Genomic DNA, 425045 nt, shown 5'->3' on the forward strand with positions numbered 1-425045 from the left:
ATCTTCTCCTTAGCGTACAGAATAGTCGACTGCGAATCCGTCATGACTGACAATCATCATCAGATTGTTGGAATCAGGTCAACTAGTACCGAGTACTCGTCCGTAACACGTACTACGGAGAACTGAATCAGCAATTCCTCCGGTTCGGATGAAACTTGTGGGTCTCCATTAACCCGCCTAGTCAGGACGTTCAACGAGGGATATTGGCAAGACTTGCACCTCCATGAACGCCGTGTCGCCGTGTTTGGAATTGATCCTGTAGACTTGACACCTTCTTGGCAGGAGTAGTATCAGCTACAGCAGCGCCAGGAAGAGCACCAGGAATACAGCAAATGGACTTCCACTAATCTAGCTCCAGGTACGAATTAAGTCTTGAGCTTTTATGAAGCTGCCCCGTACCCGGAAGGCGGGCTAGTCTCTCTATCCTGATCCTGATCATCACTACCAAATACCAATACATTCTCCTGCAGCTAGACACCGAACGTATGGTTCAAAGACCGGCTGATGTTCCGATTGCGTGACAATATAATATATACCCATTATTGTTACCCGCTGCGATGACAAGCGACTCGAGTCAGGCTGGCTGATAACCAACAGCGTTTCCGTTCACACGGAATGCACTATCTCTCTAGCCCAAAGTCTACGGCGCCGCCAAGGAGACGGAGACGCAGAGTTAATTTTTGGTCAGAACTCAGAAGTTAGAACTGAGAAATGGACAGACATGTTACGACTAGCAAAGGATTCTTTCTCATTTTCTCTGTGCGAGTCTTGAGTCAGGAACAAGATCCAATCGGAAGCCGATCCTGACTCCACCACGTATCCGCTGCCTCGGCTCCGGGAATGGTTGGAGGCGCCTAGACCAGTCACTAGGCGTGCTTGTTTCTGGCTTTAGTCTAGTTTCACCCAACTTTTGAGTGGTGCAAACTCTGACAATAACGAAATAATAACAATAATAACAGAAACAGACCCAGCGGCTGGCCCGGAGCTTCGTCGAGTCGTGCTGACAGCGTCTCTCTCTAGACTCGTCCAAGTGCGTAGCACTACGTAGTCAGTGACAGCTAACTGTAAGGGTTCCAGAGTCGAATTTTCATGCTCTTCTAGTCTACTGCTGCAGTCTGCACGATAAACTTCAGTAAACCAACAGTCCAACGCCGAGTTTTCACAGCCAGCAGAGCTGTCAATTGATCCAGCCCTGCATGAACAATGCTATTGTAGTGATGTCAATCAAGATTTATAAGAGTACGAACCGGATTAGACAACGAGAGTGATATTTCTTTGTTCTGTGATGGTACCCCTAGAATAATAGGTTTAACTTGGAGTAGTTTCTAATAACAACCTGTCAGATATTGTGACCGGAACAACCATCAATTTCCTTTGTATCCACGGCCCGCCCCCGCGCCGGCCGTGTCAGGTTGGTTCTTTGACCTCGATCACCGTTTATCAACTGCATAATCCTGGGATTTCATTGGCATTAAGAGTCGAGTACTATGAACTAGCAAAGTCTCTCTGCCGCCGGAGCTCCATCCAACACGAATCTTTGCCGATAATTTTCTTTGTTCTTAGCATTCTTATTCTTTGTCTGTTTCGTACTCTATTACTATACAACATGTCAAGTAAATCCCCGATGTCATGTCAGAGTCGGATTATCTCTGTCAATGCTATGTAATTGTATCACTCAGTACTTTCCTTTTTCGTTCATAACTGTGCATTTTCCATTTTTGTCTCTTCTATTCAAAAACTGGCGAATCGCGACTGAGCACAAATTGAGCTGTCAAAACGCCACAATCAAAACTAACAGACAAAAGAAATAAAGAAATGTCGATTAGAATAGACATGTCATTATATCACCGGCCATTCTCGTATTCTTCTTTCTTTTTCCTTTTTATTCGGAGATTACGTTAGACTCCAGACACGATCGACGCCGAATAAACCCTTTTTTCTTTTCTTTTTCTTGTGCGTATTAGGGTTATTCTATCAACCTCCAAGTCCGGTACGGACTATGGAGTAAGTCCGGCTAACATTTCCAAGGACGTGATGATAAGTTGGCTAAGGCTTTTGAGTGAAATGCTATAGTCTTCCACGAGTTCATAATAAAAATAATAGAGGGGATACTGTCATGAGCCATCCAATGTAGGTTAATCTTGTATATTGTATATTTACATCGCAATCCAAACTTCCATGATTGATTCTAGAATTGATAGCGTAGTCATAGCTATCAGGGACAATTAAATTTGCAATCCATCTGGCGGTTAGCCATTGGTTTCGGAGAATCGCTTGACACTCCAACGTCATTCTCAGCACTATTATCCCATTCTCCAACAGAGCATCTCTCGAAAGTAGTATCCCAAGCTTGTGAGCCATACGCAAAATTCACTGGGCCTTGCTCATATAGAGGTCTTGTAAGTGTGTCCGGGTGGCCACGCCCATCATCATTAGAGACCCCAGTATGAGGAGTCACCAACAATAGCCATGGGAGCTTACCTTGTACCTCAATTGTATCACCCCATTGCAGAGAAGTGTATAGGTAACCAAGCTGTTCGCCCGACATACCAGAGATGGTCACGTCCATTAGCATCTGATCCTCATCCCAATTCATTCCAAGATATTGTTTAACATGCACATTGCACTGCCCAGTAGGTCTTGGGATTTTGGGGTTCGTTGATGTTGTTGGCTTGCTTGTTTCTGGTATCTTTGGATTGTAAGCGCTCGTAGGCTGGATGGTATACTCGCAGTTTATCGTTCCATCTCGTGTGGGCTTCAAGGTAGGAGCTGCTGTTCCGCCGCAGTTACAATAAGCTGATGTTCCATGGACTGACATAACTGCAGCACAGCCGGGTAGCCCCCCTTTCCCGGGAACATTTGTAGGCCCCTTGGTGGAGGTGGTAGGTGCTTCAGTTTTTGAAGCAGTGCTTTTTTTTGAAGTGGTTTTTTTCTTTGAAGAGGCCGAAGTGCCTGAAGCTATTGAAGACCGAGACGTGCTTGTTTGCGGTGAAATAGTTCTACAAGCTCCTGCAGACGTTCCATCTCGAGGATCGATATCCATGGCACAGCCATCACCACCTTTGCCGTTATATAAAATAGGAAGCCCTCCTTCAATTCTCGGATACGCGAGACTCTTGATAATATCTTCGACATTCTTAGCAACTTGCCCTGGGTGCTGTAACCGCTTTCGATACTCATCTAGTGATAAGAAGTACGCGGCAAGGCCAGCCACAGAGGCTCCGGCTGTACAATGATTTAGCTTTGATTTGGTACCAATTTGACCGCGGAGTTAATACATATTGATGTCCCAGAACTTGGGGTTGACACCTGTTTATTATTTGTTGCACACATGATATCTTCTCCGGGTGCGTATACCGTAACGAATTGTTCGCTTTGAGAGAACCAGGACAGGCGTCCATTAAGGCTTGTACTCCCCACAGCAATAAGACCATCAATATCACTAGCAAGTGCTGCTGGATAGTGCCTTATATGTTCACGGAACTAGTCTGGTTAAAAAATGGCCAAAGATCCAATACTAATAACTTACTCCACCATTGCCAGCTGCACAAATCATAGGAACATCGTTAGCTATCATGGCCCGGACAATTTCCTCAAACGCCTTTGGAAAGGCGGCACGTTTTGAGCGGGCATGCACTTGGAATTGTAAGCTCTTATCTAGCTTCAGAATAGATAGCCTTACCTCTCGCAGAATAGGTGATAACTGCTTTACCTTGAAGATGGCGTGCCCTAATGTCATTATCAATTTCAATCCACATGTCTAGGATTGATGATATTTGCAGTCCAATATTATCGAGTATTATTTGAGGAAGCTTGACAATCACCACGTCTACTTTTTTAGCAACACCAAAAGTTGGCCCTGCTACTTTGGAAAGAGAACAAGATCCGTGATCCAAGTAATCAGATTGCGAAAGATCAATCTCTTCAGGGGGGAGTGTAAACCTTGGGGCGCCATCAGGGAACATCCAACGCTTGTTTCCTGGCATAAACCGGTATTCGGGATGACTAGGATTAGCCCCTGTATCAACAACATAAACAGTGACCCCTGAACCTGCGGTACTGTCATATTTGTAGTCACCAGCTTGTTTAACATCAGGTATATCATGTGGCTGGGATATCACCTTTAAGTCGCGTAACGAGTTGGGCTGTACAATATCATCTCTCTTAGAAGGCTTAGATGGCTGAGCTTTAGAGGTTATATTATCAGCAATATCCACTTTCACAATATCGTCGAGCATGATATCGGAAACCTGACAGATACGAGATGTTAGAAAATAAATAGAATAATGGTATCCACAGGTGTTCCATACAATAGAGCTTTTGTTGAATTCGGTGATTTGGCTTGAATTCAGCCGAGCAGCCCAGAAAATTATCCCAAGGGTTGCATGTTTCAGTGGCGAAAAGTTCTTCGGTCCTAACTGATATTCCAGCTCCTGGGTGAAATTTGACGTAACCGCTTCATCTTTTATATCAAGATTTCTGAAAATCAGATATATTGGAGGTGTTTTGGTGGGAGGCGAAGTTTTTGATGCAGTTTTTGATACTGTAGTGGTCACAGTTGTGGCTGATCTAGAGCATACGGTGATTGTCTCACACTTCGTGGCGGTACTTGTATGTACGGTTGAGCCTTTTTTGGAACTGAAATATGAGGTAGAGAGGGAAACAGTTTCTGTACAGATTGGCACTGCTGTCTTAGTACATGTCGATCGAGATGTAGATGCGGTTTCTGATACTGTGGTGGTCACAGTTGTCGCTGACCTAGAACATGCTGTGATTGTGTCACACTTGGTGGCAGTACTCCTACGTACTGTTGAACCTGTCTTGCAACGGAAAAATGAGGTAGATAGGGTAACAGTTTCTGTACAGATTGGCACTGCCGTCTGAGTACATGACGATGTGTATGTAGACGCAGTGTCCGATATTGTGGTGGTCACAGTTGTCGCTGACCTTGAACATGCTGTGATTGTGTCACATCTTGTGGCGCTTTTCGTATGAACTGTTGAACCAGTCTTGCAACGAAAAAACGAGGTCGATAGGGTAATAGTTGCTGTACATATTGGCACTGCTGTCTGAGTACATGATGATTCAGATGTGGAATGAGATGTAGAATGAGATGTGGAATGGGATGTAGATTTGGACGTAGAGTGGGACGTAGAATGGGATGTGGACGTGGAATGAGATGTGGAATGGGACGCAGAATCGGATTTAGATTGTGTTCTCGAGCTGTGATTGTTGTTATCTGTATCCTTTTGTATATCATCTCCAATCGTCTTGATCGCTTTAGTCAAGTCGTCGACTTCGTCCATATTGGGAGGACCAGTTTCAACAACCTTTTTCAAGTTATCCAATATCTTGCCTCCACAACCGACAAGTTTCCCAATATTACCAACTATACCAGCGATGTCAGATATCAGACTTCGTTTACGTTTCATTTCTGAGCATCCGACATCATTAATGATAGTCTGATCAGGTAAAGTATCCAGGAATGACTGAATATGGTTCTTGGTGTTTTCAATATCTCGTATATAATCCGTCTTGTCCTTATCGTTGTTTAAAATATTCTTCCTGTTTTTATATAGTCCATCGAAGAGTACTGGAAAGATGATGGCTGCTACACTCGTGGTCGATGTCGGATTCGCGGAAACAGCTCCCGAGGGAGAAGTAGACTCTGGTGCTGCTGTTACTGAAGAGTCTCCACGTTCTAAATCGGACGATTCTGCGTTGGACCCCGAAGTTGGATGTGATGTTGCTGAAGGGCCGCTTGTAGATGTCAAACTTCTATGTTCTGAATAAGACGATCCCGTAGTCGATCCTGAAGTTGAGTGCAATGTTTCTGAAGGGCCACTTGTTGATGAGAGTGGAGAAAACACTTTCCCAGATATTGAACTTTGAAACAAAGTAGTCGAAGGATGAGATATCGTTCCAGAACTAGGTGCGGAAGTTGAATGTGACGTAGAGCTTGGCATTGCAGGGGTCGAAGTTCGAGTGGCCTGTCGAGAGGTTGCTTTAGAGGTGCCTGTAGAATGCACTGTCATGGAGCCTGGTATCTTTTGAGGAGTTGAGCTTTGAGCTCCGCTTCGAGCAGGGGTCAAAGAATGAGTCTGTCCTCTGGAAATAGACACTGAATTTGAATATAACAGTCCTCCAGAGCTGTCTGTAGAATGCATCTTCATAGATTCTGGGGTTTCTGGGGAGGTTAAGATTTGGGTTGGAGTTAAAGAGTGTTGTTGTCCTCCACTACTGCGCGTCGAATGTTTTTTAGAGCCTGGCACGTTTTGGGGGGTTGAGCTTCCAGTCGGATCCGGGGAGTGATGCTGTCCATTAGAGATAGGTGTCCCCACATTGATTCCAGCAGGTTTTGAGTTTATTCCTTTTGGTAATATAGATGTGGATAAGCTTGTATGATATTCATGAAGCATTACTTCTCTTTCATACCAAAGTTTATGGTGGAAAGCTTGAGAATATTGAAAGTGAAAGCAAATAAGAAGCAAGAAAATCATATTATAGAAAGCCATGCTATTTTTTGACTTAGAGAAGTGTCAATGAACCGACAAGTATACCCAGCTTCATAAACATTTTAGAATACCTTGTTCAATCCAGCGGGTACAAGATCTAAATTAACGACAGTATTAATGGAAAACAAGAACTATAAGCTGGTCACTCGGTCGTAGGATTAGCCTATCTAAGTAATCGTTCAAAATGCTGTTGATTTGATTTCCCGATAGTCAGGCGGGACTCTAGCCTTCCAAAAGAATAAAAAGGGAGAAAGAAAGAAATAAATAAATATAGAAAGTCGTGCGCTTATAAATTCACCTCAAAGAGACTATTTTTAGCTTGCGAATATCGAGATGCAGCTGTTCTTTATTGAAATTTTAGGTTTAAGTGACTAAATTTAGATTATATTTGGGACTTAAAGAGAAAAAGCAGAGGTAAAGGGAGCGGCTGGAGCGAGACAAAGAGGTAGATTGAGTGAAGATGTGCGCAGAAGGAGTATACTATGTCTTTTAAAGGTGCTGAGGCTGGATGGATCACCGATGAAGTAGCCAGAAAGAAGAAAAAAGAGAAGATAGTTAGCTAGTGATCAAGAGGGGGTTATGCTGGCGAGGGACGCTACAAGATTATGCAGAATGATGTTCTAGGTGCGAATAATTGTCGGTGAATTATCAAAGATGATAGGAGAAACCCCTTTGGATAAGATTCTTTGAGAATTTTGAGGTTGGTTTAGCTTGGAAACCACATTGTTATACTGCGAGCTATTGTTTGATTGACCGATAATTAGGAGCGTCTGGTGTTGTAGGCGTCCTTCCGGTGTGGACGACAACGTTACCGAACGCCAATAGGAATTATAAGAGGTAAACTGATCAAAGCTCATTGGAAAGATATGATCATGGAATATCTCGAGTGTGGAACTATGTGAGCACCATTCGTCAAGCTCGGCGCATATAGCTGCATTACCCCAAACCGTTCTTTCATACGACGATACGTGTAACTCGGTGTAGATCATACCTAATTTTGATGGTTTCGGACAAATCGACATGGCCTTGTAGAGAAACGCGAGTGGTAGGGCTCAGAAAATTCGGATCAATAGCAAAATTGAAATAATGAGTATGCTACTCGTGTATCTATTGATACAATGTATCTTTTAAATATTGATACGTGTAACTGACGAAGGACTATTTCAATTGATGCGACTCTGTAGATGGTGAGTGTATATATATTTTGGGTTTATCTTTGTATAAATTGATGCTACTGGACTTGGTAAATACGTGTATTCCTATTAACTGAGTTATTATAAAATTCACATGTTTTGATTGCTGGCAGCCACTCTACTATATCTCTTACTACATTTCAAATAGATTTAAACAGATCATGGATTAAAACATACCTTCCATATCTAAATCCGTTAAAAGCTCCGGGTTCTCCATATTCGCCACATCAAACATGTCCTCCAAGCTCGTGTCCATGCCTGTAGTATCAACATTTCCACCCAATCCTAGTCCCAGCCCCGATCCATCATTTGCACCCGCCACAGCATCGTTGAGGATTTGATCGATGTTCTCATTCGATGCGCCCACAAGACTACCGCCCCCGTTTCCGGTGTCATCGCCTTCACCCAAGTTCATCGGATTATGTGTCGCGGCGTCGAGATTAATGTCCTCCATTATATTGCTCACGTCCAAGTTGTCCACGTGTGTGGGAGGAGCGAGGAGTGAGTTAACCCGTCGCGTCAGTCGTACAATGATTTCTGCCCGGGATGGGTCCTTTTCTGAGAGCTTGGGAACGGTTTGGTGCTGCAGGATGAGTACGTCGCGAAGGGTAAGTATGGGACATTGCGGAAGAGCCTCTTTGCTTGGGTCAACTGGGTGATACATTGCTTGTTCCATGGCAAAGGCTTCAGGCACGGGAGAGCATATTAGCGTGGCGGCAACATCTAGGGCAAGGTCGAGTGTTCCCGATTCTGCCTGTGATTTCAACTCGTCGATTAGTACGGGGAGGATGCGAGAGGCCGTGAGCAGCCTGATACCCGTGAGAATCTGGCGATGAGTGTAGGAGTGGGGAGACATATTTATGTCTGCGCTGGCGCTCCAGAGCACAAGACCATGGAATGTGTTGCGTATAGAACCGCTAAGCCCGCCGGCATGCGAAGTCCAACTGTCCAATTCGCTTCGACGGCTACTTCCATTGCGTTGGAATGACAGATATGGCTCAAGGACATCGAGGATCGGTTTGATATCTGAGCGAGCGGGATGTCGAGCCCGCACATCTTTGAGTTGTTCCTCCAAGCAGCGTGCGCTAATGTTGAGCACGGTCCGATGGACTGCTTCGGCTTCTCCTGAAATTGAGTTTGGCTTGACCAAAGCATAAAGCACTTTTAATGGAATTGTGGGGTTGTTCTCTGATTCCCAAATATAGTTACCCAGCCATGAGAGCGCGAAGACAAGGGATGGGAGCAGAAATGGTTCAAGTAGATCTATCAACAGTCAAATCAGTCAACCATTGGTCATCACAGCCACAGGATAACGAAGAAAATTATGAAGATATGATACGCACATTCAAAACCACCCTTGAGTGTGTCCAATTCTAACTTTCCAAGTTCACACGCACCCAATGTCTGACTGAATAGGGTGGCCACAAGCAGATAAAATTCTTGTGGACTGCAAGAAGACATGGTTTCTTCGCTAATCCCCTCAGCTATGAAAAGCGCAGATATCCAAGCACCAAGATTTTTGTTCTGTGTTTCTGACAGGTCGTCTAGCTTCAGACTAGTCGAGCCTCGATCAAGAAGCTTCAATACAAAGGACTGGTTATCTGAGATTCCCAAATCGTACTGGTTGAGGTCGTAGCGGTACTTAAAGGCAAGAACCAATAGTAGTATGTTGCTGAACTCATCGTACATAGGCTGATTTTCGCCTGTAGATTGTTAATATACAAGCGTAAATGGACGGGATATTTCTCACCTTGATCTTCATCCCACTTCCATGCGTCCAAAAGAGAGCAAATAGGTTGCAAAATGTTTTTAAAACTGCGAAAGAGGAGCATCACGTCGAGGACCTGAGGTCGACGGGATATTGAATTACAAATACCCTTTAGCGTAACCGTTTCTCTTTGATTACAAAGGGAATGTATGACCTAATACAAATGTTAGCTAGAGCGTAGCTGGATGGAGAAGTACTCACATCTGTAACAGCGGCGACGATGGCGCCTGCATTTCCTTCCATTGACTCAATCTCGGATATCAATTGATCCGCTCGCTCCTGATTGGAGTGGATTTGGGTTGCAATGTCCTCCTTGACATATCGGCCTCCGACAGGTAGCGTCTGCATAGGGTTCTCACCAAGAAGACGTTCAATGCTAGATTCAGGGATGAGTCTATGTAAGGCACACGAAAACAGAAATTCCTGTCGGACATCCGAAAGCACAGTATTGCCTTGCATTTCAAACATTTGAGAAAATGACGGAAAGGCATTGGGGTCGACTCGATTCAAGGCATGACCTATACATATTTCCATTGGAATAGGCTGTATCGACGTTGCGGCCATACTGGCGAGAAATGGCGGAAGCTTGTTAACAAGAAAAGACCGGAATACAAACATATTCCGACTGGATTCGTTTCGGTACATTGCGTTAGAAAGAACGTCGAAGGTTGCAGTAATCAGTTCTTGAACAAGCATTTCATAATGGCCCTGGCCGATCGTTAGTTGTTTTCACAAGATACAACCAGATAGTGAGGTTTACCCCGTAGCGGTTTGATAAGTAATTCAACAACATGTTATCGTCAACAAGGGGGCGACCAATGAGCTGGCTTGTGTTAGTAGTTTACCAATGGGTCGTGAAGGTGGGTTTACCATAGCATTTATATATACATATAGCCCAGCTCTAGAGTTAATGACAGGACCATCTATCACAGATGCCTCAAATTGAAGAGTATTCATGTTCATTCCATCCATCATCTGATCAATTTCTTTTGAGGGAGGCTCCCCATACAATTGATAAGCCTTTTGCAAACCATCAAGGCGGGTTCGCAGGTTCACTGAAATAACAGCAGATGAAGACAGATATGTGGTAAGAGCCTGACCGAGCGGTATCTTGAAACCTGAATCCATTCAATACCAAACACTGAGAGCAAATAATTAAGACTGAGTCTTACCTTGCAATATGTCTGACGACAACGCATCAAGACCTTTTTCGGTCGCAGACAACGCAATAAACAAAATACCCAAGGACTCAAACAGAGCCAGCACGTCCGGCGAGTTTAGTAACCCTACAGTCTGCTGGTTTTCAGCGATGCTGCTCGAATGTAAACGGACCAGGGACAATATCCATTCCGAAGCCACCGTAAAGATACTAGTCACATCGTGAATGGTTATTGACAGATTAGGGCTAGATAACGGTACTATGGTATCTTGGACAATGCGAGTGTCGCTCATCAGAGTAGACAACTTTGATGTTTTCTCCTTGGCGTCTGCAGATAGGGTCTGGTCTCCAATAGACGAATGTTTTCGCAGGCCGTTGAGCACTGTAGCTGTTTTGAGCTTCCCAAATTTGGTGAGAGCGTCGACATATGAAGGTATGAGTGGGTCATATTGGCCATTAGTTACAGAACGAGACTCCAGGATCACATCAACTAGAGCCGCTTCTGGCAAGGGCGCACGTTTCGACAGAAGCTTGACTAGATTGCAAAACTCGCTCACATCTACCCGACGACTCAAACATTCACGGAGTAATTGTCTCCATTGTTCAATTGGCGCTGCCATAACTGATGTTTATGGATGTTGCATGCTTCACTGGCAAGCCGTGATTGAAAAAATAAAGCACTCGAAGTAAAACCGGTCATATCACAGTACATACGGCATTACTCAACAGGCCGATGGATTTATTCCGGCGACTGAAGTTCAATGTTTGGCTGACCAGCGCATCGACGAGCCGAACAATGAAGTATGAAGTTGTTGATATCAGCCTCGACCGCGATGAAAGAACGCCCACGTGACTTGATGGATAATCATGCTTATGTAATCTATATAATTACCTGCTGTGATTGGCTGAGATGGATCATACAGGCGAATTCAAACCAAATCGATTTTTGTTTTTATTAGGATATAATAAACTAAAAATTCTCGCAGCAAGTTGGCTGATTAGAAATTCGTCGGAACTGGGGAGTTGGGAGTGATCTACATGTTCGATGATGCTAATGGTAATGGGACATATTAATCACATAATTAATACAGAGAAACCAAGACATATCATTTTATCAATAACGCTAAAATCTCATGACTCGTAATTGGCAGGTGATCGGACCAATCATAAGCACCAGTTGAGTAAGACGAGAAACGCCTAAACGTTCCAATTCTAATACTCATGTATCGGCTTTTAGTGGCCAAGCAAGCATAGCTAAGGATAACTGCAAAGAGGCGTAGGACCCAGCAGAGAACCCGACAACTCGCAGTAGGCTTGCAGTGGCTGGCTGAATTCTAGGGTGTATTGAACAATACTATCCCATATCTATCCATCAGTATATCCACACACAATGACTTTAAGCCAGGCCCCGCAATAATTTTCCGCCGGCGAAAACCAGAAATAGGCCCTCTTGGTGATCTTAGCACTCCTTCTTTCTCACCGATAACAAAGAAGCTTCTTTGCGGACCACATCACTGGTTCTTCCGAGTGGATAACCGGAGGGGAAATCAGAGAACCGACGTTCACGGAAGTACTACAGTACTACTTGATGCCCATTGGGTTCAAACGCCATTGCCACATTCATGATTTGCCCAGTTGTATCCAATTCTAATTTCCCATATGGGTCTCCGTGAAGGTTACATATCGGCCAATCCGTTTATCGAACATCCTTCGAACGAAGAAAGTTGACTGACAGGGCTATCATCGGCGATACTCCGTAGAGTTCGTAGAGCTAGACGGAGAATATCGGGACTAGCATCAATACAATATAGAAACACGACCGAATAATAAGACTAATCATCGATGAGACTAGCTGCTCGTAGAAAAGACGGGCGGCTCTAAACCGCTGCGTCCCATGGTACCTTTCGAGCCGGACGAGGATATTGCTTACAAACAATAAATACGTTTCGATCCAAGCCCAATTAGCCTATCAAAAGCATTAATTAGTCGACCAAAAAGTCTCTCCACAAATCTCGCCAACCCTGCAATAATTCCGGCTAATGATAGTTGTGTAATGCACCTTTTGTGTCACCACAATTTGGCCGCAGGACCGTTGAAGTCGACGCCTCTAGCGGGTAGCAAGATTGTCCCTCTCCGATGCTGATTGGCTGTGTGGCGAAATGAAGAGAAGACCGAATAACTACTTGGAACCACACACAGCCCGATCATTGGCCTCAATGCCCACATAAAAACGGCGAGCCAAGAGGCGAGGCAGAAAAAAGGGGAAGCCCCAAATCGACCTATTCATTAATAATACGTGAGACCAAACTTATTTGAAGTTACTCCGCCAATGTACATGGTAAAAAATGTCCATGTAAATTTTGAGAAATGATGATGGCTGCCAAGGCTAAAATTTTATGAACGTCTATCAGATGCAGATGTTAGTGCGAATGCTCCTATGGTAGATCGTCGATAGAATAATAAGATCGAGCTTCTTTCAATGCTGAACCATGTACCAGGCCTCTGCGGTAAGTGTAACTGTGGACCGTATTGAAATGTCACGTATGAAACCACAAAGCTAGACCAGCCGCTTCTTTGAATTAGCTAACGTGGTCGAAAGCCGGAGGAAGAGAAAGACCCGTGATTTGACGCTGGATTCCTGCCAGCTATTCTCCATTTCCTGTCAATGGAACGTCATACGGCAAGCCGAATTTCCAAGTAGATATCTATAAACTAAAAAATGAACGGAAAAGAAAAGAAAAAAATTATCTATCGTGATTGCTGCGCTGTAAAATGCCAACAGATTAAGTAATACTGCACATGGACAACCTGGAAATCCTAGCGGCTCAAACGCAGAATGAGCATCTTTCAAAAAGTAATGCAAGATCCTGAACAAACTCCTGGCTCTGGCTCTTTCATTCAAAATTCATTTCATCTCAGTAAAATGCACAATGTTTCATCGCACGTAGAGTAAATCTCAACCTGTATTACAAGTCTGTTCTTCGGTATTTATGGTCTAGAATTTCGATGTCGCGAGGTTTGTGAAGATGAATCTTGGAGTGTATCTGGGAATCGGGGACCAACCATCCAATCTTCCATGGCTAACCATTCGCTCCAACTTCGCTCAGCAGCCTCAAGCTCGGTATCAATGGGCCCTTGTAGTGGCCGTAAGAATGGGACAGTCTCTGATGGTCCCATATCGTAATCCTTCTTCACTGAAGCCCATCCACCGCTCTTTGCTGCGAAGAGATAGTTCCGACGCTCATGTTCATGTAGTGACCCAACGCCGGTCGTCCAATCATCGCCAAAAAATCCATGCAAAACCCCAGGAAAGTCCATGCCCGTAGCAACAAGGCGCCTGATATAGGGAACCAATGATATCGATGGTGGTAGATTAGGCACGGGAACCGACCTCGTATCGTGTCCTGGGACTGAAGGGGCAGTACCGGAGGAAGTGGAATTGAAGATTGGATGAGATTGTTTTTGGAAGGGTAATTGGATGTTCAGGAAGGCTGAGAGCGCCTGCACGGGGACGCTATGCTGCGCGTAGTCGAGGAAATACCTTTGACAGCTTTGGTATCGCGGGTACCATTCGAAGATATCAAAGTTGGAGTCATCGGATCCCTGAGAGGCCTCTGATAAGCCAGCCATGGTGGCGGGGTCGAATTGATGGTCTGATCCACTCATCCTGGAGCGATGGTCGTCGACGGACTGGTCTCGACCTGGCTGCTGTTGCCCAGATACAAAGAAAGCGAGGCTGTAGGTTAAGATGAGATCTTAGCTTGAAGTGTCTCCGGACCGGGGAGTGCTGAATGGGGGGCAAGGAGAGTGAAGGCTCGGCTACGAATCAAGCAGCTGAGGCTGAGATCTTTGTCTTTTCTGACTTGCGTTGCAGATATCGGGCAATCGAAACAATGCAGAATGGGGGCCGTTTACTTGCGGGTGAAGATACTTCTGCCTCGACGGATCACGAAACGTAATCTCGACCCCAACGAGGCAGGATCCGGGTCAGGGTCGGAGGCAGATGGGCGACCGAGACGACGAGATGTGATCAAGCGCAAAGGTGACTTAGGCGGCGGTTTCATTCAGTGGCATTGGTTTTGGGGAATCCCGTCGGGCCGCGGGGTGCCACTGCGGGAATCGCATACGGAGGGTTGCGCAGGATGGACGACAGGCGGGCTGAGCCACGAAGATCAGGGCTCAAGCACTGGCATTCCAGGCAGCAGGGTCAGAAGGACAGAAGTGCAGTTAGAAGAGGCAGAAGCAAAAAGAGAAATCCATAAGACCAGAAAGGAAGAAAGCTTAGGAGAGGGAGGGCAATTGACTTTATGTGATGGAAGGAAGCTGCACCGACGAGCGGTTCGCAAAGGCCGTATGGTATGGTAAATGACCGCGCAGTATGTATTGTAACGGAAGAGGCAGCCGAAACGGGCAGCAATTATTGCATGTGCCTGGTATACTCGGCCTAAAAGAGTTGTCGAGCTGAGCCAGCACCATGCATGGCGGCCATGTGCGCCACAAGCCTCATGCCCGGGTCTCCTTAGGCTTAGAGTCTTCGACCCTAACTTAGGATCTTAGTTGATGTCCATCGCAGCTGGAAGTCGGGTTCGTGTCCATGTCGTCCATGATGCAATTATTCGACCGGGTGCGACTTAGTGCGCCGAATGAAGTTTCGCGGCTGGGGAAGATGTCTGTTGCAGTGGGGACGTGATGGCAAAATTTTCCCGGCTGTCATTAATGACTACTGTTGTGACTGTCCTGGCCAGAACTGGGTATACGGCGTATGACACTATGGGGCACACATGTACATGCGAATGTGTATACACGTATCTGGCTACTTGTCGCTTCCAAGACGCCGCTGTGGCTACAGATTTCAGTGGTGACACTGACACTGACATACATTGGCTGCAAGACTAGGTTGTTACTCTTGGATCCACAGCGGGCTAGTCCACACCGATTTCTCCCCAGTATATCTATCAGCTTTTTCGCCGTCGTGATTACTATTCGGGCGAAGGGGACTCTGCCAATAGTGCCGGAGAAAGGAGACTCGATTATTGATTGAGGATGCCTCGGATAAATAATTAATGGCCTCGAATACACTCGATGCGAATACTTATTGGGGCTGGCGCTTTTCACCTTTTTTTTTGGGTTTTTTTGCCACTGAGATCTTTGAACTTTCAGGGTTCGCTTATCGTGATTGGCCAATATCATGCTTCGTACACCCCACTAACCGACATTATTACCAGCTACGGTAAGCGTGAATGAGACCAGTTGAATAAGGCCAGCAGCAACAGTAGTACTTCGTTAGAGCCAGGTTTCGCCACCGCTAACTAGAATGCATATACCTGACTGTCTCGGCCTGTCTCCCGTGACCTCCGAGAAGCGGATTGCTGTACACGCGCACTAAGCCCTAGTTTCAGCTGATTCCAGGAAGGTGTTCATAATAATATCGTCAACTATATAAATGTGGACCGGATACACTAGATCAGAGGACCGAGTTGCATCGTGTTATCGCCGCCCCGACGGGACGGTTGGATAAAATTAGTGGTAGTGGTATTGTTACTTGTCGCTTGATATAATGATGCCGTCTGATGGCGTCGAGAATACTCTGTATTTGTGATTCAAGACTCAAATCCGCGGTAGAGCCCAAATCTCTCCAAGGTTCCCTATGCTACCGCAAGAAAGGGTAGTTAGACAGCTGTCAAAAGCCTAAAGCACGTGGCTGCAGGACTATGGAGCTGGTTGTATGCGATGCATAGGAAGGGATTTTGCTCTGTAAGAAATCCTAGCATTGTCTCGGTAGGTAAGTGACGCAAGGGAGAACATCTACTCTGTAGAGAAACGGAATACAGACAACGAAAGAGAAAAAAATACTGAATTTCGGGTCATGCTGTGAGATGCTTGTTGGAGGAAGAATCAAAGCCGGTCTGTGATTGGACGCCGCAAGGGGCCAGATCAACCTCAGCCACAGATCCGAATCACAAAAGAACGATCGGTGTGGCTAGTGATGGCTAGTGCATGTCGATCGCTGGTCAATGGGTAAACGATACTAAATCGTCCTACTGTACTTAGTAACTAGTCAGTAATCTGGTAAATTACCGCTAGCCCCAGCCACGGCTCACTAGCCACAACTTCACCGCCTCACTCGGACCCCTTTTCAGGTCGGCCATGACGTGTGTAGCGGCCAAAATAAAAGCCCGTATGCTAGGCAGCGTAATTATTGATAGCAAAGGAGCTTAGTTGGCTATCGCAGGATGTCGGCTGCTCAGGTCTCAGGGTTGCTACTTCTGATCGGGATCGTCGATCGATCGATCGTTTGTCTGATTCAGCTTTTGCAGCATCTGGACAATAGCCTAACCATATATGGGAAAGGGCGAAACGGGCCACTAGCCAGGTCACGAGACCTTGCGTCAGGCCGAATCAAGCAACTCCACTTATCTGACTCGCGGCGTACTAGTTCCTGATTGGCCACAGCCTGCTTTAGCCTCATCCGAGGAATCCCCGAGACTCTTCCTTGTACTATCAAGTCTCAACACCGCGTGCTGGTCCTAGGAAGGGGGAGACAATCTGTAACCATGTGCATATGGCCATACCGTGAGTATCCATTGTGAATGTGTGATTAATATCTGTATGAAGGTCATCTGATAAAATTTGGCATGATAGTCTAGAGTAAGTACAACCATATCGTAGATGAACCCAGATGGTCAAATCATTATGATTACTAGCAGTTGACATGTCCGGTCAGGCTATGGTATGTATATCAGTACACACTGAAGCTAATATGTACTGGGGCTATCGTCTACCAATAGACGGCGCTTCTCGGCCGAATCGAGACCTCTGACTGGAGGGCTGTCGTTCTGTCGACGCTAACGTGGTAGTTGCTATATAACCGTATATGGTCTTGTCAACGATTGTGTGTATATGGTACACAAAAACCAACTGACGGAGCTCTTGGTTTCGCTTCTCTCGACTGAATTATCATGATCATTATAGTGACGATGCTGATATAAGCAGCACCAGTTCAAGAGCGTCTCTGCATCTTCCTTTTCGTCTCCACCACCCAAGCAAACGCCAGCAGAGCAGCAGAAACCATTTCCGCTGTCCCTGCGAAGGCAAGCCCGTGCCACCAGTGATTTTCCCGGCCGACGAGAGCCTCAGCGATAGGCGTACCCACCAGTGAGGCGATTCCCACAGGAAGGCAGGCAATACCGAGGCGCACGCCAGTCGAGGTAACGTCGGGATCAAGAGCACAGACGGTGGGGAAGTAGAGAGAGACAACTAAAAAGCGAGAGATGAGGGTTAGGCCTTGCAAATATTGATTTATAAACTGAAAACTTACTTGAACCAGAAAAGAAGCCGTATCTACAACGGCAAACACCACGTTAGTAATGAAGCTTGTCTCACACAATACCAAGATTGACTCACAAGATACAGACGACGATAATACTGCCAGGGTTTGTAGCGCCCCCAAGAGCGAAAATGAGGGCGCCGCCTGCCGCCGTGCAGGGAACGTAGAGCTACGGAGACGTGGATATTTAGCATATCCTCAACAAGCTTCATGACTGCATATCTTACTTCCAAAGTTCCAAAATGGTCTGCCATCCAGTTTGGGATTGTCCTACCCAATACACCTGAAAGGTTGATTATGGAAAGGAGCCAAGACGCAAGACCAGGAGAAATCCCGTGCTCAAGCGCGAAGGACTGGATCGCGAACCTAGAACAATATAATTAGCCGGTCATCCATTGATTCGCATATGCGATTCTCTATTTTGCGCAAACTCACATCGGAAAGTAGAGGCCGAGACAGACAATGAAACCGCTTGAGATGATAGCTAGGTATGCTGGATCCCGGAGAAGCTCCGAGATGCTGCGCGGCTTCTCTCCCTTCTCTTCCACAGCTTCTTCGGCGCCGGATGGATCCTTCTCCTCCGGTGATGATCCAGTCTCCACCGCTGGGTTTCCTTTAGTATTGATCGATTTTTTCTCATCTTCCGCGAGCGTCTTCTCAGGTTGTGATACGAGCAGGTTACCAAGCACAATACTCCCAAGGGCGATGAATGCGCTCACACGGACTGTCCAAGAAAATCCGAGACTGGAGGTTAGAAGTTTGCTAGTCAACACGGAGAAAGTGAAACCTCCGAGTGAAGTTCCAGTTGTGATGATACCCATTGCAAGTGACCGGCGTTTTGTGAAGTGCTGTGACACGATTCCCGAAACGGGCAAATACGCAAAGCCGAGACCAGCGCCTAAACCGATACTGTAGCAAAAACATATGTGGTCAGAATAATATCACATCGACAGTACGAAATTGGTGTTCGCTCACCCTTGAGCCAGGATAATTGGTGCGTATTGGCCCCGCTTGCAAAGACTGAGCATGAAAAACGTAAAGACAAAGAGGATAGAACCGCCCCCGACGGTGAGGCGCCAACGACCAGCGTCAAGTAGTAGACCGCCAAAGACTCCAAGGCTGTTGGAGAAGGCAGGTTAGTATTGATACCAAGGAAATGTCGATGGCACATGGCCCCATATCTCTCACAAAAATTCCAAGAAGAGTTGCAGGCTCCCAATCCATGCAATAGACGACTCTGAATATTCCTGCATGTGTGCGTGATGGTCAATTCAAATGCAAGCTTGTTTAGCTCCAATGACTAATTGCTCACATCCAGCCATGTTGCCTCATAGAAGGTCTGATAGCTCCCGAAAGCTGTGACTGCTCCAACCATAGAAAACTGGAACAGCCAAGCTCCCAGAACAGCAGACCAGCCTTTAATTCCCCCATCAATATTGTGAAAAAATCCGCTGTCCCTGGGAGCCGACTCAACCACTGGCACGGAGGCCGCTACGGCCTCACGTTTCGTCCGTTCTGCCGATTTTTCAGAGCCCGTCATAGTCCTGATTGATTCTTGAGGTTGAGAAGACATGACGGCCGTGCTGGTATGGTGGTTCCGTCGAAGGAAAATGGGTCAAAACTGGAACGACGTTGCGAGCCGGTAAGCATCCAGAGAAGGAAACAAATAACACAGGAGAGAAAGAGAAATAATATTTCTTAAGCTAAGCTAATAAAAATAGAAACGGCGTCGTGCACTAGGCGTTACTTTTGGGCTTTAAATTTTAATGATAAGATATTGGGGTAAGGTGTGGAGTTAGCCCTAATTTTTAGACGGCTAAATAAGAGACTTAATGATAGTAACTTAGCTATCAACAAGGTGCATAGACGTGTTAACTATCCCGACGCAGGGGGGCCGAAATCCTATCTGACAGAACAATTGATGTCTATTTATATGGAACCAGGAAATTCTTATATATACCATACTAGATCATCAGAGGGAGATCGGGTCTCCGATTTCCCTTATTGTTGGGGGCTTCAGCTTTGTGCACGAAAACCGATTGCAAAGAATACAAGACCTGCATCAAAATGCCGTTTGCTACAACCTCACTAGGGTGCGCTAAAACCGTGTGGTTTCGACGGGTCTATCATAACGTCAGCCGATGCAAAGATGACAAAACGTTACATTTTGGTTAATAGGAACGTCGCCCGCATGTACACATCACTCAAAGGGACGTATCGCACTAGATACTAATGTTGAATTTGTTAGAGGAATGATGTGATCTGCTGTTAGGGGCGGGAACAGGAGCGGCTGGTCGTCAGTAGTTACGAGCCTAGCGTTATATTAGCTCACTAGCGGACCCTTCTAATAGTTCTAACTTACCAACTGAGCGCTAATACTACCCCATTAGTATTAGTATCGGGGCCTGGACTGTTGCTATCTATTATCCAGTTTGCGATTGGACGGTACGTCTTTGGAGGCCAATAATGAATCATATTGTTTTCAAGTCTGGTAGCTTAAGCCTTAAGGCTCGGGCTAGTGATGTCGAACCCTAGTCAAACCGTAATAATATAGTTCTGTTTAGTGAAAGCCAAGAAATATCAATTGATGGTCCATAATTGTCATTAGAGGCAGTACCGTTTCAATAATTGTACATATCATCCGACTACCGAGCCCAGTAAAACCCTAACCTCGGCCCTGGATTTAGTATTGCTTCTAGAATGTTTCGTCTGTCCACGTAGTGCTAATATAATACTACCATGTAATTAGCTAGCTGCTGATAAGAGATGGCTTGTGCGTCGATCGGGCTAGGTATTTGGCAATTATATTGGTAAGAAAACTACTTTTTCTAATTATAACACTAAGTTGACCTAAAATCTGAATAATCACGACGATCCTTATCCTTATAGGAGGTATAATAGGCCGCGTACATACTCCAATCTACTACTAATTCCTAAGCGGGCAAATTGCTTAATCCGGAGAAAATATGGCAAAAGTAAGCCACGTATCTTGTTTCAACTGATGTACGGAGTATTAGTCTGTGTGGATTCATGTTGTGTCTTGTATACCGGGATGATGGCCGCCCAAACCATCGAAGGTGTTTTATTACTCTGAGAATCAACAATGAAGCTAACTTGACAGAGGCATCTAATGGTCTTATATTTGAAATTATCAACTTAGAAATAGAAGTAGTTTGCTGATGTTTCCTAGAGAGGTCTCGAAAAGAGCCTAGCTATGGAGTCGTCTGAGGTGATATGGCGTTAGGGCTTCAGTACCACTACTAAAGTAGACTAGTAGGATTGATGTGAGAAGTCTGCGCAATTTACACCATGACATGGAACAGTAGTATACTCTAGATCATCAAATCCTCATAGTGCTACCCCATGGATCCACTATGCAATTCAGCTTTGGCTTAACCGTTCCCATATACAGCCTAGAATAATATTAGTTGTCTAAATTTTATACCTAGTAGCCTCATTAACATCAAGCAATCAGGATAGCAGTGGCACTTGATGCCTGCCTGCCGAAAGGGCCAGATTGGAGATTCTTCCATGACTATATATCGAACGCCACCCCAAGATCTCTTCCTTTAGTTCCCAGCTTTAATTCTAGTATATTTCTCTTTCAACCCTTGAGCTGACTAAAGTGCATCAACTACACTGCTAAAATGCTCACCGCTCCCTTGCTCACCTCGGCTCCAGAGCCTTCCATCACCAAAGTGACGGAGCCCACCCCGACTCAGGCGACTTTTGATAGCACACCATTGTCCTGGTCCTCCTCAGCATCATTAGTCTCTGACGGTGACTCTGTAGACAACACCAGCACACTCAATGATGCCTCCCCTTTTGACGAGCCCTGGTCTTCTCTCTCTAGCTCCGTCATATCCCTAGATCGTGTATCTCACAATGACCCTGACAGTCCATATTGTCTTCCTGCCGATAGCCACGAAAAGCTTCGGCTTGACAAGCAACATAATTTCATACGGGATCATATCTGCGACGGCCGTTTGGTGTTAGACGACAGGTTGACGCTGAAGGAAGGAGCCCTCGTGCTCGACCTCGGCACGGGATCTGGCGCTTGGGCGTCCGACTTGGCTGGCCGAGTTCCTGCCGGCGTCAAGATCGAGGCATACGACATCAGTGACCGTCTCTTCCCACAAAACACGGCCAATGTGACCTTTGAGACTGGGAATGTCCTCGACCTGCCCAGTCGTCTTCAATCGCGAGTCACGCTTGCACACCAGCGCCTCCTCATCTACGCACTTCGACACAATGAATGGAGCAATGCCATTCGTTCCATTAAGAATACTCTCATCCCGGGTGAGGGTGTTGTTCAGCTCACTGAGGTTCTGACTCCTTCAGATAACCCAGGTGACGCCCAAGAAAAGTTCCACAGTATGCTTTGCTCGTAAGTCCTGTCATATGACCCAGTACTAGTCGTAGTGATTTCTTGCTTATTCTTTTTTTTTCTTGTAGTCTCGGTCAAAAACGCCAGCTGCTTCTTAACTGTGGCGAACAGCTTCCTACCATCCTTGACCAGGCCGGGTTGGTCGATATCTCCAAAAAGGCCGTCAAAGTTCGTCTCGGTAGCGCTGGTGGCATAGAAGGGTTGAAAGCGGCCGCATGCCGTATTGGAGCCTTCCAGGGTATGCGTGACAGCGTCTTGCTCGACGGAGGCTATGGCGTTGTCAAAAGTCAAGAGGAGTTTGACAAGCTGCTCGACAATGTCATGGCTGAATGGGAAACCAATGAATGCTATGCCATTTACTACATCATAACTGCTCGACGTCCCTCTCTAGGATTCACAGCTCCGCCACTGTTGCTCAACATACCTCAGATATTTGACTTTCACGCCAAACATAACGGTCACCTCCCTTTCTACCGCTATGCTGAGGAAGATGTTGTCCGTCATATTACTTACTCGAGGCTCGCAGCCGGTATTCAGCAAGCCGCCAAGCTTGCTCTCACTGTTGCTGGTGAAAGCGATTCGCCAATTGCAGTCCTTGCAGTCGCTGGTAAGTATAACGTCGAACATCTTACTATATCTTCCTAAAGCTTTCCCACAGACTCTATCACATTTATTACTACTATGCTCGGTTTCTTTCGTGCAGGAGTCAAGGTTGGTAACATCTTATCGTTCTCATGAAGTGGTTAGTTTTCTGACGGAATCCTGTCTTCTCCCCTGCAGGCTTTCCTCATTTCACCTCGCAATTCTGCTGCGGCCACCTCACATCTCCTTCAAAAGACCGGCTCGCAAAACATTCTAGTCAGTAGCGATGAAGGCATGCAGCAGCTTGCCGAAGCCGCTATCAGCCAGGAAAACCTTGCCGTCTCCATCAAGCCTTTGCCAACGTACGAACAGCTCTTCAAGCCCACTGAGGAAGCATCGGTTCCACTACTGAGATACGACCCCGACTCTGTTGCCTTGATTCTTCACTCCTCCGGCTCAACCAACTTCCCTAAGCCAATCCCGCTCACTCACCGCAATCTTGTTGAGTGGGGACGCGGGGCTCATGGTGAGCGTAACTTTGAAGGGGAGGTTCTTGGAGGCCACAGTTTAGCCTTCTTCCATGCCATGGGAGTGTGAGTCTGAGTCTATTCTGGCTGATTGCATCTCGATAACATGACTAACTATTTTCGTACATAGAATCGCTCCTCTCTGGTGTGCCTGCTCAGGTATGCAGCTTGCCGTCTTCCCACCCGTAAGCCCGCCGGTTCGTCCGACTCCTGAAAATATATACAATGGTATCGTTGCCGCAAAATCGACTTATATTTTTTGCGTTCCGAGTCATATCGAACGCTGGGCCGCCATGCCGGAAACCCATGAATACCTAGCCAAGGAGATTAAGGCCCTTGCCTATTGCGGTGCTCCTCTGGGTGCTGATGCCGGGAACCTCCTATCCTCCAAAGGTGTCAACCTTCAGCCCTATTTTGCGTCCACCGAGACTGGCGGCATGTCCCTTTTTCTTCCAAAACGCCCCTCTAGTCCGCATAATCGCGGATGGGCGCACTTCCGCGTAGCTCCTCACTGCAACGTTCGTGTCATTGAGCGTTCCAACGATGCCGGTGAGGAAGAAGACGGTCTTTCAGAGCTTGTCTTCCTCAAAGGTCCGAACCATACGCCTTCCGTCTTCAACACCACTTTTAAGGGCGCTATGGCCTACACAACAGGCGACCTTGTTGTATCTGAAATGATCGACGGCGTGCAGTACTTTCGCTTCTACGGACGTGAGGACGATCAGATACTCCTTTCAACGGGAGAGAAGACAAACCCAGTTCCGATTGAAAAGATTCTCCTCAAGGATGACAGCATTGATTTTGTCGTCCTCTTCGGTGATGGAAAGCCGCAGAATGGTGCTCTCTTCCAACCTTCAGCGAGATATCGTGCGGAAGAGGAGGAAGCCGGTCAGCTTTCCAGCGATGAGAGGCTGGTACGTTTCCGACGAAAAATTGCGCCAACACTGGCCGCCGCCAACAAGTTTGCTCCATCGCATAGCTTCATTTTCCCGGAGCTCGTTCTCCTTGCCGACCATCCTTTTCAGCTCACTGGTAAAGGTACCGTACGTCGTCGTCATACTCTGAACGAATTCGCCGAGCAGATTGAGAAAGCTTACACCGAGGTGGAGCGCTCAACATTACCAGACCTTCGCGGGCCTGCCGCTGGAGCATGGACAATTAACAACACTTTAGATTTTGTTACTTCTGTCGTTCACCAGGTAGTCGGTCTGGAGGTACCTGCCAATCAAGACATATTCGAGCATGGGGCGGATAGTTTGCAAGCAACATGGATTCGAAACACCATTCTTCGTGTTCTCCGTGAGGCTGGCTTTAAGACGCGCAGTATTCCTTCTGACTTTGTATGACTATGAAACCTTTAACAAGACTTTTTTTCTCCCGAATCTCTCTAATATCTTTTTCAGGTCTTTCAATTCCCAAGCATTCAACAGCTCGCGGCTTTCCTCTTTGGTTACAGCTTCAGTGCCAGTGCATCTTCGTCACCCCATGAGCCAGAGGAGGCTGAAGAGACGGAAAACGTCGTCTGGCCGGAGCTAGGACGCGTGGGAGAAACTATAGTCAAGCTTCGCGAGGGCGAGAATCCGTTGATCATAATTCACGGCGCTGGAGGCACAATCCACGCCTTCCCTCCGCTACAGGAAAAGTTTCGCTCGGGGCTCTGGGCTATCCAAGGTAAGTAGATGTGATTGAATTTCATACAGGCATTCAGTATTAACTCACCTGTCTCTCTCACAGTAACTCCCGACACTCCCCTTGACTCGATGGAGAACTTAGTATCATTCTACTATGCTGCAATAAAACGGGAACAGCCTCATGGCCCTTACAGGCTCTCAGCTTTCTCAGCAACCTCGATCGTCGCCGTCGCCCTCGCAAAGCAACTTGAAGCTGAGGGTTCCGTCGTTGCACAACTCGCCCTGCTTGATCATGTACCTGGATTTTACGCCTGCCCAGTGTATGGAATTGACAAAGGTATTCTTGCTGACAAGGTACACTTGCACAACTTCTATCGCATCTGTTGCGAAGGCATCTGTGACCTCCTGCGTCGTGATGGTGGTGGACGTGTGCCACGACGTCATCAACTTGCACAGGAACTGGTGAGTACAACCAGTGGCTTATTTTAAAAGTTAGAATTATTTTTGATGACTGACTTCTTACTTTATGATAGTCTGACGCGTTCGCTGGCAAACCGAACGTTCCAGAGTTCTCCACTACGTACTGGCGCACGGTTGAGCATTTCCTTGACCTCATGGTGAGCAACTATTTGCCATATTCTTTCACATAAAAACTAATTTGTCTTGATAGCTTGAGTTCATGCTTCGGGAGGATTTTCCTGGTGTAACAACTGTTACAGACGCCCCAGCGATGTTCACGTTCTTAGAGTGGCAGCGTACCCTCAAGACCCCTGTGTCTCTGTATATTGCGCAAGACGGCATGAAAAAGAGCATACCCGAGTCCTTCCAAGCCGGGTGGGCAGATTTGGGAGCCCGCAAAAGCTGGCCAGATGCGAAGATTTACGATATCCCAGGTGGACATTTTGATATTCTTGGAAATAACCGGCTCATTGACCTACTACAGAACGAGTGGAAGTAAGCTGTTCAGACACAACATCGATATCTACACTCATGATAATTTTGGTTACCAACATGGTTTTTTAATGTTCCATTTGCAAGCGTGGGGCTCAGAGATCAGCTGGATCTGACGATATTTCTCGATTTAAACAGGACAGGAGTTGGGTTTTTTATATTTAAACGTATACAAGTGTACGACGGTTTTCTTTATTTTATGATGTCACCGCAGCACTCTAAGCGTCTTTTTCATCACATATATTAGTCAACTCACTAATCAGTGGAGAACTATAGCCCTTGCGTAACTCTCGTTACGACCTAACCTCACGTAACATCTTACAATTATCATGACTTGAGTTTCTTGCTCCAGGGTCAATGAAAAAAAAATCAGGATACCACATTTTACCTATACCAGACAACTCGAAATTACATGTATTTAAAGAGTATACCGAAAAATCAATGTGAAAAGATCCTATATACGTCATTATGAGTCTATGCCGCGGTTTAACCGGGCAACAGGAAAAAATAGACAACAAAAAAATTCAAGAAGAAGAATTCAACAGTGAATATTTCAAATTATAGTAAAAACTTAGCGCACGTGATTAGGGTTCGCCTTCTTTCTTCGGGCTTATTCCTAATACGAGTCAATACGTGTGCCATGGCATTGATGACTTTCTCTCTGCGCTATATCCCGAAATAAAACTCTTTGAAGAAGACAGTTCTGGTACCAGAAGCCAGTATATCGTTTTTCATGGTATCACTGAACACGCCTTCAAACAAGACCTCATCAATCCAATGGAGAGCGCTGTCACATTTGAAAGTTATTTTCCAAAATCCGAAACCATGCTAGTCAAAATAGAGTCGAGATCTTGTGGTGTGGCTAGTTAGCATTTCAAAAATACCGTAATGTTTTAGCTCTATGATATGATAGGCTGGATAAAAGTATTTTGCTGTTTGGAACGGCACATGTCCAGACAATAGACCGCATTAAGAGAGCAGATGACAGCTTCTAGCCAAAACGCTCTCCTAAAGGTCGCGGACAAAAGCGGCCCACATTGGGTATTGAAATCGGATACTCAAAATCGGCGCAAATTTTTAGAAGAAGATGCTAAACGGTGGATTAATACGTCTAATGGAGATTTTCGAAACGTCATTACAATCTCTATCAATCAGCAACATAGGTAAATTCCATTGGAGAAGTGGTCTGCCACGCCATTACCAGTGGTAAGATACAAGGCAGTAGTATCGCAAGAAACATAACAGCTGATTTGTGTCACCAATACAAACTCTCTTGTGATTCCTTTACAGTATATCTTTTCTTAGTGAACCAGAGCCACGGGAGACTGATATGGCTATTAATGACGTCGGACCAAAGGACACCTAAGACGTCAGCGCAGATGGTTGCACATAACCTGGCAGATATTATGCCTTAAACTATTGAATTATTATTGGGGGAAACTTGATTATATGTTAACCGCTAAAATATATGCTAAAAGGCAGTGGTTGTCAATATAAATTAATCAATTGATATATGTAGGCGTATGTTAATAAGGGAAGATCGCCAGTTACAAATGTAGTTGAGCATTGGCACGGGCTGGCAGTTTCAACACCGGAGTGTAAACGCATGCTTGATGTATATATTCAATACCCTTTATCCAACTTATCTCCCTTAATAGCGTCAAATCAACGGGGGCTTTTGGTAGTATTAGCCAGGCTTCCAAATTGGTGGTCTAGTTTTCAATGTTTACATAGTATCTTGGCTTACGCCTGCTCACTTACCGATCAAATACAACTATATTTCCTGAGAGAAAAATGTATAGCATGCTGTATATACTTAATTTTGACCCGGTCAGATAGGAATTCTGTCAAAAACAACCTAGTATCCTTACTGATTGTGTGTTTGATAAGATTTTAGGTCACGATATTCCTTCGGCCGAATTCCTAAGGCAGCATCGGCCAATCGAGAAGGCTTGGAGAAACTGCCAAATATTCACCGTTTGACCGAAAACTAACACCTTCATTATAACGTTAATCTATATTTAAGGATTATATTAATCCAACCTCGTATTCAGTAGAAGAAGAAACGCACGGGCCACATGCTCCCCCACACATCAATATGCATCGTTCTTACTTTCTGTAACCCTTAATCTGATGGCCTTCACGTACATATTGGTATGTTGCTATGCATGAATATAAAATCCTCAGTAAAATGCCGGGGGGGGAACATTTCTTACAAAGAAATTTGCAAAGATCGGCACGAGTTTCGCAATCCACAGATAAAGTGGAGGCGCAGAAAGAAGCCGGAGCGAAATGTCAATATCTGTGCAACAATGCCACACTTTCAGGTGACAAGTCGAGACAAATAGGACTTACAGACCTACCCAATGAGATCCTCATTATAATCGGCAATATGCTCTATCAGACATGGGATTTGAATAGCTTGGCGCAAACATCAAGGCGATTTTACCTACTGCTGATGGAAGCTCTGTATCGAAAAGGTATCGATTATTGCTATCATCGGAGATCCAATCATCAGGCTACTAGAGTCCTTTATTGGGCGATTGAGCAGAGGATCTATTCTGTTTTCTATGCCCTACTTGACCGAGGTGCCAATATCCGTTATCAAGGAGCTCCAAATGGAAGAACATTGCTGCATCTAGCAGCTGCTCATGGAGACGAGAAAATCGTGGAAGTACTGCTCGAAAGAGGTGCCTCTGAGTGGATGACAGCTTGCGATTATACTAAACATCCATGGCAAATACAGTATACTCCTGTATGTGCAGCTGTTGCAGCTGGCCACAATCAGCTTGCGAATCGTCTCCTCGAGACGGTTGACTCTGCAACGAGGGATCAAATCAAGAGCGCTGCTCTAGTTGTCGCTGTCTTTCATGGGAATGCGGATATGGTACAGCAACTCCTTGAGAGTGGAACTAATACTACGGGGTCATCTTTCTATCAAGACGGCTTTCACCCTTTACATGCGGCAGCCCTTACCGGTAACTTGCCTTTTGTGAAGATGCTACGTGAAGCTGGTGCCAAAACTGCCAATAGAGGCTGGATACGGGCAACGGAACTGCACTATGCAGCGCGAAGTGCATCCTCAGAATGTGTACAATTCTTCCTTGATATAGGTATAAGCGTTAATGTTCAGACTCTCCATGGAGATACGCCACTTCATTGGGCAGCTGAGATTGGAAATTCAGACGTAATAAAGACACTTCTTATGGCTGGTGCAGATGTGAATGCCGAAGGTCAAAACGCAAATTTCAGCCCGCTCCATCGCGCAGTTGGCTCTGGACAAGTCGCTGCAGCTAAACAGCTAATCAATGCTGGCGCAAATGTATTTCCTCAACGGCAAGGAAGCGATTATGCTTCTCTAATATACCAACTCGTACATCAGCGTGGTGGTCCAGAGCTTCTCGAACTGCTCCTTGAACTCGGGTATGATATTAACGAAACGACAGTGTTGCATACTGCAACATGGAACCACAATGAAGTTGTCATTACGCAGCTCATCAATCATGGCGCTGATATTTCTCGGCGTAACAGCGACGGAAATACCGCTCTACATGAGGCTGCAAAAATCGGATGTACCAAGTCCGTTAAGGCCCTGTTAGACGGCGGTGCCGACATCAACGAGAGGAATGAAAAGGGATACGCCCCGATACATCTAGCAATTATGAGCTTTCGCACCGGGATACTGGAGTACCTCATCGCCTCTGGCGCTGATATTAACGCCCAAGGGAGCGATGGATTGACTCCATTAGAGACTGCAGCCTACCGAAATCCGTGTAATGTAATGGTGAAGATGCTGTTGGATGCGGGGGCGCGAAACCCGTGGGTAGAATCTGGTCTTATTGAGATGACGATTTGTGATACGAGCGACGAAGATGACGATGAATACGACTATTATTGAAGACCCTTTAAGTCTGGTACTAATAACAAATAAGCTTATATTAATCAGCCCGAGAAACCCTAATTCAATCAATCGTGTCTAATCAATAAATATTCTTTCATAATTAGTTATCGTAGTTGTATTTATAAGACTTGAGGCATTACTCTGGAGCTGCAGTACGCTTGTTATGCCACGCAGCTATATACGCAGGCAACAACCCATGATTCATGAAGAGTAATCTACAATGAATAGTTTAAAACAACGCCATCTTGTTATACAGATGTCCACCGGTTCACCAATTCCAAATATCTCGTCTACATTCACCGTCTGACATGAAGGTATGAGGATTTAGAAGTCAAGTTGAGGTATCTCCAATGGCAAGCCATTTACAACCACACTCGACCCTACCGGATCGCTCAATTCGGATGGAAAAGGAGAGCGGAAGGAGAACAAGAATCACACAATCTTGTATTTCACAAAGGGGATAATGCGGAAATAATCTACAATGCTTGGGTAATATAGGAAGAAGAGGGAAAGCTCAGTCTTGAAACAAATGGTTTCATATATCGGAAATATCCTTGTCATTGTCATCAATGAAACAGAATGGTTTCTGGGATCAGGAAACGGTTAAAAAATGTTTTGCCTGAATGCGACAATATTTTGAGAAAGGAAATAGAAGGAGTTGCTCAGGTTATTATATTCGATTGGAAAGTGAGCGATGATCTTAATTTTATAATTGGAATTTGGTTCCTTTTACTACTGCTTATTCCTAGGTTTTTTTATAGATAAGGAAGAAGAAAAGTGCCAAAGATCGACGATCTAGTAGAGGCAGTCGAGCTCGACAAGTTCACATAGGCGAGTTGCTGGTTGATCTAGTCTCTAGAAAGTTGTGATACATATTAATACTAAAAGTGAAAGATACACTTCTTACGGTAGATAAACCTCAAGCACATATGATCGAATGTATCCGCAATCATCTTTCCGAGCAAGCCCAACATCTCCAGTCGTGTCCAGTACAGATGATAAGGTGAGTAGGAAGGAAATGAAACTAGACGCTACGTGTGCATCCGAAAAAGGTGCTGACTCGATTCAGCATTTGACGCCCGATCAATGGAGCAGTTGAAGAACGTCTCATTGCTGTTTGTGATGCACGTAGCGTCGAAACGTCTAGATTGATTGAATCAGATATGGCACGTGGTAATTATACAGGTACAATGCTGTACCTGCTATATGATCCGACGAGGAAATTTCGATGGTATTATATGAGTCGACAGAGTGATGTGCTGTTATTTAAGAGCTTTGACTCGTAGGAAGAAAGAGTGAAATGTGAGTAATTCAACAGGCTTCCAATTTATAGAAAATAGGGAAGGAAAATACATTAACAAAAAGAATTGCAAATCTAGATGCCACGCATACATCATTTACATTACTGAATACACCAGAGAGGGCTCGTTTAGGGGCGAGTATTGAGGTTAGGGCTTTGGTGTTTACGTATTCGAACACCCCCCTCAATGATAATAAAGCAAGCCCTGAAAATAAAGATCATTGGCTGATATATGATCTTGGATGGAAACTACAAACTTACCTTTGATCATTATGCGTCATAGGGATAAAGTGGGGTAGGCTTGGCAACTCAACAGCTACATAACCGATAGCATCTTCAATTCAGAGTCCGTCCTGTTTTATTGATTGTTGATAACAGTCAGCATGGCGGGTCTTAAGAATACATACACGTTGTCTTCGACAATTAAAGTAATACTCCCACTTCGTTTGTGAATAATTCGCTAACACAGTGAAGCTTCCGAACGGAAATCTGATGCCGTTGATCCAATTAGGAGTGTACCTAACTTCAGGACGAGAGACAGAAAATGCAGTCAAATATGCGTTGGAAGTAGGTGATTGAATGCGTCTCATGCTAAGTAGTATCACTCATTGACTGCAACTAGGCCGGCTATCGGGGGTATACCTCGCCCTTTTTTGGCAGGAGTGATTGTTGATTAATGCTATACCAGAATTGATAGTGCCCAGCAATACCGAAATGAGAGGGAGGTCGGTCGGTCCATCCTACAATTCCTCGAATCGGAAAAGACAAAGCTGGATGGGCTGAAACGGGAGGATATCTTTTTCACCTCCAAGCTCGCAAGTAACATCAGCTACGACGCCACACGGCAGTCGATCAAGAAGTCAATCCAAGCCTCCGGATTGGGGTACATTGATCTCTTCCTAATCCACTCCCCGTACGGCGGGAAGAAAAAGCGGCTTGAATGCTGGCGGGCGCTGGAAGATGCGTACGCCGAGCGAGAAATTCTGGCGGTTGGTGTTAGCAACTACGGCATCAAGCACCTTGAGGAGCTGCTCGGGACGAACCCCCGAGTACGGCCGGCCGTGAATCAGATCGAGGTGCACCCGTTCAACACGCGGACCGAAATTGTCTCGTTCTGCCAACAAAACGACATCGTAGTGGAAGCATATGCTCCGCTGGCTCGGGCATACCGGTTCCGCCATCCCACCATTGTTGCGCTCGCCGAGAAATACGGCTGCACACCGGCTCAGCTGATGGTGCGCTGGAGTCTGCAGCACGGGTATGTGCCTCTGCCGAAGAGCAGCCAGGCAGACCGCATTGTCTCCAATGCACAGGTTGGTGGATTTGAGATTGGGGACGAGGACATGCAGGTGTTGGATGGGTTGGATGAATACTTGGTGACTGGTATGTTTCAAAATGTTGTCTATCGATATCTTATTTTGAGTGGCTAATTCTCGGCTAGACTGGGACCCTGTGGACGCGCCATAAGGATCAGATGTACAGCGTATACACTTCATCACTTGTAGAGCACAGGATGTATACTAGATCTAATCAGATCAGATAACAAATCGCAAAAGTAATGGCCCAATCACAGCGCCGGGCGCCTTATCTCTGCTCCCCGATGGTCGGCAGCCCATTGCAGCCTCAGGCAGCGAAATGCGAGTCACGGGACTCCGATGGTCGGCCTCTTCTGCTGCTTGCTTTTTCTGTGCAAGCCAGACTCAGCCGTATAAAATTGGTATGACCATAAAAATTAGGAGATGGGCGACCTCCTAGCTTGTTTCTGCCTACAAAACGAGAACCGCCAGAACCGCCGGTGGCAATTTCGCAACTCTCACCGGTACACGGTCGAGCAAGCTTCTGCTAGGCTGGAGATTAGCCATTATTATTTGCATTAGATATCTAATCGTGTATTGAATTCCCCAGCCAATATGCCGTACGGGGGTGTCGGCGTAGATAACTATAAAGACCGCTTCCCCCTCGGCTTCAAATGCCAGTCACTCTACCGATGCATCCTGTGTATTGAATACTCATAATTAATTAACATGTCGAACCTTCCCTCAGAGCCCGAGTTCGAGCAAGCCTACAAAGGTACACCCTCATATCAATCTTACGCTATCTTACATTACAAGTACATGTGTCGAGATACGAAACATGAATGCTGACCCATCCAGAGCTTGTCTCAACCCTGGAAAACTCAACTCTCTTCCAAAAGAACCCCGAATACCGAAAAGCCTTGAAGGTTGCCTCCGTGCCGGAACGAGTGATCCAGTTCCGCGTAGTGTGGGAGGATGACAAAGGAGAGGTACATAGACTTAATCTTACTCCTTACATCCCGGTATTTTACTGCGTACTGAGAATTGCTTTTTCCCGCGCCAGCTCCAAATCAACCGTGGATACCGCGTCCAATTCAACTCTGCGCTCGGCCCATACAAAGGCGGCCTGCGCTTCCATCCGACGGTGAATCTGTCGATTTTGAAATTCTTGGGATTCGAGCAGATTTTCAAAAATGCCCTGACAGGCCGTGAGTACCCAAACTTTATTCTTTATTGATACGATAATATTAATACCGGCATAGTCAACATGGGCGGCGGCAAAGGTGGTGCCGATTTCGATCCAAAGGGAAAATCAGACAATGAAATCCGCCGCTTCTGCGTGGGCTTCATGACCGAGCTGTCGCGCCATATCGGGGCCGACACTGACGTGCCCGCCGGCGATATCGGTGTGTCCGGCCGGGAGATCGGGTACCTGTTCGGCCAGTACAAGAAGATTCGCAACCAGTGGGAGGGCGTGCTCACTGGCAAGGGCCTGACCTGGGGTGGTAGCTTGATTCGGCCTGAGGCGACGGGATATGGCTTGGTTTATGTGAGTTGTTGCTTGAAGCGCCCGCCTAGTGGTGATTCTGAATCCTAACTTGACACAAGTATGTCCAACATATGATCAAATACGCCAGCCAGGGCAAGGAATCCTTCGCTGGCAAGCGCGTTGTGGTCTCCGGCTCCGGAAACGTCGCACAGTACGCCGCCTTGAAGGTGATTGAGTTGGGTGGCACGGTGGTTTCGCTGTCCGACAGCAAAGGATCGCTAGTTGTGCCGGAGAGCGTCGTGGGCGGCTTCACGCCAGAGCAAATCCACGAGGTGGCCGCGCTCAAGGTGGAGCGCAAGCAGCTCAACTCGATCGTCAGCGCCGAGTCGTTCAGCAAGTTCAAGTATATCGAGGGCGCTCGGCCGTGGGTGCACGTTGGAAAGGTTGATGTTGCCCTACCGTGCGCAACCCAGAATGAAGTCTCTGGCGAGGAAGCGCAAGCGCTGATTGACGCGGGCGTCAAGTTCATTGCGGAGGGTTCGAATATGGGATCGACGCAGGAAGCGATTGATGTGTTTGAGGCGCATCGCGAAAAGAACCAGGGTGCTGCTGCCATCTGGTATGCGCCTGGCAAGGCCGCTAATCTGGGTGGCGTGGCTGTCTCTGGACTGGAGATGGCGCAGAACTCGGCCCGTCTGAGCTGGACGACCGAAGAAGTTGACAGCAAGCTGAAAGATATCATGGAAGCATCATTCCAAAATGGGCTGGACACCGCGAAGGACTATGTTTCTTCGACCGACGGCGCGCTGCCTTCGTTGGTGGCTGGTAGCAACATTGCGGGCTTCAAGAAGGTTGCCGCTGCCATGAGGGACCAGGGCGATTGGTGGTGATCTATCTCTATATCTCGATGTTGAATGTTGGATGTTTCATATGATGGTCTGGTGTTAGCTCGGTTTATTTGTCTTGTTAGTTAGCATTTCGTTTATAAACGGTATATAGAATGAATGCAATGCTTGTCTATGTTTGTGATAAATTTTCATTTTCATTATAGTATATTGTATAAAATATACGTATATTACAGTATATACACGGCCGTCAGTGCATCATGGGTATCTAGTGGTAAGAAAAAGTTAGTTCTGCGGTGATGGTTGCTCGAAAGCAAGATCACGCTCATTTATTCCAGGCGTATACTGCGCATTTCCCGGAACATTTGACGACACCGGTTCATCCACCAGACTGCGCGGACGTGATAAGACGCCGCCTCGCGAGTAATGCTGTTCCTTTTCCACAGGTGGTGAAGGGTTTACATTAACAGTCTGGCGATGTCGCCGGATGTGGCGACGTAGGTATTCATTTGGAATCGGATCGACTTGCTTCTTTGCTGCAGGGACAAAATTGAGATACAGAGGGAAAATGGCGCCGACGGCGTAGAGCACGACGAGGACAACGTAGGACGATACTACCCCGTGGTTATTGCTTGCGGCTTGCTGCGCGAATGGGAACATTGTACCGCCTCCTATCGCGGTGGCCATAATCGCCGATGCGGTCTTTGTATGTGTCCCCATGCCCCGGAGCGACATGGCAAAGATGATGCTGAATACTCCACTTTCGAATAAAAACAGTAGCAAGCCAATGACCACGCCGGAGAGACCATCGAGTGCCATACACAACGCAGAGAGCACGATAAGCCCAGTGTATGACACGAAAAGTATCCATCGGGGTTTGAGGAACCACTGTGTGAAGGCGGCCATGAACCGGCCTGCAGCAAATAAACTACGGCCAATTAAGAGGTAATCAAAAGTAGAAAGATTCGTAATGGAGATTTGCGCTTCAATATAATACGCAAAGCTGGTCACAAGCACCTCCTGCCCTCCGACATAGCAAAACTGAGAAAACACTCCTAGGCCAAATGTCATCCAAATGACAGGAATGCCCAGCACTCGCACCGAATTGGCCTCCTTTCGTCGGTCAGATAATGCGCGGAGGTCTTCGTCAGTAGCTTCAGGAACGGGGAGATAATAGAAAGCAACCGCTAGGAGGAGGTCGAAGAGTGCGATTGCAAGATATGCCCACTGCACTTTGACCAAGCTTGCTGCATCTTGCACGGACTGAAACAGGGCCTTTTTGGCGAGGACTGCAGATACCACGCTGGCAACTCCTTGTATTGCTTGCGAAAAATTCAGTCGGATTTCCGCGTTTTCGAGAGGTCCACACAACGCAATAAAAGGATTGGCTGCTGTTTCGAGCACTCCAAATCCGCAGCCAACAATGAAATTCGAAATAATAAACGCTGTGAAGGAGGTCAATACCGCAGACGGCCAGAAGATGAGGGCTCCACAGGCGTATATAAAGAGACCCGCGATGAAAGTGGCCTTGAACCCCCATCGACACAGCAACTGACGGCCGATAGCCAGCGGTGAGATCAGGTAGCCGCCATAGTATGCAGCATGCAGACCTAGAGAGCCCCACGCACTAATACCATCGATTAATTTGAATTGGTCGTTCAAAACATCCAAGAAACCATAGCCTAAACCCCACATGAAGAACAGTACTGTTGTTAATGCCACGGGCGGTATGGATTCTTTGTTATTCATCGCGAGCATGCTCTTGGGCTGCTTAACGTTGACAAAATCAAAAAATCTCGACACATTCATGGCACCAGAGGTCTTGTCGACTGCGCTGCTTTCTGTATCGTCGCTAGGTCCGGAATGGGATAAAACGTCCGCTGCGTTCATGAATTCTTCCGGTGTAATTGCTGCAGGGGGAGGACTGATTGCTGCTATATTGTGTACGTCATTTGTATTTGCCCTTGATCCTGGACGTAGGGTTTGACGCTGGGTACTTGCTAAACATGGCCCCGTTGCCCTGTTTGCACTTGAAGGGTACGTGCCGATGGAGGCAGCCTGTGGTGATGTATCTGTTGAGCCTCTGATCATCCGAGGGACCAGGCGTGCAACTAGTGGTTTCAAACCGGGCACGCAAGCACACATGATACCGATGTTGACTTCGATCGCAGACCACATAAACGTGAAGGCCCCGTACCCTAAATTGTCAGTGTAAAATTTATGAAGAAGGAGTGATTGACATACAAGAAAAGTCCTGGTTGAATTTTGTATTGTGTGTGGAAGATCCTGACGTCTGTATCATCTGAGCGCGTGATGTGGCGGCGTTTTGTAGGTATGCAACTCGAATAACATCGACAATTGCCGTGAAGAAGCCAAAACTGAATGTAATTATCAGAATAACTTTTTGTTTCTTTGGTAAGCGCAATTTTGTCAAAATTGGAACTGGTAAGAGGAAAATGGCAATGTCGGTGATAAGATTGACAGGTGCGGAGGAGAGATAGATGGTGACAATATCGGTACATTTTGCGTCTCCATTTACTGGAAACCAGATAGCTGCGCTGACAGGTCTACACTGAAAAACATTGACCATAGTCAAGGCGAATCCAGAGGCATTGACGACGAACATCGTCGCATAGATAGCCCATCGAAAGACCTTGTCCGTTTTCGAGAGGGACAGAAAGAAGATCAAGATGGACATTTTCAGCGCCATAAGCGCGGGATTCTGTGCGCGTTAGTATAGTTATACGGAATCGCGGAGTTGATGACTTACGTATAGCACATTCGCTACATACTCGGTCGTATTTAGGGCAACATCCCATGATGGCTCTACATTGGTCTGGTGCAAGCCTAAGCCTTTTGTTGTTCCATAGCATATCGCAAAGACGAATCCAAAGTCAATCACCTGCCACAGTCAGCATAATGTAGAAACATCACCAACGACATCCATACCCAAGCTACAAGCATAAGATGATCATGCCAAGCAATTTTATGCACGACGCCCAACCGAGAGATAAACCGGAGAGCAACAAACGTCGAAGCAAGGACGAAGAAAATGATAGTGACAACAAGCGTTGGCATGCCCCGGTCGTCCATGGTGAGAACCGCTTTTTTTATTCTTTCGCTTGGACGTTATGTTTTCCCGCAATTAAAAGTCCAGTATTGAATATTCTTGTTAGGTATAAAATCCATCATCGCCAGTGTGTCTCAACAGCTAGTGGGCTGGCTATTGGGAGTGAGTTGAGAATGAGTTGAGAATAAATTGTCACCAGCCGATTGCAGCAGAACCCTGTGAAAAAGCGGGCACCTCCGATGGACAGGCACGGAGCTTCAGACGTGAGCAGGAGCTATAAAGACAATCGGGGTTGAGAACTGCCCGCACACATGATAATCTGTGATGGTAGCCAAATCGAGGAGAAAAGCAGAAGAATGGCAGCGTTGAAAAGCAAAAGTGCACGATTTTCCCCGGGTGGTCGGCAAAAGTAATTTGTGGGGAAGAGAGCGAGCAGATTTGGGAGAAAACCTTAACCAAACAATAATAAATTAATAATTCGCCCGAGCACGCCAGCAGAATTGTCTCTCGTCAACGCATGCAATCGTGTTCCGAGCAGTAATATTGACAATCAACTTTATTCAAGCGAGATCAGGAGTCGCAGCGTCCTATGAAAGGGTTGAAAAGCTGAGTTGGTGGCGTATTTGACATTGGGAGGCGGTTTTGCTGAGTGCGAGCATGTATGTCATTGGGTGCCTGGCCAATCACGGCGTGCGGGTTGAATGCGGCGGCTCCGAGAACCAGGGTGTCGGTGTGCATTCCGATCGCGATCGCTACCTATTACAATAGCTATAAAGAGCAGCTATCTACGACCCTATGTACTATTTTATGTATGGTTAATATGATATGTCCGTCTATAGCTCTATGGCTCTATACCTCCATGTCCAGCGCACGAAACAAGGATAATCAATAATAATTACTGTGGTCCCGCATGACGTCTTTGGCCTTGCCCAGATTGGCCAGCCAATGGGGTGGCGTGTTCGGGTTGCTTGGGCCACTGTTGGAACGTATGGCGGCCAATCAGGTAGGTCCTCAGCTTCTCACACATTATTTCACTATGTTCATATTTTGAAAAATTTGAAAATTATCCAGGCAGCTAGAAACCTGGTGCTGCATCAAAAAGGCTTCCTAGTATACAGTGGTGAGCGAAATCTCAAGCTGAGACTGCGAGAAACATAATTTTCTTCTCATTGTGCTAGTCCTAATTTGTGCTAGTGGTCAGGCTAGTATCAATTTAGTCTTGCTGCTTTCGGCAAGCAATGTACGGATAATTACTAAATGAATTTTGTCAGTTGCTGTGGCGGTGTTGCCGGCCGCAGCAGCGCACTCCTCTCTGTGGTTTTCGCACATAAGCAATCTTAATATTATCATAAATCTGCGAGTCCGTTGGGCCGCTATCGGCTGTTACAGTATGTACTAGTAGTCTCCTATGTAACTAGTACACGTCCGCATTGATGTGTTGGAGCGGGTGGCTAGTCCCTTGTCCATGTCACAAAAATTAGGTTGTCAAGTGATCAATGCGATGGCTAGGTAATGTATAAGCTGTCTGATAGTCTATGCTCAAGAGTCAAAGCTATGCTGGACTAATGGGATGATCGTCGTACAAAATCAGAGAGGCGGCTAGGCACCCCATTGCAAGTATTATTTGCAAAGCAAGAGACAGTCATTGTTTGATTTGATCGTTGATTCGTTATAATTTACAAGCACAAACTTTTCCATAACTCAACCAATCTTGCGCCAGGCCACTCCCCAGGAGTGTAAGAAAGACTGCAGGCCTGCTCGCCCGACTTGCAGGCGAGCCCAGTATGTCCATGCCACATGCAGTTTCTGGTGGAAAGTCTAGAAAGATACAGCACAAGCAGACGCTTGTCAGAAGAAAACAAATTTCTATAAAATGTTATATATATGAGTATATATATAACCGTCATCCGAAGATGAGGTAGAATCGAAAGACACAAAGAATTCAAACTGAAACAGCAAGGCTTAGTTGAGGGTCCAGGTGATGGGGATGCGGCCGGCATCGATACTGGCCAGAGACTCAAACATGTGCTGGGACATGTCAACGGATCCAGCGCTGCAGCCAGGGCACTTGTCGACGACTTTACCAGTGGCCGAGTTGCCATTGTGGTGGACAGTGATGGTGGCACCACAGAGGGCCTCGGTCATGATAGCGGAAGAAAGAGCAACAACGTTCTCAGAGTTACCGTCGTTGGCAGTGTCGCAGTAGCTGGGAGCGCTCATTGAGGTGGCGGTGTCGTAGTAGGTACCATCGCCGGAGCCAGACTGACCATTGCCGGAGCCAGAGCTACCAGATGACGTAGCAGCAGGAGCAGAGGACGAGGTGCTGGTGGTGGATGGCTCAGCTGCTGGGGAGGGGGCTTCGGTGGTGGTAGGTGCAGCAGCAGGGGCCTCAGAGGTTGGCGCAGCAGCAGGAGCAGTGGTGGTCGGCGCGGCGGTGGTCTCAGGAGCCACGGGGCTGACCGAGGTGGAAGTGGCCGACGTGGGCTCGGGCTTGGCCTCAGCAGGAGCAGTGGTACTCACAGCCGCTTGGGTGGTGATAGCGACATTTGGGGGCACTGAAGGCGTCGGCTCGCCGGGATAGAGAGTGATGGTGGTATCGATAGTGGTCACGTCGTAGGCAGTGACGGTCTCATAGACGAGGTCGCGCTTCTGCTGGAGGGGAGCGGCCGAGGTGAGAGTGGCCAAGATGGCGGTCAGAGCAAGAGCCTTGGAAAAGATAGCCATTGTGAATGTGGTTGGTGAGGTTGTAATTGGTCTCGTTGACCTGGAGTGACTGTACGCGAGGCGTAGGGAGTAGTAGTGTCTTGTTCTGTGAAGGACTGGAAAGGAAATCGACCAAGCGATTTCAAGACTGGAGCAGGGATTGCAAAAAGAGCGAGCAAATCTGCACAGCAGGGGAGGACAAGAGAGAGAAAGACTGGAAGGGTCAAGGAATGACTTGTCAGCGATGATTGATGAGATGGAGAAAGAGCGGAGGGCAAGCGAGCACTTAAATAGCAAAGAGGGCGGCCCAGGGGGATGGCGTGTTCTAGACAGCGCCCACAGCCTCAAGCCTCAGGCTAAAGGCCGCAAAATAAGAGCGGACGGATGTGCCGCCAATTGGCCCGACGCTGGACGCACGCGGGGTGGGGCAGCGGGGCAGGCACCACGCCATTCTTCTGGCACCGCCCGGCCCACCTTTTCCACCTGGACTTTCGTCTATCCACAATTCCACATCGTAATTGTTGGTTAAGCCTGGACATGTGTGGCATGGCAGGATCTGGTGCTGTGTATAGCAGTCGGTAACACGGAAATGATGCGTTGTTCTTGCATGACAGTGATTACCGCCGAGATATTACCCGTATCCTTATGCAATGTTTGCGATCAGCAAGACACAGAGCGTTAGCCAGCGATTCGTCGATCACACATCCAGTACACATCTAGTACACATCTAGTACACGTCTACTGCAGGAACCCCAGCGGTTTCAGGGCCTGACAGCCTGCGATTGGCCATGGCGGGGCACCAGGGGTGTTGGCCACTCACAGCACAGCGCCGGTGCCTTGAAACAGGCCAGGAGCCAAACGCAAAGTTTTTACCTGTGCCGTCTCCGATTGGACACCAGTGGCAAGCCCAGAACGCCGAGTGGGCCCGGAGCTATGTCTGTTACGGTAAGCGCCGAGTCCGTGAAACACTCCGTGGATTTCTCAGCCAGAGATCGATCCATGGTTCTGCCAGCCAGCCAGCTCCGGGTTTACCAAGTCCGGCGATTTAAAGACCTGCCTCTCCCCGGGTCTTCGCCAGAGATTTTTTCTTCTTCTCGCTTTTTGTCAATCGAGTGACAATGTGAGGCACGACTGATGTATGTGGCTGATTCTCGCTGCATACGTACCTTTTACTCCTGGCCTGACCCGGCGGCAAGACTCGTGGCAGAGTCCGCGGTGCTGGTACAGACAGGGCAACCGTTCCATTTCTCGCCTCGCCGCGTCGCGAGAAGGGGTGCCTCAAAGAGTACCGGACGAAATATTGATTTCGGCAACCAAAGTCTCGCGACAGACTGTTGAACAACCTAGCCTAGAATGACGAGAGACGGCACTACGGGTTACACATATTCCAAATTTCATTTCCGACTGGCTGTACACTGTTTCGAAACAGAATATGTATGATGAAATGGCCGGCCGCGATAAAATCCCACACGATATCTGACGGCATTAAGCTTATCCATATCGATAAGCTCGAACTTCATCAGACTCGTCCAGACATTCAGTACAATGCGTAAGTACGTAGATGGTAGGCAACAAGGATTAGTCACCCCGGAAGATTTCCACCCCCTCACAACAAAGCATCAGAAAGGAAGGAGAAAGAGGAGAGCAGAGGCGAAAAAAAAAAAAAAAACACAAATCCAGAAAATATTCTGCCTGCGAAAATCGCTCATACCAACTGTTAACCAACATAGCCAGAAATCCGAATGCCAAGTCGCCCATTATGTAAGCAGGCCCAGAACCGTGGGCAGCATCTCCATGGTTCATCAAACTGAGCTTTTTAAATCCATATTTCCTTTTTTTCTCTGCGTACCTACGGCTATGATATCCCTTGATCGATTGCCGAACCAAACTTTCCTCTTGGGGATACACCCGCGTGGCAGTCTTTATGCTGCCGCACTCGCTATTTTCGAATGGATTCTCGTAGATTCTCATTCCGCTATTGCCACATTATCTGGCGGCAATAATGCGGAATCAAAAATTTCTTTACATGAAGTTCCCGAATTTTTTTTATCCGGGCGGCTACCATGAATTAAGAACCAAACTCTTGAGAGGCGTTGGCCGAGTTATTATTGTCGTTACTAATTCATTGTCTGGGTTTATTGCAGAGCGCAAATTACATTGGACAACCCCTCTTTTTCCTCAAAGATCTTCAGACGAGGGAAGTCTAGACTCTGTCACATGTTAGTCACTGTTAGATAGAATTCGGACAGGCCATTCAAGTCTAGACCGACCTTCACATGTGGGCAGTGGTGGCTTGTTGGTTGTGGATCGTGCGTAGACATGTACTGAGGGCGATGGTTGCTCTCAGAACTCAGCAGGGTTGAGACGACAGCCTAGACCTGCCCCTGTTATTGCCAGAGTCTAGACCATGGACCTGACAGATTGATGCCAGTGGCTACCTTTTGCCAGTCATGGGATTATATGCTACAATCTCTCACAAAATAATACAATCTAGACAATCTGTATTGAACTTAATGGAATATACAAGTACATCGAAACAACACGTAGATCCAACAGTGCAAGGGCATGACAACAAATCAAACATAGAGGCTATTCGGGCATAAACTTCATGCATTAAGTACAAAGGAAACGTACAATTAACCACCCCAAGGAAAACGGTGTAAAACAGCTTAAGCAATATTAGGCGGCTCAACCGCTACACATCACGCAAGCTTCCTTGTTTTCGATGCTGCACTGCAACACCTTCTGTGCATAGATATCTTGCTCAGACTGTTCGTTGCTCTCATCGCCGTCTTGGTCGGGACGAGAGTTCTCAACCTCGTCATCCTCAGACTGAGAAGCAACCCCGTTGGTGCGAGGAACAGCAACAGGCTGGCTAAGATCCGGCACACCATTTCCGTTGGCAACGAAAGCGGCCTGCTTTTGGTCGTACATAGGACGGGGAACAGCTGAGTAGGAACTGTTAAAGGCGGCTCCGCCAGGCGCACGCTTTTTGAGCGAGAGATTGGTACGAGCAATGTTGGTGTCAGCAACCTTGAGTTGCTCCTGGTCGACGGTGAATTGAATAGGCGCAGAGGCTGCCATTGTGCGCAAGTAGTACATGCCGGTCTTGAGACCCATTTTCCAGCCCGCAAAGTGCATACTGGTAATCTTGCCCATAGTAGGCTCCTTCATGTGAATGTTGAGAGATTGCGACTGATCGATGTAAGCACCGCGATCAGCAGCCATCTGCAGGATGTTTCGCTGCGAGATCTCCCACACAGTCTTATAGAGAGCCTTGATATCCGTAGGGATGTTAGGAATGTTCTGAATTGAACCACCATCCGCGATGATACGGTTCTTCATGTTATCAGACCACAGACCAAGATCAACAAGATCCTTCAAGAGCCAGGGGTTGACGACTTGGAACTCGCCAGCCAAAACACGACGAGAATAGATATTAGATGTGTAAGGCTCGAAACACTCGTTGAAACCTAGAATCTGACTTGTGCTGGCGGTAGGCATAGGAGCTACAAGAAGACTGTTGCGGACACCGTGTTGGGCAATTTCAGCCTTCAGGGAATCCCAGTCCCACAGGTCGGTTGGAGTGCGATCCCACATGTCGTACTGAAGAATACCTTGAGAGACGGGAGATCCTTTGTAGGTCTCATATGTACCATGCTCCTTAGCAAGCTGAATGGAGGCAGTCAAAGCACCGTGGTAGATTGTTTCAAAAATCTGGATGTTGAGCTGCTTAGCCTCTGCTGAGTCAAAAGGAAGACGCAGGGCAAGGAAAGCGTCAGCTAAACCATTGACACCGACAGCAATAGGGCGATGGCGCATATTGCTCTTTCGGGCCTCAGGCACAGGGTAGTAATTGATATCAATGATCTTGTTCAAGTTGCGAACAAGAACCTGGGTAACTTCATGTAGTTTACCAAAGTCATATTCGCCACGAGCCGCATCCACATAAGTAGGCAGAGCAAGTGAAGCCAAGTTGCAGACAGCGACCTCATCAGGGGCGCAGTACTCGATGATTTCGGTACAAAGATTGGAGCTGCGAATAGTACCAAGGTTTTTCTGGTTGCTCTTCTTGTTGCAAGCATCTTTGTAAAGCATGAATGGGTTTCCAGTCTCGGTCTGAGCTTCAAGGATAGCATACCAAAGCTTTTGAGCTTTGACAGTGCGACGACCACGGCCCTCCTTTTCATACTTCTCATAGAGAGCATCGAATTCCTCACCATACACGTCTGCCAATCCAGGAGCTTCATTAGGGCAGAATAGGGTCCACTCTTGGTTTGCCTCAACACGACGCATGAAGAGATCTGGAGTCCACAGAGCATAGAAGAGATCACGAGCGCGAACTTCTTCCTTGCCATGGTTCTTACGGAGGTCCAAGAATTCGAAGACATCTGAGTGCCAGGGCTCAAGATATATAGCAAAGGCACCGGGGCGCTTGTTTCCTCCTTGGTCAACATAGCGGGCGGTGTTGTTGAACACACGGAGCATAGGAACAAGACCATTGGAAGTGCCATTAGTGCCACCAATGTAAGAGCCAGTAGCGCGAATACGGTGAACATTGAGGCCAATACCGCCAGCATTCTTGGAGATCATAGCGCAGGTCTTAAGGGTGTCATATATACCATCAATGCTATCTTCCTTCATATCTACAAGGAAACAAGATGCGAGCTGAGGTTGAGGTGTACCAGCGCTGAACAAGGTGGGGGACGCATGGGTAAAGTATTTCTGAGACATGAGATTGTAGGTCTCAAGCACTTTCTCGATATTATCACCGTGAATACCAACAGCCACACGCATGATCAGGTGTTGAGGACGCTCGGCAACTTTGCCATTGATTCGAAGCAGATAGGAGCGTTCGAGAGTCTTGAAACCAAAGTATTGGTAGTTGAAATCACGATCGTAAACGATGGCGGAGTTGAACTCTTCTGCATGTTTCATCACAATCTCGTATGTATCTTTTGAAATCATAGGAGCTGGCTTGTTGTTCTTCGGGTTGATATAGTGGTAGAGGTCCTCAATCACAGCGGAGAACTGCTTTTTGGTCTGCTTATGGAGGTTGGAAACGGCAATACGAGCGGCAAGAACGGCGTAATCGGGATGTGTGACGGTCATGTATGCAGCAGTTTCGGCTGCCTAGAATTCATGTTAGCAATCCACACAAAAATATTGAGTCGACGAGAGGGGCTCTTACCAGGTTGTCTAGCTCCACGGTGGTTACACCCTGATACACACCAGAAATAACCTTTTGGGTGATGGCGGCGGCATCCACATGGTCAGGATCGAGTCCGTAACACAATCTCGATACACGAGCTGTGATCTTGTCGAACTGTACGCGTTCCTTGCGTCCATCTGAAGCTGGTCAGTTTGGATTACCGACGCGTCGACAACGAATCTGACATGAAATTGAAAAAGACAGAGGAAAAACAAGATAAAAAAAGCTCTGAACAATGAGATAGGAATAGAACTTACCTCTCTTAAAGACATACATGTTGAGGGGGCTCAACTATGATCGATACCTCCACAGGGGACAAGAAAGGAGTTGATGAACAGGAGGAAGAAATGGCCCTTAAATTCTATTCTGGAGCTGTGGCAATGATGCAATGATTATGAAGCCCAGATACAAAGAGGCATAAGAGGAACGGAGCAGGGATTGTAACTTGAAGCAGCCCTTGCAAGAGGATGATGAACGCAAAGTCGGCAGGAGGCTAGAGGGGCAGGCGTGGTATTTGTTCTCTCAGTAGTAACGCGTCACAGGGCTTGAAGACGCGATTTTCGTGTTTGGCTTAAGTGGCTGCCCTTTTTTGCCGCCGCTGCCTGTTGCTAGGACTCTGCTAGGCTCTAGCGCGTTAGGTCACGTGTCACGTAAACACCTAGATTTCTAAGCACGACGTGCCCCTTGATTGATAATACTCTTGCAAAGCTGGCTTATCCAGAGTGGATTCATGCAAGCCTTTTGGCATTGATTATTTCAACTAGCCGATGGGTGCGAGCCTCTTTCTCGCTGGTAGAACGGTGAGATGAACAAGATGAGTGCCATTCTCTGTGGTTTTAGATATTTATGCCCTGATTTATCTAGACCTGATTGATTAGCTGGGAGCAATAAACTGAACTCTACAGTATCTGCGAATGCTGGAGCAATCCTCGAAGTGTATCATGCCTGCGAAAACACCACGAGTTATTGGAATGGCAAGATATTGAGACGATTTTTGAGAGATAAGACAAAGCAGGACCGATGGAAGACACCTGCAAGACTGTAAGCCTCGACTATAACGTTTCTTTCAAGATATACCAGCCAAGGAATAAGCGATTATCTGTCCATTTTCTATTTGTTGAAAGGCGATTTCTATAACCAATTAAAGCCTTCTATACATCTGTCTAAGAGGTAAATTTTCGCATAGATTTAATAATAGAATAATAAAACATATATGATGATTTCATGGGGATAGAAGCTGATGGTCCCATTTTTTGAACGCTTCGAGGAACCCTGGTGGTTCAGGTTCATGATGTCCTTCGTTCTGGTGATAGCTTATCGAGCGAAGGCATATAGACGGGAATAATGATTCATCAGCAACAGGGATCATTGACGGGCGACCATGAGCACATTGGAAAGGAAATGCGCAGCATGAGAGGCGAGAGACGAGATTTGCACATTCTGTTCTGGACAAGTTGTCATTGAACATGATTGCGGTTCTGCAGGCCCGTGAATTGAGCAGATCGATTATTCCTTCTGGACAGCCTGCAATTACATCTAGCCACGGGAACGATCTTTTTGAAAGATCAATTTTGAAAGAGGAAAAGCGCTTTTTGGGAATCCTGTCACCAGCTCTGTTCCAGATTCCCTTTCGTAATAATTCAGCGACTAAGGTTGGTTCTAGTCTGCATCTTTCAGCAATTCCAATTGGGAGCGTAGTAACCAAAATCGTTGAATTGTTCGTATCCAAATTGGGATTTACTTTGTAGCGACACCCCCACGAGGCAAAATATTCCATGTAATTGGTGAAAGGATGTATTTCTTGCTCTTCGATTTCAATTTGTAGAGGTACTTGAAGTTCGTAAATACGAATAGATGTTCTCCAAGTAGAGCCATCGTCGGAGCCCTCTATTTTAAACATATCAGAGAATAATTGTTCCAGACGACACCGCTCATCTGCTGCATGTTGATCAACAAGAACTAAGCCCTGGTTGTGTGACATCCGCACGAGAATGAACTTGCGATCAACTTGGCCAATAATACATGCTGTTGCGACTTTTTCCCTGGAAAGTTTGCCGCTGCTCCTGTCAAGGCTTTTTCCATGACTAGATACTTGTCTATAAAGATGATCATCTCGAGCATGATCGGCGGCATGAGGTTTATCATGAGACGTGGCAGCAATAGACATGATTGGCGTTTCAGGACGAGAAAACACGGGATTCTCCCAGCTATACATCAGCGACTCTAGCCAGACTGATTGCTTCCCTACTGGGGCCGATTGTGGACGTTTCATAAAGCCCCGGCTAGGGTTGCTCATTACTGCGCCTGTGGAACGAGGTCGCCATTCGCTTTTGGATTTGTCAAACATGGTTTCCCGAGGTAGACATTGTCCGGTTCGAGAGTTCACAAGTATCTCATCATTAGTGCCTGGCTCAACCCATGAAATCAATTTGTCTGCACATTCGTCTAATGTAAGACTCGAATTTTTTAGGTGGGCCTCAGCATTTAGCGTGTCGGGCGAGGTATGAGAGAAGTAAGACGATTGTAGTTGGCGTAAATCAGTCCTTGGTGTCCATGATTTGGCCGGAAGCGATTCCCTACCTTTTGAATCACTAGAAAACAAATCGCTATACGCCTGATCATCCGCTGATTTGACTCTGGACCAGCTGCTAAAGTTTCTCAAGTCACGCGGAGGCTGCTTTCTAGTTGCAGTAAGGTTTCTGATACTGCCATCCTTTTCATTTGTTGCGCCTTCAATCTGTGGTGTATGTCCAGTCCTCCGTGGTCGAAAATGATGCTGTTGCAAGAATTGATGGAATAGTTCATCCAGTACATCGATAACATGCTGCAAGCTGCGATCTGATTCCACTGTTCTCTCATTGCTTTCCGATAGTTTCCAAGAAGAGCTTAATCCAACCCGAATATAAAACATGGGCCATCTTGGGCCACCTCTTAGAACGCCTTTCAATAAAGGCTCACTGTTTGTCGAGCCAAAATCGGAGGCGGCAAAAAGCTGGTTGACTTCGTTATACAAAGGGTTTGCGCTGTTATGTGCAGGAAATATAGGGTCAATTCCAAACGAAATAAATTGATTCAGTTTCGTATGACTAGGGGAAAGCGAGACGTATGCTTCGATGGACAATTCTGGCGTGTTGGCGGACATAGTAACCCAGGAGCCCATTTTGCTTGATGACATCAAGCCAGACTGAGTGAGAATCATCTGCAGACGGGTAGTATCCAAACCCGAGTTGTCGCTCGAGAGCTGCGGTATTCGCAGATTCATTACCCGGCTCTTGTCGCTATCAGATACGCGCAGTTTTCGTAAGCGTTCATTGGGCAGAATAAGTGCTATCAGCATTCTTTTCAATTCTTCCCACTCCTTGTCGAGATCTTCGGGTCTTTGCAGAGTTGAAGCACGGTGTTTGAGACGCACTGGCATATTCCCAAAGAGGTTGTTCACCGTGATTCTGGTACCCTGATTGGCCCTGATAGCCTGGTGCGATGGAGCAGGGACGAACCGAGAAATAATTTCAGCGTGGTGAAAAACGAGGCTATTGGTCTGCAGCTGGCCAGAATGCCGCGAGGTAATGGTCAAGAGAGACATAGTAGCCAGTGCTGATAAGAACAGCCCTTTGCAGCCAAATACTGACTGCCTACCAATTTTTGAGGTGTCTTCGCAGTAATCAGCAGTGTTCAAGACAATGCCTAGCAAGACTTACTATGTGCTTTACACAGTCCACTTCCATCGTTAAATTCAGCTGAAAGAATCCCATGGCCGTCATCTTCTACAACAAGACCACCCCGCCTAAAGTCGACAACGACGTCGATGGACCGGGCATCTGCATCTAATGCGTTTTTCACCAACTCTAGCACCACTTCGTTCAAGTTCGTAATCTGCACAGACGACCGTACTCTGGCTGCAACCTCCGGTGGCAATGGCCGAATGGGCGTATCACTGTAGGGCATGGCTGAGCGGCTCACATGGCAACGTTCCATTGGCAGATGTAGAATTTAGATAAAGCATGTCGATTCAGTCGGTAGTATGCGGAGTCAAATCGCGACTAGTGCTAGCATGGTGCTGTGTGGAAGGACCGCACCTACTGCAGTCAGCAACCCTCAGCCTAGACTCTAACGTTCATTCTACAACTTACACAGTAGTGGCAACTCGGTGACCTAGTATAGTAAATGTTGTTGTCAAGAGCGCCGATTCGAAGAAGAGCGGTGAGGCCCTGCAGTCAAGTCAAGGCAACGCACCAAACAGGAAGAAAGAGGACAAAAGGCGCAGCAACAATGGTGAATGAATGGTGACGATGTGGTAAACGAATCTATTCCCAAAGCGAAGGCGGTGCCCGCGTTGGGATCACCGCTTTGCGCAGTTTGCACGGTTTGCAATGCGGTGAGCGCACTGAGCAGCGGCGCGGGCGGCGTGCAGCCAGTCAGCGCGGGCGTGGCCAAGTTCCGCCAGACCGCCCCGTTTTTTGCCGTCGCCTTTTGCTTTTTCGCCCTCGATCTGCCCGTCAAATCGTCACATCGCCGAAATATTGTCAAACGCTGGCTGCCACTCTCTGCTGCTGTTCGCATTGCACGCGCGATTGATCCTGGCCAGCATCAAACGCGCTCGACCGGCCTTCCTGTCTCTGGTCCCAGCCCATTCCCGCTTCAGCCCGTCGAGGTTGCTCAGTGTTCGCGTCTCTCATAATTTTCCTTCCCCCGCCAGTGCGAGTTCTGTCGCGCACCGTGAGTAACCTCGTTGCTGGCATGCTGCCTCACAATTACCCCTCGTGGAACTTCTAGTTGACAGCGCGCTTTGCGACCAGGCACCATTTGTTTCGCATCATAGACCACAGCTGCACCCTGCAAAAATGGGTCGCAAACCCCATCCCCTCGTTCTGGAATTCTTTACGCGCGGACCCAAGCTGGAGGACGCCAGTAACAGATACCAGTACAACTGCAAAGCCTGCGGTGAAAAGTTCCCCAAGGGCCGCATCGACAGCCTCATCAATCATCTGGTGAAGAAATGCCAGGCGATTTCGATGCCCGTCCGCCAATCTGTTGTTATGCGAGTCCACGATCTCCCCGCGCTCGACGACAGTGACCCAAACAAAGCAGCCGTGCTCGCAAGACTCCAGAAAGGTGCAAAGTCTGAATTACCGTATTCGACGCGACCGGCTTTCGACGGCCTCAATGTGTTGGCTGAGGCGTCGAGGCAAGTCGGCGCATCCGACCAAACCAAGCGCGGCCCCAAATTCACCCAATCAATGACTGTGGGCGGCAAAACCGTGATGATTGACCCGGCTCTGGAAGCTGAAGCCTTTCAGGCCCAAGGCGAGGTAACTGATGAGGCCATGCTCGCTGGAGGTAGGTAACTGATAGATCGTATGCGGCGAGCACTTGCACTGATCCGTCGAAACTTGATTCTAGTTGCCGCAGCTGCCTCCATGACTCCCACCCCTTCAGCACCCGGTGATCAAGCTCTGTCCGACTCGCCATCCATGGCCCAAACCCAAAATGACTCTCTATCTGTGGAGCCGACTACCACGGGGGCTCAGTCTTCATCTCAATTGTCTTTAATTGCAGCCTCTGCGAGTGAAATGGCTTCACAGAGCCTGGCAATGGATGCCGAAACAGGGTCACTGGCAGATGGTCTCCCACGACTCGGTCAGCCATGGCCTGATCATCAATTGTCGAGTACAGATCAGTACCTTCTCGAAAGTCTCCAGGCGTCAGATCCCTCCCTGACAGCCACCCAACGTGCTGTCACGTACCCCCGCCCTATCGCAATGAACCCAAATACTTCGTCATCCAAAGGACCATTTATCAACGACTTCGGTTCTCCTTCCAAACCTTCACGGCCAAAGGTTCGCGGAAGGTTCAGTGCAGACCGTAGAAAGGAAGTACAGGAGGTGCGTAAGAGAGGTGCCTGCATTCGCTGCCGAATGCTCAAGAAACCAGTAAGTCGTTCTTCGTTTCTAGGCATGTATTATCCGTGACAGCGGCTAATAGCTTTTAGTGCTCTGGAGAAAGTCCTTGCAACACATGCGCGTCTGTCGAAAGCGCCCGTCTTTGGAAGCAGCCGTGCATTCGCACCCGTCTTGTTGAAGAATTCGAACTTTATGGGGCTGGTAAGGGAGCAAGATCTGCTGCTACCGAGTTTACTTGTTGACGTGGAATAGGCCTTCATACGACTCTCGCTTATCACGATGTCAACTCTACGAAAGCTCAAGGCAACTTTGAAAACTATGTTGGACGCATCGAGGCTGCCCACATGGATGACAGTCCTTTGTTTGTGACTTTCGCTGGTAGCATCGGCCATAAAGCTGGTCTGTCCGCTATCGATCCTCAACTACGAGCCCTAGTCGATGATGGCCAGTTTTCGGGATCAGCCCAGGAAATGTACATGTTGGATAATGATAGTGATGATCTCCCGGGGAAATTGGAGGTTTACATCAAAAAGATGGCCCCTTCTTTCATTGAAGCAGAACCTTCGGGCTTTATGAAACAGACTCTAGTTCTGGCTTCGCAGTTAGCTCAAGATAAAAAGGTAAGCTGATCGATAAGCTTGGTTAATGGTTTGCTAAGTTCTATTAGGATTTGCTCCTCGACCGCGCTTTAGAGTTGTGGTATGCAACCCACGTCCTTGTCGATTCTGAGTTGCAGTGGAAGCTCTATTACAATTCTACATTGCCTCCCACGGCCACCAACACTTTGGCTCCGTCATCTGATGAGGGGCGTGTGCTAATTGATCGTAATGCCAACGTCGATTCTTACAACCTTCTATGCAGTCAGCTTCGCGGTGCCGTTGAGAAGCGTGCGGGGCAATTGAGTAAAGTTGTTATGAACGACCTCGAACGCCGGCTGCTTCAGCGACAGCACACTGGCTGGTTCGAAACATTTTTGGTTGCCGTCATTCTCCTCAATTGCGTGGAGCGAGCCTGTTGGCTATTCACTACGTGGGAAGACGAAAGCTTTGCGGGACGTGTAAGTATGCCTATATATATGTATTGTTTAAGGCACTAACCTTTTGGGCAGTGGCCTCTTGATAAACGACCCCAGTACTATGCCAGCCAAGGGGATAGGTTTTCAGATATCCTCCACATGCTCTTGCGGATGCGTAGTCTGCCTCCAAAGACCGTTGTCGATACAGAGACCGGTCTTCTCAAAGCAGTGGAAAATAGTGATAACAGCGCTATCCTGTGGTTCGATACAATTCAGCTATCACGTAAGTTTAGTTGTTATCTCCGCACCAACCAGTTTCTAATGGGAAATAGTCGGGTTCCTAGAACAACGTCAACTTGCTCAATTTGATGCCCAAAATTCTCGCTGCTTTGAATTGAAGTATGCGTCAAAAATTCTCAAACCTGCTCCCATCTAGGATTGCTATGCGATCGATGGTTTGATGGTCGCGGGATTGCGTTTCATGAATTGATGACTAGCAATGATTTTACGGTCAAGGGTTTTCTTTTTTCCTAGGCTACGATGCGGACGCGTATCTCTCCCTTCGTGAAGTCCATTTCCATTCACATTCCGGCTTGTATGATCACCGAATCTTTGGCGGCGTTTGTCGGTATTCAGTGTGGACAGGTGGCTATCTGAACTTCGCTTTGCTAGACGATCTCTGTGTTTTTCTAGTATGTTTTATTCTACTTTTTTACATTTTAAGCTTGATGTTATGAGAATGGGAATGTCTGGATGATTGTTACTTCCTGTCAGGACTTGTAACGTTACAGTGATGAAATTCCTCGATAATTACAAAGTTCTATCTTGAGACCAAAAATTCAGAGCATTATCTGATGAATCAAAACTTTCTTTCCATTCCAACCCCTCCATCTGTCTATCTCCCTACCGCATCACCCCCATTCGACGGCTGATCCCTGACCTGTTCTAGAACAACAGCATAAAACTTCCCATCCTCGCTTGCATCATGATAGGGTCCAGCCGCTACAATCGCCCTAGACATTCATCAACAACCTTTCCCCACAAAAAGTAAAAGCAGAAAAATCAATAAAAACATTAACTAGATTAATTGATACTCACCAATTCTTATACCGCGGCGAATTGAACACCTCAGTAAAACACCTGATAACCTTCACCGGCAAATCCGATATCGTAGTGGAACAGCCCGGAAAATACGGCGCCTCGCCCGCTATTGGAAGACCTTGGGCGTTGACAGGCGCATAGGCATATTCTAATGCGGAAGACTTCGTTTCTTGAAACACCAGCAGCCGTTTGGGGCGTTGGTAGGGAGGTGTGGACGAAGATGGCGATGTTATTGTTGATGCAGGGTTATAGGATGACGGCTGTGGTGATGTTGGGTCCTTTTGCGGGGTGAGGATAGGGTGTGGCATGGCCATGGCTTTCTAAAAACCTTTACTTGCCTTTTTTCGAAGTTGTTTTTGCCGTTTGGTGTTGATGGTGGCAGATGATTGATGAGGTTCAGAGTTAACGGGCCTGACGCGCTTTTAAGCCTTTCGAATATTATGACTTTTGTTTGCAGTGACACAATCACCAATGGCGATTTTAGATGACAAGAAGAAAGAAATAACGCAGCCAGGGGTTTTTGCTGATACAATGCAGAAGACTAGAACTAATAAATTAATGATGCTGCGGGGACAGTTTAAGCTGTTGAAGGTGGGGCAGCGCACCCTAACCTGCAGCTGGATATACTATACTTATTCTTACGCGTATTTTTGGGGGGGACGCCTTAAGTTCTAAATAGCTGAATTGAATTGAAACATCATGACTTATATAGCAAGGGGGTATATAAAGTAGTGCGGCATATTTCACAGTTAAACAGAGAAAATCATGGGAAATGGGTATCAAAAGAATGGAGACAGAATAGAAAGTGTAAAAATTGTGTCTAAGTCAACAAAATCCACAAAACGTAAGATGTCTTTCATTCAATCTAGTTGGCCATCGAGGACACGCCGAGCTGCGTCGAGTCTCCTCCTTAACGTGCGGATGTGCTTCGGATCGCTCTTGGAATCCGAGTCGGGCAAGGTGAGTTCCTGCAGTTCTGTACAGACCCTGCCGAGGCTGTCAAATATCTGTTCAAGGATACGCGTGTCATCGGAGTTCAAGCTTGAGGGAGGTCGAGAGGATGAACTTGAGAGCGACGACATGAAGGCATCGACAGGTGTCGCAGGGCTAGGCACGTCGCGAGCCGCAGATCCAGGGGGCGTCAGCATGCCATTGCCGTGGACTGCCTGGTTACGTGAGTCGTCGGATCTGCTCACTACCGTTGCTCTACGGCTTTGGACAGGAGTGGCTATATCTGTGGTTTTTTATTGTAAGTAAGCCATGCCCAGCTGATATCCTTGCATTACTCACCATCTTCATTTTCCCGGTCCCAGGCAAGCGCTCGGTCTATTTCATGTTGAGCATCATTATCCTCATCGTCTTCGTAGTCAGAGTATGCATTTTCGGTAGCTGTTGCAAAAGTCGCTAGAGTAGACACTGAGTCACCGCTGCCACTACGTCCATGTTTATTAAAGCCTTGATCTTTGGAAGGTCTCGTCGTTTCGGTTGAGCCTGTAGATTCGTGGCTGCGTCGTTTCATTCTTGATCGCGTGTAGGTTCCAAGTGCACTGTGGAGGTAAAAGTTCTCGTAATCAAACGCGTCTTCACGGTCTTCATGAGGCGTTGCTTCGGGTGCCGGTCCAGAGGGGAAATCTTGGAAGACGTCATTTTCTCCGTCTTCATCAAATGGCTCTTTCAAGATCCTATCCAATGCATCACGGTCTATTTCCTCGTCATAAAAATCACCTTCTTCGGCATCTTCATAGGTGCTCTCCAGAATGGACAGGGCGTCGTCTTCAATTCCAAAATCGTCTTCCATTTCTTGGTGTCTCTCAGAGATTTCCTCTGATGGCTCTTTTGTTGTATCACCTGACGAGTAGCCGTTTTCGTTGCTCGAACTTCGATCTTTCGCTTGATCGGCTGCCGAGTGCGAAATCCACCCATATCCTGCATTGTTACTCAGACTAGGGCTCGCATCTTCATGTTCCATCGCACTGATATACCACTGTTCGGCTGCTGTAAATGGACTGGGAGTGCGTAGACTCTGCAGACTTCGACGTCGAAGATTGTCTTCTTGCGTCTTGACCTTCAGCAATGCAACCTTAGTCCTGAGCCCTGCAGCCTGGTCTTTAAGATCGCGAACTTGCAACTGTGATTGCGCACGAGATGGGGGATCTTCAGATGGATAAGCAGAATTGAAATCCTCAATGGAGGATATTTTTGGCATTCGCGTTGAGATCCCCAACCCTGCGGTGCTATCATAGTCGCTTCCAGATTCATGATGGCTTGTTCTGTGAGAATCATCTTCCCTGAGCGCATCCAATTTTGGTTGATAATACGCTGATGTTGGTCGACTACTACCGTTCGCGCCTGCAGAAGTAGGTGAGTTGTCATTGATGTCGTACTGTGATGCACTAAAAGAAGCTAACGCGCTTAGTGACCGTGAAGGTTGCAATGAGGAGGCACTGGGATCAAGAGCTGTTGATAAGTTTGTTTCGCTATGCCCCCTAGAATGACCTGATTCTTGTGCTGTGGCGTAGACAGGGCGAGCTCGATACATTGAGCTCCGACGATCAGTTTGCGATATTGATCGATACAGCTCTCCAGCTGGTTGCAGGCCTCGTGTCGGCAGTAAAGATCCCGAGGGGCTAGGTGATAACTGGAGTGAAGATGGGGAAGGTGTTAGGCGCATCGATGAGCGTGCCCGGGTGAGATTTCCCTCCATAAGCTATCAATCGGTTAGTAGTTATATCATGCGGGCTAGCACTATGGCTTACAGTTAATCTTTTCTTTGCATTCTCCAATATACGCTCGGCCTCACTGCTCAGGATAGCAGATGAGTCCTCTTCGGGTTGGGAAACCCCTGAAACTAATGCGTCGCTTGCTTTTGCCCGCGCAGCCTCTATACTGCTTTGACTGGCATAACTATTGCGTTTAGAATCTGGCTGGACTGAAAGATGCTGATTGTCTTGCGCGCTCCATCCCAATTGACCGCCACCTGCACTAATTGTTGAACCCGAGCCGTCACTAGAAGAGTCCACGTCCTTGTGATGCACATCTCGCGCTTCTTTTGGAAATGTACCTCCGACAGCAGGAGACAGCGCCTGTAAATCTTCCTCTCCAATGTCCGACAGCGGTCGACTCGGAGCGTGGCCTTCGTACGTCCATCTCAGACGGGGAGGGCGATTCCCATTTGAACCCATCCCACCCGGCTGTAGATTCGGGTCGCCTCGATTGTTGTAATCAGGTTCGTGATAGCCAGCAGACTGGTTGTTGGTCTGAGATACATGTTCCGACGAAGTGAAACGAAACGGGGGAGATGGTGTTGAGGACTCGCGTTCGTTCTCAAAAGGGAGGATCATGTCCGGGTTTGTCAGCGTCGGGGACGGCGGCGTTTCCAAAGGCGCGTCATTGCGATGTGCAAGATTTTTGGCATCTGTAGTGTTTCGTTCTTTCGCATCGAAGCGATTTGGGATGAAGATTGACTGGCTGCCGTACTGATTGGCGGCCATGGTGGAGGCACGTCTAGCTGCTATGAGCTGGATATGTGGAACGATAATTGAACGAATCAATGCAAAATAGATACAGCAGGTCGTTCCTGCGAAAAAGAATCAAATAAAAATAAAAGTGATTAAAAAGCTGGCGGGCGAAAATCTGGTCAATGGCCGTCCGTCACCCTTGCAGCTATGCTCCCGCAAACGACATAGTCCAGGCGATTTATTAATGCTGTCGGAATGAAGCTGGGTTCGGCCGGCCTACTGGACAACGAGGCAAGCAATTGAACGAAGTCACGAGAAGGAAACGCTCGCGACGAAACGAAACGTGCAGGGCAGGCCGGGGGGAGGAAAGGAAAAGGGCCAGGGTGGAGGATTGGCGGCCCCCAGAAGGAGTAGTCAAAGACTAGAGTAAGTACGGAGGTACTGTACATACTACGACTATTAATTACTAGTGCCAGGAACTTAAATGAGTCCCTGAACCGCATGCGGGAAGGATCTGCCTGGACCGTTCGGTGCTCCACCTCGCCCGCTGGTTGGCTGTACACTACGATCACTTTATTATAATATTATTATTCACTGTCTGGAAAATCATAATCGGCGGCTGTATGGGACCGAAACTGTCTAGCTGTTACAAACTCGACTGGCATGCGTTTTCCCCAACCAGGCTGTGGTGGAATTGAATCTATGCCTCGGTATGGCATCAATTGATGAGAAATGAGATGATGATATGATATTTAGGCAGCGTTTGGAATACAAGTAACCTGCAAATTATATACGCCAAGTACAAATGATGCAACCTCATCAGATCTTCGTCAACAGTAATTTCGCGCCGCTGCTGGCTGGACCGGCCTTCTTGGACTGCTCCGATGAAGCTCCCGGCCCAGTAGCCACTTTCTCCAATGCTTTCTTGTTCTTCTTGAGGATCTGGAGTAGTTCATCCTTCTTCACGAATTCGTCAGACTCGGCCAATGCGACGACAACATATGTCTGTGACCCCGTAGCCCAGGCCATGATGTCGTTCCGGATGTTATCGTAGAGCACAGTGTCAAAGCCTAAGGCCGGCTCGACTTTCTCAATTTTCTTCTCCGCACTGTTGAACCGACCGCCCTGAACCAGCGACTTGAGCATTCGACCAACGAAGGGAGAGTCCTGCGCCTCCGCCTTGGACTGAGCAGCAACAGCAATAGCACTGAGAGCGGCGTCCTTACCCCCCTCTGCGCTGAACAGGACTTCAGAGATAAATTGACAACCAAAACTGGTCTCCATCAAAGACTCTGCTTGCGCTGCAATGAATTCGAGCAGAGTTGGACTGGCTGCTTTGATGAGCTCCTGGCGACGGATAGACGGGTCTTTCTTGGAAGTCTCTGTGCGGGTATCCAAAACTTGCTTCATGATCTCTTCGTCTTGGGCCGGAAGAAGCCATTTGACCTTGTCGCCTGCAAACAGATAAAGTATTGGGATTCTAGCATTGAGGTCGTTGATCTGCATCAACAAATCTTCATAGCGTGTTGACTCTGCAGCATCTTGACTCAAAAGCTCCGGGAAAATGGACCTCGTAGTGAGTCGAGTGTCGTCAATAACTTCAAATGCAGTCAAAAGGACCATGTGCGCGTGAACGTCTCCAGCCATCAATTTGATCGTATCGCGGTAGAATCGCAGAAGCAACTTGCGGTCTTTAGCAGAAGAATATGCAAGGCAAAGACATGTGAGTCTAGCACCGGATTGTGTGAACGCCATATTCTTCGCAAGATCGCCTTCTTCGTCGCCCTTGATCAATTCAATGAACTCGTTTGCATCGGAGCTACCAGGCTTCGTGTTCAAAAAGTATTGGAGCATGGCATCATGCAATATGGTAAACCCAGTTGTCTTCTTCTGTACCAGCTGATTTATGAGCTCATACAAATGACGCATGATTGGGGGCCTCTTTTCAGGACTTTCGGCCAGAATCTGAGCCAGGTCTTCCGGCATTCCTGAGTCCTTGTTGTCTTTGAAGATTGCAAATTCTGCACCATACCACTCTCGGAGGAGGTTGGACTTCTGTTTCCTAGTAGCGACAGTTCTATAAATGTCGTCGAGAATCCAAGACGCTTCAGGATGCCTTATCAGACGTTTGACATGTCCGTAGAACTCGGGGATGATCATGTCTCGGATTTCAGCATCTCCGTGCACCAACAACTTGCCAAGTAAGAATTTGGCATATCGACTCTCAGCGAGGTCCTTGTATTGTCCTTGCAACTCGCGCGCAATGAGCTTCCTTTGTTCAAGGTTTGCATATTTCAATGCCGTCTGAATCACTCGTACTGAGTCATGTTTGAAGACGAAGTCGCTAACTCGGCCGTTGATAATTTCATACAGCTCAGCAACCAGTGTCTTGCGCTCGTCCCGGGGTACGTGAGATTTGCGACGAAGTCGTTCCCATAGCTTTTTTGACCGTGCGATAATGTCGGCATTCGGTTTCGCTGCCTTGCGCTCCTGTGCCAGTGCTTTTTGTTTGGCATGGGATTCGCGAGAAGCATTTTCTAAAGAGGGGCGAAAGGTTAATAAAATCGTTCCTTTTCGGTGAATGGGTAAACATACGTTTGTCAGCTTCACCAGAACCGTTCGAGTCCTTCCCTTTAAATTCGGGCTGATCGTCACTGGGAGAAGAGTCGTCGTTTGCTTCTTCCTCTTCTTCCTCTTCAATTTCGTCCTTAATTTCCATTTCAATATCAGATTCCTCAGAGGTTGGAATATCCGAGTCAGATTCCTGGTTATCATCTTCCTCGTCCTCAGCAGCCAGACCCTTTGGACCTTTCTTTAGCGTCGCCTTCTTTGTACTTGTTTTGCGAAGCTTTTTATCTCTGTTCATTTTGCGCGCTCCTCTTGTGATACCTTTCTTTTGGAATGCCGGAGGTACATATTGCTTAGTGCGGTTTTTTGCTGCAGAAGCAGCAGCATCCTTGACCTTAGTCCGTTTTCCATCGCGGTCCTCAGCTGAGTCAACTCTGCGTTTGATACCTGGCATGACGAGAAATGCTCCGTGTACCAACTACACGAATTGATAATAAATAGTCAAGAAGAAAAGGTGTGGTGAATGCACGGGAGGAAGGATCGATTGATTTACGGCCTGAATTTTTTTCTGGCAGAATGGGGGGCCGGGGGCAGGCGGTGTAGCTGTACGACCACACAGTTCGCACGAGTCTTTTCTTCTTTAATTCACTTAGATAATCTTGAAAGAGAAGAGGGGGAGCCTTATTTTTTTTTCCCAATATCACAGAATGTAAACCTAAAAGTATATATAGGTTCTATCTTTGATATCTTATGATATTTCTCTCTATTTACTCGTTATTAGGATGAGCTAAGGGTATTTATTATATTGACTTGAATAATCTTATTATTTTTTGAAAACTCTTGAATGATTATTTTATCGCTAGAAAAAGCTTTAAATAAATCTAACAATCCCTTTAACAATTTGTTTGAAATAAGATCTTCCTTAATATCCTCCTTAGCAGTGACATTTATTAACCGCAAGATTCAAACTCACTATCCCTAATTATCCTTAAAAACCCACCCTACTTGCTAAGATTATAATTATTAAGGGCCTTCAGGTATATACTGCCAACTACGCCACCCGGTCGACAAAAATTTTTTTCCCGGCCTAGCCCACCTGCAAGCCATTATGAGCGTTCCAAAAGAGAGGTATGCCCGTACGGTCTCTTTTCTATGAACAATTAATAGACAACTTAACGTAATATGATAAAACAATAAGCAATAAATAGATAAAAAGAGAAAGAACAAAAAAAGAAGTCGTACAGCCCAATGGCCAGTTGCCTAGCACGAGGAGGTGCCATCTGGTGCCGCCATCACAGAGTGGAGGGTTCCTTGCAGAATTGCTTCCCTGAGGATTCTCCTCCATTGCTTAAGGCAGTGCGACAATCGTGGTTATCCAACGAGTTGCAGCCGCCGCTCCCTGACTCGAACCAGACACGCTCACCCGTTGGCTTGCGCCGAGCAAGGTTCCCAGCCTACAGCTGTCCTCCCACTTGGTTATCCGTCACAGATAGTGGGTCCTCCCATAATGTGCTTCATAACTGGTATCGAAGACTGCACACAATTATCCAACATACATACATGGCCGGTTTCAATTGATTTGTCGATGACAACAACTGGTATGCTAGTTAGTGCTCAGTTTATTAGCATACAAGATAATCCAATGCTTGTCCTTGGCGTTGTCACAATCCCGGTGTCAGACGTCGACGTCATAGCTTCCGTGTATGAAGATATACGATCGATCGATCGCAGCAGACTACTTCGGGATTAATATCAATGCCATGACAATACGAATGATGATAGTGGGAGTAGCACATCCTACGTAACCGGCTGGACTGCATTGTCGACAAACCACTCCCATTGCAGCGATGCTCCGCATGATCGTAATACTTCATACAATGTAGCCACACCAGGCCATGGCTGGAGGAAGGGTCCCCGCTGATCTTCGGGCTGTGTGCCGACCATGTTGGAGTGGGCCACGGCCATGTCATTCACAACAAATGTATGTCGGAGCAGGGCGTGTTCATCTTAACCATGTGCGGATCATGTGAGCCTTTTCCTTCCATCGGTTAATCCTGGCGTCGCAATTTCATGCTCTGAAACACACAACTCTCCCTTTAAACTTCCGACTGCCTGGACTTCAACCATATCGCAGCAATTGGCGCTCCAATCTTATCACGCTTTTCGATCTCGCGAACCCGTCCGATTGCCATGCCGCAATTACGCAATTTACTGGGGCGAAAGCCCGCTGTGTCCGACGGAGACAACAGTGATGTTATTGAAAATGTGCAGTCTCGATTGTCTGTCGACAGCCAGCACAGTGGACCTATGAACTTTCGAAAGAGCAGGGAAGAGGTTCCAAATGAGTATAAACTGAGTGGTGCGTGCTTCCCCGCATCATGACCAAATTTCCGATAAGCAACTGCGATGGACATTTTGGCTGAATCTTCCTCCAGTGGTCAATGACAGTGGAGTTTATCTTCCGGTACCTTCATCTTCTCGATTGAATCAATTAATTAGGTCTAATTACGTACTCCATTAGCCATCACCGCCAGAAAAGCAGAGCTTCTGGCACAAATACTCTCATTCCCCCGCATCGTCGAACCATCGCAATCTCGTCAACGAGAATGAGCCATTTTCCATAAGTCGAGAGTCCTTTGACTCGTACCGACGATCATTTGTGCGAATCATCTCTCAGTGCAATGCGTTATTTCTCTAACTCGAGTGTCACAGGATATCTCCGCCAGATCCCCTGTTCCACAATCCGAAAACATCCCCCCTCGCACCTCTTTAGATTCGCGCTTTCCTCGACACAATGGGCGTTCTAGGGGCTCATTTGAACAGCCTCAGTCTATGGAGGAGGAGACCTTTGAAGATGTAAGATTAGCCGACGAAGATATCAAACCAAAGAAAAGGGGCCTTTTTGCTCGCTTTGGCGATAATTCTACCGAAGCGACTAGCAGCAACAACCGACCACCTTCTTCACACTTAGGTTTCCGTCTTCCAGGTCGAAAGAGGGGACAAAGTGGTCAAGGTGCAGAACTTGGGGATTTTAAACCCGAATCACCCACGGCAGAGGTATAGAGACCTTTATTATATACATTTCCCTCGATCTTCGTTTACACTATTCTACTTTAACAACTTATGGCGCAGAAGGTTTGTAGGGGCTACAGAACACGCTCGCTGATTGTCGGATTGTGCGGAGGATAAGGCATGTAACACTTGTTTATTTTCTTGGGAAATATCCATCGCTACCATTGGCAGTGTTTCCCGTAATCATATCGTTGAACAGAGAGGCTTGGATTATAATGATATACAATGTACGAACATACTTCTCCTTACAAGGTCCCAGGCAAATATTAGATTTGGTAATACTGTCTGGTGGCAATGAAGCAAACATTGAAGGTAGCGTGTACGGAATAGCCCAAAGTAGTGCTTTTACAGAAAGCAAGCAGTGGACTAGGAAGTCACGCCTTGAGAGCGGTGGGCTAGTAGAAGTGGAAGGAGCAGGCTATAAACAATCACCGCACCTGAATATCATTCCGATCATACTGCCGTCCTACAATCACTCTTTTTACAGTTTCATTTGCGGTGAAGCATTATCATTCTCATACCACTTTCCAGCTCACCAAGACCTGTTCCAGCTTGAAAACGGTCGTGTTGCTATTCCCTCCCCATGATGACTTTCTGGGCAGGATGGCAGTCTTGGGAGCAAATGGTCTTTGTACGTACTCAATAACATGGCATGGATTGGATGTGAACTAATTCGAGATTGAACATAGATACTGGCATGTGCCATGGTATCTATCTATCTTAGCGTTGAACGAGATTGGATATTCGCTAAAACATAGCAGGTCATTGTTATCATCGTGGGCGGTTTTGTCGCTTGGTTCAATAGATGGAAGATGCGCTTCTACACTCAAGCTTCAACAGAAATGGCCGATCGAGCCCAAACCATGTATCGACAGGAATATGGTCAGAGTGATGTGCTATTTGGGGCTCGAGCACTGGAAAGTGGTGTTCTTGTTGAGGGCATTTATAACCCTACACAGCAAACACCTCCTCGCGATTTGACGTCATTCAAGGTTGATTCCTCTTCGATAAACACACCGAGCCCATCGCCTCCGAGAGCACCCCGAAGTCAACAACGTCGCTATACAGCCTACACACCTTTTTAACCATCATCATGTAAGCAGCCTAGCCAAGTTGATGTTCTGCCACATTAGTGCTGGCGAGAACACGTCGTCGTACGACTGTTAAGGCAACTTCTTCGCCAACTCAAGAGAATGGGTATCAAGTGGTTTACTTTTTGTTATTCTTTTTGTTTTTGGATGATATCAGTCGGGAAAGCGTGGGGTTATCACATATTGGAATGCATTCATATACCTGTCGAGAACTCGCGGCATCAACGTTTATAGAAGCCAGCAGCTTTGGGTTTAGCAAAAAGGACATAGCGTTGATTGATTAATGATAGTTATTTGTTAATGAATGACATATTTCTACTAATGAAAAACCGAAAACCTTAGGCAGCAGGCAGTAATATTGAAATCACGTGACAACGCGACGTGCCTCTTGCCGCTACGCGTCCAATTATCAATAATGGCCCGAGTCACCTTTGAAATCAATCAAGATATTTGAGACGACCCCTCCGTGACCAAAATCTTCATAAAGGAATTAAGGACTCAATAGATTGTTCGCATATTTCCCGGGTTTTCAGTACCTAAGTACCCTGGGTTCTGTGAAGACGCGTTCATTCTTGTGAATTAGCAGAGCCCTGCTAAGTACCGCAGTTTTGAAACAGTGAAAGCGGAAAGCAACGAAGACAAAGATGACTGGCGAAGTTGAGCAACATATGGACCATGATGACGGCGGTCTGCCAGGCCCCGGTGCACCCACACCCCTCACAGCTCTCGAGGTATGTCACGGCTTAAAGGCATGGCAAGCTGAAGAATATGAGCGAATTTTTAACTATCTCTACAGGGAATTGCCGGTTTGACGGCGAGAGATGTTAAACTGATAATTGATGGAGGGTTTCACACGGTAGAATCAGTTGCTTATACGTAAGTACTTCCTGTGTTTAGATAGCCTATTATTTGCAACTGGCTGATGGTTTGATTTATGCAGACCAAAACGGGTATTAGAACAGATCAAGGGTATTTCTGAACAGAAAGCTACCAAAATTCTAGCCGAAGGTACGTTAAACTGGTACCCTGGAGAGAAAGCTGTTAATTCAAGTCTAGCTTCCAAGCTCGTTCCAATGGGTTTCACTACCGCCACAGAAATGCATGCTCGCCGAAGTGAGCTTATCTCGATCACTACTGGTTCGAAACAATTAGATACTCTCTTAGCAGGAGGTATCGAGACCGGTTCGATCACCGAAATCTTCGGAGAGTTTAGAACAGGGAAGAGCCAGCTGTGTCATACACTCGCCGTCACATGTCAGCTCCCATTCGACATGGGCGGCGGTGAAGGGAAGTGCCTGTATATTGATACCGAAGGTACTTTCCGCCCAGTCAGGCTGTTAGCCGTTGCCCAGCGATACGGTCTTGTAGGAGAGGAGGTCCTGGATAATGTTGCCTATGCCCGGGCCTACAACTCAGATCATCAGCTTCAACTTCTCAACCAAGCATCTCAGATGATGTGCGAAACTCGATTCTCGCTGCTCATCGTTGATTCTGCAACTGCTCTTTATCGAACGGACTTCAACGGCCGTGGGGAGCTATCCAACCGGCAGACTCATCTCGCCAAGTTTTTGCGAACACTGCAGCGACTAGCGGATGAGTTTGGAATTGCGGTGGTCATTACCAATCAAGTCGTGTCTCAAGTAGACGGTGGCCCTAGCTCAATGTTCAATCCAGATCCAAAGAAGCCCATCGGTGGAAACATCATTGCTCACGCGAGTACGACTCGACTAAGTTTGAAGAAAGGACGGGGAGAAACCAGAATATGCAAGATCTACGATAGTCCCTGTTTACCTGAGAGTGATTGTTTATTTGCAATCAAGGAAGACGGAATTGGCGATCCTAGTCCCAAGGATCTTGAAAATGAGTAGGGAGGTCTCGCACCATGCCTATTTTTCTCCAATGACTGATGCAAGCTCACGACCCGCACACAATTAGTTTGATTCCTCAGTAGTGTCCTTACATGGCAAAGGAGCATCGATAGTCAAGCATGTATAGATAAATCTAAACATATAAATAATTCTAATTGTCTCATGAACCAGGAAAGGACCGAGTAATAAGACGACGCCTGCGAGACACCCTGTAATGGGACTGGTGGTTGTCGGGAGAACACGCTAGTATGAATTAGTCTATGGAGGCTTGAGATCTAACAAGCTCTCAAAGCTCCGCCGCCACGAAATCCACGGAAGAAACATTGAAAACAGTATTTGCGCTGCAACACCACCTGACAATGGGCATGGCAGATTACGCCTGAGTTTTTCCTGGTTTGATTTGCACATGATCATCGCCAAAAATGGCGAAAATTTACAAGGAGACGAAGGTCGACGTGCGACCTGTCGAAGCAAGCACGGGGGTTGACATCCAAATTCCTACTCACGAAAACACACAGCGGCGCGTACGGTTAGCTCTCTCTTCGATTACAGCCCAAGACACAACTACAATCAAAGATGAGGAAGATTTCGCGCGACGGTACTTGGCTACTCAAGGGTCTCTTTACTTTCGTCGCCGAAGAGTTTACCCGCGCACGTTCCTTTGGAGGGTGGTCAATGATAACAAGGTGCTGGAGATTCAGTCAGTGGACATATCAAAGAGCGTTGTCGATAACCATGAAGCCAATCTCGTACTTCGCCTCGACTTTCAGGAGACAATTATACCTTGTGGTGTAGCCCTGGCGGACACCGAAGACCACGAGGTGCTGAACGTCTTTGTTTTGACGACTTCCAAGCAACTGTATACGTTGAGTCTTCGACCTGAGTTCTTCCGGCGTGTTTCATCAATAGATGAGAATATTCATGACTGGTGCAAATCATTCGTACCGTCGCCTTTGTCTTTCACCTATCCTCATCGCCTTCATGCAAGCAGCACGACGGAACTATTCATCGCACTCGAGAACGGCGCCCTTCTGAGACTGACTCGACGGGCGGGAGAAGACGGTATGGCTCTATAAGATTTTATTTGTTTGTAATCTAACGTGATTCTACCTCTAGGATCGCATTGGTCGCAGATTACCTTCGATGAAAAGACATGGGGAGCATCACTTCGTGGGCTCGTGCCATGGAGCGCCCAACAGTGGATAACGTATAAAGGACACAGCCTCGATCCGAATACCCCAAATGCCATATTTACAACATCAGACCAGACCTACGTCTTTGCGGTTTGTCTAAATCATACATTGAAGGTTTGGAATCTTGCAACGAATAAATTGGTTGGTTCAAAAGATCTTTTAGATCGTCCTATCACCAAACAGCAGCAGGAGTCGACAGCATATTTCTTGAATCCGGCAGACTCGACTTTCCTTCGGGTGTTTAATGCTGAAAGGGCATTAGATGGAGGGTATCGATATTACATTGCCACATATACTCCCCATGAAGAGGGGCGTTTTAAGTTCTGGGCTGTTAAAGGTGGCTTGACTGCTCCTTTGACAATTGAAGATCTTTTTTCCGAGGCTGTATTCAGACCGCTGGATCCTGACACGACTGGAAATATGTTCTGGAGCGTTGCTGACTTTCAAATACGACCAATGGAAGAAGGAAGGCGAATGGAACTGTGGGTGCTGTGGCGCAATAACGATCTCTATCAACTCTACACGCTACATTTTGGCTTTGAGAGCTTAGAGGAAGACTGGTCTAATAATTGGACGTCGACAGCTTGGGATACCCGGCGGAATGAGCCAGCTCCTCATTTGATATTATCAGATACTGTCGACCCCACGGAAAAATGGTTAGAATTCTTGTTTCACCCAGGACGCTACACAAGTGAGGTGTTGGAAACAGCTTTGGTTTCCTACCAGGAAGCTTTGAAACCACGTTCTTCCTTAGGTTTTCCCAAGCGAAATGCGCCTTTGCAAGAGCGTCTATGCTCGACACTTGCGGCATCTATATCATTGCGGAAATACGCTGATGATGACATGGATTATGCAAAGTATCGAGCAGACACCGACCACAAGTGGCGTCAATTCTGGCAAATTGCTCAAGAAATAAACAATCGGAGACTCGAGCCAGTATCGTTAGCGTATGATCTTTATAATGACCTTCCTTGGGTGGTTACTGCGGACACATGTGCATTGATCAGGGAATGCAGTGCCACTGAATTGCTACTGCATAACTCGGTGTCTGACTTAGAAAACGAGTTACCGAAAATTGCTGATCGCTGGAGACACCGCAATTTTGAAACAGAGCTTGGGAAACAGTACCAAGAGGCCTGTTATCTTGTCAAAGTTGCAACTGATTTCAGGAAGCGGCTTTCTGCAACCACAATACGGTCATTTGAAAAAGCTTTGCACAGCGAAATATTCTTGGAGCCTTTGCTCTCTGCTACGGAACGCCTCGCAGCTTTTGTAGATCGATCAGAGCTCGGAGAACAGGTTTCAGATGATTCTTTCAATGCCCTGTGCTCCTCTATGAGTGAGAAACTAAACATATACAAACTGCGGAAAGAACCTTTTGAGAGTATCTTGGAAACATTACCTTCTGGTTTCACGGCCAAAGACTCGGAATTGTTTTTCACGGCGTTTGGGGTGAGGACCATGACAAACGGGTCTCAGGAAACAATATCTCATATCCGCCAAATTTTACACGACCTTCTTATTTTGGTTGTCTTTATTGGGGGAGAAATTAATCAAGAGGAAGGCTCAACATTCGATGCGGCAGAACTGTTCCCACGACTTATAAGTCTTATCAAGGAGTCTGAACTATTATACTGGCTAAGCTCTAATACTCGGATATCACCGAACCGAAGTCAGCATGATAATGTCGATAAGGAAATCAAGTCGAACGAAATTGGCGCTGTCAAATCCATACTCGAAGATTTCTTCGTCGCCAACATAAAACCTCGACCTAACGTCAACCTCGCTCAGAGCTTTAACTTGACCCAGAGTATTAGGGATGTACTCTCTTGGATTGTTCGACCAGGAGGCGTAATGTTGTCTAATGTTCTGGTGCATATACAATGCGATTTGATAGCGAATGGGAATATCGAACTTGCCAGTGAATTTCTACGCTTCCAGCCAAGTAATGCTTGGTCTAGCTATGTGAAAGGCCGGCTGTTCGTTGCCAAGTCGGAATTTGATACAGCAGCCCTATACTTCCAAAAGGGTGCTTATCTGCTTTGTGAGTATTTGTATCTTGGTTAAATTGGCAATTACTAATTCATCAGCAGCTTCTGGCCGGGCTCTTGGAGACCTGAGCGAAATGTCATCTGGTCTTCTTGACATACTTGATGCTGACAATTTCAACAACGGTCTTCCAAAATATTTCCAGCATATACTAAGCGTTTTCGAGAAAGCTCGTTCATTTTCCCACGTCTCGGATTTTGCTTCCTTGGCATTACAGGCTCTAGAGGTTGAAAACCAGAACTCCCCAAATGACACAGAATATCAGAATCTTCGGACCGATATTCTCTCTCGACTATTCCACGCTTCGTTGAGGACTTGTCAGTTTGACAAAGCATATTCGGCACTTTCGCGCTACACTAACCTTACTTTACAAAAGTCTGCCCTTACCTCTCTCATCACCGCTATTGTTTCTTCTTATGGACCTGGATTATCGGGCCTTGAGCAACTTCTTCACTTCCCCATTGGCCTCACACCTAGTCTTTCGTCTCATGTAGACGAGGCTCTTTTGTCTCTGGCAAGGAAACAGTCATTCTTCAGTTCTTCTTTAGACCCTGTCGACCAATGGCAGGAAACAAATGATACCCCGGACTATCATCGCATATTGTATGCCTACCGTATTGCGCGCAACGATTTTCGCGGGGCTGCTGAGCTAGGCTATCAGACAGTTCAGCGACTTCGACACGCACGAGATGCTCCCTTGACGCAGTGGGCACTTCTTCGACGCGGCCAAATTGATGACGATGAGTCTAAGCGATTGGTAGAGGAGGATGATCTCGAGAGCAAGAAAATTCGACACGAACTCTTGTCCTTGATTAATCTCCTGGCATGTGTCGACAAGAATGAGGCGTACATTCTGGTGGACCTTTCTCCGCATATCTCCGAGTCCATGTCGGCATTTAAAGACACCAGTGGGTCAGGGAAACGCAACGACGACGATGTATTAATGGAAGATGCCACTCCGTCTCGCGACCCTTCGAGCCCCTCTGTTCGCCGACGTAGTAGCGGCTCTGTGTCCGGCGATCATACTCAACAAGTGCCAGGCTACAAACACCGGCCGAATCCACACCGGGCCATCGTGACTCTGGAGCATCTCCGTCGCGAATACCAGGGCGAGTTGGACCGTGTGAGTCGGATTCAGCGAGGCGACTGGGAGTTTGGCGCTGTGGATGGTGACGAGATGGACGGTGGTCATATTGACAACAACTTACTGATTAATATTTAAGGATTCCATGCTGGAAAAGTTATTTTGGGATCGGATATGGGTTTCTATTTGATTCACGGCTGGGTGGTAAAAATATTCCTGGAGCTTTAGGTAGATCCAGTGTAACGAGCATTTCTCTTTTCATGCAAAGAACCCTTTGTGTATTTATACGCGAACACATCTTGGCACTTTGGCAAAGCAAATTTCCTTCAATCCTGACTACTAAGTACTGGAGAACAGATATTATTGTTTACAGGATACGTATACATTTTATAGTCCGGTCACCGTAGCGAATCGGGGATCTTCGGGCATATCCGTGGCTGCTGCGGAGTCAAAGCTTAAATTTATCCGGCGCAAGGCGACGTCATCTATTATCCGGCCCGAGAATAGTCATGTTCAAGCAGCCAGATAACTGCACACGCAACTGCTTCAAGGACTCCGGCATTTATTGTTTATTACTCTGTCTGATGTCTTTACAGATCTTCAATGATTTCGTTACTTGGAAAACGCGGGGTTTCGTGAGTAGGGTGCCAACACACCCCCTATCAAATCCGGCGTCGAGTACGCCAATACTGGCAGCCGTTATCGGCTAAGCGGCAACATCGCAACAAGTCCTCACAACTAGCGGATTTTCGCAGCGTATATGAATTCGGCCTTTCGCGCAGATCGTCAACTAGCCGGTAATCCTTCAACGCGGCCAGCGAGCTTCTGCACCTCATCCTTTTTCACGGGACTGGTTGTTATTCTCAAAAGTTCCTGAGTCATCATCAGTCACCGCATCGGTCAGCCCGGAGCTTTAAATGGTCCAGTACTCCCATGAAGATCATATTCTGTGAGTTCAGTAGAGTACTGATAAATAGCCAATCCACTGCTGCCCTGTAATTGTCATTTGTTCGACATTTGAAGATAATACGCCTTTTATGACAGGCTATTTAAACATTTCTTTTTCTGGGATATACTTTTTAGACGTTGGCTTTCTGTATATTTGATACCAATTGATTCATCTGCTCCGCGGGGCCTGTCGCATTGACATCCAACCATCTAATCATGCCTCTCGAACCAATCACGACATCTTCGGACAGCAACCATGATGACGCCTCCTCCATTCCAGATGCGCATTTGGACGGAAACGAACCCCGCGAGGTTGATGACGGTCTCCCTATGAACCTGGAAAAGCAAACAACCGCGAACTCTACATCTTCTTCGTTTAACCAGCGCGCTCAATCTATCATATCAAGGATCCGAAGTCGAGAACCCGGCCAAACCGCCAAATTCACTCATCCACTTTCCCATACCAAGACTTCTCCGGATGTGCTAGTCGACTTTGAAGGGCCGGACGACCCTTATCATCCGCGAAACTGGGGTTTTTATAAGAAATCTGTGACGACAGTACTCTATGGATTGACTACGATGGGTAAGCGAGACTTAGGATCTTTCGTTCTTTGGCTCAATGCTGACGGTTTTTTTTGGAACAGGCGCAACCTGGGCTAGTGCTGTGTAGGTGTATTATCTCTGTTTATTGATTGGATATTTTGTCCTAATGGACCCATAGCTATTCTCCGGGTATAAGTCAGATCAGCCACGACTTCAACGTTGGCAAAGAAGTCAGTCTGCTTGGTGTTACCTTTCTGCTTCTTGGATTCGGGTTTGGCCCCCTTATATGGGCTCCATTGTCAGAAATATACGGACGTAAGGCAGCCGTAATGACTCCTTATTTTATCGCTGCGATATTCTCCTTTGGCACAGCAACTGCAAAGGACATTCAGACGGTATTGATTACCCGTTTCTTTGCTGGCTTTTTTGGATCTGCTCCAGTGACCAATACTGGTGGTGTGCTCGGTGATCTCTGGTCTCCTGAACAGCGAGGTGCGGCTATTGTTGGGTATGCAATGGCTGTCGTGGGTGGACCTATCCTGGGACCTATCGTCGGTGGTGCCATTGTCCAAAGCTACTTGCGATGGAGGTGGACTGAATATGTGAGTAAATAAGCGGTAGACAAATCTGTCTATCTTCCTTTTACCCATAAGACACTGACTGGGATATAGATCACAGGTATCTACATGATGTTTATACTACTCGTGGACGCTATTTTCATCGACGAGACATACCCGGCCACGTTACTGGTCTACAAAGCACGGCGGCTTCGTTACGAGACTGGAAACTGGGCATTACATGCCAAACATGAAGAATGGGATGTGAGTTTGAAGGAGATGGCCCAAAAGTACCTTATCCGACCTTTTGCTCTGTTATTCACCCCCATATGCTTCTCTGTCGCCTTGTACGCGTCCTTTTGTTATGGTATTCTTTACCTCAACCTGGCAGCCTTCCCTATCGAATTCGAAGAAAAACGTGGGTGGAACCAGGTGGTTGGAGCATTACCTTTTCTGGGTCTATTAGTTGGAATTTTTGGCGGAGCCTTCATCAATATCTTCAATCAGAAATTTTACGTAAAACGACTCCGACAAAACAACAACCGGCCTGTGCCTGAAGCCCGCCTTCCTCCAATGATGATCGGATCTATCGCCTTTAGCGCAGGATTGTTCATCTTTGGGTGGACTTCCTTTAAAGATATTCACTGGATATGCCCCGTCATTGGTGCTGTTTGCATGGGTCTAGGATTTTTCACCATTTTCCAAGGAGCTCTCAACTATCTCATTGATACCTTTGCCTCAACCGCTGCCTCTGCAGTCGCTGCTAACACTTTCCTCCGCAGCATCTTCGCTGCGGCATTCCCGCTCTTCACGGATGGCATGTATCATAATCTCGGGATAAATTGGGCATCGAGCACTTTGGGGTTTATTGCGGCTGCGTTGATTCCGATTCCGTTTTTGTTCTACATCTATGGCCGAAGGATTAGGGCCAGAGGGAAGTGGTCGAGAGCATCTGTTTATCCTGAATAAGCTCGATTTACTTCCTTTCTTTCCCTATCTTGGCTTATGGCGAAACGATGTTTATGCCATTTCGACATATTAAACTTGTGATATTATCATGATTTGAAGGGGACGATTACGTACAGAAAACCCCCTTCCCGTTGGCTAAAGCCAGTAAATACTATATAGATAGTTTCTTTAATTTACTGTGATATAATACAATGTCAGTTGATAAGGTATTTGAGAGAGGACTACTACTAAGGACATGCCTTGTCTATTCTATCTTCAATATCACTATACATATATACGCAATCAAGTTATCTAACATTCCAAGAATCATATCTACTGCCGCGTAATCAATCCAATACTCCCAAATACAGTAATGGAACAAGAAAAATATTTATAACAAATACCTAATTCAAACAGCTGCAGGATGGGCCACATGCCACTTCCGAACAGCCCCTTTGGCAGACGTAACTTTGAGCCCGATGCGAGTGTCCAGATCATAGGATTCCCACTTTGCGACCTTTTCTAGATGTTCTTCACACTCCTGGACCATTTCGCGTTCTAGTATATCCGATTCCGTTTCAGACAGAGATGGGCCCGATGTTTTTGATACTGTAGGCTTCAAGGCGGAATCGCTTGGACTGTGAGCTGCCACATAGTTCGGGCGCTCCATCCACAAATTCGCGGCCATTTCAAAGTGTGCCACCGGCAGAATCCAATTTTCTTGCAAATGGCCCTTAAAAAGGGATCGGTCGTGAGAAAAGACTTTCTTCTGTAGAATCTGCTTGGCCTCCCGATGTCTGCGCAAGGACCGTAGAACCCCTGCCCGAAGCACGGAGAGAATGGCTTTTTCGTCTTCATTTTGCTTGCTCCACAATTTGTTCGCATCGCTCTCGGACCATGCCAATTTCTCAAGAGATTCTTCTAGCTCCTCTTTTCGCATTCGACTGTAGCCGTTCCAGAAGAAAATCATTTCTTCAATCGGGTCTACTCCAGCCGCAGCGGCCTCTACTAAATCTACGTTCCACTCCTTGGCACGAGTCTCCCACCTAGCGACTTTGCGAGTGACGAAAACATCAAATGGTAATTGGCGGGCCATTAGACGTTTCTTGCCTGCTAGTGTCGGTGCTTTGCGGAGACATTCTCGAGCCTGTTTGGCGTATTCCTTAGCAGCTGTTGCGTCTGTCGCGGCTGTTTGACGATATAGAACTACATAAGCGGATCCAGCGATGTAATAATACAGAGCGGGGGACCAAGAGTTGAGTTCCACACACTATGATGAGTTAGTGGTTAGTCTCGGAGATCGTTGCCATGGCACTCACCTTAATGAAAAAGCTCGCGCACTCCTCGTACCTATGCAGGTACATTGCGTCCATGCTTTTCTCAAAATTTTGCAGGCCGTCAACTTGTTTGAGCGGGCTTTTTTTGCTGTTCTTCAACAATTCCAAGGCTGATTCAAGATCGCGATTGGCACCTTTCATCCGAGACTCCTCGAGCAACCATAGCTGACTTTTTGGGTACCGTGCTCGCATCTTTTGAAGCAAGACCGATAGCCTCTCTACTGGATAACCTTCGATCCCAGCTTCATCATCAGTTGTAACATCCGGAATGATATCGCAGAATCGAACGAAGCCATTGTAGTACCCTAAGAGAGCCAAGGCAGCGATGGCTCCAACCAGGCTATGAAATTTACTTGCTTGCCACAGCATGCGCAATCCACGTTCTTTGTCACCTCGGAAACCGATAATAGCCAGTAAGCGACTGAAGGTAGGAGGGATCATAGAAAGCATGACGAGCAACATGCCAAAACATGCGTTGGAATTCGAGTGAATGAAAATGTCAATTGGGTTGCTGAAGTCCTCTACATTGGGCCCCTGCAAAAGTGCGTCTCCTGAGTTTTCGTCCACAATCTTGAGTTGAGCTATATCTTTAGCAAGGTCTTGACTTGATTGGTTAGGACTTTGAGCAGAAGAGGTAGTTGTTGATGGTGTGTTGGACTCTGAGGCCAATCCATTCAGTGGTGAACTCTTCGAGCGCTTGTTCTGCAAATATCTTTCTTCCATTTTAAGGATACCATCCAGGGTCATATATGCTTTTCGCATTTTGTAAAATCCTTTCAGACTTTCTGTAAGACTTTCATTGAGAACACCGACGACTGCTGCCAAGAGTTGCACCATTGCCTGGCAAAGTGCGTACTCAGTACCAGGGTCATAAATCTGTGAGCGAAAGGCATTTGGAGTGCTTGAAACGTGGATGACTCGTTGGTGATCGTTGTACGCACTGTTCTCAGCTTCGGCGAGACGCTCGGCGGCTGAGGACAGTCATTAGTCATGTGAGTATAGCTAGGTTGACAGAATTATAACCCACCTTGGCGCATTATTTCTTGTTCGAACCCTAAGGTCGCTCGAATGAAGCCCACGACACCCTTGCCGGTCTGCACTGATTTCAGTACATAAAGTAGATTTCAATAAGATGGTATGCATCATACCTTGTGGAAGGTTGAGTCGCCCTCACTTAGACCTGATTCAGCACCTTCGACATCATCATTGAGAATCAACGTCGCCGCTGATAAGGCATATAATTAGAATCATGACTCCACGATACGATTTGCCCAAATCTAATAAACACACATACCAGCCATAGCCTGTTCAACTATTCAATAGCAGCTCATTAGCTTTATTTAAAGGATTTGTTTGTTGACACCACTTACGGTCCAGAATCTGTTGAACTGAGTCGAGGGACTGTGACGACGAGTTGGCGGAATTGCGGCCATACAGCCATGATCCCATGCGGTACATGTCGGGCTATTCACTTGTGTTGTAGTTTGCCACCGAAGCTTTAAAACAATGAGGGATGTCTCAAAGCACACGAGAACCTAGTAAGCCAGTGTTTTCCTTGAAGTTACGGGGCGTTGTATTCGATTTGAATGCTAGAGTGTTTCCACACAACAAAGTCGCAGGTATTTTCTTGGCCATGTGTCATAAGCATCCAGCAGCCAGGAATCCAATGGCACACAAAGACAGAAGACAGAACAAAATCACAGGTGCAAACAACAAACAAAAGAGGCTGGGGGGAGATAATGGCTGCCTCAGGACTAGAGTATGCCAGCAGCCGATGAGTCCCGGTTCTAGACAATAGCCACGAGCCACGACAGCGTCACACACAGTCTGTGGTATTATTCGCTAACATATGACGGAGGTGATTGAGAAGAAGGAGAAGAGGCAACCCTCACACCAAAGCTAGATGAGTGGAAGGAAACAAGCTTAGTCAACTTGAGTCTTATGAATGGCTGCGGCGGCCCCCAACCGGCGGTTTGTCCCAGGGCCTGCGGCTGGGCTGTGCTTTTTAACTCCGCGAGGACCAGACCTCAGGAGCTGGGGAGCGTAATATATGGGCTTTCGAGGGCAGAAAGGGCCGGTAGAGAGTAGGCAAACATGCAGCCGCCAGACTACACCTGGTAGCTTAGTTTGAATAATGATACGAAGTTGCAGGAGGAATGGAAGTGGCTATTGATGACTCTGCCTGGATATTGATTAGAGAGCTCGAGCCAATGGCGAGGAGGGCGGCTCTGGGCTTGACCGCCTACCCAATCGGGCCAGCAGCAGCAGCTGGCTTTCACCATCTCCGCATTGTCAGACAGACCGCGACATCGATCATTATTACTTGCAGACAAAGAACCATTCCAGCTTCAAGGAAATCATACAATATTTAAAGCACAGTCAACGCGTTTACGACCCGCTCTCTCTCTCCGGCCCCAAGAGTGCACTATCGACTTCAAGGCTCGTACACCGTACACATATCACGCCCCGCAATGTCGAATTCAAACACAACCGAGAGCGATATCTCTCAACAGCCTGCTCAGCAAAAGCAGAAGCCTCCTGTTTTGGAAGAAGACGATGAATTTGAAGATTTCCCGGTCGAAGGTAAGAAAGATCCGACCTCTCATGAACTGTGCCTGGTTGCCACTCAGCCTCAACCCGAGGAATGTGGCAGGTGCAAGCCTTTTGGATTTAATCGACATCTCACTTCTAACACATTTTATTGTCTTTCAGACTGGCCACAGGAAGAGACCGAACAAGGCCAAGGCTCAACGACGACCAACGGCGCTAAAACACATCTGTGGGAGGAGAGCTGGGATGACGACGACGAGAACGAAGATTTCTCCAAGCAATTGAAGTAAGGAGCACGCGTATCTTATAGCAAAATCACGGTTCACTCACAATTATTGGATTGCAGGGAAGAAATAAAGAAGGTTGAAGGCGCCAAGTAGAACAGCGCCGAGTGGAGAGGAACGAGGACGATGGAACACACGCTGCCTGCGAACGGCCTTCTAGATAATAGATCGAGCGCTTGATACGGCCAAAATGCACTATAATATCATGTTGAATTATCTACATCTCAAGTTTCGCAGTCAAAAGAAGCTGCGAATGGAACCACTGATGAAAATCTACATATCTCCCATATCTGGAAGACAAGAAGCTGGTTATCGTAAGAAAGTATTTCTAGTGTTATGAAAGGTTGAAGACCCGGGGTATTCGATATCATTGAATTCTTGTTTACCAATTATTACTTCCTTGCTCTAGGCTTCCTAGAGGTTCGATGTACTTTTCTCTGCTAATTACACCGACAATCAGAACTTGGAATTTGTAGAGTTTGGAATTGCTGAGCCCATATTTGTACGGTATCTCATTTGTCATTTGAGAATGTAGCAAAGACTGCAGTGCTTTGACTTTATATAAAAGATATATTGTATTCGATATTACAGAGAATCTCTTGTTGCCTAGCTTTTTGGAAATAAAAACGCTTACTTACTTGACAAAGCAGCAACACCAGGCAATTCCTTGCCCTCCAGTAATTCCAAAGAAGCACCACCTCCAGTGGACACATGGCTCAGCTTATCCTCAACACCGTACTTGGCGGCAACAGTTGCAGTGTCACCACCGCCAATAATGACAATCGTACCCGATTGAGCAGCTGCAACTGCAGCATCAAGGGTGTCCTTTGTTCCCTTTGCGAAAGGCTCAATTTCAAAAACACCCGGAGGACCGTTCCAGAGAATAGTCTTGGCTTCCTTGATAGCCTCCTTGTACAGGTCGACACTCTTCGGGCCAACGTCCAAACCGAGCCAGCCATCGGGAATTCCTTGCTCATCTGTTGCGGATCCAACTTCAGCATCAGCACCGAACTTGCTGCCAGTGACATAGTCAACAGGCAAGATGATCTTCACATTGTTCTTCTTGGCCTTGTCGACGACCTCGCCGACGATTTTGCTGCCAGCTTCGTCGAACAGACTATTACCGATCTTAACATTCTCGAGAGTCTTCTTGAAAGTGAAAGCCATGCCGCCAGTGATGATCAAGCTGTTGACCTTGGGTAGAAGGTTGTCGATGAGTTGGATCTTGTCGGAAACCTTGGAGCCACCAAGGATAGCAAGGAAAGGCCGTTGAGGACTCTCCAGGGCTTTGGCGAAGTATTCAAGCTCTTTCTTCACAAGGAAGCCAGATGCCTTCTGGGGGAGATCTACTCCGACCATCGAGCTGTGAGCACGGTGGGCAGTACCGAAAGCATCGTCTGGATTGAATTAACAAATTAGCTACCCTATCACAGCCCACATAATCAAATTCTGCAAGTAAGCGGCCTTACTGATGTAGATGTCTCCCAGAGCAGTCAGTCCCTTGCGGAACTCCTCAATCTTAGCTTTGTCGGCCTTAATCTTATTGCCGTTCGCATCCTTAGAGCTACCTTCTTCCTCGGCATGGAATCGCAGATTCTCCAGCAGAATTACTTGGCCACCAGTGGCCTCGTTGACAGTCTCTTCCACTTCCTTTCCAACAGAGTCATTGGTGAAAATAACGCCGCGGCCAAGTAGCTTCTCAAGCTCTGGGACAACAGGCTGCAAGCTGTACTTGGGGTTCACCTTGCCATCAGGTCGGCCAAGGTGGGACATCAGAATTACAGCTTTGGCTCCATGTTCGATGGCGTACTTGATAGTCGGCAAGGCACCGACAATACGTTGGTTGTTTGTGATGTTCTTGTTCGCGTCGAGAGGGACGTTGAAGTCGACCTATAGTCATAGCGCCATGAATAAATCACATCCTCCAAATAGAGATCCAATGGACTTACTCGGATCAGGACACGCTTGTCCTTAAGATCAACGTCGGTGATGGCAAGTTTGTTGGTGAGAGACATGGTGGATGAGAAGCAGCTAATAAACCATGTTAGATTGATGACGTCAAGGCAGGAATTGGCGGACCTGCGAAAGCTCACCTCGCCGGACGATCGTGCAATGTGTCAGAATATTACAAATGCCAAACCCTCAAAGACTCTTTCGTAGACTCCCAGGTGTTTTCTAGTAACCGTACACGAGTATAAGAAGTGCTTGCGTGAGGTTGGCGGGGCACAAGAATAATTAAACCTCTGGTGGGGCTTCGGTGAGAGCGCAGAGCCTGAGTGGGATGATACATGGCCCATCCCGCTGCTCGGGCTGATGCGGGACTGATGTCAATCGTGAGATGAAAGATGCTGACGGAGCGGATCGGGACGTGAGCTTCGCTCTTGATGGCTGCTTCCATACACGAAGACATGTAGTTTAATTGATTGGCTACAGAGAACACATCCGAGGTAATGGATACCACGACTGCGGGTCGTTGAGTTGCTCAAGAGAAAAACACATATAACATTGCCGAACTACCACCGTAAATGACGAAAGCTAGAACCTGACGACAACAAGGGGACAACAAGGGGACAACAATGACACCATTCCCTAAGAGCCCAATGCAATATGCCGTCTCGTATAGAGAAGCAACCTAGACCGTACGACAAAAAGACATTTGACAACACCGAACACTCAATTACGCCGAACATGTTTTGGGTGTGCTGTGACACCAAAGCTTGAATGAAACTGCTAAACTGACATTCGAAACGTGCTGTCTACCCAGAGTACTGATTCCAGCTTGGAAAGATCGCTTTACTCTTCCCCGAAGAGTTGGTGAGCGAGAGGTATGCAGTCCATGCGATACCGATCGTGGAAACAAAGGGCTGTTTAAGCATTAGAACCACCCACTAGGCTTGCTAATTCGAATTCACTCACAATCTGAAACTGGATGGGGACCACGCGGAAGTTCAGGACTTGAACTGCAGGCCACAAAATGAAATTCGCCTTCAAAGTCGGGAGATAGACGTCACGGAATTTGTTGACTAATGCCCGTCGGCCTCCGCCTTCTGCGAGAGTCATGAAGGTGAAAAAGCAAAATAGACCTAATACTATCAGTATAGAGATCACAATGACAGAAGGTACACCGTACCAAATGGCGCAAAGATCAATTGATCCACTGCCACCCTCTTCAAAGCAGGTCCGGTTGCCGACACCTTTGTGATGGGGAAAGCACGCGACAGGAAGCCGAACCACTGGAACTGGATTGGTGCCATAAAGAAACCATATGCCATGAACCTGGTCAACCTCTCGAAGTCAAAGGGAGGTGGCTGGCTTTTTGTATATCCTAGCTCACCCCATTGCGAAGGCTTCTCCTTATCGAAATCATGAATTTCAATCGATATAATACCGCTGTCCGAGTTTGACGAGCGCTGTGATGAACGCGCTCTGAAGGCTGTAATGGTTTGTGCCACCGTATCCGCAATGCCACCCAATACCTATACCCAGTTCTTATTAGTACAAGACCCATTAGTCGAATTTAACCAGCGATGGTGTGTACTCACGGCGTTGGTCACCATTGTAGTTAGGACTAGATGTAGCAGGATGGAAAATTAGTTATGCCACCATATAAACGACAACGGACGAATAATGCGGCTTACCCGGCTTCTCTGCATAGTACGAGTTGAACTTGGCTGCTAGCCGCATTGTGACCGCCATTTCGACGAGGAATATAATGGTATGGAGCAAAGGCTGTTTTTCAAGCAGTAGGCGTTGTCAGTGAGTGATTCGCCATCATCAAAGTCGTCGACGCTCTCTGAAGAACACGTACCAAGCGCCCATAAATGTATCTCCGATTTAGACCGTTTAGAACCCTGCGGCGAGTGGTATCGACTTTGTCGAACATGTTGAAGGGCATTGTGAGCGCCTCGTAAATTATTGCGGTCGAATCTTGAATCGAAGAGCGGTCGGGGTGGACCTCAGTATGACGCAAAAATCAGGATCACCACGGCCAACAAGGAAGACGCCTTCGGGTGGGGACGCAATAACTGCTTAGTTGACGGAGGGCCCCAAAAGCCAAGCTCCAGGCTAGTCCAAGATAATGTCGTCGACGAAATGATAAAGATGTGGAAGATGGGAATCTCGATAAGAAGAGATGAGGGAGTAGGAAGTGTAATCGATAACGTGGAATGGCGGCTGCACCGGGCCAAAAGGCGGCAAGCCATTCAGGCGCCGATCTGCGGCCTTTGTCGATGTTACAGAGCCCGCCTGTGCTATTATTGTCAGCCAATCTGCATACAATATTCCCTCTTGCGTTGCAGCTTCGTTACACCCTACTAGCGTTGCTTGTCCTTGCTGCACAAACAATTCGCTCATATTCGTTGAACAGCTTATATTAGAAACCAGAATGACAGATCTGTATTGATTAGATGGCACTATATCTATAATAATACATTATTCGATTCATGTCTTGACATATCATTTCTAGGCATGAAAAGAGCAGCATTCATGGGGCCAGCCGGAGTATGTACAAGTGGGCATTGCTCATGTATCTTCGTTACGCGCTTCTATCCAAGGACACGATGTCGGGCAGATCCCTGATATCGATCGTCTCGTTAGTATTCATGTCCACCAGCCTTACCACCTCTAAGTGAAGACTGCCGGTGGCTAATGGAAGGAGGATCAGCTCCGTGGAATGGCAAGTGCCAGGGAGGAGAGGCCTGTCAATCCGTGAGTTACGTGCCTCTTGCACATATGGGGATCATGAGTGACATACCCTATCCTAAGTTCCGTGCTCAGACAAATCAAGTCCGCATCTTGCCCAGAGGCATTCTTCTGCATTGCGTGAATGATACTCTCGTCAGTGACAGCTTCTGCAAGGCGGTCCTCCTTCCTGCTTGATACAGAGGACGACGAGGGCCGCGCCACGTGTCTGCGAGGGTCGACTCGTTTCCGTCGAGGAATTGCCATCATTGCAAATTTCCGAGGAGCATTAGAACGATTTACAATGAAGACATCCCATTGGAATGGCTTGCTAACCTCGACAGTTGCGGGTCCGGAGAATGAAATAGTAACACCCCCTTGAGTGATAGAATGAGCACGCTCTCGATAAGAGCTACGATTGGCTGCGCTTGTTGACGACGATGAGCCACCTTGTCCAGGAGTCACGGGCAAACTGGCTGGCCGATTATTGCGCTGTAATGTCTGACTAGGTCCGCCAAATGTCGGGTTTAGAGGCATAGAAAAATCAACATTTGTTCGCCATTGCATGGCAATTCGAGGTTGGCAATCACCAGATAGATTTATCACCCCTTCAAGGGAAATGTCGAGCATACTGACCAAAGCCGTTGTCGAGAGATACGACTCAGGTCCATACTCGGGGATTAGTTTGTACATGAGGGTAACATCATCTCTTGGTCGTAGCAGAATAGGAGGCTGTAATTCCTCAACGTTGGACATGTTCTCTGCTTGGCCATCAAATAAAACGATGTCTGCTTTATCAAAGACAATATCACAACCTAAAAATGGCGTTGCTTCCAAGTCAAGACTAGCAATTGTAGTCGGTCGACTAGAAAAGGTATTGAGCCGTGTACAACGTATCCTGGCACTTGCAGCAGGTACAATACGTATAGGATTTTGAGTTTGTTGCCATATATTGTATACAGGTGCCTCCTTTTGTGTAGCTGGAACGACACGAAGGAGTCTAGATGCTGGGAGAAACGGAGCCACGGATTTGAAGGAGGTATCGGTGGAAAGGGGTTGCAATACGTTTGCTGACGCCGGGACGGTACTCGGAAGATAATCATCTTCTTGCAGCGACTTTTCTGGTATTTCGGTCGTATTTAAAGTAGCTGCAGCGGAGAATGCAACGCATGGGTGTTGGATACGAATGCGAGGACGACCTGAGATCTGTAAGATTAAGCAAACATCAACCGATAGAAATAAAACCCACGAAGAAAAGCTTTAATCTTCCAGATAACATAAACATGATTCCCACTCTCCTCATCCCCTTCAAATATATTTACAACAACTAATGGATCTTCCTTATCGTGCACAGTCCCCGAAAATATCAGGTCTTTCGTAGGTCCTGGCTCGGCCGACCCAAGCTCAGCAGGGTTGAAGACGAATGCGTTTAAACCAATATCCAATTGTGGAAGATGAAATCTCAATGCATTTTCAGAGCAATTCGATAGTCTGAGGACGACGCGCACGGTAACAGTCTCATCTGAAATAAATAGTGTTACTCTTGGACCCAACCCCGCCTAGCAGTTCATAAGGTCACCTACCAAAAAAAAGCAAAGAGCGCTGTGGAACCGCTTTGAGAACAGATGTAAGATCCTCAGCTCCTTCTTCAAGAGCAGTGGTTAAAGTTGTTTCGATATCGACATCAGGAGCATGAGGAACCACTGTCTCAAGAACTGCATGTCGCAGAAACTCCCCATGAAGGCTAGGACCCAACATAGCGGACCAGGCTGCGCATGCTCAGCGAAAAAAGAAAGAGCCCCAGTTATTATTAAACTCCCAAAATCAAACACTGCAAGATCAGTGCTCCCAATAATAGTCGGGCCGTGTTGTAAGCTGTAACTAAACACAAGACACTTTCGCCGCGGCTGTCGAAAATGGCTAGTGCGCCCCGGCCAGCAGCTTTCGCACTAGACTGACTTTGCGCGTCGATTTTAGAGCTGCAGTTCTCTTCTCACCACGACATCACCAGCGACTCGCCATCAATTCAGTCAGCAATATGTCTGCAAGCTCTAGTCTCTGGCAGGAAGCTCGTCATTCCGATGGCCGGGTATACTACTATAATGTTCAAACCAAGGCCACGCAATGGGCAAAGCCTGCCGAGATGTTGACTCCTGTAGAGGTTCGTTCTGCCCCAACCATCCCTCCTTAGGACTCTACTTACTCTTTTATTAAATAGCGCGCGCTATCAAATCAGCCATGGAAGGAATACACTGCAGAAGGTGGACGCAAGTATTGGTACAATACTGAGAGCAAGCAAAGTACATGGGAAATGCCTGAAGTTTACAGAGCCGCTCTCGCACAAGCTCAACCTCCCGCAGCACCGTCTGGAAGGTGACACTCACCTGAAAACTTTCGATTTTTTATTGTCTAATTCAGCTATAGTGCCTCTACTTTCGTTGCCGGTGGAACAACCTCGTTTAGCCCCTACCCTCAGCAACAGCGTGAGCGCGATGATTACGACCGCAGTGCTGCACCGGACCGCCGTGGAGGTTACAGTGGATTAGATACAAATGGTCTGATTACTGCTCAACAGACTGACCCAGAGTACAGCTCCTTTGAAGAAGCCGAGAGTGCGTTCATGAAGCTACTACGACGGTGTAATGTTCAGCCTGATTGGACATGGGAACAGGCTATGCGTGCGGTTATCAAAGATCCCCAGTATCGTGCTCTGAAAGATCCAAAAGACCGGCGGACAGCCTTTGAGAAGTATACGGCTGAGGTCCGCATGCAGGAGCGCGATCGCGCGAAGGAGAGGTTTGCTAAATTGCGCGCAGATTTCAATACTATGCTAAAAAGCCATCCTGAAATTAAGCACTACAGCAGATGGAAAAATATCCGCCCTATCATTGAGGGTGAAACAATATTCAGATCTACCAACGATGAGAATGAACGGCGCCAGTTATTTGAAGAATATATACTTGAGCTAAAGAAGACTCATGTGGAACAAGAGGCTATTACTCGCAAAGCCGCTATGGATGATCTGGTGAAAATTCTAAAAGCTCTACAACTTGAGCCATATGCAAGATGGTCTGAAGTGCAAAATTCACTAGCCACAAACGAAAGAATCCAAAAGGATGAGAAGTTCAAAACCCTGAGCAAATCTGACATTCTGACCGCTTTTGAAAATCATATCAAGTCTCTTGAACGAACATTCAATGACGCTCGCCAGCAGCACAAGGCTGCCAAAGCTAGGAGAGAACGCCATCATCGCGAGGGTTTTGTCGAACTCCTCAAGGAATTGCGTTCTCAAGGAAAAATCAAAGCTGGGAGTAAATGGATGCAAGTTCATCCCCTGATTCAAGAGGACCCTCGGTATGTAGCAATGTTAGGCCAAGGCGGCTCCAGTCCTTTAGATCTATTTTGGGATATGGTGGAAGAAGAGGAAAGGTTACTGCGTGAACCACGTAATGATGTTCTTGACGTCCTTGATGTACGTCCATCTGAACCCCATGCTCAACATTAAAAGAGGACTAATATAATATCCAGGACAAACGTTATGACATCACTACGAAGACAACATTTGAAGACTTTATGTCAGTGATGGCCAGCGACCGCCGGACAGCCAATATTGACTCTAATATTCTTCAACTCATCTTCCAGCGTATCCAGGAGAGGGCTCAGCGACGCACAGAAGACGAAAAACATGCAGCTGATCGCCATCAACGTCGTGCTGTGGATGCATTGCGCTCTCGTATCAAGCACTTGGAACCCGCAGTTCGTATTAGCGATACATGGGAATCAGTGCGGCCGAGGATTGAAAGGTTTGAAGAATATACTGCCCTTGATTCTGACGATCTCCGCCAAAGTGCCTTTGACAAATACATTCGTCGGCTCAAGGAAAAAGAAGAAGACGCGGAGCGAGACCGTGATAGAGATCGTGGATCTCGCCGCGGCGACCATCACGACCGGTCTGACCGCGACTCTCGGAGTGGCCCGTACCGTTCAGATCGGAGAGTGAGACCCAGTCGAACGCCAGAGCCGGATCCATATGAAGCAGACCGTCGAAAAGCCCAGGCGGATCGTGAGCGGTCATATCGCAAAGTAAGCGGTCTTTCTCCTGTTCACGAAAGAAGAGATGATCGTGATCGATTACGGGATAGAGAACGCGAGCGAGACCGTGATCGACGCGCACCAGCTCACTATGATCGCGAGCGCCGTGATCGAGAGGATGAGCGCGAGCGACTTTACCGAACCCGTGGAGATCCACGTGGAAGCCGTGATGAACTGGATTACGGAGGAGACTCACGCAGTACAGTAAGTAATGACCGTCGTCGTAGACGTGACAGCGACGCAGAAAGTGCAGCTAGCCGCAACACCAAACGGTATAAACGTGATGATCGCGAAAAGGATCGATCGCGAGACCGTAGCCATCGTGACCGGGACCGGCTTTCTGGTGGAAGTCGCACTCCAGCAGTGACAGGCGAAGACGAGGCCAAGAAGGAGGAGAAGACGGTCCACTCTGGGAGCGAGGAGGGGGAGATCGAGGAAGATTGATGATTATAACTACCATTCGCTGATGTTACTGGTCTGTGAGTGAGATTTCCCAATCTACCTTTAGAGAATATGCTTCATTGTGTCAAGCTCTGGCTTTCTCCTAACTCTTTTCTGCGATAAAAATATATAACAATAACATAATACATACTCAAAATAATATTGAATTTGTCATTATCTTGTTTCATGCTATTTCGCGTAATTCACGTATACCAGGCATAAAGATATCAGTCATCAACCCCATATATACATCTGGTAAATATCAATGTTTAACATTAAATATATGTACATCATAATACGTAGCAATCGATGACTAGTATGCACAATATTTGAACATTTGCACGTTGAGGTCAATCAAGTCAATAATGGATAGGATTTTAGTGTTGCGTACTTGATGTTAACTAAATATATATTCAGACACGGATCCGCCTGAAGTCGTGATACTCACATAGGGGTTCCACATCAATTGATCTGATAGTTGACATTTGCAAATGCACGTATGTACGGTCAACTGTGCCGGAATTAACAGTGAAAACATACTAGTTAAAGTCTTAAATATAGAAATGGCCAGTGAGAAAGTATTTGATATATTTCAGTACTTCTGTGCTTGATTCGAAAGAGTGTTCTTGGGCTATAGCCCGACAAAATACGTAGCTAGCTAGTTGGACAATGTATTTGAGCGAGAGCACCTAGCTGCAATAGGCTGCTAGAGCTTCTGCTGTAGATGCTGAGAGATAAATCGAAACATACTTTTAGGCTTTTAGATAGCTCTGTCAATCTTGATGTCCGTCAAAAGAAAACATATGCATATCAAAAAGGCCCGTGTACCTCGGAGAAGCCTCTGCACGGTGGGGGCTGGATAGTATGCTTGTCAATATGTTGGATCCCGCGAGGCCGCGTCCTCATCAACTTCGTCATCAGCAGTATCGTCACTGGAAACACAAATACGAGAACGGGTGCCGGTGTGCCTTCGAACGCCTGTAAATGCTACAAACCGAACGCCTTTTTTTCTATCCAGTAGCCAGTGGTGCCGCCTGTTAGTGTCGCGACCATCGTGCCAACGACGGTCGTGATCGTTCTTACGTGGGATGCCCTTTTCAACTCTCTTCTTCTAAGAAGAACTACAGAGAGTGGGGTCAGTTGAGGTTGAAACAGAATGAACAAGGAGAAAAAAGTCCAAATGATGGGAATAAAAGAAAAATCAAAATCAAATGGAAACAAGGGGAACTTACGTAGTTGCCGTTAAGCTTCTGCTCCTGATCTAGCTGACTTTGGTACTTGTTGATACGGGGACGGTAGCTGTTTGGATCACGACGGAAGGTAACGTCGAGATTCTTCAAGAACCGATTGCAACCAGTGAGAAGAGATTCAGGAATATTGGCACGAGCGTCAACAGATGGCTTGCCATCGAAAACGATGACACGATCAGCGAGATAAGTCGCCATAATGAAATCGTGTTCGACGATGAAGGCAGTCTTCTTCGTGTTCATAATGAAACGTTTTATGACCCTTGAGGCAGTAATTCTCTCTGTAAAAAATTTAGCATAATGTTGCATTTAAAAAACCACCCACAAATCCTGACAAAGTATTTACATCTGGAGAGTGGAGGAGGCGATGTTTGAGAGCTACTTACGTTCTGCATCAAGATAGGCCGACGGTTCATCGATAAGATAGATGTCTGCCGGAATACCGAGAGCGAGCACAATAGCGACACGCTGCAATTCACCACCTGACAGATTCTGAACTTCCTGATCGATGAAATCGTCGATCCTCAGAGGTTTGTAGACATCTGTTTGAAACTGTGGGTTGAGAAAGGCAGCCTTGATACGCTTAAAAAACAATTGCCGGACGGTACCCTGGAATTTGGGGGTGATTTTTTGAGGTTTCATACTGATGTTCATGCGAGGTATCGACATATTCCCATCTGGCTTCTCGGCACCGGCGAGCATTTTACAGAATGTAGTTTTACCAGTACCATTTTCACCCATCTGTTACCCGTCAGCAAATGCAATAGCATTAGTGTGAAGCAAGAAAATTTTCAAGTTAGCAAGCCGGTATGTGTTTACGTACCAGAACGAGGATTTCAGAATCGGTGAATTGGCCAGCATCAACCTTCAGATGGAAATTTCCCATGGTCTTCTCCATGGATGGATAGCTAAAAGCCCGTGCCTTATCGATCAAGAGATCTTCTCCAGCTTCCGCGATACGGAAGGTTAGGGATTCCTCGCGGAAACGCAAGTTTTCGGTGGGAATATGGCCATCGAGGAAAATATTTATACCTTCGCGAACCGATGATGGTAGAGTGACAACTCCATAAACAGCAGGTCGACCGTAGAGAACGCAAACGAAGTCAGATAGATAGTCCAGAACAGACAAATCGTGCTCAACAACAATAACGTAATCATCTGGTCGCAAGAGTTCTCGAATAGTACGGGCTGCCGCAAGTCTCTGTTTGTTTGTTAGTGTACGTGTCAAAAATCTAAGTTTACAATGATAATTTAAGATCTCTTGGGTTTCAGTGACGATAGAAAATTACTCACCTGACGAATATCGAGGTACGAACTAGGTTCGTCGAACATGTATCTATTGAAAAATGAAAAATTAGACAATATTTTAAGCCAGTTTGTGTTGATCTTTCTCAAGTTGCCCAAGGCGAAGATATTTAGGGTAGCTAGAAGTAGGTAGTACTCACACATCTGCTTGCTGCACACATACGAGAGCGAGGGCAAAACGCTGAAGTTCTCCACCGGAAAGAAGGTTAATATCACGATTTTCGACCTGCTTGAGTTCTAATCCACAATTAGTATTATTGTATCCCACGAACCAACATGATCGCCTACCAAGAACGTCCATAATGTAATCCATATTATCCATTTGAGCCCGGGCCTCAATCAGAGGGCCAACTTCCTTCACGGGTCCCTTGACAGCCCTGGGAATTTGATCGACGTATTGCGGCTTTACGACAGCCTTGAGATCATCCTCGAGCACTTTGGTGAAGTAGTCTATAAAGTATCAATAATGCGCTAAACTGCTGACCATTCTCATTAACATACTTTGAAGCTCAGATCCACGGAAGTACTTGAGAATTTCCTGCCAGTCTGGGGGATCGTCGTAGCGTCCCAAGTTGGGCTTGAGTTTACCGCTGAGAATCTTTAGGGCAGTACTCTTTCCAGTACCGTTCGCACCGACTTGGGAGGTATTAGCTCAAAGATCATGAGTTACTTGAAGATAAAAATGCTGCATACCAAGGCCAAGTACCTGACCGGGTCGAGGCATTGGTAGACGATGCAACTTGAAGCTGTTGGCCGAGTAACGATGGGTTACCTGGGTTTCGAGGTTGGTCGGCAAATTGATGATATGGATGGCCCCGAATGGGCATTTCTTCGGACAGATACCACATCCAATGCAGAGGCGTTCAGAAATGAAGGCGATTTTTGATTCCGGAGTGACTTCGATGCAAAGCTTGCCAGTGCGGACCACGGGGCAGGACTTTTTGCACTCTTGCCGACATTTCTATAGACATTAATATCATTCTACCGAGAACCCACAACGGCGACTTACCTTCGGTTTGCACTATAAACAACAACGATATCCTACATCAGCACTGTGTTTCGATCGATCGGAGGGGTTTTGAGCGGGGTACGAATAAGGAACTGACCTTGTCACTGTTGACAATTGCAATTCTATTACAAAAGTTAGCTATCTAGATCAAAATTTTTGGCATCGAAAATTATTACCTGGTGAGTTTATCGGCCATGTTGCGGATTTGTAGAAGAACAGTTCTCTGTAATCGCGAGTAAGCATCTGGTCTTGCTAACTTGGCGGGGAGGGACGCATTTCATAGGGAAAAAAAGGGGGGTTCGTACCGACCTAGGAAAAGTGAGGCCTTGTCTGTATCGACAAAGGAACAGCAAGCCCTTGCACAATGAGCGCAGAGAACAACAGTTGCCGTGGCTATATAACGAGGGGCAATGAGGAAAACTTGATCGATATTGTGGGATGATAGTGGAGCCCCTCCCGCACGCTGCAAAAGCCGTTGATGCCTCAGGTACCAACGCGGGCACGAAGCACGGCCTGTTGACAAATGTCAAATCGGGTAGCTGCGACTGGCCAGTACGCCTGCTCTTGGCAATCATAATAATAGTAGTAGTACTACATAGTTTACATAACTCCCCTGCAAACACGGCAAACAGAGAGCCCTCCACGTGATGTGCAGTCATGCTTCTGCCCTAAGCCGAATCTAGCGCCGACAAACAGCCGCCGCGACACCAAGCCGCCGCAGCCAATCACCGCGATCCAGCGCTAACAGCCCAAGTCACAGTCTGCCAAGGCTTGTGTCGGCCTCAGGCAGCAACGCGGCTGCGGTGCCTGCCCGCCGAAAGCCCGGCCTGGGTCGCTGGTTGCCCTTGACTGCTACTCGCTGTTCCGCTTCTCTACCACCCACATCCGCCGATACATCTAACTTCCCTGACATTCCACTACTCAACACCCGGCTTCGTGGTTTCGCAGATCTTTTAGACCACTTTTTCCCTCCCACAACCCCAATTTACTTCTCCCATCTGCATATAGACATTGACTCGCATTGTTACAATCCCCTTCTTGGGGTCACCACGCTTGTGACGGTGAGTTTGCTTTTTTTTCCTGTTGATTTTCTAGACGCGTCCTGGCTTGGCTGGAGTACTTCGACTTCCGACGCTCGACCCACCCACCACCTGGATGAGGCCTTTCTACTGTCCTGGAAGGCTCTTTTTGAATGATAAGAAGCCTGCTGTGCATCTCAGGCCTGTATTGTGCAACTTCTTGTAATGTTTCCTGCCCTGCTCTTTGCGTGGTCGGTCCCGTCGTCATCCATCTCCGTCGATTCCATCAAACATTCATCCAAAAGACATCGGTCCATCAAAACTTTCATACCCCTACTCTTCCTACATGTTTTCTGGTGATTTTGGCGCCTTTTTTTCGGTCGCAAACCGAATCTTGATATCCTGGCATGGCTTTTCCTTGCGACTTTCGTTGATCAAGCTTGCAATGCTGACTTCTTGTTTGCTATAGTAGCTAGCATGGTGTACCCAGCCTCCGTTGAGCCGTCCTCCGGGACGCATTCTCTTGAGCCATTGGCTAATGGCTACGAACATACCTCATCTTCAGAACCGGCTAGCGATCAGGAGGACGTTGCACCGACCGATGCCGCCAGCGAAACGTCAGAGTCCTTCGATATTAGTGTCAGAAATGGTGCGGGTGCTGGGGAGAGCACTCATGGTGCTCCTTTGACAATAGGCCACACCACGTATGATGACTCGGATCTGGAGAGCAATAACCAGAACCACCACACTCTCTCGTCGTCACCGAGTTCTAGCCAGGAAACAAAACGCAAGTCATCAAACGTTGACGAGGTACAGTTCATGAGGCAGAACCCGGAGCTCTACGGGTTACGTAGGAGTGGTCGATCTCGAACCGAACGTCGCCAAACTCTTGCCGAGTCGGATGACGATGACGAACCCAGAGCGCCTATCTCCAAGCGACGCCGTCTCATTAATTCGGAGCAGACCTCGAAACGACCCTCTCGGTCCGTAACACGGTCGTCTCTCTCTGACTCAAACTCGGATGAGTATGACGCCTCTTATTCGCGCTCAGATCGACGTCGTCATGCACAATCATCTACTCGCCCATCAACTGAAGTGCGTTTTTCCAGCAGGAATGCCACCAAAGTTGCAAACTACAACGAGGACTCTGATGACAATGTTTTTGAGGATGATGTTGCGGATTGGATATACGATGACACTACGTCAGCCCAACAAAGCAACGGCCCTGCTATTGATTCTATCCTTGACCATCGTCTTAAGGACGGCGTGGATCCTAATATCAGTGAATTCGACGTCCGGATAGGTGACTGCATATATTACATTAAATGGCAGAACCAGTCACATTACCATGCAACGTGGGAAACAAGCGACAAGCTTCGGGAATTCAGCGGCTTTCGCAGGCTAGAGAATTACTTCAAAAACAAGGCAAAGACAGATCTTTATATGAACAATGACCCCGCCGTCGCACCCGAAGAAAAAGAGAAGTGGAATCTGGACCGCGAGCGTGAGATTGAGTCTTTAGAAGAGTATCGAAAGGTTGATCGCATCATTGGCCATCGTGAAGGATTCGACGGTGATGAATATTACGTGAAATGGAGACGCTTGAATTACGACACGTGTACCTGGGAGAGTGATGTACTAATAAAAGAAATCGCTCTTGATGAACTTGATAAGTTTCTCGATCGTAATGACAAAGTCGTTACCTGTGAGAAACGCGAAATGAACCCCCATACCAGATCTCCACATGTGCCAATCACAGGATCGCCGAATTTCTTGCAAAACGGTCAATTGAAGGACTTCCAGGTGAAAGGTCTAAACTTTTTGGCTTACAACTGGGCACGCAATCAAAACGTAGTTCTCGCCGATGAGATGGGTCTCGGAAAGACTGTCCAGACTATTGCGTTCATTAACTGGCTTCGTCATTGTCGTGGACAAGATGGTCCATTCATAGTGGTCGTCCCCCTCTCGACCATACCTTCCTGGTCAGAGACATTTGACAACTGGACACCAGATGTGAATTACGTTGTCTACACTGGTTCTAGCCTGGCTCGCGACATTCTAAAAGAATATGAACTATTGAAGGATGGGAATCCGCGCAAACCGAAGTTCAACGTGTTGCTGACGACATATGAATATGCGAATCTGAACTTTGATCTCCTTCGCCAAATACCTTGGCAATTTATGGCTGTGGACGAGGCGCATCGTTTGAAGAACCGAGAATCTAACCTCTATACCAACCTTCTCGCTTTTAGAGCACCAGCTCGACTTTTAATCACGGGTACTCCGATTCAAAATAATCTTGCTGAGCTTTCCGCGCTTATGGATTTCCTCAATCCGGGATTGGTTGAGGTGGAAGTCGATATGGATCTGAGTTCTGAAGCTGCATCTGAAAAGCTCGCTAAACTCCAGAATGCTTTGAAACCTCTCATGCTACGTCGAACAAAGTCAAAGGTGGAAACTGACTTGCCACCCAAAACTGAGAAGATCATTCGGGTTGAACTTTCCGATACTCAACTTGAGTACTACAAGAATATTCTTACCAAGAATTATGCCGCTCTGAATGAAGGGGCTAACGGACAGAAGCAGTCACTGTTGAACATCATGATGGAATTAAAGAAGGCTAGTAATCATCCATTCATGTTTCCCAACGCCGAGGCAAAGCTGCTCGAGAATGTTATGCGCCGGGAGGATGTTTTGCGCATAATGATTACTAGTAGCGGCAAAATGATGCTGCTTGATCAACTTTTGGCTAAGCTTAAACGTGACGGTCATCGAGTACTTATCTTTAGCCAAATGGTGAAGATGCTTGATGTTTTGGGAGATTACATGGGATACAGAGGATACCAGTACCAGAGACTTGACGGGACAATCAGCGCTGCTAAGCGTCGCGTAGCTATGGAGCACTTCAATGCTCCGGAAAGTACTGATTTTGCTTTCCTGTTGTCGACCCGAGCTGGTGGCCTTGGAATCAACCTCATGACTGCGGATACCGTCATTCTTTTTGATTCTGACTGGAACCCACAGGCAGACCTTCAAGCAATGGCTCGTGCACATCGCATTGGCCAAACTAGGCCTGTGAGCGTGTATCGTTTGGTATCGAAGGATACAATCGAGGAGGAGGTACTGGAACGTGCTCGAAACAAGCTAATGCTGGAGTTCATCACTATTCAACGGGGTTTGACAGAAAAAGAATCTCTTCCAGGCAAGCCTACTCGAGGTGTAGGGGAACCTACGAGTACAGACGAAATATCACGTATTCTTAAGCGCCGTGGTCAAAGAATGTTTGAACAAACAGGAAATCAGAAGAAACTAGAGCAGCTTGATATCGACTCTGTGCTTGAAAATGCTGAGGAACACAAAACTGAACAAGCAGAGAGCCTGGAAGCTGATGGAGGAGAGGAATTCCTCAAATCTTTTGAGTTCGTCGACGTGAGAGTAGATGAGATGAGCTGGGACGATATTATACCAAAAGAACAGCTAGCAGAGATCAAAGCCGAGGAGAAACGCAAAGCAGACGAGCGTTATCTGAATGATGTTATCGAACAGAACCGTCCCCGCAAACGAATTTTGCCGACTGATGGCCGTGACGAACGAGAAGAGCGGAAGGCTAAACGTCATGCGCGGGTTCAAGTCAATGTGGAAGCCGCGGATGGATCTGACTCGGAAATTGACGACCCCAAGCGCCCATTGGTTGAAAAAGAACTTCGCCATCTCGTCAGGGCCTTTCTACGATACGGTGACATGGCAAATCGTGAAGAGGATATTGTTCGAGAAGCCCGTCTTCTCTCACGAGACAGGGATACAGTCAAATCTGCCCTTAGTGAAATTACCGGAAAGGCTTTTGAATTGGTGGCAGAGGACAGGCAGAAGCTCGCAGACCTGGAAAGATCAGGAAAGATACCCACCAAAAAGGAAAAGAAAGCAGTTTTATTTGATCTTCACGGTGTCAAACGTATCAATGCTTATACTATTGTGGAACGACCCGAGGAAATGCGTATTCTACGTGCCGCCACAGAAGGACTGAGTGATTACAAAAGTTTTCGCATTCCAGAAGCCTCAAAGAAAGCCGATTACACTTCTTCCTGGGGCGCACGTGAAGATGGAATGTTGTGTATTGGCATAATACGACACGGGTATGGTGCGTGGCCTGAAATTCGCGATGATCATGACTTAGGCCTCGGTGATAAGTTTTTCCTCGAAGAACATCGCGTAGACAAGAAAAACGAACGAGCACATGCTGAAGACAAAGCTACCAAATCACCAGGGGCTGTCCATCTCGTTCGTCGTGCAGACTATCTCATCTCAGTTCTACGAGACAAGACTACTAATGCCAATGGAAATCATGTTGCAGCAAAGAGAGCAGTGGAAAGTCATCACCGAAACAGAAAAGTGGGTTCTACCCAGCGCCGCCAGGGTAGTGTTTCAGCCTCTCCAGCTCCCTCCAATGGCCGGAAGATTCGTCGGGAGTCTGAACGGCCTCGTCAGCGTTCGCATACACATACCTCGCGTGACAGCTTAGAGCGCGCCAATACTCCAAAACCGGAAATTGTTCGAGCAAAGATAAATTCTATCGATAAAATTCGGAAGCATGGTGAAAATGGATACCATGACGCCTCTCCTAGAGCGGGGAGCGCTGGAAATACTGCGTCACATGCAACCATGGAGGATTCTATCTTCGAGCCTAAAGCCCATCTACTGCTGAAACTCCGTGATGTCAAAAAGAACTTTCCAGGGAAAGAGGCGCGTGCTATCGAAATGCGCCGTCTCATTTTGAAAATTGGCAATTTTATCAGACAGCTTCTTCGTAACGAGAACTATCCCGGTCTTGAGGACCGACTCTGGTGAGTATACTCCAAGGATTATGTTGAAAACTTATGCTAATTTTATCAGGAATCATGTTGCCAAAAACTGTTTTGCTGCAGGAAAGACCGACCTTCAATCTTTGAAAAATATGTATTTGAAGGTCCTAGAGCAAAATAGAGACACTGCAGCCATTGCCAGATAGACATCCCGGGATCATCACTTAATTGTGAGCCCGTGTGACAAGTAGGATGGAGAGAAAGATACTGATAACTAGTTGCTTAGTGTCGAGGAAAATCAAATGATCGATGTGCTCAACAACACTCAACACGCTCGACTTGCCCATGCCCCAGCATGGGATGCTTCAGATTGTCTTTCCGCAGTCCACTGGGCTCGAAGAGGTTTAGTCAAATTTGATTGGCACCTTTTGATCAACTTCTCCTAGCCTTCGACGTTCACATACGTTTGAACACTACAATTTGGTGGAGCCTTTAGTTCCATATGTGCAAAAAATACTTTCGGCATTTCAATTCCTCCCTGGATCCAACTTTGTCTTCGTCTTCTTGAACTACTTTGGATCTAGATTTCGCATCGACTTTTTCTGTCTACCAATCCCGAAATTCGCATTTTAGTACCTGCATCTCAAGCGGCGGAGTTTTGATAGGTGTATCTGCATCATATATGTTGCATTGCATGGCGAGGCGTGAAATATTTATGAATTTCATACGAAAATTTAACGCCATTTATATGCGTTGATAGCTGTTGCCTCTCTTGTGCTTGGTCCATGACTTCGCGTACAGATGGTAAAATTCAGCTGGCTTTTATTGTTTATAATCCTTCGATACGAAGGCTATTGACTTGTTTACTGTACATAATACAGGCGTTGTTTGATATACTTGGGGTTGCATCATTTGGAGTCCAAAACTCTGTTCGCGATTTTCAGACATATGTAGTATATACATTGATATAAATGTAATGTGCGGCTACCTCTGCCTGCTCCTAACAATTGACTCCTGGCAGCTTCAAATTTACGTGATATCATGTGACTCTTCACCTTCAATTCCCTTCACTGATTAGTACTGAGCACTTGCTGACTGATGGTGCGTATTGTCTTGTTAGTTTATTTCCGATTCTGCTAGATTACCCTAAGCCAACTTCTAGAGGAAGCATGGCACTAATATATCTCCCGCGCTAGCTGCACCAGGTCTGTGATGAAGCACACAGCGACGGCGTCTTAGGATGTTGATGGTAGCAGTGATTTAGACAATCAAAGAACTGGAAATTCTGGACCTGAGAGCAGATAATCTGGACACCAGTTTGTTCACTAACAAAGGGGCCGCGTAGAAAACGCATCCTATAAATACTGATTAGGTTTGACTTTTGAAAATTGGGTTAAATCGATGTGCCTGGAATAATAGAACCGTAGTATTTGAACACATTAAACTAGCTGTACATGTAAAGAAGGAACCCGTTGTACGCTTCACCATTGTGCAAAACAGAAGATAAAACAAATACATCCAATTATAGGAAGTGTCGTTATGATTTTTGATATGATGGAGGCATACTCAGGTAGAAGCAGCTTCGTCCACCTCATTTCCAATACGGTCGTTCTCAGGATCTTCACGTCGTATGCTGAAAGCTTCGTACAAACGATTTTCCGTTTGCATGATAAGTTTGAAAGCAGCTTCCTTCTCATTCCAGGCTTGTCTTCGTTTGGGTTCCCAAACACGCCACTGCTCTTTGAGCTTGTTGGTCTCAATCTCCGCCCAATGCATCTGGCGACGAAGCAGTCTGTATAATTGACTCGGGGGTAAGGCGAGTTCACTTCCATCGAATCCTAGGTCAGGGGTAAACTCTGGCACTGGGATCAGCTCAGCTTCTTCTGCGTCAATGTGGCTGGCATTATCTCCATTTGTAATATGTTCCGAATCGTCCTTGTGGCCGAGGTTGAGTTTCAACTTGATTCGTGGTACCTTGTTGGCTGGAGTAGCAACGCCACCCCATTGACTGTTTTTGGGTACAGGATCTGACGGCCGAAGAGCTTCAGTTTCGTGTACGGTTCGCATATGTTTCGCAAGAGCATCGGAGCGAGTAAAGCTCCGATCGCATTCTGAAGGTCGCAATAGTGAGCAAATCGTGTAATATAAAAGTTTTAAGGGATTCAGCAAGTTACCTGGCAGTGCACAATAAAATGGCTTTTCTCTCGTATGGCTCCGCATATGTGCGCGCAGCGCATAACCACTAGCATGGGTCTGTCCTTTGCGACTGCAGTCAACCCATTCACAGGAGTATTTCTTTTGTCGGGAACCAATATGATCTTCGTGGATGTGATTGACCAATTCGTCCATATTGCCCAGATCGCCAGCCTCACAGCCATCCCAGCGACAAATCGAGACTTGTTCGCCACCTTGTCCACTGTAATCATCATCCTGGCCGCCGCCAATTAATGCGAGAAGGGAGGGTGAGTTTGGGATTTCGCCGTCTGTATCCGAGGAAATAGGACTCGATGGTGAGGTTGGAACGTTATCACCGTGTACAGATGAGATGGGAGTGTGGTGGTCCCATGACGCGATACCAGTACGGCGCCTTTTCGACGGTGGCATACTCGAGGCTGACGGAGACTGACCATCTTTGTCCAGTTTGATGTCCTCAGCCAGCTCGTCGGACGCGATGGACGAGAGGGGGGAGCCGGGAGACTCTGCCATTGTGCCGAGTAATACTCAGTCTAGGCTCGATTGGAGGGAAGGTTGATGGGGGATGAGATCGAGTGGCGGATGCTTTCTGAAGAAAGTGCTAATCGCGAAGATGAGGTCGAGTATCGTGGAAATACAATGCGGAGGCACGTGATTACGGCTTACTATTGAAGCTTCCTTTCGATCCCGCGCTGAAACTTCTGGTTTTCTTTCATAGAAATTTCTGCTGCCACCACACCTGAAAATCAATTTTTATTCTTCGGATTTTATTTTATTTTATTGCATGTGAGGGTGATAAAATCGCCGGTTACTCTTTACATCCTTCAGTTATAGAAATACCTGAAAACAAGTGTCGACAAATTTCTCTCTCAAGCTCCCACGTAGGTAGGTGATGATACACAGCCCTCGCACCCACCCACACAAACCTCTTATGATGAGCAACAAAGTGAATTCTGCAATACTGACAACTTCCCTCCTTTAGAGGTGGAGTTGTGTGTTGACTCCTTCTACACTTGACCTGATCTTGAGGTGGCCCCCAATGGAAATTTCGAGTAATACCAAACAAATCAAACAATTGGCTAATTATTGTATAAAACTAGGTTCATTTTGACATGCATCGTCCGTAGATTTCATCACAAAATTACGCAAAAAGGATAGAAAGAGCCACGACTCCTGTGCCAGCGCTAGTAACGAGTTCCTTTGATTCCATTCGCCTTCAAAATCGACTCAATCTCTGCCATCTCTTCATCTGACAGGGTTTGCACTCCTTGAGTATTCTGAATAACCTTATCCTTGGTTGTGCCACCGGGAATAGGAATTATCGTAGGAAGACCAGGCTTATTACTCAGACTTCGTACCCAGGCCAGCGCAACTTGAGCGGGGGCAGAGCCTTTCCGCTTGGCCAAAGCTGCTATCTCTTTGATTAATTTCAAGTTGTGCTCAAAGTTTTCGCCCTGGAATTTGGGTACGAGGCGGCGGAAGTCACCCTCTGGGATGTCTGCGAAGTTGGCGATTTCTCCTGTTAAAGCACCTCTGCCGAGAGGCGAATAGGCGATGACTGGAATATCCAGCTCGGCGCATGTCTTGGCAACATCGTTTTCGAGGATATCAAGAGACCATAAGGACAATTCCACTTCTACCGCAGCAATTGGATGGACCTTGTGACTACAAATTAAGGAATTAGCATAATCTTCTTGAATGTGGGTTACCCGCACATACGCTCGTCTGATAGTCTCAGCATCTACCTCGCTCAAACCAATCCCCCCGATCTTTCCTTCTTTGACTAGCTTGGCGAGAATCGTGACCGTTTTTTCGATAGTCGTTGTTGGGTCTTGCCGAGCGCATTCGAAAATATCGATTGACTTGGTACCATCCAGCACTCGCAAACACTCATCGACACTGGCGCGAATGTTCTCTTCCGAGCCGTCTGGCCGGAATTCGTTTCGGGCTAGACCACCCTTGATGCTGAGCACAACCTTGCCTGCATTTTGCGGGTACTTGGTAAAATAATCCTTCAGCAAATGGCAAGAGTTGTAATCCGGTGTTCCGTACAACTCTCCGCCGTTCCAAAAGTTGGCGCCCGATTCGAGGGCAGTGTTCAAAGTCTCGAAACAGACTTCTTTTGATGGTGGCGAAGGATTCCATGTCATACCTGTAAAGCTTTAGTGACGATTACACTGACGACCAGCCAGTAATGATTGCGACTTACGCATGGTTCCGTAGCCCGTAGGACCGACTCTTTTACCGATCAGAGCAGGCATAGCTGATAGCTTTTGGTCAGAAAAATCTAAAGAGCAACAGTATTGTTGAGATGGGAATGAGATGGTGTGAATGTCCAAATGGGCCCAAGAAGTTCTTTATATTTGCATCGCATAGTATTGGAAAATATTCATGAAGCGATAACCCCGCTGGTCAAGAGCAATGTTGTAATGCGATTTGCACTGTTTGCAAAGCTGTGATGCAACAGTTCCGAGAGGAGAGAGCCCGCAGCATCGGCTTATCGGCGTTAACTGCACCCTTTATTATTCTTGACATCATCGCCGATCGATATCTCCTTCGACGGTTTTAATAGAGCCGCAGATCGCCCATATCACTGGCTTTGTACCTATGATCGAGATGGCATAGTTCTCGGAGATCGGGCATCTTGGGAGTCTCGTTAACACCGCCATTGTGTCACAGGAAATATCGGATTAGAGATGGTTCTTAAGACCGTCATAGTCTTGGGATCAGTCACAACAATCTAACGAAGGGATATAAATATTGATTTCAACACTCGTGAAAATTACTCTACACGATGCCTCGAGTCCAGCGTGAAAATCCCTTCTTTTTTTCATATAGCTGGCGGATTTTTTAGCCCCAGTAAAAAGGCTAATAGTAGATCTGCATAGCTCAGAGAAATTGAATTTGATATATCGTGATGTTCGCTGGAGGTTGTCGCGGTGAAGACAACGGCCACTTGTGTATGAATACGGGTCGAACGCTAAGCCTTGTTATAAACTTTAATAAGTATAAATTCCTAGGGAACATATCTCCACCTGGTGAGTTCATAGATTGGTCCATTGGTGGAGGGCTGGAAGGTTTCGGCGACGAGAGGTATCCTTATCGGCAAAAGAAGCTTTGGAAGCAATGTATCTCAAACTAGTTAACGGTATACTAACTTTGGCGGCCTTATGCCGCGTAAAGCAGTACAATAGCTTTATTGGACTGTGCATAATGTCGGATTCTCAATATTATCATCCTGCTGAGGTGGGTTTAAAGTTGAATATCAGAACTTGAAAAAGGACTAGCACTTGAGACGTCATTTCTTTTTCTCTTTCTTTTCACTGTATCTTTTAAGATTTAGTTAAGCTGTGTTCTTATAGTATGTGTTTGCTTAATTGAGTCTGATATTTGACTTGCCGGTACAGCTACATTTAACCATTGATATAACAGAATACCGAGCTCATGAAATTGATACTGGCTATTAGACCTATCCCTTCTATAGCCTCCAGTCCATATCTTCAAAAAATAGAGGTGTCTCAGCTGGTGTGTCTGTAATAGAGGTAGGGCTTGGGGGAGGGAAGCCCATAGGAGCTGATGTAGAAGCTTCGTCCTCGTCGAATGATGGAAACAGAGTTGGAAATACGTCGATAGGGACCGGCACGTAGACAGTTGTCACTTGTGTTTCGGCAATGTTTTCAACAACAGGAGTACTGCTTTCAACTACCGGAACATTTTCAATGCTGGTGGGTTGTGGCAGTGGGGTATCCGGTGAGAGAGTCGGCTCTTTTGTTGTATTCTCTTTGTTATGTTTATTCTTCTCCTTTTCGTTCTGGCCGTCCTTTTTGTCTTCTTCGTCATCGTCAATGTCCGTATCATGATCATGGTCGTGGTCGTGGTCATCATCATCATCATCCTCTTCATCTTCATCGTCGTCATCATAATTGTCATCATCTCCGTCTCCATTAAAGTCGCCATTTGCTGCTATCGCACCCTTATCCTGTGCCTCTTTGACCCAGTGTTGAATATCATTGTTATCAGGAATCTTTTGATCTACACCTTTGAGGAAATCGGTGACATCAAAAGGATTTTTAAATCTCTTTAACATCAATGATGTCAGTGCTTAAATCTGGATAGCATGACTTGCGTACTGGACTTACTGGGTTCGGTGACCTTGGACCTAATTCGTGTGACTGGCTGTGGATCACATCCTCGTAGGATCGTAAAGGAAAGGCATGTATGACGCCCGCGACTGCGGTAAGCCCTAAAAGTGCTTTTGGTGAGACCATCTTGATGACTTTCGGTGATTCAATGGAATGCCTCCCTCTGAGAAAATTGGATAGCAAGTTGATAGACTCTACCTCAAAGATATCTAATTCTTTTGTCTATGTGGAAATACAGGATCAGAAGCCGAAATAAAGATTGCAGCATCCCTTGGCCTTTTAAGAATATACAGTGACTATGACGGGGAAAATTGCAGGTAGGAGAATTTGTCCAACCCCCAGGAAACATCGTACATCATTCGGAAATCTATACTATATGGCGAACGGGAGGAAGATCAAAATCTATTGGCGAGAGCCACACGACTGCATTCCATAATAGCCAACCTGATTCGAAGATACACTGCGAATGCCAACTTTCAAACACTATCAATCTTGTGGCGATATTTTCATATTTGCTTTGGAATGCGTCACTTCATCCCCGCCCCCCACTCGTAACTTCCTGTCTTGTCTCAGTATTTGAATACTCATGTTGATGATGAGATAAAAAATTAATTGAATTGTAAATATTAGAAGTCTGTTAGCTTTAAACGGAGAATAAGGGTCATTTCCAGTAAGGTTGACAAGCCTGAGCAAGTCATGGATCGCTGGGGAAAATTGCATTCTTGTGATGTCAGGAATGTTTGACCACCTCAACCCCTCTTCTAATCTGGTAAGATAGGAGAACGACAGATTCGACGTATGAAAAGGTTGGCAGGGGCACATCAAAAAAACCAAGTTGTTAATACCCCTGAAAACGCAGAAAGAATTATATCTGCGCTCGATTTGCATGACTTCCAGCCGAGAGACTGACCCCCAATGGGGTAATTAGCTGACAGCTGGAGCCTACTCGCTGTGTAGACTGTTTACAAAAATTGGTACATTCACAAAATCCAAAGATATTATTAATAGCAATATCTTATGAGATATAGGAAATTTTGAGATACTATTTATATATAATTTTATTGAGATATAACGTTATAAAAATGGCTATTTTGTAACTTATATGTGGGGTGTCCGATTACGTTATCTGTATTGGCTTGTGTAAACCGGAAGCGGAAACAAAGCTTTCATTCCGTTTCCGCTTCGTAGTTCCTTAGTACATAACACAGGCTGTCAGTATGCTTAATTCCAACACAGCTCGCACGGAGTTGTTTGACTGTTCCTTTTCCGTGAATTCTTAAGCTCTTTTTTATTGATGGAGAATACGTGGCGGGAGCGTGGACCTGATGCAGGGGTCATGCACTCTAGCAATGGCAAGATGAAGACGTTACCTCGAGGGGGTGGCTCCGGTCCTCACGCGTGCCGGACGTGTGCAGCTGCTAAAGTTAGGTGCCTTCCTGGTGGGAATGGAGAAACAAGATGCCAGAGGTAAGTAATACGACGCCTACCCCCCTCTTCTATCTTTGACTGTTGGTGGTGGATCCAACACAACCCGATATTAACCTAGCTTGCATAGGTGCATACGATTACAAAAAGATTGTGTTCTGCAGCCAACAAAAGAAAGAAAGAAACGCAGCCTGGGCCCCAGGAAAACGTACGTAGATGAATAAGCTCCATAATATGGTACATGAGAGCTGACTGTTAATTAGCCGAGTCGCGGTGCTGGAGAAGAAAATAGATGACATTGTCACTCTGCTCAAGGCGTCTAACGAGGACACTCAAGACCAAAATGACAGAACCGATACTAGCAATACTAGCGCTAGCTCACCTAGAGACTTGCCACACTCTAACATAAGTACGTTATTTCTTAAACGAACGCCAACTGCAATCTATTCAGAGGATGCCCCAAACTCGCATATCCCCAGTCCGGCTTTACAGGAACCCTCAAATGAAAGCAGCTCGACTCAAGGATTGCCGATACAGCGGTCTCCTGATGACAGCCAATCAGAACCCTCTTCTTGGACCCGGAAGGATGCTTGTCTGAATGTATACCGATCTTCTATGGAGATATACTTTCCATTCATCTTGGTCCCCCTTCACATGTCTGCCAAAGAACTTTCCGAAACGAAACCGTTTCTTGCGAGGACGATATTCTCCGTTGCTCACTATAAAGAGAGCGGCCCTCACACTGAAAGAGGGAAGGACTTACTGCGACACCTGAGTGAACGGCTTCTTCTTGAGGGTGAGAAGACTTTGGATTTGTTGCAAGGAATGCTCGTCTATATTACATGGTATGACCCTACTATTTGCAAGGAAAATGAGAAAACAGATGCTAAACAGGCTATAAAGGTACCGAAGTTTCTTCTACAGCGGCAGACAGATAACGACTCTTTTTCAAATGGCAAATTCTCTCCTGATAGATTTGGGATTGAATGCTCCAGTGCGACAAGACCGCTACAGGACCGTTCAGGACGTTGTTTCGACCCTGCTACAGGGTGTCGTGAATGTCCCGCAGCAGACCCTGGAGGAGAAACGGGCCTTTTTGGGCTGCTTTTTCATGTCTTCCTTGTATGAGAAACCTGCCTTTCTTATTCATCCTTATATTACAAATCCTTCAATTGCTAAGTCGAGAGTGATAAAATAAAACAGACTGAGCTATTCGTCATCGGGAATGGAGCCAATACCATATACACCATATGTCAAGGAATGCTGCGAGGCGTTGATCGAGGCAGCTGAATACCCCACCGATGCCCTTGCAGTAGAAATGATTCATATCCAGAGCGTCATGACCTGTGTGCGTCAGGCTATACCACAAGGCCCAGTGGACTTGGAGAAGACTCACACATTGATCAATTTTCACATCAATTCGGCACAGCAGCAACTAGAATCTCTCCGAAAGAGCTGGCCTACCGACAAAACCTTACAAGGTTCGATAAAACCACTGTTGTAAAACTGCTCTTACTAAGTTCTGCTGCAGAAATCCTTCTCATTAATTATCACTACGCCGAAATGGTCCTCTACGAAATTCCAGTCTTCCTCATTCTCAACGCGCCAAATTTCAATCCATCTTTCTGGAAACCAGACCTCAAGCACGACACAATTGACTACCTTTCTCGTCTCGGCGCCTGCACCTCTGCCGTTCTTGACGCCTTTTTTGCAATCCAACCTAAGGGGTACTTCCACATTACAACAATGCTCTGGAAGCCGTTCGGCCGCGCTTCAATCGTTCTCCGCAAACTGGCTTTTCTGAAAGAAGTGCCTGGGTGGGATTATAAAAAGGCGCGCGAGAGGTTCGATCTTCCAAAGGTTCTAGATAAAGTTGTATCGAATGCCATCGAGGCAAGCAAGATATCGTCACGGGCATATCCCGCTGCTGCTACTCCTGCTCCTCTGCCTGCCGAGCAGCCGGATGAGGGTAAGAATGTCGAGGCCCTGCAGAATCAGAATGACATGCTTCTAGAACTCGCGTCGCGGATGCGGCGGCTCAAGGCTGGCTATATCGAGGCTGTGCGGTTGGATGATGCGGGCTTGTCTGTGGAAAATATGGCGTCTGTTCTCGTTTTGCCGCGGTCGACAGATTTGGCACAGCTGCAGAATAAGCAACCTCAAACTCAAAACGCAGATCAGCAGCAGAGTCAGCAGCAGCCGTCTGCTTTGAACGGGGCCGGGTGGCAACTACAGCAGAGCCTTCAGGGAACAGACATGTGGAGTACGGAGGCAGGAGAGACGTTGTTGGCGATGGATGATGACTTTTGGTTTGGGTTCTGGCAGGATTGGCAGCTTCATGGTGATTAATAATAGAAGCAAGTGTTGACTTGTAGACATGTAGATGCAGTGGAGTATTGATAGAGATGGATACCCTTGTAGTTTATAATAAATATCTCCTATTATATGAATGCGAACTGGTTTTTATCAAGAAATGGAGCTATCTTACGCGAACTACTTTGACCACTCATGATGTCGTACTACGGGAGATTGGAGACGAATCAGAATCAGACATAAATGTACATGGCATTATGTCTATTATAGACAATGCATATCTGTGTTGAATTGGAATAAGACATATGAAAAGAAAAGAGAATTAGTTTTTTATGCTTTGTTGGAAACGCGCCCCCTAGTCCTATACCAAGACCCCAAGAAAACCAAATCCCCAAACATATGCTGCTTTTGAAATCAAACTTTTGCCGTTGAAGGCCAAATGCTCGTGAGTTCTATGTTGATAAAGAACTCTTTTCGTGTTCATAACATCGTAACCTCATGTTGAAAGAAGTCTATATGTCACCGTGCGCCTATAATAGATGGGTGAGAAAGAAGGGGTATCATATCCACTCTAGTAGCGGTAGCTAAGAGATAGTTAGCATGCAATTCGAAGTCAGTGAAGGGGATTCGCTTACATGTCGCTCTTGTAAGGACCGGTGGCATCCAGACTGAGGTAGTCGGCCTGGACAGGGGTGAGAGTGGTGAGTTTAGCGTTAACGTGCTCCAAGTGGAGCTTGGCAACCTGCTCGTCGAGGATCTTGGGTAGGACGTAGACGCCGACGGGACGCTTGCCCTCGTTGCCAAATTCAACGTACTTGGCGCCGAAAGTAGCATCACCAGCCTTGTATAGAGCAATCTGAGCCAAGACTTGGTTGGAGAAGGAGCAGGACATGACGAAGGAAGAGTGGCCAGTAGCACAGCCCAAGTTAACAAGACGACCCTCAGCCAACAGGATGAGGTGACGGCCGCTGGCCATGGTGAAGCGGTCAACCTGGGGTTTGATGTTCTGGACAGACTTGGCGTTGGCCTTGAGCCAGGCAACATCAATCTCAATATCGAAGTGGCCAATATTGCAGACAATGGCGTCGTTGGGCATAGCCTCGAAGTGGCGACCGACGAGAATGTCACGGCAACCAGTGGTGGTAACGAAAATCTGACCAACAGGAGCAGCCTCTTCCATAGTGGTGACCTGGAAGCCAGAGACTGCGGCCTGAAGAGCGTTGATGGGATCGATCTCAGTGACAATGACACGGGCACCCATGCTCTGCAGGGCCTGGGCACAACCCTTGCCGACGTCACCGTATCCGGCAACGACAGCGATCTTTCCGGCAATCATAACATCGGTGGCACGCTTGATACCGTCGATGAGAGACTCACGGCAGCCGTACAAGTTGTCGAACTTGGACTTGGTGACGGAGTCATTGACGTTGATGGAAGGAACAAGGAGCTTGCCTTCCTTGAGCATGCGGTAAAGGTGGTGGACACCGGTGGTAGTCTCCTCGGAGATACCATAGCAGTCCTTGAGCTGCTCGGGGTACTTCTTGTGGACGAGGCCAGTGAGATCACCGCCGTCGTCGAGGATAAGGTTGAGCTTCTTGCCATCCTTGAAGGCAGTAAGCTGTTGCTCCAAGCACCATTCGTACTCCTCATCGGTCTCGCCCTTCCAAGCAAAGCTGCGAAAATCTATCAGCTCAACTCATCCCACACACTGTAGACCTTGGGATAACTTACACAGGAACACCGGAAGCAGCAATGGCGGCAGCGGCGTGGTCTTGGGTAGAAAAGATGTTGCAGCTGGTCCATGTCACCTCAGCACCGAGGGCAGTGAGAGTCTCGATGAGGACGGCAGTCTGGATGGCTAAGAGGGTGTTAAACAGGACGTGTTTCGATAACGACCGGGACTAAAACGTACTCATGTGCAAGCAACCGGCAATGCGAGCACCGGCAAGAGGCTGGTCGGCAGCATACTTCTTGCGGATGGCCATGAGACCAGGCATCTCAACCTCGGCGAGCTCGATCTCGCGGCGCCCGAAGGCAGCGAGGGACTAATTACATGGTTAATGGGAATTCGAAGGCGTAGGGATCTCCGACGAGGTACATACGATGTCAGCGACCTTGAACTTGTGAGCGGGGGCGGCCATTGTGAATTTTCTCGGGGCAAAAAAAGATTCTAAAAAGCTGAACACAATTGTTAGATGGAATTGTCAAATGCTGCATTCTCCTCTAGGAGTGGTAGACTTACGTGAGGGTAGAGGTGATAGGCAAAGGATGGATGAGAAGGGGAGAAAAAAAGGAAGCAGGAGAAAAGAGGAGGGGAAGCAAAGTATTAATTAACTAGCCGCTGCCGCCGCAGCGGAGGAAGGAGGGGCAAGGGCGAGGGCGGTGTCCGAAGCAAAGCGCTCCACCATCCGCATTATGATTCTTAGTATCCTATACACTGATTTTTCGCCAGTCAAATGGCCACACTCCAGCAACGGCCTCAACTGGGCCCCACGAATTCGAGGGGCCGCGCAGCCTGTATCGCTCTCTCAACAACCCCGGCGTGTGCTTCGCATTGTCGTCGCTGGTCATTGGTGCCCGAGTTCTGCTGGACAGCTTCCGGCTTTACCAACAGCCGTTTCGGAGTCCGAGGACTTGTATTTCGCCAAGGCTGAGTATACAGCAACACAAATGCTATTCTGCTATCGCAGAGAACTGCGAACGGTCCCGCAATCTTTCTCTCATGCAATTCAAACACGCTGGATAAGCGTTGTCATAATTATAAATTCTATTGCGTCTATCTATCGAATAGGTGTATTCGGCGGATTCTAGCGAGGCTTGACAAGTCATCCCCAACGACGGCCAACAGTATCAGGATGAGAATGCCAATGTCTATGCAGTTGAATGCAATGCGAAATCAATGCCTGCCTGAGGCACACAAAACCCCGGGACAAGAGGAAAAAGCAAAAACATGCTAAAATAAAACAGGTCGTAAAAGCGTCATAGGGAAGATCATTATCTAAGCGTCTTCGCCCGTCCAGTCCTCAATTTCCCACGAAGAAGCATCGTCATCAATAACTAGTTTCATGGTCTTAAAGACGATGGTCTCGTACATGGAAACAGCAGCTCGGGCCTGCCTATGCCAGGGCCCTTTACCTCCTTCTCGCGCATCCTCCCTACTTCTCCAGACACCTATTGAACGTTAGATATATTCAAGGGGAAAAGAAGAAAAGAAAAACTGCCGTAGACAATACATACAAGTTGCTAGGTTCCGGTGTTCCTCGTTCTTGGTGCCAAACCAATACTTCAGCAGCCCCCCACTGGCGATAGCTTCTTGGTGAGAGTAGTAATCTAGGTCATGTAGTCGTTGATCGTCGATGACTGGGTGCAGCTTAGAGCGAAAGCTGACTAGATAAAACGCTTGCTTCTTCCAACGGTTGCCCTCAGCAGCAGAGAGATCACGCAGAAAATCAACTACTCCCTGCCAGTTGAAGGATTCAACGTATGGCGCAGTTGCGTAGTCATCGCGAATGGGCTTGAAGATAGTCAATGCCTTTGCAAAGAGCTGATTAGGCGTGTCGAGGCGCTTGAGATCGAGCAAATTCAGCGGTTCATTGTATGGCGAGGCAATTAATCGATCATCCGAGGTTGCAGCGTGCTCGTGGCGCTGTTCACCAAATTGCAATTGCAAGGCCGCAGCAGCATGGAATTTGAGAAGCTCGAAATCCTTTGTCACCAGACTATGGTGGAAGAGCGAGGTTGGTGCCTTTAGAGTGACAGTGGGTGGATTTGCTGTGGTGGTTGTGCTGGTGTCGACAACGGCAGCCATTGCTTGTCACACTGTGTAAATACTTGATGCCCTCTCGCTCTGCACACTAATCGAGACCACGGTAGTTGATAAGAATGTCTTCTCTTCGCTCTTCTTTGTGTTGGTTTCTAAGATGGCGAAATCCAGCTAGAACAATAGACTGACCACCTTCCACATGTACAATCAACCTTTCGATCTGGTAAGAGGAAATGCAATGCAGAAACAACTGACTGGGAGAGCCGCAGATAGAGAAGAAGAGAGCGAAATGGAGAGACTGTAAGAAGAAAAGGGAAAAAGATATTGGAAAAGCGAGGACGCATTTCACGGGAGCCCCCAGAAACGACATTTTAGGGGCGGATGTCACCTTTGATCGACCCATAGCACGCCCCGGACGATGAGCAAGAAGCCTTCGAAATGGCGACAAATGGCAGCGAGCGTAGCTATCTCATTTGCTGAGGGACGGCCCGCCCAGCAGAATGGGAGAGAAAACGGCGTGGATCCGGGCGGTGTGGTCGACCCAGGGAAGGGCGAGCACGCCATCAGCCGAGTATCCATGCTGTCAGTTCATACTGTGCTCGAGTTCTTGACCTGAATTCATCCTGTTGAACTGGCCGGCATCGTCGAGATCGCCAGAACGGAAACTAACATTTGAAAGCGCCGAGGTGCATCCTTCATGCGGCCGTCCAATCTGAGCTAAAGCGTAGATAACAAACACGAGATATGGAGCGGTCACACTCCATATCGGAGTGTTTGGGCCTGCCAGGCGAATGCAGGCCTGTCCTGCCTGGAGATAGGGCTAGTATAGTAGCCACGTTTGGCTTCCGGTTTTGCCCTTTGCTTTAGGATACTGACCCTAATACTGAGGTGACAAAGATCAAGTTTTGAAAAGAGAAAAAAGGGTAAAAATTTTTTAGAAAAAAGGCTAAATTCTCCAAGCATTTGGGCGGGGTCCCAGCAGGATTTATATACCAGGCATCTGTCAGATCAGTTGACAGATGAAGATCAGCCGCTCTCAACGCGGAAGCGCCGCTGCCGACGAGATATTTCTTCCAATAGCTACGATTGGCACGAGTTTGCGATATATTCTATTATTATGCTTATTATTACGATTCTTTCGCTGAGACGCTTGAGCACGCCATCAGGGTTGCATTTCCACCAATAACACCACGAGTGGGTCTGGCATAAATATATATAGATATATATGATTTGGAATCATTATCAGCTTATGGGAAATACATAATGATGTTTGACTGGTTTTAAATGTTGAATATGATTTATGAACTGAAGTAATCAATACAGAAATACACGAAAGTGGTATCATCAAGTCATGGGCTCGATATCACCCAAACGCCAGAGTAAAATGCAGTATTATCACAAAGATGCTCATCTCTTGACAGGCAACGGTGGCGGAGCCATCTTGCCTTCACCAATATCGATTCTCTTTTTCGCAGGAACGTCTGGCACCTTGAAGCCTCCATTGCTTGCACTGCTTTGACCGCCGACCTGTGTGAAGGTGCCGCCCTTGAACCAACGATCCTCTTCAGCCTTGCGTTTGCGGTTAAGCTCGGCTTGCACTTTGGGATCGACCAGCTCGAGGCCTTGAACAGGCGTGAAAGCAATCGAACTAGCTGTTCCAGCTTGCGCCCCGAGCGATGTCCCGACCCCGGACGTGCGCAGGCCTTGCAGGACGGTCGCATTCCCAGGCCCACGGAGAGATGTCGCTGTACCACCGATAGGGGTGGCAGCACCCCAGCCCTTGTTAGATTTGCTAAGCTTAGCTCGAGTACGTTGATCGATCTGAGTAGCGCGGATACGTCCGTCGTTTTGCTGGCCGAGCATGCCCAAACCAACAGATGAATCGCCGGTACCATAGCCAGCCTCCTGCTCCTCTTTCCCAAAGGCAACACGGTTTTGGGCTTTGCGTATTTCTGTCACTGCCACAGCCTCCTTGGCCTTGCGTGCGCGTCGACCACCTCTCTTTCGCGCTGGCTTGTCATCCGGTGCAGGTAGGGCTCGAGGTCCCTTGTTTGGTGGTGGTTCGGTTAATTTGTCTAATCGTTGGAAGCACTGTTGCTTGAGCTGCTCTCCCATCGATCCATCCGGGCTGGTTCGGGCGACGTCTGCTCGTGCAGCCAACACCATCTTTGCTGACACAATGCGCATTGCTTGACGCTTGACATCGTTCGGGATATCTTGGATAAGGGAAGAGTGATAGAGGAACCCCTGCTGACGAATTCCTACATTCGTAGCAAAACCTAGACCTTCTTGTTTTTTAGACCCTTGAGCTGCGAGATTGCAGGCGGGGATTTTAGCAAGCTCCAGAAGGCCACCAGCCTGGTTTAAGAACTGTGCTGCGGTATGGGACCCGACAAGAGCAGTAAGGTTTGGTGCAATTTCAGTCATGCGAGACTGAACACTCTCTATGCGCGCAGTTCTTTCGCGATCGAGTTTGAGAATCTTCTCGCAAACAGCGAGGACAGTTTGAAGCTCGGCCTCAGTCATCTCCCGCCCCCGCGTAGATGTGCCTTCGACCGTGACTACCATCAACGAGGGGCCATCGAGAACAGTATTGAGCGGCGCGCCGACCATGTTGTCGGACGAGGTCGATAGCTGTTTGATGTTGTCGAGCGGGCCATTCCTCAGGATGGCTACTGTTTTGGCGTAGTTGATAGGATTCGTAATGAGGGTTTCGAGCTCGGGGAATCGGATCGAGTATTGATCTCGTAAGACTTTATGTAGTCGAGAAAGCTCATCTGCCGCTGACATGGCAACCTCGAAGTCATTCTTGACTCTGCCATCCTCCTCACCAGCCTCCTCCGCTGTTTCAGTGACGTCTTCCATTTCCTCCACTCCATTGCTCACATCATCCGCGAGATCCTCCACGTCGGAGTCCTCAAAATCTCTCAGAAGATCTTCAGCGGCCGACATCTTGGCGGAAGTGGCAGGCCAGATCTAGTGGTAGTGATTTTTGCAGCTATCAGTAGTGGTGGCGGCGCTGGAGACTAGAAGCATAGAAAATAGCTGTCACGTGACTAAGTACAGCAAGTGGACCCGACCCACATGATAATTTCGGGAGGCAAGAACGACGGGTGGTAGCTTTCCTACTGCAGTTGAAGGACAAGTGCAAGTGCTTGCTATCAGCCTCAGAGCGTCCAAGCGCGCTATTGCCAAGCTGAAAAGAGCTTGATACAAGACACAGACATAGGCTGCGTGGCATATTTGGCCGGCTTTGAGGGATAGAAGTCGGCAAAACCCTGAAGGACGACACTGCGCATTTTCTTCTCTCGCCGCCATGGAGGCCTCACGAGGACCCCCGAGGGTCAAGAACAAGGCCGCTGCGCCTGTGCAAATCTCTGCAGAGCAGCTGCTTCGCGAAGCAGTCGACAGACAAGAGACTGCACTTCAAGCGCCAACCCAGCGCTTCGCTGACTTGGAAGAACTACATGAATACCAGGGACGTAAGCGAAAGGAATTTGAAGACTATGTGCGGCGCAACCGGATTAATATGAACAACTGGATGCGCTATGCGCAATGGGAGTTGGAACAAAAAGAGTTCCGCAGAGCGCGCTCCATTTTCGAACGGGCGTTGGATGTGGATTCGACTTCGGTGGTCTTATGGATTCGATACATCGAGGCAGAGATGAAAAGTAGAAACATCAATCACTCTCGAAACTTGCTTGATCGGGCTGTGACGATTTTACCACGAGTAGATAAACTGTGGTATAAGTACGTCTATATGGAGGAGACATTGGGCAACATTCCTGGTACACGCCAGGTGTTTGAGCGTTGGATGTCGTGGGAGCCTGATGAGGGCGCGTGGAGCGCGTATATCAAACTCGAGAAACGATATAACGAATTCGACCGTGCCAGGGCCATCTTCCAACGCTTCACAATTGTCCACCCGGAGCCACGAAACTGGATCAAGTGGGCCCGGTTCGAGGAGGAGTTTGGAACAAGTGATCTGGTACGAGAAGTCTATGGACTTGCGATTGAAACCCTGGGGGACGACTTCATGGATGAGAAGATTTTCATTACGTACGCCAAGTATGAAGCAAAGCTCAAAGAATATGAACGGGCTCGTGCGATTTACAAATTTGCCCTTGATCGACTACCTCGTTCTAAATCGGTGACCTTACACCAGGCTTACACGACATTTGAGAAACAATTCGGTGATCGGGAGGGAGTTGAAGATGTTATCCTTGCCAAACGCCGAGTTCAATACGAAGAGCAGGTCAAGGAAAACCCTCGGAATTACGATGTGTGGTTTGACTTTGCCCGACTTGAAGAGACATCCGGTGATGCAGAGCGCATTCGCGATGTCTATGAGCGAGCTATTGCCCAGATACCACCTTCACAAGAGAAACGCCATTGGCGAAGATACATCTACCTCTGGATCTTTTACGCATTATGGGAAGAGATGGAAGCGAAGGACGTTGAACGAGCGCGACAGATCTACCAGGAATGTCTCAAACTCATTCCACACAAGAAATTTACTTTCTCTAAAATTTGGCTCATGAAAGCCCAATTTGAAATTCGACAGATGGAATTACAAGCCGCGCGGAAAACCTTGGGTCAAGCGATCGGCATGTGCCCAAAGGACAAATTGTTCAGAGGGTATATCGATTTGGAACGACAGCTTTTTGAGTTCAACCGGTGCCGTACACTCTACGAGAAGCACATCGAGTGGAACCCAGCAAATAGCCAGGCGTGGATTAAGTTTGCCGAATTAGAGCGTGGCCTGGAGGATTTGGAACGTGCTCGGGCGATCTTCGAATTGGGTATTGATCAAGCGTTACTGGATATGCCGGAACTTGTGTGGAAAGCATATATCGATTTCGAGGAGTACGAAGGAGAGTATGACCGCACTCGAGAATTGTATGAACGGTTACTTCAGAAAACGGATCACGTTAAAGTCTGGATCAACTATGCTCGTTTTGAGATTAATATTCCGGAAGGCGAAGAGGAAGAGGAGGAGGATGAGGAACGACCGGTTAGCGAAGAAGCAAAGAGGCGGGCGCGCAAGATCTTTGAGCGGGCCAACAAGGTTATGAAGGAGAAGGATCTGAAGGAGGAGGTAAGTGTGATCCTGGAGATTGTGTTTTCTTGGGCTCTGGCTAACATCGTCACAGCGTGTGGATTTGTTGAATGCATGGAAGGCATTCGAAGAGACACACGGATCTGCAGAGGACCTTGCGGCCATTGAAAAACAGATGCCTCGCCGAGTCAAGAAGCGTCGCAAGTTGGACGATGACCGCTACGAAGAGTACATGGATTATGTCTTCCCTGCGGACGATGCCTCGGCAGCAAATTTGTCCCGACTTTTGCAACGCGCACACGCATGGAAACAACAGCAAGGGTAGAGCTGATGCTTACATTCATGGCTTTCGTATATAAGCCACCGGGATGTATACAGGCGTTGTAAGCATATGACTTCTCGTGCTGATGCTCAGTATGAGATGCCGGAGATCCTATTAAGTCTGATTTAGTGTTGCATGAAACTCGGTCCTTGATTTTATGACCGAAAGTCATCACCGCAATCCACCATCCATCCAGTCCAATGGCGTTGTTTATACAGTTCATACAAACTAGGACGATGGTATAATTATGTATACATTTTATTCGCATGGCCTTTTTAGCCTATCATTAGCATTTACCATATTTAGTTGTAGGCACAAAGTTCTAGGTTTTGTTAGTGGAGCCGGAGACCAGCAAGCTACCATGAACCGCGAATGTTTCAAGAAGCGCAATTAGCAGTCTGTCCAAACCAACAAATGATACGTTCCTGCGTACGCGCAATCGAGAAAAGTGAAAAGAACGGATAATATTGTTTCCTGAGAGAAGAGGAATCAAATCTTTGGTACGATTTCCCCCTCACGTCTGTCGTCAATTGACGGTTGAAACATGAAGGGGCGACCAGCCACAATTATTATGAATATATGTATATCTATCTTTAGCCTCAACGTTGCGTCGGCACCACCGTTACTACATATCGTCAGAATTAATTGTCACCAATGATGCCCCGCACATTGGATGACCGGAGCATAAGACTGGTCAAATTAGAGCGTATTCTGCCCGAGGCCCCCAGCATCAATCATCACGCAAGAGGGGCGGGTGAAAGCGATGACAGAGGGCCCGTGAAGGAGCTGGAACATATCAGATACTTGGATAGCTTATCTAATCTACCATAGGCTGGCAACTCCAACTGCAACGATAACCAGAGCTGCCGAGTATAGAGCGTGTAGATCATCCAAGTTGTCGCATCAAGGAGGTCTTCTGGAGCGTCAGAGTTGCAACCCCTAAGGAAGATGACGTAGTTGTCTCGGCCGGTGGAGAGTCAGATTTGGTAGGTGATGCTTGATAATGCATTTTCACAAATAGCAGGGTACAAGGCCCGATTCGTTGCTCATATTATAATATATAGTTGTAACTTATTATTGATGGAATTATGGTTTTTGTTACCAGCTGTATGATGCGACAACCTTGATGGTCATAGCAGAATCAAATCCGTGATGGGATGGAAGGTGTTCCGTGCTGGGACAATTTTAAAGCGGGAGATGTGGGGCGATGCAGGTCATATCCAGTGGCAGGCACACTGACACAGCATCCTGTTCGGCACTAGCGCGTAGCATTTGATGGAAATTATTGGCCCTGTTTGAAATCAGCCCAGCACGGTGCCTGAGACGAAGGCTTACCGTGCATGCTCTAGCCGGTCCCTGAATGGACCGCACCAATCACCGCGGGCTGCTGCACTAGGAGTTCCCTGCCTGATCCTGCACAATACCACCGACCTCCGTTGCTTCTGATTTGCCAAAGTGCAGGTGGCGTCGGTGCGGCGCCTGCATGGGGCTTCTCATTGGCCCCGCTCTCTGTTCTACTCAATCGGATTGGTGAACCAAGGTGACTGAAGTGACAGACTCGTAGTCAACACAGAGAGGACATACTCTATACTCCGGGACTTGACGGACTGACAGCTTGGGGGCGAGGATGTGCCACCAGATGTCACACTGCGCTCTTCAGGACGTAAGCCTAATGGCTGATCTCACGCGGATCGTCGACATAAACCTCGACACAAAGGGCGAATAGACAAGCGAGTTTTCGCGAAAGGGGCCAGAGGCGTTGCTTACTGGCCGACGTCGACAAATAGCATTTATCTTGTATAGGGGACGACCGGGGCTGCGTACAAGGCCCTCAATAATTCGTAAGGCGATGCTGCCGGTGCCTACGCGTAAATATCATTTATTGCTGTGTTCTGCGCACGTTATGGACCACAGGGCCGGCAACGCCATTGACCACTGTGCCTGCATGGCGACTGCCGCATTCGGGCTAAGTAGCATAGTCTACCCTGTACAGGCTTAGAAGCGGCTGCGAGCCCCCTGCTAGTCTCCTACTAGTGCCATCCTAGCTACCGCCGGGCGTTTCACTTTGGTTGGCTTCTTCCTGGCTCTCCTTGCGCCTTGCTCCGAAACGGCTAAACCAAAACGTCCCCTCCCCTAAGTTCTAACTAACCCCGTCAGGCCATCCAACTGAGGCCAGCTCGCTCCCTCTTGTCTCGCCCAACTGCTTTTTGTCTCCTTTGCTTCTGCCGCCAGTCGCTGCATCTGCATCTGCCTCTTGCCTTTCGTATCTCCCTACCCTTTCCACTCCTTGTTTCCTCTTCCTTTCTTCTCTTTCCTTTCGATTTCGACCTTGAAGGTGGATCACCCCCCCCTGAGAATAGAGCAATTCTCATTCCTGACTGCTGGATTCGTCACTCCGCTTCGCTTCTTCGTGCAGTACCCCAATCTGTCTACGAGCGTCCTGCATGTTTCTTATCATCAGGCCATTTCTGAATTTCGCCATTGCAATATCTTCATCGTGTTCCCTATCGGATCTTGGGCACGAGATCTTGGCATATCGTCGCCAGTAGTGCTTTCCCTTGGATCGAACTGTTCATTTACGTTGAGAACCCAACTATTCCATTAGCTGATAATGCATTGTTACAGCTGTCGAGTCTCTCATTGAACTATTACCGGCATACGTACACTTCATCGACCTCGCTCTTTTCTCATCCACTTTAGCTTCGACTAAAACGAATTGTTAAATCATGCAATAAGAGACTCGTAGCTCCGACACAAACACTCGTCCTCACTCCATAATCGATAATACCTACCCCTTCTCTCAGGAATATCCGTGGCCAGCTTCCACCATGTCGAGTCCGCAGCCACCCTCGCCCCTTAGCGGGCATTGTTCCGTCGTCTACGATAACTCTTTATATGTCTATACACCCTCGGCACTTATGATGCTACCTTTGGAACAGAATGCAAACTGGACGAAGCTGGATATGGGCCAATCGGTAACTGGCGCTGCATGTGTTAAGGGAAGTGTCGATGGAAATCCAGACCACCAAGGCTTATTCGTCGTGGGTGGAAGCTCCGACAACTCGACATATAATGGCCTCCAAAGATACTCATTCGTTGATAAGAAGTGGGAAACTATTACTCTTCCAACAACCCAAATTCAAAACCGTGTCAACCATAGCGCTTCATACCTATCTGGAAGCATTTCGATTCTAGTCTATGCAGGCTCGCAGGACAGCAATTACGATGCTTCTACATCTACATTTGAAATCACTATGGCTGGAGGTGCCATTGGGATTGAATCACGTTCAGCAGATGGCACACCACCTGCAATTCGCCCAAGCCTATTTACCTGGGACAACGAAACCACACTCTATGTGGGCGGAATGGATACAAACACAGACGTCTTTGTCTATCATGCCGGCAGTGGCTGGGCCACATCTGGGATTTCCCTGGCCGCGGGAATCTCTAGTCATGATGGGGTGGCTTTGCAATCCAATAGTGACGGTAGCAAATTCTTGGAAATATTCAATATGAGCGCGTCCCCAAACAGCGTCTCATACGTTGCGTTGACATCTTCAGGCGGTGCGGCCGCATCACCTGGCGAACCTGTGGTGTTTACGGGGAGCTCATCATCAAAAAATAACAAACGAGCCTGGGGCAACCTGCCGGCCTATAACAGTACTTTTGCGCCTTCAACTTCTCGGACAGGTTTCTCAATAGCTCAGTCCGACAATGGCTTGGTGGTTATTTCTGGAGGAAGTGATAGTGATCCCGTTACTGTTTTCAACCAGACCGAGAACAGCTGGGTTGATAACAAAGTTCTATTCGGTAGTCGGATGAATGCCGGCCTCCAACAACCATTAGGCACCAGTAGCACCACGACATCAACTGCACCCACAGCAACATCAACAACCACCTCATCATCAACAACAACAACAGCGACGGCATCAGCGTCTACCACGGCGGCAGCGTCGAGTGGTAGCCATAGTAATATCGGTCTTATTGTCGGCGTGACCCTAGGTGCTTTGGCCGGCCTAGTCATTATATTGATCATCCTGCTCATGATTTTGCGCCGACTCCACCGAAAGAAGCAACCGACGAACAAAGGGCGCTACGGTTCTGATGACAAAGACCGGCTGAGCTTCCAAGACCAAGGCATTGAGCCTTTAACACAATCTGCAGTTCCCATGGCTCGAAGCAACGCTCCATCGGCCGTGGATTCTATCTACATGGTTTCTGGGAAGTTCGCTAGTGACTACCCATCGGCAACACCCATGGTAACAAACAACGAGAAGAAAGTTTACAGTCGACCGTTAGTACCGCAGAATCAAAACGACAATTTCTCTAGCCAATCAGATGGGACACAAGACCCTACAAGGCGCTTTTTAGATCCTGAAAAGGCCCGAGGGGATCGAAGTACCAATGAGGGCTGGAGCAAGTATTTCCAAGATACTACAACCACCGATATTGGTATGGGCTCTCCTCGCAACACAATGGACTCTGAGCTTTCTCAAGAGAGTAGATCAGACTATGGAGGTGGCATGTGGCCACATGTTCCTGAAAAAGCTGCAGTAACCCTTGGTGGCTTGGAGGAACACCGTCCTCTCGGCAAGGTATCATCTGCGAGTCCCATCTCAGAGCGTCTGCCTGTCATTGGACGTGGCCAGGTGCATTACGGACAATCAGCCAAGATTTCTAGTGCGGACTCTGCCAGCTCGGTCTCGGATGATGATGAACATGAACACCGGGACGCGTTCTCGTCTGGAATTCCAGCGAGTGTCAATGATACATTATACTGGTCACACCCTACAGCTCGCCCGACGAGCAGCAACTATACTGAAAGCTTGTATCAAACAAGCACACGCAATGGGCTAGCAGCGCACGACGAACCTCTACCGACTGATGCTCAGTCCCAAGCACGAGGATCTAGTGCTATCTTCCATCAAGACTATTTCAATGGTCCTAACCGCAACAATATTAACTCAGATATGAGTTGGTTGAACATACACGCGGACCGATAGTTCTTATCCTCTAACCAACTAACCAACGATCATGACGGCATGAAATCACTGGTGATCCAACAAAAGTTCCGCCTTCTATGCTTTCCAATAGACTATCCTACACACAACACTCGTTTGTGCACGACTCGTTGATGGCCGTAGCTTGTACCAGCTACAAGCACAGTAAATCATTATCCACTGTACTATTTTACTTTCTTTCCAGATCATTGCATCGGCATGCATCATTCCTGCTGGCAAGCGTGTTTTCTTAATCACTACGCGTTGAGCGCTCTCCAATACGCTCCTTTCTGTATACCCATTGCGACGCTCTCCTTGACTATTTTGTCAAGAAGTACATGCAATTCTGTGTATTGCATTTTCTGCCAATTTTTTTTTTTTTTTGATATATGTAAGAAAACTGGGAGAACTTATCTGATTGCATCTGTGAGCTCTGAGCTTGGCAATCAGCTGCTTGTTTGTTTGACTTGGATGTAAATAGTGTTACTACTACGTACTACGATTCATTGCGGGCTAATAGGATTGACTGATATCATATCATATTTATCTCATTCACTTGCATATAGATTTAATACTAGCACAGGTATGATTACTTTCAAAAAGTTATTTCATTATCATGTAGTATCAAAGTTAGTTCCTCAACAATCCACTTAAATGTCTCGTAACCTTCCTAGCGAACCGCACCTAACCTTCATGCTTGAAGGTCTAATAAAGGTGTTATCGCAAAGAACATCTTGTCAATATTTCATGATTCGAAATATCCGGTTAATCACTTCTAATCATTTCCGTCCACTCGGCTCGGTACATAACCCCCGTGCGAGGAGACTCTGTCCAAGTTGCCTATTTACTCAGCTATGGTAGATTTGCCAGCCGCTTTGCTCTTAGCAAGAGCAGCGGACAACCCAAACTGAGAACCAACGCCATTGATGCGATGAGTGGAGTTAAGATTCTTGACCACTACAAACTGGAAACAAGTGGCACTGCCCTGGCGAGATGCAATGACGGACCAGGCAAGGAACAACTCCCAGATCTAGAAAAAGAATTATACCTTTTAGCTATCGGAGTTTGAAATTTAACCATTAAGTGTCTTACCCTGTACCATCTCTGACCATATTTGGCCTTGACTTCGTCGGCGTTGCCAACCCAGTTTCGGTACCATCTCCAGATAGTAGCGGAGTAATGAACGCCGACAGTATCGATGCTATTATAATGTATCAGTCGTTGCAGAAATTGTGTACGGGGGGCCGACACTCACCTCTTAACCTCAAATCCGGCGCTCTCAAGTGACCGCACGTAATTCCAGAGCGGCGTAGACGCATCAGCACCACGGAAAATGTACTTGTTCAAAAACAATCCCCAAATAAAATCTTCATACTGCCATGCCTGTCTCAAACCAGATAGCTGCACATACATAGCCCCATCATCCTCGAGCATATCGTAGCACTGGCGAAAGAATGTGGTGAGCTTCTTAACACCAACATGTTCACCCATTTCCAGCTGCGAAATCTTGTTGTATTTCTGCTTAGGAGCATCGCGATAATCCATACACAAAATCCGGCTTTGGCTCTCCGGAATACCGGCCTTTCGAAGAATATCATTACCCCATGCAGCGCCGTTCTCAGCGATAGTAATCCCAGTGACTTTAGCGCCGTAGTTGACGCTGGCAAATTTGGTTAGCGTGCCCCAGCCACTTCCGATGTCGAGGAGGGTTTCACCCTCTTTTAGCTCCAGCTTTTCGCACACGATGGCCATTTTGTTGTCCTGCAATTCTTCCAGAGTCTCTTCTCGTGTTGGGTCGGAGATAATACCACTTGTGTAGATCATCCGCGGGCCTAGGAACCAGGCGTAGTGATCATTTCCAGAGTCGTAATTGGGGCGAATCTGCTCCATATCCTGTTCTTTCGTGTGAAAGAGAACATCGGGACCAAATGTGAAGATGATATACTTGAAAAGATCCCACGTAAAGCTGAAATTAGACCAGTCATGTCGGTACTCCAGGACATCGAGAGTGTCGCCCTTGAAATCAGCTTCGCCGTTGATGTACATTTCGGAAAATGTCTGAATAGGCACTTTGCTCCTTCCACTCCATTTTTCGCGATCAGCCTGTCGCTTGAATGCGATGTAGGATTCAACCGGCCGACCAGGCAGTTTGACCTTGTCAACGATTGGGGGACTTGATGAAGACTTGTACGTCCAGTAGGCAATCAGAATTGGGAAGAGAGAGAGCAAACCGAAGAAAATCGTGGTTTTGATTCCACCGCCAACAAGGCGTGCTAGGACCACTGGAACGCCTACGAGCAGGCCGCCCAATACGAGATTGGAGAAGCTCTCGCTCCCAGCGCCCTCAGCAGGGAGAGGTGCATTGTGGATGGCGGGAGACTGGTAAGTGAGGTTAGCGGAATTCGAAAAAAGTTCCAGGCATTATTGTCGTCGTGTTTACATTTGTTGTGGGAACTCCACAATCCTCGGTTGGAAATGCGGATGGTTGAGCCTTGGGGGTTTTGATGAATTTCACATCCTGTTCCAGATGCGCCGACTTGGACGCCATGGTTGAGTGTCTGAATCGATGCTACGCGGAGTGATTTCAACGTTCAATGGGTCAACGTGTTGTCTCGGGTAGTGTAGGGTTTATGAACTTCATATCATGGCTGGGAGATTTAATCTGCCCGTGTAGATCCACAGGGGTAGTGCGCCCTATTTCCGAGCTTCTCATTGGTCTGAATCGTGGCCGCCTGAACAAATAATTTTAATGCTGCCGTTAACATCTATTAGTTGAGTTATGTCGACCGTAAAACCACTACTCCAAAAAGGGGTCCCCTCATTTGTGAGAGTAATTAACTTGGTACTTAATTGGCTGACAAGTTATTACCCTGCGGGCGACTTATCACAATTTTGATCATTTATAAATATTCTACATCTGGAAACCGTAGCCTCAGCAATTGAAACTACAAATAAGCTGGATAAAAAATCTATTGATTCTCATTCTTCATGGAAAATACATTCTACAAATTGTTTCCTTTTATCTTTTCATGGTGTGATTTGGGGCTAAAAATCAATGCTTCTGAAGAGAAATTAATAAATATTAATCGCGATGAAAGAGAACCCAGTCTGGAGCTCGCCTTCGACGTCCATAGCATCATTAACTAGTTCTGAGCAAACTTCGATCTAGCTCGTAGCTTTTTACCGAACACGGACATAGCAATCGTTCCAAGAATACCCATCACAGTCAAGTCCCCAAGCACAGTTACCCCTCTAAGGGTACCCAGATTAACGAAGAGAGGTCTTGCAAACAAAATAGTGCCACAAGCAACACCCGATCTCCATATGCTGTTCCCTGCGAAGAGAGAAGCTGTATACTGCGGGTATGAGAGTGGGATATACATGAACAAAGCTTGAAAGATCACAAATTGTCCCATTACGAAGATAGCCACTCCAATAAGTGGTACCACCCAGTGAATGTTCGAATTCGAGGTCTAGGTAAATATGAATAGCCCGATGGGTAAAAGGAACGAACCGATGATAGTAGGAAAAAGTCGATGTTCCTGCTCTCTAAGGCCATTCTTAATATTGTCAGGTACCATATAGAAATGTAGGTAGGCGAGGTAGGAGCCGAGTGCAATTACCGCACCGACAAGACAAGCTAGGAAGGCGAGACCGGTCTGTCCAAGGTTGAAGCCATAAAAACTGGGAAGACTAAAGGAAAGACCTCAAAGAAGACGTAGAATACGCCATAGAAGTAGCTTGTGTAGACATTGACAAAAAAGATTGACGGGTCTTTCATCATGATTTCTATTGGTTTGACCAACGTGGTCAAGAGGATATCGAAAGCCTTCATATGGTGCTGATTAATTTCACTTTGAGACTGAAGCCTCAGATGTGGGCGATTCAGTACAGTTACCTTGTTGATAAGATTTCAACCTGTCATTTGGCCTCCGAGGTGCGGGGGGGCTATCTAGGGAGATAAGGAGTCTTCAACTTCATACGAAGCGGATTTGCACCTTGTACTCAGGTCTACAAAGATGACCCCTTTTACCCTGATAGTCATCGCCTTCCTCGGTTAATGGTAGAGAATAATGATTCTCCAAGTCACTACGCCGACGACAATCACCAATGGTGTGTTGAGGACCGTATATTTTTGAGATAACCTTAAGAATATGGAAGGGAATTAGACGGTGACATCTCATTCTATCATTCTCTGTCGACATTGTAGATCAGCACATGATGTGCGAAAGGCACCTATTGGTCGAAATCCAGGGGCGAAGCGTGGTTCTGAAGTTTGGGCTAGTCAATTCAGAAAAGGCGCTCCCTATAATAAGGAGGCCATTTCGCGCAATCCGTGGAGTCCGATAGATAGGCTCCGTGGAATCCGAGTGCAGAGTAGTGTCTCCCGTCAACATGCGCAGCCGACGTGCTCTCCTCAACAAAATATTGGACGGGGAGGTCTCTGGCATAAGAGCTAATAAGGAAAATGAGAGCAGGCGAAGCCATCCACACAATTTCCCACATCGGCCATCTCCAGCCTTTGGCCTGCGCAGCGAAGCCTCCGGTCAATGACCCAAAGGCAGGGCCAGCAAATGCAGAGAAACCCCACCCAGAAAACCCGAAGGGAATGTAAATTACACTAAGCATGTCTCCTACTGTTGCTCCTCCATTCGCTAAAGCAGGACTGCCGAAGAATCCAAGCAAAAACCGGATGACCAAAGCTATCGACAACCACTTCAGGGAATGATAGAATCCAGAAAATGATGAAAGTCAGGTAGTAAATAGGATTCCGACCAATCACAGGTATCTCGCATAAAGGGGGAAAAAGAAGATCTCCGATCCCATATGCGAGGACGTACAAGGATAGGCCGAGAGACGAAGCAACAGGGCTGACTCCAAAGTGTTCCTGAATCCCCCCTTCGGCAGTGTTGTAGATCGGGCCCACCCAGTAGACAGTCCATGTATAAAAGCAAAGCAAGAAGGCGACGAGGCATTTCTTAGATCCAGACCAGTTCTGTGGATTATCTAGATCATCTGTCGCATACCAGTCGACAAGAACAATTCCATCAGATGTCTTCTGAGGCTTGATCGGAATAGACTTCGTACGCTGCAAGCAAAGATCTCATTCGATCTACAATCGCTCGTCACTCCAAGGTGCGGTACGGGTTCTGTTCATAGTTCTAATTCTTCCTAAACTCTCTACGTCATCGCTCTTAGTCTGAGAAGATCTAGAATTATCATTATTCCCCCCTCGACTGAAGTAGAAAATACCCCACCTGAGGATTGAGATTGGTCTTTCTCGTTCGGTTCCTCGTTTTCTTTGAGTTGTTCACAAATCTCAAATCAATCAATGATTGGTCCTAGTTCGTCTGTTGACAAATTATTATTTCTTCAGTTTATTACGGATTATTAGCCAAGTTACATAGTCCTAACGATTTGCATCGTTCTAGAACTTTTTCGATAAGCAATCTATGCTAGTTGACTAGTGATGTGCAACTATGCCAGACGACGCTCATTTCCAATAGGAATGACGGAAGATGCGGGAGGTTCACGAAAATTAATTAGCGCGACTGGACCTAGAGCGGGCTAACAAACAAAAAAAAGAGCAATCCGTTGCAGGATTAATTTCTTTATTCAGGGCAGTAGTAGTAGTCGGCTTCTGCCTAGCTACGATGAATCCGGCAATGATAGGTGTGAGAGACTCTACGAATGCTGGTGCCGCAGCTGCAGAGAATAGTCCTGAGTAAACACAAACATCTTCGTCTGATTCAATTATTGCCGCATAACGGAGTACGAGCATTGACTATATTTCGTTCTTTGCTATGCGGTTAGTAGCGCTCTTGCGTTGGATGGGATGGGATGATACACATGAATCTTTGGCCACCTCAGAAACATATTGACTTGACTATTTTTAAACACATAGAGTTATTTCTACAGTTCAAGTCAGAGGATATAGGAACAAGCTCGAGCTTTTATAAATAGGTTGTTTTCACAAGAAGGGCCTGGATTCGTTGATGTCAATGATTCACCCAAGTGGATTACTTCCTATTTCTTCTACATTCTCTGCAAATTCCCCTCAGTAATACTTCCGCTCGCATTCTGAAGGTGCTTGGCGTTCTATCTGATAGTAACAACTCCTGCCTCTGACACGCAGGAGGAAGATGGAGAGCAGGTGGCGGGAATCTTTCTGGAATGGATTGATGGATTCCGCCTCGTAAACTCGAACCCAAGTACTACCAGTGATATCTCTGCGAGTAAAGAGCCGAATCACGCTAAATGGCGGGAACAGGTGGTTCAAATCGGGAGAGAACTGCACCGTCATGGAGTTTCTGCTCTTTGACTTGATATCAACCCATTTGATATCATCATTGACCGGAACGATGATCATGCATGGTTGACGGTTTTTATTGAAACTGAAGTATCAGAAGACTACATTGCCTCAGATTCAGATTAAGCAGAACAGAAGCAGATACAGCTTCTTTTGATCGGTGGTTAATTGAAGCAGCGGATACTTCCGCTCCAGATCCATATGAGACCAGGAAAGCGGCAGTTTCACGATGGTATGATATCTTAAGCAGAGTCTCTTGAAAGTCAAAAAATAGCATCTGTATTATATCTACATGCTTTTGGATACTAGGGATGACTTTTCTAAAGATTTTGCTATGTTTAATAAAAGGGCTCTGTTTCTGTGACTCACGCCTCTGCTAGCCTGATTATGTTTTTAACTGGTCTCTTTTTGAAAGCTGTGCAGAGAAATACGGAATTCGCATTGTACAAGGAGAAAATATGTGCGAGGGTCTTTCTTCTTTAATTTCTTTTTCGCTTTCATACAAGTATCTCAGTCTGACATCATGTCTGTGGAAATCAATCCCGCCTTCCCGCTTTAGGAAACATCTAAGTTTTACCCCTTTTGGAATAACCCCGTACAGGTTTCTCTGTTCTCTATGGTAATTAGGGCACTTGGAGGCTAACAATTTCTAGTTATATGAATTAATGTAGCTGGCCTTGCCGAAATGATCCCTATGCTAATGGTAATGGCCAATATTATACGGGGGAGAGAGTATTTGACGATTGTCAGTTATCAACCTTGCTTGTTTGCTCGATACTTGCCTACCATCATTATTACGTAGTATTGATTTTACGGCCGCTATAATTCTTTTTTTACACCTCAGTAAAACGCTTCACATGGTATGAAGTACTTAAGCTCCAACCAGTCTGACTGATAGATAGAGGAGAAGCTTTATGTTTGCAGAAGATATTCGATCTTCCAAACCAAACATTCTCGTCACTGGCTGTAGTGGCGATGGCATTGCATTTGTGCTCGCAGGTGTCCTTCATTGATGCGGATTTCATATCTTTGATAAAGCTCGAACCCTACAAGATGTCGAAACTGTGCGGGTTTTTGATACAATGTTATGGAAACTCGATATGACCAATCCAATATAAATAAAGATATCGGATAAGACGGGGAATTACCGTAAAAGGGACGATAAAGCAGGCAACACAGTTGCATAAGACAGACAAACCGAACTAATTCTAAAGTTATACAAATTGATAACTAACCTTAAAGCCTGCTAGATCCAACAGATAGTTACTATACTCGTAGCCATGCACATATGACGTTTCACCAAAATGCAAACTAACATCAAGGCTATGTAGACTCTACACTATTTAGAAACTGATTTAGTGAGTCCAAAGTATTTAAAGTACACTGCTATGGGTAATTAAAGATATGCCTCTCAACAAATATATGTCGGAAGTAAAAGTTCTCGGCGAAATGGCCGAGTACCTACCATCACACTGAACAGAAACGTCAACTATTTCTGATATTTCGATACGAAACTGAACTTCATGTACATTGTATACTCTCTTCCTATTCACAAGTCAGAGCAAGATCGATGAGAATTTGCACTCTACCCAATAATGCTATTTAGCCATAGCAAAACCTTGGAAAACTAAGTTATAGCCCTCTCTAGTAGATAGTGTTCTTCTGCGCGTGACAGCCAAAGGATTCGTTAGTGGACGACGCGCGGGTTATCGCTATTTCAGGGGAGTTGACTTGATTGGGAAGTCCGCATATCCGTACAGGGGCCATCTCAATAATTTAATGGGTGCGTCAATACAAGTAGGACAGTATCAAGTTGCATTGCATTAACTATTCAAAGTTCGATGGGGACAAGCAAGTCTCGATAGTATTGACAACCAATGGTTCAGAGTGAAACATTAACAATCCCACAAACCTAATATCCAACCCTCTAGTACCAACATTCATACTGTGAAACTGTTAAGTCTGGTGATGTTGTCAGTAACTACCTCGTCGTATCCGGGCTGACCTTCACATAGTATTCAAAAATAGTCAAAAATAGGCTACAAGTAGTTTACATACAACTAGAACAGTGCCCCTAGTATGTGCGACCATACCAGATATGTTATTACTTCCCTGCAGATCTTCGGCCACCAGCCCAACAGCCAACAGCCAACAATCCAACATCATTAACAGATACCAATTTAAATGCGCTTCACCGGGCTTCCCCCTAATTGTCCAGCGGGCTAGATCCCATTTTCGACTGCTGCTTGCATTACCAAGCGAAGGGCTGGAACAAGAAGATTACACACGATGATGATACATGCACGAGAATAATTAACTTAGACCTGAATATCGCTATGAGTAAGCTGGATAATAATAGACGTAGGCGAAAATATCGGCTCCCCAATGACTTTGAACCTACTTAGGTATCAAGTCCTATTAATAATAGCTGACCAAGCCGCAAATGATAATGCTGGAAATTATTTACATAAATAATCATGAATAAGTTCAAGCATGGAAGCCTAATAAACTATTGAATGGGGGCCGTTATCGATCAGCAAAAGTTTTTCCGAAATAGAGTCATATCAAGGGACAATCGCAGAGGTGAGTACCCGCACCACGTGGAAGTTCCAAAAGCCGCGAAAGTTCGGTGTTTGTTACATACTGAATCTTACACCGTAATGTGCTTGTGTAAAATTACAGTATCTACGTACAGTTTTTTTCTCAGAACATTGTGTACGTCAGACGATGCTAGTTGACATTCAATATATGAGTAAATTAGTAGTCCTTCAAAAATGTTACTTCTATCCCCCTTGAAATAATACCATGATATTATCAGTCTCCAACTGGCAGACGAATGATTGAGGCGGCGTAAGATCCGAGGAAAATCCGAGCAAAATAGGAAAGTCAATGACTCGCTCAAGGTTGGCGCTAATTGTAACGAGCCACCCATGATTCCACGATCTATTAAACTTTGACCCACGAGTCGGGAACTCTGCGACAAGTGCTCAGTCAGGTAAGCCTTACTCCAGTCTCAGCCTTCCGGTCCCTGACTTTGGAGGGTGCGTGAAATAATGTGTCTGCCTAGGTTTGTGTCAGATTGAATATTAAATGCGACCCTGAGACTTTGGCTGCCATCCCCGTAATAATAATGATAATCAGAATCGGGGTGAAGAGTGATGCCCGGGTGAGAAGTTATCCGGCCGAGACGATGAAACAAGATCGTCAGTCCACGTCTTAAATCCTACAGCCACGCTTATTACTCTTAGCTGAAGCCTGACAGACGACGGGCTCGCAGTATGTCGCTACATATGTCTTCCATACCGTCACATGATTGATCCTTCGTCCATCACAGGCACTATGGTGTGGAGGCCCTGGAGCGGGTTTATCAGATGAGTATGCAGCGAGCTTGATTGGGAAATCGCCGATCAATTAGGGCCATAATTTTTGCCTTTTTTGGAAGAAGAAGAATTTGACAAGCGTCGAACTATTCAGACGATGGAAAAATAGGAGTGGTAGCAGATAGACTCAGGCCTTCAACCCCACAAAGAGGAGCCGAAGGATCCAACACGGCCGGTTTGGGCTGCTAGCACGCTGCTGCACGTTTCCTTAGAAGTTAGATCATCGTACACCTAGTCAGGATTGGCTTGAGTTTTTCAGGAAGGAAGGCGGAATTATTAATAAGTCATTATTAATGATTAGTATTCACAATGTCAGGGTTTCGAGCGGATGTAATCCGCGGAGTTGGTCCGACTAAGTGTGTAATACGTACTAATACCAGGGTTAGACCCTGAAAGGAATGCAACTTGGAAAAAGCGCATGTCTTGGGACCCTGGACCCTGATAGACAGGCTGTGTACGGTCAGATTGGAGCATCCTAGTAATCTGCAAGACGAATGCATACTGTCACACGGTCCGGCATCTAGTCGGGTTTTGGAGAGCAAGTGCCGAACGGACGTAAGCGGGCGACCAGATCAACTCGATTGATGAAGAGCGACGAACGGAAAGTTAATGAAGTAGTGCCATCGTTCAAACAAGACGTTCACACAGTTGTTACTTTCGCAAAGCTGGGTCGGAATGAGCTCTGTGGATGAAAAGCGCCGACAGGGAGGCAGACCAGATCGGGGACGTCGGCAGGGTAAGATACCGTGTAATTATTGTTATTTCCAAGTCGATTGGCGAATCACAAGGTTTACCGCAGCATCCGTTCAATCCGGTTCGTATTGAATACGAAGCCGCAGGGTCCCCTCAGCGGCGATCGGCATTACGCTCTGTAAACACTAGGATTGTCCATGCGGGCCTGTGATGGACCAGATATTGGCACTGCCAAGCTGCTAAATCTTCACCAGCAACTGCCGCTCTAGTTTGCATCGTCACGAGTAATTCTGCATGTCAATTGATTGTTCTTCTCCAAAGGGGGCCGTCTCGTTGTTACCGCTGGTGGACGTCATTGACTCAGTCTCTGTGATTTGAGCATAAGCCTTCAAAGCTTAAGCGAGGCTTGACGCCGTACAGCGTACAGCGCACTGTCATTCGTAGTCAGCTGACCTCCGGATCAGGCAACATTGGCCGTGAAACGTGGCGCAGTTGACAAGACATGTACAGTGCAGGCTGTTGCGAGGCTGTTAGTACTTAGTGGTTGTTCTCGGCAGATCATCGTCAGTGGTACCATTGTGACGGATCGATGTCGGCTGCGGGGATGCACAAAATGCCGATGCCATGGCAGATTCTCCTTTCCAGCGATGCCGATGGTCAGTGCAGGACAGCGATGCACGCGCAAGGAGTTTGTTCTGTGATGGATAGAAAGGACAGGGCCACCTGTGAAAGGAGAGAGAGAGGAGGCCGGACAGATGCCGAGCGCGAGGGTCGAGGAAAGAGCGCCAAGTTGTGCAGGGGCTGGCCCCTTCCGCATGGATGCGTGATGCGTCCACGGCCACGGCCACGGCCACGGCCAACACCAACACCAACACAGATTTGTCATGGTTCTGCAATGGCTATTAACTTACTACGAATATTATTAATGTGTTATCCACACTCTTTCCTAAATTCTAAATTCTTCCTTCGTATGGTTTCCGCAATAACCAGCAAACCTCCACCCACATTGTTCTCGAACTTCCAGCTGCGGGCTATTGCCACCTTGTTGGCTGCCGGAGTAAGCCCGAGCCGAGGTGGCACACATGTACCCTGTATCCGCACACTGCACAGTAATGATATCAATGCTAACGCGCTGGCGACGATGGGCAGACAGGGCGGTCCCTGCAGGATGGCGCGCCGTTTATTTTAACCCAGGCCGCGCTAGGGCCGAAATCCTGCGGCCACCGGTCCTCAGCCACGGAAGTTCGTAGCAACACTTCCGCGTACAGAATTGCAGTAGGTGTGACACATCTCCAACAGTTGTTTGTTTCAGGAATGACGAGCCACGCCCAACCAGCGTTGGCTGTTGAGCAACAGGGACCCGGCCGCGTGGCCCGGAGAGAAGGAGAAATCGCACTGTCCATGACTCCATAATGTTTCCCTGTGGAGACACCATGCTGTCTATGGTTGCCGCATCTCCCGCGTAATCTATGTACATACGTACCGATACTCTGGCTGATTCTGCTACGTGCGATCCGCCCAGTCTCCACTGCAGTGGCCGGTGTCTGGCGGCCTGTCGATTCTTCAATGCCGTGCGCCTTGCTTTGGAGTAGATGTATTCAGTTGCAAGGCTTCGGTGTCGAGCCGGTGATCTACCTCATCGAAATCGCAATTCTGGTAGCGTATTTGCGTGGACGAGCCAAGAAAAATCGTATAAAGCCGCGAGTCAGCGGGAGCCCGAACCGAGTCTCTCTGACAAGGAGACCTCGCATGTACGCCATTGTACGGTCCTGCGATCTGCTGGTAGCCGGCCTTGATGCATCCCAGTGCGGGCTTTGACTGGCGGTGATTGGCCTGCCCGTACCACCGAGCGGCCTGACCCTGCGCCAACGCACCTTCGTAAATTCTGGCTCTAATGGCATGGTGGAGCCGTAAATACCAAACCGTAATCGTTCCGTTTTCCGTCCGTATCGACCGCGCTCCGCGTACTCCGTACCATTAGCGGATATAATACTCTGCACTCCGTAGTTATCATTTATCAACTATATATTCACACGTATTGTCAAATTTGGTACGGGCACTTCCAACGTCCTGGATCCTCTGGCTCCGTAGGGCTTGACTCGCGGCTCCACCCATGCCAGCGACTGATACCAGAAGTTGACCCTGCTCCATTATTGCCCATATCTGGACGCCTCCGTGATTCGTGATTCGTGATTCGTGTTTTCAGGTGAAACCGTTAACTTGGGTCTTTATCGTCACCGCTGTTGTCAGCTTTATGGTATTTCCATCGCTGGTGCCCTGTGGATCGTCCCAAGAAACCTAAACCTACTGCAGAAGCCTGTCCCCGATCCTCCCAGGGCGTTGGAAGGGACTGACTGATGACAGTGGAGGTGCCTAAGGATCCCTTTTTGCCAGCCCTAGCGTCGAGTGAGGCTTTGATAAACCCTGGTCGCCATCCCCTCGTTCCTGCTCGTTCCTACTCCTTCCTGCTGCTTCCGCGCCACGCTCCTCGCTATACTGTCAATGTGCACTGCACTGCCACTTCGCTCTTGACAGCAGCAGCCGCGAATACTCGAATATTGGAATTGTGATTCCATTCGGAGACTATTTCTCTTCCATCCTCTCCACCACCTGCCTTTCCCGTCCGTTGCACCGTTGACGGACTTTTTGAGCACTCATATTTGACAACCCCGCCTCATGAGTGGTGGTTCGCCATTGAAAATGCGATCGATTCTGAATAACGACGACAATCCTGCCTTCGCGGTGCGACGAACTACAGAGTCGTTATCTAAACCAAACTACGAGAATCGCTATGGCAAACCCGATTATCCCGTAGCCGAGTCTGGCTGGCCATCGCATGTCCAGCAGCCGACGACTTCGTTACTCACACCCGAGGTTCGGGAGCTCCCTACAGAGACGAGGAAGGCTCCTCCACAGCTGTATCCCGCCTACTCGCAAGCAGATGCTTTGCCACATCTACAATCCCGTCCGTCTTCATTACAAGGCAATAATGGCCCACGGATCAGCACGACAGCCTCCTCTTCTCCTAGCAGCTACTATGCCACATCATCCGAGATGGCGAGGATGTCAAAGAAAAACAAATACCCCTGCCCTTATGCCGCAACACACTCTTGTACTGCTACCTTTACAACCTCGGGTCATGCCGCACGCCACGGGAAAAAACATACAGGAGAGAAAAGCGTACACTGTCCGATCTGTAACAAGGCCTTTACACGGAAGGACAACATGAAACAGCATCGTCGAACCCACAAAAACAATGACCCGGAGCAATTGTCACCCCGAACCCAATTGCAGAATAGCCTCGATCAAAGTCGCCGGGAGAATAGTCAGCCTGACTCTGATGGTGATGATGTTTCGAGTGGATCATCCCCTAGAGAGTAAAAATTACTGCAACTCTCGTCCATCATTTGATGGATTCTCTGTTACTTTGATATTTACATTTATGATTTCTCTCGGCAAAAAAGGACCCAATGGACCCTGAATTTGAGATACCCGGCGATGCCGCGGGAAGATATGATATATCATCTTTCGCTCTTTTGTCTATTCAAACCTTTCCCCCTTGTTCTACCACACAATAAGCGACTGCATTTTGGCGTTTTGATTTATACATAGGATTGGTCGTCTGAGTTCTGCACATATTGCATATTATATATAATTAGCTTTTAGGGGCAAATAAAGACCCCGAATTCATTCACTCGCATGTCTGAACATCGAAGTGTTGAATATGTTATACTACCGTTATACCCTCATATATATTCCCATTATCCATCAATGATGTACCGAATGGCCAGCTGGTACTAACTAGAAATTTACTGTCAAGACTCCGCTCGTCGGATCAAGTCTATCAAAGCCTCTGCCGCCCGCACAGCAAAACTTGAGTCGTTGATTGCATGTTCGTCACGATACACGTCAATACCGCTCCCCTCTAGCCGGCTTTCTAGCGTGTCAAACAAAGCGGCGTCTGACGTTGGATTGTAGAACGGCTGCGACGGGGTCGAAATCATACTGACTCCGCCGGTAGGTAAAAGTACCTGCACCAAGTCAGGTCGCACAGCATGATCGCGCAGCTTTATAGCGATGAACTCTGCGATTTCCCTACATTCATCCGGACTTGTGCGCATCAAAGTCACCGCCGGATTGTGCTCATATAGCAAGCGATTTTGTCCGGCATGTCCGAACTTATCGGGAACAGTGTCTCTGGGGCCAAAATTCACCATGTCACAGGCCCCCACACTGAGGATTTGTGGGATCCCAGCTTGGGCTGCTGCTGTTAATCGATCAGGCCCTGCAGAAAGGATCCCTCCAATTAGCTCGTCCGCGATCTCCGTGGTTGTCATGTCAAGAACAGCATCAAGCTGCTTCTCTCTAATCAGTCGCTCCATTGCTTTTCCGCCGGAGCCTGTGGCATGGAAGACATAGATTTCATAGCCATAGTGCTTCTCGAGATGAGATCGGATGGCATCCACGCACGGTGTGGTGACGCCGAACATGGTGATTGCGATCCGTTTCTGTGGCTTGTCCGAGACAGCTGTTCCCTGGTCTAGCTTGCTCTGATGGTAGACTGTGGCTGCCCCAAGGATGGCCCCCGCCGCGTTAGTCAAGATTTGATTCAAGATGAAGTTGGTGCCGGCAATATCAACGACGCTATACATCAACGTAATGTCCGTTTCTTCCACGAGATGTTTGACGTCTCCACTCGCCATCGTCGACACCATTAATTTCGGGATGCCCACGGGCAGCGCATCCCGCATTACGGCCGTGACGAGCGATGTGCCACTTGATCCGGCCGCAGAGACGATGCCCTGGACTTGGCCTGCCTGAAAGAGCTCTGCGACCAAGGAAGTGGCGTATTCAATCGTGTGCTTGATGTACTCGGCTCGAGGAAGCCGAGTCAAATTTTCTGCATCTTTACTGGATGCACGAGCGGCAAGCTCGGTGTTCGAGATATCGATTAGGTCATGCTGAACTGGGTGACATCCTACGTCGACCAAGAGTACATCTGCCGTACCTGGTTTGAGGATCTGCTCGCGTAGGAAGAGAGTCTCGTCGAGTTTAGTGTCGCACGTTCCAAGCAGTATGATCAGAGGCTTCGCCATTTTTGCAGTCTGGATTTCAGATTGATCCAGACGGTCGACCCAGGCCGTATCGTCGAGGCAATATTATGCGATGGACACTGATGATAAGTAGAATATACTCAAAATACTATATTCATTTAAAATACTTGAACCTCGACAATATCATCAGAAGTCTGCGTGTCGATTGTTTGTTGTTACAACATCAATTGATATGGGGAGCAGCCGAGACCTATGATATCACCCCACGGTGGTTTGACCCCACCTGCGGTGTCACCTCTCAATTTGCACGGAACAACGTTAAGCGCTCAAGATTCCATCAACTTTGTGTAAAAAGCGAATACAAGACAATGCCTCGTCCGACGTCCCGCTCCGAAATTCTCAATCGACTTCGCAAAGTCATATCCGATGGCGGAATCATTGTCGGTGCTGGAGCTGGTACGTATCAATATCACTGCATTAGGCTTTAGGTATCAATAGATCTTATAATAAACTCCATTAGGGATTGGTCTTTCCGCCAAGTTTGTCGAGCAAGGCGGAAGCGACTTGATTATTATCTACAATTCGGGCAGATTCCGCATGGCCGGTCGAGGCTCTCTGGCTGGGCTGATGCCGTATAGTGATGCGAATGCGGTAGTTGTTGATATGGTACGGCGGGTAGTCTACATCTACACAGTACCGGCACACTGATATACAGATATAGGCTCGAGAAATCCTACCAATCGTCCAGAACACCCCGGTACTAGCTGGTGTCTGCGGAACCGACCCATTCCGGAGCATGCCCGAATTCCTACGCCAACTGAAAGATATTGGGTTCTCAGGCATTCAAAACTTCCCTACCGTCGGCCTCATCGATGGCAAGTTCCGACAGAACCTGGAAGAAACAGGAATGGGGTATGACAAGGAGGTGGAGATGATTCGCCTGGCACGCGAGATGGATATCCTGACGACGCCATATGTCTTCAACACCGACGAGGCAGAGCGTATGGTGCGTGCTGGGGCGGATGTGCTCGTTGCGCATGTTGGGCTCACGACGTCGGGGACGATTGGGGCAGCGACGGCGCTGACGCTCGATGACAGTGTCACGATCGTGCAGGAGATTCGCGATGCGGCGGTCGCGATCAACCCGCACATCATCGTCCTTTGCCATGGTGGTCCTATTGCAGAGCCCCAAGATGCTGAATACGTGCTCAGCCGGACGACCGGGGTACATGGCTTTTTTGGCGCGAGTAGCATGGAGCGCCTGCCGGTGGAAGTGGCTATTCGAGAGAATGCGCGGGCCTTTAAGAATTTGAAGATTGAGCGGCAAGCTTAGTACATATGTATAGGTGATACATTAATTAGCTTGGAAGCATCCGCATATAGAATCATCGCAGAGCTCCTCTTCCCCTAGACTGGATCCATGCTGCTCGCAACTGTGTTAGCTATTAGCATAATACCATTGATGTACTACAGTGGAGTCCAAACAAGCACAGCCGTACCACGGATCAGACTGGGACGGACCAGTTGACAGGCAAAGTCAATTGCAGGTGGGTTTAGGCGACGTCAACAATAACAAGCTTCTGGAACAGACTATCGATCGCTGTCGTCTAGCACATCATCCTGCATATGCCTGCAAAAAAGCCTGCAAAGATAAAAGAGTGCAAGCCTGGCCGTGCGACCGTGCGAGGCATGGCGGGGCAGCGACGTCATCGGCCCTGTCAGGCAGCCAGACAGGCCAAAAGCTTAGCTGCATGCTTTTTATTTTATTGTGATTCTACTACTTTTGCGTCATATGGTGCCTGGACGGCCGCCCCATGGCCAGGAGGCGTATATACTATATAGGGAGCGTCCTCCCTTTGGCTGTGTCTAGCAGAGCATGGTGTACACAGCCTCACCCACCACACCACCAGCCATCCATCGGTCGCTTGCTTGCCTGCTTGCGCCACACCTTGTGATCAACCGGCCATTCATTCGCTACAGTACACTTCTAAACACTCCATCATACTATTACTGCCTTACCTTGGAGTATTGTGCGGGTCAGCTGCTGTCGCGCCGCCTCCCATTCGGTGCTGCCGCCACGCCCAGAATCAGCCCCGCGGTTCTCACTAGCAAGCAACAACACCACACTTAATTACGTCCACCCGCCTTGTCGCTTTCTCCTCCTGCATCCATCATCCATCGCTGTCCCAAACATCGTGATTCTATCGTTTGGCTGCAGCGAACCTTTGTGAACCGTCCCTTTCCCCAACCTGCCTGCCATGTCGTACTACGACACTCGAGATAGTCGGGGTTACCGGGTCAAGCGCGATCGATACTCCCGCCCAGGTGGCGGCTACGTCGAGGAAACCTATGTGGACAACCGGGGCGGCTATGGCCGTGAAATGGACCTCGTCCGCCGTCGCGACAGTCAAGAGTCTGTCGTCGAAGAGGTGACGAGGGATTTTCCTCCTGGCGAGCCCTATTACGGCTATCCAAGACCCCGCCGCACTATGTCGGTTCGTGAGGGTGCGCGCCGAGCACGCTCTGCTGGCCGTGATCCCTATTACGATGAGGAGTATTATCGCCGCGAAGACTATGCGCCCCGCAAGTCCAAACGCTACCGAGATGACCGTAAGTCCGCCGATATCTATCTATCTATCTATCTACTATTTGTGTTGAGCGCTGTTAACATGATCAGGCCACCGCCACGACCGACGATCGTCATATTCTTCTTCACGTAGCCCATCGCCACGTCCCCGCAGACGCAAGTCTCTGGGAGAACAGGCACTGGGTGCTATTGGAGGAGCCCTTGGAGTCAAAGCCGCCCGTGATCGTTCTCGCTCTCGCTCTAAAGACCGATACGAAGACCGCGGCCGTTCTCGTCGCTACCGCTCATACTCCGACTCTCGCTCCCGCAGTCGAGGCGGTCGCCGCGCCAAAAGTGAAGCTCGTGTGGCCCAAGCTGTCAAGGCTGCCCTCGCTGCTGGTGCTGCAGAAGCCTTCCGTGCTCGTAAAGATCCCGGTCCGTGGACTGGCGATAAAGGCAAGCGCATTCTCACAGCTGCCATCACGGCTGGAGGCGTTGATGGCCTGATTGATCGTGACCCCAACAAACACGGCGGCCGCCATGTGGTTGAATCGATTCTCGCTGGCATGGCTACAAATCATCTCGTCAACGGTCGACGGTCAGGATCGCGGTCGGGTGCTCGTGGCCAAAGCCGAGGGCGCTCCCAGAGCCAAGGCGGCGGAATCAAAGATATGGCTGCAGCCGGTGTTCTTGCTGCCGCGGGCAAACAAGTCTACGACCGAGTTCGCTCTAAGTCCCGAGGTCGCAGCCGCTCCGACTCACGCGATGGCTACGATGACCGCGGTCACGGTGACTCCAAGAAGCGAGGCTCTAGCGTATCTCGCGCTATCAACAAAGGGTTGGCGGCCCTGGGGTTAGATGACAAGAATAAGGATGATCGTCGGCAGGAGCGATCTTCGCGGTATTCTGATTACTCTGATTCCGGAGACGAGAGCTCGTATCGTTCGTCAAGGCATCGATACAAGGCTTCTCGAGATGTAAGATCCCAGCAAGCTGGTTCTAATACCTCTTCTCGTGCTTTAGCAAACCGAGCGGCGTCTTCTAATGGCAACGTTGACTGCCATAGTGATTGTGATAGTGATTCTGACCTTGGCTCCAGTGACGAAGAGAAGCGTGAGAGAAAGAAAATGCTCCGCAAGGAGCTAGTCACCTCAGGACTAGCAGCTGTGGCGACAATTCATGCCGCACACAGTGTGGTTAAGAATTTCGAAGCTCAGAAAAGACGACGACAAGAAGTGAAGGAGGGAGCGATTACCAAAGAACAAGAATCTAAAATGCGCATGAAAGCAAATCTGAAAAGCGCCGCGTCTATCGGCCTGGCCGGTCTCGGTATCAAGGGTGCTATCGGCGAATGGAAGGAAGTGGACGAGCAGAGAAAAGAACACAAGGAATTTCTGCGTAAGTGCAAGGAGCGACATGAAAAACGAGTGATGAAGCGCAATGGAAGTATGAATACATCGGGGTCGGGGTCTTCGCGACGCAGCCAGTCGTTGGGTACCGGTGCAGCTAGGATGAATGTGAATGACTATGAGAATGGGCATGGCGGGTCACACTATTACCATGATGAGAACCCATACAATGCGGGATACTCTTTTGATTATTAGTTCTGCATAATTCTTTCCTTCTGTTTCCTTCTACTTCCTATTGCTTGTTTTCTTACCCTTTTCACATCCTTTTCAATGATGCTCTTTTTGGAGGATATGAGGTTTCATGGGCTTACGACTTACGACTGATGACATGACTGATTTCCATCGTTTCTTTTTACTCTTGATGTAATAGAACTAAAATATTAGTTTTCATTCTTTCATTCATCTCATTCAGCTACTGCATAAGTTTTAAGGGCAGACTCGTCACGTGCAGATTAGATAAGTTTAGATGGGCCGCTTACGTCATAGCCTCTCACGGAGACAGCGATTCGTGTTGACGAAACACGTCGACATCATAAAACCAGCAGAATTTCCTCTACTACACTTTGGTATTGCTGGTTTTTTATCTTCTATTCTGCTATACACGACATGTCCTCGTCAATCTTGCTAGCCCTTCCACACCGACTTCTGGCTCGACCTAGTACCCGTTCTTTAGCTACCTCGTCATCATACATCCAACGACGCAATGCCGCGTTCTCCCTGCTACATCGTCCCAGACATGATCGCTTATCGAGATTTCCTGCGTACGCAACTCAGCTACAACCACAGTCTCGCATCCCCGTCCCTGCTTCTAGTTGCCAACAGCGTGCCTACGCAGAATTGAAACCATCCGGGGGCAAATCCGAGGCTGATTTGATAGTCGAAGAGCTCCAAGAACTGTACTAACCCTCTTCTCCTCTCCTATATTTTAATAACCGATCTAATAAAGGAATATAGATATGACAACGCAAAAGACGAATTCGAAATCGCCGTCGACAGCACCAACAGCTCAACCATCTACGCCGCCTCCGACCGTGAATCGGCACGGGAACACCTCGATCAGCTCGTCTACGTCTACACCGTGTATACCGAAATGACGCGCGCATCTGCCGCCGCGCCGCCCGGGACGGTGCAGGAAGAGACCGTCTCGCCGAATTCCGGGCAGGCGAATGCGGATCGATTGGAGGCGGCGACGGGGAATCCGGCGGCCCAGGGAGGCGTGGGTGAGGGATTTACTAGTTTCGCTGCGCCGAATTATGATCCTGAGTATATCAAGACCGAGGTCAAGGAGGAGGTGAAGAAGAGGGTTGGACAGAGGATTCGGGAGTTGAGGAGTGCGGTGGAGAGGTTAGAGGATACGGCGGGGCATGAGTAGGCCGTGCAATAGTTAGAAGATGGTAGGCAAAATGATTAGCATCTATTCTCATGGTTATGCTAATGTTGAGTGTATTGCGGCCGAAGCATTAAGCATAGAAAAGTTAAAAAAGTTCTGCTGTAAAATATATGATACTTTGCGTGCGTGATCTATGATTCCTTGATCCCTGACAGCAGTGATGGTGCTAAAACTGATATCTGAAGTCAGGCGCCCTATCACTCCAATCCGCTCCAGTAACATCAGCATTTCCGTCCGCCAAAGCCCTATCCTTCTGTCTTTCTCTCTGTTTATAAATCCCCAGAACGACCCACCAACCACACCACGCAAACGCCAAACAGCCCAATGACCACGAGTGCCCCAACACAAACCCGGGGGCCGAATTCGTCTGATAAATCTGTCCTGCAACAATGCCTCCGATATTCGTCAATGTCAGCAAAATACCCACACTAGCAGCTCGTTTCCCATCGGGAGCGCAGTTGCTAGATAGCCAAGCGATATTGGTACCAGTACAAAGGTAGCATGCGGTAGAAATCAGATATGTCGCGAAATACCGTATACCAGGCTGCATCGTGTGGCGGCTGTTAGCGACGAGAATCGCGTAACCGGCGATACCGAAGGGAGCTGAGATGATGAGGGATAGGAATCGGGCTTTGTATTTGTCTGACAGGACGGCCCCGACACCGTAAACGATTGCACCCCAGAGATTCACTATGAAAAGTTAAAGGATTCTTTCGAGTTAAAGTGGAGGTATTGTTTTGGGCTTACCAGGTATAACGAGATATTGAGCTTGGATGGTTGAGTAGTGGAATCCATCTTTCAGAATAATCGGAAGAAAGGTACCAAAGCCTAACCAAGTTAAAAAATGGAATGAACAATAAGAATGCAGAAATCAGAAAAAGTTTACCGTAGAGAATAGTAACGACACAAATCTGGATGACGCCGTGTATCCAACTCTTAACATCCTTGGCAGCCATTTTGATATCTTTCCATTTGTAGTGTCCTTGTCCACCGCTGTATGCAGCAGTAGCCTCGGCACGACATCGCATTATGACTTTGTCTTGCTCGTTCAAGAAGTACGCCGTTTCATAGTTTTTGGGGACGACGAAAAGACATATCCCGGCCCAACCGAGAGTGATAATTCCTTCGATTATGTAAAGCCTATCCGAATTAGTTCGATGAATATCTTCTAATATAGGAGGTAGATTACCATCTCCATCCACTCATCCCAGCCACTCCATCCATATACAATATTGCGTAAGCTAACAGACCACCAAATGCCCCAGACAACGCAGAAGCCACTGTTTACTCGGTCAAAAGATATCGAACAAGAGAAGAATTCAGAAAATTTACCAAAGAGGAATGATATCCTAGTCGCTAATTCTTCTCGCTTGTACCAGTCGCAGAGAAATAGCGTCATCGAAGGGAATAAACACCCCTCGAAAAACCCTAGAAGTAGCCGAGTCACCGCGAGAGATGGGAACCCTTGTACGAAGCCCGTGCACATGCATACTAGACCCCAGCAGAAAGTGATACAGGGGATGACGCGGTTGTATTGAAGACGTTTGACGAGAAGAGATGTTGGGAACTGTTCATTGTCAGTCGGTAATTAGAAAACGTTGCGTCAGAGGTTGCTTACTTCGGCAAGCACATAGAAAATATAGAAAATCGAGATGCATATCTGTATGGAGTAAGTGTGTTTGTCCACAGATCAATTGATCTCGTATGGTGAAGTATCTGACATTCAACTGATTCCCCTTTAGCCCAATATCCGTGGTCAACCCCTGCGTGGCAGCGAACCCAATCTACTTATCACAATACACACACAGATTAGCCTGCACTCTTCTCATTGAAAGGGAGAACGTACATTACCCCGATCCAGATACGAAATGAGCATCAGCAGCATCATCACCGGCGCAATAAAACAATCCAGTTTCCAGACCACAGCACGTTCGCGTCGCACGTATTCTTCAATCGACAAGCTCGGATCTGCCCCACTGGCTGCAGACTCATTGGCAGTCTTGTATTCAATCTGCATCTCATCTTGCTTTTCTTCCATTTTGGGTATATAATGTGGATACTGCACTTGAAATGGACCTTTGAGGATTGGAGCCGTATTTGACCGACACTGGGAACGAATATTTCGTGGGATGTATGTGCGCGACCTATATGTACTGCACAATCTCCAACATCGTTCCAAATCATTACCATGTTCCAAACTCTAAAGACCACGGTGTGCGATTAACGGCAAGACGAGGTAGACTGGGTCATGTTGGGGAGAATCAATGCTACAAGGAGATTCCTCCGGCTCCGTTAATTACATTGATGGTACTGGCATAACCTTCTTCGTACAGCCCAGTCCCCCGGGAAATTTCCGGACGAATAGGGCGGCGCAAATTGAAATTGCTGATGGCAAATGACCGCAAAACAATAACAACGTGGGGTAAAGTATGGGGAAACATCGGGGTAACCCGCATGCCAACCCTAACAAGATATTGGGGTAAAATTGGAGAAGTTTTCAATTCATAGTTCCCACGGACCAACATGAACCTTCTCTGTCTGAAGCCGCGGTGGTCCTTGGTCAGTTTGCTGCCTTTGCGTTTAACGGCGATCCTGAGCTGTTTCTACATGTTTCTCTCAATACGTTTGAAAATAATACGTTCCTAAAACATTAGAGCATTCATCTTATGGCTAGAAAGTAGATCATCTCTCTAAAAACATGAGTTGTGTTGTGATGCTCAAATATGATTTTCTCATAAATGACCAGAAATTGCTCCGTCCTCAAGATTCTGTTGTATCATTAGGTTCAATATTATGGGTGTAGCAAAAATAGGGGTACATGGTAATACAAATATGGTATAATCAACATTTAGATCCTTGATTGATCGCGTAACGGCACACTCGACCAGGCCCCGCTTCGTACATAGTCCGGCGAGCCCGCTTCCACACTATCGATGGCCATATTGCCCAGCTTCCTCCACATATCGCCCTTGATGACGAATCCGTCCTTGTGCTCATATTTCTTGCAAACTTGTTCGCCATTTGCGAGAGCGCGCACAAGTTTGCAGGCATGTCCGTCGTCGTGATAGGTCTTCACGCGCTTAAAGATATCCTCCCATGAGGAATCTTTCTTTGACTTATAATTGGCGATCTCGTCGAGAAGAAGTTTGGGGGGTCGTGGTGATGCGTACATAGCCAAATCCATGCGGATCTTCCATTCAAGGAGTCGGATCTTATTGGGTATTGAGAGCCATGATTGTCGTAGAAACGAGCAGAAGAAGATGCTGAGATTTACGGCGTGGATGTTAAAGAAGTCGAATTTGATCTGATGGGGTGGATGCTGCGCGGCACCGGTAAAGTATACTGCTAGAAGTCAGCCAAAGTACTAGTGATATGCTTGGATCTGAAAACTCACCAACTGCATTAATCATCTCAGCTGTCTTTTCTTCCAAATTCTCCTCTGTGACGTGTACTTGACTAGAGTGCTTGGCTCTATTCCTCGAACCTCGCTCCATGTCTGCGTAAATTTCTTCTACGAGCTGGACGATAGTTGTGCCGGATCGGGTATCTAGACTGTGGGCTTTGGCTGCTTTCTCACTCTCGATTAAGTGTGACGCCTCCCTGTTTCCATGAACAGCAGCTTGCGCCAAAGCCTCTGCAATAATTGCAGGCTGCTCGAACTCAACACCGAAACCTAGGTGGATGATCGGATGAAGGATGCCACCAAACATTCGCACGAGCATATCATCAGCCCTCTCATCCCCTTTGAATATGTATTCGTTTAGCACCTCCTGCCAGCCCTTTTGGTTGATCTCTTCCTGAAAGAATACTAGGAAGTTATGATAGTGATTCTCGTTGCCCAGGTACGTCTTGTACTTCTGTGGATCATGCATATCTGTGACGACGGACTGCTTGAGCGGCACTGGCGGTCGTTGATAGGACACATTGTCATTCCAGCCCTGCATAAGCTCGGCGGGTGTAGCATTAAGGGCGAATAAAGAGAGGAGGTGATGAACGATATGGTTCTAATGTGACATCAGCCATTAAGTGTGACGTTATGCCGAAGATGCCGTACATGGAACCCAGCATGGTTGAAGAAGATATGATGTTTTTCGTAGTTCTCCTGAAGCAGCTCACTTGTCGTGTTTGCAGTATCAGAGGTGATTCCAGGTACATAGAACACGGCCTGCTGCGACGGAGTCAGGTGGACTTTCGAAGAGGTGGCCATTGCGCGACAAGGATATTTTATAGGAGCTCTCCAAAGTCTCTGTGCAGGGCTAAATCTCAAATGAGCGTATTTGCAGGTAGATGCACTGAGTACGGGTCTAGCGAACATTGGAACGTACTGTCACCTGAAAGAAGGTGGGTGGTGAAGGCATTCTGGACCGCCGGGCGATCCTTGGTGTTAATGGGGCGACAAGGACGGAGATAAGGACGGAGATAGAGGAGGTCCTTCCCGCGGGGAATTGACTTGTGTACGTAGGTACCCATCAACCATAAAGACTTTATAATATAGCTTTTTTAATATTTACTACCTTAAAATTATTTACGTATTAGAAGCTATCTCTGGTAATTAATTATATATTAGGTAGGTATTGAGTCCCTATGGTTATTTTATTAACAGTGAAATCTACACGTACTTTCTTATCCATATTCTAGTTAATTCTTTGTGGCTATTTCTGCTTATCCTCTGTTTCTAGTATTGGGTCATGGATCCTTCATTTATCAGCTCATCCTTAATCAAGACCACATGGTGGTAACGGTTTTTGTCAATGTATAAAATTGTGTAGCTGTCTTTCCTGGCATGTTGAGGTCTACAGCAAAGAAGAAATCGTTAGCAGTCTAGCTAGCTAACCAGTAATCCCGTGTGTGTGTGTGTGTGTGGTCGGTAAGTACCAGCAGCTCACTCACCTCCCAAAAAGGAATCTTTATTCGTAGTTCTTAATACGGGTCCCGACGGCGCTGTTCGCCACGGACTGTGAGCCTGGTACACTGTAAATTTTCAGGGACTGAGAAGAGGACAAACGTACCCATGATAGGTACATTGATGCCAATCTGCCCGACATTTACCGAATGTTGGAATATTCGAGCATTCATGGGATTACTTGTGAAAAGCGTGCAGCCATTCCCGTCTAACAACAATTATCAATACGGTGGTTCCGAATTACAGGGAGATGCTCGCTTACATCTGTTATTATTGACCAGAGTGATGGCATCGTCCAAATTTGCTGTCTCTATACAGCACAGGACTGGTCCAAAAATCTCTTCCTGGTAGCATGTCATATGAGGATGAACATTTGTCAAAATCGTTGGGCCGATGAAATTCCCATCAGGGTATTCGGCAACCTTGTAGTTGCGTCCATCCAAAAGCACATTTGCGCCCTCGCTCTCTGCCGCGTTTATAATTTCCTCGATCCTATTCTTAGACGCTATTGTGATCACGGGTCCGACTTCGACCAGGGGGTCAAGACCGCAACCAACAACCAGCATTTTGGCTATCTCAACCAAATCGTCAATCCACTCTTTTGTCGCACCGACGAAGACCGCGACGGCAACAGACATGCACCTTTGTCCAGCCGCTCCAAAAGCACTACCCGCGATGGCGTATAGAGCCTTCTTCTTGTTGGCATCTTCTAATACCACCCCGTGGTTTTTGCCGTTGCACTCAACCTGGATTCTCTTTCGTGTGGCTCTGGCGTGCTCGTACACCTGCTCGCCAACGGCAAGCGAGCCAACAAAGTTTACTACTCGGATAGCTGGTTGAGAAAGGAGACCACTAGTGACGCCAGCAGTACCGTGGACGATGTTGAAGATTCCTGGCAGGAAGCCTGCTTGAAGGATACATTCGGCGAGAATCTGTGAGACAGATGGTGTTTGTTCAGACGGCTTCAGAATCACGGTGTTACCAGTGATAAGAGCGTATGGGATGGACCAAAGTGGGATCAGAAAAGGGAAATTGAACGGGCAGATGGTCAAGCAGACCCCCTGTAACCAAACCAAAACAAAACGTTTGATTAGCACTAAAGCTAACCTAACCTCTCCCCTTTGTGGCTTGTGGAGAAACGTACAAGCGGTTCGGTGATACTGTAGATCTCAGCAGACTGGTTAATGTAGTGAAAACCACCATTCTCGTTCGCAATTGAGCAAGCTGTCTCAAGAGCATCTATTCCTCGCTCGAACTCGGCATCAGCATCAGCTAGTGTCTTGCCAACTTCTACACAGAGTGTGTGTCTCTGCCGTAGTAGCTCCCAGTTAGCATGATGGGGCAAACTGATCTAGACCAGACAACCGCACATTGAGGGAAGAAGGGGAACTAACGTACAATTTTGGAGGCGTTTTGTCTTAGAATGGAAATAAGCGTTAGAAGCGTCTTTCTTCGAGTACTTAGCGGCGTAGAAGCCCATAATGGTTGGGCAGCAGTTGCAGCGGCAACGGCATCCTGAATTTCAGCAGCAGCGGATTCGGGGACCCGCGTAATGAAACTCTGAGATGCCTAGATACAATGAGATAGATCAGCCATGAGAACGAACGAGCATTAACTAATCTAAGGGAAGATTGCATCTCTACCGGGTCGAGGACTTTCATCCAAGTGCGTGATTTGGAAAGCACAAAAGAGTTGCCGATGAAATTGTAGCTGACACCAAAGAAGAGTGCTGAGCTCGCGTCTGTCGTCCTTGCGTCATGCCCGCTTGCCTCCATTGACTGGCTATCTCAGTGTGAGTAGTGATAATTGGCATTCGACAGTTCCACTCGTTACTAAAGTACAGCAGGTACAATCGTATACAGTCCCTCAAATCACTATCAGACGCTTAATTATACAGTAGCTAATCTTTTTCTTTTCTCTTTTCTTTTAATTGTCCATTGTCTTCGACCCCGGAATATTGGGCGCTTGACGGCGATTGTAAGTAATCACGTAAATTGAAGTGACACAAAGTAGGGCCATACTGATATCACAAGGGAGCTTTGAGGCTCCACTTAAATAATACGATGGCGAAATTCTAAAATAGCTCACGAGTTAGGGGTTAAGCACTATATATCAGTTGATCGTCCCATTGGACGGCGAAATACGAGATATCTTCTCACGCGATAAGAACACCGAAATGGCCCGGCTGATCGGCTCGTCGTATTTTGGCTTATCTCGGTGTCTTCTCCGAGAAAGCATTACGTACGGAGAGTACTTTTGATACTACGTATTTGTTTTCTTAACGGGAGCCAATTAATTAATTAAATTGTATGGACTTTTTTGCTTGGATGTGAATAACTCTAATGCCTAGATAATCATAAACCATAACTATTTCAATATGTAATCTTTTGTATTCTTATCGCGTGGTTTTAACAGAAACCTAGTTACACATAAACCCCGTTTCTTATCTAACATGTATGTACAATGGGTTAGCCTAGCCAACTCTGTATTGGGCTTTTGGGATATCCTGAGCTATTAGGGTAGATATGGGTTATACTATACAGAGGATGACAGATTGGCTTCGTAGAGCAGAGAATGTGAGGACGGCGAGGCTATAACTGACGTCAAACCGACATGTATGTGGTTTTGTGATAGTGGCTACAGACTATTTTTCTGACAGGTGCCCAGTATCTTCCAAAAAAGGACAAAAGGAAAACACTGCCAATTAAAGCTAGCAAAAATGAGTAACGTTGCTGCTAGTCATGAGGGATTCAGCATCCCGGTATGTCTTCTGCCATCTGTCATCTACCATATTCACAGATTGCCAAACAAGGGATAAGGAAAAATAATGTAAAAATGAAAACTGACAGTAATTTAACTAGCTGATCAACTTTTCTGCCTTCCTTAATGGCACGCCGGAAGAGCGTACACGGACTGCGAAAGAGATTCTACATGGATTCAAGACTGCGGGCTTCATATACTTGCACAGCCTTCCTCTGTCGCCCTCACAACGCCAACAGGTATTTGACGCATCGGCAAATTACTTTTCGCTTTCTCTGGAGACAAAATTATCCCATTTAATGCCGTCGGTGGAGTCGAATAGGGGATACTCGGCAAACGGACAAGAGAAGCTTGGCTCTGAGGAGTCGCCAGACATTAAGGAGACACTGCACATTGGTAGAGAAAAAGACCCCAAATACCCCAACATATGGCCTGCGGAGATTGGGAGGTTGGTTGGCTTCAAGGATACCATCGGGGGTTTCTTCGACTTCTGCACTAAAATGGTAAACGAGGTCATGCGGGCCATTGCCGTTGGGCTCGGCATTGATGAAAACTACTTTGAAGAGTACATGTCAGATGGTGATCACAAGCTGAGGTTGCTACACTATCCAGAGGTGAGTACGGAGGTGTTTCAATCAAACGTCAACAAAGTTCGAGCTGGGGCGCATACAGACTACGGCGCTATTACTCTCTTATTCCAGGACAGCCGCGGAGGGCTCCAAGTCAAGACACCCACAGGAGAGTATGCGAATGCCACGCCAATTGAAAATACGGTTGTAGTCAACGCTGGCGATCTCCTGGCGAGATGGAGCAACGATTTGATCAAATCAACGGTGCACCGCGTGGTAGAGCCCCCTCTACTGAGGGTGATCTATATCCAGAGAGATATAGCATCGCGTAAGTGCTGCAATGAACCTTTCCCCACCAGATGTGTTTACTAAAAGAAAACATACTGCAGATTTTTTGGAGGTCCACACGAGGACAGTTATATTGATGCAATCCCTGGAACCTTCGTTACTGATGCCGATAAGAAATATAAGGGAGTAAAAAGTGGCCAATACTATATAGATAGATTGACCGCTACGTACTAAGGAGCAAAAGCCCAACCAAGCGGTGAAACGATTAGACATCCAGTCAGTCCTGCGACAAATAAACTTTGAAATACTTCTTAGAAGTGAAGAAAGGGTGCGGAGGCTAGTTTAGAAACTGTGTTTGGTCCTTGTTACTACTGAATGACCCTATTAAGTCGTTGTTTTGTTACGCAATAATACAGCTTGAGCAGCCTGTGTACTGAGTTTTGTAGCTTCAATCTCCACTTTAGAGTCCTATAAATACAATTAAAGCTCTGTGTGAACTTTTCGGCAACGAGCTGCATTGCAGATATCTGATCTCAAATCAGAAGCAATTGTTAGCCTAGTGTAGACCGCAATTCCAGCCTCGTTTGGGACTAGCCTCTGGTAGATTCTATCGGGCTTTTGACTCTTCTGCTGGCTTGGATCTGTCTCTAAATAAGTCCACCTCGAGTGTGGCGGGATAACTCCTGTGTCATCTCGGCCTAGTTCTTCCAATAGAACGGCAGCTAGTAGATTATCTAGCAGTTCCCGAACATCCCAGACGATCATTGATGCAGGAATTTGCCTTGCCGCCTCTGCAGCCATCATACGGATGTCGTGGTTCCTACAACATCGGATGACGGTAGTGAGAGATAGGATTAGCCCTTCCCCGAGCAAGACAGAGGTGGGCCGTTGGTGTGATAAGCTGTCGCGTATCATGTCCTTACACTGAGCACAAAGTTGACGGAATTCGGCGTCATACAAGTCATACATCATTTGGGTGGAATCTAAGCAGCAGTTGATAGTAATGTAGAGTAGTAGCCAGTGAATCTGTATAAGTCGCATAGTGATTTTACGGGATGGCTCCAAATGTGAGCTTTTACCGCATTCTTCTAGGATGGCCTGCCACCTTCGCAATTGCGACAGGAGAGCCTCCTGCTGTGGAATTAACTGGTCAAGTGCATTGTTCGGCGTGTGTTGCTCTAGTCCGTACAATAGAGTTTGCTGAAGTAACATGATCGAAGAAGTGAAAAAACGACCCCAGGAGGTAAAGATCTTCAACAGTGAGTCCCAGTTGGGCTCGGGGAAGCGGGAATCGACCGTCATCTGGAGTGTGCGGATATCATGGGAACGAGGCCGGAGGAGGAGAGAAAGCTGGCTCATGGTAGAGACCAAGGGAAGCACCCATTCGACTTCCTGGAATTCGTGATCGGAAAAATATTTTCTTGATGGGAAGCTTCCAAGAAAATCTATGGAGGAATTGACTAATAAATTTGCTACGTTCATTTGTCCCTGTAGAAGCTCGAAAACCGCCAACAATAGTGTTGTAATAACAACTTTAGATGGAGTGGACAATGTCAAATATTGGATATTCCGGTGAAAGGAGGTGGTGGCTTTGGCATGATGCTGCAAAGCCGCTTCTTGATGTTTATTATTGATGATTCTGTTAAGCATCAGAGTCCGTGACATGCCACCACCTGAGGCTGTTGAGTTGCATAGACTAGGTGCCGGTTCGGCCATTGAACGCATAAACGCGCCGATAGATAGTACAGAATGACGGATGCAGTCATCCTGTAGACCTTCGCCGGCGGCCAAGCGCGACCAAATGCTGGTTGTGTAGAATCCAGCCAAGTTGTTCGCCACCTGATAGCGGAAGTAGTCAAAGTATACGACGTCCCCTTCCGCTAACTGATGGTGGCGTGAAGAAGCAATGCGGGGATCACAATAATAGGAAAGGACAGGTAATAATACCTGTTCGGGGCAAGGCGACCTGGCTGATGGGAGCGTATGTGTATGTGATCCAGAGGGCGCTAATAACCGTGATGAACGCTCAGTTTTCTGAGAAAGAATAGAGGTCTTCTTTCTCCGCCGCGCAATGGGCGCTGGATAGCCTTGACATTGAAGATTGAGATTTCGGCACCGTAAGCAAAAGGGCTTTTGCTCGTCGCACTTGACACGTCGGACTTTGCAGGTTTGGCATCCGGTCCGGACCTTGGGTTTGCCAGCCCGTGTCTTTTTGGCAGAGGCTGACTCAGTCATTGTCTTGTGTTGCCTACTTCCTCAAATATATCCCTCACCGAATCGTCTGCCGCATGCAGGGCTCCGAATGCATGTATTGAAAGAGATTGATGATTGTGTGAGGTTGAAGGAAAGAATTCCCGCGAATCACAACTGTGCGGGCGAATACGACGGACTATTCTCCGGATGATTGCGTAACCGTTCCTCTCAACGCCTGATTATGTTCCAGTGCTCCTAAATTAGGTCGACATTTGTACTTGAACACGATTTGCTGCCTACCAAGGCTAATTTTGTCTCGCCCGTGCGGGACGGCGACAGAGTTCGGTTCCGGAGTGGAGTTAATTAGTATCTTCATTCTTCTTAAATCTTGTTCCTTATCAGATAGCAATACTTCATTTGGCTATGCCCAATCCATGTCGATAAGAGGAGAGAAACTGCGTTTTTTGACATGTTTTATCTCGTTAGGGCAAAAAAGAAGCTACATGTGCGACTAGATGCACGGACGGACTACATAGGCAAGAGAAAGCGTACACACAGAAAAGACAGACGACGATCTTTCAAACGCTTGACACCAGCAAGTTTAGATATAATCAGATTAGCTCCTAATTAATTAAAAAGCATTGAAATCCTAGACCGCGGTCAATCATGGGTGACAGACAAGCGTTGTCATGAGGAAACCGTGCAACTTACGATTCTCCATTATGTGTTCTTCGAATCGCCTCTGCAATGATCGGACTAATATCCACCTGTTGGATTTTGGCACAGGACTTTGCAAGGGCCGGCAACGGGAGGGTGTTGGCCACAACAAGCCGTTCAAGGTCACTGCTCTCGATTACCCCAACGGATGGTCCGCTCAAAAACCCATGTGTGACTATCGCTATGCTTTTTTGGGCCCCATGCTCCTTGAGGATTTTGGATGCTGAGGCAAGTGTGCCGCATGTGTCTGCGATATCATCGACAATGATTGCAATTTTGTTTTTCACGTCGCCGACTAGAATCATGCGGCTGACTTTGTTTGCGACCTTACGCTCCTTGTGAATGATAGCGAGGTCGACCTGAAGATGATCTGCTATGGTAGCTGCTCTAAATATCAATATATCATGAATAAGTATTTTATTTCATTCTTTTTCTAATGAGAAAGATACTGAATTGCTACCATACCGCTTCGCACCGCCAGCATCCGGCGACACAAGAACCAAGTCTTTCTGCTCGAATTCTCGTTGGATATATTCAATGACTGTCTTCTCGGCGTACAGCTTGTTCCATTCCAAGGATGTTAGCACACTTTGTCGGAATTCCAGCGTTTTGGGTAGTTTACACTGTACATGTTTTTACCCACAGTCAGTACAACCCCCCAGCGTGCAAAACGGAGGGATACAAACTTATCAACTGGGATATTGAAGAAACCCTGAATCTGTGAAGCATGAAGATCCATGGTCTGTCGGGTACCGTCGGTAACATCCGGTCAGGTACAGTCTCATTTACATATCTCTTTCCTTCTCCTGAGCCGACTCACGATGATATGGTTACATCCAGCGCTTTCCAGCATGGTAGCCACAAGTTTAGCTGTGATAGGTGCGCGACTGCGGTCTTTCCTATCTTGTCGGGCGTATGGATAACATGGCATCACGGCCGTGATGCTTCTAGCAGATGCCATCTTGCATGCGCTTACTGCAATCAGGAGCTCCATGAGCATATCGTTCACGGGATCCGATGCTGTTTGTATGATGAATACATCTGCACCGCGGACAGATGCTTCAATCGACACGAACGTTTCCCCGTTGGAAAACCGGGAGATGTGCAGCGCTTCTGCACTGAGGGGGTAGCCAATTCTGTAAGTCGCATCACACTCTGGCGTCAGTATTATTTAAAAGATACCGAGGAAAGGAAAATTAGAATACCTTTTCGTTACCAGTTGTGCAAGTTCACGATAGCTGCTACCTATAGCACACCGTGAGTCCCGAATCTGTGGATAGGACAAGGAATATATGCTGACCGGATAGGAGACGAAGTCCAGCGGCCATTGTTGAAATTAATGACTTTAATTAATGATCGCCAGACATACGTGACATATCTAACTGTAATATCTATTTGGCATAGAACAGGCGTTTTTATGCTAATTATCTTATGTATACCGGCTATAAGCAAATCAATGAATGCCTCGACCACACGCATGGTCCACTTTTCAAACCCCCTAGTATCTGTTTAGCAACAGTGAAACAAAGCCGGATCCATAGGGAAAAGTCCTGGTGCGATACGAAGTCTCTTACTGAATGATAATACGATACTAATATGACAAGCTGCTTATCGCCCATGCGTTCTGCTATCTGATAAGTTATCGCCTGAGGCTAGACCCACTTGTGAGTTAGGGTTATGTAGCCTTAATTCATTGCTTAATATAGGAACATGTGTAGAAACTTGAGAATAATAATTTCGTTACAGATTCTAAAGCCTCTATTACTGAAAGATCACATTCCATCTGTACAGCGGATTTACTAAAAAAAAAATTTCATCAGAAAATGCATAATCCCAATGGATATGCATCCGATCGCGTGGTCGTCCTGGAGCAAAGTAACTACCTGCTCAGTTGCATGACAATTCTACGGAACTCGGAGACAACTTCTAGTGCTTTCTATGAGGCTTTTGAGAATGTTGCGAATCAAATCATTGCCGTTGGTAAGGCCAAAGACCACATTGACCCCTTATACGTTGACGTCTCTTCTCCAAGGGCTAATCTATATTGATGTATATGTTGACATGAAATTATAGCGCTCAACTTAATCCCAACTGAGCCATTTACAGTCTATACCCCCACAAGGCTACCCTACAATGGAAGACGTCAGGTCAAATCAATCTGTGGCGTGAGCATTCTACGTGCGGGAGCAAGTTTTGAGAATGTGCTGCGAAAGTCTTATAGGTTAGTGCCAGCTTTGGAAGAAGCGTCCAAGATGAATGACAGAGATGAGGCTTACCTGGTTGATCTCATCTAGACATAATCTGAGCATGGGCACCATCTTGATCCAACGCGACGAGGAAACATGCCTACCAGTTTATATCTACTCGAAACTTCCGAAAGATATTGCCTCAAAAAGTATGCCATACAAATATTTCAATTTTCCTTAACGCCGTCTATGAGTCTATGAATAACGAAATCGTTACTCCCCGTAGGCATTTTGATCCTCGAGCCTATGCTTGCGACAGGTGGCTCGGCATCAAAAGCCATCGAGGTGTTGAAAGGGATGGACGTGCCGGAGGAGGAAATTATCTTTGTCAACTTGGTGGCTTCTCGTAAAGGGCTCGACACGATTGTGCAGCGATTTCCACAGCTGAGATTGGTGACGGCTGCGGTGGATGAAGACCTCACTGCGTCCAAGTATGTTCAGAAATATGATGTTTGATCTCGCAATTCTTTTTTCGGTCTCGCTAATAATCATCTCTTCCGACAGTCATATTGCACCGGGACTTGGCGATTTTGGAGATCGCTTTTACGGTTCTCTGTAGAATAGGTCACTGTGATTTAAGTATATACTAAATATTTCTGATGAAGTTTCATTAGGTTTAGCCGGCCCTAGTTTATTTTGGTCTGATACTGTATATCCAAGATACTTTCTAAAAGATCGATAGAACTTGGACAGCAGTGACCCTGATTAATCACAGCAACATTATTTATTATTTTGTTATTTAAACTACTAAGATTCAACATTGACACGGTTAAAAATTTGCGTGCTCATTACATTAGAGAGTTCATGTCTACTTATTCAAAGATGGTCCCGAATAGACGATCCCCGATATCTCCAAGTCCAGGTTTCACATATCCCTTATCGTCCAACTCAGCATCTTCTGCACCAACCAAGATGTGGACATTTTCCGGCCATACTGCTGCAGCCTTTTCCAGGCCCGGCTTGCTTGCCACGAGAGACAGAAATGTAATCTTCTCAATCCCCCAATTTCTAGTGAAGTGTTAACGAGGTGAAAATATTTGAATCCGATATCGAAGTGAGTTCAAGTAACATGAGAGAGATGAGAACTTACTTCATTATGTTAATTGCAGCAGCTGCGGTACCGCCCGTTGCAATTAAAGGATCTAGAATATATGCACGTTTGATACTGGGGTTTCTCTTGGAGAGTTTGTTGTAATACTCGATGGGCTGCAGCGTCTGTCGTTCACGGAAAAGCCCCAGATGGTAGATGACCATATTCGTGTCATCGGGCAATGTTGAGACGAATGGTTCCACCATGGCAATGCCGGAGCGAAGAATCACGACGATAGCAATGGTTTCATCGCTGGCTACTGGCGGATGCGGTGTCGCCACTGCATGTTTTGACACGATAGTGGATAGCTGAGATACAATAGCACGGACGGATGAAGGCTTCAAAGAACGGTTGCGAAGTTTGGTCAGCCCAGCAGTAAACTCTGAGTCGTTTATGATGGAAATGTTTGACGCCATTGCGACGGTGCTGTTGGGGAAGAGCGGTTTTCAATATTGCAAATGCTGAGGAGGGGGATATATAGTATGTGCGTACGAAGAGATTTGTGTAGAAGGGGCCGGGCTTCGATAATTAAAAAAAAAATACGACGGCTGCACTACGGGTTTTTTATGGCGTCAGTTTTCCCCATAAATATTGAAAGAACGTCCCTCTTCTTCTGGAAAAAGTGGAATATCTTGCTTATCTGCGATAACAATTAGTTGGGTTTTGGCACGACTAGACCCGTATGTATCGTATATATGTATCGACATTGATAAGGAGGAAGCTGTGCTTCGACGCAACCCTATGTAACGCCTAACACCGGATTTAATATTTTTTAGGTATCTATGCAGCCAAGTCTGGATACTTTGTCAGAAGTACAGAGTACTGTGTGCTCTTTTTTAGTGTTCCGTTCAGCGTCAACTACCAAGTCTCGTAAAGACGCCGGGACACAATGGCAAATCCAGACATTGCCTACCTCTTAAGTCTCGAAGCTGTGCGAGAGCGCGCCAAAACGGTTCTTCGCGCGGCCGAAGCAGGAAGCTTGAATAATTTTGATTATCATAAGAATCGCATGCCAGAAGCTGCCGACTTTGTAGTTGGAATCATCCAGCGCGATTTTGGCCCTGACCGATTCAACGAAATCCCCCCTCACGGCCGCTGGCAACACTTTGACGTTGGCGGTGTTGCACGCATCGTGCCACTCCTGGAAGAATGGACTGCGCAAGAAGGAATTGACAATCTCGAGGCCACCCGCCGCCTTATTGATTTGTTTGTTGTCTCGGTGTTGCTCGATGCAGGCGCGGGCGACGTTTGGACCTTTAATGAGCCCGAGACCGGTAACGTATACAATCGCAGCGAAGGTATCGCGGTTGCTTCGCTCTACATGGTATTATCAGGAGCCTTGAATAGCTCCGGTACTTCGGAGCCAACGGTAGACGGTGGGATCCCATCCCTGTATATAACTGACTGAAGCTGATATTGGATTCTTAGCCTCTGGTCTCATCGAATTCACTGACGAGAGTTTTATCAAATTCTTTCAGGTCACTGAAGAGAATCCTATAATTGGGGTCTCCTCGCGCGTCGGACTGCTGAACAACGTTGGCAGGTCGCTCAAACAATTATCAGAGGTTGTTGGGCCAACCGGTAGACCTGGTAACATTGTCGGTGAGTTTTCCCTTACAGTGCAGTCCTTATAGCAAGATAGTTAGAGTACTAGTACTGATTTAGAACAGACTATCTCGTCGCTGCGTCAGAAGACAATATTCTAGACTACAAACTGATGTGGTCAGTCCTGCAGAGAATTCTAATACCATCTTGGCCTGCAGATCGTCCGATCATCCAGGGCCAACCGGTTGGCGATGCATGGCCACTACAAGTGCTTTCTCAAGCAATTACAACAGGCAGCTCAATTACAACGTCTACAGCAGGTTCAATACAGCCATTTCACAAGCTGACGCAGTGGCTTGGATATTCCATTATCGTACCGTTTGTGCGTATTCTCGGAATGAAGGTTACCAACGAGGAGTTAGGCACTGGTCTCCCTGAGTATCGCAATGGCGGTCTATTTATTGATCTCGGGATTCTCAGCCTCAAGCCCGAAATCGAGCAACAGCACACTGCCGCCGGTGAAGATCTTCCTAGACTGCCTCCCACGGCAGATGCAATTGTAGAGTGGCGCGCCATGACGGTGGCTTTGCTAGACGAACTGTTTGTGCTGGTCTCGAGCAAGTTTGCTGAGCAAGGAACGAAGCTGAGTATGGCTCAGATGTTGGAGGCTGGGACTTGGAAAGGAGGGCGAGAGCTGGCAGCGAAGCTGCGCCCAGAAACAAAGTCGAGCCCGATTATCCTTGACGGCGATGGGACCTTGTTCTAGTGATATTATCTATAGTAGATTATGTTTCAAGTTTTTAGAATTTACAACTGAATTAGCCTGAAAGTTGACAGTTGAGCGCGGTCAGGGTTAGGCTTGAAGTTTTACTTTTCACTATGGACTAGCTATATCAGTTGATAGACCTGGAGATTAGAGTCCATTTAAAAAAAAGCCGATAAACACTCCGTAGAATAAAATTTACGATTAACATAAATATAGCAATATTTCTCTTGATTTGTGCACTGTGAATCGAGAAGAGCTAGGGCAACAGCCATATTAATGTACACTCATTAAATAGTAAATCCGTTGATTGATAAGGGCTATCTTAGTATCTCCTCGTATTTACGACCGCGACTGTTTCCACCTCGATAAGTCACCGACACTGAAGATCAAGATATCAAATGATCGGTCTTATCGCACGCCCAACATTGGTCACTCAGTCAATCGCGAGCGTAGCCAATAGCTTTGCAAGGCGAACAAAAAAAGAAAGTAAAATCTTACCATTACTCAAGTTTGAGAAAACTTGCTCACATATCTTGTAACATGCTGCCTTTTTTATAAAGGCAATCCCCCAAATTTACTGAAATGAAGGAACTCAACACGACTTATGCTTTCAATGTTGATCCATTGCCTTCACCTAACAGCAAGCGGAACGTTCAGATGGCCATTCCCAAGTTCATAGACACCCCCAGCAAGGGTCCCGTTATTGTATGTCGACATTCTCATTAGAGCAAAAGGAAGAAAGATAGATAAGATGACTGACTGACTTGCTGTCTGTCAGTTAACAACCTATCCAGGGCAGAGCGTGGTCGACCCTATCAGTCTCAATTGGGGTGCCGCCGACCCCCAGGAACGAGGCCCTATTCTCGTTTCGCGCAATGGCCAAACATTAAGGAAGCGCAATGCCATCGGTGCCCACGGTGGTAGTTACTGTGTTTATAGCGCCCTTGCTATCGCCGCAGGCCATCTACCGGAGAATTTCCGCCCCAGCTTCGAAAACACCCAGCCAACCTTTGATTTCCCACAGCAACCGGCTTGGTCGGACCCTACTAAGATCGTGGCAATGGACCCCTTTGGACATGATGTTGTAAAGCACTACAGCAAGCACCTTGACGAGGGGCTGGATGTGCGGCCAACCATTGCCATCACACGGGCCAATATGCGCGTCGCCGAGATTACAGACTCCATTGCACAAGGGCGTCTTCCCGTTGATGGCAAGATTGTCAGTAATTCTCAGGGTGATGTACGCGTAACAAAATGTGCCGTTGAACCCGTGTGGTATCTTCCTGGCGTTGCGTCGCGATTCGGCATTGACGAGGGCACTCTAAGACGCGCTCTATTCGAACATACCGGCGGTAGCTATCCCGAACTCATAACGCGGCCAGACATCAAGATCTTTTTACCGCCCATTGGAGGTCTTACGGTGTATATATTCGGCCCCCCAGAACGTGTATCCGATGAGAAGTGCAAGCTTGCGCTCCGGATTCATGACGAATGCAACGGATCTGATGTATTCCAGTCAGATATATGCACGTGCCGCCCATACCTCACATTCGGCATTGAGGAAGCTATCAAGGAAGCTCAAAATGGGGGCTCAGGAATAGTGATATATTTCCGGAAGGAGGGCCGCGCGCTCGGTGAGGTTGTCAAGTACCTCGTGTACAACTCGCGGAAGCGTGGCGGTGATACAGCCGATAAGTACTTTGTCCGTACCGAGAATGTCGCTGGCGTCAAGGATGTAAGTATAGGGCCCCCTCCTCCCTCCACTTAGATTCATTATCGTGCTGTTGTTACTATTTGGTGGATGCTTGCTCATACAGAACTGCCGTCCCCGGCTCTGCAGATGAGATTCCAAACATTAATGCCCGACATTCTCCACTGGCTGGGAGTCAAGAAGATTGACCGCATGCTTTCCATGTCTAATATGAAACACGACGCTATTGTAGAGCAAGGAATCCCTATTTTGGAGCGAATTCCCATTCCTGACCGTTCGTTTTAACCCTCCTTTCACCTTTACACAATTAAATTGCGTTGACCTTGACATTTTAGACATGATTCCTACAGATTCTCGTGTTGAGATAGACGCGAAGATCCATGCTGGCTATTTCACAAATGGAAAGGTTTATACAGAAGAAGATCTTAAGCAAACTCAAGGTCGCGGATGGCAGAGTTGGGAAGACGTGTCGCATTAAGAGCAGCTCCATCGTTCAAATGTTGTTTGTGACACAGAAGTAGGAAAGTAGAAGGTGGAAAAATCGCTCGATATATGCCCTTCTTTGCGATGAAATGATTGGTTTATAATACATAGAACATGTGCATCGAGAACAAACAAAAAAAAAAGCCAGAAATCCTTGAAAAATTTTCTAACTCAGTGCAAATCCCTTATAAAATGCTGATGATTGAAGTTTGACTAGATCAACATGATTCCGAGAAAAACACTTACTGAAAATTCTCGAGCCGTTTATGTTAGGTGGTGTAGGTAGGCAAATTGCATATACTACAACGACTCCTGGGTGTGCTATTTTAAGAAGCAGAGAGAAATCTAAACTAAACTCGCGTTGTCGAAAAAAAATCGATATATCCGTTAGTGGCTCTTCGTGCTCTGGCCTAACCTATTTCTAACCTATGTCTTTTTCACTTCGAAAGTAAATCTGGATTTCCAAGAATAAAAACTTATTGATAACTATTTCCGTACCGCTGTTGCAAATGGTCCTCCACCTTCACTGGCTCGTACAGTGGCTTTTGACCATGCTTCAAACAAGTCGGAATGCATTCAATCATCTGATCGAGAAGCCCTTCGTTGAAGAAGGCCACGCTGTATCGATTCTGGTTGCTCACGGGAGACATTACTCTATGAAGGGTAGAGGCATAATGATTATTCGTCCATCGTTCTGTATATGTTGCAAACGGATTAGTAGAGCAGAAAAGCCTGACTGAAGTAAACCGGGGCACCGCACCCAGCATATCACCAATATTCACAACAAATGCACCCTCCACCGGCTCAACAATATGCCAAGTCTCAGTAGGTCGATAAAAGACCTCTAATCCACCAACTTTCAAAGAAAAGAAAATAGAGTCAGAAGAAGAGCTGACAATGTTATTATTAAGGGGGAAACGGTTTCGTACTTTTGTCTTGTAGCAGTAGAGTCAAGGCACCAAAGTCAGTATGAGCGCCTATTCCCCTGGAATTCTTGGACATTTCCTCAGTTGCCGGTGGATATCTATGTGCTCGACACATTGTAATGGCTACTTTGCGTTAGCACCGACACATCGTGGCTCTTACCTTTGTTCAGGTCGCACGTACAATCCTTACTGCCGACAAAGTCGTCGAAATACTTCTCGTCCAATTCCAACCCCAGAGCTATCAGACGGAACATAATCTTGCTCAAATTCTGCATCTCGCCAAAGTATTCCATCATACTCACTTTCAGCCCCTCAACGTCCGTCTCTGCAGGCCATTGATTCGGACCTTGTAGAAACCTTGCCCCTTCCTCTGACCTTTCGGGCCCAATCATAAATCCTTCCTTGGAATCTACAAACCCGCTTTCCAACGTCTGTTCGCCAACAGTTTCGAACCCTCGTAGCGCGGGTGAGTTATTTCTGTGAAGCGCGATTTTTTTCTCAGCTGGAAGAGCAAAGAATGCTGCTACCCGTGCAAGCATGCCCGAGGTTAATTCTTGAGGAACGCCATGGCCGGTGATTTGAAAGAAGCCTGGTGATTGTGCGGCAGACGAGATTGAAGAGGCGATAGACGCTGTTGCGGCTTTGTCTCCTGTTAGGTACCCAGAGATATCAATGACTGGAATACTAATCGATATCGCCATGGTAGAAGAGTTGTGGCCCGTCTTGCTGGCTGTCATGCAATCTGTAGACCTATACAACCGTCTACGCCTGGAAACGAAGTCAATAAACCAAATCAAAAGTTAATTAACGAACAGTTTGTTACAATGTATAGTGTGGTATTTATCATTACGTGTCAACCTCTTATCGGCCCGTAATATATACATGACTCGTGCTGTATACAGGAGTAACGGTCGCTGATAAGCGGGTGAGTGAAGAAGTGGTAATCCGAGCATCAGCTTGTGCATATGCCCAGATGCACCTATGTCTATCTACAATAAGTCGTGGCCTTTTTAAATAGTCTTAATCTGATTCTATGGAAACGTGGTAATTTTCCGGCCGTCAGATAGCTCTAATACTGTGACTCCGTGTGGAGTACTCAATTTCCCACAAGATAGCTAACTAGAGTACACGAGTTTACGACCAACGCGATAAGCAATCACTAACGGATGAACGGCAAAAAGAATGTCTATCCCTTATCTTACAGTACAGCAGAGGAGATACGCGTATCTACATAGGCCTTGCTGGGTGGTACACCCACTGTTCCTAGGTAATGTTCCACTAATAGCCTACTTTTATGCATGTTGCGCCCTCTACGGACCAGGATCCGGCTGGCTGGGACAAAACTTCTGGGACAATATACTGTTCTTGCGGCCTTAGATACGAGAGATTATCTTATATTTCCCATCCACCTCAACCCCGAATACCAGCCCCGTCCATCTGTACTGTATGTATGGTTTCAAGTTCCATTCAACTCGCCCACCGGTTCAACTAATAGAATCTAGTGTTCCTGGTTATAATCACACAGTAATGCGTCGCAGAGTCCAGGACGAAGTTGCCGCGGCGAAATCTGCGGCAAAGCGCAAAACAACTGTAGAAGGCTGGATTTTGCCCAAACAAGAATCCAGCTGGGCTCCCGCGGGGACATGGACGAATATCGATCTTGACGTTACTCCCCCTGAACGTCGCACTTGGACAAATTGGACGATCCTAGGCTACTGGATCAGCGATGTGATCAGTATTCAAAGTTGGGAAACAGGAAGCAGCATCCTTGCAGTTGGACTGTCATGGTGAGCATCCTTCTCGATAATGTTCGTGTGTTCGAAGCTTCCACCCAAGACTAAATAATTATAATGGAAAAAAACCAGGCGCGAGGCGATTTTCAGTATCGTCTTCGGTTCCAGCGTTATGGCTGTACCGATGACACTCCATGGTTACGCAGGTTCCAAAACTCATGTCCCTTTCGCTGTTCTTACACGCAGTTCCTTTGGCTATCATTTCGCCAAATTTCCCGTGGTCGTACGCCTCGTCACTTGCTTCTTCTGGCATGCCATCACGAACTACCTCGCAGTGGCACCGACAACGCAAGTGATACGCGCAATTTGGCCTTCCTATCAGGATATCCCTAATCATCTCCCGGAATCCGCTGGAATCACCACTCAAGAGATGATATCATATTTCATTATTTGGGCCCTACAGTTCCCCTTGCTGACAATTCCGCCATACAAGATGAAGTGGCTTTTCATGGCCAAGACTGTTATGATCACGGCCACTATATTAGGCATGGTGATCTGGATTTGTACCCGAGCCAATGGTTCTGGCAGTATATGGGATCAGCAAGCAACGGTGACGGGTTCACAGAAGGCCTGGTTAACCATGTGGGCACTGAATAGTTGCACTGCGAGCTGGTAAGTAGTATTTGAACTCGAACACTTATACACCCAGCGTGAGGCTGATGTTATTACTTCTGAATAGGTCAACAGTTGGCGTAAATATACCTGACTTTACTCGCTATATAGGCGCACCGAGGACATCCTTGTCTCAGGGTCTGTGGTTCCCTGTAGTTTGCAGCTGGGTTGCCGTTATTGGAATTGTAGTCACGTCGGCATCGATCACGCGCTATGGACAGGCCCTATGGGACCCTATATCGATTATAGATACCTGGGACGGCCCTGCCGGAAGGGCCGCCACCTTCTTCGCGGGTATAAGCTGGTGTTTGGCGCAGGTCTGCGTAAACATCAGTGCCACCGTCATCAGCGGAGCAAATGACATGGCGAGCCTATGGCCTAAATATATCAACATTAAACGTGGTGCTGTTATCCTCACCATACTGGGTGGCTGGGCCTTGGTTCCATGGAAAATACTTTCCTCTGCAACATCGCTGCTCAATTTTATGAACTCATTGGGAATCTTCCTCGCCCCCATAATGGTAGGTGTTGATGATCCTACGTTTCTATTAAGTACGGGTTCTAACTATAAAGCGATTAGGGCATCCAAATTGCCGACTTCTTTGTCGTCAAACGTCAAGCAATCGACATTCCGTCTCTATACAAGCCTCACGGCCGATACGCCTACTGGTACGGAATCAATTGGCGTGCACTTGCGGCAATGATAGCAGCTGTCGGGCCTACTCTGCCGGGGCTAATCAACGCCGTCAACCCTAATATTGACATTGGAGGTGATGCATACATTACAGATCTCAATTGGTATTATGGATTCTTCAGCTCCTTTGGTGTTTATTCAGTCGCGAGTCTGCTGGTACCTGCTCGTGAGTCGCTCGTTCCAAAGATGCTGCTGACATCCGAGGAATTGATTGAGAATGGGGATCGTTTTTTGCAAGAAGAGAAGAAGAACGAGAAGGAGAAGGAGAGAGAAGCTGTCACCGTTTCGCAGGATATTTTACAATAGGATTTCGTATAGCTTAATAGTTTTCCTGCGACCTAAGTCAGATTCCAGATCTTGTCGATTAATCTGTGTCATGCTTGATGGAGTTTGTTCATTTTCTATTCGTTCCTATAATGATCATCTAGGTATTACTCGGTCAATAATTTTTTATACATGTAACATTACCACCACCCAGATAATGATGATAAATCTGACGACTTGTTAGACTGCCTTGCCCATGGGGAATACAATATGTAGATGGCAATGTGAGAAGCAAAGTCATACGAAAATGTCACTGTCATTACACGAGGAAGATTGTTTTCATGATATATTTTGCTGTCTCACATGTGATCTTCAAAGTCAAAAAATGAAGTGTTGATGGTCAACTTATTGAAGTCAAATAATTCGAGGGTTTCCTGACCTATTAATTAAATAGCAAACGATTGCTTTTATAATATTATATTTGAAGAGTGAATGTAAAGACGATTGCAATCGTTCAGAAGAGATCAGAAAAGTCAAACTTAAAAGAGAATTATGCCAAATCATTTCTTGGATAACTCTTTCTCCAATATGGGAACAGCTACATTCGCAGTATGCAAGCTTAATGACGTGGCAATCTCCAAGACCTCCATAATTTCCTGTGGAGTGGCTCCGTATCTCAAAGCATTTCTCATGTGCAATTTTAGCCCAGGCACATACAGGTGTGTTGCTGCTGCATCAAATGCACAGTATATGAGCTCCTTTACCTATCACGTTCAAGTTTGTTAGCACTAGCGAAGTTTTGTAATACCTCGTGAAATGCAAACCTTTGGTTCTAAAGCCCCGTTTTCGCCATGTTCTGTCTTTTTGGTCCATGGAACAGAAGAGAAATTCAAGTATGCCGCGAAGAAATCAGGGTCAAGTCGTAGGAAATCCTCCCAAAATACGTGCCAATATCCTCTGTTCTTTATAAATTCAGCTTTGAGCTGCTCCTGGCGAGAATTGAAGGGTGATGCTTGCCCCGCAGGATGATTCTCTTCTCTGAGAACTTCTGCAAGTATGGGGACGCCGATATTACAGGCATGTATACCAAGTGTTGAGGTCAATTCAACAACCTCGACTATCTCTGCCACTGTAGCACCTTCTTTGAGAGCAGTTTGGATATGTTCTTGTATACCAGGCGCATAAAGATGAGTAGATGCACTGTCCACTGCAAGGGCAATGAGTGCTTGGAGTTTAGCGGGTAGGTGGTGATGACCGGCTCGTTTTGGTACACTGAGAAGATCGAGACTGGCTTTGAAGAACCCCGGGCTGAGTTTGAGGATGCTTTGCCAGCAGTCTTTCCATGCATGTTCGCCATTTTCGGCGATAAATTGCTCTTTAAGCGATTCTGAAGACATATTCTTGCGTAATGTATGCTTATGCTTATGGAAAGTGAGGGTGAAATGAAAAAGATTTGGAGAAGTGGCCGATAAATGGGACCCCGCAGCACCTTAAATACAGGTGTTCATATTTTGTAAGCTGAAAATTGATACAACATTGGTAGGGTCCTCAAAAAATTGAATTTATTTATTATTGTCTTAGAAACTGCTTAGGCCGACTTGATTCTTATGGAGAAGCTAAATCTACAGACTAACAAGATTAATATAGACTGATCTATACCCCCCAAAATCGCGACTGATTCTTCGCATTCTCTACCCATTCAACATCATGCGCAAAGATAACCTCTACTCCTTTATGTTCCAGTTGCCGAATCCGTTCAATTGTCTCTTCTGCTTTCTTTCGGTCTGCGTGTATGCAACAGATATGACCTGCAGTGTCTAACCACTCTCCTATCTCTAGCTCTTTGCGTACAATTCGTCGATCGTGGCATGCGTCTCCAGCTAGATAAATACGTTGCCCTGAGCTTGTTTTGACTAGTAAATTTATATGCCCTGGAAGATGCCCGGGGGCATGGACAATATTTACAGTTCCATCATTGAATATGTCAAGGACGTGAATGTCCATTTCTGAATGCGTAGTCCAGGGTTGACCAAAGTTAGCATCTCCCGGGATAATAGAAGGCTTTTTCTCGTTTTTTGAAACGGTCTCAGCGTCATTTAGTTCAATGGTTCTGTCGTCCGGTAGTATTCCAGGCTCAAAGAAGGAATGACTTCCCCGCAGAGAGGACGTTTCTGTGGGTTTGAACAAGTCCCAAGAACCATGTCCAATGACGAATGTACTTTTCTGGAAATCTCGAGGCTCGCCGATATGATCCCAGTGCATCTAATATTTTGAACTTCAGTAGACATCTTTGATTAGAGTAGAGGTTGTCTTACATGTGAATAAATCACGTAATCGATATCATCAGGGCGTAGTCCTCCTGCCGCAAGACTCTTGACTACATCTGGATCTGTTGTCAGAGGTTGTCTCGTGGATACATGTCGTTGGATTGGTTCGGAGTATCTCTTGACATCGCGTCTCAGCCCCAGATCGAAGACAATCCTAGTGAGCTTCCCAGTGGCTGGGTGACGATGTTGAATAAGAAATGCTAACGATGGCACCGTCCGTCGAGAATTCTCAGAGGCTGGATGCACAAAATACTTCTCAGGAAGTGTTAAATAGCCCGCTGAGAGAGCGAATAGCTCTACAATACCTGCGGAAGAAGGCAGCCAATTGTTTGCAAGGGCTGCAGTCTGCTCGACGGTAATAGTTGACATGGTGGCGTGGGCTGAGTTTTTCTTAGATTTGGGCTATTGTTTGAAAATTAATTCAACAACCGATTGCATATAGCCGATCGATTGTATGCAGTCTGAATGTCAGTCACAGGGACGCCCCCCTAGCCCATGTATTTACTAATATTACCACATCATTAGACCTTCTCGTATCAACAATATAAACAGTGAACCATGTTCTCCTGCTAGTCGAGACGATAATGCAATGTTGGAGAATAAAAATTGGGGAACATTGAGCGGATATCTTCCGTTACCCCAACTCGGCTTTTTCCGCCTTCTGATTGTTGATCGGTCTCGTCTCCAACACAAACACCATTGTAATTATTTCAAGAATTTTCAACGTTCCGTAGAAAAAATCAATTAGTACGAGTTTGAGGCAATATTGACATGGCAGAATATTCTGCAATTGGATTCATCGGCCTAGGAGCCATGGGAGCTCCTATGGTTACGCATCTTGCAAACAAAATACCACAGGGAATATCGATACATGTATTTGACGTGATGCAAGACGTGGTCGATGGACTAGTCAAACAATTTCCTGACAGAATCATTGCCGAGAGGAATGCAAAAGAGGTTGCTGAGAAATCTGTAAAAAATATTTCACTGGCAAAATCACCAGCAGGACAAAACGGCTAATTGTACTTAACAGGACATTATCTTCACCATGGTCCCCGAAGGTTCGCACGTTCGCAGTGTTTACCTCGATACGCAATCCGGCATTTGTACAACAGATATCAACAAAAAGATTTTGATCGATTGCTCCACTATTGATACAGCAACAAGTCTCTTGGTCAAGGATCATATTACCATGAATTTCCCTTCGGCAGCTTTCTACGATGCACCCGTCAGCGGTGGGGTTCTCGGCGCAAAGAAAGGAACAATTGCATTTTTCCTGGGCTGTGCGGACGATGATAACAATCTTCCCCGAATTCAAAACCTATTGAATATGATGGGCAAGCAAATTATTCCATGCGGCGGGCCGTCACTTGGGCTCGCTGCAAAGCTGTCGAATAATTATCTGTCGGGCATTATTGCAATCGCAAGCTCCGAAGCATTTGACATGGGCATGCGCTCTGGCCTTGACCCACGAGTTCTAGCACGAGTATACGCGGCCGGTACAGCCCAGAACACAATCTGTGATAAATTTTGTCCTGTCCCTGGTATTGCGCCAGAAGCACCGTCTACAAAGGGTTACAAAGATGGATTTAAAGTTCAGTTAATGAAGAAGGATTTTGGCTTGGCGGTCGATATGGCAAACAGGGTTAATACGAAGTTAGTTCTGGGTCAGGCTGGCCTTAAGACATACGAAGAAGCGAGTCAAGACCCTAGGTGTAGGGACTTGGATTCAAGAGTGGTTTATAGATATTTGGAAGGAGACGAGGATTGGGCTAGAAGATTTAAGTAGTCTTTACAATATGTAGTCTCTGTAATAAGACTTAGAGGAACTTTCTACGTCTAGAATTAATCATTTCATAAGCATGATTAAAGCTGCGTATGATCATACCCACCCAATACATGTAACAACACTTGTGGGGTATCATTTCCCCAACTGGTTCCACCATATAGCCGACTCGACTCCAAGCGGGGAGTTGGGGTATTCGGGTATTCCAGTCAAGGGAAGGACTCGTCTTAATTCTCTACATGGAGTCATTTGTGAATCAATCGCGAACTTATAGGCTCTTAACACAATATATAATCTAGCATCAAAGTGCTTTGGTGGCTTCAACATAGCGAATCTCAGTTCTATCTACTAATAAAAGCAAACGGACCAAGAACCAAAATGTCCACCAACCCTAACCACCCTGAAATCCACAAAGTCCTATTCGACGAAGGCTTGAAAGTCCGGCGCGAAGTAGTCGGCGATGACTATGTTGAGCGCGCCCTCGCCAACGGCTCTACTGAATTCTCACGTCCCGGCCAAGAACTTGTCACGGAATTCTGCTGGGGGTATGCGTGGACTCGCCCGGGACTGGAGCGCAAGCAGCGTTCACTCATAAATATCGGCATGCTGATGGCTCTGAACCGATCACCTGAGCTGGCAGTGCATGTGCGAGGTGCTGTACGGAATGGGTTAACAGAAACCGAAATTAGAGAGGCCATTCTGCACGCTACAACTTATGTCGGCGTGCCGGCTGGCGTGGAGGCAATGAAAGTCGCAGAGAAAGTGCTGGACGAGATGGTGGCAAAGGGGGAGCATGTTCGAGAACTGGGAAAGAAGGCTGATGTATAAGCATTGATATAAGCATTGATGTAGGATGGGGGTTGCATATAAAGACAGACAGCGCGCCTCAGGCATCATCATCGTCCACAAACACCACTCAACACACCCCGTACAGATGGCATTGTCAATTAGATAGCTCATGAATACACATCATTTTTCATACAGCTAGTCATTCTAATACTAACTAGAACGATATCCTTTATCATGTCATCTGACGTAGTCCTACGTCAATGCCATCACCGCAATGTAACAGCCAAATGGAACTAATTGCACGTATTCTGCGATGTAACGATAGCCTACTGAAAATAAGAGCAAATTACAGCGTTATGATCGTGAGTACAAGATGGGATGAAAAGGAACTTAAAAAGATGAAGCGAGGGATCCGAGGATCGATATCGGCACCCAATCGGTGTGGGTGCCATGCTGCACCCCGGTCTAATTTATACTCTACCTCCACATGCCAAGCCATCGTCTACAACCCAGTTTTCGTCCTGTGTCAGCTCGACCAGCTAACCCAACTCAATCTCATCGCCGAACTCATTAAAAACCGTTGACATACATATAAATGTCTAAAATCCCATTCCAAGCATGCTAGAACAGCATCTCGAGTCTGGCCATGGCACATCCTCCCCGCCACCGCCGGCGAAAAGACCGAAGCGTTTCCAGTGCCAACATTGCCTGCGACTTTTTGCAAGGCTTGAGCATTTGCAGCGGCATGAAAGAACTCGTATGTTCAAAAATCATCATTTACTAGCGGCATTTCACTAAAGGAAATAGATACACAAGAAAAGCCGTTTTCTTGCAATCAATGCGATCAACGGTTCACACGCAGGCAAGCTTCTATTTGCCATGTGAAGACTTACCTTCTGACGTCCATAGCGATCTGCTTATTCGCCATGAGCGACTATCCCATTTGACAGACAGGCGGGCCAGCTCGCAATCAGAAAAGGGCGGTAGTCGTGGCTTGCGAGGTCGACGCAAACGCACCGCCCAGGCGGCCAACATAGACGAACAAGAACCCGAAGTCATGTCACCTACGGTGAATTTCGAGCCCAATGGCGTGATTCCTACAAATAACAGTCCCATTCCGTCCATGAAAAATCATACTATACCTTTGGTGACACTATCAATGGCTGCAGAACAGGCGGCGCTGCAGGGAATAATTCCACCTATACAGGAGAACGCTATTGCAAAAGCTCCGAATAATGCTCAGGTATCATTTCCAGAGCAAGAGCAACTTGAGCCTCAACTAGCCGAAGTCAACTATGGATTGGATTTTGAGGATTCGCTTGATAACTTGGCAGCATTTCTAGACAATGGACCATTGACTTCTCAACATTTCTCGTCTTTCATCAGTGCCGAGCAACCAATTCCGTTTTTCTCCCCGGAGTCTGCTTCACAAAGTTACGACTTATTGCAGGAACATCCTCAGCGCACTCCAGCTCCAGTAACTTCCATGGTTGAGGAGCCGGGCTCTTTTTCTCGATTTGGTTCCCGTCTTCCATCTTTACAACCGGAGGAATCGCCTGCACATCGTGATCAGAACTTCAACTTGACAAGAAAGCCGTTATCAGACATTTCTGCTGAGGACAGGCAGCACATTTCTTTGAAACTAAACGAGTTCTCTAGTTTTATTTCCCCCGATTTCCGACTACCGTCGCGTCTGGCATTGTCCCGATATCTAGCTGGCTATATCAACGGCTTCCATGAGCATATGCCGTGTTTACATGTACAGACTATGTCTGTTCAAAAATGCTCAATAGAGTTGTTACTTGCCATGGCGGCTGTGGGCACGCAATATTGTTTCGAAGGTGAGAAGGGTGTGGAGCTGTTTCATATCAGTCAAGAAATTGCTATGCGGCGAATCAGACGACGTGATGCTCGTGTCGCAGCGCATGCAGAACAGTCGCAAAGCAGTTATTCTAATTCATTACAGCATAATGACCAGATGAACCCACAACAGTCGTTTCAAGACATACAGCCCCATAACGCTCATAGTCCATCCCTATCGGGTCCTCTAGGTCTCCCGTCAGATCAAGAACATGATGAAGACCTTATGCAAACTGCACAAGCCTTGTTTCTTCTCATGGCAATGGCAACCTGGGCCAAACACAAGGAAATACTTCGCCAAGCACTCGCAATACAAAGCATCCTGGCCACGCTTGTACGCGAAGACGGACTCAAAATGGGCCCTTTAACTGGCGAGGATGTTTCATGGGAAGAATGGATTCGTTATGAATGCATCAAACGAACCAAGTTTATTGTCTTCTGCTTTTTCAATCTTCATTGCATAGTATACAATATTCCTTCATTGATACTAAGCTCAGAGCTGGATTTGCCGTTACCATGTAGCGCAGCCGAGTTCAAGGCTCCATCCGCAGTACGATGGCGAGAGGCTAAGAAGAAGCAGCAACTGCCTGAAATACATTTTCAAACTGCTTTTCATCGCTTATTCAACCGATCAAGCTACAAAGACTCGGATTACTCTTACACTTCTTCACTCGGAAATTATATCCTCATCCACGCTTTGATCCAGCATATTTTCTTTGTGCGTCAAATCGTACGCTGCCGAATTCCCAACCAGCCATCTACAGCCTATCACAATCAAGATCAAGATTCCGACGAGATATCCTCGTTAGAACAAGCGCTCCGAAATTGGCAGTTAGGATGGGAGCAGAACCCAGAGTCATCACTTGACCCTTTGGACCCTAACGGACCGATTGCATTCAACTCGACTGCTTTACTACGACTAGCTTATATTCGGCTAAACAATATCTTTGTTGGCCCTGGCCACCATGCCTTAGCCACACGCGACCCTGTGCAAATCGCTCACTCGTTCCGGGAAAGCCCAGCAACAAGAATACGGCGAACACGCAAATTGGTTCGGGCCGTTCTGCATTCAGCACATGCATTGAGTATTCCCGTGAAAATCGGCATTCGACTAGTGGCACGTACGCAGACATTTACTTGGTCTATACAACATTCCATATGCTCACTTGAATGTGCCTTTTTATTATGCAAATGGCTCGAAGCTCTTGCGCTTCCTCACCCGCAACCAGAAGTCTCTGAGGATGAAAAGAGAATCTGTTGGTTGGTCAAGACCATGCTAGATGAGACTGAGTATGGTGTGCGCTGCGACGATGAACACGCCTTACAATCTCCCAGTATGCTTCGGCAGTTGAGCGCCGGCGTGTTACGAGTATGGGCGCAAATATTCAAGGGGGCACAGACCTGGGCGGTTGTGGATGTCATCGGGACAGCGTTAAATACTTATGCGGATATGTTAGATGATACTCAAATATCTTGACCAATATGCAACTATATTGGCTCTGTGGGTTATCGAGCTTATCATATTCGACAAGGATGGTATTAGGGTTTACCCCCAGACTAAAAAGTGACGCAGCGATTTTTCTAGCCTAATATTGAGGTACATTCTCGACCTATTACTAATTCAACAGATGGTATATCAATTCGAACGGCGCTTGGTCTCAATTATCAATTTAAGCAGACAGCGACTTCTTACATTTATTCAAAAAGCTATGACATGTCATTTATATGGCAGAAGAAACAACTCAAAAAGCGCTCAGTAACATAAAATTGCAATGCAGATAGAACGAATTGATTATGAGCTCTTGTGATGCTGGTCAATCACCAACTTTCCTCCATGACCCGCATTGTATGTGTCAACAAGTTCATTCAATTTCTCAAGCGGGAAAGTCTTTATTTCAGGCTTAATGCCATGTTTCGCAGAGAACTGAGTCATCTCTCGCAATTGTTTGTTGGTGCCAGACAGACTCCCCATAAACTTGATATCCCGGAAAATCAGGTCCTGTGACGAAACATGGAGGCCTTGTCGAGGAAATGACACCACAATGCATTTTCCATGGTTTTTGAGCATGTCAATTCCATATTGAAAGGCCTTTTGGCTCTCTGGAAGAATAATAACTGCATCGAGTCCGAATTGACCGGGGAATGCGATATTGTCCTCCTTGCTAATCGGCGCAATAGCTTCTGGCGCGGTTTGCGTTCGTGCATCGATAATTGTTGCTCCGGAAATATTCCTCAACCCTCGTGCAAGGGCAAGCGCTGTGTCGGCATTGTCTACTCCATACACCTTCAACCCCATCGCCGTTGCATATTGCAAGCCTAGGTGGCCCAATCCACCACCACACCCAACGATTCCGATCCGCTGTCCGGGTTCGAGCTCGGTTCTTTTTATTGCAGAATATATAGTAATACCAGCGCACATCAACGGTGCGACTTCTACCTGTGTCAATCCAGATGGGATTGGAGTGACCTGTCTCGCGTCAACCAACGCATATTCCCGCCATCCACCATCCATGCCAATCCCATTCGTCTTGACGTGCGGACACAGCACCGAGTAGCCTTTGGGGTCACTATCTGGAGTATTCTCCTCAATGCACTCAACACATGTCCCGCATGGATGGTAGGCACGAGAGCTGACTCCAACCCTGTCGCCAATCTTGAACTCTGTCTGTGCCGAATTCGGCGGTAGCCCAACGACTGTGCCCGAGTATTCGTGACAGCCTACTAGTGGGAATGGAGGCATTTCAACCGTTGCCATCTCGCCAGATGCGAGGACATGATCTGTATGGCAGTAGGAGGCAGCGTCGACCTGGATGAGCAGATCGTATGCATGCGTTGGTCTGGGGACTGGTACATCCTCTCTGAAAACATATGGGGTATTGAAGGCGTAGAGATGCTGAACCTTCATTATCGAAGGCAATTCGGGCGCTTGTATCTCGACTCTGGGAGTTATCTCTAGGCTGTGTCTCGCGCTCTTGGGCACCATCGATTGATGCACATATCGACGAAGTCGCGAGAGTACCGCGGATAGGTGATTTGTTGAAGACTTCATTCTGGATGAACTCAAAAGTTCACAAGTATGAGTAAAGTGTTAGTTTGGTGGTGAAACGGTGTCAATAAGAATTTCGTCTATCGGCGGCATACAGCCGGAATTTGGGAGTAGATACATATGCAATCGGAAGTGGATACTACCCATGGATCCGCAATAATTGAACCAGCAGTGGGACGTCAATTGGCACTAAGCCTTGTTCTTTTCTTGGAGGTTCCTTTCCGTCCGCAGCTCGTCGATGACGGAGGGAAAGAGGGTTTTTCGGGGTACAAAAGCATGGGCACTGGATGGATGGGTGTATTTTCACGCCGCCGAGCCTCCTCCTTCGGCCGCTTTTTTTTCTTGTGACTTTCTTTGTACTCGAATTATTTGTTGATTTATTTGATCTATAGATTGACATACTCCGTCGCCTCTTCTTTAGCACCACCACTGCTTTACACTGTCCTAACCCGTCATTCATCTGAGGCTAACAAGACATTCCCCACAGTTGGAGATCTTAGATTGCCCCCACCTCCCAGTATCCTGTATACCGGCCCATACGTGTCACATCACTAAACTACAACAGTCGCTGGCCTGCTATCATTACAATGCTCACTTCCAAAAAATGGTTCCCAGCTGCAGGAACTTGCATAAACTTAAAACACGATAAGTGGCTCGTGATAGAAATCCATCGATGCATGCAAGGCCCAATCACACCGTGTTACCACGCCAAATGACGCACAGCGATCGATCGCAAATGTTGTGGCACCTTTCCTAATCCTTCTTCTCGTGCTCGTTCAGCCACTTAAACACTACCCTTGCATCCTTGCCTTGGTATCGCGCATCATTAGCTGCTTCCTCAAAAGCGTCTAATGTCGGTTTGTCCAAAATCGTTCGCGCGCCCACCATTTCCGCCAATTCCGAGCCCATCGCGAGAACCTTTTTGCAGAGCTCGATGCGAAACCCGCCCTCGTAGTCCCGACTAGCGGGTGCATTGGGATGCACTCCTGGCACAGGATTGCTGTGCGAGGTCACCCAACATTGTCCGCCACTTGTGTTGATCACGTCTGTAAGCAGCTTCGGGTCCAGGCCCATTTTCACGCCAATATTGAGCGCTTCCGAGGCTGCGAGGCTGGTGATTGCCGATAGGTAGTTGTTGATGATCTTGAACGCCGTCCCCGCCCCGACATCGCCACACAAGAACACATTTGAGGGCTTACCCATATGGGACAAGGCTGCTTTGACGCGCGCAAAGACTTGTCCGTCCGTGTTAGTCGCACTGTCGGCTCCAACCATGAACGTCAATGTTCCTGCCTGCGCGCCCATGGGACCGCCAGAAACAGGAGCATCTACGAATGCTAATTTCCAGGAAGACGGTAGTGATAACGCGGTCTGGCGCGTCGCTTTGGCGACATTAAGAATCGTCGCGGTTTCGATCGTACCGCATTCCATGATTATTTTGTGACCAGTAAGATTTTTCAACGAGGCATCTTTAACACCAGCCAATATACCTGTTTTCTCATCCAGATACACACTTCGTACCGCAGGTGAGCTGGGTAACATTGTGATAATCAGGTCCTGATAAGATGGTGCACATTAGCATCAGCCCATTCTTTCGGTTTTGAATATGAATACATACAGCCGCTTGGACGGCTTCAAATCCCGTCTGTACCGTCTTGACTTGTCCGGTATTCTTGGTCTCGTCTTGAAACCTCTGTAGCGCATCTTGGACGACATCGCATATCAAAATTGTGTACTCCGACCCGATTTTTTTGCGAAGATTAAGGGCCATGGGATAGCCCATGACACCCAAGCCTGGTTGAATAGTCAGCAAAATGGTTGGTTTCTTATTTAGTCACAATAACAGACCTATGAAGGCAATTGTTTTCTCTGGTGATGCCATTTGCTTCTTGAAAGTGATGACCAAGGGTTCGATGAGAAGAAAATAGCACTAGCTGTTTGACACAATCCCTGAGCCAATTCACTGAGAAGCCAAATTAAGTCTTGGATCAGTTCTCTCCGTAACAGTTAACATAGTAGGTATCGACGAAATACATGTTGGAGAAGCCCTAATGCCCGACACCTCGCCCACAACTCGGCCTACTCCCTAAGCCAGAGAATCAACCCCGCAAATTGGAGAATTTTGCGGGGAAGATACGAGCTGTGTTAAAGGCATGAGTGTGAATAGGTTGGAGATGATAATCCTAGCCTTAAAAAATGGGTACACGAGGATGACACTTGTAAATGCAAACGGCATGACAGCCATTAATTTGGGCCACAATTACCGCCAAGCGTCTGGTCGTGTACCAGCTTATGACTGCGGCCTATCTATCTCAACTATGCCAGCAACTGAACTAGTCTGTGACTTAGGCTCGATAACAGTACCAGCTACTGGCCCGTGTCACATTTCTCTATTCGTTCAAATTCCCTCCCTTACAATACAGACCTCATTGCTGACCAATGCAATGGGCTGGGCGGTAGATTTCTCCCTTGTCGGAATGCTCTGTTCGGAGAGCTAATTGATCGCAGGATATGGTTAGTTACGCCGGTGCTTCTCACTTATCCAGTTGACAGGTTGGATTTTCAGCGGGCTGGCTCTTCAAACCTGATGTACTATCTATGAATTTTTTTTGCAACGGGATAATAGCTGAAAATAGAAGATATCGTCCTTCTCCGGGTCCAAGAACTCTTTGGCCCAACGCAACCGTTATCCGCGGTCCTCCTTACGCCATAGCTAGACCCATTCGCAGGGCTTGATGAGACGGGGGGACATCGATCATTTTCCAATGAAGGCATATGTCAAACATCGTCTAGCTGGTAAGCCTTTGGATCGCCGAATACGCTTTTGTACTTGGTGCTTTTCTGTAGAGACATGAGATGGATATATGTATTATTCATGGTTTACTTTTCGGATCATCATGTGAAGGTCTGGTCAATAAATTAATTGATGCATTAGTGGCTTGCATCAATTGATGAAACCTCGCTAATATATCTACACCGCTTGCATATATAATAATTGTTTCTAATTTTCTTCCTTTGTCTCTGTTTTGATATTTCCGTGTTAAGCTTTTTAGATAAGAAAATCTATATTAATTTACTACAACTTGAGCCTTTTCCAATCTCTCATACAGCTGGCAAGTGTGTCGATGAGTTTGCTGTAACTATTTAGTTACCAGGCGTTAACTCAGTGACCATATGTAGGATGGACAAGAACAGATCAACAAGTCAGCGAATCTTCAAAATATTTCTCTGAGGTAACATATTTCTATCTAGTCTGTGATAAATTTAATTCAATAGCAATGCATTTCTTGTATGAAATCCCCTTCCTTTCGCTGCTTTTGAACCTCGAGCTCTCTTAATTTGGTTGACTAAGGATATTTTGAATTTCCTGGTGGAGAATTAATTACTGGATAATATGAAGTCTAGCATAACGTCAATTCCAGGTCAGTGGAAGACCTAATGAATACATTAATCATGCACATATACCCTCAAAGACTCGATGGTATCGAGTATAGTGCTAGAATGTAAACCTAGCCTAGGGGAAAAGAAAACCTAAGCGGGCCATTCAACTGGACTGCGGTGAAACATGGAGTAGACACAGTATAGAATAAATGATGCGTAACAAAATATTTATAACTAGACTATTCTAAGCCAATAACAGAAGAAACTTGGGCACTGGAATATGTGAGTGAGTTGAAAAAACGCCGAACTTCCACAGCCAGTACTAATTAGACCCCCTTGCGTCAAATGTTGTTGAATTGTATCCCTTCATTTGAAAGATAAATCTCCTTTAAAAATGCAACTACGACCTATAACACTAGCAATTTGATCTGTCGCGGCATTATCATCAAACCGATTGTTTAAGTCTAAGAATGACTTGTATATTACACTTACTCTTTTTATAAGTTCCACAGCCTTGCCGTTAAAACCAGTTGACTACTTTCCCCACCTCTGCAACCACTTAACAATTCCGCCATTTCAAGTCCTTGCATAAACGTTCATGGCAAGTGTGTTCACCCCAGGAGATAGGGCTAGGTATCTTGAACGCATGATTAGCTATGAGTTCAATGACAAAACCCTTGTAAACCATGCCCTGACTAGTGCTGGATATGCTCTACCTGTTGACGGAAACAAAGATCTAGCCATGGTCGGAGATGCGGTTTTGAAGGTCGTTCTGGTGACAGATGGATACACTCGAGGTGCTTTAAGGGGTAAGACCGATATTATTAGATGAAGCATCTTTTCATGCTTTAGTTCCATTTAAAAATCTGACATGCGACTCTCAGGACAAATCAACGACGTTGTTAGTACAAAAGGAAGCAAAGTCTCCCTTGCCGAAGCAGGTTTTCGTAATGGGCTAGATGGCTTCATTTATGTAAATCCCGCTCAAGGAGGCCATGTATCTGATGGGGTGATGGCGACCGCCGTCGAAGCGATTTTCGGTGCCGTTTATATCGACAGCGGACGCGACATAACCCCTGTGGAGCGAGCAATAGCAGCTTTTCAGTTGGCTTGGTCCAGTGAGCCGTTTTCTTAAGTGAATTGGTGAAGCCTTCGGCTATCATAGCAACACTCGGATGCTCTCGTGATTTTATGATAAATCCAGCGAAGATGATCTCAGGCATATTTGGGAGCAGTCCTCGAAAAGTCGCTTCAAAAGAGCAGCTTCAAAACAACTCCCCGAGGACGGCTTGTCAATATGGAATGCCCTTGATGGTGGTTTATTGTGGCAATTTCTGCCATTGCCAGGACAAGAGATCTTCTGAGTGCCTCTTCAATGAGGGGCCTGGTGTTGCACCGCCGGGGTACTCCCAACTCATTTGCCACCAATCATTTTTGTTAGAAAAGAGGTATAATCCAGGGGTAAAATAGCTATTACAGTCCCTTATGCCTAGAGTGCATAAAAAGGCCCCGCCGGAATGAATTTGTGTTGTCATTCATGTCGGTTAAAATCGTGGTTAATTTTTTCCCAATCCTTCTGCCCCGCAATCTCGGGTAGATTTCCGACTGCTGGTGATAAATAATAATTTATTTTTTTTAATAAATTTGTATGTAAAAACAGAATCTATAGATATAAATTGGGATAGAACTAGGAGATAAAATTATTCTTATTACCAAGTCTATATACTGTCGCAACATGGCATCTGCAACACGCCCATTAGAAGGCAAGTTTGGCATCGTGACTGGAGGATCGCGGGGTGAGTGTCACTCGATCTGTACATCTTGATATATTGCCTATATATTTATGCTCTCGAGAATCCTAAAGGTATTGGCGAAGCGATTTCACGGAACCTAGCTAATAAAGGCTGCTCATTGCTACTTAATTACACCTCCGAGTCGTCACGAGCACGAACTGAAGAAATCGCCACAGAACTTGGTAAAGAGTATAGTGTTCGCTGCTCCGTCGTGAGAGCGGATCTTTCAGACGGTGCAAAAGCAAGTGAAATCATTATCAATGCAGTCAAGGAGCATTTCGGCGATAAACCCCCCCAAGTCGATATTCTAATTAACAATGCGGGAGTATCACAAGATAAAAAGCTCGCGGATCCTGCTGTAGGACTGATTGATGCGGATTATTTCCATTGGCATTACAATATCAATGTTCTTGCGCCACTACTGCTCACTCAGGCGTGTGTTCCATATCTGCCTAATGATCGATCGGGGCGCATTGTGAACATCTCGAGTGTGTCATCTAGCCTTGGATTCGAAGGCCAGTCGGTGTATGGGGGTACTAAAGCCGCATTGGAAGCGATGACGAGAACATGGGCACGGGAGCTTGCAGATCGGGCTACAGTTAATGCTGTCAATCCGGGGCCGGTGATTGGTGATATGTATTTCTTGACAGGGGAACAGTTCTGGAAAGACATCCAAGGCTGGCAGGACAATACACCACTGAGCAAAGTTAATCCTGACGGCGACGAATTGGACAGCCTGGATCCAGAGAAAAAGCGGCTAATTCATGAGAAGATGGGTAGCCGACGGCCAGCATTTACGAGTGAGGTTGCCGGAGTTGTGGCTATGTTATGCACAGCCGACGGAGGGTGGTGTACAGGTAGTGTTGTCAATGCGAATGGAGGCATGAAAATGACTACATAGGTTGAGACTGAGACTGTTTCATCAAAGCGACGTACCCGTAATTTGTGAAAAAATTCCTCACATATGAGAGTATATGCATATATAGGAGATAAGAATAAGTAGTCGGTTAGATGATTCTTTCAAAGAATGAGCACTATGCTGAAGTCTAGACGTATAAGGTGCAAGGAAGGATTAAGAGGCTGTTGCGTGACAATGAAGCAACGGAGACTAATTCCACTGTCGAGCTTCAGCTGCATTGTCTGCATTTCTTGCCGCTTGCTCTGCCTGACTGACTGCGTTGAGGGTTTGTGACTGTGTTTGTGCTTTCTGTGCTGCCAATTGGCTCCCCAATTTCCCTTTACTGGAGGCGCTGAGAGCTTCTGCGCGTTTCTACATGCCACACTGTGAGTAATGCTCAGAACAAAATAATTAAAAATTCGGCAGTACCTGTGCAGCTTCGCCAGCCTTGCTCTGCGCATTTCCCGTATCGCTGGACGGTTGCCCTCCAAGTGTCCTGCCAGTACCCTGCCTTGAACGATTGCTCGGGATCGGTGCTCGAGGGGGTGGGCCAGTTGCACCAGGCGTTGAAGAGGGGCCAAGAGCTCGGCCAGGCTGCGTGAAAGGGTCATCGGGTTGGTTCGCCGACCTTGAGCAGATATTCCCCATTGTGTAGAATGCAGACGATCACAGATGCTATCCTATATATGACGGCGGCTGATAGTTGCGATTGCATCAACTGCGGGGAAGGCGGGATATAGCGGTCCACGACTATATCCCAGGCAGCGAATGCAATCAGGTCAGAGTGTTTGAATTCCGTCGACAGAATAATTGGCGCGTATTCGTGCCTGCATATCACCAGCGCATCTAGAGGTGAGACGCAGGAACAGCTCAATAACTAGGGGGTCTCGACGCGCGGAAGGCACGTGGCTGCTTGGCGGGTGCCTGGTTATTCAGGCGCTCTCCCAAGACAACAACTATTGCATGACAGTCACTCGATCGCCATTGTTACTATATCATCATCTAATCATAAATATTGTTATTACTATTACTATTACTACTACTACTATTATTATTATTAGTTGCTACTATAATCAACAGTCGTACAGTCTGAGCGGGGGAGTTTGTCAGTTCATGTCACTTCTGATTGGCTGCTGCCCGACAGCTGCAATCTGATTGGCCCGCTGTGGCTGGCGGCTTTCTTTTTCTTGGCCTCCTCTTATCAGTGCTCTGATTCCTTGTCACGATCTCGACTGCATCGTCGAGCGCATGAAAAATGGCGGGCTCCCGTCGCCAGCCCACAATGTTACAGACACGCTGAGCGACTGCTGTTCTGGAGGATACCTTTGTGCGCAAGATCCGGTGTCGCAAAGAGGCTTTTTCTTTGGTGGCATCATTTCAGATTGATCACGGCTAGTTCACCACCAAGGTCCTCACCTCTGTGAATCGCTTCTTTGCCTGTGCAACCCCTCTTGTCGCAGTCGCTTGATCTGGGTTTTCATTGCTAGCTTCTCTCCTCACCATTATTTGCTGCGATCGACACCCTCTCCTCGCCCTATAATATCCTTTCCCCGACATCCTGCACTGGTGTCTACCAATTTCTACCCTGGCTAGTGTTGATCCACGGATCGCAAGTAGAATCCCGGAGGACTAGTAAGCTGTGTGCTCTCTTTCTCATCTTTGACACCCGGACTAACCGCGGGGCTCCCTCCAGTCCTAATCTCGGTCTGCACCGTGACGCAAATCTTTGTCTCGCCAAAGCAACCCCCCATCGTGTCTTGAACCGAAGATAGTTCTTCTTGCACTTCAAGAGAATAGCTGTACATGACTTCCTACGCTACCACGATACCACGAGAATCTCATAAATGCCCATCATGAACCCTCGGGAACTGGGCAATTTCTGCTTGGACTGCCATTGGGACACTTTTGATGATAAGATGTCCATACCGCCGCCAGATCAATGGCATTGCAATGAACTTCACCGCCCCGGCGATTTGAATTGCGATGTAGATGAGGCGTGCTGCAATAACGATACCTGCTCCTTCAACTGTTCGTCTGTTTGCGATGGCTTCGTTGATTGCGAGATCTCATCGACTTTATGCTCCGATGCTAATTGTGAAGAAGCCCACTGTGAAAATGCAGAATCTCCCTGCTTTGAAAAAAGTTGCTTTGGTGATGGTAACAGTGTGAATCAAAGCATCACAGACCTCTTCCATGATGCCACCTTACACTGGGATGCTGCTGCTTTCTTCCCTCCCATCGTTAACCAACATCCTACATCAGCAGCCGAATCCCAATTATTTAGTCAGTCACCTACGGGCGGTCATCATAACAATACCCATTTTCAACTGCCTGATTCCCACTGCCATGAGTCTACACATAATGCCCAACACCATCCGTGCCACCAAGCGCCGGAAGACTGCATGGGATTATGGACCCCTGCCGATTCTGGTCAACACGATTTCGGCCATGTAGATATGCCCCACGAGCTATGCAATTCATCTCCATTTGATACAAATCAAAGCCAGGAAATGTTTAGCCAGGCCTCCGATCTCTCCAAGCTACCTTGTTTCCAGAACGATGGGGCGCTGTCTTGTTCAGATGCAGGCTTCCAGCATCTAGGTTGTTACCTTAGAAATTCTGGAGACACTGGGTTACAGCAATTCTCAAGAACACAATCTCACAGTCGTGTTCATCGTCATTCGCACAACCAGTCACACCACAGAGTTTCTCACTACTCTCGCCACAATACCCGGCGAAGTGTGAGTGCTCAATTACTAGCAGACCCCATCGACAGTCCACCATCTTTAGATAGAAACACCCCATCAGCTCTCACCAGTCCAGTCCCAAAATCCGTTGTCGACGAGGATGAATCATACGTTTGTCGTTGGAACAACGGGAAAGGCGCTTGCGGGTCAATCTTCTTAACATCTGGGGAACTTCAACAACACCTCCTCACAGTGCACACAAATTTAATCAGCGGCAAAAGAGGCAACGGTTACTACTGCTGCTGGCAAGGGTGCCACCGACCGGACGAGCCTTTTTCTCAAAAGTCAAAGCTTCAAGGCCATTTCTTGACTCACAGTAATTGTAAGTTATGATTTCTTTCGTTTGTTTATTGGCGTTTTACACCTGACACTTGACATAGATAAAAATTTCAGCTGTTCAGTCTGCGGCAAGGCATTTGCAAGACAGGCGACTCTTGAACGCCACGAGCGCAGCCACCGTGGCGAGAAGCCTTTTACGTGTAAAGTGTGCGGCAAAGCATTCACCGATAGTAGTGAGCTCAAGACCCATTCGCGAACCCATACTGGCGAGAAACCTTTTAAGTGCAACTTTCCAGGTTGCAATTTTCAAACTGGCGATGTATGTCTTTTTTCTCCCCTGTTTGATATAACTCACAAGCCGATTTCTAATGCTATTGCAGTCATCGAATATGTCCAGTCATAAACTTACACACAACGGACGCCAACACAAATGCACATTTCCCGGCTGTTCAAAGAGTTTTACACGGCCTGGTACGTATCGTTGATTGATTTTATTTACTAGAATAATTCAGAGAACTAATATATCTTCTAAAACTAGACCAATTGAAACGCCACCTTAAAACGACCCACAAAGTCGACAACCCTCCTACTGAACTATCATTACCTTTGCTGTCACCCCCCCAGGCAGTGTATTAATGAAAGGATAATCTCGGAGGTGGATTTTTGGTTTAATACTTGGTTAAATTTTTTTTTCTCCCCAACTATTCTTTTTTTTTTTTGGATGATAGAATCATGGATTATGGACGACTAGTTTGGAATTATACCCATCTTGTGGCTCACGATTTAATGAAATAAAGACCCATTTTGAGAAATGAGAAGAGCAGTCGAATTGACATGCCTCGTAATTCTAATGTAGTGAATAACCGCATGCGAAATCTGAATGTTTGGCACAATTAGTGTTTGATTATCTCTATCTACATTAATGCAATAACAGGCAATAAAAGCGCCTCAAATATTCGAAACGCTAATTTCCTCCCAAACCACGAATATAATAAAATTAATAATGATATATGCTTAGACAACGTTATATCGGCCACTGGTTGGCGCCCTAGCTTCACTATCCGCTGCTGCGATTGTGCCTTCTCTCAGCAGACGCATTAGTTCGCGCATAGCATTGGTGACGACCAATTCCGTGTCACCCTCGACAAGGATGTACAACTTCGGGTTTTCGCCAACACCAGGCTCCTTGCCTGTGGGGTAATAGCTGCCCTTTGTTGTGATCGATGTGCCGGTGGCTTCGAGAATTTTGGCGACGTTCGTACGGTTGGTAACAGCCCAACGAGCTTTTTCTGTAGATATTTATTAGTTATCCGCGTAGTGATAAGTCAAATGACAAGTATGGGGGAAAGAACTTACGAGGAAAGTCATTGATTTCCAGCGTCGCGTGGAAGGCACCAGCATCAGGACCTTTGTTGTCAATGGGGACGCCGGTCCTCATCACGCCAGCACGATTCAACCGAGCATGAATATCGGCAACAGCCGAGCCAACCTTGTCGAGTGGATCGTTTGTCTTTGAAATAGGTCTTTCTGTCTTATGTACGGTGATCTTGCCGTCAAGGTCAATGCCCTTTGGAACACCCGGTAGAGGAGCTGTTGCGGACTGCACAGACGATGCAGCTTTGGCAAAGAGATCTTCGCCTTTCTTTTCTTTTGTCTCTTCACGCTCTTCCTCCTCACCTTCCTCGCCGGTGCGGTACGTTTTACGTTCCCGATTCCGCGCAGCGTCTCGTTCCTGGTCCAGACGTTCCAAACCTTTACCTCCGAAACCAGATGCAGAAGCTTTCTCCTTCCCGGATTTCACCTTGTCCAAGAAAGAATCTACCAATTTCTGTACTGGTTCTGGAATCGACTGGCCACTTTGCTTAAGGGCTTTGGCAATGTCAACCGAGTATCGCTCTTGATCTTCAGTCAAGAAAGTCACCGCAGTTCCGGTGTTTCCAGCACGCCCGGTTCGTCCAGCACGATGAACATAGTCTTCTAAATGATTTGGCGCGTCATAGTTGACAACCAGTTTCAATTGCTTAACATCTAAACCACGAGCGGCAACTGAAGTAGCAATCAGAACTGGGAATATACCAGCTTTAAAGTCCTCAATGGTTGAGTCTCGATCGTTTTGGTCTTTGCCACCATGAATAGACATACAGGGATAGCCTTTACGCATCAATTCACGTAGAAGACTATCAGCAGCTTCCTGGCGATCGACAAAGATAAGCGTTCTTGCATCTTCATTAGCCTCGTCAGAATACAAGTTTCCAAGGAGTTCTAAGAGTCGTAGAAATTTTGTATCTTCGTTTCGGACTTCCACGACCTGAGTGATTTCAGGTGCAACCATACTCTTCCCACCAACAATAATCTCAACAGGCTTTGTCAAAGTTTTTCGTGCAAGAGCTTCCATATTGCGAGGAAATGTGGCAGAAAACAGCACTGTTTGCCTGGTGGGTCGAATGTTCGTCATGATCTTCATAACTTGTGGCTCAAAGCCCATGTCAAACATGCGGTCTGCCTCATCCAGCACTACATATGTAACTCGACGTAAATTGGTAACACGTCCTGCATTAGCAGCTAAGAGATCGATCATTCGCCCAGGCGTACAAACGACAATCTCTGCCCCACGCTTTAGTTCAGCAATTTGGTCTTTGATGGGTGCACCACCATAAGCGCATACAGCCCGAAGATTCAAAGCCTTCAAAAACGGCTTGCAGTCCTTATGAATTTGTGTTGCCAATTCTCTGGTTGGCGTCATTATAAGACTGATCGGACCTTCCATACTATCGAGCGGACGTTGGTCCTTGATATGACGAAACATAGGCAAGAGAAAGGCGACTGTTTTCCCGGAACCTGTTTTGGCAACGCCAATGACATCTCTGCCAGACATTATGGAGGGAAGAGCCTGGCATTGAATGGAAGTTGGACTTTCATACCCGAGTTTACTAATGACGTCAAGTGTCTGTACACCCAAGCCACATTGCGACCATTTGAGAATTGGTTTCGGCAAATCAACCCCGCGAACTTTGATGCCGTCGAGTTCGAGCCGTAAACTGGCTACCTCTTCCTCTGTCAGTTGAGCCAGATCGAGCGGTTCAGTGTAGAAACTTTTTCTGAATGGCTCGTATTCCGCTTTGGCATGATCGACGGCAGGGATGTCTTTCTTCTTCTTAGCTTTGTTGGTAATTGCGAGGAACTCGTCTGTGTCGCCATCGCCGACGGCTGAAATATTCATGTCGTTTTCATCACCGAAGATAGCTTGCGGTTGCTGTTGCTTAGATTTAGCAAATTTCATGCCATTTGTTCTTTTAGCGGGAGCTGTTTCTGCCAAACCAGACATGAACGCATCCAGAGGATCAATTTCTTCTTCCTCCGGCACATTGGCATCAGTTGCAATATCGTTGGATGCATCGGCCATTTGAACATCGCCATTGGACTCCGCATTCAGAGCTGCTTGCTGGGTTTGTAAACGGGCTTCACGCTTCTCGGCTGCTGCACGGGCTGCTGCAGCATTTTCTTCCTCCGTGCCAATTTCCATGTCAACGTCTGAATCCTCCTCTTCAACAACGGCATCGGCAGCCACGTCTTTTGCGTCTTCAAGGGGGGGAGTAGGCAATTTCTCGAGTTTCTTGCGCGTCGACTCTTCTTCACCAAAGACTAAGGTTCGCTTCGCAGCTGGCTTTTCCGCCTCGACAATCGCCTTGGATCCTAATCCGAACTTGCCAACATTTCCGCTTGCTTTCAACGGAGCTATACATATTGTTAATAAAACATTCATGTAATATAGGTAATAAAATATGCAAAACTTACCGGAAGTCTCACTGCCAGGGACTGCAATCTTGTTAGCCTCAATCGAACTAGCAGGTCTAGCAGAATCAGGGACAGCAACGTCATTGCCTAGTAGAGCTGCTCCAGACGTTGTACCAGCAGCCTTCTTGGCAATAGCCTTCGGGTTGAATTTCCCAGCATACTCAGCAGCTGGTGAGTCTTGGGTTGGCGTAGCAGCAGGGGACTGGGGGGAACCAGTAGCTGGTAGCAACCCGGATTTTTTGTCCATCTCGGTCAGAATATTACGAGCACCACCGGCTGTCGCTTGCTCGCGTTGCTTGCGCTCACGTTCGGCGGCCTGTTTTTGTTTCCATGCTTCTAGCTTAGCAAGTCGTTCGGCTTTCTTCTCTTCGTCGGTCTGCGTAGTAGGAGCAGGAGTTGACGGTTTCGAACCCTGAGCATTGATGTAAGTTTGACTGTGACTAAAAATGCGGCATATCATACGTACCTCTCGGGATTTCGTGTCCGAATCTTTCACTGATACGCGGTCTCGGCTGTCTCGTCTGAGCTTTCGCCTCGAGTCAGTAGAATCGTCTATGCGCTTTCGAGGTCGATCGCGGGAGTGATCTCGCCTGCTTCGATCGTCTCTATCACGACTTATTTCTCTATCCCTACTCCTGCGTCGGTAATTGCGATCATCATCACGGTCTCTAGAACGCCGGCGGTCGCGTTTAGCTGGCCTGTAAATATCTTCGTCGCGATATTCATCCCGGTCCCGTCTGTCTAAGGATCGATCCCGTCGTCGATAACCATCTCGGTCGCGATAGTGTCTCTGTGAAAAAATATCGTGTTAATAAAAAACCACAAAGGATGAAGCAAGCCAGCGAGACACGAACTTACATTTGGACTGCGCGATCGACGATATGACCTCCCATCATCCCGTCTGCTTCTCTCGTGTCGATCCTCATCTCTGCGGCTTCGTTTGGAGGACGAATATGTGCTGCCTACAGGTGATGGTGAGCGCGTATCCCCGCGGCGAGCCATTGTTGCAGGCCAACTAGTGTAAGTGAGATGTGAGTAATACTTCGAAGCTCAACCCGTTGTTTTTATTTAATGCTGCTGTTTGAGTATAGATGAAATAGCGCATCCATCTATAGCTCTATATGACCAGAATTCCCACTTCCAACTTCTTCTGCGTGGCGGTGGTCTGCTGGTTGAGTCTCTTCAAAAGAAATGAAAGGCATCCCAGGTGGCGGACGAGACCTGTCACGTGCGGAGATTTTCGATAGTAGCCTAGTCCATAACGGGAAATATACTTCTGCGGAACAAGCCAATCAGTGGTCTCCTCTAGGTAAGAAAACGGTATGTAGCATTTAACTGGGCTTTTTCGTCATAATATCGCTGGTTTATACGTTGAGTAAGTATCCCCATGTCTATAAAACTATATAGAGGTTTTTTCGGATACGATCCGATATGAAATATTCTACCAAACTAGTCTATTTTCCAATCTAGCTTTCCAACGCAAAAGTGTCAGGGAATGCTTAGGAAACTCATACTCCCCATTACCATCCCACTTGCTTTCTTGCAAGCTCACTTCCTCTTTTCCTTTCATATTAGTCACTGTGACATCAGAGCCTGTCACGGTGAAGACCTGGACTGAACTGTCGACTCCCTCTAGCTTGGACTTGAAACTTTGGATCTCATGAACATTGACTACCACGATGTTGACATATCCGTCATCACCCAAGACAGCACTAACGTCGAGCCATGGTGTATCTTTAGTTGATCTCAGCCACGCAGGCGACGTCTCACCTTCATAGGAACCACATGCCACATGAGCTGCAATAGTCCAGCCTCGCATATATTTGGAAAAGAGAAGCAATGGCCACCAAGTAGTCTGCTTGACTATTCCCTCCTTTGTCGTCATGAGTGGTGAAATAACATTAACGCTTTGGGCAATGCATGCCATTCCAAGATCGCGGCTCTTTCGGACGAAAACATTGAGAAAGACACCCACAGCCAATGCGTCAGACAGGGTATACGTCTCTTCGGCACCAAATCTACCTTCAGCGCGAATAGGGTCCCAGACATTCCACTCATCAAAGCAAAGTGTAGGACGCGGCTCATCTGGGGATATGCCATTCTCAATACGAGCGAGGTCGATCAAGGAAGACGCGATTTCGATGGCTCGTTCTGCTGCCAAAGGCGCGGTGGCATTCGGAAGATGATTTGGAGAAGCCGTATACATATGTATGCTGTGCATATCAATCAATGGTGTAGGGTTGCTATTTAACGTAGCCCTAGTAGGCTTAAGACATTCTTTAAGAGTGTAGTAATCCCACGAGGTAGTGCCTGTTTCGCCACACAGGACAAGAATTAAACTAGGGTCAAGGAGTTTGAGAGCTACTTGAAATAAGCAGGAAGTCTGAAAATTTGGCGATATCAACATGCCTTTCGCCCATTGGTACGCTTTGTGGGCATACGCCTCCTTCGTTGTTTGCTCAACTTGCCAAGGTCCGTAGGTTTCATTTCCTAGAGCCCAGTATTTAACCTGCCTTTGTGTCAGCGTTGTAATATAAAGGCAGAAAATAATGAGGTCCTCTACATTATAAGGTTCTTGCCGACCATTTTTCCTCCGCAGATTGGCATAATATGTGTTTCCCGTGCCATTGCAGTATTCAACCCAAGCCATAGCTACATATGTCAAAAGGTGATCGGCAAATTTTGTGGGTTATCGTACCTTCATCGAGGGTTCCTAGAATGATAGGTTAGGCCATGTTCTACATTGGTTTTTGGGTCATCCATGTTGTCTTTACCTGTCCCAAAATTCAAACAGAAGTACGGCTCTGTGCCCAAAACCTCACACCATTTGAGAAACTCATCTGTGCCAAATTCGTTGGTCTCCGTTCCTAGCCATGCCAATTCTGGCCTTTTGATTTTGGCCTCTGTCAATTTCTGTAACAACCTGAAAAGAAGGTAGAGTGCATCATTAATACCTCGCTGGTCGCTGGTCCTTAGGCCCAACGCCGTCCAACCAGTGATAAGTAGCAACAAAATTTCCACCAGGGTATCTGACAACGGGAATATCAAGCTCTTTTAAAGCTTCCAAAACGTCCTTTCGAAAGCCATTGTCGTCCGATAATGTGTTTCCAGGGTCGTAAATGCCTCCGTAGATACATCGACCCATATGTCTAAAGGAGCGTCGTTAGAAAATTAACAATGTATGGAGGGTATTATCTCACTCTGTAAACCCTGAATAGATATTTGGGTTGATCTTGGATAGTCGCGCTCCAGCATTCACAGAAATGACCGGCGTTTCATTGTCTTGAATCTTGGTGAAGGTCGTCATCTTGATCTTTATACGAATCGAAAGCTTGAAGAAGTTTTGAGATTTGTTGCAGTGTCTAGCGATTTGTAACCTCAAACATAAATTGAAATCACGGAGAATTTTCTTTTCAATTTTGTACCTCACTATATTCTCCGCAGTGTCGATGGCGGGGTGAAGGTAGTACAAGTACAGCTCTCATTCTAGCTCCAGCTTCCAATAAGTCTCTGTCGGTTAATTAGAGACTGCTCTCAGGGTATGTTTCCTAATCTGCGATTAGCTCAATGATTTGTCTTCAACACTATTGGCAAATTTATCTACATACTTTTTGCCTAAGATTTTCCATGAATGAGAGTGATTCATTAACACCCCACATGAAAATACCAAGTTCTAGGCCTCCAGTTATATCAATGCGGATAATCTCCGGCGGGACCGTCATCCACGTGTCATAACTATTTTTTTGGTATAGCAAACTTCAAAGTTTGGTATATCAATAAGAAGAGGAAAAGTAGGCATTGGGCATTGAAATTTATGACGACATTAGTCTTGTTCGGCTTTTGTCCTTAATGACTGCTTACCTAGTGCTGATAATCTTGTGTGGGAAGTGTGGGCATATAATGCGAAGATGGCACATTTCTATATTTAACCTGTGTGAGTCTTGGCAAATCGATGGGTAAAAGAACGTTGCTAAAGCTGGACGATAAATCTTGGGTGAACGAATCTATAAGTCTTGTTCATTTGGGACGTTCGACTTGCAAACCACATGCTAGGGATTTAACTCATATGACTATAATCGATTACATTTAAGATACTATCTGACTAATAGGGATGTTTTTCTTGCACTCTTAGTGTGCGTCATGACCTATATTTAACTTCTGAGCGGAACCTCAGCTGGTAGCATCCATTGACAGAATCAGAAGTAGCAACATTTGAAGGAGATTCATTGTTATAGTCCAATGGTGATTTTTATACTGGTACCATCCATCTTTTTGGTGAGTCAGTTACAGATGCGAATAATCTGGGCATTTATCGGCTGTGACAAGTCCAGTACACAATTTCAATATCAGCTTCCATACAGTATAGCTTACTAATCTTCTCGCTTTCCTTTCTCTGATAATGCAAAGACGCCGGCGAATTTGAGTTTGTTATTCGCTACTCGAGTCGTAGTTTCCACAATAAATCGTCTTCATTATGTGTTATGGGGTGTCGTCAAATTTGCGCTTCTCTCAATCAGAGTCATCATCTGAACCGTATGCAACTAAACCCAATGATAATGTAGGGGCAGTTTTAGATTCGTCTTTTTCAGGCAGTGAGTTGATAATATCGGTTTCTTTCTGGGTAACCTTCCCAGTCACGGCAGACGTAATTGTCGTAGATGATGTGGTGTTTGACTTTTTCTGTAAGCCTTTCCTTGGAGCTTCGTCTTTTAGCTCAGTTTTTGTCGCCGTTTTTGATCCATCAGAAGCTGGTGCTTCCCCACTAGCAGACGACTTGCGCATCTTTGGGGGAAGCAAAAGCTCTTTTTTGTTACGTTTGCGCTTCTTTCCTGATATAGCCCATTGTTCCTCTTCTCCAAGTGACTTAGCAGGACCACCCGAACCAGCATTCTCGGTGGATGAGCCCTCTAGTAAAGCTCGCTCTGCTTCTTCGCGTTGCCGATGGAACTCGGCTAGTTGCTCAGCAGTCTCTTTCTTCACTGCCGCTTCCTGTGCTCGAGTAGACTCCAACACCGAATCGAGAAACTCAACTTCATCGTCATCCAAGGACCGAAATTGATTTTTCAATCGTATTGACTCTTCAAATGCTTCTTGCTTGGCCACTAATCAAACAAACCACATCACCTGTCACGTTAGCCCTAGAAGGCTCGAGATATTGTAGATTTGAATGCATTAAGAGGTTTATATTGGATGTCAACTGCGGAGCCGACTTTGGACACTAACTCTTATTCTGCTGTAAGACCTCATACAGACTCTTCCCTCCATCTTGCTTGCCAAGCTCGGCTTTTCGGCGCCTTTCTTCCTCGAGTTCATGCTGAACACGACGCCATTCATCATCGCGCTCTGCTGGCTCATCGATAGTGCCCCCAGAGACGAACCCCGATGACATTGTAAAGATATTGTAGCTGGTGGTTGCAGCATGTCCAATGAGCGATTCAGTTGCAAACCCAGGTCTGGTGGCTAATTCTTCCCGAGTGGGTCGCTCCTTCCTTCCCTGCCCAGCCAGGCCACCTTCCTGTCCTGGTAAGCGCCATAACCCTTGATCAGCTGTCATTGGACCCCGGCATTACTTGTTTACGATGCTTGTTTTGCTTCCATTGGCCAGATAGCCGTACAATTAGCCAGATTAGGTATAGTTTCTTCTTTTTAAGACCTATTCATTGTGACCAGCGAATCAAAACAGATCAGGACAACAGAAGTCCGGCAGAATCAGGCGGTAACTCCAGGAGGGCAGGTCAACCCGCATACCAGCTTTAAGCCTTGCCATTATTGGACGACGATTATCGATTTGGAGTGACAAATTCATACAATAAATGCTCTTGGTCGATCTACCAGCCTCGACTATTTTACGAGTACAGCTATAACTGTGATTGGGTTTACGTCCACAACAAAATTTCCGAGTCACTATGGAGCCCATTGCCCCTCGGTTAAATACTTATCTGCAATTATTAATACTTTTATCCTGATAAACGCGATTCGATGACGTGACTGCGGATCCCATTCTTTTAAGCACGAGAATATGTATGGCAGAAAAGTTTCAAAATCCCGCTTTTCCTTTCCTTTGCTGGAGCGGTATGAATTTTGATCCATCTATACCATCTCCACTACAGCGCGTAGTTACTGCGGGCGTAAGCTAGTGCCCCACGATGCTCCCCTGCGTTATAAAGAGCTGTCACTCTCCTTCCAGAAATTTTGTCACTATTTCTGCGCGTCCTTCGTCGAGTACTTCAAGAGTGTGTTTTCGACCTTCAAAAGTTACTTGTACAGTATTCCAATACCGTAAAATGTCTGACTTGCAGTATACCAAGTACGCGATCAAGCTTGAAGAACCAAGTTGATTTTTTGAAAGTAACCAATCCACTAACCAATCCACGCAGGAGAACCTACACCCTCAACACGGGGGACAAAATCCCGGCTGTTGGTCTGGGAACCTGGCAATCCAAGCCCAATGAGGTCCGTGAAGCTGTAAAGGCTGCTTTGCTGGCTGGTTACCGGCACATTGATACGTGAGTGTTTCGCAATAGGAAATTGCGATGTAAAGTTTAGAGATCAGGCTGATTCTTGTCTGCTTAGTGCCCTTGCCTATCAGAACGAAAAAGAAGTCGGAGACGGAATTAGAGACTCCGGCATTCCTCGCGACCAAATTTGGATCACCACCAAGCTTGACAATACATGGCACCACCGCGTTCAGGATGGCATCAACTCATCTCTGAAATCCCTGGGCGTAGACTATGTTGATCTCTACCTAGTTCACTGGCCATCATCAACAGACCCAAGTGACAAGAAGAAGCATCTTCCCGATTGGGACTTCATCAAAACATGGTGAGTGCGGCCGGAGATATACCCAACATTTCCTCAATTGACAGAAGATATAGGGAGGAGATGCAGAAACTGCCTGCCACCGGCAAGGTCAAGAACATTGGAGTGTCCAACTTCGGCATTCAGAACTTGGAAAAGCTGCTTAATGCTCCCACGACCAAGATTGTTCCGGCCGTTAACCAGATTGAATTGCACCCTAACAACCCCTCGCCTAAACTAGTTGCATACAACACGTCAAAGGGGATCCACTCCACCGCATACTCCTGCTTGGGTTCAACGAACTCGCCCTTGTACAAGGATCCAACCCTCCTCCAGATTGCAGAGAAAAAGGGGAAGACCCCTCAACAAGTTTTGCTAGTCTGGGGCCTACATAAGGGATGGAGTGTCATTCCCAAATCAGTCAATAAGGAGCGTATCGAGAAGAACTTCCAACTTGATGGATGGGATTTGACTGCCGAGGAAATCGAGCAATTGAGTAATCTCAAAGATCGTTTCAAGGTGTGCGGAGATGCATGGCTACCTGTTAAGGTGTTCTTTGGTGATGATGAGTAGGGAAGGGGAAAGGAGACTCATCACTGTTTATATCATATAATGCAAATATTAAGTAAAATATTTCAAAAATTTAAAGGAAGCAACAAATACCCCGTACTCTCTCGAAATGTCAAATGTAACCACAACAGACAATGTTCTCATTGGTGGAGATCTTCCTGAGGGTGGGCCCGAAGTGGCGAATATCCTAGCCACAGCACCGCCACGCATGTGACATGGCCATTGGTCCCCTCGTAGATCAGGCATCTTCCATCATCTTAGTCTTCATTTCTTACTTATCAATCGCATCTTCAAATCCATCATCAGACTTGCAAGGCTCATCAAAGTAGCCATGCCGCCATCAAGCGGGCACTTGTTGCTCCCCAAGCTTTGGAGGGCAGCGAGGTGAGTAGATTCCAGCCTCTCTTATCAATTGTATCCTAATGCTAAACTCGTTAGGTTTGCCTACGAGAAGACGGCCAAGGCTATTAAAGCCAAATTTCCAGACCCTTCTCAGCAGCTACCTGCACGCCTTCAACCAGCATATGCACATGTCACTTCTCGTCAACCCATAAATCGAGCCGCCGCTATCCGACAGGCCCGCAGCCGCCAGTTCTCTACACGCGCCGGTGGCTATATCGGCTCATACGTACGTCAAGCTTCTCGTTCCTCGGCCGCCCAAAGCTCTCGCATCGGTCAAATTGTCGGCCGAATCACGACACACTCCCCTTTTACGTCGACGCTCCGTCCAAACTTGACTGGCGGCACTCTTGGCCGCACCGCAGGTGGATATTCCATCGGCGCGGGACGACTTGGCGGTGCAAGATACTTCTCACATGGCCCAGCTGCTCCTGCACAGGTCATTAGCAATGTTTCTGTCGCGATGCGAGGCTTCTGGCTTTCAGGCCAAAAAGCCCGGTTTGACGGAATTGATCCTAGTACCGGCGAAAAGCGCTTCAGGACCGTGACCGCCCTCCAAGATAAAGCACAGCGCCAGATGTCAGAAGTGCCTCGCAATGCTCCAGGTTCCTACATCGACTTCCAGCTTTCTCCAACAATTACTGCTTTTGGCAGCAAAGCCCAGAGTCTTAACTCCGAAAGCTTAATGGAGATGCTCTCCGTCGACTTCGCACGGGCTTTGAAAGATTTCGCTGCAGTCCTGAACGATCTCAAGCGTCTTGGAGCTCTAGGCGATCTTCCTGTGTCACTTGAGAACAAGTCAACGATTCGTGTGCGCTTTCCTGGCTGTGATTCTGAACAAGTAGAGCGGCTTTGCGACGAAGTTGGTGTCGAGCGAGGGCGTATCTTCCAGGATGAAGACTTCGAGTTACGCAATGGTACAGAGCTCGCTCTGTTATATCCATTTGCTCCTAGCATGGCTCCTTCACCTGTCGACGAACTCTTCACGATCCACGAAAATCCTCACTTTTGCACTGAAGATCAGCTAGATTGGCGACTTATGATGTCAGGCCAGGACTCACCATTGGACTCCAGTGATGCCAACCGCCTCAGTTTTGAGGATGTTGAAATGTTTGGAAATAACCCATGGATCTCGTCTCCATCGGGGTATTCCAGCATTGGTGTAAGCGAGCTTGGAGATCGGGTATTCTTCGCTGAACAGTCTGATGTTGGCAGCCTACATCACAATAATTCTGATTACGAAGGAGTGCAAGGAATCTACAAATTCCTGGAGCAATGCGATAGAGCCGCAGATCATTCTCAATATTAACATGGCCTTGACGGCTATCTTTTTTATCCCCTTTCTTCGGTCTTTCTCAGTTCGACGTGTCATCCATCCAAAGGACATTCGTTTTCATGGCAGGCCGTAATTTTTTTCTATTTCAATACTCCATATTGAAGGAGTAATTCACTGTCGCTGTTTTGGATGAAACTTTTCTTTTGTAAATAAGCGCCCCTGATACCGTTGATGAGTTAGTACTCGTTGTTCTATGCTATCAAAGTTGACATGATTCAATCAATCTCTCCTCTACATTACATACAAGACATAATCCCATATGGCAATCTATAAATACACGTCATAATGCCTTCCATCCAGTACAATAGAAGCCCTACGGGCGGTGACAGGATTCTGCCAGTGAAATTGCGCAGGCTCTATTCACCGCCTTGCCCCGCACTGGCTGCACTGCTCATATCACGAATATCGACACAAGACGATAGACGCTGCTGTGTTACCGCTGCGTCACTTGTTTTTGCTGCCCTCTACCCCTTCTCACTTTCGGCTATCGTCCATTCGTTTTCTCATCGATACCTGACTAAGACCGCCAAGAAAACTGCTGTTCTTTGCCTTCAATTTGCGGCAAACAGCGAAAGGAGAAAAGCAACAAAGGTAACAAAAGAACCTCGGAAATCGCCGCAAAAGTCCTCGCCAGGCCGGTCGCACTTGGTCCATTCGACAAGTGGGCGGCTATACGAGAGACACGAATAAATAGCCAAAAACGGATTCCCTACAGCAGTACATCATGGAGGACTTCAACAGTGATACCGATAGTGACTATACCAGTTACTGGAGGGACTGGGTGAGTACAATTGTTCGCGCGCACTATTTGTCACAATTATGTTCACCCTGAGCGCACTACAATTTTGTTTTTTGTCTCATTTTTTTCGTTTGCTATTTCCTTCCTTTTTTTTATATCATAGAAGACGGTTTAGCTTGCGAGAATCCGGGTAACCGGTCTCAGGGCAAGTGTTCATCAGGCATAAGCCCCTGAGTCACTATGGCAAGCTATCCGGTTACCCAAACTTTCCGAAATTCTGGATGACTCCTGTAATTCTTTATATGGATACTTCTCGCAACCCCCAGCTGCTCTTATTTCACTGGCCTTCTTGATGTGCGAGTTACTGCAACAAAAGAGTGTATCGATATGCCCTCCCATCCACCTATCAACGTCCCCCGGCATGTTGCTGAAAACCTTCGCTCTCTTTCCCTTGCCTTTCATCCAGATTCAATTTCAAAGTATCGTTTTGACCGTCCATTTATACCGCAGTTCATATCCTCCCGTGGCAATGAGTACTTCTGTGAAATCGATGAGGAATACTTGACCGATCGATTCAACTTGACGGGCCTGAACACTGAAGTTCAGTACTATCAGTACGCCCTTGACCTCATCACTGATGTCTTCGATCTCGATGCCGATGATGACCTCCGCGAGCAAATCGAAAAATCTGCTCGTCATCTTTACGGTTTAGTCCATGCCCGGTACATTGTCACTACTCGTGGGTTAGCCAAGATGGTATGTAGATCATCTCCATATTTCTTAGTTTGAGGTCATAATCATTAACCATTATATCTTGAACAGCTCGACAAGTATAAAAAAGGCGACTTTGGCAAATGCCCCCGTGTCCTCTGCGACCAACATCCTCTTCTCCCCATGGGACAGTCTGACTTACCTAATCAGAAGACAGTCAAACTCTACTGTGCGAAGTGTGAAGACATCTACAACCCAAAATCGTCCCGTCACGCGTCCATCGATGGATCTTATTTCGGTACATCCTTTCATAACATCTTGTTCCAGGTATATCCAGCGCTCGTGCCGGAAAAGAGCATCCGCCGTTACGAGCCTCGTGTCTACGGCTTCAGGGTACATGCCAGCGCCGCCTTGGCCCGCTGGCAGGATGCTCGTCGTGAAGATATGAGGGAACGTCTACACCATGCGAACATCGACGCGACTTTTGTTGAAGACAGCGAAGATGAAGAGTATGAGTTCGATGACGACAACGAAGACGATGACAAGCCCGACATTTCTAAGGAAGTCGTCGTAGGGGATCAAGCTCCTGCACGAATGGATATGGGTGTTTAAGATTATGACTCACCCCCATGAACGTCAATGTTGAACCGTCAACATGGGTCTGATGATGTTCCTCTTTCTTCTACAATATGGTTGCATATTATGGCGTTGACAGCGAAAATGGATTACTCGTGGCGTTTTGCATCATATACATTATCTTTCGAGCCAAACGGCTGTATAATTGAATATACTTTAGAATAAAATCATCCTTCAGAAATGCAACATGCGATGGGAAAGTCTAATAGATTTCTCTTTCCATGAGTACTACGAATATTGGAACCGGCTATGCAGCTTCTTTGGTCTAGGCGAGACAGTGAGATTTATTCAGTACATGTATTCGAGTTTTTTCAAGGGCTTCACATTCATCCAACATATCAATTGACATACACGGGAAATATGCAAATTCACACATCACGCATGCCTTTCAACCAGATTCTGTAACGCGTCTATTATGACACTTGCAAGTTCCTGACCCTTGCTCCAGACATCGTCATGCTCTTCCTGAAGATCCTGGTGCAAGACCAATGTCCTTCCGTCAGCTAGACTTTCCCAATTCTTCAAAACCTTCCCCATGACTAGCCCCTGAGGTAGATTAATAAGTGAATCCCCTGTCGAACTGGCTACGACCGCAACTTGGCCTGTTGACCATCCAGAGGCAACGCCATCCGACCTGCCGACTTTCCCCGGGCTGACTTCATCCCAAACATCCTCTTCGGCGCCAAACGCCCGTGTGATAAATTCATTTACAGAACCATACTGTTTGAAATCGTCTCGGAGCAGCCGAAGGTCGTAAATACCACAAGCGCCGACTATAGCCTTTGGCTTGGGTGCTGTGCTTGGATTTGCTCCGCTCACTCTGCCCATGACTGTCTGAAAAGCCAACGTTGCTCCACAGCTATGGCCAACGAGAACGTAATTCTCTCCAATGCTGTAGTTGTCTTGTAGGAACTTGAGTGCGGCCTGCACGTCGTGCAGATGATCTGGATGCTCGGCAACACGAAGCTGGGTGTCTGGTGTATGCTTCGAGTCTTGTGGAAAGTCTGGATGCGGGCTCAAGCGATAGTCTATAGAAGCGAAAGCAGCTACGTGGTTCTGTACCAGAGGGTTGTTACGCAGGACTCTTTCGGTAGATTTAAATGAGCTTGCGAGGATGGTGGGATCTCTCCAAGCACCACCGTGAATATATCTATACAACATTGTGTTTAAGTGATTCCTTTCTTCTTCTTAGAAATGGTTTATAGACGTACACTATCCAATAGCGTTCTTTATCAGTTTGGCCGAAGTTTTCTGATACTTTCGAAACATGAATCTTTTGGAGCTCATGCGGGCCATAGTGGAATGTCTCTATGGGAGACATGTTTGACTCTGATATTTAAGGACCTCGGATGTTTAATCACGCAAGAAACTATCCGTGAATAATGTAGAGATAGCTTCATGATCCAAAAGCAACAATAACGCAGTTGCAACACTTTCCATGTTTGACTTGTATGAAAAGCACTAAACCCTTTATGGACACTAACAGATGTTCGTAGAACGAGAGAGCGCCAAGGCAGCTTCATCTCTCTTCTCCCTCTTTTCTTTTTGTCTTCTTCTCATACACAGAGCCATCAGATTTTATCCTAATTTACTCTAACAGGTCTGTATTGGACAAGAACCACTCTCTGTCCTTACACCTGTATAGTGTGTCTACGGTTCTTTCTTGGCACGCTATCCCTGTTCTGGCTTTAGGCGGTCAAATTATCGCCATGCCCACACAAACCGGAGCCGATAGTGTCGACGGCGACAGAGACACAGCACGCAACGACCTCTGGCTCGACAGTACTCCGTCCGCTATATACAAGATGGCCGAGTGAGTATAGCGATAGTTATTAATCAAACGATGCTAACATTACATAGCAAAGATGTTCCTCTCACGACCGTCCAGGTCGAGGCCTTGGTATGAAAAAAAAATCTCCTACCCCTCGTCGCCGCCGCGACCGGTCAGTTCAGAGACTAATTTGTTTTCGCGAAAAAAAGGTGGTTATGAAAATCATTAAACATAGCTCACAAACCTTCCCTACCGTTGCTACCGGGTCCCTTGTCGGTTTGGATGTTGGCAGCACCCTGGAGGTCACGAACACATTCCCGTTCCCCGTCATTGAAGTGCCCCCGAGTCCCATTTCGATTCAGCCACTCCAAATGCTGCTGCTGCTGCCCCTCGTGCGAAGGCAAACACTGCCTATCAGGCCGAAATGATCCGCATGCTTCGCGAAGTCAATATCGATGCCCAAAATATCGGATGGTATACTAGCGCGAACATGGGCAATTTCATCAACTTGAATGTTATCGAGAACCAATTTTTCTATCAAAAGGAACTCAACGAGCGCACTGTTGCTCTTGTCCATGACGTTAGCCGTAGCGCTCAAGGTAGCTTGAGCCTGCGTGCATTCCGCCTTTCCCCGCAATTCATCAATGCTTTCAAGGAGAACAAATTTACTTCGGAGCAGTAAGTGGCTTTATGTCTAGTTCTAGCAATTGTGTTTTGATCGTTGACCATATCTCAAATAGACTTCAAAAATCCGGCTTTCGCTACCAAGATATCCTCGTTGAACTGCCAGTCCAGATCCACAACTCGCACCTCCTCACATCTTTCCTCCACCAGCTGCCATCTCCTTTACCGTCGGAGCCTCTAGACCTTCCGGTGTCTCTTTCAGCACTCACCAACGGACCTATCGCACAGTCGAACACTCTGACGCCTAACTTTGATAACTTGTCGTTAAGCATCGACCCATTCTTGGAGAAGAACTGTGATCTGCTTTTGGATGCCATTGAAACACACCACACTGAGAACAACAACTTCCAATACTACCAGAGATCGCTTGCTCGTGAGCAACAGAAGATTGCCGCCTGGCAAGCCAAGCGCAAGGCCGAGAACATCAGCCGAGCGACACTCAAGCAACCCGCCCTGCCAGAGGATGAATGGCAACGGCTATTCAAGCTCCCTCAGGAGCCTAGCCGACTGGAGAGCATGCTCAACAGCCGACAAGTGGAACAGTATTCTCACCAAATTGACGGCTTCGTTTCTTCGACAACTGGTAAGATGTTTGCTGTCAAGGGTAATCTTCTTCCTGGCGAGGTCAATGAATAGATGATTCATGTTTAATTCTTTTCAATTTTTCTTCTCACGGATTTTCTCTTTTACTTTATTTTGTCGATGTGGGCATTTTGCATGACTCTACGGCGTAGGAAGGGGAAAATATGTATCTGTGACTGTCCATATCTGGCTCCTAGAACCTAATGACTATTAGAGATGGAGACGAATGACCAGTAAAATATTCAACGTTATACTTCATTGTTCTCAAATAAACCTTAGGAACTGATTAACACTGATCTACTGCTTTGCTCTTGAAGCCTAAATGGGTATCAGGCTTGCAGAACGGTTGATCTTATCATGTCCCCACAAGGGTCCGATAATGTACCTATGACCTCATTTCTCCTCGAGTCGGTGTCGTTCTTACAATCACGGATTGCAATATTTGAATTAAACTTGTTGCTAATAACATGCCTAACAGCAATACGGACATTTGGGTTGTATGTACACCTTCATTGGCTTTCAAAACACAACAATCAAAAAGACATCATGAGAAGCCTCGTCCAAACTAACCCAAAATCTTCCTTTCATAGGCTGGTGCAATAGCTGCTTTCACAATCGACTTTGTTGTTTACCCTCTTGATACCCTGAAAACGAGGATTCAATCACCGCAATATAGGAATCTCTACATAGATGCGGCCACGGGCGGTGTTCGGCGGGGCGTTCTTTTCAAGGGTTTATATCAAGGAATATGGAGTGTTGTCGTTGCTACGATACCCTCGTGTAAGACATTCCCTTGCCAATGACCCCCTTGTATCTTTCCAGAAGATACAGTTATTATACAAGAAGATTCCTAATGCAAAGAGCTGGGATTTTCAGCGGGAGCATTTTTTACAACATACGAAGGTGTCAAATATACACTTAATTCCACGTCGAAGCTCTCATCGGACCATCCTGGCCGAGATTTATTACCATTCAGACACTCTCTTCCAACACCGGCTGTGAATGGCATTGCGTCGTCGGCAGCAGAGTGTGTGTCATGCTTCATTCTCACGCCTGCCGAGGTGTTGAAGCAGAATGCACAAATGGTTAGTACTTCCACATCCATGACGGCCAGTAATCATGAGTCAGAAAGTCAAGAAGAAGGTAGGGCAGGTGGGAAAGAAAAGAAGAACATGAATGCCACAATGCGCGCTCTATCTAAATTTCGTGACCATCCAATCCAGTTATGGCGCGGTTATGGAGCTCTCGTAGCCAGGAACCTACCTTTCACGGCTATGCATTTCCCACTCTTTGAGCATCTGCGGGAGCATATATCGAAAATATGGCAGGAAAAACGACGAGATGGTTCAGAAATTGGTGAAATTGCTGAGAGAGCAGTTATCACTGCATTCAGTGCCGGAATCGCTGGCGGGTTTGCAGCAGTTGTTACGACACCAATCGATGTGGTTAAGACGAGGATTATGCTTGCGGCTGGAAAGCAGAATGAAGACTCGATTAACAACAAGGCTTCGACAAAAGGAAATAGAATGGGTGTAGTGACAGTTGGACGTGAGATTTATACAAAAGAAGGCGTCAATGGTCTTTTCAAGGGTGGAGCGCTGAGGGGAGGTTGGACGGCGATAGGATTGGGGTTATATCTTAGTGTTTACGAGAGTGGTCGTATGTATCTTGAGAAGAGGCGGGAGATTAAGGATAAAAGAAAGCAAGGTAATGAGGCAAAATTTCTTATATCTTTTTCATACGATTTCTAATAATGTTTTGCCAGGCATTACCTTAGTCTGAGGTTTGAGCACGACTCCAGATGATATTTCATGAACTACTTTCAGCCTTGTCAGCATAATATTTTGAGATATAGAGTATACTATACATTAATGGTGTTCAAATTTTAACATCATGATGATTTTTACTTGTATGTAGTCTGCTTTTCCTGCAATGTTAGGGCTGGGGCTACAGGCCTAATAAGGTGATATTAATTTTCAGCACAATTGGTGTGTAAAGAATGTGCATGTCTCGAAAAGGCGGTTCGATATTGGCAATCATTAAACAAGCTTGCAAAAAGTAAATACATGAGTTTTAAAAACATTCAGTTGTTCAAAATAGTTAAATCACAAATACATAAGTAAACCTGTATATCTTAAAACTTGGCATCTGTCGTTATCTTTGTAAGTAACCCAGGGGTCTGGCCCGCAGATATACAACTGAAAATCAAATATCATACCTTGCAATCAATATAAAATCAATTTCCACGTGTTTTGCTCTTTCCCAATAGACCCGCTTTATCAAATATAAACAAGTGGACAAGAAAATATAGCCAAAAAGAGTACATAATGGGGTATTGGTCGTAAAACAAAATCAGTGGTAACAAAACCCGAAGACAGAATAAGACGCCATCGCTTCAACTCCAAGTCATAAAAATCAGAGCAGTCACAATAACGATGATAGGTAAAAAACCACAGGCATAAACGAGAAACATGCCTCCAATATGCATCTCAAAATTGGGATTTGAGTTAGATTTTCGTCAATTTCTTGAACCAGCTCGTCCGCTTGGTGCTTGGTGCTCGAGAAATTGGAGCCTCACGGGGTCTGCTGCTACGTTCGCGCTCATAGTCGCCACTACCAGAGCTACTCTTTACAGGCCGACGAGATTCACGTCGACCATTGCGCATATCTTCAATTTCTTCGTCCGTCATACCAGGATACTTCGAACGTCGACGGGCTTGGCGACGAATCCTTCGCCGTGCCTCCTCGTCAGAGGATAGCGAGTGTGAATAGGCATTCTCAGCGCTCGGGGGAACGTCCAGGACAGTGGGCACGATAGGGGGGGCCTCGGGAGGGTCCATGACCTGGGAGTTGATCCAGGAAGATGTCTTTTCTTTTCCAGGAACTCCATAGCCACGTGGAGCTTCAGCTGGATCCGGTGCCATTGATTTACGACGGGAAGTTCGGGGAGGCTCATCTTCTGAGCGGCGCTCTGAGCGCCGTCGCTCTGCCTTCGAGACACGTCTAGAAACCCCTCCATTCATCTCTCCTGCATCTCGCGTGCGCCTTCTTTCACGTCGCTCGGCAGCCTCTGCTTTGGCACGCATCTCGGCCTCCCTTGCCTCTTGTTCTTCTTTCGCGCGTCGTTCCTCGCGTGCTGCGCGTCGAGCTCGCTTTTCTTCACGTCGTTGTGCTTCCCGTTCCTCTTCCTCTCGGATACGCTTTTCACGTTGCTCTCGGGCCCTTTCTTTACGAGCACGACTTTCTTCAGCTTCTTTGAGCTCCGCTTCGCGAGCTTTCTCTTCTGCTGTTCGTCGACGAGCTCTCCGTTCTGCTTTGCGAGCAGCATCAGCATCAGTTGCTTCTTCATCAGCCATAACGGGGCCAGCATCAGTAGTAAATCCTTCGACATCGGTGTCAGGCTTCACAGATCGACGTCGCTCACGCTTTGCTCGTTTATCGTCCCTCTCTGTTTCCGTCATATCCTCCCGGCGAGGTCGAGATTTCCGCCGCTGGGGTTCTGGCTTACTTGGCTTCCTTAATGAGCCAAACAAGCCCATCAAGCCTCCAGTTTCCGGCTTTTTGGGTACCGCTGCTGGCTTTCTTGGACGGCGTTCTTTCGTAAGGGGTTCAACAAATGCCAGGTCATCTGGGCCAGAAATTACACCTGCACTAGGAGGACTTTGTTCTGCCTCAACTATGACAGCGTCTTCCTCGATTTCCTTGTTTTTGGACTATAACATGTTAGCAACAGCAGACACGGACTCCAAATTGTGTTTTTTAACTTACCATTCTCTTAGACTTCGACCTAGACGGCTTGGTTTCCTCAATGGTTTCAGTTCCAACCTCTCCATCAACCATGACGAGATCTTCCTCGTCAATATCAAGCGGGTAAGGATCACGAACACCTGCAAGCCACCGTTAATGTACAGTTCAAACAAATGGCTACTTTATGATACTTACTGCGTCGTTTCTTCGTTCCCGTACTCTCTCGCGCTCCTCTAGATGGCTTCACGCCCATCAACTTGGCTGCCTTTTCAGATATTTCTGGCTTGTCGTCCGGAGGTGGTGAGAGAAGTCCAGTATCCTCAACATCAACTGATTGTCTTCTCGATGTCGCTCGAGAAGTACCTGATTTCCTGACAGATTTGCTTCTAGAGGGTGGCGGACCACCTGAAAGAAAGTTGGAGAATCCCATACCGGATCGACTCTGGCGTTTGTTCCCTGCCAGCTTATCCTTATCGGACGACGAAGATTTCTCTATCTCGTTTTTGTCTGTCTCGTTCTCAGAATCGCGCACCCTACGTTGTCTCGTTGCCTCCGATTTCGATCTAGACAACTCCGGGGGCTCCTCTTTTGTGGTAGACTGGTCGTCTTTCTCAGCTTTGCTTGACCTTTTAACTGGCTTCTTCGGTGGTGCTGTTGCTCCCCAGAGTGCCCAAGCCCCTCCTGCTGTACGATCAATCTTTGTACGTTCCTTCTTGGAAGATTTAGTCGAGGGTTCAGGAGGCGGCGTAGGGGGGCTGCGAGCGTCGCCGGGTTCTTCGGCGCTAATATTGTCTATCGTAAAATCTTCCACGAGAGGTTCTGGCCTAGGAGATGGTGCACGTTTGGAAGATTTCGTCGCGACGGGGGATTTCTTTAATCCAGATGATTTCTTGCTCTTTCTGGACGCTTTCTCTGGCTCGGGTGGGGCCACTTCTGGCTCAACCTCTGGATCCGGGTCGGGCTCTGGAAAGCTACCAGGAATAGAATCGCGAGAAGCCTCCTCCTCCACAGGCTCTGGAGTGGGTGGCTTCGGTACAGCCTTTCTGGTTGTTGATGACTTCGTCAACTTCGACTTGGTGCTGCTCTTCTTGGGTGGCGGGTCCTCCGGGGCTGGCTCAGGCGCCAGGGGTGGAGGCGGAGGTGGAGCTTCAATGTCAGCGGGGGGTTCTTTGGTAAGCCTCCTGTCTTTTTCCTTGTCCTTTTCCTTCTCCCTGGCTTTTTCTCGCTTCTGTCTCTCCAGAGCCTCGATGCGCTCAGCGACAGAGAGTCGCCCCGACGGCTTAGTTGTTTTGGACGTGGCTTTAGGCGGGGGCGCGGCTGGCGCGGATGTTTCGTCCAATAAGAGCGCGTCTGGCGCTTCAGAAGTACTTCCAACATCGATAAGGAGGTCTTCAACCAACGACGTTTCTTTGGGTTTCTCCTCCTTGGATTTGGTTTTCGTAGTCGGTGTAGCACCAAAAGATGCCCAAAATCCCCTCACTGATTTAGCAGGAGTCTCTTCAACCGGTTTTAACGAATCCAACAAATCCTCGTCCTTGTTCTTGGAGCTCGAAATTTTAGTGTCCTCGAGCTTGGTTGTCTTTGAAAGAACTCCCTTCTTAAATTTAGAAGATTTGATCGGAATATCTCCCCATGCGTCATCGTCTAAAAAGTTTTCCAAATGTGGCTCTGGTGTCAGACCCTGGGCAGGCGGCGTAGGCGCAGGAGGCGGTGGAGCTTCAAGTAATGAATCCATAATCGGAGCTTCCCCACGAGGTGGAATCCCTTTCTTCTTCGCTTCTTTTTCCTTTTTCTTGCGCTCTGTAGATGTCCATGCATCCCAACCAGTCCAAAAGTCATCTTTTGGATCTTCTACAACCGCAATTGGCTCAATTCTGGGAGCCTCGGGAGCTTCTGGAAGAGATTCAATAGCAGGCAATTCCCGCCGTGGTGGAATGCCCCTTGTATTGGCTTCTTTCTCCTTCTTTTTGCGTTCTTTAGGGCCCCAATCATCCCATCCATCCCAAAACTCATGATTACGTGGAGGTTCAGGTTGAGGCTCGGGTTCAGGCTCGGGTTCAGGCGCAGCTTCGACAATCTCTTGTCGTGGAGGAATACCCCTTATAATTGCCTCCTTTTCTTTCTTCTTGCGTTCTTTAGAGCTCCAATCATCCCACCCGTTCCAAAACTCATGATTTTTCACAACTGCTTCGGGAACCGGCTCCGGCTCAGGGTCTGGCACAGGTTCCGGCACAGGAATCTCTATTCGTGGTGGGATGCCCATTAGCTTCGCTTCCTTCTCCTTTCTTTTGCGATCTTTGGAGCTCCAATCATCCCATCCATCCCAAAACTCATGATTACGTGGAGGTTCAGGTTCAGGCTCGATTTCAGGCTCGGGTTCAGGCGCAGCTTCGACAATCTCTTGTCGTGGAGGAATACCCCTTATAATTGCCTCCTTTTCTTTCTTCTTGCGTTCTTTAGAGCTCCAATCATCCCACCCGTTCCAAAACTCATGATTTTTTACAACTGCTTCGGGAGCCGGTTCCGGCTCAGGGTCTGGCACAGGTTCTGGCACAGTTTCTGGCACAGGAATCTCTATTCGTGGTGGGATGCCCATTAGCTTCGCTTCCTTCTCCTTTTTTTTGCGGTCTTTGGAGCTCCAACCATCCCATCCATCCCAAAACTCATGATTACGTGGAGGTTCAGGTTCAGGTTCGGGTTCAAGCTCTGGTTCAGGCTCGGGCTCTGGTGGAAGTTCCATACGCGGTGGAATATTTTTCTTGATAGCTTCCTTTTCCTTCTTTTTGCGTTGTAGAGGGGTCCATTCATCCCAGCCATCCCAGAACTCGTGATTCCTGGGTTTCTCAGGCTCAGGCTCAGATGCAGGTTCTGGCTCCACGTCTTCAATGAGCACTGGCTCAGGTTCAGGAGGGAGGTCTTCAATCCGTGGCGGTATACCCCTCTTCACAGCTTCCTTTTCTTTCTTTTTCTTTTGCGAAGAGGTCCATGTATCCCAGCCCTCCCAGAATTCGTGGTTTTGAGGTTTCTCAGGCGCAGGTTCCGGTTCAGGTTCCGGCTCTACTTCTTCAATCAGCGCTGGTTCTGGCTCCGGTGGAGGTTCTTGGCGTGGTGGAATGCCTTTCTTCAAAGCTTCTTTTTCCTTCTTTTTACGTTGCAGAGGGGTCAATGTATCCCAGTCATCCCAGAACTCGTGATTCTTTGGTTTCTCAGGCTCTGGTTCCGGTTCCGGCTCTGGCTCCACGTCTTCAATTAGTATCGGCTCCGGCTCCGGCTCAGAAGGGATTTCAATTCGTGGCGGTATTCCCTTTTTCACAGCTTCTTTCTCTTTCTTTTTACGCTGTGAAGGAGACCATGTGTCCCACTCGTCCCAGAACTCATGATTCTTAGGTTTCTCTGGCTCTGGCTCAGGTTCGGGTTCAGGTTCTGGCTCAGGGGCAAGATCCTCAATCAATGGAGGAATACCTCTCTTGACTGCTTCCTTATCCTTCTTCTTGCGCATAGTGGAAGTCCAACCCTCCCAACCATCCCAGAATTCATGGTTTTTCAGTTTCTTATGTTCGGGTTCTGGCTCAGGCTCAGGCTCAGGTGCGGGTTCGGCTTCAGGCTCCGGTTCTGGCTCAGGGGTAAGATCCTCAATCAAAGGCGGAATTCCCTTCTTGACTGCTTCTTTGTCCTTCTTCTTGCGCATCGCAGAGGACCAGCCCTCCCAACCATCCCAGAATTCATGATTCTTCGGTTTTTCAGGCTCAGGTTCTGGCTCAGGCTCCGGCTCGGGTTCTGGTTCTGGCTCAGGGGTAAGGTCCTCAATCAAAGGCGGAATTCCCTTCTTGATTGCTTCTTTGTCCTTCTTTTTGCGCATTGCGGAGGACCAGTCCTCCCAACCGTCCCAGAATTCATGATTCTTCGGTTTTTCAGGCTCAGGTTCTGGCTCAGGCTCCGGCTCGGGTTCTGGTTCTGGCTCAGGGGTAAGGTCCTCAATCAAAGGCGGAATTCCCTTCTTGACTGCTTCTTTGTCCTTCTTCTTGCGCATTGCGGAGGACCAGTCCTCCCAACCATCCCAGAATTCATGATTCTTCGGTTTTTCGGACTCAGGTTCTGGCTCGGGTTCTGGTTCGGGTTCTGGTTCTGGCTCAGGGGTAAGGTTCTCAATCAATGGTGGGATTAGTCTTCTGGCTGCTTCTTTGTCCTTCTTCTTGCGTATCGTAGGGGACCAAGTCTCCCAACCATCCCAGAACTCATGATTCTTCGGTTTTTCAGGTTCGGGTTCGGGTTCGGGTTCAGGCTCAGGAGCTGGTTCTGGAATTTCGATGCGAGGGGGGATTCCAAGCTTAACAGCCTCTTTCTCCCTTCGCCTGCGCTGTAGTGGCGTCAATAGATCCCAACCGTCCCAGAACTCATGGTTCTTCGGTTTTTCAGGTTCAGGTTCGGGTTCGGGTTCAGGCTCAGGAGCTGGTTCTGGAATTTCGATACGAGGGGGGATTCCAGACTTGAGAGCTTCTCGTTCCTTTTTTCGGCGCTGCAATAGGCTCCATGAGTCCCATCCATCCCAAAATTCATGGTTTTTAGGTGGCTCAGGTGTAGGTTCTGGTTCTAGTTCTGGCTCAGGCTCGGGAATCGTTTCTGGAATTTCAATGCGAGGTGGAATCCCTTTCTTTACAGCCTCTTTTTCTTTCTTCTTGCGCTGTGTAGATGTCCATTTATCCCAGTTGTCCCAGAATTCATGGTTTTTGAGTGGTTCGGGCTCCGGTTGGACTTCCGCTTCTGGAACAGCATCGGTCACGAATGAAGAAATCTCCTCCAAAAGACCCTTTTTCTTTTTCTTGCCAGCAGCTCCCCAGCCGCCGAACCAGTCAGTTTCGCCTGCAGCAGGTTCTGCGGTCGGGATAGGATCTTCAATCGCCTTGGCTTTGTCTTTCTTATTCGCGCCGATTTTCCAGCTCCATCCAGTATCCTCATCGACCTCGGTGGCCTTGCTCGTGTCATTCTTGTCCGTAGATTCAAATGCAGTCCAAACGTCCTCAACTTTGCTTTGCACTGGCTCAGGCTCTAAACTTTTCTTCGAGGACTTTTTTTTGTCCTTTTTTGCTGGTATAGCCCAAACATTGTCAATTACTGGCTCAGCAGGTGGCTCAATTGGTTGTTTCTTGTCGTCGTTGACTAGGGCAGCCCAAATATCATCAGTTTGAGTCGGCTTCGCGGACACGGGTTCTTCGGAAATTGATCCAATTGCTTTGGTACCTTTCGTGTTCTTGTCTTTGGTTGCCCAAGCAGCCCATACATCATTAGTCCCCTGTGAAGCTGTCCCGGCAGTCGCAGAAATTGAATCGCCCTTCTTCTTTGCGCTCCATGCTCCCCAGTCTTCAGAGTGCTCCGGTTCTGGTGTAGGTTCTTCAACTTCCCCCTTCTTTTTCTTCTTGTCTTTCTTGGTCACGGAAGTAAAGTTGGCCCAATCATCGTCATCGTTGTTCTGCTTTGAATCGCCAATATCACCAGTGCCAGGACTTCCGAGATCGCCAAAATCAAAACCCAGTGTGGTCTTCTTCGTTTTCTTTGAGCCTGACAAATTCCAAGGATTCTCATCTTTGCTGGGTTGCTCCTTTGTGGCGGAAGTAGAACTATTATCGAGTGAGCCAAATCCCCATTTATTGCCGGTATTCCAATCTTTTCCCCACCCTCCAAAACTGATCCCCCCTCCACCGGAGCTGCCTTTCGTCGGTTCAAAACTTAGATCGAGCTGCGGCGCACCATCGTTCAGACTGATTTCTTGGAAATTATTACTTTGATCCGTCGGGTTTGGATTAAGCTGCGTCAGAAATAAGCAGATATATCTCTATCCGGAGGATGGCGCTCTTACCAGATCTTTTTTCTTCTTATCTTTCTTGCCCACGGTGTTAAATCCTGCCCACGTATCATCTTCAATTGCGGCTTCCGCATCATCTGCCCAACTGAGGTTATTGGCGTTTGTACCAGCAGCTGCCGCTTCCTCTTCCTCCTTTCTCTTTCGCTCTTCTTCCTCCTCCTCTTTATTCTTCTTGCTCTTCTTCTTGCTGCTGCTGACATTCCAACCGCCCCACGGTTCTTCATCGCCGCCACCACCACCTCCACCATATTCGCCTCCATCACCTGCCCCATTTCCACCTGTATTATTTCCGCCACCTACAGCATCATTGTCTTTTTTCCCTTTATCTCCATCGCCTGTTGAAGACTCCTGTGGAGGATTTCTTGCTTGTTGTTTGGCCTTTGTCTTTTTACCATGTTGGCGGAAACCATGAGTACTGTCGAAATCAATTGAAGGTGAGGCAGATGATTTTGGGCGGTCTTGGTAGGGTTTGCGAGAGGGTAAGGGAGGCGCAGATTCATGATGGAACGGTTTCGCTTCGGCCCGCGCGGGAAGTGAAGAGTATTCCGGCGGTAGGTCGTTGAGGGCATCATTGTAGGTGGGTGGAGGAGTCCTGTACCAAGGTACCTCCGCATGGTGCGACGTCAGTTCGTTGACCAAAGCAATCGCCCTGAAGAGCGCTTGTTGATAGGACGTGGAAGAAAAAAGGCGCTGTATATGTTAGAGAATGAAAAATAGTAGTTTCATAGTAATCGCCGGGCAGTGACGTACCGAGTCTATCGGTCTCCGAGATTCAGCATCGCGCGTGCATCCAGAAATCTCCGCCTTTTTGCCTTCTATTCGGTCGCTCTCTCGCCCTCTCTTATGTCCCGGCCACGTCCATTGTGGCTCTCTATGCCATTCATTGCGCACCACATCCATGCCGCTGTAAGGACCAGAAGCTACCTCCAAATCAAGTTACGTCTGGGAGGAATCAATTTTCTTGGCCTTAAAAGACCCGTATCCGCAAACTCGCTCGTCGCAGGAAGATGAGCGACCATGGATGGCGGCCAAGTACGAGATCAGCAACCCAAGCTTTATTCAACGTAGAGAAGTTTCAATCTGAATAGATTTATTCGAACACGAATCGCCCGTCAGAAGCGCACAACTCGTCTAGCTAGCCGCGTGCTGCGTGGAGGCAACAAGTGAAAACGTGAAAATGTGAATGTTTGCGAGTTAAATTCGGCCGCGATCAACAAACACAAACAATCACTGTGTATAGTTCCAAACCCTTCGTTGGAGCTATTGAATTAGTGCAGATCCAAATCAATTCATCACCGATGAAGATTTAACAAGTTAAAGCAAAATTCAAAGAGATCCAGAGTATAGGAAATGTTCGGAGGCCAAGGCGGTCAAGAAAAAAAAACGATGCTCTTAGATCACCGACTTGCCGGGGGGGCAATGACAGAGGATCTACACTGCCCGCACGTCAATCGGAATGTGATTCTGTCGCCAGGAGCTACGGAGTACAGCGTATCAAGGATGCAGATTCCTCGAATGTAAAATTTTCGGAGTCACCACCTGCCACTCTTTTCTACCAAGAAGCTTCAATCAGAGAGACAGCGCCCATTCGTTGCCTAACTGGCTATTACTTGAATGGGGGAGCCACTAACAGGCAGTTTCCGTAGGTGATGATTAGCTCGGCCGGCGCTGATTCCTGTAAGAATATGTGGGCCAGTCACGGAGAACGGAGGGGGGGCTGGGACGGATGGCAACCAACCACAACAATTGGACGGAAGAAGAAAATAAGAGGCGTACTGAAAGAGCAACAAATGTTAGTGGTGTCGTGGTGTCGAGGTGTCGTGGTGGTGTGGGTGGAGCGCTGCATGTGTTCCCAGCCTACTACTGGATGTGATAAAGATCACGCAGGCACAAACCACTCACCACACAAGCGCGCCTCGGGTTGACCGCGTCGAGACGACTGCGACGAAAACAATGCTCTCAACTGTATTGCCGAGTAATTTTGTGTGTATCGGCGTTATCGCGCGTCGCAAGGAGGGGACCAAGTAATGTTCCCTATCGATAGGGACTTCCCTAGCGGCCGGCCGCGTACCCGGGATAAATAATGATAATGACGATTGCTGGTGGACGAGCTTCCAGCCAGCTAAAAGTTGTCGCCTAGACGGGTGTTAGATCAGATAATCGACTCGATGGTTCTGGCTTGCTTACGGGGAATTAAGAACGTCTGCTGTCTTCTTAACTTGCAATATACCGAGGCTGCGATCAAAGATATCAAGAGCAGGAATGGAGGAGAGGCAACATTCTTGAGTAGGAAGTGTGATAGGATAGTCATACGCCGTTGTCGCCGGCCCCCGTGACCATCGCGAGACTCATGAATCAGACGTCGCAAACAGCCCCTAGCCAAGGATCGCCAGCTGGTGATTAGCAGCGCGAGCCTCGGATTGATGGCAGAAGCTTAATGGTGCACACACACTAAGCCCTCACTAACAGCATTAAACACGGCGAGGAAGCAAGGATGTGATACAGCGAGGAAGGTGGGGGTCGCTGCTTGGGAAGGAGCCATGCAGTGTCTGTCTGTACGACCGCGTTGACCCGCTACTTCTATCTTTATTCAATACTCGTCTATCGTTTATCAAGTTGACCTTGTTCATTCATATTATATTCTACCTACTCCAGTATTGTCCCAATCTTTCTGCGCCTCTATGGCTGGTGTCCTGTCTGTGTCCACCTCATGTCATCAGTCACTACACTAGGCCTTTGTTTAGATCGGTCCATCCATACAACGGAGTGGTACGGCAATAGTTCACAATAGCACTTTCGGGGCCGAAATTAGTATTGTCAGCTATTGGGCTCTTTACTTGCCCTTTGGCCTTGCTTTTTCTTTCCCTTCTTTCTTCTCTCCTTCGCCCTTCCTGTTGCGCGTGCTAATCACGACCGCAGTGGCCCCCTAAGCAACGTCGCCTGTGGAGGGAAATCACATTGATTTGAGTGGGTGGCAAGCGTAATGGCAAGGGGGCCGCTTTGTCCCCTCCGATCTTATATCACTAGCTTCTCATAGGATGTGTTGATACAATCGCCGCTGATGCGGTCAACAATGAAATTCTGATGAATAAGAGAGAACATAATGGTAGTGAGGAACGGATGAAATGAAAGAAAGAAGGAAAAAATAGCCATTGGATGCATTGACAATGACTTCGGCTGACCATTGTTTTAAATTGTGAGATTCCTCGGCCTTTTTTTTGTATTCTTTTTTTATATAAAACGGATCCAGTCAGAATTCCAATTTCCACTAACTAGTAATTATCATGCAAGATTGCAAACCGGCGCGACTGGTGGAGGGATGGGCAGCAAATCGTCAAAGCCTCAGCTCAGATGCCCGGTCTGATTAGATGTCTGACGGGCTGTCCACCACACCGCGAAGTCCGTATTGGGCAGATGAAAAGACCAATCCTCAGGCTGTTCCTGGATAACAACTCACCCGCTCCCTATACCCATCCTTACGATGGCCAGTGGGGAGAAAGGACCGGATAGCTACTTGACTAATCTGCTACGATATCCAAGTTCTACTAATTATTTACTAATATTCAGCACAGAACCCTTACCAGACTGCTACTCTGCATGCAAATAAACAGCGAATTGACTAGGATTGGCTCCACGTCAATTGAAGGTTCACTCGCCGTGCGTACGAGTAACCAGAAGCTGCATAAAATCCTAAAACCAAGAACTGCTTTTAGTTACCGTCAAATTCTCAAACTGAGTTTTCTGCCAGCAATATGGCCAACTCATCAGCGAGACAAGCCGAGTGGGTTCGCAGCCTTATGCGTCACGTTCTTTTTGGGAGACGTCAAACAAACCCTTTATTAATAGCAGCAACTTGAATACATTATCTGCCAATAAAACCCTTTATCTAGTGCATTCAAATTCTGATTCAATTCCTATCCCTTGATAAATAGCCCTATATAAACAAAAGAACAAAAACTGAAAGCGACAAAAAGAATTATTCTTTGAACATGAAAGAACCCACTACCCCGCAAGAAATACCATGTGCCCAGTATCCTCTGCAATAACCATCGGAAGTAACATGCAAGCAATCCACCAAAAAGAGGCACAGATGCATGCCTACCTAACCTTCCGAAGAAGAAGAAAAAACAAACAACCCAAAATAAAATTAATTGAGCCTGAGACGTTTATTAATATCCATCATGGCCCGGCGCCTTGCAGACGAAGACCCATCGGGGGTCACCAAAGCGGGTCTCGATGCTTCACCGCCAGAATGACTGCATTACTCGATCGTGCTGTGCAGCCACCATGTTGCATGTGTAATTGAAATAGAGAAAAAAAGAGAGGAAAGGAATAAGTGCAGGATAGAAATATCCCGAGACAATGTTAATTGGTTATGCAGGTAATTACAATCAAAATTTGCGGTCTTGTCTTCAGTTCGGTGCGATTTAATCGTTTGCATATAGATGTTCAGAGAAGTTGGAAAGGTTGAAGAGAAGGGTGAGTGGCTCAACATTAGGTTCTATATTCCTGATCGCGCAAGCCATTGCTCCATATAGCATACAAGGATATAAAAGACACCACCATACACAGACAGCTACAGGACCATGACCAAGCTACAAATACAATTCCCCAGAACAAAACAAATGGAAACGTGACACAGAGGCAGGACCGGATATCAGCGAACCCCAATAAACAACAGGCTCGCAAGCGAAAATTCATACCAAAACATCATTGGAACGTTTGAAGGAAATAAAACACAAAATGAACGGCGTGAGTATTACCTGCGCCGTTGATTCGATGACGTATACTCTTATGGGCTCGCCTTCTCGGGTTTTCTCAGAGTCACGGGATCTTGGCCGTAGACTTCACGGTATTCTCTGATATAACGTTCCCTGTCCTGTTGCGCCCTTGTCACGAATTTCTATTTTGACATCAGTTACCAGTAACAGAACAACTTTGCGGTGTACATACCTGCTTCTCCTCCTCGGACATGTTTTCAAATTCAGCCTTGACATGGCGGCCTTTTTCTTGGATTGACATGTGCTTGAGATCTCCGCTCTCCCCCCGCTCAGTGCTAAACAGGATGAACGTGTTCAAAGGGCGCTTCACTTGACGCTCATCTTTAATCTGATGGAGCTTCACGGGATATCGCCTATCCTCGGTGAGAGCCAACAACCGTTTGCGGGCATAATTGGCCTCTTTGATTTGTAAAGGAGTGTGCGAGTTCACCCATGCAGTATAAGCTCTCTCGTTGGCCTGTTTGTTCTGGGCTGCTTGGTCTTGGAGTGCCTGTGGGTTGAAAAGAAACATGTATCAGCCAACAAACCCAATTAACCAACAGGAAGAAATAGCACAAACCTCGCGTTCACTTGAAGACAAGTTTTGAAAGTCGGCAGAGATCTCACGGAAAGTCGCAGCTAAGTCCCTAGATGTGTTACCCCGAAGCTTCTGCTGGACGAACAGATTCCAGGGCGCTACGCCAGCAAGCTTAGGTTCATTCTCTTTCAAAGATGCTACCAGGAGTGTCTTGATCTCTTCCTTTAGCTTGGCGGCCTGTTTGGAAGCTTTCTTCTTTTCCAGCTGCTCGGGAGTCAGCTCTTTCTTAGCCGCTGGCTTTGCGGTCTTCTTCGTAGTCTTTTTCTTTTGTGTCTTGTTGGTTGCAGACTTCTTTGCGGTTGCTTTGCCAGTATGTGCCTTTGGGCGGCCGCGGCCGGTGGCAGCTGTAGCGTAGGACTTGGCCCACGCGTTTGTGCTGGCAAGAATAGCAATTGGTGAGTTGACGGCCTTGGTTACACTGGGCGTGCGAGTGCTGGATAGGCGAGACACGCGTCGGAGGTGGCCTGTGGCAGGGGAGGCACGAGTGGAGAGAGGAGCTGTCTGGTGTAGGGTCAAGCGCTGGAAGACGCGGCGCCCACGACGGGCGAAGACGAATTGCATGGCTGCTGCTTGGAGTCGTAGGTGGTCGTAGGTGCTGGGTCGTCAAAAAACCCAGTGGATGAAGGCAGGCGTTGTCGTAGGTGATGTGATGTCCGCTTGGCCGCAACAAGGGCTGAAGACCAACGCCTGACTGGGCTGGGCTGTGGGGAGAAGGAGCTTCCAGGAGGCTGGGCTTAACGGATGGCGTCCTTTAATTGGCTGCTGCCCGTGCCGCTACGTTTTGAATTTTCCGAATCCGGCTAGTGTGCACGTGACGGGCCTTTCGCTTGGTGCGCTACTTCGCAGTGTTCGCAGTATATGGCATTACCTATCATTAAATAATAGCTATAACTATATGTACCCAATACAAAATTCATCAAGAAAATCAACCGAGAGAGCTCATTCAGTCATTGCTCATGATCTCGTCTCTCGTCCGCCTTAGCCATACCGAACATCCCGTACAGTTCCGTCGTCATCCACATGGATATTCAGTCTAGGCGCAGGTCAGGTCATCCAGAAATGGGATCGAGAATCAGCACTGGAAGATGCACATACCTATCAGGCTTATAGTCGGCAGTAGTCATGTCATTGGGTTTCACCACGCGGTGGTTCGACGGCAAATCGGTCTTTGCGAAGGACTGTTATAGTGGCATTAGCTGGTCAGTGCATGGGTCTTGGAAAATGATGCAATCGCTAGTGAGTGAGTAGATCGTACAATTTCATCATTCGTAGAGTCGGTCAGTTTCTTGCCGAGCAGCTTCTCGACCCAGTCGGTCTTTTCGTTTCCGGTCAAGGAAGAGTTTATTCCTGGGACAACAAGAGGCATTTTAGATAAACTCTGGATGTAGCGATTGGTTGCGTTGACGGTAGTAAATGTGTTCTGCTTGTTCTCTTGAGTGTAGGAAGCAACGGTTGAGAGCTGCATGCCTTTCTTATATTTAACAATAGGGTTGCCTAGATGACGTCGTTGAGTGATGTCACTGCAGCCCAATCAGACGCCACCAGGCCTTCTCCGCGATCGTTCTCATAAAGATAGAACATATAGAAAATATAGAAAATAGTCTCAACACATCGGAAATCTTAATAGAATATCTAGACACACTTCGTCCTCTATATAGCTTTGAGGATTTGCAGCCTCCATGCCCAAAGACTCAATTGATGCATTTACTTAGATACGGCATCTTGCGTGGTCAAGCACGCAGTTCATTTCTTATTATAATGGGTGCAATTAGAAGAATGAAACAACTTTCCCCACTCATCAACTCTCATAGAATCATCAAATATCGGATTCCACCATGCAAATAATAGCATATTTGTGCTCGGGAGCCTGATATGCGTAGGCATACATAACGATTTGAAAAAAAGTTACAGCAACTACTTTCCAATTAGAGGAAAGAGGCGAGAGGTCTACCTCGCCATCCAACCGCCATCGACCTGAAATTGTTAATTAAGGTAAACTTAGGGTAAGGAGGTTACTAACAGTAATAATCTGTCCAGTAATATATGAACTAGCTTTGCTAGCAAGAAAGGCCACTGTTCCTTTGAAATCATCTGGCTCTCCCCATTTTCCACTGGGAATTAGGTCCATGATAGATTTGTAATAATCATTATTCGGGTCAGATCTTGTGTCTGTATTCATATCCGTAGCAATTTATCTGTTTAAAATTAGTCCCTCTCCAAAATATCAAGGCTAGTTATTAATCTATCCTGGAGCAATAGCATTTACACGGATGCCATGAATCGCCCATTCGTTGGAGAGTGCCTTGGTCAACATGGCAACTCCACCTTTGCTTAAGCATACCCTGGCATTATCACTCCTCCTTGAAATGAAGCTAAGCTGGCTGTGTTTATTATAACTCCTTTGATGTTATTCGCAATCCAATGCTTGCCTAGTTCACGACAAAGTCTGAATGTGGAGCCCATATTTACCTGCATGACCTCATCATACGTTTCTTGGCTATAGTCCACAGCCGCAAACCGACGCTGAATGCCAGCTGCGTTTACAAGAATGTCAGTCTTGTGCCTGGAGAATATTTCAGGAATGACTTTTGAAGCCTCGTCCTTGATTTCAAGGTCGGCTGCATAAATGAAGCACTTGCGACCGAGGTTCTCGATTTGGTTTTGAGTTTCTGTTTGAGAGACATTCCGCTCTTGAAATAATTGTTAGAGAAGGTCGGATTAAACGAGGACGGCTTTACGCAACTAAGAGAAGTACAATATCAGCACCTGCTTCTGCAAGCCCGATAGTCATGGATCGCCCAATTCCACGACCGCCCCCGGTGGTGAGGGCGGATTTTCCTTTGATATTAAATAGGTCTATTGTTGATTTGTCTATGGATAAGGTGATGAATGTGCAAAAGGCTTTATATTAATCAATGTTGATTTAAAACAGCGCAGACCTCAATGGTGCACTTGGCATGTATCGTGGTCAACAGGCATTTTTTGATCATACGCGAAAATTAGGGTTAATACATAACAGCCCAGTTGACATCATACATGTAACAGACATGTTTAACAGCCTCTGAATCTGACGTTGCATGGCATTTGAGATTTGGCTGCTGCTTAGTAACTAGAATATTTTGCATCTTTTACCGTCGAAATCGATACTTGTAGGTCATATCCTCTATTTAGATATCGATACCCATCCAGAAACTATGTATCAATTATAGATCCATTAATATATGCAATATTTTACACCCGCAACAGTGTATATAGACCATAAATAATGATACTAGCTACCGTGACGACAGACAGATTAATTCATGATTGGTTAACTAGCGTTAGTTAAGTTAGGCCAAAAAGATGTGACTAAGCTCTTAGTTCTTACTAACATTTATAAGTTAACTAGTTAAGTTAGTTAACATACATCACCACAGCTTATAAAGCATTCTTAGGGATTTATAAGCCCTTACATGTAACTTACTGATTGGACTGTCAATTACTACACTTTTTATTTCATGATATCCTTCATTTTAGAATTTCATAAAGGGTCTTTTTAACTGGTACATGTGATTCGCACTATATTGAAAAAAGTTAGAATTTTCCGGGTTCCCTTGTTCTTCTTTTAAGCGCATCTTGCTTCATATAAATTCTCATTTACCGACCGTGCTAGCAGAATTCTAAATTCAATGTTGGCTTAGCGTAGGCGTGCATATGTACATGAAAGGGGTTCTTCCTAATCGTATCCATGACTAGCATAAGGCGCCGGAAAATCTAGCTATATACAGCATTCCAGCCGCCACCCGGTCCCCAAGAAAAGAATTGAACCTAAATCAATTGACAAGGTCGTACAGCAGTCTAACATTCGAAAAGAGCGTTCCACCAACCACGAAATACTAGGCCTGTTCAAATATTGATATACTAGTCAAATATTATTGATCTTGCCCTAGAGTGGCTATGCCCACGGCGATGGATGTCGAAAATCAAAAATCGACGACTCGTCGAATACGCGCAGCCAACGCAATCACAGCGATTCGACGGCATACAAACTCATCAACCTCAGTTCAAACCCCATTCGCTGGCCGTATAGGAGCAAATCAAGAGTTCACTGTTGATAAGGATGATTCGGAGTATGCCGAGCTGTTAAAAAATGTCCCCGATGCGGCGTCGTCGCTCTCATGGAGCGATTCATTCTCGTTAATACAATTCTTACAGCTTAATTTATGGAAAAGTGCAGTTATAGAAGCTATGGGTACGTCATTGTCTTTGTTGGCCTTATGCAGAGACAGCCTTGTGTCGTTTAAAACGCCACGCTGACTTTCATCTACAGGGACTTGCCTTCTAGTATATATCAGCTGCTTCATGGCCATCGGCTTGTCAGGTGTAGTGAAGTCAGAAGCCATTGATATATGAGGTGTATTAACATGCAACTAAAATCAAATAGGGACTTTTCATCCGGACCTTTCGTGCCGAGTTTAGTAGCAGGTTTTGCGAATTGGATCCTTCTTTCACTATTCATCTTTTCGACTGGACCTTTGTCAGGCGGTCATTTAAATCCTATGATTACAATGGCAACTTTTTTCGCTAGGCTCTCCACCTTTCCCAGAAGTGTCTTGTACATCGGTTTTCAACTACTTGGGGCGTCCGTTGCAGGTTTCCTTTTGAGGGCAAGTTTGAATAGCAGATCTGTAAGCGAGTGCATCCCATCAATGTTACTGTAAGATAGCTAACTTATTTTGTAGTTCTTTGTTCCAGGCTGCAACTTTGATCCAAATGTTATACCTATTGGCAGTGCCTTTACAATCGAGTGCACTGTTGACTTTCTAGCTGTTTTTCTGGCGTTTGGCATTGGCTTAGACCCACGACAGAAAGCTGTGTATGGCCCTTCACTCGGGCCCATCCTTGTCGGACTGATCCTTGGCATATCGAGCTTCGCGACAGGTTTTACTGTGACTGGGTATAGCGGTTACTGTATGTAAACACGGCCTTTTCTTCTTCTTCAATTTATTTGCTAATAATTGGGACTTTGGTTTATATAGCTGGAAACCCTGCTAGGTGTTTTGGGGCTATGGTTGGCACACACTTCTACTCATATCATTGGGTACATTGGATAGCGCCCCTGACAGCTTCAATCATACATGGCATCATATATTGGGCGGTTCCACCTCGACCATACCACAGCGTCGTAACTAGAACAGCAACCTGAAGGATCATACCCTGAACGAATATTTTCAGAGTGATGCGCCATTACAGCACAATCTCACTGTTCTTAATGAACTAAATATCTGTGCATTTCAATGTAGCTTCTTAGACTATTTACCAAGTCTTCTTTTACATGTACGTAGCCTGGCAGCAGGTCAAGGTTGCTGTTCTTAAAATACACTTGATCATAGGAAAACATTACTGTAACTCCATGGGTCTTTTGTACAGCATGAACCAGTCAACGGGTTAAGCAATGGCTCGAGGCCACAACAGTATTGGTGATACGTTGAACTACATGTAAGAGTAAAGGAAGAATTCCAATTGGCGGTTATCTCTGGTTTCGGGTCTAAGCACATATGTAAGTCGACGAAAGGAACCTGTCTTATATATTTTAATTTCGACTTAGACTGCGGGTTGATTGATTGCTTATTTCCGGATCGACTGAGTCGACGAGATTGAGTACATAAAATTAACTTACGCTTCTAAAGAATCACCACAATAAGATTGAATTTGAAATACTGTGTGTGAAGGCCATATAATTTTATTGGACTAGCTACAATTTATATCGACATCCACTTTATAGAGGTATTGTTGGATCACAGATAAGGTGGCTAATCACCACCACAGCGATTAGGATATAAAGATTATTTAGCTAAAAAGACAATATCTATTTCTTTCTGGTCGTGGGATCAAAATTCAAAAGCAGCCTAGGGGCTCTTTACAGTCATTGAAGGAGTCGATATTCGGCGATGAACTCCAAGAAATAGCGGTTTCTAATGATAGAACCAACAGCCGTCAAAGCATTAGCTAACCAACAGGCCCAACACATCTTGTCGACCCAATCGGCGTATTACGAGCCAGTCAGGAAATCAGGGCCCAACTAGCAGCGAATTAGGGCTAGGGCGCAGCGTTAGGTCGACTGCGGCTGAGCAAAGCCCGAATACAAACGCAGACCGTATATGTCCTGAGCCGTGACTGGTCATAGACTAAATCACGCCAACAGTCTTTTAATTTTATCCTGCCAGCACGGCAACGATGTTGTGGGTTGAAGTGTCTGGAGCTTGGCTCGAAAAGCTAGGCGAACCGGAACAGATGATCGCAATTTGACCCTTTAATATTGAAGTTCCGTTCGTATTGCTCAGTGAACAGCCAGCAACTAGCCGAGAGCCTCACGGCTGGCTGAGCCTCTTTCGAGGCTGGAAATAATCCATGGATGATTTTAAAACTACCAGCGTGATCACATCTTTCAAACTCGCATCCGGGAGTCTATTATTGGCCCGAGGAGTCACTACCGTTATGTTAGTTGCTCTCTATTAGACTTGCACTTGCCACCTAGCCTCCTTCAGACTTCAAAGCGCAGCAAGGCTGGATGACGGGATAGTTAGTATGACTGCGCCCACGAGATCCTGACTCGGTTCGTCCCATATTATCTGTGCTTCCCAAGGATAAGGTTACTAGTTCCCTAGTCGGGTTACTAGGCTGAGATACTAGTGAAGTATTCTAAACGAGGCGGTGTTTGTGAGTTTTCTAAGATTGGCTCATCGGATATCGGATAATGCGAGGTTCTTCTTGTTGTCGGTTGAATATAAAATGTGATGAATCCCAAAATACCGTAGAGTACTCGCGCAGGTTTTCCGTACCATAGACCAGTTACATACAAACCTAGATCCTGGAGATCTATTGCTGATCATTGAATGAATCGCCGTTGATATCGCCTCTGCTTAGTATTGAAGCGCTGGACTCGACTTTTACTTCCTTCCCAACCCTTACTCTCCTTTCTACCTTCCATTAGCCCCTCAATCCATCCTCAAAATGTATACTTCCGCGTTGCTCTTGCTCGGAGCTTCTTCTTGTGCCTTCGCGGCTCCTACCTGGACCGATGTAGTCTCGAGAACAGTATCGACTATTCACACTCGCGACTCTGGAGACTCAGACAAAAGCAACGGGATCACCATTGCAGGAATCGTCATCGGCGTGGTTTTTGCCGTCATCATTGCTGGCGTTCTAGTTATGTATCTCTTCAGCAGCGACAACTGCATCACGCGGCGCGGCTGGTACCAGAGTCTTCGACAAAGGAAGAAAAGCAAAGTCCAATCACAGCATCTCAGTCCATTCGACGACGACCAGGAAGCGCTGACAAAACGCGCCTCGTTTCAATCGGAGCGCGAGTCTATCATGTTCAGTAGAAGCCGTGCGTCGTCACTACAGTTCGCCGTGGTTGAAGAGACAGATCAATCGCAGCGAAGATCGTCGCAGCAGATTTATGTGTTACGGGGCGACACGTATGTGCCGATGCACCAGGTGGATACGATAAACACTGAGCAACCTCGCCCTGCGATAGAGAGGAGGAGAGAAAGTCAAACCGACGACAACATTTCGCCCATAGATGACCAGGCATCATCGCATCCGAGTATCCCGGTTGTCGTGACACCTCCTCTGGAGAGTACAGAACTGCACCACCCTGTGGAAGACGTTACACACATTACTAGTGTGGATCGCCATCAAGCTGCACGAGACCAATCTATACCGTTAACGCAGAATTCGTCATAGATATCGTGTCGAGAGTAACTTCTGAATCTGATTTTACTTGTTGTTGGGACATACCTCTGTATAATCACATTTTGGTAACTTGATGTCTTTAGCGATGTGTTTAGAAATCCTTTGAGGAGAACTTAACGTCCTTTTTCTCTTCCTGTACGGAAGCATTGTATATACCAAGGCGTAAATGATATTATTGACTCTGATTAAAGTGAAGATTAATTTTCCGTTCAAGACACGTTTCTTGATCCTGGGATGATCTAATATGAGACAGGGAAGACATTATGCAAAATTATCTATAATGAATTCATATCTATAAAAACACACAGAGACGAAGGGGAGAGACGAATCATGAACCCACCACTTGATCAAATGGTAGTATTTGTCACGAATTCGCTTCCTTGATAGCTCGCAGGCAGCGTTCTAGACGTCGTCCGCGCTCCCTCTCTTGGACCACCGTCGCCTTGACGAAAGCACGGATTGCATCTCGTCCAACCTTTTCACGCCAAGATGTCCATCCAGCAAGCTCACCGACCACAATGTCTTTGTTCCAGGATACTTCTCGGGCTAATCGTGAGGCCTGAGCTTCAGACTCACTAATCTTCTGTTCCAAATCTCGTATATTTTTCTGCCGAGATTCTTCCAACACAGGAAGATTGAGATTGAATTTCCGGGGTAAGGACGATGAGACGAGTGATGATCTCGATCGCGAGAGATTACGGTTTGTCGATGCGAGAATGTCAACGAGTCTACCGGGGCGAGAAAGTGCATTCGAAATGGCCGTGGTCGTACTTTGTATTGAGGTGATAGTTGTGAGAAATTGGAGAAGAGGAGATGAATCTGAGGTTGATGTGGCTACCGCTGCAGCATACCGAGCAAAAGCGTCGATATGCGAGGTGGGCAAGGCATTAGTTGGCGCTCTCAGTGTTGAAAGGCTAGATGAACATAGTATAGCAGCGTCACCGAAATCGAATGCCGCATGTTGCAACGAGTGCCCTCGCCTGATGACGCTCCGAGTGTTGGCATGAGCAGCTCGAACAATATCCTGAGCTTGAGATACAAATTGCTCCGTGTCCCGTATGCCCTCGGGGCTTATTGGGTCATAGTCATCATATATGGACTCGTACAATACCGACGCTTTACGTTGGGATCGATCGACCATCATGTCAGGCTGGAGTTCAGGTACAAGGAAGAATTCCCAAAGCATCTCATGCGTCGAAAAGGTTGGATGCGCAAGCAGCACTTTCAAGAACTCGTCAAGTCGATCTTGCGTATCATGGAGAACAGCTCGAGATGGTTTTGAATGGACTTGAAACGGGTTTCGAACCTCAGATAGAAGCGGGATATATGAAGCTGGATGCTCCACCGCGAGACATTTAGCTAAATTTTCAAAATCAGCAAATGAACGGCGGCATGTGGTTATACTGTAAGTAGTTGTAGTAGGCCGAGATGTTCCATTAGTTGCATCGCTACTTAGAACCGGAGCACCTGACTTCAAAATGAAGCGTACCGTCGCATCTTCCACAAAGTACGAGCGAACGACAGTGGTTATTCGACTAGTAACATCGTGCGGGCTAGATGGTGGGTTCAGGAGTAAGATCAGATCATCGATTTTATTCCGGACTTCGTCATCTTTGGCAAGTTCAATAGCTGTCAGGCCGCGGTTTTCCTTGATATGTATGTCCACTCTCGGGTCTGCCAGCAGCTTGCGCATCTGATCTACACGGCCATATTTGCTAGCCATCATTAGTGGTGTGAATTTCTTCTCGTTCGTGGCATTTGGGTCACAGTCGGTTTCCGAGAGAATTCGTATTGTAATCAAGGGATCGCTAACGATATGCAGAAGCGTATTACCCTTCAAATCAACGTGATCCTCTAGCCGTAAAGGTTTTCCATCACCCTGTGCCTGTTGTGCAACAGTCAAGGCTTCATTCACCATGGCTTGATAATTTGGGTGATCATATGACCTGCATATCGCGAAAAGAGGAGTCTGGCCATGTTTGTCCTTCTTTTGCCATGGTAAAAGGTTGCCCAATCTTGCCATTAAATAAGGGGCACTGAACAAATAGTGTGCAACTGTACGTCCTCGAATATCTGCTTTCTCTAGATATCCCACGATTGTAGGCTGGTCTGCCTCTGAGAAGAGAAAGTTAATGATTATTTCGACGGCTTCCTTGTGAGCATGCTGAACAGCTGCACTCAGAAGTGTGGTTCCGTCACGGTTGATGTCTTCCAGAATGAGTTCCAAAGGGTAGTAGTCTTGGAGGTCGAGAAGATATTTCAAAGCTTTGGGTTGGCGGTTTTCCACAGCCATCATTGGTACTGAGTCTCCAGCAGGATCTTGGGTTCGGCTTAATGTCTCTATTGAGGTATCGCCCTCAAGCCCGCTCAGGGTTGATGTAAGAGTAGTTGTTCTGGATAGTAAGGAGACAGCTGATGAGCCTGATAAGCTGCTTACATCCATTGACACCCTTTTGCGGGTCCGTGGCATAGTTTCAGAGGCTGGAAGACCGGCCCATGTTTGGAATGGAAATACATGAGACAATGGAGGAGGGTCTAATGATTCATCGCCTAACTGTGATGCTATCGGCGATTCCATTGAACTTTCATTGAAAGAAGCAAATCTAATTGATTGTTGCTCGGATTGAACTGCGTCGCTGTTGTCCACTTCCGATGTGAGATGAATGGCGGACGTTGCCTCATTGATGCTATATTCATCATCTCCATCGGGCTCCATTATGGTCTTCATTTCTCTGACGTTGCCTGCTTTCGTTGCCTGCCACAGGCGTTTGTTACGCATGCTGGCTCTGCGGAGCGGAGCAGAATCCGTCACGAGATAGGATAGCACGGCTTCAAATGTGCTCAACGCGTAGCCCATTTCGCCGCTCTCGACATCATCCACAAATATAAAGTGTTGCATGTAAAGAAGTCTTGCTTGGAGGCGATGCACCTGAGATCTGATGACCACAACTAGCAGCAGTGAAACAAGAATATCCGCATTGACTGTCAAAGCAGGCATCCAGGTTTTCTCAGATGCTTCAGCCCCTTGTTCTGTCGCCCCAGAACCCGTGACTGTTTTGATAGTAGCCAATAGAACATCTAACATGTCTTGTGGACAAGTTGCACTGTTCATTCTCCGAAACTCTTCTACGCCCCTACTAAGGCGATTTATTAATTCATGCTTGCCGCGAAATCCTCCTTCAATAGTTATGCCAACTTGTGAAACGTCGATATTTTCCATTTGTCGAATCCTCGTATCAAGCTCGGTATCCTCAGACCGACGAAAGCTGCAAAGTCTGGGAAATAATAGTTTTTCATGAACTTGCTGGACAATATAGCGCTCAATAAGTCGCTCCACCAGAGGTCCAGTCAAATCAGTGGTGGCACCAAGAAGAGAAAGCTGTTGTTTGTCCACGAGGCGGAAGAGGTCAATACCTGCTGTGACCGCAGTCTCTAAGCTGCGGCGCATAAGATCTTCATCATCTTCAAAAAATTCCTCAGAATGGAAAGGAAGTCGGTCTGGAGGTAACGAGTCATCATGAAACAGCGGAAGGTCCTCCTTAGCAGGGGATGACGATGACGAATGTGAGGGGGGTGGAGGTAATGGTTTTCCAAGCTCTTTACCAAATTCGCGAAACAATCGTTCGAGTCCCGGTTGCATCTGCCGTGAGATCATTGGGAAATGGGATAATAGTTCCTCAAATGTTTTTATATCGCGCTTGCGAGGGTTCGACGCATCCTCGGGACCGGGTTCGACTGGCGTAGTACTGGCTACAAGAGCTGTATCTGGAGGCACTGCAGGAGCCACTTTTCCTGCATCGAAGGAGCCGATCAGTGGCTTTGAGATATAATATATAAGCCATGGGTGGCTATCATTGTTCGGAGTATAGTAGAGGACATCAGTAAGCAAATGAGCCTGATTGAGCGACTTGAAGCCTAGAAATATATGTTAGAAACGTAAGCGGCCCGGTTGTACCAAAACCCACCCTTATTACTAAATACTGAATTATCCTTGACTATCACAGTACGGCCATTCGCGGTTGACACTTGTTTTGCTTTGGTCCGGGTGTCGCGAACATTGGTGGAATTGAGGGAGCCGATCGAGCTGGGAATTCGCAGGACATGACTTCCAAGGAACTCTTCGGAGGAAACAATGTCGGAGTATAATGCGCCAGATTCTCGGTCCCTCGATCCCAATAGGGACTCGGTGGTAGGCACTAGAAGAACCTATAGATGGTTAGAGATGGAGAGAGGCTTCGGACCCAGGTTGCGCATACATGGTTATCTACCGGGACGCACTGTCCAGGTATAGTGCTTCGAAAGAAGGCACGGATAAAAGGATTTAAAGGGAGCATCCAAAGAGCATTGGATAAACGAGGCACAAAGCATGAAAGCTATGAAGCTGTGCCTAAGTCGTCAATTAAAAGGCTGGTCGGCGAGCTTCCAAGTGCCCGCAAATGCAGCAGACTGCACCAAGACGCGACTGGATAAAAGGGGGGGAGGATGAAGGACAGCAAGAACGCTGAAACAAAAAGATGGCTCAGTTGAGACAAGTGATAATCATCTGGAATATGGCGTTATCTGATGCTTCAGCCTTAATATAATCTGCTAGACGTGGAAGAAGCCATGCTGGTGGAAGCTGATATTCATGATGCCTATCGACACCCGCCATGCGTTCACATGTCACGCTAGTCCGCGCTAGGAAGAGCTCCCCCATATTATTTTTACATGGTTCAACTTTTGTCTACGTTGATGGCCCTGCATCATCATTCACGCCCAAACAATAAATAGTTTCACGACTACTTTATTCTCCAAACATAATATACAGAAATTTGAGGTGTTGGAACCCATATTCATACGATCACCCATTCTCGTGCAGTTGCCACTGTCGCATTCTATTTCGGCTTGGAAAAGAGCGGGCTATCACACTTCTTTTTCTAAGCAGTGTTGACTCCCTCCTTTTAACCAAGTCTGCGCACGTTTCTGCTTCTTGTACCACCGAACTTGAGCCTAGTAGCGTCTGTAACCCGAGTAACAAGCGGTCGAACATTGCGGCCTTCATTGCCCAGCAGTACTTTGGTAAAGGCTTCGCGGCCATGTCCGAAGCCACGAAACACAAGTGTGATGCCGCTGATATCGTGGAGAAAGCCTTTTTCCTGAATCTGTGCGAGAACATGCGAGGATAGCTGGAATGCTGGGTCGTAACCGCCCCGATGGGATTTGCGGAAGCCTATGTTGCCGCACCCGAGGGACATAAGGGGGTCGCCGTTTGGTCGTGTGAGTGTGATTAAGGTATTGTGCTTATGTGCGTAGATATGTAGGTTGTGAGGAGGAGTACGATTGCCGTATGCAGTGAAATGCTGCTCCTGTCTCTTTCGCAAACCATCGATGTAGCTCGCTCCTCGTTGCCCTGCGTTTTGATACCTAGAGTTCATAATACTAAGAACACCATTAAGGCCTTCTGACTGCACTGCCGAGTTGGAGGTTGTTGTTTGGCTTGGCCTCAGAAGATCATTTTCTTTCTGGCGCATGGCATCCTTCGCTGTGGCCGGTGGTGCACGTGTTGAAGATGTGGTTGAAAAGCTCGAGGTACACTCAAAGCGCGATAATGACTGGAACTTGCCACGAGTCGCCCATGGTATGGCTTGCTCTAAAGAATTCCATAACCTTGCCTTCATGGTTGGTCTTGTGGGCGGGTGTGAATGATAATGCCGAGGCCGTCGCAACTCGAGAAGCTAGGCAGGTTGAAATATTTTCTTGGCTGAATTCAATGGGAACCTGAAGGGAGTTGTGAATTAAGAAATTGAAAACAGAAGAGATGCAGAAAGATGGCCACGCTCTTGCACCGTCTTGCTGTGGAAGGGCGTCAGAAAGGAAGGCGGTCTTTGCTGTGAGCAAATGGATTTTCGGGTCTTGGCGCGCTGATCGGGCCTTCTAGGACGAACATTTTCTCCGCCACTGCTCCGAAGCCAAACAGCTCTTCCAGCACCTCCCCTACCATTTCTTTCCTTTTATTTTTCCATTCGGCCGGGCTGTGCTGTGCTTGCCTGGGGAAAGCTGACAGCGCTATCTGTCTTTCGTGTTATCTATTCTCCCCGAGGTGAGCCGAAGATGATTTCCACCGCAAAATTCGCTTCGACGAGCGCAACGCGGACAGCCGCAATTCTACGTGCTTCGCGAAGACCGAATGGCCATAACATTGCGCTCTACAGGCTGTTAAACCAGGCTCAGTCTGGTCTACAAACCAGTTATCCTTCAGGGGCTTCTCTTTCACCTACAGCCTTGCCTCTCTCGTCCTCGTTGCTCCTCAGACGAGGCCTACATTCTACGCCAATCTACAATAAGAACAAAAAGAACTCACAGTCACAACCGGGTCAGGAGAAAGCGAAAACCCAAGAGACTGGCTCTGAATCTGAACCCAATACAGAGAAGGATAATAAAAAGGAAGGGGATCAGAAGGAAGAAGGCTCCGAGTCTCAAGAGGGCGAGAAAAAAGATGCTCCTCCACCTCCACCTCACGGAGATAAGACTCCTTGGCAGGTTTTTACAGAAACATTGCAATCCGAATTCAAAAAGTCGAAGGAATGGGAAGAGTCCACCAAAGCACTTGCATCCTCTGCACACCAATTCACCGAAAGTGAGTCAGTCAAGCGTGCCCGTGCTGCCTATGAAGCAGCTTCGAGTACTGCAACATCGACTACCTCAACCGCTTTGAAGTCAACCGGAAAGGCTATCGGGCAAAGTGCGGCTTGGACATGGAATACACCTGTTGTCAAAGGAGTTCGCAAGGGAGTCTCTGCAACGGGTAAAGGCATTGAAAAGGTCACCAGGCCTGTGCGAGAAACCGAAGCCTACAAGACGGCAGTTGGGGGCGTGAAGGATGCCATAGATGATGGCAGCAGCTCACGGTATGGTGGATGGGTAGAAAAGGAGGAACGCCGACGTCAACGACAGTTGCGTGAGGAAAACGAAGCAAAATCCGGCCGATGGTCAAAGGTCGAAAAGATGGAAGCAGATCCAGAGTGAGTCTATACTTTTTTTTTCATATATCTTCGATGTGATGCTTACTTTATTGTAGAGCCGGCACGAATTTGACAGTGCACAAAGATGCCGCCTGGAAAGAATCTTGGCGCGGTTTCCGCGACTCGAGTCCCATGATGCAGAAGCTCTTCTCCCTTAAAGATACCTATAACGAATCCGAAAATCCTCTTATCTCAACAGCCCGAAGCATTTCAGATCGAGTTGCCGGGTTTTTTGCCGAGAACGAGACCGCTAAAGTTATCAAGAAATTCCGCGAGATGGACCCCAGCTTCCAACTGGAACCATTTCTTCGGGAGATGCGCGAATACATCTTACCCGAAGTTCTGGATGCATATGTCAAAGGAGATGCTGAGACTCTGAAGCTTTGGCTTTCAGATGCGCAATTCTCAGTGTACTCTGCATTGGCGCAGCAGTATACCACACTCGGATTGAAGTCAGATGGCCGCATTCTGGATATCCGAGGCGTAGATATTGCCAACGCCCGCATGCTGGATCCTGGCGATATTCCTGTTTTTGTGATCACCTGCCGCACTCAGGAAGTTCATGTTTACCGCAACGCTAAAACCAACGAGCTAGCTGCTGGCATGGAAGATCGTGTCCAGCTTGTCACATACGCCATCGGCGTTACTAGGATTCCTGAAGACGTCAACAACCCGGAGACCCGAGGTTGGAGAATGATCGAATTACAAAAAGCAGCAAGAGACTACATCTAATGTTTCTTTATACGGTCACGGTATTAACTAGGAAATTTTCTGGATGGCCTCAATAGGGTCATTACGGACTAGGCTATTGTTTTAATCATCTGATTGTACCATATTTATCGTGCATACTAGACACTGGCGGGATGGAGTATATTGTGTCAAGGTATTTGTTTTATTAAGCTGTCATTGAGTACTACTTCACTTCCTGTACTTTATCTCCCGACTTTTCTATTGTGAGATGCCAGCGTGATCGCCTTGGGCGTGCCTCGCATGATTTTTTTCCTACTTCTTCTTCCAACGAATATCTCCTCTCATCGTTTGCGGTCATAGCAGGCGCTGGCAATCGACTTGATTTTGTACGTTTTATGCTCGGCATGCTGTTGTGGGCGAAAAAGTTTGACAAAATCATCCACTTATCTTTTCCACCTCCTGGCTTTCTATTGGTGGTGGCATAGTATTTTATTCCCTCTGAAACAGTTGGGGAGGTGCCTCGGATGGGATCACCCACTGTAAATACTACTCTTATATACATGTATTCAATACGATTGAAAATTGAAGGGCCGAGAGGGAGTGATCTGGGAAATCATACTGGTATCAGTTGATTGATCGACATACAACTAAAGATATCAAGCTGGCAAGTCGATGCTACTATCCAAAGCAGCTTTCAGCAAACCGCTACGGCATGTATTGTAGCCAATGCCGGATACCTTGATACTGATGCAATTGAGAATGGCTGTCGTACCCAAACAGTTTCCTCAGTGGTTGATGTTGATCTGCTAACACCACGGCCATGTTGATATTGTCAAAGAATAATAATGCTCCAAAAGATAACTGTCATAATCTATCGGCTATGAATAGATTCAAGCGAGGGTTCTGTCTGGATAGTGATAATTATAGTCATAGATCGTACAGGTCAACTTCACGGGTTGATTACTGTCCTCCAGCTCCTCGACCGGCTCCGCCAGCTCCGCCAGCTCCGCCGCCTCCACCCATCATATTTCTCGCCCTGATAAATCGGATAGTCAGTTAAACTGCCAGCCATAAAATTCATAATCAATAAGCTTACATTTCGGCAATCGATGGATCGCTCATCAAGGACGACATGTCGGGCATACCGCCTCCACCACCTCCACCACCGAAGTTCTCAGCCATCTCACGGAGACGAGGATTGCTCATAACGCTGTTAAGCATCTCAGGGTTGCTCATCAGATTTTGGGCCATGCTCGCAAACATGGGGTTGCTCATGAGTGACCCTAAATCTGGCATACCACCACCGGCACCGCCGCCACCGAACATGCCAGCAAGGGAAGAAAGGTCTGGCATTCCGCCTGGAGCCCCTCGAGAAGCTCCAGAGGCGGTGTCCACTTCTTCGGCGGGAGGCGCAGACTCCGCACGCTTCATTTCTTCGACCTTGCGACGTGAGGTCTCCAGTCCCCTCTTCATAGCATCGCTCCCGCCGTTGCCTTCAGCTTCAATACCCTTTTCGTAGGCCTCAACGGCACCCTTGGCATCACCCAGCTCGTAGCGTGCGAGTCCCAGCCGACTCCAAGCTCTAGCATACTGCGCATCCACATTCACAGCGAGTTCGGCATCAGTGGCGGCTTTAGCATGTTGGCCCGAGGCCGAGTAGGCGGCTGCACGGTTAGAGAGGTAGATCGGGTTAGACGGGGCAATTGCGAGTGCTTGGGTGTAGAAATCGACAGCTGCGTCATACTCCTTGCGGCCCATGGCAGCGTTTCCCTCTGATTTCAATTTGTCGGACTCTGGGGTGGCGTTAGACTTGGGTGCTGCTGCTGGTTTGGCCTCTTCCTGTTTGGGAGCCGCAGAGCCGGCCGCCGTCTTGTTCTTGAGCTTCTCATAGACACTATAGATACTCGCTAGCGACTGGCCTCCTAGAGCATCTTGTACGGCAGCAGTATCGCTTGGGTCGACCTTGAACGTCTCAGCGATACAGTTTTGTGCGATCTCGATAGAGTCGGCGTCCTCCGCAGTCAAGGTACCGTCCTTTAAACTAGATCCTAAGAAATCGATGATGGCGAGCGCCAAGCGCTTCTTGGATTCGGTGGGCGCCTAGAAACCATATTAGTCCGAGTGGCGAAACATACAAGAACAGTACTCACCATGATAATGCGCAGGATTAAGCAGGGTCAATCTGGTGTTCCTGGAAGTAAAAAGGCTGCCTCGGAAAATGCGGGGAGCTCCTTTTAAGGCAAGAACGGTGGTGGGACGTCCGTCTAGACGCTTCGGTGGCCCCTATGGGACCGATAGTTATCGACACGTGATTCCACCGGGCTTGCTCTCTGCGGAGCTGCCGAACAACAACCACCCTGACCGCCCCTGTTCATGACGCAAATTCGGTTTTCCAGGAGTACTTATGGCTATGGCACGGTTGTATCCTTGGTAGTGCGTCCCTGGTTCGGCACGATCTCCGTTCGGGAGAAATGTCTCGAGGTGTTTGTTACCACTCCCGTGACGCGACCTTCCCACGCTGAGCCATGTACTGGCCGAATGGAGTCCCCCGGGTGTACGCGGTCAATGGACCTAGCATTCCCATAACGCCATCGACCGACTACAAAGAGTCTGACAGCGAGCTTTTTGAGGATGAGCCTCCGCAAGACGAAGTCGCGCGGGGCTCTGAGAGTCCCAAGCCGACGACATGGGCCGACGAGCCCATTGCTGGCCTTTGTGCTTCTAGGTCTGGACACCTGTTTGCGACAATGACGGAATCGTCTATGACAATCTGGCAGACGAAGGTATGTATAATTCTATCATTTCCGAATGTACTCTTCGCTAAGTGAACCTAGCCTGCTGTTGTCGTAGCCGCTGTCACTCGCTCTGCCTCCTCGATGAAAACATATGGCCCGAATGTTTCCCTTCTTTTGCATCCCGATTCTACAATTCTTGTCGTACAGACTCTGAAGGGCTATCTCCTCACATATACAATTGCTTCTGACCCCAATACCCGAGTTTTCCAACAACATTTTGATCACACCAATCCGCACCGTCGTCAACAACTTGCCCGTCATTTTGGAAGCGAGGAGTTTAATAATATTAAAGATGTTAGCATGCGATTTCGAATGGCAATCATGGTAGAATCGGGCATTGGGAAAGCATTGGCTCTGGATAAGGAACTTCTCGTCGCTACCCTGAAACCAGCTGCGATTCAATGTATCCGATGGGCACCGGATGAGAATGGGAGCCAAACGACCTCGGAACTTCTAAGTCGCATTCTGAACGTATCCAAGAAAGTCACCGTCACCGAAATGGTTTATGATCGGGCTATGAGTCTATTGATATGGGTGACTAGTGAAGGACGTGCATATACTGTACAGAGGAAAAACAGTGAGCTTCCTCCTGAGTCGGAGGAGACGTCAAAACTGTTCGCAGGTCACTGTTTCCATACGCCTACAAACGATGATAACGTGGCAGTCAAGGCAGCGGTTAACGCGAGATTCTCTCTGCTTGCGGTTAGTTGCGCCAATGGCGAAGTTTTGGTCTATACAGCGAAAGACTATGTAGGAAACGTGGTGCTCTCACATAGACTTCAGCCGCCGGCTTCACTAACAGCTACTGGAAGTCTAACTTTCATGAGCTACTCTCCAGATGGGTATTGCTTTTTTGCTGGTTACGAACGCGGCTGGGCGAATTGGAGTGTTTTTGGCAAAGTAGGAGGCAGTAGCTTCTCAGCTGATCGCACTATGGCCAAAGATAACGCCGAAGATTGGCTGACCGGAGTGTCAATGGGATGTTGGATAGGCGGTGGCTCCGATATCGTCCTATCGTGTAAAAATGAACGCAGGCTATGGCTATTGGAAACAGCGCGTAGTGCCTTAACGGGATGCTACTCTCCAGCTAATCTAGCCAGGGCGCTCTTACAAACAGGCACTGAAATTATTCTATACCGGGGCCATGATCTACCAGACCTCATGACCATCTCTGGAAAAGATTCATTATGGCATCATGCACAATATCCGCCGGCATATCTCCATGCCCAGTGGCCCATACGTGCATGTGTTGTATCGCAAGATGGACGATATGTTGCAATTGCTGGCCGAAGAGGTTTGGCGCATTACAGTGTTAGTAGTGGACGTTGGAAAACGTTTGAAGATTCCAAAGCAGAGAATTCGTTCGCTGTCAGAGGTGGGATGTGCTGGTATGGTCATATCCTAATCGCGGCTGTCGAAAGTAATGGTTCATATGAGGTACCTTCACTGTATACGTGGCTAAAATTTCCAGACTGACATATTTTCTAGCTTCGCTTATACTCAAGAGAGTTATCTTTGGATAACAATAACATTCTCCATACCGAGCACCTTCCTTCCCCGGCCGTATTCATTGGTCCATCTGGGGAGGATTCCCTTCTTGTTTACACATATGACAATATACTTTATCATTATGTTATCAATTCTATGCATGGCGGCGTGGCTCTAGTTCCCGTCGGGCAGATAGCATTTTATGGAATTGTGCGAGCACCCACGAGAGTTCGTTCTATCAGCTGGATTTTGCCAGAAGAACAGATGCGTATGTTTAGAATCGCTCAGCCGACATTAATATGTATTCATATTGACATGCGTAATAGGTAACGGAGATCCGTCACAGGATGTCAAAGTAGCTTCTGTCTTGCTACTCGTGGATGGCAATCTTGTCCTACTACAGCCGTCACTATCGAGCACCGGAGATCTGAAATACGACATGCGAATAGTTGCTCAGGATGTAGAATATTACGTCCTGATGCGTGACCAGTTGTCTTTCAACTTTTCACCTCCGACAGAGGAACCGAACCCAACCAGCCCATCAGCTGACATAGTCCTAAAAGCTGCACAGAGTAATTTGTCTCTCAGGGATTCGCTGTGGTTGTTTAGTGGACGAGATCTTGTCGCTTGGAGTGATGTACAAGAGATTCTTCAACGTGAAGATGTCCCGAAACCGCTTGCTGTGCCTGTGGACTTTTATCCACTATCAGTGCTTTTGAACAAAGGAATTGTACTAGGTGTGGAGTCTGAAATGATTCAGAGACGAGATGTCACCTTCTCAATATTGAAATTTGCCATTCGCGTAAGTTAATAGGATCTCGTTTCCGAGTGGTGGTGCTAATATTTTCTAATTTACAGTCGCATCTTTTCCTTCCTTATTTCCTCCGACATAGTCTCTCAAATGTGGACATGCCCTCTGCTCTCTCATTGTCTCATTACTATTCACACCTGTCATATTTCCCACACGCCATGGAAATTCTTCTGCATCATGTCCTAGACGATGCTGTAGATGGCCCAAGCCGGGGCGAATCACAAAACAACACAACCCAGACGTCACAGCCGTTACTACCGTCCGTGATTTCATTCTTACAGGCTTCTCTCCCAACAGATGTATACCTTGATATTGTGGTTCAATGCACCCGAAAAAATGAAATTCGATCATGGCGCACTCTCTTCGCTCACCTTCCACCGCCAAAGGACCTTTTCGAACAAGCATTAAGACTCAAGTCTCTGAAGACTGCAGCCGGGTACTTACTTGTCCTTCAAGCCCTTGACGAAGAGGAAGAAGAAAGCGAAGCTAGAACCGAAGATCATGCGGTGCGTCTACTAGGATTAGCAGCCCAGAAAAACGACTGGGATCTTTGCGCAGAACTGGCTAGATTCTTAATAGCTCTTGATCGATCAGGAGAAATGCTGCGCCGAACAATCGATCGAGTTGGCCTTCGACGTGCCGTAACAGCACACAAACCAGGCAGTAACGATGTGAACGGCCGAAACATGAAGGGATTGGGGCTGACTCTCCCCGTTCCCACTATACCCTCTCCTCTTTCTCCACGACGACAGCATCACCGTAACCGGAAGGGAAGTGATATCTCGTCAGTGACTAGTGCCGGAACATCCTCCAATTTGTCTCCCATCACATCCCGGACTGATGACGAGGGTGAAGCTGTTACGACTGCTTCGGACGGTGGGAGCAGCGGAATAGACGACTTACCTCCAGCTTGATATTCTCCAGAGCATGATATGACGTTTGAAGACGCTTCTAGGGTATTTCTTTTTCTATATATAACACATTTTCATAGTGTAAATTAAACCCTACACTTAGCGTTAATAGCCATATATACATAGACAAGCTTCACAATGCACCGATCCAATGTCCAAGACCAAACATTATCGATTACTCCGAGGCTTATCTCCCCGAGACAGCCTACATGGTAAATTTGGCTCCATCTCTTTGTTGTTGTTTTTTTTTTATAAAAGAACATATCCACACCTAATCCAAATTCATCTTCCACAGTCCATCCCCTAGATAATGCCCTGCATCCATAACCACGCCTTTCCCCTTTTCCTTCATATCCTCCGTCCCCATCTTCAACACCCCCACCAAACACACCTCCTCCTTACCCTCGGCCGTCACCGCCACAACATCCCCAGCCTCCAAAGCATCTTCTTTCGCCGGTAAGCGACCTCCAGCAGACGTCAACCCCGGCGCCATCAACGCAGCACCAGAGAGCACGAATCGAATAGCGCCTCGATCGATTCCGATTGTGGGGATGGCGTCAGGGAAGGAATGCACGAGTTTGAGATGCGGGATTGGAGGGCCGTCGAAGGGTTGGTAGAATAACGGTGTTGTGTCGATTGCGTAGAGGGTATTTCGATCTGGTCTGTTCATTTATTTCCACACAGTAGTCAGTAGTCAGTAATTAAGAAGATACAACACTTTGCCCTGATGCGAAAATGAAAACGAGCCACAAGAAGAAAAAAGTGAAAGAGGCGAAATGCATACAGCTTCACAGCTTGCAAAGAAGCTTTCTTAGGGAGGATTTCATCGATATACGGCTCGAAGCCGGGGTACGTTTCAATGAATTTTGATCGAAGGGCACGCTGCACCGAGGACTTGACTTTGGATCGTGACCCTGGTTGAATGCTGTTCATGTGGTTGGTTTGGTTAGTCGACAACCCAGTAGTGTGTACAGGGAGGGGAGTGAACGTGCTCTTTTTTGAACATCTTTTTGGAAGGGTTTATGGAAAAGAACCCCGATGCTGAATGTAAATGGATATATACGTGTAGGTTATCAGGTTCTTGTGTTTAGTTTATGGGTGTTTCGGTTGCTTTTGGTACAGGGTTTTTCCACTCGGATAGAGCGAGCGCGGGGTAGGTGTAAAGGGTAGATAAGTGTCCAATTGAGTAAGGCGCAAGATATATAAACGTCGAATTGGAATCGTGATTAGGTATCGAGACAAAACTCTGGCTGATGGCAAGTCCAGATGTCTGTGTTTTTATTGGAATGTATGAGAGTATTGAGGGTTCAAAGTACGGAGGGGCATGTGACGACACACTCTAGACGCGGGGAAGGCAAAAGCGCAGAACAAATGGTTTGCGGCCGCGACATCGATTGATGTGCAGATTAGATTATATTATATTCGACAATGCTTCAAATTATCTATTTTCTACATATAATACATTTTCAATTCTTGCATGCGGCATATATTGAAAACTCATTATGGTAGGTATTCTATTTCCTATCCATCATCGCTAAGAAATGGCACAGCTTCATAAGCCATCGCGATATTTTAAATAGCAGTCTCCTGAAGCTACTCAGGGTTGTGGTATGAATTACCAGCATTTGGAGGGGGCGTTTAGCCCTTGGCAGCACCCGCCTTGATGAGAAGAATATCACCATCCTCGACGACGTAGTCTTTGCCCTTGGTCATGATCTTCCCGGCAGCTTTGACTGAGGCTTCATCACCATATTCTTTCAGGGTATTGTAATTGAATACAACGGCCTGAATGAACGTCTTCTCGAAATCTATTCATGTACGTCAGCTGACATCTCCAAAAGCCTCGAGGAGTTCGGGCCATACCTGTATGGATGACACCGGCGGCTTGAGGAGCCTTGGTGCCTTTACGGATGGTCCATTGTCGGACTTCGTCAGAACCACATGTGAAAAAGCTGCCTAGGTTCAAGGCGTTACGCATGGTAACAATGACCTTTGGTAGAGCCGACTTGGTTCCCAGCTTCTTGCACTCTTCGTCAACCTCGGCGTCGGTTTCAAACCGGGTTAATCTTTCCTCAAAGCAGATGGAAAGGGGAATGATAGGATCGCCAGTGGCGTGTTCCTTGACCCATTCTGCAATCTTAGGCAGATGCTTGTTCTTCTGGCGAAGGTAGTCTTTTTCGCTCAAGTTCACCAGATAGACAACGGGTTTCGCGGTGAGAAGCATGAGAGGGTTGATAATCTCAACCTAATTGGTTTCCGTAATTAGCCTTCTGCAGAGCATAGCCTATGGCAAGCGTATATAGTGAAGTGCAGTGTGAACAATAACAAATTCAGACAAGTTTTTATCTCAAGACAACCTCAACGTGATTAAATAACGAGGTGTTCGACGAGCTGGGTTATATTCGAGCAATTGCTCTTATTCATCATGGTATGTTTCATGTTTGCAAAGTGATTGGGTGAAAGAAACAGAAAGATCGTACGTACCTCCTTGGGCGACCAGTCGTTCTTGCGGACGTCCTTGCCATCCTTCAACCATTCAAGAATCTTGGTGACAGTGGCTTCTTCCTCTTTCAACTTCTTCATTTCCAGACTTTGGCCTCCTCTCCTAGTCTGCTTGGCAAGATTCTCTAATGCCTTCTCGACGAATTCGATATCCTTGAGGCGCAGTTCCTCGCTGATAATATTCAAATCACGAACAGGGTCAACGTCACCCTCAACGTGGATGATCTCGGCGTCGTCAAAACAACGGACCACTTGGAAGATGGCATCGACGGCACGAATATGGGACAAAAAGGCGTTACCAAGCCCGGCACCGGTAGACGCGCCGCGCGTGAGACCAGCAATATCATAGACAGTCAAGTTGGCGGGAACTCGCGACTTGGGCTTATATTGTTCACACAACCATTCATAGCGCGCATCTGGGACGATGACACGAGCCTCTTCCGGGTCAATGGTGGCATACGGAAAGTTGGCAGGGTTACCGAGTGAGCATTTTGTGATCGCTTGGAAAAGCGTCGACTTGCCGACGTTGGCAAGACCGACCTGAAAATTTTTGTTAGTGACTTTGTTCAAGATGGAAAAAAAATTTTCCATCAAGTATCCGCCTAGTAAATCGAAAACTTGATGGTAGACATAAAGAAAGGAAGCTATTTTGCTCACATACGATACCGCTTTTCAGGTTGTTTCCTGGTCGTCCCAGAAGGACCTTCTCGACCACGGCCTCTTTCTTGGGACCCATTTTCTTGCCTTTCTTTTTACTGGCGTAGGTGCGACAGAAGAGAAGAGTGGTACACTTGGGGGTCTGTCTGACACAGGGTGCAAGTCTGGTGGTAAAGGCAGAACCAGCTGCAGGGTGTGAACGGAGGGGAAGAGAAAAGAAAAAGACTGCGGGGGAGGTGAGGGTCGACGTGGTGACGGCAAGTGGCCGGCGGGCCACGAAGGGGGAGCAGCTTCAGGGCCGAAGGTTTAGGGACTTCGGGGAGCGACAGTTACTTGGAAGCAATAGCTGTGGGCGCTGCCACTGGACGTCAGTTGGTGGGGGAGAGCTGCGAGGGCACCCGACAGGGCTGGCAGTGGCAGGCAAGACGCAGCAAAGGCAAAGAGCGACTGGGAGAGAGAAAAGGCGAATGGGACTGACTGGTTGCTGGCTGCGCGCTGCCTGTGCGCCTGAAAATTTTCCAGCGCCAAGAAAGGAGCGGATCACGTGCGTAATACAACCCTACAGGCATGCCCTGCCCTAGCCCTGTCCCGATTAGGCAGATCAGGTAAGCGGTCTCTGCGGACGTTCTCCCCGGGAATGTTGCGCCTGGTATGGCCCGAACGGGCTTAGTGGGTAATGGACGCCTGCAATTGGCCACCATGACGGAGGGAAAACCGGATCGTCGCTGCGGGCAAGACCTGGGGACTCCACGAGGCGTTATCGTCGCTGTTCCAAAGCTCTCGTTCATAGCTGTGCCGTTCAGTCATTGGGTGTCACTGTCTGGGTCTCTGGCGTTGTTCGTGCGACTATCATTGCTGCTGCACTATGGGTACACTCTAGCTTTGGAGAGTACCAGCCATGCAGGTTGGGACTCCGTAAACTCCGCAAACATCGACTAATCTGAACGGCTAAACTGCGACGCCATGACAAACCAACCAACACCAGCGAGCGTAATCAGAGCACGATAACTAGGATTGGTTCCACCAGACTACCATCCCGATTATCCCGTACGTCTCCTTGGTCGAACACTACGTACCACACCCCCGCTACGGATTTGTTGGCCCTTGAGGAGAAACGGGTCTCTCTCCTCGCTCAGCAAAGATGTCGATTTCGTGGGTTTCCGGGGCGGTTGGGCCCCGCCTTTTGAAAGAAAAAGCCAGGCCTCCCCCTTGGAGAAGAGATATCTGCATTGTCTCTTGGTGCGTTCTGCTCGCAGCTGCTTTCTTGGTGCTTAACATTCCCGTCAACGCCCATATTTCTCGCGTGCAAGGCGCTCTTGGCACAAAGCTTAGCCTTGTTTAACTCCCCCAGGATGGCGGCGCTTGGCAATCTTAGGGGTCGTGCGTTGTCCTTCGTGATCGGTGTGGTCTGCGCTCTGGGCTTCACGCTCCAGGGGTACGACCAGGCTGTAGCGAACGGATTATTGACGCTAGACACGTTTGTCAAGACATTTCCTGAAATCGATACCATTCATACAACCGGTGCACAGAAAGAACACAATTCGACCATCCAGGGTGAGTATTCAACCAAATCCATTGTGTGTCCATTGTGTGTCCAATGTCTGATCTTCGCAATCCCCAGGCACAACTGTTGCCATTTACGAAGTAGGATGTGCTTTCGGGGCTCTATCATGTAGTTTCATTGGAGATAAGCTTGGCCGTCGAAAGACCATTTTCCTAGCAGGATGTATCGTTATCGTAGGTGTCATCATTCAAGCTACTCCTTTTGCCCTGGCACAGCTCATTGTCGGTCGGGTTATTACTGGTAAGTCCGTCTTGTCAAGCAAGAGCAAGCCGTGAAAAGAAAATTGGTAGAATCTAACCGAAAACAACCAAAGGTCTCGGGGTTGGTGCCTTTACCGCAACAATACCGATGTATGTCTCCGAAAGTGTCAAAGCCGAGGGCAGAGGAAAAATGGTATTGCTTGAAGGGTTCTTTGCCATTGGCGGTGTCGCTCTCGCATCCTGGCTCGAATTCGGCATGTACTATGTCAAAAACAACTCGGCTAACTGGCGCTTCCCAATTGCGTTTCAGTCCTTTTTTGCACTCATTGTTACCTCTTGCATCCTCTTCCTGCCGGAATCGCCTCGTTGGCTAGTCCGCCAGGATCGAATGGAAGATGCAGCAAAGACCTTGGCTCGGTTGGAAGACACCGATGGGGACTCTGAGGCCGTCGCTTTGGGCTTAGAGACCATCCAGCAGTCCCTCCAGGACGACCATGGCAGTGAGAGATCACACAATCCATTCGCATTCAACGACACCCGAAACTTCCATCGGACAATGGTTGCCATTGGCGTCAATGTCATTGCTCAGATGACTGGCATCAACATCATCACATTCTATTCAGACACCATCTTTGAAACCGATCTAGGCTATTCCGGAACTACCGCTCGCATTATTTCCGGCTGTCTCCAAATCTGGCAGTTCCTCTGTGCTGGGTTGGCAGTCTTGCTTATCGATCGGTTTGGACGACGCCGTCTTCTGATTTCCGCAGCCTTTGGAATGGCCGTGTGCCAGGCCGGCCTCGCCGGCCTCTCGTCAGACTTGAGCAACAAATCAGCCGCATCTGCAAGCCTGCTGTTCTACTTCTTGGGTTTCTTCTGCTTCCCCATCGGTCTCTTCCTCGTCCCATTCATGTACGCAGCCGAAATTGCGCCGCTGCAAACACGTGCCAAAGTCGCTGCCATGAGTGCTGGAGCCAACTGGCTATTCAACTTTTTGCTTGCCGAAGTGACCCCCGTTGGCTTTGACAATCTTGGGTACAAGTACTATATCATCTATGCATGCATTAGTGCCGGAGGGTGCGTGATCTTTTACTTCTTCTGTCCAGAGACCAAGGGGCGATCTCTCGAGGAAATCGATGAAATCTTCCTGCAGTCTAAGAATGCCTTTGACCCCGTGCGCATCGCAAATGAAATGCCCTTCCACACCGATGCTCTGGCCACTGTTGAGGAGAAAGCCACCAAGCAACATGCCGAGATAGTCTAAGACTTTGACTAGAAATATTTCACCCGAAGAGTCCATATGTATGAACAAATAGACCATGTCATGCTTTATAGAATAAAACAATGCCAAATTCAAGCATTCAAATCATTCATCAATCCCCAAAAACCCCCCTTGAATCTAACCTCAAAATTCCTCCCTGGCTGTTCAAAGGCTAGGTCTGATTTCATGCACGTGTCCATAACTTGGACAATGTCTGGGCTCATTTAAGTGTTCTCTTGAGCAGTTTCTTAGATATGGGACGGGGGAGCAGAATCCCAAGTTGTAGAAGAAACTAGAGCGTTTGCGCACAAGTGATCGAGTGCCTCCAGATGAAATATCAATTGAAGCAACAACAGTTGATATATATTAGTAGCATACAAATTCAACAAAATTATACACAATCTTTTTCAGACTCTCAAATGCTTTCATGTGCTCTCAAAACAGGTGATATTCGACGTTATATTATATAAAATGGCATATGTATATTTTCAGATATTGGTATATTTCGTGCACACTCATACCTGCGCTTCCCCACGAGGTTCGTTGTTATCAGCTGTCGTCGATAGCACGCGCGACTCCGCTGCCCAACCCTCTGTAATCGTCAAATCTGCGTAGTCAAAGCCCCTGAAAAAAGCGTGGCTACGGCTCCGCGCTGCCCATGCCCAGCCATCGCTGCGACGAATGGGAAGGTGATACATGTGGAAACCGACATAGGCAAAGAAAATACCTAGAACCGCGCCTGAAATGATATCGAACCCGGCGTGGCGGTGATCGTGGTATCTGGAGCATGCGATATAAAAGGCAACGCAGATAGGGAAGAAACAGAGGATTTGGAGATAGACGGGCGGTGCAGCGCCTTGGCCTCGAAGGGATGTAGACGAAGATGGAGGTGAAAGATCGGCTGAGTCGTGGAGGGTCGACTTGGAGTTCTCTGCGTTTGAGATAGCATCGTGGGATGACTCTGGCAGAACAGCAGCGGTCTGCGCCGCCGGTGCTTTTGCTCCGAATGCAAGTGGTCCGAGGTATGGAAATGCGACGGAGAATTTTGCGCACAGCCAGAGAGTCAAATAAAGCATACCAGCAAAGGAGACTGTTTCGATTGATGACGATAAGTATTGGCCAAAAGCGAGAAGCTTGTCTGGTACTCACAGGAAGAATGTCCGCTGGGCCACGCAGCAAAACCATCCTTTCTCAGGTTACTATCTTGATTGCGGCAGATATCCAGCGTCACATAAGTCGGCGCTCCGGGGAGTGCACGTCCCAATCCACCGACAGCATACCTGCTAATATTCGAGAGGTCTGGGTTGCAACGACCGATCAAATCAGGTCGCGGTTTGCCAATTACATCTTTGAGGCCCTCGGTAGCACAGAAAGTCGCGGCGAGCGCCAGTGCCAGACCCATCCAGCCAGCATTCCATTCCCAGATCTTGCGTCTCCAGATCAAGGCGTATGGTGCGTCTTTAAGAGCGCGCGGGCTGGGGACGAGGAGCAAACTAAAGAGCACGATAATAACAGCTGGAGCAACCAGTCCGACAATAATAAGAACGGCTGACGAAACGGTGTCCTTTGATACATATGGCAAGGAAATATCCGGGTCGGTCAGAATAAAGGGTCTTTGGCTTGGGGTGAGCGACGAAAAGCCGCCTCCAATGCCCGCAACGGCACTGGGAGAGAAGCATTAGCTAGGGAATTGGAACAAGCAGGAAGAGATTGCACACATCATGAGAATCCAGTCAAGGATGTACGACGTGACGACCAGTTTCGAGATGCGAACGATCGCGTGTCGCAGCTGCGACTGCGCTAGGGCGGAAGAAGACATCTCGCGCGTGACGCACCAGATATATTCGTGGCAGAGAGATCACTTGATGGGTGTAGGATTGTCAAGGCTAGTATTTGCCTCTGCAGCCCGAAAACACCGTGGACTCGAAGTCGGTAAATATGCATTTGTTTCTTGTTTCTCGCGAGGAATGGAACGACGAGAATACTTCTGCCTGGGCACGGAACTGCAGATCTAGCCTAAGGTTTCAGCCACTTCAAGCCCGTTTTGGGGTGATCGTCCACAATAGGTACAGTGTACGCAAGTAGATTGTCCAATCATGCGCCAGCAGTGTCATATCGTTTCTATTTTCTACTTTGCTATTTACAAACATTTTATCCAGGTCCGAGAGCCTATTGATATTATATCTGGATTCATCGATTCTATTTGTTCGCTGATTTTCGTGATATTACTTTAAAAATTAGATTCCAATTATATATTTAGCTTATCATCAATAATTACATCCTGAAGATTGTGTGTTGGTAGCGTCGCATACTTCTCTGCCTGAGGCACTCGATCGCGTCCAGAGCAAACAGTCTATAACGAGGGTGAACAAAGAAAAGAATGTATCATTCTAAATTATATAAAAGGCTAGTTAATTATAAGCTACATAATTATCTCTCCACACTAACGACATTGAACTTCTTCGTTCTACTTGAGAGCTGGAGCCTTAACCATATTTTTGAACAGGAGAGCGTTGGATCACAAGGTAAAGGGGGTATCACAAGATTCACAACCAACAAGGTGCAAACCAATTAATTAGTCATTCAAAAACTATCTGAGTTAACGTAATCGAGCAACCCGGCCACCCCCATACACCATATAAAACGACTATTTTTCTATCCTTATATCTCAACAAAATTATGTATGAACGGCTACTCAAATTTCATACGCATATACATATTATATTGATAACTAATATATCAAAAAGTCCTATTGAATTATTTTATATTTATAGAAGTTACGTAAAATTACATAAAATACCTAAAAATACGATGTATTTTTCGGAATCTCCATCAATTCTTATTTGTTTTCATTAAAAATCAAAAATATAGCTAGCAACAATATGTTATTATATATACTAACATTTAGGTGACTGTTTACATATAATTTTGTTGAGATATAAGGATAGAAAAATAGTCATTTTATATGGTGTATGGGGGTGGCCGGATTGTTCGATTACGTTAATAACGTGCCCCTGAGCGGATCACTCCAGTACGCATATAAAATGACATTTTTAAAGCCTCAATCATTCAAAATTTTTCTAAAAGAATATATATTGAAAACTGTATATAATATATAATATATCTTGTTTATTATATTTGCTAGATTTTATTAAATAATGATTAATAATAATTAAAATTACATAGATGATAGATCTTTAAAAATACATTGAGTTACATTGTAACTTTTGTAATCTTAATTATTTATGATTAAAATTCATTTAAATGAAAATATAGTCTTATTTATAGTATATTCTTACATATATATCTTTCGGGCTATACTTTGAGGGAAAATATTGAATTATTGCGGCTTTAAAAATGCTATTTTGTAGGAGTGATCCGCTTGGGGATGTGATCCATTCGGGGGTGGACAACGTTAACCAGTTAAGTTAACATAATTAACTATTGTTATTAATTTTGTTGTTTTATTTTGCACTGTTTTTTACCAAAAGGAGTTCCGGAGTCTTCGGAGTCTGTATCTAGCTGGGTGCTGCTCGCCATTATTAGTCACATCTCCGCACGACAAACCCTAGGGCATCGCCGAAATAGGAAAAATACGGATCGGCGGACTTATATATAATATGTATATATGTACGCTCTAAAAGCCTTTTGACACGACAAGAAAGAGATACCCCCGTGGACTGGATCAATTGCAAGTGCCTAGTCACCGAGTCACCTCTCGTCCTTTTTCCTTTTCGGGCTCTCTTTTCATTTTTAATTTTCGACCACACTTGTCAGATTGATATAAGATGATGACCGAGAGTACAATTCCCGCAGCTTCCAGCTTCACTGACATAGCGCCCCGGGCATCATCAGAGGCTGTCCATGGTGACGAGCCCGCCCTCGTAGGAGACGCCGAGAAGGAACTGCAGCAACGGTCAATCCAAGGAATCCGCTGGCTGCTCCTCTGCATTGCTGTCTTTTCTGCTAACCTGCTCTACGGCTTGGACAATACCATTGTTGCTGACATTCAGGGCGCCGTTGCCGGTACCTTCAATGAATATGCACAGATAGGATGGCTGGGTGTTGGCTTCACGTTGGGGTCGGTCGTCTTCATTTTGCCGCTGGGAAAGGCTTACGCAATCTTTGATACCAAATGGCTTTTCATCGGCTGTCTGACGATGTTCGCCGCTGGGAGTGCGCTTTGCGGAGGCGCCCCCAGCATGAATGCCATTATTATTGGTCGCGTGTGGGCTGGTGCTGGCGGCGCAGGGATGTATCTAGGGTAAGAGGTTCGCCATATACCCAGTGAGGAGAAGTCACTGATCGTCTTTATGTATAGAAATCTAAATCTCATCACTATTCTGACAACTCCCAAGGAGCAGCCGGTCTATGTTGGCCTAGTTGGGTTGATCTATGGAATTGGTTGTATTCTGGGTCCGATCATTGGTGGCGCTTTTGCCGATAGTTCTGCAACTTGGAGATGGGTGAGTATTGTTATGTCTCTGGATTCTCTTTCTGACAATTCGAGGTAGGGATTCTACCTCAACTTGGTCATATTTGCCGTCATGTCACCCGTCTACGTTTTCCTCCTACCTTCACTGCCGCGCCCATCAGGCCAGGGCCGCAGCTTCATTAATAAACTCTTGGGCCTAGACTGGGTTGGCATGGTGCTGTCAACCGGGCTGCATGTGTCATTCGTTCTGTTCCTTACCTTTGGTGGTGTGCAGTGGCCATGGGTGGACGGTCGCAATATCGCTCTCTATGTGGTAGCTGGCGTCACACTCATCGGCTTTATCCTCAGCCAGTATTACAGTGTTCTTACCACAAAGGAAGACCGCTTATTCCCTGGCGAGTTCCTTCGCAATCCTACTATGATTTTCCTTTACATCCTCATGGCCTGCGGTGGTGCTGCATTATTTGTTGCAGTCTACTACATCCCACTCTACTTCCAATTTGTGCACGGCGACTCGGGAATCATATCTGCAGTGCGTCTGCTGCCATTTATTTGCTTCTACGTTGCGACCATTCTCCTCTGCGGCTATCTAATGCCAAAGACTGGCTACTATATCCTCTGGTACCTTGCCAGCGGAATCTTCATGCTTATTGGCGCGGCATTGATGTACACAGTTCGCTACGACACCAATCCTGCCAATATCTACGGCTACTCCATCCTACTTGGACTGGGGATGAGTACGACGCAGGCTGCGTATGCAGTTGGTCCGACCCTTGTGGCCCCAGAGCGCGTTGCAGAGTGCATCCAGTTCATGAATATCGCGCAAGGTCAAAGTCAACTCCTTGGATTGGCAATTGCGAGTGCCATTTTTCAGAGTCAAACCATCGACGGTCTTGTCGCTCTTTTAGCGGGCCAAGCGTATTCCCTAGATGAAATTCGAGATGCCATCGCGGGTGCGCAAAGCTCCCTTCTCTCGGAGCTGTCCCCTGAGCTGAGGAGAAAAGCCCTTGACATTATTGTGCACAGTGTCGATGATATCTATGTTATGGCGATCGCTGCAGGCGCTCTCTACATTATCGCGTCTTGTTTTCTTCCCCGCCATAAATAAGCCATCTAGGAGCAGTTGTTCGAAGAAGGGGAGTCGCGGGTTAGGGGAAAACACGTACTCAAGTAGCACTTAGATTGTAACTCAATAATACTAGAAATAGACTAGAAATATACCTCTATACAATGAATTGTGATTCTCAACCCTAGTGCTTTCCATGGTTGTTAGTCATTTAGTTGGGTAGTTTCCAGAGAAGTGTACGAAATAAGAGGGTTTGGCCGATAGAAGTTTGTGAATCATCTATAAGCGTGTACTGAGCTTGAAATTTATAATGTAAGCCGGCGGTCAACCTGAAAAGGAAAAATCCACTGCTCTGACCGGGGAAGCCCATATACTCTTGGGACTGGATCTTCAACCTGAGGTTTTAATTCTGCCCCAGAATATTTACCATATTAGGAAATATGTGGCGCATGGTACAGCGAACGGCCGGGGACTGCAAACCTGGATCCAGAGCTAATTCGCCCAATTGTTACTCATTTAGGTAAAGGGAGTGTCGAGACGCTACGAGCAAAGCAAGTCTTTGCAGCCTCGCCGCCCACTCACGACTATGTGCGTCAGCTAGCCAAGGCGCCATTTGGCTTTTAGGAGCTTATTGCAGAGAACATGATTCTGCAATAAGTCCGATGTCAATGTTGGCCAGATGAAGACCCTCTCCATAGCCGATGAAATATCAGTCCAAGTTCACTGGGCTTGGTCTTGCGTCCTGCGTAGTCTACCCCGAAAGCGTAGCATAAAGCTACGGATACGGACACTTTGAAGCTATCTCACCACAAGTATCATGGCCCTCCCGACTCGTTTCAAGTTTAACACCGGCGCCCAGATACCTGCGGTGGGACTTGGTAGGTTACAAGAGCTGGCTTCTGTGGGACTTGAAGGATTTTGCTGACAAGATATACAGGCACTTGGAGATCCGAGCCTGGTCGGGTGGGCCATGCAGTCTCGTTCGCTCTGAAGAACGGTTATAGCTACATCGAGTCACACCCTTTCCTTCCTCAGCACGCACTGAAGGAGTGGTACGACAAGCATGGCATTCTCCTCGGGGAGTATTCACCACTTGGCTCCGAAGGTAAGTGCTCCTTGACACGCTATGAGGAGTTTATTTCTCTCACAGCGAGTGATGACAGAGTATATTGGGAAACTGACTTTGACCTAAATACATTATTCGTATGCTGAAATGGTAATGAACTTTTGACCAGTTTCCATCTCTGCTCCTTTACGATTGCCACAGTCCTTTGGGAAGTAGATCAAGTCCTAATATTCTTCCTCCAGAATCATCTCATCGTGTCTCACCTCACCTGCACTTTCGTATTAGCTTCGTAGCCATAAAATCTACAGAGTGGATGAAAAGAAAATCGTTTTTTTTACGGCGCAATTGTTAGAGCGCGGAATCATCAGTCTATCTTCATCTATAAAAACTAAACTTTGTAAGGGGGTGGGGAAATTCCCTCCTTTAGAGCTTTCAGTCGCAAAGCCAATAATTTGGAGGCATACCGGGTCATTGGAAGGAAACCAACCATGATCCACATGTTGGGCACTCCTGTCTCCCGGTAGGCCGTCTTGTACTCGCCTTCCTCATCAATACCCCAAATAGGTCCGCATTGGCTTGCAATCCTCTCACCAAGAGTGGCTCGAATGGAGTCGATCATGTTTGTAAATCCGGTGGCAAAGACTACTAGGTCAAACTCCCTCTCGCGGCCGCCGTTTAAGATCACCTTATCTTCGGTGAACTTCTCAATGAAGCCAGGCTCCACCTTGATGTTGCCATTGATAATTTCTTCGCAAGCACCGGCATCGAAGTAGAATCCGCCGTTCCGAGTCTGACCTAGTGTGGAGTTGCCAGTATCGCGCTGGCCGCGCCATGTTCGCAGACCTCGAGCGTTAAGAGCTTCGAGCAGGGGCTTGTCCAGGTCCTCAAGGACCTTGGCGGTGCGCCTGGCGAGTTCCTCGCCAGGTCCAACTGGTGTAGCGAACATGAGACGATCCTGTACTTTGGTATCGGGGAGGTTGCCATTCTTGTCTGGCGCGTAACCTCCAAGTATGCGTGGAACAGAATGGGTCAAAGACATGACGTAAGTTGGTGACCGCTGAAGGAGGGTCACATCAATTCCCAGGCGGGCGCACTCGTAAGCTGTGTCAAAGCCCGAGGATGAGGTACCAACTACGCAGACCTTCTTTCCGACAAAGTCACGGGCAGTCTTGTGGGCGCTGGAGTGACGGATCACGCCCCGGAACTCGGCCATGCCAGGCACGACCGGGGTTGAAGGAACACCGCATAGCGAGGTGGCCATGATGAGTTGCTTAGGATGCAGCGTACGAGTCTCCTTGCCCTCCTTGTTGATTATTACGGTCCACTTATCCTCGGCGTCCTGCTCGGCCTTCACAATCTCCGACTTGGTCCAGACATTGAGCTCCAGGGCGGAGGCATACCACTTCATGTATAGACCCTGCTTCTGAGCCGGGGTATATGTGGGCCAATGTTGAGGATATTTGAAGTATGGTAAGGCATCGGGCCAGTGCGGAAAGTGCAGTGAAAGATATTCGTAACGCTTCTTCCAGATATCTCCGACTTCGTCGCTGCGTTCGATGATCAGGTTTTCCATACCAAGCACTTTCAAGCGCGCTGCGATAGCGAGACCACTAGTAGAAATAATTTTAGGATTATATCAAGGAGCTCACAAGCATGGGTTCTTACTTTTGACCACCACCGATGATCAGCACCTCTGGGTCAACAGTGTTGATGGTCTCGGATCTCTGACTCTCCCAGCTAGTGATACCGGCCATGTGTCCATCTGGTGCGGCCTGCTCGGGGAACTGCTTGAGGCTCTCAGCAACAGTATGCATGGTGTAAATTCTCCAGCCTTCTTGAGTGAGAACTGCATTGATGACGGCTGAAGCAAGAACAATCTCAGTCTCGAAGGATACAACGAATTGCAGCTGAGAGAAGTCAGGGTAAGGGCGAGACACCGAAGGCGCAGGCTCGAGAAAGTTGAAATTTCTAGCCTTGGTTTGAGGCAACAGGTCGGCAGCAGCCTTTAAGATGGCATCTCTGAAGTTGAATGTGCGGAAGTCCCAGGTGAATGAGAGCTTGTCACGCCACACGCCTGTACATCTGAGGTCAGCTAAAGTCGAGATTTCGGATCTTGTTTGTGAAGAGTCTCACCATAATCGAGGAACAGCCCAGCGAAAGCTTGCGCATCTCCCTCTGATGTGGCAGTAGAGAGACGGGCTACGATACCCTCGGCCTCCTTCTGAGCCTCGCAATCGGTGGGGATCTTAACGGCTAAGGTGTCGGTAGTGGGGAGACTGTGGTTGTATTTGAAGTCGTACATGAAGTCGTCCGCGACGGGCTTTGGGTCCTGGACGTGGTTGAGCGTCGCGCTCTCAGATTGGAGGTTAGCCTTAGAGACGAGATCGGCGCCAGTGAATTCTTGAATGTAAGGTGCCATTTTCTCTTATTATGACCGGAAAGATGCTGAAAAGGTGCCTCTTAGGCAATGTTGACAGTCTGATCTTGCGAAAATAGGAATGCTTCAAAGCTGCTGATATACACCGTTCAACAACCAATACATTGAAAGATCTATATATCCCCTATATATCTACTATAAGTCCACAAATGAGGGATTGGTCAGCTCAAAAAATCTCTGAATCGGGAAAGTTGCGCCGCATGTCAACCGTTTTTAGTCTTACACCCCATGACTTGGACGACGTGCGTGCACGATTGCTTTGGTTTAATCCTAGACTTGCTGTTTCTGGATATGGCCCGCCTGATATGGCCTCACAGGGTTTGAGTGATTTGGATGAAGCCAGTTATTCACATCGGACAACTCAATGAGGAACTCTCAAGCCACCGCCCCCTGATCTTCCACAGCCAGAAGCTCATGCACAGCGACTAACATCAGTTCAGCAACCCACTAGATGACTTACTAAAGACCACTCAATTATGAGAAAACGCGCTGATTCTCTACATTTACGTTAAAAACTAATTTCTCGCACAGACTTTTAAGGTCAACAGTCCATCGAGCACTCCGTAGCGGCTAGAAGACCGGTTTTTGATCTGAAGTGCGGTTTTATAAACTTGAAACATAGTACAGTTCTTCTACAAGTACCATGGAATTTCAGTAAAGTCTACCTATCTTATGTCCATTTTTTTTCTATCTTGTAATATATGCAATCACCTCATAACTTACTCCATGATAGGTAGACCATTGTCGTCGAAGTATACGGGCACACCCTTGCGGAATGAGTACTGTAGAGCAGCGCAGATCTTGCCCGCCTCGAAAGCATCCTCTGGTTGACAAGTCAAGGGCTTGTTATCAAGCACCGCATCGGCGAACTCAGCAAGGTCAGCCAGGAACGTCGCATCGAAGAGAGTGAACGCATCAGGCACAGATTGTGTGCGAATGCCGAAATGGTCGCGAATCTCAACATTCGAGTTAGCGCTGATGATCGAATGTCCCTTGGTGCCACACAACCGAGTCGTGTCCTCGAAACCGCTGGTGAGCGTGCGACCGAGGTAAGTCTTGAAAATCTTGCCATTGGCAAATTCCACCAGGCCCCATGCGTTGTCGGCGTCGCCATACTTGGCTAAGTCCCCATAGACAGCCAGCTGGCCGAAGGCGATGACTCTGTTGACTTGCTTCTTGGGATTGGAGAGGCCTGACTTACATCTAATAGGTATCGACCGGCGTCGACCTAGTGCCGTGTTAGTAGATTGAATAGTGAGTGGGAGAAGAAATACTGGGACTGACGGTGTGAATGCCAAAATCAAGGAAGATGCCGCCAGACTGCTCAGAAAAAGACACGAAAAAGGCTAAACGGAAAGATCAGTCCATCAGCCTATGCGGAAGACAACGAGCTGGGGAGGGGGTCAATTAGGGCCTTACCATTGGGGTCTGCTTGATCGATACCAGTCGTCTCAACAGCGTGGATTTCACCCAGGTCTCCATTATCGATCAGGGCCTTAGCCTGGCGGTAGGACTTGTCATCTTGTGCGAGTCGGTCTCTGAACTCTGCAAAGCGCGGGATCTAGAATTACTTACATCTGCGAGTGAACGGAACAAGGAACTTGAGGTCAGGCCTAGAAGCAGACTTCTCGACCACTGCCTTGGTAGTAGCGATGTCCACGGAGACGGGCTTCTCGCACATGACGTGCAAGCCTAGATCAAGGGCCTGCAGGATCAAGGGCGCGTGTGTAGCTGTCGCGGTGCAAATGAGGACGGCCTCAGCGCCGCTGTTCTTCAAGCATTCTTGAGGCTCTGAAAAATACTTGACAGACAGGGGCAGATTCTCTGCAGCCCATTTGTCAGTGCCTGGCTTTGTATCGCAGACGGCGACGAGTTCGATCCGAGGCTGCTGGAAGGCGAGGATGCGGGCTCGAAGGACTCCCAGGCGTCCCAGGCCGAAAAGCGCAAATTTGATGCGACGGTCCCCAGATGACATGGTTCGATGTCTCTGATGAAGTGATGTCCTTGTGCTCGGTGACGCGGTGACTGTCGTGGCTGTGCAGGCAATGTAATGACGCGAGAGACTGATGGAAGAATGCACACGTCTAATCAAGCGCGTCGACTTTGGCTTTGCACCGTCCGGCATCGAACTTATTTATTCACCCCCTGTTATCTGTTCTGGAAGAGATCCGTGCTACCAGTCGGGTCAACCACTGGCTTCCCAAGTAGGATATACCGTATCCACGTCCAATGCATCGTGTATCGCGCAGGGTCCGATGAGAACCGGGGATCGCCGCCTACAAATATTTCATCGCCGATGACTTCTCGAATAGGCTGATTGACAGATCCTCTGCAGGGCATGTAGGGTGTGAAGTCCGATTGCATCGAGCCGTTGGATGGGGGATCGTCAGCGTAACAAATTCACCGTTCCAATGTTGTCGCCGCTTTTTTCCCATATAGAGTAATTTCTTTTTCTTCCCCCAGAATCCCCCCAAACCTTAACAGACACAGACTCCACGTCAACCATGTGACCACTAGTATATAAATAAATACATATAGTCCAAAATATTCACCTCGCGTTCATGGAGCCCGGACTATACGATCTAGAACCGTTAGAAACAGCACCTCTACTCCAATTTCATCGACCCAATGAGCGAAGGCGTAGGCACAGAAATTGACAAGCCTCTGGCTGTCTCATCCTCGGAACATGAGGAAGTAACCGTCATCACTACCGGCGAAGCGCGTGGTGCACTTGGCCATTCCGCCGTTGCGTACGGCCCGGATGGAGTCCGAGGTCTCTTTTCATCGGGCTACGTGTTTGGGGCTGCATTTTTGGCCTCCCTAGGTGGATTCTCGTTTGGATACGACCAAGGTGTCATCTCAATCATCAACGTGATGGACCAGTTTCATACAGTCTTCCCACAGACTAAGACTCCGTTTGGCACGGGATTCATGACTGGGATGTTGCTGCTCGGGGCGTTTGTCGGCTGTCTGTTCATGCCTTATCTTGCAGATAAGATTTCAAGGAAGTGGGCATTGACTATTGTTGTGGTGATCTTTGACATTGGTGCCATCATTCAGACTGCAGCCCAAGACTATGCGATGCTGGTTGCTGGGAGAGCGATCGGTGGGATCGGCGTGGGTACTTTGGCTATGGTGCATGCTCCTTTCACTCAAAATTCCCCTTCTTTTTTCGGTTTAATATTGCGGCGGTTTGCTAACTTTGCTCATCAGACCGCGCCTCTCTATATCTCAGAAATTTCCCCGCCAAACCTTCGTGGGACATTGCTGGTTCTAGAATCCGTTTCGATAGTCTCCGGTGTCGTTATCGCGTATTGGATCACCTTCGGTACTCGACTCCTAGAAGGCGATATCTCTTTCCGACTTCCTCTCGGACTACAGATGGTATGTGCGACGCTCCTGGGCATCTGCATACACATCTTCCCGTATTCCCCACGATGGCTTGCACTCGTAGGCCGTTCCCAAGAATGCATGGCTAGCTTAGCCAAGCTCCGGAACCTCCCATCTACAGATGAGCGTGTGCAAGCGGAATACCACGGCATTCTCGCGGAGATCACGTTTCAGCGCCTTGTGGAAGAAAGAAATCATCCTGGAGTTAAGGGCTGGAAGCTGGAAGCGTATAGTTGGCTGGATTTGTTGAAGAAGAAGAACTGGCGCCGGACGTCTGTGGCGGTAGGTGTAAACTTCTTCCAACAATTCTCCGGTATCAACGCTTTCATTTACTATGCACCTACGCTGTTCCAGTCTCTCGGTCAATCAGGTGAGATGTCATTGATCCTGTCCGGGGTATTCAATATCCTGCAGCTGGTTGGGGTTTTTATTTGTATTGCAACAATTGACCGAGTTGGACGTCGCCCTCTTGCCATTATTGGCGGATTTGGCTGCGCAATCTGCTACATGATCATCGCAATCTTGAGCGGGCTGTTTTCTCATGACTGGCTCGCCCATACAGAAGCTGGTTGGGCAGCTGTTGCTTTCGCCTTCTTGTTTATTCTAGTCTTCGGTGTGTCATACTCACCATTGGGATGGGCACTTCCCTCAGAGGTGTTCACCACAGCGTCTAGATCCAAGGGAGTCGCCTTGTCTACCTGCCTCAACTGGCTCTCCAATTTCGTCATCGGAGTAGCTACACCCCCGATGATGGCTACCCAGGGCTATCGAACATATATCTTCTTCACGGTATGGTGCTTTTTGGCTGGGGTGTGGGCACTGCTGTTGGTTCCTGAGACGAAGGGGAAAACGCTCGAGGAGATGGATGAAGTGTTTGGGGATCTGCAAGGCCTCTCTGAGAGGGAGCTTATGAGATCTGCCATTGATTCTGTGAGGCAGGGTGTCGTGATGGATGAACCGAGGGTCTAGCCGTATATTATTATGACCCTATGGGTATATCATGTTTGGGTATCTAAATTTGTCGATCTGAATGAAAGAACACTTCAGCCATGGTATGTCGACGGTGAACGCACAGAGGGTTTTCAATATATATGAGCAGCTAGTACGGAAAATTAATCAATCTGTTAAGAGCTGCAGAACACATACATGGTCAGACGGTTGACCCCAGCAAATCCGAAGTTATCGGTAACCGAGAACTTCGTAAGCGTGTTGACAGATGGTTCTCTCTTGAGCGTCGATGAAGGCTCACCACGCAATCATGAATATTGAAGACTATTCTATAGGGATGGATACAATGGTACGCATTGGATTCATAGGTGTTTATTTTTGTATGGTCCTTCAGCCCCCCTTCAGGCACCGTGCCCACCGTGACGCCCCCATTATCGTCGCAAGCGGTTTGAGTAGACCCCACGCCAATATCGTATATGGTAGTACACACCCTTTGGTGCACACAAACGCTCCAGGCTTAGTCTCTTCAATCGAGCCCAAAATTCGCAACTCCTTGAAGTTGATCTCATCGTCTATGACCGTGGACTCGACGTGCTCCATGGTTTGTATGGATTTGATGTCATTGACAGAAGAATCCATTGACATCGCTACTGGATTTTAATCGAGGCCTAACCTAAGCCTAACCTAAGGGAGGTGTCTACGGAGAATAATCCGGGGCCCCACGTTCTTCCGGCCTATCCTTTCTTGCTAAACAGCGAAAGGTACATGCCCGGAGAGATTTGCCTTAATGGTGGACAACCGGAAAGATTTACCTTCGGAGGCAGTGGCGGTCACCACTAGAGGATGGTGTTGGAAGAAGACGGTGATGTGAGATTCAATGGCGCGGTGCAGGGGGGGAGCAAGGATGCATACAACTGACTCGCAATAAGGCTAGACAGAAGCTTAAGTTTACAGCAGATGAGCCCCCTGAAGTGTAAGTTGGAGAAGTTGCGGGATCTCCTACCAAACTTGGTGGCCCCATGCGGGGTAACTGATCCCTATGCCTTTTACCTCATAGGGCAGGCGATGCCGCTCCTTTTCAACTTCACCCTTGCTGCAATTGTCGGCTATCCGAAGTGAACCTCTAGGCCACCTGTTTGCAGGCAGATATGTCGCCAACTGCCTCGTTGGCTAAAACACCTTGCTTGAACTGCCGAGGTAATGGTCTTCCATTCGTGCTTGGATTCCACACGTTGTTGCTAACGGGATACGCACAGCAAGCCACCAGAAATGTAGCAGCCGGCCTTTCACTTGACCCTATGAATATAATTATAATGCTAATTGATATAATTACACAGGTGATAAGCGAAGGCCAGTTTGCGGACGATGTGAGACGAAAAGGCTTGATTGCAATCCTGTGCAAAAGAAAGCGTTCTTTCGTCATGGTTCGACGGCCAACCTTGATGCTAGCTTTTCAAGTAGCCAGGTATGGGTCAACAGCAAGCCAAAGAACTGGAGGCCGCCTCATCATTCATCGAAGCCAAATGCATCTCCGTCTATACCAGGCTCGCCACTTTGGTCGACCGGAGACACCCCAGGTCGTACGCCCACTGACGTTGAACCTGTTTTCGAGATCCAAGCATCAATGGATTCTCTAACACCTCTCAGGTCAGAACCAAGGGAGCTAGATGATACCGATGTGTGCAATACAGTCGATGAACGTTATAGTGACTCCACCCATCGGGCACAAGGAGAATCGCCCGGAACCTCCCAAGCGCTCAACTTGTCCTCCCCAGCATCTCTACCACTGAGCTTTAATGGTGTTCGGTTTAATTCTATCACCGAGGGCTCGGCAGGCTATAAGACAAAAGATATATCTAATCTTGAACAAATAATTAATTCTGAGAATCAAGCTTTGAGAAGGGTGGACACAACCGAAATCTATAACATCACCACCCCATCTTCCAGCCATGACTTTACTGTCCCTGCAATTGACCGCATTCAAGAATCCTGCTTACTCCGGTATTTTATTGAAGAGTTATCATTATGGGTATGAAAAATTGCTTCTATCACTTGGACATAAAAATAACATAGGACAGTTTGACCATTGTGATGAGCAAAGACATTTTCAACTAGTGGTCCCTCGTCGGGCAAAGCACTGTCCGACACTGCGAAATGCCATTTTTGCAGTATCATCCCGTCGCCTTTGTCGTCTTCCACAGTATAGAACACCTCATGGTATTCTTTATCGTGAACAATTACTTCCTAACTTAAAGAAATCTAGTGCACTTGAGTATATGCTCAAATGTATTCCGGACCTAACTGAATTTCCAAAGATCCAGGATCCTGTACACCAAGAAAATATCATGGCAGCCACTGTTATCCTACGGCAGTATGAAGAAATGGAAGAAGACGTAGACGAGGGCGACATTGACACTGAGATCCATTCCTATAAACGCGTCAACTTCTTGGCCATCACGCAGACAATCATCGATTCTATGAGCACATCTCCACTTGATTGTTCTCTTGCCAATGCGTGTTATTGGATCACTGTCCGACAAGAAACATACTATGCCTTGATAAGAGAGACTGTCCCACATTTGCGCTTTGACTCTGATCGCTGGCGAAATGCTTCAATAGCAGACAATATGATTATGTTTGCTGGCCAGGTTGCTACATGGCGCTGGACCCAGAAGTCACCAGAAAAATGGAGTAAGTATTTACCTTGGCTTTAGAAACACAGGTAGAATATCTTTGGTTTTGACTAACATGTTTACCTAAAGGGCAGCTCAAAGTCCAAGAACAGCAGCTGCTCCATGATTCTTTGGGCGAGTTGGAGCCTATCCTAGAACTCAAAGCAGAGAGAGCGAAGGGGGAGATTTTTCCGACCGTTTGGTACGGCTTCGACGTTCAGGTGACAGCTATTCAGCACTTCCGACTAGCCCAATTGATATTAACAGCGGAAAACCCACAACTTGAGTGAGTCTTAGTAGTACATCAAAATCTTGGTATATTTTTCTGATTCTAGAAATCTCTAGGAGTGCAAATCGAGCTACGCATCGAAGAGCAGAGGCACAGGTTCGGTCCATTGTTTTAGATATATGCGGAATTGCCCTGTGCCATCTACGAATACAGCCTGCCTTGGTCAATGCGGTTATTGCGATTACATTATACGGCGAATATTTTACGAATCAAGAAGAGCGCGACGCACTGGTTAGTATCATCGGCATGACCAGCGATATACGTGCCTGGCCCATGAGGAAACCGTACGAAATTTTGAAGCAGCGATGGGAAATGGTGGATAGCGCTGAAATCTGAAATATTTTCAACGAGGGCTGCCTAGATTTTTCTACATCACATCATGCCGAGTGCAGATATTACTGGGCTTTGGCTTGTTATCGGAATATTCTTAATTCAGATGTTGTGAGTGGCTTTAGCGGCCAGCCTCCAACGAAAGCAGCACGGAGAAATTATGCATAGTGCCCGGTTAAGAACTTTCTTAGAGATAACATCTATGTTTTACATGCTACTCGCGTCTAGCGAGCTTGTGAACAATCCAATCTCTATGGGCTGGCAAGCAGATGATATCCAGGCCGTTGCATAGGCCTAGAAGCGGCCGGAATCTCGTCTCGTGGGCTCTCAAACAGTATGGTGGTGTGTACTAACTGAACTAATGCAAGATGTCTACCATGGTATTCACCCATAAGTATCCGTTGATTCACACGCAGGTCATGAACCACGCACGTATAAGCTGAAAAGGCCCCCATAAGTTGCGCAGGGAAGTATCCATGTCGTGATGGCGTATAATCGAGGGAGAAAGTGCACGCCGTAATTCTCTACTCTAGTTATGTAGACTACAACCAGAGCTATTGATAGAATTTAGACTATGGATATAGTGTCTATTCTTGGCTATGAAAGCGTTACGCACATACTCGACAGTGGTCATGGACATGGTTTCGTGACAATATCAAGCGTTTGAAATTAGTGTTATTTTGCCATAATATTCAATAAATAGCCAATTAATTGAATAATAAAATGATATTAAGGATTTTATAATCCTTTCAATTGCTTTATAATTACGCAGATAAACGCAGGTTTAGAGAAGATTGGGGTATGGAGGGAAAATGGATACGGTGCATTTTATGCCGACATATTAAGTACTATCTACGTTGCCAACATAATATTACTTGCCAAGGAGCCATTAAATGTAGGCCAAGATGCAATATAGCAGTACAGACTGTCGAATGCTTTTGAATTCACTGTTCTAGTTTTCTCATGACCTGGACTAGGTTGCAATCCCTCATTTCCCGTCCAAATCCGCGTAAAGCACCTTTCCGAATTCCTCGCTGCTATCATTAAACCGCAGTTTCTTGTCCATTTTTTCAATTGTCTTCATATCATCAGCATTTAGCTTGAAATCGCCCTCGAGGTTTGCCTTGATTCGGTGCGGTGTTTTGGACTTTGGTAAGACTGAGTGGCCCTGCGTAATTCCCCATGCTAGACTGTGTCAGTTGCTGTTCCATAGAAAGGGGGCTAAAATACAGGAGCTACATACCCAAGGCAACCTGAGCGCCTGTCTTGCCGTATTTCTTGCCAATTTCGTTAATAACAGGACTGTCGATAAGCTTTCCAAGGTGCTGGGGGCCCGAGTAAGTCTCGTTCTGGTTGCCAAAAGGCGAATACTGGGAGACATGGATTCCTTTGTCTTTATGCCATTGGGTGAAATCTTTCTGTTGTAGCCATGGATGCAATTCCATCTGGTGAACAGCAGGCAGAACTGATGTATTCTTCAACAAGCGTTCCATCTCCGACTTGGAGAAGTTGGAAATCCCGATGGCCTTGACTTTACCAGTCTGCAACAGCTTTTCCATCGCTTTATATGTCTGTTTGTGTTAGTCAATGGATTTGTTATAGGCTTCAGGTATCGGAACTTACATCAACATAGTCAATATCGACTACAACCATTTTTCCGTTTTCTTCGGGAAACGAATCATTGCCACGCTTCCAGGCAACCGGAAAGTGTATCAAGAACAGATCAACATAGTCTAGCCCCAGGTCTTTGAGGGATTCGTCCAGGGCCTTGGGTACATCTTCTGGATGGTGTTTATTATTCCAGAGCTTGGTAGTAACGAAAAGTTCGTTGCGTGGTATGCCGCTTTCGCGAATTGCTTTTCCAACCGCTGGCTCGGTGCCGTATCTGTCATCATTGGTGAGTGAGTGTTCATCTCCTCTTTGCTCCAACTCATATGACTTGTCTTACGTACACTCGCGCAGTGTCAATGTGTCTGTATCCGGCCTTGATAGCTTCTCTTACAGCAGCCTCTTGAGAACCGACATCTTGCCAGGTACCAAAGCCAAGAGCTGGGATTTCTGCTCCTGTATTGAGCTTTTGCTTGGTGCCAGGCATTTTATTCGATGACTTGGTGGTTTTGGATTTGGTTTTTTTTGCTACTCAACTTATTTGAGGACCGAATTTACTATTATATATGTGTATCACTCTGCACGTCAACCTGACGCATTCATGTGGTTTCGATCATTTGGCGTATGTCTATTTGTGACGTCGTGGCGCATCATCCACAGTCAACACTCATGGGTTCCCGAGAACTTGACCTCTCTTTAGCCACAAATTGGGTCATTATCAGCCTTCTGGCATGACGGATAGAGATATCAATTGATAGTCATAGTGCCCTTGACACAGCTAAGATATCACGGAATTATCACCACTTTCATTCCATTATATCATATGAAAGATTTAATAAATTAGAAAGAAATCGCACTGCTTTGTGTTCATTGATCTGTAATAGTACGTCAAGTTGACGTAAACTCAAATTCGAATGCTCGATAAGGGTTTCTAGAGAACAATTCTCACTGAATACTTAAATAAAATAACCGAAGTCGTCCAGATAATGCATAAAATAACTAGCGTGAAAGCCATCATAGATGAGAATTGTTTTAAATTACTTACCATAGCCTTCGAGACTACATTACATGTAGTAGTCATAATTGTCTATGAGGAGCTCGGTCTGGCCAATCAGAGGCGGTTGTTAGCTCAGTGCTTGATTCGGTAAGCGTGGCCACGTGACCTCGAAACTGCACTAATGAGATTTTTCTCTTTAAGCGTCCAACCCACTGCGTCTTTTCTTAATCTTCTCTCTTGCCATGGGTGAGCTGCTTCTCCCTTGGCTTCTTAGTGTTTCTGTTTTTCTTTCTCATATTTCCTCTACTTTTGTAACTCTTTTCATACTTCCAAGGTACGTCTCAATTTTCTCTTTGTCCTGTGTTAAGTGATGAATATTCTTTTTCAAGTGAAGAACACAAGCTCGAGTATTACAACGCCTCGACACACGCCTGCTATTGTTTTTATTATTTCTGTGGTATTAACTGACTCCTGTTTCAGGTAGAAAGCCAGCTCCTTGGCCAATTAACACGCATTGCTATTAAGCTTTTGTTGTAAACATAAAAGGTATGGCACACATTGTTTTCTTTTTTCTTCCCTTAAAGTGATGACCCTATGACACGCTAAGGCATTCCTCAAACTTAATTTTCTATGTGGAATCTGTCGTTTAACAAGTTTCAGCCTTGTCTGACTCGCATTGGAATTCATTCATATTCTCAGTGATTATTTGAATTTGTCCATGACTAACTGGCCAATGTCTATAGGTGAATAACTATCCATACCTCTCCTGACTTTGATTTGCTTGCAAAATGAGGAAAGTTTGAACGAACGGGCGGACAGACTGCGTCTTCTGAACTTCATCCATTCCAAGCAAGGCGTACAAACTTTGCGGGTGCTGCGAGGGAGATTGCTTGTTGAGAACTCGTCAGCTGATTAACTTTGCGACTTGATTGCGAATGCGTCTAATGTTTGAGGTATATATACTAACATTGCCTTGTCAGGTACATATATATTTTTCCATTATCTGTTTTTCTATGGATGGCATCATTATATGATGAAGACGTTATTCACACTGTTTGACCGGCCGCACAAATGCGGTTCGGAATGAACATCATACACTGAAAATTCTGATTTAATGAGGTATGTCGAACATTTGTTGTATATAGACGTCGCTGACTGACATTGATGCAGCCTGACACAAGATGCCACGTCCCATAATTGCTTGCTTATTTTTTCGTCAATCGATATGGAACATTCACTGATATCAAACGACGGCTTTAGGTTCGATAGTCTTGACTCAAACGTAGACTAGAAGCAGTATCAAGGTATGTTTGATTTACTTTTTCGTTCTTTCCCTTCTTGTGATGAACAACCAATATTTCGCTGTGTTCTTACCGAGTCACGACATTGAAGAAAAAATATTCACCTTGGAGAACTGATCCTGGAGGAGATTCTATGACTTGTTATCACGATATGTTGGTCATCCGAAGCTAACATATCTTATCAGGTCTATTCCCTTGCATTCGAATAGTATATAGACATAATATAATGACATTATCTTGTCCTTCATTTCCTGAACAATACCTAACAGCTCCTATATCATTCATAGAATAGATTATGTTTCTTATGCCACCCTTCCAAGCTGTCATCATTATACAACTTGTGTACTGTTTTCTTGCCTTCAGGCCAACGGACATGAGCCGGTTTGGAGCTCTCCATGATACAAACCATCTCATCTGGAACCGGCAACTTGGTATCAATAGCCGGCTCAAATGGATGAATCAATTCCGGCCAGTGATGATCCCACAGCCACAACATAGTGCTACAATTCGAGCAGAAACTTCTCTCCGACGAGCATTGCTCCTGGTTCGGCTTCCCACGGTTTTTAATCGCTTTGTATTTTCTGTGTATCCGTTAGTTATTAACAGAAATGCTGTCAGCCCTTTTCTTCCAAGGAAAATCTACCCGACTTACTTGATCAATTCCTGCCCCTTCTTAATTTTGAGTGTGTCTGTGATTCCACCGAGGTTCACGCTGCCGTTGTATCCACAGACTTTGCGGCAGATACTACAGGCGCAGAGCTGGTAGGGTACGGGGGTGTTGGACTGTAATTCGAATTCTACGCCGCCACATTGGCAACTTCCTTCGAGTTTCCTGGTGGTTGTTAGTGGTTACATATATTGGGCTTATTCGTATATTGTGGGAATTCTCACATCGGCATATTGGGTAGATTCCTGAAAGCTCAACTCTCGGATTAGACGTTCGCTGGCGGTTTTCGAGGTTGGTGTAGATTCCAAGAGATTTATCATAAGCAGAATACGTGGGGCAGCAGTTGGTACCAGTTGAAATCTACGAGAGGGGTATTTCCGCCACGTCATTTCTCGAAATCAATTGATTCAAATAGAGAACATTCAATGTTCAATCATGATTGTTGAGATGGCACCCAGTAGTAGTAGATGTATATAACATTTAAAGGTCTAACTAACAATAAATATATACCAGAGAGATCATAGATGCACCGCAAAAGCGATTGGCACATCATCGTCCAATATCTAGCCAATTTAATCGATAGTAACACTGTTCTTCTTGACTGAAGCACTGAGTTCCACTTTCGACCTGAGTAAGTTGACGTTGGTTCTCTGTCTGGGTTGAGGATGCTCCCACTGCATGTGGATTGAGAATGTTTGTTCTGTTTGTATCCGATAATCTCAGAGCTCTTTCTGATGCGGAATATAATTATTCGCCTCGCCACTTCTCTCCACCACAACCATAGACAGCCTTGAATTGTGTATTGAATCATCGGCACACTATCTACATTATAGAATCATGAGTTTCGGAGCCCCCGGCGGTGCTGCCGTCAATTATAAACCCACGCCGTAAGTGTCGACTCAACCAGCCAACCCAAGCATTGCGCACAAGAACATTAACAAAGATGAACCACGCTGACCTGGCCAGACCGGAACGTGGTAGTTTCCCTCTCGATCACGATGGTACGAAATCTCGCCGCACTTCAACATTGAAATGTCACGACTTTGCCTGATGACAGAGCTGATTGGAACAACAGGCGAATGCAAGCACCTCATTATGGACTATTTAAAGTGTCTCAAGTCGCAACGAGGAGTGAACGATGAGCAATGCCGGAAACTTGCCAAGGGATATTTGGGCTGTCGAATGGATAAGTAAGTGTTGTACTCGGATTAAGATGGTCGATTTTGCATGTGCTTATGCTTCAATCATGGGTTTAGGAATCTCATGGCGCCTGATGAGTTTAAGAATCTTGGGTTGGAGTTTTCAGAGAATTCTTCAACGAGAAATACACCGGCGTCTAGTGATTCAATATCGAAGCAGGACCAAAAGTAGCGATTGTTCGATCAAGGGAATTAACTGTATACTGGCATTCCTGGAGTTTAGGGCGTTCTATTCTGAATATCCCAAATTTTCTGTATAATATTATCTGATTTACTGAAAGGAATACATGAACATATATTAAAACACAACAAAAATATCTAACTACACTGTGAATATTAATAACGATTGGTTGGAGATTAGCACGGCAAAACGTGGGGAAGCTTTGCGCTTCCGAGCCTGTAAGTTAGATGCCAGACCGTAGCTTATCTTTCTTGTTCTCCCACGTCTGCCGCGAATATGAAGACCAGCGCGGCGACGCCTAATTCATCTTCTATTGATGTCTTCCGTAGCGCGGCCCCCCGAACCGTGGCTGGTCGCCATTATCCTGGTGGTACAATCACGCGCGGGGCCTCGTTACGTCTTTCACACCCCGGCCAACCCAGACCTTGAGAAGCTGCTCGGCCCCAGCTCTCGTCGCGGCAAAGCCACGAATGACTCCGACCCCGATGAAGAGAGCGAGTCCAGCTCTGACGAAGACGACGAGCCCAGCGTGCTTGGTGGCACGCCGGGACCGCGCCAGAACACCGCAAATACCGACGACAACGCTTCCACCGCGACCTCATCCGTCGGCGGGGACTCGCAGCGTCCGCCGTCCCTCAACTCTGGGAAAACAAGGAAGAAAACCGCCAACTCCGATGTGGAGGAAAGTCCTGATTTGACGGCGACTGGGAGAGGGGGTAATGCCTCAGTTGCGAACAGTCGCGCATCATGGGACTCCGTGTTTGGGCTGCCGTCAGATGTATGGGAGAAGCTGTTGAGTCCGTCGCGGACATGGCATAAAAGACGATTCGAGGTGGGCATCAATGATCTGGCGTTTGTCGGCTGGCCTGTCTTTGTGCGCGACGATGGCCATTGGCGGAAAAAGAGGAGGAGGAAAAAGAAGAAGCCAAAGAGTGTTTCGGTAAAACACGAGTCTAATAACAAGGATGAGAACGATGAGTCGGCAGAGGAGGACTCTGAAAACGATACAAAAGAAGATCCTTCTAATGATGATGGAGATGAGAAGCGACGAGATGCATGCAATCGACAAGATCAGCCAGGCACGACAGAGGCAGATAAGGATTCAATGACGATGTTCAATGTTGTGTTTGTTATGGCGCCTCCGCAGCTGGAGTATTCCGTGCATTTGAAAGAGATGTACGAGCATGTCACCAAGAAGTTCAGCAAAGCTTTGAAATACGAACAAGACCAATCGGACTATGTGTGGAAGGAAGCGCAGCATATCCTGCAGATCAAGGAAAGGGCGCGCGAGAGAGGTAAGCGCTGCTTAACAATGGTTATGAATGTGCAAGGCTAATCGTCTGGTTGCTAGATGTTTCTGCAGAAGGTGTTCACGAGGAACTTGTCTCTAAATCATCGCTCGCAGCAGCTATTCACTCGGTTTTTGATAAGATTTCTAAATCGGATATTGCTTTTGTATCACTCAAGTCACGCACGGCTGATTTCCAGATCCCTCCGACTACGTCTATATCAGAATTGCCTCTTGCAAGCGATCCCTCGTTAGCGGGCATGTGGCTCACGACTGCCAACAGCGTTACAGCCGAACATGACCCTGGGCTTGAGGCTCCAAACCAGGTGCTGGCCAAGCATTTTGCGTTGTTGCTTCTCGAGAGCGAAGCAAGCATCTTGGAAGCATTAAAGGGGAGCGAGCTGGCACCGGTGCTTACACATTACATCCGCTCCTCTAAACCCAACAAATCCTTTGCTCAAATTTCAGCACATTCCGGGATCCCTCTTGATACGATCCATGATTTGGCTCAGCATTTGGTTTATTGGAGGCGTGCTCGAGCTATACCACCACTACATCAACGAGATACCTATATCGTCTCACCGAACTGTGATTTGAGTCAGCTTAAACGTGCTACGTTGGCCTACGCCGCAGCATTTCCTACACTTCCCAGTCTGCCCAAGATGCTTTCGGCGCTCAGTGGAACACCGCGGTCGTATGCCAGTTTCATTCCGAGCAAGGACCACAAGGAAACATACTTTGCTATCCTTGCGTGGCTCCTGCGGGGCGGGTGGGTGACGCAGCTGCGATGTTTCGCGAGAGTCAAGGTGACGCCCGAGATCAAGATCGCAGTCGACAGGGCAGAGCGGAAAGCACAAGTCGAAAAATACATGTCTCGGTCTACAGGCTCGTCGACCAACGACGATGCAGCTAGCTCCGACGATGACGGGGGAAGTTCATCGTCGTCGTCTTTGGACAGCCAAATCAGTGACACACTTACCCCAATTCCTGGCCGGCGGGATTCGGATGATCACTACCGACTGTCAAACTCATACATGGATCGCAACTCACACCTCAGCATGTCGTCGTTGATTCTTTTCCCACACCGCGCCTCTCCCACTGAGTCTCGGTGGTTGGACGAGATCATGTCTCGATTCCCGGACCGAGCAGCCTCTAGCCAGCCCGATTCATCGACTGTTTCCGCCGACGGTGACGATTCTGCGGCGACGGACTCGTTGAAAACGCATTGGCCTAGATATGTCAAGTACTTCAACGGGATGGACGCGCTCGAGAAAATCGCGGTCCGCGAAGGCATGCGGCGCAAGGTCGTATGGCAGCTTCTACAGCGCTGGGGAGTGGGTGGTCAGTTAGTCGGACAGGAGCTGGATCCACGAGAACAAGTGCTGGTGGCAGTGCGCCATTGGTGATCTACCTACGTAGTTGATTTACTGATATCCAGTCCACTCCGGGGAGTGACGAAAAGGGTCGAGGCGTCACGATGAAATAATCTGTCTCTACATAAACAAACAATGTACTGGATTGGCTCAATGGGGCGAAGACCGGCCTTGAATCTGATTTGACGGATATGGCCGTTTGAGGGAGCATCGCGCACGGTGCAGTGTCGTAGCTGGCTCGGCTCATAGTCCTATCCACGTTTCAGTTGGTTTGTTTAATATTAATATACTATTGTAGTTGCTGACTCGTGTAGCTCGCTGACAGCTACATATCTTGTGATAATAATACTATTGCTCATTATTCAAACCTAAACGAGCAGTACCAATTAACAAATTTCGCTAGGCCATGAATCTTTGAGGCTGTAATAGTACGGCTAGCGCGCAGATCCGAGCCGAGGCGGAGAGAACAGAAACGTTGAGCCAGAGCTAATAATAATTCCCTGAAGATTTGTCACACGCGCGATTTACTCCTCTCAATGACATGCAGCTGGCCCAATTGGTGCAGCCATTTAACGTTGGCTGATCCTTTACCCTTTACACCAGATCAATCCATCAATGTTGTTATATTGTAGTTCCAGGCTTTGGCGGCTATTTGCAGGTCAGTATTATTGGACCTGCCCATGTTCGATCTGGGCCGATTTTTTAATAATACCTACATACAGACATAAGAATGCTGCGATATTAATTGTCCATGGCATGGCGGGGTTGCCTGCATGGTAGTTGTCAAGGAGGGGTTCACTGGCTCGGTGGCTCGGTTTGGCTCGGCTTTATACGTATGTATAGGTCATGATTATGGGTTATACATGATTCTTCGGATATTTAAGAATGGGAGTGGTTGTGGTTGAGGGTAGTTCCCAGTTGCTGCATTTGTAATAGTATGTACAGTGACCACCAGCCGTGGCATCACAGAAAAGCAGTATGTTATACGAAAACGTCTTTAATAATAAATCATTATTACCTCAGGCACCAGCGGACGTCTTCCTCTGGGCCGACTGCAAAGTGCAAACTAGGGCACAGGCAAGCCCCACCAAACAATAATATTAGAATATTCCATAGACAAACGGTATGAGAGGGCCAAATGCTACCTCGCCCTCGCGCACAAGAGTGTAAAGTGTAGAATATTAAGATTTTTATTACTATATTCGAAACATATCTGTTAGTAACAGCGCGGGCGTTCGGCAGCAGAAGATCAAAAAAAGAAGAAAAAAAAACGAACAAATAATATTATTCAATGTTCCAATTAATTAATGAACTAGTCCAGCGGAAACTAAAAGACTTTTTTTTTGCCTGAGGCCAGTAGGCTAGCATTCACCTGCCGCATAGGCCGAGATTCCACAATCCTCACTGCTCCTCACATTAACTAATTATTCCTTTCCCGTTTCTCGCTCTCCAACTCTTCCTCACTCACTCACCACTCTCACCCACTCTCTCTTCCTCGCCCTCCCCTTTCCCTCTGCAGCAGGTCGTCTTTGCTGGACTCTGGGACTGCGTTTGCCACTCCTCGTGTCTAGTGCGTGGTGCTTTCACTCGCTCTGGCCGTTTGTCAGTCTAGTTGGTTTTCTGCCCACCCCAAATTTCGCTGTTCCCTATAATTCCCGCACACCACCTCCTACCGCGTTGGGGTCTGTCAGCTCTCGTCGCACGCTGTCCTTCTCGCCCACAGCTTTCGCGTCTCGATCTGTCGCCGACCTTCCTAGGCTTGACGTCTACCGTTTTCTTTGACCTACCTTTTCGTTGCCGAGTGCAATCGCGTTCGGTCCGTCGCTTCTCAAGGGGGACAAAAACGTAAGACAAAAAAAAGGTACCCTCGCAGCACCAACCAAACAAACACATACATATCCTCGCCGTCGTTTTCAACCACTGCATTCTTGGCATCTGAAGAATTCGTTCATCACCTAGCTTCTCCTCCTGTGTATCCCCCAGCAGCCAGCCCCTCCCTCTGCTCGAAGCAGAACGGTTATCTCGGCATTGCCATCGGTAGCTCCATCGGCTTGCTCCTGCTACCGTGATTCATCATTCGATGCTAACCCTCATTCTCTTTTCAGTCTACCATCATCTCCCGCCCTGTCTCGTCGTAACGCAAGCGTCTCGCGAGTCCACCTCAGTTCGTTCCATCCAAGCTCGTGCTACCCTAAGTGCAGGCAGATGCGACCCGGATCTTAGTTCCTGCTCTGTCCGTGTTGTTTGAAACCTGTTCGACTCTTCGTCCACAGAGACATCGTCATTTGCTCCTTACTCTGATTACCCGGGCTCAAGCCAGATCTTTGGTTACGCTGATCGGAAAGACAAGAGTGAAAGAAAAAAAAAAAAAATTCTTACGAAAAAATTCTGATCAACTGAATTGTCAGGTGGTGCTGGTAGCTTGGTGGAGAAGAGTCCGCTGTCTGCCAGTGCACCCACTGCGTGTCGCAGACAGTTTGTATTCCTGCTTCAGAATTTTTTTTGTCACTATGGCCGCCACCGCGAGCAAGACAGAAATGCCTACTTTTTCCTACGCACAGGCAGCGAAAGGGTTGTCTACACCAGCTGTCTCTCAACAGACTGCGAAACCATCCACAGAATCGGGCGCTGCGTCGTCACAAGATACTGAATCGAATAAGAGCCTCGTGTTGGGACAGACTTCAAATACGACGCCAACAGAGACTCCCAGAGATGCCGAGAAACTCGAATCTACTGTCGACCCAGAGTCCAAATCGGCCACCACTGGCTCGTCCAAGAATGCCGTTTCGGGCACTTCGTCCCCTAGTATCGGAACTGCGTCAACATCAACGTTAGCGAAAGACGATGATATTCCCGCCATTCCGAATGGAACCTCCGATTCTACTTGGGATAGACAATCACAAACATCGACTTCGGTGACCAAGGCTGGTAGTGTTAGCGAGAATAAGGATGAATCTGCGAAATCCGAGAAAGGTGTTCCTGAGAAAGAGCTCAAAGCAGCCCCGATTCCCATAGTCAACATATGGCAGCAACGAAAGGAGGCACAGGAAGCGAAGGCCAAGGCTACTGCTGCCGTGGTAAAGCCTGCTTCTGGAGCAGCTAAACAGACTGCCACAAAGCCAGCTCCGCAAGCAAATGGAGACTACTCTGAATCTGCTAGATCTGCAAACAAGAAAAAGGCGGGTAGTGAAGGCCAAGCCGAGGTTTCAAGCTCCGTGGGAAAAGACCGCAAGCGAACTGAGACTGGCAAACCAAAGGAAGATGGTATGTCCCCTTTTATAACGATAATAGCCCAAAGGCTACCCACTAAACATACCTTCTCTTTCTAGGATCCAAGAAGCCGGGTAACCGTAACACGCGCCCAAATGACGAGGCTGCCAGCGCTTCACTCCCACCCGTCGCTGACGCAACTGCATGGCCCACTCCTCAGACAGCCCTTGGCGAAGAGAAGCGCAAGGCACAGGAGAAAGGGGATAAATCCGACAAGATTGAAAAGAGCCCATCGATCCGTGGTAAGGAGAGATGGACTCCTGTGCATTATGTCCCGACTGCAGTTTTCAATACGCCTCTGCCTTCTGGGGCTCGCCGAGGCGGCCGACCTTCGCGTGGTGGACGAGAAGGTGGACGTGGTGGTGCACATAGCTCAAACAACAATGCCCCAGCTGAGGCTAAGTCGACGACAGCCCAGGCAAACCAAGCAACGGCCAAACAAGCCAACGTAACAGAACGCGGTCGTAACGAGTCGAATCTCGGACGAGCTAACTCGCTGTCTGTTCAGGGGAAGAAACCGGCCAGCACGGAGCGTAATGCACAACCAGACCAAAAGCGTGCTCAACAGACCGTTGATCGTCCACGCACAGACCCTCGACCAAAGGCTTCTGAGGAAGCTCACGCCGTACCAAACGGTGCTTCCAGCTCTACCGCAGATGTCGCTTCAAAAACTCGTGAAAGTCGACTGGTTAAGGCACCGGAGTTCACTCCCGCTCAAAACTCTCGACCGGGTAATCAATCATCTGAGGGTCAACTCAGTCGTCACGCGTCTACCAATGAGCGTCGCTTTGATGGTCCCTTGAGATCTGGCGACGGCCCTCGTGATGCCAACGGATTCGTCCCTCGCGAACGAGAACACCGTGAATATAATCGTGAAAAGGGCGACTTTCAACGAGACCGTGAGCAACATCCAAAGGAGCGTGGTGAGTCGCGCCCTGAACGAGGACGTGGCGGATATCGCGGCCGAGGAGGTCATTCATATGGCTCAGGATCTCAAAATCAGCATTATCAAAACCCACAGCACCAGTTCTCTTCGGGTAAGTCGTTCGGAGTCAATGAGCGCCAACGTCCACAGCAGCAAAACTTCCAGAATGGTACTCTGACCCAGCATGCAACCCATCGTATGCCACTACGATCACCTTCATTACCGAACTCTGCCGGGCTATACGGTTCTTATCCTTTGCCTGAAATAAACACAGTGTACAATGGCTACCAATCTGTGCCTCCGGGTCCAATGTCCGCGATGCCTTACCAGCCATATATGGAGCCATTTGGCTTAATACCGTTGATTCAGATGCAACTGTACGTACTTATTATTCTCAGTTTGGATTATAAACTAACACATGCAGGGAATATTACTTTTCTCTGGACAACCTCGTCAAAGATTTGTATCTGCGCAAGCACATGGACTCGCAAGGCTTTGTTCGCTTGGGATTCATTGCTAGTTTCTCGAGGATTAAATCTCTCACTGAAGACTACGAATTACTTCGTCACGCTTCTCGTCAACTGAAAACTGTTGAACACCTATTTGGCGAGGATGGTGAAGATCGCCTGCGTCCAAGGGAAAACTGGCAACAATGGATCCTTCCTGTTGATCAGCGTGACCAGTCAGCCCAAAACGATGGAATCTTACCAGCCCAGTTTTATCCTCCAGACGTCGACCGACAGATGGGCAATGTCGCTGCACCATTGACGAATGGCTTTGCTCATCACGGTACTCCCCCAAATGGAATGCTCAACGGTAACCACGATTACGCCTCTTCACGCACAACATTGTCTTTGGCAGCACCAGAATTCAGGCCGTTCGCACCAGGTGTGGCCCAGAGCGACATTTCAAATGTAAGTCAGCTCACGAGGTTGTCCCAATATTTTTACCTGGTATATATGGTGATATTTAGCTAACACTACTAAACAGCGGACAGCGTAAATGACTGATAAACAACTCTTCGCCCGAATGATCTCCAAGTTTTTCGAGTGTTATTGGGCATCGTTTCTCCGCCTTTCAATGGCTATGTGCTATTAAAGGCTGAGGAAGAAACTTTTAGAAGTTCAATGATATTATTGTCGTCTGGTGGTGATTTTAACCCACAAGAGATTAAGCATCTGCAATTCGGGTTTGACAACTTTGCGTGCTATTAGCAAATTTTTTTACGAATTTTATAATGTTACTCGGAAACAGGCGTTCGACATGCGATATCTGACATGATCATTGACCTGTACCCGGCATCTATACGTCGTTTTTCTGGCTATAGTTTTTACGTCGAAGCGGTCATACCGTCCGTGAGCCGTGACTTGAAGTTGCCCTGGACATTTGACCTCAAAAAGGGATGGTGCACAATTTCCATTACCATCACGAGAATCGTACTGTCAAGCGAGACAGCTCGTATTATTTGTTGCATGTCGCCTAATGGAGTCCCACAGCGAGTCACATTTTGATCAGCACAGGAAAACTTTCGAGACTCAGCATATGTTATGTGTTTCGAGCATGCTATGTGGCAACTCGAGAAGATCAGGACTTAAGGGGTCTCATCATTTGAGCGAATTCTCGATTTTAGTCCTTTTTTTTTATCTCATCCCTTTATGTTGTTTCGACTACGCTGCAATTACGCGTAAAAAAGTTCAATGACGGTGCCGGTTTTTACATTGACCTTCATCTGCATACATTTTTCTCTTAAAAATCTTCCATACGCTGGCGTCGGACTCTTGAATTTCTTTGAATTGCTCTTTTTTTTACCAACCGCCGGGCGTCTTTTCGTGGACGAAGAGATTTGCAGAACATAGACATTCAGCTTCTCACCCGGCAATTTTTCTCTTCTTCATCCAGTCAGTAACAACGATACCTGAAAACGCCAGTCTATCAAGGGGATATATCTGGTTAAACAATGGGCCGGCTGTCAATTTACCTTTCAGAATTCTCAAATCAATATCAATTCAACGGAACTGTGACTAGCATGCGCCAACAGGCTATTGCATGGAAGGTTTCGAGATTTTTCTTCTAGTGTGACTATTGCTATGTTGTACCTTTTTTTATTCTTTACCAACTTGTGTGTTCTGGTTTGTTTTGCATAGCATGAGACACTGTGTGTTATATTCTCTCCCTTCCTGGGTTATGATTATCTTTTTTTTTCATTCTTGTTCAAGTCTTACTACCCAAAGTTGCATCTTGGGGTACAAGTAAGACGTGAGAAGGATGCTTATTACTTTGAAATCTCTACTACGGGGCTATTTCATTTTTTCACCCATTCTTCTCTTTTACCCATTCTTTTCTGACTCTCCCTGAATATGGAAATGGCCAGGTGGAATGAGTTTGAGGTGTTTCGCATTTCATGTTTCTTTTGCTATATTTTCTCTGGTATTTGACGCATAGCTGACCTGTAAGACTTCGGAAACGGTTGCATTTGTAGTAGTGACTGGGAAAACAAAAACAAGGCATTTATCCTTACAAGATCTTGACTAATATAACATTTGTGTAACATTTACGAGCTTCGCTTTATTATTAGTACAGTATACGCCTGAAAGAATATTAGTTAGTGAAAGAAATGTGAAAGAATTAGTATTTCGGCGGCAAGTTTCTCCGTCGGAGTCATGCCAAGACTAAGCCCGCCGGGGTAAGGATCACAAGGTAAGAAGGGCTTCCAACATCTCCGGAATTCCATCAATCTCTTCCAATCCTGTTTCGACTGAAGTGATACCTCTGTGTTGCCAGCATGGAGCTGTCTTCCAGATCGGCTTCTAGACTCCTTAGGAGCTGCAACAATCATGGTGCCTTCCAACACCTCGCCAGAACAGGGCGTTATCACCCATCCGCAGCATCACCATCATTCTATTACTTGCTATCACAACGCAGACCCCTAAGCAACTCATCCTCCTCACACGCACAACCAGAAACTTCTCTCCTGAACTTTGCAAGCGGTTCCTCCCAATCAGCCGGTGGTGGCTCCCCCCAAACGTACTTTTCGCAACGATCGTCGCTTCCTGCAAATACCGTCATTCGCTTCGTACCCCAGCAGACGGCATGGATTGTCGAGCGCATGGGGAAGTTCCATCGTATTTTGGAACCGGGTCTGGCTATATTGATTCCGTTTTTGGACCGTATTGCCTATGTCAAGAGTTTGAAGGAAGCTGCTATTGAGATTCCGAGTCAGAATGCTATTACCGCGGATAATGTGACCCTGGAGCTTGATGGTGTTTTGTACACGAGAGTCTTTGATGCGTATAAAGCTAGGTGTGTTTGTGGTCCTTACGTATGCATTTTTCTGGCTTATGTGCTAATATTCATTTAGTTATGGAGTGGAGGATGCCGAATACGCCATCTCGCAGCTAGCACAAACAACCATGCGATCCGAAATCGGTCAACTTACACTAGATCATGTTTTGAAGGAACGTGCCACACTCAATACCAATATCACGCAAGCCATCAACGAAGCAGCACAAGACTGGGGTGTCGTGTGTCTGCGATATGAAATCAGAGATATCCATGCCCCAGAAGGCGTCGTGGCCGCCATGCACCGTCAAGTCACAGCGGAACGGTCAAAACGTGCCGAAATCTTGGACTCAGAGGGCCAGCGACAGAGCGCGATTAATATTGCAGAGGGTCGCAAACAGTCCGTCATCCTTGCGTCCGAAGCTCTACGCGCTGAACAGATCAACCTAGCGTCCGGTGAGGCACAGGCCATTCAGTTGAGAGCAGAGGCTACTGCAAAGGGTATCGAAGCCGTTGCAAAGGCTATTCGAGACGATCAGGAGAATGCTCAGAACGCTATCGGCCTTAACATTGCCGAGAAATATGTCGAGGCATTCGGCAACCTTGCCAAGGAAGGCACTGCGGTCGTGGTCCCTGGAAACGTGGGGGATATTGGAGGTATGATTGCAAGTGCACTCTCTGTCTACGGTAAGGTCACGGAGGGCCAGTCCAAGGCACTGGCCGCCAAGGCACTTGGTGTGTCCGCGCCAGAAGACTCACCCCACAGGTCTGGTCGCGGTAAAAACACCGAGAAAACGTACTTTGAGGGCAGCGACGAGGCTACCGAGCTAGAGGGTAATAAGCAGAACGAAGTTGCTGAGAGTGTGCTAGAGAGTTTTGACCAGACCGCACGGCAGAAGAGGTAGTCTGGTTCACGATGTTTTGGAAGTCACTCGCAACACATATCGACCGAGCGCTTTTTGAGTAACCTCAACACTCCCCTCTTTGGTCTTTTGGTCGCCATTAAGTCTCCTTTTCTCTCTCTTTTTTCAGCATCTACCCAAAAGTGCGCTTAGGCATGTGCGGAGTATGAGGTTTGCTGCGGCCGTCTGGTTTTCGAGGTTGTATGGATGTGTACGATGGTTGTCTACATTAGAGATGTACATAGCAGGTAATTAGGGTGCAAAGCAGAAAATGACATTGTGTAGCATTATGATGGAATATTCTATATTAACCTAAAACTATCAAAGTCGATGAAGTAAGCGGGATCTGGTTTGGAGCTCCTGATTGGCCACGCACAACCGCCTTGCACCTGCCTCCAACTGGCAACAAAAGCTTGGGCCAAGAACCGCGCTTAGGAGGCGTGGAGATCGCGACTTTCTTTTTGACAATCAATCATCATTTGGGCAGAGCGCGCGCAACTGCATCCGTTTCCATCTCACGATATCGACTAGGCGCGAACGACAACTAACCCTCTTGCGACACACCGTCTCCTCTACACTCGTTTCTCTTTTTCTCCCCCATTCCTGACCGATTGATTATAGACTCTCGCAGGGAGCTGCGATGCTCGATTCGCAGTCCTGTAGAGAGATCTCGTCGACACCCTACTCATCGCTATACAGCGTGCAAAGTGCTGCCAAACCATCCCGAAGCAGTGGTGCATTTAGACCTCCAAACCTCTCCGCTCCCGGCGAACCGTCGCGATGCATATTATAAAGCCCGTGTGGCTGACGCATGGAGGTATGTCGCTGATGATGCTGGTCTTGCATGTCGACCGGATGTACATGTTCGTGGCGCTGTGTCCTTGGCTGACCATTGTCCCATCTACAACAGGCGAACGCAAAGACTTTGAAGTTTACAGCTGCGATGTATCGCCTGATGGAAAACGATTGGTGACTGCCGCCGGAGGTCAGTAGATACACCCCCGACCCTCGATTATAGACCGACGAGCGCGACCGGGCAATACGCGACAGCTAGCTGACGGTGATATAGATGGATACGTACGCATATGGTCGACCGAGGCTATATATAACGCAGCAGACCCTGCTTATGCCGATAAGCCCAAGCAGTTGGCTTCCATGAGCAACCATTCCGGTACCATTCACACAGTGCGGTTCTCACCAAATGGAAAATATCTTGCGTCCGGGGCAGACGATAAGATAGTTTGTGTGTATTCGCTTGATGCGAATCCTCCGTCTCATGCTTCTACATTTGGTACATTCCTCGCACTCTATATCTACTGGCTTGCGCAATTGGTTGTGTTGGTTCACAAGCTAATATTGTTCAATTAGGCACAGATGAAGCTCCTCCGGTTGAGAATTGGCGAACGATCAGAAGGTTAATTGGCCATGACAATGATGTGCAAGACCTGGGCTGGTCATACGATTCGTCTATTTTGGTCTCTGTCGGACTAGATTCCAAAGTCGTCGTGTGGTCCGGGCACACATTCGAGAAGTTGAAGACCTTGTCTGTACATCAAAGTCATGTCAAAGGCATTACGTTTGATCCCGCAAACAAGTATTTTGCTACCGCAAGCGATGACCGGACCGTGAAGATTTTCCGCTTTACCTCCCCAGCACCAAACTCGACGGCGCACGACCAATTGAATAACTTCGTCCTGGAAACAAATATTGTCAGACCATTCCAAAGTTCGCCATTGACGGCTTACTTTCGACGCTGCTCATGGTCTCCTGACGGTTTACATATTGCAGCTGCAAACGCGGTGAATGGCCCAGTGAGTTCGGTGGCTATACTCAACCGCGGCTCGTGGGATGGTGATATCAACCTGATCGGACACGAAGCCCCTGTAGAGGTCTGCGCCTTCTCACCAAGATTGTACTCTATGCAACCTATAACAAAGGCCGGCGGCGAACATCACAATCTGGTTACCGTCATTGCTTGTGCTGGAGGTGACAAGTCACTCAGTGTATGGATTACAAGCAACCCGCGCCCCATTGTCGTTGCGCAAGACATTTCTGCAAAATCGCTCTCCGATTTGGCATGGACTCCTGATGGTAAATGCTTGTTTGCTACGGCCTTAGATGGGACCATTCTTGCTGTTCGATTTCAAGATGCAGAACTTGGATACCCAATGTCCTTGGAAGAGAATGAAAGATCCTTGACAAAGTTTGGTACAAATAGGAGGGGAGCTGGTATTGCAGAGACTACGGATGGTTTACTATTAGAAGAGAAGAGCAAAGCTGGAGAGATCAAAGGTGTTGAAGGGAGAATGGGCGCCTTGATGGGTGATGACCATGCTTCGACGGATACCACGGTCAATGGAACCACTGCTGCTGCTGCTGCCACCTCTACTACCCCTGCAGCACCAACGACCCTCACAAACGGTACATCAACCAGTGCTTCCGAAAAACAAAAGCCACAGACGAACGGGACAGCCCCTGAGCCTGAGAAGAGCGCGGACAAAGCTAAGGAAAAGCCGGATGCATATCAAGCAAAATTAGAGCGATTGAAGCAGCGACCGACATATACAAAAGAGGGCAAGAAAAGGATTGCTCCTCTTCTCGTTTCTGGCGCCGGCGCCTCCGAGTCATCGCTCCCACAGGCTAGGCTTATGGCGTCTGCCGCTGTCGCCCAAGCCGGAACTGATACGCCTCAGTCTGTTCTTGACTTGTCTAAGCCCTTTGATGGGCTACCAAAGGGGGGGCTATCGGCGCTGCTTTTCGGGAACAAACGAAAATTAGCCCAGATTGAAGGGGATGAGGACAATCAAATAGAGAAGCGGATTGCGTTGACAAGTCAGAATGGCGCAACCCCAATTCTCTCCAACACACTAGATGGATTACTGCCTGCTCCAACGCTACCACCGGTTGCAGGACAACAAACTACACCGGAATTCATTCGTCCCGCAGTAACGAATCCCTGCATGTCGATTAGCCAATTACGATTGGCAGTGCCTAAAATCCGCAGTCATATATTGCAGGCTTTAGATAGGAATGGCAATCCGACCGAACCAACAGGTGATTCGAAGCAATCTCGAGTGGATATTGTATTCGAAGCACGCAATCCACCACCAACTACAGTCACCGGTCGAGCTACGGATCGAGAGCCGGTGCGAATCACATTGATGCGTTCTGATCAACCTTTGTGGCAAGATTTTCTCCCTAGATCAGTTTTGCTTGCTACTGGCAACACTGGAATGTGGTCTGTTGCCTGCGAGGACGGGTCAATCTATATCTGGACACCCGCAGGGCGTCGTCTTGTCAGCGCACTTGTTCTCGAGGCACAACCAGTTATGCTTGAAAGCCATGGACCGTGGCTATTATGTATCACCGCCGTTGGCATGTGTTATGTCTGGAACGTCAAGTCACTCTCCTCTCCCCACCCTCCTGTTTCTCTTCAACCCGTTTTGGACGCTGCTCTCCATGCCCAAACAGCTCAAGCCATTCTCGCACCAGCCATAACAGGCGCTCGAATCAACTCCGAGGGCCGCATAGTAGTAGCTCTATCTAACGGCGAAGGCTACATCTATTCCTCGTCTATGTACACATGGCAACGAGTTTCAGAAGCCTGGTGGGCCGTGGGCAGTCAATATTGGAACACAACTGATGCCTCTGTTGGCAATTTGCAATCCCTCAGCAACCAGAATGGGGATGACTCCAAGACCAAGATTTCGGCCGGTATCATTCCATTCTTGGAACGAAGCACAACCAGCGAAACCTTGCTTCGTGGACGCGCCTATTTCCTCCAGCGTCTTATCAAGGTCTTGCTCTCGCGAGAAGGGTACGAGAGCTTTGAGTCGAGTGTCTCAATCGCCCATCTTGAAAACCGCATGGCAGCTGCTCTTTCATTGGGCGCTAAAGAGGAATTCCGGCTGTATCTGTCTATGTACGCGAAACGCATTGGAGCGGAAGGCCTACGCAGCAAAGTAGAGGAGCTCTTGAAAGCTCTCGTAGGGGGCATCTTCGAGGATGAAGACGATATCCCGCAACGACTTTCGCAGAACGAGAAGGAGGGTCGGAACTGGTCGGAGAATTTAGATAGTCTTTGTGGATGGCCACGCGATGTGCTTCTCAAAGAGGTCATTGTTGCTCTCGGTACGTCTCTACTCACTTTCCCATTATACTAACAACCCTTGCTAATAATGTACAGGCAAACATCGAGATCTTCAACGTGTCACTGTCCCTTACGCCAAGTTACTCGGTGTTGTTGACGGAGAAGTAGCAGAAGGCGAAGCTATGGAGAGATGAAAGTAGACAAATCCTATATAGCGGGGTTTACAGACAGTTTTACAGATGGCTTTACAGAATCGGACCAGGCGTTGAATAGGCGGGGGCGGATTTTGCTCATTATATCGTTATATATGTGTTTGTATGTGTGCAGGGATCCGGAGATTCAATACCTAGGTATGAATAGGAGCTCTTCGTTGACTCCTACAACAAATTTATGTTCTGCATGGCATGGGAGATCATTTTCATTCGACTATATGAATTTTGATCCTGGGGGCGTTCAGTTTATCTGGCTTTTATCAACTACTACTAGTACTACTATGTGGTTTTGGCTGTGTAATAACATATACCTTGGCAACGCTTCGGCTCTTCTACTTTGTTGTTCTAGAATACGTGTACATATGTACCTGTAGATGTGCCTGCAATAGCAAGGAAAACTAGTTTATCGGTAGTGATGTACACCGTTTTTGAGTAGCATAGACTCATGAGGTCATTATTTAGAATAAGATAGGACCATAAAAATGCCTTATTTACGTTTCAAATATGGATGGAGGCGGTTTACTGGAGAATATAGTTTCACGGTGTATCAGAGGACACATTGAAATATCGTCGGCTTAAATTTATTAATCGATATCAATGATCCTACATATCGATGATCAGGGCTATAGACTCTAATATATACAGAAGAAAGCCTTCACAGCATCAAAACCAAACAAATAGCAATCCAAACAAAGCCCCCAAACTCCCGCTACTCGTTATTGAAGGCATAAACCCAAGGAAAAAAAAAAATATCTTTCATCGCCAACCGCCAACCCTCCCTTCATCCCATCTCGCCCTCGCTTCTTTTCTAGCCTCCAACTTCGACCCTTCAGTCCGGATCCTCCGTACCCAGTCCGTCACTTCTTTATCAGTCGCTCGACCGTGCTGATGATCACCTTCAAGGAAACTCTCCTCCACCGCGTGACATATCGCCTCCTGCTCCGCGACAGCAGCGGCGAGACGCTGGTAGAGCGCTTTAGGCGACCAGGGCGCCAACGCGCCGTCCATTTCAGACTGTTTCTTGCGCCATGACACCTCCAGGGACTGGTGGTTGAGGAGGAGCGACTCGGTTGATGAACGGAGCCCGGAGACACGGGATTCCAGATCGAGCACGTGTTGCGCGAGCGCTTGGTTGGACTCCAGGTGCGCTTGGAGATATAGTTGGGACGCTGGGTAGGACTCGTGCAGTGTCGACAGGGAGGAAAGGAGAGTGGGGTTTGATAGGATTTCTTGTAGTTCAACAGTTCTTCAAATTATAAAAAAAACACAGTTATTTTGTCAATAATTGTTTTTCCGGTCTTTTCTTCTAATGTAGAGCGGGGATATATTCACATACGATTTGTCCTTCACAATGTCCGGCAGCCATTCATCTTCGATACGCGGGGGCTCGACTAGGTCAGACTGCACAGAGGTGAAATGTTGTGTAGAGTTCCCTGATTCAGTGGGTATGTATTTCCCTTGATCATCTTGCGATTGCCCTGGCGATCGAAGTCCTGCAGCGCCTGCGAGGGGAGTGCCGTGTCGACTTGCTTCGTGACTCGTCGGCTTTGGGGGAGGCGGTGGAGGGGTTTCGGGGTCTACCATGGGACTAGCATGTACTGAAGACGCAGGCCAGTAGGCCGAGGATCGTGGTGAATAAGAATGCGAGGCCATATTGGAATTTAGGACACCTGGTGCTTGCCAGCAGCACGAGATGTGAGATGATGAAGGAGTAAACTATGGTGTGGGGTATTTGCCTGGGCTGGGGAGCTTCCTGCACAGCTACCGCCACCGCCGGCCGCCGAGCCACAACAATTTATGTACATATATAGTATTATATCGTAATGATATCGACAAGTTCACTGATCAGGCTCAGTGATCTTTCTTCTAATTCTTCAGCCGTGCCTTCTTGGGAATTGCAAAATTCGCCCTAGGCATTCTACCAAAGTTCTCTATCCAGAGACTCGATAGTCGTCCGACATATGGATATCGAGAGTGGGCATTGGCTCGTTGCTTGTTTTGTCCATACAGCAGTCAGCTCCAGCAACCAGAGGAAGTTCAGCAATATATGTCGCAATGGTGATGTATATTATTGCCTTGAAGCTCATTCTGTTCTTTGCCGAACGTCTCTGTTCTGAGTCTCTGCGCCGACGCCTCTGATCGCATCTGTTACCAACGCCCGTAACTGATTCTGGCCTGCCTCGCTATGGAAGTCTTCTCTGGCTGCCAACTCAGCGATGCGCCTGCGAAACTCAGAATCGACCTCCCCGGCTTCTCCATCGACCTCTTGCTCTGTCATTGTGCCTACATTGACGCTAACATTCGGGGGAAGAGGAGGCGGGGCATGGACATCTCGCAGGGCTTGGGCGACCTCAGAAGTACTGCCCCCAGTAATCTGTCCGAGATAACTGACGATTTCCGGGAACGACCCATCGCTCTCTATTGTCTCTTGGGCTGTCAGACCCTCGTCATTGGCGTGTTTCGGGTCAACGCCAAGCTCTTCCACGAGGCATTTGGCAATCTCCAAGGTCTCCGACACAAACAAACAGGTCTCGCCGTCTTCGTCGGTTAGGTTTGGATTGACATGATGCTCTTGTACAAGCGCTCGGAGAAGATCGATATGTCCGTAAGATGCGGCGGCATGGAGTAGCGAATAACCATGTTCGTCCTGACATGACGCTTGGGAAGAATCCGACTGTAGGGCGCTGAGAACCGCCGACGGGTTGTCAGCCGCAAGAATGTAGAGGTTCGGATGACTCATCGCTATGAGTGGTTGCTAGTATTATGAGCTGTGAATACAAGAGACAAGGCAGAAAAGCAGGAGGCTGCTGGAACTTGTGGCTGGAGAAGGGACAGTGGAGGCTAGAGAAGATAATTTTCTGAGGCAGTGAAGCTCCGCCTCGCGGCTTCCCGTCACTTGCCCCGCGGCATCCAAAAGAGGAAGGCTCTTGCCCAGAAACATCAGCGCAAGCCGACTCATTGTGATTCATCTCGGTGACTCAGTGCACCTTGCGACACACGGACTGCCACAACTGCCAACAATCGACATCAACAAAGGGGTGGTCGCAGCCTTATAAATGCCTGTGCCGTCGCTTGTCACTGGTTGAGCCCTCCAAAATAGCATTTTTCACTCCCCGCTTTTTACGAATTAACCACTTCTTCCTACGACCACATCTCATTACTGAACTCAGCTTTACAAGCCAATTATACTCCCACGATGGTGGAACAGGATCCCCATCAGGTTGGCCAGCTCGTGCAGAGCTTAGAGGCTGCCTCTAAGAAGGGCAAGGGCAAAAAGACTTTTACCTGCAAAAAGTCAACCTTCGCTGTAGCCGGCTCGGACAACATCCGTGTTGATTCCTGGAAGTTCATGGACTGGGACTATAAGAGAGACGACCTGCCTACATATGCGCGTGGTTTGTTTACAACGAGGTTGAAAGAAGGGCGTCATGAGATTTGCACGCGAGGCTACGACAAGTTCTTCAATGTCGATGAAGTGAGGAATACTAAATGGGAAAGTATTGAAAGCAGTACTCGCGGTCCTTACGAGCTGAGCGTGAAGGAAAATGGATGTATTTTGTTTCTTTCTGGTTTGGAAGATGGTACCCTCTTAGTGTGCAGCAAACATTCGACGGGCAAGCGTGATGACACTCCATTGAGCCATGCACAGGCTGGCGAGCGATGGGTTGAGACACATCTCCGCAAAGTTGGAAAGACTGTGCAAGAACTGGCTATTGAGCTGAGACGCTTGAACGCCACTGCTATCGGTGAACTGTGTGATGATGAGTTCGAGGAACATGTTCTTGCATACGACGAAGAGGCAGCAGGAATATATCTCCATGGAATTAACTTCAACGTCCCAGAATTTGCAACTCTGCCGAGCTCAGAGGTTCATCAATTTGCAGACAAATGGGGTTTCAAGAAAGCCCAGTTCATCGTCATGGACGACATCAAAGCAGTTAAAGATTTCTTGGACAAATGCGCTGAAACAGGATCATGGAATGGACGAGATACAGAAGGCTTCGTTGTTCGATGCCAAATAAGAGAAGGCTCGTCCGGCCCATACAGAGATTGGTTTTTCAAATACAAATTCGAGGAACCGTATTTGATGTATCGGCAGTGGCGTGAGGTAACAAAGGCAGTCATTGCAGGAAAACTACCCCATATCCGCAAACACAAGAAAATCACAGAAGAGTATCTACTCTACGCTCGGCGGCAGTTAGCAAAGGATCCTAAACTCGCTAGACTCTATAATAGTAACCATGGTATTATCGCCATGCGAGACGGGTTCTTGAAAGAGAGAGGCTTAAAAGGGTCAGAGATTATTGCAATGGACGCAAAAGAAGAGACTTCACGAAACGTCGTTCTTGTCCCTGTTGCATCTATCGGATGCGGTAAAACCACTCTTGCTGTCGCACTGGTAAAGCTTTTCGGCTGGGGTCATGTCCAGAACGACAATCTGGCGAAACAGAAGAACAAACCAAGGCAGTTTGCACTCGATGTTACGAATGCGCTTGCCCTGAATCCAGCCGTCATTGCAGACCGCAACAATCACTTGAAACGTGAAAGACAGCAGTTAATAGAGGACGTAACGGCCGTTTTCTCGGATGCCAAATATGTAGCACTCCAATACGTCCACGAACCAAAGGGTTTCCTGTTAGATGACATTCGGCGGGTTACGAGAGAGCGCGTGCTATCACGGGGTGACAACCATCAGACTATTCGTGCTGGAACCCAAGACACAAAGACGATTATTGGAATCATGGAGGGCTTTGTGAATCGATTCGAGGCAATCGATAGAGATCGAGATCCTGATACGCACTTCGACGAAGTCATCGACTTGGATGTTGGAGCATCTTCTCGTGAAAACCTAGAAAAAGTCGTCACCCGTCTACACGCTCTCTACCCAGGACTTATCGAGCGATTACCCAGTGGCGAAGAACTCGACGGAGCCATTGAAGCCGCGCTCAACGAATACCACGTCGACAAAGATCTCAGCTGGGGCTACAAGAAGAACGAAAAACAAGACAAGAAAAACAAAGACAAAGGCATCAACACTAGATTCCATATCCAAGATCCAACTATCCTAGTCAAGAACATCGAATACATCGGAATCACCGTTCGAGGTACCGCAATCCAGGAGCTCCTCTCCTCAATATTTCCCAAAGGCGGCCCACCCGAACGTGCCAAACTATACAACCACCTCATCAACGCCCGACGCATCCAACCCGGATTCCACGTCACACTAATGCACCGTTCCCTCAACCAACAGCACCCCGATGTCTGGAAGCAATACACAGACCTCTACATCCAACGCATGAACGAACGCGACCCCGGCGATCCCACAACCACGCCTAACTTGGCCGAGGCTCGAGTCCGCGTCGAGCGGCTGATCTGGAACGACCAGATCATGGCCTTTGTCGTACGCCTTTTACCGGTGGACGCGGAAGACGGACGGGACGCGCAATCTTGGCCCTGTGTCAACGCCGTACCACATATCACTGTCGGCACGGCAAGACCGGAAATCAAACCAAAGCAAAGCAACGACATGCTTCAGCAATGGTTAGAGGATGGGACGGGGTCGGATACTGGATTGTGGGAGGCCGAGATTCCGGGAGTGAAGGTATTGGAGGGGTCAATTGTACCGGTCATGATGAGGGGTAGATAGGGGCTATCCAAAAGGAATGTTTTAAGTGAAGAAAAGGAGTCGCTATGGAATGTGGCATGGTGTAAGCCGGGTTGATGGCCCATTCAACGATTTATGATAATAAGTTTACTACGTAGCATTAACCTAAGGACACCTGGTGCAACGCTTTAGTCCGTATTATTACATCAACCAGCCACTCGTTTGCACGAGGATCGAGAAAAGGGAGAACGTCTATTAACAATGTTATATACGTTTACAGCTAGAGGATATAGTACACAAATCAATTCTCGAAATGACGCAAGTGAGGATGAAGAACAAGTATGAGTAGTTGTTAGAATGCAGTATTTCGGACTCAACCACTCACCCAGGCAGTGACGCGTTGCACGCCAAATCGGCCCATGAATTGCAGGCCGGTGCTGCCCATTGGGAAATAGCTGACCAAGTACCAGAGGAGGGCGACAAGTTGGAAGATGGCAGCGATCAAGGTGAGAAGACTCTGATGGAGCTGCGAGGAGGGAGACTGTCAGTATCCAATACACAACGTAGGATAGTCAAACGAATAAGACAAGGAAAGGGGAGGATTAGAAATTGGATGCAGCAAGACGAGTCTGGAATATGGAATGGCGGTTGGGAGGGTGGATTGGAAATGCTAGGGCGAAGGGCGGAGTCAGGTGGTCCCGGGTCAAATTCATGGCACGACGAGCACAGCTGATGTGGTACAACCCACGTGGTCGTAGCAAGGAATTTGAGCAATCTGAAAAAGAAGAGATAGAAGAAAGAATTATCATACGCACCCCAACAGCAAAGTATAATGTCAGCGCAATAGATCCAAAGTAGGCTGCAGTGAATGGGAGACGCGGCCCGGAAAGAAGGTGTCGAGTATAAGTTAATGGTCCCATAAGGACTGCCCATGACGTCAAAAACAGAACAGATCCCACCGACCACCTAGAAAAATCCATTAGCAAGCATATCAATAATAGTTGTGTAGTGCTCGAAGAATTATGACGCAGTGCATGGTCTCAAAAAATTGCCGCGACATTATCCTAGAAAAGCGATTGGCTAGTGCATACACCTTGATGCATCAGCCACATGTGGTGACCAAGACATTGGTAGTGCTGTCACATTCACATGTCAAGCCCATGAAGTAGGGTGGATGACATCAATGTTCCGGTTTTATGCAGTAAGACTGGCGTTTGACTAAGATGTGGTTCGTGTAGGTGGCAGTGAACTTACAAGATAGCGAATTTCCGTGGCTTCAGAGTCAAGGCTGGCCATAGAACGAAGCAGAGTAGAAAACAAACAGCTGCTCCAAGGTTACATCCGGCGAAGATGAGCATGCGGTCCCAACGGCTCACTGTATGGTGAGGACGATCAGTATTGTAACAAGAATCTTGTTGGAGAATGTACAAAAGGCTATATCCCTAATGCGCGTGCACCCGGGGAGATGCAGGAACTGGGCCTTCTATCACCCGGTCTTGCAGACTGCCAAAGAGTGGGTCGACACGGCTCAACAGACAAGGTCACGGGGTGCGAGATATAGAAAGCATGTGGGGAAGGTATAAAGTATCTGATAAAATATGTCGAGACTTACAGGCAAAGAAACTCTCCTCTTCCTCTCGTCTTGATGGAGCAGGTAACGGTGCCCCAGGAGCTTCATGGGTGGGAAGTCGCAGGTATCCCTCTCCTCTACCAAACGGGTTCAGGGAGGTCAACCTGGACAGAATGGGTGTCGTTGACGAGGAGTCCGTTCGAGCTGGAAGATCGGGATCTCGTCGGGACCAGCCCAGAGAATTCATGCTTTCGCGGAACGAGGTCGAAGCCATGTCTGTGAGTGGTTGATGTTGAATGCTGTCTCTGCTGTTCTGCGATGGTATCGAATCAGATATCCGGCTATTCTACTTCGACAAACGGCAAGCACTACCCAATGAGGGATAGAGCAGCAATGGCTCGGCGTTTAGAGGAGGGTGGAAGCCAAGAGTTTGGTGTTTTCATGCAGATGACTGTTCAAGGTAGTCCGTATTATTAGCGCGGCCTTTGGGGTGAGGTAGGGCAGGTGACAGCGGCAAAGGAATAATATGGTCGGCCGTCCAGTCGCAAAGCAGGTTTGACTCCTCTTAGGCTGATTTTCTTTCTCAACAAGGGCGAGCTATGCTAGATGTAGATAAATGTCTAAAGGAGGGATCGAAGCGGAGAGGTGGGTAACGAATGGATGATCGCTCCCAGGGTGGCGCAGTAGCACAGTGTACGACAGCTGGAAATGAGCCGAACGGGCCGATCGGCGGCAGAGCGTAAGCCGAAGTGGAATGGAAAGCAAAGACGTTGGACCAAGGCGGGGACGGAGGTGAAGAATGGAGGTGTCGCAGGCAGCGCAGGATGGGCCAGTCGCAAGTGGGAAGGCCAGACCGAACCGGGGACTGCAGATAAGATAGACAGATATCTACTGTGTCGAGACTCAGAGGTCGAGTATATAGCCGAGTATCAGATGACTGGGTTGTTAGCTAACTTCCAGTATGCTCTGCTATGCTCTTCGTCGAGCGAAAGCCAGAGAGAATGTAGTCGGGGCGAGGCGAGGCGAGGCGACGCGGGTGTCTCAGGGCTAGCGGGGAGACTGAGCAAGGCCTGAACACGGCGGAAGAGGGAGGATGCGGACAGAGGAGCGATGAGGAGGGAGCAGACACCAGAGTCAGTCGACGCGATGAGGGTGTGGAAGGAAGGTGTGAAGGTGCTGGTGAAGCTTCTGGAGGGGTGGAGCATAGCTAATTGGTTGGTAACGCAGGAGGTCAAGGGACCGCCCGATCCGGCCTAGCCTGGCGTGTGGCTCAGCCGGCGGTCATGCGGCGCGCCTGATTGGCTAGTGTGCGGCGGCTGATGCGCCATGTATACGATTGCTATTATTATTGTGCTATGGAGTAGTACCCTGTACGATTATCAAGGCTTGTTATGATGTGCCAGGCAGCAGCAGCTAGTGCGATGCCGTGGTCTTGAATACATAAAGAATACAGTCACTGTATTTTGTATTCTGTAGCCTGTACTTGCACTGGTTGTTGTGCAGTGTGTACGATGTAGATAGTGTGTGTGGGGGCAACGGAGGGCCAATCACGAGGCGGCCAGTGCCTTGACAAATCCGTGGATACGCGGATGTCTTGATTTTAGGACATTAGCAAGAGCTCTTAGAGACTGATGGAGTTGTATAATTATTGATCCGCTGCGACGATCTGAAAGACTGGCAGCAGGCCCGGTTAGTTCCGTGCTTAATCCTTTAGATTCGCTACTATCGTTGCGACATACTATCGTTGCGACATCCTATCATGGCGATCCGTTTAGTCCATGCTACTAATTAATGTATGGACGATGTCGGATGTGGTTGGCTGCATCTCATGGCCGCCCCAGCAAGAGCATTGCCACTGGCCGGCCTGTTACAGCCCATGCACGCTGATTGGCCCGTGTACATGCATGACTACGCCGTTAGCATGGGCTCTTGAAAGTTGAGCGAAATGATCGCGACGCCATCCACCAGAAGAGGAGTCGGCATTATTCAGAGTAGGACCGGCGACCGTTATCAATGCAACCGCCGCAGCACGCCCAGTCCAGACAACCGCAGTGGAACAGCTCCGGTGGTTGCACGCAAGACGTCATTAAAACGCGCTGTGCACCGTCGCAGCCAAGTTTGCCAGCCGACTAGTGGCTTGGGCAGCAAGCCCGACGTTATTCTACTAGATGTAGGCAGTACTGGGGGCATACTTAGACCACTCCAATATGATCGGTAGTATCGACTATCTATCAGCACTCATATCCTCATATCAGTACGCAGTAGGTAGTTAACTAGTACAGTAGTCCACAGTAAAGCTCCCCACCTACCCCACTCTGCCGGCCGAACCTTGACGGGACGGGCAGCGTATCCCTGGTTCGACAAATCTGCCTTCCGCAACTATACATGCGATCCTCTGTCAACGCGTCTCGTTCGTCGTCCTGTTGATACCTCTATCGGTACCGTCGATATGCTGGGATTCAGATGTAGTGCATCAATTCGATACACCACTGCTCCCTCTTCTACAGTCTGCCGCGACTCAAAATCAAAAGAAAACTGTCCAGGCAGCCCGTCATCTGTACGGCGCATTCCATTAATTACCCGAGCAATGAAAACGGATCGTGCCGGATGCCTGCACGTTGCCATTAATAATTATTCGTGCTGCCTGGCACAGCTTCAAGACTCACGACCCGGCGTAGCCGCAGTAGAACGCCTTGGCATGAGAGTCAATCTCGACTCGACTTGTGGTGGTTTTATAGCCGATATGATAGTTAATACATAGACACTATACGATGGATATTAGAGCCGGCGTCAACGCCAACGCCAACTTGGACCACCGTAACTCAATAATAACGAATAATTCTCGTCTCCTCGCAGGATCAATGATGCATTGGCAGCCTTCCTGCAGGTGCCACAGAGGCCCATGTGTTAGATCGAGACAGACTCAGCAAAGCGCCCGCTGCAGTGGGAGGCTGGCTTTGACCGCCATGGCTAGTCGTGTCCAAGCTCCTGTTTACCCCTCGTAAGCTGCTTACGATTCATCCATACGCGGAATACGACTTGGTTACAGCCTACACCACGACCACTAGTCAACACCGCGCACTTTACCAACTGATTACCAGATTAGCGAGTGACTCGCTCCGGCCTACGTACTAGACTGCGTACTAGCACCAGTATTTCTATTCTAGTATTCCTCCTCTTCCATCAGTCCCACCCCACCCCTCCCATCTCGCCCATCTCTGCCTAGCTAGTCTCACTACTAAGCAATTAGCCACCAACATCATCCAGAGCACCACAAAGAAATGGGAAAAGGAAAATAATGGAAGATGGAAAGCAATCGAAAAAAAGGTGCATACTCTTCCGGTGGTCTGCCCACCATCTTCTGGCTGGTCCACTGTCCCAGGCGTTCGTCCCTCACGCTGCCTGGTCACCCTCAGCTATGTGTGCCCAGCTTGGCCGGGCCATCTGATACATTCTACACCTGTCTGCCCTACCCTAACGCGATTGCGCCTCCGCGTGAGTCATTCTTTCCCAGTTTAGCATCCCGTCGATGATCAAGATTCTTGTTCATGGGATGCTGCCCGGTGAGATGAGCAATACAATCGGGCTGTACAACCTACCCACCCCCCTCCTCTTCCTCGCCCTGGCATCACGACCTTTTCCCTACGGTACCTCTGCCTCTGTGGCTCCCCTCCTGGAGTCAAGTACAAACCGGATAACCCAGTATACGACGTAAGCGGACCACAGCCCGTCCTGTAAGAAGCCGGCAGAATTAAAGCCTTGTTCCCGTAGCGCACGATCGACGCCCTGCATGACCTCGATGTCATAGTATCAAATGAGAGCTGCAGGACCACAACCCAGGCTGGCGCCTTTAAAAGCGGACGCGCTGCCCTCTCGGACCCGGACCTTGCAGAAGAGATTCCCCTAACTACGTGTTCGCTCTGTATTCGCAAACTGCTATATCTTGCTCCGTCAAGCCCGATCTCTCCATCCCAACTGCTCAAGCGTCGTGGTAAGCTTTGCTGCTCTGCTCTCCACCTGGCCCTTTCTTCGTCGCGGGTACCTTGCGTCGTTGTGATAGCCCTGCAGCTTGCGGGCTGGTGGGTACTTGTGCGCCAGCTGGACTAATAATACCATTCCTCCAGCCCTTCATCCTGCATCCATTCACTCCCATCTCCCGAGAAACAAACATCTTCTCCTCCACTGCCTCTGCCTACTGATTCGCCGCCACGTGGCTACGATCTGGCTTGGACATCGACTTGTGATTCCTTTTGACGGGTACCTACCTCTTGCACTTCCAAGCGCCATGTCCATTCACTAACGTGGCTCTACAGTATCAGTCTGCGGTCGATCAATCCTCGGGTGGTTGATAGGACTCGGCATATATTCCGGTAGGTTTGTCTCTGCCCATCACGAGTTGCCCTTGTGTGTATAGATATATACACCTACACACATACATATATATACACATATATATGTAGAACACGCTGTTTGTTATCGAAGAGTCTTTGTGTCTGTTGTTGTCAAGTTCAGGCGGTGAATCGCCTGGGGACGCCTTGCCCGACCGGGCCCTCGGCACCCCTCACCGCCCTCGCTTGCCTCAGGCTCCCCCAAGCAATTTCCCATCATTCCCCGGGCCCCTGCGCCGTCTCGCTCGGCCGCTCCTGCCTCGTCCTGCTCCCCCATCCATTCCTGCATTTCTTGCTGTCTTTGCACTGCTTCTTCCTGCGCTTCCGTCCGTCTCTGCTGCTTTGCGCCGTGTTTTGCCCTGCTTCATCCTTATAAATCTCGCGCGAGACAAAGAGCCTGAGGCTTCCTGTACAGACCCTCAAACCACGTTGATTGACCTGTACGAACTGTTGCCACCCCTCTTTTCCCACCCCCCGGAAATTCTGCCGTGCGCCTAACCGCTGCATCCTTTTGCTTTGCCGCGCATCCCGCCTCTATCTATCCCTTGTCCCTCCCCACCGCCTCGTCCATCTTCTTTCTGTCTGTGAACGAGATTGAACTTGTCCTCACAAGCTGTTCCTAGAGTATCCAACCCTCGACTGAATTGTCCCCAGTCAATTCCACCACCTAATTATCCATTCACCGCCCTCGGTGACCGACCCGTCTGAATCATTGCCACCACGTCAGCAATTAGTGGCTCTCTATCAAGCACCAGCCTATCTAACAATTTCACCGACTCATACTCAGAGAGGTTCGTTAATTCGCCCTCCCGATTCTCCTTGGCTCTAGTTTCGTGGTGTTGCGCCTTGTGCTGTGCCCCCGCTGATCGGATTCCCTTTATTAGGTCTGCCATCTCTCACCACGAAATCTATCAGTTGATTAAGCAGTCTGAATGAATGCTTATTATAAAATCAGTTATTTTTCCGGCTCGAACCATCATCTGCGATCACGTCCTTCGTGATCTATTCTATCGTCAACGATAGACCATCTTTGCGCAGAGACCTGGCCCTCGATCCATTACTTTTCCATGGTAGAGGCCGGTCTCCTTTAGAGCACATATTTTCCATCAACTAAGAGATTTTACCATTTCAACAACTATCGCCTCCAGATCGCAATGTCTCATTCTGGATACACTATGGCCAACCAACAGTTTGATTCTCATTTTGGCAACCATAATGGCAACGATGCCGTCGACCCTTCAGACCTAACAATGCAGAATGGCATGTTCATGCCGTATTCTTTCGGCTCTCAGCAAGGTTTATCTGCTGGCTACAACATGGGAAATTCTGGCATCGACACAGATGAACTCCTCGACCTCGACCTGAATGGTCAGAATGGAATACAGCGTTCCGATGGAATGGGCTTCATCCAGGATCAACGCCAAAATCAAGGACTATCGATGAGCCACCAGAGCCAGATGACCCAGATGTACTCCCACACACCCGATGGTGCCCCGATGCACAGCCCGTTTCTTCAAGGCAGTTTCAACAATTTTGACCAATTTCAGCCTATGAACCAACACTCCCAGAGTACGCCATCGCATTTGAATGCGCCTAGCCATTTCGACCAGAATTTCATGAACGGCAAGACTCGACCAAGCCTGCAGACTATGGATCGCTCTTCGTCTGATGTGCGAACGCCGATGACCCCGAAGACACCGGCAATTGGTGCCTTGAACTTAGGCACCCCGGAATCGGGTAGCTTTCCATCCCAGCCTATCCGCGCAGGAAACCTTCAGCATCGCCACCAGAAGACATTGTCAAACCAATGGGACGGAACACCTGGAAGTGCGCAGTCGTTTATCGAGTCGCCTGTGGCGTCTCCCAACCAACAGTCCCACCATGCCAATTTATCCGAGGTTCTGAAATCCGGCAAGCATGCCTCGCTGCCAGCCAAGGTTGATTCACAGAGCGCCCAAGCACTTGAATCGCAAGAAGCTAAACGCCGACGACGTAGGGCTTCCCACAACATGGTGGAGCGCCGACGTCGCGATAACATCAATGAGCGGATCCAGGATCTTTCCCACCTTGTGCCTCAACACCGCTTGGAAGATGACAAGATTCGCAAACAGCTCCTCAATAACTCGTCCCTCTCCCCGCATGGTACTAGTATGAGTCCACCCAATGCCACTTCACTCTTAGCTGGTGGAAACGGTCGTCGAGCAACTGCCGGTAACATCACCATGGGCCTTCCCATTGACGAGAAGGAGAAAGGCCCCAACAAAGGTGATATTTTGAATGGTGCTGTAGGCTGGATGAGAGACCTCATGTGGGCTCTGCATGTCAAAATGCAGCAAGAGGCCGAATTGGCGGAACTGATTTCCAGCCTTGGGGGAACCTGGCCTTTTGAACAAACCGAGGACGAGAAGCGCATGCGTACCGAGCTGCTCGATGCCATGGACAAGAATGACCCGAACAGTTTCAACTACAGCCGTGCTCCTGGAAGCGGACTGCGAGTGCCCAAGCACACGAATCTTGCCGGAGATGCTGTTCAAAATGGGGCTCTCAGCCCACAGAGTCTGAGCCCCGCCTTCAACAGCGGTGGCAGTGGAGCCAACAGCGGGGGTGCAGGACAACCTCAGTTCTGGGGCAGCTCCGGTGGGACTGGTGGCATTTTTAAGGAAGAAGACGAGTATGCTATGGACATCTAGACACGGCGCTTCACTACGAATTCCCATACATAATGAACGAGAGACAGGTTGCATATGCGGCGTCAAGAGAGGCACGGAATCGGGCGTACACTGGTTGATTTCGACGCATTCGAGATTTGCATTGGTTGGCAGTTGTTTGTTATTGGCTTTTACATGATTCAGATCTATTGACTATTGCGTGTATATGTTGCATGTTTTGATGGTTTTCGCCTTTGCTTTTGATGTGTGATGCAGTTATTATAACTGCACGCACTCGCATGTTGCCACTCCTCAAGACCGTCTGGCGCGTATTTGTTTGATTATTTTTTCTTTCTTTTATCATCTCATCTGCTAGTCTATCGATACCCCCAAGAGGTCCATGTTTTGGTTTTCTCATTTTGGACATGTTTTATTCTCGACCTCGCCCTTTTTATCATCGTTATTCAACTTTTTAGTCTAGCTCACGTTTGCATGTGATGTTGACGGCTTTTTTCACTCTATTCATTGTTTAATAACTCTACTTTTTGATACTATGTTAATTCAATTCAGATGCTATTTATTAAATCATGTTTAATGACCGTTTGCAGCCCAAGTAGACAACAAAAGAAGAGGTTGACTTAGACTCAAGGCCCAGACGCAGCTCCTTAGACCGCCTGGACATCACGCCTTTTTATGCTCTTGTTCGTCATATCAATTTAAATATTTTAATTATTACAACTACACATATAATACAAGCATATACGGCTAATGGTAATAACTGGATCAGACATGAAACGTACATGTACGTCCCATGTTGATTGGGCACTTTCCATATGTAATAAAAGCTTCAAGTGAAATGTTTCTATGGAGGTAAAAGAGGACACAGGAAATAGAAATAACATTTGAATAGTCTCGTAGGAAGAAATGCTTTGCTTGGTGTATGTAATATACATTCTTAATGCTGGTAAATCGAGATTCGAGCTCGTATGGGCGGGCAGTTTCTGTTAGCTAGCCTCTATTCAAGTCAAGGGTATCGATCCGGTCGTGCAGTACTTCTAATTTGATTTTGATTTTGTTTGGTTTTATTTTTTATTTTTTTTTTTCAGTTTTCGTCACAATTACTCCCCTCGCCAGGTACGGAAAAAGTCCATCACACCGGTGAACACGACGAGGAGGATACCACCTCCAGGACCCAATCGGAGCACCTTGGGCAGGAAACCCTTGTACAAGGCGCCGAAGCCTTCCTCGCGCGCAACCGTTGCAACAGCGGGCCAGGCCCAGTTATACTTTGGCACGGTACCGGCGACCTTGGGGCTGTTCTGGATGCGCGACTTGACGACATCCATGGGGGTATTGAGGATTGTGCCGGCAGTACCGCCGATGGCGCCGGCGAGCAAGTCGTTCATGACCTTCTGGCTCTTGTTGTCGGGTTCGGCCGCGGGTAGGTTTGCGCGGACTTGGAAAATGCAGCCAAAGTAACCGGCGTTCCAGAGAATGTGGCGCCAGAGAGTTGATTCCAGCCCGTTGTATAGTGCCAACGGCCCTTCTTGCTTCACGATCTTGCTGACTACGTCGATCATCCCGTTGTACTTGTGTGCCTGTGCCTTGTCCTGTAGTCGGATCTTGACGAGCTCGAATGGTACGACGACAAAGGCTTCTGTGGCGCCGGCGGTGGCGCCAGTGAGGATAGCAAGCGGCTGGTTTGTCTTCTCGATGCCGAAGAGGTTGCGGTAGAACGCGCCCCAGCTGTCATTGGCGGCGAACTTGGTGGCACGCTTGGGCGCTTCCATCAGGATTGGCGCCGTGATACCGCGGTAGAGACGGGAGGCACTGAAAAATTTATTAGTAAGATAAAGAAGTTGAGAAAGAAGGAGAGTGAGGTACCCTTCGTTGCGAATAATCTTGGCAAAGCAGTCAAACATGCTCTTGTATACCTCTTCACCGGTGCCAGCACCAGATTGAAGCTGCCTGGATAGAGTTAGCTTGTACACAGTCCAATTGGCCAAGAGCGGTATTTACATTCTCGTCTTGACAACATCCAATGGATACCTAGGGTGATATCAGCTGCGTTAGTTGATCGGATTCCGAAGCGATAGTCGTTAAGAGGTGACAGAGGGAAGGAAGTAAGTACATGACAAGAATCTAAATTGACCAGTGTCAGCCGCGCAATTCATCTGTTTTATATATATATGCGAATACACTCACTTCAGACACACCGGCGACGGCGCCGGCGGCGAATTGGTAAACGAATGGCAAGGGCTTTTCGGTCGTCATGGTTGCGAGCGGTCGTTACCCGAAAAATCGGCTATCTGCCGCACAGCTGGTTAGCTCGAGCCTGGGGAAGGCAGTGGGAAGGGTGTGCAATACTGCACTTACTTGGGAGTTGAGACTGAGTGCTGACCGGCGCAAGAGGGACCAGATTGACAGAAGGGCAGGCAGGGCAGGCGTGAGGAGAAAAGAGTCTGCAGAGGAGGAAGAGGGGAGCGGAGGAAGAGATAGCACGATAATCGCAGAAGAGTCAATTAGCTGTGGAGAGAAACTCCGATTGACCAGGCTCACCGAGGCGCGCCAAGCCGGAAGAAGTCATCGCGCGGCGCCCCACCAGCTCCGGTGTCCCCCACGGGGAGTTAGATGTTTTATTTTCTCTTTGTCTATTATTTGTGATTAGATGTTGAAAACGGTATTATTTACTCATAGTTAGGCAAATTTCTCTATCATTATCATTTCAAATGTATATACAAAGCTATCTAATCGCCAAACGTCGGAATACATCATATCAACCCTGAAGTAACAACGCGCACAACACCGCCAGCCCGCAAATGTACATATTCGCAGAATTCCTCCCACCCACACCAGGCTGGGTTTTCCCCACCGTCCCTGTGGCTGTCCCAGATGCCGTCGCTGTGCAGCTGGCACCGCAGGCGAATCCGCTGGGACAGCAGCCGCCGCCGGCAGAAGCAGCGCAGCTGAACCACCCGGTGGCACAGGAACCGGCGGACGCCGTTGTCGCTGCGCTGCCGGTGGGAACGGCGATGGTGACGCCGTCGGTATTGATGATCGTGGTTGACGACGTTATTGGGCAGGATGTTGTATCACAGTCTCTTCCCGTACGGCAGCATCCGCCTTCGTAGACGGCAGAGCAGGCATAAAATCCAGTCGGGCAGACTGAAGCTCCGGTAGAAACTGAGCTGGAGGTGGTAGAAGGGGCAGAGGTTATGGTGGTTTGAGAATCAGTAGTAGGTCTAACAGGAGGTACAGGAGCTACTGTTGTAGAGGTTGATGTTGATGTTGATGTTGATGAAGATGTTGACGTTGATGAGGATGAAGAGGAGGAAGAAGTAGTTGTGAAGCTCGTAATTGGTTCCACCGATACAGTCGAGATGGTAGACGACGCCACGAAAGTAGTCGATTGCTGTGTAATAGTATATGTCGACACAAAAACACCTAAGACTAGTCAGTTGGGTATTGAATACTTTACAAAGGAGGCCTCACATCCACCAGTCACGCATTTATAGCCCGGGATACAACAGCCTCCACCAAGGCTGCTTGAGCAACTTGCATAACCCTGCGCACACGAACTCAAAGTTCCACCACATGCTTCGCCTTCTGGGCAGCAGCCAACAACGCCCAGCCCGGTATCCTGCACCAGCTCGCATGTATCGCTATCGCTACAGCAGCTATCTGGCTGGCCGATCGAAGCGCAGCTGGATGTTCCAGTGGGACATTTAAAATCCCTTCCAAGGAGAATGAACAGAGCACGTCGTGCAGGACCAGAAAACTTTTCAGGAAGATGGAAACTGTCAGACACGTTTCTTCCATGCAGTGCTAAAGCAGGTCGCAGCTCTGGTATTTGATCCTGCGTGTCGAGCTGCCTGCCTACGAGAGAGCTATCATTGACGGCAGAAGACGATCCAGGCAAACCACCAAAGTCCCAATAGTCGAAATAAAATTTCTCGCCCTCCTCATCTGTCATCTTTCGCACTCCAACAGCATTGTGTTGATATTGTTGCTGGCTGCCCGAATCGCTATCAGCAGAACCCAAGACAGGCAACAGGAATAATGCAAGGAACATCACGGATCGCGACGTTAACAGCTTCATTTTGAATATTTAGAAGCCCAAGATAGCCTTTAACTACCTGCTCCATGCTGTCTCAAACAGCAGCAATAGTGTCGAGCAGGCAAAGTAAATACACCCGGCGCACGGGCCACCGTGTTGCTAAGCACCATTCCAGCCAATCAGAGGCTGGCTGACAATCTTGTTACGGGCACATCACATTACTTCTCGAGCCCTAACTTCTCCAGGGCTTGATCTTTCTTCATGTGTATTGTGCCTTGATCTATTTTGCACAACGGTACCTAGCTATATAAACCATCCCTCAGCTTCTCCCAGTAGAGCCCCGATATCAGAACAACACCCGTCTAGCAGCATTGACCCCACTGATATCCCACCTGTGTGGTGCCGTCCGATCCATCCACACTGCCCAGTCTCCCCAAAAAGCAAGCCTCATTATCTGTGCATACTCCTAGTCGAGAATACCTGTGACTTCGTTGTTCTCATCAGCCATGATATTTCGCGGTGCTATATCAGCGTGTGTGAACACGCAGCTATCAGACTGCGGTAACATATCTGGCAACTAATGTTCAAACCGCCGACCACCGAAATGGATATAGCGTTCGTAAATCCGAGCTCGCAATTCCGAATCGTTCATTAGAGGCCGACCGGGCTCTTTTAGATCCTGAAGCAATGGGTCTCTTGTCAGTGAGCCATCGGCGGCACACTGAAAAAGACCATTCAGCTCTTGCGGTGGAGGAATATCCCGTAGCTTGGAAATGAAACCCTAGACTTGAAGACAAATAGACGCTTTGCTTTTATCCTCTAGCGTGTCTCACTTCCCTTCTAGGGGAGCCCCAGGAATTATTGTCATATGAATCACACCATCCTCAGGACTAAAATCTTTCAACAATATTTCAGGCACGGGAACAGAGTTGTGTCGGAATACAAGTCTCATCGCTTCAGCCTCAGTAGGTGTTACTCCGTGCCCGGACTTGGTTATATAGGAGAGGTCATACTCAAGGACAAGTCGGCCCCCTTGTTTGCTGAGGACAGAAATTACCTGCTCGTCAGGGGGGAGGCTTAGTACATCGACGGATGGCGGACAGGGCAATAATATTTTGTCTTTTTTGATATATTGGTCTCCTTCTCAAAGATTTTGTAGTGTGAAAGGAACACCGCTGGGAGAGTCCGTCATGTTGGGATGTTGAAATGCTTTGAGGGAATCAGGCAGCCAAAGTCGGCATATATGTTTGCCTAACGCCTTCAGTCACGTGTAGAACAGCAAACACTGAACTAGAAGATTCAGTGGTTGTCGAACACATAATAGGACGTGGCTTAAGAATGGAGAATCTGTGATAAAACTTCAAATGTCATATATGGCGATAAAGAAATGAAGATCCAAGAGTATCTGTTGCGAGGAGCATACAAAAAGGGAGCTTTGGAGCGGGTAGAGAAGTTCGTTTGATTTCTTTCCCTTCATATCGAATTCTTTTGTATGTAATCTGCTCTTGAAGCATACAATCGGGGTTAGCCCGTAACGTAAATGTTATGTAGTAATCTGCGTTATATGAAAATATTATATACTGGGAGGGCTTTTTGAATTATATTATAATCAAAGCATAGAAAATAAATTTGATTTTCTTTTAGCATCCTGCCAGTCCGCTAGCAACTTGACCACTGCCTAATGGCTATTTGCTTCTCTTCATGGTGGTGGAAGCACGCACCGGTGATTGGACAACCCTCCTGAAGTGCAGTGATCTGATAGTGCTGACCGCGTTGTTATGAGAATATTGCTCAGTAACTTTGACAGCAAAAAGCTGTTATTGTCCGTGCTGTGTTTCGAAAGACAAAAACCGAGCTGACTCAACCAGATGAGTGATGACTGCATTCAGCGGTCGTATTTAAATTCGTTTTTTTACTTCTGTATAGCGGAATGATACGTTCCTCGCTGTGATGGGCAGAGTACGTATCCAGTTCTTCGTCCGTATAACTCTCTAGGTTGGATAAAGGCACATCGTTTTTACTCTGGGTCCCTGAGCTCATGAGGTTATTGTTGTTCGACGGTCTGGTGCTATCCCCCGTCGTTCGCGCATATCCCCATGTCCTAGCAGAGGGAAATATGTCGCGGAATAGGGCCCACAACAAGGGAAGATTAACGACATATAATGACACCGAAGCTTCGCGAAAGTACCAGTTGAGATACGAATAAGATACGAGATTGGGATCGAGGGAGAAAACTTTGGTCAGGATGGCGGCAGCAATGACGAAGAAACCCATACCGAAAACAATACAGAGGATGGCTTTTTGCTGGATGGGAACATGAAGGTTGATGATGAGGGGAATGGCGATGACGAGGACGGCCACATCAGAACTGATGTTGAAGGTAGCAACGACAATCTCGAAACTGTAATATGACCAGCATTGGTCTATGGACATATGAGTTCATTGTTTGTCATCAGAATTTGGAGGTGCTAGTTACCAGATATGGCGGGAACGGACCAATATCCTGAAAAGGGCCGACACTCGGCGAACAAGGCGATCTGAGTAGCGACGAACCCTACAGCAACGTAGGCAAAAATGACATTGATGATGACCATTTGGTGCAAGCCTTGCCTGGTTAGTACCGTCAGTAAGTAATACCGATGTGCACTTTTCTCATGGTTCTCGGGAGGAGAGATGCACTTACGTCAGGCGCCGATATATGAAGAGCATGCAGAGTTTGCAAGTCCAGACAGAGAGTATCATCATCTCTTCTGATACCAGCACCCACTTGCTAGCAATGGTTCGAGCCAGCCGAGTCTCTGGGGTCAACCCGGCGATCTCCTCTGGGGTCATGTAATTCGAACCTCCACCGAATACGACCTGGTTGAGCGATACGACTAGAAGCGTATACCACAGAATAGCCGTCGTGACGACCCAGTCATCAGCGCGCAGGCCGTTTATACCGAGCTTACGAGTTTGCGCAACCCTTTCGATAGAGATCATGTCAGTAACGCTCTGCAGAAACTTCAAACTACTTAACATACAGTCGAAGCATTGTAAGAAATACCCCCACCCCGTAGAGTGTCCATGTTTCGGTTCGGAATTCTCGGTTGAAGCTCGCTGAAGTAGACATGCTTACATAGCGGTATTCGTTATGGAGAATGCACTGTAAGAAAGATTTCCTGGAGTACGAATATTAAGTCCCATCACTGCAAGCGAAAAGGGTGTGTTGGAGTTTGGAAAAATTGCACTGGGTACAATGGAAGCCAACATTCACCCTAGTCAATTGTGCCTCATCTAAGGCACACCAGGTTACAGATCCTAGCACACCAACTAAGGATATCGAGCTCCATTTGTAGATAAGCCCAACTGTCCCGCACGAGTACCGGAATTGTACCCATTATCCAGTTCGCGTTATCTTTTAATACAGGACCGTACCCGCAACGTAATTTTCTTTTGTAGCCTAGCCTTTCGCGATCGACATTTGAAGATACTCTGGGAGACGCTTCATTTTACAATTCTTGGCTGAGCAGGAACTGTGCCGCTTGACACGGGACGGGACGGACCTGGGAGTTCCCCGATTTGACCAACCCCTTTTGCGGAGTCCATTTAGACTTCGGGAACGAAATCCTGCAAGTACGGCGGATGGAACGCCACATACACTACAGAGTAGGAGGATTCATGATTTTAACCACTCAACTACGGCGTACGCCGTGCTAATAATTTTTCAGTTAGAGAAGGAGAATACAACGAAGCGGGTCTATCCAGGTCTGAGCAATTTTTGTCACATGACACCCAAAAGAGGCATAGTCACCATGTGGCCACTTCGAGTTGTATGCAGGAAGAAAACCATGGGCTAGCTATTCCAAACAAGGAGACAACGCCGGGTGTCTAGCTCAATAAGCGTGGTCGAAGATTGGCAGTCTGCCACGCGGCTGGGGAAATCAGAAATCACCCATTGTGACTTACGGTATGACTTCTTCTCTATTGATTCCGCTTCGCGAGTTCCTTCAACGATCAAAGGGCCATTGACTGCTTTCACGGTCACAGGCGGCAATAAATGTCCAGCGAGTCACCTCCCGACATGAACGACGCTGTAGAAGAAAAGCATGCGCACTCCGCCGTGGATGCTGAGGCTCGCACTCGAGAACCTTTCATCAATCCATCAGGCCATCCTCAAGAGCTCGAGCGCAACTTCAGGCTCATCAACATTTGCGGCTTGGGAATCACGAGTGGGAACACTTGGATTGCCCTGGGTGGGAGTATCGTATGTCGAGGCACCTGAGAGAGGACACAGAAATAGCAATGCTTACCAACACCGTCCAAGGTCGTGGCAATCTACAATGGTGGACCGCCGGGTGTTATTTATGAACTGTACGGCCTTTCCGTTTCCTCCCCATCTCGTTCTTGAGTGATGGGTTATGCTGATGGGTGGATTTGGATGAAACTAGAATTGCAACATCTATCTTCTACTGGTTCATCGCCGCCTCTATTGCCGAGCTGGCGTCAGCAATGCCATCTTCTGGCGGAGGTCCGTTGATTATCGGCCTTCCTCTCGTTTTGTGTCATCAGCTGATGAAAAAGCAGTCTATCACTGGGCGTCTGTGACTGCAGGCCGATATGGACGCGTCTGTGGCTGGTTCGCCGGTTGGTGGAATTTCATTGCGTGGATCTTTGGAGCCGCTTCAACCGCTCAGATTGTGGGAGCCCAAACCGTGTCGATGTACGCCCTTTTCCATCCCGACTTCGACATTCAGAGATGGCATGTTTTCGTCGCTTATTTGATATGCACATGGGTGTGCTGCCTCCTCGTCGCACTAGCGAATAGAGCGGTTCCTACTATCGAATCGCTAGGCGGCTTCTTGGTTCTCGCTGGCGTTTTCGTCACCATCCTGGTTTGCGCGATCATGCCCCACGTCAATGGCAAGCCTTATGCATCCGATGACTTTGTCTGGCGCGACTGGCAGAATGAAACCGGATATGCCAGCAATGGTTTTGTTTTCTGCCTGGGGATGCTGAACGGAGCCTTTGCCGTGGGCACGCCGGACGTCATCTCTCATCTGGCCGAAGAAGTGCCTCGCCCTGGTAGAAATATCCCCCTGGGTATTCTGGCGCAATACGTTCTCGGATTCGTCACCGCTCTTTGCTACGCCATTGCCCTTTTTTATAGCATTAACGATCTGGATGCTGTACTAAAAAGTTCCTATCTGTTTCCGCTGACAGAGATCTATGTTCAGTCGACGGGATCGGCGGGTGGATCTTTAGGTCTTCTAATTCTTGCGTTCTTGCCCTCGATTGTCGCCGTGATCGGGTGTTATCTGACCTCCAGCCGTGTGTTGTGGACTTTGGCACGCGACAATGCAACGCCGTTCAGTAGGTTTATCAGCCAGGTGGATCGAAAACAACGGAACCCTTTCAATTCGATTATTCTTTGTGGCGTTATCTGTACAATTCTGGGCTGTATCTATGTAGGCAGCTCCACTGCTTTCAGCGCCTTTGTTGGCTCCTTTGCCGTGTTGTCTACTCTTTCGTATCTTGCAGCCATCCTCCCGCACCTACTGACTAAGAGGGCGAACGTCACACCGGGCTGGTTTTGGATGAAAGGGTTTCTAGGGTTTCTCGTCAATACGGTTTCATCTCTATATATAATAGCCTTTGTGATCATCTTCTGCTTCCCGTTCTCCCTGCCCGTTGATGCTGAAACGATGAACTACGCGAGCTTGATCACAGGCGGGTCCTCCATTTTTGTTATGGCGTTTTGGTTCTGGCGCAAAGGAGATTATGTTGGACCGCAACATGTCTCGCTGGAGAGTGCTCTACTTGCTGAAGATGCTATATAAAGAACTGAGAGCAAGATGACGTGACGGTATTTTAAGAGTGCGGCATTATCGTATCCATTTTCCAAAATGATGTAGATTTGCACGAAACAGAAGAAATGATAAAAATAATGTGTGTGAGATCGAGATTTTTTCTTATTACGCCCTCTTGAATTGCAATATCAATTTATTTCCCGTCGGTCCATGGCTGTAGCCATCGATGGGCTCGATACCGTCATCGTCAATGATCTCCGTAATATAGTTATAGTAAATCGCTGCCACGGCCAGTTTCAGTTCTGTTTAATGCGCTTATTAGCAAGCAGTAAGAGCGATGTAGATGTACACATAGATGTATCTATACGTAACCCAATAAGCAGCAACGGGGAGAACAGGAAGAGGGTTAGATTACAAATGTGAAAGGAATGCACCGCTTTCTTCATAGATAATGACTTACCCAAGATAGCGAAATGATTCCCGATGCACATCCGGCTGCCGCTGCCAAAGGGCCAAAACCACCTCATCATCTCCTCGTGTTGGCTTGGAGTTGCTTCCAACCACCGCCTCGGCTTCCAGCTTTCCGGGTCGGGAAATACCTCACTGTTCCGGTGTAGAGAGTACGCTTGCGCGCTAACGCGGGTTCCGGCGGGCAAGTGGATGTGGCGTGCAAGAGCAAAACTAGTGTTGTGGTTGACGCGTGGCTGTGGCCCAGCAACGGCTGGGTAGCAGCGCAGGGTTTCGAGAATGACTGCCTGGAGTAGGGGGGAGGTGTCCAGGGTGCGTGGAGACGGGAGGATTTCGGCGGCTTGTGGAGTCTTCGATTCGCGAGAGAAGCAGAGGCTGGTGCCAGGTTCGAGTAAGAGCGACAACTCCTCTCTTAGAAGGTGTTGTATCTCGCGGTGCCGCGACATCTCATACAGGAGATAAACTAGCGTCCAGCCACTTGTCTCCGTACCAGCTTTGATATGGTCCATGAGTTCGGAGGCAACCGCAAGGTGGGAACGGGTGGGCGGCAATTCTCTATATATCTCCTCCTGGACGGATGCACAGAGAGACTGCGACAGTCTCTGGTAAACTACTGGCGTGTCTCCTGGGCCTTTAGGAGGTAGAAGCAAAGTCTTTGCAGATGATGACGAGTCGACATTCCGTAGCAATTGCAAGCAGAGCTCTCTCACTTCAAGAGCTGCCGTGAGAGCCACGTTGGGGACGAGATGGATACCGAATTTTGCCAACAGAGCAGTCAAATTGGGAAACTCCAATGTCCAGAATCCGTATCTCTTTGTCTTCGCGTGCGATGCCAGCCATTTGCGGCGAGTCTCTACGTCCTGCAAGAAATTGGGACCGTTACAGATCCCGAATAGATATGAACAGATAAAGTCCATGGAAAATGATACGCTGACTTCAAGAACGTCAACGGGCCGCTGCATCTGAGCTGCCTTTTCGAAGATTGGGAGAAGCCGCTCCATGACAACAACGCGGCAGATGTCGCGGATCTCGGGCGACGCATGGAGTGTGGTCTTGCTGTACAGACCGGCAAGAACCCTTTTTCGCATTGCATGTGACTCTTTCTTGGTCATTGAGAACATGTTTGGCACTCTGACAAGCTGACTTTCAGCTTCTATGCTGTTGACACTAGATGGTATAACCCGTGAATGCATGAAGTGTGACGTACATACCCATAGTTCTCGAAAGCCCGAGCATACCACTCGTCCTTTTCCAGGACTTCGCAGTATACTTGTTTCACCAGCTCTGGTGAATTCACGCTGATTTCAGTTGATCCCACTCGGACTATAGGACCTAACTTCACATGAGCAGCATGGGTTGCTTTGTTTTCTCGGCCTTGAAATCGCTGCCATTTTATCCATAAATTTGAGAAGGGGCTGGTGTAGTGCGCATTCGGTAGTCTCCGTAGTGGGGAGAATAAAGTTGGATAAAGGATGAATTTATACAGAACGAGTATTATAAATAGGGGAATCCAAAGTGATTTGAAATCCATCTTTCAGTGGAATCAAAGATGGAATCAGTATATTCAGGTATGGTGACAAGAGGTAGATACTATGAAAATAGAAAATTAGATACGTTGTATATGGTAGTTGAGCCATTCTGGTACATCAGACCTCCGATGTATTACTGCTTAGTAATCGCTTAGGGCCCCGATTCACTTGGATATAGTTTGCGCCTATATGACCCCTAGAAAAGTGCTGGCAAGATCAGCTATTCCCTCAAGCCTGAGAAAGGATGGAAGCTCCTCGGTCAGCGACCTGCCATGGAGCTCATCAAATGAAGCAAGCACGGCTCGCAGCGGCCAGTGGGATTCCCAATAGAAGCTTCTCTGCCGCAATGATTTATACATGGCGTCGAGCGAGAAAGCTTAAACGGGGTGCGGCTCGTGCCGGACCTTTTACACGTTAGAACAAATTGAGTTTAGTGGAAAATTCGATTAGATTGCAATACAAGCCTGAGTTATAAAGAACTCATCTAACTAGATATTTTATTTATTTATTTATTCATGTTAACGACCTTACCCAGCTATAAGTTATGAGGGTCTCGTTTCAGTGGGCGCTAGTGGGGGAAGTAGGGGCTTAAACCCCTACTTCCCCCACTGCCTGCCCCGGACCGAATGTTTTTCAGTGGAACAGCGAAGCTTCTGCGTCCCAGGGTTATCGGCTGGTCAGGCCTCTCGTAGGAAATTTCCAACGAGAGGCTGAAGCTGGTGTAACTGGCGCTCTTACACTGCCTGGCTTGCATCCACGCTAGCTAGCCAGTAACAAACAGTAATTTACCTGAAGCGCCTAAAAATTCGTGCGGCCCTTTTCTTTTGTCTGACTGGTCTGCTCAAACTGGCTGGTGTTTGGACAAGCTTCCATATGGAGTGAGCAAAGATGCCGATCATTTCCCCGGATTTAAAAGCTGACTGGAGGACTCTCGATTACTGGTCCGCGGCTGCATGATGTCCTGTCATATTATCAAAAGAAATTCGGACAGCCGACAGGTCCGGGCGCAAGATGTGGTTTTAGGACTGTAATTTCTCCATAGCCACCATAGCCTTGTCTCCCCCCTCTTTCTCTTGAAGTTTCCTTATCGGTCCACCGAGTTGACTTGTCACCGACGCTGAGTCTTGTTGATAACTACTTTCTGCTTTTCCAGAGATGACAGAAGAAAATAAAGTTCTCGTAATCACTAATCATGCGTTGGGTGACTAATGATTGACCATGTTTAGGCTTCTGTGAAGCTGTGCCACATATGTAACAAACCCCAACAGGTCGGTGTCGTTACACTAGGACTGTCATGGTCCTCGACTATACCTTGCTAATATTTGCTTTTGCTATCAAGACAGAACCAAAGGCAAGGAAAACCCACCATTTAAATACGGTATGCCATTCATTACTGGATACTAAGATCGGCTATATGCTAATGTTGTCCTCTCTGAGGTTGCCTAGCTTCCTAAATAGTAGTAAGGAGGCTTGTTCAGTGCTGTTGAACTAGTCGCTGATAGAATTTCTGCCCAACCTCATTTACACACGGATCAAGTTGGTGATTAGGTTTACTTTTATTGGCCAACTGAAGGGCGATAGGAATTTAATGTAATTTAATGATGCCACTCGGCACCTATGTAGTATATCTTCACAAGGTCGCACAGGTTGCGACAGATACATCAATTTCTTATTATATTCAAAAACAGAGCTGCTAAATAATAAACCATATATGTAATGTATATACTACTTTTTTGACGGTAGCGGTTTCACTTTCGGACCCGGTACGATTGTTAAGAGATTAGCTCTAATTTCACTGTTTGGCGGCCGTGTCTTCCACTCTGTTACAGAAACCCTTGCTGTAGTAGCATAGAAGATGATCTTAGTTTATTTTATTATTCAATATAATATTGAAAGCCAATTATATCAGTAGGGAGCCCTGGGTATGATGCTGCGGTTGTAGCAGTACATAGGCTGAGATTGTATGTCCCCTTGCCTTTTATGTTCTTAGAAAATTGATGGGTCTAGTGCTAAGTTAAGATGTTACGAAAACAAACATTGACTTTTTGGCCCAGCCAAATAATCCTTACACTTACTGCAATGCTATGCCTTGTTCAGATGTCCTTTTTTTCAATTCTTCAAATGTTGTTATCTGATCTTAAATGCGCGCTCCTTGATACCATTCTTTTGTTGATAAAGTAAAGCCTCCCCATCCATCATACTGTGGATATAAGATTCGCCAATCATTTCATAAATCCTCTCCTCACTATTATTGTTCTTTCTGCAGTTGCACTCTCCTTGAAAATTACATCCTGCCTCATGGGCTCGTAGCACGATGGGAACTGAGCAGCCATTGATGATACACAGCTTGTCTCCCTTTTTACTCTTCGCAGGTACAAGTGCCCATAGACCCCTTGAACTGATGGAGAGTCTTCGAGAATACGTAGCACAAAGAACCATTTCCAGATACTCCTTGACAAGGGGGGAAGCTACCTCCAATATCTTTTCGATGTTGAGCGGTCCGCCTTGAGGCTTCATGCTAAATGCAATTTTACAAGCTCGTCTCCAAATTTTGAGTGGTTGTTGACCATCCTGATCTCGGTTACCCACGAGAGTCCTCCAAAAAGATTCAGGGGGTAATTCGCTGGTATCTTCCCACCTGGCCAGTTCATTCCACTCGATCGGTATAACGCCGGCATTGGCTGGAGGAGCTTTCTGTCGGATTTCATCCAACACGAATCCGTGCACGGTCAAGATATCTTTACCACCTCGATCAATATTCCACCGGCCGAATAAATTCGGAGTCGCGTTGTAGAAAAGTTTGTAGCCAGGTTGTCCCACCAATGGATCGGCATTGATGCGTGTGTATGTCCCATTGTATGCTAACCCAAAGGCACTTTTGGTGACAGGCATTATCCAGGAAGGTAAATCATCGGCTTTTGGTGCCCATGGTCGGCAAATCATGTTGAGCGACTTTGTTTTCTCGAATGCGTACTTCATCACATCTTTACAGACTTCCTGCACTGGCTTACTGTAGTCAACAGGAATTTGACATGGTTCTGCTTGCCTCTTTCGTTCATCTTCCGACTGTTTGAGATATTTTTCGGTCTGATTACTAGATAAAGATGCAGAGGAGTTCCCTCTGCCACGATGCGGAACTTGGAGTCGACCGATCATTCGAGTGTCAAGGGAGGCTCGACGATTAATAGTATTTGGTGCATCAGCGTGAATCTTCCCTTGGTATGGAGATAATGTATCCTCGTCCCCTTGAGAGATTGGGGAAACAGAACCTGTAGGTGCAACCGGAAAATTCTCTCTATCTCCATCAGTAGTAACACGGGGAGGTGGGTGATCAACATCGTTGTTGGTAGTAAATACTCGAATATCTGGAGTCGCTGCTGGTCGTGGTTCCTCTGGGTTTAACGTATTACTAAATCCATTGGTTTGAACTCGCTTATGTTGTCTCTCATTATGTTCGTCCTCTTTGTCAGTTGGAATATTTAGGTACGCCCTTTTTTTCAAGGACATCGATTGCAAAGAAACCCCTGACTCACTCTCTGGCGTTGGATAATAGGATCCTGGAGGCTCGAAGATCTCGGCGTTAAACTCTGGGTCCTGGAAACCCCCCGCCTCGCTTTCTGCGATCGTAATCGATCCTGAAAATCCCGGTTTCGCGTCTTGTGCAATAGCGAGTATTGCGTATATGGTGTCTTGAGGGTTTGAAGCATCGAATGCCGAAAAGCTGCATAGAAGTGCCTCTAGAGACATCATTTTGTCTAGAATTTGACCATCCTCTGACTTCCGGAAGATCTTGTCTCGTGATTGGACAAGACGAGTTGCGGCTGATTCTCTGATATCTCCCAATAAATTGTGATGCCAATCCCATGAGCTGCGAATCATATTGTGTCCCCATGCGAAAAGCATGACGGCGTCAGCAAAATCATCCCAATACAGCCAACTCCCTCCGCAGTGTAGAGTAGCATTCTTGGCCAATGCAATCTCTTGAATAATCCACCTTCGCCGGAACCATGGTCGCCTCATCAACTTGGCCAAGGCTAGCCATTCATATCTGTACTTAGGGTCCTCGAATAGTTGGTCTGCGTTCTCGCAAACCAGATGTGTCTTAATAAAGTCTATTGCCATTCTACTGTCATCCCCCTCCGGCCCAACCCAAACACACACGCTGGTTGAATTGTTGAAAATGTCAAACATCATCCGCACTTGGCCGCTTTTCTCTTCTTCATCACTCTGATTAATGCAGACCGCGTCTACCCACAAGTATCTATTCTCCCGGTGGGATCGTAAGTGTTGCAGAGCCGAGTGGAGGTTAGGACGGATTCGAATGTAATATTGCTGATTGTCTTGGATGATTTTGATGAGCTCGGTTGGGTCATGGTCACCCCAGGTATAGGACAGCGTATCGTAATGGTGCACGTCATCCGACATTAGTTTGATGACCTTCAAATTCCCCACCAACTCTTCGTGGGAATCACCCGCGTACAAGTTGAGAAGGCGGATTTCGCCCAGGTCCAAGGCTGGCCAGCGGTATTCATGCATAGTAAAACAAGAAATTCGGATAGTATACAGGTAACATGGAGCTCGCAGAGAGCCCTGGATGTTGACAATCAAACCAATTGATTTCTTTGAAATAAAGTATATCCGAGCACTGCCTCAGATACAAGAAAGACGCCTGGAGAAGTAGGGGAAACCACGTAAATAAATGCGTGGGATATAAGCGTGAGGCTCCTTTCAGGGCAGAGCTAACGGAGATGTACTCGAATTACCTTGTTTGCCCCCCACGAGGCTGATAAAAAACCCGACCAAGGCGACTCTCCACCTTCTCCTCCTTCGGCACTTTTACACAGTAGCTATACCTTTAAGGCCTTGCAAACTTGATAAATACAATCAACCGATAAAAAATTTTTTTTTCCCGATGCAGTTTCGGTCGTCCCGCGAAGATTGGCATATCGGCCATTATACAAATACGGCAGCATGCATTCGCTCGGCAACACATTCCAAGGCGGTTCACCTATGCAGCCACAATCTTAATAGTCCAATAGGATACATGCATGTACTCGGGTCACTTGGGAGGGGGTGAATGGGGCAGTGTTCACACTTTTTATGCAGACTGATGCTAGAGTTCACATGATTTGCCCGATTTGCTCTGCACACGGCCATGATTGGGCGGCATTATGCCACCATCTGACACTGCCAGGTATCACCGCACTTGTCAATATTGAGAAATTTATGCTACGTCAAGGCAACAAGATGTTCTTTGTATTAAATACACTTTTGATGTCTCGTAAGTTGCCTCGAGTTGGCTGTACAATAACCGGAGAAAGAGCCATACTTATATTATAATAGAGAAAGTCCGAATCTTGCCTTATCAATTGCTAGCAGGTTCACAGGAGCCGAATATGTATATCCCTAAACCAGTAAGTATTCTTTTAATTCGGAAGGAAGGGTTCCCTAAGCAAACATATCTTCATCAGGTAGCGAAATTCCCCCGACTCCAGACTCCAGACTCATCATCGACAATGAGCAACTTCTTGCCCAACATTTCCCTAGATGCCGCGGGCCTCATAACACTCGCAGAGATAACGGTAGTAGCAGAAAGAACTGCTCTAACGGGAACCTCAATATACGCGGACTCGCTGGTATTATGTCCCGGATTCCATCGTCAACAGTCTGCTCCGGAGCTCAACGGGGGCGAGTTTCCAGCTGTAGCAGCAATGACCACAGGGTATGTCTTTCGCGTAGAAAACTCAGCAACGGTGACATTCCTCAAAAGGCATGGGAAAACAGGCCAATTGGTTACTGTTGAAGTCCTTCCTCCAAAGGATATACATAACAATAAATTCGATAATGTTTGCCTTACCCGGCTCCTTGACTATATTGGCGCTTGCTTCCATGTTGAAATGGCCACGCTAATCCCTCATTTGTTGTACTGGAGTGCCGCTATTGCATCACTGGCTATTCTTGGTTTATTTGTCTATATTCAAGAATGGTGGGGAGTATTCTGTCTTCTTGTCCTCATGTTTTCCCGGTTCTGCAACGTATGGGTGATTCGTCAACGAGCGAAAAATATGGGCTGGAAAGGCGCATCAGAGCCCGGTGTTCACGGCGATCTCTTGATCCTCATGGGTGGCGATTGCTGGATCAGAATGCAAGGCGCAGTCGACGACTTGAAAGCAGTCACCAGCGGCCAATGGTTGCGAGACAGAACGTCCCTCGAGGAATTTCTGACAGCCCTTTCAACCGTGTTGGTCTACATAAATGCGGCTTTGGTCAGCAATATCTGCACATTCGGGCAGTTGGTACTGCTACTGCTGTTTATTTTTTCGGCTGCGCTTTTGTTCTTGTCTAATGCTACAACGACGGCGATGAAAATGTATGGGAGGACAATTCAGGTCAAAGGTCCGCCTAGACAGTATCTTCGTAGGCGTGATATGGCTGATGAATTGATTCGCGAGTCGAATCGGAAGGATTGGGCACGACGTTTGGGCCTCATTGTTGATGATGATGATACAAGCCAGTCCCCGGTTGTTATGTGACCTGGAATGACTGTTGATGCCTCTTGAAAGGAAAGTATGCAGGTTTCTGACATTTGGAGACCGGGAGGAAGTCAATTTAAGCCACCAACTCTTCCTAAGGATATTGGGAGGATAAGTCAATTCATTCTTGATTGGGCATCATTATTGACGGATAGGAATTTGGAATGGAATGAGACTCTTCTCTCATTTCGTGTCAGGTTACAAATATTGCCAGGATGACGATGATTATATGATTGATGAGACACGAAGCCCATGTACAATTGACGCTTAAGATTTAACTTGAAGTATCAATTGATCAGTTAACAGCTTATGATAAGTTTTATCTATTAACTAACGATACATAGATCACACACACTTTTCGATGTTATTCTAAAGATTATATTTCATAACAAATAACATCCAGTTTATCAATTAATGACCTGAAACTACATACATATGTATGTAAAGCATCTTGATGCTGATGAATGGACATGCCGCCACACAAACTTAAACCCACCTCACAATACATGCATTGTCCATTAAAGTAAATACACGTAAGAGATAGTCGTAAGACGGCCCGAGAAATGGAAAGCGTCCGTATAGCTCAACAAAGGTCACAGGCGTAACAGGGGTATCCATAAATCCTCAGATTTATCGTAAAAATCAAAATTTCAAGGAAAAACGATGAGATGCAGGTAGTAAATAGAGAGAGATAGGACGCTCGGGGTGTTATATAGAATAATAGGTACATAAGTAAAGATCAAAGGTTGACAAGAAAGTAAATGAGAGATCATTTGGATGTTTCACAAATCATATCAAGCTCCCGTACTGCGGCTTTAAAACAAGCGCGGTTATATATCTTGCACAACTCATACTGTATATGTGGCGAATATTCTAACCAGTAAAGATCGATGGAAGCCATGACTTCCTAGAGCCAGACAACACTGAGTGCATCGTGAGTCGAAGCCTAAAAGATACAAACGATACTGGAAGTAGATATATCTACATACCACGATGCTCAGTCGAACTCTCCTCCGTTTCACCGGATTCGCCATGCTCTACCACAGGTGACTGCTCTTCTGAAGCATTATTGTCATCATCTGCGGTAGACTGCGGGTCAGAAGTAGCTTCCTCGACCTCTGAACCACCAGAAGGTGTTTGGTTCTCCTCATTTGAAGTAGTCTGGGAGGTTTCTTTTTCTTTTTGCTCTAAACCTGCTGCTCTTGCTTGTTGACGTTCCCATACTTCTTTGCGGATGCGATCATCTTTAGCTCGGCGTAGTCGTTCTGTCTCCTCGAAGCCTCCGCTCTTCTTCAGCTTTCCTTGTCCCACGAATTGCCCTAGTTCTTTCTGGAAAAGACCAACGCGCCTAGATTCTAGCTCCTTTTGTCGAGCTTTCTCTGCCCGCTCGATAGCTTCTAGACGGGACTCATGATTCGGTTGAAGAGCACGCACTTCGCCAAGAACCCCGTCTTTAGCCTTCATGGGATCGACATTCTGGTCAATTACGAGAGTGCGAGATGTGCTACGAAGAACAGGGGCACCCTCCGAATTCTGGACATTCTGTTGACGTGTAGCTTGCTCAACAAGAGCAAAAGTCTGGGCAGCCTTTTCTAGATCGTCTTCCAAGTCGGCAGCAAGATCTTCCTGCATCGTGAGCTGATCACGCTCTTCACAAACAAGTTGAAGTTCTTTCTCCCAAATTTTGGTCCAGATGGGTTTCTCGCGCTTCAAGAATTCTTGCATCTTCTTGACGTCCTTAGTAACGGAACTCAAGTCTTTGCTGACATTTTCTAGCTGTCGAGGAAGTGGGCGGACACCGCGTGAGACCACATCTTTGCGAAGATCTTCAACTAAGTCTTGGAGATCGTCAACTCTTCCGACTAGTCTCTCCGAATCTTCTCCAAGCTCCTTCTTCCCAGTATTGATACGTGCACGTCCAGCATCGCCCTCGTATGGGGCCCTGGATACCGTTTCGGCTGCAGTCTTTACTCCGCTTGCTTTAGCTCGTATCTTGCCCATGGAAGCTGCAATATCTGAGGAGAAACTTGAATAGGTTTGGCGTAGAACAGCAATATCGCGTCTCAGGCTCTGAAGCTCAGCAAGTTGATTACTATTTCCTGAAATAGGAGCGCGTAGTTCACTTGTCTTAGATGCACCTGTACCAACAGCAATTTGGGGAGCCACTGTAAAACGAGCCATTTCTTTAGCAGCATCCAACTGGCGTTCCGAAACGCGCTGAATGACGGTTTCTTGGCCATCCATGGCATTTTTCACCCCTTCAATCAAATTACGAATGCTTCCAATACCATCATCAAAATGGCGTTTCACCTCATCAAGTACTTCAATGTTGAGTACAAGAACAGATCGATCCTTGACATCGTTCAAATCTTCAAGTTCATGCCGCACCCCAGAAACAGGGTCTTGAATATAGATTTCCGGAAGATCGACCCCGTTTTGGTGGGTGTTCCAAGCAAATTTCTCGATGAAAGCGAGTTGGAGGCGACCGATTGTTAAACCTGTAGATCCTTCTGGAATGACGTATTTCTTAATCTTGCTCTTGTATTGTAAAAACAGTGTTAGCTCTTTCCCTGGGGAGGGGGAATGTTCTGGTATAAACTGCGGCAAATGTGGAGGTGTGGACAAAGTAGGGGCCGGTTCATTTGGACTTTTAAGTGTAGTTGATGTCGTATCGTCGGAAATCACTTTGGTGGGCTCGAATACCTCAGCCAATGGTGTTCTCTGGGACGGCTGTGGAAATGGAATGGAAATATCACGACCATCTAATTCAACAGGGGATCGGAGCTTGTCGGATGGAGTTTTCGCTATCGGGCTGCTATGATCCTCATTTGCCGCTGTGTCATTGGGTGGCGCAATCCGAAGATTGGAACGAGTTCCTTCTACATTTTCTGGAATTGTGGGTGTAAAGGGACCTTGATTAGTCCGATTGGGAGATATTTCTTGGCGAGTGGTTGACCTTTGCCTGCCATGCCCATAAGAGCCACGTAAACGGACAGCGTTAAGTGACTCCCTCACATCACGACCCCTATTAGGCAATGCCGTGGTTTGAGTTGGAAGCACAGGAACACCATTAGCAGAAGTACCGAGATGTTTTTGTATTTGATATGCTGAAAATCGACGCGATGCACGCCGCTCGAGTTCTCCACTTCGCTGCAAAGCTCCTAGAGCATCGTCTTGTTTTGGAGCAGGTGGAGGGGGTGGTGCCGGGTACCCCAACACCGCGGCGCGCTCTACTTCCAAAACCGATGACTGTGCTGATGAATTCTGTAACGCTGGTGTTGACATGGATGAGACTGAATTTTGTGAAGTCAGGGATCTTTGAGCGTCTCGCTTGGAAGCTTCACGATCAGAGAAACTGCCTCCAGTGCGATCCCGTGGGATTGACGGCGCAACTTGATCTTCTAGAGAGCCACTGCTTCCGTATCTACGAGCAGATGAAGGACGCTTCTGAGGTGACTGTGGCATAGGATCTTCGGGTCCCTGACTTGATGGCCCAGCTTGGCCGTCCCCTACGCTTCCTAGACTGGCTTGTCTCGGCGGAGGAGTGCTTTTGCTATCTTCTCGGGCCTGTTTTGACCGTAATCGTGCCTGCTTCTTCTTCAAACCGTGTAGGAGGTTGATGATGATATCACGTATGCGTGGTAAATACCTATCCAAACTCTGTGGAGAGGCATCTTGACTCAACGTATCTTCAAGGATTGTACGAAGAAGATCGGGTACCGGGCCGAGATCTGATGTGTCGACACCGATGGCATTGAAGGCCCGACAGGCCAGGTTGAATTCGTATCCCAGTCGCACATAGACATCGGACACCTCGTTCTCGGTGGCTTGTTGACGGGACCATTGGGTCAGGGTCTCTAGAAGCTGCTTAGTGGCAACGAGAAGATGCGTAACACTTTTTTCGATCTGCGAAAGTTGTTTGTCGGGCTTCCCAGAAGTTAGCACCATCTGAGACAGACTAGCAAAATAACACCTCATGAAAGAGGAGTAGGCAAGCGAATGGGCTTTGAACCTACCACGGACGCCCTTGACGCCTGCGAACGGGCAGAGCCTGAAGAGCTTCGGGGACCCGATGTTTGTGATGCCATACTACCCCCTGTGCTGCCGCCCACTGTTGACGGGGAATCTGCTCCGGATGGCCGTTGTGATGGTCGAGATAATGAAGGCGCCGACTGCATGGCCAGGACGGGACGAGACAGGGTAGGGCGACCGCTGCGCCTCGATGTTGCAGATGAGTGACCCGGGTGATTTTTGACAAGGCAGCAGGCCGATGGCAAGAGAAGTGAGGCTGTCCTGCTCCGAGCGGAGGTGATCAATTGATCTCCAAGCTGCCAGCCTCTTTTCTGAAGATGGCTCGGCATCTGTGTACCTTGCTCCCCTCGCCCCTAGAAGAACGCGGAAGGTGTGGGTCACGGGGTCGCGGGCTCCACCAATCTCCAGCCAGCCACTCGTTCGACAGCAACGTTGTCACAGACCACCATTCATTATTATTTATTATTATTGCTTTGCTTCTATATGCGGCTAACGGGATCTCGATTCGCCATGTAGCTGGTAGACGCTGAAAGAATTTTCCTGCATGTCTGGGGATTACGGAGCAAAACGATCGTGGACCCGCAGTGTCCGATTCTACGAATCGCCCGAACATGACATATTTGGTACGTAGTATTGACAGCCAAGCCCAGCGGATGAAACATTGAACCATCAGGGCCATTCTCATTGACAGATATCGATTGATATAGCAAGCAGTATCATATATATATAACGTGTTTGAATGTACCCTGAACAATATTAGATCCATGGATGACTGGGGCTTCTCCTCTGGGATGCCAACTTCCTGCAATATCAGTTATAGGGTCTACGTATATTACGCAGTGCAGATGCCTGGCCTGCTTGAAGCTAAAAGGTAACCTTTAGCTAAACTACGAATGATGTCGACGCCGGCACATATCTAGGCTAATAGCCTCAAAGCTTATTCGTTTTTTCAACCTGAAGCCCACAAGCCCCCCCGCGTAGGAGCCGCGCCTGTATCTATAGTATTTGCTAGATCTCACTGCCACCAAGAACCGTGGAAGTATTGACAAGTAAACCCAGGGGTGCTAGAGCCCTGTCAGTGCTTCTTAGTTGAGGGCATGCGTATGAGTGTCTCTCTGGTTCCTCTCTCTGATGGCTACAATAAGAGCCTCGCGCGCACCCGGGCTAAAGAAGTCGCCCCGTCGTTGCCTTCTTAATAGGTGTGCCTGCAGTGTGACCTATGGCGATAGATGTGAGAGAGGGCGAGTTAGCGCTGAGTCGGCGGTACACTGTATATGCTATATGCCACAGTGCAGTGCATACTGTATGGCTGGTCCAGTGACACTGTGCCCAAGCAGGCTAGGCGCCGCGCCCCACTGTGGCCCAGTCGCGCGCCAAGCCGCATCGCCGCCCGGCAAGAGCCCAGAGCAGCTCCTTCCTCCGCCAAGTCTGGCTCCGTCCTAACCTCGTTTGGGAGTCGCTCTTACCTCTCTGAGTCGCATCCCCCAACAGGCTAACAGCACTCATCACCATTTGTTGTTTTTTGAGACGTCCTGCTTCCCTGCCGGTCTCAACCTCGCCCTCTACCCCCTTTTCCCTTTGCCTCTTTCTATTTCTCGTTATCGCAGTCTTGTCTGCAATCTCGAATTGAGCTGCAGCCACCGCCCAAAAAGTCCAACCCCCCTTTCCCTTCCCTGCAGAGAGGCTGCCTCATTCGATCCGTGCGGGCGGTGTGTGCGTGTGTCGTGGCCTCGTCCATCCCCCCCTTCCTGCTTTTGCGACGTGGGCAGGTTCTTTTTTGAGTATCAGACGTTTGTCTGCAAATCGCCATTTCAATGGCTTCGACTGTCAATTCTGCACCAGCCGCCAACGGCCCTGCTGGTAGCAACAATCTACCTCCATCTTCACAGAACAACGGCGGTGCTCGGCAGTCATTGAGGACAAATGCAAGCTTGAAGGGCTCTGAACCCGGTAGGCGCCAGTCTGGCAGCCCGGTTGATGGGGGTCAAAGGTACGTGGTTCTGCACAAAAATACTTACGGCTTCCGGCGGCAGAGGTTGGCCGGATTGAAAGGCAGTGGGAGCGAGCTGAGAATACAATTCACATCAAACCCAGCATGTGTCATTTGTTTGCTTGATAAAGGCTTCCAATTGCTGTCAACAGTCAATCCTATTCCACCTCTGCGGCCTATGAAAGAATCTGTCTCTTGGAAGAAAAGACGCTAATCCTTCTTGATTCATAGGCGCTCCAATTCTCAGAAAGCCTGGACTCAAGGCATAAACCCTCTCACTCAGAAATCTTCTTCGCAACAGAACGGCAACAATTCCCACATCAAGTCGACACCGTCCCCGAAACCAACGGCCTCCAGAGAATCCAATACCCCAGAACAACACGCCCATGACCGTCTTGTCTTCCTACTGACAAGCTTCATCGTATGTCCACGAGATAATAATTTGCTTTCATTAGCTAATATCCACTCAGGGCCTTCCGGCAACTGTCATTACGAAGACTGGTGATACGTTCAATGGTATATTTTCATCTTCAGAACTGCAATCTAGTGATTCGGCGTTTGTTCTCAAAATGGTTCATCGTGGTCAACTGGACCCTCGCGCCAATGGACTAAGTGATTCGGCTAGCCCATTCGTTGGCGCATCTCCTGATTACAGTATGACCTTCGATTTAAAGGATATTGCTGATATCACAGTGGCCAATGTCACTACGTCAGAAATCATGGCCAAGGAATCAAACGGTAGGAATACTTGGAGCCCTGCTTGTGTGCCTTTAGTACTGACAATACAACAGGCCCTACGACTGGATTCCGTACCGACACTGACATTTCGGGGAGCCTTGCAATGCGGGAAAGAAATTTGCAGCGTTGGGAACCAAGCTCAACAGATCCATCCGTGGACATGCATCTCGAGAGCGCCCAGACTGGCGACTGGGACCAATTCGAAGTAAATGCGCGTCTTTTCGGTGCCACAACTAGTTATGACGAGAATCTCTACACCACGCGTATTAACCGTAACGATCCGTCATACAGGAGGAGAGAGGCAGAAGCCGCCCGAATAGCTCGTGAGATTGAGGGCACGCAGACGGACAACCCACACTTGAGAGAAGAGCGTGGCCACGCGTTTGAAGGCGATGATCATGATGAGGAAGACAAGTACAGTGGAGTTCGTCGTGAAGAAGCCTCTTTTCCACCATTGCAGTCTGGCCAACCCAATACGTATACACCACCGGGACGACGACCGCCTGTTCAACAACCACCTACCATTTCTCCAGCTGTTTCTGACCCAGCCATCATATCTGCTCAACTTGCTAAGCCCGATGCTGCACCAAAGGACTCGGCACTGTCGAAGCCAACCGCATCATCTGAGACCTTGACAAAGACCGCTGCCCCATCTCAATCAAAGGCCCCGGAGAAGAAGGCAGCCGCCCCAGTCTCCAATGCACCCACTAAACGCCCTGGAGCCGCTGAGAATGCTACGTCAAATGTGGAAACAGAGGTTCTCGATCACTTCCGTCAATTCGCCAATAACGAAAAGATGAAAATGCAAGAACGTCGCCGTAACCAGGCATCTCATGACCGTACTGTTAAGCTGAATGAGCTGATGAAGTTTTCGCAAAACTTCAAACTCGCAACTCCTGTTCCCAAAGACCTCGTTCCCATCCTAGCGAAGGACCCAGGAAAGCAGGAACAAATAATCGAGAGAGCGCAACGCCAAGCCGACGAAAAGGCAGCTACCACCAAAGTTGGGACACCAACTACGCCCCCCGTAGAGCAGAAGGCTGGAACTGTCCGAGCTGCGGCACCTCGTAATGAAACCGGAACGAGTGCCGTGCCTCCATCAGCACCCGCCGATCGCCAAAACTACTCTCGTGGTCGCCAGGCGTTCCCGCCTCAGGGACCTCATGGTGGTGGAAGAATTCAGTCTCAGACATTCCATGGAGGTCGGGGAACTCTCGGCCACCGACTGGCAGATAATTATCGCCAACAAAAGAGCGCCCTTGCAGGGGTTCCTGCTCCTTTGCCTATTCAAGATGTTCGCGTTCCACCGTCGGGTCCTTCGAATGATCCCAAAGTGCAAACTCCCACGTCCAGTAAATTCAATGTTCGGGCGATGGAATTCAAGCCTAATCCAGCGGCTAGTACCTTCACTCCTGGTGGCTCTGGGGCTGCTGCCGCTAGCCCACAATTAAGCACCCGTGGTCGATCTGTTTCTCGTGCTAGTACACCTTCTGCCTTTTTTGGCAACAAAAAGCCTCTCCCTGCAGCTGAACGGCCATCCTTGAAGGACCAATGCTCCCCTATGGAGCGACTGAGGAAGGAAGCGGAGGAACAAAAGGATAAAGACTTCACTTTTAACGGCGGGATTCCACCGCCGTACCGAACCGCTCCCACTTGGGACGTGGCACCCGGAAACCAAGAGAAGACTTTCAGGGACATGTTCAAGACTACACCGTCGCTAATATCACCTCAGAGCCGTTCTGCTTCAAATCCGAATGTCCCTCCTCATGGACAAGCCCATTTCCATGCTCAACAAAGCAATCAAAACGCGACTTCTACCGGGGGCCCTCTCCATGGCCCTCCTCATCTTCACCAGCAACAACCTACCCCCCACTTCGATGATCCTCACCGCATGCAATTGTCTGCATCAACTTCGCACATGTTCCCATCACCCCGATTGCCGCATGCTTATCCGTCGCCTATGGGTTCGCATGCCCAGTTGGCCTTTGGTCAGCCGCTGCCTCAGTTTTATGCCAACCAAGGCTCTCAGCCTGGAAACATGCGCCAGTATCCTGGTGGACCTCAATTTGCCAATATTCAAAATGGAATGACCGCACCAATGATGGTACAACAGCCGTCAAGCGGACCCTACATGGGGGTTCCCCAGGGAATGAACGCGCAATACAACCCTCATATGCAAATGTATTCTCCTAACCCAACATACGCTTATCCGCAGCATGGTGGTCCTCCACCGCAGCCGCACAGTGGATACCCAAGTCCCAGTCGGACAGCGCCTATGATGATGCATCAAGGCTCCCAGCCTGGTCAGCCGCCTCAACCAGTAATGTTTATGAACCCTGGCCAACACGGACAGCCAATGTATGCACCACAGCAACCCGGCCATGGTAAGTTACTTGTCCTTGTTGGTCTTTCTACAAATTAACCCAGCTTCTATAGTTCCCCCTCGCGGCTATCCACAGCAACCTCATTACGCCTCCAGCCCTCATCAGTCCCAGCACTATCCACCTCATCAACACCGTGGACCTGGAAATAACTACAGTCCCATGCCACAGATGGCCCCTCATGTGCCGGCTCAAACACCTCCATCTGCGGCCGCCGGACCCCAATCCACCGAGACACCTGAAGATACTAAATGAGCAATGGGCCAAATAACCTCATCAAGGGATGTCTCAAGTTTCCGACGCTTTTGAAAGTTGGGTCTTTTCCAGCCGTATTGACATAGCTCCACCAAACTCCTCGGCTTGACATTGGAGCACGGTGCCAAATCATTGATATTTAGGTCATGGCTCAATGCGTTGTTCATCTCGGGTCTATTGGTGACCGCGTCGCCGATTCAATTTTATCCTATTATGAGGACGGCGATATGGGGAGGACTTACGGCTGATGCTTTCAATCCAGGAATGGTATCTCTGGAAATGGTTTCTTTGTTGAAGTGGCCGCGGAACATTCGATATTCATGCAAGAACATAGGTTTTGCTAGTGCATTAGTTGAATCTGGCATGGATACAATCTCGATAGGAGAGTTAGTAAGCTGGTAGTGGTTTGTTATTGACAACGGAGTCTCGCTTCAACACTCTGTCTATTCAATAGATGTGTCTTGAGACTGAATGAGCTGCGATCACTTGTTGCATTTATGTATCCGCGGGATGGTAGTTTCAACAAGCTAGCGAGTAGTGGGAGGTTGAATTCTACTTTAACAGGAAATACTAATAATCACTGGGTGGTAACCTGCTGAGTATTTAAAAATAGTTTAAAAACCAGAAACTTGTCAACTAAGTGCATTCACTAATCATACATGTATATGTAACTGGTAACAATTTGAACGCTATCCACGAATCTATACCATTGTATATCGTTAATCCTAGGAATTTACCTATCAAGTAATCAGCACACAATCAAAAATAGCAAAAAACCGGAGCAAGAAGTGAACAAGATCATCAAGCGGAAGGGCATAGGGAAATAGCGTTAGGATGATATTCTCCTCAGGTCTTTTCAAGTTTTGATTTATTTTGGACATCATTCTCAGCCCATGACAAGGAAAACAGCAATCCACTCCTTGCGGTGCTGAATCTAAAACCGACCGTCCTGCAATCCCCGAGCAGAATAGATTCGCGGGACTGAATCTCCGTACGATAGAACAGCCATGTCTGCCGACGCCATTAGTTCCTATTGAACCATCATGGAAGAGCAGCTGGCCAGGAACCCCATTAATGCGGCAGTTTGTTTGTTTGCACAAACATTTGTTTTTGTTATACACTTGGACTCCAAGATGAGATCTTTCCGACACGATTCACCCCCTGCGAGCAGCACGATGGTGCCTGCGTTGTTCTGGTTGAAAATCCAAGTGCGCGCTTTCAGAAAGCATTCTGAGTGGAAATAGTCTTCACTCTCTATCGCTCTTGATGGGATTGTGTAGGAGGGGTTTGTAGTAGAGACAGCCCCTTCAAGAGGGACCGCGCTTTCCTTGTCTTTGAGCTTGTTTGGTAGTCTGACCTTTTACCAAGTTGACATCACTGGAGAATGGTGCGTGGTGTATAATGTCGAGATAGAAAAGATGAAGCAACTTACAGGTTTATCAAGCTGGAGTAGGTAGTAGAGAGAGGGAGAGAAAGAACATTCTTCTGTCATTTCAAGGTCCGTCGCCAGGTGGAGCACACTAAGCCCGATACAGCCAAGCGGATATTCTCCATGACGCCAAGGCCGGGATCAGCGACTGATAGCGCAGAGCCCCTCGGCGCAGCGTGGATGATTGTGATGATGATTATTTTATGCTGTGTGCCTAATTCCTACTTCAACTTCTCTTCGCTGTTGGCAGTTTCCGACACAGTGCTCTGTATAGCCGAGCCAGCAGCGACACGTATTTCTTCTGTTCCAAAACTATGCGACACCCCCTTTTAATAAGCGCTGTTGTTTAATGATTGCCCTTTTCGCGAACCAACTTCCGCCGGCCGCATTAGCATTTAGTGACAACGTGGCCGACCACATTCAGGCACGAACACTGAGAACGAGCAATACCTAATATACCCATACCATGGACTTTTTGAAGTCAGCCGTCGCCTCGGCAATAGCGAAGGGGAGCTCTCTTCCTTTTTCGCTTGGAGACAGGGTGGATAGCAGCGATGCTCTGTGGACCCTACATAACGCCACCAAAAGGGTGCGTCTGAAATGTTATTTGTTGTTGTGGACATCTACTGACGCTACAAAATAGGACGATGGCTCAAACTGTAGCGTCTTCACATTCGACGCCAATTCGAATCGGTCTCGACTTCCCCTGGCGAAAAACGCGATGCGCAAGTTCCGCACACTGAGACATCCCGGAGTCGTGAAAGTGCTGGACACGATTGAGGTATGCTTTTTATAAGTGTGGGAGTAAAGGTGTGTTCGCGCTGATACGTGGTGTCGTAGACCGAGTCACATATATACATTGTCACAGAGAGGGTTACGCCGCTTTCCTGGAATGTGAAGCGAAAGAGTATTAGCGAGGAAACTGCTAAATGGGGACTCTATACCATCTCTGTGGGTTATCAGATCAAAGGATTTGATGCAAGGAAGGCACTGCTAATGGGGTATTATAGTCGACACTCAAATTCATTAACGAGGACGCGGCTTCTGTGCACGGCGCCGTGCGAGTTTCGTCTGTATACACAAGTGAGAGTGGAGAGTGGAAGCTAGGAGGATTCGATATACTAAGTTCAATGAATGATGACGAAGCAATTATCTACGTGCGTTAAAATGCTTCCTTCTAGAAGACTAGCTACTAACGCAGACACAGACATATGGCAGCCTTGTTCCCGACTCTGCACGCTACACCCCTCCGGAGATCAGCAAAGGAGGCTGGGAGGCGATAAAGCGGAACCCATTAGCTGCTGTGGATTCATACGGGTTGGGAATTCTGATATATGAAGTCTTTAATGGAAGCTTTTCAGGATCAGATCAAGTCGGGAAGACGACCAATGTACCACCGAGTATGCATCAGAGCTATCGGAGATTGTGCACAGCGAACCCTAAAATACGGCTCAGTGCTGCGAATTTCGTTGACCAAGGAAAGAAGATTGGCGGGTTTTTCGAGACGCCATTGATTCGTTTAAGCGACGATATTGAAAGTTTGGGGTTGAAAAATGAGGCGGAAAGAGAGGAGTTTATTAAGTGAGTTGCAGTCCCGTAGTTTCCTATTTAGAATTAATTTCTGACCGGAGTTATAGTGAATTGGATCATCTATCTGAAGATTTCCCGGAAGAGTTCTTCAAAATGAAGGTGCTACCTGAACTCCTGAAGTCGGTGGAATTTGGCGGCGGTGGTCCCAAGGTTCTTACTGCTGTTGTCAAAATCGGCACGAAGCTGACAGATGACGAATTCGCATCACGATTAACGCCTGTTATTGTCCGACTATTCGCTAACCCAGACCGTGCTCTGCGGGTCAGTTTGCTGGACAATCTACCCTTGATGATCGATCGACTACCGCAAAAGCTTGTAACTGACAAGATCTTCCCACAAATGGTAAGTAGAGAACCATGTCGACTAAAGGAAGCCATTCTCACAATAGTAGACTTCCGGATTCACCGATGCTGCTCCTGTCGTTCGAGAGCAGACTGTCAAGGCCGTGTTGACTGTTATCGGTAAATTATCTGACCGTGTGATTAATGGGGAGTTACTCCGATTTTTAGCCCGTACTGCAAACGATGAACAGCCAGGCATTCGTACAAACACTACGATTTGTCTAGGAAAGATCGCGAAGAATCTTTCTCAAAATGTGCGTTTCGCCACTGTTATGTGATATTCTTGCAACTGACTGGTTATGGGCTAGACAAGGACAAAGGTGCTTATAGCAGCGTTTTCTCGCTCTGTGAGGGATCCATTCGTACATGCGCGTAACGCTGGCTTGCTGGCCTTTGCAGCCACGATAGATTCTTACTCAGAGGATGACTGTGCTGGCAAGGTCTTGCCCGCTTTATGTCCTGCTTTGCTAGATAAGGAAAAGTGAGTCTATCTTTTTTGAGTTTGTTGCCCTTTATTAATCCAGTCTAGACTCGTGCGCGACCAAGCAAACAAAACTCTCGACCTGTTTCTACAGCGTGTTCGCAAATACAGCAGCACCATGGCCGACACCATAATACCTCCCCCGAGTGTAAATGACGGGTCTGCCGCGAACAACACCAATGCAGCGCGCATTGGCACATCAAGTGATACATCATGGGCTGGATGGGCGATTTCGTCGTTCACCAACAAAATCACCACTGCAAAAGGCGAGATCGAGCCTACTAGCAACGGGAATACACTGGCAGTTCCCGAACCCGTCCGTCCTTCATCCGTACCTCAATCAACGACGAAAACCCCCGTCGTAGACTCTCCCCAATATACTTCCTCTCATCTACGAACCGTGGCGGCGCCCATGGTGCGAGCATCATCCGATAATGTGACGACGCAGACGACGGCAGCAGACGATGTCGACGATGGAGACTACGACGACGCATGGGGTGCCGATGCATGGGATCAAGAGGAGGGCAAGGCAGACGAGGAAGAGACCTTCTTCGACACAACCTCCAGTCCAACACCGACCCCGGCCCCCGCAGTGGCAGTGCCGTATGATGATGGCGGCGAACCCGATTTTGCAGGGTGGCTGGCGGCACAGTCAAAGGCTAAGGCAAGCAAGGCTCTTCCCAAGGGATTGAACAAATCTGCTACTTCCAAGGGGCTCCCCGCGCGTTCTTCGGCGGCATCGAAAACGTCGACGGCGCGATCATCGAAGCCTGCTGCACCTGCTAAGGTGATTAATACGAAGCCTAAAGAGGCGGAGGAAGATGGCTGGGGAGATGCATGGTAGTCTAACATTTACTGCATTTGTGTACAGTCACTCTGCTGGGTCCAGATAGAGGAGTCCATATATTAATATCTGCCGATATCGAGCATGACTATATTTATTCACCAACATTAATACTAGTAATCTACTGTGATCCACTGTAACCAATTGATATATGCAATATTTACTTCAATATAAGCAAGCAGTCCATTGTACACGAGCCAGCCAATCATGTTGCGGCAGTCTATTTTCCGTACAAGTTAGGCTTGTGGGGGCGACAATCACATTATTATCGTTATATTACCTACAGTCTGCCTATGACGATCTGTTTTTATTTCGATATTATCCCCGACCGCAGAACAAAGAAACCAGAAAAGCAGCTTGTATCCTCACCGGCTTTGTCGGGCTTGGCTAGGCTGTGCCGACCGCATCGGGCCATTAATCATATCATACAACGAGCAGGCTGCAACATTTTACGCCTTACTAAATTTACCAAATTTATCTTATCCGTTGGCTGTTGCTGCCCCCACCTTGATGTTCCTTAGTTATGTCAATCTAACTTGACGTCTCCAGACTTCTTCTTGTCTTGTGATTCTTATCTATCACAGTCGCCAATTACTTCTCGTCGATTATTCGTTCGGGTGGAATGAATCATAAATAACTGGAACAACACCAGTATCTATTCTGTGGAGAGCAGCCCAACCTGCTCTGTCTCAGCCGAGCACAATGGACCATGAATACGATGACGAAGCTCCTCCGCCCTACTCTGCCATCGACCCTTTGCAGCAAGCTTCCAGTAATGACAATATCACTCCTGCTGCTGCGGACGAGAGTAGAAGGGCAACCAGCGAACCCCAGCCTTTTGATAGTGTAACTACTACTACGACGACGACGACGACGACCTCCAGTGATGCCCATCAATTAGAGACTTCCTTCTCCGCTGTTCGCTTGAATGACAGTGACACACCAGCTTCGTCTATTACACCACCTGCCCCCACGGCTGCTTCACCGTCGCCGCAACCAGAAAGTTCATCAGCGCGACAGCCCGCCCATTTCGCATCGGCAACGGGCTATTTTGCTGAGCGCGGCCAGTCACAGTCGCCCTCAGGCGACGAAAAGCGCGATACCTTGGTTCACCATTTAACTATATACGCTCGTAGTCAAGGGAAGGATTTCCCCCGAAGACCACGCTGCTGGAACACCCGAGCGGCCGACATCAACCAACATGATTGGGATACATTTCTCAATTTTGCATTCCCAGCCCATCTCGGTCCGGCAGCGTCCTCAACGCGTCTTCATCGACGGGTTCGAGCAGAGATCGAGCGAGATCGAAAGGATCGCCCGCAAGAGACGGACGATGAGCGATGTGCTCGTCTTGATGCCGTCATTAATGAATGGAATGAGTATTTTTTCAATCCTCGCGGAACCTACATTACATGGGTGTATATCGCCGATTTGGAAACTGGCCCAGTCTCGCCGCTGTGTCCGAACTGCTACCCTCAAGCTACAGAGGCTAGTCAAAGCCGTCTGACTCCGGTTCGCACTCCGTCTTTTGACGCGCCGATCCCGGTGTCTACAGAATTTCCTCCATATACAATCCCGCGGAGACCTGTGCCGCTTGCTAAGAGTCCTACGGCATTTGTGCAACAGAATCGACATTCAGCTGTCGCAGTTTCCCCTACGTCTGCAGCGGGTATAACTGTCAGCCCAGGGCCTGGACACGCTAACCAAGTATCCATAGCCAAGGCTTATCCCTACAGCCCTTATCAATCGATGAATTCATGGGCATCCAATCCAATCAGCTGGGCCAATCAAATGAGTATGCGAGCTCAGCAATATGCAGAGAAAATAAGCGCCCAGGCACAGGAGTATGGTAGATCAATCGAAGAAAGCGCACTGCAGCGCTCGAGGCAAATAGAACAGTATAGCAAACGATTGGAAAACAACGCCCTGGCACATGGAAGAAGAATTGAAGAAGCAGCACTATATCAAGGTCGAAAAATCGAGCAAGCGGGGGATCGTCTAAGCCATTGGGCTACCGGAATGACTCGGAATTCTTCGTCATCACAGTCGCCGCGTGAACAGACAGATGACTGGGATTCTCGATCAGTCAACCACGTAAACTTGCAACAGCCTTCTGCTCGTCGATCGTCCACGGCTTCCAATGCATCATCGATTGGCTCGAATGACTCGCTTTCATCAATCGACACCATCTCCACCACAGCTGAACTGGAGCCTGATGATCTTGCCGCAGTGCGCGCACAGCTAATCTCCCTAGATGATTACCATCATCACGAACTCCACAGTGCTGCAGTTGGCCTGCGCGGTCATCTCCGGGTTTTACAGCAAACACGTCGTGATTCTCGGTTTCTCTTACCACGGATAGGCACGTCGATCCCGCAAAGAGGCTCTTGGGGGCGGTGGGATTCGCCGCAGGATGAAAAGCAGCGGGAAGAGCGGCGTGTAGCAATCAGAGAAGAAGCCAAACTTCTACGACAGACGTTCCGTGAAACAGACCGCCGCGCGAAGCGAGAACTTCGTGACTTGCAAAGGATTAGACGGGCTAGAAAACTGCAACGACAGCAACGACCGCCGCCGCCGGTCAATACTGCGTCGCTAGTAAATGTAGCGCCATCCCCGATCGACCGGTCCATTTCAAACTTTGACGATGGAATCGATAAAGAAGTACTAACCTCGTCACCAATCTCGCCAACCTCGCCAACCTCGCTAAACCGTGCGGTAAGTGAGCCCATGCCAGTCGAGACCCGGCCTGCACCACCGCCAGCACCAGCACCAGCAGTAAACCCGCACGAAGCAGCCAAAGCATGGGCGAATGCGCAACGCGCCAAAGCCAAGGACATCCAAAAGGCCAACAAGCAGAAAATCAAAGAGATCCAAAAATCCTACAAAGAGCACGAAAAGAAGCAGAAGAAACTCGCCAAGAAACAGGGCAAGCAAACCACCGGTATCGCCGCTGGCCTGACTCGGCAAATAACTCCTGAAGCAGCGTCGTCAGTGTCATTAACCTCTACGACCTCGTTGCAGTCAACGGGGAATGTCTCGAATCACCCTCTTCCGAGGCCAACGTACCCCCAACCAGTACAGGAATCGTCGCCCACACGTGTGCGCCCTGATGCTGGTACTGGTGTGTCTTGGGGTGCTGGCATGAGACAGGAAAGTGGTGTGAGTGTGACAGTTCCGGATCCAGAACCACATACATTTGAGCTAGAAGGAGACTACAGTCTAGGCGAACGGTAGAGAGCGTAGCAACGAGCAATGAGACCATGGATACGGATTATGATTATATTTTGGGACATTTTGAATAGCATTTCAGTATTCTATCATTTTTAGCGCTGCAATTCAACCTTAGCTTCAACCCCCCCCCAAACATTCCTACATTAGTCTACCACCTCCAAGTTACCAAGTCACACCTATCGACTCGATGTCGCAGCCTCATTCCTCTCCACCAAATCACCCACGCCCAACCCTCTACCAACCTTGACCCGAATCATCTTCTCCTTCTCCTTCTCCTCCCCACTCTTCCCCAACTCCCCAACCGCCTCGCCCTCATCAGCATGACCATCTACCCCATCCCCATTTTTGTTTTCAGCGTCTTTCTTCTCCTTTTCCTCTTCCTCCGACCAATCGATCCACATCGACTTGAGATCGTTGCGCATAGCATACGCATCCTCGCCGTCCGCATAATATTTACTCTCCACCTTCTCCACCTCAAAGCCCAGCGTGTCACGGTAGAGGCGCAATGCGGCGTTATTCGACATACGCACATGCAGGGAAACATAATGCGCGCGATGCGACTCTGCCATTGCCCGTTCTGGTATCCTATCAGCCGGGGCCTCCCAAAAATCACATGTGTAAAAGAAAAAAAGAAGGGGGAAAGGGGAGACAGGCACGTACGACTCATCCGCATCAGCCGCTCTGCAATGCCCAGCCGGCGATGCGTGCGCATCACACTCAGACTGGTAATGTGACCATGCGCCACGCCGTCGGAGGGCTCCTCCTCCATTTTGGCAAGCACGTAGCCCACGACCTTGGGGTATTCTTCGCCCGGTAGGAAGGCGGTTTTGTTATTACGGTTATTCCGTCCATATCCGCCCTTGGGTCGTACGACTGCGACGAAGCTGAGTTGCGGCCAGGTGAGCGCGTGGTAGAGGTAGTATTTTAGGAAGTAGTTTTCGGGGAGGTTTGTGATGTTGCAGGTTTGCACGGAGGGGAGCAGGTTGATGTATGAGGGGAAGGAGGAGATGGGGAGGATGTCGACCATTGTGACTGCGTTTTTCTGTGCGCGGAAATCGAGCTGCAGTTCGATGTTCGGCCTGTCTGGGTGATTGTCGTGGTCTGCTGTCGGAGGTGTAAGATGCGGCCCCGCGGCGGAACGCTTGAGCTTGTCTAGAACGGGACAACCGTTAGGGTTTAGGGCGTTTGATCTCTCATACAAAAGTAGTTAATTGACAATTACAATTAAAATAAAAGCAATAAGATTATCAACCCACTGGCCTATCATAAATATGTAGTGTTTATCAACAATGCAACCCCCAAACTCCCCTCACCCAAACTGGAAATAAAATCGCTAACGTGAGGTATCATGGTAACTAATTACATACGAAATTACACGATCGTCAAAACGACACTGATAGCAACTGCCAAGAGAACCCCGACCAACCTATTGGATGGGCTGGATATAGGTGCCGCTGAGGTGGTCGTACCACAGCAATGTCCATTATACGTGACGTTGTTCATCTGGGCAGCGACCTCGAAAACAGACCCATTGACGCTGCCCTCATTATAGTAGTCCACAAGAAGGAAGTTTGGAGGCCTGTTCCAGTCGGCTGTAGGAAAACTTTGTTAATGCATTTTCCAGCAAATCGAGTAAATCAACTCACCTGTACAGTTCTCTGCCATTGCTCCCAGGCTTCCAAATCCCGAGACACCATTGGTCACATTTATGAGGGCCGTGTTTGGAACCAGCAAACTCACTCCAGCGAACGAGACATCAAGGTTCAAGTTGTGGTTAGCCATGTACATCCGGTTCCTGGCGTCTTCCGGAGACAGACCTGGCGGTCTCTGTACTGTGCAAGGGAACTGGCGGTCGGTTGGGGAGAACGGGGTCTCCCATAATTGGCTGAATTCGTCTAGGATGTACGGCACCTCTGTCTGGTTGGCCTGGTAATCCATGAAAATAACAGCCCGTTTACCGGAAATAATCATATTGGATAGCTGGGGCCAGCTATCCAAGCTCATGGGGACCTCAGATGGATAGTAGGCGTACTTCGATAGCCCTGAATTGATAATGGGGGAGGTGAAATTTCCCACAGGAACCAGGTCGTAATTTCCCATGAGAATCGTGATCACCTCGTAAGGGTGTTGCTGCAGCCACTGAACCACAGTGGTAAAGTAGTTTTCGAGTGTTCCGACGTTTAACAAGTCGCAAGAAGTATGGCAAAGGTACATGGTCTCGTTTTGATAGTGCGCTTGAAATTGGACTACGTTTCATTAGTCAGTAGAAGCAATCAAATAGGGATAATGAGAACATACGCATGCGGATGCCATCGTTCAGCTGCGTTGTGACTCCGTACTGTTGGTTGGAAGCGAGATTGCCTTGTCTGTCGAAAGGGCTGTTGTGCGCGGCGACATAAGTGACGTTGGAGTAATTTCGAGAGCAAAACTCAGCGTAGCCATTGCACGGCTGGGTGTTGGTGACCGTTGGAGCAGTTGCAGTGGCAGTGCCTGTGGCATTGGATGTTTGACTTGTTCCCTGGCTGCCAACCAGCACGGTAACTGTGTCTGAAGTTGAAGTACTTGTAGCTGTACCAGTTACATTGCCCGTCCCGGACGACGTGGGAATTGCAGAGATAGACCCGGTGGGCATGGTCGTTGTTGTTGTGACAGACTCATAGGTGACTGACCCAGTAGCTACATCAATGCTTAACTGGCCATTGGTGCCTGAGAGTGTTGTGAGCGCTGCAGTGTCGGATATTGTTGACGCTGTGGTGGTGTCGGCAGCGAGCACTGCTCTCGCCAGCAGCGCTGGGACGATCCATAAGGGCCGCATCTTGGAGAGTTGTAGCCCGCAGCCAGGAGATGGGTGTGGGATGAAGAAACAAAGGAAAAGCCGTGCAGTCTGCCAGTCTCAAAAAATTGAGTCACTGGTTGTCTGGCATATAACAAGACTAATAATATCTGTGGCAAGAAGTATCGAGTAATTAGGTTCAGGCCTGGGCTGTGGGGACCGAGGGTCGCTCCTGCCTGGAAGGGGAAGCCTCTGCCGCACCTTCTCAGACGATCGGCCCTTGTTTCTCTCGTTTCTCTTTTTTTTGTCTTTCTGTATTTTCCTCTCTGTAGTCCTCTTACTCTGTGAGTTCTGCTATTCTGCTATCAATGGCGTCGTCGTTCCCGAGTGAGAGACTTCTGACAGCATCACCATACCCCGTCATGGGACACACAACTGAGACCTCCACGCGTATACAGGGTGGACTATGACGTCGTGCTCAGCCACCAAACTTTGCAATCCAGCATCGCGTACCATGACTTCTACGGTAGTACTACCGGACTCTGTATGTAGGGGGCGCCATGGTGGGCTCGTGGGCCTTGGCCGCCCTCTCGCAGCACGATCGGTGGGTGATCAAGTCGGTGCACACGCCAATCATTTGACATAAGGCCGCGTCGGTCGGGGCTGATCGCCTATACTTAGCACTAGTATGAGCATCATGGTTAGCGCCTAGGTACCTCTGTACCGCCAAAGCTGCAAGCCTCTCCCGCCGCTACTCCCCCTCTCAGGCAGGATGTGCACGCCTGTGCGCCGCAGTCTAGATGTTCCACCAGAGCCCGTCTCATTTGTTGCCGCAGCCTGCGCTCCGTCACCGTATGGGCATATCTCGCCCACAAGCTTTTCCGCCTATTTCGAAGCATGCTCACCCTACTCCCTGACCTCGGTCGCAGGCTGCTGCTCGATATATTTCTCCTCTGCTGTGTCTGAGCTTCATCCCCCTCCTCGCAGCCAACCGACACCTTCGTCAACACCTCCTGCGGTTGGCCTTTGTCGGCCATGTCAATTGCCGATACCATAGTGACCAGTACTTTTTATACGGATAACATCCATTAGATTCAAGTATCTGGTGCAGACCGCCTCAATGACATCCTCAGACGAAGGGGAAGCGGTGCAAGCCCAGAGGCGCCATTCAACAGTGGTCTGGCATCGGATTGTCCGCGCTCTCATCTATCTGATTGCCTGGATCTTTCTCGTCCTAGTGTTGATTGGCAACGTCTCCAACAAACCTGTCCTTCGCGACACCTACTTTCTGAAGCTTGACCTCTCCAATATCATTCCGCAATCAGTTCCCAATGCTGTGTTCATAAACAGTATTGCTCGGACTATTGGGCTGCATGACTTCTATCAGGTCGGTGTGTGGAATTTCTGCGAGGGTTATGACGATAGTGGAATCACTTCCTGCTCCCATCCTAAAACTCTGTACTGGTTCAATCCAGTCTCAATTCTACTGAACGAACTTCTGGCTGGCGCAACAAGTACGTCTTTGTATTGTCCTTTTAAATTCTTCCATCATACTGACTTGTGAGACAGTTGCTTTGCCTGCTGAGATCAACGATGCCCTTAAAATCGCTAAGATCGCATCTCACTGGATGTTCGCCTTATTTCTCGTGGGAACCATACTCTGCTTTCTCGCTATCTTCATTGCCCCATTGGGCACCTCCTCGAGACCACCTCAAACAATATCATCTGACCCGGAAGTCAATAAAGCTCGACATCCCCATCACCGACGAACGTTTATTTGTCTGTGGTCTCTCCCGATGGTTCTATTGACTTTCATCATTGCACTCTTTACGATTGTGGCTTCGGCCGTTGCTACGGCCATGTACGCCATCTTCGCCCACGTCTTCATGAGCAACACTATCGACCTCAATATCAAAGCCAATCTTGGAACGCAGATGTTAGTCTTCATGTGGATTGCTTCGGGCTTCACTTTAATTGGGTTTATAGTGCAGCTAGCTTCTTGCTGCTGTGCCTGCTGTAGTGGTCGCAAGGCCCGCAAACAGTTGCGGGATCAAGGTCATTCCCAGGAGAAAAACTCTTCCTCTGGGAATAGCGATGAGGCCGCGATCAAAAGAAGGTTTGGCTGGCGCAAGGCTCGAACTGATGTGTAATGAGGAGCTTCAAATTGTCACTTATTGTATTTCTGAAATCCATAGCAGGCGCGGTATCTTGATCATCTAGACTTGGGAATGGGCGGTTTTGGGATTTGAACAGATCATGGGGATATGCAATACGACTAGAATCTGACGATTGTTTTGATATATATATCAATTGATATTCATGATGGCTACTTAGACAATGTGATACTAATTTCATTTTCGATCGTGAACTAATTGGATCTAGCAATTATCGAAATAGATAAAGCTCTCGTTTATTAATATGATTAATTTCCAAATTTAAATAGAAAACCGTTCATCAATCTGAGCATATTAACATTTACTAACAAAATTATGTCTATGTGGCTCTCACCGCCTCGGGGATATCAAATACGATGGCCCGCCTAGCGTGGCACGCAAGGCTCAACCTGGACAACTCTCGCCTTTTATCAAGTGCCATGTACCCAGCAATCACACGTAACCAGACCTAATTTGCGCAAAACGAAATGAGTGTGATTCTATGCACAGGTAAGACCGACCCAACCTACCACAGAATGTACTGTCACTAATGCCTCGCCTGTATTCAGCGGGGTATGATCATACCATCCGGTACGTCTATCCCCTTTTAAAAGGAAAGGAAAAAAGCAAGAGTTCTAACCTGGGCTCAGTTTCTGGGAAGCTCTCTCCGGAATCTGCTCGCGCACCCTCCAGCACCCTGATTCACAAGTCAACCGTCTCTGCATCACGCCGGACAAACGATACCTCGCCGCTGCCGGCCACACCAATGTCAAGCTCTACGACATCAAATCGTCGAACCCGAACCCCGTGATGACATTCGATGGCCACTCGAACAACATCACGGGCGTCGCTTTCCACTGCGAGGGGAAATGGATGGTGACCAGCTCCGAGGACGGCACAGTCAAAGTTTGGGATACGCGGTCCGGGGGTCTGCAGCGGAACTACGTCCACAAGGCGGCCGTCAATGATGTCGTTATTCATCCAAACCAGGGAGAACTGATCAGCGGCGATCGCGCAGGTACAGTGCGTGTTTGGGATTTGGGCGAAAGCGTGTGCACGCATCAATTGATTCCAGAAGATGATGTTGCCGTGTCGAGTGTGAGCGTGGCGAGCGACGGGTCGTTGCTCTGCGCTGGCAATAAAAAGGTACATGATTTGATATGCATCCATAACTATATATGCTAATGACTATAGGGCAATGTCTATATATGGCGTATGATCCAGGATACCGAAGTTACTCGAATTGTCCCCATCACCACCTTCCAAGCCCACAAAGACTACCTCACGCGAGTCCTTCTCTCGCCCGATGTCAAACACCTCGCAACCTGCTCGGCCGACCATACTGCAAAAATCTGGAACCTGGATCCCCAATACCCACCCGCCGTGGCAGCCTCCGCCGCCGCACCCCCAACATCCAGCACCACCAAACCCAACGGCACCACAACCAACGGCACCGACACCCCTGCCTCCTCTAGCTCAGTCACCCTCCGGAGCACAGCTAGCGACCTCGCAGCCAGCGACTTCAGCATGTTAGGTGCACAGATCACCAATTCTGCAGCTGCAGCAACGTCATCGCAGCCGCAAGCCGCCTTCCCAGTGCAACCCGACGGCCCACCCCTAGACACCAGCACGATGACGCTCTTCCTCGAAACGACACTTGCCGGACACCAGCGCTGGGTGTGGGACTGCGCGTTCTCGGCGGACTCGGCCTACCTCGTCACCGTTTCCAGCGATCATTACGCGCGGTTGTGGGAGTTGGCGTCGGGGACCATCATTCGGCAGTACAGCGGCCACCATCGCGGATCAGTCTGTGTTGCGTTGAATGATTACTCGGAGCCGCGGTAGTTTCTTTTTTTTTTGTTCTATCTTGCGAGGGATAGCACTTTGTTTTGGCTTGGGATTATCATTTAGCATGGCGTTTTGATGGGCGTCCGGGATAGTTGGGATATTGGAGTCGGGAATGGATGGGAGCGGAATAGTTATTATTCCAGTATGCCTCAATGTACGAATTTTCTATGTTCATACATACTATATGATAGAGTAGTTATTGATATTTTTATGTCCCGTTTGAAGGTCTAGGTTTCTTCAATGTTAGTACATGGGTTTGGAGGTAGGATGCCAGAGTTGCAAGCGTATTGAGACTAAGTAGAAATTCAAGAGATGATATTTCGCTATCAAATAGCCAAAAATTCCATTGAACGAGAAAAAGGAAAAAGAAACAACAAAGTGATATAGAAATATAGACAGTGAAGCGGAGATAGCCTCAAATCATGATCATTCAAATATAATAAAACAAAAAAAAACGCCCTCGGGAAATCAAAAGAAAAATATATCACACTACTGATACATTCACTTCATGCGACTGACTGGCCAATAGAACAGAACCCGATGCGATGTGATGCTTTCTGTGGAGATTATGTTATTATATTCGAGTATTCGAGCAAGCATATCGAGCTCAGCTCTTGCGACCAGACACCAGCGCATTCTCGCTCGTCATACACTACAACACCGTCGGGACACAGCGAATGGATCCCTGGAAACTACAGCCAGGGAGACACGTATCGACGTTTTTTGGGGGTGGGGGGAGGGTGCAGGCCGACTCTTCAACTCATGGCAAACCAGGTCACGCTGACGACGACGTCCAAGCCACGCTCCTCCGCGCCTGGGTACTTGAACGTCCACATGCCGTCGCGGTTCACGTCCCAGAAGGCGCCGGAGGCAGAGTGCATGCCGCGCTTGCCGACATCGTCGGATCCGCCGGCGGCGGCTTTGTCGATTACGCCTTGCTGCACGATGGTGCTGTTGACGGTGAAGCGGTATGGGGGAGGAGATTTTTGGTCTGGCGTGGTAGCAGCAATGAGGCCTTTTAGAACGGAGTTCTAGAAGATTGTTAGTCACGTCCGATTAAATAAACTAATAAAATTAAGTGGAAACGTACAATGATGGCGGAATTCCACGAGCTGACTGCAAGATGGTCGTAGCCTTCTGACGTTTTGAGCGCGGCATCGCATGCCTATGGGAGCAAGTCACTGTGTTAGCCATAGCTATCCGGCCCGATTGACTTTGCAACTCAACACCATTGCCTTTGCCCTATATAGATATACACAGCACAGCACATTGTCTATGGAGTCGCTACGGGACTGATTGACGAACCTCAGTCGCAATTTTGGAGAGTTCAGCGGGAGGGACCGGCTGCGATATGCGAACAACAGCTGGTTAGCAGGGAAATAGATTATAAGAGGCATGACGCGTGGACGAAACGCACAAATGCAGAAGGGGCAGCAGGCTCGACTGCCATCTCGTCAATATTTATGGGGGTACGTGTGGTTGTGTGGATGCGCGTCGGCTGATGAATAGCGGTTGTATGAGGAAGCTGGCGACTTCGATTCGGAAATTTGTTAGTGTTGACGTCGCGAAATGCTAGAAAGTGCGGGGGCTCACGGGGATGACTTGGGAGAATGGCAAATCAGATTCGTCCGCGGAGGAGAGCGTACCGGTGGGCTTGACGGGGAGAGAGAGGTAAAGACAGGGCTTCAGTCGCGCGCAGTTCGCGTGGTTTGGGAAGGGATCAAGAGAAAGGAAGGCTGTATGGGAGGAGTAGAAGTGGTGGTACGTAGTACAGTAGTACAGACCAGATAGCTGATAATAAATTAATGTTTCGAAATTCAATGACACTCTGCGCGAAGCATCACCATTGAAACCTCCGTTCACCGGAGATGGGCGACTAGTCGTGTTTTGGGATCGCTGCATAGATCGCGAAGGTCCCGAAAGCGGAATAGCGTGAAAATCACTGTCGGACCGGAGAATCTAAGTCTCCGGTTCCAATGAAACGGAGCTCAATGGCACGTGAAATGCCGGAAGCGGGCTCTGGCTGGCGGGGCTCTCTCGCTGCGAGCTTAAGCTCAGCGTTGATTTCTCTTCATCTTGTGTCGCCACCACAATATCGCTCCCTGTGTTCTCTCACCAGGCTGCATCTCTAAAGGGCTCTGACTGGCGTTGCTAGACTTGTGAGTAATTGACTGAAGCCATTAACCAGCCAGCCTTGACTCAATTGCATGGATCTGCTGCTGGGCCGGAATTCCTGTCCATCAAGCTGCTGGTCTTTATCAAGACACAACACTAATCAGACTAGACCAGGCTACACCATGTCATCGCAGCCCCTCCTTCAATCTGCGCCAGGTTTGTGCTCGCAGCTAAATTCACCGCCTTTATCGTGCTGATGATCTGAGTACCCAGGCAAGCGCATCGCTCTTCCCACCCGTGTCGAGCCCAAGGTCTTCTTCGCCAACGAACGAACCTTCCTCTCATGGCTAAACTTCACCGTCATCCTGGGCGGTCTTGCCATTGGACTTCTCAATTTCGGTGATCGCATCGGTCGCATCTCCGCCGGCTTGTTCACCATCATCGCCATGGCAGCGATGATCTATGCGCTGTTCACCTTCCACTGGCGCGCTCAGAGTATTCGGAAGCGTGGACAGAGTGGTTTCGACGACCGCTTTGGGCCGTCGTTGCTTGCCGTCGCTCTATTGGCGGCTGTAATTATCAATTTCGTATTACGCATTCGCGATACTGGACGAGTGTAAGGGAAGTTGGTTGAAAATACGAACCCCGATCCCGCTATCTTCGGGATGTCTTCACTTTGTCAACCGAGGCCGACATTTCTATCATCCTCGTATTATCGTATTGCAGGATGAAGGATGCTGTACAAAAGAAGTGGCTAGGAACTGTGAATGTCCTGCCTTGCAAAAGCAGTCAATTCATTGGTTGGATCTGGAATGATATCGGACTGTCTATTGCCTACATTTATGCATGTATGCACTTGGAGTTAGAGGCTAGCTATTATTTTAGGAATGACCATTATAAGTCTGTTCGTTGAGATGTCTAAGAAAGCCTGCTACTAGACTAAAATGACAAAAAGGTTGAAAATGGTATCAAGGTTTTCTTCTTCTTTGACCTGCATTTATACTAATTATGTTAGATCAAGTTGAGACGTCTTGGGAGGTCGCCCATGGACAATATAGAAAGTTGAAAATATTATTGTATTAATCTGGGAAGAGCTCCTATGCCTTATCTACTTTCGTGGTGCTGTATTCGATTCAAAGTTGTAACTAATATCTTCGATAGTATCAAATAGGCACCACCAATCAGGACCGAGGTTCGATATCGGAGAGTATAAGAGCTCGCACGGTGATTTGTCAGGGCCGAAACAAGGTGCAAACAGGCCAGATCTAGAACGGCATCCGCTATCCAGTCGCGTTAGAGTTTGCACCCGAGGCACGCGATGTACGTTAGCATTCACTCTGGTGATGATTGTTGAGTCGTCGACGTGCAATCAGGTTATCGCTGTGCTGTGCTGGGTTGCATGCACTCCAGTGACAGCACCTACGGCCCACCGGGACCTCCGTCAGCTGTTACATACAAGCAGTACTCGATGTTACTGGTATTAGTCGAAACAAGATGCTAAATAAATATTCAATCAAACATATCTTACAACACTCACCCAGCGAGACTAAATAGTAGAGATTAGAGAGTGATGATGTATCGCCTTCGCACGGACGTCTTTAGGCTGAAGGTGACGCTGGTTTTGTGGCCGTCCCCACTACGCGGAGATCCGAGACGTGTGCTGGACCCATCCGCTAAGTCCCAGGCTCGACCAACGCCTTGCATCATTTGTATGATTATTGTCTCACAGGTGAGTCACTGACACGGGTATCCCTGCTTGCCCACGCAAACCAGAGAGGCACAGAAGACGGCAGCCAGGCCGTATAAGCTGTCTGCTGGGGTATCCCAAGGTACCTGGAGGTTAGTGACTTGGAATCGGTTTATCAACAGTCACATAATGCCTGCGTATCTGATACGGGCAACGAGTGGCCTGCGCTGATTGGCCCTTGGCGACAGGCTGTCGCGCCACGATAGAGCGAGGCATGAATGGAAGGCCAATCAGGACTGCGAACTACGCGCATTAGTGCAGATGGTGGGCCGCGCGGTGGGTGCTAGTGCTGGCTCCACTCGCTCTTTAGTCGTTTTGCCGCCGCATTCCTGTTCCTCCTGCTCTCCCTTTCTTATGTGCCATTCTGCTCTTGCTTCTTTTTGTTGAGAGAGACTCTCAGACTGAGGGCGTTATTAATAATATGCCAATAAACGAGTCTCCCGATTACTAGCCCTCCCTCGTCGCCATTTCTTGCTCCTGGCGTTTCAGCCCGACTTGGCCCCTTCTCTAATACTGACCTCCTCTCCTTTTCCAGTCGTAATCCTTTCCCTTCTCCTCCTTTCTTCTTCTTCTTCTCCTTTCCGTGGTCTTCTCCTTCTCGTACACTCTATTACACTTCTCCCCCATCCCAGCCGGCTGGACACACTACGCTCTACTAGTCAGCGCATAGTACGTACACTGCTGCGGATTTGCTGTGGGCCGTGGCATTATTAATCTGTTATTCCTACGAACTAGCCACGCTAATTGCCAGATTCCAGAACCTGCCGTCACCCACGCCAGTACCGACCAGGCTGGCTCCTTCCCGGCCCGACAGACTACTCCATCCAGCGCGACACGCCTCCCCGTCCGTGCTCTTGCCTTGTCTTGCCTGCGGTCTTGTCTTGTCTGTATAGACAGACCACCCACTCCTTTTCACTTGAATTCTTCCGAACAGCCGCCATTTACACGTCGACTCCAGCATTTTCTTTTCTTTCGACACGAGTGACCGGCCCAAGCAGCCTATTCCCAGACTCGTCCCGTCGTCCTTAGCGACGCATCGCATGTGAAGTTGCGCCCGTTTGCGCCTGCACCAGCGTTTGCATTCGCCGCCTCCCTATTTGACCAAGGACAGTGAGCAACTGTCTTGCGTTCTGGTTTCTACGAAAACCATTTTTACTTCAATATTTCCGTCAGCCTAACCCGGCAGCATCCGGATTTACCGCCTAAACACCGCAGGGGGCCCCCTGTGCACCCTCGATTTATCCGATATATTCGGCGCTGACGCCGTGAAAGTAACCTGATGGGTCGTTCATTTACACCCTTAACGACCTAAACCATTCTAGTGGTGAGCACCACCAGAGACATACAGACACAGCCAGATGGCGCTGTCGCAAGGTATCTACCGGTTACTGCCGTGGACATCTAGCTTAGGGGGAAATAAAGTCGTGGCAGAGATGCTGGTAACGCCGCCTCACCGCAAGTCGCCTGTCTTAGAGTCTCCTTCCCTACAGATGCTCAAACGCAAACGGGACGACGATCACGAAATAATCGCTGTGCTGGACGAGCACCCGCCAACAAAGTGCCGCCTCGAGAATATGAACCAAGCCTCTACGATGGACGTCGACGAGAGCAACATGAACTGGACTCCCTCGCAGGAAGGTGGCAACGAGACTTTGAAACCGACATCTGCAGCTCCAGACCAGGCACTGTCAAGTATGGCACCTTCCGTTCGTTATGGTATCGATGGAGGACAGGAATCTTCGCAAAGTGACAACCGCCCACCCAAGCCGAAGATGGAAATCAGTGCTTTACGGCAATCGTTGGATGCACAACTTAGCCTCGAGGTACTGTTGAAACATAATGAACTCCGTCTTATTGATCAGGAGATTGCAAAATGTCAGGTCGCTTTAGAACAGTTACGACGATGTGCCGAAATACCATATCCTGCTTCAGTTTCGTACGGAATATCACAATCAGTAAGCAGCGGCGACGGTTATGCTGTCCCATTTTCGGGAAGTGGTCCATCCCCTACATCACCATCACCCTGGGGTGTGGTTGACGGACCTTACTCTCGACACTACGCCAAGTGGTTGCTGCCTGATCAGCGGTTCGACGGTGGCGAACTTCCAAACGCTCCTTTACCAAGTTACGGATATATGGATACAAGATCGACAAGAGGAAATGTGACTGAAACTGGTCAGCTTGCGGGCAAATCTCGGTCTCAGCGGGGAAGTGTGAACACAAGGCTGCAAGCTCTGCCTAGTGGATATCCGCCACCCAAGGACAAGGCTGGGCCCATGATCATCAAACGCAAGAGTGACAATCAGCTAGTCAAACTTGTGTGCATTGACTGTCGAAGATTTGACTTTTCCAGCACTCAAGGGTTTATCAACCATTGTCGAATTGCTCACAGCCGTACCTTTGCTAGCCACGAAGCGGCAGCCGAAGCATGCGGAGAAACAGTCGATGTCGACGAGGCTGGGGCTGTGGTGGGTGGTCCTGTAGAACCATCCAACACCACTACTCCTGGTTACGTTCACCCTCTCATCCGAACTGCGTCTTCTATCGATAGAACATCCAAACATGGCCCTCCTACATCCTCACAATTCGAAAATTCTCCAACAACTAGTAAAAAGGCTAGTCCCAAACCAAGGAGTTTAACCTTAAAGAAATCTACTGTGACCGGCCCTGTCACTCCAAATTCCTCGTTCATTGCATCAGCTGACACCCCCCATCTATCTTCCCTTCTAGCCGATCTTGGCTCGGGTTTGAACCTGGGTGAGATTGTGGGCGACGCTAAGGTCAAGGTTGATATGAGCGCGTATTCGTCAGAAGAAGAGTCCGATGACGAGGCCGACCAGGCTACTGCTATAGACGAAGATCGACCGAAAGTTATTCATGGTGGAAGGCTGCCTGCTCGAACGACCATGCCTCAGGCCGCCTCTCAACGGCCGACGAGCAGCAAGGGTCACGAGATATCTCGCACTTCGAGCAAGTCCCGTGGTCTCAATGTTACCACACCTACCAGGATAGCCTCATATGTATCTCCGTACCCACCTGCTTCCTCCCCAGTTGTTCTGCAGCTGGATGGGGCACATAGTATGGATGGGGTGGACATGACCGAGAACCTGAGCCCTCATACAGTCGAATCAAACCAGGCACCTAGCTTAGTTAGCGACGACGATGACGAGTTCGAAGCCGCTTCGGACTCTGAAAGCCTCAGTCCGAGTTCGTCTGAAATTGGTCATGGTGAAGAACCAGATGATATTGAGGTGGAAGACGATGAAGGGACCGCAACGCCTACAACCACAGACACGAAAGCGGACCATGTAGTGACCAGCCTGAAAAGGGGTCAAGGCAAAAAGGGCGACGGAGTACTTCCACCTGCAATCGTCTCGCTGAATTCCGGTAAAGAGCGTCGCCGGGTTGGTCAGACTCCACCCGCAAACCCCAAGAAAGCAAACCCCAAGCCGCGCCAATAGGCGACTGGCGTCTTTCTTGGTCTTAATATGATCCCACTCTGGTCATTGCGTACCAAGAGCAATGATCATCTATATATACTTGGCAATCTCCCTTCTTCTATTGAATGTGTTATTTGTATTTGTTCGGGTAAATTGTTCGAGAATCAAGGCGGTTAGGCTGGATGTTGACTCGAGAACGCATTCTTACCAGCTGGACTGATTTAATCGTGGGCTAAGCGTAGACAATACGCCTGCCTTCGCCACGCCTCTCCTCGCAACAGGAGTGCTTACGATGATGACACTGTTATACTTTTTCGACTGCTTAGCAGATATGTTTTGATAGATGTTTTAATTCATGCGTGTATAGAGTTCACGTTATATACAATAACAATTCTGCAACATAAATTCAATTGATGCTTGTATTGTATTTGATTGGCCGATGTAAGGGATCGATTATTGATATTTCTCCCATATTCTACCATTGGTTGGTGTTTAATTACACCGCCATAAAAATTCCGGCAGAAAGAGAGCTCTGCTGTAAACCAACCAGACTAAGTTCTCTCCAATACAGCTCTTCTCTACCCTTTCAGACTTAATATCCCCTCATGCACTGAACAGAAAACCCCCCAAAATGCCACCCTTCCCCTCCTTCGCATCCTGGGATATCACCCCATCCACTTTCAGCCAACTCCTCAAGCTCTACCCGACGACGCTGCGGGAGAGCCACAAACAACGGCTGCTCGCCAGAGACGTGCGAAAGCACAGAAAACACCCTGAGCGATTAATCCAGAACAACCCTACATATGCGAAACAGGCCGATGCGCTACTGGAGCTAGATAGCTGGCGATACAACACACTCCCGCAAGTACTTCGCGATCGCGCGGCGCAGGCTACAGATAGCAGTAGCAATCAGAATAAGAATGAGGTTCTCAAGGCGGATGAGAAGTATGACGGAATGTTCCTACACAAGGAGGAGGCGATTAAATTGCTTGATTGGAAGCTGTAAGCGTAATCCTTTGGGGTGAAAGTGGAATCGCGCTGATTTGTTCTGGTTGTATAGCCAACGTGGTCGATTTCGTCCTCAGTTACCTGGCATGCTGAAAACCAATAAACCGATTGTCATCCGCAAGGCGTCGGCAGACGCATTCAAGGCGCTGGTCGACAAGCAGCCCTCGCTCGACGCCATTGACGAGACATACCCCAAGGACAGTCTGGATATGCTCACGGGCCCAATCCGCGCGGTCGGGCCGGCGCTGGCATCGCTGATCCTCGCGCTGGCGACAGAGGGGAAAGCGAACGAGATACCCTTTTACAGCGATGAATTGTTTTTGTGGTTATGCGTGGACTCGTTCCCAATATCCGAGAAAAATCGCCGGAATTACGAAAAGGCCACGAGGCTGATTAGGAAGGATGGCAGCGGGTTGAATCTAAAGTATAATATGCACGAGTACCGCCAGCTCTACGAGGAGGTTGTCAAGTTCCGCCAGCGGCTGAATGGGGAGGTGCGAGAGGCGGACGAAACGGCGCGACTGTTTACGACTGCGGATGTAGAGAGGGTGGCATATGTGATTCAGCATTTGGGCGTTTCGGGCTTCCCTGATGCAGCGGAGATTTTGAGGCTGGATGAGGAGAGTAAGAAGGCGACGAGGGAGGAGGCAGAGGGGGACGACGAGGCGGAAGAGATGATTCTGGGCGTGACGACGTCGAAGCCGTCGAAGCCGGGGAAGCGGAAGGGGGATTGGAACCAGAAAGGGAAGACCAAGAAGAAGAAGATATAGCATCGTATTGTGATCACCTGGTACGCGGCGTGTGATAGTGTACCGGCGGAGTTACAAAGCGGGCTGCAATCCGATTGCTGCAGGTGGGGCATCGCCTCAGTTACTGTTTACCTGCATTTGCATACACCTGCTAATTAATTCATATTGGTGGTTAGTATTATTTGTGATGATGGATGAATCAATGTGCGATAGCTCTAGCATAGCGGCCATAGCCTGCATACGTCGGCACCCCCATTCGTCGAGGCACAGCTTGCTTCCACTCGGTGACTCGCCACGATTGGCCGCAGTACATTGCCAGTCAGCCTGCTAGGGGATCACCATCTAGTGCTGCGTGTTTGTGTGAATTCCTTTGCCTCCTAGGCTGCGCTCTTCAGCCGCAAGCCTTTCCTACTTTGTCTTATCGAGTGTGCCTGGAGCTTCTTTCAAAATGGGCTGGGTGTCTGCCTGTCCCACGGCACACAATACTCCCATTATCGCATAACGATTCTTTCTCGTTTGACATTCGGTGCCACTGCATTATCTACCCATCTATCTATTGATTTATTGATTTATTCATTATTTTTCTTTCTTTCTCGTTGTTATTTTGTTCACTGTTATTCTGTAGCCACCTTGAGTATGGCGACGAATAGCTCTAGACTCGCCTCCTCCACCCCGCATACAGATTGCCATGTCACTTCCAACCTCCCCGAACGCCCTAGACGACCCCCCGCTCTCCAGGGCTTCGACCAGCTAGTCCCTGCACATCCGGGCCTGGAACAGCTCGACGATTCCACCACCATCCTCGCCTACGCGCTCACCTATCTCGACGGCGACGCAGGAATTCCTCGCTCGATACTGGCGCGAGCGGGACGCTCGCTCAGAACGTGGGGGTCGAATGGAGAACCAGCAACGGTGACGCCCGAAGAAGCTGGCATTGAGCCGACGTTATCGGCGCTGCTCTCAAGTCCAGAACAGCTGCAGACTGCCATTAACCGGCTTAAGGACTCTGGTTTGGTGGATATGGATGGCGATGGCGGTGTTTTGTGGATGCATGCCGGTACGCGGGCTAGGTGTAAGCTGTTGCTGCAATACCCGAATCGCTGGATGGTCCAGGCTATTCTGCTAGTGTGCCATGCCTTTCCTCGAGATCGGTATTTGGAGGAGGAGTGAGTTTCGATGTGGTTGCTTGTAGCTTGATTTAAAGTTGACTTTCGATGGACAGCTTTAATGACCTAGGCCCGGCTTATATCGCTCAGGTCCGACATGTACTCCAACATTATGATGCACTCGACGCAGTAGACCATGTTTCTCTGCCAATCCAGCAGACTGTGGCGTATACTCTAGTCGCTAGCTCGGTTCTATCGATAAGGGTTTGGAAGATCGCTGCTCTCGAGCGGGCCGAAGAGATTGCTGCTGGCTTTGAAGTTCGTGATGAATGCCTTGATAGGATGATCATGGCAAGGAGAACCGAGATATTCCGTCCCAAAGATTCATCCATGACGGCCAGTCTGATGGATCTCCCCACGACTAATAACCAGCTGAATGCGCTTTCCGGGGAGATCTTTTTGATCCTCTCTGCTGAATATCTCCAAAATAAAGGAGATTTAGATATGGCATTTCAACTTCTGCAGAACGTCCAGCCTATGAATCGAAACCATATCTCGACGCTGGAAGAACTTGTTTTACAAAAAAAGGCAATTGTTCTTGGGCGGATTCGTCGTTTTGAGGGAAATTTTGAAGAAGCCCGCCAAGTCCTGGAAGCGGTTTATTATAATTCAGCGTTATTCCCCGAAGGCGTTGTCGCCGTCAGTTCGTCAAACTGCGATTTAGTATCCCATCTCGCCGCAACACTCTGCGAACTTGGCAATCCCACCCAGGCTGAGATGCTCCTATCCGCGAAACTCGACATCATCCACACTTCGAGTAAACGAAAGGGCAACCCAGCCCTCCGGCTCCGTCTCAGCCTAGCCGAAGCAGTCCTCCAGCAAGGAGAGTACTGGCGCGCCCAGGACATCTACTGGGATCTTACGCGGCACATTGGAATTTCGCAGGGGCAGCAGGACTCGATGAGCGTGTGCCGGCTGAATATCGGCCTCGCACGCGTTCAGCATGTGCAGGGCAACTGGATCGCGGCGCTGAAACACTGGGAGCGCGCATTGTGGGTGTACGACAATAATCCAGGCATCAAAGGGTTTGGCACGGTGGTTGTGTACGCCTCGATTGCTTTCGTCAAACGTCAAATGGGCGATGTGCATGGCGCAACTCGGTACGAAGCGCAGGCTCGCGAATTGTTCCGCCAGACTGGCCGCAGATACTGGTTCACCAGCCTTGGGACTGTGTGGCTTGATCAGGTCATGCCTGGCCTAGACGAGCAGAAAGACATTATTCGAAGTAGCGAAAGTCTTCTTCCCATCGACGAAACTTCTTCCGGCGTTAATTAAAGCTGCTTCGACCCTATTTAGTTCATTCTGACATCCGCGTGATTTGCTTCAGGATTATCACCTGTATGCAAGGCGCGAGCAAAAGTCTGTTCCCAAGTCGAGCGATGAGCTGCGGAAAGAACGTTATGCGACTTTATTTCTTGTGATTTATTAACTTCAATTTTGACGTATCTGAATACACTTGGCCGCTAACAGTTAATACCTGTCAAACAGTGGGGCGCCTGTAACGGCGTAACAGTGTGACAGCGTAACTAGGGATAACTTTAGCTCAGCAATGTACACACTGCGACAAGAAACTAATAATTATGCGTGTTCAATTTATTACTATATCGACAACATGAACGAAATTAATTATCGAGTCACCCATACTCCTATTACCTGTATATTTGCACGTCACTGGTAGCTACGTGTGAAGTGCAGGCTGTACTAACTAAGACGTAGATAATCATTAGTCCTGTCGATCCGGAATCCTTAACGAACTTTAGTCAAAGTACTATTTAGAGCCGCAAATCAAGGCGCGCGTTCGACCACAACATTCCTGTCCTTGCCAATCAATAACATGTACCTTGTCTTGTTGCCATGTCGCATAGATAGTATGTGTTTTGTACTGCATTGAATACTGCATATTACGTGTATTGTGTATTATCGTATATGTTAATGGATGCGGAAGGAAGGGGCTTCCGATACGGGAAGGAGCTATTGACTCCTTTCTCCGCGAGCGTATTAATATATAAATAACACTGTAATGCTGTAATTACAGATGCCTTTGTTGTGGCAGGAGCTCTGCATAAATAAAGCTTTGCTTCCAGGAATCTTTTCCTCACCCCTAATCCTACCTCTACCTATTTCCTTGCTCGTTTTAGTCACTCGCTCCAACTCACTCGTTTACCCATCTCCTCAACACTCTACATCAACATGCGTGTCACTACCGCTATTGCTTCTCTTCTCACTGTCGGCCTAGCCGCCGCCGCGTCTCGTCGCGCGACTTGTGCCGCTCAGTAGTACGCCGTAACCTGACTTCAGCTCCTACCATATGCTAATATATATCCCCAGCATTCTTGACGCCTGCCTCACCTCGACTACACCACAGCTCAAAGCCTGCGAGCCAAACGACTGGCCATGTCTCTGTGAGCAGAGTAACAATGTCCTAACGTACTCATCCTCCTTCCTTCCACACATCCCTTCACTAACATTGATATTCTTAGCTGCTACAACAACTGCCCCGGCGACAGCGGCCAATTCGGCGCCGAGCAAACAAAGACATCCTATTGCAACGCCGCCAAGGCCTACAGCAACACCTCTAGCACTAGCAGCAGCCAGTCTGCCGTCGCGTCGGCTACCTCTGCTTCGTCTCCCCGCGAGACTTCTTCTTCTTCTTCTTCTTCATCTACGTCGACTGCGGGCTCTGGCCAGAAGAACGCTGCTGCGCCCACTTCGTCAAGCTCCTCGTCGCACTCTACTTCTACAGGTGCTGCCGCGGCTACAGGGTTGGGTAGTGTGCAGGGTGGTCTTGTGGCCGTTGTGGCATTGGGGTTGGGTGCTGTTCTGTGATCGGTTTGTATCATGGGCGAGTGGGAGAGGAGTGCTGGGTACTGTTCTACTGTGTTTTTCTAATCATTTCCGAACTGCATGTGTCAGATGAAGGGAATGAGTAATGATAATCGATCTTAATTCAATTTAATTCGAGTTAAGTGTGTTCCTTGCGTAAAAGGCTATTGTTTCTGTTTACAAGGTACAGTCAAGATTTTATCAAACGATAAGAGAACACTTGCAAAAGAAAGAAAAGTCATGAGTATGCTCCTTCGATTGATGATATATATTATATCTAACATCAGAAGGAAAATAGTGAATATGACACTTTATTTGTGTCAGCATATTAGTCCGTCTGAGGCACGAACACTCGTTGTCTTATCAAATTCTTTCGTCTTAACTCATGCATTATTAACTTAGTCAGTTATCCAGTTTATCCAAGCTATAGGCATCTATATGCTATATTATTCCAAACTGCCTTATTTATAGTTTAGTTTATATGCCCAAAATCTCTGCAGACTTTAAGCATATCTTCCTCAACAAGCTACATCAGCATTTTATAAGAACATGTCATTTTCAGGCAACTAGAACAAACTCGCTCTACATCCCAGTTAAGGCACTCATATTTATGAAAATGTTGCTTAAAGAAAAATAGCGCCAAATCATCTAATGCTAACATCATTACATCCCCATCGTGAAAAAGGAACATTAGTCGACAAGTTACCGATATGTTATAAATTTACAGTAAAATTGTTAGTGTTAGCAAAATAATCAATCTTCAGCTAGTAGTCTAGATAGATGAATATTAACACTAGGATGGATTGGAATATTACCTTTTTAGACGTTCACCTAGCCGCATGTTGATTGAATCAGGAGATTTAACAGTATATTGGTCTGCTTGTGGCACTTGGTTATGGGTAGAACAATACTCTGTTTTATACATATATAACTCGGCTTTCTCTTACCTCTCAACTCCGCCATTATCAACTCAGTCAATTATCTAGTTCATCTAAATTAAAAGCACTACATACCATTTTATCCGATTTCATCTCATTTATCACAAGAAATTGGGTATAAAAAAGACATATAGGTTCAAGCGATACACATATGAATGGACTGTACAACAACATTTGAAATAGAAAGCAATTCTGCACACCAAACCTCCTTAGTGTTGGATATGAAAGGATATGTAGGTTTAGGTCCATGATACATACATACACTTAGGGACTGTACCGACATTAAACAATTGAAACACGCTAGAGATTATTCTTCACCAGATCCCCGTCAGTCGGGTAATGGATTGAATGCTGGAGATTCTCTCTTTCAACAATCTAACTTGCTCTTCCAGTTCCCGTATCCTTATTTTGTCCGACTCAGAACCTGTATTTTGTGTTCGCAGATCCTTGTTCTCGTCTTTCAAGCGTCTATTCTCCGTATCTGTCGCAGCTTTCGCGGCTACAATCTGGCGTATTTTAAGAACCGCCGCCTCGAAATCCGCATCGACATCGGCATTCGTCTCCTCATTCTCTGGCTGCTCATCGGTGTCTGCGATAGAGATAAACGATTGCCGAGACACTTGTTGCTCCGGCATGCCATGACGCGAGCGGGTTTCAACTGGTGATCGGCGCGTTCGATTCGAACCCGAAGTGCCGGTACGTATGGGAGACTGTGCACTCCATTCTTAGTAACTTCTCCCTCGTGTTTACATACGCACTGGCACACATACAGGCAACGCGTCTTCCGATGGCTCAGAACGTTGGTAGTTAGCCCTTCTCGAGTTGACATCTCCAGCTGCTGATCCACAGTCCTATCATCTGATCAGAAAAGTCTCTTCCCCTCCTTTCTTCTCTACTCTGGTAGGAAAACGTACCTGCACATTTATTTTTTCTGATGTTCTCTATCCACATCCATCGTCAGTATAATCAAACACATAATCAATGCATTGGGACGGGTCTACATACATTGTACATCCCCTTCACAGCATTCATCGAATGACGCGGAAAAAATTTCTAATGGGATATAATAAGCTTCAGGGTTTGAAAATGAGACCACTTTTCAGGGTAAAAGGAGTCGGAAACATGTGTTATACTTGAGTGAAGGCCTCCCAGGTTAGATGTTGATTCTCTCTCCTACATTCAACCAACCGTTCCCCGTCGCCATCATTCCAGACGGAATTTTTTCTTTTTCTTTTCGTTTTTGCAGCTGCTCGCTTAGATGCAGTCGCTCGCTTGGATCGTTGCTTGTAGAGTGAGAAGCCTGGCGAGACTATCGAGCGTGTCCCACGGTAGGTCCGTTTTGGGGGCATGACAAGTGAGTGAGGGGAAGGTCTGGTTTTTCAACAGACAATAGCAGATTGTTAGTAGAATAACACTTTAACAAGGCCGATTTTACGAGGGAGATGGAAAGGAGGGGGCTGGAATTGTCTAGTGCATGGGTAATGGGTTCTAGAGGGGGAACATATCGTCTTATTAATCTATTATTTGTTTGTTTATTTTCTGCATTAGCTATTTGTGTAAGATTCTAACCCAGACAGGGTTAACAGGTTATCATAAAGAGTTTAGAAACTAGTAAATATTTGCTTTTTCTGTTTTTCTCTATATAGCCTATGATAGATATTGTGAGCATGAAATTGCACGATCTAAGTGTCATAGTAACACATACGCTAATAATAGTGTGCCCTAATTCGTTTCAGCTCATATGTTAAGTATAATTTCATACAACGTATATGAAACAAAGATAGATTATCATTATAAACTATCTATAAAAGTCACATTTATATAGAGTAGTGACCGTAATGTGTAGCCCTGTCAATAATTACCTAGTGAAAACAGCTTGAATGCTAGATAATTTCTCCCTCATCGACACATTAGCCTCTTTCAATTGCCTATTACATTCCTCAGAATCTTCAAGTTGCTCTTTCAAACCATTGATCTCGTCGTGCAAGACCATGATATTTGCATCTCTTTCCGCAAGTGCTTTCTGTGCGGAGGCCTCGACATCCTCTGCCCGCTGCAATTTGTGTCCTGCTGCCTCTAGGTCCCGTCTGGCGTCATCGGCCATTTTGGAAACGAGGCTAAGTGCGAGAGACATCCTCGCTTCAGAACGTACTTCCTCACACCTTTGACGCACCGCACCATTATTGTTTTTCGCTGCCCAGCCCGTAGAGAGCCGTTCTACCAAGTCGTACGTGGAAATCTTAATTTCTTTGGAATCGTCCCGCTTATAGGCTTCAGGCGAGATAATCTGCGTGATTGCATTTTCTTCCTGGCCTGGTACCGCTAAGCTGAGAACCGATGAAGCAGCTCTCACGGAATTAGACGAGGGTAGGCAATTGGAGAAATGGCCTGGAGTTGCATTGGCGGATTGGCGTTGCGAGTCGTGTCTGGAAGCAGAGGACCCTGAGTTATCTAGCTCTTCGTTATTTTCTGGGATAGAAACATGTGACAGCTGAGAATCCCCATGCTTGAGTATGTCACGACACGGAATACGGGGGGTTTCGATTGTTGACTGGAGTACTTGGTTGGAGTCTGAAGCGCTGATACTTTCGGGACACTATACATTCAATTGTCAATCCTCACTTCGTATCAAGCACGCGGTACGTACAGGCAAATCGTCCTCTGGAGCCGCGGAGCTTTCATAGATAATCCTTCTCTCGTTGAAGTTTGCCGCATAGGGTCCATATCTCTACGTTCATAATCAGATTATCCCTTCTTCGTTCTTCGTCATCAAAACAAACCCTCTCGTTTAGTTCCCGAACCGCAGCCTAGATATTTGAGAAAATATCATCAATATCAATCCAACGCACGTGCACTGCTACTTTGAGAGGGCAGGTACATACACCGTATATAAACTTTAGATCCCGAATAGAGAGGAATGGGTAGAATGTCTAAGGATATCAATTGATATAAGCTTCAAGAGTTGGAACAAATAAAATCAAAACCACGATTTCTTTAGGCAAGTAAATAGGGAGTTTGTGTACTTGATGAAACTCCTCCCAGGGCAGATGCAAATTCTTGTCCCTGCATTTAACCAGTTCTTCCTTATCGCGCTCGCAGTACGCATCGAATGTCATTTCCCTGCGTGCATTGCGATTTGGGTTTCGTGATCGTTTCTCAAGAAGAGCGAGTTTCTCCGGTTGTATCGAAAATGTTACTCGATAGGACCTTAGTGTATGCATTACAGCGAAAACAGTACTGATGTTGGCCCTCTTCGGAGTTCTTCTAGCAAGCTGTCAACATAAAGAGTAGAGAAGCAGTAGAAAAAGTTTAGGGAAAATTTGACGTGGGTGAGACAGGTTGGACGGTATTTAAATAGCTTCTGATGGAACCGGTGAGTAGAGAAGGGGAAAACATTTCCCTACTTTTGTCTTCCATCTCCATCTCCAGCTCTGGTCTTTTTCTGTAAATTTAATCTTACCAGAGCGTGTCATACTTACAACAGGGAATTCAAGGACTAACAAGAATTTTCTTTTTCTGACCCGTTTCTATGTGGCCAATAACAGCAGGGCTTTCACGAATCGAGTTGCCCTCGCGAGAACCGAGTATGAAAGTACATGGACGGATGACTCAAGTGTCCGGGCAACGAGCAGGACCTCGAACCAACTTGGGACAAGATCGTCACGAAACAGCTCATGTTCAGTGTCTATTCTCTGGGAAATAATTTCCATAGATGTGACGGCATATCTATTGGTTGCCGATTTCCCCTAAATTCAATAGAAAAGCCACATCCCACTTCTGCTTTCGCCCTTAGCTGTACGATAGTCACTACTTCTTCTAGGCACTCAATAATATCTCACGGTTAATATCTTCGCGTGGGTGTGATTCTTTATCCCAACACTTGAATACAGCCTAGACTTTTTCATTAAACGAAACCCGTGTTAAGTGATATAATATATAAAATCTCGTGTCAAAAGAAGACGACCGTGGTAAAGGATATAATATAGAGGAGATATGGAAGAATAAACGAAGGAATGGAGGGGGGAAATAGAGAAGGGAATGGATTAAGAAATTACTAGGTCAGTATAGTCCGGTTAGGGCAAGAGTAGGGCAAAAGTTGAATTTGACCATGGGAAAGTGCAGATATCATTCCTGGCCTTTTCCCATAGCTGTAACTGAAATATCTTCACTTTCTATAAACTCAAGACAATTCTTTGAATAGAATGTGAAGATAAATTATGGTGCAGGTGGAAAAGAGGGGGCAGGTGGTACTTCGCTGTTAGGCTGGTATTGAACACAGTGGAATATATAATATAGTTTGCCGTGGAGCGTGCCATTTTCGGCTTCCAATTGCTTGATCCTTTCCTTGTCTGCTGCGGATTCCGTCAAGCTTTCTTTTAGCCTCTTGTTCTCGTCCTGTAAGGACTTTATATTCTCATTTTTGTCAGCAACTGCTTTCTGGGCTTGACGCATTATCTCCAAGGCTTCTAGGCGCTCCTTGGTAGCATCCCCAAGCAATTCGTGAAAAATTCCAATTGCAAGAGCTTTCTTTGCTTCATGCTGAGATACCTCGTGCTTTCGTCGCACACCGCGATGTTGTAGTTCTGCGAAGCTAGCGGTAAACTGTTGGGCCAAGTCGTACGCAGCAATCTCAATTCCACCAGGACCGGATTGCTCATAAGCCCCAGTTGAGACGATATGCACGGGTGCACTGGCTTTCTGGCTGGATACTGACGAACTAGTTGCTGCTGTAGCGATCGGCTTAACAGGCCATATGAGATTAACTGGGGGCAGATTTGTGGGATCCTGGCCTGCAGCAGGAGTGACCTTTTCTGATGGTGGTGGTGGTGGTGGTGGTTGTTGTTGTTGTGAGTCGACTCCGGGAGTAGAGGGCTGCAAGTCCTTATTCGGACTTGCGTTACCTGGTGGCTCGGTGGTTCCTGGGAGGGAGCTTTGTGGTGGCTGCTGGTGATGCTCATTCCCCAGACTGACATGACTAGTGGTATTCTCAGCGGCTGGTTGGGGTATTTGGATGGAGTCTGAGCATATGCGTTTCGCGGCCTGTCCATCAAAGTGTTAATAGGCTCGCACACGTACACTTATTAGAACAAAACACGAAAACACATACATGGAAAGTGTCCCCCAAGGATTCGGGGGTTTCACCTGCCGTCCTTTTGACAGGCATCACGGGTGTCGTCAAATTTTGTGTCTAATTACAATGTGAGACGGGTTTCTTCTCTTCGTTATATGTCTCAAATCATGAAAGCATACATGTATGTTACCAACAGCAGGCCTTCCTTGTGACTGAGTGTCTTCCGTTGACAGGGCCGCCGCCCTTTTAGTTTGCTATCCAAGGATTTAGTTAATGCTATCAGACTCAAAATGTTCAAGAAACAACCGCTTACATTATAAGCCAAATGTAAAGCGCCGGGGGTACGACTTGGCCAATGTTCCTAAGGAATTATAAGCATCAAGGTTAACAAACAAATACCCTTCGACGTAGCTTGTCTACCTTTTGAAATCTCTCCCACGTCATATTCGGAGATTGTTGGTCCTTAAGACGAACCATTTCTTCCCTCTCGCCAATACCCCATTGTTCAAATGACATTTTCCCTTTCGATTTGGATGGTTTCTCGCCCTTCTCTAGAAGGGCGAGCTTTTCTGAGGGTATCGAAAATGTCACTCGATAAGACCCTCTTAATCGCATTCCCAAAATGTAGTACTCAAAGCCTACCCCTCCTCAGAGGAATTTGGGCAGACTATTGGCCAGAAAAAGTTGAGCAAGATTGGTATAGTAAATAGGGCAGAAAGGAGGGTATGTCATTCAGTCAGTTTCGGTGTGAAAACCTGTCAGGAGAGAGAGAAAAAAAGCATCCTCGACACCCGAGCTATGAGCACCATCCGTTTCCAAATTTCAATCTCGACCAGTCTCCCTTAGGATGCGACGGGGAGTTCAGAGGCTAGCCAGGATTTGCTTTTCCCCCAGCCACTTGCTACTGCGAAAAATGGACTGTTTACGAATCGAGCTTCTCCCATGCCAGAACAATATGAAATGCCATAGATACGAAAGATACGAATCAAGTCGAGACAAGATCATCCGGGGCTGCCCACGTTCGGCGTCTATTCTTTGTGGAAAGAGTTTCTATGAGGCTGACAGGATAGCCTATTGGGTTGCTGGATTCCCTTGATATCAATAACAAAACCCGGCCCCACTGTGGTTTCACCCTTAGTTCCATGATAGTTAAAAGTCAACACCACACTTCTAACTTCTTCTAGGTAGTATCACATGGTTCAAAGCTTGGCGTGGAGGTGCCCCAGCCATATGCGATATGGTGTTCATTAGCGGATGTGATACATAGCGGATAGCCTTGTGGAACACCAACAAATACAGGTACTGTCGATTGGCTGATTTGATTGAGTGGCAAGTGATAGTCATGCTCAGATGTAAACTTCCTTTCTGATTTCCTAGATTCCGTCATGGGACCTAAATCAGAGGTGTATTCGTACGTACTCCGTAATCGAAGCATCGAAGCGAAATAACCCTAGAGTTAGGGTTTGGCCTCCCGAACCCTATTTAGGCTAAGATAGCCGTGCACCTAGCTGCTCGGGATAGAGTAGTCTCACCACCACTACAGAGGTGGGCACAAAAAGTGGTGAGAATGTGGCACCCCCTAATTCCTTTAGTTGTTATTTTTCAGTTTTATCAATACACACTCATTAATAAGACATTATATAATGACCAATAAAAATCAAACATTATATTTCAATTTTTTAGTTTTTCATAAAAGGGGTTATTTGATATACAACCCAGCTAATAAAATACTGGATAATACTCTCAATAGTATTTATTTTATTTATTTATTCAAGTTTTATGACCTTACGCAGCTATGAGCTATGGAGGTCTCCACTCAATAACAAGGCTAGTGTATTAATGGGTTTGGCGCTTCGCACGACCTTTTGTGCCTCTGTACTCATATCACAAAATTCTGGAGGATGAATATAGTCAGAAGTTAGAATTGTGGGTTAGGAATGCATGGCAAGATGTGCCGAACACGTAGGTGAATTGTCTGGCTCATGCTGCGGTATGAAACCTCTACGGAGTAGTTTCTGCACCATTTCGACTCCCTATTCCCAGGTTAGCCCACTAGTTTTATTTCCATTGGCGGAGGAGGCACAGACGGATATTCCTTGGATCCGTAATGCTGAACAGGGGGATCGATTTCAAGTCCTGACCGGTAATGTGGAGACTACATGTACCTGACAGGATGTGTCTGCATGTTAATATAGATACATATAGTAGTATACGCCTGGAAAGTCTCATCCTCAAATGAATAGAAGCAGGTCATCTTAATTTAATATCCTACCCCCGCCTTTTATCCCTCAGGCTACTCATAAACCGCTAGTTATTTGAATCCGAATGTGACACACAGAGTGAGAGAAATCCCTGAGCGAATATTGAACATTTAAACTACTATTCTTTTTAATCTAGGCTATCCTTAATAGAATCATAATAAATGAAACATATCTAACTCCCTTCGTCATTACAATCATAATTGATTGCTTTAAGTTTTAAACAGGAAAATAGGGGTTCCCAGTTACCAGCGTGTAACTGCTAGTAACTGCCCTGTAATGGTATAATAATGCTTCCATGCTTGAGATATTTTCTGAAAATTCATATATACGCAATAATTGCTATGTAAAGTGACTTAAATTATCTATATACATATATGCAAATATGTCTTTGTCTCACTGTCTGCCTTGAGATGAATCAAGTAGTTGTCAAGATATGTGTTTTGAGAGAGCCCGAGTGACCTCTGTGTTATGGTTCGTAGGAGGGTGTTATGATAAGATTAAGATCTGTATACGAATAGAAGTATGGTACGAAAATGTGCATGCTATAAATTGGGATACTAATCACTGATCTCTTAGACACATCAATTTTGTACTCTACCGTAACCTCCTTAGATTACGACTAGGGCTACGGTAGTGCTACATACAAGTGACTAGGGTCACGATTCCTGTTTTGTGACAGTAGTATTGAATAATTTAGCGCCGCCTTTATTCAAAAAGAGGAAACATTACAAGCAGAATTTGGAAGGTTTCATGAGAACATAACATGGTAGAGTCAATATCAATTGACATGGTGGGAACGAGTACCCTTATATAATTGTAAAACCTGATGCTTCTATCTAGTGACAAGGATATGTGAAGTCACTAGTATCCTTCGGTCCGTAGTTGTTCCTACCTCTTTGCTTTTTCTAGCGGTATTATCAGTCAGATGTGAGCACTAAGAGTAACCCCATTTTTGGTGTAATGATTTTACAGCCGAGAGGTATTTCATATTTGGATAGCGCTCCATCTCGTCTCTAGGTGGATACTGTAGGCAGCAGTGATTAGCACAATGAAAGCAACAAGCTTCCAGATGTGCAATTTTGGATACGAGCCCAAAACATCCGGTCCAAATTGTTGCCATCACATAGGTGGAGATATTTATTCATTTAGTCAAATTTAACGACCTTACCCAGCTACAAGCTATGAAGGTCTCGTTTCAGTGGGAGCTGTGGGGGGGGGGGGGGGGGGGGGCTTATAGGGGCTTAGGTCTCTAATTTCCCCCACTGCCCGCCTTAAACTGGTGCCTAGCGTTTCAATGTACTAACGAATTCTTCGCCCCAGGCCGCTTATATACGCAGGGCGATTAGGGGGCCTTATAGGGGCTTGCGGGACCCCGGCCTCCCTCCTCGGATCTGAACCGGCAGGCGTCGCTTGCCGATGACAGGTCGCCCAGAGCTGTCATCCTATAAGTGGAGATAGAAACATATAATCGAGAAATCAAATGGGTGTGGAAGCTTGTAAGTCTCCAGCTTGATGGATTCTGTCACAACGTCGTAAGCAAGAGCATTCGCTCACTAAGCTGTAGCACCAAAAGACCAGAATATTGAGGATGGTGAATCCTCGCTACTGGGTCTGCCTCTCGAAGGCCAAAGTTGATAAGCCCTCAGTGAGGAGCGCATGTTGGGGGGCCCTAGGGCCACTAAACCCCTGCTGGCCTTATAGAGACCATTAAGGCCCCGGAGGGCCGATTTATGGGGATGGGAAGCTATGGAGGAAGAGAGGGACCCAGGGGGGCTTCAGGGGGAAGGGTGACTGCGGCCCCGCCAGCCCTCCTGTGCATATAAGCGGCTTGGGGCGAGGAATTCGTTAGTACATTGAAACGCTAGACACCAGTTTAGGGCAGGCAGTTGGGGGAATTAAGGGTTTAGGTCCTTACAAGCCCCCCTAGTGCCCACTGAAACGAGACCTTCATAGCTTATAGCTGGGTAAGTGTAAGGCTTCTTGCCACTGCCAGCCTCTAAGTGCCCCAAAGTAATACTGAGGTAATTGGGGTAATGCCCAATTTTAGGGTTGGCACGCTTGTGAGCCTGCGACACATGCCTGCGTGCGCTATGCGCCGCTACAGCGCCCCGCTGCCGTTAGGCCTCACATTAAGGTCGTTAAGCTTGAATAAATAAATAAATGAATCCTCGCTACTAGGGTGGCCATTTTCCCATAAGTGAGATCTCGAGAGGCAAAAAGATTTCCCAGCGGGAAATGGGAATATCCAAAAATTTCCCACTAATCGTGCCAACTGCCCCCCCGCCGATCCCTCTGTGGGTGCGCGCGCCATCTCAACGCCGGTTCAACCTCAATGCCAATTTTTTATTAAAAATCTAATTAAAATAATAGTTAAAAATAAATTCCAATTGACTAATTATTAAAATTGATTATAGAAAATATTAAATATATATATAATTTTACTCATAATTGTATTTTTTATAATTATATAAGATTTTTTTGCTTTAACTATAGCTCTTTATTTTTTTTATATTAATGTAATATTATTTCTGCGAATAAATGAGTACTATGGTAATGATTGTAAAAATTTGGTACTGAGGTAAAATTAGCGTTGAGATGGTGGTGCGCACCCACAGCGGGGAGCGGCAGGTGGGTGGTTGGCACTATTATTTCCCAGTGGGGCAGATTCATGTAGGTAACTGTTTTTAGCCCCACTAGGAAATCTTAATTTATACCTAACTTATTTAGGTAATCTAAACGGTTTCCGCTGCCACCTACCCACTACTACCCTCGCATATCGTAAAGATTGCCAGAACCGTCACATTAATCGGCCGGTCTTTTATTTGCGGGGGGAATAGTACTAGTAGAAGTAGTAGCTCTCACTGACCTCTTGTAGCTGGCTTCCATACTATCGCCTCTATGCAGGGTTGTGAACTTGTGCCCTATCATGCAGGGCACGAGCTCATTGTCAAAGTATCTTTTATATGTGTTTACTACAAAAGATACTTATAATTATCTTAAAATATTAGGTGACAGAGATGTCTTGATATTATGGAAAACTAGATGACAACGTCCACCTAGTGGGCTAGGACAGCTTGTGAGCCGTTAGTTTGCGCTTGTTGGGCCCACTTCGCGCGCGGCGGGCACAGTGGAGCATAAGAATTTTAAATTCTATCACGAAATGGACCCTGCATGTGGTGCATATGGTAGCATTTGGTACGCTTTCGAACCCGCCACCCCCTTGAGATAAAGACAGATTATATTTTGACTATTTCCTGAATATTTCCTGATTAATTCCTGGTTCGTCCGCTAAGTGATTAGGTGGAGACCGCCTCGCAAATAGGAATGCAGGGTCGCCTTATCACTTGAATTCAGACCGAATAAGGTTTAGGAGCTGGGCCGTGCGTCGACATAACTTTCATAAATTAGATCGTGTCCGGGACCCGGAAGTTGTGGGGTGCGGGTGAACTTCCTTCCGCCTTCGCATTAGTGTTGGTATAAGGCGCATACATAGTAAGGTCCGTAAAGTTCCCAAACCTGCTGTGTACACCTCGCCTCACACTTCCAGGGTCAAACCGTCAAACCGTCAAACTCCCATCTCCCACAGCAAAATCTTAATAATGGTCGCCCTGGAAAAAATTCGATCTTCCAATTCCAAGATCGCGACGGCTCTCCCGCCCGGTCTGGTCGCCGTTTTCGCCGGTGCAACAAGCGGTGTTGGCGAAACGTCGTTGAAGCAGTTCGCCAAATATACTGTCCGGCCCCGGATATACTTTATCGGGCGATCCAAGGAGTCCGGCCGTCGAATCACTGCAGAGCTGCAAAAGCTGAATCCCGAAGGAGAGTACATCTTCAAGAGCGTTGATGTTAGTCTGCTCCGCTCCGTGGACAATGCTTGCCGCGAGATCAAGGACAAGGAAGCCGCAATCAACCTATTGTTTCTGAGTACGGGGACAATGCTCTCTGGGAAAGGTAGGCTAGAAGGAGTGCGGTAGCATGAAGGAGACTAATCGAAATATCGCAGATACCGAAGAAGGTCTCAACTATCCTATCGCGGTAGCACAGTACGCCCGTCTTCGCTTCATTGTCGACCTTTTGCCTCTGCTGCAGAACGCCTCCGATTTACGTCGTGTGGTGACTGTCCTTGCAGGCACTAAGGAAAGCGCAATTCGCACGAATGACCTTTCGGGCCGCAGTGGCTCCATGCTTGCCCTACGGGGACATTTCGCCTCCATGATGACATTCGCGCTCGAAGCCATTGCGAAAAAGGCCCCAGACGTGACTTTTATTCAGACATTTCCCGGTTTCGTCAAGACCAACTACGGAAACGATGTGAAGGGGCCAATGTTCACCGTCTTGAGGGCGGTTTTCAACGCCGTCTACCCGCTTGTCGGGCCCCTTTTCGCTACCCCAATTGACGAAGCTGGAGAACGGCATGTGTTTTTGGCGACGAGCGCTAGGTTTCCGGCAGGAGGCAAGAGTGCCGCTGCTGGTGTTCCGGCGCCGAGTGGTATCATGGTTGCGCGAGGGACGAACGGCGAGAGCGGCAGCGGCGTGTACTCTGTTACCAACGATGGGGAGACTGCTCCGCTCAAGGTAGAGCAGCTTCTGGGAAGGATGAGAAAGGACGGCACGGCACAGAAGGCGTGGTCGCACGTTGAGGATGAATTCATTCGAATTACTGGGGCTGTGTCTGTGTAGACTGCCACACCTACTGAATTCTGCGGAGAGTTTCATTTTATTCTGTTGTCCAGATATACTGCAATCAGCCATCATAAACAAAGTGCCTTTTAACCATAGCTCAGTGGTTCTTTAGCCTAGAAATACGGTTCTATCTTAATGTAATAAAATTAATCTTCTGATAAGAAACCGCTGTTTCTGTCATTGTAAAACCTTCGTACGGTACAATTAGATGACTCTATATAAGCAAGTAAGCAAGGTCGTTGACTCAACTTCACACTTCTACTTCTTCAATTCTTTAATATTTCCAAGTCTTACACTCAAACTCACCTTCAGTAGCTAGACTACGACTCATGTCAGCATTCATGGAGCGGGGCGAGCCGGAGATGCGACTCGCTTACCCGGAGTTCCCTATAGCTCAAGTTCGGACTACGGAGTAAACTGTATGGCCCTAAAGAACCACAAAAGCCAACGCCATAGCAATAACAACCAGCGTTTCCATAATCTCTCCCCTCAGATTGGCAGTCTTGAACTCGATTGATTGAAGATGGTGTTGCCAAATTTTGCAGAATGTCTCCTCGCCGCAGTCGGCGCGAACTCAAGCCTTGTGGCATTTCCGTGGCAAGCAAACTATTCCAGCATTGTCGCCCCGTATAACTTGGACTATCCAGTGGTTCCTGCTGCTGTAGCTTTTCCACACACAGCTATTCAAGTTTCTGCTCTTGTAAAATGCGCTGTAAAGTCGGGGTATAAAGTGCAACCCAAGAGCGGTGGCCACAGCGCTGCCAACTATGGTACGATAGCCTGCTACCCAGCCAAGTTCTTGTTTTCTATATGCTAAGCCTGGTTTAGGCTCATCCACAGGAGAACTTTCAATCAACCTTCAGTATCTCCAGAATTTCTCCATGGACACATCGACGTTCCGCGCGACTGTTGGAGCTGGAGTGCACTTGGGAGACCTAGATGTGCTAACGTACAATGCTGGACAGCGGTTTGTTCCACACGGCCCAAGTGCCACTATCGGTATCAGCGGCCATGCAACTGTTGGAGGCGCAGGATATGGGTGGCGCGAGTACGGCCTGACGATAGATTACATCCAGGAAGTTGAGGTTGTGCTGGCCGACGCGACCATCGTCAGAGCGTCTGCATCACGGAACCCCGACCTCTTCTTCGCGATACGGGGCGCAGGAGCGAGCTTCGGTATAGTTACGGAATTCGTCTTTAATACGTTCCCTGCTCCACCGCAGACGATAAGTTTTACGTACTTCTGGAATACCTCTGACGTCGCTTTAAGGGCAGCGATCTTCAAATCCTGGCAAGCCTTGACTTACAACTCTAGTGTCCCCTGGGCCCTCGAAACAATATTTGGTATCACGAACAGTAGTGTCTTAATGTCGGGAGCATATTTTGGGTCATTGGATGGCTTCAATGGCCTCGGAATTCCGTCCCTATTCCCGCCGACACCAATAAGCAGCGCCGTCGTCTACACAAATTTCCTGAATCTATCGCAGCTGTGGGCTCAGCAGACCGCAGAGACTGGAAGAGAATCTGATGCGTTTTTCTACACCAAGTCAACTATTTTCCGTCCCAAGACGCGCATTCCCGACGATGTCGTGAACCGGTTGTTTGAGTATCTCGCTACCACGGACAGCGGTGCCGAGGTCTGGACTGTTGAGCTTCAGGCCGGTGGCGGACAAAACGGTGCACTTCCAGCCTCCGAGACTGCGTTTCCTCATCGAGACGCCGCGTTTGTTTTCCTCTCGTATGCCGCGACGAATGCGGACGTGACGGCGACGACTACATCCTTCCTTGATGGTCTCCATGCTCTAGCGAAAAGCGGCAACCCAGACGCGTACTATGGCGAGTATGTGGGATTCATTGATGCAAAGGAGCAGCCGGATCAAGCGCGATATCATTATTGGGGATCCAACTTACGGAGGTTGGAAAAGGTCAAGGCTGCTTATGATCCTCTTGACGTGTTTCACAATAAGCAGAGCGTCTTGCCTAAGTGAAGAACGCCGCTAAAGATCATCTCTATCTTTATGGTGTTATCTACTGTTTTTATTTTCGAGACAGGAAATGAAAACCTAGAGTAAAGTGTAGAAAACATTTATTGATAAGGCGCGACTTGCCAGGCACTGTTTGTGAGATATGGAGGCTTACAACTGTGCTTACTTAGACTACGAAATGACATGTGCTGTTTATTGACGTGCAATCTAGCAGACGGATTCGGTCCTGACGTAACTCTATATCACTAAGGGCATACATATAAGAAGATAGCGCACACCACGTGGCTACATCGTACGTTCCAGTGTCACTTCATAGGGAGAGAGACTGTTGGAAACCCTGCAACCATGTGTATTGATTACTTATTATTATTCAATATTCAGAACATCCTCTCAGCTTGTCAATCCTTTACGCCTTATTCAATGTAGCCGAACAGGGCTGGTATGACTGACTAAATTTACGGCGCCAATTAACTCCGGTGAGCTTTTATCCCCTTCGATTTAGGGTCTTTGGCGCGCTCTGTATTGCAGTCACATCATAGGCGTAGGACGGACGGACGTCCAATGAGAGGAGATTATACTACTGAGGACGGGGATGGGCACAACACGTATCCGTCAGCACTAGGCTTACATTGGGTCTGGTTATGGTGTGGTTCGGAGAAGATCTGTCTGTGCCACATGGTTTTGGTTTAGCAAATTAGAAATCATAACGGTACTCAAAAATCCATAACGTGATGCAGTTTAATTAGGCTGTCATCTAGTCTGGTTTGAACTGGGACTGGTACCCGCACAGACCCACTTAATCTGGCTTTAGTTCTGATTCGCTAAATTTAGGACACGTGTAGCCAGAATCTAATTTGAAAAACTATTTATTAGTTTAAAATAGGAAGTTTTATGTAATTAAGCTTATGTTATAAACAAAACAAAAATATTTATAATTATAAATTTTTATTAAGTTTTAAAACTTATTTAAATAATAATATAAAAATATTTATAGTTAATAATTTATATTTAAAATAAAATTGTAAAAAATAAAATATTCAAAATATTTTAGATATAAAAATAAACTATTAAGGGTTATTTATTATATAATAAATACTATAGTATAGTAAATAGAAATTTAGATCAATTAAATTTATTAAAAATAAAATAGTTTAATATTTAATTAATATAGTTTAAACTGGTTCTAAAGGCTTAAATCAGATAATTCTGGTTTCCAATCTCAGAGCCAGAACCAGACCAAATGGCAGCCTAAGTTTCGATTATAAAAAAGCAACATTGTCCAGTTTTACGCTACTCTAGAGAAATCCCCTGACATGGAACTACATCTATTAATTTTAGCGATTGGAAATGTTCCCTTGCAAGACTATTGATCGCCTGCACATCTCTAAGCACACGAAGCAAATGCCCAACTCCATTATTGCTGTCCACGATCGTGTTAGAGGCTGTGGAGAGAAAGGTAGCCGCACAAATAAGCGGGTCAGGTAGAAAGGGATGGGCCTTCAAGCAGCTGAGCAACGGTACTGTTTTGGCCAGACGCACAATCTCCAGGGCTGCCACGGAGGCACGACGTTCATAGGCGCTCGAAACGAATTGCTGTTGCAGGGTGCCGCAGGAGGCTGTCTGTCTCTGCACTGTGTTGCTGTGAAAGACGATGGCGCTATGGGCCAGCAGGTGGGCAAAGAGAAGCATAGGGTCACTGTCGACTGCAGAGCAGGGAGCGAGCATCTGCAGCCGCTTCTCTATTGTCGAGGCAAGCCATTCTTGGCGAGGCCAAAAGTCATGCTGCTCAGTCCCCGGGGCATTTGGACCACCATACAGACACGCGCGCCGGTGTGTCATGCACCGCCCGTGTAGCGCCGCCAGCACTACGCACTCGGCAAAGGGCGAGAGGTTGCTAGGGCCATTATGCATCACGGCTTCGGGGAGGAAGCTGACGCAGATGTGTTGGTTATTTTGGAAGTTTTCCTCTGGCGCCGGGAGACGCGTGCGGATCTGAAAGCAGTCAGTGATTTCACCAGATCCCTGGGAATTGTGCCTGAGACTTACCATCTCCTCTTGCAACGTCAGAGGCCATTCACTTCGCAGGCAGAGAAAGCGGTCAAGGCTAAAGGCCAGCCAAAACGTGCGTCTCTTCTCCTCGGCGTCGGCAAAACTGTCGTCCAACTCGTGATGGGTACCTATGGTAGCCACAGGAGAGACCGGCGAGCTGGAGTCGGCTGGTGCATCAACATCGTACAGACGAGCCATCTGCAAGAGGCGAAATGCACGACCAGCCGTCAGCATAGCCTGACGTTCACCAACTCGTAACCGTTCAGAGTAAGCCAGTAGCAGCCAGGCCTGTATGTGCTCCAGCTGGATCTCATCTGTGGATATGGCTCGTATATGGTGCCACTGGGTCTCGAGTAGACGGCGCGTCTCGAGACAGAAATGATCGGCGAGGTGGCGCCAATGGACCGACATGGCTGCAGCCATGGTCCGCATCGCGGATTGGAGACAGGCACGGGCTGGCGTGACGCTCTCCTGACCAGCCCACGCGATGTAGCGCCTGCGATGTATCATGGGGCAAACGGGATGCACACGGTCGAAATAGAGCTGGTCTCTGCAAACAATAAACGGTCAACACACATTACTAGGAAAAGAATATTAGGCTACCGCACAAGTCGGCTCGCATGAGGTCGGTCAGTTTGAACCCTACGGCCATCAAGGATGGACCTGCATCGGTATGATCCATCAATGCAGTTCCTGTCTCGCCCGATGGCATAAGGGCGCCGCCCTCCTGGTCCTGCCAGAGTATCCAATCTGTCCAACCAGCGAGATCGGTACCAGCAAAGTCCAAGCTCATGGGTGTAGATGCTATTGCTGGCGTTGTCGTTGTCGCCGATGTTGCGGGGGTCAGGGTCAGATTCGCTTCATCCAAACCGTTTGTCTGGAGGCCATTATAGTCGTCGGGGGCTACAATAACGTCTGTTCGTGAAGAGTCGGGGTCCTGATCGGGCACCGTTTTTCCCGAGTTGGATCCAAAGTGTTGGTCTAGCTGCGATTGAAGCGTTGCTGCGCATATTAATCGTTAGTAACAATGATCCTAGCAAAATATACACTTGTATGCTTATGTAGCGCGAAATTTGCATGGATTAAAGAAGCCGGGCAAGCCCGCGAGCAATGGAAGATATAGAAGCACACAGCGTTACATGACGGTTGATGAGGAATGAAGCAAACCAATTTGTAGTCGCATTTGATTGACTTGGCCCTTCTTGGGCCCTCTTTGCTGCCTCTTGTCAACAATAACACATGTGGAACCTGTCGCAGTGCAGAAGCTGCATTTGGGTCGCCCTCGGTCGCAACGGGCCTTGCGTTTCCGGCATTCTTCACAGGCAAAACCAGGCTGTTGTCGCAACGCTCTCACCTCCACGTTAGCCATGATCACGATGGAAGATATATGATGTTTGGTAACCTCTTGAAGAGCGCACCACCGACTCCGTCATCAACAACGGGTAGGCTGACGGGAAAGTATAATTAATAACACTAATTGCCGAGCATCTTTCTATGAGCAGCCTTATTTAATTGACTAGGATTGGTGTTTAGCGGCCTATTCTTGAGGAATTCATGCATCTTCACTCATGCAGCAACGCCACCAACATATTTATACAGTTGGGCATTGGGCGGTTTATCCGTAGCGAATGCGATGCAATCATACCGTATGAACCCCTGTGAAAAACTCGGATTACGCTCCGAAGAGGCACTACCCAATCCGCAGAGCACGATAACTACGATAACTGGAGTATTTTTTCGTATATTTTTTGGCACTATTTGAAATTATATAATAACCTGCCAACTTCACATACTCTCAGGTTCGGAATGCGCCGACAAGGCACCACACCACACACCAAAACCAAATTGCACCAACCCGGTCTAATGCAGTTTTGGTTCTAAGATTTAAAAACAATAATAATTTAATATACTGTTTAATATAATATAATATAAGGTTTTAGTGTAATTTAATTGTATTTTTCTAATGTAAAATTATTTTTTAAATATAATATATATAATATAGATCTAGCTGGTGCTGATTTACGGAAGTGGGAGGCTATCTATGATGGAGGAGGAGAGCCTAAGGGGGGCCAAGGGAGACGGTTTAGGGTTGGGGTTAACAGATCTCGGCAGACTTACCAGCCCCTATAAGGTTAATCGCCTATACATATAAGTGACTTGAGATAAAAATTTTGTTATATATTATCATACTAAATACAAATTCAAAGTAGATAGTAAGGCCGAACGGACGTGCGTAGCCTGCCGATGACATGCCGCCCAAAGCTGTCACCCTTCTCCCCGAAGCCCCTGGGGCCCCCGAGTGCCATCCCCACAATCCGCGCGGCGGGCCTGCGTAGCCCTAGGGTCCGCCAATATGCGCGCTTGGGTATCTTCTACCGCCGAAGGCCTGTCACAACCTTGGCCATCGATAAGGCCTTATCGAGGGCTCCCCGCTGCTGCCTCCACTGCGTGTCAACCTTGGCCATCGATAAGGCCGTATAGAGAGCTCCCTGCTGCCGTGTTACGAAACCAACATATGCAAAGCTAAGGACAGATTAGGATGTCTTAAGCCACTTCAGGGCAAGTGTCTGTTAAAGCGGCTAACACCACGGCCAACCAGTTACCACGACCACACACAGCCCGTTTGCTACTCACACGGGATTACACATTACATAAGCAACTACACTCGGGTATACAATAAGAGTGTAGGAGAAGTGTAGGAAAAGACAAGAAGGTGATTGGATATACAATCTGTATACGGACAGATTGTAGGGATATTGTAGGAACGACATCTATATAAACACACCCATTTGCATGTATCTAGTTTACCTTAGCATAGTTCTTTAACATAAGTCACTACGATTATTACTATCAGTTACACTGTAAGGGTCAGCAAGGCAATCCCACTTGAAGTACTACGGCACTTCAAGGCATCGCTCCTACTTTAGTTGTGTCTTACCCTCACCTTTACCCTTCGGCAACCTTTGTACTTCGTTACTAGTTACCCTCAAGGAACCTCTGTGTGGTTCAACACATCGTATCGCTCCTCGACACAGCCAGTGACAACTAGAGTGGGTCCCGGTGCGTGACAAAAGAACTATCGTCTTGACCCCGAGGAACGATACGGGACAAGTACTATCAAGCAGGGCCAATTACTACATTAGGAAAGTATTACCCCAACAAGACTACTAATCATGGCAGGCAACAATGCAACTCCAACACCCAGTACCACTGGAGGACAAACACCCAGTGTTCAATCCGTAATGGCAGTCAATCAACAATTACGTGAACGAATTAGCCAATTGGAGAATGCATCACACGCAAGGATTAAGATCAACAAACCAACTCCGTTCAAAGGAGATAGGACCAAGCTGAGGAGTTACCTAGCACAAATGCAGTTGTACTTTTCTGTCAACTCGCACTTGCTGCATGGGGAACCAGACAAGGTCTTGACAGCTTCAACGTTCCTAGAAGGAGAAGCTATGGATTGGTTTGAACCCTATGTACGGGCATGGTTTGAGATAGCCCCAGATGACAGGGAAGACGAGATCGATGAAACCTTTGCGGACTACAATGTATTCGTCAGAAAAATCAAATCAACCTTTGGAGAAATCGATGAGAGAAATAACGCAGCTCAGAAAATTCAACGTCTGAAGCAGATCACATCAGCCTCAGACTATGCGTCGAAATTCTACCAGATCAGCTCTCATCTCGGATGGGATGATGAGGCCAAAGCAGATCGATTCTACCAAGGACTGAAAGACGACATCAAGGATGAGATAGCCAGAATACCCACTAGGCCAGACAATCTCACGGACATGATTGATGTAGCAGTCAAACTCGACAATAGGCTCTACGAACGACGTATGGAAAAGAAATACGGCGGAAACTGGAGCAGTGGCAAGAAACCATACCACCACAAGAAAAGGGAGGACCCGTATGGACCTCGACCTATGGAACTTGATGCCACTCAAGAACAGCCAAAAACGAAATTCGACAAGTCAAAGATAAAGTGTTACAACTGTGGGAAGACGGGCCACTTCAGGAGAGAGTGTAGAGTCAAACCACAAGGACGACAATTGAATGCGACAAATGAGGAAGACAGAGAGTCTTACCCGAAATACGACTATGACGACGCGGAACAGTATGAATCGGGAGACACCGAAGAGTTCCCAGAAATGGACGAAATCCCAGAAAGCCAAGGGTGGCGACAGTACGAAGGGATGAGTCAGGTCGAAAAGATAGAAAGCCAATTGAACGAAGCTCTGAACGACATCGAGAGTTCAAAGACGGCTGACAAAGAAAAAGGAAAGCAGAAGCTTTACGAAGTTCGGACACACCTCGAGAACAAGTGTGGAGCCGAGTGCAGGGTAATCTTTGAAGAGAAAGACCACCCAGGGCACGGATTATTACATTGGACCTTTTGCACAATGGATTCATGCACAATCCATGGGGAAGCAAAAGAAAGCCAGGGCTACTTCCCAAGAAAGAGGAAGCAAGCGAAGATATCAAACTGCGAATGGAAATTGACGCAGGAATGGAACACCATCAGCCCCTCGAAGAAAAAGGTGGTGCAGCTCAGTGAAGCTGGGAGTTTCGAAGAAACTCGTAACCCCGAAATAGGCAGAAAAGACGATGATCCACGAGATGGATTCGTAAAAGCCTGGATGAACGACTACATTCAACTACCTTATGGCGAAGACCCGAAGAATCAGCCATGTGTCCATACCAACCATGACCTCACCAGAATTGAAAGGATGCAGTGCATCATAACACCATGGTATGAGAAAGAAGGAAGAATGAGCGTAACGAAACAAATGAAGGAATGGAAATGCCAGACGGCATGGTGCAATTGCTTACAGCTTGAGCAACATCCAAAGCATCGGATGTTATCATGGAAAATCTGCTACAATGACGAATGTATAACGCACGTACACCCTAAAATTAGGGCTGGGGAATTTCCAAAAGGGAAATGGCCGCAGCATGCGGACAACTGTGCATACGAAAGGGCAGAACTCAACGCAACGGCTTGTGGAAGGCAACTAAGAACCACAGTGGCCATATACGGAATAGAGATCGAAGCAATGGTCGATTCGGGAGCAACGCACAACTTCATGGATAAAGAAACAAAACGAACATTGAAAATCTTGGGAAGGAAGAAACCCCAAGCAGTACCCATCACAGGACTCAGCGGGGTGAGCCTGCAAGAAGGGGGAGTCACACATGAAACAGGGTGGTTGTCCATGGTATTAGGAAACCATCACGAGATGATCAACTTTGACGTCGCAGAACTGGGACCAAACGACATAGTTCTTGGAATCCCATGGCTCAAGGTTCATAACCCGGAGATAAACTGGGGAACTGGCGAAATCAAAATGAATCGTTGTAATTGTGGACAGATATCTCAGGTAGATGAAGTCACCGGACAGGCGGGAGACTTGAGTACGACGGAAGAAGCAGACGACTTGACTTCCTCGTGGACTCTTATACGGAATGGGACCAAAGGGGAGGCCATTACCGAACACCTGAAAGAGGAGTGTCAGATCGCGGCAACCGCAGAACCTGAACTACCTAAAGAATATGAACGATTCAAGGAATTGTTCAACGGAACATACAAGAAATTACCTGAACACAGTGAATGGGACCATACCATCCCATTGAAAGAAAACGAAGAACCAAGACCTCAACGAATCTACCCCATGTCAGAAAATGAGACGGCAGCACTTAAGAAGTACCTGAATGAAAGCTTGGAAAAGGGATACATCAGACCCTCAAGCTCGCCAGCAGGATACTCCGTACTCTTTGTGGGAAAGAAGGGGACTACTGACCTACGACCATGTATAGACTACCGACAACTGAACAAAATCACTATACGAGACAGTCACCCATTACCCCTGATTTCGGAAATACAAGACAAAATACGAGGAAAGAAATGGTTTACGAAACTCGATATTACGGACGCGTACAACAGACTGAGAATCAAGGAAGGAGAAGAATGGAAAACTGCATTCAAGACCAAGTTTGGACATTACGAATATCTGGTTATGCCTTTCGGATTAACCAATGCACCAGCAGCATTCCAACGGTACATCAACCATGTAATCGGGGATTACCTATACGACTTTACTGTCGCATACCTCGACGACATATTAATATTCTCAGACAGCATGAACGATCACGTACGACACGTAAGGATGGTCCTACATCGCTTACGGGAAGCAAAGCTACAGTTGAAGCTTAGGAAATGCGAGTTTCACGTACAAGAAACGGACTTCTTGGGACACAGAATCACTCAAGAAGGGATCCAAATGGATAAAGAAAAGGTACAGGCGGTACGAGACTGGCCTACACCAAAGAACGTTAAAGAAGTGCAATCCTTTCTCGGATTAATCAACTACTATCGACGATACGTGAAAGGATACGCAGGGATAATGAATCCCATATTCAAACTGTTACGAAAGGACTTCGAGTTTGAATGGACAACGGAATGCCAGAAAGCATTCGAAGAAGCGAAGCTTCGGCTCACCACCGCACCTATACTGATGCAACACGACCCGGAGAAACCAACAGTGTTGGAAACAGACGCTTCAGATTTCGCAATAGGAGCAGCAATGATGCAGGAAGGACCAGACAAGAAACTACGACCAGTAATGTATTACTCAAGGAAAATGCTTGATGCAGAACTCAATTACGAGATTCACGATAAAGAACTGCTAGCCATAGTGACAGCACTTCGACATTGGAGAGTCTACTTGGAAGGAACTAAGTTCCCAATACGAGTTATCACGGACCACAAGAACCTCACCTACTTCCTCACAACCAAGGTTCTTAACCGAAGACAAGCGAGATGGTCGGAATTGCTAGCAAACTATTGGTACGAAATAGAATACCGCAAGGGAAAAGACAACGAACGAGCAGACGCTCTAAGCAGGAGACCGGATCATGAAGAAGGAATCAGATCACCAGAACCAGCCCTGTTCAAGGAAACAGATAGGGGAACACTAGTACATAATCCTCAAACGGCAATACTCGCAGCAACACTAGAAGGAGTAACAGACTCGGAATTACAAGACAGAATCGCAAAAGAAACCGAGCAAGACGGACTGATATTCAACATGGTAAACAATGAGGATGACCGAATCACAATGACGGAAGAAGGATTAGCATTTTGGCATGGTCTAATCTATGTACCAAAGACACTCAGAACGGAAATTATCCAACTTCATCACGACAACATATTGGCAGGACACCCAGGAGTATCAAACACTCTAGAACGAATTACGAGGAACTACTACTGGCCAAAAATGATTCGAGACATCGAGAACCACATCAAGGAATGCGACCAGTGTCACAAGAACAAGATTAATAGGCACAAACCTCATGGACTAATGCAACCACTGGAAGCACCAGAATATCCATGGCAATGGGTAACAATGGATTTCATCGTCAAACTACCAAAGTCGCAAGGAAACGATTCGATACTTGTGGTAGTGGACAGAATGACTAAATATGCGCACTTCGTTGCAACCACGGAGCAATTGACAGCAAAACAATTAGCAATACTGTTAATTGACAAAGTCTTTCAGCACCACGGTATACCTGAGATTATGGTCTCAGATAGGGGACAGACCTTTGCATCGAAACTATGGAAATCCATGATGGACCTTATGGGAGGAGAACAGCGGCTGTCAACCGCTTACCACCCACAGACGAATGGACAGACTGAACGAACGAACCAAACATTGGAACAGTATTTACGCCATTACGTCAATTACGACCGAAATAATTGGGCAATGCTACTACCTATGGCACAAATGGCCTACAATACAAGCAAGCAAGCCACCATAGGAATGACACCATTCAAGGCATACACAGGAAAAGAAGCAAGAATGCCAGGAGAACCCAAATACAAGCAACCAATCGCACAAGAAGCAGAAGAAATGGTCAACGCAATGAAGGCGTTACACCAGTATTTACACAATGAAATTGAAAATCAAGGACAACAATCGGCAAGAAGATACAACCAAAAACATCAGAAGGGACCTGATCTCAAGAAGGGAGGGAAGGTCTACCTTTTACGAAATTTAGACGCCAAAAGAAAGGAAGACAAATTGAACCACCTACGAATTGGGCCATTCGAAATTGAAGAAAAAATCGGAGAAGTCAATTACAAACTAAAACTACCAAAAGCCATGAAAATACACCCAGTGTTCCACGTTTCATCATTGGAACCAGCGCCATCAAATGCAAAACTCCAAACAGATATCATTGTCGAGCAAGAGACATATGAAGTCGAAGACATACTAGGAGAAAAGCAAGTCAATGGGAAATTTGTCTACCTGGTCAAATGGAAGGGATACGATACCTCAGAAAACACTTGGGAACCTATCGAGAACCTCGCGGATGCTCCAGATGCATTAGAGGATTACCGACGGAGGAACCCAATTCACCAGGCGGAGACATTGGCAGGTTGGCGAACAAGGCCTCAAAATCCACGTCGGAGATAGCATTTAGTTGCATCTCTCTCGTCGGAGAAGGAGGAGGGATGCCATCGGGATCCTCCTCATCTAAGATCTCCATCACGTTGGAATCATGATCCAACATTTTCGAACCTCGCTCTTTGAGAAACTGCTGTTGTTTGAATAAACGATTTATTTTCGCGGACAGATCCGCCTGTTTTGCAAGAGCATCGCGAAGCTCTTGATTAATACGATCCTCAGCTTTCTGAAGATCTGACCATTCTCGCTCACTATGAAATCGCTTTTCGCATTTGCGACCACGACGTGTGCACGACGCACAGTTTCGACTTTTTGAATCCATTATGCAAATCTCGTTTTTACTTTTGCAATATTCGCACGGATTATCGACGGGGAAACCGTTTCGACGGATGCGATCGGACTGGGACACACGATAAGCCAGACGGTCCTTTTTAGGAGTCATGTTGACGCATTTCGGACACTCACCAAAGGAAGCAGGGTCACGCTGGGAACGAGGGCGCGTCTTCTATTTATACCTTTGAGGACAAAGGACTTCAAGGAGGGGGAGTGATGTTACGAAACCAACATATGCAAAGCTAAGGACAGATTAGGATGTCTTAAGCCACTTCAGGGCAAGTGTCTGTTAAAGCGGCTAACACCACGGCCAACCAGTTACCACGACCACACACAGCCCGTTTGCTACTCACACGGGATTACACATTACATAAGCAACTACACTCGGGTATACAATAAGAGTGTAGGAGAAGTGTAGGAAAAGACAAGAAGGTGATTGGATATACAATCTGTATACGGACAGATTGTAGGGATATTGTAGGAACGACATCTATATAAACACACCCATTTGCATGTATCTAGTTTACCTTAGCATAGTTCTTTAACATAAGTCACTACGATTATTACTATCAGTTACACTGTAAGGGTCAGCAAGGCAATCCCACTTGAAGTACTACGGCACTTCAAGGCATCGCTCCTACTTTAGTTGTGTCTTACCCTCACCTTTACCCTTCGGCAACCTTTGTACTTCGTTACTAGTTACCCTCAAGGAACCTCTGTGTGGTTCAACACATCGTATCGCTCCTCGACACAGCCAGTGACAACTAGAGTGGGTCCCGGTGCGTGACATGCCGCCTCCACCGCCTGCACTACAACAGGATCTGTCTGACCGTCTCCGACTCCTCCGAACATCACCTACAGCGAGAGTAGTCCCGCGCGCGCGGGTTTAGTTTAAATGGGCCCCGATTGGGGCGTGCCCCGCCCTGAACAGATAGAGGCGCCGCGCTAGGCGCTTGGGGGCCTTGGCCACCTCGTGGTCAATCAATTGCCACCTTTGGGCGGGGTAGTAACGCTGTCGTCTCTCACTCTTCGTGAGTCGTGACCCCCGCTGCCAGGCTCTAGTTAGCCACCCCACCCAAAGAATAATAATAATATAGATCTAACTACAATTAGATTAATAATTGAAATACATACAAATTAATTTAAAAATATTCTTTAATATAATTATTAAAAAATAGATTTTAAATTATAAATAATAAATATTTTCAAAAAAATAAATCTAATATAAAACAATTGTTTAATTACTTATATTGATAATTAATAGTAATTATTGTAAGGCTCCTTGACACTGCCAACCTCTAAATGCCAAAAAGTAATACTGAGGTAATTGGGCTTAAAATTTAATTATTGAAAAAATAGAATTAATTTACAAGTATTCATTAGATATATATATTTTTATAAATATATTAGAGCTATATCAATTAGTTTTTTATCAACTTGACTGTATCGACGTAATAGACACAGTAACTCAAGTAACTAGGTCCGTGCTAGATGTCACCAAGTAGAGTTTTGACGTGTTTGATGTTCACGCCACTACCGCACCAAAACTTACCGTAAACAATAAAGAGTTATAATAACTTTGAGAACATTTGTACCGCCCTTAGGATATTGTCTCCCAGCTTGATTCGTCAGCTTTGCTATCGCGGCGGGTCATATAGCACCGCTCTGCTGAGAAATGTTAAAGAGTATATATACTAAATAACTAAAAATAAGAATATATTGTCCCTTTGTAAGTAACTGCCCTCAATCCTTTTGTAACTCGTCGTCTCCTTACTATCGATACATCTTCGCTGTACACATGATTTATCACTTCCCGCACGCTTTGTTCCTTATGGACATAGATCACTGGCGTGCAAATAGGTACTATGTGTGAGGCCTGGCAGCAGCAAGGGCGCTGGAGGCTTGCAGAGGCTTATAAGCGTGCCAACCCTGGAATTGGGCAATGGCCCAATTACCTCAGTATTACTTTTTGGCATTTAGAGGTTGGCAGTGGCAAGGAGCCTTACACTATGCTTCAATCGTCGGAGCGGAACTGATGAAGGATGCCGTGGGTTTTCTGGAACTACTCTAATCGCCTTCTCCAGGGATTCTTGAAAGGATGAACTCTGACTCTTGGGGAAGGCAGTCATCTAGTTGACCGGCATTAGGGCTGGTGGTAAGGGCATCTGTACTCCCCTTGTCAACCAATCAGCGGCCCGCGTCCGCGTGATGATTTATATCTAGCATAAGGTTTGCTGACGAGCTTGCTTATGACTTGCTAGTTTATGCCTCTCCACGGCCGGAGTCAGGAGTTTCGGAGATCTATCAAGACGCGGACTTATGCGGGAAATCCTATACCCCGGAGAATCCTGCATAGAATCTAAGTTGGTCCTAGTCCTAGATACGATGCTGTTTGCGTTAGAAATCTAGCATGTGACGCCGCAATGAGCAACCGTTCACGGCTCTGCATAGGTACTCATCAGAGGGATATTTTTACCAACTTCCAGACTGTAGTACGCGCAGAGTGTTTGGACATTTCGCAAACTTTGAAAAATTCTTCTGATACTACGTAACTCCATTTTACATAGAGCGGCCGTCCCTGTTTGGTAACCAGAAGATTATTCATTACACCGATATTATGTCTATCCCTGAGTGCTGTTCCGTGCTTGTGGTAGGAGGTGGCCCTGCTGGATCGTATACAGCGGCGGCGCTTGCGCGAGAGGGTGTGGACGTTGTCGTGCTCGAGGCCGATAACTTTCCGAGGTACCACATCGGCGAGTCGATGCTTGCGTCGATGCGCCATTTCATACGCTTCATTGATCTTGAGAAGACGTTTGATAGCCATGGGTTCCGTAGAAAGGCAAGTATTTGCCTTTATAGGACGAAATATATCCGAGTCTAACAAGCCCTGACGGTAGAACGGCGCAGCGTTCAAGTTGAACAATAAGCGAGCAGGCTGTGAGGAGACCAAAAATGGTCCACTCTCGCTAAACGTGAGCTGATTGCATCACAGATACCGATTTCATTGCCGCCAATGGCCCCAACGGCTATTCTTGGAATGTGATCCGCTCCGAGTCGGACAAGTTAATGTTTGATCATGCTGAAAAGAGCGGTGCCCATACCTTCCAAGGCGTCAAAGTTGAGTCCATCGAATTTGTCCCGGATCAAGACTTCCCCCAGGATGAGAAACTCTGTAATACAGGCCGGGCAGTCTCAGCATCATGGTCGCGGAAAGCGGACGGTGCCACAGGCTTAATCAAGTTTGACTACATTGTCGACGCGAGCGGACGCAACGGCATCATTTCCACTAAGTACCTCCACAATCGCAAGTTCAACCAGGCGCTCAAGAACGTAGCCAACTGGGGCTACTGGAAAGGGGCCAAGACCTATGCTCCGGGAACTGAGCAAGAAGGGTCCCCCTACTTCGAGGCCTTGACAGATTATAGTGGCTGGTGCTGGGCGATTCCGCTGCATGACGACACCCTCTCTGTCGGCGTCGTGATGCGCCAGGACTTGTCTCTCGCTCGCAAGAAAGCCTTAGGCTCACCGTCCATGGTCGACTTCTACAAGGACTGTCTGACCCTGTCCCCGGAGATCCACGCCAGATTGGCCGACGCTGAGCTCGTATCCCCGTCTATCAAGTCCGCCTCGGACTGGTCATATAGTGCGTCGGCGTACGCGGGGCCCAACTTCCGCCTGGTAGGTGACGCAGGTTGCTTCATCGATCCGTATTTTAGTTCCGGCGTGCATCTTGCTTTGGCCGGAGCCCTCTCAGCTGCCATGACCATCCAAGCATCCCGAAAGGGCGATTGCAGTGAGTTCGAGGCGGCCAAGTGGCATTCTGTCAAGGTTGCCGAGAGCTACTCGCGCTTTCTCTTGGTGGTCATGACGGCCCTGCGGCAGATTCGAAAGGGTGATGAACCAGTACTCACCGACTTTGACGAGGATGGGTTTGACAGGGCATTTGGTTTCTTCAGGCCAAGTGAGTTATTAATTCTAATAGTGAGTAAACCCGCTAACACCCCCTGAAAATAGTCATCCAAGGCCTCGCCGACGCCGACGTAGGCGGCAAGCTTACACAGGGCCTCATCTCCAAGTCGGTCGAATTTTGCTTTCATGCCTTCCAGGAAATTTCACCCGAGGCGCGCCAGGAAGTCCTTGACAAGCTCGAAAGCGTCAAGGCGGATCCCGATGCGGAAACTAAGGAAGACCTCGAGAAGCTCAACGAGGACGAGCTGGCTACCCTGAGGACTATCCGCGCGCGACAGATGCTGCGCACAGAGGACTCCATGAACATTGAGAACTTCTCGAACGACGTCATCGACGGTTTTGCGCCTAGATTGATTCATGGGAAACTGGGACTGAACAAAGTGCACAGTCGCGCCGAGGGTCCGATATACTCGGAGAGCCTCTTTGAATCGGGACTGCATGACATGGATGCAAATGCAAGCAGCCACTTGAAGGCAAGGCCAGAGGGAGCTATTCAGGTGTGAGAAAGAGTATGTCAACTAGCCATGTCAGTCTTGCCGAATAGTGTAGGCATCTCGTAGCCAAGAGCACGATCGCTATATTAAATATATGAATCTATGCGTCTAATCTCATATTGACCTTTGAAGGATGCCGTCAATTTGTAGTTTAGACTTAAGCTTAAGCTTCGCCTTGAATTGAAAGTATGCGGTGGGTCTGTGCTATCAAATGGGTCTGGGGTCTGGTAGTGGTTTCTCACGGCAGATGTCAGGAACCAAGGGTGTTGGTGGGGGTTCAGAATTAAGAGAACGGGTGAGGGATAAACAGTCTTGCCGTAGCTCTTGGAGTAGACGGGCCAACGCTTCGATGGCTTGGCAGTGTTCTTCTCTCCACCATTCTATTTGTTCCTGCACCTGTGTGTAGACTTGTTGCTTCGTGCTTAGCCCGTTGGAGGGATATCTCTCTGGGATTTTCCGGCTAATTTACCTTGTTAGTTCTAGGGTATGTAAGATAAATAAATGAAGACTGTTTATTGGCAAGTAAATGATTTAGCCACCTAAACTCTTACCTGAGCAATGCAGTCTCTGGCCGAACTGTTACAGCCCAACACGTTCAAAGAGACAGAGTATATCAATTATCTAGGATCCAACTCAAGGGGATAGCTATAGTAATTTTGACAGATTGGAAAGCCCGAATTTACAAAGTACCAGACACACATCTCATGGGACCCCTAAACAAGGAAATGTAAATAGAAAATTTCAGAGCTACCATACAAAGGGCAAACCTCCTCATTCAAGAATCCAAAAAGCCCATCTCTTTCCAAGCAGTAACATAAAGACGTGCCAACTCGGGACTTACGGGGCCCTCGTTGGCCAAGGTATCAGAGTGCTCCTTGGCTCTAGTCGTATCTAGAATTAGTCCACCGCACGACATACGCTCGAAATGGCAGTCGAGAAAGTCAACAAGGCGAGCGGCTGGGTTCTCCGTCTCCGGAAGAAGGGGCGACCGACGAACGCGCTTGATCCAGCTCTTGAAGGGAATGATGGCGTGCTGCGGGATGTTAAGCGCAGCAGCCAACACAGGTGACATTGCTTTCCACTGCTGGCCGACAGGATTGTCAATGTGGTAGACGGGATAAGCATCAGATACATCGCCAATCTTTAACAGATCTGCAATCGTGCCCGCGCAGCGGTCAACCGGGATCCATTGCAACACACCATCGAGGTCAGGCCATGCACGTAGGGCCTGGGCTGACTTCACCAAGAAGGCGAAATGCTCCATTGGGTTCCAGAACCCGCTGATTGACGAGCCAGCGATCTGGCCTGGCCGCACGACCATCGGCCTGAAGAGGCCGGGATACTTATGGAGAGTCTCATCTAACATACGCTCGCACACCCACTTGGCCTCACCGTAACCACCGGGCAGGACGGCGGAAAGCGGTACACGGCGCTCGGCGACACGCAACTCGCCTGCGTACCCAACCACACCAATAGACGAGACAAACTGGAAGCCGACACGGACGGGGTTTATGACGTTGCGGGTGGCCATATCACGCGCTAAGTCAAGCAGATTCCTCATGGCCTGCAGCTGTGGTTCAAAGGCGCTGAGGGGGCGCGTGCCGCTCATGGGCCACGCATTGTGCACGATATGCGTGCCATGTTGCACAAGCCAGGCATGCTCGTGGGGTGGTAGTCCCAGCTGCAGCTGGGAGATGTCCATCTCCAGGACACGCAGCTTGGAGCGTGCACCTGGGGACAGCACAATTCCTCTGCGCAGAAATGCCTCTTGTTGTCTTTTATGGACCGACGAGCCGCTGTTGCTGCGGCGATTGAGACACACAACCTGCGCAACGGTGGGATTCTCGGCTAGCTTCTGCACCAAGTGCGAACCTAAACTTCCTGTGGCGCCAGTCACCAGAACCACTGAGCCGAGATCTATCTTGTTGAGCTTCTTCTCCCCCTCTTGTTTGTTATTGAGCTTCGTCTCTTCGCATCGGACACTGAGGGCTTGCAGTTTCCGCGTGGCCCAGCCATCCGTGTACTTGGTCACAAGCCGATCCGCCTCGGCGACTTCAGGCTGATGCTCCTGGGTAGACTTCGGGACAGGCTTCGGCAAGCGAGGCCCCTGCGTTCCCGACGACATCGCAATAATCACCTTCTGGAAGGCATTCTCCGGCAAGTGGCCATCAGTCCAGTCGACATGCCCAAAGCCTGCAGCATGCAGCTCGCGCTCCCAGTGTTCGGCCGGCACAACAGCATGATGCCGCCCATCGTCAAACAGCCACCAGCCTTCAAGCAAGCCAAAGACAAGGTCAATAAAGGGGACAACCTCGGTCATTTCTAGTAGCATAAGGAAGCCATCTGGCCGCAAGGCCTGGCGCACATTCGACGCCGAGACAACCAAGCTATGCGTGGCGTGGATGGCGTTGCTGGCAAGCACCAGGTGCTGCCCCCTTAGCTCTTCCGCAACCGGCTTCTCGATATCGTGTACGGCAAAGCGCATAAACGGATACAGTTTGCTGAACCGCCGGCGTGCGTTGGCGACCATGGACGGCGATAGGTCCGTAAAAGTGTATTCCACCCGCATGATGCCTTGCTCTTCCAGCGATGCCAAGAATGGGGCTATAATAAGTGTAGTGCCTCCTGTCCCGGCTCCCATCTCTAGGACCTTGAATATCTCGCCCCTGCTGCTGTTTTGGACGCGCTTGGCCAAAGCCCCAACTACACTCCGCATTTGAATGTAGTTCATGCGGTTGAATGTGTGTTCGCAGTACATAGCGGCCGTCAACTCCCGGCCTTCGGGGCTACCAAAGAGCACACGGATGCCGTCCGTCTTGCCACTGAGAACGCCAGCAAGCTGTTTGCCTGCGTAGTAGGTCAGGCGATTCGGCACGGCAAACTGTGGATGTGCAGCCAGCAGCTCCTGTAGGATGGCATGGCTTGTCTTGCGCGGGGCAGATATGTTCGTGCGTGTCAGTTGGCCGCTCGCGACACCAATGTCAATCAGTCGAGCATCGTGTTCCAGAATTTCGTACACGCAGTCCATAAGCCGGCGGTGCTGCGGGAGATATGGCACGCGTTCAAGCAACTGTGCACCTATAGCGGTGCGGAGGGGTGAGCCTAGCTCGTCAAAGGCCTCAACGATGAGTGCCGTGCAGAGGCGGCTACTTCCGGCTAGGAAGGTCTTTTCGGTCTTATCGATCTCGTGCTCGTGCATGAGGCTGTCCGTGGCCATCTTGACCTCGCCGAAGGACTCGAGAACGTCTGATGGGGACAGTGTTAGATTGCTCACAGCCGCCAGTGGTGGTGTAGTAAGGGGCGGAGTAGGCTCAGCCTTTAGCAGAGGAGGCGTGTAGATGCTGGAGTCTCGGTCCTGGCTGGGCTCAGACCATGTCTCTCCTCCTTCGCCCGTGGAGGATGAATCATCTTCATCCTCTTCGCCGTCAGTAACCTCAACATCCTCCACAGAGACCACATTCTCTGCGCCAAACAGTGCATTAGAAACGCACGCGACAAACTTGCGCAGATTCGTAGCGTCCATCTGTTCGGCCTGGTCCAGCTTGCATTTGAAGGCCAGCTCCACCTCCCGCGCCAGCTCCATACCCATCAGAGAGTCAATGCCAAAGTCGGCCAGCTCTGAGTCAAGTTCTATCTCGCTGGCTTCGATGCCCGACACGCTGGCCACGAGGTTGCGGACGTCCTCGGTGATGTCCCGCCTGCCAGAAGCTGCCTTTTCCTTCTTTGGCTTGTTCGTGTCTTCCTTCTTCTCCATCCTCTCCTTGCTCAATCTTTTGGCAGTCGGGCTCACCTCGTCAAGAGCTGAAGTCGCAGCAGGAACGAAAACGGGTGTAGTGGTGACGGGAGCCTTGTTCCGCAGCGCTGACTCGTCTGTTGTCATGCGCGCAAGCATCCTGCTCATGGACGTCTTAGCCACCCGCCCATACTGCACGCCCAACATGACTTCGACAAGGAGCCCTGTCGCAGCATCAAACACAAACAGGTCCGTCATGTATGCCTTGTCGCCCTGGCGCGAATGGCGAGCATACACATGCCACACGTCCGTCTCGGCCCTAGGCGGAGCCTTCGACGAACGCATAGACACTTCGCACCCCGTGGCGATGTACATATCTCCAGGCGGCAGGTCAGTCATCAGGTTTACCCAGAGGCCACCGACCTGGCTGAAGCTATCGCTGAGGGGGACATCGAGCCAAGTATCGCCGCGATGGCGCCTGGGCAGCTGGATGTGGCCGGCGCACTCGTTGCCGCGTCCCACGAGGTACCGGACACCGCGATACATGTCTGCGTACTCAACTATGGGGTTGAATGCTCGGTATATGTTGCGGCCCTGCAGCACTTCGACGTCGTCCGCATCCAGGGGCAGGCCCAGCAGCTCCTGGCACCGGGAGTGGCTGACGAGCCGCTCAAAGTGCGCAAACTCCTGCAGAGAGGAGGCATCGGTGGGCTGGCGCATGTACACGCGAGCCTCCGCGTGCGTCTGGACCTCATCGGCGTTACTGACGCTAAAGATGTGGACACTCCACTGCGCGTGCTTCTTGTCGAGGGCCGACATGTCCATGTACACAACGCGGGTTGGGTCTACGCAGATGGGCGTGTGGTTCACCATGTTGCGAATCTCAGGCTGCACGCCATCCTCTTTCCAGCTCGGATGCAGGCTAAACAGCGCCTCAATGACCATGTCGCACTCGAGTGTGCCGGGACAGATTGGTGCCGTCTGCGCAATCAAGTGGCCTAGGACAAATTTGTTGTACTTTTCTGACGCTACGTTGATGCAGAATCGCGGTTTCTTGTTGTTCTTGTCCTGGTAGCCGACAAAGTGCCACAGACCCAGCGCTTTGGCATCTATAGGCACATCTTCTCCTTGCGATTGCTGCTGGGTCCCTGCCACCAGGGCCTTCGCGGCCTGGTTCACCACGTCCCGGGCCGACTTCATCGGGAGCCAGTGGCGCGATGACTTGTCAAACTGGTATGGCGGTAGGAGTAAATGCGCGTACTCGCGCGTTTGTAGAGCATGGTGTGCCCAAAATGAAACGTGTAGACCTTGTTTCCATAGTGCCACAGTGGCATCTGTCAGTCCTTCGAAGCCTGTCTCGGACGTAATAGAAACGGCTTGAAAGTGATGCCCATCTGGCGACGAATTCTCGCTTTGGGCGAGGGCCCTGGCTGCCATAACGGTAATGGTTGAGTTGGAGCCAGCTTCGAGGAAGATGGCTTGTCGGTGATGCTTGGCCAAACGCTGCATGGCGTGGTTGAAGAATACAGGTTCGCGCATGTGTCGTGGTACGAAAGTCCAATCTATCTCGTTTCCGTCTATAGGGGTTTCAGTTGCGCGCTCTACGGGAATGACGGGTTTATGAAAGGTCAGCCCCTTTCCAACCTGGCCCAGACCATCAACCAGCTTTTCGACGAGGACGGAGTGGAAGGCGTTGGTCACATCGAGGCGTCTGCTCTTGATGGCCCCAAACTTAGAGGTGTCAGACGTCATTGTAGCCTGCACCGCATCAACAGCGCTGGTCGATCCGGCAATGGTGAAACTGCGCGGTCCATTGTAACACGCAATGCTGGCAGAGCCGTCCGAGCTACGATTCGCTTCTTGCAAGAGCTCGTGGACAAGCGCCTCATCGGCGTCGAGGGCCATCATGGCGCCTTGATCGATACCCCACGCATCGCGTACGAGCTTGGCTCTTGATGCTACGAGCTTAACAGTGTGTTCCAGGCTGAGGACACCAGCCACGCACAGTGCCGTGATTTCTCCAAAACTGTGGCCCACGACGGCGGCAACCTTGGTGCCACCACAACAGTCCATCCAGGCCTTGGCGCACGCATACTGCATGGCAAATAGCATCGTCTGCAGCTTCACGGTGTCCCGTATCGGCTCCCGCGAGAATATATCCGGGGAGGCGTAGATGCTGTCCAGGTCGAGGGTAGTCACGACAGCATCGCAGTCGTCCAAATGTCGCCGCAATATGGCCGCGCTATTAAACAGATTGCGGTCCAGCCCGACAAATCGCGACATCTGACCACCAAAACACAGGATGATGGGCCGCTCGGCCTTTGTTGGCACGATACCTACTTTTGGGGCGTCTTCTTTACTTGAAATTCGAGCAGTCTGCTCAAGTTTTTCATGCAGCTCGGTTACCGAGCGGCAGGTGAAAATGATACCCTGCTGTAGACCACGGTTGGACTGCCGGTTTATGTTGAATGAAATGTCAGCTAGTGCGGTGTCTTTGGGGCACGATCGCAAATATGGGCCCAACTTGGCAGAGTAGGCGGCGATAGACCTAGCGTCAAGACCTGCAATCCAAAAGGGATACCGCTTCTCTTCAGGATTACTGCCGCGTCTGGGCACGAATAAGTATTTAGGTGGTTGGGTGACTATGAGGCTTGCGTTGGAACCACAGGCGCCGTAGTTGTTGAGGAGGGCAGTCTTGTGTTCCTCTTCCCAGGGCTGTAGCTTCGTCACCACTCCGATCATATCATCTGGCCGCACGTCGATATTGCGGCTCATCTTGGTAAAGCTAGCCTGTGGAGGAATGAAAGCGCCGCGCATCATCATGATAATCTTGACAAGCGCGATGACACCCGACGCGCCTTCAGTGTGGCCGATGTGGCCCTTAACGGAGCCGATAGGTAGCTTCTTGTCACGGCCAGGGCCTCCGAGAGCAAATCGAATGCTCTCGTACTCGGCTGGGTCACCAACTGGCGTTCCGGTGCCATGGGCCTCGACTAGTGAGATATCACGCGCCGTAACCTTGGCCTTCCGCATCACATCTCTAAACAGCAACGATAAAGACGGTGCGTTAGGCACGAATAGAGGGGTGCAGTTCTGATTTTGGTACACTGCAGTGCTAGGGATAGTGGCTATCACAGGATTACCGTCTCGCACTGCGTCCGATAGCTTCTTTAAAAACACAAACGCCAGACCTTCAGCGCGGCAGTAGCCGTCAGCACCATCATCAAATGGTTTACACTGTCCCGTTGGGCTGACGAAACTGCCGGCGCTGAGATTCTGAAACCACAGCATGTTCGTTACTGTGTTGGAGCCACCAGCCAGCGCTGCCGAGCATTCGCCCGACAGTAGGTTACGACATGCCGTGTGGATGGCCACAGCTGAGGACGAACACGCTGTGTCAAATGTCATACATGGGCCAGTCCAGCCAAAGTAGTGTGATACCCGGCCTGTGATGAAACTCTTTAGTGCTCCTGTTGCCGTGAAGGCATTGGGCTCGTGGCAGGTAATGTTATGCTCGTAGTCAACTCCACACGAACCCAGATAGACGCCAACATGCATCTTATCGCGGCCGTTAGACTCCGAATTTGTCGTCTCTGTGAAGTATCCGGACTGCTCGACAGCCTGGTACGCCGCCTGTAGAACCAGACGACTCTGCGGATCCATGGCGGCTGACTCACGCGGGCTACGTTTGAAGAATTTGTGATCAAATGCGTCGGCGTCCCGGAAGAAGCAGCCGTAAAACTTGCGGGAAGGATCGCTATCTGGTGCTTCGCGAAATAGCATGTCGTGCATCAGCCGCTCCCTGGTGATCAACTCGTGCTGTGACTGACCTGTCTTGAGCATCTCGGCAAACTCGGCCAGGTCGTCGGCCCCGGCTGTTTTGACGGACATGCCAATAACCGCAATGGTGTTTTTGTCGACGTCTAGATCTGAGATTGGTTGTGCACCCGCATGTCGCGGCTGTGTTTCCAGTTGGATATCAAGCACTGCCCTCGGAGGGGCCCCTGGTATCATGTTCTTATCCGCCAAATCTTCAAAGTGCACCTGTCGAGTTCCGATGCTCCGCATCAAAGTTGGCGGGACACAGCGCTCAAGGCCGAAAGTTACGACAAAAGGCTTCTTGCCTTTGGTTACGGCCAAGAAAGTGCCATACCAGTTGCACTGCTCCACCAGGATGGCGCGGAGAACCATCTCGGTCACATTGCCGGCATCTCGCGACAGAGGTCTACTCTCAGCCTGGTTGTTGTAGGTCGGAAGTGCGAAGGAGGCTGCATCAACATACTGCAGATCGACAAAAGTCTTGCACATGTCAATGAGCAGGTCTGCATGGTGTTTCCTATCCGGCTCCGGACTATGGATGTGGCCTTTGATACCAATCTCGGCAGCCGTGATACCAGAAGCCCGGAGTCGATTCAGGAGAAGAGGAGCCGTGTGCTGCGACGTGGTCACCGTGGCGCGGGCCTCATCATACAGAACAGCGAGATAGGCATTGGGTGACAGACTCTCGACTATGCGCGTCACCTCATCGGCCTGCTTCTGGCCACGCCATGCTATCGCATATGACACAGAACCGCCCTTCGCGTGGCCTTTGTCCCACGCTTCTTGGACATCGATCAGTGCACCGATTAGCATGGCCAATCGTACCGCTACGGCGCCATACTTATAGAACTCCTCCCGGTTACTGGCGCTGGCGACGGCCATGGCGGCTAGTAGCCCGGCGCAGAAGCCCAGAGACTCGACTTTCGGGCCACCTTTCTGCTTCTGGCGTAGGACCAGATCCGCCTGCAGATCGGCCGCCTCTCCTAGGTCGTCAGTACTCTTGAGCTCCAGATAGCGCCAGTACTGAGTGAGTTGTATGAATACCACTAGCGGGCCTATCACTATACTGGGCAGGTTTCCATCATCTTGTGTCATGTCGATGTCGACCGTGCTGTGCCGAAGCCACTGGTCCAGACAGGCTAGTTGACGGCGGCCTGGAATTGTGCCAGCCATGTTGTGCATCTTGTCAGTGAGGACGTCCCAATACTTTGGCAGACCAGAAATGGTATCTAGGATCCAGGTTCTGTGAACACTTTGAGAGAACGGCCGGATCAGCTTCTCCACTGACTGCTTAGTGAAGTTGCCGACATGCGGACCAAAAAGGAAAATGGTTGATTCGTAGGAGTCATTATCGAGCTCGGATATACCAGTCATTGTGGCTTAGAGTTGCCAAGCATAGAGACGAATAGAGATTCCGAAAGACCCAAGTAATGTAGGGTGTGGTTCGAGTGTTTATTACCGTATAGGAAGCATAATATTTCTAAAGCGTCATCTACGACCTCTGAAGAGATTATATGTAGAAACCTAGCCTCAGGCGAACGATAGCGATTGTGCCATCCTGTCACTGCGTTGAAAAATGTCAATATTCTAGGACTTCAGCATCCTTGCAGAGTTTACTGAACATCATGCTTACACATGCATTAGCTCCAACTCACAGCGTCGGGGTCCAGGCTCTTTTGTGACGGCCCTTTTCGGACTACAAGTCCGAAAGTCCGTGGTATGAAGTCCCTATGTGAGCTCGACTCATGATTTTTTCCCTATCGTGATCGCGAAGACTGGCCCAAGAAGTCGGTTCATGAATAAGCACCATCCGCCTTGCCTCCGGAAGCTTTTCTAGCCCTATAAATCTTTTTTGCAACAGCATAGAGGAAGAGTTGCATAGGAGAAATATCAGGTTCTCCACGTTGAATTTCCGATTCCATACTGGTAATATATATGTCTAGGGAGAAACTTGGAAACGCTGAGAATCGTACACGAAACAAAAATATTGATTTTCACAAAGTTTCGTGTCTTGCAATTATATTCATGTAGAAATGTTTTTGGACACGAGTAGTTCAATATACTGTACTTGTAGCAAGCTTATCATATTCCTTCTTCGACTCAGCCACCATTGCATCTACATCAAAATCCCAAATCTTCTTCGTCCGCCACTCAAACTCAGCCTTGCATTTAGCGCTATCCTCACCCGTGTCAGGGTACCGCCACTCGTAGATATCACCTATTTCGCGCGAGCTCTGCACCAACCACTGGCTACGCTCGATTCGCACGGTACTGAAAGCCTGCAGCGCAGCCGCGAGAGAGTGTGGTCTTGCGCTTACAGGTAAGGACTGGACGTGATCCAGTAACTCGGACAGGACAAGAGCATCCTCAACGCCCATGCAGGCCCCAGAACCATGGAAAGGGCTACTAGCGTGCGCTGCATCCCCGGCAATACATACACGTCCAGACGCGTAAGTAGGCGCCGGGTTTTCCGCCATGTCGAACACGCCGTACTTGGTTAGTTTTTCTGGTAGGAGACCGATTATTTCGGTCAGGTGCGGACCCCAGTGTTCCATCACGGAGGAAACTTCTTCGCGCGTGCTTGTGGCAGTCATGGTATAGGGATCCGGCCACTCTTGCGAGTCGTGGATGGCGAGCACGATGTTATACATTGCCCCATTATTCACCTATTTACACCAATTAGCTGACTTCTGCTCCTTATGTCTGCATTTGCAAAGCCAACGAACCGGAAAGGATACCATATGGGCACCGGGTCCCAAATGAAGACATTGGTCGCTAGCCTTGTCGGCGCCTAGAGCGGCGACTGCGCCGGGAAAAGAGACGAGAGCGCGGAATACCAACTTATGAGAGTAGCTTGGGTTTGACGCCGGATGTTCTTTGCCCAGGAGAAGCTTGCGCGTTGCCGAATGGATTCCGTCGCAGCCGATCACTAGCATAGTATGTTAGAAATGATATTATACACCGAATGCGACACCCAAAACGAACCAACATCCGCCTCAGCGGTTGTCGCATCGGCGAAGTGTAACTTGACTTTCTCGCTCCCATCACTGTCCGTGTAATTCACGAGCTGTTTCCCAAATTGTACGGAGCCTTCGGGCAACTGGTCGACCATCCCACACAAAAAGTGCGACCGCAGACAGGCCCAAAAGGCCAAACCTTGCTGTGGCACGTCAAAGAGCAACGAGCTCTCTTCCTGCTCTGCAGATTCCTTGGTTCGCGGGTGGAAGCCGTCCCAGTAGCGGACCGTCTCATGGGGACTCCTTTGACCAACCTGGCGTAGAACCTCGAGAATTCGAGGGTTCAAGCGCTGCATGCATTCCCGCGCAACTCCAGTGAAGCCAATGGCTGCTCCTATCTCTTCGAATTTGGCAGCACGCTCGTAGATGACCACATTCATCCCGCGTTGCAAAAAGCCGAGAGCTGTGACGACGCCGATAATGCCGCCTCCCACGACTGCGACGTCCAGGGGAGGCTTGGGACCGTCGTGTCCTTGGCAATTTCGCTGTATGTCTCCCATGACTGTCAAATGTTAACCTGAATCGAGTTGCTACCCGGGGCTCAACTACACCATGTACTATGTATTTGGTTTAAGTCAATTCTAGGGCATTTCGTTGTGCCAGTCAAACACAGACCGTCCGCAGCTAATTTTCCTAAAGTTATGTAAGACCAGAAGAGCTCGTTTCACTGTTGGACTGGGGCACCAAAGCAGCTCCCCCCCAGACAAACCAGTTGTAACAGAAGCCTAGCGACGGAGATAGACACAAAGAGTAAGTCCAAACGATGAAGAAAGCTAGTGATTTTAGCGTATAATTCCATCTTTCTGATATCGGCCTGTACGGAGTATTCAGAATACTACTGTACAATATAATTTTAGTAGAGCTATCGCTCCGGAGATCACAGCCGAGTTACAAATTTGTTTCCTGCACAGGCCATGTCGTCCAATAATTTAATTGTTATCTTTAGTTTTATTAGTAAACTATTAAAACATTATATATTTTCTTTTCTTTTACTTTAAATATAAGAAAAGATTAAAAGATATTTAAAAAGATTTCATTAGTATAATCCATTTATATAAATATTTATTATTTATTTAATCAAGTTTAACTATCCCATCCAGTTTTAGGTATGAACGTCTCATTTTAGTGGGAATTAGGGGGATCATTATTCTTGTTATTATTATGAACCACTTTTAACAATCTTACCCAGCTTTAAGCTATGAAGGTCTCGTTTCAGTGGGCGCTAGGGGGCCTAAGCCCCTAATCCTCCCTACTGCCTGCCCCGAACTGGTGTCTAGCGTTACAATTTACAAACGAATTCCTCCTCGCCCCAAGCCGCTTATATGCGTAGGGCGATTCGGGGGCCTTATCCCTAGGGGCTGGCGGGACCTCGGCCACCCTCCTAGAGACCGAACATGGGGACTTCGCCTGCCGATGACACGCAACCCAGAGCTGTCACCCTTCAGCCCTCCCTTTATATTTGTTAAAATTATTTTTAATTTAAAACTTTATTAACTTTATTATAAAAATATAGAGTATAATTATTATTAAGTTTATAAAAAATAGTTGTTAGCTCTTCTAAAATCTTTTTATAACCAACATTTAAAATCTAATAATATAATTTCAATTTAATAGAGTTATAAGTTATAAAATAACTTATTACTAGAATCAAAGATAATAATTAGATTATGTGGCCTATGTTGGTAATAATTTTTGTGACTCAGCTGTTACCTTGGTTTCGATAGCTGATTTTACTAGCACGAACTCTAAGTTAACCCTTGCGTTTCGGAACGCTTTTTCTGCATACCCACCTCTGTAGTCAACTCCGCACTTATCTTACTGCATTAGTGGACGCCACAGAAATAATGAAAAGTTATGCCGCGCTACTTTAGCTCCACATTTTAACGGAGTCTATATACCCCGCCCCACTAACGCTAGATCATTTCTGGTCGACGTGGTGTTTCGGGGCTGTTATTACTGTCTGCGTTGTTTATCCCAAATTCCCAATTTTCAGTGTAAATGTAGCCTGGCAGGACTATACACATGTCACATGTGCGCATGCACCAATTCCACTGCCCATCACAATCACTCACACTCTTGACCCTCAATTCAACCTGTACAGGGCACACTCCTTTCTACTATGCGGATTGCACCTAGTTATGACGGCCCCGACCCAACCCTCCACCTCCCACGCATCCTCTGCCTCCACGGCGGAGGCACCAACGCGCGCATATTCCGAGCACAGTGCCGAGTAATCCGTACCCATCTAATAAGCTCATTTCGCCTCGTGTTCGCAGAGGCAGCATTCCCTAGTCCACCAGGCCCAAATGTTGAGTCCGTCTACGGTGACTGGGGCCCCTTCCGTTCCTGGCTTCCCGCCCACAATAAGATTGATGTTCGCAGCATTGAAACATGCACTGCGGCCGCTCTGCGTACAGACGATGCACTCGGCGCGACTGGGCGGTGTGTGGGCTTGTTGGGCTTCAGCCAGGGAGCCTCAGTGGCCGCGAGCTTGCTGTTGAGGCAACAGAAAAGGAACCAGAGTCATAAAACGAACGACGACGGGGAGCAACACCACGAGTATCGCTTCGCTGTCCTGATGGCCGGGCAGGCACTTTGGCTCCCAATGGTCATTGGTACCGCAGCGGATGATCCTGTGCTACTGCAGCTGCCGACGATACATGTCCATGGCCTGCGAGATCCGATGATTGAGATGCATAGGAGTTTACTTTACTGTTGCCGTCATGGCTCTAATAATACACGGCTTGTAGAGTGGGATGGAGACCATCGAGTTCCCATTAAGACAAAGGACGTTGCTGCGGTGGTTGCCGAGATTAAAAATGTAGCGTTCCAGTGCGGAGCTTTAGGAGCAGCGTCGGAATCGCTGATATCCACCAAAGTGGTAATGAAAGTAGATTGATTTAGAATAAGTTAGCATCTGATCTTTGACTGTAACCTAAAGGCCCTTCAACGCAGGCAGGGAGAAGCTGTCAGAAGATGGGCAAGAGTGGCGAGAAGTACGGGAATACTGGGCGACAATGCATGTAGCATAGGATATGGTTGGCAGCTATAGGGCGGCGCCATTAAGTAGGGGGGTGGGTAACCGAATTCCGTCCCCGTCCGACTTGGTGGAAATCTATTTAAGTGGACGACTTTCTCCTGGTGCATCTTTGCCATCTAGTCCCTAATTGATTTCAACTTGCTTCATGGGTTGTCAAGCCACAACACACCTCTTATCTTAAAATGGCCCAGATGACTGACAAGGTAGAGAGACAGAAGACGGACGCTTCCGACCATTCCCCGACCGACTCGATACAGAGGCAAAACGAGGCCAACAACAATACCCCCGGTGACGATGAAAAAGAATACAAGCACGAATATCCCGAGGGCTTGAGACTTACCCTCATCCTGACGGCAGTTGTACTGGCCTACTTCTTAGTTTATCTCGACCTCGCCATCATGTCTACGGCTACCCCTTCCATCACTACTGCCTTTGACTCAATAGTAGATATCGGTTGGTACGGCGGAGCCTACCAGCTGGCTAGTGCAGCATTTCAGCCCCTGAGCGGCAAAATCTACACCTACTTTTCCATCAAGGCAAATTCCCCAACCCCCCATATCCCATCAAATCTGACACCTAAAATATTCTTTCCAGTGGTGCTTTCTCTGCTTCTTCTTCCTCTTCGAGCTTGGGTCAGCCCTCTGTGGAGCAGCCCAATCGTCGAATATGTTCATCGTCGGCCGAGCCGTCGCAGGCTTGGGTTCTTCAGGCATTACAACTGGTGCCCTGAGCACTATTGCCGCCGCGCTCCCAACCAGGAGACAGCCACTATTCATGGGAGTCACGATGGGCATCAGTCAAGTAGGCCTTGCATGCGGTCCCATTATTGGAGGCGCTTTTAGCGCAAATGTGTCTTGGCGGTGGTGTGCGTCTCTTCATCAGTCTGCTATCTCGAGGCCGCAACTTATCTGTTATTAGGTTTCTACGTCAACCTCCCTCTAGGGGGCGTAGTCAGTTTATGCCTCCTCTTCCAGAACGTGCCAGAACCGAAACTTAAGCCCCCCGTGCGGCAGGTTCTTGGAACAGCCATTAAGTCACTCGACTTGATAGCATTTTCGCTCATATCTCCCGCAGCTATCATGTTCTTCCTAGGTCTCCAGTTTGGAGGGAACCAATATGCCTGGAATAGCTCCGTGGTAATTGGTCTATTGGTTGGGGCTGCTGTGACTTTCGCTATATTTCTTGTCTGGGAGTCCCGACAGGGAGATCAGGCCATGGTGCCATTTGCTATGCTTAAACATCGTGTCATCTGGTCCGCTGCGATGACTCTGTTTTTCAGCTTATCTGGCATCCTTATGGCCGACTACTACCTCGCTATTTTCTTCCAGGCAGTCCGCGATGACTCGGCCCTCATGAGCGGTGTGCACATGCTGCCAACAACTCTCGGCTTGGTTGGCTTTACGATGGTCTCAGGTACTATGAGTAAGTGTGTCTGGCCTGTTGTGCGCCTCCATCCTTCCTCATGTCATTATATATCTAAACACCCTCATGCTGCATAGTCGACGTGCTAGGCTACTACCTTCCCTGGATACTTTTGGGCGGTTCGCTATCTGCCATCGGTTACGGGCTCCTCTCGCGTTTAAGTCCTAGCACCACCGTTGCATCTTGGATAGGGTACCAGATCCTCTATGGTGTTGGTAGCGGCTCAGCAGCCGCAGGTGTGAGTTAATTTCTTTTTTTTTTTCTCTTTGCAGATGTAGCTCATCCGCTAACTTCTTGCCAGCCCTACATAGCAGTTCAGAACCTCGTTCCTCCAGCACAGATACCCATTGCCATGTCAATTCTCATCTTCACCATGAATATTGGCGCTGCTACTTCTCTAATCGCCGCAAATGCCATCTTCAGTAATAGCCTCCGCACCGAGCTGCAGCAGCGCATTTCCACCATTGGCGTCTCGCCAGATATCATCGTCGGCGCTGGGGTTCGGTCTATTCGTCAGCTCGTGTCTGGGCCCGCGCTAGCTGCTACGCTCGAAGCATACTGTAAAGCTATTGACCGTGTCATGTACCTTGGAATCGCGGTTACCCTATGCATCTTGCCTTTTTCCTGGGGCCTTGGATGGAAGGACGTTCGGGAAGTGAAGAAACTCAATGCTATAACCAACAAAAAGCCTGCTCCTGACCAAGAAAAAGGAGAGGAGAACGACATGTAGGGTAGGAGGACGGTAAGGTAACAGATGAGACTAGCCAAGGTGAAATATTGTTACAGTCTAGGTCCTACCTAGCCATCCTAATCTAGGTATAGTGAATAAGCTTATAACTGCGGTCTACTCTGTCAGAGGAAATGAAGCGAAGAGGGTTTATTAATTAATGACACGTTTAGTGAATAGTTAAGGAGAAAGAATATCATGGTATCACAATCTTATATATATTATTCTCATATTCCTGATTGGCTCTTTCATAGTTCTCTGTTACTAGTTTGTGTGCTTAACGCGTCCCTCCAATAGAATAGAGACAAAAACGCTAATGTTCATGTGACATCACCCTTCTTTTCCTGACTGCTCCGGAGAAAAGAAAGTCCTTCCACATCACCTTTAAGTGCCTGTTAGTACCCTATGTACCATGGGCATTTCTGAGAAATAGCAACGAACCAGCCGCTATACTACTTGCTCAACTATTTCAATAAGCTGCTAGCATCCACAAAAATATACCACGTGATGAGTTCAAGGCAGGACGAGTTGAAGGCACAACAGCCTGGAGAGGTCGAAAATGTCGATGAGAGCCTCTATCCTGATCTCATGGGCCAGTTCCCCATCTTAGACGCCTACACTCAATTGTGTTTCGGCTTTGAGCTCCCGCTCGACGTTGATCGGGATGCCGTCGTTTCTGCTCTCCGAACCGGATTCAATCGGCTGATCGAACATATCCCCTGGCTGGGATGGCAGATTGGCCAAAGGTCTGGCGTCCGCACAGCGATCCCCTGGCCTGAAGACGTGGCTAGGGACCTTTTGTATGTCAAGTACTGCGATGAGACTACCCAACCCATGGCGGATCTCCTTGGGGCGGGCATCCCAATCGGGAAACTAGACGGCAAAGAGCTCACGCCTTGGCCGGCACTTCCACAGCCCCATGGAATAGTAGGTCCTGTGCCCGTCCTAGCCCTGCAGGCCAACTTTATCAAAGGCGGGCTCATCCTCAACCTCAGCTCACATCACACTATGATGGATGGCACAGCCAACTTTCAAGTTCTCAAGCTACTTGCCACTGTGCTTGCCGGAGATGAGATTCCAGCAGCCGAACTGGAGCAGGCGAACCGGGACCGACGCGGTCTGATTGATCTGATCCCGCGCAGCGAGGCTCTAAAGGACCACTCCTACCTGCGGCGTCCACCTGGTTATCAGTTTGTGTTTCCTGCTAGCCCGCCGACATGGTGCTATTTCAAGATGCCCTTGACGTCCCTATCCAAGCTCGCCAAGACCGCCCAGGATCCGTCCAGACCTGTGACGGAAGACGACATCCTTCATGCCTTCTACTGGCAGCGGCTGTGCGCTGTGCGTCTTGCGCGTGGGTTGCCTTTCGATACGGTATCCAAGATCTCCCGCGCCATAGATGGGCGTATGGCGCTCGGCATACCGGCGTCCTACATGGGCGCTCAAGTCTACACAGCCATCACGCGCCTGCCAATAGGCCAGGTCGCATCTCTCACCCTGCAGCAGACCGCGCAGGTGTTGCGTCGGGAATTTTCCCAGGCCAACACAGCCTGGGCTATTCGTAGCTTAGCCACAATTATCGCTCGCGAGCCGGACCGCTCAATGCTGATGTACAATGGTACCCATAACGGCAACACTGATATCGGTGCCACCTCGAGCTTGAACACGAATCAGACTCTACCACCGTCGTGGGGACACTTGCTGGGTCCATGTCGCTTCTTCCGCCGCTCGATATCGGCACCCATTCCCGGCGCATTCGTAGTTCAATCAGCTGAGGGTGGCGCCATCCCCATTCTAGTTTGTCTGCCGCAGGATGATTTACAGGCATTGAAGAAGGACTCGCAATGGAGGCAGTACACGAGATGCATTGGCTGAGTCTGACGCATTTAAAAAATTGGATACATGTATGGGGAGTGAGTACATATGTAGTAGACGCGGTACTCTCTCTTCTGTAGCAACTTAAGGGTGCTGCCTCTTTGTGTACTGAAAGATCCAATTCTTTTGAAGAATAGTAATACCGAACCGAGGCTAGGCCGATTGCCCTTTAGCCTCACGTTATAATAGTGGAATGGAAGATACCATATTTTAATCTATTAGCACAGAGTATAGTAACCGCAATAGACTCTATAAGCTGTGAGTATCCTCTGGTTTCTTTTAAATACTGTTCGGCATGGCCTCAATCGGGTTCGAAGGCCAACATAGGTGTTGCTAGCCAACTCGACATCCCTACAGACATGAGAAAAAAAATACTAACAACAAAAATTATAGACAAGCCAAAAGCACGCTGTAGCTTCTTCGCCTATCTCGGCGCTTTCTGCAGCTCTGCATGTTCATCAATGATCGTCGGAGTCTAGCCCTATAACCCTAACCCTAACCTTATTTTAGATGTGGAGTTTGGGGGTGGGGCAATGCTGAGTCAGGCGGAGTATTTTTACGGCGCTGCCTGCACGTGGTTGACCTCGGATGGAGCTTACAAGTTCCGCACCGCATAACTCTAAGAATCTCACAGGGGTTAGTTCGGAAGATCCTCTGATAGTTGAACAAACACGGAGATACCGATGGGATGTTCTCAGCCTATCGGTCCAAGATGGTATTTTGCCATCGCTGCCCGGAGCTCGGAGTATCCATATGTTGTGCGATATGCTACTTCCATCGATACTTTTCTTTGGTGGACGACAGAAGAGGTGCAATCACATACATAGAGCTTATCGGTCACTGTGGGGACCTTTTCATGCTTCAATATCGTTAAAACCACCACCTAGGATGTCCTAAGGTGCGATAAGAGATTCACGAATCTCACGGGAACCTAATAACTACCTAGCTACAGGCATTCAACATCCCCTCAACCTACCATTGCTTCAACTGCAGAAAACTCTAAGAAGTCCATCAACCAACAATATGGGAAGTACCAACCAGGAGTGGGTGAGCGAGCCTATTGCCATTATTGGCTTGAGCTGCAAGTTTGCAGGAGATGCCTCCAGTCCGGAGGAGTTGTGGAAGATGCTGGCCGAAGGCCGAAATGCCTGGTCTGAGATTCCACCTACTCGCTTCAACCCGAAAGGGGCCTACCATCCCGACTCGGGGAAGCTCAGCACAGTGAGTTGCTTATATCTAGTACTTTGGATAAGAGGGAGGGTAGAGACTGACAAGTGAGGGTCGACTTAGACGCATGCCAAAGGAGCACACTTTATAGAAGAGGATGTAGGGTTGTTTGATACCGCCTTCTTCAACTACTCGGCGGAGACTGCATCGGTAAGAGATATCAAAACTAGATGGAGTGTTAGTCTGAACTGACTAGGTCTTCTTGTCCTAGGCGATGGATCCTCAATATCGGATCCAACTTGAGTCTTCTTACGAGGCCCTGGAAAATGGTAGGCGAAGCACTACTACCGAACCACATGACTCTAGCCACTAATCAGCCGAACGATTGTAGCTGGCCTTTCCATGTCGCAAATTGCGGGCTCCAATACATCCGTGTTTGCAGGCATTTTCACTCACGATTACCACGAGGGGCTGATCCGGGACGAGGACAATCTGCCCCGTTTCTTGCCAATTGGTACCTTGTCCGCCATGGCGTCAAATCGCATCTCGCACTTCTTTGACCTTAGAGGAGCCAGCATGACTGTAGATACGGGCTGCTCGACGTCTCTTGTAGCGCTACATCAGGCGGTGCTCGGCCTGCGGACTGGCGAGGCTGATATGTCCATTGTGAGCGGGTGCAACCTGATGCTTAACCCAGACACGTTCAAGGTATTCTCGTCTCTGGGACTGCTTGGGCCCGACGGCAAGTCGTACGCCTTTGACTCGCGCGCCAACGGTTACGGCCGTGGTGAGGGCGTGGGCACCATTGTGATCAAACGGCTCAGAGACGCCTTGGCGGACGGTGACCCGATACGCGCCGTGATCCGCGAGACATGTTTGAACCAAGACGGCAAGACTGAGACCATTACATCGCCCTCGCAGGATGCCCAGGAAGCTCTCATCCGCGAGTGCTACCGACGAGCTGGCCTCAGCCCTCAGGGTACGCAGTACTTTGAGGCGCACGGCACAGGAACGCCCACGGGTGACCCCATTGAAGTGTGTGCTATTGCCGCCGTGTTCGCAGCGGCAGACCGCTCCGAGAGTCTCCGCATCGGGTCCGTCAAGACCAACATTGGGCATACGGAAGCCGCGTCCGGGCTGGCTGGCTTGATCAAGGTAGTGCTAGCCCTAGAGAAGGGTCAGATCCCGCCCAGTGTCAACTTTGACAAGCCCAATCCCAAGCTGAAGCTGGACGAAAGGGGTCTCAAGGTAGTAACAGAGCTGGAGCCGTGGCCCGCTAAGGGCCATGAGCCCCGTCGTGCTTCCCTCAACAGCTTTGGCTACGGCGGAACCAACAGCCATGTCATTCTCGAGGACTCCAGGACGTGGACTGCACCGACTCCCATCAAGATGTCCCTCGGCTTTCACGTTGGCGACAGGAGTGAGGTGCTCGTCTTCTACGGGCGCGACGAGCAGGCATGTCAGCGCATGGTATCCAACATGAAGGACTACCTGAGGAGACGCAAGCTAGAAGATCCGGACATGGGGGTGAAAGGCGTTGTCACGCTGATGAAGAGCCTATGCTACACGCTGAGCAGACGCCGTACGCGCTTCCCTTGGGTGTCGGCACACTTAGCCCCGTACTCGGACAACCTGGACCAGGTCATTCGGGCCCTGGACGCACCGCTATTCAAACCCGTGCGTCTTCCTGGGCGCGCACCCCGCATCGGTATGGTTTTTACAGGCCAGGGTGCGCAGTGGTATGCAATGGGCCGCGAACTTATTAATGCATTTCCTATTTTTCGATCAACCCTCTTCGCGGCCGAAGTCTCTCTGCGCGGCTTTGGAGCCGACTGGTCTCTCATGGAGGAGCTGGGCCGCGACGAAGCTTCCTCGCGTGTCAATAGCACGGCCCTAAGTATCCCCGTGTGCGTTGCTGTGCAGATTGCGCTGGTGCGGCTGCTCAGGTTCTGGGGTATCTCGCCGACGGCAGTGACGAGCCACTCGTCCGGCGAGATTGCGGCCGCGTACACTGCGGGTGCCTTAACCCTTCGCCAGGCTATGGCAGCTGCCTACTACCGCGCTGCTATGGCGGCGGACGAGACCCTGATGAACAGATCCGGGCCTAAAGGCGCCATGGTAGCGGTCGGGGTCGGGTACGAAGCCGCGCAAGGCTACATAGAGCGGACGACTAGTGCCAGCGGCAAAGCTGTGTTAGCTTGCATTAATAGCCCCAGCAGCGTCACCATTGCTGGCGATGAAGCGGCCGTGCAAGAGGTAGAGGACTTAGCCTTCGCAGACGGTGTATTTGCCCGTCGCCTGAGGGTCGACACAGGTTATCACTCACATCACATGATGCCTATCGCCGAGCCCTACCGAAAAGCTCTCCGCGCTGCCCTGGGCAGTGATAACGATGAAAACAAAGATGAAGCCGAGCACAAGAAACGACTGGCTGCGGAGGAGATTCCCGAGGGTGTGCACTGGGCAGAGCCGTACAGCTCGGCCCTGCGTACTGCTGTCGCGGCTGAAGAGCAAACGATAAGTACGCAGGGGAGCATCACCTTCTCGTCACCAGTCACAGGCGGTCGTATCGTCCGCCTCGAGCAACTTGCTGATCCGGAGCACTGGATATCTAGCCTGCTGCAACCCGTACGATTTGTCGATGCATTGACCGACATGGTTCTGGGCGACATGGATGAGTCGGGAACTAGTGTTGACGTGATTCTCGAGGTAGGACCACACACAGCGCTCGGTGGTCCCATCAAAGAGATACTCTCGGAGCCCGAATTCGAAGGCCTCGACCTGGCGTACATGAGCTGTCTGGTGCGCAACGAGGACTCGCGCGACACTATGCGCACAGTGGCGCTTAATCTCCTGCGTAGAGGCTCGGAGGTCAATCCAGCCAACATTAGCTTCCCATGGGGCCAGTGGCCATTTGACCCCCGTGTGTTGACTGATTTGCCCTCGTATCCGTGGAATCACAGTGTCAAGCACTGGCTCGAGGCACGCCAGAACCAAGCCTACCGACAACGGGACCAGGAGCCGCACGAGGTTCTCGGCGCGCTGACAACTGGCACGAATTTGGATTCCGCCTGCTGGAGGCAGCAGGTGCGGGTGTCGGAGAATCCGTGGCTAAGGGACCACGTCGTTCAGGGCAATATACTGTACCCTGGTGCTGGCTTTGTGTGCTTGGCAATCGAAGGCATGAAGCAACTGACGGATATCGAGCTGACTACCAATAATAATAACAAGATTAGCCAAGTGACGGGTTATAGGCTGCGGGATGTGAATATGCTCCAAGCCCTCGTGGTGCCCGACAACGCTCAAGGCGTCGAAATACAGACGGTGTTGCGGTCCGTGGATGACGAGGCGATTGGCTTTCGTGGCTGGAAGCAGTTTGTGGTCTCGTCCGTAACTGCGGACAACCAGTGGACGCAGCATGCCAAGGGGTTCGTCACCATCGAAATTGACGTCGCTTTCCCTCCCGCTAGCACCACGAGCTTTCTAACAGACTCCGGCTACACGCGACGTGTCGATCCAGAAGACATGTTTGCCATCCTACGGACAAAGGGTCTGAATCACGGACCCATGTTCCAAAACACCACGAGCATTGTGCAGGACGGCAAGTCCAAGGAAGCGCGCTGTGTAACGACCTTCGAGATCGCCGACCTGGGGCACAAGCACGTACTGCATCCCACCACGCTGGACTCGGTGTTCATTTCCTCCTACGCAGCACTGCCGGGAGTAGGCGTTGCCAGCGATGACAGTCCTAAGGTGCCGCAGTCTATCCAGAAGCTCTGGATCTCAAGCCACATGGTCACAACTGCAGGCCACAATTTCACGTGTAACACCAAGCTGCCGCACCGTGACGCGCGCAGCTACGAGGCCGATGTTTTCGTAGTCGACGGGACCGAAACCGTGCTCGAGCTGCAGGGGTTCGTGGGCCAGTCTCTAGGCCACAGCGCGACTGATGGTGAAGCTGCGCAACCGTGGACAAAAGAGCTATGTGCCGAGGTCGAATGGGCACCTGACTTAGCACTCTCGCTGGGGTTACCAGGTGCGCTAGCTGCCCTGAAGAAAAAGCTAAGCCCGCCCAAGGAGATGGAATCCGAAGACAGGGAGGTGCTAATGGCCTTGCGGCGTGTGTGCGTCTACTTCTGCCACGATGCGGTGCAGGCCTTGACAGAGCAGGACGTAGCTCGTCTCGCACCACATCACGTCAAGTTCTACGAGTGGATGCAAGGCACACTGCGCCTCGCGGCCTCGCGTCGCCTGGGCGCCGATAGTGACACCTGGGCAAATCATGGACCGCAGGAACGTCAACAACACACAGCCCTAGCGGCCACACAGAGCGTCGACGGCGAGTTGATATGTCAGCTAGGGTCCGTTCTGGTGCCCATATTGCGTGGCGAGCGAGCCCCGCTCGAGGTCATGATGGAGGGCCGGGTGCTGTATAAGTACTACGCCAATGCCTTCAGGATGGGACCGGCCTTTACACAGTTCACTTCATTGCTACGAGCCGTTGCTCACAAAAACCCGCGTGCGCGTGTCCTTGAGATCGGGGCGGGCACCGGGGCGGCCACTCGCCACGCACTTACAACGACAGGCGACACAGCCATGGAAGTTGGCCCCCCTTGTGAGACATGGCATTTCACCGATATATCTTCTGGGTTCTTCGAGGCAGCCAGGTCCGAGTTCGCAGCCTGGGGCGATCTCTTGGAGTTTGATCGGCTCGACATAGAGCAGAGCCCCGAGTCGCAAGGGTTCAATCTAGCAAGTTATGACATTGTCGTGGCCTGCCAAGTGCTACACGCAACGAAGAGCATGGCTCGTACCATGGATCACGTGCATAGGTTGATGAAACCGGGTGCTACACTTCTGCTGATGGAAACAACCCAGGATCAGGTCGATCTCCAGTTCATCTTTGGCCTGCTTCCCGGCTGGTGGCTTAGCGAGGAGCCTGAGCGGAAGTCTAGCCCCTCACTGTCGGTTCCTCTATGGGACAAGGTTCTCAAGGGCGCGGGTTTCAGTGGTATCGATATTGAGCTACGCGACTGTGAGACAGATGAAAACATGTATTCTATTAGCAACATGCTGTCAACGGCACCTGCCCAACCCTTCAAGCTATCCACGGACAGCATTGTCGTCGTCATCAGTGGCAAGGCGCCTCCGCCCGCCGACTGGCTTCAGTCTCTGCGGGAATCCATCGCTAATGTCACAGATGGCGCTCTTCCTGCCGTCCAAACCCTTGAGGCGCCTTCCATCATGCCGGAGACTTACAGCACTAAATTGTGCGTGTTTGTAGGCGAGATTGACCAACCCGTGCTCCACACCCTCGATGCCGTCGGCTTGCAAGGCATCAAAGCCATGGCGACTGGCAGCAAGGGCCTTCTCTGGGTTACGCGTGGCGCCGCCATCGAATGCGTGAATCCAAGCCTGGCACTGGCCACCGGATTCTTGCGCGTCTTAAGGTCCGAGTACGTAGGCCGCCGCTTCCCGACTCTCGACCTGGACCCCAACACCCCTGTGTGGTCGGAACCGGGCACCAGGGCCATTGTGCATGTGCTCCAGGCTTGCCTGGGCACTCCTGACGACGTCTACTCCATCACGGCCGAAGCAGCCCCAGTAGAAAGCGAGTTTGCGGTGCGGGATGGCCTCATCCTAGTTCCGCGTGTATCCAAAGACGTAGTGCGCAACAAGATACTTACACCCCCGGCACCAAACTGGGCTGTGCCTGAATCCATCCCTGAGGCAGCCCTTTTCCAGGACCAGTGCCCGCTACGCCTGGAGGTTGGCATCCCGGGCCTTTTGGATACCTTGGCATTTAATGATGACAAGGATATCGGCGGCAGTGACAACACCCAAGCTGACACGGTGGAGATAGCGCCGCGTGCATACGGCCTCAACTTCCGCGATGTCATGGTAGCTATGGGCCAGCTGCGTGAGCGTGTCATGGGCCTCGAGTGCGCAGGCATCATCACGCGCTTGGGCAGCGAGGCCGCGGCTCAGGGCTTTGCTGTGGGCGACCGCGTCATGGCACTGCTGCTTGGCCCCTTTAGCAGTCGTGCCCGAGTTAGCTGGCATGGCGTCGCACACATGCCCGAGGGCATGAGTTTCGACGACGCTGCGTCGCTTCCCATGATATTCAGTACCGCCTATGTTGGTCTTGTTGAGGTGGCACACCTCCAGCGCGGCCAGTCGGTCCTGATCCACGCTGCTGCTGGAGGCGTGGGCCAAGCAGCCATCATGCTAGCCAAGGACTACCTGGGCGCCGAAGTTTACGCCACTGTCGGATCTCAGGAGAAGCGCGACCTCCTTACACGTGAGTACGGGATCCTTCCCGAGCGCATATTCAACAGCCGTGACGCATCTTTTGCGCCAGGGATCTTGGCTGCAACGAGTGGACGCGGCGTCGATGTGGTGCTCAACTCTCTGGCCGGGCCGCTGCTACAGGCTGGCTTCGACGTGCTTGCCCCCTTCGGCCACTTCGTCGAGATTGGCAAGCGAGACCTGGAGGGAAATAGCCGGCTTGAGATGGGCACCTTCTCACGGGTTGCGTCTTTTACATCTCTGGACATGATGACTCTGTTGCGCGAGCGAGGACCCCATGTACAACGTGTGCTTGGTGATGTGGCACGACTTGCTAGAAACAAGGCCATTGGACCTATTCACCCCGTCACCGTCTTCCCCATGCAGGAGGTCTCAAGGGCTTTCCGCCTCCTACAGACCGGCAAGCACACGGGAAAAGTCGTGCTGTCAGTCGAGCCAGACGAGCAGGTTAGGGTGGTCCCACAAGCTGCGACGCCTAAACTACGGCCGGACGCCTCCTACTTGCTTGTGGGGGGCGTAGGCGGCCTTGGCCGATCCATTGCGCACTGGATGGTAGACCACGGCGCCCGAAACCTCATATTGCTATCGCGTAGTGCAGGCAAGCAGAATTCAGGAGCATTTGTTTCCCAGCTGCGACAGGCCGGATGCCGCGTCGTGGCCGTCAGCTGCGACATCGCCAACAATGAAGCCCTAAGCAAAGCCCTTGGTAGCTGCGAGCGTGACGAGCAGCTCCCTCCAGTACGAGGTGTCATCCAAGGTGCCATGGTGCTGCAGGACTCTATCCTCGAGCAAATGGCGCTGGATGATTGGCAGACGGCTATTCGACCAAAAGTTGCTGGCAGCTGGAACCTGCATTCGCACTTCTCGCAGCCCCAGTCACTCGATTTCTTCGTCATGCTCTCGTCGCTCTCGTGCATTCTCGGCTGGGCCAGCCAGTCCAACTACGCGGCTGGCGGATCCTACCAGGACGCACTGGCGCGTCACCGACAAGCAACTGGGCTGCCAGCCGTATCCATCGACATCGGCATCATCAAGGGTGTGGGCTACGTCGCTGAGTCACGCGCTGTGTCCGACCGCATGCGCCGTGCCGCGCAGTCGCTCATGATGCCCGACGAAGCTGTGCTGCGTGCCATTGCCGCCGCCGTCATCCACCCCTTTGACCAGCCGCAGATCCTTCTTGGACTGAACTCGGGCCCAGGGCCGCAGTGGGATCCCGCGAGCGAGTCGCAGATGGGTCGTGATGCCCGTTTCGTGCCCCTCAAGTACCGCAGGCCACCTAGCGCCCAGGCCCAGCAACTCGGCGACGGCACTGACGCTGAGGCCAAGCCGCTCGCTGCCCTCCTGCAAGAGGCCGGCTCGCGCGACACAGCGGTGCAACTAGTGGGCAGTGCCATTGCCAGAAAGCTAGCCGATATCTTCGTAATTCCCACGGATGATATTGATCTGGCGAAGCCACCTTCCCTGTATGGCGTCGACTCACTTGTCGCTGTCGAGCTGCGTAACATGCTGATGCTCCAAGCTGCCTCGGATATCTCCATCTTTAGTATCTTGCAAAGTTCGTCTTTGGCCACCCTGGCGAGCGACGTGGTGGACAAGAGCCCGCATGTCGAGATAAGTGTGTAGTGTTCTTTTTGTGTATCATGACATTAATACGGCCAGTATTTTTTTTATTCTGACAAATTTAGGCCTGTTTCAATCATAACGTTGCTACAAGTGTTTTATTCTTTTCATTATTAATCTTCCTTGCTGTGGCATGTGTGACTGACGAGGTCATAAGGAGTATATGATAATTATATTTTTCTATTCACTATTATCTCTTTTTTTCATTATATTAAAGTTAGCTAATTAATTAATTAATTAATATATATTCTTAATCTTTTAATAGATTAATTATAAAGTTACTAAAAAGATAGATTTCAAATAAAATTAGATTATAGTTACTAAATGTAACGCCCCTATTCGAATGTACAGAGGTTGGTGTTGATTCTATATAGTGCACGTGACGCGGGTGCTAGTGAGTTATGTGTCTAAAGATATCGCTCATAAACACTAGACCGAATCCTTATAGTAAAAAGGAGTAGTGAATAGCTATCTATATATAGGGCATATACTAGTGAAGCCTTATTTAATATAAAAATCAATATATTTATATTCTATCAATTCTAGTTCTTATAGTTTATTTATTCTTATATTAGGAAGAATCTATTTATATTAATTATTATATCTAAATATTAACTTTAATCTTATTTAACTTATTTAAATTCTTTATCTTAGATTAATGATTTAATTGACATATTTATAACTAAAGAAAGATTTATTAAGATTTAAAGGATGAGAAACAGTGAGATTAAATAAGATAATCTTATAAATATATATTTAATTAATATTATTAAGAATACAATTAAGTAACTGATTAAATTTAAATAAGATTTTAATAAATATATATTAGATAAATTATTTATTATAATATTTGAATAACTAGATTGATTAAAAGTGGACTTTATAATCTAAAAGATATAGTGAATAAAGTAACTATATATTAAAGCTCTTTTTTAAAAAGCTAAGATACTAAAAAGCATCTTAAATAATAACTCTTTAGAGTAGAAAGAATGATTTATAGGAATAGAATTAGTTCTTTAAGAATTATTAGATACTTTAAGTATAGATTAGAAGAGATCTTATATAGAGATATATAGTGATAATAAGTCCTTAAAGATGGATCTTCTAATCTTTAAAAAGAAATTGTATTATAAATAATAGATATTTAAAAATCGTCTAAATATATATTTTTAAAGAAACTGTTGATTCTTTGATAGAGGAAATATCTATAAATAAAAAATCTTAATAGTTATTAGTATTTTTGAAGATAATATACTAAAAAAGTAGACTATCTATTAAAAGAATAGTGTAAAACTTAAAGATATAATATAGAAATGATTTTAAGGATTTATAATGAATTTAATTAAATCTATAATCTTAATTTAATAAAAGATAAATTTCAAATTTCTAATAACTTAATAATAGGAGAATTAGATAATAATTAAATTTAATATTATTTTTTGTAAATAGAAGGATTATTTAGATTAATAATATATTAAATTCTAAAGATAAATATATCTTTATAATAAGATTCTTTTAGTAATTTATAGAGAACTAAATAAATATCTAAATATTCTAAAGAATTATAAAGATTTTATATTCTATATTTAGACTATTAAAGATGATATGCTAGAAAGATAAGTAGTTTTAAAATAGGATAAAAAAAAAGATAAATTATCTGAATAAAGATATAATTTATTAGACTATAATATAAGCTTAAAATTAGTATAGAAAAAATAATATAAAGAAAGAAAAACATTTCTTTCAGATTAAAGAAGATCTTTAGAGTAATAAGGATTTTATAAAAGATTTAAAAGAAAGGATATTAATCTAAAGAAAGAAGAAATTGAATATAATCATTATTATAAAAAAAAATATTTAGAAGATGAATATTAGACTAAAAATCTATATCTAAAATTAAAATACTAAAAATAATTCTTTAAATCAATATTATTAGCTGCTATGATATTAGATATTTATAAGAGCTAAATTAAAGTAGAGCTCTGTATTAAAATATATATATATATAAAGATGATAAAGAAGACTTAATAAATATTAATCTTAATAGATGATAGTGTATAAAAGAACTTTATAAGTTAAAAATAGGTTATAAAGCATTCATATTATAATATTAGGGGTGTAGTCCAGATATAAATAATTAATAGCTATATAATTAGTATCTTTAGTAAGACATTATTAAATGTTATTATTCCTAATTTAAAAGATAGAATGAAGTCTTTTATATAAATATTTAGTATTATAAATATAAAAAAATATGATTTTATATTAGGAATATCTTAATATAAAGAGATAGATTTAAATATTTAATATATAACTAAATAGTGGTATTATTATTAATATAATTTAGATAGTAAAGATTCTATATATTACTATTATACTTTGAAGGATAAGATCTAAAAATAAAATTTAAAGATAATTCTATTTTTAGACTTAATAAAGATTAAATTATTAAGGCTAAAGATTAAAAAAATCTCAGTCTAGAAGTGTTACGAAACCAACATATGCAAAGCTAAGGACAGATTAGGATGTCTTAAGCCACTTCAGGGCAAGTGTCTGTTAAAGCGGCTAACACCACGGCCAACCAGTTACCACGACCACACACAGCCCGTTTGCTACTCACACGGGATTACACATTACATAAGCAACTACACTCGGGTATACAATAAGAGTGTAGGAGAAGTGTAGGAAAAGACAAGAAGGTGATTGGATATACAATCTGTATACGGACAGATTGTAGGGATATTGTAGGAACGACATCTATATAAACACACCCATTTGCATGTATCTAGTTTACCTTAGCATAGTTCTTTAACATAAGTCACTACGATTATTACTATCAGTTACACTGTAAGGGTCAGCAAGGCAATCCCACTTGAAGTACTACGGCACTTCAAGGCATCGCTCCTACTTTAGTTGTGTCTTACCCTCACCTTTACCCTTCGGCAACCTTTGTACTTCGTTACTAGTTACCCTCAAGGAACCTCTGTGTGGTTCAACACATCGTATCGCTCCTCGACACAGCCAGTGACAACTAGAGTGGGTCCCGGTGCGTGACAAAAGAACTATCGTCTTGACCCCGAGGAACGATACGGGACAAGTACTATCAAGCAGGGCCAATTACTACATTAGGAAAGTATTACCCCAACAAGACTACTAATCATGGCAGGCAACAATGCAACTCCAACACCCAGTACCACTGGAGGACAAACACCCAGTGTTCAATCCGTAATGGCAGTCAATCAACAATTACGTGAACGAATTAGCCAATTGGAGAATGCATCACACGCAAGGATTAAGATCAACAAACCAACTCCGTTCAAAGGAGATAGGACCAAGCTGAGGAGTTACCTAGCACAAATGCAGTTGTACTTTTCTGTCAACTCGCACTTGCTGCATGGGGAACCAGACAAGGTCTTGACAGCTTCAACGTTCCTAGAAGGAGAAGCTATGGATTGGTTTGAACCCTATGTACGGGCATGGTTTGAGATAGCCCCAGATGACAGGGAAGACGAGATCGATGAAACCTTTGCGGACTACAATGTATTCGTCAGAAAAATCAAATCAACCTTTGGAGAAATCGATGAGAGAAATAACGCAGCTCAGAAAATTCAACGTCTGAAGCAGATCACATCAGCCTCAGACTATGCGTCGAAATTCTACCAGATCAGCTCTCATCTCGGATGGGATGATGAGGCCAAAGCAGATCGATTCTACCAAGGACTGAAAGACGACATCAAGGATGAGATAGCCAGAATACCCACTAGGCCAGACAATCTCACGGACATGATTGATGTAGCAGTCAAACTCGACAATAGGCTCTACGAACGACGTATGGAAAAGAAATACGGCGGAAACTGGAGCAGTGGCAAGAAACCATACCACCACAAGAAAAGGGAGGACCCGTATGGACCTCGACCTATGGAACTTGATGCCACTCAAGAACAGCCAAAAACGAAATTCGACAAGTCAAAGATAAAGTGTTACAACTGTGGGAAGACGGGCCACTTCAGGAGAGAGTGTAGAGTCAAACCACAAGGACGACAATTGAATGCGACAAATGAGGAAGACAGAGAGTCTTACCCGAAATACGACTATGACGACGCGGAACAGTATGAATCGGGAGACACCGAAGAGTTCCCAGAAATGGACGAAATCCCAGAAAGCCAAGGGTGGCGACAGTACGAAGGGATGAGTCAGGTCGAAAAGATAGAAAGCCAATTGAACGAAGCTCTGAACGACATCGAGAGTTCAAAGACGGCTGACAAAGAAAAAGGAAAGCAGAAGCTTTACGAAGTTCGGACACACCTCGAGAACAAGTGTGGAGCCGAGTGCAGGGTAATCTTTGAAGAGAAAGACCACCCAGGGCACGGATTATTACATTGGACCTTTTGCACAATGGATTCATGCACAATCCATGGGGAAGCAAAAGAAAGCCAGGGCTACTTCCCAAGAAAGAGGAAGCAAGCGAAGATATCAAACTGCGAATGGAAATTGACGCAGGAATGGAACACCATCAGCCCCTCGAAGAAAAAGGTGGTGCAGCTCAGTGAAGCTGGGAGTTTCGAAGAAACTCGTAACCCCGAAATAGGCAGAAAAGACGATGATCCACGAGATGGATTCGTAAAAGCCTGGATGAACGACTACATTCAACTACCTTATGGCGAAGACCCGAAGAATCAGCCATGTGTCCATACCAACCATGACCTCACCAGAATTGAAAGGATGCAGTGCATCATAACACCATGGTATGAGAAAGAAGGAAGAATGAGCGTAACGAAACAAATGAAGGAATGGAAATGCCAGACGGCATGGTGCAATTGCTTACAGCTTGAGCAACATCCAAAGCATCGGATGTTATCATGGAAAATCTGCTACAATGACGAATGTATAACGCACGTACACCCTAAAATTAGGGCTGGGGAATTTCCAAAAGGGAAATGGCCGCAGCATGCGGACAACTGTGCATACGAAAGGGCAGAACTCAACGCAACGGCTTGTGGAAGGCAACTAAGAACCACAGTGGCCATATACGGAATAGAGATCGAAGCAATGGTCGATTCGGGAGCAACGCACAACTTCATGGATAAAGAAACAAAACGAACATTGAAAATCTTGGGAAGGAAGAAACCCCAAGCAGTACCCATCACAGGACTCAGCGGGGTGAGCCTGCAAGAAGGGGGAGTCACACATGAAACAGGGTGGTTGTCCATGGTATTAGGAAACCATCACGAGATGATCAACTTTGACGTCGCAGAACTGGGACCAAACGACATAGTTCTTGGAATCCCATGGCTCAAGGTTCATAACCCGGAGATAAACTGGGGAACTGGCGAAATCAAAATGAATCGTTGTAATTGTGGACAGATATCTCAGGTAGATGAAGTCACCGGACAGGCGGGAGACTTGAGTACGACGGAAGAAGCAGACGACTTGACTTCCTCGTGGACTCTTATACGGAATGGGACCAAAGGGGAGGCCATTACCGAACACCTGAAAGAGGAGTGTCAGATCGCGGCAACCGCAGAACCTGAACTACCTAAAGAATATGAACGATTCAAGGAATTGTTCAACGGAACATACAAGAAATTACCTGAACACAGTGAATGGGACCATACCATCCCATTGAAAGAAAACGAAGAACCAAGACCTCAACGAATCTACCCCATGTCAGAAAATGAGACGGCAGCACTTAAGAAGTACCTGAATGAAAGCTTGGAAAAGGGATACATCAGACCCTCAAGCTCGCCAGCAGGATACTCCGTACTCTTTGTGGGAAAGAAGGGGACTACTGACCTACGACCATGTATAGACTACCGACAACTGAACAAAATCACTATACGAGACAGTCACCCATTACCCCTGATTTCGGAAATACAAGACAAAATACGAGGAAAGAAATGGTTTACGAAACTCGATATTACGGACGCGTACAACAGACTGAGAATCAAGGAAGGAGAAGAATGGAAAACTGCATTCAAGACCAAGTTTGGACATTACGAATATCTGGTTATGCCTTTCGGATTAACCAATGCACCAGCAGCATTCCAACGGTACATCAACCATGTAATCGGGGATTACCTATACGACTTTACTGTCGCATACCTCGACGACATATTAATATTCTCAGACAGCATGAACGATCACGTACGACACGTAAGGATGGTCCTACATCGCTTACGGGAAGCAAAGCTACAGTTGAAGCTTAGGAAATGCGAGTTTCACGTACAAGAAACGGACTTCTTGGGACACAGAATCACTCAAGAAGGGATCCAAATGGATAAAGAAAAGGTACAGGCGGTACGAGACTGGCCTACACCAAAGAACGTTAAAGAAGTGCAATCCTTTCTCGGATTAATCAACTACTATCGACGATACGTGAAAGGATACGCAGGGATAATGAATCCCATATTCAAACTGTTACGAAAGGACTTCGAGTTTGAATGGACAACGGAATGCCAGAAAGCATTCGAAGAAGCGAAGCTTCGGCTCACCACCGCACCTATACTGATGCAACACGACCCGGAGAAACCAACAGTGTTGGAAACAGACGCTTCAGATTTCGCAATAGGAGCAGCAATGATGCAGGAAGGACCAGACAAGAAACTACGACCAGTAATGTATTACTCAAGGAAAATGCTTGATGCAGAACTCAATTACGAGATTCACGATAAAGAACTGCTAGCCATAGTGACAGCACTTCGACATTGGAGAGTCTACTTGGAAGGAACTAAGTTCCCAATACGAGTTATCACGGACCACAAGAACCTCACCTACTTCCTCACAACCAAGGTTCTTAACCGAAGACAAGCGAGATGGTCGGAATTGCTAGCAAACTATTGGTACGAAATAGAATACCGCAAGGGAAAAGACAACGAACGAGCAGACGCTCTAAGCAGGAGACCGGATCATGAAGAAGGAATCAGATCACCAGAACCAGCCCTGTTCAAGGAAACAGATAGGGGAACACTAGTACATAATCCTCAAACGGCAATACTCGCAGCAACACTAGAAGGAGTAACAGACTCGGAATTACAAGACAGAATCGCAAAAGAAACCGAGCAAGACGGACTGATATTCAACATGGTAAACAATGAGGATGACCGAATCACAATGACGGAAGAAGGATTAGCATTTTGGCATGGTCTAATCTATGTACCAAAGACACTCAGAACGGAAATTATCCAACTTCATCACGACAACATATTGGCAGGACACCCAGGAGTATCAAACACTCTAGAACGAATTACGAGGAACTACTACTGGCCAAAAATGATTCGAGACATCGAGAACCACATCAAGGAATGCGACCAGTGTCACAAGAACAAGATTAATAGGCACAAACCTCATGGACTAATGCAACCACTGGAAGCACCAGAATATCCATGGCAATGGGTAACAATGGATTTCATCGTCAAACTACCAAAGTCGCAAGGAAACGATTCGATACTTGTGGTAGTGGACAGAATGACTAAATATGCGCACTTCGTTGCAACCACGGAGCAATTGACAGCAAAACAATTAGCAATACTGTTAATTGACAAAGTCTTTCAGCACCACGGTATACCTGAGATTATGGTCTCAGATAGGGGACAGACCTTTGCATCGAAACTATGGAAATCCATGATGGACCTTATGGGAGGAGAACAGCGGCTGTCAACCGCTTACCACCCACAGACGAATGGACAGACTGAACGAACGAACCAAACATTGGAACAGTATTTACGCCATTACGTCAATTACGACCGAAATAATTGGGCAATGCTACTACCTATGGCACAAATGGCCTACAATACAAGCAAGCAAGCCACCATAGGAATGACACCATTCAAGGCATACACAGGAAAAGAAGCAAGAATGCCAGGAGAACCCAAATACAAGCAACCAATCGCACAAGAAGCAGAAGAAATGGTCAACGCAATGAAGGCGTTACACCAGTATTTACACAATGAAATTGAAAATCAAGGACAACAATCGGCAAGAAGATACAACCAAAAACATCAGAAGGGACCTGATCTCAAGAAGGGAGGGAAGGTCTACCTTTTACGAAATTTAGACGCCAAAAGAAAGGAAGACAAATTGAACCACCTACGAATTGGGCCATTCGAAATTGAAGAAAAAATCGGAGAAGTCAATTACAAACTAAAACTACCAAAAGCCATGAAAATACACCCAGTGTTCCACGTTTCATCATTGGAACCAGCGCCATCAAATGCAAAACTCCAAACAGATATCATTGTCGAGCAAGAGACATATGAAGTCGAAGACATACTAGGAGAAAAGCAAGTCAATGGGAAATTTGTCTACCTGGTCAAATGGAAGGGATACGATACCTCAGAAAACACTTGGGAACCTATCGAGAACCTCGCGGATGCTCCAGATGCATTAGAGGATTACCGACGGAGGAACCCAATTCACCAGGCGGAGACATTGGCAGGTTGGCGAACAAGGCCTCAAAATCCACGTCGGAGATAGCATTTAGTTGCATCTCTCTCGTCGGAGAAGGAGGAGGGATGCCATCGGGATCCTCCTCATCTAAGATCTCCATCACGTTGGAATCATGATCCAACATTTTCGAACCTCGCTCTTTGAGAAACTGCTGTTGTTTGAATAAACGATTTATTTTCGCGGACAGATCCGCCTGTTTTGCAAGAGCATCGCGAAGCTCTTGATTAATACGATCCTCAGCTTTCTGAAGATCTGACCATTCTCGCTCACTATGAAATCGCTTTTCGCATTTGCGACCACGACGTGTGCACGACGCACAGTTTCGACTTTTTGAATCCATTATGCAAATCTCGTTTTTACTTTTGCAATATTCGCACGGATTATCGACGGGGAAACCGTTTCGACGGATGCGATCGGACTGGGACACACGATAAGCCAGACGGTCCTTTTTAGGAGTCATGTTGACGCATTTCGGACACTCACCAAAGGAAGCAGGGTCACGCTGGGAACGAGGGCGCGTCTTCTATTTATACCTTTGAGGACAAAGGACTTCAAGGAGGGGGAGTGATGTTACGAAACCAACATATGCAAAGCTAAGGACAGATTAGGATGTCTTAAGCCACTTCAGGGCAAGTGTCTGTTAAAGCGGCTAACACCACGGCCAACCAGTTACCACGACCACACACAGCCCGTTTGCTACTCACACGGGATTACACATTACATAAGCAACTACACTCGGGTATACAATAAGAGTGTAGGAGAAGTGTAGGAAAAGACAAGAAGGTGATTGGATATACAATCTGTATACGGACAGATTGTAGGGATATTGTAGGAACGACATCTATATAAACACACCCATTTGCATGTATCTAGTTTACCTTAGCATAGTTCTTTAACATAAGTCACTACGATTATTACTATCAGTTACACTGTAAGGGTCAGCAAGGCAATCCCACTTGAAGTACTACGGCACTTCAAGGCATCGCTCCTACTTTAGTTGTGTCTTACCCTCACCTTTACCCTTCGGCAACCTTTGTACTTCGTTACTAGTTACCCTCAAGGAACCTCTGTGTGGTTCAACACATCGTATCGCTCCTCGACACAGCCAGTGACAACTAGAGTGGGTCCCGGTGCGTGACAGGACGCTCCTGAGTCAGAATTTGGCTAATTTGGTAAAAATGATAAAAAAATATAAGATATAAGTTTATTTGTAATAAATAATTAATCAAATTATAATAATTTTACGTAACTAGAATTTTTATATTAAATTTCTGTCTTTTTATCTAAATTACAACTTTTAAATGTTAATGTTCAAGTAATCCTAATAAATTTATTTAAGTAAAGTGAATAAAAAATTATATTACAAGAGATTATTCTAATAAATCTAAAATATTTATTTATATTAAAGGTAAAGGTACTAATCTTAAAATTGTTTGGTTGGCGTCAATGAGTTTATTCCGGGGCGACATTTCTGGGCCGCTTGGGGCGAGGAATTCGTTTGTACATCGTAACGTTAGGCACCAGTTCGGGGCAGGAAGTGGCGGGAATTAGGGGCGTATGCCCCTATAAGCCCCCCTAGCGCCTAATAAGATGAGACCTTCACAGCTTACAGCCAGGCAAGGTCGTTCAAATTGATTATGATAATAATATTAGTTTTATTCCCTACTGTACTGTGAATAAGACTCTTTTATGAGGTGTCTGACCGTACGTACGTCCGAATCAAATTTCTCCAGACTCTGCACACTTATTGCCAATGGGAGATTCCTATTGTAGCATAGTATTGCTGGATCCAACTAGTATTATATATGGCATCTAAACACGCGGATGGACATTCTAAACGAATTCTGACCCTGCGTACTGACTGTTACTCAACCTTGAAAATCTTAGTTCGTCTTCAATATCCACCAACCGATTATACTTGGCCACTTGCTCGCCTCGACAAGGACTGTCGGACTTCGAATGCCCAGTTCCAAAACCAATAGTGAGGTCGGAAATGAAATCATCGGCCGTTTCGTCAAATCGATGATATCGGGTATACTTCGGAAGTCAACCAAGATAGGAGATAACTCGGCCGGAATCGAGAGCCTCTCTACTAGGCCACGCTAAATCCGCAAATTAGAAATTTTAGAGGGGCGATATTAAATTGAATTTGATTGGTCGGACTACAACAATACAGACAAGAAAACTCTCGGCGTTGGTTCGGACATACTTTGTATTCGCGGAAACCAGAAGCATGATGAAGTGCAAAGAAGACTGCGAATTCGATATAATCACTAATTGCGCCGTCTCCATCTGTGATATCTACACTCAAATTTTTGTCCGAGGAAATTAGCACCGTAATCTAGTTAATCAGTAAATGAATTTAGTTAATAATTATTAACCTACTCTATATCTATATCTATATAGATTTATCTACTCTATAACTTATATCAGATGATATTCGTGCAATAGCTGCCCAATTTGCGTCGCCTCTAACTTCTCAAACAAAAGTTTTCGTATCCTTTCTGGCATCCATGTTAAAAGCTCCTTTCCATCTCTCAGTTGACACGACGCACTCAACAAGTGCCTCACGTCATATGTTGAAGCAAAAACCTCTGGTACTCCGCGGTCGACCCCAGTAAGCTGATACACGGATTCCATGCCTGTTCGAACAGAATACTCTGTAGTGAAGATTGTATCGCGCGTGGTTTCTGCGAATTGGCCGATGAATGCGAAATTTTTTGACCCGGTAGGCACAACGTCAGGACGATCTCCCGCCTGCCGGGGCATAAAGAATGATGTAACATACGGCATCATGACGGGAACGCACTTTGCACCTTCAGCAGCAAGAACTGGTATGTCGGCTTCTGGAACACCCATATGATACAGCCACTCTTGGGTAATCTCTTCCCCAGTACAGTCTTGCATGCCCTTTTTGACATAGTTGCCAGGTTTTTCTGTGGACAAGCTGTAAACCCAAACGACAATTTGATCTGCAGGTTGGCTCTTAAAATGAGGCTGTCGATTTACAGTCCAGCTCATAAGCCAGTTAGAGTCTCGTACGGTGACGATGCCCCCTGTTACCACCTTGCCACTGAAAGGGTCTCGCTTGCAAATCTTCTGGATGTACGAGGGAATGCGTTTATCTAAGGTCGTCACAGTTGCAGACTGCCACTTTGTAGAGGGAATGTCGCCACAGAATACCTCTGGACGACCAAAATCTTTCCCCTTAGCCGCAATACGTCGCCAGAGATCCCATGCAGGTGCAGGGCCGTCTTGGATAGTAGCGGGTGTATGTTGGTCTCCAAGGTGAGAATTCTCCGTCAAAGAACCTATTGTCAAGAAGACTAGATCGTCGACGCCAAGGTCTTTGCCGCCTTTTTTTTCGTCTTGGACCCAGTGGATATAGGTGGCCTGCTTTGTATCACCAGTAATGTCGAAATCGACATCATGCACTGTGGTGTTGAATTGAAACTTGACACCCTGATCCTCGAGCCATTTTTTCAATGGGAGCACCAACGATTCGTACTGGTTGTACTTTGTAAATTTGAGTGTAGAGAAATCAGGCATACCGTGAATATGATTGAAAACCGGTGTAGATAGAGTTTCATCTCCAGCGCAGAGTGCCAAGTCTGGAATGCAAACATCGTCTGCCAATAGAGCCAAAAGTTGCTTTTGAAGAAGTCTTGGCCAAATACCTCGTCAATTCTCTTATTCTCAACGTCTTGCCTCGACGCCAAGAAGAGTTTGACCATTTGCTTCTGTGCAGCGTCGCTCAAAGTGAAGAGCTTGCCTGTCTGGGCATCTTGGCCGCGTTCAATGGTTGCGCGCTGCAGCGAATAGTTTGGATCACGCTTATTTAACCAGTAGAACTCGTCCAGAACACTGGCTCCTTCCTCTTCAATAGATGGCACAGAGCGAAATAGATCCCAAAGACACTCAAAGTGAGCTTCCATTTCACGACCGCCGCGAATCACGAATCCTTTTTCAGGAACTTTAAACCCGTCCAGCGCACCACCAGGGAGGTGTAGCTCCTCTAGAATGGTGACATTTTTTCCAGGCATCTGAGCATCCCGGACAAGAAACGCAGCCGCAGAAAGTCCAGCTAAGCCAGAACCAACAATCCAGGCATGTTTATTGTCAATGCCTTCGGGTTTGAGTGGCCTAGCAAAGGCCTCGTAATTGCCGCTACTGTAGTACATTGTTGTTTTAGAGATGAATGTGGTTCAGTGCGAAGAACTTGTATTTCTCACGCGATGCCATTTCGTTTTATACTTTAAATAATTTTCGCCGTCTGCGGCTCTGAATCTAAGCCTGTTTCTCTTTTCATCATATGTTGATGTGATTCCAACCATGTGATGACCGGAACAGGCGAAGGCCGCTAAAGCCGGAGTTTTTAACCACCAATATGATCGAGTGCTGCTAATTTGATTGGCTGCCTGTCACCACCCGCCACGGAGAGTACGTATTTGGTATGGATGGTCCCATCTTATCTTGATCTCTTGTCGTGTCGCAATTTATTGACAGGTGATGGCCGACTATTTATGCACACAGAAAGACCTAGCGAGTGATCCATACCTAATTGTGCTGCCATTGGTGCCATTACCATCCAGCACCCATCGCTCCACGACGCACAAGACCGAGAAAACTAATTCTAGTTGAATTGACACAGTGGCGGTGCCTCTTTCACCCGGGTAAATACACTATATTAGACGTCTGTAATAGCGAATATCGAGCTGGAAAAGATAACAACAGCTAACGAAGAGCCTGCCCCAAATAACGAAACAATAGCCCAAGTTATTCCTAATCGCCACCTCTCATCCGACCGTGTCTTCCAAATAAGCTTCCAGTAGTCAACTGCCGTGTCGCATCTCCTGATCCAGTCGTTACTTTTGCCGCCGTGGTCGCAGTCAGTGGAGAACGTTTTCACGAGCTTTGTGGGCTACCGTCTGTTCCGCTTGGAGTTACTGCTCCATCAACGGTGGCGGACCGCTTTCGGGTGACAGCCACCCCACGATCTCATACTGGCGAACTCCCTGAGCAGCACATTCTCTGCTACTCTTGGGATTTCTGTGGGAACCATGCCAACTCCGCTGAACTTGAGACATTTCGGTTCTCTAGCCGACCAGAGAGTCTTCTTTGAGATATAGGCGGGCATCGCGGGGCGATAGATGCAGCGCTATGGACTCGTGAGACGAATCTTGAGAGTCAGATAGATTCAGATGAAGATAAGTCTGGTGATCGTTCTACTGCCATATGTGATAAACGTACTCAGGCTGCGTGCCTGGGTAAATGCCCTCGCCCCTTTATATGTACAACGTGGCTGGACGCTTGGAGCGGCCGGATCGCCAACTATCTTTGAATCATAGCCTTAAAGACTTCTAGTGGAATAGTACTTGATTATGGCCTGTGGTATCTGGCGAGTTTTTGTGTTATACATATAGTAGCATCAAAGATACGCGCAAGCTGCGTACTCATTCTGATTAACTGTCATCTTGTGCCATTCAAACTAAATTTATCTTATTTTATTATAATTATTACCAATTTTAATGACCCTGCCTAGCTTTAAGTTACGAAGGTTTTGTTTTAGTGAGCGCTAGGGGCCTGATGCCTCTAATTTATCTTGCTGCCTGTCTTGAACTGGTGCTCAGTGTTAGAATGTATAAATGAATTCATTGTCTCAAGCCGCTTAACAGCGTAGGAGATTCGGGGCCCTTATAGGGCTAGTAGGGCCCTGGCTACCCTCTTAGAGGCCAAACTTGCGGGCGGAGCCTGCCAATGACAGGCTGCCTAGAGCTGTCACTCTTTCCCCGGATCGCCCATGCCTTTTTAAAAACCTCAAAACTTAATTATTTAATTAAATTAATATAAAATTAAATTAATTATAATAATAAATCATTTAATTAATAATATTAAAAAATACATATTTTAAAATTAACCTTTATTATGTTGATATTTATAAATTAGAATTATTAAATAAAATAAAAGATTTTAATAAAAATTAAATTGATATATTATATATAATACAAATTTATTGAAAAAAATAAGTATAGGTAATTAATAAAAAATTAAAAATAGTAAAAAGGTTAATTTTTATAATTTTCGCACTAAATCTGACAATAAGAATAACACAACAACAGTACTAGGCTTCTATCCAAGGACAGAGTGCACTACTCTGAGAAAGGCAGGTAGCCCTCCGCTCAAACTGATATATAGCAGCTTATTATCAACTAGGCGTATCATGATCAACATAGCCATTATCGTCGATTCGCACTCCGCTTTTTCCGCGGGATTTTGTCCATCAATCCGTCTTCCGCCCATGAATCGCGTTGTGTTTTTCCCCGCAGATAACCAGCTTGGCGGGATTTGGGATTCCCAGGTCCTGTAAATGTTGGACTATTTGCTGGGTTTTGCCTATATAAGCTGGGCGGAGATCCACATTTATCGTGTTTTCATTATTTACCTCGAAACTCCTGAGTCAGTCTAAGTTGTGGTTGACGAGTTCATGACCCACGCAAGATAACCATCGGGAATGTTGGTTAGGGCAAGGTAGTCCTTATCATACTGGCCGTGCGTAAAATCAGTCATTGGAAGTAGGGATATCAAATGATAATTACCAGACTATCTTAAAGAACCAGTCATCTCTGTAACCGCAGTGATTTATCCATATCTATACATTTCACACATGTAATAGGAACACATATTCCGAACGTGTAATAGCAGATCAAAATGCTGCGTTCCCTAGTCGACGCACTAGCCGTCTCTCCCACGGCAGAAACAAAGTCATCTGTCTGGATTAACAATGATATCCGTCCCCTGCCACCCTCGCGACGGTCCTGGGACAGATTCTCCTACATTTCCTTCTGGGCAATCAATCAAATCTGCTTGTCGAACTTCCAAATCGGTTCGTCTCTCGTTGCCATCGGCCTTTCTGTCTGGCAGGCCGTCATCGCCATCATTCTCGGCAAGATTATCGTCGCTCTGGTCGCTATCTTCAACGGCTATGTTGGGGCTACATGGCACATAGGTTTCCCAGTCTGGTCTCGTGTTGTATGGGGTATATACGGATCGTATGTGGCTCTTATTCAGAGGGTCTTTTTCTTTCTCTGGCAGGCCACACAGGCATGGACCGGTGGTCTTTGCGTCACAGCTGTGTTGAGTGCCATTTTCTCGGGGTTTCAACATCTTGAAAACACGTTTCCAGCATCGTCCCATCTTACGACGAAGGACTTCATTGGCTGGGTTATTTACAACCTCATCACCATCCCCATTCTATGGGTGCCTCCAGAAAAGGCGAACAAGCCACTCGTTGTCATGAATGTAATTTCCTTCGTCACACTCCTGAGTATAATGATCTGGCTCTATCCCAAGCACACGGTGGCGGCCCACTACTCTCTCAGGCTGCAACCCCAATGACATCCAGCCAGCTGGGGTGGGCGATTGTCCAAGGCGTTACCACAGTCATCGGTAATATCGCAGTCGGCCTGACCAATCAGCCAGACTACTCTCGATTTGCGCGAAAACCGGGCGATCAGGTGTTTGGACAATGGTTTTCGATCATTTTCCTCGGCGTACTTCTCCCCGTGTTTGGATGTCTGACATCCTCTGCCTCTCTCCAGATATACGGAGAAGCGATATGGAATCCACCGAACCTAGCTCTGAAATGGATGGACACGGACTACAACGCCAAGTCAAGAGCAGCAGCTTTCTTCGCCGGTGTTGGCCTTGTTATCTGCCAACTGGCGATTAATACAGTCGACAACTCGTTTTCTGCAGGAATGGATCTGAGTGGTCTCTTCCCCGGTTCATCAATATCCGGCGCGGCGCATACATCGGTCTGGTTATTTCCATCGCCCTGTGTCCCTGGGAGCTACTTGCCAGC

The 425045-nt window shown here is 47.6% G+C and overlaps 150 protein-coding genes across 150 annotated transcripts; 76 read left to right on the plus strand and 74 right to left on the minus strand.

Moving 5' to 3' along the window:
* Positions 1 to 7672: 7672 nt before the first annotated feature.
* Positions 7673 to 11584, minus strand: BGW36DRAFT_419210 (putative RNA polymerase II mediator complex subunit Nut1). Its single transcript, XM_046219446.1, has 7 exons — positions 10649 to 11584; positions 10347 to 10594; positions 10237 to 10299; positions 9678 to 10184; positions 9459 to 9630; positions 9052 to 9411; positions 7673 to 8971 (listed from the first exon to the last, which is right to left on the minus strand). Exons 1-7 carry the CDS (start codon positions 11253 to 11255, stop codon positions 7875 to 7877), a joined length of 3054 nt encoding a protein of 1017 aa, XP_046069028.1. The 5' UTR covers positions 11256 to 11584; the 3' UTR covers positions 7673 to 7874.
* Positions 11585 to 13623: 2039 nt separating this feature from the next.
* BGW36DRAFT_399876 (uncharacterized protein) lies at positions 13624 to 14301 on the minus strand (the record flags this gene model as incomplete). The annotated part of the gene is made up of 1 exon (XM_046218572.1): positions 13624 to 14301. The coding sequence occupies one exon, from the start codon at positions 14299 to 14301 to the stop codon at positions 13624 to 13626; it is 678 nt and encodes a 225-aa protein (XP_046069029.1).
* Positions 14302 to 14535: 234 nt separating this feature from the next.
* BGW36DRAFT_430895 (uncharacterized protein) lies at positions 14536 to 15000 on the plus strand (the record flags this gene model as incomplete). Its single annotated transcript, XM_046220900.1, has 1 exon — positions 14536 to 15000. The coding sequence occupies one exon, from the start codon at positions 14536 to 14538 to the stop codon at positions 14998 to 15000; it is 465 nt and encodes a 154-aa protein (XP_046069030.1).
* Positions 15001 to 17492: 2492 nt separating this feature from the next.
* On the minus strand, positions 17493 to 19709 carry BGW36DRAFT_35487 (major facilitator superfamily domain-containing protein). Its single transcript, XM_046213575.1, has 8 exons — positions 19275 to 19709; positions 19151 to 19209; positions 18938 to 19081; positions 18398 to 18871; positions 18190 to 18328; positions 18040 to 18131; positions 17954 to 17976; positions 17493 to 17892 (listed from the first exon to the last, which is right to left on the minus strand). Exons 1-8 carry the CDS (start codon positions 19533 to 19535, stop codon positions 17636 to 17638), a joined length of 1449 nt encoding a protein of 482 aa, XP_046069031.1. The 5' UTR covers positions 19536 to 19709; the 3' UTR covers positions 17493 to 17635.
* Positions 19710 to 21609: 1900 nt separating this feature from the next.
* BGW36DRAFT_464342 (uncharacterized protein) lies at positions 21610 to 23838 on the plus strand (the record flags this gene model as incomplete). Its single annotated transcript, XM_046222246.1, has 4 exons — positions 21610 to 22349; positions 22418 to 22956; positions 23008 to 23060; positions 23130 to 23838. 4 exons carry the CDS (start codon positions 21610 to 21612, stop codon positions 23526 to 23528), a joined length of 1731 nt encoding a protein of 576 aa, XP_046069032.1. The 3' UTR covers positions 23529 to 23838.
* On the plus strand, positions 23475 to 26316 carry BGW36DRAFT_464343 (Alpha/Beta hydrolase protein). Its single transcript, XM_046222247.1, has 5 exons — positions 23475 to 24798; positions 24862 to 25129; positions 25193 to 25551; positions 25623 to 25706; positions 25760 to 26316. Exons 1-5 carry the CDS (start codon positions 23620 to 23622, stop codon positions 26045 to 26047), a joined length of 2178 nt encoding a protein of 725 aa, XP_046069033.1. The 5' UTR covers positions 23475 to 23619; the 3' UTR covers positions 26048 to 26316.
* A 2498-nt stretch (positions 26317 to 28814) lies between these two features.
* BGW36DRAFT_325914 (ankyrin repeat-containing domain protein) lies at positions 28815 to 29668 on the plus strand (the record flags this gene model as incomplete). Its single annotated transcript, XM_046212726.1, has 1 exon — positions 28815 to 29668. A coding segment is annotated over exon 1 (744 nt), but the record flags the coding sequence as incomplete, so codon positions are not given.
* Positions 29669 to 29675: 7 nt separating this feature from the next.
* On the plus strand, positions 29676 to 29989 carry BGW36DRAFT_386039 (uncharacterized protein). Its single transcript, XM_046216979.1, has one exon. It carries the CDS (start codon positions 29702 to 29704, stop codon positions 29936 to 29938), a length of 237 nt encoding a protein of 78 aa, XP_046069035.1. The 5' UTR covers positions 29676 to 29701; the 3' UTR covers positions 29939 to 29989.
* A 1563-nt stretch (positions 29990 to 31552) lies between these two features.
* Positions 31553 to 33185, plus strand: BGW36DRAFT_35544 (putative aldo-keto reductase). The gene is made up of 5 exons (XM_046213647.1): positions 31553 to 31669; positions 31716 to 31808; positions 31864 to 31877; positions 31930 to 32624; positions 32683 to 33185. Exons 1-5 carry the CDS (start codon positions 31625 to 31627, stop codon positions 32706 to 32708), a joined length of 873 nt encoding a protein of 290 aa, XP_046069036.1. The 5' UTR covers positions 31553 to 31624; the 3' UTR covers positions 32709 to 33185.
* A 45-nt stretch (positions 33186 to 33230) lies between these two features.
* Positions 33231 to 35058, plus strand: BGW36DRAFT_386045 (putative Glutamate/Leucine/Phenylalanine/Valine dehydrogenase). Its single transcript, XM_046216980.1, has 5 exons — positions 33231 to 33311; positions 33395 to 33525; positions 33600 to 33744; positions 33799 to 34085; positions 34145 to 35058. Exons 1-5 carry the CDS (start codon positions 33266 to 33268, stop codon positions 34913 to 34915), a joined length of 1380 nt encoding a protein of 459 aa, XP_046069037.1. The 5' UTR covers positions 33231 to 33265; the 3' UTR covers positions 34916 to 35058.
* A 97-nt stretch (positions 35059 to 35155) lies between these two features.
* BGW36DRAFT_302513 (putative MFS monosaccharide transporter) lies at positions 35156 to 37963 on the minus strand (the record flags this gene model as incomplete). Its single annotated transcript, XM_046211793.1, has 4 exons — positions 35156 to 37068; positions 37115 to 37592; positions 37641 to 37772; positions 37820 to 37963. The coding sequence occupies 4 exons, from the start codon at positions 37961 to 37963 to the stop codon at positions 35156 to 35158; spliced, it is 2667 nt and encodes an 888-aa protein (XP_046069038.1).
* Positions 37964 to 39500: 1537 nt separating this feature from the next.
* On the minus strand, positions 39501 to 40775 carry BGW36DRAFT_35601 (RlpA-like double-psi beta-barrel-protein domain-containing protein-containing protein). Its single transcript, XM_046213711.1, has one exon. The coding sequence runs from the start codon at positions 40662 to 40664 to the stop codon at positions 39903 to 39905; it is 762 nt and encodes a 253-aa protein (XP_046069039.1). The 5' UTR covers positions 40665 to 40775; the 3' UTR covers positions 39501 to 39902.
* A 2352-nt stretch (positions 40776 to 43127) lies between these two features.
* BGW36DRAFT_464349 (putative ribonucleotide reductase large subunit Rnr1) lies at positions 43128 to 46418 on the minus strand. The gene is made up of 3 exons (XM_046222248.1): positions 46113 to 46418; positions 45835 to 45992; positions 43128 to 45776 (listed from the first exon to the last, which is right to left on the minus strand). Exons 1-3 carry the CDS (start codon positions 46129 to 46131, stop codon positions 43332 to 43334), a joined length of 2622 nt encoding a protein of 873 aa, XP_046069040.1. The 5' UTR covers positions 46132 to 46418; the 3' UTR covers positions 43128 to 43331.
* A 659-nt stretch (positions 46419 to 47077) lies between these two features.
* Positions 47078 to 49800, minus strand: BGW36DRAFT_302929 (uncharacterized protein; the record flags this gene model as incomplete). The annotated part of the gene is made up of 2 exons (XM_046211834.1): positions 47078 to 49506; positions 49554 to 49800. 2 exons carry the CDS (start codon positions 49798 to 49800, stop codon positions 47078 to 47080), a joined length of 2676 nt encoding a protein of 891 aa, XP_046069041.1.
* Positions 49801 to 50696: 896 nt separating this feature from the next.
* Positions 50697 to 53206, plus strand: BGW36DRAFT_301985 (uncharacterized protein; the record flags this gene model as incomplete). Its single annotated transcript, XM_046211734.1, has 7 exons — positions 50697 to 51192; positions 51256 to 51785; positions 51845 to 51956; positions 52008 to 52375; positions 52423 to 52812; positions 52864 to 53053; positions 53103 to 53206. The coding sequence occupies 7 exons, from the start codon at positions 50697 to 50699 to the stop codon at positions 53204 to 53206; spliced, it is 2190 nt and encodes a 729-aa protein (XP_046069042.1).
* A 459-nt stretch (positions 53207 to 53665) lies between these two features.
* Positions 53666 to 54185, minus strand: BGW36DRAFT_430908 (uncharacterized protein; the record flags this gene model as incomplete). The annotated part of the gene is made up of 2 exons (XM_046220901.1): positions 53666 to 53783; positions 53869 to 54185. The coding sequence occupies 2 exons, from the start codon at positions 54183 to 54185 to the stop codon at positions 53666 to 53668; spliced, it is 435 nt and encodes a 144-aa protein (XP_046069043.1).
* Positions 54186 to 54549: 364 nt separating this feature from the next.
* On the minus strand, positions 54550 to 57725 carry BGW36DRAFT_325936 (uncharacterized protein). The gene is made up of 3 exons (XM_046212727.1): positions 56628 to 57725; positions 55162 to 56578; positions 54550 to 55105 (listed from the first exon to the last, which is right to left on the minus strand). Exons 1-3 carry the CDS (start codon positions 57360 to 57362, stop codon positions 54732 to 54734), a joined length of 2526 nt encoding a protein of 841 aa, XP_046069044.1. The 5' UTR covers positions 57363 to 57725; the 3' UTR covers positions 54550 to 54731.
* A 423-nt stretch (positions 57726 to 58148) lies between these two features.
* On the minus strand, positions 58149 to 60351 carry BGW36DRAFT_362700 (armadillo-type protein; the record flags this gene model as incomplete). Its single annotated transcript, XM_046214393.1, has 2 exons — positions 58149 to 59866; positions 59925 to 60351. The coding sequence occupies 2 exons, from the start codon at positions 60349 to 60351 to the stop codon at positions 58149 to 58151; spliced, it is 2145 nt and encodes a 714-aa protein (XP_046069045.1).
* Positions 60352 to 61977: 1626 nt separating this feature from the next.
* BGW36DRAFT_35758 (uncharacterized protein) lies at positions 61978 to 63072 on the plus strand. The gene is made up of 4 exons (XM_046213888.1): positions 61978 to 62256; positions 62333 to 62361; positions 62419 to 62556; positions 62610 to 63072. Exons 1-4 carry the CDS (start codon positions 62088 to 62090, stop codon positions 62958 to 62960), a joined length of 687 nt encoding a protein of 228 aa, XP_046069046.1. The 5' UTR covers positions 61978 to 62087; the 3' UTR covers positions 62961 to 63072.
* A 342-nt stretch (positions 63073 to 63414) lies between these two features.
* Positions 63415 to 64116, plus strand: BGW36DRAFT_35719 (uncharacterized protein). Its single transcript, XM_046213856.1, has 3 exons — positions 63415 to 63600; positions 63659 to 63676; positions 63731 to 64116. Exons 1-3 carry the CDS (start codon positions 63553 to 63555, stop codon positions 64052 to 64054), a joined length of 390 nt encoding a protein of 129 aa, XP_046069047.1. The 5' UTR covers positions 63415 to 63552; the 3' UTR covers positions 64055 to 64116.
* Positions 64117 to 64704: 588 nt separating this feature from the next.
* BGW36DRAFT_430913 (putative DNA repair protein RAD51) lies at positions 64705 to 65928 on the plus strand (the record flags this gene model as incomplete). Its single annotated transcript, XM_046220902.1, has 4 exons — positions 64705 to 64791; positions 64857 to 64936; positions 65001 to 65068; positions 65117 to 65928. The coding sequence occupies 4 exons, from the start codon at positions 64705 to 64707 to the stop codon at positions 65926 to 65928; spliced, it is 1047 nt and encodes a 348-aa protein (XP_046069048.1).
* Positions 65929 to 66350: 422 nt separating this feature from the next.
* BGW36DRAFT_302829 (nucleoporin Nup120/160-domain-containing protein) lies at positions 66351 to 70392 on the plus strand (the record flags this gene model as incomplete). The annotated part of the gene is made up of 3 exons (XM_046211830.1): positions 66351 to 66990; positions 67045 to 69165; positions 69215 to 70392. 3 exons carry the CDS (start codon positions 66351 to 66353, stop codon positions 70390 to 70392), a joined length of 3939 nt encoding a protein of 1312 aa, XP_046069049.1.
* Positions 70393 to 71418: 1026 nt separating this feature from the next.
* On the plus strand, positions 71419 to 73271 carry BGW36DRAFT_399890 (putative MFS multidrug transporter; the record flags this gene model as incomplete). Its single annotated transcript, XM_046218573.1, has 4 exons — positions 71419 to 71785; positions 71847 to 71868; positions 71924 to 72347; positions 72417 to 73271. The coding sequence occupies 4 exons, from the start codon at positions 71419 to 71421 to the stop codon at positions 73269 to 73271; spliced, it is 1668 nt and encodes a 555-aa protein (XP_046069050.1).
* A 388-nt stretch (positions 73272 to 73659) lies between these two features.
* BGW36DRAFT_430916 (outer membrane protein iml2) lies at positions 73660 to 76045 on the minus strand (the record flags this gene model as incomplete). The annotated part of the gene is made up of 6 exons (XM_046220903.1): positions 73660 to 74520; positions 74570 to 75558; positions 75615 to 75681; positions 75736 to 75812; positions 75882 to 75899; positions 75958 to 76045. The coding sequence occupies 6 exons, from the start codon at positions 76043 to 76045 to the stop codon at positions 73660 to 73662; spliced, it is 2100 nt and encodes a 699-aa protein (XP_046069051.1).
* Positions 76046 to 77058: 1013 nt separating this feature from the next.
* On the plus strand, positions 77059 to 77517 carry BGW36DRAFT_430917 (uncharacterized protein; the record flags this gene model as incomplete). Its single annotated transcript, XM_046220904.1, has 2 exons — positions 77059 to 77423; positions 77484 to 77517. The coding sequence occupies 2 exons, from the start codon at positions 77059 to 77061 to the stop codon at positions 77515 to 77517; spliced, it is 399 nt and encodes a 132-aa protein (XP_046069052.1).
* Positions 77518 to 78051: 534 nt separating this feature from the next.
* BGW36DRAFT_399892 (putative phosphoglycerate kinase PgkA) lies at positions 78052 to 79436 on the minus strand (the record flags this gene model as incomplete). Its single annotated transcript, XM_046218574.1, has 3 exons — positions 78052 to 78818; positions 78891 to 79311; positions 79371 to 79436. 3 exons carry the CDS (start codon positions 79434 to 79436, stop codon positions 78052 to 78054), a joined length of 1254 nt encoding a protein of 417 aa, XP_046069053.1.
* A 327-nt stretch (positions 79437 to 79763) lies between these two features.
* On the minus strand, positions 79764 to 81569 carry BGW36DRAFT_325957 (putative integral membrane protein, Mpv17/PMP22 family). Its single transcript, XM_046212728.1, has 6 exons — positions 81230 to 81569; positions 81060 to 81150; positions 80964 to 80989; positions 80552 to 80897; positions 80338 to 80504; positions 79764 to 80285 (listed from the first exon to the last, which is right to left on the minus strand). The coding sequence occupies exons 1-6, from the start codon at positions 81314 to 81316 to the stop codon at positions 80178 to 80180; spliced, it is 825 nt and encodes a 274-aa protein (XP_046069054.1). The 5' UTR covers positions 81317 to 81569; the 3' UTR covers positions 79764 to 80177.
* A 208-nt stretch (positions 81570 to 81777) lies between these two features.
* On the minus strand, positions 81778 to 83976 carry BGW36DRAFT_464363 (TRAPP trafficking subunit Trs65-domain-containing protein). The gene is made up of 4 exons (XM_046222249.1): positions 83685 to 83976; positions 83351 to 83623; positions 82175 to 83300; positions 81778 to 82118 (listed from the first exon to the last, which is right to left on the minus strand). The coding sequence occupies exons 1-4, from the start codon at positions 83857 to 83859 to the stop codon at positions 81956 to 81958; spliced, it is 1737 nt and encodes a 578-aa protein (XP_046069055.1). The 5' UTR covers positions 83860 to 83976; the 3' UTR covers positions 81778 to 81955.
* Positions 83977 to 84098: 122 nt separating this feature from the next.
* BGW36DRAFT_347549 (putative formin binding protein) lies at positions 84099 to 86820 on the plus strand. Its single transcript, XM_046213237.1, has 4 exons — positions 84099 to 84262; positions 84320 to 84474; positions 84526 to 85573; positions 85630 to 86820. Exons 1-4 carry the CDS (start codon positions 84140 to 84142, stop codon positions 86635 to 86637), a joined length of 2334 nt encoding a protein of 777 aa, XP_046069056.1. The 5' UTR covers positions 84099 to 84139; the 3' UTR covers positions 86638 to 86820.
* An 854-nt stretch (positions 86821 to 87674) lies between these two features.
* Positions 87675 to 89629, minus strand: BGW36DRAFT_36022 (P-loop containing nucleoside triphosphate hydrolase protein). The gene is made up of 6 exons (XM_046214153.1): positions 89475 to 89629; positions 89175 to 89423; positions 88705 to 89082; positions 88268 to 88622; positions 87867 to 88162; positions 87675 to 87755 (listed from the first exon to the last, which is right to left on the minus strand). Exons 2-6 carry the CDS (start codon positions 89328 to 89330, stop codon positions 87732 to 87734), a joined length of 1209 nt encoding a protein of 402 aa, XP_046069057.1. The 5' UTR covers positions 89331 to 89423; positions 89475 to 89629; the 3' UTR covers positions 87675 to 87731.
* A 1603-nt stretch (positions 89630 to 91232) lies between these two features.
* On the plus strand, positions 91233 to 91706 carry BGW36DRAFT_386098 (uncharacterized protein). Its single transcript, XM_046216981.1, has 2 exons — positions 91233 to 91619; positions 91684 to 91706. Exon 1 carries the CDS (start codon positions 91388 to 91390, stop codon positions 91610 to 91612), a length of 225 nt encoding a protein of 74 aa, XP_046069058.1. The 5' UTR covers positions 91233 to 91387; the 3' UTR covers positions 91613 to 91619; positions 91684 to 91706.
* Positions 91692 to 96219, plus strand: BGW36DRAFT_302413 (putative chromodomain helicase; the record flags this gene model as incomplete). The annotated part of the gene is made up of 2 exons (XM_046211781.1): positions 91692 to 96055; positions 96105 to 96219. The coding sequence occupies 2 exons, from the start codon at positions 91692 to 91694 to the stop codon at positions 96217 to 96219; spliced, it is 4479 nt and encodes a 1492-aa protein (XP_046069059.1).
* Positions 96220 to 97579: 1360 nt separating this feature from the next.
* Positions 97580 to 98719, minus strand: BGW36DRAFT_301873 (putative C2H2 finger domain protein; the record flags this gene model as incomplete). Its single annotated transcript, XM_046211728.1, has 2 exons — positions 97580 to 98124; positions 98188 to 98719. 2 exons carry the CDS (start codon positions 98717 to 98719, stop codon positions 97580 to 97582), a joined length of 1077 nt encoding a protein of 358 aa, XP_046069060.1.
* A 671-nt stretch (positions 98720 to 99390) lies between these two features.
* Positions 99391 to 100467, minus strand: BGW36DRAFT_303072 (putative pyridoxal reductase; the record flags this gene model as incomplete). Its single annotated transcript, XM_046211847.1, has 3 exons — positions 99391 to 99871; positions 99926 to 100358; positions 100416 to 100467. The coding sequence occupies 3 exons, from the start codon at positions 100465 to 100467 to the stop codon at positions 99391 to 99393; spliced, it is 966 nt and encodes a 321-aa protein (XP_046069061.1).
* Positions 100468 to 103551: 3084 nt separating this feature from the next.
* Positions 103552 to 106221, plus strand: BGW36DRAFT_386105 (uncharacterized protein). The gene is made up of 6 exons (XM_046216982.1): positions 103552 to 103815; positions 103904 to 103981; positions 104037 to 104618; positions 104677 to 104895; positions 104977 to 105254; positions 105305 to 106221. The coding sequence occupies exons 1-6, from the start codon at positions 103643 to 103645 to the stop codon at positions 106120 to 106122; spliced, it is 2148 nt and encodes a 715-aa protein (XP_046069062.1). The 5' UTR covers positions 103552 to 103642; the 3' UTR covers positions 106123 to 106221.
* On the minus strand, positions 106195 to 108508 carry BGW36DRAFT_386107 (adenosylhomocysteinase). The gene is made up of 6 exons (XM_046216983.1): positions 108329 to 108508; positions 108189 to 108264; positions 107999 to 108131; positions 107818 to 107944; positions 106722 to 107759; positions 106195 to 106670 (listed from the first exon to the last, which is right to left on the minus strand). Exons 2-6 carry the CDS (start codon positions 108225 to 108227, stop codon positions 106658 to 106660), a joined length of 1350 nt encoding a protein of 449 aa, XP_046069063.1. The 5' UTR covers positions 108228 to 108264; positions 108329 to 108508; the 3' UTR covers positions 106195 to 106657.
* Positions 108509 to 109084: 576 nt separating this feature from the next.
* Positions 109085 to 109894, minus strand: BGW36DRAFT_302050 (uncharacterized protein; the record flags this gene model as incomplete). Its single annotated transcript, XM_046211743.1, has 2 exons — positions 109085 to 109257; positions 109324 to 109894. The coding sequence occupies 2 exons, from the start codon at positions 109892 to 109894 to the stop codon at positions 109085 to 109087; spliced, it is 744 nt and encodes a 247-aa protein (XP_046069064.1).
* A 1205-nt stretch (positions 109895 to 111099) lies between these two features.
* On the minus strand, positions 111100 to 112840 carry BGW36DRAFT_386113 (putative pre-mRNA splicing factor). The gene has a single exon (XM_046216984.1). It carries the CDS (start codon positions 112799 to 112801, stop codon positions 111257 to 111259), a length of 1545 nt encoding a protein of 514 aa, XP_046069065.1. The 5' UTR covers positions 112802 to 112840; the 3' UTR covers positions 111100 to 111256.
* A 325-nt stretch (positions 112841 to 113165) lies between these two features.
* Positions 113166 to 115233, plus strand: BGW36DRAFT_302126 (putative cell cycle control protein; the record flags this gene model as incomplete). Its single annotated transcript, XM_046211754.1, has 2 exons — positions 113166 to 114947; positions 115003 to 115233. 2 exons carry the CDS (start codon positions 113166 to 113168, stop codon positions 115231 to 115233), a joined length of 2013 nt encoding a protein of 670 aa, XP_046069066.1.
* Positions 115234 to 118058: 2825 nt separating this feature from the next.
* On the plus strand, positions 118059 to 120233 carry BGW36DRAFT_302606 (uncharacterized protein; the record flags this gene model as incomplete). The annotated part of the gene is made up of 1 exon (XM_046211802.1): positions 118059 to 120233. One exon carries the CDS (start codon positions 118059 to 118061, stop codon positions 120231 to 120233), a length of 2175 nt encoding a protein of 724 aa, XP_046069067.1.
* Positions 120234 to 120771: 538 nt separating this feature from the next.
* Positions 120772 to 123048, minus strand: BGW36DRAFT_325990 (S-adenosyl-L-methionine-dependent methyltransferase). Its single transcript, XM_046212729.1, has 4 exons — positions 122671 to 123048; positions 121486 to 122609; positions 121323 to 121431; positions 120772 to 121260 (listed from the first exon to the last, which is right to left on the minus strand). The coding sequence occupies exons 1-4, from the start codon at positions 122776 to 122778 to the stop codon at positions 121075 to 121077; spliced, it is 1527 nt and encodes a 508-aa protein (XP_046069068.1). The 5' UTR covers positions 122779 to 123048; the 3' UTR covers positions 120772 to 121074.
* Positions 123049 to 123373: 325 nt separating this feature from the next.
* On the minus strand, positions 123374 to 125969 carry BGW36DRAFT_399906 (major facilitator superfamily domain-containing protein; the record flags this gene model as incomplete). The annotated part of the gene is made up of 8 exons (XM_046218575.1): positions 123374 to 123660; positions 123745 to 123889; positions 123916 to 124099; positions 124626 to 124672; positions 124725 to 124885; positions 124929 to 125333; positions 125361 to 125467; positions 125920 to 125969. The coding sequence occupies 8 exons, from the start codon at positions 125967 to 125969 to the stop codon at positions 123374 to 123376; spliced, it is 1386 nt and encodes a 461-aa protein (XP_046069069.1).
* Positions 125970 to 130948: 4979 nt separating this feature from the next.
* BGW36DRAFT_36223 (uncharacterized protein) lies at positions 130949 to 131543 on the minus strand. The gene has a single exon (XM_046214352.1). It carries the CDS (start codon positions 131497 to 131499, stop codon positions 131074 to 131076), a length of 426 nt encoding a protein of 141 aa, XP_046069070.1. The 5' UTR covers positions 131500 to 131543; the 3' UTR covers positions 130949 to 131073.
* A 1483-nt stretch (positions 131544 to 133026) lies between these two features.
* Positions 133027 to 134211, plus strand: BGW36DRAFT_36295 (uncharacterized protein). The gene has a single exon (XM_046214424.1). The coding sequence runs from the start codon at positions 133290 to 133292 to the stop codon at positions 133992 to 133994; it is 705 nt and encodes a 234-aa protein (XP_046069071.1). The 5' UTR covers positions 133027 to 133289; the 3' UTR covers positions 133995 to 134211.
* Positions 134212 to 134428: 217 nt separating this feature from the next.
* On the minus strand, positions 134429 to 135709 carry BGW36DRAFT_362723 (UPF0261 domain protein; the record flags this gene model as incomplete). The annotated part of the gene is made up of 1 exon (XM_046214394.1): positions 134429 to 135709. One exon carries the CDS (start codon positions 135707 to 135709, stop codon positions 134429 to 134431), a length of 1281 nt encoding a protein of 426 aa, XP_046069072.1.
* A 326-nt stretch (positions 135710 to 136035) lies between these two features.
* On the plus strand, positions 136036 to 137000 carry BGW36DRAFT_430936 (TIM-barrel enzyme family protein; the record flags this gene model as incomplete). Its single annotated transcript, XM_046220905.1, has 3 exons — positions 136036 to 136123; positions 136188 to 136333; positions 136389 to 137000. 3 exons carry the CDS (start codon positions 136036 to 136038, stop codon positions 136998 to 137000), a joined length of 846 nt encoding a protein of 281 aa, XP_046069073.1.
* Positions 137001 to 137925: 925 nt separating this feature from the next.
* BGW36DRAFT_302515 (uncharacterized protein) lies at positions 137926 to 139837 on the plus strand (the record flags this gene model as incomplete). Its single annotated transcript, XM_046211794.1, has 3 exons — positions 137926 to 138277; positions 138345 to 139310; positions 139389 to 139837. 3 exons carry the CDS (start codon positions 137926 to 137928, stop codon positions 139835 to 139837), a joined length of 1767 nt encoding a protein of 588 aa, XP_046069074.1.
* Positions 139838 to 140248: 411 nt separating this feature from the next.
* On the plus strand, positions 140249 to 141014 carry BGW36DRAFT_301619 (uncharacterized protein; the record flags this gene model as incomplete). The annotated part of the gene is made up of 2 exons (XM_046211704.1): positions 140249 to 140538; positions 140597 to 141014. The coding sequence occupies 2 exons, from the start codon at positions 140249 to 140251 to the stop codon at positions 141012 to 141014; spliced, it is 708 nt and encodes a 235-aa protein (XP_046069075.1).
* A 184-nt stretch (positions 141015 to 141198) lies between these two features.
* Positions 141199 to 143049, minus strand: BGW36DRAFT_302266 (retrograde regulation protein 2; the record flags this gene model as incomplete). Its single annotated transcript, XM_046211766.1, has 7 exons — positions 141199 to 141722; positions 141780 to 141860; positions 141919 to 142172; positions 142222 to 142312; positions 142365 to 142599; positions 142651 to 142692; positions 142879 to 143049. The coding sequence occupies 7 exons, from the start codon at positions 143047 to 143049 to the stop codon at positions 141199 to 141201; spliced, it is 1398 nt and encodes a 465-aa protein (XP_046069076.1).
* Positions 143050 to 143671: 622 nt separating this feature from the next.
* On the minus strand, positions 143672 to 145374 carry BGW36DRAFT_386132 (uncharacterized protein). The gene is made up of 3 exons (XM_046216985.1): positions 145087 to 145374; positions 144427 to 145036; positions 143672 to 144374 (listed from the first exon to the last, which is right to left on the minus strand). The coding sequence occupies exons 1-3, from the start codon at positions 145345 to 145347 to the stop codon at positions 143881 to 143883; spliced, it is 1365 nt and encodes a 454-aa protein (XP_046069077.1). The 5' UTR covers positions 145348 to 145374; the 3' UTR covers positions 143672 to 143880.
* Positions 145375 to 145665: 291 nt separating this feature from the next.
* BGW36DRAFT_386134 (methylmalonate-semialdehyde dehydrogenase) lies at positions 145666 to 147919 on the minus strand. Its single transcript, XM_046216986.1, has 7 exons — positions 147579 to 147919; positions 147334 to 147504; positions 147080 to 147244; positions 146198 to 146996; positions 146042 to 146143; positions 145923 to 145973; positions 145666 to 145825 (listed from the first exon to the last, which is right to left on the minus strand). The coding sequence occupies exons 1-7, from the start codon at positions 147708 to 147710 to the stop codon at positions 145752 to 145754; spliced, it is 1494 nt and encodes a 497-aa protein (XP_046069078.1). The 5' UTR covers positions 147711 to 147919; the 3' UTR covers positions 145666 to 145751.
* A 735-nt stretch (positions 147920 to 148654) lies between these two features.
* BGW36DRAFT_399914 (uncharacterized protein) lies at positions 148655 to 149786 on the plus strand (the record flags this gene model as incomplete). The annotated part of the gene is made up of 3 exons (XM_046218576.1): positions 148655 to 148696; positions 148797 to 149561; positions 149640 to 149786. 3 exons carry the CDS (start codon positions 148655 to 148657, stop codon positions 149784 to 149786), a joined length of 954 nt encoding a protein of 317 aa, XP_046069079.1.
* Positions 149787 to 149994: 208 nt separating this feature from the next.
* On the minus strand, positions 149995 to 151926 carry BGW36DRAFT_386136 (uncharacterized protein). Its single transcript, XM_046216987.1, has one exon. It carries the CDS (start codon positions 151785 to 151787, stop codon positions 150033 to 150035), a length of 1755 nt encoding a protein of 584 aa, XP_046069080.1. The 5' UTR covers positions 151788 to 151926; the 3' UTR covers positions 149995 to 150032.
* A 446-nt stretch (positions 151927 to 152372) lies between these two features.
* BGW36DRAFT_362732 (phosphoribosyl diphosphate synthase) lies at positions 152373 to 153790 on the minus strand (the record flags this gene model as incomplete). Its single annotated transcript, XM_046214395.1, has 7 exons — positions 152373 to 152394; positions 152457 to 152849; positions 152928 to 153085; positions 153106 to 153204; positions 153283 to 153598; positions 153668 to 153707; positions 153763 to 153790. 7 exons carry the CDS (start codon positions 153788 to 153790, stop codon positions 152373 to 152375), a joined length of 1056 nt encoding a protein of 351 aa, XP_046069081.1.
* A 428-nt stretch (positions 153791 to 154218) lies between these two features.
* On the plus strand, positions 154219 to 155275 carry BGW36DRAFT_326005 (uracil phosphoribosyltransferase-domain-containing protein). The gene is made up of 5 exons (XM_046212730.1): positions 154219 to 154442; positions 154536 to 154683; positions 154757 to 154857; positions 154935 to 155139; positions 155213 to 155275. Exons 1-5 carry the CDS (start codon positions 154286 to 154288, stop codon positions 155265 to 155267), a joined length of 666 nt encoding a protein of 221 aa, XP_046069082.1. The 5' UTR covers positions 154219 to 154285; the 3' UTR covers positions 155268 to 155275.
* Positions 155276 to 155477: 202 nt separating this feature from the next.
* On the minus strand, positions 155478 to 156404 carry BGW36DRAFT_437137 (uracil phosphoribosyltransferase). The gene is made up of 2 exons (XM_046221459.1): positions 155799 to 156404; positions 155478 to 155716 (listed from the first exon to the last, which is right to left on the minus strand). The coding sequence occupies exons 1-2, from the start codon at positions 156212 to 156214 to the stop codon at positions 155521 to 155523; spliced, it is 612 nt and encodes a 203-aa protein (XP_046069083.1). The 5' UTR covers positions 156215 to 156404; the 3' UTR covers positions 155478 to 155520.
* A 283-nt stretch (positions 156405 to 156687) lies between these two features.
* On the plus strand, positions 156688 to 158109 carry BGW36DRAFT_302345 (uncharacterized protein; the record flags this gene model as incomplete). The annotated part of the gene is made up of 3 exons (XM_046211772.1): positions 156688 to 157174; positions 157227 to 157400; positions 157469 to 158109. The coding sequence occupies 3 exons, from the start codon at positions 156688 to 156690 to the stop codon at positions 158107 to 158109; spliced, it is 1302 nt and encodes a 433-aa protein (XP_046069084.1).
* A 582-nt stretch (positions 158110 to 158691) lies between these two features.
* On the plus strand, positions 158692 to 160298 carry BGW36DRAFT_399920 (putative GTP cyclohydrolase II; the record flags this gene model as incomplete). Its single annotated transcript, XM_046218577.1, has 4 exons — positions 158692 to 158814; positions 158888 to 159844; positions 159950 to 160094; positions 160156 to 160298. 4 exons carry the CDS (start codon positions 158692 to 158694, stop codon positions 160296 to 160298), a joined length of 1368 nt encoding a protein of 455 aa, XP_046069085.1.
* Positions 160299 to 160779: 481 nt separating this feature from the next.
* On the minus strand, positions 160780 to 161930 carry BGW36DRAFT_302079 (putative gibberellin 20 oxidase; the record flags this gene model as incomplete). Its single annotated transcript, XM_046211748.1, has 4 exons — positions 160780 to 160997; positions 161064 to 161159; positions 161233 to 161352; positions 161411 to 161930. The coding sequence occupies 4 exons, from the start codon at positions 161928 to 161930 to the stop codon at positions 160780 to 160782; spliced, it is 954 nt and encodes a 317-aa protein (XP_046069086.1).
* Positions 161931 to 162756: 826 nt separating this feature from the next.
* BGW36DRAFT_399922 (putative uracil permease) lies at positions 162757 to 164634 on the plus strand (the record flags this gene model as incomplete). The annotated part of the gene is made up of 4 exons (XM_046218578.1): positions 162757 to 163016; positions 163095 to 163634; positions 163702 to 164155; positions 164215 to 164634. The coding sequence occupies 4 exons, from the start codon at positions 162757 to 162759 to the stop codon at positions 164632 to 164634; spliced, it is 1674 nt and encodes a 557-aa protein (XP_046069087.1).
* Positions 164635 to 165152: 518 nt separating this feature from the next.
* Positions 165153 to 165989, minus strand: BGW36DRAFT_362739 (AhpD-like protein; the record flags this gene model as incomplete). The annotated part of the gene is made up of 2 exons (XM_046214396.1): positions 165153 to 165356; positions 165417 to 165989. The coding sequence occupies 2 exons, from the start codon at positions 165987 to 165989 to the stop codon at positions 165153 to 165155; spliced, it is 777 nt and encodes a 258-aa protein (XP_046069088.1).
* Positions 165990 to 166184: 195 nt separating this feature from the next.
* BGW36DRAFT_347598 (beta-lactamase-like protein) lies at positions 166185 to 167408 on the minus strand. The gene is made up of 2 exons (XM_046213238.1): positions 166908 to 167408; positions 166185 to 166854 (listed from the first exon to the last, which is right to left on the minus strand). Exons 1-2 carry the CDS (start codon positions 167286 to 167288, stop codon positions 166246 to 166248), a joined length of 990 nt encoding a protein of 329 aa, XP_046069089.1. The 5' UTR covers positions 167289 to 167408; the 3' UTR covers positions 166185 to 166245.
* A 282-nt stretch (positions 167409 to 167690) lies between these two features.
* On the plus strand, positions 167691 to 168708 carry BGW36DRAFT_419250 (putative 3-hydroxyisobutyrate dehydrogenase; the record flags this gene model as incomplete). The annotated part of the gene is made up of 2 exons (XM_046219447.1): positions 167691 to 167891; positions 167953 to 168708. 2 exons carry the CDS (start codon positions 167691 to 167693, stop codon positions 168706 to 168708), a joined length of 957 nt encoding a protein of 318 aa, XP_046069090.1.
* A 218-nt stretch (positions 168709 to 168926) lies between these two features.
* On the plus strand, positions 168927 to 169977 carry BGW36DRAFT_386140 (putative 4-carboxymuconolactone decarboxylase). The gene has a single exon (XM_046216988.1). The coding sequence runs from the start codon at positions 169084 to 169086 to the stop codon at positions 169531 to 169533; it is 450 nt and encodes a 149-aa protein (XP_046069091.1). The 5' UTR covers positions 168927 to 169083; the 3' UTR covers positions 169534 to 169977.
* A 19-nt stretch (positions 169978 to 169996) lies between these two features.
* Positions 169997 to 172989, plus strand: BGW36DRAFT_36459 (putative early growth response protein). The gene is made up of 3 exons (XM_046214568.1): positions 169997 to 170251; positions 170302 to 170356; positions 170404 to 172989. Exons 1-3 carry the CDS (start codon positions 170113 to 170115, stop codon positions 172829 to 172831), a joined length of 2622 nt encoding a protein of 873 aa, XP_046069092.1. The 5' UTR covers positions 169997 to 170112; the 3' UTR covers positions 172832 to 172989.
* Positions 172990 to 173146: 157 nt separating this feature from the next.
* BGW36DRAFT_399928 (putative alcohol dehydrogenase) lies at positions 173147 to 174259 on the minus strand (the record flags this gene model as incomplete). Its single annotated transcript, XM_046218579.1, has 1 exon — positions 173147 to 174259. One exon carries the CDS (start codon positions 174257 to 174259, stop codon positions 173147 to 173149), a length of 1113 nt encoding a protein of 370 aa, XP_046069093.1.
* An 894-nt stretch (positions 174260 to 175153) lies between these two features.
* On the minus strand, positions 175154 to 176282 carry BGW36DRAFT_430956 (putative 3-hydroxyisobutyrate dehydrogenase; the record flags this gene model as incomplete). The annotated part of the gene is made up of 3 exons (XM_046220906.1): positions 175154 to 175957; positions 176019 to 176194; positions 176249 to 176282. The coding sequence occupies 3 exons, from the start codon at positions 176280 to 176282 to the stop codon at positions 175154 to 175156; spliced, it is 1014 nt and encodes a 337-aa protein (XP_046069094.1).
* A 140-nt stretch (positions 176283 to 176422) lies between these two features.
* BGW36DRAFT_36472 (uncharacterized protein) lies at positions 176423 to 177193 on the plus strand. Its single transcript, XM_046214583.1, has 3 exons — positions 176423 to 176856; positions 176909 to 176989; positions 177040 to 177193. The coding sequence occupies exons 1-2, from the start codon at positions 176554 to 176556 to the stop codon at positions 176948 to 176950; spliced, it is 345 nt and encodes a 114-aa protein (XP_046069095.1). The 5' UTR covers positions 176423 to 176553; the 3' UTR covers positions 176951 to 176989; positions 177040 to 177193.
* Positions 177194 to 177972: 779 nt separating this feature from the next.
* On the plus strand, positions 177973 to 178916 carry BGW36DRAFT_347608 (putative RNAse III; the record flags this gene model as incomplete). Its single annotated transcript, XM_046213239.1, has 2 exons — positions 177973 to 178578; positions 178666 to 178916. The coding sequence occupies exons 1-2, from the start codon at positions 178380 to 178382 to the stop codon at positions 178914 to 178916; spliced, it is 450 nt and encodes a 149-aa protein (XP_046069096.1). The 5' UTR covers positions 177973 to 178379.
* A 516-nt stretch (positions 178917 to 179432) lies between these two features.
* On the plus strand, positions 179433 to 180475 carry BGW36DRAFT_347610 (3-oxoacyl-reductase; the record flags this gene model as incomplete). Its single annotated transcript, XM_046213240.1, has 2 exons — positions 179433 to 179577; positions 179646 to 180475. The coding sequence occupies exons 1-2, from the start codon at positions 179517 to 179519 to the stop codon at positions 180473 to 180475; spliced, it is 891 nt and encodes a 296-aa protein (XP_046069097.1). The 5' UTR covers positions 179433 to 179516.
* A 207-nt stretch (positions 180476 to 180682) lies between these two features.
* Positions 180683 to 181120, minus strand: BGW36DRAFT_399931 (uncharacterized protein; the record flags this gene model as incomplete). Its single annotated transcript, XM_046218580.1, has 2 exons — positions 180683 to 180844; positions 180902 to 181120. The coding sequence occupies 2 exons, from the start codon at positions 181118 to 181120 to the stop codon at positions 180683 to 180685; spliced, it is 381 nt and encodes a 126-aa protein (XP_046069098.1).
* Positions 181121 to 182325: 1205 nt separating this feature from the next.
* BGW36DRAFT_430960 (putative C2H2 transcription factor) lies at positions 182326 to 184134 on the plus strand (the record flags this gene model as incomplete). The annotated part of the gene is made up of 4 exons (XM_046220907.1): positions 182326 to 183541; positions 183600 to 183817; positions 183879 to 183969; positions 184037 to 184134. The coding sequence occupies 4 exons, from the start codon at positions 182326 to 182328 to the stop codon at positions 184132 to 184134; spliced, it is 1623 nt and encodes a 540-aa protein (XP_046069099.1).
* A 200-nt stretch (positions 184135 to 184334) lies between these two features.
* On the minus strand, positions 184335 to 188467 carry BGW36DRAFT_386149 (DEAD/DEAH box RNA helicase). Its single transcript, XM_046216989.1, has 5 exons — positions 188152 to 188467; positions 187760 to 188083; positions 187294 to 187705; positions 184855 to 187233; positions 184335 to 184787 (listed from the first exon to the last, which is right to left on the minus strand). The coding sequence occupies exons 1-5, from the start codon at positions 188293 to 188295 to the stop codon at positions 184513 to 184515; spliced, it is 3534 nt and encodes a 1177-aa protein (XP_046069100.1). The 5' UTR covers positions 188296 to 188467; the 3' UTR covers positions 184335 to 184512.
* Positions 188468 to 188605: 138 nt separating this feature from the next.
* Positions 188606 to 190778, minus strand: BGW36DRAFT_36565 (alpha-L-arabinofuranosidase). The gene is made up of 7 exons (XM_046214672.1): positions 190494 to 190778; positions 190248 to 190442; positions 190068 to 190180; positions 189992 to 190006; positions 189857 to 189945; positions 189703 to 189802; positions 188606 to 189654 (listed from the first exon to the last, which is right to left on the minus strand). Exons 1-7 carry the CDS (start codon positions 190598 to 190600, stop codon positions 188735 to 188737), a joined length of 1539 nt encoding a protein of 512 aa, XP_046069101.1. The 5' UTR covers positions 190601 to 190778; the 3' UTR covers positions 188606 to 188734.
* A 577-nt stretch (positions 190779 to 191355) lies between these two features.
* On the minus strand, positions 191356 to 192719 carry BGW36DRAFT_386152 (N-terminal domain of NEFA-interacting nuclear protein NIP30-domain-containing protein; the record flags this gene model as incomplete). Its single annotated transcript, XM_046216990.1, has 2 exons — positions 192517 to 192719; positions 191356 to 192395 (listed from the first exon to the last, which is right to left on the minus strand). Coding segments are annotated over exons 1-2 (755 nt in total), but the record flags the coding sequence as incomplete, so codon positions are not given.
* Positions 192720 to 193577: 858 nt separating this feature from the next.
* Positions 193578 to 194664, plus strand: BGW36DRAFT_430964 (putative glycerol dehydrogenase Gcy1; the record flags this gene model as incomplete). Its single annotated transcript, XM_046220908.1, has 4 exons — positions 193578 to 193600; positions 193671 to 193799; positions 193867 to 194115; positions 194169 to 194664. The coding sequence occupies 4 exons, from the start codon at positions 193578 to 193580 to the stop codon at positions 194662 to 194664; spliced, it is 897 nt and encodes a 298-aa protein (XP_046069103.1).
* A 328-nt stretch (positions 194665 to 194992) lies between these two features.
* Positions 194993 to 196369, plus strand: BGW36DRAFT_399937 (uncharacterized protein; the record flags this gene model as incomplete). The annotated part of the gene is made up of 2 exons (XM_046218581.1): positions 194993 to 195045; positions 195100 to 196369. The coding sequence occupies 2 exons, from the start codon at positions 194993 to 194995 to the stop codon at positions 196367 to 196369; spliced, it is 1323 nt and encodes a 440-aa protein (XP_046069104.1).
* A 1153-nt stretch (positions 196370 to 197522) lies between these two features.
* BGW36DRAFT_362755 (putative casein kinase 2 beta) lies at positions 197523 to 198458 on the plus strand (the record flags this gene model as incomplete). Its single annotated transcript, XM_046214397.1, has 2 exons — positions 197523 to 197891; positions 197958 to 198458. The coding sequence occupies 2 exons, from the start codon at positions 197523 to 197525 to the stop codon at positions 198456 to 198458; spliced, it is 870 nt and encodes a 289-aa protein (XP_046069105.1).
* Positions 198459 to 198857: 399 nt separating this feature from the next.
* Positions 198858 to 199803, minus strand: BGW36DRAFT_302218 (Alpha/Beta hydrolase protein; the record flags this gene model as incomplete). The annotated part of the gene is made up of 2 exons (XM_046211762.1): positions 198858 to 199632; positions 199694 to 199803. 2 exons carry the CDS (start codon positions 199801 to 199803, stop codon positions 198858 to 198860), a joined length of 885 nt encoding a protein of 294 aa, XP_046069106.1.
* Positions 199804 to 200025: 222 nt separating this feature from the next.
* BGW36DRAFT_386159 (putative eukaryotic translation initiation factor 3 subunit EifCh) lies at positions 200026 to 201926 on the plus strand. Its single transcript, XM_046216991.1, has 4 exons — positions 200026 to 200382; positions 200463 to 200588; positions 200654 to 200931; positions 200994 to 201926. Exons 1-4 carry the CDS (start codon positions 200326 to 200328, stop codon positions 201571 to 201573), a joined length of 1041 nt encoding a protein of 346 aa, XP_046069107.1. The 5' UTR covers positions 200026 to 200325; the 3' UTR covers positions 201574 to 201926.
* On the plus strand, positions 201927 to 203539 carry BGW36DRAFT_386161 (mitochondrial carrier domain-containing protein). Its single transcript, XM_046216992.1, has 4 exons — positions 201927 to 202016; positions 202110 to 202299; positions 202396 to 203226; positions 203285 to 203539. The coding sequence occupies exons 1-4, from the start codon at positions 201987 to 201989 to the stop codon at positions 203299 to 203301; spliced, it is 1068 nt and encodes a 355-aa protein (XP_046069108.1). The 5' UTR covers positions 201927 to 201986; the 3' UTR covers positions 203302 to 203539.
* A 487-nt stretch (positions 203540 to 204026) lies between these two features.
* Positions 204027 to 212026, minus strand: BGW36DRAFT_430970 (uncharacterized protein; the record flags this gene model as incomplete). The annotated part of the gene is made up of 5 exons (XM_046220909.1): positions 204027 to 205232; positions 205288 to 205406; positions 205462 to 211069; positions 211121 to 211816; positions 211877 to 212026. The coding sequence occupies 5 exons, from the start codon at positions 212024 to 212026 to the stop codon at positions 204027 to 204029; spliced, it is 7779 nt and encodes a 2592-aa protein (XP_046069109.1).
* Positions 212027 to 215769: 3743 nt separating this feature from the next.
* Positions 215770 to 217360, minus strand: BGW36DRAFT_36740 (uncharacterized protein). The gene is made up of 3 exons (XM_046214856.1): positions 216467 to 217360; positions 216080 to 216397; positions 215770 to 216029 (listed from the first exon to the last, which is right to left on the minus strand). Exons 1-3 carry the CDS (start codon positions 217043 to 217045, stop codon positions 215919 to 215921), a joined length of 1008 nt encoding a protein of 335 aa, XP_046069110.1. The 5' UTR covers positions 217046 to 217360; the 3' UTR covers positions 215770 to 215918.
* A 102-nt stretch (positions 217361 to 217462) lies between these two features.
* On the minus strand, positions 217463 to 217850 carry BGW36DRAFT_399943 (uncharacterized protein; the record flags this gene model as incomplete). Its single annotated transcript, XM_046218582.1, has 3 exons — positions 217463 to 217517; positions 217580 to 217662; positions 217740 to 217850. The coding sequence occupies 3 exons, from the start codon at positions 217848 to 217850 to the stop codon at positions 217463 to 217465; spliced, it is 249 nt and encodes an 82-aa protein (XP_046069111.1).
* Positions 217851 to 218315: 465 nt separating this feature from the next.
* BGW36DRAFT_437165 (uncharacterized protein) lies at positions 218316 to 219518 on the minus strand (the record flags this gene model as incomplete). The annotated part of the gene is made up of 6 exons (XM_046221460.1): positions 218316 to 218458; positions 218505 to 218653; positions 218753 to 218786; positions 218840 to 219172; positions 219228 to 219340; positions 219497 to 219518. 6 exons carry the CDS (start codon positions 219516 to 219518, stop codon positions 218432 to 218434), a joined length of 678 nt encoding a protein of 225 aa, XP_046069112.1. The 3' UTR covers positions 218316 to 218431.
* Positions 219519 to 220031: 513 nt separating this feature from the next.
* On the plus strand, positions 220032 to 221865 carry BGW36DRAFT_386183 (aquaporin-like protein). The gene is made up of 6 exons (XM_046216993.1): positions 220032 to 220165; positions 220220 to 220715; positions 220794 to 220854; positions 220908 to 221151; positions 221206 to 221434; positions 221503 to 221865. The coding sequence occupies exons 2-6, from the start codon at positions 220421 to 220423 to the stop codon at positions 221667 to 221669; spliced, it is 996 nt and encodes a 331-aa protein (XP_046069113.1). The 5' UTR covers positions 220032 to 220165; positions 220220 to 220420; the 3' UTR covers positions 221670 to 221865.
* Positions 221866 to 223477: 1612 nt separating this feature from the next.
* Positions 223478 to 224110, plus strand: BGW36DRAFT_263037 (uncharacterized protein; the record flags this gene model as incomplete). Its single annotated transcript, XM_046210090.1, has 1 exon — positions 223478 to 224110. A coding segment is annotated over one exon (633 nt), but the record flags the coding sequence as incomplete, so codon positions are not given.
* A 478-nt stretch (positions 224111 to 224588) lies between these two features.
* On the minus strand, positions 224589 to 228558 carry BGW36DRAFT_302460 (putative VPS9 domain protein; the record flags this gene model as incomplete). The annotated part of the gene is made up of 3 exons (XM_046211786.1): positions 224589 to 228139; positions 228190 to 228430; positions 228481 to 228558. 3 exons carry the CDS (start codon positions 228556 to 228558, stop codon positions 224589 to 224591), a joined length of 3870 nt encoding a protein of 1289 aa, XP_046069115.1.
* Positions 228559 to 228896: 338 nt separating this feature from the next.
* Positions 228897 to 230137, minus strand: BGW36DRAFT_386187 (uncharacterized protein). Its single transcript, XM_046216994.1, has one exon. It carries the CDS (start codon positions 229879 to 229881, stop codon positions 229165 to 229167), a length of 717 nt encoding a protein of 238 aa, XP_046069116.1. The 5' UTR covers positions 229882 to 230137; the 3' UTR covers positions 228897 to 229164.
* Positions 230138 to 230314: 177 nt separating this feature from the next.
* On the plus strand, positions 230315 to 231957 carry BGW36DRAFT_301989 (putative mitochondrial inner membrane translocase subunit TIM44; the record flags this gene model as incomplete). Its single annotated transcript, XM_046211737.1, has 2 exons — positions 230315 to 231225; positions 231282 to 231957. The coding sequence occupies 2 exons, from the start codon at positions 230315 to 230317 to the stop codon at positions 231955 to 231957; spliced, it is 1587 nt and encodes a 528-aa protein (XP_046069117.1).
* A 719-nt stretch (positions 231958 to 232676) lies between these two features.
* Positions 232677 to 234171, minus strand: BGW36DRAFT_36826 (putative Hsc70 cochaperone). The gene is made up of 3 exons (XM_046214968.1): positions 234066 to 234171; positions 233012 to 234015; positions 232677 to 232951 (listed from the first exon to the last, which is right to left on the minus strand). The coding sequence occupies exons 1-3, from the start codon at positions 234066 to 234068 to the stop codon at positions 232876 to 232878; spliced, it is 1083 nt and encodes a 360-aa protein (XP_046069118.1). The 5' UTR covers positions 234069 to 234171; the 3' UTR covers positions 232677 to 232875.
* An 84-nt stretch (positions 234172 to 234255) lies between these two features.
* Positions 234256 to 237923, plus strand: BGW36DRAFT_464409 (DUF1339 domain protein; the record flags this gene model as incomplete). Its single annotated transcript, XM_046222250.1, has 5 exons — positions 234256 to 234698; positions 234750 to 236147; positions 236199 to 236466; positions 236525 to 237000; positions 237057 to 237923. Exons 1-5 carry the CDS (start codon positions 234441 to 234443, stop codon positions 237921 to 237923), a joined length of 3267 nt encoding a protein of 1088 aa, XP_046069119.1. The 5' UTR covers positions 234256 to 234440.
* A 268-nt stretch (positions 237924 to 238191) lies between these two features.
* Positions 238192 to 241158, minus strand: BGW36DRAFT_419274 (P-loop containing nucleoside triphosphate hydrolase protein; the record flags this gene model as incomplete). Its single annotated transcript, XM_046219449.1, has 6 exons — positions 238192 to 238582; positions 238705 to 238834; positions 239576 to 239728; positions 239784 to 240165; positions 240405 to 240962; positions 241084 to 241158. The coding sequence occupies 6 exons, from the start codon at positions 241156 to 241158 to the stop codon at positions 238192 to 238194; spliced, it is 1689 nt and encodes a 562-aa protein (XP_046069120.1).
* A 1273-nt stretch (positions 241159 to 242431) lies between these two features.
* Positions 242432 to 244107, plus strand: BGW36DRAFT_430981 (putative sugar transporter; the record flags this gene model as incomplete). The annotated part of the gene is made up of 3 exons (XM_046220910.1): positions 242432 to 242633; positions 242701 to 242883; positions 242957 to 244107. 3 exons carry the CDS (start codon positions 242432 to 242434, stop codon positions 244105 to 244107), a joined length of 1536 nt encoding a protein of 511 aa, XP_046069121.1.
* A 512-nt stretch (positions 244108 to 244619) lies between these two features.
* On the minus strand, positions 244620 to 245923 carry BGW36DRAFT_430982 (PAP2 domain protein; the record flags this gene model as incomplete). Its single annotated transcript, XM_046220911.1, has 3 exons — positions 244620 to 245194; positions 245254 to 245768; positions 245823 to 245923. 3 exons carry the CDS (start codon positions 245921 to 245923, stop codon positions 244620 to 244622), a joined length of 1191 nt encoding a protein of 396 aa, XP_046069122.1.
* Positions 245924 to 247770: 1847 nt separating this feature from the next.
* BGW36DRAFT_347661 (MFS transporter) lies at positions 247771 to 249759 on the plus strand. Its single transcript, XM_046213241.1, has 3 exons — positions 247771 to 248368; positions 248426 to 248570; positions 248619 to 249759. The coding sequence occupies exons 1-3, from the start codon at positions 247893 to 247895 to the stop codon at positions 249645 to 249647; spliced, it is 1650 nt and encodes a 549-aa protein (XP_046069123.1). The 5' UTR covers positions 247771 to 247892; the 3' UTR covers positions 249648 to 249759.
* A 663-nt stretch (positions 249760 to 250422) lies between these two features.
* On the plus strand, positions 250423 to 250797 carry BGW36DRAFT_430984 (uncharacterized protein; the record flags this gene model as incomplete). Its single annotated transcript, XM_046220912.1, has 3 exons — positions 250423 to 250483; positions 250543 to 250710; positions 250769 to 250797. The coding sequence occupies 3 exons, from the start codon at positions 250423 to 250425 to the stop codon at positions 250795 to 250797; spliced, it is 258 nt and encodes an 85-aa protein (XP_046069124.1).
* A 262-nt stretch (positions 250798 to 251059) lies between these two features.
* Positions 251060 to 253090, minus strand: BGW36DRAFT_399959 (uncharacterized protein; the record flags this gene model as incomplete). Its single annotated transcript, XM_046218583.1, has 3 exons — positions 251060 to 252281; positions 252337 to 252783; positions 252819 to 253090. 3 exons carry the CDS (start codon positions 253088 to 253090, stop codon positions 251060 to 251062), a joined length of 1941 nt encoding a protein of 646 aa, XP_046069125.1.
* A 737-nt stretch (positions 253091 to 253827) lies between these two features.
* BGW36DRAFT_399960 (NAD-binding Rossmann fold oxidoreductase family protein) lies at positions 253828 to 255083 on the minus strand (the record flags this gene model as incomplete). The annotated part of the gene is made up of 4 exons (XM_046218584.1): positions 253828 to 254336; positions 254383 to 254454; positions 254528 to 254629; positions 254684 to 255083. The coding sequence occupies 4 exons, from the start codon at positions 255081 to 255083 to the stop codon at positions 253828 to 253830; spliced, it is 1083 nt and encodes a 360-aa protein (XP_046069126.1).
* A 653-nt stretch (positions 255084 to 255736) lies between these two features.
* BGW36DRAFT_302669 (general substrate transporter) lies at positions 255737 to 257467 on the plus strand (the record flags this gene model as incomplete). Its single annotated transcript, XM_046211815.1, has 2 exons — positions 255737 to 256225; positions 256322 to 257467. The coding sequence occupies 2 exons, from the start codon at positions 255737 to 255739 to the stop codon at positions 257465 to 257467; spliced, it is 1635 nt and encodes a 544-aa protein (XP_046069127.1).
* A 1127-nt stretch (positions 257468 to 258594) lies between these two features.
* On the plus strand, positions 258595 to 261114 carry BGW36DRAFT_437195 (uncharacterized protein; the record flags this gene model as incomplete). Its single annotated transcript, XM_046221461.1, has 5 exons — positions 258595 to 258643; positions 258784 to 259475; positions 259525 to 260137; positions 260209 to 260404; positions 260464 to 261114. 5 exons carry the CDS (start codon positions 258595 to 258597, stop codon positions 260741 to 260743), a joined length of 1830 nt encoding a protein of 609 aa, XP_046069128.1. The 3' UTR covers positions 260744 to 261114.
* A 578-nt stretch (positions 261115 to 261692) lies between these two features.
* On the minus strand, positions 261693 to 262850 carry BGW36DRAFT_326082 (putative aldehyde reductase). Its single transcript, XM_046212731.1, has 4 exons — positions 262690 to 262850; positions 262361 to 262622; positions 261981 to 262308; positions 261693 to 261922 (listed from the first exon to the last, which is right to left on the minus strand). Exons 1-4 carry the CDS (start codon positions 262830 to 262832, stop codon positions 261726 to 261728), a joined length of 930 nt encoding a protein of 309 aa, XP_046069129.1. The 5' UTR covers positions 262833 to 262850; the 3' UTR covers positions 261693 to 261725.
* A 2019-nt stretch (positions 262851 to 264869) lies between these two features.
* BGW36DRAFT_347672 (DUF636 domain protein) lies at positions 264870 to 265646 on the minus strand. Its single transcript, XM_046213242.1, has 3 exons — positions 265535 to 265646; positions 265296 to 265475; positions 264870 to 265224 (listed from the first exon to the last, which is right to left on the minus strand). Exons 1-3 carry the CDS (start codon positions 265540 to 265542, stop codon positions 264921 to 264923), a joined length of 492 nt encoding a protein of 163 aa, XP_046069130.1. The 5' UTR covers positions 265543 to 265646; the 3' UTR covers positions 264870 to 264920.
* Positions 265647 to 266021: 375 nt separating this feature from the next.
* BGW36DRAFT_386208 (putative cytochrome c oxidase assembly protein Cox19) lies at positions 266022 to 266906 on the plus strand. The gene is made up of 4 exons (XM_046216995.1): positions 266022 to 266197; positions 266277 to 266311; positions 266386 to 266500; positions 266567 to 266906. Exons 1-4 carry the CDS (start codon positions 266148 to 266150, stop codon positions 266679 to 266681), a joined length of 315 nt encoding a protein of 104 aa, XP_046069131.1. The 5' UTR covers positions 266022 to 266147; the 3' UTR covers positions 266682 to 266906.
* Positions 266907 to 267006: 100 nt separating this feature from the next.
* BGW36DRAFT_302733 (UPF0171 domain protein) lies at positions 267007 to 269384 on the plus strand (the record flags this gene model as incomplete). Its single annotated transcript, XM_046211818.1, has 2 exons — positions 267007 to 267985; positions 268042 to 269384. The coding sequence occupies 2 exons, from the start codon at positions 267007 to 267009 to the stop codon at positions 269382 to 269384; spliced, it is 2322 nt and encodes a 773-aa protein (XP_046069132.1).
* A 6843-nt stretch (positions 269385 to 276227) lies between these two features.
* Positions 276228 to 278023, plus strand: BGW36DRAFT_419286 (stomatin family protein). The gene is made up of 2 exons (XM_046219450.1): positions 276228 to 276846; positions 276905 to 278023. Exons 1-2 carry the CDS (start codon positions 276329 to 276331, stop codon positions 277728 to 277730), a joined length of 1344 nt encoding a protein of 447 aa, XP_046069133.1. The 5' UTR covers positions 276228 to 276328; the 3' UTR covers positions 277731 to 278023.
* A 170-nt stretch (positions 278024 to 278193) lies between these two features.
* BGW36DRAFT_410368 (histone transcription regulator HIRA, WD repeat superfamily) lies at positions 278194 to 282439 on the plus strand. Its single transcript, XM_046219134.1, has 5 exons — positions 278194 to 278544; positions 278638 to 278712; positions 278797 to 279018; positions 279096 to 281858; positions 281914 to 282439. The coding sequence occupies exons 1-5, from the start codon at positions 278508 to 278510 to the stop codon at positions 282009 to 282011; spliced, it is 3195 nt and encodes a 1064-aa protein (XP_046069134.1). The 5' UTR covers positions 278194 to 278507; the 3' UTR covers positions 282012 to 282439.
* Positions 282440 to 282573: 134 nt separating this feature from the next.
* Positions 282574 to 283730, minus strand: BGW36DRAFT_386217 (uncharacterized protein). Its single transcript, XM_046216996.1, has 2 exons — positions 283366 to 283730; positions 282574 to 283275 (listed from the first exon to the last, which is right to left on the minus strand). Exons 1-2 carry the CDS (start codon positions 283680 to 283682, stop codon positions 282786 to 282788), a joined length of 807 nt encoding a protein of 268 aa, XP_046069135.1. The 5' UTR covers positions 283683 to 283730; the 3' UTR covers positions 282574 to 282785.
* BGW36DRAFT_386219 (ankyrin repeat protein) lies at positions 283731 to 284868 on the minus strand. The gene has a single exon (XM_046216997.1). The coding sequence runs from the start codon at positions 284767 to 284769 to the stop codon at positions 284113 to 284115; it is 657 nt and encodes a 218-aa protein (XP_046069136.1). The 5' UTR covers positions 284770 to 284868; the 3' UTR covers positions 283731 to 284112.
* Positions 284869 to 287890, plus strand: BGW36DRAFT_386220 (tRNA ligase). Its single transcript, XM_046216998.1, has one exon. It carries the CDS (start codon positions 285226 to 285228, stop codon positions 287674 to 287676), a length of 2451 nt encoding a protein of 816 aa, XP_046069137.1. The 5' UTR covers positions 284869 to 285225; the 3' UTR covers positions 287677 to 287890.
* A 117-nt stretch (positions 287891 to 288007) lies between these two features.
* Positions 288008 to 289478, minus strand: BGW36DRAFT_430999 (Got1/Sft2-like family-domain-containing protein; the record flags this gene model as incomplete). Its single annotated transcript, XM_046220913.1, has 4 exons — positions 288008 to 288160; positions 288450 to 288600; positions 288889 to 289009; positions 289247 to 289478. The coding sequence occupies 4 exons, from the start codon at positions 289476 to 289478 to the stop codon at positions 288008 to 288010; spliced, it is 657 nt and encodes a 218-aa protein (XP_046069138.1).
* A 4769-nt stretch (positions 289479 to 294247) lies between these two features.
* Positions 294248 to 296352, plus strand: BGW36DRAFT_37243 (putative HLH transcription factor). The gene is made up of 2 exons (XM_046215477.1): positions 294248 to 294383; positions 294477 to 296352. Exon 2 carries the CDS (start codon positions 294747 to 294749, stop codon positions 296280 to 296282), a length of 1536 nt encoding a protein of 511 aa, XP_046069139.1. The 5' UTR covers positions 294248 to 294383; positions 294477 to 294746; the 3' UTR covers positions 296283 to 296352.
* Positions 296353 to 296984: 632 nt separating this feature from the next.
* On the minus strand, positions 296985 to 298800 carry BGW36DRAFT_386233 (putative mitochondrial 2-oxodicarboxylate carrier protein). Its single transcript, XM_046216999.1, has 6 exons — positions 298617 to 298800; positions 298446 to 298549; positions 298372 to 298382; positions 298260 to 298289; positions 298125 to 298208; positions 296985 to 298070 (listed from the first exon to the last, which is right to left on the minus strand). The coding sequence occupies exons 2-6, from the start codon at positions 298512 to 298514 to the stop codon at positions 297359 to 297361; spliced, it is 906 nt and encodes a 301-aa protein (XP_046069140.1). The 5' UTR covers positions 298515 to 298549; positions 298617 to 298800; the 3' UTR covers positions 296985 to 297358.
* A 216-nt stretch (positions 298801 to 299016) lies between these two features.
* Positions 299017 to 300312, minus strand: BGW36DRAFT_431002 (uncharacterized protein; the record flags this gene model as incomplete). The annotated part of the gene is made up of 2 exons (XM_046220914.1): positions 299017 to 299684; positions 299733 to 300312. 2 exons carry the CDS (start codon positions 300310 to 300312, stop codon positions 299017 to 299019), a joined length of 1248 nt encoding a protein of 415 aa, XP_046069141.1.
* Positions 300313 to 300378: 66 nt separating this feature from the next.
* BGW36DRAFT_419293 (uncharacterized protein) lies at positions 300379 to 301489 on the minus strand (the record flags this gene model as incomplete). Its single annotated transcript, XM_046219451.1, has 5 exons — positions 300379 to 300763; positions 300785 to 300867; positions 300895 to 301078; positions 301175 to 301437; positions 301471 to 301489. 5 exons carry the CDS (start codon positions 301487 to 301489, stop codon positions 300644 to 300646), a joined length of 669 nt encoding a protein of 222 aa, XP_046069142.1. The 3' UTR covers positions 300379 to 300643.
* Positions 301490 to 301701: 212 nt separating this feature from the next.
* BGW36DRAFT_386238 (uncharacterized protein) lies at positions 301702 to 303792 on the minus strand. Its single transcript, XM_046217000.1, has 4 exons — positions 303321 to 303792; positions 302981 to 303262; positions 302774 to 302907; positions 301702 to 302720 (listed from the first exon to the last, which is right to left on the minus strand). The coding sequence occupies exons 1-4, from the start codon at positions 303407 to 303409 to the stop codon at positions 302158 to 302160; spliced, it is 1068 nt and encodes a 355-aa protein (XP_046069143.1). The 5' UTR covers positions 303410 to 303792; the 3' UTR covers positions 301702 to 302157.
* A 568-nt stretch (positions 303793 to 304360) lies between these two features.
* Positions 304361 to 306116, plus strand: BGW36DRAFT_399977 (choline transporter; the record flags this gene model as incomplete). Its single annotated transcript, XM_046218585.1, has 4 exons — positions 304361 to 304543; positions 304604 to 304650; positions 304728 to 304807; positions 304864 to 306116. 4 exons carry the CDS (start codon positions 304361 to 304363, stop codon positions 306114 to 306116), a joined length of 1563 nt encoding a protein of 520 aa, XP_046069144.1.
* Positions 306117 to 306251: 135 nt separating this feature from the next.
* Positions 306252 to 308085, minus strand: BGW36DRAFT_302437 (cytochrome P450; the record flags this gene model as incomplete). The annotated part of the gene is made up of 3 exons (XM_046211784.1): positions 306252 to 306388; positions 306547 to 307683; positions 307758 to 308085. 3 exons carry the CDS (start codon positions 308083 to 308085, stop codon positions 306252 to 306254), a joined length of 1602 nt encoding a protein of 533 aa, XP_046069145.1.
* Positions 308086 to 310210: 2125 nt separating this feature from the next.
* Positions 310211 to 312619, minus strand: BGW36DRAFT_302938 (heterokaryon incompatibility protein-domain-containing protein; the record flags this gene model as incomplete). The annotated part of the gene is made up of 1 exon (XM_046211835.1): positions 310211 to 312619. One exon carries the CDS (start codon positions 312617 to 312619, stop codon positions 310211 to 310213), a length of 2409 nt encoding a protein of 802 aa, XP_046069146.1.
* A 664-nt stretch (positions 312620 to 313283) lies between these two features.
* BGW36DRAFT_386258 (uncharacterized protein) lies at positions 313284 to 314967 on the plus strand. The gene is made up of 3 exons (XM_046217001.1): positions 313284 to 313364; positions 313427 to 313497; positions 313555 to 314967. Exons 1-3 carry the CDS (start codon positions 313310 to 313312, stop codon positions 314614 to 314616), a joined length of 1188 nt encoding a protein of 395 aa, XP_046069147.1. The 5' UTR covers positions 313284 to 313309; the 3' UTR covers positions 314617 to 314967.
* A 630-nt stretch (positions 314968 to 315597) lies between these two features.
* On the minus strand, positions 315598 to 318794 carry BGW36DRAFT_301849 (putative actin-interacting protein; the record flags this gene model as incomplete). Its single annotated transcript, XM_046211726.1, has 2 exons — positions 315598 to 318543; positions 318633 to 318794. 2 exons carry the CDS (start codon positions 318792 to 318794, stop codon positions 315598 to 315600), a joined length of 3108 nt encoding a protein of 1035 aa, XP_046069148.1.
* A 1343-nt stretch (positions 318795 to 320137) lies between these two features.
* Positions 320138 to 324012, plus strand: BGW36DRAFT_410382 (putative PAB1 binding protein; the record flags this gene model as incomplete). The annotated part of the gene is made up of 5 exons (XM_046219135.1): positions 320138 to 320638; positions 320870 to 321059; positions 321109 to 321376; positions 321430 to 323760; positions 323804 to 324012. Exons 1-5 carry the CDS (start codon positions 320463 to 320465, stop codon positions 324010 to 324012), a joined length of 3174 nt encoding a protein of 1057 aa, XP_046069149.1. The 5' UTR covers positions 320138 to 320462.
* A 1617-nt stretch (positions 324013 to 325629) lies between these two features.
* Positions 325630 to 328851, plus strand: BGW36DRAFT_347723 (kinase family protein). Its single transcript, XM_046213243.1, has 9 exons — positions 325630 to 326030; positions 326085 to 326222; positions 326282 to 326392; positions 326452 to 326598; positions 326649 to 327022; positions 327079 to 327373; positions 327423 to 327626; positions 327681 to 327853; positions 327902 to 328851. The coding sequence occupies exons 1-9, from the start codon at positions 325908 to 325910 to the stop codon at positions 328695 to 328697; spliced, it is 2361 nt and encodes a 786-aa protein (XP_046069150.1). The 5' UTR covers positions 325630 to 325907; the 3' UTR covers positions 328698 to 328851.
* A 548-nt stretch (positions 328852 to 329399) lies between these two features.
* BGW36DRAFT_302291 (uncharacterized protein) lies at positions 329400 to 331259 on the plus strand (the record flags this gene model as incomplete). The annotated part of the gene is made up of 2 exons (XM_046211768.1): positions 329400 to 329505; positions 329599 to 331259. Coding segments are annotated over 2 exons (1767 nt in total), but the record flags the coding sequence as incomplete, so codon positions are not given.
* Positions 331260 to 331970: 711 nt separating this feature from the next.
* Positions 331971 to 333033, minus strand: BGW36DRAFT_386270 (N-terminal acetyltransferase A complex catalytic subunit ard1). The gene is made up of 2 exons (XM_046217002.1): positions 332589 to 333033; positions 331971 to 332505 (listed from the first exon to the last, which is right to left on the minus strand). Exons 1-2 carry the CDS (start codon positions 332953 to 332955, stop codon positions 332105 to 332107), a joined length of 768 nt encoding a protein of 255 aa, XP_046069152.1. The 5' UTR covers positions 332956 to 333033; the 3' UTR covers positions 331971 to 332104.
* A 266-nt stretch (positions 333034 to 333299) lies between these two features.
* BGW36DRAFT_301987 (PLC-like phosphodiesterase) lies at positions 333300 to 334743 on the minus strand (the record flags this gene model as incomplete). The annotated part of the gene is made up of 3 exons (XM_046211736.1): positions 333300 to 333520; positions 333575 to 334174; positions 334227 to 334743. 3 exons carry the CDS (start codon positions 334741 to 334743, stop codon positions 333300 to 333302), a joined length of 1338 nt encoding a protein of 445 aa, XP_046069153.1.
* A 1078-nt stretch (positions 334744 to 335821) lies between these two features.
* BGW36DRAFT_399987 (SUR7/PalI family-domain-containing protein) lies at positions 335822 to 336851 on the plus strand (the record flags this gene model as incomplete). Its single annotated transcript, XM_046218586.1, has 2 exons — positions 335822 to 336215; positions 336271 to 336851. 2 exons carry the CDS (start codon positions 335822 to 335824, stop codon positions 336849 to 336851), a joined length of 975 nt encoding a protein of 324 aa, XP_046069154.1.
* A 400-nt stretch (positions 336852 to 337251) lies between these two features.
* BGW36DRAFT_37575 (quinon protein alcohol dehydrogenase-like superfamily) lies at positions 337252 to 338971 on the plus strand. Its single transcript, XM_046215803.1, has 4 exons — positions 337252 to 337364; positions 337424 to 337445; positions 337505 to 338000; positions 338049 to 338971. The coding sequence occupies exons 1-4, from the start codon at positions 337343 to 337345 to the stop codon at positions 338697 to 338699; spliced, it is 1191 nt and encodes a 396-aa protein (XP_046069155.1). The 5' UTR covers positions 337252 to 337342; the 3' UTR covers positions 338700 to 338971.
* A 486-nt stretch (positions 338972 to 339457) lies between these two features.
* BGW36DRAFT_302556 (Tctex-1) lies at positions 339458 to 340152 on the minus strand (the record flags this gene model as incomplete). Its single annotated transcript, XM_046211798.1, has 4 exons — positions 339458 to 339733; positions 339793 to 339867; positions 340008 to 340046; positions 340120 to 340152. The coding sequence occupies 4 exons, from the start codon at positions 340150 to 340152 to the stop codon at positions 339458 to 339460; spliced, it is 423 nt and encodes a 140-aa protein (XP_046069156.1).
* Positions 340153 to 340999: 847 nt separating this feature from the next.
* On the plus strand, positions 341000 to 341437 carry BGW36DRAFT_302677 (putative vacuolar transporter chaperon Vtc1; the record flags this gene model as incomplete). Its single annotated transcript, XM_046211816.1, has 2 exons — positions 341000 to 341033; positions 341091 to 341437. The coding sequence occupies 2 exons, from the start codon at positions 341000 to 341002 to the stop codon at positions 341435 to 341437; spliced, it is 381 nt and encodes a 126-aa protein (XP_046069157.1).
* A 2485-nt stretch (positions 341438 to 343922) lies between these two features.
* BGW36DRAFT_279887 (uncharacterized protein) lies at positions 343923 to 346001 on the plus strand (the record flags this gene model as incomplete). Its single annotated transcript, XM_046210210.1, has 1 exon — positions 343923 to 346001. A coding segment is annotated over one exon (2079 nt), but the record flags the coding sequence as incomplete, so codon positions are not given.
* Positions 346002 to 346635: 634 nt separating this feature from the next.
* On the plus strand, positions 346636 to 347782 carry BGW36DRAFT_302412 (uncharacterized protein; the record flags this gene model as incomplete). The annotated part of the gene is made up of 2 exons (XM_046211780.1): positions 346636 to 347006; positions 347065 to 347782. The coding sequence occupies 2 exons, from the start codon at positions 346636 to 346638 to the stop codon at positions 347780 to 347782; spliced, it is 1089 nt and encodes a 362-aa protein (XP_046069159.1).
* Positions 347783 to 348397: 615 nt separating this feature from the next.
* BGW36DRAFT_362808 (uncharacterized protein) lies at positions 348398 to 350202 on the plus strand (the record flags this gene model as incomplete). Its single annotated transcript, XM_046214398.1, has 2 exons — positions 348398 to 348927; positions 348984 to 350202. 2 exons carry the CDS (start codon positions 348398 to 348400, stop codon positions 350200 to 350202), a joined length of 1749 nt encoding a protein of 582 aa, XP_046069160.1.
* Positions 350203 to 350965: 763 nt separating this feature from the next.
* On the plus strand, positions 350966 to 351893 carry BGW36DRAFT_419310 (uncharacterized protein). Its single transcript, XM_046219452.1, has 3 exons — positions 350966 to 351203; positions 351256 to 351354; positions 351408 to 351893. The coding sequence occupies exons 1-3, from the start codon at positions 351118 to 351120 to the stop codon at positions 351751 to 351753; spliced, it is 531 nt and encodes a 176-aa protein (XP_046069161.1). The 5' UTR covers positions 350966 to 351117; the 3' UTR covers positions 351754 to 351893.
* A 1109-nt stretch (positions 351894 to 353002) lies between these two features.
* On the minus strand, positions 353003 to 353508 carry BGW36DRAFT_410394 (uncharacterized protein; the record flags this gene model as incomplete). The annotated part of the gene is made up of 2 exons (XM_046219136.1): positions 353459 to 353508; positions 353003 to 353398 (listed from the first exon to the last, which is right to left on the minus strand). The coding sequence occupies exon 2, from the start codon at positions 353321 to 353323 to the stop codon at positions 353003 to 353005; it is 321 nt and encodes a 106-aa protein (XP_046069162.1). The 5' UTR covers positions 353324 to 353398; positions 353459 to 353508.
* Positions 353509 to 354546: 1038 nt separating this feature from the next.
* BGW36DRAFT_362811 (uncharacterized protein) lies at positions 354547 to 355909 on the minus strand (the record flags this gene model as incomplete). The annotated part of the gene is made up of 5 exons (XM_046214399.1): positions 354547 to 355284; positions 355336 to 355416; positions 355469 to 355495; positions 355538 to 355618; positions 355712 to 355909. 5 exons carry the CDS (start codon positions 355907 to 355909, stop codon positions 354547 to 354549), a joined length of 1125 nt encoding a protein of 374 aa, XP_046069163.1.
* A 994-nt stretch (positions 355910 to 356903) lies between these two features.
* Positions 356904 to 358374, minus strand: BGW36DRAFT_431023 (uncharacterized protein; the record flags this gene model as incomplete). Its single annotated transcript, XM_046220915.1, has 5 exons — positions 356904 to 357728; positions 357796 to 357876; positions 357939 to 358013; positions 358073 to 358120; positions 358180 to 358374. The coding sequence occupies 5 exons, from the start codon at positions 358372 to 358374 to the stop codon at positions 356904 to 356906; spliced, it is 1224 nt and encodes a 407-aa protein (XP_046069164.1).
* Positions 358375 to 363548: 5174 nt separating this feature from the next.
* Positions 363549 to 364829, plus strand: BGW36DRAFT_37796 (uncharacterized protein). Its single transcript, XM_046216050.1, has 2 exons — positions 363549 to 363971; positions 364024 to 364829. Exons 1-2 carry the CDS (start codon positions 363620 to 363622, stop codon positions 364698 to 364700), a joined length of 1029 nt encoding a protein of 342 aa, XP_046069165.1. The 5' UTR covers positions 363549 to 363619; the 3' UTR covers positions 364701 to 364829.
* Positions 364830 to 365226: 397 nt separating this feature from the next.
* On the plus strand, positions 365227 to 366691 carry BGW36DRAFT_302033 (uncharacterized protein; the record flags this gene model as incomplete). Its single annotated transcript, XM_046211741.1, has 2 exons — positions 365227 to 365473; positions 365532 to 366691. 2 exons carry the CDS (start codon positions 365227 to 365229, stop codon positions 366689 to 366691), a joined length of 1407 nt encoding a protein of 468 aa, XP_046069166.1.
* A 1187-nt stretch (positions 366692 to 367878) lies between these two features.
* On the minus strand, positions 367879 to 369636 carry BGW36DRAFT_326170 (fungal-specific transcription factor domain-containing protein). The gene is made up of 3 exons (XM_046212732.1): positions 369346 to 369636; positions 368735 to 369287; positions 367879 to 368680 (listed from the first exon to the last, which is right to left on the minus strand). The coding sequence occupies exons 1-3, from the start codon at positions 369528 to 369530 to the stop codon at positions 367979 to 367981; spliced, it is 1440 nt and encodes a 479-aa protein (XP_046069167.1). The 5' UTR covers positions 369531 to 369636; the 3' UTR covers positions 367879 to 367978.
* BGW36DRAFT_386295 (uncharacterized protein) lies at positions 369621 to 370291 on the minus strand. The gene has a single exon (XM_046217003.1). The coding sequence runs from the start codon at positions 370104 to 370106 to the stop codon at positions 369873 to 369875; it is 234 nt and encodes a 77-aa protein (XP_046069168.1). The 5' UTR covers positions 370107 to 370291; the 3' UTR covers positions 369621 to 369872.
* Positions 370292 to 380125: 9834 nt separating this feature from the next.
* On the plus strand, positions 380126 to 382273 carry BGW36DRAFT_347758 (uncharacterized protein). The gene is made up of 4 exons (XM_046213244.1): positions 380126 to 380390; positions 380455 to 380484; positions 380540 to 381508; positions 381562 to 382273. The coding sequence occupies exons 1-4, from the start codon at positions 380165 to 380167 to the stop codon at positions 382017 to 382019; spliced, it is 1683 nt and encodes a 560-aa protein (XP_046069169.1). The 5' UTR covers positions 380126 to 380164; the 3' UTR covers positions 382020 to 382273.
* Positions 382274 to 382785: 512 nt separating this feature from the next.
* On the minus strand, positions 382786 to 390936 carry BGW36DRAFT_431029 (uncharacterized protein; the record flags this gene model as incomplete). Its single annotated transcript, XM_046220916.1, has 1 exon — positions 382786 to 390936. One exon carries the CDS (start codon positions 390934 to 390936, stop codon positions 382786 to 382788), a length of 8151 nt encoding a protein of 2716 aa, XP_046069170.1.
* A 680-nt stretch (positions 390937 to 391616) lies between these two features.
* Positions 391617 to 393079, minus strand: BGW36DRAFT_302536 (uncharacterized protein; the record flags this gene model as incomplete). Its single annotated transcript, XM_046211796.1, has 3 exons — positions 391617 to 392228; positions 392289 to 392491; positions 392548 to 393079. 3 exons carry the CDS (start codon positions 393077 to 393079, stop codon positions 391617 to 391619), a joined length of 1347 nt encoding a protein of 448 aa, XP_046069171.1.
* Positions 393080 to 394578: 1499 nt separating this feature from the next.
* BGW36DRAFT_347766 (serine hydrolase FSH) lies at positions 394579 to 395478 on the plus strand (the record flags this gene model as incomplete). Its single annotated transcript, XM_046213245.1, has 1 exon — positions 394579 to 395478. Exon 1 carries the CDS (start codon positions 394699 to 394701, stop codon positions 395476 to 395478), a length of 780 nt encoding a protein of 259 aa, XP_046069172.1. The 5' UTR covers positions 394579 to 394698.
* Positions 395479 to 395745: 267 nt separating this feature from the next.
* On the plus strand, positions 395746 to 397953 carry BGW36DRAFT_410402 (MFS transporter). Its single transcript, XM_046219137.1, has 5 exons — positions 395746 to 396155; positions 396214 to 396484; positions 396538 to 397041; positions 397119 to 397279; positions 397343 to 397953. Exons 1-5 carry the CDS (start codon positions 395802 to 395804, stop codon positions 397769 to 397771), a joined length of 1719 nt encoding a protein of 572 aa, XP_046069173.1. The 5' UTR covers positions 395746 to 395801; the 3' UTR covers positions 397772 to 397953.
* Positions 397954 to 398275: 322 nt separating this feature from the next.
* Positions 398276 to 399643, plus strand: BGW36DRAFT_302335 (uncharacterized protein; the record flags this gene model as incomplete). The annotated part of the gene is made up of 1 exon (XM_046211771.1): positions 398276 to 399643. One exon carries the CDS (start codon positions 398276 to 398278, stop codon positions 399641 to 399643), a length of 1368 nt encoding a protein of 455 aa, XP_046069174.1.
* A 1023-nt stretch (positions 399644 to 400666) lies between these two features.
* Positions 400667 to 408742, plus strand: BGW36DRAFT_302036 (uncharacterized protein; the record flags this gene model as incomplete). The annotated part of the gene is made up of 3 exons (XM_046211742.1): positions 400667 to 400864; positions 400934 to 401020; positions 401177 to 408742. The coding sequence occupies 3 exons, from the start codon at positions 400667 to 400669 to the stop codon at positions 408740 to 408742; spliced, it is 7851 nt and encodes a 2616-aa protein (XP_046069175.1).
* Positions 408743 to 419524: 10782 nt separating this feature from the next.
* BGW36DRAFT_386324 (putative myosin-crossreactive antigen) lies at positions 419525 to 421668 on the minus strand. The gene is made up of 2 exons (XM_046217004.1): positions 420736 to 421668; positions 419525 to 420700 (listed from the first exon to the last, which is right to left on the minus strand). Exons 1-2 carry the CDS (start codon positions 421363 to 421365, stop codon positions 419609 to 419611), a joined length of 1722 nt encoding a protein of 573 aa, XP_046069176.1. The 5' UTR covers positions 421366 to 421668; the 3' UTR covers positions 419525 to 419608.
* Positions 421669 to 423892: 2224 nt separating this feature from the next.
* Positions 423893 to 424951, plus strand: BGW36DRAFT_431037 (permease for cytosine/purines, uracil, thiamine, allantoin-domain-containing protein; the record flags this gene model as incomplete). Its single annotated transcript, XM_046220917.1, has 3 exons — positions 423893 to 424483; positions 424564 to 424881; positions 424940 to 424951. 3 exons carry the CDS (start codon positions 423893 to 423895, stop codon positions 424949 to 424951), a joined length of 921 nt encoding a protein of 306 aa, XP_046069177.1.
* Positions 424952 to 425045: the final 94 nt, after the last annotated feature.

The sequence above is a fragment of the Talaromyces proteolyticus genome (genome assembly GCF_021365285.1).
Source record: "Talaromyces proteolyticus strain PMI_201 chromosome Unknown BGW36scaffold_10, whole genome shotgun sequence".
Taxonomy (NCBI): domain Eukaryota; kingdom Fungi; phylum Ascomycota; class Eurotiomycetes; order Eurotiales; family Trichocomaceae; genus Talaromyces; species Talaromyces proteolyticus.

What these genes read in the sequence shown, in the direction of transcription:
- BGW36DRAFT_386113 (XM_046216984.1), bottom strand. Translation starts at nt 112,801, where the DNA reads ATGTCGGCCGCTGAAGATCTTCTGAGAGATTTTGAGGACTCCGACGTG.
- BGW36DRAFT_386233 (XM_046216999.1), bottom strand. Translation starts at nt 298,514, where the DNA reads ATGACGACCGAAAAGCCCTTGCCATTCGTTTACCAATTCGCCGCCGGC. An exon ending in GATGTTGTCAAGACGAGAAT is followed by an intron (nt 298,209 to 298,259) that starts GTAAATACCGCT and finishes AACTCTATCCAG; the next exon opens with GCAGCTTCAATCTGGTGCTG. An exon ending in AAGATTATTCGCAACGAAGG is followed by an intron (nt 298,071 to 298,124) that starts GTACCTCACTCT and finishes TAAATTTTTCAG; the next exon opens with TGCCTCCCGTCTCTACCGCG.
- BGW36DRAFT_35487 (XM_046213575.1), bottom strand. Translation starts at nt 19,535, where the DNA reads ATGTCTTCTCAACCTCAAGAATCAATCAGGACTATGACGGGCTCTGAA. An exon ending in CCAATTATCCTGGCTCAAGG is followed by an intron (nt 18,872 to 18,937) that starts GTGAGCGAACAC and finishes TTTTTGCTACAG; the next exon opens with TATCGGTTTAGGCGCTGGTC. An exon ending in ATTATCGTCGTCTGTATCTT is followed by an intron (nt 17,977 to 18,039) that starts GTGAGTCAATCT and finishes TTGCCGTTGTAG; the next exon opens with ATACGGCTTCTTTTCTGGTT.
- BGW36DRAFT_386324 (XM_046217004.1), bottom strand. Translation starts at nt 421,365, where the DNA reads ATGTACTACAGTAGCGGCAATTACGAGGCCTTTGCTAGGCCACTCAAA. An exon ending in GGTTTTCAATCATATTCACG is followed by an intron (nt 420,701 to 420,735) that starts GTATGCCTGATT and finishes AAATTTACAAAG; the next exon opens with TACAACCAGTACGAATCGTT.
- BGW36DRAFT_419310 (XM_046219452.1), top strand. Translation starts at nt 351,118, where the DNA reads ATGCGTGTCACTACCGCTATTGCTTCTCTTCTCACTGTCGGCCTAGCC. An exon ending in GCGACTTGTGCCGCTCAGTA is followed by an intron (nt 351,204 to 351,255) that starts GTACGCCGTAAC and finishes ATATATCCCCAG; the next exon opens with CATTCTTGACGCCTGCCTCA. An exon ending in CAGAGTAACAATGTCCTAAC is followed by an intron (nt 351,355 to 351,407) that starts GTACTCATCCTC and finishes TGATATTCTTAG; the next exon opens with CTGCTACAACAACTGCCCCG.
- BGW36DRAFT_386159 (XM_046216991.1), top strand. Translation starts at nt 200,326, where the DNA reads ATGCTAACATTACATAGCAAAGATGTTCCTCTCACGACCGTCCAGGTC. An exon ending in TCCCGTTCCCCGTCATTGAA is followed by an intron (nt 200,589 to 200,653) that starts GTGCCCCCGAGT and finishes CCTCGTGCGAAG; the next exon opens with GCAAACACTGCCTATCAGGC. An exon ending in AACAAATTTACTTCGGAGCA is followed by an intron (nt 200,932 to 200,993) that starts GTAAGTGGCTTT and finishes TATCTCAAATAG; the next exon opens with ACTTCAAAAATCCGGCTTTC.
- BGW36DRAFT_347723 (XM_046213243.1), top strand. Translation starts at nt 325,908, where the DNA reads ATGGACTTTTTGAAGTCAGCCGTCGCCTCGGCAATAGCGAAGGGGAGC. An exon ending in TACATAACGCCACCAAAAGG is followed by an intron (nt 326,031 to 326,084) that starts GTGCGTCTGAAA and finishes GCTACAAAATAG; the next exon opens with GACGATGGCTCAAACTGTAG. An exon ending in ACAAGATCTTCCCACAAATG is followed by an intron (nt 327,374 to 327,422) that starts GTAAGTAGAGAA and finishes TCACAATAGTAG; the next exon opens with ACTTCCGGATTCACCGATGC.
- BGW36DRAFT_326082 (XM_046212731.1), bottom strand. Translation starts at nt 262,832, where the DNA reads ATGCCTGGCACCAAGCAAAAGCTCAATACAGGAGCAGAAATCCCAGCT. An exon ending in CACATTGACACTGCGCGAGT is followed by an intron (nt 262,623 to 262,689) that starts GTACGTAAGACA and finishes CAATGATGACAG; the next exon opens with ATACGGCACCGAGCCAGCGG. An exon ending in AGGCGCTCAGGTTGCCTTGG is followed by an intron (nt 261,923 to 261,980) that starts GTATGTAGCTCC and finishes GACACAGTCTAG; the next exon opens with CATGGGGAATTACGCAGGGC.
- BGW36DRAFT_386258 (XM_046217001.1), top strand. Translation starts at nt 313,310, where the DNA reads ATGCTACGTCAAGGCAACAAGATGTTCTTTGTATTAAATACACTTTTG. An exon ending in AAATACACTTTTGATGTCTC is followed by an intron (nt 313,365 to 313,426) that starts GTAAGTTGCCTC and finishes ATATTATAATAG; the next exon opens with AGAAAGTCCGAATCTTGCCT. An exon ending in ATATGTATATCCCTAAACCA is followed by an intron (nt 313,498 to 313,554) that starts GTAAGTATTCTT and finishes TATCTTCATCAG; the next exon opens with GTAGCGAAATTCCCCCGACT.
- BGW36DRAFT_419210 (XM_046219446.1), bottom strand. Translation starts at nt 11,255, where the DNA reads ATGGCAGCGCCAATTGAACAATGGAGACAATTACTCCGTGAATGTTTG. An exon ending in TCGTCGCCGCTGTTACAGAT is followed by an intron (nt 9,631 to 9,677) that starts GTGAGTACTTCT and finishes CATTTGTATTAG; the next exon opens with GTCATACATTCCCTTTGTAA. An exon ending in GAAGTGGGATGAAGATCAAG is followed by an intron (nt 9,412 to 9,458) that starts GTGAGAAATATC and finishes AACAATCTACAG; the next exon opens with GCGAAAATCAGCCTATGTAC.
- BGW36DRAFT_386136 (XM_046216987.1), bottom strand. Translation starts at nt 151,787, where the DNA reads ATGACTGAGTCAGCCTCTGCCAAAAAGACACGGGCTGGCAAACCCAAG.
- BGW36DRAFT_386039 (XM_046216979.1), top strand. Translation starts at nt 29,702, where the DNA reads ATGAGCTTTCGCACCGGGATACTGGAGTACCTCATCGCCTCTGGCGCT.
- BGW36DRAFT_347758 (XM_046213244.1), top strand. Translation starts at nt 380,165, where the DNA reads ATGTCTATCCCTGAGTGCTGTTCCGTGCTTGTGGTAGGAGGTGGCCCT. An exon ending in TGGGTTCCGTAGAAAGGCAA is followed by an intron (nt 380,391 to 380,454) that starts GTATTTGCCTTT and finishes AGAACGGCGCAG; the next exon opens with CGTTCAAGTTGAACAATAAG. An exon ending in ATTTGGTTTCTTCAGGCCAA is followed by an intron (nt 381,509 to 381,561) that starts GTGAGTTATTAA and finishes CCCTGAAAATAG; the next exon opens with TCATCCAAGGCCTCGCCGAC.
- BGW36DRAFT_386270 (XM_046217002.1), bottom strand. Translation starts at nt 332,955, where the DNA reads ATGGTCGACATCCTCCCCATCTCCTCCTTCCCCTCATACATCAACCTG. An exon ending in GCGGCTGATGCGGATGAGTC is followed by an intron (nt 332,506 to 332,588) that starts GTACGTGCCTGT and finishes ATAGGATACCAG; the next exon opens with AACGGGCAATGGCAGAGTCG.
- BGW36DRAFT_410402 (XM_046219137.1), top strand. Translation starts at nt 395,802, where the DNA reads ATGGCCCAGATGACTGACAAGGTAGAGAGACAGAAGACGGACGCTTCC. An exon ending in ACACCTACTTTTCCATCAAG is followed by an intron (nt 396,156 to 396,213) that starts GCAAATTCCCCA and finishes TATTCTTTCCAG; the next exon opens with TGGTGCTTTCTCTGCTTCTT. An exon ending in GATGGTCTCAGGTACTATGA is followed by an intron (nt 397,042 to 397,118) that starts GTAAGTGTGTCT and finishes CATGCTGCATAG; the next exon opens with TCGACGTGCTAGGCTACTAC.
- BGW36DRAFT_386134 (XM_046216986.1), bottom strand. Translation starts at nt 147,710, where the DNA reads ATGGAGGCAAGCGGGCATGACGCAAGGACGACAGACGCGAGCTCAGCA. An exon ending in GGATGAAAGTCCTCGACCCG is followed by an intron (nt 147,505 to 147,578) that starts GTAGAGATGCAA and finishes CATTGTATCTAG; the next exon opens with GCATCTCAGAGTTTCATTAC. An exon ending in TAAAGATTCCTTTTTGGGAG is followed by an intron (nt 145,826 to 145,922) that starts GTGAGTGAGCTG and finishes TCTTTGCTGTAG; the next exon opens with ACCTCAACATGCCAGGAAAG.
- BGW36DRAFT_386187 (XM_046216994.1), bottom strand. Translation starts at nt 229,881, where the DNA reads ATGAAGGCAAGGTTATGGAATTCTTTAGAGCAAGCCATACCATGGGCG.
- BGW36DRAFT_464349 (XM_046222248.1), bottom strand. An exon ending in CCGTGGAGCTAGACAACCTG is followed by an intron (nt 45,777 to 45,834) that starts GTAAGAGCCCCT and finishes CATGAATTCTAG; the next exon opens with GCAGCCGAAACTGCTGCATA.
- BGW36DRAFT_386098 (XM_046216981.1), top strand. Translation starts at nt 91,388, where the DNA reads ATGATAAGAAGCCTGCTGTGCATCTCAGGCCTGTATTGTGCAACTTCT.
- BGW36DRAFT_386140 (XM_046216988.1), top strand. Translation starts at nt 169,084, where the DNA reads ATGTCCACCAACCCTAACCACCCTGAAATCCACAAAGTCCTATTCGAC.
- BGW36DRAFT_36295 (XM_046214424.1), top strand. Translation starts at nt 133,290, where the DNA reads ATGAGTGGTGGTTCGCCATTGAAAATGCGATCGATTCTGAATAACGAC.
- BGW36DRAFT_35601 (XM_046213711.1), bottom strand. Translation starts at nt 40,664, where the DNA reads ATGGCTATCTTTTCCAAGGCTCTTGCTCTGACCGCCATCTTGGCCACT.
- BGW36DRAFT_386149 (XM_046216989.1), bottom strand. Translation starts at nt 188,295, where the DNA reads ATGGCTCGCCGCGGGGATACGCGCTCACCATCACCTGTAGGCAGCACA. An exon ending in CGGACACGAAATCCCGAGAG is followed by an intron (nt 187,706 to 187,759) that starts GTACGTATGATA and finishes ATCAATGCTCAG; the next exon opens with GGTTCGAAACCGTCAACTCC. An exon ending in CCCTGGCAGTGAGACTTCCG is followed by an intron (nt 187,234 to 187,293) that starts GTAAGTTTTGCA and finishes CAATATGTATAG; the next exon opens with CTCCGTTGAAAGCAAGCGGA.
- BGW36DRAFT_36565 (XM_046214672.1), bottom strand. Translation starts at nt 190,600, where the DNA reads ATGACGACCTTCACCAAGATTCAAGACAATGAAACGCCGGTCATTTCT. An exon ending in AAGGACCAGCGACCAGCGAG is followed by an intron (nt 190,181 to 190,247) that starts GTATTAATGATG and finishes CAAAATCAAAAG; the next exon opens with GCCAGAATTGGCATGGCTAG. An exon ending in GTCGGCAAGAACCTTATAAT is followed by an intron (nt 189,803 to 189,856) that starts GTAGAGGACCTC and finishes ACACAAAGGCAG; the next exon opens with GTTAAATACTGGGCTCTAGG.
- BGW36DRAFT_386132 (XM_046216985.1), bottom strand. Translation starts at nt 145,347, where the DNA reads ATGTTCGCTAGACCCGTACTCAGTGCATCTACCTGCAAATACGCTCAT. An exon ending in TCAACCATGCTGGGTTCCAT is followed by an intron (nt 145,037 to 145,086) that starts GTACGGCATCTT and finishes ATGTCACATTAG; the next exon opens with AACCATATCGTTCATCACCT. An exon ending in TGAGATGATTAATGCAGTTG is followed by an intron (nt 144,375 to 144,426) that starts GTGAGTTTTCAG and finishes GACTTCTAGCAG; the next exon opens with TATACTTTACCGGTGCCGCG.
- BGW36DRAFT_386217 (XM_046216996.1), bottom strand. Translation starts at nt 283,682, where the DNA reads ATGGCCTCGCATTCTTATTCACCACGATCCTCGGCCTACTGGCCTGCG. An exon ending in GACATTGTGAAGGACAAATC is followed by an intron (nt 283,276 to 283,365) that starts GTATGTGAATAT and finishes TATAATTTGAAG; the next exon opens with AACTGTTGAACTACAAGAAA.
- BGW36DRAFT_386045 (XM_046216980.1), top strand. Translation starts at nt 33,266, where the DNA reads ATGTCGAACCTTCCCTCAGAGCCCGAGTTCGAGCAAGCCTACAAAG. An exon ending in GTTCGAGCAAGCCTACAAAG is followed by an intron (nt 33,312 to 33,394) that starts GTACACCCTCAT and finishes TGACCCATCCAG; the next exon opens with AGCTTGTCTCAACCCTGGAA. An exon ending in CAAAAATGCCCTGACAGGCC is followed by an intron (nt 33,745 to 33,798) that starts GTGAGTACCCAA and finishes ATACCGGCATAG; the next exon opens with TCAACATGGGCGGCGGCAAA.
- BGW36DRAFT_419286 (XM_046219450.1), top strand. Translation starts at nt 276,329, where the DNA reads ATGGAGCTGTCTTCCAGATCGGCTTCTAGACTCCTTAGGAGCTGCAAC. An exon ending in TTTGATGCGTATAAAGCTAG is followed by an intron (nt 276,847 to 276,904) that starts GTGTGTTTGTGG and finishes ATATTCATTTAG; the next exon opens with TTATGGAGTGGAGGATGCCG.
- BGW36DRAFT_386183 (XM_046216993.1), top strand. Translation starts at nt 220,421, where the DNA reads ATGCCCACGGCGATGGATGTCGAAAATCAAAAATCGACGACTCGTCGA. An exon ending in GGCTTGTCAGGTGTAGTGAA is followed by an intron (nt 220,855 to 220,907) that starts GTCAGAAGCCAT and finishes AAAATCAAATAG; the next exon opens with GGACTTTTCATCCGGACCTT. An exon ending in CAAGTTTGAATAGCAGATCT is followed by an intron (nt 221,152 to 221,205) that starts GTAAGCGAGTGC and finishes CTTATTTTGTAG; the next exon opens with TTCTTTGTTCCAGGCTGCAA.
- BGW36DRAFT_325957 (XM_046212728.1), bottom strand. Translation starts at nt 81,316, where the DNA reads ATGCCCTTCAACATGTTCGACAAAGTCGATACCACTCGCCGCAGGGTT. An exon ending in GATACATTTATGGGCGCTTG is followed by an intron (nt 81,151 to 81,229) that starts GTACGTGTTCTT and finishes CTTGAAAAACAG; the next exon opens with CCTTTGCTCCATACCATTAT. An exon ending in CTACAATGGTGACCAACGCC is followed by an intron (nt 80,898 to 80,963) that starts GTGAGTACACAC and finishes AACTGGGTATAG; the next exon opens with GTATTGGGTGGCATTGCGGA.
- BGW36DRAFT_36022 (XM_046214153.1), bottom strand. Translation starts at nt 89,330, where the DNA reads ATGTGTGAGTACTACCTACTTCTAGCTACCCTAAATATCTTCGCCTTG. An exon ending in ATTCTGAAATCCTCGTTCTG is followed by an intron (nt 88,623 to 88,704) that starts GTACGTAAACAC and finishes GACGGGTAACAG; the next exon opens with ATGGGTGAAAATGGTACTGG. An exon ending in GGCCTATCTTGATGCAGAAC is followed by an intron (nt 88,163 to 88,267) that starts GTAAGTAGCTCT and finishes AATTTTTTACAG; the next exon opens with AGAGAATTACTGCCTCAAGG.
- BGW36DRAFT_36223 (XM_046214352.1), bottom strand. Translation starts at nt 131,499, where the DNA reads ATGACAAATCTGTGTTGGTGTTGGTGTTGGCCGTGGCCGTGGCCGTGG.
- BGW36DRAFT_386219 (XM_046216997.1), bottom strand. Translation starts at nt 284,769, where the DNA reads ATGAGTCATCCGAACCTCTACATTCTTGCGGCTGACAACCCGTCGGCG.
- BGW36DRAFT_386107 (XM_046216983.1), bottom strand. Translation starts at nt 108,227, where the DNA reads ATGGCCGCCCCCGCTCACAAGTTCAAGGTCGCTGACATC. An exon ending in AGTTCAAGGTCGCTGACATC is followed by an intron (nt 108,132 to 108,188) that starts GTATGTACCTCG and finishes CCATGTAATTAG; the next exon opens with TCCCTCGCTGCCTTCGGGCG. An exon ending in TGCCGGTTGCTTGCACATGA is followed by an intron (nt 107,945 to 107,998) that starts GTACGTTTTAGT and finishes ACACCCTCTTAG; the next exon opens with CCATCCAGACTGCCGTCCTC.
- BGW36DRAFT_437137 (XM_046221459.1), bottom strand. Translation starts at nt 156,214, where the DNA reads ATGGCGTCAAACATTTCCATCATAAACGACTCAGAGTTTACTGCTGGG. An exon ending in GCTGCAATTAACATAATGAA is followed by an intron (nt 155,717 to 155,798) that starts GTAAGTTCTCAT and finishes ACACTTCACTAG; the next exon opens with AAATTGGGGGATTGAGAAGA.
- BGW36DRAFT_386105 (XM_046216982.1), top strand. Translation starts at nt 103,643, where the DNA reads ATGGAGAATACGTGGCGGGAGCGTGGACCTGATGCAGGGGTCATGCAC. An exon ending in ATGCTCGTCTATATTACATG is followed by an intron (nt 104,619 to 104,676) that starts GTATGACCCTAC and finishes CAGGCTATAAAG; the next exon opens with GTACCGAAGTTTCTTCTACA. An exon ending in TACCGACAAAACCTTACAAG is followed by an intron (nt 105,255 to 105,304) that starts GTTCGATAAAAC and finishes GTTCTGCTGCAG; the next exon opens with AAATCCTTCTCATTAATTAT.
- BGW36DRAFT_36826 (XM_046214968.1), bottom strand. An exon ending in GATCCATCGATTGCCGAAAT is followed by an intron (nt 232,952 to 233,011) that starts GTAAGCTTATTG and finishes CCGATTTATCAG; the next exon opens with GGCGAGAAATATGATGGGTG.
- BGW36DRAFT_386220 (XM_046216998.1), top strand. Translation starts at nt 285,226, where the DNA reads ATGGTGGAACAGGATCCCCATCAGGTTGGCCAGCTCGTGCAGAGCTTA.
- BGW36DRAFT_347598 (XM_046213238.1), bottom strand. Translation starts at nt 167,288, where the DNA reads ATGTCAACTATTACCGTCGAGCAGACTGCAGCCCTTGCAAACAATTGG. An exon ending in ATTACGTGATTTATTCACAT is followed by an intron (nt 166,855 to 166,907) that starts GTAAGACAACCT and finishes TCAAAATATTAG; the next exon opens with ATGCACTGGGATCATATCGG.
- BGW36DRAFT_464363 (XM_046222249.1), bottom strand. Translation starts at nt 83,859, where the DNA reads ATGTTGGGTCCTAGCCTTCATGGGGAGTTTCTGCGACATGCAGTTCTT. An exon ending in GCGCTCTTTGCTTTTTTTTG is followed by an intron (nt 83,624 to 83,684) that starts GTAGGTGACCTT and finishes TATTTATTTCAG; the next exon opens with ATGAGACTGTTACCGTGCGC. An exon ending in AGCACGGAACTTAGGATAGG is followed by an intron (nt 82,119 to 82,174) that starts GTATGTCACTCA and finishes ACGGATTGACAG; the next exon opens with GCCTCTCCTCCCTGGCACTT.
- BGW36DRAFT_347549 (XM_046213237.1), top strand. Translation starts at nt 84,140, where the DNA reads ATGTCTGCAAGCTCTAGTCTCTGGCAGGAAGCTCGTCATTCCGATGGC. An exon ending in CCCGCAGCACCGTCTGGAAG is followed by an intron (nt 84,475 to 84,525) that starts GTGACACTCACC and finishes ATTCAGCTATAG; the next exon opens with TGCCTCTACTTTCGTTGCCG. An exon ending in ATGTTCTTGACGTCCTTGAT is followed by an intron (nt 85,574 to 85,629) that starts GTACGTCCATCT and finishes TATAATATCCAG; the next exon opens with GACAAACGTTATGACATCAC.
- BGW36DRAFT_326005 (XM_046212730.1), top strand. Translation starts at nt 154,286, where the DNA reads ATGCATAATCCCAATGGATATGCATCCGATCGCGTGGTCGTCCTGGAG. An exon ending in GAATCAAATCATTGCCGTTG is followed by an intron (nt 154,443 to 154,535) that starts GTAAGGCCAAAG and finishes ATGAAATTATAG; the next exon opens with CGCTCAACTTAATCCCAACT. An exon ending in GTGCTGCGAAAGTCTTATAG is followed by an intron (nt 154,684 to 154,756) that starts GTTAGTGCCAGC and finishes GATCTCATCTAG; the next exon opens with ACATAATCTGAGCATGGGCA.
- BGW36DRAFT_386295 (XM_046217003.1), bottom strand. Translation starts at nt 370,106, where the DNA reads ATGGCTAACGTGGAGGTGAGAGCGTTGCGACAACAGCCTGGTTTTGCC.
- BGW36DRAFT_37243 (XM_046215477.1), top strand. Translation starts at nt 294,747, where the DNA reads ATGTCTCATTCTGGATACACTATGGCCAACCAACAGTTTGATTCTCAT.
- BGW36DRAFT_347661 (XM_046213241.1), top strand. Translation starts at nt 247,893, where the DNA reads ATGATGACCGAGAGTACAATTCCCGCAGCTTCCAGCTTCACTGACATA. An exon ending in GGCGCAGGGATGTATCTAGG is followed by an intron (nt 248,369 to 248,425) that starts GTAAGAGGTTCG and finishes CTTTATGTATAG; the next exon opens with AAATCTAAATCTCATCACTA. An exon ending in GTTCTGCAACTTGGAGATGG is followed by an intron (nt 248,571 to 248,618) that starts GTGAGTATTGTT and finishes AATTCGAGGTAG; the next exon opens with GGATTCTACCTCAACTTGGT.
- BGW36DRAFT_347672 (XM_046213242.1), bottom strand. An exon ending in AAGGGGCAGGAATTGATCAA is followed by an intron (nt 265,225 to 265,295) that starts GTAAGTCGGGTA and finishes ACGGATACACAG; the next exon opens with AAAATACAAAGCGATTAAAA.
- BGW36DRAFT_410368 (XM_046219134.1), top strand. Translation starts at nt 278,508, where the DNA reads ATGCATATTATAAAGCCCGTGTGGCTGACGCATGGAG. An exon ending in ATTGGTGACTGCCGCCGGAG is followed by an intron (nt 278,713 to 278,796) that starts GTCAGTAGATAC and finishes ACGGTGATATAG; the next exon opens with ATGGATACGTACGCATATGG. An exon ending in GTCTCATGCTTCTACATTTG is followed by an intron (nt 279,019 to 279,095) that starts GTACATTCCTCG and finishes TTGTTCAATTAG; the next exon opens with GCACAGATGAAGCTCCTCCG.
- BGW36DRAFT_36472 (XM_046214583.1), top strand. Translation starts at nt 176,554, where the DNA reads ATGAGTGTGAATAGGTTGGAGATGATAATCCTAGCCTTAAAAAATGGG. An exon ending in CCAATGCAATGGGCTGGGCG is followed by an intron (nt 176,857 to 176,908) that starts GTAGATTTCTCC and finishes AATTGATCGCAG; the next exon opens with GATATGGTTAGTTACGCCGG.
- BGW36DRAFT_386238 (XM_046217000.1), bottom strand. Translation starts at nt 303,409, where the DNA reads ATGTCTACTTCAGCGAGCTTCAACCGAGAATTCCGAACCGAAACATGG. An exon ending in TTTCTTACAATGCTTCGACT is followed by an intron (nt 303,263 to 303,320) that starts GTATGTTAAGTA and finishes CTCTATCGAAAG; the next exon opens with GGTTGCGCAAACTCGTAAGC. An exon ending in TTCATATATCGGCGCCTGAC is followed by an intron (nt 302,908 to 302,980) that starts GTAAGTGCATCT and finishes GGTACTAACCAG; the next exon opens with GCAAGGCTTGCACCAAATGG.
- BGW36DRAFT_37575 (XM_046215803.1), top strand. Translation starts at nt 337,343, where the DNA reads ATGAGTGTGATTCTATGCACAG. An exon ending in GGGTATGATCATACCATCCG is followed by an intron (nt 337,446 to 337,504) that starts GTACGTCTATCC and finishes ACCTGGGCTCAG; the next exon opens with TTTCTGGGAAGCTCTCTCCG. An exon ending in TCTGCGCTGGCAATAAAAAG is followed by an intron (nt 338,001 to 338,048) that starts GTACATGATTTG and finishes TAATGACTATAG; the next exon opens with GGCAATGTCTATATATGGCG.
- BGW36DRAFT_35719 (XM_046213856.1), top strand. Translation starts at nt 63,553, where the DNA reads ATGATGACTTTCTGGGCAGGATGGCAGTCTTGGGAGCAAATGGTCTTT.
- BGW36DRAFT_386161 (XM_046216992.1), top strand. Translation starts at nt 201,987, where the DNA reads ATGCCTAACAGCAATACGGACATTTGGGTT. An exon ending in GCAATACGGACATTTGGGTT is followed by an intron (nt 202,017 to 202,109) that starts GTATGTACACCT and finishes TTCCTTTCATAG; the next exon opens with GCTGGTGCAATAGCTGCTTT. An exon ending in CGTTGCTACGATACCCTCGT is followed by an intron (nt 202,300 to 202,395) that starts GTAAGACATTCC and finishes TGGGATTTTCAG; the next exon opens with CGGGAGCATTTTTTACAACA.
- BGW36DRAFT_36459 (XM_046214568.1), top strand. Translation starts at nt 170,113, where the DNA reads ATGCTAGAACAGCATCTCGAGTCTGGCCATGGCACATCCTCCCCGCCA. An exon ending in GCAGCGGCATGAAAGAACTC is followed by an intron (nt 170,252 to 170,301) that starts GTATGTTCAAAA and finishes TAAAGGAAATAG; the next exon opens with ATACACAAGAAAAGCCGTTT. An exon ending in GATCAACGGTTCACACGCAG is followed by an intron (nt 170,357 to 170,403) that starts GCAAGCTTCTAT and finishes TGACGTCCATAG; the next exon opens with CGATCTGCTTATTCGCCATG.
- BGW36DRAFT_325990 (XM_046212729.1), bottom strand. Translation starts at nt 122,778, where the DNA reads ATGGCGTCCAAGTCGGCGCATCTGGAACAGGATGTGAAATTCATCAAA. An exon ending in GTGGAGTTCCCACAACAAAT is followed by an intron (nt 122,610 to 122,670) that starts GTAAACACGACG and finishes CTCACTTACCAG; the next exon opens with TCTCCCGCCATCCACAATGC. An exon ending in GCCGGATTTGAGGTTAAGAG is followed by an intron (nt 121,432 to 121,485) that starts GTGAGTGTCGGC and finishes ACATTATAATAG; the next exon opens with CATCGATACTGTCGGCGTTC.
- BGW36DRAFT_35544 (XM_046213647.1), top strand. Translation starts at nt 31,625, where the DNA reads ATGGCGGGTCTTAAGAATACATACACGTTGTCTTCGACAATTAAA. An exon ending in CGTTGTCTTCGACAATTAAA is followed by an intron (nt 31,670 to 31,715) that starts GTAATACTCCCA and finishes AACACAGTGAAG; the next exon opens with CTTCCGAACGGAAATCTGAT. An exon ending in GGATGAATACTTGGTGACTG is followed by an intron (nt 32,625 to 32,682) that starts GTATGTTTCAAA and finishes ATTCTCGGCTAG; the next exon opens with ACTGGGACCCTGTGGACGCG.
- BGW36DRAFT_325936 (XM_046212727.1), bottom strand. Translation starts at nt 57,362, where the DNA reads ATGGCCGCCAATCAGTACGGCAGCCAGTCAATCTTCATCCCAAATCGC. An exon ending in ATGCAAAGAAAAGATTAACT is followed by an intron (nt 56,579 to 56,627) that starts GTAAGCCATAGT and finishes ACCGATTGATAG; the next exon opens with CTTATGGAGGGAAATCTCAC. An exon ending in GGACCGGGAAAATGAAGATG is followed by an intron (nt 55,106 to 55,161) that starts GTGAGTAATGCA and finishes AAAAAACCACAG; the next exon opens with ATATAGCCACTCCTGTCCAA.
- BGW36DRAFT_36740 (XM_046214856.1), bottom strand. Translation starts at nt 217,045, where the DNA reads ATGCAATTCGTCTTCGCCCGTCGTGGGCGCCGCGTCTTCCAGCGCTTG. An exon ending in TGTCTTCAAGTGAACGCGAG is followed by an intron (nt 216,398 to 216,466) that starts GTTTGTGCTATT and finishes TTCAACCCACAG; the next exon opens with GCACTCCAAGACCAAGCAGC. An exon ending in TGTCCGAGGAGGAGAAGCAG is followed by an intron (nt 216,030 to 216,079) that starts GTATGTACACCG and finishes ATGTCAAAATAG; the next exon opens with AAATTCGTGACAAGGGCGCA.
- BGW36DRAFT_386208 (XM_046216995.1), top strand. Translation starts at nt 266,148, where the DNA reads ATGAGTTTCGGAGCCCCCGGCGGTGCTGCCGTCAATTATAAACCCACG. An exon ending in TTTCCCTCTCGATCACGATG is followed by an intron (nt 266,312 to 266,385) that starts GTACGAAATCTC and finishes TTGGAACAACAG; the next exon opens with GCGAATGCAAGCACCTCATT. An exon ending in TTGGGCTGTCGAATGGATAA is followed by an intron (nt 266,501 to 266,566) that starts GTAAGTGTTGTA and finishes TCATGGGTTTAG; the next exon opens with GAATCTCATGGCGCCTGATG.
- BGW36DRAFT_464343 (XM_046222247.1), top strand. Translation starts at nt 23,620, where the DNA reads ATGCAGCTTGCCGTCTTCCCACCCGTAAGCCCGCCGGTTCGTCCGACT. An exon ending in ATCAACTTGCACAGGAACTG is followed by an intron (nt 25,552 to 25,622) that starts GTGAGTACAACC and finishes ACTTTATGATAG; the next exon opens with TCTGACGCGTTCGCTGGCAA. An exon ending in AGCATTTCCTTGACCTCATG is followed by an intron (nt 25,707 to 25,759) that starts GTGAGCAACTAT and finishes TTGTCTTGATAG; the next exon opens with CTTGAGTTCATGCTTCGGGA.
- BGW36DRAFT_37796 (XM_046216050.1), top strand. Translation starts at nt 363,620, where the DNA reads ATGGTCGCCCTGGAAAAAATTCGATCTTCCAATTCCAAGATCGCGACG. An exon ending in GACAATGCTCTCTGGGAAAG is followed by an intron (nt 363,972 to 364,023) that starts GTAGGCTAGAAG and finishes GAAATATCGCAG; the next exon opens with ATACCGAAGAAGGTCTCAAC.
- BGW36DRAFT_326170 (XM_046212732.1), bottom strand. Translation starts at nt 369,530, where the DNA reads ATGAGCTTGGACTTTGCTGGTACCGATCTCGCTGGTTGGACAGATTGG. An exon ending in GACCTCATGCGAGCCGACTT is followed by an intron (nt 369,288 to 369,345) that starts GTGCGGTAGCCT and finishes TATTGTTTGCAG; the next exon opens with AGACCAGCTCTATTTCGACC. An exon ending in TGACGTTGCAAGAGGAGATG is followed by an intron (nt 368,681 to 368,734) that starts GTAAGTCTCAGG and finishes GACTGCTTTCAG; the next exon opens with ATCCGCACGCGTCTCCCGGC.
- BGW36DRAFT_35758 (XM_046213888.1), top strand. Translation starts at nt 62,088, where the DNA reads ATGCCGCAATTACGCAATTTACTGGGGCGAAAGCCCGCTGTGTCCGAC. An exon ending in AAATGAGTATAAACTGAGTG is followed by an intron (nt 62,257 to 62,332) that starts GTGCGTGCTTCC and finishes ATCTTCCTCCAG; the next exon opens with TGGTCAATGACAGTGGAGTT. An exon ending in ACAGTGGAGTTTATCTTCCG is followed by an intron (nt 62,362 to 62,418) that starts GTACCTTCATCT and finishes GTACTCCATTAG; the next exon opens with CCATCACCGCCAGAAAAGCA.